The sequence below is a fragment of the Phasianus colchicus genome, chromosome 8 (genome assembly GCF_987193195.1).
Source record: "Phasianus colchicus chromosome 8, bPhaCol1.hap1.1, whole genome shotgun sequence".
Taxonomy (NCBI): domain Eukaryota; kingdom Metazoa; phylum Chordata; class Aves; order Galliformes; family Phasianidae; genus Phasianus; species Phasianus colchicus.
The window spans coordinates 15,481,287-15,943,305 of NC_143443.1; the positions used below are offsets into that span (position 1 = coordinate 15,481,287).

Below are 462,019 nucleotides of genomic sequence, written 5' to 3' on the forward strand. Positions count from 1 at the left end.
ATCTGTTTTAGATTTAAACTTTCTTTCTCTTCCTTCCTTCCTTCCTTCCTTCCTTCCTTCCTTCCTTCCTTCCTTCCTTCCTTCCTTCCTTCCTTCCTTCCTTTCTCTCTTTCTCTCTTTCTCTCTTTCTCTCTTTCTCTTTCTCTCTTTCTTTCTCTCTCTTTCTTTCTCTCTCTCTCTTTCTTTCTTTCTTTCTTCCTTTCTTTCCTTCCTTCCTTTCCTTCCTTCCTTCCTTCCTTCCTTCCTTCCTTCCTTCCTTCCTTCCTTCCTTCCTTCCTTCCTTCCTTCCTTCCTTCCTTCCTTCCTTCCTTCCTTCCTTCCTTCCTTCCTTCCTTCCTTCTTTCTTTCTTTTTTTTTTTTTTTACTTAGGATTTTCTTTTTACAGCCCCGTGTGTTGCAATTCCATCTGAAAGATTAATCCATGTAACTAAGTCTACCCAGCTAAATACAAACAGCAGGTTTCTTGGCTTCTGTATGGGGATATGCATTACTGCCTGCAACTGTACAGAGCATCACTGTACTGTTTAAACAGTATTAATTAACTATACTATGTATCATACAAATGTATACATGCATTTAGTTATACACACATGGAGTGAATAACCTATGGGCACAATTACTGATCATTTGCTGTCTCATCTATTATATTTAATACATTTGAATAATAATATATAATAGTCTCCTGCTGCCAACTTATTGATATAGGGGCATTTTAATTCCTGAAACTAACAGCTTAAAAGGTAAATGCTACAGCAGTCTCAACTCAAGAGCTGAGATTGGTACGATACCATAATTTGGAAATAAATGTTTGTGGTAGATCAGCTGTCGTCCCACAGGGACAGAGACAGTGACTTTTTATAATAAATCCCACATGTTCCATTCTACTCCAGCAAATATTCCATGCTGTCAGATCAAAGTACTTCACAATCCTTAATTAATTAGTTCCTATAAGAGCTCTGTTAGACGAATGCATACTATTTTTCCTGTTCTCCAATCAGGGGTACAAAGAACAGAGCAACAGCCATCAGAAGGGGATGCCAACATAAGGAAGAATCTGTCTGCCTGGCTTCCAAGGGCCTTGCTCTAGTCACAGGAGGTCCTGTCATGGAGATAGCTGTGCTAGCCCAGGAGAAGAAACTTGCTCAAAATACACATTTGAAACCCTGTGTCGTTCTGCTGTATTAACTACTATACATGTTTGAAGCAGCAGGACAAGAGGCATAGGGGCACAATGGAACAAGGCTAAAAGCAAAGCAGAAAAAACAGGTGGTTCTTACAGATGACAATCTCCTGTGCAGCAATATCTTTCATATATACAGTAGCTCACAGCACATTCTTTTATACACAATATAAAGGATTAGTAAGTGATTAATAACCATTTTAATAAACAGTAATCAATTCTGATTAGTCCAGCGGGTTATCAGATTTTTTCTAACAATCATTGTCACCTGAAACACTTCCTATCGATGTATTTAAACTCTGTAGTCTTCACCTGCTACCTCACAAATGGAATCTCAGTGTGATCCAAAACAAATTATCTGAAGAGAAAAGGATTATCACCGAGGCTGCACAGTAAAACGTTAGTTATATTTATATTGGATTTAAATTTCTCCCTTTACCACATAAAATGCACTGATATGACAGGAAGCATTTTGTAGCCGTGTGCAAGAGTAGTGTTTTCTAGGCTAATCCCAGGAGGAGGGCCGGGGATATTGCAGGCCTCTACATCACTCAGTATCACTGAACTTGGAGCAGCTTTGTGTTTTTGTACACATACACATTAATGCTTTGTGAGGGCAGCTGATGAGATGACGGATGGAACTGAAAATAAATAGGGATCAGTTTGCTCTGAGCGAGTGAAAGCTGTTGTAATCAGGGGCTGTTCATGTCCTTCTTGCTACCGTCCTGCTGCGACTAGTTAGGCTAGGTGAAAGGGGAGGATGCTGCTGTTTGCAGGAACCATTTTAACACCTCAGCTTGTCTTTGTGAGCTTTAAAGTAATTAACTCTCCAATCATTATCGGTTGACTTTGTCCGCAGGTTTAGGTTTCCCTCCTGCTGTTCCCTTTGGGGATATTGGGTTGTCATTTTATAACAGGGGGGGGATTCTTTGTAGAGTTCGCACAAAATCCCTTTCACAGCTTTCCAACAGCTTTTTGTACTCTCCAAACTGCTGGAATATTCCCTTTCTGTTTTAATGAACATTACTTTTATAACTTTCTCCAGATCCAACTGGACAAGAAGGGGGGGGGGGAAGGGGGGAAGGGAGGAGGGGGCGGGAAGCCTTTCTAGAAAGCCTTGCTGAGCCCTTCAGATGAAAAGAAGGACATCCTCTGTACTTAGAAGCCAATAAAAGAGATTGCAAAGGCAGCTTTGCTAAATAAGGTTACTTTGAGCCACTGAAGGATCCTGAGAGTCCTTAATGTGACTGAATGAATCCTCACAACTTCCAACTGTGATGTGGTGTACTACATTCTAGCTCAGTTTTAGCCAGGGGAAAAATTCCAGACTGGAAGATGCTGGCACTCCCTTAATGGTCTAACATTGCCAAGAAACATGGAGAAAAAGTGGGAGGAGAAAGCTTGACCTTACTTTTATTAATCCCATCCTCATCCAATTTCTGCTGCATTTTTTAAAATCCTAATAAGCTGTAGAAATTGCAATGTTACCAGCCACCTAATTTGGAGACTTTTCTGACTCTGCACAGCCCTCGGTGTATAACAGGACTAGACAAGCAGCCAGAGCAATAAGAAGTATGAGCAAAAGGCACACCCATCGCATTACAGGCTCAACGGATAGAGAAAGCCCTCACCTACTGCACAGCTGCTTGGAGCACTTCCCCTTTCAGTTTCTGCTCAGCATCTCCTGGCACACCCACCTTCTCATGAAAGATGGGAGCTGGGGAAATAACCCACATGACAAACCAGCTCTAAATTTGCTGAGTTCAGGCCTAGAAAAAACATAGGTCTGTTCTGTGTCATTCGGAAGCTGAGCAGCCTCATCTGGAGCCTTCTCCTTTTGCAGCTTTTAACCAGGCAGGATTGGGTTGGTCTCAAGGGCACAATCACTGTCTCAGATGGAGTTTTAGCAAAGTCTGCATGACGCTTCCTTTACTTTCTTTGCTGGCAGTGTTAGTTGTGAGATTCCCTTGCTAAATACAGCTCTGGCCACACAAACAATTTATTTCAGTCACTTCCCATAGCTGCCAATGCCAGAGCAGCTCTACCTGTGTTAGCTACACCAGGAGGCCTGTCAGAGTCAGATGGCAATATACCACATCAATTCAAACACCTTTCAGAAACCTTTAGATTTGCTCAACACTGCTTTAAAAATAGCCAGTGGCTTGCTAGAGCTCCCAACCTAACCGGTTCTTAAATTATTGTCACTCACAGCAGGATTTTGTATTAAATACCCTTTGGGATGGAAAATTGAGTGAAAAGGGATTTTGGGGGCAGGTGGGATTTGTTTATTTCTGAGTCAGGTAATGAGAATGTGAACTACTGTAGCAGCTAGGAAGAGCTGAGGTCATAATATTTGAGGGTCCAGAGGAGGCCACAAAGATTATTAGAGGGCTGGAGCACCTCCTCTACGACAACAGGCTGAGGAAGCTGGGCTTGATCATCCTGAAGAACGCTGTGGGGTGACCTCGCTGCAGCCTTTCAGTACCTAAGGGGAGCCAACTCTTTGAAAGGGTAGATAACAGTAGGACAAGGGGAAATGATTTTAAGTTGAAGGAGGGAAGATTTAGGTTGGATGTCAGGGAGAAGTTCTTTACTACGAGTGGTGAGGTGCTGGAACAGCTGCTCAGAGAGGTTGTGGATGCCCCATCCCTGGAGGTATTCAAGGCCAGGTTGGATGTGCCCTGGGCAGCCTGGTCTAGTATTAAATGTGGAGGTTGGTGGCCCTGCATGTGGCAGGGGGGTTGGAGATTCATGATCATTGCGGTCCCTTCCAACCCAAGCCATTCTGTGATTCTATGATAATATATCAGTGCTGGAAACATGAAGCATCTTCATATGCATTGAGCTATACAAACTGTCTCCACAGTGGTACATGGGATAGTTAGCTAGTGATTTATCAAGATGCCAGGAAAGAAATTGCATTATCCAGCACAATGAAGCCCTTTGTTTATTTCTTTAAAACAAAACAAAAACAAACAAACAAACAAACAACACCAACTCACAGACAGAAGCAAGTTCCATCTCTCAGCTGATGGAGAGGGTCAGAATCGCTTCCCCAGCCCTGGCCAGAACCCCCCCCTGTCATCCACATCTCATTCGCCTTTGTTATGTGATATCCCACAGTGCCAGCTAAGTCAGGGAGTTGTCACACTCCTGGCTGGTGCAGCAGGATACAAAATAGCTGGGGGTGGGGAGAAAGACTGGAATGGTTGGGAGGTGGAAGGGAAAAGGCCCTTTTTTTTGTGAAAACAGTAGCACCAGCTGCATCCTGCAAGTCGCTAAATTAGCCAGTCAGTTGTTTTTCTTTTAATTTTTGTGTGAATTCAAGAATAGGTTGTGGATGTCTTGGCAACTCATGAATGAGGCTCTTTATGAAAGAATTCACCTTGCAGAGGGGCTGCTGTCAGATGCACAAGCCTCTTTCCATTAATTAAGCTGCAGAACATCCCCTGTTTTTTTTTCCCCCATCCCTCTCAACGCCTGGATAATCAGGCCCTGTGCCTTTCCACAACACCACCGCTGCCTCCCATGCTCCTCACAGCATTTCACCCACTCTGTTAATTCTGGGCTGCCAGATTTTTAATTTTTATTTATTTATTTATTTATTAATCTTAGCTTATTGCTGCTAAGTGAGGTATCATGCCAACTGAGCTAAGAATGAAGATGAATATTCTGCTTCACTGCAACCGGTAGCACTCCCTATGCACTATTTTCAGCTGAAGGGTGGCCTAAGAACAAAGTCGGATATTTTCAAAAGCTCAGCTGGGAGTTAATCAACTCCTATTGTCTTGCGGCAGAGCTGGGTGCTTTACTTGCATCCCCAGTGAGGTACCCCCTCTGCTATTGCTCACATAGAGCTCCACACAGAAAACGTGGAGATCTTCCACATGTACTACAGTGATCTGCTATTAGAAGTGCATCAACTAAACCGGATGGGGTTGAGGTGTGATTATGGATGTAGTTTAGCATGAACAGACAGACATGAGTGGAGCAGCAAGAACCCAGGGCAATGAGCAAGGAGTGTGACTGCAGCTGAAGAGCCTTGACATTTTTAGTGGGGTTGCTCAGGTGTGTATTCATGGTGCTATTCACCTGCTGCAGAGAATAATCCAACATCCTTTAAAACCAGTGAAAGGTTTCCTCTGACTTTGGTGAGCTCACTATTGTGTTGCAAGTGTTTGCATGTTTGGGCTTATGTTTGTATTCTAAGTGACTGGGACTTTAAATCAGCCTTACAAAGTTACAGTATGTGGTATTAATGACAAGCTTTTAAAAACAAATCTGTTCATTTTTCAGGTAAAGCTGAACATTCATTTCCTGAAAATGAAGCAATCTTAAGTAGAGCACACAAAATAATTAATCTGGACTAAATTAAAATAACTTGAAGTTAAATAAAGAGCTCATCTGTGGCCTTTGCTTTTTCTGGGAAGCAAGGGAAACATAAAAGAATCAAAAAGAAAGCAAATATCAAATTATCTAACAGGAAAGGAATCTACAAATATATGTAATAAACTCTAACATTACATCATAAAAATAACTTTCTCACAAGTGCTGTCACTGCAAATGCCAAAACACATAGGAGATCATTGAATTAATAGTAATAGCGAATAAGAAAATGCAAATGCTTTATAGTGGAAATATGCATTTTCTTCTTTCTGGGATTGCTGGGATTTTCTAGAGACTATGAAATTATCTGTTTATAATATAGGTTTTCCTCACAGTAAAATCTGAAACACCACTTATACTGTGGAGGTAGAAACTACATGAATGCAGGCAACACCTCCAAGAATGAGCATTCACAATAAACTCAATGTTCTCACTACTGAACTTTGACTTCTTAATCCAGTGCCACAATTTGATTAAAATGAAAACATTGAATATTTAACGATAAATGGAGAAAATTCAGGAATGTAAGAAAAATATTTCTACTTTCATTACCTTCAGGGAAAATAAGCCTTACTTCTTGCTATTGTCATCTCCTCTGAAAATCAGGCCCCGAATTCCCGTGCCTACATATACCTATCTCAGAAAAGACACTAATATTGCTGAAGAGATGAAACACAGTAGTAGCCAGCAGCATCTCCCAAGTGTTAAACACATGGCACTGTCTCTTGTCTTGCTGGAAGCTCCTTGCTACTGTTTTCCTATTTGTTATGTAGTCCGTTTTGGATTGAAGCAGACCTGGAACTCAGAAATGCTCCTGTCTGTGTGAACGCTGGGCACTGTCAAAGATAATGCATTCAGCATGGGAGGGTGCTTCTGGATATAGAGATAAGCCCATTCAATTTCAATTGCTGCATGTTTTTTCCCCTATTATAACAATTAACCTCTTATAAAAGAATTAGCACTGAGTTTACATGTTGACTCTATAGACACTGGATAATTGCTTTGAAAGAAAAAAAAAAAAAAGAATCTCTAGAAAATTACATTTCTCCTTTTGCTTCTAAAATTACAAACTTCAGAGTTCCCAGCTGGTAATATAAGCAATCAAAACTGGGTCTCTTGAGTGCAGTTGCATGACACACATGAACAACAATCTCATTTCATAAAGAATTAACTCGCAGCCCACCATGCTCACTGCTTCCCACTCCTGCCACCAGGGCTGTCTGACTGGAGCACTGTAGCTCCCACTTTGTACAGGCAGCAATGTCTGGGAGGGTTGGGTAACACCAAAGCCTCATCATATCAACAGAAGGGCCTACTTCAGTTTGGAATTTCTTGATCTATTTAAAATTCTCTAATATTTTTTTGGTCTCCCTTTCAAGAAAAGGTAGAAGGACAGGAATCGTTTGTTTTGGGTTGATAATTCAGTTCTTTAAGCGTTCCAAGCATAGGATCACAGAAGGAAAGCATGAGACATAGACCCATAGGTTTAAATGAGAAAAGCTGGTAAATTTTCTTCCTTCAGCAGGATCCCTGCCTGCAAAATGCTCCTTAGAGCTTAGACTTCAGGATGGCCTGCAAATAAAACCCAGAGTGACCAAAGAATTTAGTTGTGAGCTTCCCCCTATGAGTTATCTCAGAGTGATCCAAGTAGAGGTTCTCAACGTGTCCTCAGTGCTTCACAGACTGAAGACCTTGGGCAATCAAGAGATTTTTCCTGGGGTTCAGGTCTGTTTAAATCCCTCCTCACCAGTACTTAAACTACTGCAATCCCAATGATAGTCCCAAATCAGTTCTTCTCCTTTATTACTCTCTATTGCAGTGGTTATCTAGAGTAAACAGTTGCTGTATTCCTCACCAGTAATCAATTCAGCAACTTGTAACCACTTGCTTCTTTTACTTCAAGTCTGTTTTGAAGTATTTTTAGCCTAAACATTCAAACAAACACCACATCATCCAGTTGTGTCAGGCTGCCTTTCAGGGGGCTTTGTGCTACAAACTCCAGTCTGGAGAAAGGTTATTCACACATTCAGAAGACTGACTTTGCAGGCATATGTACATGTTTGTATTTGAAATTTCAGGACTGACAGCCCTTCAAAACCAATTGCCTTCTCTTGGGACAGGAACATGATCCTTTATTTTTCTTTGATCTGAGAACTGACACTACTGTGATCTCCATCGCAAGTCTAACAACATTCAGCATGCTGTGCTTTACAGGCAGGACTGACTGCTCGAGTGGAGGGACTGCATGCTGCCCTTGAGGGAACTATTGCTTTTTTTTTTTTTCTTTCTTTTTTTTTTTTAATCTCCATGTTGTAGGGGGAAAAAAAAGCTTTTAGAGATCACATATGATCCATATGGACTCAAACAACAGTTGATTTTAGCAGCATTTTGCATTTTTCCAACAGTTTCACCTGTGCTGTTTAGTACAAGACTTTTTCTTCAGATCAAAAGACACAACAGTCACCAAATATGCAGTGAAGAAATAAACCCATCCTCCACGTGCACCAAGAAGCACCACTAAATGCCAGATTCCCCTGACAAATGCAAGTAGTCAGAGCCCAGGAAAATCAGCACTCCACGGCAAGCATCATTCCAGAGTGGCAGCTGCCTGCCAGTGACAAAAGTCTGGCTTCTTTTCTCATGGTGAATTACAATAGAGCACAGCAGTCATTGCAAGTCCAGCAAAAAGGGGGGCTGCATGCGGTGTGCTGCTCAGCTGAGGGGCATCACTGGGACTGATCAGGCCACAGCTGGCAGCTTCCCCAGGCTTGTGCCTCCAGCCCAGGGCCCTGCCCTCTGCTTCAGTGCCAAGGCTGCACGTATCCCACCAGCTGTGCTGGGTGCCAGGTTCCTGGCACGTGAAAGCCTTATGGCTATGCCTAAGAAGGCAGAATCATCTGCAGCTGTGAAACACATTTAGAAACCAAAAGGACTCAGGTGCTCAGAACTACATGTATAATTCTAAAATCCCAGATAGGGAAGAGTCTGAAACTTCAGAAGACTTGAGTGAAATTCAGAGACCGATTCAAGTTCTTTTGTCAGAGATAAATGAGCTACATCCATTCATGGAAAGAAAAACAATTTTATGATCATGTAGTAGAATTGTTTCTAATTAATTCACAATCAATATTTCATACTGCTGAAGCAAGGTCTGAGACAAGCGACAAGAAATCCTTCATATGACACATCCCAGCAGTAGCATGGGTGCTGAATCACCATTTCTAACCATTACTCACAAGTTTTTCTGATAGCTTTTTACTCATCCCTTATGTTCCTTCAGCTCCTGAACTTACATGAGATAGCAGCAGCAGGCCAGCAGCCAGTGGGACACACAGGCTGGCAACAGAGCAGGGCAGACCCCAAAACCACAACCAGATTTGATCAAGATTGAAGCTCACCACACAGACCTGTGGTGAAGAAGCAGGTCCTGAGGCCAGTTGAGCAGTCCAGTGGCTAATAGAAGGCCTGTGGTGAAGAGATAGCACCAAGGTGAAGAGAAGAATTCAGCAGATGAACTACAACATGAATAAAATGAACCCATAGCCAGGCATATGCATAGCAGTACAACTAGCAACTAATGCTTCTACTGTTTGGATAGCCCAAGGCTGAGCTGAATTAGGGCTTATGGATGGGAGCTGGTGGAGGGGGAGCCCCAGGTGAGGCTGGTCAGGGCCATAAGTACTTAGACACTCTGACATACAGGTGTGCTCTGTGTTCTCATGTGGTCTTAATAAACAAATGCCATGAAGGGTACCATATATTTACCTAGCACATAATGCAGGACTTTGATGTTATGCAAATAATGACCTGATCCTACAAAACCTTCTATATGTTACTGAGATCTTGCTGCACCGTGGGTAAAAGGATGCTGAGTGCTTGCACTGATGAAGCTATTTCACTGTGATAAGCTGCAGTAAGTGAGCTCTGCTTTGCATCACTGGAGTTTGATTGCATATTGCACTACCAGGGAAAAGAAAACCTTCCACATTGCAAGAATCTGCCATACACAAAAATCGCACTGCAAACACCTACGTGAGCAGCTCCAATGAAATCAATACTCTACAGAAGTGCTGTGTGGATGATAGCAAAGCCAAACGAAATGGTCTTTGACTTCTGGATTCTGTTGGAGGCTCACTGGAAAGCTCATCCGTATCATTTCAGGCCTTTCTGTGGTATCTGTTGCTTTTTGATTTATAAAATTGCACATGGCAAAGGCATAGCAAATGTTATTGGCTATGAGAACTCAGTCTTTTGGAAGAATCATCATTAGAATCAGTCTTAAGTCCAGCCAAATGTTCTCAGTCTTTTTCATTTCAGTTCTTGATAGATGCTTTCCTGCTGAAAGGGGAGCTGGAAAAATTGTCCATATTTCCACTCTATGCAACATTTGTTCTCTATCAGCTGCTGATTTCTGATTCTTTTTTCCTGTCATATGTATCTTAAACTGGCAGACAAACCTAAACTGTATCTTATAATTACTGCATAGAATAAGAATTATATCTTAAAACTCTTCTATCAAGTCAATGCAATCTTATTAATAAAGTAATACAATTATTTTAGAGCAGGATACTGGAAAGGTGGCCAAAAAATTAACAGTACAAGAAAACAACTTCTGCATTAAGATCCAAACAACTTCATGACTGTATGAAACTATAGGCACATGCTCATGCATGCACGTAACATACTCTTAGTGTAGTGGCACATTATTATGGGTTTACACATAGGCTATTAAAATAATGTAAATAAACAAAAAAAAAAGCAGATTACCAGAAAAACTGCAGTAACAGTGTTCAGACCCAAACAATAAACTCAAGCAAGCTGAGAAGAGCCAGAGCATTTATGATTTCATTCTTCTCCTACAACATTTGTTTTCACCACCTTATCTACAAAAGAGATGTGGGGGCGGGGGTGAGGTTCTGAAGTGCCAAGATTGTTTCTCCAACCAAGCTCAGGCTGGGTCTTGTTTGACTGAAGTGGAAATATGCCTTTTGCAGCAAGCTCTGAGTCTGAACAAGACTTGCCACGTCCACTCAAACAACAGCTCTGACTGTGGGGAAAGTCCTTTAGGAGAGTGTAGCGGCCCAGAATTTAAGCAGAACAACCAATGCAAACTGATGGCAGAACAATCGTTCTTCCCTTTCTTGGCCATCCTCCGAACAGAGCTAGCAGCATGCGTGGACCTTGTTTGGAGAGCCATGCTGCAGCTGAGCAGGTCAGTGCTGGTGCAGAACAAAGCATTACCTTCAGGCAAGCCAGCGGGAAGGAATTGGTAAACAAAGTTACCCATAAAGTGAGAATGCAGCACTAACATAAATGAAAGTGATTGTAAACTGTGTTAATGCATGGATAATTAATGTGGTAAATACAACAGAAGAGAAGGCACACAAAACTCTGCTTTGGTGAACGTTGTAGAAAAACCTGTCAGAAATAGATGTCAAATATACCCTTTGTAGCTTCGCTGAGGTATTTTGCAGTGCAACAATCAAAACAAATATGCAGATCCCAATTATGGGACAAGAATCTTCTTGCAGTCTGTATTAGGAGCTCCCTGGCAGCTCACTTTGCAGCATGCAGCTCTTGTGCTGCACTGAGATGTGCTGAGAGTTCAGGTCCTAGGTAAAACCCCAGTTCCTCTGGTAGGAGAGTTCATGTAGCTCTGAGAGCAGCAGAGCAGCTTGTACCCTTGCAACAAAATCACTTTCCTACTTAAACTGTGTATATAGAAAAGTTTCTTTGTTTAATTCTCATTCGGCTGTGATGATGTGCTTCATTTCTGGCTGTTCAGCTTCTGCAGTTTAATGTTTATGACTGCATCTTGGGCTTCCCAGGTGGACATCCATCTCATGTGGCGCATACCATCAGGGTCCTTTCCATCCTATGCAGCAGCCATCCTATGTCTCCATCCTATGCAGGATGTATCCATCCTTCAGCAGCATGTCCGTTAGCACCAGCAGGTGCTGAGCAGCCTCACCATTTCCTCAGGGATGGAATAAACATTTGCTAGACCACAAGCAACAAGCAGCAGTCATACTTGGAAAATCTATATCCAGAAGGGAAGATCACAGATCCACATTGCATAGCAACTTTCCAACCTGTTCCACCATAGTTAAACAAGAGCAAATGCATACAGACAGAGGCTGTCAAAGGGCCCTGAAAACACCCACCGTCCTGGGGCTTGGCTGCCTGGGCTGAGGGCCAACCTAGAGGCAGTGCAGCTGGGAGCTGCCCAGCTCCTTCGCTGGACACACCAACCCCAGCCAAAGCCTTTCCTGCACTGCACCACAGTGAATATCACATCACCAGTAAGCATCATAAGATGAAAAAATAAAATTTGGAAAAAGTCAAAGAGTTCAGAGAAATCATGATCAACACGTCGGGATGCCTCGGCTGATTTGGCTGCAGGCTGGGGCCCAGCTCCTGAAGAAGCCTTTTTGTGCCTATGGCTGGACTCCTGCTGCAGCTGCTCAAGCCTTTTGCAACCGCAGTGTTGTGACACAGTCATGATTTTACCACAAAAGTGGTGCTGGCCTGCCATGAACCCTGAAGAGCTCAGCCCAGGCGAGGAAGGGAGGCTGGCAGCAGCACAACCGACTGAGCCTGGTTTCCTTAGGAACCCAGCCCAGGAGAGCGAGGAAGTAAGAGCATGTGTGTTCTGGTAGGCAGTGAATAATCCATTAAAACTCTTAATTAAAAATTTAAACATGTGTTTGCTAATTACATCACCCTCCTCCTGCCCTCAAAAAGCAGCAAATGAGCATGGTTACACACCTGCCTGCGTGTTTGTTTCCTTGTGATGATGCTCACTTGTTCAGCAACCCAAATAACAGCTCAGGTAGCAGCTGCCTTTGTGAAAACATTCTGGGAAAGAGTGATGACAAATATTTTCTTTTTTGTGCTGAACGGCAGGACTGTTCACAGGAATCCCGCTTACTGCTGATGCATGCCCTGAATCTGTGGACATTTTTTGTGTATCTATGCAGATGCTAACAGTTCTCATCTCTCAGACATGGCTATTTAAAACCAGCAGTGCACGTTCTGCTGGTCAGCCATCTCAAGATCTGTGAAAAAAAGGAAGAGACTGGCTAAATGGTTTAAAAAGTAGGCTCTAAGGATATAAAAATGAACAAGGCTATTGTCTATAAGCTCAGAAACTGCAGAGGAAGGTCTGCTGGGGCTCTAGGCCCTCCAGAGAACCTCAGCTTTGCTGGCATAGTGTGGGGCTCCACACATAGAGTACAGGATGAGAAGCCTCAGCAGACCTCAGGTTAATAGTTGTCTTCTGAGCTGGGAAAGCTGATTTATCCATTGCTAAGGGAGTAGGACTTTTTTTTTTTTTCATGCTGTCGCTATTTATTACAGTCATTAATTTGGCAGGAATTAACCCACTTCTGGCAGGTAGTGTATGTCTATACATCAGTACAACTGTGCTGTGCTATAATGGGTGAAGAATCAGTCTGAGCAGGAGGGCTGTTGTCTGCTGTGGGGATGGTCACCCTCACCAGGTATTTGCCCAGTCTGCTCTTCCCAGACCTGCCTTCACACAGGGTCCTACCACAGCCTGCTGCACCACTTGTGAAAGAGTCCATCCAGGGCTTATTTCCTTGGGGCATGTGGAGCCCTCTCTACTGCATAAGGCCTTCTCCAATTCCATCTAGAAAAAACATGGCAGACAGTAAGAACCCTAAATTCTGATGTGGTGCTCCACTAACGTGGCACTGCTTGGAGACTTTGACCGTCTGAGATTATCTTTAAATTGCTAACTTAGTGCATTCAGTAATTGTTTTAATGCTCCGTGGGTGATTCTTGAGAAGGCCTCTCTCTCCTCCAAGATACAGACAAGATGGGCACATGCTGTCACTGCACTTCCCCATGCTGAGCCTGACAGAAGCACTGAACACACTGCCCCATGAGGTGATGTGCCTGCTGCTGTAGGGTAAGGAAACCAGCTGGTTCTTCTTTTTTTTTTTTTTAAAGGGCTGTTTGTTGAAAACTGACGTACAGCTAGAGATCAGGATGCCAAATAGCAAGTTAGGGCCCTTATCCCAAGCAAGGCCAGGTAAGCTGGCTCTGGTCAGAAGTACTGGGCTCAGTGGGCCAGGGTTCCAGTCACTGAGGAGGGAGTTCAGATGCAAAATTCAACAATTGCCCTGAGTTGCCAGAGTTTGGTCCGTTCCTGATAACCAGAGTTCATCTCTGCTCCATTTATCTTGTCCAAACTTGCTGGTGGGTGACACATAGCTGCATGGTCTCTGGCAGGATCCTGTTGTCCCGTGCTGCCTGGCCACCAGGACCAGTGGTACCAGGAGGGGAGCCTCGCACCTGCTCTTTGACATGACCTCATCTGCTCCCGTAAATGGCCACAGGTCATTCTCCTGTGTACTGTTCACCACTCTGACCAAAGGCCAGGCTGAGCCCCAGCTATTATTTCTGTCCACCAGGAAGGCCACAGTGGCTGAGCAGCTGAGGACAGGCTGGTTGGTGCACAGACCTCCTTCATACGTGCCGTTCCAAGTTGGGTGGCACAGACTGAAGCACTGCAGTGGGGTAGGCCAGTGCAGATTTCCATATGGCCTGGGTTCCCGTGGGTTGCTGCCATCATTCTTTTACACTGAAGTGGTGGAGGAGTGGTGGAGCTTACACCAGATCTGTTCAAACTGGGAGCAGGAGGATGTGTCCTCAGCTGGACTCCCCAGACAAAGCTCAATTTCTTTCATTTGTGTGAAGAATGGGTGCATTTAATGCAGAAACAATATCAACCAAAAAGTCATCTCGCTAAGTAGCAAGATCATCCACAACTTGGGAGTAGCTGGGACTATTTACAAAGTGTTTTCACACTTCTGTAAGGAAGAGGCTGTGGATTTCTGACTGTGGAGCAGAAGGCAATCCTATAATAATGCCTCGTCTTTACCAATCATTCCAAATTACTCACATGAAAGATCCTGTTTTCTCTCTTGGACTTTAATGAAGCTCCTGTTGAACCAATTATTCACCAGCTATTCATGCATTGTCAGAAAGGAAATCACAGAAGCTTTGTCATTAGGAGCAAGATTTGATTGGCAAGGCACATGGCTCTGGGGTGGGTTTTCTTCTTCCCCTTTTTTGCTTTAGAGCCATAGCTTTTAGCTGGCAATTTCCACTGCTATAATCGGATGGAAAGTGATAAAATGCATCAGACTGCAGTACTCAAATGAGAAAACACTCCAGATTAGTAGGAATATAATTATGTTTTTCATGACATTGATTTTTTATTTTCTAACTGATAAAAGTAAACAACTGGGGGGGGGGAGGGGAAGAGTGCCGAAAAACAACATTTAGACTTTAGTGAGATAATTAACTCAGCAATTAAACATATTTTGTATTCAGCATTTGTCCTCCATAGCACACAGCATATGTGACGTTTGTCCTTTATTCAAATTCTTCTTCCAATCTTTTTTGTCAGCAGGAGTGGCAGCCGGCAAGAGTCCTGTATGAAGGCCCACTTCCATGGCGCTTTACTTGAAAGATGAATATTCACAGCTATGGTTTGGAAGGGAAGAGGAAGCCAAAAGGAATCATTAAGCTGAGTTAAATGAGCAGAACTGAGAGGCAAGGTATCTGTGCAACACACATTTGTGTCTGTTTTCCTTTTGCCAGTAGTGTTTGGAGAGTAAGTAAACCTTATGATCCTTGCTGCTCTGTAAACTACTAAACTCTATCTGGTGTAACACGGGGGTTGTAATGTTACATGCTCTGTGCTCAGATCCCATTCAGTATCAGTATCAGAATGGACTAGCATTAGTACATGGGTAGGATCTGTCCAAGGAAAATTAAAGAACAAGGATCAAAGCCAATTAAAGAAAAAGAGGCTAGTCCTCTGGTAGGGCTGCCTGCTGGTTTAGCACAGAGTCGATATCTCACTACAGCATGAAACATGGAAAGAGCCATAGGTAACAATGCATCATTAAAAACCTCACTTGCCTTTTTATGAAGAAATACTTCTTTAATTCCATCGTCAAGTCAGTGTAGAGTGAGAGAGTCTTGGGAGAAGGTATGAATAGGAATACAGGACAAACGTCCTCCCCATTACTGCCCCATCTTCCTCTGTTTTAGAAAAATGAGGTCATTAGGAAAAAGGTACATGGGTGGGATAAATGAAACATACTACTTGTGACTTTACAGGCAGGATCAAAAGAGAGAAGCAAACACTGACAAGGCAGAGGCAGGCAGATATATCACACAAAGGATGTTCAGCAGGAAACTGTACTTTAGCACATCAACCCAAACTGCAAATCTGCAGCTGATATTGTGCAACTTAATACTCAAGCACACTACAATTTATCTTTTTACTTGTAGCCTACAAGATGTGAGGCTTCTTCTCAGGGAAGAACTCTGAGCCTCAGGGAAACCCAAATACCTTCCACCTCTGCAAGACTCCTTCTGTCGCCCAATTAAAACTGCTGCTGCTGGGGGGTATAAGTGATAACTTCTGAGCTGGCATAGATCTCTATAGTAAATGTACTATGACAAGTCATCCCAAATAAGTTTCTTCATTTTCCAGCCTAAATTTGCCAGGTTGTGTGCTAAAAAATCTTGTTTCTTGAGAGTGAACTTGCTTTGTCCTGAAACACTGTGGTGCATAACAAACATCAAGCCTCAAGAGGCTGTTTACTGCTAATTGTAGGCAATGAAATGTGTCATGTGCGTATTCATAATATACCCAAGTCATATCTGGAGCACAACCTTCCTGAAATCCAGGGTGTTCACCTTCTGAAATCTGTGACCATTAACAGAATGAAAAAGTTGCACTGATGAATGCTTTTCGCTATCAGATACAAAATGTGTTTGTTTTTGTACTGACCTTGGGACACGAATAGAAAACTGCTTTGTCCTTACCCTGCAGGACAGCCAGAGCAGCTGGCTATGCTTTAGGACAGGTCAGACTAAAATAGGTCTATCCATGTGAGAGAGTTATGGAAGAACCTCAGAAACTGAAGAGGCTCCTCTGGGCAATGGTCACAGCACAGACTGCTGGCGGTCAAGCAGCATTTGGGCAAAACTCTCAGACACAGGGTTTGAATTTTGGGTAGTGCTGTGCAGAGCCAGGAGTTGGATTTGATGATCCTCGTGGGTCCCTTTCAAATCGGGATATTCTGTGACTCCATGATTCTATGAAATTCTACAAGTTATTTGAATGCCATTAAGAGTTCCACCAATAGGTCATAACCCTGAGAGGGTATCTCCAAGTGGGATCAGTAATTTCATTTATTTCATTTCCACGAAAATGACACATGAACCAAGGGGAAATGGCGAGAAGAGCTCCTGCTCTTGAGGTTGCCTGTGACCCCTTCCTGTCTGCTCCCTGGGGCCAAGAGGTGTCCGCCAGCTACTTTGGGAGGAGCTGCTCTGCTCCATGCTCTGACCTGTCCTTTGCTGTGCTGCCAGTTATGTGATGAAAACTGCCAGCAGATACATAGGGGCAGAGGGAAACAGCCTATTCCCAAGGCCTATTCTCAAAAAAGCAGATAAATTCAAAACAGCAATTTTTAAGTACAGTGAATTACTACTTCTAGCATTACTAAGAAAAATACATAGAGAAAGAATGGTGATTTTCAAGCTGAATCTATTCTTTGAAATACTCTTATATGTTCTTATAATTCCACAGTAACACTTAAAGCTTTAAGTGTAATATCTTATGCCAGTGTTAACATCTCCGTATCTACAGCACTGCAGATACAGAGAACTTCCAAGCACAGGATTTCTCTCAAACTCAGTTCAGGAGCCCCTCCATTTTTCTATGAATTTATGCTGCACCACTGCCTTGAGATATTTGATACAGAATAGTGATAATGCTTTGCTTTTCTTCTTTACAGGCCATACTCCATCTCCTTAAAAATATTACTGGGAAGTAACAGGGCTGGAAAGCAGAAGGTCCAGCCAAAGCTTGCCTGTGAGTACATGGCAAAGCTCAGACTGGAAGACAGATGTACTCAATCCTTCTCTCATTTGAGAAGCAGCAGCTCAGGTCGACGCTGCTCTGAACTTTGGAGATGATCTGCCTGCTAAGCTATAGCACATTTATGATTTGTGGGTTTCTAGTCTGACTTGGCTTCATTTTTTAACTTTTCATTTTCTTTTTAGGCACCCAAACTGCTCACTGGGTTTGGCAGCTGATGGCTATTAACTGTTACACTCCAATAACCTGGGGATAGTTAGAAGAGCATTAAATATTTGCACTGTGCAGCAAGGCTATACTTCATCTCAGTACACACGAATCCCATGCTCTTTTCACACTGGAAGAAAACCCACCTTATTGCTATTCAAATCTATCTGTCTGTCTCTTCCTATGCTGTCATTATGCATGCAAGGCCTGTCAGTGCCACTGACACAAAAAAAGCTCTCCCTTTATGCCAACACCAGTGACACCTGAAAAAAACACCCACAACCAAGACACAGGAGAATTACTACTTTTTACATTTTTGTTTATTTGGCCCTCATTTTCTAATAGAGTACCTTATAACATCCCTTCATAAAGGTATTTCTCCCACCCTGCAAGGGTGAGCTCTTCCTTAGGTTATAGATAAATGAAAGTATGTTTTGATAACTGAAGTTTATCCCTGGTTAAACTGTGAAGCTTTGTTCTGAACACCGTTTATTCCCCCCAACATCTTAACTGCCATTTTTAGTCTAATCTTTTAGGAAATATCCTACGTAGGCACTCCTTGTGGTCTGCTTTTAAAAAGCAAAATTTATTTTGGCCTCTGCAGGAAGCATTTAAAGTGCATAATGAATAATGTTTGACACAGGAGTCAGTTAGCAGTCATTTTAGATTAACAACACTGCTCAGAAAAAACCTTGCAGGGGATTAGAGCGAGGGAAAGATGCTTAGGCAATAACCTCTGAGCCAGTTGGTTGCTGAACTATTCACAATAGACATAACTATCTCAGAAGGTCTTAAGTGTGAGAATTATCTGCAGGAAAAGAACAATGAGTTAGTGAGATATAAAACAATAGGCTCACGCTCTAATACAAGCAGTTAGCACTGCAAACCTTCACTTCTCATTTAAGCTGCAAGACTTTCAGACAGTAGCAGTTGGTGCCCAAATTAAGACTTCCCCTCTCCCTTTGATCTTATGCTAAAACTAATGAATTGTATAATCTCCAACACCTCTGAAATCCCGCTGGTTAGAGTGAAACTATCCCTACCTTTCCCATGCCTGTCTCGATTCACTAAATGGGAGCTATATTTAACAACAGGCCAATCACATGATCACTGAAAAGGAACAGCAGAAGGATCTGTAATCCTAATGCTCTGGAGCTGTGATTGCTATAAATCCTTCGCAGAATGATTTCCTTTAAATCCCAAACATGTCATTGCACTTTTAATTAACATTTCTTTATGAAAACTGTGGATAAGAACCTTTAAATTAAAGATTGTTCCCAGACTTGTCATCTTAAAACAGTGTGCATTTCTATTGTCATTTTCATGTGGCACATTTGACAGCAAAGCTTTTGTCCTTTCCTTTTTCTCCTTTTCCTTCCCTGTCTTAGCCCTCAAACAAGCATTAGCAGCCAGCGCTATTTTAAGGGTAAACAAATAGACATTTGTTTACCAAGGGGAAAACTAAAAGATCAGCAGTGAGTACAGGCTGAGATGTGGCTCATACTGCCATATTTGAATTCTTACCACCTTCATCCTGAGTTTGCCATCTTTCTGAGCTTACCATCTTCTTTGCAGAGAGAGATTCAGAGGGGAAAGAGACCTGCCCAAAAGAACAAGTGAGTCACTTGTAGAAATGGAAACGTTACCTTTATTTCCTGATTCTCAGCTTTTCTTCCCAGTTCTTTAGCATGTTGCTTTGTTGTTATTAATACTTTTTAGCATTAATAACTTACCCATTGATCTCAGCAGCATTGCTGTCCACTTCACATGGTACGAAAGCTAGCCTGAAATACATGATGGGAAGCATAGGAGATGCAGTCTTATTTCCAGCAAAATGGAAGAGTTTTATCTGAGTGAGGGTAAAATGCTTCGTTCAGTGCTGGTGGGAAATGAGTTTCCCATCTGAAAGTATCCCTGCTCACTCAGAACTCTGGGTATGAATGATGGCTCAAGCTCAGTGACAGACTCACTTCAGTTCCCTCATCTGAGACTTGAGACGGGGATGTTTCATTTGCAGACATTTCTTTCAATGACATGTTTTTCAGGAAACCCAGTTTTCTAACATGCCTCTGTGTGGAAGAAGTCAGTAGAGGACAAAAGAAAAACTATGTGAAAGAGAAGATTAAAGATGACACTATTATCCATTATATATACACACACCAAAAAAAAGCTTGCCTCAGTGAGAAGCGGGAGAGAAGTACTAATCCTGAAAAGAATTCTCAATGAAATCACCAGGCAATTTGACAGCACAAGTAGAAGTTATTTAGCTTGATTTGGCAATGCATTTCTAAATATCCATTTAGCATCCAAGAATATCCATTGACAGATATTGGAGAAATAATGAATGGCTAAATAGAGCAGGTCAGATTCTGATGCCCTTCCACAAAATGGGTGGTAGTTTATTCCTCAGCTGCTCCCACTGGCTTCAAATTATGCTCTGCAGCTGACACTTGGAGCCAAATGTCAGGAGTCCAGGCTCACCAAGCACGTCAGTGGAAAAGCTCACAACAGAACCTCTAACTTGGTTCTCTTGCATCCTGACTTGAAAAGAAGCAGCAGCCTAGATAAAGAAAAAGAAAACCACCCCACATCCTATTTGACAATTCCCTTCCTTTATATATCCTCCCTTCCTCTAAAGTAGATACGTTGTTTTTTAATTTCTTTGTCATGGCAAAGAACATCTACATGTTTAAATTCTGTTTGAAACAAGTCATAAGTATCTGGCCAGGACATGGATAAATTTGTTACAAAACGAGTGGAATGTGTCACAGATACAGGGCAAAGGGAACAGCAGATTTAACCACTAGATTATTTTTCTTTCTTTACTGACAGCCAAACTCATACAGTAAGCATGGTGTGCTATATGTGACCGTGCGTTAAAGGCAGACTGCAAAACATCCTTCCTCAGCCCATCACCTTTTCTTCACTAAAATACATTGCACGGATATATCAATTTAAAGAACTAAAAATTAGCAATGAGATAGTAAAAGCACAATTGTTCCAATAAACTCATAAAGCCTGAAGACAACACATACTGTAGCCCTTCTCAGTTTTGTTTGCTGTTCCACTTCACAACAGTATATTAATTCCTCTCCCTCTCTCCTATGCTAGAATGTGAGAAATGTAAAACTCAAAGCTATCTGAGAGCAGCACCGAGGAGCAAACAGCTAAGTCTTATTTGCACAAAGCTGTTCCTGAGTAGTTCCACAGATGGATAACACCTGTACATGCAACCCTTTTCAGCTGGAAGCTGTGACCCAAGCCCTTGAAGAACAGCCCATTCTTCAGATGCAGCGATCTGCATTTGCAATGTGGAGTTCCATGGCCCTGTGAGGACTTTCAGAGGTGGCTGGTTTGAAGCTCTTTGATGCACTTGCAGGAACCCCCTCAGGTGACCTCTGGGAAGACAGAGCCTATTCTCCCATGTATAAAACCAGAGACTGGGACAAAGAAAAAAGGCAATCAGGACCATAGTCTCAATGTCTCCCCGTGCTCTTTGCGGTACATCAACACTGTAACAAATAGTTCTTGTGTATTCCTTGTTCAGTGCTCTGTAGTAAAATGTGAAACCTGACTGCAGTGACTTATCATTCTACAACAAATCCTAGCCATCAATTTTTCATCTTCTCTGTGGTATGAACACTACAGTGATGTTCTTTCCTTACTTAGTGCAGAGCTCACTCTTGAACATCCACATGGATGCAGAAAGCCACGGCTGAAAAGCAGAGATCTAACACACACTGTGGGTTAGGCGCCTGTTTCCTGCTCTCGTTTCAGTAAGACAGTTGAGGAATGACACATATACAACAGTACAAAGCTGAGAGTTACTGTACGACAATTTTTTATTTATCAGTATCAAATTACATAGCAAAGTAATGAATGCAGTGTCAGATCACCTCTTTGAATACTGTAAATACAAACAAAATCCACCATATTGATAATTACCCAAAGTAAATTAAAAGTTTAAAAATGTGCGTTTCAGAGATTCCATTTGGCATGTCCTGTCAATATATCCTGCATAAATATTTCTGTACCTCATTTTCACTACGTGTACCTTAATTAAATACAGCCTTTAAAAAGCTCACACTGAGGAGATAGGATCTAGCCATACGTTATGTTCATCATCAGCTCGTGCCTCTGCCCTGAAATCCCTGAAAGTACCTATCTGCATGCTCACCTGGCAGCCCGGCGTGAGGTCAGGGCACAGTGACCACAGAGCACCAGACCCACAGTCACTGACATCAGCATGATTGCGCCCTTAAGTTCTGACAGATAGCTATTTGCTTCCACGGTGGCTGGGCTGGATGTGATGGCCAGATCTTGTACACTCAGACATTGAAGGAAATTCTCGGGACGCTCACACTGCTCTTAACGCTACTGTGACTCCACTATACAGAAAGAACTATTCCTGGTTTATACGGTTATGTCACAAATACAGTCAGGTCTGTTCATTTCAAGTAAGTTGAGTAGGACACAGATAAAACCAGATAATTCATTATTTTACTGTGTTAGTCAGCAGTGTCAATTACACAGGACTTCATTTTAAACTGTGTCAATAGAACAATTTTTCCAGGCGGATACAAGAATAAGCTTCACTTAGCACAGTTTCCAAAAGTTAAGACTAGTGAGACATGGTAGTGGCACAGAAAGGAAAACATCATAGAAATATATATTTCATTTAAAATGAAATGAACAGAAGTACAGAACCGTTGATGCAGGTAATTGGAAAGTTGAGGACAAGGAAGGAGGAAAAATTTAGGCAGCGATCCCACGGCAATATGAGAGTTACTCTTGATCCCTCCAGTTCACCGGTATCAGTGGAAGTCAGGCTTCTCTGGGAAGGTGCAACCTGAGCGCTTGATAATGACGCTGGCTGCATAGTGTCCAGCTCGGATGCACTCGGTCACCGGCCGGTCATAGACAAGCTGCGAGAGGAAGCCTATGAATAAAGAGGGACAGAGAAAAAAGGGAGAGAATGGTTAGGTTTTGAAGTGTACCAGCTTGTCATGGAGCAGGGCACTCAGACAGTGGCCTGACTGTATGTACCTGGGTACATAAAGCGCTGTGCTTAAGTGAGCTGAGGAGTTAGGTGCTGCTGCTGTCATTTCTACCTGAAGTCTCCAGCTGGTAGCTTCAAGTAAATCAATGATCATCAAGACTGATCTTTTTAGACACCTGAAGAGGATTTACTAGAGTTCTTGCTCTTTTCCAGAGAGAATCCTGATTCCTCAAATATCATTTCAAAAACACAGCAGCACTTTTCCCTGCTGAAGAGAGCTCCTTCTGTTCCTGCCGGCTTCAGCTCCAGCCCTACATCACTGTCACTGGTGCAGGCTTTTCTCAAGAGAAGGGAAAAGCACATAACAAACATTATCTCTATTCACAGTTAAAGGGGTTCATAGTGAAGACAGAGAACATTTTACCTGTCAAAGAAAATTAGATGTCATCTGTTGCCCCTGGTCTCAGGAAATTTAACCCAAGGCTTCCAAAGGAGTGGACACCTCTTGCCACGTTGAGATACACAAACCAACAGCGAACCACAAAAAGCCAAGCACCTCTCACAATCACAGCCCTTAGTTAACTGCTTTACTCAACAAAACCCCCAGTATCCATGGTTTAGAAAACCAGAAATCACTGCTGTTTTGAATGCCAGAGTACATCTTCAACTGAATATAAGCAAATAGAGTATTAAAAAGAAGATTATTCATAGGTACTTGGAAAAGTTAAGTACAAGTCACACCAGAAGTTTTATGGATTGAGTCCTTTATCTCTGAAACATTTTGTCTTGGCCACAACTTTTGTGATCAAAAGCATGACTGAACTTATGGCAGAGGTGAAATGTATTTTTAAAATATAGGTTTTCAAGATGTGAAAAGTAAACTCAGTTTCTTATTATTTAAAGCTCCACTCTGTCATTCTAGAGGTAATATTTTATTCACTTTTATCCTGTTTTTTAATATCTTTCAGATGTCTCCCCCTTCTCCATCCAATCACTGAAGGAAAGCGAGATTTGCGTAGGAAAATCTGAGCTGAAACATGTTCCTTTTAAAGCTTTCATCCACCATTTCAAGTTCCTGTGTCATGCTCTGTGCAGGTCCTTCACAGTCCAAATCTAGCCTTGAAACTATGTAGCTCATAAGGACCAATTTTTGACATGATGGCTTTTCATTCAAAGCTATGTTTTACCAGCTTTCTTTCCATAGTGTCAAGTACACTTCCTCTGCTCACCTCAGTTACTGCTGGAATAAAGACTCTACATTAAACTGTGATGCCCTCCTTTAACCCATGCTCCTTTTCTAAATATTTCCTTCAGAGTGGAACATTAGGGCATATTTTGAGAATATGATAAAAATAAACTATCCAATGCCATAACGTTGGTTCCTTGAAGATAAAAAATCATGCAAATCATGAAAAATAATGTTACAGATTGATCAGGGCTAAACCTGCTGAGCAACAGGTCATTTTTATGGATTACCATGTTCTTCCATGTCTGATGGTAAAAAGAAGCCAAGCTGATAACACAGTTTTCTCTAAACTGCACTGAAAGAGAGAAGAGGCTGGAGCTTTGCTTAAAACTGCTGAACCCATAAATCAAGTACTTTTTATTTGAATGGGAGAAAGCATAGAAAATAGGTGTTTTAGGTGACAACTAGGAAAAAAAATGTACTTTTCTGACATCGATATTTTTTCCAGAGAAACCTGAACTACACATAAGATGGAATTTCACAGATATTGACCGACATTAACTGGAGAAATATGACTGCTTTGCCAACAAATGTTAAGTCCGTAAACACAAGTGGAGAAGACAGCATTATTTCAGTATACAAAGATGAGAATCTGAAATAGGAAGAAACTGTGCTGTGAGTGCTATCACTGGCGGCAGTCAGGGGATGACAGACAACACAACTGTGGCAGGATGGTCCAGCTGTAATAGTTGGGTAACAGTTGAGAAATTCAAACAGCATGCCTGGCAGAAATCAGGACATTTCTGAATAACGAGATGGAAATGGTCTGCTCTCCATTAAATTAACATGCATTCTTAGAGAAAACTTTCTTGGATGCGCAGAGAATGTCAATCATTACATTTAAACTGCCTGGGAGGCAGTAGCTTGCCAGTGTGCTTCTGGGTGGTTAAAACTTCAGAGCAAGTTGTAACCGTATGTAAAATAAGGCTGTTAAGACAGTCCGTTTCTGACTCAGTAAGTACAGAAGACGCACTGGGCAGGCCTCCAAAGGCAAACACGCAGCTAGGCTTTGTGCAGAGCATGAGTTCAGAGAGCGGTTTACACACAGCTGTCCTCTGTGCTTATAATCAAGGTATCAAACATACATGAAGATGAGGAAATACCAAGGAGCAAAGGACCGTAAAACATGAATTACTTTTCAATATCAAATAGACTGAGACTGGCACCACCTCCCAGGTTCACAGTAGTTTCAAGCTAGTATAAATTTTTTGTCTTCAATGAAGCTACTTCTTATTTATTCTGACCACGAGAAAGAATCAGGTGGAAAAAAATTCTGTTCTAATTGGGGATAGAAATGAGAGATCTCTGTGATTTCAGAGTGGCAGAGAAATGACATTAAGTGCAGCTGTCATATATGAGGTATGTAGAAACTGCAGTGGGGAGTTTGCCCTCAAACCATTCTCTTGTCTGTTGAGTTTCTCTTAAAAGGAACGTACGTTATAGATGAAATAGAAAAAGCAGTATCTGACACGATATCGCGTCGAATGACAATACAAACACACATACCACAAAAACAGTTCTACATCACATACTAAGAGTAGGCAGTTGGCAAAGCAGACCCCGAGGGAGCACCCAAAAGCACTGTTGTTTGAGTAGAGAAACAAAGAGCTCTATCGGGTTGGCTGTTTCAGCTGAAGAATGCTCTTTTTAGTCAAAAGCAACACGGTCAGAATGTAATTTATAGTTTCTCTCCTCCAGAGTATAAGGTACTCTGATGCAAACCCCCTGAGTCATAGTCTCAAGGCATGGATTCAGGTCTCCTAGTTCAGTAGTGCCCCATCTGTTTTTCACCACCCTTCTGTGCTGCTAAGTGTATCCTGGCGCTCTGTCCAAATGAGCCAGATCAGTCTGAACTGGTTAACAGGTCTCTGCTAACCTGGCTGATTTGAACTGAAACACCGAAGCAGCTCTACCAGCAAGCAGGGCAGCGGAGGAAAGATAATAGGTGGTTGAGGGCTGTAATAACTTCAAGGAGATGTGCCTGGAAATGCAGGAAGATAAGTGAACATGGCTACAGACTTACTGCACTCTCTTACAGGCAGAAAAGGCAGCAATGATTTTGCACCATGGGTCTCACAGAACTACATCATCTTATATCACAGTAGCTCAGCAACTATTTTAATTTATGTCATGGCCAGAACTAGTTCCCAGCTATCACCAGAATGGAGTGCAAAAAGTAGTAATATACTTTGGCTACACGAGGCCTCACTTCAAATACTTTACCAAGGTAATTTCAGGAGATACTGTCGACCATCTTCCAATTGCAGCTGTTCTGCACCAGCATTTCCACACTGCTGAGGCTGTTCACAGTATTACATGCATTATATACTGCACTCTTCACACCACAACACAAAGACAGGAACCAAACTCAAGAGTTTCCCACTTACCTGCCTCCTGCCCAGACATCCAAAGTGTTTATGGAGTAAGAGACATGGCAGCTGCAGGACGCCTTGCAGACCTCCACACTGCAATTAGCCATACTGGAAGGTCTTGGAGCAGGCCAAGATGCCTTTTGGCTCCCACAGACACGGACGGCCAAGTAACCACTTTGTACCTATACCCAGTAAGAACTTCTAAGGAACTGTGTCTAGTCCATTCCATGAAATACATTTCTTCTTAGAAAGCCAAGTCACCTTCAAAAGCTGCTGTAAACCTTACAGTGCTACAAAACCTTAAAACAAAATGTATTCACATTCCCAGATGATACACATGATTGCAAGACACCAATAGCTATTATTGGCCCATAATTATTTATTTTCTTTTCAATAGAGAAAGGCATCTCCAAAATCACTTTCCTCTGAAAAGAGTGCCTGAAATAATTGAGAGTTAATCTTTATTATCTGCAGCATCTTTGTTACATATGCTCAAAGACAATGTTTATAATGTTAGGTCTGCAAACAGAATGGGGAACAGAAAAGTCGAGTTGTTTTCTTCCTTTCTGTGCTCACCACCAAATTAACATTTCTGCAAGCCAAGTGCCAGAAGTGGTGCTTGAGCCTCAGAACCCACACCCGAAAGAAGGCCCTTGCCGAAACGAGCTCAAATCTCTTTGGCCATGTCAATACAATTCTGAAAAGACACAGTGAAACAGTGCACCCACTGACACAAAAGGTGCTGTCCTTACTTTGTAACTTTTTAGAGAGGAGCAGCACTTTAAAATCATTAATGAAGAAACAAGTTCATTTCCTTGCGGCCAGCAAAGTAGGCATTTCAGGGGCAATTTCACTGAAATGTGATTTCTCTGCAAGTTTTGTTTCCTGAATATAGGCGGTAACTCTGAACGAACGCCTAGTGCTAGGGCAGTTGGATGGAAATGTAGGAGTCCAATAGCTGTTTTTTTTAAAACAGTTCTGGTCTGCTTCAGAAATGGTTTAACAACACTTAAAAACAGATCATATTGAAGCCAAATGTTTCATTTCAAATTGTACAACTTGACAATTAATTTTAATGACTGTTAATTACTAATACTGGCTGGAAATCCATTTATAGCCTCTGACATTCAGATTCCCCACTATTAGTCTTTCTGCAGTCTCTTTCACAATTCCAAACTTCATAAAACGCTCAAGGAAAATAGTAACGTAATTCTATACAAGAGAAAAAAAGCAGGAAAAATGCAATGATCAAATGTATTAATTATAAACAATCACAACCTGACCCTAAGTTAGAGGTCATCAAAGAATGTTTGCTACAGGATGTTCCCAGACAATCCTCTCCCTTCAGGTGAGCCCTACAGGACCCAATATACTCCACGTTAGGCCGGCCATTCACCTGCAGAATCGTCCCAGTCCCAGATCACGAGCAACAGAGCTATCTCCTCTTTCTTGTATTTAAAGTTTCTACAGCTTAATCTGTGAATGACCTTTTTAAGATGGTGTTATCCCACTGCAGAGGACAGCTGTAAGCACCTTTTTACACTCTTGTTTGTGTACAGCATTTATCACAGTTGCTTAAATGTTCTTCTATTTTTAAGTGATCCCAGCAGCTTTCCAGGCCATCAGCGTGGGAAGATGTAGTTTTCAAGAAACATTACCTTGGTAATTTAAAGTCTTGTAGCAGATATGACGGGGGGTTGCTTTTTTGTTGTTGTTGTTGTTGTTTTTTTTTTTCTTTCCTTTTTTGGATGTCTTTTACTGCTTTTGAAGTGGATTAATGTTGTGGAGCACCATGAGTCTGGTCAGCTATAATTAGGTGGTTAGCAACGCTGGTGCCAAGAGCCAACCAGCCAGCCTAGATTTTGTAAAAGATGTTGGCATCAGACGATTCCGCAATGTAGTCACTGAACGACTGTACGTCAACATGCTGAGGTTTCTCCTTTTTTAATTTTGTGGCAGATGGTGGATATTACAGCCAAGAACTGTGGTAAGCCAAAGGCACTGCCCATTGCTATCAAACCAAATGCTGGCTATTTTAAATGGAAACGTTTTTGATTAAGGGTGGGATTTGGCTCCTGTTTTCATGTATTTTGGCACTGTGGTCTAAACCTTTAGATTTATGGTATAGAAGACAAATGTAAGTATCTTCAAGAACATGATACGTCTTTCAATTTTCACACACCTAAGTTCTCTCCTGGTACAGCAGAAGATGTATTCCACATATGCACATTCGAGCTATTAAATTCAACAAGTACAAACAAGTGCACAAAGTAAAGCATCTTTCCTTTTCTTTTAAAATGAGATGGCTCTATGCTTCTACAGAGCCGCGTTGCCAGCCTAATTACAGCAGAGTGAAGAAAGGTTACCAACCCTTTCAGAAAAGCAGTCATTTAAGATGTATATCTAACAAGTGGCAACCTTGAAATCTCACTCTCGCTGGAAAGAACATTAGAAAAGCCTTCCCAAGTATACCATGGGAGGAAAGTTTTAATAAAAACTAATTAAACTACAAAAATCCCAAGTGATTAACTGATTTTAGGGGCTAAATTTCTGGCAATTCTAATTATCCCCTTGTGGCTTCACTTAGTGTTTCACAACCATGACAGATGACAATGAAAAGCTGCAGTTAAATTCATCCTCCCTGACACCATGCTAAGCACTGGCTTCTCCCTCTCCAAGTAAAATCAATACCATGTTTGAGTAAACACGTTTACAGCTTTATTAGGATGTCTTGCTTGTTCTGTAACAGCTACTTGAAGCTGTGGTAACAAATCGACTCAACTCAGTTAAACCTAGAGAGCTGAGTAAGAGGCTCATCGATAAGGTTGTTATAAAAATAAACTGCAGGGGATCAGAAAGCTGGAACAAATAGCCTGGTAAATGTCAATATTTTTACTTCCAGAGAATGACAAAACCATGAGATCACGAATAAAATGTTTTGGAAGTCTATATCTACTCTATTTATAAAATGGTCACATGCTAAATTGGAGATGCACTTCACTGTCTGTGTACTTCACTTACACAAACTTATTTTCTAACCACTCATCACCAACATGAATATCAAAGCAAACACTCATTCAAGAAAAGCAGCCAGTATTGCTGTTGCTGCCTCTATCCTTCTTGTTTTCTTTATATTTATGGATATATTTTGAGTGCGCTCAGTTGCTGTCAGGACCACTCGGACAGATCCATGCTTTTCCTTCTCTGAGTTCACACAGTCACCTATGGACACATGCAAATAATGCAACTTCACATTTACTGGAAGACTGTGAATAAGGGAGAGGAGTGTACTCATTTCACTTTAGCAGCCATTTCAGAACTGGAGAAGAAGTGCTGAATACACAAAAAAAGATCCCAGATCCTAATGTTTTAAAGCATTACATACAGAAAAAGTCAATGCAAGATTCCTGAAAAGAATGTTGACAATCAAAAAATAAAACTCCACTATACCCCTGTTACTCCATTAGGAATAAATTACTCAAGGCTGAACATTTTTATTGCACTGCATACGACTGCCACTGCTGGACTTTCTGGGCCAGCTCACAGCAGGTTGTACAGTAAGGTGCAATCGTACTTCCAGGGCCTATAAAGATGCTTGGTCCCATCAGAGACTGTATCAGAGGAAAAATTACTGTTTCTTTGATGTCTTTGTGCAAGTACGAGTGACCGCAGCTTCACAGCAGTTTGGTCCTGAAGGCTGTGCAAAGGATGGAGAAAACTTAGATTCCCCCTAGTGACTAATGGAAGTTTTCCCATTGACTCCAACTTCTCAGCATATGCTTTGACTGAGTAATCCTATTCTCTGTGGAAGAACAATTCACAGTCAGAGGAGAGGCTGAAGTGTTTGATACTGTGACACCCTTCACATTAACCATCCTCCATGGGCTCCATTTACAATATGCGTTGCATATAACTTCTATTAAAAGTCCCCAGTGCACCTCATTGACCAGTAGCAGAATCATTTAATTTTACAACAAGCTCCAAGAAAGATGTGATAGTAGAAACTGGTATAACAAAGTTATAACTTCTGATGGTCCTATTCTTCATTTTTAAACCCAGAAGATAAACGTTGGCAAAATTCTCTTCTGCATCAGAATCTGGTGCCTTCGGGTTTGTTTCCAACAGCCAGGATTAGGTGGAAAACATTTGTTAAAACAAAAACAAAACAAAAAATCCTCCAAGCTTGCAAAGAATAATCCAAGACAGTGTGTGTGCCAAATCATAATGCAGGTATTTCATTGGAAATGTCCAATCATGTGAGAAAAAAAACACCCAACTTTCTAGGCTGATATTTCTCTCTAGTTTCTCTAGAAGCTTCTCCTAGAAAGTTTCCTGGAAGTGTTCTTCAAATATTAAAATCCTCCTTAGCTATTTTTGAGACATAAAAATGAAAAAAACTTTTTTCCCCCTTTTCATTAATACCTCAGGAGTGATACATTTTCTGAGCTTCAGAGCAGATTCTCAGTATTGACACTGAATGGTGCAGATTACTACAGCTACAGCTCAGGATAAAAAAGAAAATTTCACTAGGAGTAATGAAGTCCTAAGCATAACAAAATGGAACTGTTAATCTCTATTCAGTTTTTAACATTGTTTGAGAGCATGATGCTCTGTCATATGTTCACGTACAGAAATGGCTATGCGAATGTAACCTTGTGGCTGAAATTCCTATCCACAAAACCTAGAAATTTTAGGCTGTATTTGCAGAGCACCGTAAGCCAGTAAGGATTTATTTGCAGGTATACTTCCACACCATCAAGCCAAGCAGTTTGAAAGAGAATCAGAAAGCAACAACCAATGCAGTGGAAATTACTTGGCAATGAGCCTACGAATTCCTTGATTTTTGGGGGCTGAAAGTCTACCACAGCATCATATTCACACACCTCCTATTCTACAGAACATCACTTAGTAACTTCTGTCTATCTAAATATCTGTTGCAGTCATGATTTGATACTAATCATTCACTGGCCTCTAATAACAGTAACATCCTTTTAGGTATGGTAAGAGATCAGCATCAAACAAACCTGGATGTGCTGCTACTACCACTGCTTTCAACTCAGATAATGTTTTTTTAATCTTCTTTCCTTCTTATTGCAAACTTGCCATGTTCCCACCTCAAGTATGAGCCCGTCTCTGTAGGAAAAGTGAACAAACTATGGGAGAAGTTATTGTGCTATCTAATAATAGAAGAAGCCACAGTGCAAAAGAAGTGAATGAGCACATCCCCAGCCAACACCACACCTTGAGATGCCTTTATGATCATTGTGTCAGTCTCTGTAGCACCAAACCAATTCACTTCCGATGTGAAAAAGATAACAGTGATTTCAGTGTATTTTTATATTTTGTTGTGTGTTGTGTTTCCTGCAAATATAGCATCAGCTTAATCTGACACATCATTTCTTAGGGGACTGCTTCCTGCCCTGACTCCCAGGGGAATGTTCTTGATGATCCAATCTGACTAGTGCCTCTGTCTCTACTCAGAATTCATTAAAATAACACAAAAATATTACCAACAGTCTGAGAGCAAGGCAATAATAACTCATTAAAGTAATTTCTAACCTTCCACACGAACATTTTATTTATCATTACATGATTCTCTAACACATGACACGTTAACATAAAATGAAACGTTATAAGGATAGGGATAGTAGAGATGACAAAACATTTTTAACGGCAATCATTTGCTTTGAGGTGTTAAGTCAATTTGTCAAAAATTAGAACCTTACAGTTGGTTTTAAAATCTATTTTTAAAGTAGTGGATTTGTTTTGAAAATGTACACAGCCTATTCAATGCTTGCTTATCACAAAGCCTGTCCAGAACGACTCTGAATTTGTGGTGAGGGAAATTAGGCCTTTTAAAACCTCAAATATTAATCACCTTGCTGCATACTGAGATTCCCTTAGCACTGGGGTTGTCACTGACAGGAAAAGAGACACAGCAGCTAGATGGATCGGGTCGTCTGCAGTCTAGTGAGAAAGTTCTGAGGGTTTTTATTTCTATTCACTGATGCTTTTGAAGGGATCTCTCCCTTCTACTGAAAAAAATAAATGTCAGCAAATATACTAACATTTTGCCTTACAGTAATTCTGCTACATATTTTTCTGGATTGTCTTAATATTGTATAGATAAAAATGGGAATTACCATACGTAGGTTACCATATTTTGATTAAAAAAAAAAAAAAAAAAGAAGTAAGTAATAAACTTAACTAAGCTGAACAGTTAGCAATCTGCGGAATAGTAGCACCTGGAGAAACCTTAAATGGATTGGATCACAACTACACCGGGACAACATTTGTTACCAGAGTCACATGTACTGCCAACACAAAAGAGTGCATTACTTCCAATGAAATAATTCTGAATGGAATTGGTAAAAATTAAATAGGGGATTAAACAGAAAACAGGAATATGCCTTGTTTTTCCTGAGTGGCATTCATTTTTCTGGTTTTGCTCAAGTACCTGCAATTTAAACTGTGACAAATATTTAATTTGTGCCAGAATAAATGCTGAAAGTGCTAGCAACCAGCTACAGTATTGATCAGAATAACGAAGTGCCTCTAGCTGAGACTGAACAAAATCAGCCAGGAAAATGTAATCTGGTCATCTTCTAGTTTGTCAAAGATCAGTTACAGAGATAACATGGCCACCTAATAGCCTAGGTTTAGATGTGATGTTTGCCTGAGAGAGTTAAGGATGCCACCAGAACACACAGGAGGTAAGTCATGAACACGCTGTCAAGATTTCCCCTAGCAAGCAGAGATTGATGCCCTATCTGTAGCTTGGCTATTATACTCATATATGCTGTTTATAAAACAGGAGTATTAAAGATTGGCAAAATGGGCTGTCAGTCAAAGTGCTGCTGACATTAAGAAGGTATTTTTATTTCAAAGCTTCATATCTCATCAGCCATGATCTCTGTAACAACAGGATTGCTCAGAGGCAATTAGCCACCCATGCTGTATAAATGAAGACTAACAGAGTGATGATTTCTGCTAAAACATTTATCTTTACTTCAAAGAAAAGACAAAACAATTCAAAAGTATCCCCTCGTCTCATTTCTCACGAAGATAAATGTTATAACAGAAATAAACCACAAGTTACATGTACATGCATATTTAATTGCTATCACACACATACATACACAAAGGCCTCACTCCCAGCTGGCAAATAAAATTGCATCTCATGGCTCTGGAGTTATCTGAAGATACTACTTGACAGCAGTGACATTTTATCCACTGTATTTCTCTCTATCAAATGTGATTAAAAGTGATGACAACTTCCTAAGGTATCTTACACACGTACAGAAACCCCTATACAAATTAAGACCAATGTAAGTAGATTAAATAGCTTCTGATATCATCCCCCTGCTGTTCATTAAAGAACAACTCCTAGTTCCTTGAGCTCCTATTACAACCAATCTAGAACATTTTGGGGGTGCTGAGTATCAGAGGGAAGGCAGCACTTACAACAGAGATTCATACAGAGATAAAAAGACAACAAGAAAGAGGACTATTTCATCTGCTGTGTTTCTAGTAAAAACAGACTCTTTCGTAGTCTTAGACAGTCCCATAAAATCCATTAAGAGCTTGCTTTTTAATACAGTTGCAAGCTTACTCATAATTCAGCTTTCTGACAAACCACTCCAATCACCTGTCTCTGCTGACTGCATTATCAGATCTTTTTGTCATGTTTAGCACTCCTGGTATAGTCATATAGCATCCATGAGAATGTTTCCCATTTCTCACACACATGCACATGTCACTATCTGCACAATCCTTTACTTGTAATACATAAGAGACTTATTAAACAAAGCTATGAACACAGCCCGTCTTTGCTCTACATCAGATTTATTGGGAGAAGATGGAATTGCCACTGTATCAGCTTCATTTTTTAATTTAGTCAGCTTCTGCTCTTTAACCAGCACAGCCCACAGAGGATGAGTGAGGGTGGACTTTCAGAGAAGCAGGAAATGGCACCTGGATCCTTAATGTCCTGAAGGAACATCTGGAGGTGACTGATTCCAGCCCATGGCTTAAAGTAGAGCCAGTTCAGATCATGTTAGATGCCATCAAGATTTTTTTTTTTAATTTTAAATATTCTTGGATTCCTTCCATAAATGATGGATTCTGTGGAACTTCAACAGTGGATTTAATTCTCTTTCCATTTTTATCAATATTATATTTGTTTAAATGCACTGGCTTTAGTGATGATATTCCAAGCACTGGAGTGCTTGGAAAACAGAAACTAAGCTTTTTTAAAAAAGGTTTCTTGAACCAAACTTACAAGGAGAGCAGTAATGATGAGCTATTATTTTGTGCACTGTAGATTCTTTACAAGTCTACATTTTCTGGTACGGCATTTTTATAAATGTATGTATGCACTTATATATTTGAAGACTGTTTTCCTTTAAGGATAATATTTTAACATTTCAATGATGTAGAAATACGTCAGATATTACTTAACTCTGAAGTCAAAGCTGGCTGTCACTTTATAGACAATCATTAGCTCTTACCTCACAAAAGCAGACTAAAATTGGAACTATGTGAAGATCTTTAGGCAAACTCAGAGGGGTCCAAGGTCTTTATCTAATTTGTAGAGGCATTTAGATTAAGATGGACAAATATTGTTCAGGATTAACTTGACATTAAAGATGAAGGAATGAATTTAGCCAGATTGGTGATAGAAACATAAACAAAAAGAGAGGAAAATCTCCACAAGGACTTCCAAAGAGAAGATGAGGATGCCGTGAGGCACACTTGCTCAAAAATACATACAGAAGGAGAGAAGTCTGCTTCTGTTGCTCTCCCTGCCTAATCTCAGAGTCATTTCCTGACAGTTGAAACAGAAGATGGCCACCTCATCAGAATCACACTAGGTTCCACAAAAGATAGAAAACTGCCACTTCTGTCTATGCATCAGAAAAATTCTCAATGCAGCTTTCAAACTACAGATAACAGCTTTATGACACTGCTCTATACATGAAAGCTGTCAATGGGATTTTTAAATTGACAAGTGGTTTGAGCTGTTGACTCAGTGTTAATATCAACAGAGGCAAATTGCTATTGGCTTGTATTTGGCACCTTATAATGCTTGATGAAGAGCTCCTTATATCTTGGGATTTCTTCTCCTTGAGAAAGGTATAGTATCTTTATAGCATGAAGACAAGTAATATATACTTGTGATCATTCTGTCACTGCTTCATTACACTACTTGACAATGATTTGTGGTTACACTTCATACTTTAGCACTTTTCATGCAGCATAGAACTAAATCATAGTAGATTACCAAGTCAATATTTCTATTGGCAGAACCTGAAAAAACATTGATTTAAACCTTCTATTCATTTATTATGAATTCTTGATCCAATTCTTCTTAGTAGCAGAGATTTTGCAGGGAACACTGACGGTAACTATCAGAAAAGATTCTTGCTGCTTTCATTGGTTACAGGGGCAATGACAAAGAGAAGTCCCAACAGAAGGCAGACCTTACTATGGCTAAAGAGAGAAGGAAGGCATAGGGAAAGCATAAAATGGTAAAACTGCCTGTATTTCAATCTGTTTGCTGCCATTAAATATGCTTTGATTAACATTGTTGCAGAGGTTCAAAATGGGGCTGACTAGCAATAAATAAATGATAATTTAATGAGTAGCAGAATGTTCCACAAACTCTACAAAATAAGGCTGTAATTCCATTACGAGGACTCTTGTGTCATAAGCCATGGCAGCAAAGCTCAAGTGATTTGTCAATGTCCTCAGAACCCAGAGGTGGATTTGCAACTTTAATTTATGGGTTCCTCAGGGATTTATAACTGAAAAATCTGTGGCACCCCTGAAATTCACAGGAGGTGCTGAGACGCTTCAAAGTAAATCATTATTGCTGAAACTCCTAAAATGTAGCAGCGTTGTTGGAAAGCAATAAAGGTAGCACTCTGTTAGCATTGTTTAGAGAAGAACATTTAGCACAAAGCTACCTGCAGCAGTTTAAAAACCCAGTTTCTCATGCATGGACCACATCAGCCTGAATGGCAAGTGACTTGATGCCTACAGAGGCAAGGATCTCAGAGATATTCCTGATGCCAACTTAATAAAATCACATTTCAACTGAAGAATGTAGTTTGTTTTTTTGTTGCTATCAGTTGGAGTGAGATCGTTCTCCTTGGAGGCCAGCAGCTTCGAGTACTGAGCTGATAAATCAGCTCACAAGTGCCCAGAAACTTTGTCTTTTCCATGACTTAAGGTTAAATGACCGTCAATAGTTAGATAGGTTCTAGGGAAAAAAAAATATCAAAACACACCAGATTTCTTATTTCTCAGTGTCACACAGAGAACATACATGACTCGCCAAGTTGGCATAATTGTTCAGATGGAATTTCCTTACAGTCTGTGAGTTACACCCCTGGAAGAGCGGGCCTCAGTGGAAGACCTTCCAAAATATGATAAAGTCTAACTAACCTGACCTCTTAATGTAAAATAAATCCTGCTTGATGGCGTTAGTTCTCATTATATTCCACATTTCCCTCTCAGCCAAGACACTTTGCTCCAACAAAACCACCGTTCATTATGATAACATACCTGTCACGTGCCATGAGACTCTTGTTCTCTACTGCTTGAATAAAGAACTAAATATCTGGGAGAGTGTAACAACCAGTGCATTTTTTGAATTAAGAGATGAACTTTGAAACGCTTTTACTACAAGGATAACAAAATCAAAATATGATATGTACTGTTGCCTAGGTAGTAACAGTTTGATAAATACCTCAATCTAAGACAGAAACTAGGAAAACACTGAAGAGAATATAGCCTTCCCATTATAAAAGTTCCATCAGGACAATAAAATTGCATCTGGCTCGATGCTAGAATCAACAGAAGATACACGTTAGGTAGTATTGCCCACGTTATTGTGTAGGGTTTTCTTTAAAGAGACAGTAAAGGACTTTTCCTGTTGCAAGTACATACTTTGAAAACACGTGAAAAGTGTGATACAGAAAAAATACAGACATTCCCCCCAAATGAAACACAGACCAAATCAAAGCCTAGTCAGTTCAGTGTCCCATTTCCTACATATGGGAAGGAAAATGAAATGACTCCGTGAAGAAGGAGACCACAATATGTAAGAGTAGAGTCAGCTGTGTATCCAGACTGTTATGACTCCCAAATCTTCCATCTGGACTAAACTCAGGAAAATCTGTTCTCTGAGGAGAATAAATGACCAATTTTTTATTTATGTGGTGACAGAAGAGAACTCAGAACCTAATGGAAGAACTGTATTTAAAAGCTCACACTGGTTTCTGAGTCATAGCAGAATGAAATATGGTTTCAGAAGAACCTAAGCTCACACACCGATGCTCAGGTATATATCTAATTGCAATGAGGTTCCAGACAGTCTTGCAACTCCCATTCCAGAGAGGAAAGTAGCTGTGGTGTTCCATAACCTGGTGAGATGAGTGGGAGAATGGAATAATGCCATGCTACACTGCACTATATTGCATACAAAAAGCATCTGAGGCCTCAGTGTTATTGTAGGAGAACTAAGGAAAAGAGCATGTGCCCATAAGAGTACCTTTGTCATAATTCCTCCCTATTGAAGGTAGGGAAGTATAGCAACTGAAGGTTGTTGCTATATCCAGACATGTTAACTCATTAGTCTTACGATGGCAAAGGGAAGTTGATGTTTTAGAAGAGTTACTCTTTTCCATTTCTTCACATTCAAATTTAGCATTATCCATATTGTGACCCTTCGAACTGCTGAAATCCACTGCTGGACACATAGTGAAAGGAATCTCACAACTGAGCCAAGCCCTGCCCGATAGGGTATGTCTGAACTCTTTATCCCGCTGATGGAAGGCAGTAGTTGGAATAGGTCTGGTTTGCCTTATATCATCCAGTTTATCCAGTATACTCTGAACAATTACTGAAGCCAGTGTTTATAGCCCTTTTACCAGCTGTAGAAGTACCAAGTAAAAGGATATAATTTAAAGAGAAATGGTTTTGAGAGACCAGGCATTTCTTAAAGCCTAATTAGTTGTAATTCTCTTCCTGCAGCTAAATCAGGAAAGAACAAAGGTAGGACTATTAAAAAAACATTATAGTCCTGATCTCCACACAATGCTTAAAATCTGAAGAACTGAGAATAAATACAGTCTGAGATAAATGTGGCAGATGTGAAAAGCTCTTCCTGCTGAGGCAAAGCTTGGCTGATGTTTACTGTATTGCTCACGTGGGCACTACCCAATATTATTTTATTTTCAGGAACTGAAAACAAAATGGGCCAGAACTTTTCTTTTTTCATGACAAGAACAGCAGCTTACCGGCACAGCTGATACACAGACACATATATATAAGATTTTGAAGATCTTATTTATGTTAATAGTCACTGTTACTCACTGGTTCAAATTTAGTCTTATTTTTTGTCAGTTAGGAGCAATAGAGAGTGATAAGTGTGCAATAAAAGATGCATGAATAACGTGACCTAATGTGTTTTCCTCTATTTCTGCCCTTTTTGATTCACAAAAGCACCAAGGCAAATGAGCAACAGCATTCCTATTTTCAGCCGGATTTAGGCGTACACTGAAAGTTTACCATAGTTAAGTGATATATTGAGTAGTGATGGAACTATTCACATGTTTAAATTCAGCTTATTTTGAACACTTTCTTGAAGTGGAACCCAATTCTGAAGCTTTAATTTGGGTAACAAACTGCTTCTACTTACAAGACTGAGCCCTGCATTTCTGTTCATAAAGAAAATGTAATGTTTCCAGTAAATTAGTGTCTAATGGAGCTCCTTAGAGACACTACGTCCTGGACATCAGAGCCTTCAGGATGCAATGGTGCATCACAGAACTACATGTATGAAGGGTACAACGAATGACAGAACTTTTGGATTAGATTGGTTTTTGGCTTATATTGAATCGTTTTTAAAAACAGGCATAGACATAACATCCTCTTTTTTCTTTAGAGCTTGTGCCAAAAAAAATAGTAAGTTTGCAAATGGATATTAAGCAATGCCAGATATTTTCTGGGTTTGTTTTAACAAATTAACCCTTTGTGTTCTTTTCTGATGTCCAAATAATTGTATTAGAAACAGATGTTCTACCAAAATTGACATGATCAGGAGATACTACACTCATTTATTAACATACTGTTTAATATTCACTACAACCTGTTTTAAAGAACAACAATGTGTTAACATTTAAGCCAGGAGGGATTTCTGTATACTGTATAGTCCTTGATGCAGTTTGCTTATGCAACAGTCTGACAGATACAATTAATCTCATAAAAACGACCAGAATATAGCATAACAGCATATTATGTTTAAAGTAATAGAACACATCTTCCCCTTAAAAATCAGAACTTAATTAAATCACTTAACTTGAGGTTGCAGAGAAAAGCTTTAAAAGAACAAAGTTCATTCTAAGGGATGGTTATGTGAAAAAAATGTGTATTTAGAGAAAGAAGAATAGAATAATCTCCAAATGGGAGTGAAGTGAGAAATACCTCCAACAAATGCATCTCCAGCCCCATTGGTATCCACGATTTCACTCTGATCACTCACCAACACAGGGAAAGTAGTTACTTCATTTTCTATGATGGAAAGAGAGAATAAAACATCTGTTACTTGCAAATATGACTTAGAAAAGCAAAACAGTGAAATTAAAACAATTCAAAACTGGTGTTCTTACCATTAGCACAATAATTTGGATAAAATCAGATATGGTTTATAATAATAATTTGCATTGCAGTACTAACAGCATAGGGGTATGGAAATAAATTTGATCAAGCTATTTCTTGTGGACAGTTTCATTAATTATTTTCAGCTCCATATCTTTTCTTTGTCTCCTAATAGTAGTGATATAAGAAAAGCCCCATCATGCCAGAACCAGTGCTTCCTACTAGCTGCAGAGAGGTGATGTGGCCTCCAGAATAGCCTGTCCAAGCCTCAAAAGCTCCACAGAAATGGCTGCATTGCAAAAACCAAAATACATGTAAAAATAAAGCAGTAAAATGTAGAGTTAGTGTATAGCTGGGTGCTCTCAAATGACATCTTCTTAGAAAACACATATATGTAAGAAGCCTTGCAACTGTCCATCTGACTGGATTTGGTTTCAAGAATTCAATTCTATTCTTTCTTACCATTTGTTTTTTAAATAGTATTTCCATCTCTGCAGCTCCCTGCCCTCTACTGGCACTCGCAAAACCTATTGCAATAGGTGGATACTCAGCATCCTCACCTCAATTCACTGCCACACCACAGTTCAACATAATTACACCACTTAGGTATGATAACTTTAGAGTTCGAGGGTTATAAATTTAATATACGCCACTAATTAATCAGCTATGGCTTTCCAGGTGGTAATGTCATAATGACGTGATAAAAATATAATTACCACCTTGTCACAATACCTTGTTAAAGTGTAAATTACCCCTGTAACAGAGCCAATGGAAGTTCTGCCTCTGGTAGTCAGTATGCATTAAACTGTCTCAGAGCAAACAGATTGTCCTTTGGAAGACAGCAGGAATTAAAGAAAGGGGAGGGGGAAGAAAAGCCTGTCAACCAGTGAAAATGAAAACCATCAGAGCTGTCCTCCTCTAATGTTTTGTAAAAAATACAGAAATAAAGCAGGAAATAGATCCTCCAGCAGCTAAAAGCTGGAGATAGGTAGCTTCCTCGCTGCCCAGAAACACAGCAGAGCATAAAAATCACTCTCACACCGATGCATACAGTAGCAAACAAGGAAACCTAGTTTGGGAAGCACATAAAGAATTCACAGTCTCAAATCAAGCAAGTCTGTGTGTGCTGCAGAGGTACCAGAAGGATCCCAGTTTCTGTGAAATGCAGTGTATCAGCTCTACTGCTCCTCACCATCTGCTACAAGCGAACCAGGCAGATATAATGATGCTGCCTCCAGAGGGAACTGTTGGCTGGCCCACCAGGAGGGGAGGGGAGAGAGCATTAGCAACAGCCATCCATGAGAGGCAAAGGAAAAAGGGTAATGGAAAACATAAACGAAATATTCCAATTAAAGAACACCCTACACTCTAGCCTGTTAAGAAATCTATTTAGAAACCTACTTTGATGCTGTATTGTACTCCTAAGATAGTCTTCAAGAGTAATGAATTTTAGTAATTTTAACAGGATTCATTTGAATTGGAAATCAAGAAAGTGAGGTCTTATAATAAACTCTGCCAGAGGAGCAGTGTATTCATCCATTTCATAAGAAATATACAATACATGTGATCTGTTCTAGATAACGCTAAAACAATGAACAAAGTGATAAATCTGTGCAAGACACATTGTAATAAGGTGAACTGCTTGGGCACACACAGATGTTCTACATTAAATACACAGCAGACACTTGCATATGCATACAAATGTATGTGTTTGGGCACAGAGAGTGAATAATGCACAGGCATTGTATTTGGAATGCTGTAAATGGGGCTTGGCATCAAACAAGATTCTTTATTGAATCTAGCTTCCACAGATGAAAGTTTGCATCATCATTTTTCTCCTTTCTTTTCTTCTCTGTCTCAATTTTTTATCTCCACTCCTTCTAGCACATTCAGGTAAGTTCTTATTCTGTTGTAGACATAATTGCAAAGAGCTGAATTAGTCTGAAAACCCAAAACACATCAGTGACTTCTGTTGATGTGAAAGCCCATCATTTTTTTCTGACTTCTGTTTGCCATCTCCTTTTTCTGTAATGTTACACACTTTCAAGAGAGGCAATAAAGTAATATTTTGAAATACAGAATTTTCAGAAGCAGCTGACATGGCTTTGGAGAACACAGTACATTACAAAGATATCTACAAACACTGCATGCATCCAATAAAGTAAACTATCTTTCTTTAACCTTATGAGAACTTCTGCTAGCATAGTGTCTACTAAACTCAAAAATAGTTAACACAGTGAAAGATAGAACAAAATAATACTGACGTTTCTTCTTTGCTTCACAAAGAACAAAGGTACTGCGAACTAAGGCTGCCATTACTTTACCTTACAATGCCTGTGTAACAGGACAAAGATACCTAACAGCTCTCACTGATCTGTGTCTTGCAACTGCTAGGCACAACAAGGTGAATGAAGATGAAGCACAGTTTGCCATTCTGAGTATCCTTGCTTTTGTGACTTTAACGTCGGTTTAAGTTCATTTTCATATGTGATCTATTATTTTGTACAACTCTCAAATCCATCATGGTAAAGAGACATAGACACCTTGGCTGAGTGCACTGGTCATCAGTGGCCTTGCATCTCTAAGTCAGTTCTGATTTCATTTATCATTCTGAGAGCTTACGAAATAAAGAGTAATTACATAAGTGTTTTGAAATCCAAGTGCTGCTCCTCTGGGCATAAAATCCAGTGTTCTATTTTTAAGCAGCAAATATCTTCTGTGGTAAACACACTCAGATACAACACATTCCAGTTTGGCATCATTTGCTGGAATTGAGAATCGAGAGTGCAAACTGAAAAAATAAAAAATAAAAAAATGCTGTATACAACTAGGGAAGTTGTTGAATCTTAGATTCAGCTCCCTCAATGGTCACCATGAAGGAGCTCAACTGCCTTAGAATGATACCGAAAGAATCGAACATTAATGAACTGATGTCATGGGTTGAGGACTACCCACTGATAAGGAATCACCTTGTTGGTAAATGTTGTCATTGGAAATTTGTTGCATTATGTACCTAAAGATGTGAAATCTATTTTCCTCAGGCAAAAATATTCACTAGCATATCTAGCTTTATTTATTTTTGTAGGTATGAGTCTGGAGAGGTAACAATAGGGGAACAATATTAACTGAACATACACTGCTCCTCCCAGTCTAGCTGAACACAAACCTTGTTTGTGACGTTAACTGCAACAATCGAACTCTGATGATAGCTGCAAATATTCCAGGTCTGTTTTTAAAACAAATTAGAATCACAGACTACACATCTACTCTTAGTACAGTAATAAACACCAGCAAGCAATCATTACATCCAATTAGGCTGAGTACTTTCTTTAACTGGGTCATTTACCAGTCTCTCTTGCTCTTAAAAGTAGATTAAATGTGTAAACTTACATTTAATTACCTGTAACAGAACACTTATGGGCAACATGTTAGAGTGCCCTTAATTCTGTATGAAAATAAAATAAAAGGAAGAAGGGAGTCCTAAAATACGTACAAAAATGACTAGCTACTTCCTCAAATAAGCTTTTGATCCGTGGGCTGACAGTGGTAGTACAGATGCTTACAAGATGGAGACAAATTCATTTTTCTTTTGTATGCTTCAACTTGTAAAAAAAAAAAAAAAGAAAAAAAAAAGAACAACTGTGAAACAGAATGCTGTCCCATCTCCTTCCCACCCCCATCCTCTCTCATTTTCTTTAGATCAGGGGCCAAAAACAGATAAAAAGAAAGGGAGAGAAAAAAAAGGACAGGAAGAACTTAAGAGAACGTGGAAACCTAAGCTCAAAACCTATAAATGTCTCTGGACAGCTATAAGGTAAGAAGTAATGAGAAAAGTATTTGGAACAAACCCATGCCAGCCTGGCTGATTCTGAGCCGTTACCTCTCTGCAGAAGAAATCAGAAGGCTAACGGCTCTAAGCCTCTGAACCTTCTTCAGCACATTGATGAATCTTTTTAAATCAGCAGTATAATAACATTTTCTCCTGTATTACCTACAGGAGGAACTACTGCTGGTGCTGCGTTTCACAAAGAGATATCACACCTGAAATGTAAATCAAATAGGAGCTGTAATTTTCCCACCTCTATCAGCACAGCATTGTCCACAGCTACAAGGCAGCATGGGCTGGGGTGCTGGGCACTGAGTGCCCAGTTAGAAATCCTTATAACTTCCAATGCTGATGTATTTCAAATCTGGCAGTGTTGATTCAACCTGTCACTTCAAGGCAACAGACCGAGATCCTGCATTTTCAGGCTGGGCCCTTCAGATAGCTGTATGGTATGTGCACTACAGCCCCCCCGGCACTCTCTGTGTGCATGGTAAGTTTGCCTTGCTTTGCATGCCAGCAGCTCCCTCTTCTCCATCTATTTCTGTGCATTGTTCTGCCTCTGAAGAGCTTGTCAGAAAAATAAGGAATTTATTTGTGTAAGTCAGTGGAGTTAAATAGTATAACAAGCAAGACATAAGTCAGCCACATGCTTTCAGATTTTCTAATCAAATATTGAAATAATACACAACAAATGATGCTGTATTCTAACAAATTCAAGATGTAGTCAAGAAAGCTTTATTACAGCGAACAGTGAAGAAGTTAAACCTTTATAGGTATAATGAACAATGTTATTCAAAACAAGTCATAGAATAGTCATTGTCTATAATGCATTTATATGCCTATGGTATGATAAAATTAATACAAATATGAATTTATTTCCATAATATAACACCAAATAGAGCAATTAGGCTACAATTCTTGCAGTTCACCAAACAAAAGTAAGAATATATAGTTATGCTGGCCAGGATGCAAAGAACTGACCCTCACAGGCAGCTTACTTGCAGTAGAAACAGAGAAGGAATATGATGCCAAAGGTTTTGGAGGTTCTGTGGCTCTACTCGTGATCATATAAGAGTATCTACAGGAAACAACAGTGTGCAGACCCCACTTCCCTTCTCTCAAAGGAGGTAAAGTTAACCCAAGATATTCATTGAGACTTGTCCTGCTTTTACATCTCTGCCCAGACATATGCATTGCTCCACTATCTAGCAAAGTATTTTTATTCAGAAGCCATATTTGTAGCATTTATGTATGATCTATAAGATTGGAATTAATAGGGAAATAAGGTTCCTCCAGAGGAACCCATACACATTAGCCATTAGAAATGATGTAAAATTAAAGAATATTCTTGCACTCATTGCATAGCCACTGCACCTACGTGTGCCTCGGTCTGCCCTCCTGGTAGTTCAGTGCCGCTCCTCTGAAATAACTTGTGATTTACTCCAGCATATGATAGACCCAGAATTCTCTGTCTGGTTACAACTGTTAAAGAAGTAACAGCATAACTAATGACTTGCCAATAGCTTTTAAAGGCCCAAATGTGTTTTGTTTACTTTATGGAAGGTGTGGGAGCCACTCAGCTTTTTTTATTGTCTGTACAATCACTGCCAATGACAGGAGCTCAAGTTCTGCTTTATTTCTCACACGGAATAACTCTTTGTTTGTGCAAGTAAACAAAACACTATGGCTGTGTGCAAAAGATGGGGGAACGAGTGGAGGTCAATAGAAAACACCGCAGTTTTGTTTCACGTGGGTGCTAATATTAAATAAATAAATAAATGCATACGTACATATATGGAAAAACTTCCCTAAAGAACAAGCCGCTGAATTTTTCTGGCATGTGTCACAATGTTTAAAGTTTAGAATGGCAATGAACTCTGTTGAGGAAGCCTTTCTGAGCGCACATGAGCATTGCCATTTGCCCGCTAGGCACAGATTTCAGAGTGAGCTGAAACTGCGCCCACTGAGCTGCCAGAAAACGCGCTCCTCTGGCTCGGCGGCTGCTGGGGACATAAGGTAGGGCTCAGAGCTGAAGTGCTTCCTGGGATCTCTGCACCAAGAGAGGGGGCGAGGACTCAGGAAAGGCAAAGAGAACGAAGATACAGACATCAAAATTAAGAAAAGGTTTGCCATATAAAACACTCATGTCAAAATAAGTCGAAGAAAGAAGAGATGTTACAATAAATGAAACGAGAGATGAGGCTAATGCCCCAGTAAAGCACAGCGTGGCATAAAGACACGCTGGCCTTGGATACCACCAAACATACAGCTCTGTTCCTGCCCTGCAAGTCCCACATGATTTGGTTTGATCAATGCACATAATTCTTCATCACTAAAAGTAAGAAAACCAACCCAACCCCAAATACTACTACTTTTTGAGCAATCGGAATACAAACAAATCTCTATTTCTATCCATTAACAGGAAACTTGGGAAATGCAAATGATGGCTGGAATTTCAATTTTCAATGTCTAACGTAAAGAATACATCACATATGTATGCCTAAGTTACATGACCCATGTTCTAGCTCACAGGAGTTCTTAAACCTTCTGAAACTTGTCTGCTTGGGCTGTGCAAAAATAAAGTATCTTTCAGTTAGGAAAGCAGACCGTGCACTGCAGTTACTGTTTGCCCTGACCCACACGCTAGCAAGAATGCACAATGACTGTCCTCCATTCCATGCCATTCTAGAGGTAGATGTGAAACCACTGCACAGCTGGACCATCAAAACACCCCTGTGGGAGAATTCTCATGCAAATATCTATCTGTTATCCAGTCAAAGCAATCTCAACCCAAAACTTATCAGGGCATTGGCTAAAACGAAAAGAAAAAAATCACATTATAACTTGGTTTTGAGCAAGACAACTGCTGCATTATGCCTTACATTACTTACACATTAAGCATATTGCCCTAATGCAGCAAACACACCTGTCAAAACTTGCAAGCTTTCTTAGCGATACCTCAGTTTCACAGTGGTGAACACAGAAATCACATCATTTAAATAAATGCCATGTTACATGACAGCTTTGTTTATGCTACATGATAATCTGAGAAGCACGGGTCGTCAGTGGAGGCAGAAATGGGCCCAAGGCATTTCTCTTTTACTTGAGCATCAGTAAGACTGAAAAGAGAAGGAGTGAGCATTAGGTCACCACAGAGCAGTTCTGAAGGAGCTTTTTCTTCTGGGTGAATTTATATTTAGTTTCATAAATAGAATCAGTCCATCAAAGTGAAAGAGAGTCTTCCTTAGAAACATTACTATAAATAAGTTAATGTATAAACATATTTCTCCTTTTTTTTTTTTCTTTAATGAACTAGATGCTAGCTGGACATTGCTGAGGTAGATATGTCACAGAAATTTTAGAAATTTAAATTGCTTTTAAATACTCAAATAACATGTAGAAATTTTAATTTTTCAGCCTTTTAACTCAGAGCTCAGATCTAGAATTTTTTCCAAGCTTTTATTTTCTTCTCATGCTGTATTTCTAAATTCTCTATTGCCTTTAATTAAGATCTCCCTAGGCTACTTATTTAGTTTTGAAGAATGGAACTTGCTTACTAAATGAATTTTCTCAGGCTTTGCAGGGTTTACTTCCGTTATGAGATGCCACTGCAGTGTAGGCTGAGATTTGTTCTAATCTCAGTGGGGGAATACGCTGCTCTTAAAAACACCACCAAAAAACAGAGCAACACCACTGACTTTAATGGAAGTTATGCGATTGTAGAAAAGAAATTTGGCCCCAAATGAAGGAGTCATCTCCCCCTAAATCAGCTGCAGACCATCTCCTCACTAGCTGGATGCCCCTACATTCTGCACGTGCAGGCTGCAGCCAGAGGAGTGGTGCTGTCCTCTTGCAGTGCCCACCTCCTGCCTGCCCTGCCCAGCCTCTCTCCCTGTGGCCAGCCCTAACCCGACCCTGAAGAACTGAATCTCATTTGTCTTTACCTTCAAATTCTAGCTTATTTTAATTTCTGTATTCACTTCCTAGGCCACTGGATGCCACAGCTCCACGCGCTCACATCTAGCTCAGTGCAGTGGCTGCCCAGGAGCCGACATGCATTTGCAGTATGAACATCTAACATGCTATGCTTTGTTTCACTAATCATCTGTTTTGAGTGAGCACACAAAGACCACTTCATAATTTCTGTGTTCTCCCTTTCAAATCAAGCTTGATTTTTTTCAAATGTTTAATCTGTCAAGATGAACAGGAAATTAAAAAATGATTTTTAGGTTTTTCATATTTATTTTTAGCCAAATACAAAAATGACACTGCAAAAGGCAGATACCTATACCCCATCATGTGCCAGAGGTGAAAGAAAATTGTATTAGCGCTCTACTAACTACGGTGTTAACTGCTCTCAGATGAATTCTCATATTTTTCTGGTAATTCACAGTGTGCAATAGGCAGTGCAATCTAATTCACCACAACTGCATAATTTTGGGCCAACTTGCTATTGATAAATAATGCAAGTATTAGGTTATTAAATTTTTTACAATTAAGTGACTAAGAAAGCTGTTTATTGCCTTCCGTTATGCCCTCTGTTAATAAGATCGTTGTTGCAGATGTTCATGTATGCTGCATTGATGTTTAATGGTGCATGATGCTCTAGGTGGTTCCCATAACCTTGCTTTGTCTACTATGAGCTGACTCAATTGATATGATAATAGAGAAAAGAGGTCTGAAACAAGCTGGGCTGTACTGGCACAATTTGCATAACCTTAAAATTTGCCATCACTTGGTAGCCAACTGCTCCTAAAATTCTTTTTCACTTGTCAGCACTGACAATATATCTGAAGAAACAGCATTCTGCAATTGGACGGATGAGGAGGAAAGAGAGGGCATGCACAATTTATTGCACTTCTATATTCTATCAGGAAATGTACTTATTATCAAATTTAGAAAGCCAACAATTTGGAATCCAGTTCTGCAGTTTCATTCATGATCAATTGCTGTAAGCCACAAAGCATGGCCTGGCATCTTTTCAGGTTCCCAGTACAATATCACAGTGTCAGATTACAAGGGATATAAATATTTGGTTCCACGGACTCCTCTCTGATTTAGTTTTGACTGCAGGAATCAGGATGGATTACAAGGGGCCGGGTGGGCTCAGGGTAGCAGAGCACAGCAAATAAAATCACGGGGAGTCACCTTCCAAACTCCAAATCTGGTTTCTGACAAGTGTCTGTATTCTTTATAAGGAAACATTATTATTAAGTCATTTAGTAGGTAAAGCCAAAACCTAATAATATAAAAATCATTCAAGTTTGCTATATTTACTAAATCTGCTGTCTGTATGTAGTTTAAGTCAGGTCTGCTTATTTTACTGCTTTTTGTACTCATAATAAACAAAACAAAGTGGAAGTAAGCTGGAGCCTGCTTTGATTTAAATAGGATCAACTATGTAAAATTTATTTTTGTGGTATTGAAGGCTTATGTCTAAACTGCCACTTCATAACCGTGTTACGCTCACTTGTGTCAAGGCCAGGTCACTGGTATATGAGTAACGTTTTACTTTTCACAATGGGATTTAAACCATTCCCACTTTGTTTTACCTGTAAAACTTAACTGTGGAAATCACTGAGCCAAACTGATCATAAAACCTCACAATTCCACCTGCATACAATTAACCATTTTGAAGAATTCCAATGTACTCATGCTCTTCCTGGCTCCAGTGTTAGCTCTAAATGTTTTGCTGCCTTGCACAAATTGTATCCTATATCCCCAAAGTCAGGGGAAGCAGGACTCCATGAACCCTCCTCTTTGTCCACTTTTTCCACTAGCAGGCATCTCTACTCTATGTCTCCTGGAGATAAGAATTTGTCTTATCAGCCACCTATTTACCACAACTTCTATTGCCTGCGACTGAATGCTACAGCAGAGAAACTTCTAATCAAAGGGTCAGTTCCTACAGTTAATTTCCTTCTAGGGTCACCATACATACCCATATTTTACTCTCCTTCCACTCTATGCAATTATTTTATAGTGACTATTTGAGCTGGTGAAGATTAGAGGCTTGAAAACATAAGTTCCATCATTTAAGGCAAAAGCATGCCACGGATAGCTACAATTTAAACTTTTCTACAATGTTCATTCAACTGTAATCACAAGATGGGAAATAAAATCTCTAAATTAAAGATGATAGGCTATCAGAGTCTGTAGGGCACCTTCTGAGTGGAGATTCTGCTGTTGAAACTCCTCTGTGATGATTTGCTATGAAGTGAACTGCTGCCTAACAAAAAAATAAAGGTGAAAACTGCCAAAACAATAGAAAAAAAGATCTTCTACAGAAGATATTCTGTCTAGCTGCCAGCGGTCAAAGGGTCCAGTTTTTTATGCACCTCATTTGTAACAGACAGGAGACACCTTAAGGTAAGATGTGTTATAAAATCTCTAGGCATACATTCAGTTCTTTTTTTGTATAACCTCTAGGTAGACTACAAAAATTGAATCAAGAGATTGCAGACAAGTTACAACACACAAAAAGACACGTGGATCTGTATAAACCATTTATATTCATGAGCGTTTTAAGTTCTCCATGGCCATAATCAATACCCAATGAAGTTAATGAGATCTTTCCATTGATTTCAGAAGACACCAGGCTGAGCCTCAGAGACAATAGTATCATATTCTCTGCAAGCACACCAGCTGATAACACATACTTTGATAAGTTACTAGCTTCCCATTTGTATTTTCAGCAAAAGACAGGCTATCTCATTTCAAATTCATGTTGCAAAATGAGCAGTTTAATGATATAAAACTCAAAATGGAGCATTTAATAACTAATTGAGGCGCAGTCAAGGCTATAGTAGTTACCTGTGATGTTACAGCCAATACGAGATCCATAAATAAGATAACTGTTACTTGTTTATGAAGGAAATGAAAATAGCCTTAATGTGTAGTCCTCCCAATAGGTTGAGGTTTTGTTTTCTTTAGAATCCCTACAAAGCAGTGCTTCGAACTCTTATGTCTCCTAACACATCTAAGCCCATCCAATAGATTTAATCACTGATAAGTAGAGTTATAAGTTCAAACTGGCCTTGACCTTGGGCAGTATGACATTATCTGAAAACCATTAATGGTCTGAAACTAAAGGAAGGGCTCATTAATAAAGGCAAAACTGTACAAAGGTAAAAAAAAAAAAAAAAAAGGAAAAGAAAAAGAAAAAAAGGAAGTTTTATTAAAAGTATTGATCATGACCTAGGGCACTATAGACATTGATCTTCCCATGTTTCCACAGGAAAAAAAAAAGTTAAGCCAACAAATTATTGATCTATTATGAAACCTGCTGAACAAGGTATACATTTAATTTCTTAGCATGAGAAAAATAATCACATCATATCAGGGTAAAGAGAAAAGATATTTCTTAAGAACTACTGGCAGTTGAATGTATGGCAAAAAAACTTACTTCTTGACTGATTACATAAAATAGCCACTCTATTAGTACAATTTTAACCCAAGCATAAGGAGGGGAGAAGCCTTTGCACTGCAACCCTTTAAACCATGGGTTTCAGATTTCAGTTCATGAAACCATATGTTTTAAAGGAGAAATGGGTAGCATAGAGCACAGGATATTGCGGCAACACAGAACGTGTGTACAGAAAAGGAAAATTCTGAACTTGAAACAAAGTTGAACTTGAAAAGTTTATAGAATGATTGTTGTACATGAAAGGTGATACTATAGTTCTAGACTTTCTTAACATTATAGCTGCAAAAACAGTGGCTGAAAAGAAGTAATCAGAATTTCATACTTGGTGCACAGCGAGGTGTAAATTTTCAGAAAATAGGGGATAACCTCAACAAAGTTGTATCCATAACATGCCCACCAAGAAGCATAAACTCAGTTTGGAGGGCTGTCATTAGTTCTAGTGCTTCCTATGTGCTGGATGACTGATTCTGCAGTCTCACCACTCTTTTAGCATAATTCTATGATAAAACTGTTGGTTTTCAAAATGTAAGATGCCAAAAAGACCATTTATTTTTTTGATAATATACTCATAGATTTGTCTCTTTATTCTTTGCTCTTTGATTAGCAGACATAATTCTACAATATCATCAGCCGATGCTGAAGTAACTTTCCTTCCAGCCTGAGAACTGCAGACTTTGTTGCCAGATGGAAGATAGAAATAAAACATGACTTGGAGTGAGGCTCCACATTAATTGAATCCAGTATGGTTTGCAGGTACCATAGTGTCTTCCTGCCTTGTTTTCTACTGCAGTTCCTGAACTCTGTGTACCCATGCTGGCACCAGTATACACTAGTACCCATACAAGGCCTGTTTTGATGTTAATTGTGCCTGTCTGCTACAGACAGCATCTTCAGCTATGTGTAGTGCTTCCAAGAAGAGCTCTTCAGTATCCTGTACATCATCTCCTTGGTTTAAACTCATTTAGGGTAGTAAAACCAAAAGTTGAGCGTGAAGGATTGCAAAAGCATCCCATACTACTGGGCTATAAAATCATTTGTCAATCTTTATTAAAATGGTTCACTCGTGAAGAAAAAATCCACTTTTAAATACACAGTGATGGGTTCTAAACCACCTATTACCATACAATAAAGAAAAAGAAGTTACAACATGAAAATGGCAGCCAGAAGAGCAAATAAAATGTGAGGAACTGTTATGAGGAATGAAGAACAAAGGAGAGAAAAAAATCACATCACTTTGTAAACTTCTCATTCATGTTGAACCTTCTACTGGCCCCCCCCATAATATATATATAGCAGAACTGAGAAAAAATGTAGGGAAGGATAGCAGGGTTGTCATAATAACAGAACAAGCAAACAAAAAGACTGGTGAAGGAGAAACAAGCAAGAGTTCTCTGGAGTTTGTTGCATTTGGAATGATTACTGACTGCTCATTGCAATACGAGAAGAGGGAGATAGCCAATAATGCTCTTAAGTGGCTGAATCCAAGCAGTTTTTACAAGCACCCACTACTACACGTGCAGACATTAGGTTAGATGGACCTTTGGACTGACCCAGTCCTGCTCCCCTTTTCCACTCCACATTGCCTCCCCAGCATCACATAAATTCCTGTTACACAACCAGTGCAGCAGTGTATCAACAGTTACATCTCCAAGAATTCCTTTTAGACTTATGGAACAAAAATTGACTTCCTGGGTCTACATATCTGTATTTGAGAAACAAATACAGGAATTCTTCTGTTTAAGAGGAAATATTGACAAGTCCTAAGTGTGGGATAGGGACCCCTATTTATTGCCAGCAAACATATTTTTCATAGCTGAAAGAGGCAACTTTTTGTTGGAATGACAGAATGTAAATTAATTGTAGCACCTGAAATTCAGGTTATGTTTAACGAAAGGTGAAGTTTTGCCTTGAAAATTCCTTATTGCTAGTGATTAAACAAGAAATGGCAATTTCCTGACTTTACTCTTAATTGCTGGGCCAAAGTGACGTGTTATTACATTAGACCAAAAAAGATACTCTTTTCTTTAAATTGATACCAAATTACTGAAAACACACATGCACACAACTTACATATATAAATATATATTTACTTATATGCCGATAGGTGTACAGGTATATGCATTCTCTGAGGTGAAATTATTGACCTTTAATTCCAGTTAAGATACAGGTGTCCAGGAACGTAGGTTTTAATAATGTGTTTCAGCTGTCTAATAAAATGCTCAGATCTCCTCTCCCACACAGCATGAAATCATGAGTGGTCTCAGTTACAAAAGGTATTACCAGCTTTGCTATTCATTAATCCCTATCAAAAAAGGTTCATTATTAATTTAGGTTTTGTGCCTCCTAAGTCACAACTACACTAAAATTAATTCTGTTGGGCTTTTTGGCTCCTTTGTTGTGTGACTAGCAGACCAAAATTTCCTTTTTTCTTAAATCCATTTCTAGTATTTAAGTTTTACTTTACATTTGTGAATATGACAGGAGAGGGAATAGTGAAGCTCTGAAATCATGTGAAAAAGAGAATGCATTGTAACATAACCCAACTGCATGTCCAAGACGTGACTTTTTGTTTGTGCAAACACACAGGAAGGCTGTCTGATAAAAAGAGCAAGTCAAGATTTTTCCTGTCTGGAAAGCTGAGAATGAAAGCTAGGAGACCTAAGGGAAAAGTACTTTTTCTTGCTTCTTACAGGCAAACAAACAATACAGAGTAATTTACAGAAAGAGGAGCTGCAAACAGACCCACCATAAAATGTCAGCAGTGTCAATAGTAATAAATACTTCTTTGTTTTATAGATAAGCTTACAAGATAACACGGTGGTCTATGATTGCAGCACAACCTGATAAAAAAAAAAAAAAAAATACAGACCTCTGTTTAGACTGTTATATGCTTAAACATCAGTTTAAAAACTCTCCTTTTAAATGATTTTAACATATCTTTACAACAAGAGGTTTCCTCATTCATAAATACAGACTCTCCATTCTTCACCTTTCGTTAAACATAGCCTGAATTTCAGGTGCTACAATTAATTTACATTCTGTCATTCCAATGAAAAGTTGCTATATTCATTTAGATCAGGTTTTGGTTCTATTCAAATGCATAGAAACTCTTAATTTGTGAATGTATGTGCATACATTACTTTGAGAATGGCTGTCCTGGGTTACACCAACATCCATTTAGCTCAATACCCTGTTTCAGAGAACAGATAGAGGCAAATACCTGATATTACTCTAACATAAAAAGCTTGGTAGTGGGCTCTAAAATTTGGTAACATTGCAAGCTTTATTATTCCGTATTAACTTGGCCATACAGTATATGCTGTGTAATTTATGGAACTGATTAAATAACATGTAGAAATAACAAGTTAGAAGTTCCCCAAACTACTTCAGTGTATACTTTATGTTAGGTGCATTTCAGGATTATTAAGGGAGACCCTTCTCATTCTACCACATTGTATTCCAAAGCCCAAATACATTTCCTGAAATATTCTCATGCCATCCATTGACAAACTGAAGAAGATGTAAGCAATGTCATTAACTCAGTAAGCCCTAATTCAGCTGGTTTTAATGTTCAAATCCTTAAAAATTCATTTATTTACTACTGCCATTTTCTAACAAATGAGCCTATTACAAATGTGCCCTTAACAGAGGTGGTCTTGCAAACACTGGGGAGGAAAAAGAAAAGAACATTCTATGTTCAGGCCTGAACATGCCAGATTTCATCATTCATAACTTGAAAAATGCTAAAGTGATTTTCTTTACATTTGGACTGTTTTTCTTTCCTCTATTAAAGCTATAAAACTAGCTAAGTCTAAAGTTTGTAGCTTCAGCTGTTTTTGAATTATGCAAATATTTCAATATTAAATTGTTTCTCCATTGTCAAACTGATTTTGCTCAGACTTTCCAAAGATTTCCCTTTGGGCGAAGACTAGTCACAGAATGTATCAGACTTAAAGTAATTTGTTTAAAAATGTTATGAGCAAGTCTGTAAAAAAAAGGATAGTTTTCAGAGCATTTGATTCTGACAAACGATACAGCACACAAATAGATGTGACATACACGTTGTTGTCAGAGTTTGTGATTTTTGGTGTGTTTATGAAAAGCCCCAGCTGCTGAAACCAGGAGATTGGAGATGTTCATCAGCCCTTCCCTTCCTTCCTTGCCTATATATTTTCTTTGGTTACAGAGGAGAGTGTTGAAACATGAAATGAATGTATTCCACAAACTCAGGAACCTGGAGTCAAATTCAGAACAGATGGACCCAGGTAGTGGTAGTGGGACCAGAGTCTGATAGCCAAGCAATTCCCTCTATGGCCAAAAAGCATCCATACAAGGCATTAACCTTGTAATGTTGTTCCTCAAATAAACTTTCCTCAGTAAGCAAGTTCACTGATCCTATTTTCAGTTACTACTATCTTTCCCAAACCATAGTCCTCTGTACTGCAAGGTTTCATCAGAAGTGTACTTCTCAGGTTATTTTTTTTTCAGGAGAGTTTTGTTGAAATTCAGACATTTTGGGGACTGATGTTAGAGACAGTTACAGCATTCGTGTCATCTTGTGGTTCTTACAGTCACTAAGAAGCTCCAATGCCTTTAAATTCTTCAGTAGAAAGATAAAATTTGATGTCAGAGGAAAATACACCCAAATGACACGAACAGGAGAACTTTAGGCATTGATCGCATGCTCTGAGAAGCCTTGTTAGAAGCCGACAGTTAATTTAGTCAACATTTAATCTGCCACAGTGTTTGTGTGCCAATCCCACACACTCCTTTCCTTTCCTATAAAACATACTGATCACACTCAGTTTGAATATGAGATTGCCTTCTTCTTGCAATTATTCCTACTGACAGAGAACAGGAAGGAAGGGGAGAGGAAAGGAGCCTTGGGGCTGGAGTATTGTGATGGAGGAGATAAGAACAGACAGCAGAAAGGCCCCATGTGCTCCATGATAGAGACATTTTTTCTCTGAAAACACAAATAATTCAGACAGATTAGGAATTTGGACTGATAAATGGGAATAGCTTGGACTGAGATGGCTGATGCAGTTACTTCCCACCATTTTCACGAACTGCTCCAGTTGTGTGGGCCTCTAAGTTGCTTGTCAATCAGTGCCTGAGCCGCCACAGTTCATGGTCTCCTACAGGTGAGCCAGCAGTGGTTTTGGTGGGCATTAAAACAATGTTGGGTGATCAGCAGCAATTCACATACTGATTCAACATCCTTGCTTTAGGGCTGGGACAGATCCCTGAAGGAAGTGGTTTTTTAGCTGTCTCAGTCTATCAGATCCTATGCTCTGAACTTCTTGGTCAACCTTTCTTTTATTTTGGTAACGATCTGCACCTTCCTGCTCTATGCTCTACTCCTCAAGTACTTACTGATACTTCTGTTTTCTGGGAACCTGCAATAATCCTTTTTATCTATCTCATTTTCTCCCCTTCCAACCAAAGCTGTACTGAAGTGGATCCCCTCATTATTTCCATTCTCTGGTTATCACTCAAATTGTATGTAACCCACCAAAGAGGTGCACTCCTACTCTGGTAATCCAGTCCTTCTCAGCTTAGCCCCATGGCAGCCTTGTCCAGGACAATAGGCAGAGGCTGTATTTAACTGAGGAAATAGATATCTGGTAGGGATGCTCTTACAGCTACAACGCTGTCTTTCTCACTGTGTAATGCCTGGGCTGAGATGGGCAAGACCTGAGAGGTGGCTGTCCATATGTCTCTTCATAGAACAGTCCAGTTCAAGGCACCTGCTTCTACTTGTTGGGCTACAGTGAAGGCAGGCTCTGTGTTGCTTTCCACAGGGAAAACAGAAAAGGAGAAAAAAACAAAAGGGGTAGAAAAAACACAAAGGCCAAATTCACCTTGGAGAATTGCACAATTTGAAGCTCCAGCTTCATTCAGATGTCATAAACTACAAACACTGGAACATGGGATCTACCCAACAGCTGATGAAGGATGGTTAATGGCAGTAGTGGAAGGAGAGAAAGAAATAGAAATAGAAATGCATACTGATCCCCCTCTGGTTAAGTTACTACTGACAGAAGTCTTTCAACTAATAAACATCCTAGACCCACATTCTTATTATTACTATTGATTTGGAAGAAATACAAAGCAGAACGTCCAGTAAGTCCAAACGTATAGCTTACTTACTACTTTGCAAATACTTGTTCAACCTAGGCACAAGGCACAAACTCTTTAAGAATACATATTTTTCTCAGAAAGGCAGGATAAACAACCATGCAAAACTTGCATTTTCAAAAACTTACTCTTCTGTGTATTAGAAAGGGGAAATGAATTTTATACTGGCAACTACTCTGAAGTACAGCAGGTCTTTCAAAGACCATTTAGAAACATTTTACACTTTCCAATGCAGGAAAGCACAACAAGACCTAATTGGTGCTGAATTAAGCATTAACAGTATTCCGTGCCATTGTGTGGTATCATCATATGCTAAATTAAGGGACACATTTTCCTCCTTTCATTATTATTTTAATGTGAAGAGGTGGGAAAAAGATGATCCATACCAAAGGATGGAAGAAGGGGGAAAACAATAACAAATTGGTATCTCTTTTGAGAATTGCCCCACAGGCCAAACATTTTTATGTTCTTAATCATTATTAAATGACTTAACATGACACACAGAGCCTGGCGAATGATTGCATCCTGACATGAGAACGAATTACAAATGAAATGAAAGATCAAGCTGTATTAGAGGACTGCCTCTGGGAAATGAAAATCTTTAATTCTCTTTTATTATTGACATTTATTTGGCTGCCATGAATAACAACATAGCAAAGAGATTCAGCTATGCTCGTGCACCAAATAGCTTATCCCACGGCTCAAAACTGCCTTAACATTTATCATGTTTGCTTTTGTAGCTGACACCATTGCATACACTCCCTATCCATCTTGCATTTATCATGCATATAAAGTGCATTTTCTAATTTAAGTTCACTTAATAGCAAACAAACAGCTAAGATTAGCAAGTGTCAGTCCTCAAATAAGCCCCCAGTTGTAAAAATATCAAAGAAGGGATTAATGGATTTGTTAACAACTACAGTTTGAAGAATAAAATAAGTACATAGTGAAAATTAAATAAGAGCACAGGAGGGTTACATGTAAGATTTAGGTTTACTACCACTATTACTATCTCATGTATAAAAACATTTTTACACTGCTATTTTTCAGCCAACTGTACAATACTCCAGTGGAGTGCCTCCATATGGGCCATTCACATAATGCAGTAACATTCTGGAAGCAATGCTTTCATCATTATTCAGCGAGATACACACACACAACTCTCAGTGACTGCTTTCTATTTTCTTTAAATCAGTTTGTAGCTAACAAAATACAGGAAGGAGCAAACTATTGGAAAAATCACTCTAACTGCTGCTAAGAATGATCTATACACCGGTGACATACCTACTTAGTGCCTTAGTGCCTAGCCTTGCAGCCACAGGCTGAAGTAAGTTCTGATTTTGAGGCAAATATTGTATGAGTAAGCACTGGTCCCTCAGGTGAAAAGCTTCCTCAACTTCACTTGATTTCCAAAGGAGGAATTCAACCTTGACTAATAACTTACCTTGTGCAGGAATGAATGACTACAATGGCTCACCACAGCACATGTTTTTAATAGCTTTATTTAGTCTAGAAGCATAGGTGGACAAAATTAAAGAGACTGTCAAAAGGTAGGCAGTCGTGTTTATAATGCTTAAATCTGTGCGTCGTACATCATCAATTTCGACAGCACAAACTACTTGTATCCCTGCTAGAACACCTTTTTCTCACATATTCCTTTGAGAATAGAAGAGCAGACAGCTGAGAAAAGCTTGAAGTGAGCTTTCTGCTCAAAGCAAAAAAGCCTGGAAATTCACTTAGTACTGGATTTCACTTCCTCCTTTTCACAAATGTTTAAATATACTCTACTGTTGCACAGCTGTTCTCAGCAGGCATAGTGTGTTCTTGTTTGCAGCAAAGATGGCTACACAGATAAAATCTCAAGTCATAAAATCTGAGCAAAACCAACTGGATCAATATTTTAGATCTGTGTTATATAGAAGTACTTCACATGTTCAGAACTAAATTCTCAGGCATTCCTGTGAAATATTAACTTCTCAAATTCAGAATCTTAAAACGATTAGAAGCATAACAGAGATGAGAAACACTAACATCAAAAGGCAAATGCTCTGCCTACCATTTAACAATTATAATAGGTAAAACCAGAATTCGTTGTTGCTTAACTAGAATATTTACTGAGTGACAACAAAGATATGAAAAATATACCTGTAGCCATTACAGTGTCCTCTTTCCCCTGGGTAAAGATTACAATTCGTTGCCTTTTAGTGTTCACCTTTGGCAGGGCTTGTGTCTTCCGGGCTATCTCTTTAATGTCTTCAGTCTATTAACAGGGAGAAAGAAAATTCTTGTAACCAGCATATTAGAGCAGTGAAAGATTGGAACTTTAATAGCAGATCAAAATATTTATTTTCTTATGGCTAGTAAAAAATAGACTACATTGTCAGTAGAGGAAGATTTTTAAACGGAAGAATACTTCATTCTCCTAAGGGTTTATGTAGTACTATGAGACCATTGTTTTTAATCTTGATAATGATAGTTCAGCTATTCCAATTGCTACAAAACTGCTAAGCTAACAAAGGAATTACAGAGCATTTCCTAACGAGCAATTAGTGGGCTTGGGTTTTTTTTGCTGCTGACTGGATTCTAACCGTACCTACCATAAAATTAAAAATAAAATTTGCAAGAGAATACTTCAGATAAACTCTGAGCTTGATTTTCATTCCATCTAGTCAGGTTTGATAGTACTATAATCCCTCTGATTTCAGAAGGATAACAAACATTGTTTCTTGAAATCCCCTACAGCAATTGATCTCAACATGTAAAACCACTGCACCCTGCAGCACCTTCAAAGGTGTGGAGCCCAGGTGGACATGCTGTGTGCTCACTAGCTCTCTGCATCACTGAGATGTAGGGAACGAAAAGGTGGGAGCCACTCAGTGGGGCACAGAACATCCCACAGTTTTCTGAAGTGAGGAAAAGCTGCAAAAAATTTAAGAATCTTTGCTTTAAAGGGACTTTGTACACCACAGCACATCTAGCTATAAACTGAGAACTTAGCATAATGAACCAAACCAGATATCCATCCAAAGCCTTTGGCAGCAACAAGTTTGAAATGTTGTACTTGATGCAAGAAACCCAACAACAGCACAGCTTGTCACTAGAATATCATCCTTCCTATTCTCGTAGTTGAGTTGCTGTATGGTTTGAAACACAACCATTGCAACTTCTAATTTATTTAGTTTTCAATCTAATCTAAGTATTCCTGTTATTAGTAGAAGCATTAAAACCTTTTATAATGATCTATGGAAGATTTTGTTCTCAAATTTATCTCAAGTCAGTAAGTTCCACAGATTAAGTTTGGTGTATATATAAACCTATTTCTTGCCATCATATATATATATATATATATATATATACACACACATATATATATACTTAACAGGATGAAAGTAAGACAGATAATTCTCTGTGTTATCTATTGAGCTGCATTTTATTCCTACATGTGTTAAATAACACCACACAGTGTGTGCACTTATGTACTTGCCACCACAGTGAAACGCAGCAGACGTGGTGAGGGCCTGGTGTTGAATATAATATGAAAGCATAACTATACTTTCTGCATTTTTTTTGTGATCTCTTCCATTATGAAACCCAACTCATTTTGACACAATTACATAATTAATAGAGTTCATTTATAAAGCTGTCCAGAGTGGTATCAAGTCATTTACCAGAGTTACAATTAATTTGTATTAATAAATTGATTTTATTCCTCTAAAATCAGCATTTAGTGTTATTTCTAAAACCAGGTCCTGCATGTGCAGTTTTGACTGCAGCTGCTGATTTTCACAAGTGCACTTGTTTTTCATCAGCAGCTCAGTTAAGCAGTGTAAGAACTATAATCTACACACCACCCAGTTACTTGCTGCTTTTTAGCAATCTTGTTGATCACACCACTGACAGCATTTCACCTTTCCACGGACAGTGAACAAGCCTGAGCTTTGCACTTACCAATATCCCTTTAAGTGAAAATTATCCAGCTCTTTTGCAATAGTTCTAGCCTCTCTTTAATTTCTCTTCTCTCTGGTAGTCAGTGAGCTCATATTGATTAATACACATTTGTCAAACACTATAATAATTTGCCCTTACTTACTGCTCTCTTTAAGTCTTATTTGAATTCTCTCATACTTTTAATCTCCATGTACAGTTTACTATACTAACACATCTGTACTATTTCATCTCCTGTTTAGACTCTTATCATGAGCTTTCAAAAGGCAACCTCTAGTGTTGGAGAAGACTGAGGAACCTTGAACCCCTCAGCAGATGGAGAGCAAACAGAGGCCACCTTAGCCCTAATTCTCAGAAGGCAAGAAGCCCCTTAAAATGCCAGAGAAAATAATTGCAACTGCTGTTCTTTTGTTTTCAAATGTCTTTTTAAGAGGAGATTTGTGAGTAGAAGGTATCAGCTGGTGGCACAAGCTGTTGGATAGGGCATGAGTGGAGAATTACAGCCCTTCAACTTGGTAATTTGTAAGCTTCTGAAGGCTCACCTACATTCTGACCTCGTTGAGGTCTTGACAATTAAGAGGTCTGTGAAATAAAACTGCAATCATGGATACCAAGAAAAAACAGGAGGGAGGAGGTTAGTTTTTGCTAAGGAGGAAGCAGCTCCTAATGACTTTATTAAGCACATTTACAGTGGAGCAAAGCAGGCAAAGAAATCAAAGAGTTTGAAGACATTTGTGTAATGTATTTACATGTACTTTAAATTTTAAGAGGAAAGTAAGGAAGCTATAAGGGGAAAAATTACAAGATCAAGAGATGATTCCTTTGGTTTAAGGAAGAAAAAAGATGAATTTATATAAGAGAAAGAGGGCTCTAAGGAAAAATACTAGTGAAAAATGATGGTAGAGGGTGAAATAGAGGAGACTGTAAAAGAAAGTAAAATGCATATGTGCTTTTAGGAAGAATTAAATATGTAATAGGAATATAACAGTAGAAGAAAGGTATCTGGTGGAAAGAATTTTTTCAAAAGGTAGGAATATCGAAACAGGCTGGTTTGGAGACTTGTGTCTGCTTATACAGTCTTCTAAAGTAACTAATATCATCTTCTAAGAGAATTAACTTGGTGCTTTTAGCCAAAATCACTTTCCATACTGAAATTTTTCAAAGAAGAGAATAAAATAGTTTATATAGTGAAAGAGCTGGGACTTTAACGTTGGGAAGGCTTAACTTTTCCAGTATACATCTTTGCCTTATCACTGTGTTTTATTTTGAGGGTACAACTGTGACGTTTTGGAGCAGGTGAGTATTTACAACTTAGGACTGCAGCAGTACTATGTCCCTCAATTTGCTGTCAGGCAAATGGTATGAAATGCTGTCATCTCCTATTTCTGCTCAGCGTGTACACAATATTGTCAAAGAGCTATAATGAATAATATTTACTTGTAGTGACTCAATACACCTGCACCTACAGACACGGCTGAACAGTAGGTTTGTGGACTTAATGCCTCTTTAAGGTGCCACAAATTCACAGGATACTTGTGAGTATCTTAGAAAACACTTGAGTCTGATTCTGATAGTTGGGCAGGTCTGATCCTTGTCCCTGAACAGTCATAAAAAAAGCTGGGACCATCACAGCCATGAACTGAACAAGCATAAATCCACTGACAACTGTGGATCTGTGAAGTGGATCTCACTGCTTTTAAGACTGAAATTTATCCCAGGGTATCAAAACTCTTTGATTTGGTTCCCTAACCAATATGTACTTCATGGAAAAGCATCATCTTTAACAGGAAAAATTATTTCCATGGCAGCTTAGATACATCTGCTCCTTTAATTCCATTTTACTTAATCCACATTTATAAGATGCATTTAGTCACATAAACTGTGGAATTAACTGCAAGACAGAAATGGAGATAATATTAAGGAAAAAAAAAAGGCACAACTGTTCTTCAGTGACAAAGATTTCTGAGGAATTGATTTTAATTTTTTTTTAAATAAAATGAAATTATTTCCATCTTTAATTCAGATTCAGATAACAGCAACTTCTCATTACTTTTATAGCAAATATCCTCCTGATTTTTGCTCTAGTCACTCCAATTCTTTATTTTACCTTTTTATGCTTTCTCTATATAAATTACAGAATCCATTTTACAAGATTTTGAGACCTGATGGAATTTTTCCCTTTAACTAAGAAAATTAATTGAAGCTTTAAGTTTTTCCTGAGATACTTTCTTAGCAATGTGATTTTCATTTTTTTGCCTTCACAGCACAATGGGAAAACAACACAGCGGACACTTATCAAATCTTTGTCAGGAAACTTGACGTGAGAGTTGTTGCCAAGCAAGGGGGTAATAAGAGATAAGATCATAATCATTGTGCACTTTACTGATATGCTGTAATCAAATGTGGCAGATTTAGGATGTTCAGAAGGAGCTGTGCTAGAATCTCTAAGCAAGCACTAATGGAAAGGTTAATACGATGGTAGTTAGCAGACACCAGCAACAGCAGTTTGTCACTAGAACTGAATTTAAACCAGGCATATTCAAAGTCTTTAGCTCAAGGGGGCAATAAAAGTATAGAATGGGTAGACTTAATACACTACTTCCTTTCCTTTTTATTGTCTAGCTACCAGAGGGTACCAATAATTTGTTATGCTTCATAATATATTTGGAGGCATCTGTGAAATTCATTCATTTGATAGAATAAATTGAAAGTGTATTTTTATGCTAACAATACAGATTATACAAATGAAAATTGACAGTGATAAAATGTCTGGATTTCTACAAAGCAGCCGCATGAATTTAGCAAACATAAAATGAAATGGGCCAGCCCACAGCTTTAATATCTAAAACACTGATGGCATTGATGTACCTGCTGGTGCAGGGCTCTAAAGAGATCTAAATTGCAGAACAAAAGCTGCCAGTCTTTCTTTCTTTTTTTTTTCCCTACGCAGCCATCCACACACAAAGTGGCACGTTCTTAAAGTGCTGCAGTTTGAATCGCGCGGCTTCTATTATTTATGCAGAATGGGTGTTGAGCAGTCAAACTCCTATCTATTCTTCCCCACTGCAAACAAATCAATTAAGGTGGGTCTTATTCCACTGAAAAAAACATGTAACAGGATTTATGTGCATTCGGTTCTGCAATTTAGATTTCAGTGAGATCGCTTACTATCTGTGAAATTAGTACAACTGTTGTCACATTAATTATAGTATTTAAAACCTGCCTATTTGAATTCAGCATTAGAGACCAATAGCTGATAGCTCTCCAGATTGAGTTATCTGAATGCAGCCAATGGGAGGGGCAACAAAAAGGCTTAGGCACTCAAATAAATACCTCAGAAAAATGAAATCAAAAGCTCTGAGAATCGCTGTAAAATCAACAGTGTTTACTTCTAGAAAGTAGGGAATCGAGCATTTTTAGAGCACAGATGGAAAGCACCAACTTGAATCTGTTTTGAAACAGAAATTCCACACCACCCCTTCGAAAAGCAGCGCGGTTTACATTAATCAGTACCTACCAATTTTATATACAACCTTTCTACAATTCATTTGCATAATGATAATCCGCATATGGCAGGGTTTAAGATCTTTAAGCGGTGTTATATTTCTCTATTTAGTCTTCCCTCACCACTGCTGTAGCAGTGAATCCTTGTGGAGTGTAATGCAGCTAATGAGGTAGCTTTTTAACTGAACAAACTGACAGGTCCCATATCTGCAGAGGCAGCTTGAAACCGTGCCCAACCTCTCGGCTTCCCAAGAGGCTTTTCAAAATTCAATAAATAACATCTGTAGGCGATGTTGGGTGCAGACCTAGCAGAGTGCGTCATAACACTGAGCTGGCAGAACAAAGAAACCATGACGACTGCCAAGTTTCCATGGCAACCGCTGCGAGGCTTGGAGAGTATAATAGCACATCAATCATTGTCCAAAAGAACTTCATTATCAGCACGAAAAAAGCCTTTAGGATCTGTTTAGTGTGCAATTGTGGGTTAACTCACCTCAAAGCCTTGCTCTCTAGCAAAAGTGGCAGCTTCCTGAAATAATAAAAAAAGAACAGTTAATTATAAAGTGCTAGATAATGAAGAAATAACACATTTTGAAACTCATTCAGCCAGTTTTCCTTTTACACGATTATCTCAATATCCCCACATACAGTTGTTCTATTCTGATAGTTGCACCCAAAGCTTCCTCCTCCTTCCCGCAGCCCAACAGCAGCACAATGTCAGCACGCTGCTCAAGTTCAAATAAAGAAGGTACAATATATGGTATTTTCCAGGTGAGGAAAGTTACTTCTGGACACAGGACTTTAAGTAGGAAATCACAATTTCAAATCCAGGCAAATATCCTTCAGTCATATTTTGAATTGGAATTACAGCGTTATCTCCACTGATGCACTTCATGGGATATGGGTTTTAAAGCCATTTTAAAAAAATCATTTGTCATCTACAATGCATAAAAAAAATAGGAGTACAAAATGTGTTCAAACCCTTGTGGTGGAATCAGATGAGCATTTTAAAACACTCTGATGTCTTAATCACTGCTTTAGGCAATTTAACTATGTTCTTTTCCTCAAAGAACAGAGGAAACATTAGGGTATCAGAATGTCCTCATTTCTTATTTATATTAATTGGAGCAATTAAAATCTCTTTTGAAATAAAAGCAAGGAGACAGGAGACAACAGCAGTGTTTTTCCCTTGTTCACTTTCTACCTCAGCATTGCAAATACAGTTGACAGTGCTCAAAGTCTTTACATTTTAACTTGCAATCTTCCAGATTATCTTTGCCAAGTGACATTAATAGAAGGATAAGACTTGAGCCTGAACAGAGAGCTGATCCAACTAAACAAAAATAACTACCGTACCGCACCATTTAAGGCCAGTGTCCCTGTGACAGCTTTAATACTGCAGAAAATACATACTTGTGGATCTATATGATTTGCCAATTTGGGGGCAATCTACGAATCCGAAGTGGGTACAATTGATTATAACAACAGTAACTTGAGGTTAATAAAATGCGATCAGCTGAAAAGCACAACTCCTCAGGCTGCTTCACTGCAGAAACATAAGGCTGACCGGGTTAGCCTTAGCTGATGTTGACAGAAAAACTGAATCATGGTCCTGACAATTGGGTGCGGGCAAGGTTAGCCACTTTGACAATTTACTTACAATTGAATTCCTTCTTGTACATCACACAGTCAATGACATTTGCTAGCCTGGCTGTCAAGAAGGAGTGTAGGGTTCAAAGATATCATGCAGTGTTTTCCTAAAGCAGCATGTGATTAACAAAGCCTATGCTCATATGAAAAAAGGAGCCTGTGAGCTCCCACTATACAGTGATGCACTTACAATGAACCACAGCACAATCAAGAAAGCCTCAAATGAGACTTGGACACAGAAAAAAATCCCACAAAAAAATAAAATAAGAGGAATAAGAGAGTGATAAGGAGGATAGAGAATAAGAAAATAAACTAACGATTACATACTGCAGCCAAATAACTTCTGTAACCTCAGGTTTTTGGTCATGTGAGTGAAATTGGAGGTTGCACTGATCTGTCCTAAGGGATTTCTTTAATGCCCAAGGCAGCAGGACATTAACATCTGTGTTAAACTATTGTTTGGGCAGGAAACTGGACACCAGTACATTCTTACATCTGTGAAATAAAAGCTATTCCAGTTAAGTAGTACTTCCTTATGTGAGAGACTTTGAGAGAATTCATCTTAATTTTCTGTTCTGGGGCACCCATGCATAGCAGATGTGGTTTGAAAGACCTGGCTCTTCCACAAGAAAGTACAAACGGATTGCACATTTGGCAAAAAGCATCTTATCTTAGGATTTTCCTGCTGGAGCTTCGTCTTTTAGCCTGGTCTGTTGCCCAGCGACATGAGCAATGGTAGCCAGCACACAATCACAGGTTGACCCCTAATGTAAGGTGTCTGTACGTGCCAAAGAACAGCAGCAATCTTAATTTTCTTCTCTCCTGTCAACCAAACCCCACAACACCTCCTGAGCAGCTTCCTCCAGTAAGGAGCCTGCTGCTCCCTGAGAATCAGTCTCCCAGGATTACAGGCAATGAGAATTAAGGCCCTTCTAGAAAAAAAGGAGAGAAAAGCTCAAAGCACATCTTTAGAGGCTACGGTTTGGTGTTTGCAAAATGGTGAGAAATGTTCCGCAGGCCCTGAATGCAGGGCCAGTTCAAAGTAAATTAACCAGATAAAAGCAATGAGGAGCTTTTAGTATCTATTCACAGTAACAGTGAGAACAGGAAACAAGCGGACCCCATCTGTGCAGCCTTAGGGCACCTCATACTGAGCCTCACGTACCTAATAGAGTAGTCAGGTTAAAATCGAAGTGGCTGTAACATGTGGAGACTGCTGGGGTTACGGCGGCCAGCCAGGGCGTTCCCTGATGCAGGTGATAATCAGTATGATAATCACTGTATTTACAGGCTTTCCATTTTATATCTGACATTGGAAATCACGGAGAAGGAGGGATTAAGGAAATAAACAACCTACACAGAAGCATTACTGCTCCCCAGAGAATGCAGCATTTCCATTCATGCATGACATGCGACAACAGCAAAGCAAAACAGCAACAGAACAGAATTTTCTTAGGAAGCTTCATTTCACGTCAGGAGTTCTTTTGGTTCTGATAAACTTTAGGTGTTATTCATTCATTACTCCAAGTCAGCATTTTCAGATCTATTTTCCATTTGTGTCTATAGTGCATCTCACTTCATAACATCCTCTCCACCACCTTTCTTCTCTTAAATAATAAATATATTTTAAAGCTCACACTCCTTTTTTATACAGGCTCTTTATCTTCCACAAGAGCACATTTGTTGCTGTACCACCTAAAGCAGAAATGGGATTTGTTAACAGTTACGAAACATTATTTGGCTTCTGCCGTTTTGGAAAAAAATAATCCCAAAACATACAGTCACATTGAAGTAAACAGCATACAGTGTCATTTAAAGGAGTAACACCATGTCACCAAAGTCAACACACACCCTTTCTTTGCACAATAACGAGCAGTTTACACAGGAAAGCAAGATAAAGAGATAACAATAAAAAAGACAACCTCCTTCAGTACTGGTCTTGCTGTTACATTTGACTCTCTTGATAGCTGAAAACTATTCCCTTTTTGCACATATTTTGTTCCTGTTGAAGCTCCAGCATTTAGTAAACGGAACCACCTATAACCTACACTCCAGTCAATTGTAATAGGGCTTGTTAGAATTTGGGGCCCTTTTATCATCAGCAATAGAAGCACCTTGTTCACAAGTAAACCAAAATATACCCTCTTAAGACAGAAGCCATTAGCTTCTTCACCCTCAGGAATTAACCACTGTGTCAGGAGAATTTTGGGATTAAAGAGTTAAGTTGGCTTCACTTCAATAATTTGAACGTTCATTTTGCCAGAAGACTCGCTATGTATTCATTTTTCGTAGGTAATAATTTTTTGTAGGTTTTTAATAATAAGCTGGCCAAATTATAGCCAAAATGCTAACAACATGCATATTGGGTTAAATTGCAATGAACAGCATTTAAATTCTCATATTTCTGAAATTAGATGACAGAAGACCGTTTCAGAAGCATCACCAACAGTATTATCTACAATACACATTTTAACCTTTATACAGAGGAAAGGAGCACTGTAAACTAAATTTGCATTTCACTGCTGAAATCAACATTATCTCATAAAGAAATGATAAAACAGCAGGACAGCAATGATACCTTTGCACACTGAATGCACTTCCCATAATTACACAAGAACACAAATGCAGGAGACGCTGGAGCTAATTGCACGCCTCCCTCCTTCTTAATAGAGAAGGCATCTCACAGAATAACCTATAACTCACGTGTTACAGCACTGCCCTGTTCAGCTCCCTCTAATTCTCTCTCCTTAACTTTCTTTGACAGCCTCCCATCCTTGCTATTCTCCCACCCTTCCAGATCATGTCCCCAGCTACAAAAAAAAAAAAAAAAAAAAAAAAGGAAATGAAAGAAAAGAAACAAAAAAACAGGATGGAGTTCCCATTCCAGCAACCATAAATTTTTGATTTACCCAAAATAAGCCCCCCAAAAACAAGCCCTGTTCACATTTCCAGGAATACAATCTCCTTTTTCTGCACAACAAATCCGTGACTCAGTGTCTTTACCCCATCCCATAAATCAACAAAATCTTAGCCACCACAGACTTATACAACATGAATAACTGTAGAGGGAAGAGGGAGATGCCTGCACTAAATTAGAGGCATCAAGAAAAACAAGTAACAACAAGAAACAACAAGCAACAAGCAAATAACAGCAAACAAAAACCAGCAAATGACTATCTGGACCATCCATGGCCTGTTTGCATTTGCTGGAACCACTTCTACTGGTGCCAGCCATGTTTGATTACAAGCTAAATAGTACCTCTACCACTACGCTTCTTTTTCTGCTGATATCTTCTAAAAATCTATCTTAAACATTTCTTTCTTCAGCTTCAGAGTATTGCTGTTGCACAACTGCCTTATGAACAGATAGTTTGCTTCCATTTACACTGTTTCCTTTAACACATCAAAGGCAATTATATAGCCACTTAGTACTATCAAATCACTGATGAGTTCATCTCTAATCCTGCTATAACTTTTTGTTCTTTGTATTCTTTCTGGCTTTTCTACAGCCTGTTGTGTTTGCTGAAACGAAGTGTTAGCAGTTGCACAAATCTTCTCTAACATTCAGACCCTGTTATCTAAGTGAAACAACTGACAACAAAGTAAAATAAGCAAATGAGGATATAGGGAAGACTCATTCAAGTGATGTACACTGATATCTACAACCTAATTCTGCACAAGATTGACTCAAATAATAGAGACAGGTGTTAAAGATTTGTGTTTCTGAAATAGATGCTTTTATACGTGATTTCTTAACATAAAGTAAAGCTTTCTAAAACAACAATTGAAAAAAGAAATAAAAAATGTTGTTTCTCTCACCATACTACAGACATGAAAGTCTTCTTTCATTATAATAAAATTTCAAACACTTGCATTTCTAATTCAGCTTTCCTTAGGCAGACGCATTTGTCCTACCTATTACCCTGTTACTTTGTCACTTTCACATTGTCATCTCTGTTTCTAACAAAGAACTTTCTTATAAAACTCTGCTCTCAGAGCTATACTCTGTTTTACGAACTCCATAGGTCCTGAGAATCTCTGGTCTCAGCAGTATGCTTTGTCCAGTAATTCTGAATACAAGCCCTTAAAAGTCATCTTCTTTTGTTAAAAGCTCCCTCTTATTATGTGAGATTAGTTATTCATCAGCCATACAGTCATGAAGAATACTACTGTCAAGATCACCATAAGCCCCTGCTTTTGGTATTTCTTTCACAAAACACTCACCAAAGTGTGGGAGCTAAGCTAGTTTTTAAGGACATGGACTAACGAGCAGTATCATGCCATGTTTTGCACTCCTCCAGCTCTAGGCCAGTATACACTAAATATGATCCTGGTAATGGCATTTGTCTCAAGGCACAGATATGACAGTGGATTTTCAGTCGCTGCCTTTGGATTGTAACAAAGATGTCACACATTCACTCACTAACATCGTGACACCACTCTTTTCTGAATATGCAACAAAAAGCCAAACTTGAGCCATTTCTTGAGACATTCAACATCAGGCTGGGTGGGGCACTGAGCAACCTAATCTAGGTGTAGTTGTCCCTGTTCATTGCAGGGAAGTTGGGCTAGGTGGTCCTAAAAGGTCCCTTCCAACTCAAACAGTTCTATGATTCCATGAAATAAAGGTGATGTCAAAGCTGGGGTAATAGTAGTCATGACATATCTAAGTAATCAGAGGCAGACACTGTTAGACTACCTGAAGATCCATTGAAAATTGAAAACATGACTTCAACAAATGGCTGTTATCATTCTGCTATTTGAAAATGAATTGATAGAAAATCTATAGAATATACTTCCAGCTGGATCTTTAAGCTTTAGAGCCAGTAGTATACCGACTGCAGCTTGTGAGAAGTTACACAGATCCCTCTTCAATTCAGTGCTAAATAGCTATCAATAGTTACTCAAAATTCTTAGATTGTCCTATCCAGCCTTGCGTGTCATTATAATCTGATTTAAAAGTCAGCTATCACTACATTTTCACTATATAGAAGCAGTGCAAGCTCATATGTCTTTATTAAAAGATGGCCATTTATAAAGGCCAAGAGGGGAATGCAATTTTTTTCTTTTTCCCTGTCCTCCAGAAATGCTTGCTTCGATATGGGTTACATGAGAGTTTGAGAAACAGAAGTCTAAAGAACCACCCAGCATATTTTCTGAAACAAATGCATACCTGATGAAATTTTGCTACTGCTGATAAAGTTTGCGCTATACTTGGGGATATGTTACAGGAATATAATGCTCCAGTATTATTTTCCTTTGATAAGCACTAATTCTTGATTTGGTCATTAGGATACACCTGTTCACATTTCAGAGAAGATCAATAAAAGCTGGTCACAGAAAGGACAGACTCTGCAGACAGCCTGAGAACCAGCAATGAGAATCAGCAGTATCTGAACAAGTATCTATCCCTCACTGGGCATTACTGAAGAAAGCACAGCTGGCATCAGTTGCATGGGCAGATTATTGTAAAGGAACACCAAGTGTTTTTTTCCTTTCTTTACTCCTACCATGACTAGTCCCAGATCTGAAAATAGCTTTTTTTCCACAAAGGATAGCAAAGATATCCTTGCTAAAATATATCCTAAAATATTTTCTCAGTTTGCTTTAGTAATATGAAAGATACTAGCAACTATAACTATACTACCTTCACACTGTGAAAGTGAAAATGTAGTGAAAGTGAAAATATAAATTAATAATAGTGAAATGAATAATCAGAACAAGTAGAAATGCCATATGGGATTAAAGTTGTAATGTTCAGAGGGGGTTCTGGCATTCTACCAGTGGGTTTTGTCTGAAAAATCAGTGTGAAAAGAATGAAGAAAGGAAATACATTTCTTCTCCTGCTTGGGTTCACGCTGGAGCATCTGTTTATACAATTTATATTATATACAATTTGTTAATATTCAAGTTATTTATTCTCCTACTTATGTTATTACCAGAACTATAGTTCCTGCTAGAATTTTCTATGGAAAAAATCATCCTGAGTCGGAGTGTAATGCCATAACAAGGTCTGCCACAGCTGCAGCAGTGATATGCCTCTGAGCCATTTTGAAATTTTATGACGGATAAAAAGCTATTACTTATATCTCTACCCTACATCCTTACCTAAAGAACTGAACTGGTTCTGACTGTACATTTCTCTCTCCTCACAGATTATAAGCCCCAAATTAGTGAACTTCCTTACACCATCTCTTTATACAAATGTGCCTATTGCTATCTTAAAAATAAAATGCATCGTGATCAGAACAGAGAGACTCCTTCTTTAATCATCACCAAAGGAATAGAACATAATAAAAATGAAAACAAACAATAAAATGAATTTAATAGCTAGAGGATAAGAGCTTTATACACATATAAAAAATAAAAGATATGTGGGATCTTTTGAAGCCTTTAATACTGTACATTATAAGCTCTTTGTACTAACCTTCTGGCTCAAGGATGACAAACAGAAATAAAAGATTGCATCATTTCCAACAAGGCCTTCTATGATTGCAACCACTCAGAGTAGCCTGAAATCACTGACAAGATATTCTCATCTAGCAATTTCAGTTGAAGAGAATAATCAGATACTGTGCTAAAAGTGCTGGGATACAACAGGACATGTCTATTCTAGCTAGAAGGTTAACACATTTTTAGCAGTAGAATTTAGCTGTTTTCTGTACTTTGTTTTGCATGATGTCATGCACAGACATTTAGAATTATAACCAAGAATATGGCATTGGAAACTCTATAAAGAATAATCATCACATAACTCACTTCATGTGCTAGACTTGCACTGCTTATTAACCTTTGCAAGAAAAAAAAACAACTGCTCACTGCGATCTCCAGCATTAATGCTAACTTTCAAACAGATATTAATAATATGCATTTTACCCTTCGATTAAGTTTAACCCAGTTGTCTTATAGCTTCTTATTAGAGTCTGTTGTGCTCTTTCACACTAATATGATAATGCATTTATCTGTGCTCAAGAACCAGATATTCAAGTTTTCTCTTGCATTTCCCATGTTAGCTACTGAAAAGAAAATCCTTGTTACCAGTCTGCACTAGTTGCTCTCTCACAGCACGGTCACTCCTGAACTGCAACACTGCAATCCGACCATGGGTAGGTCACTGTGGTTCCAAAAGAAGAACATGAGCTCTAATTCCCGATGTGACTAAGGCACTTTTAGTCAGACAGGTTGCTAATTTCTTGAATCGTTTAAAAAAAAATTGTAGTAGTTATAATTAGTATTTGTCTGCTTCTGACCTATAACTGCTTGAGGATGAATGCCTTCTTGGTATGTTGGTCCTATTTCTAAAAGAAGCCAACCTGAACTTGAGATGGCTTTAGGCAGAGCAGAGGATGAAAGAGAAAACAAGCAAGATAATTAGAAAGACCAGAAATTCCACAATATTTTGAAGAATTATTACAGAATCCCAGGTTGAGATTGGAAAGTGCCTTTGAAGCTCATCTAGTACAACCACTCTCTCACACAAGGTCAGCTGAAGCAGGTTAGCCTAGACTGTTTTGAATATCTCCAAGGACAGACTCTGCACTGCTCCTCCAACTTCTTTCAGCATCTGACCACCTTCACAGTAGAAGTTTTTTCATTATGCTTAAGGAGAGTTGCCTGTATTTCAATTTATGCTCACTGTCTCTCGTTCTGTCACTGAGTATCACTGTGAAGAGCCTGGATTCATCTTGATTATCACCTCTCACTAGGTATTTAGGTGTTAATAAGATCCCTTTGAACCTCTTCTTGAGGCCCTTAGCTTCTCTTCACCTACTTGGTCTCCAGCCTGTCTTGATGCATGAGGCTATTTTTTCCCCAGGTAGAGTACCTTCTATTTTCATTTGCTGAACTTTATGAGATTCCTGTCAGCCCATTTCTCCATTCTGTCAAAATCTGACATTAAAAACTTGACATTATACTTTGCTTTAAGATAGTAGCTACTGACTGGAAGTACAAGATAAAATCCATGTCGGGTCTAGGTAGATGGGGAAAGACTTTGTCAAAGACCTTATTGATGTATAAAGGAAAATTATGTGATTGTTAGGATAGAAAAAGATACAACTAAAGAAACTAACTACAGTCACAGTGAACCAGAACAAGCTGCTACAACAAATAATCAGAATCTCTATCAGAGACTATGAAAAACCTTCTACTCAGCTTCTGCTGTCCAAAGGGCTAATGGCGTTCAAAAGGAAACCAAGGATGAAGAAAATGTCAGCTAATCTACTCATGTCTCTACTACTGAACTTTGCCTAAATATTTACTTCACATTGACTTTAAGAAACCTGGCTTGCTTTGGGCTGCATATATTCAAATGATCTATAATCAATTTCTTCACATATTCAAATCACTCTTCTTCCACTACAATTGCTTTCTCTTTTAAAAATTAGATCATGGCTATCCTATTGATTGTTTTTTTTTTTTTTTTTTAACCATGTCTTCAAAGATTAAAGTGAAATTTTTTCAGGAAGAGAGGTTCAAAATTCCTCTGCCGGAAAGCAACGTTTTCTTAGCATTTTTTTCTACTTTTAAGAAATCACACTCTCATTGAAAATAAGAAAAATTATAAAAGAAAGAATACAAAATGATGAATATGTATGATTTGCTATATATATAAAAAAAAAAACCTTCAAAATTAAATAATGCATGAAAAACTGCATTCCTGCATCGTCTTTCAACTAATATGTGACAACTTATTCATTAAAAGTGTAATTTTCGCAATGCATTATAACATGGATAACTGTATTCAAACCTCTCCCTTTCAAAGTGATCATCGCACTGGATATATAGGAGTTACAGTAACAAGAAACTGAATCCATTGCAACTTTGCCTGTCAGGTATTTGCTTTCCCTGTTAAATTAACTTTATGTACATACATACATATATGTATATATATGTGCATACATACATATATATATATACATGCACACACACACATATATATAACTCCCAAATGCATATATAGTTGCCTGTTCTGGTCTTCTACATGCACCCATTATTTCTGGTTAAATCAGTGGTTCACATTAGAACTATAACAAGGATAAAAAAATAAAAAAATCCACTACGGAATCACAGCAACTAAACCACCAAAATTCACTGGCTCTTTGAAGTTTTCTGAGTGCTTGAAGGTTATGAAGATCCCCATGTATTGCTTTATATATGCTAGTTACATCAGCATTCATGTTTAATAGTACTGATGTGTATTTTTGTTACTATGAAGTAATTTCACCTTAGTAACACGTAGTAGAAATTAATTAGGATCTGTTCTCTCTTAAAGATATCATTCAATACATTAAGTAGTTGTAAAACATTTATGTGCAAATAGATTTTTCTTGCAGTGTTATGACTGAGAACATGATCTATGTACTATGAACTATTGTTCTCCAGCTTATAGATTCACGCAGTTAACTTTTAAAGACAAAGTGAAAAGTAAAATTTGGTCTCGTTTCACATGAAAGGGAAATGTAAGATTTGAACAAGAGAAAACTCAGTTTCGACTGTGCTCTTTTCACACAGAGCAGCTCTCTAAATCTCTGCTAAGCAAGGACAATCTTCTAATGGCATCAGCTGTACATTCTAAAGGATCATAAAAGTACGTCAAAGATTCCAACCATTAATGCTTTCAAAGATTTCCACATAAGTAACTGTACAAATAACTTAATAACTTTGATTCTAACTCGTGCACATTCTCCAAGATTCAAAGAGCAATTTTAATCCTCACCTTTACTTCAGGACAGTTACCACTTAAAACTCCAATTCTGTACCTTTAAAATGCTACATTTATTTTAGGATTTGTCTAGCAAACATTTTTTAATTACTGAAATAACAGATTAACATTATATCTTAATATACAGTTATATTTTTACTTACTACATGTTGGTGTATTGTAAATGAACCTGAAATATACCTAAAATTGTACTGGATACATTTCTTATTTCATTACACGATAAATCTATGGCTGCAAGACATTCTGAAGCTGAAGTTAGCAGTGGTAGTAATAGTAGTAGCAGTAATTCAGTTTTGGACAGGTTATTTTTAGCTGCATTCTTGCTCTAGCCCTTCACTACAGATTTCTCACACCTCCTGAGTGCTTAGAAGTGTAAATAATCTTTTTCTTTCCTTCTGTCTGTAGCATTATATTTGTGTTTAAATATAACAGAAGCTATCGCAATCTAGTTTGCCTCATACTTTCCAACACAAGAAAAGAAACACTTGCAATTTTTTCCATGATGCTGCATCTCTTTCATTTTATGCAAAATTTGAAAAGAGCTCTGGGGTCAGAGTAGTACTGCTCTTTTACTCTGTTTGCATCCTGATTCGGGCTCTTGAAAATTTATTACTTTCTCTTATTCGAGTAATAAATATTTGACAAAATACCATACAACAAATGACTGGAACATTCTAAAACACTACTGTTGTACTGTTCAGAGCAAAAGTGGTTGCAACTACAGAACACCACACACTGAATTTGAAGCTTTTTTTAAAAGACAGCTACTAAGGGATTGGAAAATGAAGAAAAAAACAAGCTAGGACCTCTGAAAAGTGGAACCAATTTGTAGAATCTCCTTCTTTTGATGGTGTTTTTTCCTAAACGAGCACGGAGAAAAGTAGCACTCATGTAACATAATAAAATATAATTAAGTTATAAACAATAAGCTAGAACACATTCAGCATCAGCTGACACATACACGTCTTCCTAATTCCTTGTCTCTTGTCAGATTTTTGCACCACACTCTCCTCAGTCCAGTTTATCATCTCACTCTAAATTATGTTTCAAAAAGTCACATGCTATGTTTTGAAAACTGCCATGCTCTAAAAGGCATTTTGATCTTAGGTTTAGACCATGAAAACAAACAATTTATTTAGAGTCTGGCTGGCTCACATGGTGAGCAGTGAACAGTTTGCAGAGGATACTGTGCTAAAAGTGTCACTTTTAAAAAATAATATTGAAGCAGTTCTTTACAAACATGGCAGTTGTCCAAAGCACATATGGAACATTAAATATAACCATAAAATTTTATGCACCAGATTTGACCAAGATCTTGAGCTCCAATTTATATTTTCTCCATTTTGCTGGAAGACTAGCTGCATTTGATAAAGCTACTTCATAAGGACTCTGTTCTCCTAACATTTACACATCACACATCTGGACTTGGAAAGGCAGTTTGAGTAAAAGAGCCAACTAATGCAGATCTTGTTTACATTATGTGCAATTACTCTTGTGTCATGAATCTCCCTGGGATATCAGAATGTGCTGAAGGCACCCAAAGAATATGTACTTCAAATAAGAGTGCATAAACCTGGGTGTTTATCCATGGGCTCCTTATACACGATCATGTAAGAAAACGAATGGCATCTGTGTTTCCTAATAATGTTTCAATTCATTTTTATTAATTATTTGCATGTAATTAGAGCTGCCCTTGGTGCCTGAAGATCTCTGTTTGGATTGCTTTTCTCTCACAACTTGCTTACTGCAGCCAAGGGAACTAAGTGATGGCAGTTGCAACACTCAATTCAGTTACATAAACATATCGTCCTTGCCAGACTCCCCTGCGGTGTTCCCATTTCATGAAATAAGTTTCTAGCATTTAGTAACGTACTGTACCAACAAGTTTCTTTTCATGTGACAAAAAATTAGGTCCTCTGCTCCTGGCAGCAGAGAGGCATGTGTGTGAACATGTCCCTGGAATCCACCCCAGCCCATGTGGCTGCACCAGCACGAGGACAGAAAAAACAACACTTGGGTAGCTGCAGAACAGGAGTTGGTCACCAGACTTCAGGAGGAGAAAGACAGCCGTAATCCAGAAGGTGAGGAAAGCTTACTCCTATGTGTGTTGCAGAGACAGCACATGTGAATGCACATTGTAACTTCACCATATACAAGAGGAATGTACTTTTCTATTGAACGTATTGCCAATAATGATTAAAAAGAATAATCTGGCTGGCTTATTTCTATAGGCGTAAAACTTTTTAACATCACAGCTGGTACAAACAGTCTTGACTATGAAAGCAGTAAAAGTGCAGAGGTATGGACAGAGTGACCAGACTAATCAACTGCACAGTTGATCAGCTTTAAAGATAAGAGGCTTTCTGGACTCTTTCCCGCCATATCTGCCCATCAGCATGAAGTTACGTGGTCATACTGCATTGACCTGCTGGAGGTTACCCTTACAACAGGTAGGTTTCAAGACTATCTGGTAAATTATATAGGAACATAGAGGAACTAGTATCTCCATGTCTGTCAGAGACAGTGCAAATCTTTAGACATGTTTGTATCAGGCGGCGTAGCACCATTAAAGTCTCCAGACTGCTTCTCTTTGAATCTCCATGTTCACAACTGCTACATGCATTCAGGTTTTCTCACACTGTCTACACATGAGAAAACACAACTCAGCTATAAGAGGGAGAAGTCTAGATCCATGGAAAAAAAAAGAAAAAAAAAAAAGAACTTTCACCAGTCATGAGCCACAATGGGATAGCTTGCCACTGCCCCGGTGGATAAGGGTAATTTGGGAAATCTCAAATCTCATTCTTGTCTTTTCTCTTTTCTATTGGTGTTAGCAAGCTGCACTCCAAGATACACAAGAATGCTACCTGAATTCTTTACAATTTTGCCATTAAATAAATAATAGATGATTTCTAAAGTAGAAAAAGAAGAAGGGAATAAAACTCACTATTTTGTGTTATGGTCTATAGCACTAACAAGCTGTTAAGTAGCCAAGATCTTGTTTTCTTTATGAATTTAAACTTAAAATGTAGGAAAATGTCTTCTTGAACATGAAATATTATTTTCCTGTAATACTGCACGTAGGTACCAACACACCAAACAAGATCAGATGTTAAGTATATACTAGAAGAGCCTTTACTGATATGAGCCAGTAAAGTTTTTCTTTTAGCTCAGTGGTAAAGGATTTACAATACCAGGGATGTTAATAACCAGATATTCACTTGCACCAATTGTTTGTAACCATAAAATTTTTCATAAACTGGTGCGTTACTGCTTGTTTAGAAAAGTGTGCAACACACTCGACTCCTGCTTTCAGTACTTGTGCAGGAAATAATCACAGTTCAAGTAGTACATAGGTAGTATGAATTTCACAAGTAGCAAAGAAATCTGGTGACATTGTCATCGCTATGGTAACTATACTTCTGTAGTGAACATTGAAGTAAATAGGTACATAAAACATGTATAAGTTGTTGCTCTATAAGTTACTGCTGCCTCGGAGCTGCAATAATTTGCTTCCTTTAAAATAGTTAAATCTGGCTATAAGTACCTGTTATCTTGCAATGTCCTATTATTTCAAGAAGATGACAAGGCTCTTCTTACATAATATAGTGCAAACAGACTGACTTATCAAGACAGGAACTTTCTGAAGAAGTAATTCATTGGCCTGTAATCAGCAAAGTATGAACAAACTTCTGGCTTGATGAGGGAAACCACTCCCAGACTCTTATGTACCAAGGCAAGGTTAATCCATTGTGCATACTTTGAAACAGGAAGGATATTTCTCTACTTCTGGCAAATACAGAGCCATTTTTGCATAGAGAGCTCTGTCTTATTTTCTCAAGTTCATCTGTTACTCTTTTGCCTCCTCCTCTCCCATACTACCATGGCTGAGATGTGCAATTAAGAAAAACCCAGGCTGGACAATGTCCTTCTTTAAGTTAAGAGAAATAATATGCACAAAGGTTTTGCTCTCCTGTCATGCCCTTCATCATATGCAATGTTCTGGGGGAGAGAGATCCTCCTTTTGTCCCCAGCTGAGCAATATAGCACATTTTTTAGGCTTCTCATGCACAAACTAATTTTGGAACAGTTAATAGCAAGCTGCCTTCTAATACACAATGATGTTGAACTGATATTCAAGGAAGGAAAGTACAGTTGTCTTCCAATTTAGACCACAATTGCAATGTTGATCAAATAACCCAGTCTACCCATGGCACAAAATGAAGGCAGGCACATAGGACATTCTTTGGATCCTTTGGGATTGTTTCCTTGGGTTAGATTACACATATAGCTTCAAAGTCTTATGTTTCTGAAAGAAAATGGATAGCTTTTTGTGACAGCTGAATTACAAATATCATCATATCAAATGGATTAGGACAGTCACAGAGACTTGGAAGGTCTAGACAATTCTCACTGATAAAGCAGGTAAAGCTGAATAAGACTTTTATAGAACATACACCAGTGCATGACCAGTGACAGGACAGACATCTCAGAATCCATCTGCTGTGTGGGGAGAAAAATGGTGGTAATAATATTTTATGTATGAGGAGAAAACATCTGCCTTAATGTATCCTTGATGTTCTGGTCATGTCTCTGTCGATAATACTAAGTTCTGCTTTTCAAAGTAGAGATTTGATCTGTGTTTACTATGAGAACTAGCATGCTTTGAACATACTGAGTGTACAAGAACTTAGTTTATGAGTCCATTGGTAATTCTGTCTTTTACCACAACTGTCAATATGAACTGTACGCAAAAAAATTTAATAAACTAGTAATAATTTGAAATTTGACATTCAGACTATATTTAAAGACCAAAAATTGAGTAAATTATTGATGATTAACCTATATCTAGCAGAACTACAGTAGGGTAGGTAACTCTAATGAATGATTACTAAGATGTCAGACATCTTAGTTGCCTGCCAGTCTTCACTAAGGGTTTTATAAATCATAAAAGATGATCAGTGAGAAAGAAACTCAAGCATTGTGTTTTGGTTTCTTACTCTGATATTAACTCCTAGAAATAAACTCTCTGTTCTAAAAACGTGGTCACACCTCCTTGGGCCTGTTCTTTAAAATATTCCCCGTGTCTTTGCTGCCCTGGATCTGCTGTGCAGAGGGAACTTGAAACAGAAGACACAGTTCTGAAAAGGGGAGGACCAAGCAGGAAGGTTTCCTTCTCCCTGTGGCAGTAAATTCTTAAATCAACTCAGGCTGTAATGTGCAATGAATATAACTCTGCAAATCACTACCATAAGGGTCTGATTTATTAGTAATACCCTCATTTCATTATGTTGCTCTGCTGATAGAAAAGGTACACAAGCAGAAGTTAACAAATTGGTGCACTGTGGCTGTTTTTCTAATGCTCTTTTATATCTGTAAATCTGTTCTTAAGAGTCAACATCAACACAAAATGATTTAAGGTTGATACTGCTCGAAAGAGACAGAATTTTTGCATGGCTGTGTGCTCCTTAGGTTTCTTGTTTGGAGTCCGTCTATCATACACACAAATTAAAACAATCAAACAAAAAACCTAGTAATAATCCACTAGTAAAAAATACAAATGCGATTGTCCCACTCTGCTCTGCACTGTGCAGCCTCACCTTCAGCACTGGGTGCAGGTCTGGGTGCCACAATGTAAGAAGGACATACAATCATTAAAGAGTGTCCAAAGCATGGCTGCAAAGATGGTGAGGGGACTGGAGGACGAGGTGTGTGAGGAGCAGCTGAGGTCCCTGTGTTTGCTCAGCGCAGAGCAGAGGAGCTGAGGGGAGCCCTCATGGCAGCTGCAGCTCCTCACAGAGAGATGGAGGGCAGCGCTGAGCTCTGCTCTGTGTGACAGCGACAAGGCCCAGGGAACGGCATGGAGCTGCGTCAGGGGAGGCAGCTGGGGGTAGGGACAGGGTCTGCACCAGAGGGCGGTGGGCATGGAACGGGCTGCACAGGTCACAGCCCAGAGCCACAGGAGCTTAAGGGTTTGGGACAACTCTCTCAGACATAGGGTTTGAATTTTGGATGGTCCTGTGTGGAGTCAGAAGGGTTCTTTAATGAGATTTTACTCCTCCTGTACTTCATCCTTGAAAATGCTTGTTCATAAATGTACATACTGCCAAAAAGAGATGACATGAATAATATGTGACTGTGAATTGAGGGATATTTTTCTCTTTAAGATAGGTCTTAGAGAAGTCTAGTAAAGAGACATGACCAAATTTTTCTTTGAGTTGAATATCTGATTGGAACACTATACATTCTGTTTGTAAATTCACAGGTAATGTATGACTTAATGATGCCTTCCACCTCGGGACATTCAGTGATTCTACAATACATCAGGTCAATACAGCATGAAATTCAGGGTATGACCCAGTAATTTCAGTATTAAGAATTGCAGGTATGCTGCAAAAATTCTGAAATCTCTAAGTATGAGTATAAACTCAGCATTAAGCTCATACTGAAAAAAAATCAATCACATTAGGATAAAAATAGACAAACAAGTTACTCATACAGTAACTCCAACCAGTTGCAAATTAAAACAGATATGAACGAAGTCCAACATGTCCTTCAAGTCTAGTTCTCAACTAATGTAGTACCACAAACTAAAAAAAAATCAACTCATAAAAACGGTTGTTATGCAGTTTTACTACATAATCCTATTATTACTGCTCTTAATAGCAGGAGCGTGAGGACACATCCCCAAGAAGACACAGCTTGTTAATGGCTCTTCTGTGCTGATAGAAGACCGAGTTAAAAGCAACCTACTTCTCACAAATCTTGCAACACACAAGTGCTAAAGCGACAGTACAGGCAAGCCAAACCTCCCCTTCTTTTGCTGTTTTGCACAAGACGTAGGCATAACACAGTTAAGAATGAGTATGCATTCTTAGCACACAATCTTTTACTCTCTTCTACTAAAATTCACATTGTTTTAAAACATAGAGACTTCTATTAAAAGTTGCTGGAAGTATTCATGTAGAAAGCTGAACAGAGATTGACAGTGAATTTTTACTTATATAGCAAAGACTAATTTGTATTTTACGCTGTTTCAGCAGTCTTTGACTGTTTTCTTCAAAATCACTGGCTCAGTGGCACCATATGGAGCATGTTGAACTTAAGATACCAAGAATGTGTCCAAGATATATCTCACTCCAGTGTGTTAAAACATTCCACCCTGCAGCTGTCATTATAGGAATATAATTCATACCCTAAAGTTTAAAGAAAAACAGTGTAGCTTACTATGCTTACAAAAACACAAGACTTTTTTGGTTCCAAGTAACAGTCAGTAAATGGAGAACAGTTAATCTTCCATACTGCTTTCTTAAATATTCAGAATTGTAACCGATCATGTACTGCTTTAATTCTGCATGATATTTGTGACTGAAAAACAAAACTAAGCGTGCAAAAGAATTACTAAAAAACAATCCATAATGAAGGGAATTGTATATCCAGATTTAGCATAGCCCATTGTTACCTTTTTCTTTTACATTGATTGCATTTCTTTTAAAAATGGATGTATGAGACTACAGGACATAAACGTTATCTACTTATTTTGGAAATGGCACTGATCAAGCGTATAATCATTTTTATGACATCTCATCTCTCTAGACATTTCTTTGATCTTTTGTTTTTTTACCTCTACTTAAAATGCAAGTTTCTTAGGACAATGCCTGCTGCTTACTCTGATTTTTACAGTGCATAGTACTCCAAACACCTTCTAAAAAGTTAACTGTTGTAACAATAAGGGTAGTAGATAAAATAAGCAAGAAATAAAAATACATGATAGTTTCTTAGAAAAGCTGTCTTGGTTTGCACACATTACTCAAATGGTCAATTCGCTGCCAAGTAATGCAAGATGCCTTAAAAATGAATCCATAAAATCATTTTACCATGTCAATCCATGATATATTCTGTTTATGGTATATTTCAAAGGAAAACTATTTTAGAAATATTTAAGGGAATTTTTTCATGTGTCTATGTCTGTAAAGTCAGGAAGTTATATAGGGCTCAGAGGAAAATATTTTAGAAACCTTCTAAGGTTATCCAATAGTAGCTTATTGATAAATGGTAAGCTCATATGTAAGGCTTAATATTCCAGAGGCCTTCAAGAGCAGGCAGTAAGTTCTGTGTGTCTTGCTGACAAGCTGTGGATCTCCCTTCTCCAATATTGTCTGTCTTCCATTTACAGCCATCCAAGGACCAAAGATATTGATGTGGGCCTAAACACTGCGTGTCTTATGTCTCTAGTCAGTATAATATTAGGGAGGCATTTCATATTTGTAGGGATATTACTGGGAGCTAGAAAATTGAAAGGGTTTTCAAGAAACAGTTTATAACAGAAAGATGGCTAATTTGGGTAGTTCATAGCACATAAGCTGGTTGTGTTGAAAGAGAATAGTAACTATGCTCAGTAATAAGTACTACTGAAGACCCTGTTAAACTTTCCACACAGATGAGATAAGCGACATAAGATCCAGGGAAGTGTTTGTAAAATGTGGAACTAAAATAGGAAAACATTGCACAGTTATATCAAATTTGCATCTCAGGTTGTCATAGGGTATGATGTGTTTGACTTCAGAAAAATTGAATGCAAGAAATAAATAAAAGCAAAAGATACATAGTTAAGGAAACATTATGAAAAGATAAGCATCATAACTAATTTAAATCAAAACATGCTAAGTGGATTGGGCAGATTAGGATAGGCAGAATTAGTTACATTTGAAACAGTTTGCAAGGCAAATTGGATATATTTCAAATTTTCTCTTGGGAATTTTATTTACATGAGGTATAATTTTGCTTATTCATTATCCTGAAGAATTTATTGCAAGAGGTCTTATTAACAGATGAGCAAAACAGTAGCACTGAAAAAAACAGTTGTTCAATTCTAATTTTAAAAAAAGTCATTAGAAAATTTTCCACATGTAGCATAAATTGTAAAATGAGAAAAGTTCTAATTATCTGGTTAATCTTTTCTCAAATGCAGTATCTTTGCTTAAGGACCACCGGAGTGGCCACAATTAATCATATCATCAATCTATCTGGACTAGGACCCTGCCCTTAGAAAAAAAGCTTCTGTTATAAAGAAAGCTGAAAGGAACCTTATAATTAGATGTTTACAGAAAAATTCTTCTTCTTTTTTTTTTTTTTTAAACTTTCATTAAGAAGTTGGCTTTTACTCAGAAAAGTAAAAGGATATTAACTGTGGACAGCCATATTGTCTAATTATCCGACTCTATGCATTCAACTAGCATTGTAAATCATTATTATAGCACTGAATGTATAGATTTAAAAGAAGAAAAAATAGAAGCCGTGCTTTGTATTTCATTACACGAGATACTATTCTAAAGATCATAACCCCAAATAACAGCCAAAAGAAAAAATGTCTCTTTAACTTACTCCTGAATTAAGCACCTTCCTGGTCTGATAATATTCTTTGCTAGCCTGTTAGGTACACTTCACTCTAGATCCATCAATGCCTTCTGAACTACACAATTCTGTAAATATATGTTGAAGCATTCTACACAATGCATTTTTAAGTTTCAAATAATAAAAGAGATAAACTCTGACTTAAGAATAGTAGCAGTGATGGTTGATTAGAAAGAGATAACTGACATTTAACTTCCTACAAAAACAACTCCAGTGCAGTAGGTACAAAATGAACAAGTATGCTTAGAATCAGGTCTGATACAAGAAAGAAAAAAACACACCTTATGTTACTTAATATCATTTCATTAGATCAAAAGATAACTTTGGCATGACTTACCTTGTCACTTCCATGTCATGGTGCACTCTAAATAATAGGTCCACCTCCCACCAGTGCTACCTTTCAGAATACTTATACATCTGTCCACCCACCTCTCAGATAATGCACATTCAGAGACAGGCTACAATTGGCCAGCACGAGGCTATGCCCTTTTTCAGCTCTTTTCACTAAATTAGATTCCAAGAGAAATAAATTTGGTTCCAGATGATGAGTGTTCTTTTTTTTGAGCAGTGAGATTCAGTACTTTGACTCATTTTCGAAATTCATTTATACCAAGATGCAGCTCTACCCAAATCTGGCAGTTCCTTCGATGTTCAAATCAAATGCATAGCACTTGGCAACTACATGTACAGAATTTAACTAGACTGATCCATTTATCTAAAACTGGTATGAGTCCAAGACTACTCACAGATGCATTTACTGGTCTAGTGGAAATTGCAACGAGAGGAAAAAGACAACATATTAATCATAACTGTCCCAAAATGACATTTATACTAAATGCTGTGAGTAAAGGCTATCTGACTATCCAGCCACATAGCTCACACATGATCCCAAAAATTTAAGAAAAACCTTTAGGTACATTGATGATGGAGTATATTTGTGATTCCCTGAAATTTTAAAATTTTTCCAGTTGCAGGAAGCTCATTTCCTCACTTTTTTGATAACTTTGAAAAAATTAGTTGGAAATCAATAAAATATTTTTGTAACCTTTACATATATTTATGACCCACTGAATATGCTCCATCATGTACTGCACATTCAGCTTTCCTTTTAATCACATATATGAGTGACGAATTCATATTTCAATTGTAAAATAAATAAATTTAAATAATAAAAATGCTCAGTATTAGCAAGTCCAGTACCTTAATTCTAAATTCAAAATTAAAATATAGACTTTACTAAATGAAGAATAGTTTAGAGGAAGTCAGTTTTAAATACCTTCAATGTATGTATCAGTGCCTGAAGAAAAACATGTTTACACTGTTTACTTGCACATAATATCTTTTCAGTATTCTTAATGAAACATCCATGGGTTACATTTCTTCCTATCAAATTCATAAACAGTAGGAATCTTAGTAACAGAAGATTATACAGCAGGATACAAATTAGAAAAAGAAGGTTCAAATGCCTAGTTTCACTCTTCTTCAGTGAAGAAAGTCAAAAAAATGAAACTACTGAATAACTGTGTAATCAGATGAGAAACTGTCTTGACAGAATAAAAACAGTATTTGAGCTATATAAACAAGTTGAAGGAAGGTGTTGATAGAGAAAGATAACATAAGAAAAGAAACAAGGTTTAAATTGTAGTTTTTAAATAAGTTCTGTGTAGCAGTATGGAAATATATGTTCATGTCATAAAGATATTGCCAATTCTGTTCCTAAATATCCAGAGTATGTTTTCAATACTATTTCCTAATATAAGTTTTATAAAAAATAAAATAATCAAAGCTGTTCTAATCCAGTTTGAACACACTTTTGTACAATGACACGTGCACATTTTATACCTTTTTTCTAAAACAGCTTCAGTATTAAAATTACTACATGAAACATTTACTCTCATGCAGTCTGGAAAACAAAGCTACTTTTATTCTCTGTGTATATAATATTATTGCATATTTTCTTGAAAAATTCAGTAGTGTAAGTACTTGCTCTCTCATCCAGTTATAAAATATCTCTCCCCACAGGATTGTCAAACTAGCTGTGTATACAGTTCCAGAATGCTGGATAGGCAACAGATGTTCAATGATGGCTAATCATGGGAGTAATACTGTGAGCGACATTAAATAGTTCTCCAAGGAACATTTCAGTCAGCAAGAAGGTGCCATACTGATGACTCTACCTGTGGCACCAGAGGTCATGGAGATGCACAAAAACCCTGGGAACTGCAAAGATACCACACCACTCATTTGAGAAGGATGGGGAAGGCTGCAACATCAAGCACATAAAGCAAGCAAACACCAGAAGAAAAGCTTGTGCAATCTTAAAGTGATCTCATTTTGAAATTTTTAAGATAAAAGTGCGATTACATGAGTTCATATTGTTTTTATAGGCATCTAACTCCTTGGTTTGTGTGCACACTACTGAAATCTATTGAGCTATATAATGTACTCTAGCCATCCAGCATACTACTTTTCACTGAAAACAGTATTTTATGAAAGGATATTTCCTAGATATTTCTGCAATACTCACTGCTCAATTATGATTAACTTTGTAACTCAGTGAGGTATGATGCTGTTCTCACTGCATATTTGGGGAAGTGAGGCAAAAGGAGAAAAAATTAAGTAGTTGAAAGTATAGAATTATCTTATGTAACACTTCGAAAACTGAGGATCAACTTTTGGGAGTACTCAAGTAATTTTATACATAATTATTCAAAGTCTCACTACATTATGATGTAATGCTAAAAATTTTGTACAATAAATTTAACCCTGTGTATTCTGGAAACAAGAAATATATGATTATTGGCAATCTTGACTATTTTGGCTTTAAAAAGTGCTTCAGTCTCCACTAGAAGTTTGTAACAAAGAAGAATTCAGTTCTTTAGAGAAGATCTACCGAAGAAAATTTCTATACCTAGTTTGTAAAACCAAGGTGGTTTTAACTTCTTCAGCTAATGAGGCAGAAGCCAATTACGTAAGTATCATTCACAGCAAAATCTCAATAGGAGTCTTGAGAACTGAATAAGACCCATTTCTTACAACTGCATTACCGAATACTCATGCCTCTAGGGTTTCTATGCAATTACTTTCATTGAAGACTAAGTTAAGTCAAAGCATTTTGTATTTGCCAACATAGCCACTTGTTACCTCAGGGCACTTAGTGGTCTGAACTTTGTGTAATGGTTCCTGTAGTCAAACAAACAAACAAACAAAAACAGAAAATGGAAAAGACAGGAAAGTGCTGGAGTATCACCATTATCTTTGAATACTTCAGAAGTGATAAAGTGAGATTATTGATTAGTTGTCTTCTGAGCCTGAGAGAATTGGCTTAGTTTGATGTGACAGAAAACTCAGGTTGGATAGGAAGGGAATAAACTCTCTTCAGCCTCAAAGATGATCAAAGCAAGGAATTTATGGGATCTCCTTCAGTGATTTCCAAGAACAGTCTGGAAAAATATCTGTTGGGATAATCTAAATCTATCAGTGGTAGGTGCTGAAACAGGCCCCAACACTCATTCTTTCTATGTACACTTTATGTTCTTTTTTCTGACCCAGCTTCAATGCAAAAAACTATGGAAACAAACTTACAAAGACCAATATCTTCCTTCCATTCCCATTCAAAAACAAACAAACAAAACCACCAAATAAACAAAAAACTCACAGGAAAGTTTCTTACTCACTTCTATTAATTCAGTGTATGCTACAAGAATTTTTGTATTGTACTGCATTGTATTTTTGCAGCTTAAATTCTAGATGCAACGTTGCAGTTTGCTGTGATGCAGGACATTCCTGACAGAAGATTAATCTGGCAGTGAGCTTGAACACATAAACTGCAACATTAAATTTTAAGATGCATTATCGTAAAAATTAAAATTATTTAAAAAAGCAAATGAGTTTCAAGCTGTCTGAAGGAAGAGTACATACAGTAAAAACACCCGTGGAAGACTTTAGACTGAAAGTGCTGCTGCTTTTCAATCTTTTGGTATGTGAACAGCAAAAGGAGATGTTTAGGATGAAAGAACCATGCCCTGGTTGAGTCTGTGACCTTGAGGAACATGGATCTGGCTAGGAGCAGAATCAGGACCCTGAGCTTCAGAAGTGTGAACTTCTGGTTGTTTATGAAATTGCTGAATAAGGTCCCATGGGAAACTTTCCTTAGGAGCACAAGAATAGAATAGAGCTGGCAGGCATGTAAGGACACCTTTCTGATGGCACAAGAGCTCTCCATCTCCCAGTGTAACAAATCTGCATGGCTGAGTAAGGACCTGCTGGTCAAACTGAGGAATAAGAAGGAAATGTACAGGCAGTGGAAGCAGGGAAATGTAGCCTGGAAGGAACACAGGGATGTTGTCCAGTCATGCAGGGATGGGAGTGGGAAAGCCAAGGCACGTATGGAACTAAACTTGGTGATGGATGTGACAAGAAGAGATTCAACAGGTTTACTGGTCAGAAGAGACAGCAAAGGAGAGTGCACCCCCTCTGATAAATGAGAACAGACATGACTTCAACAGATATGAAGAAGACCGAAGTACTCAGCAAGTTCTTTGCCTCAGTCTTCACTGGCAGCCTGGCTTCCCATGTCTCTCATGTCCTTGAACTGCTAGGCAGAGGTTGAGTCAGCAAAATCTCTCCCAGTCTAAGAGCAGAGCAAGTCTAAGACCACTTCATGAGGGTGAATGTGTACAAGTCTATGGGGCTGGATGGCATGCAATCCAGTTTTCTGAAGGAATTGGCTGATATGGTTGCCAAGTCACTCTCCATCACATTTGAAAAGTCATGGGTGTCGGATGAAGCCCCTGGTGACTGGAGAAAGGGAAAGATTACTCCTATTTTCAAGAAAGGAAGAAAGGAACTAGAGGCAGGTGAGACTCACCTCTGTGCTTGGGAAGATCCTACTGGAAGTTATGTTAAGGCACATACAAGGTGATCCAAGACAGGAAGCATGGCTTCACCAAGGGGCAGATCGTGCCTGACTAATCTGGTAGCTTTCAATGACGGAATGATGGCATTGGTGAACAAAGGAGGGGCAAATGATGTCACCTACCTGGACTTGTGCAAGACCTTCCACATGGTCCCACATCACGTCTTTACTGCTAAATTGGAGAGAGAAAAATTTGAGGGCACACTCGACCTGCAGTACTGCATCCAGGTCTGGGGCCCTCAGTACAGGAGGGATGCAGAACTGTTGGAGCTGATCCAGAGGAGGGCCACAAAGATGTTCAGAGGGCTGGAGCACCTCTCCAATGAAAAAAGTTTGAGGGTTGCTTAGCTGGGAGAAGAGAAGGCTCCAGAGAAACCTCATTGCAGCCTTCCAGTACTTGAAGGGAGCTGTCTTGAGGGAGTACTTGAGAGAGACTGACTTCTTACATTATCTGATCGTGACAGGGCAAAGGGAAATGTCTTTAAACTAAAGAGGGGAGATTTAGGTTAGATGTTAGGTGGAAATTCTTTATTCAGAGAACGGTGAGGTACTGGAACAGGCTGTCCAGAGAAGCTGAGCTGTGGGTGCCCCATCCCTGGGGGTGTTCAAGACCAGGTTGGATGGGGCCCTGGGCAGCCTGATCTAGTGGGTGGCAAACATGCCAATGGCAGGAGAGTTAGAAATAGATGATCTTTAAGGTCCCTTCCAACCTAAGCCATTCAGTGATTCAGTGTACTTAGCATACCTGATTCTTGTGCTTGTCATACCACTAGGACGAGGCACAGAGTCAGCTTCCAGCTGAAGTACTCTTCCTTAAACGATAATTTAAAAGCAAGACTGCATTTAGAGCAGCCTGCAGACCTCTCTGTGATATGTGATCATATGCTTTTGAACAAAGGATATACCATCACAGCTGTCTCCTTGACTATCCTTTCCTTTTCTTCTCTTTCATGTGTTCTTCTTTCAGACTCAAATTTGTAAACACAAAAAGCATCAATACATACTTCTTAGGCAAATACAAGTTCTTTTATGTAATGACCTTTGTCCAAGAACTTTATAGCTGTACCTGAACTTATCCATATACATTGAGACTCTGCCAAATACATGTAGATATTAGATACATACTGAGTGGCAGCATATATAATATAAATCAGAGTTAAAAAGGATATTGATGTAAATACTATAGTGCAGAAATAAAATCTTTGTCAGACAATGTCCCTAACTGGTTTTCTTTGCTGATTTACTTGGAAGATCCTAACAGTACAGACTGAAACAGAAATTATCAGGCTCTCTCCTTCAAAGTCCTCTGAACTACCAGATATTGCCCTGCCATCTAGTCAGATTTGGTGATTGTGTTATAGGAGAGAGAGTAAGGGCAATTGAGAGAGATCAACCCTTTCTGCATCTATTAAATTCAGATGGGATCAAACATATCATAGAATGGCACCTTAAATACGGCCCTAAAACCCAAGTAGGGACAGTATTGGAGAGAATTCCCAAGACACCTCAATGACTCTGACAATGTAAGAGGTTTTAGCATGATCTGACAAGTTCCAAATCACAAATTGGCAACACCTGCCCCAAAATGGGCTTGAGATGTTTGGTTGCACAACAGACTTCAAATGGACTGGAAAAGGAAATCCAACATTTTGTACCAAAAAATTTTTTGATCTAAATACTTTTTTAACAAAATCCAAAATATTTTATCCTTATTATCTGCAAATAATCCTGTGAAACTAAACTGTTCTGAACTTATGCTGATTTAAACAAGTTTCTATGAAAGTTTCTGCCTCCATTTTACTTTTTACAAATTATATTGCTAACTCTTTTTCCTATCCTTATTTCTGCAGCTTTTCTACAGCATATTTGCTCTTTGCACTCACATTTTTGTTATTGAAAATGCATGCATTTCACCTGTAAAATGCTTTCAAAGATGTATGTTATTTGCTTGCTAAAAATTGAAAGCCAAACTCTGCAGGCCTTTTCCTCCAGACAGGTGAGTTTTGTCCTAGGCATATTCAGCAGCTCACAACATTTCAGGACACCATCAGAAGAAAAAAAGTTAGAATTCAATTTTGCTTGTTCCTGGCTCTGCTATTGACTTTCTGTATGACCTTGGGCAAGTAACCTCTCAACTGTCCACCTGTAAAACAGAGACAAGACTACACACCCACCTTCTTGGTTTATTCTGAGCTTTAATGTTTATGAAGAGCTATGAGACACTCTGGGAAGTGCTACAAAGTGAAAAGGGTTATCAATCATCGTCAGTAAAACACAAGCTGCTGAAATACAGTGAAATCTGCCTTCTCATGGGACATGTTCGATCTTGAGCTGCATTCTGTACAGTATTCGTAATCTTAAAAGTGTCTCAATGCTGCGTAGCATAAGGAAGGATAAATATCCATAAGCATTCCAAGAGACTACTAGAAAATATTTCTGGTTTGAAGATGTGAAGCCTGTTGTAAAGTATATGTTTCTTTTCTAAATACCTAGTTGTCTTCCATAAAAAGAAAAAGGCCATTTTGAGTTAGGATTCCTAAATTACTTAAGTAGCTAGACATTAGCTGAAAGCAGCACTAAATATCAATTTAAATACTTGGTTTTCAATTTTCATTTCATTCATAATGTACTAGGTAAAATATACTAAAATAATTACTTGGTTATTACTCATGAATTTCAGTGCAGCAGCTGAGACAATGTAGATAAATAAGATGATTAATTGAAACAGAGTGAATCACAACAAAATATGTTGTTGTATAAGGTATGATTAACTCCACAGTGATTCATATCATTTCAAGTAACAGGGCTTTTATCAATGACGGCTACAAGGTTGGGAAATGATTTAAAAGCATTTCATCTCAGAGAGCCACTGCAGTTCACAAGGTAGATGGGGAGAGAAGAGAGAGGAAGAAGCAGATTCAGTGTCTGCAGCAGAAATAGCCAAAGGCTATTTCAGCATCCGTCCCACAGCACATCTTTATGGCATGCCACTGACATTATCAACCTCCCCTGTGCTAGAGACCCTCTCATTTTTCACTTGGCCACAGTTTATTAGATATTCCAATACTGAGAAAGTTAATTCTGTGAATTAAGCAACAATATTAAAATGCCACAGCTTTCCTACAATGAAAATGCATCATCTACATTAGGAAATAGGTGTCAAGGTTCTACAAAGACACACACACCAAAAAAAAACATTTATTTTTTCTCCACTCAAAATTATAATTCTTAATTCCCAGGCACCTTCCAAAGCCTTTGCAGCAGTCTTAAATATAAGATTTATAAAAAGAAATTGCCATCTGTTTACAGCAGTTTAGAAAAGCAAACACAAGCAGCAGTTGACCTTAAAAACCTCTACCTGCTAAAACAGAAGAGAAGATGAGCTGTCTCCTTATAGTTTTTTTGCCCATGTGTATTTAATAAACTGGGTCAGAATACCTGACTGTGGTTTTTAACGTAACTGCAAACTCCCTGTAAGGGAACATGCAAGCCTCACTTTCACACTCAGACTATGAAATGAAGATAATCACTCTCACCAGTGGGGGAAAGTTTCTGAAACTTTCATTTGGAAAATGAAAAATACTGACATATAAATTGGAATGTAAAACACCAACGCCCAACTTAATTCATTTAAGACAATATTTCTGAAAATTTAAATCAGAAGAAAAAAAGACTTAGAAAATGAATGTAAAGGTGGAATTTATAAGGAGGTTATCTTACAAACAACTACAAAAAATAATCCTTCAATATCTGTGAGTTCCTGTAAATCAAAGAGAAGTTAACTGTACAATAAAATGAGCCTCCTCGAGACACTCCATTTCAATCCAAACACAATTTAGTGTTTGTCTTCTACTAATAATTTCAAATATTCAGAAGTGATTTTGAATGCTTACCTGAAATTAATTACAAAAACAACTTTGTTAGATTCATGGCATGACCAGCCATCATTTGCTATATCCCTATTCTTCTTGATATGGAAGAACAGATTGAAACGTTTGCCTCCCTTTCCTCATTCATCAAAAGTCAAACTTCTCCACACATCAAATTATACCTGACACCTGATTTTCTCCTGTCTCTTACCTCTTAATCATTTCCTTGGAAACAGACAATTCACCAGTGTGAAAAGGCATGCAGTAAGGGTGGGAAATGATCTGCGAGGTGTATGAACAGAAGCAATTAGACTGGCGTAAATTCAGATCAATTACACCATTATGAACATACATCACTTTACAGAGAATCACCACGTGGCTTGTTCACCTTACAAAGGCTATTAAATCCCATTCTTGTAAGCTGTGGGCAGATTCCTAAACCAATCTGGTCCTAGATGATAATCCAGCCAAGTTTATATGAAGGACTGAGGTTTGTCCAAGTGTCATATCTTAATGTTATATACCAAAGTATGTGCTGTGAAAGGTGTTTGCAAACATGTTTTAGGAATAGACAAATTTGCTTGGAAGCTGTGGTTTTGATATAAACCCTAGTGCATTGAAGACCATTTTATGCTAGAAAATGGCATTCACTCCTACAGTTAAGATAAGCACAAAACTACATACTGATTGCAAGATCAAAATCAGGAGAACATTAATAATTGCTACCAGTTTAAAACTTCAAGAAAATTTATCAGTTTTAATGACTTTTATCAGCCATTAGAGAGATTCCACATCATTAAGGAGATGTGTCTTTATAAAGGCTCATAAAGGTTTCATAAAGACTGTATTTAAACGACATATATTTGTGGGAATGTTTATGTTAGTCTTTGATACATCATTTGAAAGCATTTTAAATTGACAAAAAAAAAAGTACAATTTCACTATAATTGTAAGACAAAATGATGACAAGATCTGCTTCATATCTTACTGTATACAAAGGCAACACACCTTCTTAAAGCACAGGATTCATAACTCCAGAACCATTACTAAAGCTATTGTCATTGCTTGTCAAAGTATAAAGTCTTGCACCCAACTTCATCTCTTTTCAGCATGCTGTTGCACCAGCATCGATTTCCTGAAAAACGTAACAGAAGCATCTGTCTCTGCAGAACTTCAGTTTACAGTGTTGAAATTGATTTGCTCAGTAAGTGTGTGTTTAGAAGCAGCAGTTTTATACATCAGAGAGGAAGATCTTATTTCCAAGATTTGTTCTATTCGTTTACTTTATTATACCACTGCTTTAAAGAATCCATTATTTTTATTCTACATACCCTCTTTACCTTTTACTGATTGTTGCACACTCTATAGTGCAAGCTATATTGATTGATAATGGTTTTTATTGTGAATCAAATAGATGAGGAGTTCAGCATGTCTATAATTCTGAAATTTCTAAATTTAAAAATTTCTCACTGATGTCCTGCCTATGCAAAGGAAGAGAACCCAGAAGATCTTTACCACATTAATGTCTTAATAAACACTCTTCTCTGAGTCACGAATGACTGCCACATGCTGGGATGAATCATATGAAAGCTTCGTAGAGTCCCTTGAATTCTGAAGCCCTTCACAGCAAAGATACTGCAACCCACCTGCATGTTCCAAAACAGAACTTTCACCGTAGGAGCAGTTCATTCCCTGAGGAGATGCCACTTTTATCTTTGAGGGAGACTAGAAGTTGGAGTTCACCTTCCAGTGCCATTACTTCTTTGGGCTCTCAGATGCAAACAAGATCTGACAGCAGCAGGGCTTCCTGGGCTGACCCCTGTTGCACGTGCATCAGAGACAGCAAATTTTGGCCCTAACTGGGAAAGTGGAAAGAGGTCTAGGAAAGAAATACATGCAAATTCTGGCTCCTTAATTGGTAACTGCTGTGTAGAAAACATTGCACAACTTTGTGTAAGGATGTAGTATTAAAAGCCTTCACTCCTTGGAAAATTCTGCTGCTGAAAGTTACTTTCAGTTGTAAAATATGTATTGCAAGGTGAGCCTCTACACAGGAATTAAGCAGCAACTTGTGACAAAGCAGTTACCATCAGGAGATAATTGACCTTATTCGAGATTTAAGCATCCTGAGGCAAAGTAGAGTGTGCTTAATCCTGGCAGGTTAATTATCCAGTGATTATAGTAGCTTGGAAGGTATTATTGCTAAGAATCATTTGCAAAATGACACTATTTAAAAAAAACTTAATTTAATAAAAATTAAAAGCAATGACAATAATCAAGTTCTCCAGTCATGTATTGCTAGACTACGACTGCAGAATGGCCTTAATTGGTTAGCAGCAATGAACATGTAATTATTCCCATTCAGAATGTTCTGTACTAAATTTGTTACACGAAGTACTGTTAATAATATCAAAAATCCAAGGCAAGATGTTTGGCTAACTATAAAAGGGATCTAAAACAGTGATCAAAACACCAGTGGTCATTGAGCTAGTGCTGGAACTGATAAATGTGCTGAGTTCCTACCACCGCGCTCACTGTCTTGACCGCAGATAAGGGTATGCTGGCATTTACATTGTAAACTAGAACATTTATTCCAAGAGGTTTATAACTTGCCCATTTTAATTGCCATCTGGCTGAAACTTGAAATAACCAATCTCCATTCAGATGTAAATTTTCAAGTAGAAGATATAATTTAAAATCACTTTGCCAATTGTTTTTAGTTTAGGAATAGCAGCAATTTGGAATCTTGCTGTTCTTGGATGTTTTTTCTATTACTCTAAAAAAAAAATAAACAGCTCAGTGCTTAACAATCAAATTGCATTGGTCTATAATGTAGTGTGAAGATAAACACAGAGAGGAATAAAAATTGTGTCTGAGGCTATTGTTGTACTAATAAAATAACAATCACACCACTTCGAGCGTCTTACTTGTATGTTAACTTATGTGCTTCTAGTATTTAACTAAACTAGCATAACTGATGGAAAACTTTGCAAAAAGCAAAAGGAAATCATAGTAAATGAGCAAAATCTTGGTGTTGGTTAGCTGAAGAAGTTCTCCGCCCATTAGGGCAGGCATAAAGACAAAAAAGTTCCGAATGTACTTGCAAGTGAAATGAATATAGAAACAGTAAACAAAGAAGGAAGCTACCAGAAGGCAGAACATGTCAAAGTAAGCTTTTCTTCAGTTTTGCAACCCCTCTTTACCACAAACCATATGCAAAGATTAGAAAGAATGACAGTTACAAGATACAGCAGCTATTATAAACTGGATGTATACCACGCCAAGGGTGTGGTTTCAAGTAATACAGAAAGACAAGAGAATAAACCACTGTGAATATAATTTCAATAACCCAAAAGCAGCAACGACCAGTTTACATAGTCAAAAGCAGAGACTAAAAGATGACCAGGATTTTCAACTGATTACAAAGTTCAAGTACACTGTGTGCAAAAAGGAACATAAATGACCTGTACTCTGAAGTACTTATGTACTAGTCTAAAGATGATCACTTTAGTTTAAGTAGCATCTTTTACCTGAAAGACACTAAGATATGTCAGAAAATTGTAAGGAATATTTGACGCTTTAATACACACAACAGTGCTACACGATATTTTATGACAGCAGGTGAAAAATACCATAGCGAACTGAAATGGCAGGGGAAATTAAGGTAGTGTGAATATAATTCCCAAAATTGGAATGTTGCCATAGTGGGCTATTGCTTATTAAGTATGCAAATATACAAATAGTACCAATCAACATTTTATCTTCTGAAAAACAGCACCTTATGAACTCCTGTGATACGAATTTAATGAGGCAATATTTGTATAGAAGATCAGACATATTTAGTCCCAGAAGTTTCTCTGAAGCTTTGCACCCAAGTATTAACTAAACTTGGTCTACCTAATTTGTGAAATCTGATTTTTTTTAAATTTATAATATACTGTTATTAAATCGGAACGCTCAGTATTGTGCTTGTGAGGATTGTATTGCAAAAAAAAAACCCAACCAAAAAACAGAATAAAGCAAAAATTGGCAATAACAGCAAAGAAAATACCGCTTGTTTTGCTAGCTACAGTTTAAGAAAGATTTCCTATCCTACTGCATTTAAAAACATTACAATTTCCTTCATTTTAGAAATACTTCTTCAATTATTGTATCTGTAACAGTGTTAGGCCCTGATCTGTAGACAGCAATAGTAGAAAAATTGATTTGTGTTGGTGTAACTCCCTGAGTCACAACCAGGAATAATCACTGACAGGAATAAGTCACTTCTCCATAATTTTCCAGTACTAACATAGTTATCTTTGACAAGCCAACACTTCAATTAGGTATGCCACACTTTCCAAGATACATTTATCCATTAAACCATTTTGTGCCAAGAAAAGTAATATTTAAGAGCACTTTCTGAAAAGGAAAAAAAAAATTAAAATGATATCATTACAATGAGTGAAATTTGAATTCAGTTTGCCTATTACCATGGACTTTCAGGCAAGATTTCATGCAAAATGTTTCTCAAATGCTGTATAGCGAAAATAAGCCTTCCTTAGACAGACTACCAATCTACTCACGACAAAAATCGGCGAAAGACTTCTAAACCAACTGACTGGTTTTTAGTTTTCTCTTATGACTTCTCTCCAAAGAGTCTATTTCAACACAGAAATGTTATCAAGAAAAGGCATATGAGTATGAAAATGAGTAGCAGCACTTCCATGATGGCCCTTCATATGTTTTTTCCCCACAAAAATTTAACTGCAGGGCTGGTGCATCACGTATCTGGGCATTTATTAGGAAGCAGCTAATATGTTGGAGATTTCCTTTTTTAATCTAGAGTAATTTCTCCACATGTCTCCAGACTAAAACAAGCAAGTTGCAATTCTGACAGGTCAAATTACATATTTGGCATCAACTGACATTTCACAATCCTGTGATTATGGATTTAATTCTCCACTGATATCTTAGGTAGCGTCTTTCTGTATAATGGAGGACTGGAAAGCAGGATGATAGACACAAACAGGTAGGTGCAAGAGACACAAATACTTTCATAAGACTCACTGTCTCATTTCCAAAAAGGACATCCACGTAAGGCATGACTTTCATCATAGGCTCTTTGTAGAACTGGCTAATAAATGGTGCAGAAAGATTCAAGCTGAAGATCTTGTTGTTTGCAGAAGCCTGAGTAGCCACTTTTAATACTGCTTCTGGTGACACCGTCAGGAAGAATCCCTGCAAACATTCAAACAAAACAATGATTTTTATTTACTTCAAATTAGGAACCAAAGTAAGTTTACTGTTTTAGAACACCACTACAATCCCAAACTTTTCTGCCACACATAGCCGATAAATAAAACCACACAACTATGGATAAAAACATTGCCTTTACATTAATGTATTAGGGAGGTGACAAAGAAGCTGCATATGCTAAGAAAGAAAAACATTTCCAAGTTAAACAGAACTCACTACCTCTGCCTTCTATGTAGTACACTTTCCCATAGCAATCAAGACTAGAATTTGTATTTTAAAAGGTACAATATTATAATTTTAAATGGCCCTCATTGGAACAGGAGTCAATCATACTGCACTGCTTAATTCCAGAGTCCAACAAGATGGCTTATGCACAGCTAAGAGAGTAATTAAATCCTTTGCCTGAAAGACTACTACCTTGTTTTAAAAAATACACTGAGTGTGGTATAATTGTTCTACAGGAGAAATCTACGGGTTTTCACATTTCTGCCTTGTATTTTTCATTTGTCTACAACCTTCAGAAAGGGATCCAGGCTTCTGCAGGAAGAGAAGCTGGGATGCTCTCAGCACTGAGCCAACCTGCAGCTCCTACCCCCAGTCCATACTGAGGTGGACTCCACAGTCTCAGTGGGATATTCAGCTACAACTACTATGCTCAGTCTCTTAAAAATGGCACAGTGTAGCTTATCATTTTCTGTAAAAGTACTGACCTTCATTCTTTAATAGCAATATTTGAGGCCTGTGGTGTTTGCATTCCTTTGCCCTACCATTACTTTCCATCCTAAACACTATGTGCTGTAGACACGAACTAAATTCATAATTTTTTGTGATTAGACAGCTTTCACATCCATCTGCCTGCAGTATTTATGCTAAGAGAAGTAGGTGGGAATATCATACTTAATGTAACTTGATATCTGGAAATAACTTGGTTTCACATGGAAGGAAGCGATCCTCTTAGCTACTTGTAACGTACGTTGGGGAACCTGCTCTAGCAGGAGGGTTGGACTAGATCTCCAGAGGTCCCTTTCAACTCCTATGGTTCTGTGATTCTGTGAACTGTTTTCAAAGCTCAGTGAATAATAGTAATTTTCAAGTAAAAGCAGCAATTGTTAAATTTAAGGCCAGAGATAATGTCTGAGGCAGAGAAACAAAAAACACTGGGGGAGAGGGGAGGTTGTCACATAAATAAAACTGTATCTCAGTTCTATCTGTAACATTGTCACTGTAAAATGCTAAAAGGTTCAACAGTGAAACAATCTTATTTTCCATTTTTTATACATATTATTCTATATTTGAATTACAGAATATACGTGATTTTCTCCTACTTCAACTAACAGATCACCTCAGGTATTGTACTTGCTAGAAGAATAATATAATGAGAAGTCTATAGATTAAAGACCACTTAGAAAGTCTTCTATTTCTTTTTCCCTGCTCCATGCTCTCCAGTCTAGGAAATGCATGACTGTTTTCAAAATCTGGGCATGACTCGCTACATGACAATAGAAGTTCAAAGGGCATAAGAATGCTTTGCTTCTTGTGGAATTACTCAGTACCTTGAACGACTGGAAGCCTGTAAACATCCAAGCTTCTTTGCTATTTTTACATTCTGAAGAGTTAAAATGAACGGTTTATATAACATCTTGTCTCCATAGCAATCTCTACCATCTTTTATTTTTTCATTTAATGAACAGAGTCAGATTTTTTAAAAACTGTTCCAAACACAAAACAAAACCTTTCAAGGTTCACATGTTGCCAGCTGTGGATAAATCACAGATTGCTATACAGTGGTCTGTGTAAATAGTAACCTGGTCAAATAATTAGGCTTCTTACCAATTTTCAGATGAAAACTGTGTCTGAACTAAAATACATCTGATTGTAATTTAAGGTACAGAACACTATCCCCATGAGATATAACTCAGGCCTGCATCCAACTCCTTTTTCCTTTGGAAAGGCAACATAAAAGTACTGAAATGCAGATAGTAGAGCTTGCTTTTCAGATCCAGCAAAGCTGAGGGATAGAACTCTTTAAAAGCTACAGTTCGCTCTTCTGGGTTTCCTAAAGCTCAATTCTGCCATTTGATTTCATCCTTCCAAGAGCTTTTTCTTTTGTATTTTTAAGTATTATCCAATATTAAAATATGTAGAAATTAAGAATTATGTATGAGAACTCTTGTTACAACTTTGCCAAGTATGACAGTGCTCTGCAAAAAAAACTTGCAGCAATAAAACAAAATAAGTTGTTGCAGAATAATTCACACAGTGGAATTTATGAAGTAGGAAGGAAATGTAGAAAATCTGATGTGGGTTTAAAAAAGCTAATTAGATACTCCTCTCATCACCTGTAAATACTTAAATGGAGCATGATTATTTTCTGGGGAATGCCAATTGCAGCAATGGCCACTACTGTCACTGGACCTCAGCAAGATAAGCCACAGAACAGTTGTGCAGCATGCTACAGTTTTGAACAGGAATGAACTCCTCCAAAATAAACAGGGTTTCTTATCTGAGATTCACAACAAAGAAAAATCACTTCATATAATCTTTAGTAGCACAGCCCTCACGGTCTTGCAGCTACCACTGCTTTTTGGCCAGTGAGAGGTATCTAAAGGAGCATGTCAGCAGCTGCTCCCACCTCCTCTAGCAATTAACTGCTAGCCACCATCAGGTTCGGGTGTGAGAGTAACTGCATCTAGGTATTGCTTCTGGGACAGAATGGTGAAGTTTTCAGTTTATAAGGCAGAGGAATATTGGCTGGAAACCAGTAGTGGTTTATACCTTTGCTTAATTTCTTAAGCTCCTCTTTTGTTGTTTATTTTTGGTGTTAGTGCTGTTTTGTTTTGTTTTTCTAGTAGCAGTATCAATTTGGAGATTTTCCCTGGGGTAAAATGTTGGGCAGTACATGTGCTCTCATCTCGCAGTAAAAATTACGGATTCTTTACTGATAGTTCCCAGTCTCCCAAAATACATGATAAAGACCACTACAGTAGATGACTTAGTACTGCACTAGTAAGAAGTTCTATTCCCACTGACAAGTAGATTAAGAGGATGCTCAAAAACCACACTGTATCCATCTACACAATCTACTTCTGAGAGTTTTGGGAATCTTTTTACCTCAAAAACTGTTTTGAAACAGTTACAACAAAAATGTTAGTAAGCAAAAGATGAGTCACTTGGTTAACATACAGAAATTCCAATAGCCATGGTAGCTATGAAATTCTCAGTTAGACCCATGTTAGAAATGGTAGAAATTCTCATGCATGTATTTATGTTTACAAAAGAATGCACTACATACAATGACATACAATAATTAGCGCAGTCAAAAGAAAGTAAAAGGGAGCAATATTGTACTACAAAAACCTATTAAACATTAAAGGGTGTCAGACATACTAGCAGCACTGCGTTCCTTTGGCAAGCGCTGATCGAGGCTGAGTACACCAGATGCTGCTGGTTCACGATGTGCCACTATTTTCTGATTCTCAAAATGCAACCAACCTTTTTTTTGTGCCAGGAGGAAGGTACCACAGTGCCACAAGTAAGAAAGCAAAGCTGAACTAATATACATAGCAGGAAAATAAGGTGATATACTGAATTATTTATATGCATGTTTGTATCTATACAAACACAAAACACAAATATACTTTTTGTTCCCCACTGTAGGCAGAACTTCTGTTTAAATACAGTTCTTTGGTGGAGAAAAATGTTTTCTTTGTGAGAAGAAGAGAAACAAAAAGGAAAAAATAAGAAAAACACATCTGTGAGCTGCAGACACGTGGCCATGGGAGATAGAGTAACTTGTTTATAACTTAAAAGATTTTAAAATGCAGCATTAAGATGTGCATGACACTAGAAGACAAAGTCAAGAGAGAATATGCAATTATCATGCTTTTGCAATATTCTGCAATTCTTTGATGCACCTTTTAAAATATGCCCAGATACTTTGTGTATGGGACAGTTCTTTATGATCAAGTGGGTTTTTTCCACAGTTAAAATAATTGTTTAAAGAATTTGGTGAGATTACACACACACAACATCCTCACATCTCTCTCATTTTTATCACATGCAAACCTAACTGTTTCTTCTGACCTACACTGTGCCCATGTAGCACTAGCAATAGCAGGCATGAGTGCAGCAACTGAAGGGTGTCAGAAGTATTGGCAGCACAGAATCAGAGTGTTGAAGTATCACATGAAGCCAGCACTACCTTGGCGTTGGCGAAAGTATTTCTGAATAATGCGTTCTGTCCAAACAGAGCAGTCTTGCCATCATTTGTTCACATGAAAAAAACACACTTGCACTGAATTCATCTGGATTAGGTAAACGTAATACCTGCACAATGAGGATCAATACTTTCTTTAATCAATGAGTTCTTTCTTTAAGTTTCTTTACGTTTAGACAAATAGACTGAGATGGTAACAAACAGCTTTGCATTTCTGGATTTATTATTAATACCACAGAAACAACATTTGCAAAAGTTCAAATAGAGACAATAAAAAATGAGATTGCTCTCAAACCTACCACACACTAAAATGCTTCCATTTGTCCTCTGTTCTTTGTAGCTCTGTCTCCTTGCCATCCCCATTTTCAGAGCAGTTTACAAGAAAATGACTTTATGAGTGACTAGACTTTGAACCAGCGTATTCTGAACTGGTATTTTGAAATACCATTTGGTAACAATGTAAAACCAATAAATCCTAAGTGTGAATCAAAATATTTAACTTTCAGATATATATACAACAGTCTGTTGCCATTAGGGGTGAATTATTTTCTGACAACATGAAAAGAACACATCATTTAATCCAAAATTATTTTATGGCACGGACTTACATAAAAATGCAGTTATGATGACATCACACGCTCATCCATTTAAAGAGAAGAATTTTTCAGGCAGTGATATTTTGACAGTTCTGCAGTGACAGTCCTGATAAATACCATGATTCAGTAAAGCCCTGCAGAAGCCATCTAGACTCAAGCATGCTGGCACTTCCAGTAAAATCAGTGAGACTGCTCATGTGCCAGAAGAGTGTGCTCAGCTAAACTGAAGACATAACCATGTCAGAGCTTTGGAGCTGGCTAAGTTTCACATATTCTGTACACAGGGAGAACTTGAAGGCACACACTTGTACGTAAGAGACTTTTCCTCTGCTCTGCCACCAGCTTTGTCTGCTGCAGCTCAGCAGAACCATCAGGGCATGGAAGGAGCGAAGACGAAACACACAGCAGTTCTTGGGATGGGGAGTGAACCTTGGGGTAACTGCTCCAGGCAGAATGGCTTACACAAGGTTTCCATGTGCCCTTACAACTAGAAGACACCAAAAGACTCATGCCTTCTGAGCTCTGAGCTGCATGGAGCACAGATTGGGTGCAGTCCATGTCCTGCCTACTGTGAGACAGGACAATGAGACTACCCTTCCTTCAAAATAGGAAACTAAAGACCCAAACCTCTTCATCATAGTATTTCCATGAGTTTAAATGAGTAGAGAACAATACATAAAACTGTATCTTTAACACTGAAGTATCTGGCCACAGCACTCTCAAATCAGCTGTCTTGCTAATTCCTTTTTTCTGACTTTTGAGCATTTATACGTGCAACTACCTGAAATCATTACTTTTCTTTCTGAGATATGACAGAACAGTATCAAATGATATAGATACTAAAATATTCCTGATGATAAAAAACTCCAGAAACAGTAATAATAAAACACCCACACAAATCAAATAAACACCACACATTTTCCTAGCAAAGGTGCTTGTGCTTTAATTTTTTACTTCCTCTAAGAAAGACAAAACCTCCATATAAGCTGGGTAATGTTCAGTCTGTAAACTAGTTAAATATATAGAAGTTATTTTCATCTATGTATCTCTTCTTCATGTAATAAGTTACTTAGGAATTTAGTAAGTACCTGCATGGTACCGATTACATTTTCAAATTGTATTTTATCTTGGTCAGCAAGTAGTTACTCAGTGAAACAAAACCCACTGCTCTTTGTCTAGTTTGTACTGGAGATGGTTCTTGGAAATCAGAAAACTCGGATGGCAAGAATGCAACAATTTCTCTGAGTAATTGTTTTGCCTTATTCCTGTATGCACTGTTTATTTTCATTAAAGTATTGCTTTATAACTGGAAAATGACTAAGCTGTAAACTATTGTTTTATCATTTGGAGTGGTCAAAGTTTCTGTTTTTGATAAAAGCCAAGTTTCAAACAGTTTTCAGTAACATAGGAAAAAACCTAACTGTCAGTAAATGTGCTTATATTGACCGTGACATTTCCCTCTATGATGGTGCCAACGTGTCAGAAGGAGAGGATTGCTTTCAGAATTGAATAGCTTCTTTGTTGCTGAAGCAAACTTTGATTGTAGCCATATTATTAGCTATCAGATTACAACAGTAGCAGAAAAACTCCAATATTTGGCACTGCATATTAAAGAAAATAATTATTTTACATTTACACCAGCAGTTTCTCATATATTTCAAACGATTTTGAAATATTTTTCCATTCTGATTACTACCAAATCAAGCATTCTCTAGAATGTTCTTACAAGCCAAACTTAGAATAAAATAATTGTGTGACTTTACTATGAGAAGAGTACTTGCAGAATGTATGGATGAGAACCAAAATATCACAGTGTAGATACATGCATATGTGAGAGATCAGTAATATACCTAGGTTTGGTGTAGGACAATGTTATCCCAAATAAAAAATTCTGCCATTTCCCTGGAAACCATGAAGTTACTTGAACTCATTTTAGAAAGATGAATTAACATCTTAAAATGATGGTTAGATACAGCTCCCTGAAGTCTGCCTCTCTGTGAGGAAGCAAAAAGTCTATATTCTTCGACATTCTGGCACAGCTTTATGTGAGTTTATTAAGCTCAGGGAGTGACATGTGTTGTTATACATGCTTAATTTCTAGCATATTTTGGGGGGAGCCTTTAATGAAACATCATCTGACAAACAGAAGTCTGGATTATTCTTTTCAGTAACTCAACCTTTTTTGTCTTTGTTTACCCTCTTACAAAATAGGTATAATGATAAATACACCTCCATTGGCAGAACCAGTGGGAGGTTTAATTACTTAACATTACTGAAATGATTGAAATTCTATGTTGAAAGGTATTATAAAGTACAGGGTATTAACATCAATAAAATATAAGCTGCAAATCAAACAAGCTATGATCAAGAATAAGCCATTTTCCTTCTTTTCTCCCAGTACTCTCAAAACACTTTGCTGCACTTTTTCTTCATTGAAAAACAATTGAACCCTCACTGAGAAAACACTGTGTTGCCAAATATTTGTTAATTGTTGACTAATGAAAGGAATTGTTTCTTTCACCTTTCCTCCTTCTAAAAGAACCCTGCATTAAAACTAGCTATGCTTAATTCATCTATAAACAAAATGGTAACATTCTGTTTAGACTAAAAATTAGGATCAAACATACTAATTATTCTTTAACTAAAAAAAAATAACAAGCCTTAACATCGACATTTACATTATTTATGCCGTTTGTTAGAAAGAAGTAACTGATTTTTCAATCCCAATTTCCACAGTTTTGTGAACAATTCTGGAATCAGAGTCCTTGTCCTGGCAAACAGGCATTTCAGGAAATAAAGAAAAGGTGTGGCAAATTTCAGTTCCTGGTGACTGTGCATCACGTGCTTTTATGTGTATGGCTTGTCATATTAATATAATTTGGCATCTCATTAATTATGTAAACATTAACCATATGTTGAATTCATTCAAGTTTGGTGTGTACATAATATTTACAGTATGTTAGTAAATTGAGAGAATCTACGTAACTACAAATGCATAGAGTTCCTAATTCTCTAGACATTTAATCCTCAGTTTGAGAGCTCTGTAAACAAACATATAGAGCAACCTATTTCTTATTCAAATAATCTTGAACAGAAAGAGAAAAAATATGAGTATCTTTTAAACTAAACATGCTTATAGCAACACAATGGTTTATATGAGAACAGGTAAAACTGTCAAACTGAAGCAATGACCCAAACACAACTATATCAGCAGATAATCACTATCAGCTGACTGGGTATTTAAGGGTCCTGTAAAAATGCAAAAAGTCTTGTGGAGAACATTCCAACATGGTGCATTGCTACTGCTTCCCTCAGAATTTTGTCCGTAATTTTCCATGCTCTGAAAACCATAAAAATATTTCTGCATACATGCAAGAGACATTTTGGTTCTGTGAGACTGCACACCAATACTGTGACTCTTGGAGTGGAGGGGGAAGCTGATTTGGGCTTGCTCTGCTGTATTTATAAATCCTAGCTCCCCTGCTAACAAGAAGAGGAAAGAACCCCTCAGCCACTTCCCGCTCCACACCAGCACACACTGCTGTGTCTGTGCCCTCTGCATTCACATTCCCAGATGATTCAGAGGAATGACGACTGTTATGCAATATAAACAAATAAGCAACGAGTCAAATGCCATGAAAAATAAGCCAATGCCAGCATGACTTCTATACCTTATGAATTTCCCTGTCAACAACACGGCTGTGCTATGAAAGGTTTTACCCAAAATCAGGTTAGAAAACAGATACAAGATGTAAAAAAAAAACATAGGCGTGTTTTTCCCTAAGCACTCTCATACTGAAACACTTAGGCAGAAACCTTTCTTCCCTCCCCCCAGCTACCTTTGAGATCTTGTAAATTATAAGAACATAGCAGCACGGGGATTAAATATTAATCAAAGTCATTACCATTATCGTTAGAACATATTTCAAGAGCCCCAAAGAAAGAGCATATTATTTCACTAATAAAGATCATATCATCAGAAAGACTACACTGATACTGTTGCACAGTTGGTAGGAAGAAGGGAAAAAAGAAATGATCAAGAGATAACAAAAGATTTCAGAAGCTTACTGCACTATTGCAAGGCTATGTCATCTGCTAAGTGAGTCTGTTTAAACAAAGCAGCCTCACCACTGGCAAAGCAGAACTCTGTACAGAACCACAGATGTATATAATGCAGTTATAAAACATAATTTTGCTGGGGAAAACAATGACAAACAATACAACTGATGTTCCAAACTCCATAAACTCTATCTGTGAAAATACAGAATGGCTCTAATGCTCTGGGGCAGATATGAATTCATTTTGTGTGCGATGTGGCTACCCCAACCACCACCACTAGACTTTGGAACTACTGTCTCTTACAGGGAGACCAACTCTCCACGAAAATAGTATGTTTTATGGAACAATAAGGCTGTAGGTGTAAACAATTAATAAAACTAATACCCTTTGGCTCCCAAAGGTACTTGCTAGCTGATTTTAACAGCTTGTGTACCTTTATGATGTATTTAATTCGATGTATAAGCAATTGTATGGCAAAAAATTAAGCATATAGTAAAATAAAATGTTCTTAAGAACTGTAAAAACAATTATTCAAATAATAAAGGATGCATTCCTTTAATTTCTGACACAGCAATTTTAAAAACAAATGCATAAATGTTTCCTTTTAACTATCGCTCCTTTCTCAAGTCTTGCCTCAGCATCACGATTCCAAAAAACCTACTTTGATTGTAAATATAATATTTTCTATGAACACACAATTAGGTCCTAATCACTTGGATTAATTACCACATCAGGATTTACAATAAAACATTTATTGCTCACACTTCCACGCATTAAGATTAATTATTTAAAAGAACATTAATGTTATTGCTTGGGCTTTTAATTTTCATTATGCAAACACCGCCGCATGGCTTTGTTTCTGAACACGCAAATAAATGAAGGTCATGAACCAAGTTAATTCAAATAATTATTATGAAATACGAAACTTGGACATTTGCTAAACCCTAAACAAAGGTATTTTCACTTAATTTGGGTAATAATAGTCTACAGACCACTTTGAACATAAAGAGCCACGTAAGTGCTTAGCATTAATTATTACAGTCTGAATGAGTACTTTCTTCAAAGGTGGGAGGAATATCCCTAATTATTAGCTTCTTAGAGCCAAATAACAACTAGATAAAGTTTCTGTTTCTGATGAACCCATGAGCTCACACCTCAGAAACCAGTGGAACTGGTACTGCAGCCCCAGAGAGCAGTGGTAGTCTTCTACTCCCAGACCTTATAACCTGGGGTAACTCTTCTGCTAAGGCACTTTTTTCCAATGTTGTGTTACTGTGGGAGAAGTGTGTTTCAGTAGGAGCTTCAATTTACAGTACTATTCAAGATGCTTGAATATTCTGAGTAAGTTTTCATTTTCTCTTGAGTGTTTTCTCCACTTTTCTCCTTGAAAAAGACTGCGCTCTTGTAACTTTCTTTGGCCTCTTTCACAGAGAATCAGACTACAAATATAGGAAATGTACTGAAGATTTTTTTTTCCCATTTAATTTGTATGATAGTTCTAGAAACAATTTTTGATCCATCCTCGGAAACCCAGTAAGCAAACACCAATTTGCTCTCTAAGAATATATGTGGTCTATACCAATGTCCCTTTAGCCACCTTAGAAATGTAATAAATCCATGCAGCTTTTCAGTCATCATAATTAGGTACTAAATGGTTGTATACCATACAGCTTCTGATAAGAACAGTTGCAAGTCAGAGATATTCAACTGAATACACAAACGTATCTGAAAAAACAGAATTCTTCAAATACTGAACAAGATGTACACATTACACACACACATATACATCACAAGTGTACATACAGACATCATACTGCAAACTTCTGACAGTAGGAACACATGCTGCTGAGTTTAAAAATACTCTGTATTTTATCTTTTTTTTCTGCAACCATAGAAACATGTGGGCAGTATTTTCCACTTAACATATGACAGACAAATGGATTTCATAAACTGTTGCATAAATTAGAATTTATAGTTCCAAATCAATTCACAGATTAAATACCACACACCAGAAAACAAATAACAATTCAGAAAACTGCTGGTAATTGATGATTTTTTTAAATTTACTTAGGCTTCCAAAACTGCTATTTTATGGAAGCAAGGATGCATTCAAGGGCATCATGGCAATTTTGGTTTTGGAATATCAGCATAACCCCTTGAACCAATGCCTCCTCTGTTAGTTAGTCCTAACAGTAATTTGTATGTTTTAATTCAGTTTGCTCATTCTTTAAACACTGAAGTATGGAGGAAGAAATTAAGAGATTTATAGGAGATTTATAGGAGTTAACATATTCTTAAGAATTTGTATTTGAAATTACTTGATTCAAATAGTTTCTAACACCAAATTGAGTTTTGCAACATTTGAAGAAGTTTCACATAGAGAAGAATTTTCATTGTAGAGAGTCAAATATTAGAATACCTCCCGTCTTCTCTGCCCTGGTGAGGCCACATCTGGAGTCCAGCTTCTAGACAGAGTCCAACAAATGGACACAAAGACAATAAAGGGCCTAGAGCACTTCCCTTATGAGGAAAGGCTAAGAGATCCAGGACTGTTCAACCCAGAGAACAGAAGGCTGAGAGGAAATTTCATCAGTGCGTATAAGCGTCTGAAGCGTAGGCGCAAAGTTGATGGGGCCAGACTCTTTTCAGTGGTGTACAGTGATAGAACAAGGGGCAACACAAACTGGAACACAGGAAGTTCCATACTAACACAAGGAAGAACTTCTCTACTGTCAGAGTGACAGAGCGCTGCAACAGGCTGCCCAGAGGGGTTATGGAGTCTCCTTCTCTGGAGAGATTCAAGATCCATCTGGATGCCTACATGTGTGACCCGCTGTGCGGAACTGCTTTAATAGGGAAATTGGACTAGGTGATCTCCAATGGTCCCTTCCAGCCTCTACAATTCTGTGATTTTCTGAGTAGATTAACTGCTTAGAGATAAAGTACTCCTGTGGCTTTTCAAATCCATAAAGGACTTCCCAGAATTCCAAATTATGAAGCCAGTGGGATCTTAATAATGTCTACAGCCTCATAGACAGACTCCTTTGGACAGGAATGAGCTTTGCTTCTAGAATATTAATTATGAAAAATGTTCCAGGCTTTCTTGCCTTGAATCTCAGCTCACACAATTTTTGTCCTTAAAAATAAGTGGGAATAAGAAAAATACACAATAAAGTTATTGTGATGTGTTTAAGAGTCAATGTTAACATGCATGCTAATTTATATGCTATAAACATGACATTCTAGATTAGAATATCAGTGAATCTTTAACTCACACATGGGACATAATGATAAATGAAAAAGTACTCCTTTTCAAATCAGCATTTAAACTGATGTTTTAGTACTTTCATAAGAAAAGGAAGTGGGATCTTTCAAAATCACCTCCTCAACCATGGAACTTTAAATTAATTCCTTACGCTATATAAACATTATTTCTACTTGTTAAACATCCAAAACTAGAGCATTTTTGAGTTGTATCATAAATAACCTCATTTTAGAGAGTAAAAATTATTAGTCCAAATCAAAACAAAATGCAGTATGCACGTCTGAAAGCTAATATGGAAAGTCCCTGTCTCAAGTTTTAGATATATTTTTATGCATCTCTATCATTATGTTCCCTCATTTACAGAAAATCCTGGAGCTTGCTTTCACTTCAGGACAGTTAACTACAGAAAGCAAGGATTTTCTCTTTATTCTTTTCCATGCAGTGCCTCCTCATCAACATTTATAGCTTGATCCCATCAGCAACTTAGTAAGAAACCAAGCACTAGGCACAGTGGTACCAAACACTTCCACAAAGCAAGAAGAGAAAGTAACAGTGGTACCTTCAACCCAGAGTTCAAGAGCCATGAATAAATAATTCACATTTCTTCAACTTTGTGATACTTTTCAAATTTTTTTTTCAGAGAGAGCAGGAGAGACACAGATCAGTTCTTGTCGTAAAACTTTCCCTCGAGTGTGATATCCATATGATGCTACATAGAACATCATCTTCAGAGTGGAATTAACCTTAAGAAGCTGCCTTCTGAAACAGATGTTTGAATACTCCTATAAATCACAAGAAAACATATTTTCATCTCAAGTAGCCTAATTTATCCATTGTAATAATTGTTGCTAATCAAAGGGTTAAGCAGTTGGTAACGACATGAACAACAACAAAAAAATTACTTGACAAGATTCCACCCTCATTCGAATCTCTACCAAAGTGTCAAATGTAATTATAAATTTTCACCAAAGACGTCAGATTCTTATGTTAATCTTTGCACAATTTGACATTGCCATTCTTCAATTTTTACAGATGTGAACAGTTATCACTTTGTTTGTATGTCACTACAGACAACATAATCAATAGTTTTCATATCTCACTGTTCATTCTTTTTGTTCAAAATGAATTTTGTTAGTGCTGCTTAGTTTTGTTCCACTGCGAAACTTGTTACTGCTTGAATAGAGAGTACTTAATCTCAACAATAAACATTATAATGTATGACAAAGCAGTCAGGAAAAAAAAGGCTCAACATTTTTTTCAGTTCCCATTTTAACATAGTCTGTCCTTATCAAATTAATATCTAACAACAGTCACACAAAAGCAACACAATGGATGGCTTTGTTCACTTCAGATATATTAATTTAAAGTGCAAACTGCCTTTTACTCCTCTTTCATTCTTTATCTTTCTGTAGTAGAGAAATTTTATTCCAAGAAACTTATGCAAAACAAAAAAGTATAACTGGAAATCTCTGTTTTAAAGAACATTACCTGTCCTGAATAATAGCTTAACCAGGATCCATAAACAGATCATTTTTTAATTGTTTCCATACCCAAAAGGCCACCAGCTAGGCTAAAGATGTATTCCTTCTGATCTGTCACTCAAGTGAAAATAGTCCTTGTACACATTCACTTACTTTTTGAAAAGGTTTCAAGTGACACATTTGTTGAAAAGGTATTTATTGTAGGACAGTGGCTCCTGCGAAGGTAGACTTGCTCATTAATCCATACACCTGTTCTCCATTGGTCCTATAAATCACCAACACTTAAGATAATTTTTTAAAAATATAATTAGTCACCAGAATGTAGAAATTTATTGTGAAGAGGGAAATAATCTCTTGCTGGCAGAGATTGTTTTTTTTTTTCCAGCATTTGCAAATCCGTTCCATTGTGCTAGCAGTGAAACTGGCCCTCCTTATTTTCTGATGCTTGCTGAAATTATGTTTAGAACTGGATTTTCTTACATGCATGCAAATGGGAAAGCTTCCAACTTAGACTCTGAAAGACTCAAAACTGCTCCAAAAGAAAGACTTTGCTCAGAATAGGATGATTTAAGTTAGTTTTTGGGTTCTAGCTTGATCAATTGATTAAGTACTTTGGATAAACCCAATGCAGAGTCAATACCTTCTACTGCCAGTACACAGAGGATTGCTTCCAGTTTTAACTAGAACCAAATGAGAGTCTACTTCAACCAATCTTCTTGGCTGGAAATTGATATAAATAATAAGAGAATATGGATATGCCACTTACCTGTTTGGATTAAACAAAGGTAAGTATTACAAGTTATTAAGTATACAAGTAATTAAAAACTATAGTCCTTGTCTGGAAAGGCAGACTTTATGTGACTCTTTGAATGAAGTCCTCAGAGCAGTGAAGCTACTTCAGCTTTTACAGAGGCATGATTTCAGGGAATGGGTTACAGCATAGCAGTACATCAACATACACGGCTGAAGCTAGACTTAGAGGTCTCTTCTGACCCTATTTACTCCTCTCAAATTGCATTCAGATGCGTGGGAGTCAGAGAGTCTCCCCGTGAAGTTTCTTTTCTGGCAACTACACTCCACACGAATGATTGCTTACATCTCATGTACGCTACTGCAACCCTGTCCATTTTAATAGCACAGCAAAGGAATTTCAGAATTCTCACTGTGAATAATAGTTCTTGGAAAATATTCAACAACTTCAAGACTGTATGATACATTTTAGAATTTAGATATTTAACAGCACTGATGACTAGCAATTTTCTACAATTACCAGTATAATCATCCCATGTTCTGAGAAGAGGATACAGATGACAAGGAGCTGTTTGAAAAATTAAACTTTTATAAAACATCTGAATGCCTGGCATTTTGATACAGTAATACTTTGCTTTTCTGAATGTCTGTCACCAATTTGTATTTGCTTTTGGATATTCTTCTTACGGCAAAGGAGTTTGTTCTGAGGAGTTTTGTACCTTAAATTTACTACAGTTAATTACATATCTATCCAAAGATCATGCTCTCCCAAATGAACATCCAAGCCTATTAAAATAGTTTGCCAGCATACTGTGAAGATCTGGGAAATGGCACACCCTCACAAATGCCAGATGTAATTCTGCCCACAAGAAAAGTCAGATGGATTCCTCCAATAAATTCCTACTTCTTTTGTCTGCCTCTTGGTTGATATATGATACCACTGCAGATGTATCCAATTTTATTAAAATTTGTCCCATCAGCTACATTCTGAAAGGAAAATTTTCAAATTTACCCTGAGTTTGTGCACATTCTGTGATAAGTTGTTCTTAAGTTGAAGCCCACGCCTTCAGTTTTGCTTCATTTAGTTCAGCAAACTACATATCTGGTCAGACAATCTTCTATGTTTGTGAACGTTAAGAGAGAGCTGTATTTCACTAAAAGTGCTTGCATATCTGAGCTCCCATTTCAGTAATTTTTTCTGCTAGCTCTGAAGCTGGAATCATTATGTCCAGTTTGGCTGAGTTTGAAAAGCACCATAACAAGCAGTAGAGTTCAAACATCCAACTCTCCCATGGGATGACTACATGCAAGACACACAGATTTCATAGCAGCTAGCTCTTCAGATCCTGGCAGAAGATTTGCTGAAGAGCTGTACTGCAAGAATAAGATTCTTTAATGTTTGTAACTTGATAAGAGAGAAATGCTTTCCTTAAGTTCCCTAATTGCTATTAACAGACTTCATAGTATACTGGAAGATATACAGGAAGATACTGGAAAACCTGTTATTTCAGATGTCACTTAATTTCTCCACTCTAAGGACAATTTTAAAAAGCATACAGAGAACTCACATAATTGAAAGTCAAACCATACTTGTCTATGGTCTCTGACAAACTTGATATTAACAAAATTCTTACGTATTGTACTGAAAACTTCATGCTCTAAAAATCATGACATAATAGAAATGTATCTATTAGAACATTTAAAAAACAGAAATGCTACTTTACTTTTTAAAGACTACCAGTTTAGGCATGATAATTTACAGATACGTACACATATGCAATGAGAGAACAACTACAGTTGCTACACATTAAAGATTTTTCCACGGGGAGGCGAAGTAAATTTTGCTGTGCAGGCTAAGTAATTTTTTTTTAATTGGGAAGTATTAAGACCTGACATTAAGCTGCTACTGAATCATCATGCACTATAAAAATACTGAGTTACTCATACTTCTAGAGGCTGATTCAAGTAACACTATACAAATAAAGCTACATAATGAAATACAGGTATACAAGCATGCTGTTTGTTCTACAGTGCTTCACGTAAAGAAACCAAAGTTCTAACTTGTGTTTGTGTGCTATTGCAATCTGTAGAAAAGAAGGTGCCAGAAATGACATTTCTGCATTTTGCCCAAATTACTTATGATTCTGAAAATATTATACTACAGCCATCTTCCTAATCATTTATTTCACTTCTAGTATTTGCAAAGACTGATGATGTGGATGTCCTTTACAGTAAATTTTTGTATTCCACTTCCTTCCTTATCAAGTGAGTACGTAGTCTGATTCTACTCACATTTAAGAGAGCACAGAATGTAAAAGATAGTGACTCTCACGGAGAGATACTTTTCTTCTTGGAGATACAGAAGGAAAAAAAAAAAACATTGTGTGAGAAACAGGGAGACAAATTCCAACACAAGTGTGAAAACAAAACGGAATGACTGTTCCTCTACCACTGTGGTGTCACAGCTGGCCCTGTGATAGATGAGTCTCAGTCTGCATGCAAAATGAATATACAATAAAAACTTTATTAATAAGAAATATTAATTACTTCAAGATGACATAAATTAGATGCCACTCAAGAACACATTGAGATAGCTAAGTATTGTTTTATGATTGCATTTCTCACAAGAAAAATACAGTAAAGGTTCTACATTTCAATTCTTGCCCAAAACTATCCAAAAACATACTGGGGCTGTCCATAGAAACAGAAAACCTTTAAAAGGGGCCTTTAAAGTTGGCAAAATCAGCAAATTTAATCTATCCACTTTCCTTTGACCTTTAAACCTGACCTGAAAAAAGTGTTCAGCAACATAAATTTGATCTCTAAAGGCCTGCTGCAGATCTCATTTTCTGCTGTTTTTCCATTAGGCATTTATGGGACTTGCTGGTGTTACAGGGGACTAGTAAAATGTTGAAGTAATCCTGCAGTTCCTGTGTATGAATTCAGCTTTTCCCTGTGAGATGATAACATTTTTTTTTTCTGGCAAGGCTTTTTCAGATACTGGAGTATAAGACTAATACCATAGGTGTGATGTTATTTTTTTTTCATTTGGTAACATTAACCAGATCTAGCAGTTCAAGTGTTGAAACAAAAGAATTCTTTTCTGAGCCAATAAGGTGGCTTGGTGCACATCTGCACTAATTGAAATCACAGCATGGCTTTTCAGGATAGGAATTGTATCCAAAGCATACAGAGGATTTGAAGATCTCAGTTGTGTGTTTGTGCATTCTCTTAAGTGCAGAGGAAACCAGCTGCTTCTATTTATGAACTGTGCTGATACATGTGCTTCAATGAACCAATGACATAATGTACAACTTAGCAAGCTAAAGATTTACCAACTGTTGTAACAAGGAAAAGGAAAGAATGGGTATAGGAGGAAAGACAATAGAGGAGCATTTATAGTAATGATTTCTAATTTTTAAGTAGCACATTCCATAATCAACGCTATAATTCACCGGGACTAGAGATGCATGATAAAAACAACAGGTAGTTACATCATCCTGCTCTTTCATCCACTGATAATAGCCCTTGATTGTTTCAAGTTCCCTTCACCTATCTTTTGGATATTGCCCTGTTTTTTCCACAAATGGCCATCAAATTCAATTTATCCTCCTTATGCTATAGTAAATCTTTGAAGCAATTTGCATCATGTCAGGATTATTCAACCAAAGTCTATGAAAAAAAACCTCTTCCCAACTCTGAAAAAACAAGTACTTCACCAAGAGAAAATCTTCATTAATCAACTTTTAGAAGAATTTGCCATGTTCTTATTTCTGAAATCTTCATTTTCTCTCAACTTTTGTAACTTTTCCCTTTTCTGATGTTCTTAACTTTCTTATAGCTCCTCAGAACATCTTTTGGAGGATCTTAGACAACGTTACAGAACACAGATCCACAGAGAACATCTCAAGCTCCAGCCTACTTGCAGATAATCTTATTACCAAACACACATTTAAGCTGATAGTTCAAGGACCTTTCTCTCTTCCCTTCTGTCTCTGTTGAAGTCCTGACTTATTCTGCCCAAGATAAGACCCATACTTTCAATTCACATTTTCAATTCAGACCTTGTTTTAGGATTTTAATTCTCCAATTACTTTCTACATAACATTTTCTTTACATTGTTTAAACTCAGCAGACATCACCTTATTCTGGCTGGCCTTGAGGAAGAAATCCAGGCTGCATCAAATAATATCACTTCCCATTCATCTCCTTCCTGACTGCATTGAGAGTAGCTACTTGTCTCCTCTTCCAAGGTTTTCATACCCACCTTAAACTAGATTATCTCTGAGCATTCACCACTTTCTATAACCCTTTTGAGACAAGTAGCTATCTGCTCCTATCCCATTCTGTCCCACAAGCAGATGAAGTGCTTTCCATAAGCACATACAAAAGTTTCTTCTTTTCTAGGGCTACTATAGAACTTCCAGCATTGGAAATGCTGGACTAATCAGACCAATATCACCGTTTTGATCTTATTTTTCTGTGCTTTCCCTAATGTATTCTTTACAATGGGAAACGTTTTTTTTTTTTTGGGTAGCACTCCAATAGTGTTTGGACCTGTAGTTAAGGCTCCAAGACACTACAATAATAGGAGAAAAATCCAAAAAGTTAAGTTTGTGTGAAAGACCATGGAGAAGACTCCAGGGAGAGAGAGGAAAAAAAGAGGAATTTTAATCATGATTGTACTTCACGTGTACTCACACAATACTGTCCACACTCTGCAATTGCAGAAAAACAGGGAAAGAAATGGAGGATGAGAGGGTACAATGATTTGCATTCTTTTGCAACAAAGAGAAATAAAAAATTTTTAAAACTCTTTACTGATTGATAAGTTGATTCTGGGAAATCATAAGTGCATTTCCATTCAAGAATTACTGTACAGAAAAGGAACGTATAACTTAAAAACAATTAGGACCACATCACTTTCACCAGGTAAGTAAAATTTGTTTCAATCAATAGCTGAATTTTAGCGTCAACACAAGAAAAATAAGATTGAGGTCACATATGACCACAAGCATTCCTTTGAAAATTTTTCATATAATTAAAGGTGTGAGTATTTACATCAAATTTCATTTTGGATGTGGTTAAATTCCAGCTTGGTTAAGTATTTCCTGTCTATTTAATTTCATCCTGCAGACCCAGCTGCACCTAGTTATTACACACTTCCTGTCCTAAACTAGCACATAGTGCTGTTGTGAGTCACTGAATTGCTTCACTTTTTAAAATTCTTTATATGATGCATCAATTATATCATCTAGAAAGTGCTTTTAGACTCAGAATCACCAAAGAGGCCAGGCTACATCCCCAACAAATAACAAATAGTGCAAATTTCAAAACTGGCCAAACAACCTTTTACAGTTAGCATGGATCAACTAAGAATTGGTAGATTTTCATCAATTCTGCAGCCATTAAAAAAAAAAAAAAAAGGAACAAAAAACAACACAAATGGAATTAAACTCCAAAGCACCATTTTCTGAAAAGTTATTTCAATTTCCTCATAAGTAGGCTGCAGTTTCTATGGCATTGCTAGAAATATATATATATATATATATATATATATATATATATATATATATATATATATATATATTACAAGGAGATTTAGAAATTATTCTACAAAACTAACAAGCCTGTACATTTTTCTCTACTTCCTCTCTTTTACTTCTTTGTATAGCATTGAAGATGAGATGACACAATCACAAGCATGTCCTGTCAATCACCCTGTAGCACTCCAGCACTCTGCAAGCTCACAAAGGAACAGAGAAATTGACTCCACAAATAACACCTGGTCTAAAAGCCTTAAAAGCATTTAGAAAACACTGATCAATATATAAAACTGAACAATATATAATCCCAAAAGGGAGCCAAGTCACTTTCATTTTACACTAAGAGGTAGTAATAGAAGTCCTTGACTGTCAAAGGACCTCTTGTCAGTGCTGACAGACCTAGAAAACCCAAGCTGTTGCTATTTGCATTTTTAAAGTTAGGATTCCCCAATAACAACTGTGCATATTATTTTCCTATTCTATTAGGAAATCACGACAATGAAGGCTTCAGCAAACTGAACCAAACAGCAAGGCTTCTTTGACAATCAGTATAGCATAACCCATCCTTTAAAATCTCCCATTACAGGCAAAAAGAAGAAAAAAGAAATCATTCTCTGGGCAAGAACAAGTAGCCCTTGAGACCACAACCAGAATTACTGGTATTTTTGCTGGGTGTCCCCAACACGCAGTACCTCCCTGTTCATAAGAACCAAGTCTATACGTGAAACAAGAAAAACTTCTTTGGAGAAAGAGAACGTATCATCAGTACAAGCAAAGAAAGCCATAATATATCTAAACCAAAGATGAATAAAATGTTCTTTCACAGCCCTTTTGGGAACAGCTCAGTAACTCCTTCATCATCCACAGTCTGAATAACCAACAGGGAAACTTACCTGAAGATGGAACCTCCTTTTCTTATGTTATGTCTGAGCACTAGGCACAAAATCCTGCAGCATGTTTGTATAGGCCATTAGGGATGTTTCGGTCAGGTATACAGTGCAATGATGCCCCTACTTGTGCTAACCAAGCCACTGTTCCTGCAGAGACTGGATGAAGTTACAGGCTGGATGAAATCTGACTTGAGTAGGAAAAAACCTCCCTTGACTGTACCAGACTTCTGAGTGAACTCCACTGTCCCTGCCTCAGTCTCATCATTTCCAAGGGCCAATACAGCTTTTCTAGGTCTTGGTGTACATCGCTAACTATACGCTGTGCCAATCAACTCACAATTCTTGTGGGGAAGTGAAAAAAGGCATGGATGTAATTTCAGCAGAATGCTTCCTTCTGACGTTGATTGTTTATTAAAAGGAAGAAATCCTTCTTAATATATACACAACTGATTATCAGTTTTGCTCTATTAAGGCAGGTCCATGGACATCACCATAAAAATTCTGCATTAAAGTTTTATGTAAACAAAGATCTGTTGGGAGCTACCGTTTTCCCATGTAAAACAACAGATGTAAGAAGTCAACCTCTTCCTCTAATTTCAACCTACAAACCTAACACAAAGTCCACATATGCAGCATAACTGTTTTTTCAGGAAAACTGATTATAATGATGTTTTCCTTGCCGTTCTTAACAAAGCCAGATTTCATCATTCAAATAGATTTGAACCTAATTTATGCTCTTAAAGAAGTGTTCTCCAGGTCTTTGAAACAAGACAAACATACAAGATAAATGTTGCCTACACTACCATGTTTCACAAAGCACAAAGGGACTGACCCATTTTCTACCAATACTAGGGACAAGAAAGCAGTAGTGTAAATTACAGTTGTGTTACAGAGGATTATAATTCCTGAATTATAATCGGCCTACAATGGTGAAAGAGCTACTTGTTCTACAGTGCTGCTCAGTGCTTAAATACAGTGAACAGGTTCCCTTGACTTTTAAGAAATTACAAGTTGCTCTGGAAAAATGGCAACAGTAATGTAAGTAAACATAGTTTCTCTTTCATTCACTCTTCTGTAGATCACAGTACTTTGATACCAATAATTTTTCTCTGCTCTTGAGCGAGGTGAGAGAACTCAATTAACATCAGAAGTTGCAAACGTAAATACATGCAAATGAATGCATACATTTTAAAGAACTGCAACAAACCCACAACTGGACACAGACCCAGGCAGGGAAACACCAGTTAAGCTATTTTCATATTCACCCTCAAATTACTTATAGTATAACATAAACATAATCCTTTAGACAGATGTGATTTGGGAGAGATCAGTGTAACTTGAAATATAGTTTACTTTATACTCTCTAAATGTATTTGCTGATGTAGGGAAACACAACCAAAGAATGAGTCTCCACTTAATAGTGGAAACACAAATGATATTTGATTTTTTATTAAAATAACATGTGAAAGATGTATTACAGATTCAACTTCCTTTAGGAAACTTTAGCTGTCCTAGGAGACAACACAGCCTATAATATTTCTTACTAAGAATATCCATAATAGTTTTGGAAAGGTCTTAAAAATAAAATCTAAAATATGCATGAAATATGTTTTTCATGATTTTTTCCCATCTTTTCCTCATGAGCCATAAAATGCCAATTTTAATGTTTTAATATTTAATTCAATTCAGTTAGACTTTTCACCCTTTGCCTTTTAGAACATACGAGAGAAAAGTTGAAAAGTTAAAGAAAGGGGGAATTTATCTAATTAAAATGAAATCTTTTAATGATGTTATGAAACCACCCAAAGCAATGTTTTAGATTTGCTCCTGCTGTTGTTTGAAGCTGTGGTGTTAAAAATGCCCTGGTTAGAGTTACAGACTGTTCTAAAAAACTGTGAGGAATTTATGTAGGATTTAAAACAGACACATGCTTTTAAAGTCGAGAACCTTCAAATACTACAGCTAATCCACACAATAATTCAACAACCAACCCATGCTCAAATTCCTAACAGATGCCATATGCAACCTGTAATAAAAACTGCATCAAGGTATTCCAAGCAATGGGATAATTTCATTTTCCACTTAAGAGCCCTATTTACTTTTAATTAACAAACTATTATAAAGTGCATGAAAATAATGCCACCATTTTGCATGTAATGCTTATACTGAAATGGGTCCTAAAGATATTTTACTATGTAAAGAACTTGGGCTATCATTTAGAAGCATTATGATAAAATTTTTCATTTATCCAAAAATCCTTGACAATCTTATTCCACAATGATACTTTCTTTATTTAGCCTTTATCTTTTCTGTAACTACAAAACCAAGAGATACAGTATAAAATTACTAATCTGGGTCAGAAGTAGCATAGGTATAACTTAGAAAGAAAGAATAAAAGGAATGTCCAGAGTTCAGTGTCGTGGTGCTTTGACAATATAGAAACAAAATCTAAGGACACACTGAATTTAGAGATGTAGCCTCCATATTTTTTCATTCCAATTTTCATTCCACTGTCCCCTCTCTCAATTTCTTTCTCTCCTCCTGAGGATTGGTGTCTTTTGGATTTGGTCTTTCTCACAAAAATAATTGTGGCAATGAAGTTGGACCCAAAATCTTGTAGCAGTTAAAAAAAAAAAAAAAGGAAAAGAAAAAAAGAAAACAAAAGATTCTGCACAAATAACAGGATGAAATTCCTCTCTTGACTATCCCTTTGGTTAAGCAATATATTTAGTTGCCTAAATAATTAGGCCATAGCTAAATGAGAAGATTTTTCAAATGTGAATTTAATTAGCCTAAAAAAAGAAGGTATTTCAAGGAATTTATTTATTTGTTTTTGCCTTCAAGGATATGATTCAGTTAAATAGTGTCATCTTATTAACACTGCTTGTCTGGTATAAGTTCCAAATGATTTACTCTTGTACTCTGTTCCAAATTATAGGCTCAGTAGCTCCTGAATACTAGCAATTTTTGCCAAGATTCTCAGGATAAGTATTAAAATGCATTACAGTAAGAAAAAAAAAAAAAGCTAAATTCTGATGGTATTGATAAAAAGGTTTATAAATCATCTTATTGTGCCAAATGAAAAACTTCTTCAGACAAACTGTCAAACACCACGGTGCTCTGGATTCAGCTTCCAATCAAATCAATGTAGTCCTTAGACAGCTAACAGCCAAAAGTTATCCGAAGAAAGATTTTCCCTTCCTATGCTTATTTAAATATTTAATATCTACCACTATCAGCTATAGATTATTTGGTTAGGTGGATGTTAAGTCCTGAGCTTCTAAAACAAATTTTAGGTTGAAATTATGAACAGTAGGAAAGATTTTAACTTCTCCTTGGGCAAAGTAGCCTTTTCGTGAACAACAAATTCTTTGTAATTCAGCATAGCATACCTAACTAATGAAGAGAACACACAATAAATAAAGTATCTGAGCTCTTTCATAAAACAAATACTTTGTAATTTCTACGGAAAAGATAAGATGACAATACAACCCCAGATAACAAAAAATGATGCACTGTCCATTTGAGATAATCCTACTATTTTTTCAACAACATGGATTCCCACTCACGGAATGGGGAAAAAAAGTAAGGACATAAATTGCGTACATAAGCCATATGACTGAAAAAAAAAAAAATCCAATTAAAATCATTCAATTCCCTGGTATGAATTTTGAGTGCTCACTACTTCTGACTTTGCCACATTTAATTTGCAAAGGTTTTTGGGACTGTAGAGTACCATCTCCTCTGTTTTAACACTTCCACAAACTTCATCAACTTGTCAGTGCTTACTGAGAGGAAGCATGATCAGTTCACCTTGAAAAATCTGGTGTTCATACTTAACATGTCTTAAAAAAATTATTTTGCAAATAATGCCGTCCCTTTCCTTTCTCATGAGTTTTCTGCTTTCACATCTGCGTGAATCCTTTCTGAAATGGTGAATGCAGTAATCAGCATTGTATGTATCAGAGAAAGCATTGTATGTTTTCAGAAATGGATACAAACATACTACAGTTTAATTGATTAGTTTAGATTCAGTATTTTGATTAGCCTTTATAGGCAGATGCAAGTTTATGATTTGGACCAACTGGCTGTAATCACTGTCCAAAATAAAGAACTGGATAAATTATGTTAGTGCTGAGCTTGAGTTAGTAAGTGCATCTGAGCAACAAGGTACATTAGTCAGGCTCATCTTGCATACAATATGGCCATATGACCTTTGGACACATTGGAACATGGCATAATAAATTTGCATCTACTTGGAATACAAGAATGAACATGTGTCTGCTTATTCAGGCAGATGCTCCTTTTGTTTACTGGAGATTATGGATATTAAGTAGTAGTTCTATACTGTGCATTTTTCATCCTTCACTATTCTGCACTGAGCTTCCCACCACTTACCATTCTTTGCAATCACAGAATCCTCCTCAAGTTAGAAAATGCAATGCTTGAGAGATTAAAAAAACCACTAAAAGATGTCAAGATCATCTCAAATAAGTTTAATTCTTTTTTTTTCCATATTCAATATTATCATCATCATCATCAGAGCTTTGTCATGTCTGTGTATGAAAAAAATATTTAATCCATAAGATCACTACCTAATTTTGTGCAGAAAATTTAGCATTAAATTTTGTGTGCAGTTTCTGTCATGGCTTGGTTTGGGGTTTTGGTTTTTTTTTTGGAATAAAATTCAAATATTTTTTACCATAATTTTGAACATCATCAACTAAAGTTACTTTATTTTCCAAAATGTCATAGCTCCCCTTAAAAAAAAAAAAGCCAAGATTTCTCAGTATTCTATTACATCCTGGCAAGGTAAAGTTGCCTGAAATCACAGCATATGCACTTCTTTTGGCAACCAAAACTCCACCATTTTTTGTCCCCCAGGCACCATTAAAATCTTTGAGGAATTGTTTGACATATTTTCACCACAGAAATCAACCTTTATTTTGCATCTCATAGACAGCATATTTATCTGCGTTCCATTTATAAGAAAATCAAAAGCAAATATCCTTGGACTTTTTACTCTGAAATGACAGAGCACCTCTCTCTCTGCTTTCCACAAATGAATGCACAAGTTCCATGCATCTGTGACCATTTCTTTCTCCCCATGAATTTCATTTTCTCTCTAAGGAAACCAGAGTTTTTACTTAGATGCCAAAAGACAGTCAATAAACCACTGAACACTGAATTCCTTTTTTATTTTATATGATATAAATGTGTTTAGGAAGCTTTCATAACTTGTTAAAGTTTATCAAGTTTCATTATCATTGCAGTGAGGGAAAGAGAATTACTTTTCAGAATTCAAAACTGAATTTTTAAAAAATCTTATTTTTATAAATGAAACATTCCAATTAAAGTGTTTTTAAGCTGTTGCTCAATTCTATGTCTGAAAGCTGTGTTTATGACTATATAAACTACTCAATAAAATGGTGCTTTGTCTTTCTTCTGAAGTTGTTTTATGAACAAATGAAGCAAAAATGATCATAAAACTATGAAGTAATTTCTAAAAGCAAAATTATTGAACAACCAATAATAACTTCAACTGAAATGGTTTCTAAAGGCTTTTAATTGCCCTAAATTTGTGAAAAACTACCCAGGAGATCAACAAATTCATATCAATGAACTGCATTATACTACTGAGAGAACCCTTGGCCTCAAGCCAGGGAGAACAAATAGAAAGGACCATTTTCACTTGGCTGCAAATTATCAAAAAGCTAAGAGAAAGCTATGGAGTTAAAGTGACATGTTTGTATGGTGGGAAAAAGATCAAATATTGATCGTCCAAGCTGAGGTAATTAGAGCGGTTGTCAAGGAGATGGGATGCATGTCGTTAGCTCTACAGAAATGCATCTTTGTTTTATATTGAGTGAATTAGCTGTTCAGCAGTTGGCAGTGATTTTTTCTTTTCTTTCTTTAAAAGGCTATCTATACACTATTCAATAGTAACATATTCCTGTAATTCATTTTTTTTTTTTCAAATAAACAGACACAAATACACTTTAAAAGCTTATTCTAAACACAGAAAGTTTTTCTACATAAACTTCTATGGATATTTTGTAGAATGTCATAAAACATGCTTCTTCATATATGCTTCAAGTAAAATATATGCATCAGTGTAAAATGCTAGACTATTAAGCTGAAGAGACACATGGTGCAGAACTGAGTGGCTGCTATTATATTAAAACTCTTCAGTCGCACCCTAGGTAGTAAGTCCTTGCAGATTAATACTAGTCCTCTGGGGATTGTAAGCTTGCACCACTGCGGACACCGCAGAAACCCATCTGCTGGAGCTGGTGCCTTTCATTCGGCAGCTAACTGCTGCTGCTCCTTACAGCACAGCCTGCATCACTGAGGCCTCACAGCCCGCCTGCCTCCCTCCAGGAACCAGAGCCGAGAGGGCCGCAGGCTGACCACAGCACCTTCTGCTGTGGCTTCTGCTCTGTCAGCAGCCTGCTGGGGACACTGAGCAAATGAACATCAGAAAACTGCATGTTCTAGAAACACGTGGCTAGGCAGTGTTAGCAGATTCCCAGAAAGACACAGACCCAACTGCTAGCAAACCGGATATATATCCTGCAAACTGGATATATACTTCGGTCATAAACTCTACATCAGTATAGAAAGTAAAATCAGTACTGATCAGACATGCAATCTTCATGACAGCTAGGAATGCAGGGACTGTATGTGTCACATCCAGTCTCCTTATACAAAGAAGTTATGTTTCTTATAGTTATTTATTGAGTATTTTTACATGCTAGGCTAGTAGCCAAATAAAACCACACAAAATCCCCAAATCAGTTCCCTAAATGATAGAAGTGAAATGCAAAATACCTTATTCCACAATTGTAACATCTCCCCAGGAGAAAAGAAAGGAAGTATAACTACTTTCTGTGTACAGATGCTTGTAACATGGTAAGGAATTCATCAGATGAAATTTAAACTCTCATTGGAACATCACCACAGTCAAGACGACCAAAGAGGAGAGAAAGACCTTGCTAATCCTTCTGATTACAAACCTTTTGTCAAAGAATTTAGTAATGAGTAGATGAGCAAAATACACTATCAGACCCCAAGCATTTCTACAACTGGGAGGAATATTGTCACACTCAGCTTTTCATCAGATATGGTCACTTGATCAATCTGCAGCACATAGGAGCCAGATGGAAAGAACTGCAACAGCTGAGCAAAGGGAAAAGATGCACCTTTTGCCCTGCAAGCAACCAGAAATAATAGTCAAACAATAATAATCAAGTCCTTGCATCTCCTTTGGTGATAACAAGCCATCTGATACCTCAGGAATTCCCCTTCAGTGTCATAGAAATATTTAAGTGTTTTCTTACTTCCAGACTGTCCTCAGTTGTCCACAACTTTGTCAGACTTTCCATTCAGGCCAAAATGTGTTTGTGCTAAGATAGTAATCTTTCCAGGAAATTTCGAGCAGAGAAAATCTGCTTATCTGAGTAGCGTGTCCAAGCCTGGGGCCCCCAGAACAGGAAGGCTGCAGAGCTACTGGACTCAGTCCAGAGGAGGGCTGCAAAGACAATCAGAGTGTTGGAGCATCTCTCCTATGAAGAAAGACTGAAGGAGCTTGGGAGACCTCATTGTGGCCTTCCAGTACTTGAGGGGAGCTGATAAACAGGAGGGAGACTTTTTACATGGTCTGATAATGATAGGAAAAAGGGGAATGGCTTTAAACTAAAAGAGGAGAGATTTAGATTAAATGTTAGGCAGAAATTCTTTACTCAGAAAATGGTGAGGAACTGGACCAGGTTGGCTGGAAAGGTTGTGGATGCCCAATCCCTGGAGGCATTCAAGGTCAGATTGGATGGGACCCTGGGCAGCCTGATCTAGGGACTGGCAAACCTACGCATGGCACGGGGTTGGAACTGGATGATCTTAAAGGTCCCTCCCAAGCTAAGCCATTCTATGATTCAATGAAAATGAAAGAAAGGCATGCACCAACTCTAGCTTGAATTCAGTTCTCTACCAGATAACATGCTTTATCCTAATGTGCTGGTAAACAAACAAACATACACAAAAGCCCAACAAATAGCTGCTGTATAAATAAAATAAAAAAAAGCTCAGCAATTAAAATATGTAATGCAATGATCTGCCATTACTGCTGCTTTGTACTAACTTTATTTCAGGTAATTCAATTTGAAGAACTACCTTCTAAAGAAGGCAGGTATTTTTTCCCACAAGTCTCTGTTCCTTCAAGAAAAACTTGGCAAAATATGCTGATGTTTTGCTTTCTTTCGAAAGTTACTCTTCCCTACACACAAGTTGATTCCTGAAATCCCCATTTGCTGGAATAGGAACTCATTGCAACCACTGTTTGAATACTACCCTTCTTATTAAAGACAATCTAAAGAAAAATCCTGAGCCTGGTGCAGTATCCATCAATCTAGATGCCAAAGGGCTCCACAAAGGGCAATGCCCTACAAAGACCTACTAAACCAAGAGTCTTGAGACTGAGGGAGTAACAGCCATCAGGCTGTGTATTCTCTCTGAAATACTTCAATATTGTTTCATGTTTGCATTCCCATCACATCCAAACTGAAAAAAAAATCTGCTTTTCAATTTTTCTGACATTAGAACTTGGTAAAAAACACAATGATACTCAAGTGAAAACTACCCTTCTGATTATAAAAATTCCCCAGAAAAACCTGATCTTGTTCAAATCATTATAGGATATTATTATGGGACTTTATTAACTTCCTGCATATAAAAAGATACATTTGTCATTTGTCATTAGAATAACATTTTTCTAGTTCCTCTTAACTGAGCCCAAAATTTGATGCACCACTGAAATTGAAAGAAAAACAACCCAAAAGACCAAGCAAACTACTAACCATAAAACCACTGAGCACAGCTCTGATATTCCAGCTATATCACGTACTTTGCCAAGAATCATGGCAGTCTTAGTCCTCTTCTCCAGCTCAGACATCATTTTTATGCAACATAAGATGATAGTTATTAAAAAAAGATAATATCAGTAATGTCCAGCAGGTTCCAAGCAGCTGTAAATGAGCCATACATATCTCATAGAAGACTGTATGGATATTGTTACCTAAATTTTCAAAAATGTTTAATTTTTAATGTAACTACATATTTACTATCTTGCCACTTGATCAGTAATTACACTATAGTTTTCACAAGCATTGATAAGATACATGATTTGAAAAATCCTCACTTAGCATGTTTGTTTACTCGCTTAATCCAAAACCTGGTCATATTTACTTATTAGCGCAGCTATGAGTTTCAGTTGCACAGTAAATACCACACGTTGTACTTGGCATAACCAGGCCTTTAGAACTGCATAGTGTTTTTGTTTCAGTACCAGTACTGAAATTATGATTCCTCTAACAACAGAAGCCAATTTTTGGCCAACAAAAATGTTGTTTCAATAACAAGCAGCTCTTTTACTTACTATGGGCACATGGCAGTTGGCTTCTGAATAGGAACAAGACCAGGATGGTATGAGGATTTCCCCCTTCGTATCCTGCAGTAGGACACTTTCAGTCTTCCATGCTAAAAAATGTATCAAGCTCACACAAATCTCCTCAAAAAGAAAGCTCAACAATAGGCTCTATCTGAATGCATGTTATCTGAATGCACTAAATAGCAAGGGCAGTTCAACAGCTGCAGAAGAAAAATCGTAAGATGGCATGCACTGCCCTTTAGTGGTTGTAGAAATCCTCACCTGTGAAGTACACAACTGCTAGTTTACCTCAAATTGGAGCACACCTTACTTGGCTCTTTTGAAAAAATCCCAGTGGATTTTCCCCAAAGCTAAAGTACCAGTAGCTTACATATTTCAACAGCACAAAAACTATCAGCCTCATTTCAACACAACAAATATTTCAACAGAAAAGGAGTTTTGTAGGATACGTTGTCTAACTGTGCCATGGTTTCTCACTGATAAGGCTACGGAGCATAGTAAGAAAAGAGCAAGCTTAAGAAGGCAGCAAAAGGGAAAAGATGAAGAGAAGAACATACAGCTTGATTTGCACCTGGAACACTGGATGTGCTCATAAGGATTTTCAAAACAGAACCTTAGCAGGACTTGCATGTAGCAAACAATTTCCTTCTGGGAGAAATCTTGGTGACTATCGGTATAACTAGAAACAAGTAGCTTTGAACTGAACCCTTAAATTTTCTCTTCAATTTATTGAAAGCTTCATTTAGGTAACTGCAGATTTGTTTTCCCTCTCATGCCTTTAGCAGGTCAGTGATAACCTTTAGCAGATTATGCAGTGCTGCAGAAATCAGCAGCAAGAACTTCCAAAAATCTGATCTGCACTGACTGTTCACAGGCCAATGGTACAAAAATGGTACATACTGAGAAACAAGTGAAGATAATGGTAGGTCTACTAGTTCATAATGATATGTCTTTCCAGAGAAAAACCTTCCAGCAGCCATGTAATAAAAAAGCATTCAAATCTGTCTTGTATCCCTTGTCTGCAATGGGAAGACTAGACAATGCTTAATTCCTTATTTTTTTACTTTTTTAATAAATCTCATATTGCCAGAGTACCGTTTCAAGGTATCTAAAACATACTACCAAAATGCAAGGCAGCTTTATGGTATTTTTCTCAAAACACACATTTCTCATATTAAAAAAAATTAGATTTTTAACGAACTTAAATTAACTCTCCTTCTCTCCTGTAAAATAAAAAACCTCTGGATATTACAGAGAGAGATCTAGACTTTATTCACAGCGTAGCCTTTTTCAAAGATGGAATCGAGTTGGTTGCTTTTTCCTTTCTAACATCTTCAAAAAAGATAATTAGGAGCAGGAGCACAGTGGGAAGTGGAACAACCCTCACGCATTAACAGGCCATTGACCTGAAGATAAGGTAAGGAGATAAAATGGCACGGCTAATTAGTCTTTAAAATGCACATCTTGAAAACCATTATTACTTAAAATAGATGTTCGCACTTTAAAAGACTGCTACACATTCCGTTATTTTGACTATTATTCAGAGGTGGCATAGCAAGGCTGGACTGATTCTGTTTGAACTATACAAAACCACCTTCTATTCACTACATCCTACTGGATGAAGCACTTATGAAACAGAGGCAGTCAGCTGGGAATACTAGGCAGAAGGTCTTTGGCAGAACTTGGTTAGTGAATCTGGGCCATGAAGTCCAGTGGAGAACTTGGAGCATCTAAAGAATACCGAGGAGTTAAAATTTTATAAGCTTTAAGTTATTATGGGCTGCTTTCCAAAGTGAATGATTTCCAATACTTGAGTATGCAAGCCAGATTTCATTTCTGGCTCTATCTCACAATGCTGTAATAGTTTAATTTCACTGAACTAGAGATTCCCATCTGCTATTAAGAACAAGAGCTAGAACAATAGAAGTGTTTTATAAACTCCAGCAAAATTAATTTGCAATTGATGAGAGATAGTAAAATCAATAGTGTCCTGCAGAATCTGTTTATCTTTGTTGGCTTCTTTCAAGTTATGTTGGTTGCAGGGGAAAAAAAATAAATAAAAATCTGCATTGATAAAAGATGTGGGTTTTTTGTTAGTTATTATTATTTAAATAACACATTGTACAGGACTATGATGTTTTATTATCTAAATAATGAGTTAAGACTAATTGTGTGACCAAGAAATGAAGCTTGCACTGTCTTTTCAAGAATAGTTTAAAGCCTGGGAACACCAAGTCCAAACTCCAGAGATAAATATGTATATTATTTCCTATATCTGAAAAAAAATAAGATTTTAACAAATGCAGTCCCATTTCTATAACAAACAAATTTTTAAACCATTGGAAAAAAATGTGAACAATATAACACATATAGGCTCTTATATAACTATATAACTATAAACTATATAACCATATAGTTTCTGAAAAAATAAAGACTTTATAGGATGTCAGCCAGAACACAGAAAAAGATATGTGCATGCATGTAGTACCACAAAACTCTTGCTTATACAGCTCATATCACCTGAATATGACACCTATCTTACAATTATTTCCTCTTTGAAGCACTGTTCCACGAGCAGTCTTGGTGTTGGGACAACAAAGCAAAATTGCAATTTTTAATTTCTTTCCATATAATTTGATTAATACAGAACACATTGTTGGTGGACACTCCTAATTTCTTCAGACATACAATTCGCTAAGTGTCCTTTCTGAGCGCATCAAAATCATAATAGGGATAGATGGGACCCATGGGTATATCAGATATCTAACTACTTGTGAATACTAACAGAACTTCTTGCTGAAGCAGCTATCCCTGGGGCAAATGATCAAGACCAAGACAAATAATCCTAATACTTTGTGTTTATAATTGAAGTTTAGAAGATTTCACAACCGCTAGTGAATTAAACCAAATAGCAATATTCCAAGCCAAGTTTCTGCAAAAATTCTAATGGCACAACCAGGAATGCAGGCATTTTTTTATGCTTCCAGACTCAGCATCATCATCTTGAATGAATCTTTCCATCTTTCTCCTCCCTTTCTCCAAATAGTCATGGATAGAACAGCTGCATTTTGGAATTAAGAGGAAAATGAAATTCTTGGTTTCCAGCTTTCTCACCTTCTTCATCTTTCCCACGCTCTCCAGAGGATATTTATTCTCACTATAAATATCAATATCACATCGGTTCCTTCTATGAGAATAGAATGTCATATGTGCATTGAGAAATGCAATGGGATAACTCCTTTTGGTACAGGTAGATGCTAAACTTTATTACTAGAACATAATGGCCATTTTGAAGAAACGCATTTGATTTACATTTTGAGACCTCTCTTCTCAAGCATCATAATAGTCTTGTGCAAAATAAATTACTTTTTTTTTAACATATTTTTGAAAAATTAGACTTTAGGACTGTAATGACAGCTTCTATTTCGAGTCCTCATTGTTTCAGTGATAACTTTGAAAAAAAATTATTAAATAATGCAACTGCAATATCCTGAGCTAGGAAAGAGCCTCGAACTCCATTTCTGCTCAGAAAAACTTCCATTTTTATCAAAATATCTTATTAACGCTGCAGTCAAAAATCTGTCTGAAACATCACTACAGCAGGTAATGTCATCCTTGATCCTTTTGGTTGAAAAAAACAAGATGTTCTCGAATTTCAAAACAGAATGTGAAATAGATACTATTCTTGTTTACATTGCAAGGCTTTATTCAAAATATAAAAATCCCAAACCAACCTTATTCTCAATTTACTTATTAAGTGACACACTGCACTTTTGTTTCAGAAGAGGAATGTTCAAGGAAGCAGAAAACGAAGTTTAGTAATTCCACAGAAATTTGCATCCGTTCGCATAGTTAATGATAATTTATGAAGGGGAAAAAAGCATACCTTTTTTTTTTTTTTTTTTTTTTTTTCCATTGCAGCATGGCTGTGTCTCACTTTCCCTGAGTAGCTGGTCAAATACAGCCATGCCTAAAGAGCCCTTTATTTCCCATCAGAATTATATATTGGAAAAACTAAAACTAGTCAGATGGACAAGTCACCAACATGAAACTCAAAAGGGAAGCCTCCAGGAATGCTGGATGTTGTTAGCACCCTGAAAAAGAGAGCTTTTGGAAACTCTTCTGCTTAGAGCAAAGTTATTTTCATTGAGAAGTCTAAGAGTTTACTAATAAGCTAAGCTTTACCATAATTAGTAAGGGATACAGTAGAAACAACTGTGGATGAAAAATCTTTCTATTGTGTTTTCAGTTGTATGTCATTTCTGATGCATTTTATAAAATGAGACCAAAGGTATTAAGCAAAAATAACTGAAAAATATGTATTGAAAATGTGACAAACAAGTGAAACTGCTTGCTGTTCTTAGAAAATTGAATAGAGAAAAAAATAAAATAGAAGTGACCAGTTCTTTTTTTTTTTTTTTTTTTTTAAACAAGTGGGCACTCAAGTCATCAGCCTCTGAAGGATGAAAACTCAAATTTATAGTTCTAAGAAACTGCAGCTTTTCCATTTGTGTTCTACAAGCTTAAGCCACTAAACCAGTTCCTTATGTGCAGAACAATAATGGTCTGGTTTTGCTGAAGTTAAATAGGAGTTTGCCCAACTTTCAAAGGGGCAGAAATACACTGTAAGGTACATTTTGTACAATCACTTAATACCAAGATAAACTCTACTTAGATTTTAGCTGTTCTTCTAGAGAACTACATATGAACAGACAACATTTTGTCAAACGCATGCCCGGATTATTTTTCTTATTAAAAATATTCTAAATTGCAGAAATATTATACTAACAGACTTACAGGGGAAAAAAAACAGCACTATTTACCATTGCTAAAAATGAGCTGCTGTTTTTGAATCTGTTTTACATTATCTTAATCTAAAAATGTACAGGAGTATCTCAGGATAGAATTTTCTCACACAAATACATGAATAAGTCAGGAAATCTCACCCATACACCCTCCCAGTCACAAGTTCCATTCGTTCTTGAACTAAGCAAAAGGAGCAGGTTACGACGACACAGCTAACAATTCATTTTACTCAATTTAATGATAATTAGCCTGCAATCATCACTTATTTACAAACATCTAAATGCTTGTTTTAGTTACAGAACTAATCACAAAACACATAAGGTATTAAATATTGTAATTAAGTATAGATTTATTAATGACACATAACACTTGTAACTAATTAATGCACATAGTTAATCATTAAGAATCTTGCTAAGTGCTTATTAGGGTGTCTCTGTCTACGGACAGCTGATTTTTTCCTTTGTCATCTGCCTAATAACTTTACATTTCAAGAAAGCAAGGAACAGAGAGGAAGCAAGACCCTTGAGTAAATTATCTTCTATCATAAGTATTCAGCTTTCCTTGATCTTCCTTTGCTTCACAAAAAACAGCCCAACAGCACCTGGAATGCTTGCCATCTAATAATTTAAAGCCTCAAAAGTGGGAAGCTCTGTCAGACCCAGATAACTTGTACTTTGTTTTAGAATATACTTTCTTTTAAGAGCTATTTGCATACTAAAACATTTCTTAATGAGTAAGCCTTTCATTAAGAAAATTTCCTTTTTCTAATTTTCCTATGCAGGAAACGTGCACAATATCAAAAGAAAATCAAACTTTGCAACTCATCTGCACTTGACATGTATAGAAATTAGGTGATTGTGCATCCTGTGCAGATAGGCTGCTGTTTCTTATTGATAGAGATCTATTATTTATCCACACTGAGGTGATGTTCAAAGTTTCTGATGTAAATCACAACAATACAGTATAGGTGAATTAGAAAGACTGACTCAATTCCTATTCCAAACCACTAACTTTAGAAAAAAGTGCAAGCAAGCTAAAAAGTACAAGCAAAGCAAGATAATCACAAACATCCTATGCATTAACTGCTATTTTTATACCCTCCCAAAATTCACTATTTTAGATATATATACAAGAAATGGTGGTAAAAAAAAAAAAAAAAAAAAAGAACGAAACATACTGCACCAAATCAGAAAAAACCCTTCAGCAGTTGCCCATGGACAGCTGCGTAATTCTCCCAGAGACCTTAGTGGCTCCAGCTACCTCCTTCTGTTCAAGCAGGAGTGATAGCCAGTGTCACATCTGCTGTGCTCTGCATTTGAAACCATGGAGTTAGCCAGCAGTCGTTCCTGGTGGCTTCTGAATGCATATATACATACACACGTATATCGTCCAAAGAGCACTCTGCTGCCTTGCACTTGTGGGAGATGGCACTAGCTTCAATGCACGCCTCCCTAAAAGTTGTTCAGGATTTCTGCTTCCTCCTTATGTATTTTATAAAAAGGTTTCTAAGTCTCAGTTTTATCACTGAATATTTTCAGCGTGATTCATATTTCAAGCTTAAAACATATCCTCTTTAATGCTAACTCCTTCATCTTTCCTCCTCTCCTATCTTGTGATCTCTGTCTGCAAGAGCCCTCTTTCTGCCTTTATTAAATAATTGGCCAATATTAATAAAACAGCACAAACATCTGGAAGCAGAAACAAAGTTCAATGATTTGGAACAGAAAAGCACCCCAAATAATTGGATACATACATATTTTCATTGCCTCTGAAAACTGCGCATACAATAGGAGTTTGTTTAAATAAGCGAACTCTAATAGTTATATGACATTAGCAAGTGCCTTACAAGCTGATTTCACTAGTTAGAGGAATCTTCATTAGCATTTTAAAAATAATGATATGGAACTGATGGATGACATATACTTAACAACTGTGGCTAAACCCACAACTCTAATCTATTAAGGTGATTTTTTTCTCATCTAGGAAATGAGTACTTCTGTAAAGATTCTAAACGTTTCAATCACACTAGAGAGATGCTTTATCAGAAAGGTAAATGAGAAATAGCTGTTTAGACAGGTAGGCTTTGTTTTTAGTTCTTAATATAGTACATACACAGTATTTTTAATACTTCATTGTGAAGGGGCCTTCTATTACTGAAAATGCTGGAGTAAATCTTAGTGATATTAATTGTGTAATATATATGACAGTAGCTACATGATAGATTTTCAGAGCATCTGAGATCAAAACACTGAATCACCCGTGAGCACATGCATGCCATTATCTTAAGAGAAACAGTATGCTCCTTTTCCACTTCTAAAGAAACGATTCAAGTTGCAAACCACCAATGTAAAAATTTACTTGAAAATAATCAGGCTGCTTTCTCACTGCAAGAGAAACTAGCAATATAACTATCTACCAACAATTACTTTTTAGGATCTTTAAAAAACAAACAAACAAAAAACACACACACACAAAAAAAGCATGAATGCTAACAGATGGCTGAAATGATTGTGTTCAAATTGTCCAGAGAAGTCTGCCTTGACCTGAGACCCTAGAGAAATAAACAAATACGTGCCCATCTCCCCTTTAGAAAACAAGACATGAATGGGTCATGAACAGTGTTCTGAACTCAGTACTGCACAAGCACTGTGTACAGTAATAATAGCATTGTAGACACAGACAGTTAAAAGTTTTTAACACAAAACCAGTGAAGCATGAAAGGCAAAAAAAAAAAGAAGTTATTTTTAAGGGAAGAAATGTATGCTTGTGCAACTAGTACACTGATTGCTGTCTTGCTGTCTGCAGTATTGTCCTCCACCCATAAGATAGCATCAAATAGATAACAGACACTCATCCAGTCTCTTTGTCATGCCAACATGATTTGAAATCCCTGAATTGAGACAGAACAATAAATGAAAAAGAATTACATGGTTGATGGTCAAAGATACTAGGACTGACAAAAATGGCAATCCCATCAAATAACAACAGCTTCACACGTACAGAAAATTCTACCATAGAAACACACTTGAAAACACATCTTACTTTTGGAGGGATGCTTTCTCACTTTGAGCTATTATAGTATCTTCCTCTCCAACCAATATGGATAGATGCTCAATCACTGGTTTTAACTTTTATTCTTGCAATTTATTATTTTTTATGAATCTGGGGTACCCCCAAAAAATTTTCATTCAGTAACAACTGTGGACCAATGAAAGAAATATACTAGTACTGATACAGAAAAAGCAAGTTTGATTGTTGGATTTTTTTTTATTTTTATTTTTTTTTGCAAAACCCACTCTAAGCTGAGTAATATGTTGCAGTTAGAATGAAACATCTGAAGTTCATTTCAGATTTCAGCTTTCTTGTGCTAAAGATTTTTCCAATCATCTTTTTTGGCAAGAGCTGATGGGCAATATATATTTTTTGAATTAGTGCTACTAATTGTACTGACTCTGCAAAAATAGATATTCCACTCTTATTGAAGCTCTGCTGGATGAAACAATGAGGCTCACAAAAGGGGCAGTTTGCAGTTCTTCATTTGTTCCTATGTAAGCTATTGGTTTGTATTTTCCCACAGCAGCTGAGCATCAGGTGTTTGTAACTATATTGTTCTACCAGAACTCATCCTTTCCACAGCTGTCATAAAGAGCTTACAATTTTTACCAGAATCAAAGGTAAAAATGACAAATTGTAACATTTTTTTTTTTCCTTTTTGCAGCTATACTAATCTGTACTAACCACCAAGCAGATATTTTCATGGAAGTCATGCCCTGTGTCTTTATACAGATACAAGATTTTGGTATTATGTTATCACAGTACCAAAGAATGTTATGCTATGATAATATCAAAATCTTACATTTGTAAAAAGATGAGCTCTAATTTGATCATTATATCTTCTATGGGAAGCTAGGACTGTTGGTCCCAAGGTGCACCACTTAGCATTTATCTACACAGAATTTAGCTTGCATTTTATTTCCAACTCATTCAATCTCATGGGGTCCATCATCCTTGATTAACATTGTAAGTGTCTTACCATTACCAACTACTGACTTGTCACCACATTGCTCACTTCCTTTTCCAAAATACTAACGAATGTGTTAAAGAGCAGAGACTTTGAGGCGGTAAACTCCCTTAACTTTGAGAAATGGATACTTTGTCTTGCTCCTTTCTTTTAGCCAATTATTTTGTCATGCCAGAACCATCCCTCTACGACAACACTTTCTGGTTTCCTTCATGTCTTTTGGTGAAGGTATGCAACAAAAATCCTTTCAAAGTTTAAGTTATCTATAGGCAAACCTGCCTTCACTTTGTAATGTGGATCAGGAGAGAACTCTTGAAGCACATTTACCTATCATCCTCATTTACTATGCTTTCCTTTACATTGAAGAACAGCGCAGGGGCAGATCAAGAATTCCTGTTAGATGAAACTATACACCAAAGAGTATTCAGTTCATCTAGCCACAAAGTACTATTTCAAATGCCCTCTGCTTCCCCATACCAAGCATAACATGGGTGTCTGGTCCTCTGACTGGTTTTCCTTCAAAGACTGCTCCTGTTCTATGTCATTCCCTGCTAATTTAGACATAGCTATATTATTTGGAGAACCTTTACTCGTGTTTGTTGAGTCTTTCAAACTCAGCAAGTTCTGAAAGGACTGTCCTTTGAAGAAGCCATACTGACTTCTCACAAGTGCTTAGCCATGCAGTCATTAACTCTATATATAATATATAATATAGAGTTAACATACACATTCTCCACTAAATTTGCCTTGTAGAATTCTCAAGCTTACATGTCTCTAATTCCATGGAAACCTCAGAGACTGCTTACACAACAAGATTATCTCTAATAATCTAAAAATGAAATAAAATAAATGTTTAAATACTTGCTGAGGAAAATATTAATTTAGAGATTCCTTTGTGTACGACTAGAACCCTCTGACAATTTTTTAAAATTTATTTATTTTAAGGAGAAACATATGCCTCACTTCAAGGAAAAGAAATGATAAACATGTTTTTGTCTTAGATAAAGTGGTAATGGATACAGTTGCCAATCAAACAAATAGAAAGCATTCTTGTACCTTATTTTCCTTTGAAGCTTTCTGTTTCTCAAAAGTACTTTTTTTTTTTTTTTTTAAATTAACTACGCTCATGACTAAATAAATACAAACATGCACTGCAGATGGGAACAGAGTCACATCAGCGTCTTCCATATCAGCATTCAAGAAGGGAACAATTTACTTCTGTTCTTCAGCTACAACACTACATATTGAGCTTGTGTTTTCTGGCAGAAGGATGAAATACAATTGCATCACCTCTCAGTGCCACAAAGCTGCAGCCTGAAGGCATGTGGTATTTATTAAATGCAGTCAAAACTACTGAGAAAGTCGGAAGCAAATGTACCTGACCAGGATAACATTTATCAATTATCATTACTTAAGGGAACAAAACCTAATGCCTTATTTAACAACAGTTATGAAAAATTAGTTCAGTCGTTGATAGGCAGCCTTTTCCTTTCAATATTCTCTTACTCATAAAGATGAAGTATTTGTTGCTTCTAAAGTGTTCCTAATGGTTCCATGCCATTCGTGATCATCTCCAGTTATGGAGTCTGGTTAAGCCTGGTTTGGACAAAGAGCTGGCTGCAAAGAGGAGCCACGCAGCTATGTTAGTTTCTTGCTGCAGTGTAAGCATCTACCTGCTTCCTTATGTCTAACCAAATCTTCTGTGTGCAGCAACTGTTATCACATGCCCTTTATTTCTCTTAAGTTCATGTTGGAGGCTCTCATGGTCTGATTTTACATATGTTTTGTGTTAGCTACATTTGCAATTACCCAGGTTATCCCTACCTCCTCCTTACATTACTATAATTGAGAGTTGACTAATTAAAACCATAGGTGCAGTTGTAGAGCAACACATTTTTGCTGTAATAATACTCAACTCCTGCTTCCTTCTTTCCAGGCAACCATAGGAAATTCATATTCAATGCTCTTCATTAGAAAGCTTTTAAATATTGATCATATGCCACAAATCAGAGGTAGACTCAACAGCCTGATGAAGAATCATCTTTTTCACACCCCTACACCTCCATATTCCCCAAAACATCAAAAGACAAACTTAGCAAATGGACTCAAGACACAGTACAACCTCAGGAAGGCATAATACAGGAGATACATTGGAGAAGGGACATTTACCTTCGCACCTCACCTAAATTTTTGCCCTCCCAGGGGATGTGTGAGAGTACTTGAACATATGCCAGAGTGCTACTAATTGCTGCTCTAACACATGGTTCTTATACTTTCTTTCAACAGCTGTTCTACAGCACAGAGAATTGAGTTGAAAGTGCTCTGTCCTTCCAGGCCCAGATGCTCCCATCCCCTCCCCCCAAGCAGACTTCCAGGCGGTGCCTGGGAAAAGCCATGGGGGAACCTGGCTCAAGGGACTTGTTACACTGCCTTTGAAGCTGAACAGCTACTGCAGAATGTCCCACCACAAATCTGCTCCAACATACACTGCATAAATAAAGGCAATTCACATTTCATAAGTACTTTTTTATCCCATTCTACCAAACAAAAAAAAAGGCACATTTATCTAAAATCATTAAAGTTTAATATTTCTGTGTGTTTACCACTTCTTATTGGGTTACTACAACACCAGCTGCCCACACTTAAATATAAAGATTTCTATTGAAAATAAGCAGCCTTAATGCCTTGGACGTTCAAAAATAGTAACACACAAGTATAAGGTGGCCAACAGAAATGGGGTCAATAAATATGACTCACACATACCCTTTTTTTCCTCCTTATTACAAATGTGTGACGTAGAAAGAGTTGGGCTATGATTACTTGCAAGCTTTATCATCAGTGTGTTACAGCAAGGAATTTCTGACCTTTACTTTTCCATCCCACAGCCAATTGCCCATTCACATAGCTCTACACCACCACTTTTTTTTTTTTTTTAATGGCAAAACTGTTTGTAGGGAACAACTGTTTGTAGGGAAACAGTCTCCTGTTTTGCTAGGAGATTGTGGAAAAATAAAAAAGATTTTTTCCCTTCCTTGCACCCAGCTCAGGTCCCAGCTTCAGCTCAGGGCAGAGACCAACCAGACACGTGTGCAGAGCAAGCAAGCACACAAGGTAAAGACAGGAGACATTCACATACACCAGCCTCACAAGAAGCAAAGAAGCACACACACATCCTAGACTGAAATGGCTCTGCTGTCCCTCTCCCCACCATGTTCCATGATACTCCTGCTCACACACCAGCACAAGCACAAGGACAAGGCCAACCACCCTGGCAGCACCCATCCAAAACCACCAGGATGGGCCTCGCCTGTATGGAAACGAGTCCAACTCAAAATAATGTTTTCCCTCTGTGCTGGTTTCTTAGCAGAGATTCTTTGGATCAGGAAGTCGTGTGAAGTAACAGTCGCTAGTATATAAGCATACACAGGGATGAAGCTTATCCTTACCTCTGAAGTGTCAGCAAACAAACAGGGAGATGAACGTTCTCTGAGGAGCTGACAATTAAACACAACACACCAGAACTGAAGTGACGAAGGAGCGCACTGTGAGATTTCTTTCAGTCTGAGAGATTTGTGTGTGTAGTTTGTACAGGTACACACCTGGGACACAGCCAATGGCTTAAGTTGGCAGTAATTTTTATGAACTAGTTTATCTTCAAAACATCTCTTTTACAACATTGGTACCAACAAAATCTTAAATGCTGTAGCAGGGAGTGCTCCTAATACAAAGTAAGGTATAAAACACTACACTTCTCTACTCCGCTACAGTATCTGAATGCTACCATATAACTTATTTTGGAGCACCCTTACAAAGAGGCAGATCAGATCAACTGCATTCCCAGGCGGAACTGAAACCATGTAGAAAACAGCAGCTCTAGCCAGACCTCTATAACCGTTGTCCAATTCTGAAATTAGCACTCTCACATACATGTGAAATAGTTGCCCACTATATTGTCATTTTCCAACTACCTCTCCCCGTCCCCCCAGGTAAGGGTCACTTTCCAGATAAATTAACTCATAATATGTTATGGGAACATTGTTATTTCAGGTCAGCGTTTTCAATATGAACTCTTTGTCTCCATGAAGCTAAGAAATATTATAATCCATTAATATCTCTTTCAACAAAAAGGATGAAATCTTCCCCTGGTTAGGCTGATAAACACTTCGGTGTCAAAACTAAGCCTCTTTATCATGATAACCCAGAGTAATGGTCGGCTGCTCCAGGCACTTTATCTACTTTACAGATGAAAAATCAGTTCTACTTTCATGGAATTAGATTAATGCCATAACAGGAAATACTTCTGGGGCTGAACTTGCTTCGTGCCTTCAAAGCTGGCTGTAAATTTAAAATACTTCCTGAACTCAAAAGATAAGACAGGAGAGAAGGAAAAAGAAAAACAGTGGAGTGACCCTCTTTCTGAAGAAAAATATTGCTTCCTGAAAAAAGCTGTCGAAAGCTACTTGCTAAGGACATTGTGCTCCAGAAAGCCCAGGGCAAGTCTGGTTTATTCGAACATGAGGATTCTGGGTATATATCAGACACTTGCCATAAATCTGTTTCTTCTATAATCCTCTCTGATAAACTTTTCTCAGTCATTTTACTTGGCAAAAGCTGAAGTAATAACTTTCTCAGCTTTTAGCAAATACAAAACAGCTTGCTATTTTATGTACAATATTTTTCAAGGATTAAGTTTGCAAACTTTGAAAAACGTTGACCCCAGGCCTTAAAATTGAATTTCAACTCTGAAAATGGACAAGTGGCAAATTCACTAATGCCTTTATATATAAATAGCTTTACAACAAAAGATGCCAGGCATTCTTCAGTGCAATTTCACATTTACAGTAACAGAACCTTCTTGAAGTACAATACAAAACATTACTGTAAGGGCAGGCTTCAGGGAATTCTTTGCAAAGTTTGCCAGAATGGGGAAGGCTCTCTGAACTATCTTTTTGCACCAAACTGTTTATTTTTTTAAACGTGGCAGACACTTAAATGCATGGAATGTCACGTCACATAAAAAAAGAAAATCAAGACTCATTATCCTAATATGTTGTGTAAGTACTGAATAACATTTAAATAACTAGAATCTTCATTCAGAGAACCTGAGGAAGACAATACATGTGATTTCAATCCATTTTCCTCTGAAGAGTGGCTCTGAGTACGTCAACACTTGTGCCTATTTGGGCCAGACCCTCCTTCAGTTTGTGTAATCCTTTTTACCTTTAGTTTAGTATGATCCTGCTGTTGAAGGAAAGGCAGCACTTCAATTTGCTTTCAGACTTCACCTCTGTAACATTGCTAATGTAAAGACACATGGGTTTAAGTGCTCATTCCTGTGCTCAGGCTCTCTTCACTTGATCATGAAGCGATAATTATTTTGGAACAGTAAATAGGAAAGAAAATGCACTGAACAGCACAAGTATAAAACCAGGACAAAGGGATGATTGGCTATCTGCTTGTGAGAGTTCTTGTTCTAACTTCCATGCTAAGTATCATGAGCTGCATGATATTTTTGAATGTCAACTTTGCATCTAAGTTTCAAGAACCTCTTTTTTGGGTGGAGGAGAGAGATCAGCTTGAAGCTGAAGCATGCACACAATTGTTTAACTGTTCAAGGAAACTGGAACAAACCAAACTTTTTTCTTAGCTTATAGATTTTTAGCTGAGGTTTTCAGAAGTTATAATATCATGTTTTTCATTATTCCATTAGATCTGATGGAAGACTGCATGCTGAAAGGGACCAGTGCCACAGTGCTTATCTGCCATCTGACAACAATTCCATCTTTGACCTTATGGTACACATTATGTCCAGGAAATAGAAAAGCTTAAGAAAAAAATTAGTTTTAAAACATAGTATAATCTACTTATATTAAGATCTCTTCACTGTTAATTGTACTTTAAGTGCCACTTTTCTTATGAAATCCATTCAGAAAAGGCAGCTCTCAGGTTTATGGGTTTTTTTTGTTTGTTTGTTTGTTTTTGTTTTTGGATTGGTTTTTGGTTTTTGTTTTTTTGGTTTTTTTTGGAAGACTACAATTGTGCTGTACCCTTGCACCTTTTGCTTACAAGTCTTCAGGATTAAGTACATTTTCCTGAACAACTTATAGTATAGCAGAAACATACGGTAACTCAAGACCAAACAAGCTGAACACCAGTGAAATGCAATACTCCAGACTAGCCTTACAGCATGCTGATCTGTGCCACAATTCTTTGCCTATCTGGAGTCTTTAAACATAGCATGAAAAAGGAGAAATATACAAGGCACAGAACAGCATCTTAGCAAACTTCTTCAGTCGGTACCTTCATCATGCCACAGGTTCCAATTATTTCCACTGCTTAAATAAGAAACATGGATATTGAACAAAAGGGAGTACTGTCAAGCAGGCTAAACAACAAGATGCCAATAAGCTGAAAAAAGGTATTCATTCATGACTAATGATTAAAAGTAACTATGTAATTTTTCAAAATACTTTAGACTTCAGTCAAGCTGATACCACAGCAAGTACGTAATTTACTCCAACAGTAATGCCTCCTATTTATTTCCATGGAAACTACAACAGACAAAAAGAACACAACAACGCTATTTGATAGTGTAAATTCTCAGCTACAAAATGCAATTTTTCAACATGGTCACCACCATCAGCTATGCATTTTTGACAGCAATGAACAAGAGCTTGCATCTCATGCAAGTCATGCAGATCTTCTACCAGGGGGTAAAGAGTCAGTGATACAAGTTATTCCTTCTCTTGAATATGGTATCAAACCCACATATTTATGAGATATTTAAGGACAGGATTACTAACTGTCACAACAAGTCTATTAAATTAGTTTTCCAACTAGTGAAATAATCACTCCGTCGCTATGTTCCACTTTCTCTATATCTGGGCTTGTTTTTTTTTTTTCTTTTGATATTAGATTACTGGAATTACTTTAAAGTGCTTAAAAGACCAAACAAGCTTTTTGTGCTTCAGAGTTTTTGATTTTCTAAGCATTTGTTAAAAACGCCTCCCATTTGTTGTTTTTTTTTCTTCAATCATTTCTTAATAGCATATGGAAAGTTACCTTGAAGCATTATTAGGGTTAAGACTTAATCCATGAAGAATTCACCAAGCTTTAATATAACTGCTTGAGAGCATCCTTTAATCATTGACTCATATAGGCACGGCACCTATAGGTACACACACTCAGTAACACCAGCAATTCCTTGCTTTGTAACATTTACAACATCTTTCCTGAAGATGCTTACTTTATAGTTTCCAACTTAACTATTGGGAGAAGGAACTTTTAACTAGAGGAAGTTAGTGTTAAATTAACAAAGTGTTACGTGAGCTATATCTCAACAAGTAATGATGTGGGACTTCTGGATATAATGAAAATAACCAGAATACTACATAATGGCTTTAGGTCTTCCAAATCATTGCAATTCAACATTTCAGTAGCCCTCTCATAATGAATGGTTCTTAAACAGTCTATTTGTAAATTATTGCTCATTTCTATTTTTTGGGGGGGAAGGATTTGATTTGTGCTTTGCTTAACGAAAGAGATGTGTAACCTGAGACCTTACATCTAGTTCTACAAATAAACGTTGGCTTCGATACTGGGTTGCAGACAAGCAGGGCTCCCATAGTGCACTGTGTCAGGTTTCCACCGAATTCTCTACAAAATTCTCTTACAAATAGCTTTGCACTGTGTCTCATCTTCAATAACACCTGCTTACACTCCCAGACGTGTATTTTCCACTTCTTTCCCCAGCACAGAAATGGATCTTACTGTAGGCTGAAGACAACACACGAGAAAACTGAGATCATACATGTCACATGGTGCATTTGAATGAATAACTATTTGGATCTTCTGTATGAAAAAGCATGAACGAAAGATATGCAAGGCTAAAAGGCACATATCAGAAAGCCATTAACATATTTTTACCAGAATCAAAAACACCATTAAGAAAGAATTACGCTCTTTTGTGAAATAGATCATGCAGAAACTTCAGTGGGAGACTTGAGCCTTATCAATTATCAACATATGAGAGAAATTTTTATAAATTAGCATTGCTTCTATCAACATTGCTATACTTGCATGTGTCTAACGCAATGTTGCCTTCTTCCACCTACACTCACTAGAAATACAGCAAACACTTCATTCTTTTTCATCAAAAAACAACCCAAACAAAAAACTGCCACAGACATAATTGCTCTCCCTAAACATCCCTAAACTCCAAATTCTCAATTTAATAAGGAGAGGCATTTCAAGAAGCTTTATCTACTTGAATCTTTCACTGGGAAGTTTATTACTTCAGTTATTGTAATATATCAAGTATAGAATAAGACGGGATCCATGCGCAGAACGTGATCATGACAGGCACCAGCTGTAACGCTCATTCATCTACTGGTGTCTGCATTGGTTACAAAAGAGGTGGAAGACTTCACTTGAGTGAGCTCAAACAATCCTTTCCTGTCCCACATGGATACCACATCGGTATTCACTTTTGTGAGAGACTAGTCTTCCAGAAAATATTTGTTTTAAAAGAAGAGAACTGGAATACTCAATTTGTTTGGTATATTTAAGAATAAAAATTCTTCAGATTTTCCCCTGAGAACATATATTTGGTATTCATGAAAAGGATCTTTGTACTGAGAATAAAGATTCTAAGGAAAAAAAAATTGAGGTTTAGTGTTACTGCTGACCATTAGCTATTTTCATGAATGGATTTAAAAAATATATATATATACACATGGAAATATTCACATATATTTTACATATATATTATATATTATTGTAATGCACATACATATTATTGTAATACATATATATTTTATATATACACATTATATTTTACATTACGTGTCCTATTCTGTCATGCTATCAATTGTTTTATTCCTTTTGTCTTTCTCCTTCTCAAATCTAGCTTTTTCCCCCCTATAATCGCTAATTTTCTATAACTAAAACTTTATATAATTCTACCTTACGTCTTCTATTCCCATTCAAATGTGTAAAGAAAGCTTTTCTGTTTTAGTATTGGGCTCAAACTAGAAGAAAATGACACACTCTCTCATGGTTTACCAACTTGACAAAAACTCATAGCTCAGCAGCTATTAAAAGAAAAAAGCAAAGAAAAAGCAGATATCCCATTTAGGAAATAATTCTGAATAAATTACAATCATAAATCCTCATCTGAAATATAGTAATCAGCTCTTGGGAGCCAGACAAGTCACCCTGACTGCAGATGGACAGTGAAAAGCAAGCATGAAGGCTGGGACTGTGCCATTTAGAGTCAGGATGTCACAAAGGTGTGAAAATCAAGTTTTACTGACAAAACAAAGAACTACAATGTTTAATATACATGTAAAAAACAAAGAAGGATAAAGCTACTAACAGAGACCAGAGATCTATGCACACATGCTATATTTGAGCTTGCCTACAGTGGAAGATAAATAACACAGACTGAACTCCCCAGGAATCTCGAGAAAAAACGCACCAGAGGCTTATCCATGTTTTCACTGTGAAGCACATCCCGCAGCACCTTCAGGACATGAAGAATGCTCATATAGCAGTAGGGCAACTACCATGCTATGAACTCTCAGTCCTTCTTGCACTCTTTCTCACTATTTCCTAGTTTCTGCAGTCAAACCTGAATATATATGCACATTAACCTATTCCACATACTCCACTTTTAAGGATAGATATGTTTACTCACAACCTACCTGTCTACTGAGATTGACGTTGGAAGCTGCCTGGCATTCTAAATTCACATCACTGCTTATTCCATGTTGAGCACCTCATCTACACACACCATTTCCAGAGCAAAATCCTAGCTTCTAACACAAGCAAACAGAGAACACTGTGCCTCTTGCAATAGCGATCTGTTGGGGCATCAACTTTCAGGCAGCAAGTTAAAAAAAAATAATGAATAAATACATTACTTAAGTATGTAACTCGTTACACCAAGATGTCACAAATGCTTGGTATTTTCAGAAGTTCAACAAATGATTATTCACGTTTACTTGTACAGAAAAAAAAAATCTCAAGAAACCTTGAACACTCCCCTTGACCCAAGGAAGACCTTGAGCTACAGAAGACTGAAAGCTGAGAGAGTATTTTTTTTCTCATTTCTCTACTTTACAAGCAGGATCTCGTACTTGCTCTCAAAATAACTGTAAAAGTTGTTCCTATTTTGTCCAACACTGCTTTATTCCTCCCACGTATTTCTCTTTTCTCTTGCTGAGAAAAATATTTTTTGAGAAAACAACTGGTGTCTAAATCCCATTTTTGTATGTTTAAATATCTATTCTAATGAGAGCGACACAACAGGCAGAGGCAAAAAGGAGTTTGTTTAATCAACATCATCGATTTAAAGCAAGTAGAGGAGATCAAGTTAATTCTTGGTCTTAGATTAGAAATGAAAATCAATGACAATATCTTTGTCCAAACTATGCCTGAATGGTTGCATTAAACAGTCTCAGTATAACTTCGGAGAGTACATTAAACTACCAAGATCAATCAGAGCACCAAGTACTCCTAAACAAATCACTGCTAAAAGGAGTTCAACTCCCATTCAGTCAGAAACAACTGTCAACATTCCTGCTATGTCACAGCTGGAGCAGCAAGGCCATCCCAGAAAGTAAGCTTACCCAATTGCTTTCAAACCAGTCATAAGCAAGTCTAAATGCCTGCAATATCAGCTGCAATGATGATAATAAATGTTGTGCATTTCATAGCAAGGTAAGTGATTTTCTTTGTATTTATGGAAAAATTCACTTGAATCTATAGAAATTTCCCTAAATCTAAACCCATTTGGACAGAAAAGCAACAAGAAAGTGTGCTTAATTTTGCATTTGGCTTGCTAGCATCTGAAAACTTGTTTTCTGAAATGAAATTACTTTTTCTTCTGCTTTCTTCAGGATTAGCTTCTGGAAGTCAGAACTATCATTTTATTAGAAGAACTTAGCGTAACACATATTCAAAATTCAAATAACCCTCATGAATGTGGCGGTTCAATAGAATTTTAACAAAATTCTATGTATTAAGTTTACGGTATAGGCAACATTATGCATCAAATATTAAGATCTTAACTTATAGGGTGGTCTTACCAGCACAATCTCTTAAAACAACCTGTGAGGTATGTAACAAAAATATGAGCAAAATTGGAGAAAAATTACATTTAGATTTACTGCTACATTTGAACCACCAACCATAAGCACTGACATTAGCGCAAGGCAAATGAACACTGCTAGTCTGGGAGTCTTTCAGCCAACAGTCACTGAACTTCAACCACACACGTCTGGAGAAAATGATTTGTTTGCTTTATTGTGCTTAACCAATGCTATCCTTTCAGGAAAACCACACTGTAAACCAAATGGGGTATCCCACATCCTGACAAAGTATCGTAAGTATGTTGAATAAAAACACAAGTAGTATTAACTACAGTGCACTAAGCTCCTTTATAAAATGCTCTTTGCCCTCTCTCTCATTTAATTTCCTTCCATACTGAGAAAAAAAGTCACACCTCCTATGTACAACAACAGTTGCACATTATACTACCACCACTTTTTAGATGATGTATGAAGTCCTTGACTCAGGTTTTAAAGGCCTAACAACCAAGTGACAGCAAGCTACAGAGCCCTGCAGCCAGGAGGGATTCTGAGAGTGATGAGATCATTTTTTTTATTTACATGAATTGAGGGTAAGCAGCAGAAATCCTATGTTTGGCACAAGTAAATGAAACTGTAAAATAAAAAAGTATGGAGAGCATTGTCAGGAAGGTGGCTAAGGTCTAAGAATATTTTTTAAAAAGGATATCTGTAGACCAAACCAACAGCCTCTGCAGCCAAAGTCTTCTGTTTCCATGCACCCAAGATTTTACAGCTAAAATGGTAGCTACTAAATTAATAAGACTAGGTAAAGTTGACAGAAGAATACAATGGTTTTTTTTTTCCTGCCACTTATTGCCAAAAAGCAGAGAGTATTTGGGGTCTGTGGTGTTCAATTATTTGAAACTTTATGCCAAACAAAGCTATATCAAACAAAATAAATACAGATACATTCATTGTGTGTCCTCTTATAACACATTTCAGACAAAGAAAAAGCAAACCAAATAGTTGATACTAGACATTAGAAGCAAAGAGCTTTTAGAAAATAAACAAATTATGAAGTAAAAAACAGCATACTGAGAAATTTCAGAAAACAATCTTCTCATCAGAGGTTTTTATAATGAGCACACTCTATGGCAATTACAAGGCAAAGTGAGTCATTAATAATAATCCTTAACATCTGGGTAAAACTGGGGAGTTCATAATAATATGTTCTCAAACACTGTGACTCTTCTGGCAACAACAACTACTGACATGGAAGATGAACACACAATGTTTCAGAGGATTTCTAAAAGCTTTTCATTCTTTTTATCAAGAGTTTAATTTCAGAACTGCTTTTATGCCCACTCTAAAACTTCTTCCTCATTTGTCATACCAGGCAAATATTAACTTCTAATTTGCACAAGGCTTATTTTTGAACCATTATCCATTTCAGGGCAATCATTATTTCTGAGTATTGCTAGGCAAACTTATCAGTGAGGGCAAACAGAACTCCGAAGCAAACACTGTTCTTGTAGAATTTATAGCTAACGTGCTTTATGCATTTCATGAAAACTTCCCTATTCAGCCAGAGCTCTTCAATTTGAAGGGACTATAAACAAATTGTAGATTTAGCCCCAAGTCTGTACTGAAGATTTTGCATAAGTCATAGCTCAATTTTTAGTTTTGTGATGTCACATTAAGTATTCTGTCTTACTTCAATTAAAATAATTAAGACATGCATAAACATAAAGCGTACCTATAGCGTAACTGATTTTTGTTTTTACTTAGCTGTGGGCTACTGTTGCCCTTCTAGTATAGAAGAGTCAGTCTGCAGCACTGACTTTTTTTTTTTGCCAGCAGTTATATCAACCAATCAAGGTTCTTAATATCTCAATCTCTTTTCTTCTTGTACTAAAACCAGAAATGTATTTCCATTGGACAATTTCAACCGGCAAAAACAAGAATACGCATGCTAACTAAAGGGCACATATATTCAATGCTATTGAGAACTTGTTTTTTCTCACTTAGGAATCTTTCAGCTACCAGAGGAAGCACTACCTGTGAGTAGGAAAAAGAGCTGTGTATTTTCTCAAAAATTAAAACCTACCATTAAAATTGTAACTAAAAATTAAGCTGATTTGTAACAATAGGACAACACAGTTTTCTAGAACTGATTCAATGTAAAGTAGTATTAGTTTACAATAAAATCTGTCTACTTTGTGTTACAATATATATGGTACTAAGAATAGAAAACAAGATTGTGGTTGAATTTAGATTTTTGGAATAAACTGTTACTGGTTATTGCGATACAGTTCAAGTACTGCTAGGAAAAGGAATAAATGACATATCGAAGCCCAACTAATATATCAGTTGCATACGTACGAAGATTATGAGCAGCAAGCAAGAGCAAAATCCAAGGTTTCCTCATCTCTAATCTAAACTGGCTGAAAAGAGGAGAATGGGAGGAAGTGTGACATTCTCCTTCCTTCCAAACAATACATCACTTAGCACCAAAATATCCCATACTCTGTCAAATGGTATGAATTATTCTCCCAAGTGGGGAAACAAGAAGAGGCAAGGACAACTTTAACTCCAGGTTAAATAAATATTGACTGTGATTCAGTTGTAACTTAGTTATTATAACCATTCATGGCCTTCAGATTAGAAAAATGGAATTCTATGTCTTGGGTGGCACACTAGGTATTGCCTTCTACGTGTGCACCCGTGAATTTTCCTCTTACATAATACACTGTACAGTCAGAATTAAAAGGTTTCTGTACTAACTAAAAAGGCAGGTATTAACTGTAGTGTCTTTCTAGTTAATGAAACATACTTAAGACATTTATTAACAAAACTGTTTTCAAATAGAAAACCAGTAGCTTGAACACTGTGAAAAACACAGTGAATGTTCTGCCACGGTTCACAAGTGTTTGAGTAGTGCTTTACTGCATTTGTACTTCCATTACTACAATTTTTCTGGAAATATGTAATCAAAATACATGTGTTCTTTTTATTTAGAACAGCTATAGACAACGTAACAACATGCCCCAAAAGCATTTTTTCCTAGCATATATTGCAAAATTTACACCCTTCTTTTTCATCTCTAACATTTTTGTCATACTTAACCCTGTTCTCACCTTTCCTCTCTCACTAGGTCAAAATCAAGGATGAGAGGCACAAGGTATGAATCTTTTTAACTTAAAAGTCGCAACAGTAAATTATCATCTCCAAAATTCTCAAAGTTGAGTATCTCAACCCAAAAGGAGCCACTAGAGGATGGTTAGGTAAAATTAAAGCAATAGAAGCAAATATAATACTCACTCTTCCAGCTGCCAACTATTTTTTAGTATAGAGCAGGCATGTCCAACCTGCAGGCCACATGTGGCCCCGAGCTAGTAATGAGGCCCCACAAGATCATAAATGTTTAACATTATTTTAACATGATTTTTAGTGGTATTTTTCATGAGCCAATTGCATGTAGCTTGAGTGCGGAATGCATGGTGACAACAGAGCACTGTGGTGTAGTGCAGTGCTAACTTCACCTCTCAGGCCCACCACACACTCAATCTAAAACCTGCACGTATCACACGTCACAGGCACTTGTGGTACTTGACAAGTAAATCAGTCATTATTGATAATGTTTCAACTTACCTACACGTACACGTGCCTGTGAAGACAAGGTTTTTTGTTATTAAGTAGATACGCAAGTTTTCTTGTTTAATTACCAAACTTGGGCTTGGGCTATTTCGTAAAATAATGTAGTAAGTTAACAAGTTAACTGCAAAAGAAACATCCAGACTACTCATGCAGTGCTGACAAATTTTGTAATTTTCAACATCTCAAAAAGGTTACAAAAATCTAAAATAATTTGCAATATGTTTCTAATTAGTTCTGTGATACGTATTTGATTATGGCGTTTTCTAAAAACTGTCAACAAAGCCATGAATTTCAAAGTCCAAGGGATTGAATCATTACCAACACCAGGAGTTCCTTCAAAATATAGATGATGATGACTTTTCTGAAGTAAGGTGGCTAAATTAGGGCAAAATGCTATAAAGATCTTATGATTTGTGAAACAACATCAAGTCATTTCTGGAACAAATTTGCATTTTAATTCCATAACTTGAAAATGAAAAATGGCTGACAGATTCAGAATTTCTGGTAGATTTGAGCAGCCATTTTAATAAGCTAACTACATGTCTTTAAGGTGAAAAAATCAACTAATCTGTGCAATTTTTAAAACCATAATAATGTTCAAAATGAAACTTAAATTATGGCAAGCTCAAGTCATGGTAAATTATTTTATGCATTTTGATATGATCAATTAAAAATACGCAGTCTCACTTCCATTTTGTATAAGGGAATTTGATATTAGGTTTCCAGGTTGCTGAAAAATTCTCTTTTTTTTTTGTATATTTGTGACTCCATTTTCAGTTGACATAAATATATTACCTGCTAATTTCCAAACTGAAAGTATATAGTTATTATCAGACGTACAACTCAAAGAAAAAAGTTGATCATGCCTCTTTACCAGATTTTTATAAGATCTATCTTAACAGAGGAAAAAATACATCGCTCCACAGTCTCAGCTTATTCATGTCATGGCTTTTTGGAAGTGCATACATTTGTAAATAGCTGTTTTAAAGGATAAAGTAAAGAAGAGTAAAAATAGATCAAAACATCTCTGATGTGCACCTGGAGAACCCACAGAGAATTGCAGCCTCTTCCACTGAACCACACAATGATGCATGATTTTTACAAGAACAAGGTCAAACATCCCATGTTTATGATCTTGTTGCCCTCTAATTTTTTTTTTTTAATGTTACAATTATAAATATTGAAAAAAAATTGTTACATATATACAATAACCATATGATGTATTCTGTATGCAGCCCAAGTTGATTACCCTTCACACAATGTGGCCCAGGCAAGTTAAAAGGTTAGAATCCAGCATCCTAGAGCATTTCCTTCCATTTCCTAGAGTTACAGGAACAATCAAGTACTATTCTCATGCTCTTTTCTGTTGGGCCAGCGATGAAAGATTATAAATAATACAAAAATTAGCAGAGGTGGATCAGACTATTAATTGTCAAATTAATTGTCAATGCCTCCAGAGTTATACCAGTTTCATGTTCCTTAGTTGCGTTATTTCTACATATCATTCTGAAGTGTACCATTATCTTCCAAATTAGGATAGCATTTCATCAGCATAGCAGCTAGTCATCACTTACTTCAAAAACAAAATTGAAATTAACCCCTCTTAGAAATGAGATCGGTTCAGCCTAACACTCTGGTAAACAGACATCTCCAAAGACAACAGCATGCCTGTAATTCTAAATTCTACAAACAGGAAATCAGGTTAAGGAATATGACTGTAGCTTAATACAGTAAAACTAGAGAATATAGTATACATTTGAGAATCTGCCTTCAATTACAAGTTGCTTTTTTTTTTCTTTTCTTAAATGCCCTTTTCTGATACTTATCTAAGTATAATATTGAATGTTTTCTGCTGTTTGTTTCACCGCTCCACAGCACTTGGTAACAACTCTGCAGTTGGTCTGATTATTATATGGATGCTTTTGCACCAATTTCAATTCTACTGACAGTTTTATGATCATACTGATAAAACTAAGAAGTTATTAAATTCATATTCTGAAGGCTTGGTGTCTTTGTAATAGAAAGAGCTCAATACTTTCAAAATAATTAGAAACTGATGTTTCTACTTAACATATTTACCATCTGAACACTCAAGCAGTAGATTCTGCTGCAGTACAAACGTCGCAGTGCTCTGTATAGAAGGCCACTCAAAAACTTAAGCATTTTCTGTTAGTCTTCCATGAACTATATTTTACACTCCTGCTGTTACCGAGCAATGCATTAAAGGCAGGTCACATGATTTCCCTCATCACGTCAGCAAATGATGGCTCAATTAAGCAGATAAGAATCTACAGCCCTCAGCAGAAACTCTCTTCAACCCATTCTCAGCAGTATAAAGAAGCACTTAGAGACCGCACTGGGTCTGGGGAATGAATACTTGCTCTCCTTTATATGCAGTCATTGAAAATTTCCCTTTTTTTCTTCAAAGCAAAATGAATCCTTCACATAATCATACATTTTTTTTCCTATACTCAGCTACAGTTAAAATTCAATTGATGAATAAAATCAATACTATTAAGTCTAAATTGTCTCTCGGAAATAAAATATCTTACTAAGTAAATGAATAAAACCTCTAACTTCTGGCTCCAGTCCTCAAAGCACAACGGAATTGATATTTAAGGATGGAATTTAGTCTTTCCTTAACATTCTGTAATCAAGTGCATTAAGAGCTACATATACAAAGACTGCCAATGACAGTAAGCAAGGCTATGAATGTCATTATTCTGGGTGCACTCAGCAAATGATAATATTACTTCTGCATCTACTTCTGCATCCCTCCAATTACTCACATCATCTTCCATGACCATTATCTACACACTATTGTTTTGCTGAATTTCTTAATTTTAACCCTACTGTAAATCAAAATCTACTAAAAAAATACTGTGATGTTTCAGTTCAGGTCATGTAGAGAGAGCAAGAGACAAAAAAAAAAAAAATCAATACATTCCTTCTTCCTCACATTACCTCTATTTGTCTCTTTATGATTTTATGACTCTTTATAATGCTTAGCCTCTACTTTTCGCAAAACACCTCACTGTTGTTCAGCACCAATTATATTCCATATGGTCCTAAAAAGACATGTTCAGAGGCATATGCTGAGGCATATTTCATGCTAAATACTGTTAACTGCTGTTCTCCACCATTTTCAAATTTGCAGGGAAGTATTGTTATATTGCATCTGGCAATACCATAGTTGGCAAGAAAAACTGATTAGGAAAAAAGTAGAACTGTACAACAGAGCTTCAGTAACTTTCGTGTAAGAACAGATAATGAGGAATATCTACAGGACTTCAAGGTCTAAAGAAAAACTTGTGATTTACAAAGGACTTAGCAGTATCTACGGACCACAAGGTTAAGGGTATATTTATCTTTATGGACTAGTATTTATTAAACGATTATGCCAGAATAATTGCATTATTCAAAAACAATGAAAAGAATTTTGTCCTTAACCAACATAGTCCATACAACAAAAGCTATGGTGCTAGCACAACTGATTTGGGAAAATAAGAACATTTCCCCTGGCACAGCAGCTGTTATAAAACATCACTATATCAGGGTGCTTATGCCAGAGATAAGTGTATAACTCCTGGATGCTTTTCCACAGCATCTGCATCAGCAAAATCCTTCTTTTGTGGACAAAATCTGAATGCCCTAAGCTTTTGGTTAAGTCAAATCTTTGCAAGGATTATCAGGCCTTATCTGCTACCATGATGGTCTGGGTATGTCTTAGATAAAAACAGTACTACCTCTATTTGTACAACTGTTTTAGAAAGTTGTTTTGAAATACCACTTATTACTCATTTATAGAATTTAGTATCTCTTTAAGTTTATTCAAAGGTAGGAAAAAAAGAGAAAAAAAGGATCTTCTAACTTTGTACCAACTCAGCCTGATCCAAAGGTGACGCAGTGCACTCCTGATTGGGCATTACATCAACTAAAAGCTTTATAGCCATACCACAAAATCTGACCAGCCGTTTCTTTATGGTTCCATTCTTTTAAACTGAACAGTCAAACAAACAAACGAAGAAACCCCAACAACTCAAACACCACAAATATCTCAACAAAAGCAGATTTTCCCTGAGAAATTGGGCAGGTCTTTTTCTTCCTTTGCACAATGGCCATTCCAGGATTTATCTTAGAACTTGAAGCTTCTTTCAAATGCTGGAATCAGTCAATTCCTTTTTCAAATGAACCTGAAAACAAATAAGACTGGCTGGAGTCAGCCCTCCTGCCTCTTAAAGAGCAAAAGCACCTACTACAAGCTTATAGAAAGCCCCACATCAAAGTCAATCTATTAAGTTGCTCTTAACATGTAATCACTGAAAACCCATATGCAAATATTTTTGGGAAATGCTTTTCTTTCCCCAGTACACAGCTGACATGCACAACACGGTACCTTAAAATTTACTTGATACAAATATTTAGCATATGGATAAGCTGTGCTGTAAAGATAATGTCACTTGTTAAGGTAATTGTTATTTGTAGAATCAAAAAGGGGACTTCGGATTTCTATCCTGCTTGTGACCCCTGCTATTTTAAAACACCTTTGATCCGCAATGCAGAAGAAAGCCATTCTGTATGGTTCGGTTTGTTAGCTAAAAAGAAGCAATATATGAATGATCTAATACTACATATACATATTTTAAGGTTTCTAAAATTTGAGTGCAAAAGCTGCTGCCTCAGAAATAACAAGCACAAATGTGATCATTTCATAGCACTCATTTCAAAGTGAAGAAAATACATCATGGCTTAAAACTTCAATGTAAATGATAATGGAGTACTGAAAATATTGCACATTACAGATAAAATCAACTGGAAATATATTGTCTGTATTTCCCCCCATTTCCAGGATGTATTTTTGTTTTCTTTATCAAAAAATCAATAATAACTTTCTGCAGAAAATGAAGGATTTATGTTTAAACAATGGCACTATTGCTATTACACATGCAAATGCTAAATGAAACTGCAATTTCAAGTTCAGATCAAGTAGCAGGCTACCTTGAATAGCTCAGCTCAGCTCTCAAGTTGTACATATACACACACAGTTTTCACACACAAAAACATTTTCTTCGTGTAAAAGAACACAACTGCTGGTTTATATACAGGTGTTGTTTTTCACGTGGCAGCACATGACAGAGACACAAAGAGCACATGCTCTGGGATGCAGCCTATGATGCATCCATGCACTCAAGTAACCAGCTCCTTTGGAAGGTAGGTGGAATCCTAGATTTCAATCAATGGTATACAGAGTGATAATGACCAACTTACTATAAATTTCGGATCAATCAAAATAAGCAACAGTTGCTTACAGTTTAGTCTGTAGAACAATCTTAAATTGACCATTTTTCTTCAACCTTACCACAGAAATAATGAAAACAAGAATAATTCAAGACAGAACCACTACTGCTTCATTCTGGGCTTCTAACTCCTAGATTTGATGGTGCTTTAGTTTTGAGATTTTGCTCTAACAAAGCTGACAAAGTAACAGACAAAAATTCTTGTGCTCTCGTAAAGATGGCATCTAATAAAGACTGACATGCAAGAGGACCTCCAGTAAAGATCACCCCTCAAATTGGCTCACCTCACCGCTTTGAGTCTGAAGGCTTCCCTTTTACATTTACATTTAAATAGTGTGTTAAGCCTGCCCAGACTACATATACGGGGGGCTGGGTGTTCCTACAGGCAGTCACTGGGGAGCTGGCAGATCCCTGACCTCAGCAACAGAGCTGGCACCGCTGCCCACACCGCTGCACCGCCCCGCCAGACACCGCCAAGAGCCTGATTCAGTGTTTCAGCAGATTTACAAATTCTGCTAATGGAGTAAAAGCATGCCCTCCCCCTTCATTTTTTCCCTAAAAAGCAATATACTTTTAAAAGGCTAATGCAATCACAAGCATTATGTCAATGAAAATTACATGCTGGGTTTATCTCTGTAGGTATCTGTCAAACGCAAAGCACACACAACATCTTCAGCGTAATAATGATGTTTTATCATTTTAATTACAAACACTTTGAAAAAAATCCCTAAAGTGTACCAATTCGGGTGGTCTGAATTAACAGTAGCTTGATAGCCCAAGGGTAGCAAAAATAGATTGAGCTACCAAATTTCATAGTAGTTATAGCAGCTGTCTTCTTGCCTCAGGGAACCTGGGTATTTAACAAAGCAGACAGCTTGCATTGGCATCTGATTAGTAATGTGTGTATTGTTGGATGGAATATGTGTGGCTCTTTTGTTTCGCTGTTTGATTAGGAATTTGTAGAGCAGAGGCATTATTTAGCTTTTACAGTTCAGCTTCTGTATGTTCACTTACAGGTGCTGCAAAAGGATATTTCCTTGTTTATCACTTGCTGCAAGTAGGGAATATTGTCTTGAAAGTGATCGATGAAACATGACAGGATTTAAATGTCAGGGTCAGACTCCTCCCCATTTCTGTGCCAAAATTTTCTTGAACCAACTGGGTAAATATTTCTAATTGGGGAGAAAACTGAGGAAGGTGAAAGCCTGTTCTTATCTCACCATAAAACATATACATTACTTGGAAGGAAAAATTATCTTAAAATATCATTTATTCCACTTGAATTTAGGTGGGAAAATTTCACAAAAGAAGCCTCACAGGGAGAATCCAACCATTAGGGCTTGGGGAGAGAAGAACTGATTTTTATTTTCCTACTCCTCCAGTAGCCTGACAGCTTGGATAACCACCAAGACCAAGAGAAGCTCCAGTTCAAAACAGATCTGATTAATAGGAGAAATCTTAGTTAACATGCTTTATCTAAAATGGCTTGATCTCAGGGAATAACCTCAGCAAAAACAACAATATTACTGCGAGCTTTGCGTTTCAACTTCACACAGCCCCAAAGACCCCCCACGTGGCTCTTCTCTCCTTCGTTCTTTAAGTATACATCACAAATTATTGGGGCTTGTTGGCAGAGTTCAAATCACTGAACTCATTGCAAATAGTCTACTTCAGCTAGAAGTACATTCTTTTACTCTATCAAATCCATCTGAGGTAATAAGACTTGATGTTTTATTCAACAGAGCTAAGGAAAATTGTTGCACAATAGGTTAATTCAAAATGGCAGCATAGAAAATGCATCTGTCAGTGGGGATCAAATTACAGGGCAAGCTCCTCTCAATGCTTAGAAAAACAAGTCTGCAGTTCTACAGATTATGTGCATGTGTGTGTTTAAAGGGGTGGGAAAGGAGCTAAATATCTGAACTAACCTCCAATTAAAGTCAATCATAAAAACAGCCAATTTAATGAGTACGAATTTCTTTGGGTAATTATAACACCAACCACTTTTTTTCTCCCTCTCTTTTAAATCTGTAATTCTGCCTTCTTGTTACTGCTTGCTTTGTCATTAATCGCCTCAGGAACTTGATTTCCTAGCAACAGACTCTGCCACCAAACGTTTGGCTCCTGTTCAACATTTTCTTTGTGAAAAATGGCACTGCTATTGCCGCCTGGCTGTTGCAGCGAGGCTGGCTGTGTAAGTGCTCTAATAATGCATTCTTCTAAAAAAAATAAAATAAAATCACATGATAAAAGGAGCAATGACTGAGCGTCACTAATTACTGTGCTGAAGAAGTTTATCTGCAATTTAAAGGCTACTGGGGTAGGAGGAGAATGACAGGAGATGAAACATTTATTCTTCATTTAAATAAATGTAATTAGTAACTGAGGTGAACATTCAGAAATAAATAATTTTACTATGTTAAACAGATTCTCGTTAATTTTCTATTACACAGAAAGGAAGTACAATCTGTCTTATAAGCTCATGGTGCACTATTCTCCATGAAGTACCTGTGTCCATCTTAAAGCAATGGCATTCAGAAGAGCAAAGTATGCAAAAAATAAAAATCAATTTCTGAATTCAGTTTCCCAAGTTACTTGAGAAAACACTGAAAAAAACATCCATGCATGAGCAGTCACACTTGAAATGGAAGTATAAGGCACATCAAACTCTAAATACATTACAGAATGACATAAACTATCATCAGTAGGGAAACAAAGGTTTGTTGGTTTTTTTTTTTCCATTTAGGCTAGTAACTAAAACCTGGGCATTTCTGTACTTATGCAAAATTATTTTCTTCCCCGTGTATGTTTTAGAAGAAAGAAAATCGGCAGATTTACTTCCTGCTTAGATAGAGAACCTTATCAATTTCTCTTTCTAAATTTGTCACACATCTGTAACTGCCAGCAAACGCAATTCCTCAAGATGGTGGTTTTCAGAAAGGCAATGATATCTGAGAGGCCACTAAATGATGACCCAACTAACTTGCTAGATGCAGCTTCATCTTTATGGCAAAGTAAGACATTCAGAACTGTGTATTTTCCTGGCCATAAAACCAATTCATTATTGTGAGAAATAGTTTTACATGTCAAATGACATACATTCTGATGCTAGAGCACTGCAGCAAAAGTTATCAATGATGTAAAAAAAAAAAAAAAAAAAAAAAAGCTATTGTGGAGAGTTTTTCAAATGACTTTTCAGGGGATATTTTGATTCCTGCCAGTGTCTGTCTCCTCCATTTCCCATGATGCACACACAGACCCAGCACATTTCAAAGAAAAAAAAACTATCACAATCCGTTGTAAATTATCATACTCATCATAGCAGTAAATTACAATAAAAATGCCTTCATTGAACATGCCTCTGAAAGGAGGAGACAGCACAAAAGAAATTTCATTTATACTTACATTGTTACAATAATCAGTATTTTTTCTCAAGAAGAATAGCCAAAACCCATGTAAAATACAGTAAAATGTTATTTAAGCTTTGCTACACATTGCTGACATCGAGCTTATGTTTTGACAGACTCGTGTTGAAACCAGATAATTCTGCCATCAAGCCCACTACACCACCACAGTATCTCTCTGCTTAGATAAGCACTTAAGTATTAAAAGGAAATAAATATAAAAATACCACAGTATTTGCTGAAACATACCAGAGTGCTTGGAGGTTTAAAAACTTATACTCCAGCAGTGCTATGTTGAGTTCATTATCACATGTTGCAATACCTAATATTCCCTACGTGAAACATAGCCTAAGACCAGAATACATGGTCTCGATCAGAACTATCATTAACATCAAGTTAAACTACACTTGCCATTAACTCCGAAAACACAAAAGAGATGCGGAAGGTGGTGGATGTAATTTAACTGCAGGCAAACAAATCTAACTGGTATTACAACATTTTATACTCAGTGCCGTGCAATTGAAAGACATCACTATTGAGAAATTTCTATTATTTGCTGCACAAAAGTAGTAAAAAAACAATGGTTTAAACTTTTACAGATTGTGAAATAACAACAGCCCACATGAAGATGTCTGAATGAAAGCACTGCCTTCTCTGAGTAAAATATTGTAGGACAATATGGAAGAGAGCAGCCCAAAATTCAGCTGCATAGAAATAAGTCTTAGGACTACAAAAAAGTTTAATTGCTCCTCTAGTCTTTACCTACAACAGCTACAACAGGTTCTCAGGCATTGTAAATGCAAAAGGCAAACAAAAGTGAACATAATGCAAACAATGAAGTGTAGGAACAGTCCCAAGTCCTTTTCATGAGCTTAGAGGAGCGTGAACATCAGCAATGCCATAACCATATCAAAGTGTATGTAGATACTACCAAAAAACCTTTCAGACACATCACATATATAAAAATATACACAAACACCAACTTTTTTGTATATAAATTATAGCCACAAAACACAAATTCAAAGGCAGTCTATAGCCAAAAACCTACTATTTTACTTTGTATTAAAAAAAAAATCACATCTTTCACAGCAGACAATCTGGTTGGTTCTCTGTTAAGATCTGATTGATTTGGGGAAGCTACTACAGCAGTCAGTGGGAGTGTTTCACACATCTAATGACTTCACATGAAAGTATTAAACAAATGCAGGTTTGAGTAAAGCTAAATAACTGGGAGAAGTAAGGATGACTACCTGGAACAAGAGCAAAATGCATCCAGCAGCCTGCATTTACAGCAATAGGGCTCAAATACAGACAGAAAGTTAAAATTCAGCTGTCTGTATAATAAGGCAGTATCATTTGTTGCTGAGAACGTTTCACAAGGTTAAGTGCAGCATGTCTTATAGAGGAAAGCATTTTCTCCTTTTCCTTTTTCTTCCTGTTATGAAATGACAAGTGCCAAATTTCTTACTAACACAGAGGTGCTAATTGGAATCAAAAGACAACAACTAAAATTCTCTTTAGTTTTTCTACTTAGGTAACCTTTACCAAGAGATTTATTTATTTATATAAAAATCATACACAAAACACAACTTGAGATTATTTTTATGCCAGGCTGTGTCCCATTCACAATTTCAGAATCAGAACAGCAATGCTTAGTGCTATCGTAACCTTCAATTTATTCTGAAATAGGGTAAATGTCTAGGAAAAGATTTTCTAGGCCCAGTAGGAACTACATAAAATCCCTAGCAGTGAATTCTAATCAGGCACCAGCAGTACAGCTAGTTGATCCACAACGAAATGAATTTGACAGACCAGAAGATACAATGTCAATGGCAGAAATTACTGCAAGTATATGAATAATATCTGGAAAAGGGAAAGAAATCGCATGGAGTTTGACAGTACACATAATCTATCTTAAAAGATACAACACCAAGTAATTTTGAGGGATTAAAAAACACTTTTAAAGTTTACTGTTTTTGCATAAGCTGGGGCAGTCTTTCTGCATTTTGCTTCTATCTGTGATTTACAGGGTTCTATTCTTTGCTGTCTTTCTCCAATTTGTCTGCCGGATCCGATTACCAGATGGCTAAAATAAAGGTATTGTGTTCATTCATGGTAACAGAAGTTGTCTTTAAGGGTTCTGTCATGGGTTCACTATCTTTTCCTTTGTACCTACCCCCTCTGTGAATTGATTACATTTCAGAGCTAAGTTTCATCTGAGGGCCATTCTGCTGAAAGCTGCATTGAAAAGCATATTATCTATCCTAGCAAGCACATACAGATGACCACAGGATATCGCAGACTTGTCCTAAAGCAGCAACTGGCCTGCTCTGCCAAGAAAATAGATTGTTTGATAATCTCAGAACAAGGATTTTCAAAAAACTTATCTGTCACTAAAACATACAGTAATGCAATCCAGGAAATAGGTGACGCTTGGATAGAAAGACGGAAATAAAAAGCGATGTAAGCACAGCGCAGAGCCAGAAGAGGTAACAAGACTCAAGTGCAGACAGACACAACAGTGAGCAAATTAATGACTGAAAGAGCAGCAGGAGCGCTAATTGTTCATGATGTGGATTTGTTTAATCCCATCGACCACTACAAACCTGCGAGTAAAGAAGTTAAAGGAAAATAAAAGTGTTCAGCTCTACATGTTGTCTCCTTTATTTAAGTTAAGGCACATGTGCAATCTGTAATCTGAAGTGATAACACTGTCCTAGAAATCTCTTAAATGAACCCAGCCTTGAGTGCAATTGCTACTGGTGTGAACCAGGTTCTTCACCCAGCAGATACCCTCTTGCAAGCAGATGTTTTCTTAATATGAAGCCAATTTAACAAATACTTAATATATTAGCACTTACACAATAGTGTTATTTATCCACTAATACATGTACATTCTGGATTCTATTTTCCATCTAACACAATAATTCTAAATCCCTTGGTAAAAAGGCAGGATATCACCCCCCAAAAAAAACCAAAACACTTCATACATATAAAAATCAGTAGAAAGCATTACTGAGTCAAAATTAAAGGGACCAAATGGATAGAAGACAGAAGGCAGGCTTTGGAACTAAAATAAGACCAAAGTTATATCTTAAGGGAAAAAAAAAAAACAACAACCCAGAAACTTATTTTCACTTTGTGTAATTTTTCTCACTTTCCCTAAAGCATCTCCACTAAGTTTATTTATTTATTTTTATAATCGTATACTGATAATTTGAGTAGTAATTATATATAAACATAGTAATAAAAAAAAGTAAATAAAAGCTTTGGGCAGCATGCTAATGCTTCTTCAGGTAACATTTGTTTTTCTACATTTAACTATACTTTTATATTTCCAGTATCTTTTATCCAATAGCATTAATTCCTAAGCATAGCATTTGGAACAGGATGAGGAATAATTATTGAAAAATAGACACAGAACACTTAAAAAACAGAAATAAAAAATGAGCAAAGCATTAATGGGTTTTTTTTGTTTTTTTTTTTTTTTATGAGCTGCAGCACATATGGCAACAGCAGCAGGATGTATTTTCTTTGTACACTGAGAAGGTTATAAGTATTTTTTGACAGTTTGTAAAGGGGCAGTCTTGGCCGTACACAAGAATCAATAACAACCATGTAGAGCCTACAGCAGTGCAAACTAACAGGCTGTAGGAGACATTAACACTAGCTAAAAGAAATAACTGTATTTTCAATGAACTTGTTCCTCTTGGATAATCAATTTTTTACACTTCTTACCAGCTGTTCCCACATAGCTCAGGTAGCGGAATGGAAGCAGCTGTCATACAGAATCCATATATTACATGCACATTATGAGGTTTTAATCTGTCATAGATGTTTTACGTTTGTTAATTTTGGTCAATCATATCAACTTGAGAGCAAAATGAAAACAAATCCACTGCTTCTGTTTACACAAGATGTAATTTAAACAAATGCAGTAATCTGGCTTGATTCATTCTAGAATGGCAAATAAATAAATATTGTGAATTTACTAATGCCCTATACTTAAGATCTCTTTATTTCAGAAATAAGATTTCATCATTAACACCAGTTTACACCACCATCCAGATTCAAGAGGTTTATCACAATCATTGTTTCTGAAATATTGAGTTATAAAGGTGCCATAGTAATTGCTATGGAATAAATAGCAATTAAGATTGTTCACACAAATAAGCTCAAACTGTTTGCAGTGAATAATTATGCTAATAGTGTTTTTCTACATCATTTGTGCATCCTTCACAACAATTTACAAGAAAATGTGAAATGTAAATTTGATGCACGACTACAAAAGCTCTGAAAATATATTTAGTTGTTTCAATTTTTCCCATTAATTCAAGAAAGCACACAACTAAATGATTCTTAAATGTTTTTACATTTAAATTTAAAGAAATCGTGCTATGATGAAATTGGAGCAGACATTTTCTTTCATGTTTATAAGAAATCATCCTAAATCCGTGCAATAGGCATGGTTGTTGCTTAAATCTCTTAATGCCATAACTCAAACTTTCATAATTTGGAAGAAGCTGAACTTACTGCTATGTAATAAACTTTGGCTTTTTCCACCAACTTCCAGTTCTTCTCCAAATCAAGATGCTTTTCCTTCTTGTAGCAATTAGCAGCAGCAAGGTTAGCTACAAGTGACCTAAAAGACATTAAAAGCCAGGCATTAGATCCTCCTTAACTAATACTACTGCAAATTTCTCAAAGATCAAAGATCCTTACAGGAACATAAAAAAGAACAATTGAAACACAATAAAATTGATATACTTTGCTGTTTCATAATAATTCTTTTAAATGATATTTAAAATGTAATTTTATTAAATAATACATTTTAAATCCATGTACAGAGTTTACATAACACTATTATATATTTTTAATATGTTTATTATATACACACACACACACACTTTCATTTGTTTACTTTTCATTTGTTTTTCCATTTCATGATCGAGTCCCTCTGCACAGTTTAGTATCTGCAGGTTTCTGCTAAATTTTTTTCCTGGTACCTCCTAACATGCAGATTAGAGTATCTAACTTCCTTTGTGTTCTACAAACTATTTTCTGTCATGACAATAAACAAGGTTTTAAATATGTATATGTCTTGTCATTATCATTTTCCAATGAACAGTTATATTATTTTAAAAGCTGATTTAAAATTTTTCCTTGGAGTTACGTTTTCCTTCAACAAATGAGTAAATTACTACTTGAAAAGGAGTCAGGGCTTTAGATGCTCAATCGTAAAAATCAACCAAACAAAAAACCACCCAAAGGCAATAAACAAAAAAAACACCTTTGGTTTAGCTATGCCCTGCTAGAACATTACTAAAAGCTCATTTGTGCTTCATTCGTTATGAATATTATAACACGAGACAGGGGAAATCAGCTACAAATGTTATAGAGAAGCTCCTAAATGCGGGCCATAACAAGACAGTTATTTACTACTTGCTTTCAACTCCAGTGAAATTATCCCACAATATTTTATTGTGAGAAAGTTTCTAGACTTAATAGTGATGGAATGCACCTTTAAAATTAACGTTGCTGCTGTGATATTTAAGCACAAGAGCCCAATAACGTGTAGTTACAGATGCAACGTACATATTGACAAATGTCCACTTCCCCAGCATGTGTACACCTGATGCTGTACGTATCTCCCTTTACCACACAAACACTACTGTAAGGCAGACAACAGGGCAGTGTGGAATGCTACAGGCTGCTGCTACCAGAGTTTGTTACCGCCTCCAGACTGAGCGCTGTGCACAGGTGTTAGGAACTAAGTAAATGGGGAATTCTTGAAAATGTATTCCACCTCAAAACAAAACAGCATCTACTAACACCATTTCTTTTTGTTCCTATTCAATAAAAAGCATGCATCACTGGCAGTTCTTGTGAACTGAACAGATAAGGTATGTCAAAAGTAAAACAAGGAACCAGACTAACTTTCTGTATATATTAAAATACCCAGCACAGATCTGTTTTGTTTAATACTAGGAACATTCTAAGGCCTTCTCTTTAATTCTGAAGTCCAAAGCCAAAGAGGACTAATGTGAGTATGGAAAATAAGACTAAGTATCCACAGCAGTACAAATAATGCGGTAAGAAGTTTTATTCTTGATGAATGTTATCATTTCAGTGACAAGAAATCTACAGAATTCACAGGAAAAAAATCAAGCAAGTTCCAGGAAGACATGTATAATTCTGGTAATACTTTGAAAATTAAATTTATAAAGCAAATTAAGCCTTCCAGCTTAATAAACTCTTAAATATCCATTAAGGCCCTAGCTGGAAAAATTCTGCCTCCATGCGTTGCTAAGTGAAAAGAAGTTACATTCCACAAATCTTAGCAAAGACCCTATGTTTGCTTTCACTTACCACAGATTCCTGAAGCTGTAAGCCTAGCTCTCAGCAGCTACATCTAACATTAAAGATGCCCTGCATGTGAGGCATAATAGAAGGTTGCTTCACTGAAGAAGTTTCAAGCTTTTCCAAATTAAAACTAAGCCTAACAGCACTAGGTTCAACATAAGGAACACAAAGAAGGTAGATGTTTTTCAATTAAATATGGTAATTGGAGACAGTTGGAGCACTTCAAGTCTGCAGCTTAGCGGAGACTCCATGCACGTGCTACTTCTGAGCAGAACATACTAAAGCTGCAGATTATGACAGAGCATAGGTATTACTTTAGAGTTTAATCATGTGTTACAATTTGCTTGAAAAGCTCTGAAAAAAAACACCAAAGCACTTGAGTATTGCTACGCAAGAGAATTTAGAGTTATAATCATGAATTAGCTCAGAACTCTTCTGCAAAAAGCTTGACTTAATAGAAAAAAAAAATTCATATCAGGTCATCTGAAACAGAAACACACACAGCCACTTACTAGAAAATCCGTGAGTGCTATTTATTAGTTCCGAGATCTCAGAGAGACAAGAAAGCTGAATTACCTGAAGAAGGAAGTTAGCATATGCCCCATGAGGATGAGATTAACCAATAAATAGAGCTATCAATTGCAGCCAGTTAAAGAGATTCTTACAAATCAAGAGAAATGGTGAAAACTTAGCATGATCAGAGGGGAAAAAAAAGGCTCAGAATAAACTTTTTTCTCATTAACAGAAGGGAGGCTGCACAATAAAGACTCTAGTGGCATCTATCAGCCACTATTTTCCTATTCCCTACAAGGGAAATAAGTCTCTCACTTTCCCTGTACACTCTCAAGCGTGTTCTAAAACAGTGACTGAGATAAAGAAGAACCAGAGATTAGATTTCTGGTATTTGTGAAAAGATTTGAGATTGAGAGAAAAGTGTTTTATGTTAGCAAAGCAAAAATGCTGCTTAGTAAGTTAAAGAATTGCTTGCAGACATATTTATGAATAAATTTACCTAAACTTTGAAATTCCAATGGGATGCGTGGCAAAATATATACATATTTTTCCTGAGTTCATGATGTACACCTCTTGACAATCTTTACTTAATTTTCCCCAACAAGTCATCTAGGAAGTGATGATTGCTGTAATGATGCATGCTTAGACACTATGCGACCACACAGAAAATCACAAAGACAAGCATCTTTTACTGCTTGTCTTCTCTTTGAAGAACTAAGTATGGAAGATGAAGGGGAAACACCGCAGATATAACTATTGCCAAAAATCCAGATAAATGAATAAACTTCCTTTTTCCCACTGAGTATGAACATTCTTTCCAGAAAGTATGACATTAGGTATGACATTAAATTGTGAGGGACAGGTTGATAAGCTGAAGAACAGGGCAGTCTGCCACTCAGTTGATCTCTAGAGGCCTGGAGAAATGGGCTGGCAAAAAAACTTGAGAGCAAATGCAGTCAAGAAATTGGGATAGAATAACTCCACGTAATAGTATATAGTCTGAGCATTGACATGTTACAACACCTTTGCAGTAAAGGACCTGGATACCTGGTGGACAGCTCTTGGGATATTAGACAGCAGCAGAAGCTTTAAAAATTGAAGAAAAATTGGTGGCTGTGTATTATCTCCCACTTCTCTGCTGTAATATAACTGCAGAGGTATATTCTTTAAGGTATACTAGCATCATCCAACCCCAAACTGCATGTCACGCAGCCCGGTGTTGCTTCAAACCAGTGCTAGTACTTTATAGAAACAGAATCATAGAATTGCTCAGGTTGAAAAAGACCTTCAAGAGGTCCAACCACAACCTAACCATACTACTGTAACTCTAACAACCCTCCGCTACATCATATCCCTGAGCACCACATCTGATTTGTCATTCAAATCCCATTTCTAACAAGTTATGCTCCATACATTTGTATCTTAGGAAAACATTAAAGGCCCCTGACCTGTTATCACTAGTGATGCAGGCAGCACAGGTTCCTGTTGGTTCTTCACTCTGCTCATAGTAATGGGCATCCACATGAGCTTCCTCGGCCTTCTTCTTTAATATTTCTCCAAATTTATCTTTGCCAATGCACCCAAAGAAAGTTGCAGCTTTGTACGGGTTCTGAATCATCCACTGCAGATTGACAGAAAAAAAATACAGATAGTTAACAAGCGTGATATATCATTATTTGCTACTTTTTTCCTCTCCACTCACCTTATGTAATTCTGTGCCTAACAGAGCACTGTGACACATACCAATCCTACAGAACACTTCTGTGCCAGAAGTAAAAACACATGAAGTATACTGAGGGAGGAAAGACCAGCAACAAGTGAAGAACTGACCCTTACAGATTCTGCTGAGTGTTTAATAGCTAATAGAAAGCTTACTGAAATGGATGAAGTTCATTATAAAATAAATTTGAAATACCTTGTAAAAATATAGCAAAAAGTTCTTTTGGTCCAAAGATATGCCCCACACTTATATTTAACCAAATAGTAAGGTCTTTTAAAAAGAAACTTGAAAAGAAGAAAAATCAAATTTTGAAATAAGAAAAACAATATTTTAGTAATCTAAAAAAAAAAATCTTGCAACATTCACAATAGGTAAACAAAAACTAAACTGTGCCAGAAGTAACCATGATTCTACCATTTAATTAGACACACAGAAGAAAATGTTTCCCACTCACATTATTGAGCCATACATGAAATTATCTATCCCATATTTTAATAAGAGCAGTACTGTCACTTGCATTGTAAAGAGCATAGCACATATATACATTGCTGAGGTGCTTTACTGTTTTATCAAGTTTCTCTTTTATTAACGCAAAATATCTTTCAACTGTTAAGTTTGCTGCTAAATTAAAAGATAACATTTAACAGCAAAGAAAAAAAAAAATCAAGTGTGAGCTAAAAGATAAATGTGAAGAAACAATCACAGGCCCTACCCTGCTGGAGATGAGTCAACCAACTGAAGCCATTATAATCCACTCTAATTATAGTCAGAAAGCTTATCCACTCAATCTATAGTATGAATTAAAGGCTACATCAATTTACTGCTACACTAAAGCCCTACTTGTAATTGTTTCCTAATCAAGATTTAAATAAACGATAATGTCTCTATTACAAATCAGCATTAGTGGTAGCTGTGGGCTGTAGAAAGGTCAAGCAACTGAGTTACAAATACATGCTTAGTCACATCTTTATTACTTCCAGCTTCCAAGGAGAAAAAGAAATTCTTTCGTCATGCAAAAGTCTCAATTAGTAAGGGAAATGGACAAATGTTGCAGAGCCTCCTTCCTGCAACCATTTAATACATTTCAAGTTTAAGATAAAAGAATCCTGTTGCCAAATGGTGGCTTCATTCCATCTCTCATTCACGAAATGCACAGCACATCTATCTGTACCACTCTTGATTAATACATATTAAGCAAACCCCTAACAAGGGAATTAGCTACAATATACTATTATTTTAAATTCATTATACAAATTTGCACACTATTCATTATGTCTTAATATGAGTAATATTTTATATTTGGAGATATGGTTAAGTAGGACAGATTATTTAGCAAGACTAAAAATATCGTGATATACCATAAGGAAAAATGGAATTCCCATATTGATAAGTAGTTGAAGCCTTGTGTCCCATGTTGAAAAGCATGCTTTACCCTCACAAATAGCAAGACTTAACAGAGGTCACTACAAACAGCATTTGTGAAAGCATCAGCTTTCCACAAGCCCCAGTTTTATTCCAAAAAAGATTTCAAACTACACCTTAGGCTTATAACATCTTACCAAATGACATAACTTTTCCATATTTTATATATAAAGTCTGACAACATTTGGAGCAGTAGCAAGTAATATTTCACTTACATCTTTGCAAAAAAAAAAAAAAAATCCTGTTAAAATATCACAGTTTGGGCTACTGGCAGCAGCTCAATTTGAATTCAGATGTGATGCATGCAATACATGTAATTGTCACAATCCTTAATTTAAACTCAAGTAAAGTTACCCCTGAGAATCAGTGTTGTGATCTGGGGTTTCTTGAGATGTACCTCTGCACACTGTGCAGACCACAGTGGTTCTGTACACAGCCATGATTATTTGAAATACAGGGATTATCTGGTGGGGGCATAATCCCACCATATAGATATTCTTTTCGTTTGGACATCTGAGCTAAGTTAAGCAACTCTGAGGAAGATGGAAAAGCACTTGAGCAGCATTTCTGGAAAGACTCTCTCTTCACAGATCTCCAGCTACAACTGTTCTTCCTTTACCCCAGTTAGAATTCCACATATTAGCAAACACAAAGCACGGACGTGACGCTATAAACTTACCAAAACTGAACTATAGGAATATATCTGTGGCATTCTGCTAGTTGTGCCTAATGGGATAAGCCACAGAGAATACTTTTCGTGTGTAAAAAAAAGCCACGAGACAAAATAACATCTTCAAGGTGAACTCCGGAGCATTTTCTTTTGCATTTGACATGGGACTCTAGTCTAATTTTAAATATACTGATATGGAAAAAACAGACTTCCGTGGACTTCTTCACACATCAGTATAATTATTCTTATTGCTCATAACATTTTGGCTAAACACTATAAATGGGAACAGGGGCTTAGTCATCACAAGACAATTACCACCATGAAACAATCATGCAGTATTACATCCAACATCAAATGAAGGCCAGTAACAAACTGCACACATTGCCAGGTATATGGTTATATAATCTGCAAATTCAATTTAGAGATTTATGTGCATAGAAGATTTAATTGAATGAAAAGACTCAAGACAGAAATGGAAAATGACCCAGCTCAGCAGGCACTAGCATAATGAGTTAATTATCAAGGGTTTGGCTAGGCAGCGAGGCAGCTATTAACTTACTGTACTGACAGTCTGGTCAGGAGAGGTTGGCACCTGGCCACACCAAGAATCTTCACTATTACTCATGGGAATTTGAGGCCATTTCAGGCCCAAAGATGGAAGTGTCAAATGTAGGAACTCATCATGAAGGAGCAAGACAGCCTTAGGTCACAAGAAAGCTCAAAATCTAGCATGGTTTATGAAATCCAGTGTCTTTCTACATTCTAAAGTTTTCTTCTGTCAGTGCAGCTTGGACATCAGGTATACACAAGGGCAAGCCTTGACCCTGTCACTTCAGATAAGCATCCGTGACAGAGGAAGGAATAAGGGAATTAAAACACCTTTCAGATGTTCTCTTGAGTTAAACAGATCGCATTTTCCTTGTATTTTTGTCATATGCTCTCTGGTAAAAAGCAAATACTAACTTTTTTAAAACCATTTTTTTCTTGACTCCTAAGACATAACTCTGTCTTAAAATTAAGCTGATCTCATTGCCTCAAATTACCCGTGCCTACCAGACATTATTCCTTATTTCTTATGTTCAAAACCTGAAGCCAACTCTGAAAGAGGCCACTGGCTACTCAAGGAATCACTGGACAATGACAGAATGCTTCTCTCCTTATTTTTGTGACACTATCATGGGCTCACAGAAACAGGAGTATCTGTCTGTTTAAGTGTCTTTTCATGTTCAGAACTAACAAGTAAACGTCATGGCATGCTGAAGCTACCAGAGAAGTTTAAGAACCTTTGTGTTCCAGAGAGTGGGTGGCAATTGCACAGAACAGCAACATCTTTTCTTGCAAGATGTGAAGATGCTAAGAAATCTTGGTAACAAACAAAACTTGTGAAGACTGAACCGTGACTCTGTAGAGCAGTTTGGAGTTAGCTGTGTCCCACTCTCTTACATCTCGGACTCAAAGATGTGGTACTCCTACTTCCCACTTCGCTTGATTAGAAAATAGCTTTGGAAACAACTCTTCCTGAGTCCCAGAAGCACTTCTACAAGCACTAGGAGTAACTTGACTTGATCAGCTATTCAGTGCTGCCCTTGGAGAACAACATTCAACATGAGCTCAACAAATTACCTGAATTGGTGTCTTATACCCACAGAATCAAAAAATGCACCTTCAATGGTACTTGGAAAACATCAGTGGCCATAAAGAATTAATAATAATAATAATAATAAAAAGGAGAAATTAGATGAAAAAGGGAGAAAACCGAATTCTTTGGTTTCTATTTCCCAAGTATTCTATTTAGCTTGAGAACACCACCTGACACATGATTCAGTATTCCATATCACAAGATCTGAATTCCAAGCTTTTCTCTACTGTTACTGGAAAGTTCACTAGAAAGGAGGACCTAAACTTGAAAAGCAAAAGCAGTAAAACTAAATACTCTGCCTAATTTACGTCACCATCACCAGTCACAAAGAGACTTCCCCTGCAGAAGGCAAGTTTGCTGCTGCTAGGTTTCAATATACAACCTGCTACATCTTAAATAGAAACATCACACTGAAGAAGCTTAAGACAGCTTTATAACCTTCTGACTAAAACAAAGATCCTTCAAAAAATGATTTAATATTATTCTGCCTTCATGCTTTGCTGTAGATGCCATTGACAACTGGACAACATCGATAATATTAAGGAGAAAGCTGACAAAGCCATTTGCTATCACTCCCATGTTGCCCTCCCTCTCAACTCCTGAGCTCCTTTTTAAAGCTGCAGCCACTAGTGCATTTCCACATCTGTCAGTCATCTTAAACTATCAGTGGCAAAGCATACAAAGCTCTGCTTAGACTGACATACCTTCTGTACACAGGAACTTTCAGCTGCAGATTTGAAGCCTAAATACCTAGGAACTGACAACACAACAGGAAGTATTAAGTCCTTCACAGTGAAGAATCTTCAAAACTCATTAACACTATTGAAATACAGACATCTGAAGTGTGTTATTTGAAGCTGGACTCTTCTCCGCATGATCTGTCAAATCTCATCTTGGTTTAAATTGCATAATAGCTATGACTTAACATGCCAGTTAAAATCTAAACTAAGCAATGCTAGCAAGATCTTAAGAAGCATTATTTTTAATAAGCAGAAATGGCTTGTTTCCATACAGCAGTATCTGGAGTATCTGTTTTCCTAAAGTTAAGACAAAGTCCATACACCTTTCACCAGTTTGTTGTAATTCTAGAACATTTCCCAACATTGGCTAGCTGCAGAGATCCTTAAAAAGCTTTTAGGAATATTCAAATAGTAAAAGAAAATAAATGTCATCTCAGTTTAGAAAACCACGTGAAGCAAGAAAAACTGAGAACAAAAAAATCACTACACAGATCCTAAAAATGGGAAAATCTACCAATATGCAAAACAATCCTAAAAAAGACATCAAGGTCACTGTTCCAAGCGAGTGAGCTCACATTTCTTGTCAGTGATGTGACAGATCTCATGCACAACTGGGAAGCAATACTCGGTTACCGTTACACACGCTGTATCATTTCAAATCCCTGCTGTGGTGGGCTAACCCTGGCCACCAGCTATACCTTCACCCAGTCACTCAGTCACTGCTCCCCAGAGGGAAAAAGGAGATAATTGTTAAGGGCAACAGTAAGAAAAATACATGGGTCAAGATAAATACAATTTAATAAGAAAAAAAGAAAGATTATCTTTTCATTCCAACACCTTTGGAATCTTTTTTTCTATTCTTTGATGATAAACATTTAAAGACTGCAATGGCTATTATCACATAATGGCTATATAAGAAAAAAATGGAAAAGGAAAAAATAGAGCTTATCTTTATGAAAGCAGGCTTGCAAAAAAGAGCCCCATGTCCTGTACAGTAATTTCTCCACGATTAGCTGAAGCTGCCAAACCTTGCATGAGGAAATGATATTGTTAAAATGCATGACAACACCCTCAAGCAACTTCCAGTCAAATGAGATAAAAGTGATAATATTTTGTAAAGGAAAGACTAGCTAAATCCTTGCACTGAGACCAATTCCTATATCTTATCAGGATTTGGTTCAACATTTACTATCCAAATCCCTGCACAGGAATATAAGTTAGTCTTAGTGTTATGCCTCAAGCTGCATTTCGCTGTAGCTTTTCAAATTAACATGTCTATCAAAAGGTTAATCATCCAGGAGGATTCACTTCTACATTTAAAAACACAAAGCTAAAACTGCCTCTTAACAGTCTATTATACAAATAACAATCTTCACCTCTGCTGTTCCATTCTATTCTACTTCCTATTCTTCCCCTCTTACCCTTCATCTACTTATCCACTGCTTTATTTTTAGTCTAGTTTCTAAGCTTCTTGCCATATAAGAAAATACAACCACATTAAACAAGTTGAAGTCATATTTCAAAATTTCAGTGTGACTAGCCAAAGATAGCTCTTTTATTCCACCCCTTAAGTATCAGCCAGCCTAGACTGCTCTCTCTGATACTCTCTACTCTCTCACCCTCTTATCCTGTGTTTCTGATGCTACAGTTCTGCCTCCAACACCTGAAGTGCTGCAGCCTCTCCTCTGAAGTTTGATATGTGTTATTTGAGATCAAAGGCAGAAAGGTTCCTGCAACATTTTGCAAAGCACATAACAGAGACTGTGGCTGGCCTCGAGTTCCTTCCCACTGCAAATCCCAGAACTGGAGCATCACTCACCTCCTTGTTTGATTCCAGTGTGAATGTGATCCCTTCTCAAAATCATGTAAAAGATGATATATCTGGTTGTGCCCATTCATCACTTGCATATTTAAATGAATGCTATCACAATGGTAAAAATCCTAGGTTCAGTGGGTCTCTTCCGTAGCTGTTTCAGTGTATAGAACTGCTTATTGAGACATATGCTAACATTACAAAGCTGTGTACAAGGTAAGGCCTCGAGGTAAGTACCTTTATCAGTAAAAGAACTCAAAGATACTAAATTCATCATTGATCACTGCAGGAAATGTGACGAAATGACAACGTAAGCATAAAAGAAGCCATTATTCTGCACGGCCAAAAGCTTTGGTGTGTTAATGAAACATACTATCATAAGCAACAAAATGCCTGATCATTCTTGGGTACAATAAGAGTGACTTACTGTGCAACTACACGTTGCTGCTCACTGTGCCTCAGCCTACATTGCCTGTACTGAATTAGCACTCATGGAGACGCATTTCAGAAATGCCTTAAGACTTTATACTCTTAACTGTATGTTTATTTAAGTACTAACCTGTGAATGATATTGTTGCAAAATGACATTTTAGGAAACTTCACATATAATTTTGCATATGTATAAGCTTAAATCAAGTCTTCCTTTCTGAAATGCATGCACATGTCACTCTCACTTCCTTGCAAGATGATGAGCAGTCTCAGTGAATACACCCACACACTGAATCACAGCAAAAAAAATCCACAAATGAAGAGACAACTTCCATTGTCTGGCAGCGTAGAGTTCATAAAACACAAACTGTAAACAGCTGCCTATCAGCTTCTATCGGCAATAGTATCAAAAACAGATGGCAAAGGTCAAGTCAAAGTTTATTGACAATGATGAACTCTGACAGCCTCTATTAAATTACTTCTTCCTTTAAGGTGTATGTGATCAAAGCAGCAGAGAGATTTTCACTCAGTCACATAACAAGCTATTTGTTGAGATTGAAACATCTGGTCAATATCTCCTAACACTGCAATTTCATGCACAGTTAGCAATAGGGTACATTTCTTCTCTTTTTTTTTTTTTTGCAGGGTCCGTAAGGGTGGCACGTGTGGCTGATCATTTCATTCAGAAAGGTTTCAATTCCAGGCATTACATACAATTGTCTCTATGCTTCAGAGTATTTTAAGTCTACCTACCATCGTTTTCCATCATCACTGCTGTCTGCTCTGCTCTTCTGCCATAAAAGCCCACAGATATGACAAAGCACTTAAAGCTTAACAGCTTTTGACTACTGAAGTTAGAAAGCGTTTAAAGCAAGGGAGTTTTTCAAGTGGCAGGTCTTCATCTGTCTGTTGTCAAGAATTCCCAATACGTTCAACTATTTACCAAAGTGCTCGTAACACACTGTAATTTTTGTCATCACAGCAAACCCTTCATTTACGAGGCATTCCTGAGCAATTAGACATCACCCTTTTTACTAATTTACTACTACATTTTACAAACATAGCATATAACACACATTATACTTCACATGAATGTGCGGCAATTTTTAGAACTTGACGAATCATAATTCTATAGCTTAATGTGAAATAGCAAGAAAGACAACATGTTATCTATACCAAATGCTGAAAATGCTTCCTTTTAAAATGATGTATCTATGTTGCCACAGCAACAAGTAGCGGGTAGTGTGAAATGTACTTCTCCCTTCCATTTCTGAATCACAATCTTTTTTGTCCAAAGAAATGGGAAAGGCTAATTGTAAATGTGTCTACAGAAAGTACATTTCAAAGGATTTTTGCTTACTACTAAATACCTTTCATTTTTTATTCACTTAATAGTTGGTTTACAATGCTACGTGAATCTTAGAAGTTTACCCTAATAGTCACAACAGGACACGGACACCCAAGCATACAGTCTAACAGGGGTGGGCAGGGAAAGGAGAAAGTGGACCAATTCCAGGCAAAAAAAAAAAAAAAAAAAAAGGTTTAACTGAGACATCCCTGAGATGCCACGAAGCATGCCTGCACTTTTCTGAAAAAAAGATTTTTGGCAAAGCTTCAGCAGTGCCTCATTGTTTTGAGGAAATGGGATATGTAACCTAGATTAAACAAAATAAATGAATCTGGGTTGTACCCTAGAAATTGATGCGTCTCCAAGATATGAGCGATAAGGCTCACAGGTAACAGTTTCCTGTTTACAGATGGTAAACAAGCCTAAATAAGAGCCTGTCACACCGTGCCACAACAGCAGACAACCAAGTCAGCAAGACAACTAATTGGCTGCCACTTAGAGCTAACTGCCCTGGTGGAGGAATTCTCAAATCAGCCAGAACCTGACTGCTTTCTTGATATGAGTGTGAAACAGGAAGCATTCCAGGAGCTCTGAACAAGTTTGAGAAATGGGATTAGCAACATAAAAGAGCAAACTTTAAGAAAAGAAACCAAACAGAAATCAAACAATAATTAAAAAAAAAACCACCCACACAATTAGAGGGTACAAAATCAGCTTAAATTCTGTTTCAAATGTACAGCAGTTAAAAATACAATTTAAAAGTCTGTTTCTGCACTTCAGGGTTTTCCCTTGCTAAACTAGGAGCCCTCTAAATAAGGAAGACAAATGTGAGAAAGGTTATATCAGGTTTAGTATACCCATGTGGAATTAACATTTCAGGACTGGCCTCTCCTATCCGTACCATCTCTGTACTCTGCCACAGCCCCATGCAGAAATGCTTCCCCTCTATGCTGTATGCAGAACGCTCAGCCACCATTGCCCTGCAGCCACAGGGCTGTGGGTGCATCCTGGGGGTACCAGGCCTGGGTGCCACCATGTCCGATGCTCCTGCTTAACAACTTATGGGAGAGATGGCACATTGTTCCCCCACAGCAACCAGCATCATCCATTCATGTGCATAAATGGTTTTTATTCTATTCTCTAATAACTGAGCAGTGACAATTTCATCTTTCCTATTTCCTAAGCATACAAATACTGCACTATAATCAGACTAGTTCACAAGAATTCCTTTCCTTGCTGGTTTCACCCACAACAACTTTAAATTTGCTGTGGGACACAAGCAGTATCTTTGTCAAAAATCAATTCTTAAGAAGGCTTCTGTTTGTCATAAATTGTAAAGATATTCTGTCCTGATTCCCAAGATAACAAGCAAAACAGCAGAATGTAATTCATCAGTGTAACTTGTGATTATTTTTGAACTGATATGCTCCATTTTTTTTATTATAATTGTTATACCTGTAAGCAACTGAAACAATACTTTTTTTTTTTTTTTTTTAACAAAATGGACAACAGAAGTCACAAATAATTACATGCAGCTGAAAGCAGCGATTGGCAATACCTGAATATCTTGGCACATAGCTCACTGTGTGCTAAGTTCAAGTAATTTTCACAGAACAGATAATTTAGTCGGCAACTCCTGCGTACTCCTGAAAAAGGACTGCAAATTGCTCTTCAATTTGTTTTTCCTGACTTCAGCTGCAACTAAGAGACTTGACACCTGCCATGATCAGCTCAGCAGCAGCAGCAGCTCCCAGACCTCATCTGGTACAAGTGGAAGGTAAGGACATTTTACATTTACTAGAAAGCTGGTTTTGATTCACAGGGGAATTGTCTTCTACTGCTGGCTTCATAAATTGCACGACGGACCCAGTGAACTTAATATTGCCATTTACACAATGGGAAATATTTATTTCAAACTCTAAATTCAAAATTAACAGAAAGATGCAATCAATACATGAAGCAAAAAGGAGGAGTACGCTTTGCTGGTAACTGTACAGCCCTGATCCATTTAATATTCTTCAGAAGTTTATTTAAATCAGTCAACATGAGTTGTATTTTGAAGTTAAAGACTTCCTTTTCAGGTTTCCTCTGAGAAGCCGGAAAGCCAAACAGACCTGATTGTGATCTCAATTAATCCAATTTTGCACTGATGTAAATTTATTCACTATAGAGTTGTGCATGATTTATGTAGATGCAAATGAGATCAAATTCAGACCAAGTATGACCCTGTATATATTATCTTTTCATTTGGTAGAGCAATTTATTTTTAATTTTACCTAAAGGAAAATCTGCAAGCATGTGTGTATAGCTTCATTACTTCAATGTTAAAAATACCAACAAAAGAAAATCCAGCAACCCAGTATAATGTACAATGCATGTATGGAGTGTTCCTACCTTATTAAACTAAAACAGAATAAAACCCATCCATGTCAAGGATTGGTGTCCTGTGCAAGTCACTCCTAAGTTAAAAAAAAATAAGTGACACATCTGCATTAAAGCTTGAATAAAATGCTAAATCTGGAACAATTTATCAAGTATAATATGGCATATTGTGTTGTTTTGGTTTTTTAAAACTGTGAAGACAGAAAAAGAAGAGTGCATTGTATATTGAATTTCTGTAAGGATAACAAACCACAGTGAAATAAATAGATGATAAATATCTCACTATGGTTTGTTATATATATACACGTTGCTCTGAAAGTAATGCCTCCTATTTATCTCCATGGCAGCAACAACAGATACAAAGAACATAATAATGCTGTTTCATAGAGCAAATTCTCAGTTACAAGACACCATTTTTCTACACAGTCTCCAGCATTAGCTGTGCATTTTCACCAGCAATGAACAAGAGTGTATGCTTGCCACACTCAGACATCTGCACCAATGGAGCTGAGCCACTGTTTCACAACTGCTATGATGGCATTGTTTCTAGGAAAATGTTGCCCACACAGTCCATCTTTCATCAGCACAAACAGAAGACATCAAATCTTGGTTATGAGGTAGGTGTAGTAAGACAGTGCAGCCAACACTGGCAACATGCTCCATCATCTTCAAACTCTGAGATCACAGGCCAGCATAATAAAATAGAAGGTAATACTTTTGGAGCAGTCCTCACATATAAATATTAAACATACACAAATATATACATATAAGTAATAAATAGAGCTTCACTTTAAAAGTAGTATTTCATTACACCTACCACCCAAATATTCAAGTGACTGAAGAACTGCCTCATGCATTCGGAGTTGCTGAAGATCAGGTAAAAACAACTTTTAAATCACTCAAATATAAACCACAAGTTGGTCCATTACCAAGTCCTCATTCAGCAATACACATTTCACTTCACCAATGATCCTACTAGTAGCAAGAAGTCCTTTAATTACAGACAATGAGATCATAAGTGAAAATGTACTTGTCTTCTATTCTCCAAATTCACAAGCTTAGGATTTTCTTATTTACATTTTTCTGTATTTTGGGATGCCAATCAGAACTAGATTTTGAAAAGCAAGACGTAGAATAGCTATAATTGAAGAAAGGGAGAAGGAGGAATGGCTTTTTGAAACATGCTGTAGAACCTTCATGTTACTACTAGTGTTGTAGTCTGTAACTGTTCAAAAAACAGTAGATGGAAGTCTCTTGTAGACAAAATTTGGTGTGACACACTCTTGGCATATACATGTCATCGAGGATACCATAGGCTACTAAAAGAGACAAATCTTCAGCTGATTCAATGGAAACATAATAACTTTATTAATCTTTGAGTCTGATTCCCTCTTCCCTTTCTTCCCCGTGGGCCATTCCAAACATGCAGAATTATTAACTCTTTACAATAAACCTATCATAAAGTACCTCCATCTGAGAATACATAATAGTCCATTATTTCTTTAAATAAATATTTTTATGTATACTTTATAGAAGCCAAAACAAAAAAAGGTAAAATAGACTATAAATTTATTTGCACAACACAAAATCCATCATATTAAAAAGTACAAATATATAAATGTTTTTAACCTAATATCAAAGGAAAACTAATAATGAAGAGCTTGCAAACTAAAAATTGCAACTGCGAACTCTTGGGATACCTTCCTTGTCAGAAAGATAGAATTGCTTCCAAATTTTATGGATTCTTTCTGGAGTTTTTTGGTATTGTCATTATTGCTAGCTGCTCTACTTAAGTTAATTACATCATTACATGATTTCCCACGGATAACAACTTGTAATTCCATCTATTTATTCTCTACAGAGGCAAAGGAACATAGTAGACTAGGAGGCTGCCAAGCTAAAATGACATCCAGGACAAATTTGTATTTGTAATACAACATTCAAGATTTGGAAATGCTGCTTAAAACAGAATCAGGAAACTAGCTTCAGGCGCTGAATGTATGAAAAAGGCAAAGACATTAGAATATCTGCAGCAACAATAAGAAAGATTACAAACTTCATTAAGAGCAGAATCTGGCCATAAATCAACTGATAGGTAAGTACAACTATCAATATCAAAATACCATTTATAATTGGTATAACAACATTTTCCTTGATATAAAAGCTAACATATAAAAGGTTAACTCACTGTTTTTAATTTTCCAGAACAAATTCTTAAGTGGTTCAGGTTCTTTTAATCTAAAAGCCAGTTTTCTGCTCATACTTATGCTGGTGGAACCTGACAGATTTCAGTGGGATTATACCAGTATGGATGAAAAGAGAATTTGCCACTATTATCTTGATTCTGTTAAATCGTTACACGCAGTATGACAATTCTACTTTTAATCTTTAGAATACAAATATATTGCTCCTCAGTGGGCTGTGAGGACATTCGTTAACAACTGTAAAGCAATATGAAACTGAACAGATCAGATCATTGCAAATACTGGTATAAAATTACTGCCTATGCACAGGATTTTAGTGTCAATCTCATTACTTTTTAATCCTAAGAAAAAGCAACTGCATTTCTTTTTCATCAATTTAGGTACAAAATCTACTTGAATAAAACCAAAACAATTTATATGAAGAGCAGCAAGCTGAAATTAAGTTAGATTGTTCAGGTGTCAGGTAAAATTATTTCTGCAGATACATTATTTTAACAATGCAGAAAGCATTTATCCCTTTAAGAACATGACATAATGCACACTCTGGAAAATGCTGTAGAGAGCTGATATATTTTTGCTAAATTTTTGTTGTTGTTTTTTGCTAGAGAAACTAGAGGTTTGTTTCTTGTTTAATATTCTTGTTAATATGGCAGGCAATGTGCAGTCCTATTTTAAAACAGACTGAAATAGGACTAAGCAACTTGTTACAGAAGGCTAAAGGCAGCCCATCCCTGGCAGCAGGTCACCTTTGCAGAGATTCTAATGCATATAATCCCATATTCACACTTTACCTTCCCATGTACCAACTTACAGGTGATGTCCTACGAAAGTCCTGTGGAATTATGATACAGAAGGTCAGTATGCATTCTCTCTCTCCCTAAGGTGGGATCGTTCTAAGAAGAGTGTGTGGACTGTGTATTGCCATTTCATTACACCACGTGAATGGGGTAATTGTCATCACTGCCATTGCTTCTGTTTTTATCATTTTATTTATCCACTGTTTGGTTATTTTTGATTTTGCTATCATGTTTCATAAAATAAATAAACCTGTCACAGAAGGATATCCTGATTTTTATGAATCTGAAATCTGTTATGTGCTACGTTTTTACACTGAAATCAATTTCAGAGGATCAAACTCCTATTCATCAATTTCTCAGCAGGTGTGAAAAGCACTGACAAAAGTAAAATTGAGCCTAACAAGGCTAGTGTTTCTACTAATGAAATGCTACACAGTAATGAAAATTCTTAGAATCATAGAATCACAAGGTTGGAAATAACCTACAAGATCATCTAGTCCAACCGTTCATCCATTACCATTGCTACCACAAGCTACTAAACCAATCTCATCATGAGACCTCTCCAGTTTTCTCATGGAAGCATTCATCTACTTATATATCCACTATCCAGATTCCATATAGCATTCAAGGATTTTCTTCACTTTCTTTATGTGGATAACTTCAAGTTCATAACTACTTTTATATCACTAAACACCATAGACAAACATTAAGCAATAGCATCCTTCAAAGAATAAATTGGAAATAAACCTGAATTCATTTTCTTTAGGTCAACCTCTTCAGTAACTGCTCCTATCCCACCACCAACCCCCAAGAAAAAGAATGATATAGAACCAAACATATTCCTCATGTGCAGTGAAACTTTCTGATCAGACTAGTGTTATGCTTTGTGTGCATACGCAGATTTATCAGGTTTTCAGGTTACCCCTACAAAAAGGAGAACTAACTGCCCACTATGAGGACTGCTGCTAGATTTACCAATACTGGAAGTTCACTTTGGCAGCAATGATTTTTGCTTATTTGTCTCTACAGCACAGCTCCAACACCAGCACCAGCATACCTTCTTGGGCTTTTTGCACGTAAGCCATAAAAAACACTTCATTTTCCAAAATACATTTGTTAAAATCCCAGTCTAAATCAGTATTTTAATATTTTGGAAAGTTTATGGCAACAAATGTAGGAGAACGATGTTGTTACAGTCACTCCTGCAATTAAATATGACTTGTAGTATAATTGTTTCAACTTTTTCCTTTTTAAAATAAAAGTTTTCTTCCACTAAAAGCCAAAAGTAGCATTCCTTAGTCAAGGAAGTGTATCTAATTTCCTTGCTAATCCATTATGCAACTTTTAACAATTGCTAAAGTCTGAACAAAAAATAGCAGTATTGAAAAAAAACAAACAAACCCCTCAAAGTGTTTCAAAATTAAAGCCTCTTAAAAAAAGAAAAACTACATACAAAAAAACCAAAAACACTATAACATTTGACACAGGAGTTTAAGCTTACTCCTCAAACACTTCAAACTCCTTTAAAAGACAAACGAAAACCTTCTTGAATTGTTATTAAACTGTCAGTTCACAGCACTGCCAGTTTGTTCATACCAAAGTTAAGATCAGCAGATTGCATTCCTATACACAGAGAAGGAACAAAAACAGAAGAGAAAATTCAAAGAACTCCACAGCACAGCGATGATTTCTGATAACTGACAGTGTGCAATGATGAATCCCACTTAGAGTCTCCTAATAACTTCTATCAAATACACAGGAATCAGTGGATTTATGGAATTCACAGTTTGACAGTGCTCATGAAATTCCTGGTAATAAAAAAACAAAACAAAAAGAACCCAGTGTTTCAGTAAGAGGTAAACTACTTTAAAATACCAAGCAATTCTAACTATACTACACACAACTTAGCATTCACTTGTTTGATATTTTATTTTACCACTTTAGCAGTTTCAATACATCTCAAGATGCACCTTCTTTATTGTAATAAACAGCTTTTGTGTAACAGACTTTATGGCAGGGGAGTGCTCACTTGCTCACTTACAAGCATGTCAGCAGTAGAATACTTAGCTGGTTTCCCCTGCAAAAATTCTGTTTTTCAGTCTGGGAGAGTACACCACCCAAAAAGTCGTGTCGCTACTTGGAATGCAATCACTAATTGTTCTTCCTTGAACAACCCATTACAGCAGGGCAAGGGCTCCTTGAACTGTACTAACTACATGGATGTACCTGGAAGGAGCCCAAGCTATTGTTACTTGTGCACGGGTAAAATTTGTTCAGTCAATCACAATAAATCATTCCAATACACGCATATAAAACCTCACCGCTTCCACCTGCATACACAAAATCATTGTCTGCTGTATACTTCCTAGAAGCTGAAATAAAAGGAGGCCAGCATTGATAAAAAAATATGAAATATTTCCAATTTGTACATTTGAAACTGAACTCCAGTGAAAGTTTAAAATGTGGTTTAAAAAAGCAGCAGATAATAAGCCAGACTTTAATATTTATTTCACTATACTATAAACATCATACAAAAAAGAAAATCCGCTTACTCAAAATTAGCCACAATAACCCTCAACTATAATAACTACTATATACACAGCCAGTATTACTATTTATTATCTTCTGGATTCAGTGCCTACCATAAGTCTCGGGAAGGATGGAATCACACCACGTGTTTGGAAGATGAAATGACTTTTTTCAAAGATGCACAGTCAGAGATCAGGATCACTCAAAGAACTCATCCACACACATTAACAGGAGCTTCCACTACCTGCAGCCTTCCATGCAAACAGTGGTGTGCTGCATGGTTTAAAAACAAAAAGTAGCCTGAAGCCAGTCCATTTACAAAGCCAATTTTTTCAGATCATCACAGTCGCACTCATAACATTTCAAAAGAAGGTAAAAAGGAAAAATCACATGATGTGATGAAAGTTCCAGAAGGGTGCAGTGCTGAGGAACAAATCAACAGCTCAATGGCATGGGAAGAATAACAAAGTCTTGGCTTTTTGTGAATTTCTTATTTCTTTGTTCTAGAATATTGGGCAGAGTCAAAGTTACAGAGCAGAGTGAAAACTGTGACATCAGATTTCTTCACAATAAATTAAACCTAATATATTCTTACATACTTCATAAATACTGTGATACCTACACCCAGTTTTAAGCTACAGTTTGTATATAATCTAAACCTGAGTTATTTTTAAAGCGCTAAGTAGAAGACTGGATTTTTTCAGCTACAAAAGAAAAGTTTCTTTGAAAGACTGCCAAAAATACGTTTGTAGCTGATATGCAGTTGACACATTAACCTGCTAAATGTTTGTGGAAATACTAATGACTAAGCAAGGGATATCAAAGACAGTGAATAAAAGAACAAACAGCTGCCAGAACTTTGCATTCCATTCTGCTATGATAGCTAATGTGATTGGCAAAGGAAGTTACACCTACTTTATAATAATAATACTACATTTGGCAGAGACTTCTAGATGGAAGTATTCCAGCACTGGATTTTGCAAAAGGTGTTGTATGATTCATTAGATAGATCAAAATAAAATATACTACTACTACTGTAACTGCAATACTGCAAGCAATTCTAACAGTGATGCACCCAGGTCTGCAGATGGCCAATAATCAGTATTATTTTTACACTGATATGCCTTCTACTGTCATTGATACCTTCTACTGATATTAAGTGATGCAGTTGAAAGCTTGCAGTTAAATATATGAACATATATAACTTAGGGCAAACATTTTATTGAAGAGTGGGTTTTGGGATTTTAAATAATCCATCCTACATGAGCAACAATAGCAAACACTCACAAGTTCAACTGACAATTTGCTGAAAAAACACAGAAATGAACAGTTTTAAAAATCCCCTGAAAGACCCCAGGTAACAAAGCTCAATACAACTTGGAGCTTCTAACTGACTTTTACTATTTTCCCAGTGATCATTTAACTACATTCAGTGCAAAATTGAACTTTTTTTTTTTTAACAAGAATATAACTTAGACTTTTGAAGAGTATGATAATCTTGACTATATCTTTGCTTATGCCTTCAATAATTTAAAATATTTCAAGTACTGATTTTAAACTGAAACAATAGTGTTTATCTTATAATACTGGTTTTGGAATACACAGAACATTGTCAAACAGTTAATGAAAGCATCATTATTCTAATGGCAACAAGGGTCATTATCAAACTAAACAGTGTGCAAAATTGACCTTAAATCCACTGGAGTTATAAAAGAGATTAAATTAATCCAAAATAACTAGTTTAAGGGATAGTGTATATATGTGTGACATGAAGAAACTAAAAAATAATATTTATAGCATCCAGTTAACAATTCAAACTAGGGGTTTATCTTCTGCAAATAAACACATGCAGTAAAACTGTTCACATAAAAATCCTGTTTAAAGTAAAACAAACCCATTTTTACATCTCAAAACTCCAGTTTAACACACTGTCAGTGTTCACAAAACATTGATTCCTTAAGCCTTTCTTTGTGGAAGACAAAAAACAAATAAGCATGCAGGAAAACTGTCTGCAGTATTTTTGTTTGAATTACAACATGCAGAGAATCACAAAATCATAAATAGTGAGATAAATGAAAAAGTAAACTAACAGGGCAAGAAAAAAATTGTTTCACTTACTTCACCCTGAATACCTCCCTCTTAAGAAGTAAGGGCCAGTGATCCATTATCCACAGATACTATCTTCCCAGTGTGCTTAATTAACTCTTGATTAGGACCATGCAGGAGAGTAATAATTTTACTCAAGTGTTTACACCACACGTTTTCTAAGGCACAAATTGACAGAACAATATTTGTATTCAAACACAAGTCACCAAAAGAAACCAGGAGACAGCCTTCCTCCTTATCAAACACATCTAAGAAAATCAGTCCATGTCCACTTCCAGTAGGAAAAATGGCCAGGCTGCTTCTTGGGTGAGGAAAAACCAGTGAATTTTACAAGCCAAGGCTGAAATCTGTGTTTCAACGATTTGGAGAGGTCCTCTAGCACATCTTCATGGAAAAAATTGGCTGAGGGTTGACCAGAGGATCCTGCTGTGGAGATCTCTATGATGCAGCAGAGAACTTAACAGCTCCCACCTCAACCTACCTTACCCTGAAGCTCAGCAGCATGCTCCCACATACCCATCTCATGCCATCATCAGGAGCTGCCCAGGTTCCAACCAAAGAAGCAGTAACTACTTTGTATGCATTTTCATAACATCAGTTCATAATGGTGTGCCTAACAGCTGCTTAAGGTTTGCTTTCCTACTCATTTTCACCCACTCTACACTTGCCTTGTTTTCTTCCTTTATTCCAGCAGTATTCTGCAGCACTGTGAGATTTTTGAGTAAGATGGCAGGCAATTTCAGTAACTGCCTTCTAATCAGCATTCTAAACTGAAAGCCCTGACCATCCCAAGCCCTGAATGGCCAGAATATTTCCTGAGAAGATTTTTTTTACTTTGATTTTTCTTACCATTTGTCCTAAGCAAATCAGTAGAGATTTTAAACCACGCTACTGGGGCTTTTTTTGTTCATGCTTAGCTATCGCTTTGGAAGTGTTTGCTCCCTGAGACAAGAAAAAAAAAGTATGTTTCAAATATAAAATTAGTAAAACAGAAGAAGTCTATTAGGGCAAGCAATCATTCTCTCACTTAATAGAAACTAACTTAAGTTTACAGAGTTGAGGAATTAAGGACATGAAAAATATTTACACACACACACACAAAAACACTACTGCAAAAATGACCACATTCCGAAGCATCATGTCTTATGGAAAACACCCACCTCAAAGATCTTGGCTTTTTGCCTGCACATATTAATTAGGAACTATAAAAAATAGGATACAATAGACTGACTACTGACACGCCATTTATTGCAAACATGGTAAGAACTCATTCTTACATTTAAGAAAAAGGAAGATATGATACAGATAGCTGATGATGTGCAATGTGACCTCAACATCATGCAAGATTACAGCCACTGTTCTTGAAAATTTGTATTAAACATATGGAAATAAAAGGAAAGTGGGAAAAATGCCATGCCAACTTCCTAAGGGTAGATTATGCCAGACAAATCTGACATTCTTCTTTAATACTTAATAGATTTGGACTTGACTGAACAATTTGATTTGATGCTTTAGAGGAAACTATTAATGAAGCCACAAAAATGGAAATTGGGAGTATGAGAATCCCAAGAAAGTAACAGGCAATGGTGCCTGGCAAGGGGTTCTGCTGACACAGAGATCATCAGGCTTCAAGCAAGTTAATGCTGGAGCTCCTCCAAGATTAGCCCTGGGACAGATCTAACAAAATACTAATGACAAATGCCACAGAACAGCGCTAATGAGATCTACTTACAAGGAAGCTCAATAAAAAGTAAAAGCAGAACACCTTACAGATAACTGAATGTCTTCGAGAACTATTCAAGTGTGAAAATAGAAATGGTATGAAATGCCTTAGCATGAAGTGCAAGGTCACATATTCAAAGCCAGGTAAGCGTAAGAGAACATTAAGACTCTGTAATTTTATTTTTTTTTATGACCACAACTAGAATACCTTTTGCAGTCTGGTCATCTGTCTGCAGAACAGACAAATGAAAATTGAACAGAACAGTGAGGTTATAAAGAGATTCTAAAAATAGTTCAGCTAAGCATAAAGTAATAAAACAAAGGCTGTTAAGGACTACTTACCTTAGAACCATACCACAGAATAGGTACACAACCAAACATTTACTGATACAGTCTCCACTGATGTATAAAAATCTCTGACAACAGCTGCTAATAGAGAATCCTGTCCTATCTTAAACAAAATATCCTGAAGTAATGAAGAGTTTTCATTTAAATAGCATGCTAAGTTGTATTTCTTTAAGTGAAATTAACCCGAAAATTTTAACTAATTTTAACTTCTTTAACAAAGAAGTACCTTAGCCCTTAAATATTTCTAAGGCAAGAAAGGTTAACTAACATACTTCTAGAAGAAGTGAAAATGTTAATGATTTCTATTGGCTTAATCTGAAAACAACAAAAAACAATCCAAACCCTACAACCGTACCCACACAAATACAGAACATCAAGCAAAAACATTGCTATCCGAATGTTTTATTAGGGTTTTCTAAATGTTTGCATATAGTAAGATTTCTGCAATTAGCAATAAGACCCTGAAATAATAAGAAAGATCTAAAAAGATTGTATTTCAAGTTTTGGGAGTTTAGGTTTGAAACATCAGAACAAACTATGTCTGTCTCTCCTTCTTCATCTATGATCCCCAAGATCTTCCTCCAAGAGGTCTAGCGTCTATTCTATGTATTTTAGCCCAAATTCACTTCAGCACCCTACCAACCCCAGCAGCTCATGTAACTTCTGAGCAGCTGACTTCAAGCAATAGTGCGCATCACTGAACAAAAATTCAATAAATACTAAATCAAAATCCAAAAACATTTTCTACTAATATATTCAGACAGTATTCCATGGAGTTACCCTGTCTTCTCCTTTAGCAATTTTAAACTGCCATACACAAGAATAATTTCTTCCCTTGTATACTGTGTGGACAGCTGATGTTTACAAATATACATTAGTATTTTGAAATGGCAAGATATACTCACATCTGACTTAAGAATTTCATCTTTGTTTACGTACAACATAAGCTATTTACTGGCTTACAGAAGTTATCATACTTGAGGCAGTGTAAATGGAGCAGAGTAAAATAAAGATACTCCATGGTTCCAAAAAGTTAGGAAGTTAATACTTTATTACAGTGCCCTCTTAACAAGCATTTATTATCCCCTGAACTTACACAGTGGAAACACACACAAAAATCCCCTCTTCACAAATCTCAACACCCTTTCAGAGTCACTAATCCATAGTACACAAAAAGTCAATCCAGTTCCGAAATACCTGCCATGGCATCTCCACGTCTATTGCACCTGAATTTGAAACTCTGATGAAGCATTTCCAAGTAATGTTGAATTACTACCCATAACACATATTTCAAAGAATAAATGGATACTTTATTTACAGATGATGTGTTATTTGCTTTTGCTAAACCCAAGCAGTACTTCTGCCAATACTTCAACTGATAATACCCTGTGTAGAAATATGTCAAAAAAAGCAAACATATAATAGATTTAAGACAGAACATGTTACAAGTCAGGAGAAAAATAATGAAAAAAAAAAAGAAAAAGACCTTGGGGGACAGAAAAGAGTTGTATTTTAACTGCTAGGAAACCATGGGACAACTATATTTCACTTTAATTGATAACATCAGAAACATCTTTTTTGACAATTTACATTTAGGAAGTGTCCTTTTGTGTGTCTAGCCATCTTTCATCTCTGTAACAACTCCTTGTAGCCACATTTTCAATTCTTAAAAGAAGGAAGCAAATTTTTAAGAATGATTTTCTTCACTGGAAATTATTTTTCTCACTGTTTCTTCAGTGGAAATGAGGACTCAAAATGTTCAAGTCTGTATTCCTAAATCACTGAAGTTAGGCACTAAACATATCAGCTCCCATGTTCAACCCTACTAGAAAACTCCAATTGCAGTAACTTCTACTGCAATTGATGAGAGAAAATATTCAACATCATCTTTGGAAGTGAGGTGCTCAGTAGCTCTGAGTGTTTCTGTGAGTTTCTGAGTGTAGAAACACTCCTGTTTCTACATCTGGTATAGTGAACACTCTTGTCTGACACAGTTGAGGCTACATCAATTTCCTATTTGTCAGCAGGCTAAATGATTTAAAGATCTGGTTTCCATAAGGTTTGGTTCTCATCTGACTACGCTATGGCTCTTCCAGCTTTGCTGCTGGAGAGCTGCTCACTCCAGGCAGGACCTGGAACAAGCTTTCCCCCACAGTCAGCAAGGTGCCAGCTAGCTGTCAGGCACCTGCTGTGCAAGAGTGCATCCTGACATGAGTTCACCAGAGAGAGTCTAGAAGAGGGCCATAGAGATGATGAGGGCCTGGAGCATCTCCTGTATGATGAATGGCTGAGAGACCTGGCAAAGAGTAGGCCAAGGAGGGATCTTATCAATACTTGTAAATATCCAATGGGGAGGAGCTGAGAGGATGGGACAAAGTTGTTTTCAACAGTGTCCAGCAACAGGACAAAGGGCAATTGGAGCACAGGAAGTTCCATACAAATATGAGGGAAAACTTCCTTATTTTGAGGGTGACAGAGCACTCAAATGGGCTGGCACACAGGTCGTGGAGTCTCCCTCTCTGGCAATATTCAAACACATCAATTTTCCTCTACAACTTACCCTCAGGAACCTGCTTTAGCAGAGATCATCTCTAGAGGTCTCTTCCAAGCCCAGCAACTCTTCGAGTCTTCATATTTAGTTCCTACACTGGGTAACACAGTAATAAAACCAGTGTTTCTTTTAACAGCGCTGTGGTCCCCTGAATTTTTTCACCTTAGTGTTCAGCACAAGGTTTACTGAAACATACGATCCTAGGCTTGCTTCAGTTCCTTCTCACTGCAAATTTATGAATAAACTACTCCTTACCATCTATTCTTTTTACTTCTATTATGAAAAACAAAAGTACTTAAAAACACAAAATGAAGATGTTAAATTTAATGCACTCTATCACTTTGATGTATGCCTTTATGGACCTCTTAGAAGATGGAAAACTAGACAGCTTCCCTGTATACACAAACTGATATACTATTATTTTTTTAATTGAGACTTGAAAAACATTTTTGAAAAATGGAATAAGATTTACCCTGACCTGAATGCAATACTCTCAAATAGTATGTAATTTCATTGCTTTTGAAAATGTTAGTTAAAAAACAAAATTGATAAAAATCAAGTAAAAACTGCACTCCGCTGTCACAGTTTTTACTGAAGTACCAATAAACACACATACTGAGAAAAATTGGTGTTGAAAAATTACTGCCTGCTAAAATGGATTTAGCTCAAACCAGAACGCATAGTATAAAAGAAAATTGATCGCTACTTACAGAGTGCTATAAATGAACACACTGCTTTACAGATAAACATTAACAGGGTTCCTTCCCCATAAGAGCGTATAATTGAACTCAAATGGGATACTCTGAATGACAATTAAGGTTTGTGAAAATGAGCAGAAGCATTGTTATTGCAAAGATGAATACAGAAAGAAACAACAGAGACTTGCATACTCCCGGCTTGATTTCCTGCAAAAGCTGTAATTCACACACCGCTATTGTTCTGATGGCTGTATGGATTTGTTCAAAGGAAAGATTACATACCTGTAATTTAAAAGGTGCCGATTGGCTATTAGAGCTATCAGATTTGATATTCCTTTTATTAATACAGAACACTTAGAGAAAAGATAAGAATTCTATAATTGATGTGGTTCACTGCTTAGAGTATGAAATTATTTTTCATCTGAGGATAAATGAACGTAGTTACAGCATGCATTTTGTTCAGTTTCTGCTTGTGGCAGAACACACTGAGAGCTGTTTGATGTAGCCGAGGAAATCAATATGGATGAGATGACAAATGACCACCAACTGTGCAGAGTACAACACAAATGCAATATAGAAAAAGCAGAGGAGAAACAATCGGAAATAAATGACATCAAGTAGGAAACTGAATAAGTCTTTGTCAGAGGAGAGATTTTGTATGGTTCTCTCCAGGAACTATCCTCAGATGGTCATACAGTCATTCTCAGGATGGAACATTAAGTATAAAAGCAATTCATAATAGTGATATTCTTCTGGCAACATTAGAAAATTAAACAAGGGGCAGGTGAGTGAGGTACTCTAAAAGAAAAGCTAACAATATGCCAGGGCAAGTGTTGCCAAGTGTTTGGTAGGATTTTTCTCAATGGCAAGTTAGAGCTACTCCCTATTCCAGCAACATCTAACAACAGGTCTGAAGATAAAGAACAGAGCAGATGATCAAAGATTTTGTAATAAATTACATAAGGGATAAATTTAGAGATTTCTTGAAGTTCAAAGAGTTGGATGCTGGATTGGGAAGAAACTTTAAAGGAAGCAATTGCCCTGCTTGTTAATATGTATGAACACATCTAAAAATCCCCAAAATACAGTGAGATGTGAGAGAAGAAACAGCGTAGGTAAGCAAGGCCATCCAAAAGAAACAACAACAAAGTGGCCATAAGCAATGAAGTATTCAAGTTGTTTGAGAAATATTTGAATAAAACCTGTATACGGAAAAAACTCAAATTGGTCTCAGTATATGTACACAACACCTGGATGTCTGGGAAGAACAAAAAGGAGAAGATATTACCATTCTACTGGTAAATTTGATTTAATTTACAAGCTGATTTTTAGGTACTCACAGAGGCGAAGGAGACGAGAGTAAAAAACAAATGGTTTCAGACAGTTAACATATATTAAGTGCTTTTATCTACGCATTATGATGAACTTTGTGTTATTCTTTGGCAAAAGGAGAAAAAAACTATTTTTAAATGTCCTCAATTTCTTGTCTACAAGATTCAAGAATAGGTGTCCACCCACATGTAACAATATAACAGGATCCCAACAACAACCAGACCACCAAAAAGAAACAGAATACCTGTGTGATCATCTGAAAATCTTCCAAGTTGTCACTTACGACACTGGATGCAAATATTAAGGTGAAAATTATGCATACAGTTATAAAACAATTTTAGTTAGTATGTATCTTGTTATTTTTTTATAGTACTTCATAAGACAGATCAACTTTTTCTGCTAATATCCAAAAGAAAAGTATTGATAAATTATTAGCTGAAAACAGAAAGCGTACATGTATGACAAAAAAAACACAGAAATTTATTAATAGTTACCTTTGAAAGAGATTAAAATACAAATAGCACTCAATGTTTCACTTCTTAGATGAAAATACTGCCTGAAAGTAGTGGTGAGGGCCAGCCCAAACTTTAGATGACACAACTACTGATTTTGCAGTGTGCCTTTGTATTGGTTCTGCAAGGACAACACATCGCTTTCTTCAAGAGCTTTGGGTTTTGCAGCTAGAATGCCACACCAGGAGATGTTACGTTAGCCACGTAGATGGACAAAACAAAGCTGTAAATTGAGACCATAACTGCATTATTGAAACATGAAACTTCTAGAGTACTAATCTTTGTAACATCTGAATGCAGTACAACATCTAAACATCAAATCTCAGTGTTGTTGCTTTAAGCCACTTCACCTACATTAGATCTGGATATAATACGTAACTATAGGAAAAGTTGTAGTATCCTATTTCAATAGGTTTTTCCAATGTTTCATAGTGCAAATGAAAGAAATTAAACAATACAAAAAGAAAGGCCTGCAAGTCCCACTACACCTGTACTACAATTCTTTTACTTGAAAGAGAAAAACATTTTTTTGTATATGATTGCAGATTGTCCTATTTCATCACAGATTTTCTAATGTAACCTGAAATAGTTCCTTCACAGTAATTGAAATGCACTCCTTAAAAAAATAAAATGCAACAGTTATGAACAATTTTTTTTTTTTTTCATAAAATGCAGGAGAAAGATGGAAGAAATTCATCTATTTGGGAACTGAAAATTAGCAAACAAATGTATTCCAGAGCTGAAAGCAACACTGATGTCTACTATGTTCTTATAGTCTACCACTGCTCTTTCTGAAAAGAAAATCTGTTATGTTATGGTGAGTTATCATTGAGTTTTACACAGAATGATTGAACAAAATGCAACACTTTTGTTAGAAAAAAAATCACTGAGATAAAGAAGTGCATTTAAATTAACCATGGAGAATAATATATATATATATATTTAGAGAAACATGCATTGAAAATGTCATTCCCTCACACTATTTAAAAATGTAATAAAGTAGTCTAAACATTTCAGCTTCATTCATAGAATCAGTTTTACAAGTTACATAAAGTGAATCTAAATCTCCCTCTTAATTGTAGCAGATGCAAAATTAGTGAAAGCTCATCCTTTACTTATTACAGGACTGCCCTCATGTTCATAAATATTGGCGTCAAGTGACAGTTATATTATGCAAAAATCTCGGTTGTTAGAATCCTGATAGAAGCCTCACTGTTTTTATTGGGCAATAAAAGGGAAGTCATTCTAGTGGAACCTTTAGAGGAAATTTCTTTAATATGTCATTAACACTACCTCATAAACTAAATTGTTGATTTGAAAAGGTTAGGAGGAAATTTCCGTGTATTTCCTGCTGGACAATTTACATCTAAGGCAGCAGAAATAAGGCTGACAGTAATAGACTCGTTCATCTCTTTTTCAGGAAGAACTATGCCAAATTCAAAGGCAAAAATCATTCCAGCACAAGAACTTAAAAGTAGTGCTAATAAACAGATTGTTTCTAGTCCTGTGAACGAACAAGGGAACAATGGAAGTATCAATAAATTTATATTATACCATGAGATTACGCAAATAGAAGTAAGCAAACTTTGATGAGATTCCAAGGGAAAGGAGAAAATGAGGAATCTAAACATACTGCAAAGCAGGGATCAACTTGAAGATTTCATCAATTGTATCACTCTCAGAAGAACTCTTGCAATACTGAGTGGCAATAGAAGAGCCTTTCTGTGTTACAGGTAAGATCCTAAGACATTGAGGGACATTTCTGAGCTTCAAATATCAATTTCACAATATACAGATTATTCCCTTAATTACAATTTTCTGCCTAAGAGCTCTTTATTTTTCTAACTCCGCAGCGTCTTTCCACTTTCAATTAAGCTTTTCTGTCAACAAACTTTCTAGTGCACATTGTATCTTTATCTTATATTTGGCTATGATGTGCATAGCTTTGACAATTCACTTGTTTCTCCCACTATGATTTTTTTCTTCTATTCTGTTCAAAAACTTCTCATGTTATCTTTAAAACTGTTAACATGCATCTGGAAATGCAATTTTGTGAAATATTAAAAGGAAACTCAATAGCTTCTACATGGCAATTTGTAAAAACCCCAAACCTTTAATAAATCTATGTAGCCCACAGACAACCAGTTATTCCACCCATCATCCTCAAGAAGCCCATAAGTTCTGTTTGGATTTCTAACTTCCATCTTTGTCTACCGACAATTCTCAGGTGATTTACTGAATATAAGAGTCCACTAAATATATGGAGTTTGATGCATTATCTATTATAGATATATATTACATGTAGTGAATCATTAAAGCCAAATCTGTATCTCTGTCAACAAACAATTATAAGTTTGTACTGTGGTTACTTTAGTATAGTATGCTATGGCAAAGATAGCTGCACAACTACATCCTTTTCCCAGTTGGACACCACAGACTTTTCACTTTCCTAATAGGAAGTGCACTGCATAGACATTTAATGTACACTTAAATGTGCACTATGCTTCCCTAGTTGTCAATACTCATACTGAGTTTAGTACATAGAAAAACATCCTAAGGGTAATTACTCAATTCCTGAGTAAACCAAAAAAAACAAAACATTTTCAAGATGATGGAGATGGTGTTCCAAAGTATATCCTTATCTTTCTGTGGTCTAGATTCTACTATCTTGAAATTCTTGCCAGTAAAGAAGCTGGTTACAGTAACTTATAATATTTCTTCATCTTGCAATTAAGGAATTATTAAGTATCAGGACACATTAATAACTCTCTCTTATTACCACGTCTGAAGCCATTATTGTAACCAAGCAGTGTAATGTAATGTTGGATTAATATGGTGGAAAATTGCTAATCATACAATAACATTTCCATGTTTTTACTACATTAGCAAAATTGATTAAGAACAAAATGCAAATAATAAATAAAAGACAAATGAACAAGCAAGGAGAAAATTATGAGCTGCTGTACCCAATAATATAAATATCAATTACATTATGCTTCTGGCTAGAATTTGAAATACTTCAGAGCTGCTGTTACACTGTACTTCTGAAAAATCAGACATCCTATTCTATATCTTAAATAAAACTAAAAATTGTTATGGCCTTTTCTAATTGCAATAGAATTCACAGCCAGATGGGAATTACTGGAGAAATTGGAAACACTACAATTTAAGCTTCCTCATGGATTTTGCATACATTTTTAAGCACTACATTTTAGTAAGAAAAGTAGCAGACAACGTGAAGTTTCAGATAGGAAATAACTGTACAATTTTAATAATCCCTCGTAGCATATTTAGATATTACATTTTTGACTTGGTATGCATGAAGTGTAAAAAAAAAACGAAGAGCATGTAATTTGTGAACATCTAAGCAGTTTTTCTGAGTACTCTCTAGCATTCACAACACTAATTTGAGATGTTCCTTTTGCAGGATGGATGTTCCAAAAAGCACAATGAGTGTGAGATTACAATACAAAAAAGCCCATCCCTCTTACCAGGCTTTAATTTGCACACTTTTCAAAATATGAATCAATTATTATAAACAGTTTATTTTTTTAAATGTTCTGAACAGTACATACAATTTCAAGAAGTAAACAGCATGTGTACAGGTGATTCTGATTTCTTTTGATGAAGAATGAAAAACAGGCAATTGTAAAGCAACTTCCATTTCTAACAGCAAGTCAATTTTGAGACAAGGAACGAGTGTTTGAACCAATCTCAGTTATAAATAACTAGTTTGATATAAGTATAAACGTGACTAATAATTATAAGTAATATCACATCAGACCTTTACTTGTTTCATTCAATACATTTTTCAAGTGCTGAAAGGAAATAAACACTGCAAATGCTTCTTTTTTTTAATTGACAGACAACAATACAAAGTAAATGGAAGTAAAATTTTTATATTCGTTTGCTCATGAAGTCTCTCTGCTGGATTTATATTAAATTCCAATACCAATTAGATACGTTTGCAACTGCAATACCATACCTCACCAGGTACCTCAGTCTTGGAGTCCACATAAATGTTTGGCATCCAGTTACAGCTACAAGTTAACTCAAGTTCCACAAAATTCATTGTACGTTGTTCCCCGTTTTTAAGGAAATATCCCTTTACATTCAGTTTTAAATTGAAGAAGGAAGTGGGTCATGAATGCAGCAGATCAGGAATTTCATTTAGCTTCCACTATTTTGCATTTTAAAAGTACTGTCTCTCTGAAACCAAAGCACAGTGCAGAAAAGGATCCCTTTCTGCCAGACTTTTACTGGGGAAGACAGTATACGATGAAGAGACACTTTCTCATCAGAAAAACTTAAACCCAGTAGCTTTGCAGCACGTCTCCTAACGAGACTGTGGATAAATACCAAAGCACACTCTGAGTATAGGCTTTCCATACCCCAAGGGACTGTGTGCACTACTCCAGTATTCCTGGTACTGACTATTGCTTAGCCTCATACAAGTTTCTTTCTTTCTTCCCATATCATATCTGGCTCTGCTGGCAACAAAAATCTCTTGGAATCTTTCAGGGTTTAATAGGAAAGAAAAAGCTCTTGCTGACAAAGACATAGCTGAGAGCAGGAACAGTCACAAAACACCAGGAAAGCGTCATTTTATGACAGCATGAAATGGAAAGCTTCTCCTTTATATTTTCTTCCTCAAATCCATAGAGATAACAGTCATCCTCTAGTAAATATCAACACAATGTACTTAAAAGTTGGAATATGTTTATGATTCTTACACCCATGTTGGAAAGTATGGTATTTTACACTGATGGAAAACAGAGAAATGCTGAAAGGAGCAATAGAAGAACAGTTATCCCTGATGTTCTAAACAGGGATAACTATACTTGTCAGTTCCCAACTTTGAAATTACATGCCAGTAATGCCTAAATTAACAACATACAAATTACCTAAAAAGCTACCTAAAAATGACTTGACTTAAAAGGGCTTCTGAAATAAACTTAACTTCATATTCCATTGCTATTAGGAAATGACACTAATTTTTATACTGTGGTCTATTTAAATATTCAGCCATACTCCATTTCAGTTTCCTCACCACACTAGCTCAAGTCTCAGACAAGGGAAAAAAAAAGCTTCCCCAAACTGAAAAAAATTGCCCTGACACTCATGTTCTTAATTCATATTCCTAGAGGACGTATACTATTTGCTGAATAGGACTTACTACTACTTCTCCATGAAAAATGGTAGTTATTAAATTAAACATGTATCTGATCAAGGTAACTCCTACTTTGGCAAGGAGCTATATAATTCATGGATTCGTATCTCAACTACAATCTCAAAGCATTGCTTTTATGAAGAATAAGGTGGTACTTTCAGAAATTCACAGAAATTGGAAGAATTGAAGGCAGATGCTCAACAACTCATTTAATACAACAACACATGTATATAAAACAATGATTTTCTATTTACTGTGATAACAATGAGCACTTACAGTACTGGCATAATAAAAACCCCTACAACGTGGAAGGTTATTTTCTATGTTTATAATATTTGTCCCACTGGTAATTTAAGAATTTCTGATGACGATGACTTCCTGTAATCTGGAATCATCATCTTAAATCCATTTTACCCATTTAATCTTCTTCAAATACCTCTTAAATTAGAAGTTTAATAGAGATCCTAAATGGTTTTGTCATATAGAAGACAGAGTTTTCAACTTCTTCACACACAGAAAATGAGGTACCAAAAATAATTCAGAATAAGTCTCAAAAGGTTTGAACTTACTAACAAAAGCAAAGCCAGCCTAGCTGGAAGCCTCATTTTAATTACACAGTGTCCAGGTAATGCACCATGTGCCACGGAAAAGATCCGTCACAACAGTGAAATGCCTTCAACACTGTGCCACAACACAACAAACTAAGGTGTACAAGGCCACCATGAAAACCTTCTGGTCTCAAGACATTCTATTGTATTTCCAACATTTTTGAAAGGCCAATATAACAATAGATTTAAACCTGATTATGCAACCATCTCACTTACCTAAGCAATCCTAACCCAAGTGCATAGAAGTTAAGCTACTACACTGATTAATGTTAAAGCATCATGATTTAAATCAGTCAATGAATGACGTTGTGCCTACTTAAGGAAAAGCCCAAGAATGTTTTTTGGAAAACCTGCAGTGTCATAGGCTTATCCTTCTTATATATTCTCATTTCTCACTATGAAGTTACAAGAAGTGTTGTTTGAAATGTGTTACTTCTATCAGCAGAAATTCATACTTCTCTTCTACTCCTCCTCCCCCTCAGTCTTTTAAACAGAAATTGGTAAGTGCACATGCAACTTGATTTACTGATACACAGGTGTAGAATGACACCGACAGAAACACTAAAGAGAAAGGATTTAAAATCCAACTTCCTGACAGCATTCTACCAAAGATACCCCGCTTTCCAAGTGAAAACAACTTTTCTTTTCTTAAAGATTCTAGCCCAACTGTATAGATGAATACTTGTAAAGGTATACGTATATATGTATTCCCCTCAGATATCTTCCAGTCTTGTCTGAAATTCTTACTATGGTTATGTTCCTTTACACTTAAATCTACAGTTATTCAAGATCTCTGTATTATTTTACTCCATAAAAAGCAAGCAATGAAATGGGCATTATCATAAATAGGTACTGAAAAGGAATCAGCATACATGAAAATGGAAGAGTAAAAAAAGATCACAGAACTCTGAAATACAAAACAGCATGATAAAAAGAGCTGAAGCAAATAAACACAAAAGATATAATAATTGGTTATCATTTTTGCATACTGTTTTCTCCTATTCTGCCACTATTTGTGAGAGCTAAAGAACACACAGCTTCTTACTTTCATCTCAGTATTTAATAAATACCCTCCCTGCAAATTAAACCTGAGTGTAACTGCTAGCAGTAATTAGGTGAGTAGTTATGTATATATATATGTATGTGCGTGTGTGTGCATGTGTGTATGCTTTAAAATAAACCTAAGCTGGATGAAGTCACAATTGGTGAAGGCTTTGCAATAAAAATTTATGTGCACCATCTGGCTCTCTCTTCCTTCTATATGTACCCAGAATTTCATAGAAATGTATTTCATTGAACTATATTTAAAATATTTGACTTAATTAATGTAGTCATTATAAAGCTCTCTACAATACACCTCCACCTACATACAAAGGCCAAAAGACAGCACTGACTGATTCAAAACAAAGATTACATAACATGACTTTATCAACGAAGACTATCCACGGGTGACAGTCTCTGCTCTTAGAACCAGTAATTTCTATCAGATGCTGATACATCCCTAGGGGATAGGAAGGGAGAGGGAATCAGAAGGTATTTGTCTTGTTCTTACTTTTGATTCCATTTTGAACGAAGGCCTTAGGCAAAAGCAAGGCAAGCAACTACTTCAGACCCTGAAGACTTGTGCCAACTTGGGAAAAATCAGAGTTCCCCTCTGGCAGAGCGCTCTACATGAAAATAATTTTTCTTTTCAAGTATTCATGGTCACATGTAACTATGGTTATATATCCATACAAAATAAAGAAGTCAATCACACATACTTCCATCCATTCTGGATTTATTGTTAGTGTCAAAAATTTCAATATGCTTCAGAAGGCAGCAAGATCTGGGGTCACTCATTTCTCTTTGAAGAAAGCTTCTGTGCAATGATCATCGAGAAAGATCTAGGCCATAATCAGAAACGATACAAAATGCTCATAAAATATATTCTTTTTTGCACCAACTTGACTCATTTGTCCCCTGCTAGGATGTGTATAACTATAAATTACTTACTTCTATCTGCAGATTTGACTATTCATTTACAGATTATGCAGCTGTTACTTTTAATAGCTCTCCTGCTTCTGAAGAGGACAGTGGTTGTGAAAGATCTTTACTGCTAAAGAAGCAGCAGTCCCTTAGCTAGTGCAGACAGCAAATGGAGAGGTTTGAAATGTAGTGCCATGCTCTGAAGCCAGTTTCAGTAAGTAATGGAGAGCATCTGTATTTTGGAAATGAAGCTTTCATGTCAACCTGAAGTTGCCATATTCTGGACAAGACAGCATTATTTTCCACACTGTTGTTAGCATGCAATCCCAGAAGTAAAATTTGTATGTGTCAGAACAGCAGCACAGATGTCTAGCCAACAAAAAGCCATTTTTAAAAGCTTTTACCTAGACTGAAAAAGATCGTAAGCTGTGTATCCTTTTTAACAAAGTGCAATATTTTAAACTACTAACTCCTAGCAAAGGAGTCATCTTTCTACTGATATCATTTCTACATGGATCAGCCCCAGTATATTTCTTCTCATTTAGGTTCACATTTCTTGGAAGCTTTTAGGTGACGCTCTCTGCACTGACTTGAAGGAAACGTACAGATGTTTCATGTCTCCATACTGGCAACATTTGATAGTCCTTTGAGTTTTCATGTGAACTCTAGCTACCAGAGAGAGGAAAAGAGAGGTTTGAAACTCTCTGTACAAGACTGACTGTGAAATAAAGGTCAATTTCCATAGTATATAATTACCAAAGTAAGTTCAGTATCACTGCTACTGATAGTAGCAACACTTGGCTCTCTGAGCTTTGGGCCTAGTAACCAAAACTGTGGAAAGACACTCTGAAACTTTTCATTCACTACTCTTCTAAGGCCCTAATAACAGCTGCATTCAAATGAATGCTCATGAGCATCCACCAAATACAACCTACCAGGAAGACCAAATGAAAAAGATTCACAGTAACAGCAGAGTATAGACATTTTTTGAATTCTCCTTCAGTGTGTTTTTTTCTGACAAATCCCTCAGGCACAAAAAGTTATACAGAAAAATAATCATTAAATACTTTTCATTTTTATCTTCCTTTTTATTTAAAAACCAAGTACAACTGCACATTGCAATTGTGTGTTGCAGAAAAATGGCACTGCTGACCTCCTTTGAAGAGATGTGGAAGTCCACAATTCAAGCATGACAATACATAACATACAGGACCCAAGTCCAACTAGAACGCTTTCAAATAGTTTTTTTAAACCACTGTGAGGTGCTTCTTCCATAGGAATGGAGGGTCATGAAACCTGGGAAAGCAAGCAGCACCTAACTAATTCTGCATTCATGAAACACAAGCATAAAAAGACCAACACATAACAGAAGTGAGATGTGAGGATTTTTTCAACTTCTTATTGAATCTGCTTCACCTAGATCATTTTAAAAGATAGCATTAGAAACTGGAAACACTGTGCATTTTGCATGCTCATAAAAAAAAAAAAACGTGGAAAGAGGAAGAGGTTCTTTTTTGTTATGTCAGACTCACTGTAAAAGAGAAGTTCACCTTCCGTGGTCACAGAGCATTTAAGAAAGTGAGTTAGGAACAGTTTTCTTGCGTTTTGTATCCAGTTCTTTGACTGAATAGACCACCTGTTTTTTGGTAGTCAAAACCCTGCTTTCAGCTGCCCTCAGAATAGTACACTAAATAGAACTGACGATGCTGGTAAAATGATAAAAACATGACAGGAACACAGAATAGATCATGATTAAATTCCACCCTCCCATTCCCCTCAATGTTTTCTGTAACAATGAAAGAATAATTAAAAATTGCCCTGACAGGACTAACAAAATAATTCATCAATATTTTTCCAAGAAGGGATGAAAAGATTTATGAGAGAAACCAAGAACTCAAAACACCACCTCACTCCATCATGTTGCAATTAAAAAAAATTATCTGATATGTGTTCTTGCTTGCCTTGGAACACAGTTTCTGTAACTCAATATTTTTAATAAAGCATGCTATGCTATTCATCATTTAGCAAGTGAAGCTGCTTTGGAACTTAATTATTAATCTTTAAAATTGATTCTCAAACCTAGCTTGCATACAGTATTTTCCTAAATGAGGCCTGGACATCAAATCTGTGCTGCCTCATGATTTGCTGCATTGAGCTTTCTTAAAATTTTTTTCTAAATATAAAAAAGTTACGATTGACACAGGGGTCCCTTGAGCAGGTATCTTTTTAAGATCAAATTCCAGTTTTGTTTTGTTTTTCAATACCTAAGCAACCTTAGTTCTCAAGATCTTTGCACCTTTGGCATCTGTCAGAGTTAAAAATACATCTTTTTTAAATCACCCAAAATGTGCCATAATCACAAGCTCACTTTTTTTTATTTGCATATATATATTGTGGGTACAGTTCATATTTTAAAACAGAAACATGCTGTATTTTTAGCAGGGCAGTCTTGAGTCATCTCGCCTGAAATTCTAGCACAGTTAGATTGCCACATACACAACAAAGAAAATCACACTTGGTCTACTTCACAGCAGCATCAGCAGCATGAAACTCAAATTTACATTAAGTATGTAAATTTAAAAACTGGCATTGCTACGTTTTTTTAAATCATGTTAGTGCTTCTGAAAAATTGTATTTGCTATATCTAAAATCCTTATTCATCCATATGAGAAATGAAAAAATCTCCTTTTCATTACTGCCTACTTGCCCTTATTTTGTTACCTATCAGTCCTGCATCATGCTAATACTCTAGAAGCTAGAGCACACTTGGTGGAAAAATAAGGCATTTGGTCTCTGAGAAGTCTACTGCGAAGTTCAACATTAAGCTCTCTCAATCAATAATGATTGAAAAATTGTTAAGTTGTCCAGTTCAGAATGTCCCAGACCAGCTTGTTTGAAAAAAATATTTCGTTTACAGCCAAGGTATAACTACAGCATAACTGTATTCTTCTAACTTTTTGGTATTTTGAGTATTTCAATTTAATTAAGTTTTAGAATAGTAGTTGACAAAAAAATCACAATGAAGTGAAGTTCTAGATCTCATTGATCATGTGCATCACCATGTTATCTCATTTATACAAAAAAACGGGTTGAGTGGTTGTTATTAGCAGCAGTATTTAGCAATTTTTTGCAGCATTTTCAAAACTTAACCCATATAAAAATGTTAAAATACCCATACTTCACATATAACAAATGCTAATAAAATTAATTTGGAGAGCCACATTTTTCAACTGCTATTAGAAGAATGCTGAATTTTGGACTACCTTGAATTTACCATGAGCAACACTCATTTAAAAATTTAAAACAGTAATCTGAGATAAATTCCTTCTTATAATACAGCAGGGGCCCTTACATGGCTGAACAGCATGAGCGTAATCTGGACAGGTATCTGTAACCTCTCCAGAGAGGAAGAACTGCTTTGCAGGGCTCTCATCCAGGCAGAGCTGTGACTCATGAGCAGGGACCAACTGCCACGGGAGTGTTAAGCACTGTTTAAACAGCAGCTACCAACCCTGTTCCCAGGAACTTCTGCCCTCACTGCAGGAAGAATTGAGTTGCTCATGACACATCTACTGAGATGCTGCAGCTGACAGCCTGGTAAATTAAAATAAACTAGCACCTATTCTCTCTTAATATTTCAGTCAGCAGGTAGCAGGAATTCTGCAGCTCTTACAGAACAAGCTGACCCACCTCTAGATCAGAGGTGAGAACTGCTGAAGCCACATAAAAGTTAGCTTTGCTTATCAATCAGACCCACTGTAGTCTTGACTTGGATATGCAGTATTTTCAGAACTGGAACAATGAGTAAAAATATGAAGCATTCCTGTCAACACATTTCCTTTTTTACTTAATAATAATACACTGCAGACTAAGTATCTAATGTAGAGTTGCACAGAACCTTCTGTCATGTACAATCTCCTTCCACACAAGATGAATGAAGACGTCAGAAAACACCCAGCTCATCTCAGACTCAGACTGAGCTCTGTGAAGCTGTCTTCAAAGAAAAAGAAAAAACAAAAAGAAAACAAGACAAACACTGTCTGCTGCATTGACTGGTAAGGCAGTCCTACATGTTCCTTTGAAAGCATGCTCAAAACAAGCAGCATTACTGTGCCTCCTCACAAACTGAACAAATCAGCAGTTCTTTTTGCTTTTAATGCTTAAAAAGACAACATAAACTCCCATATTAAACTTCCATTCTGATAAACCATTATCTCCATCAAATACGTAAGAGATAAATATACTGATTTACTACATAGCTACAAAGGAAGGTAGCAAAGTTACATTCAGAACTCTGAAGGACAAAAATTATTGAAAGAATGGTTTTAGGCAACAAGCCCAAGAAAATATCAAAGAGATATGCAGGACAGTTACACTAATAAACTTTCTGAGTAAAGCAGTAGGTATCCAAGAATAGCATGTTATACCTGCATAGAGTCCCTAGATAACAATAAGATTTTCAGTGTCCTTTTCTGGTGAAAAGCTACATTTTCAATAGAAAATATTCTAGAGATGTGCAAGAAGCCCCTATAATTTGGCATTTCAAATTTCCAGGGCAATTAACTCCCCACTGTATCACATCACTTAACATTAATTAATTGCTAAATATGTAGTTATGTAACTTACAGAGCAGCTAAGGATAAAACAGCTCCCAAGCTTCCAAGAATTGAGTGGCATGCCAAATTAATATCTGTGATGCACAGGGATTTACCCTCTCTTCTGAGACTTTCAAAACAAGCAGTAGTTCTCCTTCCAGTGCCAAGTAATGGGAACAAATCAAGTACATTTCATTCAACCATTAGTAGAATCAGTCCATCATGGCATGTACAGCCTCACCCTATGAAAGGTTTTGAGGAAGTCCTCTTGTCACTCAGAGTACAAAAAGGTTGAGGGTTCCTAGAACAGCACCTCTTAAGCCAGGTCCCCTAAATGTGGTTCACTGTCACATCTTGCTTTTATTTCGTCAGGGTAAATCTAAACCAGTTGGTGTGTTTGAAAGCATATTTGTTTTCAGGATAAGCATCAATTAGGGAATGAAGTAATTTGCCTTATTCTCAAATATAGAATGGTTGCTCACATCACAGCACTGGGGATAAATGCTTCAGAGGTTCATTCTACCGAGCACCAGCAGAAATTTTAACAAGGTATATATAAGTAGAGGTGCTACTGGCTCAAAAAAAAAAAAAAAGAAAAAAAAGAAAACCAAACAATCTTGAGTCTACTCAAAAAGCAAGGCATTAGCTTAAGCATTGAGCCAAAGTTCCTTCGTTGCTATAGAAAAAAAATGAAAAAAACGTACAGCTATGGTGCTAACATAGCTACACAGAAACAGAAGGGGAGTAAAGAAACAGGCAGCTGAACTTCATTCCCAGGATCCAAATGCTACCATACGTATGGTGCCGTCTGATGTTTGATAACTATGGAATATGGAAGTGGCTTTTAATCATTTAGATAATATACAATTTCGGAGGAATGAACAGAGGCCACCTGGACACTCCAAAGTTCACTCAACACAATGCATAAGGGAGAGCTTCAATATCAAAATAAATTTCAGAGGTGATGTGTTTGTACAACTCTGTTGTTTTTCCAAAGTGACTGAAAGTATCCTGTTTCTAAGATGTTCTTTCTATAATCCTATTGATACTCCTGGTCAGGGAAAAGACCTGAAGAAACAAGGTAATGTGATTCAAACAGTTAAGTCCATGTGGCCAGCAATTCAATTCCATGTCAAAATGATACTCATAAGCATTGTAAAATAAATGTTCTAACATCTACCATCTGCCTAATAACAAAGTCTGTTGTAGACTGACAGTGGTATCCCAAACTGCCTTGTCTTAAATAGCACAAATTTAGGGACCTTGCACTAAATGGCATTTAAGAAAGCGGGGGAAAAAAAAAAAAACAAAAAGAAAACAAAAATTGAAAAACAAACAACAGGATCTTAGAAACATGGCTTTCTGACTATTCTACCATTTGTTGAAATTATATTTGTGGTCCACAAACAAACACACAGTCATACAAAGCTGTAAGCAACCAGTATTAAAAAATAGTTTTTTTTTTTTAAAAAAAAGCCTTGCTATCATTAACCTTGAAAAGCTAAATCTCCAGCATACTCCTGCATCATTTACTCCTAATATCTGATTCAGACCCACTAAAACAATGTGTGGACTTCCATCCCAAGCACAAGAAATCTTGAAAAGTACCCAGTTTCATAATCCAGGTAAAACTTGCTTGTTACTTTACTGAGTTTGCCATAATGATAACATGGTTTTCTTGCTTTTAAAAACTGTTCAGTGTAGCTCTGAGTAGGGCTTTGAGGTTGTCTGGAGTAGAGTAAAAAGTCTAGCAATTTTTCTTAACGTTTGCAAGACTCGCATAAGTATTACAGAATTTCTGATTTGTGTGCCAGTCAATTGAAACATTACAACAGAAAGTCCCAAGCCTTCCAGCATTATAATTCTGAAGGGGACAGGCTGTTCTGTCAGAAGCACAGGCAGTGTTTGATATCGACTAATTTGGAAGTGTACATTAAAGACAGAGTGCCCTTGAGAGGAAAAAAACAATTAGGAAATTGATGTCACTGACACAGGACACTGTCCACCATGACACTAACAATGGGACACTGCCCTTGTAATGGCAGGAAAAGCCACTATTAGATGTCCTTAGAGACATGCTTACCCCAATGGCTGTTTCTGACAGCACTTTGGTTTGTTTTGTTATTCTTCCACTAAGTCTCACTCACACCACAGCACAGCACAGCACAGCAGGATAAATGCTTCAGAGGTTCATTCTACCGAGCACCAGAAGAAATTTTAACAAGGTATATATAAGAAAAGTTTAACTGTTTTTTTCCCCATCGTGTTGAATAGGTTTGGGAAGCTGGTATGTGACAAAAGCCACATAGGGCACGTGTGTCCACCATGCTTGAGCTGGCAGGGTGGGGAACACATGTCTCAGGGTTGTTTTCTGGCTGGGAAGATGAGATATACCCTAAGCTTATTAAACTATACCAAACAGAAAATGGTTCCGTTTTTTTTCTTGCTTTTTTTTTTTTTTTTTTGAAATTTTGACTGAGCTATTTAAAATATTGAAAACACATGTTTTCTGGGGCCACCAAGCCCATTAGAGTAGGGGGATGTAATGAAGTTGCTTAAGGAATATAGGGAGTGAGGCCAAAACAAATTCCCTGAGGAATTTAAGATTCTAACCCAAACGGTTCAGAAAGCACAGAGCACACCTCACTATTCTAGAAACTGTTTTTGGAGAAACGCATCTGTGACGTGACTGAATTTCAGCACACAATAAGCAGAACAGAGAACATTTCTAGCTGACAGCATGATGCGTTCCATAAAATAATGATGGGTCCTGCAAAGTTATATCAGCCTCAAAATTGAGAAAGAGCTCAGGGTGCCTCCCCTGACAACTTTTCTACTACTTCTCTGCCAGTTATGCACATTCAATGCATCTTGAGCCCTGTTATTGAGTAAAATCTTTCCTCTTGCTATGCACCTGAATCTAAAATTTTCACAAGCAAAGAGAGGATTAAATTCATTACATTTATATAGAATGATAAGAAAGTTCGGTGAATCACCAAATAATGTAACACTGAAGAACTAAAGTACAATGAACTTTGTAGATTACATACAGTAAGGAATGTTTAGCCAAGGGTACCACCTTGCAAATACACAAATTTCACTTTAAGCCAACAAGCAGTTGCAATGAAACTACTGGCTCTTTAGCAGGGTCTGTTGTTATAGGTCAAAAGAAAATGACTTCTAACTAAAAGAGGGGAGATTAAGACTGGATAGAAATAGAAAAAGATTTATTTATTTATTTATGACATGGGCAGTGAAGCACTGGAACAGGCTGCCCAGAGTGACAATGACTGCCCTGTCTCAAGAGACAGTGTCAAGGTGGACAGGGCTCTGAGCAACCTGACCAAGCTGTAGCATCCCTGTTCAATGCAGGAGAGTTAGGCTAGATGACCTTTAAAGATCATTTCCAACTCAATTGATTCTATGATTCTATCATTCACTGATGATGAATGTATTTCACAATACATGTATTATTCAAGATATATGAACATAAACTTACATACACTATGTACATAGATAATTGTTTTGTAAAAAAAAGTTGTCAAGTATTTTTCATACATAGATTTGTAATTTTATATTTTTTGATTAAATATAACACAATCCAATATATTTTGTAAAAATAAAGTTTAGCTAATTACAAAACAACTAGTAAAAATAAAAAACCCTACACCTTCAGCATATATCAGGTTTTATAAATGAACTATGAAACAGTTCATTTTTTCTAAATTAAATGATCAAGCTTATCAGTTGATTAGAATCATAAAAAGCTCAGTCTCCTTCAACTAACAGATCAAATAAAAAGAATAAATAAAAGAGATGAAGTTAAAAGCTCTTGAGCAAGTGTCATACTTACCTGAACTACAGAAAACAATAGGACTCAGATATGCAACATAATTCAGCATCATTATTTTTCTTATTTGCTGAGGTATGTGTTACAAAAACATTATTGTGAAGTCCTAAGAGTACCTATATGAAAGCTTCCCAAAAATGTTCTCTTTCCCTTATCAGGTAGGCCTACAAATTCAAATTGAAATGTGTCAAGCTATGTTCTTCCAAGCTCACCTGGCTTCACCAGTGATAAAATAATAACAGCTGTCCCTAATGACTAAGTTACATCCAAGGTAACAGCAGAATTGTTAGAATGAACATGAGCTATTGAGAAACTGAGTATAAACTAAGAGCACCAATTCTGAGCATGAACAATGTGACATTCTTTATATGCGCTCTCAGAAAAACAAGAATGAAAACGTGCTCTGACTGTTGCCAAAGCTGTGTTGTTTAAAATCCAAGTTATAAAATGCTATCAAGTTACACTCGAAATCCAGTACTTGAGCTAGAAAGATAAAAAAACTTCAAAAGACTACATCATATTGCAATTGTAACTTCAGCAGACCAAAGTTGGAATAAACAATGATAAAAATCATGCAAATACAGCATGGTCAGCAATACATGTCCTGTCTACACAAGCAATCTATCTGTTTTAAATGTTTTAAATTAAGGAGCCCTATGAAAAGATTCAGATTTTTTCCTTTCCAGATCAGTGTCTGTTGCTAGACATGCACGCAGTCTCGATTAAAATTACAGAAAGAAGCTGATGAGTAGTAAAATACTGTATTCACGAATCTGAATTTAGTTTGTTGGCAGAACTCTAAAACAATCCATTATTTATGAACTGTATGCACTTACATGTATGCATATTTTATAGATTTAATATAATGGATCCAATCACTTGGAGGGATTGCAAGAGCTCAGATTAAAGCAAGATGTCACATATCATATTAGATATAAAGCCAAAATTTAATGAGACAAGTAAAGGTCAGAGTAGCAGCATGTTGCAGTTTCAACTTGCTATCCCCATTCCTTGCTGTTCTGAAGTGTGCAACATAACTTGAACTTTAAACAGAAAACAAAACAAAGTATGGGTATAAGAGCATAATTCCAATGCAAAGATCACCAAAACAAACAGTGAAGTTAAACATTAGTTTCTACTTCAGAAATTATTGCAATTTATTTTATTATCTGTAGTCTTGATTTTCCAAACTACTATCACAAGCAACGTTCAGTGATCAATGCCTGATTATTTAAGGTCTAATACTTCAAAGTTTGAAGTTACTGACACTCCCAAACAGTGGGTCAAGATTGAAAAAATTCCCATTGAACACAACAGTAAGAGTGCCTCAGAATGCATTACCTGCATTTTAATTGATGACCTGGATTCCAACTGTATTCTGTATTGTCCTGCACACAGGAAAACCTTCTACCATTATCCCTCTTTCCCTCTCCCCATTCAATACTGTCACTACTGGCACAATTTTCTACACAATACTAAACTTTTGAAAGAAAAGTATTTATTTCGATATAAATTTTCCTCAAGGCTTTACAAGTATCCAATCTGTTCTGCTTTTCTTTTCCAGATGAAGTCATTTGAAATTAGTTAATTACAGATGAAAGTAAACAATAGAAAGCAATGGTAAGAAAGAAATATGGGTGAGACAGTAAACAACACACAATCAGAGCAATATTGAGGTTTAATACTTTTTTTCTCCTTCCTGGTTACTTATTTCCTATTCTCTCAAACCATTTTGTCTTTTCCCCCACACACTTCTGTTTCCATTTTCCTCAGTTCTTTCTGTCAGTATTACCCTCATCATATGAATTAATATTTCCAAGACATAATTTGCTGTTAACTCAAACTCATTAAGGAATGACTGAACTGTAATTTCTTTTATCTTTTCATTTTTATGCCTGTTGCTGCCATTTCTGTAACACATCAATCACTTTTTCCTCTCCTCCTTCCTAATGTGAGTTAGGTCAAGCCAAAATAATTTTGACTTCCTCACTCTTTACAAGATCAACATATGTTCAAACAACATTGACATCCCAGAAGACTTGAACATAAACATCCTATCTCCGTGGCTTTATTAGTGCGCTTTCTGGATGCTCTCTTTTGTCATTTTAAGGGATATTAAAAAAAAAAAAAAAAGAGTTGTATAAAACCACTTAAACAATACAACACAATACACTCAAAAAGAACTAGAGTGATATTTCAGGATTTCTCATCCATTTATTTTCAATTCTCTCAATTTTTAATTTATCTTTGGACATCTTTGCAACAGATTCATTCTTGATTGGCTCCTTTCCTTCCTTTAACAGAGCTTTCCTTCTGATGTATGTTTCTCTCTGCTTCTGCATCCTTTTGCAAAAATGCATTCTCCATAGCACTTCAGTCAAGTAGAATCATCTTCAAAATCATCCTATTTGTTTTCCCTACACATGCAGATGCAAACCTTTTTTTTTTTATTATTTTTTTTTCCTTTGACCCTGTTGAAACACCCTGTCCACATAATGCCCACCTGGGCAGGGAACATTGAACTTTTTGATTCTCACAGTGCTCTCCAACCATAGTTTGCTTCTGCAGCAGACCACACCTTCAACTTCTGTTCTACTGCAAGACAGTATTTCACGCGTCCAATTCTTCCTTCAAGGCTGCACTTCAGATCTTTCTTTCCTGTCAACTGGCTAGAAAAACCTAAGTAATTCTACTCTTCACAGCCTGACTGCAATACTAGTTAATTCTTTGGATGCTTCTTACATCTTAATTTCCACTACAATTGCCACTTCAAATCTTTAGTTCCCAAAATCATGTTCCATGATTTAAGTCTCATTTTCTTCCTAGTTTTCTTCATAACACAGAGCTTCTTCCTGCTATCTTCTTAATACTCTTATTCCTACCATCTTCTTACCATCTCAAATCTCCTGTACATGATAAACACACTATCTCTAAGACTTTTTGGAGCTGGCCTATCCACTTCAGGAACAGTCTTTTCAGGAAAAGTCTTTGAGTCATTCTCATTATCCTCACTCTCTTTACAGACATGACAGAAAAATGTCAACTTAAAAAAAAAAAATGAGAATATATAACAGAGATGGCAATCACCATACAGCACATAAGCATGACTATGGACTGTTTCATTTTTCCAATTTCAAGAGATTAATTATTCTAAGTTTACCATTCTGCCTTTGGGTAATTTTGTTTCAACACAGCACTGCTTTTCTGACCTTAAAGCAGGAGATAAAATAACTCAGTGACCCCATTTATTACTTGCTTCTTAAATTCTTGAGCTTTGTTTTTTTTTTTGTTTTTTTTTTTTAATTCCAATCCTTTTATTAACTACTTTCTACTTCTCCTACAGCCCTTAATAATACACTACTGCCATTCTGAAGTGAACTTCTAGAAAATCAGTTGCCAGACCTTAGAAGCTATCTGTTCACTTCCCACTATCCTGCTCAAATTATATTTCATTACAGTGAATGTTCCAAGGATGCATTCCTTGAACATGCCCTTATTCTCATCAACTTATAAACTCTCAAACGAAATTTTGAGTTTGTATCTTACTTTTTTTTTTTCTAAGCACACTTTTACCACTGTATCCCTATAGGATATAACAAGCTGAGAAATTAATATGAGTTTTATTCTTAGGATAACTTCTTGCAGAGAACCTACAATGAACTTTCAGTGCAGCTACCTCAGCAGTCTGAATTTAAAATCCATTAACCTTCTACTTCTCAACCAGCAGTAGGCTTCTTGAACGAGTCTTTGCTTTCTCCTGGTACTTTGAGTAAATACATATTTAAGTTATACAGATCTAAGATTATTCACACACTTATTCTCTCTGCAATATTCCAATGAATATTGGAAAATTTCTGGTTTCAATTTTTGGTTTACACTTAAATGTTTTTTCCCTGTCCTCACATTTCTTCTTCTGCCAAAGCTTACTGGATAGCAGCTTCTTTTAAGATTTCCAGAATTCTTTTCTCTCTCTCTCACCCTTCTATCCATCACTTTAAAGCCTTTTAGTCATGTTATGTTATTCATGCACAACTGTTTGAAGTTTCAATCTTATTTGAAACAAAAACTAGGAGATGATAACCCTTCTGGAGACAAATTCGATTCCAGATGGCAACTGCAGCTGAATGAGGTCCCAACTCAGAGCCCAAGCAGAGAGAAAAGTTCACTGACAAAAACTTATCAGTATAAAAATGGAGCACTGACATAGAAACCTCTGTTTCACTCCTTGAATTGTCTTTTTTTTTTTCCCTCCAATTCACACTGTAAAGGTTCTGTGCACTTCATAGTGTAATTATTAAATAACATCTTGACAGCTATGCTAAATGGCAGTAAGGTATCAAAGATAGTTTAGAAATAAATTAGCTAAGGTCAAATAAGTCGTTTCAAGGAGACATGCAAGAACAGGTCCAAGTTCTGTAATTCTGATTCTACCATGTGCATTTGCTTCTAATACTCTGCAATCCATACACAGAAATAGAAACTGAATTTCATGACTCTGAACTAGTTGTTGCACATAACCTAAAAATAAATGCAGAACTATATTCTTAATAGTATAGTGACAAAAGGCACGTTTCAGTTACAAAAAAGCTAACTATATCTCAAAATCAATTCATCATTATTGTTCATAATATTCAGACAAAATATCTTTGTACAAAAAAGCCTTGCATTTTTGTCTTTGATGGACAAGCTTCCAAATTCCTAGAGAATAAATGTGGTTAGCATCACAGAATGATGCAGACTAAAAGAAACCTTATCAGGTCATTTAGTCCAACCCGTCACTTAAAGCAGGGCCATCCCCAAACTTAGATCTGGTTCATTCATTATGGTCACTTACTGAAATCTCCAAGCCTTAAGTTTCTAAAACTTCCCTGGACAACATGTTTAACCATTTTCTTTGTGCTTCATTTTTTAACCACTGGAGGATTCCTCACTGCAGTTTGGGACCTTGTCCTTGCCATTTGCTATTACATTGTTTCATCTGTGAGAAGAACCTGGCTCAATATTTCTTACAACCCTTCCATCTTCTTTTTTAGGCACATTACAGCTATAACCATAACAAGTGTTTGAAACAAAGAGTAAAACTTCCAAACAGGTAATCTCAAAAACATACCAGAAAACATACTCTGAGAAACAGAATCACATGGAGACATTAAGTAGCTCTCATTACAGACGCAGTACACAATACAGAGCACTAAGTTAATTCAAACTAAATACTCCAAATAATCAGTTATTCTTAAGAACGAACAAACCTGGGCCACTTTGACAGAGTTTTGAGTAGAGCCACCAGCATGATATTCTACTTTGAACTTTTTCACAAGTTCTTCAAATCTGTTAAAAAAAAAAAAGAGAAAGAATATTAGGAGATGATATCTGAAAATGATAAAGTCAGATACATTGTTTGTTACAGAATTCAGACTGAGGGCATATAGGCTTTGTCCAAACTACAAAGAAACATGTGACATTGAGTCCTTCACCTTAAAATTCTAACAAGAGTAAATAACTGAAACACATTACTTGAAACACATACGATTGCAATGAACTTTCAGATTGACAAAATACATGTTTGGGTACACGAATGTTTTATAAATGAAAACATTCAGATATTCATCCTACCTCATCAACCTAGAAGGTTAGTTAAGAAAAAACAACTGGGATATGACCTATGTTTTCACACAAAATATTGCATTTTGACAGGTGGAGGACTTTTGTGAACTGATCTATTACTATGCTTAAAAAAAAAATAATCTCACAACCACCTTTCAAATCTTCAAGCCATGCTGCTATGAAAGCACTGTATTCTCTTGTATCACCCTGGAGTACATTTTTAGTTTTGAACATTGTAACAAAATGTGTCAACTTCCTAGGAAAGTATCTACCCTTGTACTACAGTGCAACTTCAGGATTAAGACCACCCAGACAAAATTACATCAGAGACTCCTCCTTGCCGAGGGATACATTTGCATCACAGATCACCATCCACAGAACTAATCTTTTCACTAGTCACAGGCTACAGAAAAGCAAAGTGAAGCAAAACAAGAAAGGAAACTGTAAGGAGAGAGTTGTGGAGACTGCAGGGAGAGTGACTCAGTACAAATATCTCATCCTTGAAGTTTTAAGCACACTTGAAAAATAGCCAGATTAACAACCTCAGAAGACATTAGACTTGGGAGGAAGTACTCCAGGCAAGCTAAAAGCTTTAATGTAAAAATCTGCATATTTGAGGTTCAAAATGACCTTGAGGACAACCTTAATTAACAGCATGTTTGTCCTTAAGGTCTACTAACATTAGATGTTTACCTTTAAAAATGAAGCTCGTCCCCTCAGAAGAGCTACAATATCCCAGCATATTTTACTGTATTTGATTCTACCTTCTGTTTAAACAGTGACATTTTATCTCAGACGCAACAAAAATGAACTCTACCTGGCAACCCTAGTTCTCCTCCCCACAACCCACATCTCCTTATAGCATCTGAACAATGGCTTTGGGGACAGAGTTGTTAAATAATGACTTGTTTATTTAGAAGGCTTTGGTTTTCAATCTCATGTTGATCATAAGATTATTATTTCTACAGTAATTTCCATTTAGAATATTTGAATAATGAGCTACTCACCCTACCAAACTACCAATGGGCAGGCAATTAGAAAGAACCAAGAACTAAATTACTATATATGCTTTTCACAGTTATCCACACTACTAATTATCCATCAATTCTATGTCAAGGAATTGAAACCTCAAATGATAGCAAGCAGTTGTGGAAAAAATAATAAAAGCCAACAAATCTTGTAACAATTGCTTCTCAAGCAGACAGACATATGAACTATCATGAACTAAGTTAGTACCCTGGCAGTACTTTTCCTTCAATTTAATTGACCTTTTCAACCAATTTGAGTGTTTGCTGCCTATATCACACAGCTATTTTTGCTTTTTTAAAATGTATCAACAAGCATTCCAATTAGTATTTTAATTCCTTTACCTAAAGGTGTCTGATGTTTCAGTGATTTTATTACTTAGTGGCATATTAAACCTTACATATAATACTGTAATGGATGACATACAATAGAAGCTCTAAATTTAAATGACAATGTGTTTAAATAATTCATTTTGTAGTTTGAAAGAGTATCTATAGAATAAAATAGGTGGCATTTGATTTTGGAAAATAATGATGGAAAGAAATAGCTTTAAAATACCACCTTAGTGTCAAGATTTCAATGTTATGTAAGAAACAACCTCAAATTATTTTGCGATTATTTAACAGAACACAACAAGCCAACAAGGACCACTTTCTTCCACTATTTCAGACTCAACATTAAAGGGCATAACTCCCTTTTCTTCAAATTAATGTAGTAACTCTATGCCTTTCAGAGGCCATGATATAAAATAGAACAAGACTTAATAAAAATGCAAGGAAGGTACTGTTATACTACTTTCCATTGCCCATAAAAAGGAAAACATAAATTGTGTTGTTTTAATCCACAAGAGGTTGATAAACTTTTATCAAATATGACCCCAAAATTAAGACTGGCAATAGCCTTTTATCTTAAGGAAATGAAAATCCACAAATTTTTCAAGATGTCAGTAAATGGCACAGACAGCCTGTGAAAATTGACTTTTTCATTGTCTGTTGTATGTCTGAACCACAAAGAGAAGACTTTGGCATTTCAACATGCCTAAGAAACGTTATTTGTTTTTATAAAGTTCTCGAGGAAGGAAGTTCAACCGTAGAAGCTTCTCCAAGGCCCATGAATACCAAACAGAGCTTGTGTGCGTGCTTCAGGAGTAAGGCATCATCATACTTAAGATAATCCAAGAAAATTATTACCTCATGAGCAAAACCAAATAATATTTTTGTTCCTTGTCCTACAATTGTTGGCCTCTGACTATTTCTGAAGGCTCTGCTGTATCTGTGACCCTTTCCTTGACCTAGCAATATACCATTACCTTCTATAACAGAATAATAAACCCCACCATCAGCACCATAGAGACAGGGCCCTATTTTTGGTTCCACTAATGCACTGACCACATTGCAGCCTATTTTAACAAAAACAAGTTTGCATTTGCAACAGTACGTGTTTTCAGCTGCGATACTCTTGATCAACTCTATCACTGCCAAGGAGGATATGTTAATGTTTCACTCAATTATACCAGAGGCAATAGCACTTCTGTCAGTTGCTTTTTTTTTCCTCCTCTCTGTTTAAAAAACAATTGACTCCTAATTGTTTGATATTGAAGGGCAAGAAGTTTCAGTAATCTCACTTTTGAGAGAGCTCATGTCTATGAAAAAAAGTGTAAGAAGGTAACAGAAGAAGCTATTTTATACAAGAAAAAAAAAAAAGTTACACCTCTTTATGCTAAAGGAGGTGGAAGCATTTTTCTAGAAGGCACAGACTCCTGCAACAGATGCCATACCACAACCTTGGTCAAATCAATGAGCTCTAAGGATGCCCCCCAGCAAGTCCTCCCAGTTTCTCACCTCGATCACTGCTGACACATTCACTGCCATGTCGGTCATTCACCCACTGTGAGCATCACTACCTCTTTGGTTCTTCTTACTAAACTCATTATCCTTTCTCATAGAGCCTCTTAAAATGCCCTGTTCTATTTCCTATAAGGAAAAGCTCACCTCAGTACCTGTAGTACCTCAAACTCATCTCTACTTTCAGACAACAATGACCTGGGTAGTGGCTATCTCTCACAACTCAGCTCTCTTCTGCTCTCCCCCTTCCCAATCCTTCCAAGTCAAAGTTGCTTCTCTTCATTACAACAGGCCTGTAGAGCATCACAGCATCAAACACACCATCCTTCATTCAGGATGTTCAGATTTACAGCAGCCTTGGGGCACAAAGCAGTCAATAAAAACACCTTTACTCTGGCTATCCCATGATACCGCTCAGTGTCCAGTTACTAGCACTTTCTATGAATATTAGGAAATCTATTCTAAATCTTTCCTTAGACCATCTTTCACCAAAACATCTACAGAAATCAACAGGAAGGTTGTGTAATTTCCTGACACCACACTCCAGCCTAACAGCAGCAATCCTCTCCCGGATCAATATTCATCTCTTCTAGTTTGCTTCACACAGAGTCCAAGGTTTTTTGGAGCTGGGCCTCTACACTTGTTCTGTGTCATATGACAAAAAATAGCCATGTTGGGCACATCATTACTAAATTGGTGATAAAAATAAGCACATGAAAAACTCCCTACAACTGAATGCAGACTACATAAAGAAATGGATTCACGACAAGGTAAATTAAAGCAATGAAAGTAATGCCATTAAGTTTCTGGACACCAATTATATTGGACTACAAAGGAATGCTTTCTGAAGACTTAAGTGGTAATAGAATTACTGAATTTAACTGTCAGAGCTTTGGGAGAAAACTGCTTCTCATATCTATGTCAGGAGCTAGTTATCTGCAAGAAGTAGAGAAACGTAACCTCATGTTTTTCACCAGGGTATGCTGCCCTGGATATCTTTTGATATACCTGCTTATTACCTAAAAAGTGCTCAGTGGCATTCATCAGCAGGAAGATACACTTTGTGGAAAAAAAATTCAGCTGCCAAAGCCAGCTAGAAAAGCAGAAAAAATAAAAATAATTCTTGCCTATTTTGCTTCTGTATGCCAGATAACCTCATCACAAGAAAAAAATCTGCTTATTTTGAATAATGATAGTCCAATACCTCCAGTACATTGCACATTTTTGTTTGCTATTATAAAAATATTGAAAAGCGTTAACATGAAAATCTCTTAAGTAATCAAGTAAAGGCTGCAAGTTGCATGTAAGTGGAGGTAAGTTGGAGCCACGGAGGCAAGCTTTGTTAATACCCCCTAGAGAGGAAGGTAGACTAGCATTTGTTATGCTTTCAAGCTATTGGGTGGATTTTAATTAGATTTTAATTAAAAACCATAATTAATGGTGAATTCTGACACATTTCCCAGATATTTATTTTTAGTTGCAAGAAGAGGTCGTATTAAAATATGGCTGCAACTGAAGTGTTCAGCTGTGAGGAGATCCAGACTAATACACCAACAATTAGATGTTTGATCCTTTTAATTGCTTTTTTAAAAAAATCTACTCATATCTTCACATTAAGTAATCTGTGACAGAATGTCTATGAAATCACTTCATAAATTAAAGATGAATTATGTGAGTGAATATCATGTTATACAACCTGCTTTTAGAATACAAAAAAGAAAAAAAAAATCAGTAAAACTACATCAGAAGTTCCAAATATCATTGCCATTTTTTTAAGAAAACCTTTAAGTAATAAATCAAGTGAAACCTAAGCAATGCCAAACCTGCAACCCGACTGCCTTGAAGGGCATGGCTGAGGCAGTTTGCATACATCTGGACAAGCCTGTCATCTGTCACCTTCCACACTGCCTTGCAGCCTGGGCCAACATTAGCCCACCGCCAGGCTGATGGGGCAGACCTGGGGGGAAAGCAGCCTGCCCCACTAAGCCTGTGTCCAAGAGCCCTCACCAGTAGATCCTAAGCGAAACTTCATCGTGACTGAAGGAAGAGGTATTCATTTTTAAAAACTGAACTTTGGGGCAAATGCTGTGGGTAAAAAGAAAAGCAATTCGTACTTGAAAGATCGTACCTAATTTCTCTAAGTTGTACAACACAATGTTCAAAGTTTGAATCCTATAAAAACAATTTTATATATGACTGACTTCATCCCTGGTCTTTTACATAAAGCCAGTTAAGATTGAGATGCAGATATAATTGGTTGTTCTGGCTTAAAATTGGTCCTGAAAGAGCCAAAGTATTGCCTTTGAGAAATGAGGTACAATCACAGAGGTACATGAGAAAACTTTGCAACAGCTGCTTGGCAATGACTGACTTTACCCAGAGCTAGTTCTTCTACTTATTAGCTTGGCACAGAATTAAAGAGTTCTGGAATGGGTAGGGGAATAGAGGGGAAGAATAAAACATGCTAAAAAGGAAGTATTGGAGACAGGTTAGCAACATGGACATATAACACAACGGAAAGCTAAATGTGTTAGGATGGCTACAATCAAATGTAGCAGATTGTCATAATTTTTTCTTATATTTACAAAAGTTCAGAAAACAGTGACTCTTCGTAGAAGTATTTACTGTTGCAAACTAGAATTTCACATGAAGTATTTTCCTAATCACCTCATCCAAACAAACAGCAAATGAAAAAAGCCAGTAATTCCAACCAGGTTAGGATTATGAGTACCAAATGTTAATATATGAAAGAAGAAAAAAATGCATAGGCAAATTGCAGGATTCATAGCTTTGAAATATTTTACCACAAATGTTAGCGAGGTTGAAAAAAATGCACTTAAATGTCAGTTTGATAAAAGCCAAAAGAACATTTTCCACATGTGTTTGCATTTAGGCATATTGAAACAAGATGGAAAAAGTAACAGTGATTCAAACGTAAGGTTAAAACATCAGCTCTTAAGGACCGTGATTTAAGGACATTTCTCAAAGTAATTTTATTTTTTTTCTGTTTCTCAGCAAAGACTCAGGCAAATTTATGCAAGTGTTCGTGAAAAGCTCCTCTTATTCCAGATTATCTGGATATCTTCCCCCACTACAATATCTGAAAAAACCTAGATGACTGCAGCCACAACCATCAGCCAACACAAGGCAAGCTGATATTTTGAAGCACTGTAGCAAAATAGAAAGAATAACGGTAACTCTACATTATTAAAAGATTGAATTTCTAACCATTGTTGAATGCCACAAATACATTTACACAGAACACATTCACAAACCTTAAAACATGCCTATTATGTACAATTACTATAAGAGAAGGTCAAGGAGTATTGACAAAACTTGCTCCCTATTAAACCTCTAATCAAAGCACTTAAAGGAAAGTTTCAACCTGAAGACAGCTAATCAGAAGTACTATCAGAGAATTACCATCAATTCAATAATGGAGTAGAAGTTAATACTTTGCCTCTATACTGTCTTCTTGAAATACCTCCTAAGTGATTGGCTAAGATCAAAAAAATCTTGCCAATTCATCCATGATTCACACTGTAGTACTGTGACAATGACCGTAGCCAGAAATAGCTCATTGCCCTTATATCTAAGTAGTGAGGATCAGAAGACATCACAGGCTAGGGAAAGCATCTACCTCCTTCATCCTTGGAGGCCCTAAGTTACGTTCCGGAGCATTAAGGAACAAGTTCATTTCTTTTGTTACTTCTTGGTTCTATTAAAGTAGTGTTTATGCTTGGCCCAGATCTCTATATATTTTTGAGAGATACTTAATGCATGGATTTTTTTTTTTTGGTCTTTTTCTCTTTGCTTCCTAGAAGTGGTAGGAGAATACATGCCCTCTGAGACCTACTCATAAATGTCTTGAACCCAAATTTTCCTACAAACCAATGGAAGGGCAGATCATTTATCAAATTAGAAAGTACTATACTTCTTAATTCTTTTAATTTCAATAACTTCACACATCCCACAATAAATATTCTGGAAAATGAGTAAAAATGCTTTTTAAAATAAGACTACATTTACAAAATTAAAAGCAAATTAAAGAACATAATCCTAATTATGCAATAATCACAAGAGACTGCAGTAGATGCTTTCCATTTGGCTCTGTAGAGACCAGGTGTTAACTGTCAATAAATCTTTAGTGAATGCTAATTGAAACTGCTGCTTCACAAGCATCAACTTACTCCAGCTCACATCAAAGCGAAAATTTGTTTAACTTAAAAGAATATTTGCCATGAATATTTTAATATTAAAAGCATTCAGTCATCAAACAAGAGATCTTAAACCTTATCTTTGCTACAATTTAGATTATCTAAAGCTGTAGTGCAAATCATACTAAGCTGCCTATAGAGAACTGACAAAAGAAACGTGTTCACACATACACACACTTAGCAGAAAAATATTTTACTGCAGCATTGCAGCAACTTTGTAATTTGTACTTTTATCTATAAATACATCAAAATGGGAAGAAAGTTAACCAAGTTGCAGGGTATGATTCTAACTCTGAGTCAATAAAATATCAAAGATTCACAGACAGCACTTTTCAGAAAGTAATTGCTTCCATACATCCATCAGATTAAGTATTTATCTGAGTAATATTGTCTTCCTACTAATGCAAAGTTCAAAACAATAGTGAAAGTTGCTAACCACAATCTAAATCAATTTTATGCTTACAACATAAATGGTCCATGTCAATTAAGTTACAGTGCTAAAATATCTTTTTTCTTCACACCATGCGCTATTTTAAATTACTTTCAATTAGTTACTCAATCAGTCTATTTAAACCACCAAAACATTAAAAATGCATCAGAATATTTCAGTAGTTCAAGAGAAAAGTATAGGTTCACTATAAGCTATTAGCAAGCAGCAAACTATAGTAATTATCCTCAGGAACAAGTGAGAAGATGAGTGCAGAACACCCTACTTCCAACACAACCAATAGTAAATTCCAAATAAGACTTCTATTTCAATTCTCTTCGACCTTCCTGTTTCTCAGTGCAGCTCTGCCTAGAATACTACTTAAGACGGTCACCAACTGACAGTGAGAAATAACACAAATTTCTCTAATGCAAAACCACGATAATAAGGCAATACTTATTACTGCAAGTAAATACACTCCCAAACACATTTCCTTCTTGTAAGTTTATGATAAGCAAATAATCACATGTCCAAACTTTTATTTTCATTAGAAGGCACTAGAGAAGGAATCAACTGTTTACTGACAACATCTTACACACTGAGCACCAGGGGAGATTTAGAAAGGAACTAAATTGTTGGAGTAACAGTAAGAGTAAAGTGGGAAAATGTTTGCTTTCACTTTCAGAGAATACAAAAACCTCCTGGCTCTCCTATAAGCAAAAAGAACTTATGCTGGTGGGATGACATCTGACAACTGGACATGTAGAACAGACTGCTATCCAGGAACACGTATAAATTGCCTGCTGTGGAGGCAATTAAAGGAGCATCAGTGTGTGCACTCAAAGCAGCTATAAGCAAACAAAACAAGGCCTGGAAGCAGTCTAGCCACAGCAGCCTAGAGTTTAGAAGGGATGCTTTCTACTAAAACACGAGGTGCAATTTCCCCACGCTAAGTTCCACGCTGCTGCAGCTGAACTCTGATACTTCTGCCAGCTTATTTAAAGGTATCTCAAGTGTTCCTACCACAACATTGTTGCCTACCATGTATACATGTTTCTGAAATGCAAAATATTTATCTTGACTAGCCCACTCTATGGCTTGTGGGTTATTTAGTATCAACTTCAATAATATCAGAATAATTAGACTTAATTGGTTAAACATTTTGTACAGTGATCATAGCAACATGATAAAGATGAGTTAAAAACAGTGTGGGCTGAAGGCTCAAGAGGTACTAATAATGCAACAACATTTTTCTGAAAAAGATAAAAATGTTATCTTATCTCAATAATTGATACAGTTGGTAATTGAAAACAGAAAACTCAAACAGCTAAATTATCAATGGAGGGAAGAAATTATTCTAATTATTGCCAACAAAAAGAGAAAGTTCTCTTCATACGCTAAAAAAAGATGTGTAAACCAAAGAAGGTAAACACACTGACTGTAAGTAGCAATAGAGATGCCAGAAGTGATAAGACAACATGATGCTGAAGCTGTTCTTAATATTATCTCCTTTATGCCATTTGGTTTTGTTGGTTTATATCTTTATGTAGCCTTCATTCAAATGAATCACTTGCACTATTGAATTCTGCCATTTCAAGAGGGGAGGAAAAAAAAATAAATCAACTGAATAAATAACTTTGATCAGATGCCCTTAACTACATTAAGCTTTCTAGCAGAGTGGCCATATTTTCACCTATGAAACTAAACCTGTGCTGTATCAACACAAAATCTTCGTATTTGGTGAGAAGAGGTCATCATTAAGGGAGAGACTATCAAATGTGCAAAGGAAAAAACCCATATCACATATTCATCAGCAGAAAGCAAAACAAAAAGACAGGATAATCCTTAGAAATACATTGAATACATTAGAACTACATTGAATACTGATAATTTATTGATAATTTCAGGGTTCTCTCAAGTAGACAAACCCTATATAAGGTTTTATATAGTTAGAATCAAATTGATAATACATTCAGATTTCAGGAAATAGTGTTCTGAATTAAAAAGCAACCAGGTAGTTCCTCTCCCTCTGTAAAAGGTGCCCGTTTTCAATTAACCTTTTTTCTCAAAAATGGTTTACTCTTACACCATTACTAGGCTCTTTATCAGTATTCCAGTATTTATGATTTTTATATACTTCAAAATAAAATAATGATCATAATAACTGCATGCTTATTCTTACAGGGAGGTGATAAGTCTCCATTTCAACATATTTTCCAGTTGAAGCCTTAGTTACTTGACAGAATATCTCCTGCAGAGATTAGCCTATTATTATTTGCTACAGACCCGCTCAGAAAGCAAGAAGCCCATTTTCTCCAGATGACTCATTAACAAGCACGACAGAATGAAGTGTTCCAGCCTGAAATGCCAACCGCTAAAAATAACTCATCCTACAGCCTATGACAATTCAGCCCAGCTCTTCGCTCCATAGGCACAATCTCAGAGGGTCACCTTTTGGAGAAGAATTAGCATATGCAATGAACAGGGGAAAAAAAAAAAGATAAAAATCACAAGTTACAAAAAAGCTGCAGGGGAATAGTACTACATAAAACGTTTCAAAAGCAATGTTCCAAGCAGCACTAAAAGACTAACTCCATGGCAGAATAATAATTCAAGGCCTGAAAGAAACAACCCAAACATTTGACCCAAACACAACACAAAGTCTCCCTCTGATTAACCGCTCATTTTAACCTCCCCCGTCTGTGTATACTCTGCCACTATGAACAGCACAAAGCATATTTAGTGATACCCTGCATTAGTCTCCACGCTGTTATTAAGAAGCTTGTGCTCAGCTGTTAAGATTTACAGAACCACACCGGCTCTCGTGGAACAACATTCCTAAAAAGGAGCAGTTCAAAATAATTGTGCATGAAAGATTCTATCTTCCTTCCCAAGAGGGATGGAATAAAAGGAGAAGTTTTTCTTACCTTCAACCCTGCAAAAAACTTATTACTTCATGTTTATGTAGTATCAAAATATGTGGAGATGGAAGAGCTGGAACCCAGATGAAACGAAGAACTGAGTTTTCATATCTATGTCTGGAAAGTTACTGGAACAAAGCACCAGTGCATAAGCACCTGACACTTAATGAGCACTCAGCAGCCATTAATCTGATATCAGTATTTTCTTCACAAATCAGTAGGCGTTTCCTACTTCAATAGGATCACTGACCTAGCATACAACACAGGTAATATAAACTCATCTTGACTTAAAAAGTATTTCTGGCATTTTCTCATGTTCCATTCACATAAGCAAGTTAGGGAAATATGAAATCCAACCACATGCTTTTAAGCTGTGACACTACTAACCAAAATAATAATTTCATACATAATCAAATTAAATCTTAATCTCTCAGAAGATTACAAGTACCCAGCTGTTCAAGAAACTTGACAACTATAACGAAGCACCAAAGCCATCAAACAAATGAGGTCTGCCACTGTAGATCAGTCACTTAGGTCAAGAAAAACACATTTCTCTTATACAAAATCAAGAGCAGTTAGCGATTAGTAAAACATTCTCAGAGATCAGCCAAGTGAACATTGTACTAATTCAGATGAAGATCATTTGGTCATCCCTTAGAATTGATGTCATGTAGGCTATCAATTCTTAGCCTGTAACAAGCATACCAAATCATCATTTCTCTGCTTCAAGACAGAGGAAAAGCTGCTGATTGATTACGAAGATCGCAAATACCTGCAGTAACCAGGAAGATGTAGAAGTCATGGCCAATTTAATTACATAAAACCATATTTTTATCTCCTGCTTTTACTCATTAGATTGTAAAAACAGCAGCAGTATAAAAAGACCATGCCAAAAATCTATCAGAGAAGTCAAAAAAGGGGACTGCAAACAAGGCTGTTCATCCTGACATTCCAGATAGAAATGACCAACCAGTTCTAGTGAGAAGATTAAAGTTTCAACTTTACACTTTAAATACGAGCAGTTCTTTTCTCTTCCTTCTGCTGACATCATACACCAAATAGGAGAAATAAAAATACATTCAGAAAATGAACTGAAGTAATTTGTTAAAAAAAAAAAAAACGCCACTGCAGATAGGTGCTTTTTCTTGTTTTGTTTTTTTTTTTTTCTTTTTGTATGCCATGTAATTCTTTGAGTAAGAATACAAAATTTCTAGTAAGATACATTAAGACCAAGAATTAAATGCGATTTCATATTTTCTAATTCAATCCCTAAAAATCTATGTTCTAAATCTGCACATTATAAGAGTCACCATGAAATGATAAATTTAATACTAGAGGTTTCAGTTTTAATAAATAGTTTGATATCACAATGAACTCTTTAATTTATTTGCTTTAACAGAGCCTTTTCCTAGTGGGTAGGAACAAAGCAGCTTTGAATTACAAACCACGTCCTGCAGACAGTAAAACTCATGAGGTATTAATTTACAGTTTCATATGTGATCAGTTAAACGGTATGTGAAATCTTAAACATCTTTAAAAAAAAATACCAAAACACCACAAATAGCTCAATAAGATATTTTTTCAACAGTGCTTTAACAAAAACCATACAAGATTAACTTCTATTGTCAAAACAGAGCCAAACGCATGTTGTGTTTAAAGCCACCACTCCAGTATCCAAACAGCACTGAGATGTTATCCTTCAGTATTATCTAGAGGAACTGATTCAGAGACAACAAATATGGTCTCCAAAACAACTTTACTCTGATTTTTAACTCATACAAGAATAATAATTAAAAAAACATGAAGTACATTCAAGACTAGCATTAGGAAAATATGTGCATGTCCATGTATGTATAAAAAAAAAGGGATGTATGTGCAACAAATATATAGGTTTTCTGCTACAGCATATAAATCTGTATCTCTAACTCTCTATTTAATAACAGATGGCAGTTAAAATCCAGTGGAAATGGACTCGTCTAGAATCAGAGCACTGACAGCTTACATTCCTATAATCCTGGGTTAATAGCAACTATGTTGTGCCTTTGAATGTTGCATAAAGCCACAACTAGATTTGCAAAAGTTTTTTTCTGGAGGAGACAATTCAGCAGTAAGCTGTAATTGTGGTCCATTGTGTATACTGAGAACATTTGGCATATCTATATTTCTCTTAGCACTTATGTTGATAAAATGCTTTTATTTCTAAAAAGCAACTTTATATAACTTAACTTTGCTTAACTGTTGAGGATTACCCATTTTACAAAATATTTTCTTTGTTGATTTTTCTTGTTCGTTTCTCATTCATTATAAAGGGAGATTTAAGCTTTAAAGACAAGTCCATTACTAAGTCCATCTATGTGAATATAAAACATGTGAGAACATAAGGAAACTTCTCTAGTGGTAATCATAACTTTAAGTAGCTAAACTCCTCCAACATTTAGGAATACATGTTCTGAAAGTAAAGGATGTAAAAGCCGTTAGTCCTGGAAGTAATTTAAAACTCCACAATGGTTTTCACCAAAGGTTTGTTTAGTTTTGTTTCAATTTTCTTTTTTTTGGCTTATTTTACTTCCATATAGAGCTAAGGAAGTACGCTTCTTAATACATAAGCACAAATGCTAGGAAATGAGCATAGACCATGACTTAACTATTGTATTAGTACCACAAAACCACTGAAAATGACTTATATGCTACTTCTCAATGACTTGCAATGAGAGCTACTGGAATGCTCTACAGAATATTCTCATGCACTGTGGCACATGAAAATTAACTTCCAACACATTACAGCATATTTCTGTTTCCCATATTTGTGACTGTGGATTTATCACTCTAACGTGGAAACAGTCAAACATTAAAACAAGACAACTGAAGTTTAAATTATAACACAATGCAAACTCAGTTCGTTCCAAAAAAATAACATCTATAAAACCGCATTCATGATGCATAAAAACACTTCAACAAGTTCAAAGTCAAACACACTAAAGCTATGAAAAGCTGGTTCATTCTCATGTACACTACTTTTTTAATTTCATCTCCCCTTTAAAGCTCTTGGTCCTATACCTCCTATAGAAAGAAGAATGAAGATAGAACTATGTCACAAAATGCTGCTGAAAAAGTTGATGGTTTTATAGTGAAGCAATTGTGTTCAAGCATAAACAAATGTATTTTCATAAAATCCCACCGAGACAAAGGTAAGAATAGCATACTCAAGAATTCGCAGTGTTCAACTCAATATGCGTAGTATCTGTTTTTCTTAATATTCAGCTTTATCTAATACTTTATTCCCTCTAAATATAACTTCCATTCAGCTCCTTACAGTTGTATGTATTCAGTACATGATGAATACAAGTCAAACACTTGGAAAAAGCCATCTGTGAACATTATAAAATTTACATAAAGAAACAGAATACAATTTTCCAGGGGAGTATTCAATCCTTCTGTAAGGGAACTCTGTCATCACTCTCAACTACGTCTTTTCTCATTCATCTGCACATAGTCCATTTCCCCAAGTGTATGATACCCTATAGACAAAATCATGTTTTCATTACACCATCACAATTCTCATATTTTGCTCTGGCTGGTTCTATGAAAATGTGTATAATCATACTGCCAAAGACCACTGAGATAGGGATAAATTCTAGTTACCTAAATTCAGGAATTTAAGACAACCTAAACTCAGGAATTTAATGGAGATGACAGTAACTGCATGTATAAATTTTGCTATTTAAATTTAATACAAATCAAGGCATATTACTTCTAATCACTTAGAAAGACAGTGATTAGGTACATCACCATGAGAAGATTCTCCCAGAAGCTAGCTCGTGTTTTAAAAAAATGCCATGAACACACTACAATCACTGAGTTATTACATAACATTTGATGACATATTTGTCAGTCTAAGATGAAGAAAGGACACTTATTTCCAAAAAATTAATTACAAAATATCACTTCATGACACATTCTGTAGACAAGAAATTACATACAAGATAATCAAAGTAGTTTTAGAAATCTTTTTTTTTTTTTAATCTCTCCAGTTCGATTTCCAGTAACACAGTATAGAAGTCAAACTTGACTGGCAAAGATTGTTAAGCTAAATCAGATGTTCACAAACTAGAAAGTTCTAAAAAGTTGTCTAGCTGTCTCCTGAAAAGCTGGTGGTATTCCCCTGAGCGTTCTATTTTCTTCCTGTATGCCTTCTGTTTAGGACAGGAAAGCGACAGCAATGGCAGACAATCCCTACTCCATCACATACAAGACGTCAGATTCCGGAAGACAATCAAGTACGTTTTCAAAGCCTTTACTTAAACTATATGGATTTAACAATTTTTCAATATGCATTTTTATCAGAAGAAATCCTGAGCATGGACTGCCCAAAGCATACACATCAAGAGAAAAATTTTGATTTTGACTTAAGTATAGTTTTATGTGTTCCCTTATTTTCTGGTTAACAATGCTTTCCAGAAGTTTCTTCACAACCTAATTGTTCTCCTGCATTTTCTCCAGGACCAAAGAAGTCTAAAATCTTACTGTTCAAAAGAATAGCATGATACCACTTCATTCTTTTAGTCAACTTTTTTTCTACCTAGCATCTTAATTTACAAATATTTTAAGTTTTACTACCTGAAGGAATTTAGGTAAGCAAGCTCCATCTGCAAGCTTCATCTGATATTATTTTCTGAGTTGTCTCTTTTCTATTTTTCCAGTTCAAGTGTTTATTAATGAAATTCTACTAGTTTTCCATGGCATCTGTATTTTTGAAGAGAGCTGCACCCTATAACTCATAAACATGGATGATTCTCCAAGCGGAAGACCTCAGTAAGTGGTAGACTTTACAACAGAGAAGGGAAGAGAGAGCCCGCAGACAGCCTCTGTGAAAGATCACATTAGCTTGAAAGAAAGCTGCTTTCTCTTGCAGCTAGTCTCACTGGAGTGTATGACAATAAAATTCTGACCAATAAAGAATTTACCTTCAGAAAATAAGATGTCACTTGCCAAATGGGCAATTATTTCCATCTAATTTCCCAGATGCCTGTCCCTGCCCCTCACACACAAGCACATTCCCCATAACTTCTGGCAGGTATCCATCCTTTGGAAAAAGAGTCCTTCAATATGGGTGGTCTGCAGAGGCGCAAGCACAATAATAAATGAATTTACACCCATTTTAACAGAGTTTAGGCACAACCACATCATAAGGATTATCTTAGTGGTAGATCTTTGTAACTACATTATAAAGCTGCTAAAACACAATATGCCATAAAGGATGTGAAGGTGTGATCATGCACAGTGTTTCTTCTGCCCACAAAAACGCATTCTTCCTAACAAGATGACTTGATTAAATGCACAGTCAATTTTCATTTTCCATTCATTTCACTTCTCATTACTTATTAATTACTGGTTTAAAGTAAGGATGGTACTGTTTGGTATCCATTAAAAAAGACACTGTTCTGTGACTAGCCTTTATCTACGTTTGCTATTCCCTAATGGCATCTGCAAAACTTTAGACGCTGGTAAGAGCAGCAGCAAAGTTAATGTTGTACAAATAGCTACATAGGGGTAACTCATTTGAAGTCTAACCAGAAAGGCACATAGCTGACCATTAGCTTTCAGTTTTCTTACCACCAAGGGTATTGTAACTTTGGCAAATTCAATTTGCAACTAATCAGTTAAATAACATTAGAAGAGCGACAACTGCCCATATTAGATAATGAGGAATAGAATAGAATTTGGATTAATAACCATGAACTACTTAAATGTATTATATTATTATTATATCAGTAATTCCAGCTCTTAACAATAATCTGCTCACAAAAAAACTACTTTCAGTTATACTTCCCCATGGAACAAATGAAATCTTTTACAATACATTACTGATAAGAAAGCATTTACGTACACTCTCCAGCATTGCAAGTTCCTTTATTTTCCTCCTATTTGAATGTACCTTTTTTTTTGTTAATACAGTAAATCTGTTGTATTAAACCTGAATCTGATTAATGATGCACTGTATCAAGCTAAGCAGAATTAAATTAGTGTATAATTGATTAGTGTGTAATTGGAGTAGAGCTGCAGATTTACCAACTTTAATTAGGATGACTTATTACAGATAATTTACGTTATCATAATATAGAACAGAAAATAGAAGTATTTGGTTCATCAAAAAGCTTAATATAAGATCAGGTGGGCAACCTTACAGATTAGAGACACGTATAAACTAATACTTCGCAAAGTTCTTTAAGACAAGTAGATCATAACAAGCTAAGTCCTCAAAGAAAGACAAATTGCTGATTAACCTTTTACCCTGGATTTCCTAAGCAATTAGACTGTTTATACTGATGTACTATAATAGACCATCTAACAGAGGAAGATAAATCTACAATGCTATACAATTAAACATCAAAATCCTTTTAGACAATATGCAGCATTGCCAGACTTGTAATAGAAACATTATTACTGTTCTCAAAAATGAATAAAATTACCTCTAAGACTGAACACAAAGCACATGCATTCACTAAAGCAGCAGAAGGAAATAAGCAGCAGCATCTCAGCTACCAGACTCTGTCCATGTTGCCTTATTACTCCTTTAGATGGTAACTCCAGTCTAGACAGAAGGAATAACTACACATTCCCTTGAGTACCCTGCCACAGTAATTACGTTCATTATCTTGCATGCTAACAACAAAGATATAATAATCTACCAGTGAATAATTCATACATTGTCAAATCCCTCTATGATGTTCATTGCTAATGGTACTTCTTACAGCGTAAGCTAGAATGTTATTTTTTAAAGATGTATTTACTACTAAAACAAGTCATTTCTACTTTCTTAACCATAAGCAAATGCAGTTATCACTGCAAGCATCATTAAAGATAAATCATTTAAATATATTTTTATATTTTCAATATATTTATATTTTTAATTTATCCTATTTTAGTATTCTATATACACTATATATTAATACTTACATATTTACATGAAAACACGATAGGTCATTCATACATAACTATGATAGGTCATTTATATATACATCATTTTCTTATATATTTAAATGCATACCAAGCAGGGAACTTGAAGCAGCCAGTGGGCAGCTACACAGATAACCATAAATCACGATTTTAATAGGGTAGTTCTTAAAAGTTCTGATAGTTAATAACAAATAGTCAAAACGCTTTAATAATGGTCACTGGTCCATTTCCTCCCTCGCATCTCTGATTCTTTTTTGTTTTAATTCACTTACCAAAACTAAAATATTTTCGCATCAGTTGACCTAAATTATCAACATCATTATCTTAGAAACACCAAAGGCAAGTAAACCAGTGCATGTAGCTGACCTACCAGTCCAGCATAAGCAATACTTTCACTATATTTCTATTATCTCTAAACACAAAACAATCTAGAATTTGCTTTCCATTTTCACCTGGTTTTTATAGTTTACTTTCATTAAAGCTGCTGAATTTAGCTTGGAAAAGGTAAAATGAAAGCATCCTAATCCCATTTCAAAAATTATTCCTACAGATTTAGAACTGCCAAAACTTGTCTAACAACCCACACATATCACTTCATTCTAAGAATCAATGCACTTAACTTCAATATCTTTAAAATGACAGAATACAAAGCCTCCTTCATTTTTCTCCCCTCTCCTCCAACTCCATACTGGACACTTGAATCCTTTAACTGGCTAACAGCTTAATGCAGGTAGGCACACTTTGTATTTACACAGGTCAGCACCAGAGTTGCTTTCTGCATACACAAAGTATTAAAATGATGAAATTAAATTATACAAATTACAATTGATAATTGTTTTCATTTACCTTTGGTATGCTAATTATGAGCACTTTCAGAAAGTCCATTCACACTAAGTAAACACAAAACCAATCTTCTGCTTAAGGCAGCCATGAATGTTTGTTCAAGTTTTATTAGCCTATGTAACAAACATGATTTTGGAAAAATAAAACACCATAACAACACTGATAGAGAAATTAATACAGAAGCTTATCCATCATCAATACATTTAAGAATTAAGAAAATATGGAGTTACGCGGTTCTCAGCTCCCTCTCTCCTCTATTTCCAGGAACATTACTAGGGGCTTCTGTTCTGCACACCTCTGGCTGGCTCAGTCCTATGAGGCCTCTAGTTTCAGTAAAGTGTAGTATTCATAGAATGGTTTGGGTTGGAAGGGATCTCTAAGATCATCTCATTCCAACCCCCCTGCTAACAGGCAGGGACACCTCCCTCTAGACCAGGTTTCTCAAAGTCCCATCCAGCCTGGTCTTGAATACCATCAAAAAGTGGTATCTAGAACCCTTCTGGGTAACCTGTTCCAGTATTTCACCACCCTGACAGTAAAGAACTTCTTCCTGATATCTAGTCCAAATTTATTCTCTTCCAGTTTAAGGCCATTCCGTTTGTTCTGTTGCTATATACTCTTCTAAAAAAAGTCCCTCTCCATCTTTTCCATAGGCCCCTTTCAGGTACTGGAAGACTGCTACAAGGTCTCTTCTCCAAGTTGAAAAGCCCCAGCTCTCTCACAGGGGAGGTGCTCTAGCCCTCTGATCATCTTAGTAGCCCTCTTCTGGACCTGATCCAACAAATCCTTGTCCTTGTGTTGGGGGCTCCACTCATGTTAGCACGAGTAAGAAACTGGAAATTCAACAAATCCAGGTCCATTATTCATCATTTTAAGAACCCAAGTAGCAAAAAGCTTAGTCCCAAGAAATGCAAATTGAGTTGCACATTGAAACATTTGAAGTTTAAGAGGACTCTAGATCAGATATCATAAGTGAAGGGAAAGAATTAATACATTGGTTCTTACTGCTAAGTGCTTGCTAAGGAAACAGAACTAACCACCTTAAGTCATTGAAAATATTCCACAATGCAGCACCATTTATCAACATCATGTGTACTTGGTCGTTTGTGATTCACATCATCTCAAGACTGCTGTCCTCCACACTTGTGCAATATCACTTTCTTAGATTTAAAACACTGAGTGCAAATTCCAGCATGTACATTTCACCATGGCCTGTGTTTGCTCCACAAAACTATCAACAGCATTAGTAGTTTATCCAGATCAATATCTCTGAGCATTAAGGTTTAGCAACAAAAAGAGCTCAAAGATTCCTTTTCACACAGCTCTTCTCACTTGCTCACTGAAGCCACTCCAAGACCTGACATATTCTCAAACATTCCAGCATATTAAACCTGTGATTTTCTTATCTACACACCAGCATCTTCCGAATACATGATACCAACATACCATCTCATTCATTACAATTGGAAAAGATACTTATTTGAAGGTTTTATTAAACAGACGTGAGGCTTGCCAACTAAAGCTTCAAAACAGGCTAGAAAGGAAAAGAAATACAACTGTTAAATACATGGCAGTTTTTGAACTTTAATAAGAAATCCAGAAATCTTCAGGTAAGTTCAGTTTTCAGTGGGTTATAGTGGAATTATTCCAGAACAATCAGCGAGAGTCCTGTCAGTGTTCCTCCAGCACCTCTGCCTCTGTTTTCTGCTTTATTATAGAACCTGCTCATGCTCCAGTCAGTCTGTAAATAATTGCCTTTCCATAACTAAGAGAAACTAGTTCCATTCTTAAATTATGAAATTTCGATCAATTTTCTGACACTTTAAATCAATATAACTAATGGGATGATTTCAAATCAATTTGATGCATGTAATTTACAATAAGCGCACACACTCTTCCTCTGAAAAGCTAACAAATAAATTTTACAATGACCTCACTGCGATTACCACAGAAACTGAGACAAGTTAACAACACTCAGCTATAACATCAATTTGAAAAACATAACCAAACAAAAGCCCCTTAAACCTCCAAGTGTCCCCCAAGAGATGGGGACACTGAGCAAACTCCTCACATGCAGAACATAAAAGGTGGAAGTGGTGCAGCTCACTGCAGCAATTTGAACAAACCAACAATCCCTTCTGAACCACCAAAGTAGGTCACTTCTTCATGCTTGGCCCAGTCCTTGGCAATTTGATACCTTGTGGAACTTTTCCCAGAAGTTTAAGAATGTGACTAGTATCTCTCCCTAATTTAACAGTGATACAACACTCACCAGAAACTCAAGCTTACTGGTAACCAGGAGATGGCAGACACACAAAACAAACAGAACCGCTACATGCTGAGGAATTAAGTAGCTGAAAAAGTTACAAATCCTATACACTAGAGAACCAGGCTTCAGTTCCAGATGCTTACATCTAACTTCAAAACAGAAGACAAAACAAAACCCAAAGGAACAAGTTGGGATTCTATCAGGACAGGAAATCTGAAGTGGAATTAACAGGCTTCAAAGTAAACAAATAGGAAATAAAAACAAAACCTTAGAGAAGACAATGGATGCATCGTCTAACAACTTTCCTGCTGTGAAAACACACATCACTTTCTCACATATGTCAAGAGTGAGGGCTGCAAATCCCTGCTGCTTGTTCTACTCAGAACTTGGGTGGTGCCACCATGGAACTACTGCACTTCTGTCTTTTGTTACTCCTATCAACATTTTTGCCATGTTACACTGATATTTATCTCTGAACTCTGTTCTACTTAATTGATTTTGAAAGCAACATTTACACTAACATGTAAGTAAAGTAATTTAAATTAAAAATGCAAACAACAGAAAACACAGTGATATTAAGGCCTATATAAAAACAGTTGTGTTACTGCTGCCACATTACAAGCCCCAGATCTCCATTACATATGCTTTTCTTAAACATATGTTTTACAAAGGCAATTGTTTTTCACTGACTTTAATGTCAGGTAGCCTTCCTCACAAAGTATTAAAGACATCAAAACATCACTAAATAGCAAAAATATGAAACAATATAATATACAAGTGCTGCTCCAGAAGTAATAGCTCCTGTTCTATGATAATGACTCATGACATCAGAGGCAGATGTTGGTGGGATGGCAGTAGAGGCTGAATCTTCCCATCAATATCCCATTACATGTTGTTGCTGTGTGACAGATGGCAGCAAAGGGGCAGTCTGACATCAAACTGCAGATGAAGCAAAGGTGTGGAACTGAATTCTTCCGTGCAGAAAAAAAATGGTACCCACTAACATTAAATGACACTTGCTGAGCATTTATGGAGACCAAACAACAGACGTGAGCACAGCGAGGCAGTGGGTGGTGCATTTCAGCAGTGTGAAAGACAAGCCATGTTCCAGATAGCTATGCAGATTTTTATGAGAGCAGAATGCAGTTCTCATTCACCCGGGGTAAAAATACACAGCTAATGGTGGTGACTACGTATAAAAACATTGTTTTGTAGCTGAGAATTTGCTCTATCAAATAATGTTGTTGTGCTCTTTGTATCTGTTGTAATTTCCATGGAAACAAATAGGTGGCATTACTTTCAGAATGACCTATGTACAGGCCATTTGAATTAAAGCACAACACCATCCATAACTGTAGACAAGCAGAAACAATCCAGTCAGGCCACAGAACACACAGAACAAGCTTAAGCAGAACAAGCTCCGCAAGGATACCTCCCCATTCGCATGAAGTGCATCCTATACACAATCAAAAGCCACCAAATATCATGTTTTCCAAATAGGAGTATAGGGAAAATGATCAACAATTACAGGTACAGGATGAAGTTTTAACAACAGTTTACATTCCTGCAATATTAAAAAATAAATAAGCATGAGCTGACCTGAGTGCTGCCCACTGTGTTCCCAAACATGCAAGAATGCCAAAATCAGATTAGATCTGCAACTCTTAAGAGTTCTTGTCTATTTCATTTCTCTAGAGCAATTTTTAAAATGTTAACTGCAAGAAAATATCCCCAAATTTAAGAACAAGCATTCATAGTAGCTAGTACACGCATTCTAGTCCAGTCCCAACTTCTCTCATCTTTAAATCTTACATCAGTATTCTTTTCCAAGAACACAGTGTCTTCACTTGTTTATTCTTCAGAAAAGATAAAAGTTTCCTCCACACACTAAGTTCAGAAGCAGCAGTCTCATATTTAGATGCTTTACCAATGCCATTGTAACTGTCCAGACAGCTTGATGGATACTGGATTGCCCCAGACAGTCCAAGATCTAAATACAGATTCAAGTGTGCACATAGAGGGCTAGTAGCAGAGCCAAGCAATTAGCTGTTTTTAGGAGGAGGCATGCAGTGCACATGTACTTCAGGGCACCTACCAGACTAGCTCTTGCCTACTCCAACAGCCTGAGTTCACCAGCTGGAGCAGATAAGGCACGTGCCTTCTTTTCAGTTTCACCCATTCAGCTCACATGCTCCGGCTACAGCAGAAAGTCAAGTGCAAAAGCAGGGGCAGTTGGAAGCTACAATTCAGAAGCAGAAGAAATCTAAACTAGATCATTACATCTGCAGGAAGCATTTGTTCAATCTGCCCAGGCAGCATCCAAGTTAACCAAGAGCCTTCTACTCCAAGGCTGCCCATCCTGTAAGTGCAGCAGGGCTCTATACCACATTCAGTTTTCCAAATATTATCCCTGCACTACAATTCAACAAATCAACATAATTAAGCAACTTTCATTTGCCTATCAACACCAATACGCTTAGATAACCTACAGTCTAGTCAAAAACAAAGAAAGAGTTTACACAAACAGAGCTGATATCCAGAGCTGCAGCAACCAAGCATATTACGGGCAGCATTGTATGTCAGACAATTGCAATACTTACTGCGTCGTCCCAAAAAACCACAGATATCACCTGATCATTCTACCGCAAAATAAGTATAGAAGGTCAGGCCACAGCAGAACCTCCCCCCAAGGTCCACTGCTTGAAGTAAATGACTTGCATGCTCCCAGCAACAGAAAGAAACTAATAGCAGTTTGTACCCTTTAAGGGAAAGCCTATACAGCCTCATTCAAAACTGCATTTGCGTGATGAAAGAGCAGGAAGAAAAACCAAGTCCAAAAAATGTAAGCTCCTTTCTGTTAAGAGAAACAGAAACACCGAGCACAATTTGTAAAGCAGTAAATACACCCCTTGGGCTAACAAATTTGCATATGAACATATATTATACTAAAAATAGCAGCTTTAGATTGTTTAGATACACACAGAATATTTTCTTGCAAATATTTTTTCTCAAGATAAATACCATTTTGAAGTCTGCGCTTAATCTGATCAAATGTTCTTCATTAGGATCAAAGTTCATTCAATTCAACAAAGTTGTTTTAAATAAAGCCAACTATTCAGAGAGTAGGCATGATGTAATATGAGGAATTTACATACTGTGATCCCTCTCACTGTGGCTTTGGGTTTTTAATGTAAAATATAACATCTGCATATGCTTTTCCCTTCCTTTTTATTAAAGACTTAACAAGGAAAAATAATTTGTTTCATAATTGTCAGGATACTGCTTGCAGGATTTTCATTCCTTCAGCCAACCAGCTTGCCAATTTCAGCATGCCTCATTTTAGATCAGTTTGGTTTGCCAGCCTTAAGCTCCCACTTTTGTTCACTCTTGGTTTGCCCCTCTTATTCTATAGAAAGAAAACTACACAAGCAAACAAAACAAAAGAACACCTGATATCACAGCTGTATAACACTCTGTGCTTCCCCCATACTAAGATATTCGTAAGGCTGTTGACAAGTCTGGGACATCTCTGACACTGAAACTCTTACATCAGAAAATAAGGACAGCAGATGAGGAGGAACAGCCGTTTCAGGCAGAACTGAGATTTTCACACTCTTCTACTTGTGCATTTCTCTCCTCAAGGTGAAATGCAGACCTTCCAGGGCAGGAGACAGTCACAGAATGACTAAAATGGGACAATTCCAGTGTCCTATCATCCAGAAGGAGTGGAATAACAAGGTAATAGACAAGAGTCAGATGGCTGATTTACCTGTGATACAGAGAATGCATGTAGGATCTAGGATAAAAAAATTAAAAAAAGACGACAATATAGGTAGGAATCATAGTATTGGAAGTTACAATTCTTGTTGTCCTTAAAATGCAACTTTTAAGCACTGCCACTCTTAAGAGATGGAAAGTTTGAACAGTGACACAAGGGAGAGCAAAGAGGTAATATGAGGCACTGATGCCTGACCCTGAAATCTAGATGTTTAATAAAGCTGATGAAATGAAGGCTGGAAAAGTGGGATAAGAGGCACGCAGTAATAAGAGCAGATTCATGCACGTACACTAACACACTTGGCCCCCAAAAATGAGATCCAAACAGACAAGATCCTTAAAAAAAATTCTCTTCATTTACCAAATGAAGCTGGAAACTCTAAAACAGTATCTGAAATCCATCACAACTCCTGTAAATTATAAATTTAAGAAAACAACAAGATATATGCTACTACTACCTCTTAGTTGTGGAACGCCCTATCTATATTCACAATCACACTGACTGAAATTTGTAATGTGTTAACTCATTATAGTCAGAAAATGCATCTCTAGCAAGGAGAACATGAGACATACCGATGACACACAAAACATAAGACTTCCATGTGGAAATGTATCCAGGATTTCATGCTCCTTCAAACAAGTTATAATTCTGTTTAGCTTTCACATGAAAGCCAGAGGGTACAGTAACAATCACACAACGCGTAAACACTCTCTCATGTAAATCCAGTAATCAAGGCAATAACAAAAAAACTTAAAAAAAAAAAAAAAAACAAGGTCTTTCTGAAATCATGATCCTACATACAGTGATTCACCAATTTTATTCTAAGTTTTTTCTAATGTATAATTCATTTTTTATTATATTCTGCAACCCAAACATTTGAGCAGATCTGTGCAGGTGCATGATGTCAGCTTTTATGCGCTTGTTAAATTGCAGATTATTTCTGCAAAAAAAAAAAAAGGTAAAATGATCTATGGTCAGTAAAATGGTAACGTTATTAATCAGACTTCGTGGGTAACTCACAAGCACACGGTACACTCCAACAAAGTAGCAACAGAAGGCTTCCCACTGCCAATTATAAGAGCATAGGTTCTTGCAGATATCTAATCCTGCAGATGATCTCACTTTGCTGCAAGGCAAATGGACACAAAGGGTGAAAAGTTTTTCATTTTTAATTTCTGAAACATACTAAGGCATTCTATAGGTGAAGAAATAAAATTCATTTCAATAAAAAAGTCACCCAGCTTTCTTTGATTGCTTTTATATGCTATTCTGTTAATATTAGTTAGGATTTTTATTTTATTTAGTTTCATGCATTTTGAATTCTTCTGAACATCAACAGATAACAAACTTAAATGGAGAACAAAAAAAGTATCAGTAGCTATCCAATTATTTGTATCAAGTGGAATGAGTTATGATAACTTATTAAAAATATTTACACGTTTCTACCCGCTGCAACACACAAAAGGGAACAGTAACAAGGACTTCACCAGCTAGAAAACCATACTGCCATCCTTCCAGCCTACCATGCCAGAGCAATGGATCCATTCGTTCACAACTTTTTTTAGATCATGTCTTCAACATACTTTCTAATAATTTGTCTTTTCAACTTACACCACTCACAATGCACTTACGCATATATCCAATCCTGTTCCAGGCCTGTTCCCACTAAATCCATCCCATAACCTTCAGCTCAAACACCTCAAGTATAAAATAAGCAAGTACTACTCACTGCTGCTGTAAAAATCCTAAGCCTCTGAACAGTCTCCTTACATCATTCTATTTTCTAAGATTTCTATCAGAAACAGCTCCTCCGCCCTTCAGAGCAGCTCACTGCAGTTCAGCTTCACTCTGCCTCATCCCAAACCTTGCTCTTGAGCAAGACTCTAAAACAGAATTGACTTCTCTGACAGAAGTCAAGATGTGTGGCACTGCTTTGTAAGAGCATGCACTCAGTTGTTACCTCAACATTCCAAGCCTCTATCAACAACTTCACTTCCTGACAAGAGTTAACAGCTAGCCAGTATGATAAACATGATAAAAGAGTTAGTGGTTTGTATGCTGAGACCAAAGGGAGAAAAATGAATATCGAGCATATTGCCCCAAAAGCAATAGATTGAAATCTATGCCTGTCAGAACAGAGACTTCAGAACAGGTTTTCTGACAGCCAAGGAAATCAGTCAATAGCAATTTTTTTTTTCCTAGAAAAGCACAAGAAGTAAAATGGAAAATCTAACGTACATCGCATTAACAAACTAAGGTCTTCCAGGAGCAAACAGCTTCTGATTTCAGTCACTGATTTTGGAGCACATCCAACAAGATGCCCTTCAGAAGATAGGGCATGAAACAAGTACTTGAACAGAGAAATAGCAAAGTTTGGTTTCTTAAAAATTCATATTCTATTAGTTCTCATCCCAACTGCCATATGTCTCTATCACATTCCTGGGCTCCCACCACAATACTCTCTCACTTTCACTCATCTCTTCAACACAGGTATTCAGGTGGTGGAAAGGGAAGAGCTGCTGGTCCTGGAAGACTCGGTCACTTCCAGCACCTGTTCAAAATAATGGGAACACATTCCTTCTTAGCCAACTTGCCCTCCATAGGACTCTTATTTATCAATCCACTAACTTACTTGAAACTTGAAGTAACTTACTGTGCCAGACATTTTTGTTTCCCTATCAAGTATGGCTATGGTATTGTTCACTGAGCTGAAGAACTATTATAAGACAAGTACAGCTACAAATATATGGGATGGTTCCTAGCCAAATCTCATTATTTCTTCTGAAGTAAGGTCTGACAGTAACAAAACTCTTGATAGGTTCAGGGGATTTATTTTTTTTCTTCCTCCCCTCTCTGATGTCTCTTTAAAAATTTACTCCAATTCCTCTGGCCACATTGAAATGTATGAGAGAAATGGGAAGGAGAATGAGCAAGTACAAAAGAAGAAATCCTTTTCAAATCATCTTATGGGAAAATTGGAACACATTTCCAACTGTTCATAGTATATTCAGAGAAGAATTTCAGAAATTTCTTAAGCCATTTTAGATCTCAAATCTCTAGCTATCAAACTGCAGCCTTTAAAAGAAGGTTCGCCTTTTCAAGTAGTTATTTACTTCTCAAAATGCAAATTTCTGCAAAGAATTCATTTTCTCCCCCCTCAAAAAACATGAAGGGCTTTCAAAAACTGATTTAGCTCCTCATTTTTACAAGGTAATGCAGTATATTTGCATAAAACAGTCAAAACTTTTTTTTTTTTGTAACGTAATAGGTAGCTAACTATGTAACCCCTGCCGTTTTAAAAGACAGTCCCCTTGTTAGTCAAGCGTTCAAAGTGACAATTTCAGTAACTCTGCATCTCTTTCTGGATAATTAGATGATTTATGAATATGCAGATTTCACAGAGCTGATTGGCTCAAACATATCCCATTCCTCAAGAACATCACGTTCCATTACAACAATCATTCTCATTCAAACTTGCATTAAACATGGATCCACAAAGCTGAAATAGAGATCACAGCAGACGAGCTGACCCTTGCCCAACCTTCTTGCAGATGCAGGTTAAGGATGACTATTCTTCCACCGGCTACTGTAATCTGTATACACAGAATTTCCTTGTAGTCGATCTTAACAAAAATCTTAGGGGAGTACAAGGGTGGAGACTTCATGCTGTCTACGTTACCAGGGCCTGCAAGTCAAACAACGTAGCAATAGCACCATCCAGTGGCAGTACTTTCCCTTTAAAAATCTCATCATTTACTTTCATGCTCCTGCTGGAACAACTGTGCAACAGATAAGAGCAGGGTATTTCCAACCATAGTTCTTCGAGCTGCTCATTTGCCAAGAATTAGGGAACACAGTACTAGCCAAGAGCCTGAAGAAGAGCAGCTGTGTATACAAGTAATTGTGCAAAGACAATGGTGAATTTCAGGTAACAAAAATAGGATCCTGCTACTGGTAATGTTTACAAGATCCCTAAGACAAGTTGGTTCCCATGCTGAAATCCCACTCATATCCTCACTGAAGGCTAAAAATGCTTCTTTTCCTGAAATGGGATCATAACCATCAGCTTATACACTTTAAGCAGAAAACAATTCAGTATATTCTCAGTACAAATTTTTATTTTTAAAAATTTGTTCTCCGTGTATTAGTAGGCCTGTTGCACTCTAATTATTTATTTCAGTTCATCCTCTTTCTTCTTTTTGTTTCATTGATGTCTCATCTCCTTAGAGAAGGGACTATTTTATATTTTCAATTATCAAAGCAGTGACCTCATGGGAAGCAGCTGCAGCAAAGCCAGAAAATCACACTGAACAAAATAAAATGGAGGGGAAAAAAAAAGAAGGCTGCTGTACAGGAATTGCTCTCCGCAATAATCTACATGCAGAGAAAAGTAAAGAAAGAACAGGTTTTAAAGATGTTTGCAAAGTGCTTTTTCTCAGAGCAGAGAAGTGATAATAAATTGAGAGCTGCACAGCTGTGCAGTTCAGCACCCAATCATTGACACAGGCACCTTCTTCCAATTTAGGAAAAGCTCCCATACATTGCATTAACCATTAACATGCGCATCTGGACAACTAGGATGGCGTGGTTTTCTCTTCATTGTGAAATAGAACTCTACACACCAGGAGGCTTTAAGAAGGCTGTTTCAGAACAGCCCATAGCTGCTGCTGGGATTACAGGCCAACACATTTAATGCTTTGTTTTTTCAATTCAGTAATCCAGGACTCAAGACAACTGAAGTGAATGAGGCTTATTCACCATTGTATACAGACCCTTCTCACTGTTGCTAAAAACTAATAATATTAGCTGAAGGTATCACCTTCTTGAAAACAAGTTACTTAAATGAGTTAAGAAGCTAATGATAATAGCTCATCTCAGCTTTCACCAAATGCACAAAATAACTTGCAAACGCAGTTTAAAAGGACAGCATTACCTAATGTAGTCACATAACTCATTTAAATACCCACTTTCAGTTTACAGCACTCAACACATTTTTGCACTAAACACTGTTTCAACAGTTATTCCAATAAAATGGAAGACTTTGATCCTACCTTTGGTAGTCCATTGTGAGACCTGCACATACCCTAACAACATAAATCTAGAACAAGCAGGATAGGAGAATTTCAATGACTGAAATTAACTACATGCTCTCACAGTTTGTGCTGCTGTCACTCCCCTTGCACTCAGAACTGGCTACAGCAGCGAAAGACCAGGTCAGGCCAAGCTGCAGGGTGTTGAAGAGCACTATGTGCTAGTTGAGTATCGTCTCCATCACCTCCCACACGCCCCTGGCACCAGCCTGAGTAATGCATGTAGCTGTTGATATAACGTCTTGACAGAACTCGGGCACCTTCAGCTGCCCCAGCTTACTGCTGTGACCTGAGGTAGAGCCAGACCCACACAGCAGCTGTACCCCACCTGCAATCAGCAGGCTGGGAGCAGCAATGTGGAGAGCAATTTGCATCAGCTGTGCTCTCCGCCGCTCACAGAGCAAGGTCATCTAGTCACTCAGCCAGCACAGCACTAGGGCAGGAGCCCCTTTGCAAAGGCAGCAGATGGCTCAGTGGTCAGCGGCTTAGCTTCTGACTTTGCATCAAGTTTCCCAAGTAGAACAGAGACAGTTACATTCCTTGTTTGCTTTGGGCACAAATCCATATAATTACAATCTTATCTACCAGAAAGCTGCAAGAACAAATCAATTTAAGTGTTTGAAATACCCTTATTCAATGATTACTGAGCTATGTAAGCATGTAGATCAAAGGATTAGATATTTCCTGGCTGATCTGCAAAGCTGTTAATGATCAGTAAGAAAAACCAGCTAAAACACACATCTCTCCTTACTTATGTAAAACCACATATCCATACTGAATGCGTATACTTACACTAGAGTATTATATATATCCTGATGAAATCAAGACAACTCTAAGCAATCTTTTTTATCATACTAATAGAACAGCTGAAGTCTCAATATTTTCCTCACGCAGACTATGGTACCCCTTCCACATTGTTTCTTCTGGAGGTGCCCCAGCGAATGTAAGGCAACACTCTGCATATGACCTTATCCTGCCAATCCTGCTCTATTTTATCACCTCAGTTTTAAACTCATAATCTTTTCCCATACCACCCCTCTCCATTCTGCAGTCTATCCAACTTTCCCCCCAGTGTTTTTTCTCTACTGACTAGCTTACTTAACTAAGCCCTCCACCACATCATGCTCTTACAGCAGATTTGGTGCAAAGGGAAAATTCTGTGAAGTACCCGAACTGTCACATTTTGTACCATTACTTCTCATAACAGGAAAGCTCACAAAACCTACAAGTACAAAGAACTATTCTTCATAAATAAGTAATGTACATCTTTGATCACTCCAATTTAAAAATGATTATGAGAAATTGCTTCCAACTCGTGGTCTCAGGCTTACCAGGAGGCTATCAAGAATGACCCACTCCCCCAAAATGGCTTAAGTTAGCAGCTATTCCAAAAGAGTAATTTCCAATTTCCTGAAGTTAAAAATCTGAGTCATAGAAGCACTTTTGTGATTTGAACATGCAACGTTATTAGTTGGTGAGCGACAATGCAACCGGAGGACTTCAGAAATGCAGTTATCTGAACAGATTCAAGTTTCTACTCTCTACCTTCTTCTCCTCAATTCATTTGGAAAAAAAAATCACATTTGAATATGGATTAATTGTAAGCACAGTAAGTCTTAAAATTAACTAGATCTAAAACTTTGAAGTGACAGCTACTCTAAATACCATGTTTTTAATAGCCTTTCTTCATAATTAATCTCATCATTAATATCAAAAATAATTTCTAAATCACTGCAACCAGCACTTCCAAAGCAACTGAAAAATTATAACTTAAAAATAAATATGATTCCAATACTACTTCTCAGAATACTGTACTCTGTCAGCTCGCAGCTTAACGTGCTTCAATTTGATGTCACGCCACTTACAGTAAGGTCACAGCTGGAAGATGACATTCCACCTTTGGTAACACTTCAAGTGCCTTCAACTGGAAGGAGGCCAGAAGATAGCAGTCAAACTGAGAAGCTGACGTGATAAGAGCTGCAAGAAGAGACATATCCTCCATTCCCCAGTCTAGACATAAGGAGAAAAAGGAAAAACCTGATAACGCAAAAACAAAACAGGGAGGGAATAAGCTGTTCTCTGTGTGAGAAAAGGACAGCACACGGAACTGAAACATTCAGGAAAGACTGAAACCTAGATCTAGTGGTAAGGAGTAGTGGAAACAGTTACATGCCAATCGGCTGCATACTGCACACTGCCTCTACACAACATCTTAGGATCTCCAAAGACCTTGAGAAGAGGAAAGGCAAACATGCACCAGGAATGATAAAGATACTTCTCCAGTTGTATTAGGAAGAATGATGGTAAATGATCTCTCAAGGTCTGGCTTTTTAAGTTCTGTGAAAGGAAAGGCAATTAATGGACAGCTACTAAATTATTTTCACACAAAGGATTTAATCTGCTCTGATGGATGATCACTTGGGTTTAAAATAGCAGAAGCCACTATACTGAGCACTAATTGGTACTCCTGGGATTAAAATCAGTCCAGAAAAGACTGAATGGACACTATCTATTTTTTCACTTGCTGATAAAACTAAACAGGTTGTTCTTTTATTGTTATTATTCAAGCAGCTTACATCTGTAAATGAGGCTACTTTTAAAGCTAAATTAGTTAAGAGAGACACTGCAATAGCAGCTTTGAAAACAGAACAGCTGATCGTTGTTTTAAGAAGAAATACTTAGTTGTGTAATAAGCAAGACATCCATCAGCTTCCACTTCTGACAACTCACTCCAAAGCAGCCTCACTGAAAAAAGAAATTTAAATAGGAAAACTGAACTCCCAGATCATGGTAAACCATGTTAATAATTGAAATGTACAAAGTTCAGAGAATAATGGGACGACATCACAATAAATCTCATTATTTGACTACCTAGGATAAAGTCATAGCATTATGTCCTTACCATGCAGTTATGAAGAAAATACATCACAGTTTGTGCATTAAACAAGACACTCACCGGTGTACAGAGGTACTATCAAGCAGTAAGTTATATTTTACAAACTTCAAAAAAGGTCACAAAAAAGTTTGAAACTATTCAAGAATCAGCTGTTAAGTTAAACACGTCTGCATTTTGAAGTTCAGTTACAGCTCATCTTCTCTTACAGTAGGATTTCTTTTTCCTATTAAAGCGCAAAAGAAAAAAACAAAGCTTAAGTTCTCCATCTACTCATTCAGCTACCCAAGTTATGATTACTGTGACTCTCTTTTCCATTGCTCAGCTTCTAGATAATGACAGTAGTAATTTAAAGTGATTTTAAAGCACATCACTTCAATGACATCATGCCAGAAACAAAAGAAGTTTTGAGAAGAAGTACCTGAATGTTTTAATGTTACTTCAAAAAGATCATGTGAACACTTAATATACTTGGGAACTCTTACAAAAACACATCATTTAGCAGTTGTGCTCAGATGCATTCGTTGCTTCATGCACAAACTGCATATTTCTTCTGCATATTATGTGCAACAGAATGTATGACTATTTATCATTTTCCCAAGTCTCTACGCAAGTAGCAAACCTCCTCATCTCAGAAGTCATTAAATAAAGATAATGGTGCACTGCCATTTACTTTAAAGCAGTTAAATGATTAGATATTGGACATCTTTTACCATAGCTTCCAGTTAATTACCATAAGCCTAGCTGCTATATCAAGCACCATCTTGTGGCAAAATCAGTACTAACAGCCACAATTTCAATAACTGCGTTTTTTCATTAGAAGCTGTACAAAAAACATGATTTTAATATGTCACTTGGTTTTCTGACACGCTTCTCCACATACACTGCATTTGTGAAACTGATGACATCTCAAAATGCTCAGGTGGGTAACATTTCTGCATCCAGTACCATCTCCAGAAAGCTGTGAGAAAAACATAACAATCAAATCATAAAAGAACAGGAAAAAAATCCCTGTTAAGCTCAGATCTCATTCTTCCTCTTCAGATACATCAGGCTGCACACAATGTGCAAGAGGTGCATAAATGAATTCCACGAACAGCAACGAACCATCCCACAGAAATATCTTTATTTACATTCTCTTTTTATGAGATACCAAAACAGATTGTATTTTTTCAAGCTAGTAGAATGATCAATTAGTCACTTACAGATTTCAAAAACATTTCAAGTTTAGTACTAAATTGCATAAAATGAAATCTAATACTCTACAGATTTTGTCCAGTTCTAAATTCTGCACTTGTGTATAAAGATGCAGAAGCCTTTCCAGCTACCTTAACTAAGAAATCTTGATCTTAGAATAATTTGAATGCTCTGCAGAATATGGTAGCATCTTATGGTAATGCACCCCAATCCCAGCCCAAAAGAAAATATGCAACAGCATAAGAGAAGAACTAATCTGTATACGCAAGACTTCATCTTCAAATATGTCAGCACTCATAGCCAAGTCACTAATATCTCAGTATCACAGTCTGTGTACACTTTGAGTTAGTGCAGAATAAAGTCTGCATCTTTTTTTATTTTTTATTTTTTTCACAGAACATTTGAATATTCCATAAAATAAGAGACACGGTCAAGACAATCATTTAGGTAAATATCCTCATTTTTCTGAACTGTCTTGGGCTCACAGGCTGCTCAAAACTACAAAGACTGCTCCTAAAGCAATGTCACAAACAGATGTCGGTGGTACGGGAGTAGAAACTGAATCTTCCCACCAATATATAATTACATTTTGTTGCTATGCAATAGATGTCAGAGGGACACTCTGACACAGTGCAGTCTGACATGGAAGCGTGTGAGAAGTCAACATGTATGTGGGGAATTCATGTGGGCAAATTCCCCACATACAAGAATTCACTGAGAATTCTTGTATGTGGGGAAAAAAATGGGACCCAGTGACATTCATCAACACTTACTGTTTCTGGAAACCAAACAGCAGATGACAGCACAGTGAGCAATGCATTTCAGCAGTAGTGACAGTGGAATCACCTCCACTGGTACAAATTTTTACAAGCGTGGCATGCAGGTCTTGTTCATCACTGGCCAGAATGCACAGCTAATCACGGAACTGTAGGGGTTGGAACAGACCTCTGGAGATCATCCTTTCAACTCCCTGCTAAGGAAGGATCCCTTACAGTAGGTTGCACAGGAAAGAGTCCAGACAGGTCTTGAACAACTTCAGAGAAAGAGACCCCATAATCTTTGTGGGTAGCTTGTTTCAGTGCTCTGTCACCTTACAGTGAAGTTCTTCCTCACATTTGTAAGGAATTTCCTGTGTTGTAAAATAGCATTTTATAGCTGAGAATTTGTTCCATCAGAAGAGCATTATTGTGCTCTTGATATCTGTTGTAATTTTCAAGGAAACAAATAGGAGACACTACTTTGAGTTACTACAAACCTTTATGGAAATAGTTTTACCCTGTTATTCCTCTATGTTTCTATCTCTTGATGTCTTTGAAGTCTTCGTTATGACCATTCAGTGGCAAGTTGAAACCCCTCACAGGAATTGAGAATGCTTGAACTTTGTAAGTCTGGGCATTCCATTTAATGCTGTGGACTATCAGCTAGTCTGTGCTTGACTGCAAGCACAGAAGCAGAAGCTAAGAAGTACTACTTTGCTTTAAGCACAGTACATAAAGTATACACACCAAGAGTATCAATCTTAATAATCTTAATGTCAACCCAACTATACCTTAATAAATTCTCAGACCACAAGAACTGGTTATCCAAGATAAACCTAACTCAATAACCAGTGGTGTTAGAGCTTCTCAAAGCTCTCCAATTTGACTTGGAATTGTAGTCAGGAATATTCTGAAGTATCTTTCCCTTGGAGAATCTTTTGATCTCTGCCGTACCATTTGTAATGCAGTAGTGATATTGAGAGTAGACACGGATATTCAAAGAATGCACTTTGATGGTAAGAGGGGGAAAAATTAATACATGAGATCAGCCACAACATCGCAAGACTACAGAAGAACAATAAACAACACTAGGAACATTCACAATTTGATTTAAGCAGATTAATCTTACCTCCTCTGGCAGACGTTTTCAGATCTTTCCCTTTTGGTTCCCATATGTCTTATACTCACACAAAATGTATCTCATTCTCCATTGGCTTTCACATTCACCCTTCTCCTTGTGCTTCAGCCCCCTTATCCCTACTACCACAGGAGAACTGTGGCACATGACAGTGGCAGTTAAACTCACGCTACACAACCAAGCTCAGAGGGCACAAGCCTTGTTTTTGCCTGCCAAATATACCTATTACCTGAAGATTTGAATCAACACTAATTTTCAAGAGCTGTTTAACAAGTGAGGCATTTCAGAACGATCTAGTAGAGCCTATAGACAGCTTCACTTTAATAAACTACACATACAAATTAACGTAAACAAAGGTAAAAGGCTATATTATAATACTGTATTGATACATTAGTACAGTTTAAATTTTTGACCTAGGAACCATCCTATGTAAGTAACCCACAGCAGCAGCATGTAAAATAAAATTATATAATACAATCAAACACTTCCAATTTATCACCTTTAATTGAAGCAAATGTAAAATGCATCTTCACCAGAAAAGGAAATGGCATTTATGCTATAATTTACAATTGGGTTTTGGAAATTTCCTGCAGAATTATCTGTTACCAACAAATTCATAAGACAATTTCTATAGCACTAATTTAGATCAGTGCTGCATTCAGAACAACAGTCAGGAAGGCAGAGAAGAGAAAAAAATGAAGAGGAATTCCGAAGAAATTTTGCAGCTAACTACAAATCATTCTTTTCACACATCTGAGTCAACCCTTAATATACACCACAGAAATAAAAAAGCAATTCTAGGGAAATCAAACTGCAATTTAAAGCAATTTCTACAGAGGGAGCCAACAACTCAAAGACCAGGATGAACAAAACGCAGTCCAGATCAGCGGAATTCTTCCTAACAGTTGGTCCCCTCCATTACACTTGCATGTTTTTCAAATAGGCATAGAACACTGATCATTCTAACCCCAAAGAAGTCCCAAGCATTTAAAAGACAGTTTACTGTCTCTGCTTGGTAACGCACCATAGTACAGTGTCAGTACACAAAATAACTTCTATTTGCTATGAGAAAAGGTGGCCATTCATGAAATGGATTCCTAAAAACTTCTAAGAAGTTTTATTCATTAAAAACAGCATTTTGGAAGTTTCAATTTTTAGCACTTCTAACAACTATACTATTTTGTAAAAAATATCAGTGCCACTGTAAACACTTCCATATAAACCACTACTGCATGCGTCCAACCCACTAGCTTTATGTTTCTGTTGTCCTCTTTTACGTTTTAATAAAAAATAAAAACAAGGATTTGTTACTTGTACACAGTAACTACGGTAAGCATTTTATATTTGGCTCAAAATCACTCCTCTTCACTCAATGCAGCCTTGGAAAGCCAAAAGGTTGGACGACCACGTAAAGAACAATAAGTAGTCTGGTACGATAGCATGAGACAAAAATAAAGTTAAATAATTTTGTAAGGATGAGAAGTGGGGAACCTTTTCTTAAAGCTGGACACCTTCTTCTTGCCGTAATGTCTTTTCCATGTTACTTCATTGCCAAATCTTCTTACATATTACATACTAATCCACTCAGAACTACCTATAAGTATATTACATAAACTCACTCAAGAGCTTTGACAGACATCTGTGATAGGTTCACACGCTGCCCCAACCACACAAATCATCTGTGTTGTCAGCATATGTTGAGTAGGCTGACAAAAGATTTAAAGCTTAGTATTTGATATTTTAGTACCTCTTCCCCTCCTCCTCCAACAATTTTTTACCATCTCAGTGGGTTTTTTTTTGGGGGGGGAAGTGGGTGGATAAAGAAAAAAATTATTTAAGGGAGACTAGGTACCAACAGGACAGCAAATCTTAAAGAAACAGATACAATTACTCATGATCAACTACACCCTCTAGTGGCAGAACACGTTGTCACTTGGGTGATCCCAGCATGAGGCTGAGAGCTTCACATTTTTCTGTCCATGCCATTCACTCTTGGTTGCTGCACAACAAAACATATCAGTGAAGTACTGCTGCACAGTAAACAATCTGGGGTTTAGTCCCTTAGCTCTCACACCTAAGTGTTATGACAGGTAGCAATTTACACACAGCAATCCTCAAATACAAGGCAACTCTGCTACAACATACCCACAAACAGGTTCAAATCCCTTTGGTATTATCTTTCCAATTCACCAGTGCTCCTTCCAACTCTCCGCTGCAAATTTCTCCCCTCTTTTCCAAGCATCAGTCAGGCCCTCTGCAATTTCCCATGCCTCCTAGATTCACCCTTCAAATACTCAGTTCTCTCATATATACATCTTAGCTAAGCAAAACCAGAACATTGAAATGAACAAAACTCAAATACTGCAGATCATTCAGAACTGCATCTGTTACTCAACTAGCTGTTCCCAAGATGAAAGAGTCCCCTCCTCCCTAGTTTAGTTTTTCTATTGACAAGTATTCATATAGCACGCATGCCATTAAGAACAAACTATCTAAACAAATTCTTCTGGGTAAATTTGCAGCAGAGTAACACCTCTGTTCTCGCATCTGACTGCAACACATCAAACAACTGGCAGAAGAGAAAGAAAGCTTTTGTTCTACCTTCTTCTCATTTCTCACTTCATTGACTTTTTCTCTGAAAAAAGCTAAGTTACGAAAGCCAAGGCAATTGCAGGGCACAAAATAGGTCCCACGTTTCCTGCCTTACCATACAACTAACCTCCTTCCCTCCAAATAAAGTGCTCAGCCATGGCAAAAATTGCTTAAACAAAACAGTCTATAAAATTGTACAACCAGCAGCCAAAGCTGCGTTAAAATAACTGTCTCAAAGCATTGCTTAGCTCAGAGGTACCACCAAACCACACAATGTTTATAAGGCACTTCAGTCTCATAATTAATATAAGTCAGTCATGCTTCCAAGATTTTTCCACAGTCCATATTATGGTAAAAGATAGTTTTACTTAAAGACAAAACCCTTGCCAACACTACCCTGTGGCACTGAAAACGGACTCCAGATTTCTAGCCACAATGGGGATTTGATAAACTCAGTATTTCTACTTTAACACAAAGACAACATAACTTAAGTCACATCTCACTGCTTGCTGCAGGTAGCTGAAATTTATTTTCCTTGGTACCTTTTGATGTTGATAACATATGCACACACATATTTAGAAGTCTATAACTGAAGGTCATATTGACCAAGTAAAGTCATTCTACCTGATTCTGAGAATTAAAAACAGAAGCAAGTCCTGTAAGAACTATACAAACGGTTATGGAAAACATTTCCATTTCCCTCAGTTTGTACTTACTACTTGCAGAACGAGAAATTATGCAAAGATCTCATTAACATAACTAAATCCAAGTTTCCTCAGTCATCTTGCAGGATGGAATTCTTTTTTTTCCTTTTCAAAATTAACTGGGATGAGATGCCTTGGGGATGTAGGAAACATCACCTAGACACCTCTTCACCTGTGCAAACTGAAGACATTACTGTTTCCTGTCTGCTATTCTTCCTGTAGATGACTAGCAGGAAGGCAATCATTCATACCTTAACTTTTAAAATAGAAGTTTAGTATGATGCCATGCCTGTAAATCAACCTCACTCTGTCACAGTGGCTGTACTTACCTCTCTGGATAGCTAAGATTCAAGGACAAGATCAAGCCAATTCAGAGTGTAACTGGTCCAATTATCTTGGGAGATTAAGCATGCATTATCAAACAATATTATGTTTTTACGAGGAAGGGCTACACAGAAATGTTCCATAAGAAACTAAAGGACACCTGACAGTCAAAAATCACTACAGAACTATCAGCTGAAGAGTGTCACAGACTTCTTTATTAGTTAAGCCAATATAAAAGCTGCCAACATACCAAAAACTGGAAGATAAAATATTTTAAACAGATTAATTTTGATATTAAAAAAAGTCATCTTTGTATTTGACTTCTAAAATATTCAGATATACTCAGAAGAACATCTTAGTGAAAAGGCACTGAACAGAAGAATAAGTCTATAAATCTATCAGCAACAATTATCCTGAACCTGCTCCCCAGGACTGGAATTTCTTTTTATTAAGAAGTATCTATCTAAATAACAGAAAAGGACAGCTAAATATTTAACAACTAATCTGTAAGTCAAATAAGGCAACTGAAGGACTGAAAGTGCTCTGAGGTCCAACTCTGTCAACTGTTAACTGTATGGTGTGGAACGTGGTCCAGAAAGAGCAGCACAAAGTGTGTTAGAAGATCTCCCCAGGTCTGTCCTGACATGACACTGACCTAGTGGATTTTTTCCCTGGTCCAGTATCCAGTGACATTCAAGACAATGACAAGCTTCACAGCAAAAGCTTGTTCCAACTCTTTCATCGTAATCCACAGCACATAAATCACCTCAAGAGAAACTGTAGAGATAACAATGAAAAGCTGAAGAAAGGATTTCTCTTGTAAAAATTGCTGACTCGTGTAAAACTGTAGCTTTACTGAGTTTTCTTTATTTAACTAAAAGAGTTCAACTCTTCATTTAAGAAGATGCAGTTAAGTAACAGGCAACATACTTCAAGAGATCAGACAGGATTTCAGTATGCTTCAACTACTTCAAATGAAATATTGCACATCAAAACATTGTTTAATCAGTATCTATTGTGCAAATAAAACTTGCGTACACAGTACAACTTGTACTGTCCAAAACACAGACCTGAATGTCATTTAACTTTTGCTTAACCCGTGAACATGCTAGAACTTTCTACTTGCAGTAGGCAGAAACAGTCTATAGCTTATTTAATCATAACTATTCTTTCCACCAACGCCCTATTACCACAGTGCATAAAACCTATCTAATCTACAGATCAAAGGCACTGCTGTTGCCCGTCTCTTGCCAGAAGCTCTAGCAGTTTTAATGTCACAGGTACATTACCATGATGTACAAATATATGTTAAATGTCTTTTTCTGTCTGCAGAACAAACACGGACATTATATTTGGCCACTGATTCAATCACAAACGCTTTTAGCACGCATTGTTTCTTTCCCCAAAGGAATTAAATCTTCATTACCAGAATGCATTTTTACTGCCTGAAACCTATGATCTCACTGAGAAACATGCAAACTTTTAGCATGGAAAAATCTGACAGCTATAGATCCTAAATGAAGGTACCTAATTCACCTTACACATGGATAAACTACTTACCAGTTTTTTTTGAGATTACTATGAGATAATGCAAAATAATGGTAATGTAATAACAAAATAAGCAATTATGTGCAAGGGCTAGAAGTTAAAAAACAAAAAGAAGATTATTTTTTATATCTACATGCAAACAAAAGAGTACAAATCCGTCACTGTCTTTATCCTAAGGGAAAAAAAAAAAATGTGAAAGCAACCCTAAGTAACTCTACCTTATTCAGAAGATAGGACTTTTATACAAATGTTCCACTAGTCATTACAGAAAAGACACTGAATAAATAAAGTTATGTAAGGGCTGACAAGTGAAGCATTTTCTACGGTCTTTCATATGAACTATTTTCAAAAAAATATATAGTTACATAATATGGATTTAAGAGAGAAGACATCCAAATAGCAAGCTCTTCAAGCAGTTCAGGAAGAACACTAAGTGAAAGAAAGCAGCAAGTCTGGGCCTCGTGCACTGAGGATAGCTCTTCAGCTAGTGATAGTTATTATTACTACTGGCATGTTACTATTTCATATTGTGAAGAGTATTAAGAGCAAGATAACTAAATTCTGAAACAGAAGGCTTACAATATTGACTTGTTTGTACTTCTAAGCATACAGGTCACAAAGAGCAAGAATGTTCCAACCGTGCCATCTTCTGCTTAGTGAATACTTAGTCTCACTTAATAATGGACTCTGGCTGAACAGACCAGTTACTACAGGAAGCATATCAAGCTCTGATAAGTCTCCCTCCATTTCCAAGGAATATATACACCTCACAAGTTAGTGACTGAAAGAACTTCAATTTTTGTTTTAGAATGTATCATAATGGGGTAAAGAGAAAGGTTTTCAAAATGCAGGCATAAAAACATCAGAAGCCACCCAAGATCTTGGTAATACAGACAGTATGTACTGGTGTTTTTACTTCACATTTCCAAGTATACACCTAAAAACTTTGACACAGTACACAGCATCTGCTTCTAACCCACGTGAGAAGGTTTTATATTTTAATACACAGTGTGCAAAAATAAAAGGGTTATTTTAACTGAACACAGAAGATGACCTAAAATTGGAACCTGGACTTAAAGCTTCTCTGGTTAAAGCAGCTCTTGACAAACTGCACAAAAGCAACAACTATCAGCATAACCACTTCCATAACACAGACATAAACTGGGGTGAACACAGACAGTTAAACTGCATGTGCATCAACTGCAATTAAGAGAATTTTTCACGAATGAATACATTTGTTCATCATTTTAACAAAATAATGGTCTGGTTTTCAGAAGCATGTAGTAATGAAGAGCAAAAGTTATTTCTGAAAATACAACACTTCTGCTTTAAAAATCTACCTATGAATGTATACAGGGAAGGAAATACATATAGCATGCAGGTATATCACCATAGAGATCTTACAGTTCCTTGTGCTTCTCCTCCGCCAGAATTTGGTCATTTGGTTTCAGCCCATACCTTGGGGAAACAAACAACACAGAACAGTTAATTCACTTGAAATCATATCTTAAAAGCATAGTTTTATACTATGGTAAATTACTGAACTATGTAATATTTATTGATTTGGGTAGCTCTGACATTGCAAGGCAGCAACAAAGTTTTCAAAAGAAAATCTTGTATCTTCATAAGGTTTACCACCACACAACTTTTTTTTTTTATACCCAGCTTTGAATTAGACCAGACACTGACTTCCCATGTATCAAAAATTATTGCACTTGACATCAAAATCATAACTAGATCTCAAAATCTGAGTATTTCCCCTTTTACAAAATACAAGTATTACACCAAATACTTTTTTGTAGTTAAAGAAATAATTACATCAACAGGTCAGTTGAGGATCTGTTATTATGAGGACACTTTTCAAGCCCACATAGGACACACATGCAACAAGTCAATGCCTGAAAGCAGCCGTTTTTGCTAGCTCAAGCTGGCAGGCAGCCCCAGAAGCTGCTGCATGCACTGCAGGTTCAGGGAGCAGCAAGTGCTGCTGCTCCTGCTGCAGGCTGCATTGTCACTCACTGCAGAAAACCTTTCAAAAGTAACCACGCTGGTGTTGTGCCTCCAAACATTATTTTGCCATCTCAAACTATTCCACAGATCTAGCTACTGTTTGCTATTGCTTTTTTTGTTTGACAGCCCCCTGGGATGGAAGCAGCTAGAAGTAAGGAACATTCAGGGTAAATCTGCAAGCAGTAACTGCTCACCCTTCAGACTCCAAGAGCTCCTCACTGTCACTTTGCTCCCTGTTTTTGTCCCTTTCTGCAGTCAGGTGCAGAACCATAAATCACTCTTCAGTAAAGATTCCAGTCACTAACGACAATCAAGCTACCTTGCACATTGAATGTTGTTTCAAATAAGCCACTAAAACATTCTGCATTCCTTCTATCATTTACAGATAATATTCTCTGAAACTGTTTTTTTTCAGCATCCATTTAAAATGCAAGCATCAACCCCAGACACATTCTCAAGCTCACCAGAGCTGCATTCAGACATACCAGACACTGGCTAACTGACCCATTTTTCCTGTTCACATTTCCAGAGACTGCTTTCACTTATTTCCCATAGCACCATGCTGACTTACATCCATTTCTTTACGCTGTTGCTAAACCTAAAATCTTTGTGGAGGTTCTAGCCATTTACCAGCCTACTTCCTAATGCTGTAACACTACTCTGAACATATTTGTCATATTTTAAGCATTTTATTGATAGTAAATAGTAAGATACCAGAAAATAAAAAAACTACCAGGAAATTTCTGAATGAGTATCAGTCAGAGGCCAAAGAGCCATGTCCCAGGGCACATCACTGACACCACAGGGAGCTGCGGTTCTGATAAGTAGTGCAGAAAGGACCCACTGCTTCAGTTCCCCTGGTGAACCTTATCTGTAGGTTTTCCATTACCTCTTACAGATACATCATTTGAAAATTCTAAATAATACATCACTTGAAAATTCTAAACCAATCAGAACAACACACTGCACAGGTATTTTACATTTGCGTCTACTATTAAGCTAGGAAGTGGAATAAAAGCAAATACGCTGCAAAATTGGACAAAGGAGCTGAAGACATGACTTAAAATTTCACAAGGCAGAGAAGAGCTCAAACTTCGGTATGTTTCAGAAATGGTTCTTCTGAACTCTTCGCTTTGTCCTTTACAACCACCTAATCTCCTCAGAGAGCAGCCAACATTCCAGCCACCTGCTTTTGGTGGGCAGCTGTACAGCCACAGAGGGGACAGAAAGAGCCCCAGTGCAGCAACTATCGTCCTGCACAGCTGCCTGCTTCCCCACAGCACGTCAGATGCCCCACCAGATAGGCACAGCCTGTGAGCTCTGCAGCTGGCCGTGCTGCCATCTGACTGACAGCCTTACCCACCTGAGGAAGACATCAGCTCTCCCTTGAAACTCAGTTCCTTACAGAATTTCTGAAGCCACAACAATCGTGGCTTAAGTTCCATAATTTCTCACACAAACTAATGTCACTCCAACATACCCTGTTATGATCACAAGCAGCTTGTCTGCAAATAATAAAAAAAAATACACAAAAAAAACCCCCACTGACCAGTATTCTATCATCCATCTCCTAGTCTCAGTTTAAACTACAAGTTTCACATCCTCTTACACTATCGTGATAATTGATTTTCTTTTTAAACAGAATTCTTTCCAACATGGTTACAAAAAAGCATGTTTACGCACTGAACTTCCCAGAAAAAAATAAAAAATGAGCAAACTACTCCCTTGAAATTTCATCAAGAAACACAGACCCAGCTTAAGTGATCCTTTGGAACAGCATCTCTCTGTTGTTAGACCACAGCAGGGGTGATCCAAGCTGCCCAAATCAGCCTGCCAAGTGAGATGATTGTAACACTTCCCATTAGTCCCAAGCAGGACATATTTCAGTGAGAGAGCTTGAAATAATTCTATGAAATTATCAAATATTTTTGCACCTTCCACACACCAAGCTTTCCCAAATCTCTCAATATTTTTTCCCATTATCAGAATGAATTTCTACTTTTGCATGCATATGACTTCACTGGCATTCACATACAGCATTATCATCTCAGTTTCAGCATTTCCAGTAGTATTTTAATAAATGTCTGCTTTTCATTCTTTTAAAGCACTCTAGAACCTGCAAGCTCAGCACTGACTTTGAGCCATGCACTTAAGAGATTCTTCTGAAATGGTATCCCTATAACTCAGCACTTTTTTTTTTCCTTCTCTTTCACATTTCCCCTAATACAACAGGAATAATAACTAATGTAATTGGACCATAGTCAGCAATTTGACAAAAATGCTTTTAATCCAGCAAAAATGCCCATAAGGCACCACCCAATTTAACACAGTCTTAACAAATTAGAAAGAAAAAGCCTATATTAAATATGGACAGGTAAAAAAAAAAAAGCATCAAGTGAACACCAAGCTCAGATCTGCTCCAAATTGCAGAGTTCAGAGTGACAAACCAGCACAGACAAACACTGCTGCTTAGGCCACAAGAGTCAGGCACACGTCTCCATCACACAGAGCACTCAGAAACAAGGAGGTACACCAAGCTGTACAGACACACGTATCAGAGTAGTGCTCTCCCAAGTATTTCTCAAAAAGCTAGAGATAAAAAGATATTTTCACATTAAATGCCAATAGGAGTAGTCAGTACTAAAAAGAACAGCACTTCTTTCAGCAATGCAAAAACAGTAAAGCATCCTGGGAAGCTCTGAACAAACATACAGCTTCACAGCCATCCCTCTGCCTTGTCTGATAAACAAAAAGCATGAACAGTATGCAGCTCCAACCTGGCTCCCCTTTACACGATCTCAGGCTTTGCTCTCTCATCAGCACCTTACACCCAACATGCTCTGCTGCAGTTATTGTTTTCACTCTCTCCCAGATATATAAAAATGGAAGGGATGAACAGTACATTTCTGACATGTTATTTGAACTTGACAGAAAAAAATAAAAAAAAGAGTGTGATTTTTCTTGTCCAGCTAGTACTGCTGAGGCCTCCAGGGTGTACTGAGTGGACATGACAGATTTAGAGCTGATGTTGTATTAGGCTCTGCTTCATTAATAAAAGAAGTAGCCTTTTGCAGCAGAGCTCTGCGGAAGCATTTCTTCCTAATTTTTCAACAAAGCCATTAAGAAACCTTAAGGATTTCAGTATAGTCTTCTTGTACCTAAGATTAGTCAGAGTGCATTTCCATAACAGTGATTCAGCAGTTATGTTGCTTCAGCTTTCAAATGATGTTAAGGCTCCTTTCACTTTTCTAAAAAAAGAAATGCAGCCCTTCTTCTGGTGGTTTTTCTTAATTATTAATCTTCCCAAACTAGGCCAAGCAGCCAGCAGGACCGCAGCACTCATGGGCTCTTTTTTAGGCCACGTGAGCACTACTGACCAACACCATCAATGCACCCCACAAGATCTCACAGGTCAGAAGTGCAGCCATGTGTAAGCCTGCTGCCATGATCAACCCCTGAGCACTTAGAGGCCAGTGCACAGATCTGGCCCAAACTCCCAGAACATCTCTAGCTGATGTGAACCATGAGGGGATGGGGACAGAAGGTTTGCTCATTTCATTTCCTTCTGCAATATTTCAATTGAATGAGTGATGATGCTCTCACTGCTAGCTCCGTTTCTCCCAATGGGGGCTGCAGACAGATAAAAAGCCAACTGCTTTTCCAGCAGTTGAATGCTACTTGCATCATGGCAATTTTTCTCCATTTTTGACAAAGCTGCAGTTTATTGTAAGTTTTATTACAGCCTAACATAGCCTTAATGCTGCTGATTAGCCCAGACATATTTTCATGTCTACAAACTGGGAGCACAACTTCAATCTATCAGGACTGCTACATTAAAGTTGCTAACCCGGATTTTAGGGGCTGTGCCTTTTCTAAATCAAGCTGAAAACAAAAACCCACAACCCAGACTACGCCTTACACAGATATTCAGCAGCCAAATGCATCACAAATCAGACACAAACAGCTAACCCAAAATTAAAGTTCTCTGTAACTGGCACACACACCTACTCCAAATATTTATTTTAAGACATCATTTTTCTCCATAAACCACCCCAATAATGAGCTTTGATTCATATCCTCAAAGTCACTGCCTCCTGTCTGACTTGCACTGCTTTTCTTCTTCCCAGCAGTGCAATACATTTGCTTTTTCATTCCTTCCTTGTATATTCTTCCGTTGCTTTGCTATCCTCTCCCACCTTCATTATCTGAAAGGCACAGTGCTTCCCATTTCCCCACAGTTTCTCTCCCATTTGGCATCTCATTTTGCATCTGTGCAGCTTCTCCCACCTAGCTTTTCACATGCTCTTCCTGGCCTCGAGCTGACTGCAGACCCTGCACCCCTTCAACACAGACTTTTGCAACAGCTGGTTACTGTTACTCTAGGATGACCTGATACAGGTTATACAATTTTAGAAAGTATCCTTACTGAAGGGATGCTTGCCTTCTTGCCAAATAAAATACAAGATCAGAAACACTTCCTTGAGAAAGAAAAGATTAAAGGGAGTTTGCATGATAGAAACACAATTCCAAAGAAAACTTGCTTCCAGAAAAACTAAGTTTGGCAACAGTCCACTTACACTAGCAAAAGAGAAAACAACCTAAAAGACTTGACAGACATTCCTTTAGTGAAGTATTAGGGATGAGAGAATGCACATCTCAACTACCTTCACTGTGCATTAGTGTGAGAGCCAGCACCAAGGCACGTGCATAGGAGCAACCTGAGCTGCATGCAGTGAATGCTGACAAACCCACAGATGACAGCAAACAGGGATATGCAGTGACAACACAGCAGACAGCGAGATGAACCATTCACACAGTAACTTCAAAGAACAGACAGATGCAGAGTCAAGTAGCTAAACAAAAACACAGGCAGGGACAAAGCATGTCCCACAGAGCAGTAACCTGCAGGGAGGATATCAGATGCCACAATCTGCAGCCAAGTCCACATGAGCTTCCACCTTACGTCAAACGTTGGATACATCAAGAAACCAGATTATTTAAAAGAGAAATCAGGCAGAGCAAACAGACAAAACAACCAAGAACAAAACAGCAGAGGGACAACACGGTGAGTGGTAAGCCTCAGTAACTGCTTGCATTTTGTCCCTTTCCATTTTCAAATGGAAGATGCAGCTAAAATGTTTAAATTAGGAAGAAGAAAACTAGACAGAAGAAAAGCACGTGCTACTGAGAGTGGGAAAGACTAAAAGATAGCATCAAGGGAAGTGAAGATACTTCTGTCTCAAGACTGAGGAAAACGAATGCCTTTCCATCATTACCAATAGCATGGAACCAACACCAGCTAGGGAAAACAGCGTGCAGCATTATACTGGCAGCCAAGTACACTGCATAACAAAACCAGAGCACCTTCAGGATGAGCTTATGTGCAACTCAAGCCACAGATCTTGGCCATTACATTTATAACATTTTCCAGACTTTAAACACTGCTATTGGAATAGAAACATCATGCTCACAAACCAAAGCCACACCTTGGAGAAGCCACAGAAGAGTTCCTGGTGCTCTTATTTTTCCAGCACCAGTTTTTCCCAGTGCCTGTGTACTTGCATGACTGGAGTTCTATTCAGCTGCATCACATCCTACACAAACATCTGTTTTTCAGAAAAAAGCTTTTGGAATTTCCGTGTGAAAGAGATCCTAAAAACACTAACAGAAAGATTTTATTTCTTTGCCATGATGCTACTCAGGAAAATGAAAGATAGATTTAAACATCAATACCATAACTTAAAATTGCACTGCTAAACCCTAGGTGAAAAATAAATAAAATCACTGCACTGCAATATAGTTACAAAGCATTTTGTTTCCACATTTCTTACGTGGATGTGAGCACTATTTTCAACATTAAAGTTACTACACATTTTTTCTGATGCTTTTTTCTTTGTTTTTTTTTTTTTCCTTCCCCCCAAACTCATCCTCATCCCCTCTCTTCATCAAAAGTTTTCCTTGGTAGCTGCTCCTAAATTATTCAGTGCAGTAAATTTGAGCTCCCCCTCCCCCACTGACAGTATGTTTGGAAATCAGGACTTTAATCAGCTATTAATATTGTAAGACACACTTAAAGGGCTTTTGAAATTGAAGTCAAAACAATAATAGGTTTAAATGATTAAAAGGGATTAAGAAAGCCAGGAAAGTTCAAAGCTTGTTAATCAGCAGAACGCAGAATACTGTGATCATTTAGTAGGGTCAACCCTATCACTTTGGGCTTAAGCACATAGCAGGGACCTTGTCAAAACAGTTTTCTTAACTATAAATCAGTGAGCTAAAAATTTAAGGCTTCTAAACACTTCCACTGTCTACTTTGGCAGTAATAATTTCAGAACTATCTGACCACGAGCACCTTAACAATTCCTTTTCAATAGCTATCATCACCCTTCATCCATTTTCTCCTGAGGTTGTTGCTCTGGATGTTCAGAGTACTCACTACATTAGTAGAAATTATAGTTATTTGACCTTTAGTGATTCATTAAGAAATAAATAACTTAAACTCGTGAAGAAGTATACACTACTCTGCCTATAGACTGAGCTCTTCAGTGTAATCTTTTAATATTATCTTTGAGCATTTAATAACTAAACCATATTTTAGTCCTGTCAGCCTTCTCCATTATTCTTGTTCTGACCATCTAGCCTTTCCAGACTTGTTTCCAATAAAAAATAAACAATAGTTTGTAGATGAATATTTTTTATTATGAGCTCAAATTAGTTTTCACAAACTTGCATTAAAACTTCACTTCCATGAAATCCTGCAAAAATTAACAAAAGTAATACACACATAATCTAAATGATAATGACCTGCAGGGTTCTCGTTCTCTTCCAAGTTAGCCATAAGTACTCATTATCACTTCAAAATGTATTGTTTGAACCAATTTCTAGCAGTTCTACAGCAGATCCTGGCAGCACTAGGACTGAAATTTCCCAAGTACCTTGCTGCTGCAGAACTGTTCTTCTCAAAAGGTGATTATAACAAATCATAGAATGGCCTGGGTTGAAAAGGAGCACAGTGATCATCTGGTTTCAACCCCCCTGCTACATGCAGGGCCACCAACCTCCAGACCAGGCTGCCCAGAGCCACATCCAGCCTGGCCTTTAATGCCTCCAGGGATGGGGCATCCACAACCTCCTTGGGCAACCTGTTCCAGTGTGTCACCACCCTCTGAGTGAAATCATTACAAGGCAGTAGTATGACAGTGGCTATAGCTCTGAGACTCTCCTGTATCTGTGGACTACTGTAACGGTTTCTTCTGGATAAAAATTCATTGCATGCCCTATATGAATATACTGCAAGCTCAAGTCAACTCCTTCACACTTGAAAAATCAAGCTATCTTTTTTTTTTTTTTTTTTCCCCAGTGAGGAGGCACAGTTGTCAAGCAATGTGTATTAAGTATCAGTTTGAAGTTCATCAGACTCTACATATCTGCAGCGAAATACAGGTCAGCACTTCAAACTAACAAAGGAAGTCAATGTTACACTGTTAGAAATATCAAACAACTACTTAGGGTTTCAAACAATACATTTCATACATTCATTTCATAACTCAACTACAACTTTGTGCCCCCACTACATCTGTTGCATCTCTACCTCTAGAAGAAAAAAATGGAATATTCCTAAACCACAAGTAGTTCAGCATTTTTAGTACAAAGAAAGAAATGTCCCATCAATAAAAGTCAGTAAGATGCAGGAGAAGACAACCATTGTCCAGTAAAAAGCTCAAATCAGCCCAAAATATTGCTTATAAGCAACAGAATTCTTCTAAAGGAGGATAAAGTGCAGAGGTCATATCAAATCTTGTTTTCTGTTAAATGTTTTTGTCTTTAAAGTATTAAGAATTCACCTTATTACTCACAGCGACACAGCCAGACTGATAACATCATACTTCAATATTAATAATTTCATTTAGAAACTAGAATGGTGACTCTTAAGGGTTTTTGTTGTATTTTATTATTCAGATTAAGATATAATCTGTTCTCTGACTGTTACCTAACTATATGGATGTCTGTTTCTACCAGTCAGGCTAGACAAAAGCCATTTCTTACTACTACAAACTCAATGAGCCTTTGCCCTGCCCAACAGCAAGGTCTTCTCTATGGCCTGTCTCTGCACCTGCTCACCTGATAGAAGACAGCTCAGCTTACAGAAGCTTAACCAGACAGTTGGCAAGTAGCTCATGCCCTTTACTTCACCGTTTCCAAAAATTATTTTAACATTGAGTAGGGTAAACAGTAAAGAACCTAGCAAGCCACTTACTGTACAAGCTTTGCTGGAAAACAACAAAACAAAAAGTAGTATATGAAAAGTGGCAGGTTTTTCTTCCTTTACTGCACCAAAAAAAAAAAAATAAATCTTCATTCTAAATGATGCAGGAGCAATGCCAAAACAGAGACTAAGGGAAGATCTCTTGACAGAAACTCTTTGGTCTGCTACCATGGGAGGATCACGGATTCCAAGAACAGCAATTACTGATTCTGGGAAGAGCTGTTTCTCCCTTTAGCCTCTAGCCACCACCACTGTGTTTTGCATCTTAACTCCTTACCCACTGTGATAGCCACTACATCGAGCCCAGACATCCAAGGATCCGGTAAAGAGAAAAAAAGAACCAAGGCACGTGGACAGTTCCTGCCTCAACACACAGCCCCAAGGAGCCTCCCGCTTCAGCTGAAGAACAACATAACATTGGGCTGGTTGCAGAAAAACATGTTTGAACATTTCTAATTCTCATTTAACAGGAATTTGAAATTCAAATTATCCTCCTAAAGTACCAGGGTTCTTTTATTATTATTTTTTACCCCACTTTATATATTTAAATTGAACTGACCTACTTTTGAATACAAGACAGGCTACACCTCACATGCTTTTGGCTAAAATGGGAACATGTAGTTGGTGCTTTTAGACAAAAAAGTAACTTACCTTACAATTAATTCTGTACTTAAAAATTGCAAGCTGCTGACACAACTTCACATAAAGATTGCCTCACCTCGTGTTTGTCAGCCATACCCGTAACACAATAATTGATCAACAAAGGAGTAAGATTTTGCACACATCATAAGAATAGCTTTAATCCCTCTCAATCAATGAAATTATGTGATTTCAAACTTGTAGTCTCCAAAAATAAATGATTTCCAACCAACCTGCAGTTTTTTAATTACTAAGAAATACTACAGACATTGAAACTTCACTGACAACTTGGGATATACATCTGAACGTTTCACTTTATGCACACCAACTAACAGTTGTGTTCTGCTGTTCTCTAGTTTCATGAACAAAATCATGGAAATATTCAAGAATTACAAAGAATTATGAGGGTTCAACAGAAAGCTGGAATGCACTCTTGCAAAAAAAAAAAAAAAAAATGGAGCTGTAGTAACCAGAAAAGAATGAGCAAATTTTGGAGAGGTCTTCAGCCTCTTTTTTCTCCCCTTGCTCTCTATGATAAACTCAATCAAAAGAGATCCCAAGAGCTTCTCTAACTTCATGTAATCGTTCACTTGCTACAGCTTATCATACTAGGCTGTGGTGCTCCCCTTTACACTGTCACATGCACCTCAGATAATTGCACCGCTGTCACTTCAGGACAAGGGGAGAAACAAATCACTGGAGCAAGCTGGAAAAACAATCACACCAAATTCTCTAGCCATAGCTGCCTAGTCTATATCAGATAAGATAGACATAAAACCACAAGTTCAAAGTAGAACTGGAAAATGACTATCACTTGCATGTTAAAAAATCAATTCATGCAACTTGCAAAAATGTGGATTTTCTGAGTGCAATTATCAAGTTGTGCTCAAAGATACAGCACTGTTTTATGGAGTTTGGCACACATTGTCACGACACACAACAAATACCTACACCAGCAACTGGAGAGCTCATGAATGAATCCCTTTATAGCGATTAAAAAATAAGAAAGCATAACACCTCAGTGAGATATTCCATTACACTAGTAAAAAAAAAGGAGTGCCAACAGTTCGTGAAATGAAGGATCTTTGTCCCCAGCTCCACATCTACTCTGAACTTACTATGGAACTTCAGGCTTCATGACCTTGCATCCACAACACAGACTTGGTCTTTCTCCAGTAGCTTAGAATATTCAGAGTTCTACTCCTCCAAAAACAAAGTAAAATAAAATTCAAACTGTAGGTTTGCCCTTCTTTAGCTCTTGACTACAGGAAAACAAGAACACCAGTAATTAAGAGGCTCTCTGGCTGCCTCCACCCTCTCCCTCTGGCCATGGCAGAGACCACAGGACCAGCTCTGCAGAGGAGCAGGGCAAGCCTGGAGCACCACAACAGCAGCAGCACAAGCACCTCAGAACACACGTCAGAGTAACTCTGATTCTGGTTCTCACTGGCATTCATACACTGCTCAGGAATAGCCTCATCAAGTATTAAGTATAATAAAAAAAAACCACACGTTAAACATATTTAATTTCAAGGATGGATACACACGCCCAGCAGGAAAGAAAAGCTACTGAGGTTGCATGTTGTCTGAATGAAGCACAATCAAACAAATAGCAGTATGCATTAAAATTAAGAGCTTTAAGTAAATTCTAAGGTTTTATTTACAATATAGAGTGCCAACCTCTTGAAAACTGCTATCATTAAAAAAAATACCCCTCCCTTTTTTGACACTTGCATCATAAATCAATTTCATCTACAGTAAATAATAATAATAGAACAAAACACCCAGATTGTGACAAATAATTGCTCATCTTTAACTACATTTTCCCATTTTTCAATTCATGAATGATCAAACTTGCACTACATTACTAGAATAAATAGAAGACAGCTCTACTCTTACAACATTTTTGGCAACACTAGCTTTCTTTTCAATGGCAATAGTAAACAACATTATATTTTGAATTACAGAATAATAAAACATGACTATCTGCAGTGATACTCAGAATATCAACAATGACGTTCATCTACAGTAGTCTAAATAAAAACCCAATCTTATGATTGTGTGATAAGCAAATTACATTTTTCCCCCCAATAAAAATTACAAGTAGTACTTCTAAAGAAGAAAATGTACCACCTAATTTTAGAATTCTGCCAGTTCCCCCTAAGAAGCTCATTTTTTTCATCAGACAAGTCTTCTGCAAGGGTCTTTTCACTTATTATTGCTTAGTTAAAAACAAAGCAACTTAATTCACAGAGCTCTTCTACTCCAGCTCATTGTTTGCCGTTTCTTCTAGGTTACATTCCAATGAAGCAAGTGGAACTCCAGTTGGAATTGCAGTACTTCATCCTTTGCTGTGCCACGCAACTCCCACATTTTTGTTCAACAAGTTCTTATTTGGGAGGGAAGGGAAAATATAGATAAGCTGCACATGTCACTCACTCGTCCCAAAGTCATTCCCAAGAAAGCAATTAATCCAGTAACTAGATATATTCTATTGAAACAAAATTAAATCACAGCTGTCTGAAAAATTAAAAAAAAAAAAAAAAAAGGGCTCCATCCCTGCACAGGTAAAGTTTTTCATGTAGCCTTTCCTAAATGGAGCTTCACTAAAATCTTCCACTGGTTAAAACTACACATTTAACAAAATGCACTAGGAAAAATTATCAGGCTTGTAGGAAGCTCTAATTATGTTGTCAGGCAAGCTACCAAATTTATTGGCACATTAGTTCTAAGAGGGCTTTCTAAAGACAACCATCATTACCTTCAGTTTTTGTAAGCAAACACTGAACTTTGTTTTTTTTTTTTTAATTTAACAGCAGTCAGATGATGCAATTTAGTTCAGCAGTATCAACAACAATTTAGGTTCAGACCTTGAGATAAGCTAAATTGGGTTCTACAGAGGTAACTCAAACCACAAGGTAATAATAAAATCCTCAGCTGTTCAGCTTCTCTACCAAATGAGTCAACACAATCCAGCCATTTTTAGTAGTGGTATTTCACTCAGATTACTGAAACAATGAAACACTATAGAAAACAATCTTAAAGTAAATTTTCAGGGACAGTATGTTTTTCAAGCTTATACTAGGTACTTTTTATACATTTAGCATTACACAGATAAGATTATCTCTGATTAAAAGCAATAGAAAAATCTGCTAAGATGTTCTAAAGGGTTGATGAGGTACCCCAAGTCAAGCTAAACACATTAATGAAGGCAAAAAGGCTTACAGTTGTGTTTTGGTTTTGTTTCTTTTCATTAAAGTGTGTAGCTTGTGCATTCTCTGATCTTGTGACCCAGCACAGAATTGACCCTTGCCTTTCTCAGTTCTTCTTTAACCTCACTCCAGCATGTGTTTTTGGGAAAAACTACACAGACCAACCTTCATTTCAGTGCAAGCAAGCAGATGTTTTTCTCAAAGTAGCTGTCAAAGCTTTCTCCTAATTTATAAACCTAAAATTCAATAGGTGAGAAAGTATTCAAATAAACAAATCCTTACTTCCATCACACCTAGTGTTGTAAAAAACAAGAAAGCTGAAGTAACCAGATACTAACATAGCTTGATTAGTAAAATATTGTACTTAACTGATCTGTGATCATGCAGCAGTCACTGTGGAAAGGCAGAGTGATCATGAATTTTGGTTTCTCCTGTGATGACCCAGTCACTTCCAGTGCTGCAGATAACTGGCAGCCCACTACAGGAGATCCATATTGTACTTGGGAAGTTACAAATCAACATGATTGCATTTCTTCCCTCACGTCAATGAAGGCCTCCTTTCATACATTAGCTATCAACACAGCAAAATATAAGTACTTCAAAGATCCCAGTCATTTTCTCTCTCCTTCAAAGCTGTTTTTCAATAAAGAGTAAAAATGAGCTTAAACCCATTTCCTGGTTTATGTATAGCATTCCTTCTGTACTTACAATAGTGTCACAGAGAAAGCAGGGAAGAGAACAAAACAGCAGATGATGCAGTCCAAGAATGCTCTGAAAAACTACAGAACTTTACTGAGCACCAATGACAGAGTAACGTTTTAACATAATGGAAAGCACAGCAATGACAGCAGAGCAGCAAGGTCATAGGCTGCAGCAAGTGAGGACTTGCTCTAATGCAACAGCCATAGGCAAAGAAACACAGGAAAGAATCTGCTTGCCTTCAGAAGTCCTCAGCTACACAGGGATCTCCAGAGAAATACTCTCATCTGCACTGCTAATCCTTAAATGAGGTCTGGGAAGGAGTGGATCCTAGTTCCACTCCTTCCAGTTACTCAGGAACATTGCATGCATCTGAGCTCCCCTGGGTTGGCCCTGCCTTCCACCAGGTGCTCAATCACTGCTTTAGGCTGTGACTCGCATTCCCACTACACATAGACTGTGTAAAGATTGCTCCAGACTCTGGTTTTAAGAAAAGATATCTCACACGAGCAGAAAAAGACTTGGCTGCTTTGACAACTGATAAGCAAATCAAACAGCATTCTTACAGCTTGTAATCCTGAACTATGGTGCTGACTAAGTAATTGGTATGGAGATGACAAATAAAACACATCCCAGTCCATGCGATCATGGATCTGGTTGAGCATCCAGGAACCAGAGTGAAATAAAGAAATGAGTGTTCTTAACGTTGATGTTATAAATATGGCACAGGCCATAATCTCCCCTGAATCTCCATTCCTTTGTAATGGAATAGGCTGAAAGACCTTTACATGTTTATACAGCTGTTGTCAACTGCAATTATTTTCCTCACCTTCCTACTGGCTGATTAGTGAAGACCAAAGGCTTTCATTACTTAGAATTCCCACGACTAGATAACAATTCTGTGAACATGAGTTTATCATTAACGATTAATTCTGCTTCCACAATTCATGCAGTCATAGACCAAGGTGTTTGACAACAGCAGATTTGTCCTTTCAGTGAACACGTGCTTTACAGCTGCTGGATGTGTACCTGAGATGACAAGCAATGACCAGAACTCTGCAGCTGAAATATTTCAACTAGGGTTGGGTAAACGCACAAGACAGCACGTTGCTCTTTCTTGAGGGAGCAGTGACACAATGCCATATCCCAGCAGCAAGGCACAGGAGTATCCCAAGAGTCAGAAGTATTGAGTTTCTGCGGAAGAGAGTCTTAAAGTGCCATTACACGTCAATTACAATTTCTGTGTTTGCTTCAGTCCATGTAACATACATCAAACTCTACTAAGTTATACTTCAATGCCTTTTACAGATTCAGTAGGTAAAGGAATTCTTGCTGTTCGATATCACAGGCAAAATCTAGTAAACAAATTACTCTGAAAGCTTTAATAAATACCTGTTAGCCAAGTTACTTTCACAGATTAATGCTATAGTGAGCAGTTTAGCCACAAAGCATCTCCTTTTTTTTTTTTTTTTTTTTTTTTTTAATCTTTTCACTCCTACCCATTAGAAAAAGCTGCTTTTTCAGCAAGTATTTGTATCTCAGAAAAACAGGAAGGAAAAAAAAAAACCTTATATTATTGAGTTAATCCAATTGAAAAGGACACACAAAACCCTACTTTTCTAGTATTTCTTCCAAGCTGAGACTCAGAAAATAACAAAACAAGGACAATTCCTTTAAGACTGTTCTCCAGCTCTGTGAACAGAATTTGAAATGGTTTGGCGTATCACCTGCTTTCAGTAGTGCTATCAACACTGCTAAGACTATTCAGGATGCTTCCCAAAAAGGAAAAGTGAGAGCAAAAAACCTCAACTCCCAAATGGAGGTCAAAATTCAGTGGCTGAAGTAATGCCAGACTGATTATGTGGTCTGAAAAACTGACTGGTATGGTGAAGCTCTGTCATGACACAAACTAAGATCATCTCTCTTAGAAAATGTTTGGGAAACAGTTAATGCTTTCCTGACTTGTCAAGGGAGGAAAATACTTCAGTGCAAGCCAAGACTAAACCAAAAATCTGTCTTGAAAGAAAAGTGATAGGGTTATGCCACAAGGCAAAAATACCCACCCAACACTTCAACAGTGTTCATTTCTTCAAAGCAGTGCTACATGGTAGCAAGTTGTTTTTCACCTGCCAGGGGTAGGACTGCCATGATATATTTATTTTCAAGTTTATAAATAAAATGGATTGTATGCAATTTAAGTATTGTGAGAAAGACCATTTGAGACTTCCTACACAATTTTATGCTGTTTCCATTTGCATTTTCTAAACAGAAGTTACAAAACTAATCTGGCTAGCAAGGACTCATTTTAATACTCCCATTTCACTGAAAATAAACATGGTTTAAATTTGCAACACTGAGTCCTTAACTCTAAACAAATGTATTTAACCTTAGAAGAGTGCTTTTACAAAAGAAGTGAAAGAACTAACAGGAACAGCCTCTCTGCACACTTTCGAGTTGGAGTCCAGATGGACTGATGGCCCTATTAAAAAAGCTCATCTTCTTGAAGAGGCAAGAGATGCTCCAGAAGTGACTGATGATTGCAAAGAGACAAAGAGCTAACCTATATGTCTAGAGATGGATGCATGCCTTCTTTGACATGCAAACCCAGAGATCTGGCTGCTGTGGTCAACAATTTCTGTCAACTGCTTCACAGTCCTAAAATATTTATGTTCTTGTACCTCCCTGAAGTACCTGAATAACTTTATGCTAACACTTGCTCTACAGCTAGGCTTGTTGTTTTATGCGCCCTCACAGGCTGAGGATGCAGGGGATTTGATTCTCATTTCAGCAAGTACCACAAGAAGTAGTTACACATGAAGTCAAAACGTGCTGTGGAATAGTCTTGTCTGCATATACACTCATCCATAGACAACACTTACAAACAGGGAGCAAAAAGGAACATCAGGTATGTAAGAGTGTAGACAAGCTTCCCAGATTTCAGGTTATTAGCAGAGATATCACACTATCTGCATGTTCTCTGTGAAATTGTTGCTTTAAATAATTCAACACTCCACTGAGCCATTTTGGCAGTAAAGAGGTGCTCACAAAGCATATGACGTTCCAGGAGATACTTAGACTGGTCTGACAGGACTCAAACTTGCACACGTAAGACTTGTTTTAAATTCAATTAAATTCTGCATAGCACATCAGGCCCAGCGAAAAGCACACCACACTATTACAGGTTTTCACTGGGGCAACATAGATCCCATCACCTCTCTGATCACAATTTCTAATGATCAGTTGGTTTGGAGGAGGTACGGTATTAGTTATGTTCAGAGAATGGTTCTGAAATTATTTCAGTTGAAATATTAAGCCAAACAATTACATCAGAGTATATATATATTTTTTTCAGAAATCAAGTCCATGTTTTGAGAGTTCAAAGTTCCAGATATTTTTGAAACTCTTGTTTCAAAATTCATCTTTTGCTTTCAGGTTATAACATTCAGGCTCTCACTTAGACACACTTTTAAATAAAACTCAAACAAAGAAACAAATTATTATTTTTACTACAGCTTAGCACCAAAAATTTGTGGTTGGCAATACAAATTCACAAACAAGAACCGTGTACCTGTTCTTTATTGAGCAATGAGAAGTTTATTCTTGATTCAGTATTCCCATTGCTAACTAAAAGAAAGTCTGGAGGAAAAAATAGTAATTTAAAAAAGAAGGAAGAATGGTGAGCACTTTGAAAGATGAATCAAGTAACTGATCACTTGAAAACCCAATACACAAAGTATCAGCAACTAGTAGAAAACAAGCCCATGATAAAGAATTTAAATACAGCAGCTACAGTTCATAGCTCTGGAAAAGCCCCATCTCTATAAAGTGATCAGAGAATGACTACGCTCAATGCCACCAGGAACACACAAACAGCAATTTAGTGATATGATTATACAGATGGCAGTGCAACTAGGCTTAAGCTAGATAACAGACTACCTGATAAGAAGTGGTCCTGTTCTTGACTGATAAATTGAAATGACAGAAATGGCTCCAACAACAAATACAATTTCAGCGTAAGGTCAGAATCCCACAAAGATCAGCGTAAACCTGGCATTACACCAGCATTTAGTTCTCTGCTAGTTCATAGATGTCAAACTAGCAAAACTGACATTAAGGAAAAAAAAAATAAAAAAATCAAGACTTACTTGTCAAGGAAGTCCTTGTCCACAACCGCACATATATCAAGCAGCGGATTTCCCATTCCAAACAGAACATTTTCACTGTAAGAAAGCCAATTATTTTCAAGTTAGTTCAGCATTCCTGTCACAGTAAGTTCAAGACATTTTTTAAGTAAAGAATAATCTTTTTTTTTTTCTTAATAAAACTAAGAAACAAAGAAATGCAAATCCTGCCCAGCCTAACTGCAACAATCTACCTGTCATACAGACAGAGGGTCACATTTGATCAGAATAATACTGTGATGTACATACAGTTTATATACAGTCAGCAAATAAAGTATATTTAGGCACAGGGAGAAGCAGACCAGGTTATTAGAAGTCCACTGAATAAACTTAGTTGCTAATGGCCAACAATTTAGGAGTGTTTCAATAAACTGAAATTAAGAGCCTATGGATCCTGCATGGTCAGTCATCTTAAAATATAAATTCTACTGATTAAATATAAAAATATAAATTCTACTGATTAAAAAGCAGGAATGGAGGTTGTTATCAATCTGAAATCCATTATTATGACTTCCACTACATGAAAACAAGACATCAGATAATACTGTCAACAACTGAATGAGCTGGCTTTCATTTTTTTTCAGATTTGTTGAGAAAATATATATTTCATTTTCCTGAATAGCACATACTTGGGTGATAATGCAATAATACCAAGGGATTAGATACAGGCCTGGTGTCAAGTAGGAGTGAATGCAGCTGTTTTCCAAGGCTGCCTAAATCTACATTCAAAACCATCACATTCCTTGTTAAGCCAACACCTGCTGCCTCCAACTGGCACAGCAAGCACTTGCTCTAGCTGCCCAAGGTAGCTTTAATGTGAATGCCACCAAGTGTGCCTCCATCTTTATTATGTCTCTATCAAGTATTTGCAGAGAAGGCACATTCGTAGCCTCTACATCCCCCACATGCTACTCCTGTAACACTGCAGCCTTCACCAACTGATTGCCCAAGGCTGAAGAACAGTATTGGCTCAGCCTCAATGTCAATGAGTTTTCAATTGCTTTGGCCCATTCAGAGCAAGAGAAATGTTTTACAGACTCAGGACCTGCATACTCAATAATGGATTTAATTAACTTCTCCTCGGCAGGATCAGAAAAAAATAACACAGAACAAGCAGAAAGGAGATGACATGAAGCAATCTCATGAACTGTGTCCGACAGAGGTCGAAAGCTCATTCATGTACTTCCTCTCACAGCTACTATAAAAGACCCTTAGTTGACAAATATTTGTCAGAAGATACTTGCCAAAAGTAAACAATTATACTTCCTCTTCTTCTTGGGATGTCACATGAATCTCTATCTAATGTTAAATTCTGAAGCATAGAAATGAAAAGCTCGCTTGTCAATGAAATAGGAAACATCTGTTTAGTAAAAACCTATAAGACTCACTAAATATTTTTGTAACTGTGAGAAGTGTTGTTTCTTCTAAATACGGAAATCATACATAAAGCAGATCAAAATAATGTAAGTTAATCTAGCTAGAAGAAAAGAGGAAAAACAGGTGACAGTTGAGGTAATATAAGGATAAAGAGGATTGCACCTGGAGCCTCTACACAATACATTGCTTTCATTTTAAAGCCAGGTATTTCATCAGTAGTATCAAAGAATGAGCAATGATACAGTAACACTACTGTACTTGATGTTTAGCCAACTCTAATATTCTTTGAGGTTCTCAATAGCAATAATTTTACAGCTACACTTGAGAAAAAAAAAAAAAATGATATAACAGCTAACTTCTCCACAAAGCTTGCACAAGAGTGTGGCACACATGAGAAAAAACAGCAGCTGTATTCCAAAAATTCTCAAAAATACACCTGACATGTTGAAAGCACCGCCTGAAAAGCTAGGTTGTTCAACAAAGAAGCACAATGGAAACAAATATTTTGTTTGCTTGAACTGTGTGCTGCAGGGCATACCTGTCAGTGTGCTTGGAGTGGCACATGCTGTACTGATGGCTGAGCATCTACAGAAGCTCTACCATGCCAATAAGCCACATACAAACTGCCATTATTCCAGCAGCAGCAGGAACTAGCACCTTCAGTGCCATTTAATCCAGGTTGTTCTTTACATCACATACAACTCCCATCCTATCCTCAAGTTTTCCTACTTCCACCATGTTTTATAATAATGCAGTGAGTACTCAAGGGGCTGTGTAGCAGTATGCCAGCTGGGGCAGAGCTTTAAAAGCCAACACAGTAATTAGCTATGCTAGTGATTGTATGCTGAGAAGCAGCATGTCACACTGACCCCACTTGGTGGAAATACCTTTTTGGACAAAGTGGGAAGAGCATAAACAATCTCTGTCCAAGTCATAAACCAAACATTCAGCCAATTTAAGTAGACACCACAGTGCTCAGCAGTTTCTAATACCAGATTTATGAACCACAACATGAAAAGTCCAGTGTCTGTACCGTTAGACTTTGCTCTGTATCTTTGGCATGTTCACACTGATTAACCTGACACTGACTACATTTCAGGGTAGTGCAAATCACCCGTTCCCTTCAGAAGGAGCTGCAAATTATCCTCACAATGTTCTTTTGCACGGCAACAGATGAGCTATGGCTGTTACTTGGCTGCTATGTGCCCCTTAAGAAAAAAGTATGAATCACATATATGCCATAAAGCCATATATTGTAAAAGCACAAAAATAAACCTAACATTTAGGAGAATATTAAATTTACAAGTCACAGGTGCAAGACATAGATAACTAAACGTTACCTTCTCTCCAAGCTTAATACTTTTAGCATCACACATGAACCTTACTGCCCTCCTGTCTGCTACTCAGTCACACAGGCGTCCAACCTGGACTGACTGAACATTCACAGATTATTTTCAACCATCTAGATGTAAAAGACAGAAGAAGCATCAATAGTTTCCTGAGATGTGAGATTTCACAACACGTTGGTTATCTGAGAGCTACACCTCTGCTCCAGACATGGAGCAAACACTCACGCACAACACAGCCTGCCTGCCTCTCTCCCTTCTCTTGCACTCAAGTACTGCTATCTAGTGCTATCTAATCATTTAGGAAGCTTTTGTTTAACTCAACCAACTTATTGCAAAAGAACATTTAGCTCTTCAAGAAACAAGTGACAACTTCTCCCTGTGCAAAAATTAAGGGCATACATCTGACTATATGAGTACATGAGTGCGTGCATGTGCAGTACACATGCATAAGCAGCTGATACGAGTCTGTAACTTGTTCAGACACAGAAATATTCCATAGTAGACAAAACTGCAGGAACAACGCCAACTTACTTCACAGAAAGCTTACATGCACTGAGCATTTGCATTCTAAAGGCTTGGCAACAAGCAACGTATTTAATGAGTTTGTATTTTAATGCTCGGTTACATCAAAAAGTTAGCTTTAATTGTAAGTTCAGTGTAGTCCATTAAGTATCAAATCTCTACCTGCATTTTCCTGAGAGATTACTAAGACCATTAGTTTCTCCCCAACAGCCAAAGATTTCCCATACTACTCTCTTCTCATCACACTGCTGAAATAGAGTGCAATCAAATTGGTGGAATATAAAAACAAAGCAAATAAAAAGCCCAGGAGTACTGAGCTACCTTCCAATCATTCTCAAAAAGATCACCAAAAGTAACCATAACTGAAGGATCTAGAAAGCTGCATCCAAAATCGTGGTCATATACTGGTGACTGCTCCACTGCTGCAAGCATTTTTAAAAATAAAGTCCTGTTTCAAGTTGGCTGCTGAATGCTGGCAGCACTGTGTCTGCGTACCAACAATACTGTTATCGTTTGATATCACCGTGCACTCCACTGGAACAGCAGCGTTAAAATGTCAGTGGAAGCATTGGCTGCTGGTACACAGAAAGGGGGAGAAAATGAGCTTCTAGGTACTGAATTGTTATGTTTTTAACAACAATAACAAATATTGAAAAGCATTTCAGATTTTTTCTTAATTGCTGCAAAAATATTTACATAATAATAATAAACTGTAATGAAAAAAGTTGATAAATCCACCTTTTCTATTGGTCTATAGCAACCTCACCCTGCTGTGCAGCTGTAACGCATTCGATCATAAGTTCTCATGGTAAAGACTCAATTTACAGTTAGAAAGCCTTAATAAATAGAACATGACCGGGACAATTGTGTCCCAACTGCATGGCATAACCACAACACACGGCAGCCGGCTGTGACCATGAGATGCTGTGCCATGAGACCTGCAATGTCAGTGTATCCATAACGGTTTGGTCCTGCCCTTACAGGCAAGGCCATACAAGACACATTCTAAGCATTTACCTCAGCCACAAAAGAACACAGTAAAACCTCATATAACCTAGGATTTGGATTTATCAGAGGTCACTAACAGTCCAAATAAAACAACAATAGTACCATATTAGCTGCACATAAATGGCTAAAAGCTTTCTCTCATCCTCCTTTCCCAGGCAACATAATTATAAGCGAATGACAACTGCCGTCAGCCATTGCTTACCTGGTATTAAAAACACGTCAGAACTGCCACAGCATGACTCCAGACCATCTCCCTTGCACCACAGCCAGCCAGCCACCTCAGCACACAGACTTTCAACACGCAAGGAGCCTGCAGGACCGCTCACGTGCTGCCATTATTTAGGTCTTAATGCAGAATTTGGCAGGGGAGCTACGTGTCTACGTGCTGACCTAGCGGAGCATCTTCATGAAGGCTTCATCCATTATGGAACTTCCGCAGTCTTCCACAGGGATACACCAACGGGATCATACAGACGTAGCCCAGAGCCTCAGCCTTGCGGCAGCAGAGCCGTCACACACACCGACGGCTCCACCGCCACCAAGCTCCCACACAGCGGGGCCAGCCCCAGCCAGGCAGAGCTAGCCGTGCTGCCGGCCAGGGCAGCGCGAGGCCTGGCAGGAGCCGGGAGGGTGGGGAGGGGCGGGCGGGTCCGCAGCTCCACGCGCTCCTTCAAGTGCCGGAGGACCGAGCAGAACCAGCCTATAACGAAACCTGCCTGGTCTCTTCTGAAGAAGAACCCGTTTTAAAATAAAGCATTTGGGGAAGTAAAACCGGCCCCAGTAATTCACTTCACCGAACAGATCCGTCACTCTTCAGTTACCACCCCGACGCACCGAGACAGCCGTGCTGCCAGCGGACAGCCAACAGCCCGGTGCCGCACCGTCACCCTGCTCCTCAGCGTTCGCATCGCCCCAGCTCCGGCTCGGAGCGCGGCACGCTACGAGGGCGCTGAAGGCTGACAGCTGCCGGGTCGCCCCCCGGCCGCGCCCCAGCGGCGCGGCGCAGCCCACCCAGCCCCGCAGCTCGACCCGAAGGCGGCGGGCGACGCCCGGGCGCGGCGCTCTCCACCTGCCGCCCCGACAACCGCGGGCAAAGCGCCGGGGACCGCCGCCGCCCGCGGCCGGGGAGCGCGCAGCACGGTCCGCGCCGACCCGCTGGCGCTCCGCCGCAGCACGGACGTTCGGCGCCGATCTCCGCACCGACACGCCGCGTGCGTGGAGAGAGGCAGAACCGAGCGCGGGCGGAGGAGAGGAACGCCGCCCCCGCCCCTCTCGAGAACAGGAGCGCATCGACGCCCGCCTCCCGTTCCCCCGAGGCTCGGGGCCGAGCGAAGGAGCCGCGGCGGGCTCGGCGTTACCTGAGGGTCGGCATGGCTCCCGCCCGGCCGCCGCGGAGCCCCGCTCTTCCCCGGCGCCGTCGTCTCTCAGTCCGGTGTCCGCCGCCAGTTGCAACGCGCGCACCGCCTCGCTCGGCCGTGACTGAGCCGCCGGCCGCGGCCCGCCCGCCCCGCCCGCCCGCGCGCCCCGCCATTGGCCGGACGGCCGCCAGGGGCGGGACAACCGCGGCGAGGGGAGCGAGCGGCAAAAGGGGGTGCGGGCGGCCGGCCTCGCGCCCCGGTTCGGAAGCGCGGTACCGGACGGCGCTGCCCGCCCCGCGCCCCGGCCGCCATCTTTGATGCGGGCAGAGAGCGGCGCCTAGCCCACCCCTCCTTCGCTGTCACGTCCCTTCCCCACGCGAGGAAGCGTGATCGCCCGTGATAATCTTAAAAATGTCATCGAGGTAGCAAATAGGTGCGGAGTTCCCATGACACCGCCCACAGTAAAGATGGCCAGCTGAGCCCAGAGCACTAATGTGGCGGGACCATGAGAACCGGGGTGCTCCCTGGGGAACCCCAGCCGCTCCCAGGGCCGGGACAGGTCCCCGCATCCGCAGCCATCCCACAGCCATGCCACCCCGCTCCCGCCACACCGCCTTCCCGTGTGCCTGCCCACCACCCCTCTGCTGCTCTGGGACAAGTTGTCTAACCCAGCAACGGCCCAGAGTCCCCGCATGCAAATTTTACACACCGAACAAGAACCCATTGCAGTGCCGGAGATGAGGTGATTTTATTCACAGGATACCGCAGCAGCTGGCAGCCACCTGTGATACACGCCTACCGGCATTAGTCATTTTTCCAACCCGACAGAGGCCGAGTGGAGTCACTGAGATGCGTGCATTAGCTGCCACCATGTGAGCCCTTCACCAGCTAACCTGCACCATCCCCATCCGCACAGCGTCCAGGGCTGCCGTACCACAAGGAAAAACCATCAGCAAAGCCAGGCTCATCATCTTCTGTCTTCCCATCTTCCTGCCCGCTTTTTCTTCCTTTGGCTGCCAGTTACCGCTAGCCACCCCACGCTGATTTGGCACTTGTTTACTTATCAGCACCAGAAACACTGATTCATTAAGTTGATGTCAGAAAAGGCTGTTTTTGCCAGAAGTTAATCCTGTGTTGTTCTGTTAAGTACAGCTGTATCATTTCCAACTAAACACATAAACTTTACAACTTCCCAATAATGTGCTTCTTAGTCCTAGTTCCCCTTCGTCTACAAAATGGCAATATTATACTCAGAAAAATTAAAGCCAGAATTCTCACATATTTGCTGATTTTCGGGTATGTCAGAAGAGACGTCTCCTAAATGTGGGGTGCTTGTGATGCTTATGGCATCACTTAAAGATAGCAGGGATATTTATGCTTAATATCTGAGCTCAGACAGATTTTCTGGCATCTCCAAGCAGAACTCAAAACTGAACTATCACTCACAACACTCTGGTTATTAAAGTTAGTCTTAAAATTCAAATTAATGGCAGTGGGAAACACATCTCACCCCAATTTGGCAACAACGCAGCACAACAGGCCCCCAGATCCCTCAAGGAGAATCACGAACTCTAATAAAATGTAAACACACAATGGCTGTATCCTCCAGCCTGTGTTCAACAACTGACCAGACTTAGTTTAACAATTTCAGTGCCTAGCAGTCTTGTAACCGAAAATGAGGGCAAAAAATCCTGTAACGCAGATGAATATAACCCTACTACAGCTTGGTCTTCCTTGTTCCATCACAGACAACAAATCAGGTAATAAGCAATAAACTCATTTTAAAGTATCAAGAAGTAGATTCACTCAGAAATAACTAACTGGCTTTAACAAGCACATAAAGAATTTATGAAGGAAAATAGCTGTAATATTTGCAACTGGTGCATCATGCACTGCTAGCCAGGTGAGTCAGGACTGCCCCCTCTGCTCTGTGCTGTGTGGCCTCACCTTGAGCACTGTGTGCAGGTCTGGGTGCCACAACATAAGAAGGACAAAAAACTGTCGAGGGTCCAAAGGAGGGATATAAAGATGGTGAAGAGCTTGGAGGGCAAAGCATGTGAGGGGTGACTGAGGTCCCTCCAGGCAGCTGCAGCTCCTCACAGGGAGCGGAGGGCAGTGCTGAGCTCTGCTCTGTGTGACAGCGACAGGGCCCGAGGGAATGGCATGGAGCTGCGTCAGGGGAGGGCAGCTGGGGATAGGGAAAGGGTCTGCACCAGAGGGCGGTGGGCACAGCCCAAGAGCATTTGGACAATGCTCTGAGACATCGGGTTTGGATTTCAGGTGGTCCTGTGTGGAGTCAGAGGTTAGACTCAGTGATCTTTGTGGGTCTCTTCCAACTTAAGATATTCTGTGATTGTATAATTATATTAATTTGCAGTATATAACAACTGTATTTTATGAATGTTAAGCTAGAGTCTGAATGAGGTACCATCAAATGCTTCTAGCCTCTTACCAATTCAGCAAGATGGGATGAAAAGTGTATTTTTCCAGGAAACTAAACAACCTTTTATGAATATGGGACATCACAACAGCATTCGTTAAGGGCAAATTATAAACTTACAGGTATTCCCAAGTGTACAATCATCCTGCTTAAACCTGCAGATTCTACTGTTGCTGATGCCTTTGAGGCATGGCCTACCACTAACTGCTTTTTTTGTTCAATTGCCACACAACCTCTAGAAATCCTGACACACAGCTGGAGTGAAAGCACTCAAGGAATCCCTAGTAAAATGGTCACTTATCAGCTATAGTCATTCACAGATTAACTTTATGATGATTGTGCCACAAGTTCAACTTGTAGTCATACCATGCATGAGTCAAGCAAGCCAGTCTGAGCTTGCTAAGCCCATCTATCACCTCCCAACCTTGCTCAGCTTGCATGGAATAGATGATCCTTGTCTTTACATGTGTTTTGGCTTCAGAAATTCCAGCAAGAAGCATGGAATTCACAGCTTGCACAACTAAAAATATGAGGGCTGCTCCAAAAGTAATGCCTCTTATTTATTATGTTTGCCCACAACGACAGAGACAGATGTTAGCAGGATGGCAGTAGACTCTGAGTCTTCCCGCCAGCATTCCATTACATTTCATTGCTGTGTGACAGATGGTAGCAGAGGTGCAGTCTGACACACACAACAGCATCTGACATGGAAACACACATGAAGCAAAAGTGTGTCACTGAATTCCTCCATGTGGAAAATAGCGTATTCATTGACATTCACTGACACTTCCTGAACATTTATGTAGTCACATCCACTGAGCAGTGAGGTGGTGTGTTGTGTTTCAGCAGTGGCCACAGAGGGTAACCTTCACTGGTACAGAATTTTACAAGCGCAGTATGCATTGGTAAAAACACATAGTTAATGGTGGCAACTACGCTGAAAAACAGGGGTCTGTAGCTGAGACTGTTCTATTAAATAGTGTTGTTGTGCTCTTCGTATCAATAGTAGTTTCCATGGAAAAAAATCAGAGGCATTACTTTCAGAGCAATCTACATACGTAGCAACTGATAGGATCTAACCGCAATCTCTCCTAACTGCTTCTGTGACTATACAGTAAGGAGTAGATCTTCATGAACATGTCAATTCCTGTACATGTGATGAACTATGATACCACAGATGTTTCCACTAAAATGCTTACTTATCCATTACAGTATGAAATAAAAAATAACCTGTACCCCCACCTGATGTAGCAGTAGGCAAGCATGTGAGAACTTGTAAAGCAGCACCATACTGAAATGATCTGGGAAACTCTACACTTCATACATTTGCAACTTGTGCATTGAAACTATGCCTTAGCTTTGGACTGTGTTATGTTCCCTTTCACAGTATTAGGAACAAAACTGTCCAGATTAGAAGGCATAACCAGAAAGTTCTCCATCAATCCTCACATTTTATACAATCCTAGAACAAATCTGTCCATGCTTCTGGCTTGAGAGACAGAAGAATGAGCTTTTACATAATAGCCTCAGCAGACATTAAAAAAAAAAAAAGTCAGACTTGCAAGCAGAAGGTCCACAAACTCACTTTCAGTAATAGAACTTCAAAGATCTTACATGCATTTTCTAAAAGAAAAAAAAAAATGTTTTGAAAGTATTTCTACAAAGAGAAATTAGTATTTTACAACAAAATGCAATACATTTTATCTTATACAGATCAACTAGCAAAGTATTAAAATATTTTTTCATTTCAAAACTCTATAGCACAATCTCATTTCTTTTAGACCACACAGATGAAAAGCAAAAAGAAATCTATAAACCTAAGGATATTGCTAACTTCATCACACCACCGATAGCTACACATTTTTCCATCTCCATTCAAGTCAAACAGCCTAATCCTTTAGTTACAACTGCTTTGTACCTCTGAAAGTACAACAACAACAAATTACAGTATCTTTCACTGGAAATGAAATCCAGAAGTAGCATAAAGCCAGCAAGTTGCTTTACGTTACCACATCCTTCAGGTGTGGCACCGCTTTGAGTGCAGTCAAACAACCATTACAGAAATAATTACAGTTCAAAATGGGAGGAAAAATATCCCCTTTCCTTCAGTTAATTCTGTGAAATACTCAGACATCTCCCCCTCACACAAAATGTTTATTTATTGTATAAATAACTCTAGGATGCAAACTGAAATGATTTATGAAGGGAGTTACGTAGATAGAAATCAAAAATCCTTGAGAAAAGCTAGTGTGCACATTATATCTTCAAGTGCAATTTGCTTTCTTCAATAAAACAAGATTTCCCAACACGTTAGCAGCAAATACTAATTAATGACCTTTAGACAGCAACACGTTCCCTGCTACCAAAACTGGCTTTGTGAAATACTCGTGTACTTTGCCTGTGTAAGTAACTACTCAAATTCAATATCACAACCTTGAACTACAAGCCAGAGCTGTGTTTGAAACATTTCCACTTCAAATAGACCTCAGCAACAACAGAGAAGGCCAAGGTCTTGTTCTGCAGAAAGTCCATTTTACTCTATTACAATTGACACTATATTCAATTACTTCTCTATTCATTCAAGCCTCCTTTCCAGACCTCTTCCGTGTCTGTTTAGAAGTAACATTGGTAGATCTGATTAGATGAGTAATTCTACACAAGCTGTTTCATTTGCTGAAAAAGACAGAACTTGCAAATTTAAAAAAAAAATAAAAAAAAATCACAGAAACTCAAAAACTCATTATGAAATAGATATGTTTATTTGTCTTGGCTTCCCTCCTACAAGTGAAAACGCATGTAAGCACCTTTAAGGACAAGACTGGTCCTGCTTACTTCAGTAAAACAATACCCAAAGTCAGAGGTGTATGTTTTTGGAGGATATTAGGGTAGTACAGCTGTACTGTCAGATGGACTGCAGGTAACATCAGTGAAGGGAGGAGACGCCTGCCATGCTGGTGGTTCCTGGCACAAACAGCCTTCCCACGGCCTCCTCTTTCCTCAAACTACGCTCTTTCTCAATAAAGCACAGAATTTCTTTAACTGAAAGAATTAAGAATGCAGAAGTGTAGAAACTGTATCCTGTGACACTGTTTTGATAAATCTTACGTGATTACATCAACAAGGACAGGCATTAATCTAACTAGCAATTTGAGTTATAGATGCAAACAGTGGAACAAGTGCCCCAGCTGTTACACCAACTGCTGCAGGTCATTCAGGTTCTGGGTGTATTCCTACCAGCACAACTTTGACAGTTGACAAAATTAGAGAAGTATGTTGCTAGCATCTTTCAAAAATGTTTGCTTTCTAAAGGTGACTAAGTATCCATGTGAAAAAAAAAGAAGTCTTATGTTTTCATTATTTTGGGAGATAAAGCAATAAGGTGGTAAGTCATATCTCCCTTTGCTCTGAGAGGCTATCGAGAGTACTGACAGAGGGAAAGTTACTTGCATTTGCAGATGTGGGCAACTGCAAAGCGAGGAAAGTACAAGCAACAAAGACAGAAACTGAAAAGAACAGCAATGGAAAACGTGGTGGAAAAAAAAAAATAAAGGTAGAGCTGATTAAGAAGAAAAATGGTTTACTAAATCCTAACTGAAAGCTTTGTCACAGCTAATTTAAAATATTCAGAAGCTACTTTCATTTTTAGAAAGCCGATGAAAGAACAAGTTAAATTAAAACCTAGCTTATTATGGAAATTAAAAATGCATGTAATTAGCAACATTTTTTACAGTCACCAGTATCAAGCTGTCTAAAATCCAGCAGAATGGTAATGACAAAGGAATGCTTTTGAAAACATCTAGCACAGAGTTTGATAATCTATTCTGAAAAGCAATTCTGTCTAGTAGTGAGGGAAGAAGAGGAATATTGTACTTTGTACTTGTAGTCAGAATTGTCAAATTCAGCGCTTACGCTGTCTTCATGCAGATCAATTTGTTCCAAGAGCCAGCTACATGGTGACTATTCAATCAATACAGCAGCTGCAGAACTGCCAAAGGGCCATCACGTAACAGAGGGGACACCACCTTGGAGGGTTTCATAAGCTCGTTCATTTTTTCTTCTGCAGACATGCACATTTCTACATAGAAATACACACAAAAGCTCAAACAAACCTACAGAGAATGTTCACATTCTTTCACGAGCGTGACATTAACAGAAGCTTGGCTGCAGTTTCCACAGGCCTCCAAGATACAACCAAATATAAAAAGGCACAAATCCTTTTTAATACTTCTTTATATTAATCCCTCATGACGTTTCTAGTAAGTTGATACCACTGCTCAACAACAAACTGTTTGCAGATTTGCAAGCCCACTTTCTGTTCAAATGGCACAGTTTTCACACACAGTGATATTTTACTTTGCACAGCAGAGATGTGGTCTGAAGTCTGAAACACATAACAGGCATTCATGGCCTTGCCTAAATCCCATTGGTTTTAGTGGGGATTTGCACCGTCCAACGAAGACAATACAAAACCTGCCACCCAGCACGATGTAATGTCAGCGCGATGCATTGCTGTGCTGGGAATGGCACTTTGGGCCTCGAGCTTTGTGTTTTGCTTGTTGGGTGGCAATGCCAACAACCCTCCATTGCCTTCAAAGAATTTCCACTGAACCAGGTCAGCTTGGCCTACGCTCTGAGGGAGCCACTTCTGTTCTACTTTGCCTGAAAGGATCAAAAGGAACTAAAAAGATTCATCTATGAAACCTCCCTGGTACAATTTGAGGACAGAAAATAACAAATTAAAAACACAGAGGAGGAGCATGTCTATTATTGTTGACAAGATACTACCGATATTACAGAGTGAAATTTAACTTTCTAATGCCATTTCTTGATACTGAAACAGTAGTATTTTGCAGTAGAAAGATACACATTCGTATTGTGTGGTAGAATGATTAGGGTGTGAGACCATCCCTGCACAGTTCATTACGCATGGTCTTCTGAAAGAGATTGAAGAGTAAAACATAGATGTTAAGACCAATCAATTCTCATCTAAGCTTCATATAACAAATACAAAGCCGTCATCCTCCAAAATTCTCAGTGATGCTCACGTACCAGCACGTGCATTAACAACTCAACCTCATAACAAACACAGGAAAGGCAAGGAACCTCTGCCACTCAGCCTGGGACAAGGTCCCCCAGCAGCATGCATCAGCACATCCCGCAGCCACATCCAAGGGAGCACAGAGGTCTGCCAGAGCCAGCCCAGTGCCCTTCCCCACCTCACACATCCAACTAGGGCCTACGGCACACTGACCTGGTTCCATCATCAGCTGTATATGGCATTTCTCTGCCTACAGCACAAGACTGGAGCCTTTGTTGAAATAAACTTCAGCGCAATCAGATACACAAGATTTCACAATGTTATTTTTTGTTTTAACCACTGTGTAACATACAAAATTATTATTCTTGGTTTTATCAGTTGTTGCAAGAGCATGCCACCATGGCCTCACATGCCACTGCAAACATCCTTCACGCTTCTATCTCAGTATCTCAATAATGGTTTTTTTTTTTGTTATTTTGCTTTTTTTTTCTTTCTATGTTTAGACATCAAGCAGTTACAGAGTGGTTTCCCCCAGTAAGCTTTATAAACGGAAACATACTCAGTTTCAATTCCTTGCCCCTCCTCGCTTTAAGGCCATGGAAACGGCTGGTGTTCTTTACTCACAGCTCACACTGCTGTATGCCACTTATTTACTTTCAAAGCCCAGTTACCTTTTTCCCTTTCCATTATCTGCAGCTGCGCTTGCTAACTATTATTAGACTCGAAAAGCCACCCTACTGCCAGAGAAGTGCCCTGAATCGGGCAACGTGGATAGGGTCAGCTCCTTCGGTACGGGTGTCTGCACAGACAGGGGCTACGCTCGCTTCAGCTCCCGAGCCCATTGCTTTATGCTATATCTGAGCGGGTCACCAGTTACCGCCGGGGTGATGTTGGCATTTCGGGCCTCCCGACATTAATCTTCATATCCTGAGCACTTGGAAGGGGATCAGGTATCAGACAATTCTATTCGCGTCCCGATAATCCCGGGAAAACGCACCCGGAATGGCACCAACAAAGCCCCGCCGCAGCTCTCTGATCGCGCTGCTTCACCGAGAACCCTTTCATTTCTCTGCTATGACACGAAAACCGAACGGGTCGCCTCTGTGCACGCCGTCAGCCAAAGGGGTTCGGTCGGCGCAATCACAGCAAGCGGCACCAAAATCTCGTCCCACGTTATCTCAAGTGGAATGATACTTCCACGGGATCTCGACGTCCCGACAAAAACCCGTCCGTGCGCGGGGACTGCTGGACAACCGGAGTCCCGGTCCGAGGGAGCACACGCGGAGACAGCCGCGGCCGCACCGCAATCCCGGCCCCGCACTCCTCACGCCGCACCTCGGCGCCCGGCACAGCCGCACCGCCCGGCCCGGCCCCGGGCGCGGGTGCCGCGCGCGGATCCGCCGCCGTCCGCCGTCCGCGCGGGAACGGAGCGCGGCGGAGAGCCGCGAGGGAACCCGACGAGCCGCGGCACAGCGCGCACCCGCTGCACGTGCCCGGCCGGGCCCGGCGCCCCGCACGTGTCTCCAACCCAGCGGCAGCCCAGCGCCGCTCCAGCGCTCCTCCGTGAGGCGCACCCCGTCGCCGCAGCGCGTTACCTCAGCTGCTTCGGCTCCAGCTTCAGCTTCTTGGCTTGAGGCTCGCCCGCTGCCATCTTCGCGCTGGGCGGCGTGCGGCGCGCTCGGCTCCGCTCGGCTGCGCTCGGCTCGGCTCGGCCCGCCCCGCTCGGCGCGGCACCGCCACCGGGAGGCGGGGAGCGGACGGCCCCGAGGGCGCCTGACGGGACCGCGCCGCGCCGCCCCCGCCCGGCCCCGTCCCGGGCCGACGCCGCCCCTCCCGCCCGCGTCCTCCGAGCGCCCGCGAGCGGCCCCCGTTCCCCGCCCTCCCTCGAGGCCGGGAGCCGCCGGCGGGCGGCGCGAGGCCGGCGGGCGCCGCGGAGCCGCGGAGCGAACGGGGGGGGGAGGCCGGGGCGGGCCGCCGCCGCGCCCGGTGTTCGCCGCTCGGAGCAGGCGGCGACCCGGCCGCCCGCGCCTCCGCCGGGGGGCGGCCCCATCGCCGCCGGGCCTCGCCGCCATCTTGGCCGCTGCCCCGGGAGCGGGACGCGCCGCGCCGCGCCGGGGGAGGTACGTGCGGCCGGGCCGGGTCGGCGACGGGGCGTGCTCGGGGGAAGCGGGGCCGGGCCGGCGGCTCCTTGCGGCCGAGGAGCCGCTGCGCATGGAGCCGGGCGGTGGCGCGGGGCGGGCGAGGGCCCGAGCGCCGTCAGCACGGGCGGAGGGAGCGGCCCGCGGGGCCGCGTGCGGCGCGGGAGGAGGGCGGCGTGTGCGGGCGCTCGTTCCGCTTTCTGTCCCTTCTGGGAAGCGCCGACGTCGGCGGGCGCTCTGCAGATCTCCCTGTGCGTGTGTCCGACGACCGGGTGCGGGCTGCAGCTTCGTTGGGTTTGTTTCGGCGCTGATGCACTTTGAATCAGCCGTGCGCTGAGCGTCCTGTCGTCGTGCTGAGCGATGCGCGCCCACCGGATTCTGGTTTGAGCCCGTCACTAAATGTGGCCGCTGTAAAAACAGCCGGGCTAAAATATCTCGCTTGAAAATTCATCTTCATTATAGGCAGACTGCAGTATGGGAGAAGGAAAGCCGTAGAAAGGCGAGCACAAGCAAATTAAATTAGTCGTGCAAGAGGTGAGGTGATAGAAGCAGTCTGCTGCAGAAGGACTGACTTCTGAGAACTGTCTCATCACCTGGGAACGGTTCAGCCAGTAGCTGCGTGCAGGTTCGAATTGTACATGGCTTCTTATTTTAAAGCAAAAGAGAAATAAGCAAACACACAAAACTGCCTGAATGGTGTATACCTGTAAATGCATGGGGTTTGAGCTCTCATACCGTGGGGGCCATCAAACTCAAAGCAAACAAACAAACAAGAGGCTCTGGGAGAAAATGGGACAAGAAGGGCCTTTCCTGCCCTTGTCACATAACTGAAAATTCTTCACAGACAGCAAGTCAAACATTAAGACCCCTCCACATCCTGCAGTGTTCATTTGCTGTCCTTCTCCAGAAATGATGTTTCCTATTGTGCAAAGCAGTTACATACCAATTCATTCCCAGTTACTCTTTCAAACAAAGCTCTCCTTGCAAGCAATTCTGCACTCAGTGATCTTAAATAGAAATCTTGTCATGAGAATTTCTGAAAGAGAAATGGAGTTCTTGGGGCAGAAAGATCTGAACAGTAGTGACAAGCAGCAGCTGTACATCATACATGGTAAGTGAGAGGAAACCAAGTTAAATCTTTTTGCAGTGTAGAGTTCCTTCCTCTTATTTACTTTTCAGCTGACTTAGTTCTTCCAGAATTAAAGAGTGTGGCTCTTTTCTTCTCATGGAAGAAAGTGGTGATGTGCCTTCTTTCTGCACTTTGTGTTCTGGCCTGATTGTGGCAGGGCGCACGTGTTAGCGAGAGCCATCGTTTATTTGCAGCAGGTTCCAGCAGTACCTGCAGGCTCTGGTCTGTGCCCCAGCAGTGCACAGTGCTGTGCGTGTCCTTCACTGAACATCGGTTGTCTCTTAAAATAGAGCCTAGGAGAAGAGTGCTAGGAAGCTGTGGCACCATCACTCCTGCCAGAGCTACAGAGAGCTGGGGAGCGAGGCAGAAAGCATGCTAAGGTCTGTCAATCTTAGCTGAACTCCTTTTGGCCTTACCATGTCAGTTTGGTCCTTTCTATCTTTATTCAGTGCTGCTTTCAGACAGTTAAATGGCACATTAGTTGTCATAAATCCACTGATTTGCTTTTAAATTGTATTGGAAATGCTCCACTTCCCTGTGAAAAATATAGTTTTAGCAATTCATTTCTATTTATAATTTTTTTCTGAGCAACTCTGTTGGATTTTGGCTTTTATAGTGAAACTTTCCATTCTTGCATATCCCAAAGGGAACCGCAGTTATGCAATATCGAACATTGTTTGATTATTCAGTATCTAAAATTGTTTTGTTGGCAAGAGATGGAGCAATCTTGCCAGCACTTAGATGATTTATACTAACTTGAACAGAGACACCATGCAAATATTTTACGGGAGAGCTGCTCGGTCTGCAGATGAAATGCTCTACACATTATTTTGTAGGCTGTGATTGTATCTCTGTAACCACAGAGGAAGTTGAAAGGCTGTAATGGATACCAAACACTGATTTAGGACAGCTTCAGAGCATCCTCAGAGGACCACTTTCTTTCACACTGTTCTGGAAAGTTACTAACAATGTTTTAAATGGAAGTGAAGATAAAGATGTGTACACTGAAAAATTGGGAAGTGAAGCATTTAGTCTTTAATAAGGATGATCTGGCTCTTAGAATATACATCTGAGCAGTTGTTATGCAGACACCAGCACTTGATGCTGTTAGTTACAGTTGGTTTGGTTCTGGGAGCTTTGCCTGATCACAGGTAGACTGGGCAATTCCTAAGAAGGGCCGTGAATACATTTTTACCCTAATGTAGGGATGCTTTAAGCTGTGGGCATCTAATAAATGAGAAAGATTAATGATAACTTCTGCAGCAGCAGTAACGTGCATTAGTGATGATAGGAGCCTTCCAAAAAACCCCAAAATAACATATTTTGGTGATATCTGAGACTCACAACCGCTAACATTGTATCAGGATTAGCCCAGCAAGCTGTGTGTTCAAATCCGTCACCCTGATTGTCTTGAAAATGTCACTGAAGTGTTTGATAGGACTTCTCTTCATTAGTTTGCTATTTTAAAAGCCAGTGAGTCTGTGAAGGTTGTCCACTTAAGACACATCCTGAATGTATTGGAAAAATCTAGCGGAACTACCCGCAGGGTGGTTGTGACAAAAATGTGAACTTCAAAATAGAAATAGAGCCACCTATCTGAGCTTATTTGTTTCTCCACATTACTCTGAGCATTTGATTGCTTTCCATGCTTTTAACGGCTTATCACTAGAAGCCTGTTTCTACCAACCCATGGCAGATGCTCAGCCAGCCCACTGCCACTGACCCTGTGGCTTTCAGAGCAGCCCAGCCAGGTGCAGGAGCGTGGGTCTGAGCACACTGCTCACATCCCACATGGAGCCCTGTGCAGAACGCTTTGAAGGGCATTGCAGAGGTCAGTGATAAATTCCTCACTCCTGGTTTTCAGAGCTTTGACTGTAACTCAGCCGAGTGTTAGGGAAAAGCAGCTGGCAGCAGTATTTTTGTAGTAGTCACATTTTAGGGTATTTAGTTGTAAGTAAGGACACGCATGTGCAGTCTTTTTGCTCCCATGACCAGTCTCACCAGTGAGCTCTGCTTTTGTCTTGTGAGCCCAGATGTTTCTCAACCAAGAGATGGAAAAAAAAAAAAGTGAAATAGCAAAATCCAGACTTAGTCAAAAGATACAGGGATGGAAATAGCATGCTTGAAGATGCTTGAGTTAAAATATTTAGCTGTTCTTTGAGGACTTCAGTTTCTGGGGGAGTGGAAATGACTATCTAGAGCCACAGGGAATTTTGTATGTCAGAGCTCCTAACAAGGATGGGAAGCTGACAGGAACGAACCACTGGGCTGCTTGTTGCTGCAGTACCTGTACAATCCCCTGCAGTCAAGGAGTATCTAAGGCAGTGAGCCTATTAAAACGATCTTGAGTGGCTCACTTTGAGCTGAAGATGCAAATAATCCATAAAATCCTTCAGACTGCTTCTTAGGTCAGCCTAAAAGCAGAAAGATGGGAGACATGTCCTGTTGAAATGTTCTTAGAAGTACATTTTTAGTATTTTGTATAGAGCATTCGTGCACAGCCCTCTCAAAATGGTGTTTGCACACACTCTCCTGGTTCTCAGGTGGTGATGGTATGCTTTGGCTGCTGTCTTTTAAATTTTGATTTAAGATCTTGACCCTTGGAATGTCCCAGTTCTTCATGTGCTCTGCTGCTGGTACTTACCTGACCTGTTGGTGTGCAGAATCTTACTGTTACCAGAGGAATTTCTTACAGTCCGCGTTTTTCACCTTTTCTTCTTTGCAAATCTAAAATTCTGATGAGATAGAAGAAAAAAGTGAAATAATGAGAAAACCTCATTGTCTGCATACCTTAAATGAAATCTGGCACAGAAAAAAAAGATTTGTTGGGAAATCTTTGGTACTGGGAGCACTGTAAGTAATTCCTCTTAAATATTAGCTCACGTAAGATATTTCTGTAGTAACACCACTTCTATGACATCCAATATCAGTTCTGTCTTTACCTGGCTGGTGCCAGCAGTTTGACAGCACATGGGATAAATGAAATGTCTCTGGTCCTGCACTGCTGTAAGGGCGTTGCTGTGCTCAGCACTGACAGAGGGCAGCATCCAAACAGAGCTGCCCACTGCAGATGGGATGGCCTCGTGTCATGGCAGCTGGAGACATGAGCTTTAAGGATAGAGCTGCCATTTTCCCAGACCATTTTGAATTATTTTTCTGATTCACGTACTGCTAAAACCTGTGAAGGAAGAAAGAAGCACATGAGGGGAATGAAGGGAACTTCTGCTAGAAGCAAGATAATTGTGTGTCATGTGAAATCCTGCAAAAATGGTTGAAGATAGGGAATGCAGTTAGCTGGCACTTGACTGCTCAGTTTGCTATTCCCATTCTCCCCAGGGCCACGCACTAAAGAACACAGTTGGCACATGAGCACGAGTAGGTAGGGGCAAGTCCAGCACTGCACCCCTTCTGGCTGTGTGGGCCCTCTCTCAACTGCGTATCGTGACATGGTGTAGTGGTGGTGGAATGCATTGCAAGTCCCCAGCCTTACTGACAGAGGCTGGATGCAGAACCAGCATAGAGCAACTTGGCTGTATGTAAGTAGCCAGTATGTTGGCATGATGCACGGCTGTACTAGCTCAAACAACAGAGTCACAAATGCAGCAGCTTACAATCAGTAGAATTGCTATGAAGCTGTACAGCAGGACCATTGCTAGGGCTTAGAACAGCTGTGTAAGGCAGTTCTGATATACTCTGTTGGCATCAAGTGCAGCAGACATCACCCAGCACAGCTGTGGGCCCTGGACAAACAGGTCCTGCACATGCTGAAACTGCTCTGCACAGCTCAATATGCAGTGCCTAGGAGTTAAGGCCTGGAGTTATTAACATCAGTGCTATTGTGTCCACATTAAAATGTCTAGAGAACTATTCTAAGCTTTACAGCTGATCATACGTTTGGGCCACCTTGGTGTGGAACAATACTGACATTCAGTGGTTGATTAGACTCAGCGCTGCTCTGCGGCCATCCAGGAGATTTTGGAGGGTTTTAGCATTCAGCACTGGCTAAATTCAGAACATGTTTAGTTAAACTGGATTAAAAAAACTGTGCTTAGGGTCCTTAATAAGAATGCTGTTCTCATGGTGTTAAAATCATCTGATTTTTTTTAACTAACTCAGAAATTGATTTGGTTCAAGGATAGGTGTCACAGTAGCATTCTGTAACGTGATGGAAAACACAGCATTAACAGCAGAGCAGCAAGGTGCTAGGCTACAGCAAGTGAGGACTTGCTCAAATGCTACAGCTGTGGGCACAGAAACAAAGGAAAAAAGCTGCTTACCTTCAAAAGGCCACAGGTATGCAGAGATCTCCAGAGGGATCCCTTCATCTTTACTGCTGACCCTTAGATAAGGTCTGTAAGGGGTGGATCCTGGTTCCACCCCTTCCTATCACTCAGATGCATTACATGCACCTGGGTTGGCCCTGCCTTCCACCAGGTGCTCAATCACTGCTTCAGGCCATGATTCAGCATTTCCACTACACATGCAATAGTGTCAATTTGTAGCTTTATTTTCTTTCTCACTCTTAAGCAAACTGGCCAGTAACAATTCCAAAATAACTTCCCCTTACATGCCACATTGGTTTAATTGGCTTTTTCTGTCCACATACTGACCATTGGTCTTTTCATGCCTACCACTAAGGACAGCATGCTTTGGTCAGGAGTTGGCAGAGACGTGGCAAGGTCCCAGTGAGCACAAAGACCTGCTGTCATGGCAGAGCCACAAACACTCCAGTATCAGTATTTGGAAGGCAGCGGGGATGAGTAAGCACTGGCAGCTTCTTCAGCTAAAGAATGAGTTATGCATGATGTAAATACCAGGTTAACTTCAGTTTGAGGACAATGTGTTTGTTTTCTAAGCCCACTTTTAAACTCAGACTTGCTTTTGTCAGAGTATGGCTGTGCTGCAGGTCAGCCGAAGCATTGCAGCTGTTGGAAAGGCTGAGGAGCTAAGCAATAGCATTTGGTTCTTCTGCAGATGTGGAGAACAGTCAATTCACTTAATTTGAATCAGCAACTTAATTCACTTACTATCTCAGCGAATATTGAGAAATGCACTGGGAACTGCTTTTTAGAAAAAGATAAGCTGCTTTTCCTGTGAATAGAGTGAAGGACCAGTGGCTGGGGTATGTTATTTGTAAACCTGCAAAGATCCAAGAAAAAAAATTACGTTCAGTAACTGCAGCTAATACTCCCCTTGATTCATGAATGAATCGGTTTTCAATTGTAAAGCTATTTTAGCAGCTTTTCTTCCATGTGTATCAAGCACATCTGAGGCACTTCTATTAGGTGAAGCAAACATCTGGTTTTGTGTTCGAAGAATTCCAGTCCTTTTTCCAAGTGCATCTTGGCATAGATCATCAGCAAAAGACTGAGCAGCTAGCAAATAAAAAACACTTTTCTAGTTCAATAGCTGAAAGCTGACAAGGTAATGAGATTTCTCCATAAGATACCACAATGCTCAATTACACATGTAAATGTAATGCAAAATCCTCTGCTACAAGAAAAAGTGGAAAATCATACTGTTATGCTGATATGTTGCCGTGCTGGCTGAGGACAGTCAGTGTTTCTTTAAGAAATACATTGCAAATGCCAAATAGAGATGGAAGTAGAAAGCAAGGGTACTGGCTTCTTGCTTACGCTGTAATGTATGTTAGCATCTTAAGGCACCATGAATTTTTTAGGGCAGAGCCTTCCTTTCAATAAAGAAAACGTAATTAAAAAAAAAGAGCAGCTAAGCAGTGTCTTTTCCTTAAACTCACAGTGCATATTAGTAAACAATAACCATAATAAGGAAGGGAATGTGGGAGAAGATATAATGTCAATTGTCCCATCCTTTTGTTTATTTTAACTTCTTTGAATGTTTCAACAGAAAATGATCCACAGCCTGTTTCTCATAAACTGTTCTGGTGATATATTCTTGGAGAAGCACTGGAAGAGCGTTGTGAGCCAGTCTGTGTGTGATTATTTCTTTGAAGCTCAGGAGAAAGCAGTCGATGTCGAGAACGTGCCTCCTGTCATCTCCACGCCACATCACTACCTCATCAGCATCTATCGGGATAAAATCTTCTTTGTGTCTGTCATACAGACAGAAGTGCCACCGCTCTTTGTAATTGAATTTCTGCACCGAGTAGCAGATACTTTTCAGGTCTGTAGCTATTAATATTAAAATTGAAATAATTACAAAGGAATTCTGGTATAAACTTCTTCTGTAGAAAGGCAATAAATCATCCTGTCCATGACTTCTCTCTTTGTAGTTTTAAGTGCTGGTTTGTTACAGTACAAAAGAAAAGGAGGATTATTTTGTGTATTCATTTGACTAACAGATACCAGCACGTGAGCACTAAAACTCAAATTCCAGCTTGTTTTTTTTCTGCAAGCTTTGAGTACTTTTCCAGTTACATAGATAAACTAGAGTGATCATGCAGTCATGGAGAAGTCAGTAGGAGTGATGAGATGCGACTTGGGAGTCAGTTTGCAGCCTGATTGATAGATGCCGTAAATAAAGGAACCTCTGGTGAAGAGTGAGCACTGCTGAAAGATAGCTTCTATATTCTGCATTGGTGTTCTAACCAAAGATACGTTTCATGTTCACAAGTGGAAGAGCCCTTGGGATATGTATACATAGTATACAGCTTATGTGAATTTCACTGTTAGCTCTAGATGCTAAATGTGTCCTTAATGTATGATGCAGTCAAAGAATAGAAGTAGCATGTCAGTTTAAGCACTAAAGTTCCTTGAGATACTAGAGAGTAAACAGAAAGAAAATTACAAAGCATTTTAACAGGAATAAAATCCTCCCTCTTTTAATCTCTGATTTGTTTAGGATTACTTTGGCGAATGTTCTGAGACTGCGATTAAGGACAATGTAGTGATTGTGTACGAACTGCTGGAAGAAATGTTAGACAACGGCTTTCCACTGGCGACAGAATCCAACATACTGAAGGAGCTGATTAAGCCTCCCACAATTCTGCGTTCCGTTGTCAATTCCATCACAGGTATGAAAATAAATAATTTTCAGAGGTAACTGCTTAAAAACAAAGCCCCATCAGGCCTCATAGCTACAAAATATTGTATCTGCATGAATCTGGAAGGTGAGGCTGCAGTTATTTGAGGTTGGTTGAATAAAAGCAATTCCTTCTTTATGTACCATTTATGCATGGCCCCTTTGGTATTCCCAGAGTGGCACTCCCTGATCCAGCCCCAGCTGCTGGAGTCCCTCAGCAACAGCCGTTCCCAGCTGGGACAGCACATACTGGAAACAGGTGCTCTGGGAGAGGCACAGAGCTAACCCCAGCCTTGAATAACTGAAGGGCACTGGAGAAGGTTTTATACTGTAAGAAATTCCTCTACAGAACTGTTTAACAGATATCTAATAAATCTTTGGTGCCTGGGGACAGACAGCACAGGAGAAGCAAATAGCCTGTCCTCAGTCTCCCTTTGCCACCATCAGCATCCATCAAGCTAAGTGCTGGTTTCAGGCTGTTGTAAATGCAGACGTCTCACACTGACAGAGCCACGTGTCTGTCAGCTGAACTGGTGGAATCTGCTGGGCTGGCAGGCGAGTGCAGGGGAGGTGAGCCATGGAGTGTCACCCTGGGCCAGAGACACGTGAGGTGGTTGCCTGTACGTTGTGCTGGAGACAGGCAGTAGGTGGGCTGTAAGGCCACAGGGGCAGTGCTCAGGGCAGCTGGTTTGGGGATAGACAGCAGAAGTGGTTTAATTTTTTTTAGAAAGTCTCATTAGGTTTATATTTTATTGTTTTTATTTTGTTTTGTTTTTTAAATGATGGTACTAGTTACTTTATAACCAAATAGCTCGGGATACCCTTTTCTCCCACTGAGTGGCAGTACAAGATGTGAGCTGAGGGTAACAGCAAGGCAGGCAGGAGGCAGGAATGTGAGCCAACAAGGGTCAGATCTGAGCAGGAGATGATAACGCAGCCCACTGCAGTTCAGTGATGACTGGGCAGGTCAAGCCAAAAAGTCAAGACCAGGTGAGGGTTTGGATCGATGCAGTGCATGGTCAGGCCTAGATGTGGCAGTCACATCACTGCTGGCTAGCTCAGGAGGGCACCAAAAACGAGAACCTTGGTGTAACAAATGGAAGGGGTGGGAGCCCTCCTTAAATCTTCTTTCAGGTCTTTCTTCATAAGAGCACTTACCATCAAATAGGTCCCAAAGGCAGCCCACTCGCGCTGCAGGAAGATGAGGAGAATGTGCTGTAATATCTTCAGCTGCAGTGATGAAATCCTCTGGGGGATATAGTCCCACATCTCCTCCTACTCAAACATGCAGCTGACTAGAGCTTTGTATTTTGCTGTGCAAAATATAAAATCTGAAAGCTGTAATAAGTCTGGATACATCCTTAAAGTTTATTCATGTCACCTAACAAATGAAATTTTAGTAGTTCAGATTTAGTTTGCAATTCTAGGGGTCAAGTCCTGTTTTGTTTCTTGATTGCAGCTGTTACAACATTCCTCTTGTAATTAATCACTGATGTTGAGTTCCTTTCCATTCTTAAGGCAGCAGTAATGTGGGTGACACCCTTCCCACTGGACAGCTGTCCAACATTCCTTGGCGCAGAGCGGGAGTAAAATACACAAACAATGAAGCCTACTTTGATGTCATTGAAGAAATTGATGCGATTATAGACAAATCAGGTAAGATGCCTTGCAAGCTCCTTTTTGGTTTTTGTTTGTTGAATATGTTTACAGTTAGACACTGATTTTAGAGAGAACACAGTGCAGCTGTTTTTTTGCATCTGTGTTTTTTATGCATGGATCTGTGTCTAAAGTAGAAACATAGAACCAAGTTCAAATAACATGCCCAAGTATATCCTTCAGTTTATGGCAGTATGCTCTAAGATGCTTAAAGAGCACACTGTGCATCTACAGTATTCAATAATTAGATATTTTCTGGTTGCATATTGATTCTTTTGAGATATAAATGAAAAAAAAAATCTGAAAAGTTTTAAATGTGATGGAAAAACTCTCACGTTGTGCTTACTCATAATCATTCTCATTGCTTATAAGCCCTCAAGTGAACAAGACAAAAGAAGTCATCAGCTTTCCTCTGATAGCAAGAAAAAACTTGTTGCAGAAATCTGGGTCAGAATTGCTTTTCTTGGAAAAACATAAGGAAGCATAATAATACTCTTTTTTATTTTTTTAACATATGTGGAAAATGTTTCATATGCCACTTTGACAAACACTCTGGCCCCAGTTGTACTGGGTAGTCATAAATACCTGTTGTGCAGCTCTCATTCCTGCTGTTTTGATACTAGAAGAAGGTGGCAGTCACAGTCAGAACACCGTAACGGCTTTGTCGCTCTCCTGGCTCAGTAGGATTCCTAAGAGTGGTGTGAGGGCCTTTCCTGAGGAGTTACAATCGAGACTCTGTTTTTATTTCTGTATATATTCCAAGCCCATCAGCATCCACGTGACTCTTTAAATTTCCTGCTGGGGCTCCACTGCTGTTGTCATAGCCACTTTTTTCTGCTGTGATCCCTTAGGGACTTAGCATGCAGCGTTTCTAACCTTCACTAAGGTTCATTCCTAACCTTCACTAAGGACTAAGAACTAGGTAAGGTGGCTTCCCAAGAATAAGGACATTATCCTGTTTGATAATGGTTTGGTTAATTGCTTCATCTGAAACAGGATCCCTTCTTTTCAGTTATTAACCTCCAGGTTCTCCTCCCTCTTGACTAGATGAACCATAATTTCTACTTACTTTCTAGAAGGACCTCTGCTTGTAGGTCTAACTAGTCCAGAGCTCTGCTTATAACTTTTTGTCCTTACAGAGCATTTAAGAAAATTATTTTTTTTCTGGGTAAGGTGCTCAGTGGTTTAATTTTCATGTTTTCTTTTGGCTATAGATCTATATATCTAGATCTATATATATGACAGACACGTACTCCCATTGTGAAGGACGCCGTACTTGTGAAAGCCAAGGATGATGACATCCTGTGCTTTATTGTGCTTAGATATTTATTGTTTTGATGTGCATCAGCTTCCCTGCACCTCTCTACAACTTTGCTGTAGACAGGAGTGGAAGAATGGAAGATTTGGAGCTTGCATATTCTGAAAATCTTATTTGCACATTGCTCGCCCCAGTGCAAGCACATGCAGTATGAGTTCTGCCTAACAGCTTGCACTGGTGCTCAGGCACGCACCGTTTGCCCTGGTTCATGCATTTTAGCAAGCTGCCCAGACCACAGGTAACTTGAATGACCTTTCCTGTCTGCGCTGGCACGGCCCTGAGTGTTGTGCAAACGCCACCTGTGCCCTCTAGCTGCACTTCACATTTGTTAGGCCCTTGATGGTATGTTAAATATGGTGTCTTTCTTTTTTTCTCCCACAGGTTCCACAGTCTTTGCAGAAATCCAAGGTGTTATTGATTCGTGTATTAAGCTCTCAGGAATGCCAGATCTTTCTCTATCTTTCATGGTAAATTCAGTACTATATTTGGCAATTTTAATTGCTTGGGATATTTTTTTTTCCATAAACAGAGTTAGTGTAAGAGCATGACAACTACTTCATCCATTTCACAGGAAAAATTATATATCAAGTTTTGCATTATCGTTTAAAAATGTTTGCATTGTTCAGTAGTTAGAATAGCCTTTGTGCACCAAAACACACTCAGAGGAACTGCTGTAGTAATAGCTAGGAATGCTGCTTCAAGTCCAGGGAACAGGAACTGTGTAGTGTTCAGAAGTTCAAACCCTGCTATTTTATGGCATTCTGCTCATTCCTCTGCCACTACTTACAGAACCCAAGGCTGCTGGATGATGTCAGCTTCCATCCATGTATTCGATTCAAACGCTGGGAGTCTGAAAGAGTCCTTTCATTCATTCCTCCGGATGGGAATTTCAGACTGATCTCCTACCGTGTCAGCTCACAGAAGTAGGTTTTGGTTTCGATGTGGTCATTCTATGGGTACACTGTCTAATGCTTTCCATCTGAGTAGCTGCAGATTTCTCCTTGTTAAGAGGGGAATTTACACTTTTGCCAAAAAACATGTTCCCGGGTTTTGGCTAATCTGGAGTCCTGTGCCCCCTGCAAGAAGAAGGCAATGTTTCAGCTGAGCTCAGCAGTCACTTCAGTGGGATAAACCACATGCAGTACTAATTCAGGGCTAGTCTTTCTTGGTCATCAGTGTTGCTGCTAGATGCTTGATGGGTAAGATTCTTTATAGGTAGAGATCTCTGCTATTCATTAATATATATATATTTTTTTTTAAAATCAAAGAAATCTAAATTGCAAGTACCTGCAAACTAAGTCTGATTTGACTGGCACCTGTTGTGAGAATTGGCTTAGTGAGATTACTTAAAAAATACTAATAACTAAAAAAAAAAAAAAAAAGGAAGGATAGAGATTAAGATAAGCAATTTAGAAGAAAATCCTCTCTCCATTCTCCACTGATAAAAATGGCTTCAGCAATGATGCTGAAATGCTAGAAATCACTTCTCACTTTTGAAAGAAACTGGTACTAGGTTAAATACCTGGCAGAAGCATAGGAAGTATTTATGAGAAATTGTTTGTTTTCCCTGGCAGAGAAGCAAACAGGATGCATTCAACTGCTGTCCTCTCTTTTCAGCTTGGTGGCAATTCCTGTGTACGTGAAGCATTTGATCAGTTTTAAAGAGAACAGTTCTTCAGGAAGATTTGATGTTACCATTGGACCAAAACAGAATATGGGGAAAACAGTAGAAGGAGTTGTCATGACAGTTCACATGCCAAAAGCAGTACTTAATATGAACCTCACTGCTACACAAGGCAGCTATACGTTTGATCCAGTTACTAAGGTAAGTCCTAAGGTTTTACTTATGTATTTATCTTAGAAGACATAAGAGCAAGTCCTACATAATGCATAGTGCTGGAAACACTGTTCTTCAAATGGCAAAAAACCTTTCCTTCTAACATATTTAATAATTCAGATCTTCTCTTTAAAATTCCCTTTTTCAGTCTTAGAGATGTATCAGTTGTGATTTCTGGTTATATCGGTCTCCTTTGCTTCCCTTTCCCACTTCCCTTCTTCTCTTTTGCCCTGCACTTTCAGTTTTCCTGATCTTTTTCTTCATTACTTGCAACAATGTATTGCTGGTGGTTTCAGATATGGTATATTCTCCAATCTGTGACCTTTAAAACATACTTAATTGGAGAAAATGCAGTAGACTTGAAAATAAGGAGTCAAAAAAAAACAGGTGGCAAGAGATCAGAAAAAAAGTCTTCCCAAAGATTTGCCTTTTTAAGACAACAGGAAGAAAAACAAAGGATCTGAAACACCAGTTTGTCTGTCTTGCCGCTCAGTTGGGGTAAGACATCAATTTCTTAATGCTCCTGAGGCTTTTTAGTCCCTAGAAGCAGTTCTCCAGGCCTTCTGCCGGCTCCAGCAGCCTGCTCTGAGCTTTCTGCTGCCCTTAAAAAATCTCAATTGGCATTTGGTTTGAATTGTAAGTGAAAGTTCTCAAAGAAACATTTTGCTTTAGAAAGAACAGATTCTGATACTTTTAAAACAAAACCAGCAGCATGCCATCTCCCTGCTACTGGGATAATTCTACCAGACTACTTCAGTACCCAGCCTGCAAGCTAAAAGCTTCACCTGGACTTGGCTTCATAGGTGGTATCCACAAGGTCTGTTGCTACTGTTCTCTTTCCTGACAGGTGTTAACATGGGATGTTGGCAAAATTACACCTCAAAAGCTGCCAAATCTGAAGGGAATAGTGAACCTGCAGTCTGGAGCCCCTAAGCCTGAAGAGAATCCAAGTTTAAATATCCAGTTTAAGATACAACAGCTTGCAATTTCAGGTGAGTAGATGGGTGTTACAGGAAACTGATACTGATGGATAATTAGCAGCAGGATAAGGAGTAGAAAACTTAATTGTTTAGCTGGAGGGGATGATGAGCCTTATTTCCAGATTCTCCTACTGGGAATAGTGATTTGTTGGCTTTGCTCAAGCAGGACTCAAATATACACAGGGATGTAGACTTTTCTTGCTTGTGTTAAAAGCAAATTTCTCCTTTTAGTGAAGGGACAATGACTGAGAATGCTGCTCTTGACTTGCACCACTAGTGGTCAAACAACTGAAAGCCTTCTAGTGGTCAAACAAGTTTTATTGATTTCAAATAAATAACACCCTTCTTTTACCTTCTTTAGCTGGTTAGTTTTTTGTCTCCAAAACAATTTGCGACTAAAATCAAAACAAAATTTTTGGTAAAGGCTGAAGTACAGTTAAATCAACCACTGCCTCATTCTGCCAACACTTAAATCAGGCAAGTTGCTCAGCTGTAGAATGCTTCTGTGAGCAAGTGTTGCAGGATTAGGCCCTCACAGAGCAGTTGGTTGGAAGGATGGCTGAAGTCAGCACACGAGAATTGGTACAAGTATCCAGGTAGGTTACCAGGCTGCAGTTCTTTTGCCTTCTAGACACTTAGAGTTAATAAAGATTAGTCCTTGGGTGAGAAAAGTATCCTATGCTCTGCTCTTAAGTTCACAATCCACTAGCTTAAATGTAGCAAAGCAGTGGCTGGAAGCCAAAGGCAGTAGATGTGTGGGAAAGTAGGAGCCATGCTCAATCTGTTAGCTGTTAGGTAACAAATAGCTTCTGCTGTTCCTTAGTTATTCAAAGAGAGTACTGAAGTAGTTGTAATTAAGAGTGAAAGCAATTCTACAATTTGTCCTTTGCTTCATTAACGTTACTAGGAACAAGAGTTCAGTGTACACACACACTGGAAGGTACACTTGTGTTCAGTAGCTGCTAAGGAGGTATTGGCTCACTAAGCACAAAAGACGCTGTTAGCCTCTCAGGGAAGCCCTGCCTGGACAACAAGAGTGGTACCCATCTGCTGTCTCAAACTGCATGAACTTGTGGAAGGGGTAGGAAGAGAACTCATTTGCTAATGGATCCTAATGTACTTAAGGCAAAGAGAAAGGACTGTTTAACAGACTGGCAACATTTTTAATATTTTGCTTTTAACTTCATACTTTTTCATTTCTGTCTTTTACCAGGACTGAAAGTAAATCGCCTGGACATGTATGGAGAAAAATACAAGCCTTTTAAAGGTGTCAAATACATTACAAAAGCAGGAAAATTTCAAGTCAGGACATGAGAAGATGGTCATCTTCTAAAAGGAAATTCCCCTTAAACGTTAAAAATGACTGCTTAGTGACTTTTGTTGCTATTAGGTGCCAATTAATTAATAGATACTGATTAGTTTGGGATCAAAGCAATTGTGCACTGCAGCTCTTAAAATGAAAGCGTAGCTTAGTTTCTCCTATTATGGCTTTAAAATGAGGTACCTTTTTTCTAATACACCTTCACTTTTTTTTAAACTGACTTGTCGTGCTGGTGAATCGTTTGGTACAGGTGAGCCACAAAACGTCTCAAACACTACACTGCCAAATACCAAAGCCCAGAGGCCAAGCACATTATGAAGGCCAGACAGGCCATTGGGGAAGTGGTGTGGTGGCACATTCTGCTGCTGTAGCTGCCTGCAGAGAAAGCTGGGCTTTTCTCACAGCCAGCTGCCAGTTGGCATTCCACAATGCATCATGCAGTCCCTTCAGAAACAGAGCAGAAATGCAAGGGGCAGGGGTCCCATAGGGGCCTGGGACAGAGCAAATGTCACTCCTAAGAAAGAGCTTCTAATGAAGACAAAATGTTTTCCTTGCTGTTTACAAGAAATCGCCTTTCTTAAGAAGCGTTTGCCTTAATCAGCTTTCATTTGTGCCATCTGCAGATGAGCTGATAAAAATAACATTCTGCATTAAATTGGGGAGGTGTTGCTGCTTCAGTAATCCACTTTCTTTCCATTTGATCTCACCATCGTCATTTTTTTTAAGAATACAGTTGCAGAGAGTAAGATCTATTTTTTATGTGAAACCTTTGCTTTGGTCTTGATGTTCCACTTTGTTTCAAGTGGATGCCACCAGATTTGTGCTGTGTGTATATTGGAGTGTAGCTTTTTAGATAGCACAATAGAAGTGTCAAGTATATTTAATGGTTGTGTGCTTTAATGTTATGAAATAAAGGGAACTCTGCTGCAAATATGTTTTCTCTTGTGATCACTACTGTAAGCTGTTCATAATGCTTTCAGGTAGAACTCCTGATGTACGGTTACATGGTAACAATTGCTTGGCCCTCATTGAATTTGATCAGGTATTTAGAGTTCAGAAAGCATTCACGATCGTGGCAGTAAAAGAGGGTTTTTTTGTTTGTTTAAGTGGAGAACCACAGAAATGTTGCAGTCCTACTATTACAGTCAGAACAGAGATGATGCAGAGCTGACAATCTGTGCCCCACAGTTCAAACCATCCATTTGGCGATACTGGAGAATCTGTTTCCTTTGCTTGTTTGGCTTACAAATTGATACGTATGTGCTAGTTTTGCTTCAGATGAATAATAGGAGCTATGGAAATGAATTCATTGGATCAATTTCAAATTTTGAGACATAAATCATTGAAGGGGGGAAAAAAAAGCATGAAACCCATCTGAAGCATAGACAGTAAGCCAGTAACAAAAGCATCTTCTCTACTAGAAGCTTTGGTAATAACACTAGGATAAACTAGATCACAAGTATATTTTGCACTTCTGAAAGTATGGTAGATAGACAGACACACAGGGCTCAAACAAACTACTAGGTCTGTAGAAAAGAAAGAAAGAAAGCCTTGTATTTGTGTAAGCCTGGCACAGAATCACAGAATCACAGAATGACCTGGGTTGGAGGGGACCTCAAGGATCATGTAGTTCCAACCCCCCTGCCTAGCAGGGCCACCAAACATACACCTTTACTAGATCAGGTTGCCCAGAGCCTCGTCCAACCTGGTCTTGAACACCTCCAAGGACGGGGCATCCACAACATCCCTGGGCAGCCTGTTCCAGGACCTAACCACCCTCCTAGTAAAAAACTTCCCCCTAACATCCAACCTAAATCTTCCCTCTTTTAACTTAAAACCATTTCCCCGTGTCCTGCTATTATCAGCCCTTATGAAGAGTTTACTCCCCTCCTGGGAGTAAGTTCCCTTCAGATATTGAAAGGCTGCAATGAGGTCGCCCCGCAACCTTCTCTTCTCCAGGCTGAACAAACCCAACTCCCTCAGCCTGTCCTCATAGGGGAGGTGCTCCAACCCCCTGATCATCTTCGTGGCCCTCCTCTGGACCCTTTCCAAAATCTCCATGTCTTTTTTGTACTGAGGGCTCCACACCTGAACACAGTACTCCAGATGGGGCCTCACAAGAGCAGAGTAGAGAGGGACAATCACCTCCCTATCCCTGCTGACCACCCCTCTCCTGATGGAGCCCAGGATCCCATTTGCTTTCCGGGCTGCCAGAGCGCACTGCTGGCTCATGTTAAGTTTCTCATCTATCAGGACCCCTAGGTCTTTCTCTGCCGAGCTGCTCTCAAGGACAACTCCCCCCAGCCTGTACAGGTGCCTGGGGTTCTTCCGGCCCAAGTGCAAAACCTTGCACTTTGCCTTATTGAACCTCATTAGGTTCACCCGAGCCCAGCTTTCCAGCCTGTCAAGGTCCCTCTGAATGGCCTCCATTCCCTCCACCGTATCGACTGCACCACTCAGCCTTGGCACTTGGCCTTCTATCTTCCCTTTTTGAATTGGTGTAACATCTGCCAGTTGGTTGCTTGGCCTACAGTTCTGCTCCACATTACAGTAGCTAGTATCCTTAAATTAATGTTACTGAAAAATCTTGTCTTCAGATCTGGTATGAGTACTACAGCTGCTCTCTATATTACCAGTGCAACAGTAGCAAGATCTTTCAGAAGGGACACTGTTACTGACAGAGATACAAATACAACACAAATCAAAACCAGCTCCCTCTGACACCACCACTTACCTTCAGCAAGGACACAGCACTCCTGTCTCTGAAAGCCCTTTGATCCACGCTTCACAGCACAGCACCAGAAGTCTCTATCAGCAGCAGCACTGACATGGGAGGAGAGGGACTTGAGCACCAAGATGGTGTTCCTCAGGAAATGTTTTTTGTTGTGCTGACTCCATCCACTTTCCCAAACTCAGGAAGGTCAACTGCACAATTTTAAGTAGCAGGGACCGTGCTCCTATCCTCACTTCTAAAGTCATCCGTACCAGCTTAAGAAACAGAAGGATGTCGTTGAGGAGCATGTAGTGCCAGCTCTCGCTCTGCCCTTCTGCAGCTGTCCAGCTCTGGGAGTGCTGCCAAAGGTGACCACCTCACAGGTTCTCAAAGTTCTTCAACCACGGAGAGAGCTCTGTTAACAGAGTTCTTTTCTCTATGGTCACTAAGCGCCTTCTGCCATTGCTGGGTTCCGCTCAGTCTCTCACTGCCAAGAAATGTTGGTTCTGCAAAGTCATTATCTGTGTATTCTGCGAGAAATTTTGACACAGAAGCACAAAAGGTGGTAAGAGGTTCTGTGCCAGAAACAGGACTGCAATTCCATACAATTGCCTTTGCACTCAAGTAATTTTTACTTAGCCAAGCAGAAATCAGATTGGATCAAGTGCTGGCCAGAGCTGCAGCTCTTCCTGTGCTGACAGCATCAGGCAAATGCCATTTCCAATGCTGGGAGCCTCAGGGATGGCACTCCTGGGACAGGTGGCCTCAGATCAGGCCCCTGGAACAACCCCCACTTTCTCCCACTGGGCACCAGCTCCTGTTAAATACTTTCATCTGCAGTTTCACTGGCAATCAAGACAAAAACAACTGGTTTTAATCAGAAACTGCACCTTTTCTGCTCAGGAAAACATTATTTTGCTATACTATTTCTGCTGTTTGCTCCTTTTGTTGCTACAATATTAGCATTGTTCCATTGCCATTAATACCCACAGGCTGATGTTTGTACAAATGCATTTTTATTGTTTTAACGGAACCAAAGAATAAGGTTGAAAACATTAGACTATACATAAATGCATTTTGGCTTATAAACAATGTTTTATAGTGGTAAAACATTTCCAAGTGACATTCGTGGTCTTTCTCCAATTTTTGCTGCATTTCAGGTCTGAAGACCGATAGTGTTCAAAAAAAAAAAAAAACAACCCAGTAATTGCATAAGGTGAATGAGTATCTCAACTTCTATAAAACAATTTGAGAACCTACAGCAAACATTCTGGAAGAACACCAAAGGCAACCATGATTTGTAACTCTCCCACAAACGTTACTCAATAAACAAAAAGTGATCTTTGGCATAAACAATTATGTATTAAAGGCATTAATAATATTGCATTAATATCAGTAAAGCAACTAAACACTGATGCTAAAAAAAAATCTCAGAAAAGCTTGAATGGGAGGAGAGGGGTGGGAGTGTGAGAAGTACTGAAATGCAGGAAGACTATTTAGAAAATCCCTTCAAAATTACCCCTACCTATTCAGTGTTATTTACTATTAAATAGAAATTACTACATTACAATTACATTAAAGATCTGGTATAAACCGACCAAATGCAAGACATTCAGGTTAAGGCTCTGGCACCTCTTCCTGTTCCAGGTAATCACCAGAAGAGAATACCAAGGGAAGACCCTAAGTACCACATGTTTCATAATACCCAGACACCAGGAGCAAACTGAAGACCAAGACATGTTTTCTCTTGCTAAGGTCAGGTTTGAGGCAGATGATTAGAATCAGTTTAACTTCCCTTTTTAGATAACAGTGCAGTGGAGGGGTGGGGGAAGCAAGTCCAAGTGTAGAGTGTTACAGACCAGCAAAGAGCAGCTGACTATTTTCTCTCTTTTCCTTTAGGCTGTGAAACATCTGCTCAGTCTGACAAGGCCACTTCAATAAAGGCTGTGCAACAATTACCAGCAAATAAAAATGAACAGTGTCTCAGGATGTCTGTGCTGATTTGGGCAGAAGTTTGCAAGTGCTTCTTGCAAAAGTAGAGCAACCCATGATAAAACAGTAATTCCAAATGCCCAAAGAGACTGTGGAGCAATAAACAAAAACTACATATAGGAAGGCATATTAGATTATGTTAGAATAAAAATATTTGAAGCCTATTTTATCCAGAGCGAGTTTTGTCTACAGAAGACTAAATAACACGTAGTTCAATTTACTAAGAATCGAAAAAGTTTTCAAACTGCCTAACTGTGATAAAACCAGTACAAATACCTGGGGACACTGAGCATTAGGAGCCGCTGCTCACTGGCAGCCATCGGGCTACCTGAGGAACTTCCCACCTCTGTAGTACTTGAGCTTCAGAAAGCTTAAGCAATGCTATTACACTGTTGGAAGCAAGAGCAGTGAGTCAAAACATCTTCTGAGGGTAGTATTCTTGATCTTTTAATTTCCATCTTGAGTGGCTAGAATGATGAGATGCAAAAGAAGAGAAAAAAATAATGACAACACGTGCCTTGTGCTCACTTTGCTTTCCAAAAGGAAGGAGCATGTGACATTTTCTGGTTCTGGACACAGCTAGATTCAAAGAACCAGGATTCTTCAGTTCAGTACATCACTAAATCGAGCAAGAAGGAGAGTTGCACAATTTAAGGCCTCCAGCTGACAACAGCGTGCCACTGACATTCACCAGAAGCATCTCGGTACAGTACAAAAGTTCTGAAATGCTACCTATAGGGTGACAGGAGTGTGACAGACAGCTCCAGTTTTTATTCAAGTACTTTTTCGCCAAGCAAAAGTCAACAAGAAAATTATAAAATACAAATCATTTCAGCAATGGGATTTTAATCTTCATTTTACAACTGCTTGCCCCCTCCCATCCCTTTTTTTCCTTTTTAAAAATCCAAACCACTTCTGAACCATTTAAAGAGCCAATTAAAAGCTTGCTGAAAAGTTGAGTGTTTATACACCAAAGATTTCCCTAAATCATTGCCAACTTACACTGTTAGTGTCCCAGCCTCTCAATACAAGCTTTAAGTGAGGTCTACGTATTATAACATCATACGGAAGCTACTGGAATATGCAGTGCATAAATGAAATGTGCTTCTGGGATTACAGACTTCAATATAATCTTCAAGAGATAAAAAAAATAAGAACTGTCTATTGTCGGAAAGAATTTTGAGGTGTTTGATATCAAACAAGTTCCAAAGATATTTTAAATGCTTTCTCTTATAACTCATACCCTTAGAATGGGGCATTAACATAAGCTAATTTTAAGCTTATGTATACAGCACCTTCTGCTGTTAATAAATCTCTTCCATTTCCAAAAAGAGGCATTTTATGTTACAGAAGACAATGCTTATTTGGTGTTTATTGATACCATGGGGTCTTTCTGACCCAGCGCAGAGTGAATCCAGCATCTGTTCTTATCTTAATGGATGCTGCTTCAGCTTCTCTCACAGTTTCCTTTACAGACTGCATGAGGTTCTGGGCATTGTGAACCAACATCTCAGTTGCCTGGAAAACAAAATAAACAAACATTGTTAGGAAATAGCATGTTCACAACAGTGGGATGGAAACCCAGTGTGCACAGTAATTCCTCGAGTACAGCATTTTTAAGGCAGTCTACTGCTGAAAAGTAAATTATACTGCTACTCAAGTGATAGTTGACTCCCAACAGTACTTCCCTGCTTGTCATTAGGCATTGAAAGTCTGAATAGAAACTCAATTTTTCAAAGCCGAATAAGCTCTCAGAAGCCAGAAACCACAAGATTCCAACTGAAAAATATGCATTTGAAAGCCAACAGAACCGTGAAATAAACACTCAAGATGATGTCGGAAGTATTTTCACCACAACCCGCTAGGGGGCGCAATCACTCCACCTTCGTTAAACCTGCCGTCGTTTCAGCTGAAAGTTCTTTTGCTAGCTCACTTCTGGGAGGAAAAGTGATTAATAAACCGTTTGTATACAAATTTGAACCAGAACAATTGTTTTGCTCGGAGAGGACTAATGTTCTTTTATTCAAATGCACCTTTTGAAACAGCAAGCAATGTGTTAAGTTTTCCTTACTAAGCTCCTGAGGTAAGTTTCTTGAGTTCTCAGCACACATCTATTTTAGTGTTGTTTCTTTCTCCCCATAACACTGCTCAGCAGTTTCACCTCCCATCAATTTTTACATCTCTTACCTGTTCTGATTCTTCATCGCTGATGTTAGTCCTGCCCAGCATGGTAGCTTTAACTGTGGAAAGAATTTTGAGTTGTGTGCTGATGGTTGGGATTCGCTCACAGACCTAAAGAATAGGGATAAAAAAAACCATTTCACATTGTAAACTCAACTGATACACTTTTTCTTCCCTTTAGATTAATTCTTTGGTTTTCCTTTACTATTCCACAAGGAGTAAGCATAGAGGGGTCCCCATAACTTTCAAGACTTTCAGACAAATACAGGTAAGATAACTGAACATCTTATTTTAATTGCTCTGAGAATTTTTCTGAAGAACTACATTCTCTTTTCCTCTAGATATTCCTTAGGTGATCTACCCAGACCTGGGAATGGAAGGACATTTATCTGTCTGCCTGAGAGTGGAAAAAACTATGCAGTGTTACATTTCTGCTGCTATTCTTTGACACAGTAGGAAAGAGTAGATGAAATACAAAGCGATGCAGAAACGGGAGAGAGCAGTGCTCCTTGCACAGTACTTTTCAAAACCTCTCAGACATTAGCATCTTTCACTCACCTGGAAACTGATCTGACTTTACAAAACATGCACCACTACAGAATCTAAAAACATACACAGCTTGTAACGTTCTGTCAAGTTGCAAGTGAAGACACTTGTGTTTTACCGCAACACCTCCTCTGCTCACAGACGGTAAGAGAAGAACCAAGTATTTTGAGGTGCTTACAAGTTAACTCATTACCTGTAAGAGGTTTGTCCTAATGCGTTTATCAGTGCATTGCTTGGCCACCTCTTTGGCCAACCGAGTGACTTCATCCGATGCCTTGGCAATGTCTTTTGCACACTGAATGAGGGCACGCTTGTTCCCGCTGCCTCCTCGCACCAGGCGTGACATCTCTGCCATGAGCAGCGCCATCCGTTTAGCAGCAGCAATGATGTCGTTACCCTGAAGAGAACAGCAGCAGTCAGTGTTTGTGTTGGGAAGGCAGCTTCCAGAAGTCACACCTGAGCAGCCTACATTCTGGTAGCAACCCTTTCAGGAAGTCAAGGATGGAAAAACCATTGTGAACACAGAAGAGGTTTCTTCAAGGAACAGGGAAGATCTGCCCTGATTGCCTACTTATGGCATACTTTTCTTCCTAAGACTCAGGGAAAAAGGTTTGCTTCAAAACTGGAAAAAAACGCAGTGATAAAGTGTTAGTTTGTCCATGGAATAGGAGTTTCTGCTCTGCTGGTTATATTTTAAGATAAAGCATGTTATTAGCATTTGAAATTCCAGATCTCTCAATAAGGGGAGTAAGGAAGTTATTTTCTAAGTGTGCTAAGCACCTCATTAAACCAAATAGCACTGATTTGGTTACACAGTTCAGCATCATGTTTTCACTGGCATCTGAAACTGAAGTTGTTCAAACGTATCTGTGCTGCTACCTTGCTATGTTGCTGCCAGGTAAGTGGAAGACAATCTGTAACAAAGGTTTGCCACAGGTAGCATGGAAATGAGAAGCAATATTATTGCTGGGTTTTTCTTTATTTCTTGAAAACAGTTATTGCTTTTTTTATTAATTCTCTCCCTTCAAAATAAAGCTTCTAGGAGAGAATAACTTGTAGTTTAAAAGATAACTCGGTATTATTAAAAATCAGATTTCTTGTGTTAATTATATCAAGATAAGGCTCAAAAATACTTCAGGTATTTGCAATGTGGGAATTAAATACCAAAAATAAACCAAAGCAAAAGTGTTTTTCATACGCTGTTCCAGAGAGAAACCTAGTGCAAGAAAAAAGCAGTCCAGAGTTATGGATTGTTAATAGTCTGTTAGTACATTTAGATTCACCTTCCTGAGAAGTTGTTAGACAAACGTGAAACAGAGTGCCACGATGCATTCCTACTACGTGGATGAAATATTAGCAGTGATTTTAAGTATTAGCACACACATTCTTCAGTGCAGTTTCACAATGAATGACCAATGAAGACCACAGCAAGTAGTACACAGTGAGAACCCAACTGTTTTCTCTGTCCTTTGCACGTAATTCCATGACTCACTACTCGTCAATTGAAGAAGATATCTGAAACACGTCATTAAGTGTGGCACAGGTACGGGTGACACAAAAAGCTCAACTATTTGTTACCGTGACCTAATATCTAATCTGTTTGCTAGTATAACCGGTTAGGATGCAAGTGACACAACACAAAGCTTTTCCATGTTTTCACGCAGGAGGATCAAGAAATTAGGACCAATGTCATTTACGAAGCCCTCTAACAAGTTATCCAAGCATCAGAATCTGAAAAGGACAAGAACATTATAAAGCCCTTTTTATTAAAAATAGTTTTGTATATCTACATACACATAAACACACACACCCCTAACCTTTGTTATGGAACACCAACCTTTCTTTTTGTGGCATGCTATTAAAAGTGACAAGTCTTGCAACCATTTGTGCTCAGACAGAAGAAACAGGCTACTTGTGAATGTCTGAACCCCGTGTTAGATGTCCATTGGTTTCATACAAACAATCTCAATTCAGCAGATAACAGCATTCAGTGCAGCTCCTTCATAAAAGAATTCTCTCAAAAGCAGCATTTGCAATACAGCCAAGTGCAAGCCAGCAGATCAGTCAGTCCTCTTCAGTAACCACTGCCATACAAAGCCATTCCTTGTTCGAAGGTATTTTAATTGACGGCAGAATTTAATGGAGGCCAAGCACAACAGACACGTGAAATGACTTCTTGAACGCTGTGTACACGGCTGCATCCGGAAGTCATTAAGAAACCATGAGCAATGGCTTCCTAGGTAGCCCAAATTAATGTAGAAAGGAAAGGAGGGAGGAAAGATAAGCCCTGCTTACAATTTGAGAACTGTTGTAACAAAGGACAGGCAGATGCAAAGAGAGAAGAAGCCTTGTAATATTAATAAGTGACCCAAATCAAGCTTCAGTCTGGCACTGACAGACAGATCTAGCAAACTTGTGAAGCCACTCTCAGTCCTTAAGATGAAGTGCAGGCAAATGTTTTCATTCAGAATGACGGGACCCAGCAGGGATCAAGAGTGATGCAAATGTGTCAGCGTTCCAAATGGCTGGATGCACACAGATCAGTCCCCGGGGGAGACTCAGGAGTACCTTACTAGACCACTTGGTTGCTTCCCGATGCAGAGACTGAGCAGCAGCCAGAATGGGCTGGTTAACGGGCTGATTGGTTGGCATTAACAGCAGCTCAGGCTCGTAATCATCTTCAATGTCAGAGGGGAGACTGAATTCAACATCTGCATCATCCTCCTCATCTATATCTACACCAGCCTCAGCCGCTTCATTAATCACAGTCACAGGCTTTGCAGGTGGCAGCAAGGGTGGAGAAACAGGGGACAGTTAGTACGAGAAGCAGAATTTGGTAGAAGAGCATGAACTGAGCTGTTTTAGTGACCAAACATCCTCTTGGTCTCTCCGTATCTGATAGGACAGCTCTAGGATCAGGTCAGAGGGAGGAGGGGAAGGAATACAAGATTAGCAGAAGGAAACAAACATTTCACCTGTGTATCAAAGTTACCAAAAAAAAAAAAAATTAAGTAACAATTCAAAGATGCAGCAACATTTTTCAACTCAGCATACAGCTTCTACACACAGAGGCTGATTTTCAAAACAACATTTTTCTGGCAAGACAATGGTGAAATGAATGGATTTTCTGTTTTAATGAAAGCCATTTCATTGGCTAAGAAGCAGGCACAGCAGCTGATGACTGTGGCATTTGTGCAGACAGAAAGCATGTATGAAAGCTCTTTCACATAGATGTAAGTAAGAGGCAGCAGTAAGACCACAGAAAAACCACTGACACTGTGTGGCTGTCAAGGAAAAAAGGTGGAGTAATAGAAAAGAAAAGTGAAGTACTGCAGGTAACGTGAAAATGAACAAAACCAGGTTATGAAAAGAGATGATACTGACTGTTATGAATGACATTAATATTACAGTTTTTAAAAAAAGAGACTGAAACAGAATTAGTAAATTAAGAGGATTATGAAGCATATGATACTGTTTTGCCACAATATGTTGTACCCGTTACCTTTTAAAATATAGACAATCTAAGCAAATATATTCCATTGAATTCATTCACAAAGATGAGGTAACAGTAGTGTAACAATACAGGCATTTATAATATAGCAGTATTTTAACAAAGAAGATGTTGTAGCACATTTATTAACTTCAATTTTTGACTGCATTATACAAAACAACCCTTACCAAAGCCTACACATTTGCAACTGAGTTTTGCTTGAGGTCTAATTTTCTATCCAAAGACACCTACACCAGCAGAAACATGCAGAAGTTTTAATATCTGTACATTGCCAAATTAACTCAACTTTGAAGACTTAACTCTAGGTATCAAACCGGTGAAAAGCCTCCAAGTATCCCTCATTTTTAAGGTAGTTTTGACACAGGAACCTAACTAAACAAAACTTCATTCTCTCCTTTAATCAAGAGGCAGAAAGACAATGGAATCTAAAGCAACAGTTGATTTTTCATTTGTGCTCCATGAGAGATTGAGTACACAGAAGCCTGGAATCCCCTCCATGAAAAGAAGTTTTTGGGAAGGAGAAGAAGAAATGAACTGCACATCTTACAGGAATGAAGAATGCTACCAGTTACTTTTGAAAACTACCTACTTGCCTTCCCATAAGCCTGAAATATCAGTGAGCTAATGTAAAAGGACAACGAAGCAGAAGGCAGTTGACAGTCTTCTGCCATTCAGCATGAGGCAAGACATTGTGTTTCTGTCTTTCCAAGTCTAATCTACATCCCTTACCATCAGTGTCCATCAATCCCTCTTCCACCCAATAAGGAAGTGGCTTAAACTATAAACACGGTTTTAATCTTCTAGCCTTCTGGCCCTATATAACTCCTTGTAAACATATTTAAAAACTTGGACTGCATGTGCCAAGTTGTTACTAACTAATAGTGTCAGATAAGAGTGCCACTACTTCCTTCCCCAAAACATACTGGCCAAGTAATTGTCTCTTTATTGCTAAAATGGACATTTACAGAGCATTAGAAGGACAAATGTTAGGTGACCACTAAGTATGTTACAGTCTAACTCCTTAATAATATAAAATTGTATGTGGTATAGCCACAAGTATCTGCAAAGTAAGAGCATTTCATTTTAAGGAAAAGGCTTAAAAAATTTTGCAGGATTTTTTTTATTTTATCTATACTTTCAAAGCATTACATTCTTTGTGCATATTCAGTTGAAGTTGATTCTGTAAAAATCAAAGATTATCTTCTCATTCACCACATAGATGGGTGCAAGCAAAAAGTGGAGGTCTTAAAAGCAAAATTTTGACCATAAAGTTATGCCTGCAGAAAGCTGCTACTCTCAAGTTCTCAGTTGCTACCAAAGAAATACAGCTGTAAGTTCCATTTGCGTTTATAGGAATGACAGACTTTAGACTGCTTTGTTGTGGAACTAAACTTTAAAGAGCATCAAGGATTTTGGCCTCGACAGTAAATGTGACTCAAAAAAAAAAAAAAAAAAAAGAGACCAGGCTGCCTATATACAGCCCCTTTTTTGATCTAAAGCGGACCAGATTAACTGCATAGTAACCTGCAGCTCCTAACATAAAACAACTCATGATTTTTGCAGCTGGTGGCTGCAGAATTCATGCAGATTTCCTGAAAACAGTTAAACAAAGCAACCAGCTTGTTAACCAAGAAAGGCACAAGCAGCAGTGACTGTCTAGCAATACTAGCACTAAGGATCACAAACAGCTTAACATGTTTGTTTTCACAGAGTTATGATAATAAGCATTCTATCATCTATCATTCTATGACTCACAAATATTAGGCCAGTTGTACTTAGTTCACTCTAATACGTAAGGGTTTCCAATTCCTCCTCCAACTACAATGTTTTACTATTTGGTCTAAGATTACTCCCTGCATGGAGGCAACTGACAATGAACCAAACTAACACACTGATCCAAAATAAGTATTTTTTGCACAGAATACACATGTAACAATTTCTTACCTTGCTAGACCATTTCCGAGCCTCATCATGCAACTGCCTAGCAGCCATCATCATAGGCTGATTTATAGCTTCTCCTGCTTTCTGCTCTGGGAACTCCTCATCCTTTTCTTCAGGGGGTGGTGGTCTGGGTGGGGGAACCTCGCCTTCTGGAAGTGGTGGTTTCGGAGGAGCAAGCTCATCACTCAGCTAAGGAGGGTAGAAATCTTGTTCAGTGCAATGAAAGAGTACAAAGATTAAGCACTGTGTGTCATGGCAAGAGAAGACAGCATAAGCTCATGCTTTCTCTTGGTTTTTTAAGTGCTCCCTGTTTAAGGAAACACCACATTCTAATATCTTCTTTCAAATTTTGAACTACTTGGGTTTCTTTTTTTTTTTTTTTTTTTTTTTTTTTTTTTTTTTAAGTTTTAAGACTTCTAGCTACACATGTATATGTTGGCTGGCTGGTTGATGTGTTTTATTTCTGAGAAGTAATAAATTTATTCAAGAAATTGCATCATGCAGTCCACACTTTGTCAGTGGCAATGGAGTATGACAGGTTTTGTGGCACTTACATGAAGATGCTCAAGGTCGGGAGGAGGAGGGGGAAAATCTGGTTCCTGAGGCTGGAAGGCTTCTCTGACTTTGGCCACAGCTCCCAGAATCCTGTACCCAGAATCCAAGAAACTCTTCTGCAAACCTGAATAAAAATCCCATTCTCAGATTGATTAACAGCATTCTATAGTATTTAGAACTGCAACATTAGCCAAAAATATACTTCTAATAAGGTACTATGTACACAGATATATCTAAGAAATGAACAAATTTTAAAAGCTACCGAAAAGTTCATGCTCAATTTTCATGTTTGTAATATCAGTATCATATCTATAAAATACATAAAATAAAGCTTAGGCTGATTAACAGTAACAATCAATAGCCAATCAGCTTTCAGAATACAAGACAATGTAATATTTTCCTTAAATATGCATTGATTCAAATACATATATACTGATAATAGTAAGAAACGTTTGTCTCTGACAAAGGTCATGAAATCATGTAATCAAATAAAATGCCGAATCCTTTTCCCTTGAACACGGCAGAGGTCTCTGATTGCACTTGAAAAGAACAGGATCCAGCAGTTAATGGTGTGATGCTGATCTCACCAGTCTGGAATTTAAGCATACAGAATTTCCATAATAGGAGATCCTTAGCTGTACAAGACAACACCAGCACTACTTCACATCATCTTCCACCAGCAAAAAATACATCTGAAATCAGCCGACTGAATCCTTACCAGGATCAGAGATATTTCCAGCTACAGCTTTAGCATCCATTACCATTGGTGATATAGTTTTGCTTAGCTCATCAGAAGCTGCTTTAACAGCCTCCCGGAATTTCGGGTCTTCTGAATTTTCAACCTCCCGTTTTGCCACAAGCAGGATGCGGTTTGCTCGCCTAGCGATGCTGGTGGCTCCAGCTACCAGCATCTGAGGTTGCATATTGGCCATTGCAACTTTACATTTATCAAGATCTTTCTTAATAGCCTCTTCTGATGCATCCAACAGAGACTTGGTATCGATGGCTTCATCCACTAGCCCTAGAATAAAAGTTGAAAACATTAATAATCCAATTTTAACTCTGGAAAGAGATATTTGGTATTCTGGTTTATGACCAGAGAAGTAACCATTTCCAAAATGAGGGATGGGGAAGAGCGGAAGGCAGCATGAAAAATGAGACCAAACATTTCACTGCTGTTGCACTTCTGATTATATATGGTACCTCTAGCACTTCAACTGCTGTCAGACTTGCACCCTCTAATGACACCCTGAACTCTTGCTCATCTATCATGGATTGTTGCTTTTATGAAGAGCTGACTTACACGATAGCATTACCTTCCTTCCAAATTTCTTTGCAAAAATTCAGCAGTTTTGTACTTTTCTTGTTCACACAAAAGGAAAGATTCCTCTGGTTGTGTTTTAACTTAAGGGTGATACATGGCGATAAAACAGTAAAATTGTAATCTTTCAGAAGTTAATTATAGAGATAGACAAGGATACAGCATACAGTGAGGACTAACTATTTTGTTAGCAGCACAATGCAAGGATCTACGCTTCAGGACTGAAGCCTTTAAGCATCTCAGAAAGACATAGTAGATTAGGAGTCTTCTTTTATTCTACTACTACTTTCATCAAGATATAACAACTTCGAATATGCTTTCTTCCCCTGTCCCTCACTTTTCTGTCCTCATTCAACATGCCAAGATCATGAAGTATGAAAATCCTCAGTGTGCCACTGTGATATATCACTGCTAGAAGCACACAAGGTATCCTGTTTTTCCCAGGAAAGAACTGAAGCCCAAATTATTCCCCCTCATTTCTCAAAGCAACAAAGCAAGCTATTTTATTTATGCCGTGGCATGTTGCACACACAAATTCCTGGGGTCAAACAGCACATTTCCACTTCTCTCAATGCAATTATTTTTGTTCACTGGTTACCTTCCATACATGTGTCCTCAATCCAAACAAAAAAGGATAATAAACCATACCACATAGGTAAGTAAAAGTATCATCTTAAATTTTAAAGAAAGCCTACTTTTACCTGTCATCTTTTCTACATTATCAATCCATTGGTTTTTCATTGTTTCAAAATGCTCATAAGCAGCTTGATTTCCAGGATTTCTCAGGAGAATTCGAGCTGCTGATACTACCTGCCAATACAAAGTGGTTTTAATTATGAAAATATCAGTATTTAAAAGACATCATAAACATTTCTGAAAATGCATTTGTTTTAGTACTGAATGTATAGCTCACTTGTAATTCCAGCTCATCACCTATCTGCTTAAAAATTTACAATTCTTCTGAAATTTATGATAGAAATATTTCTCTACAACTTCAATTACTAGCTTATACACCAAAAAGCATTTCACCATTTATAACCAGTTCTTGACAGCACTGAAGTAAAATACTTAAGACAGACTCACTAATAAACAAGTTCTAGATAGAAGCTTAACTCAGAAAGTAAAATGATGTAAAAAGCACTTTTTAAGCACTTTATTAAGTCTTAATGTAATTTATTTAGTGTTAAATTATTATGTAATTTATTAAGTCTTAATGTAACTATTTCAAGATAAGCTACTAACACTTCTGCCCAAAAGTTGAAGACTAAGACATAGCACCTGATCACCTCATCCTACCTGGTAGGATACACACAAGTACTTGCCATTCCCCCTTTCAGAATGTCAGTACTATGTTCTTTGCTGTCATTTAGATCTTACTGTGATAGCAGAGCTATATGGAAAGTTCCACCCAGGTCCTTTCCAACCTTCATAATAGCATTTTGAGAGGAAACAAGCAAACCTGTGGGGTAAGCTCCCTTGCTGATTTCACTGTAGCCTGAATGCCTTCCACAGTAGTTTTATTAGCAGTCCCAACTGCAGCTGCTTTTTCTGCTGTTGCTCCCAGTCTAGCAGCATGGTTTTCAAAGTTTGCTGCTCTTTCTTCAAACACCTAGTTGTCCAAAAAGAAAGATGCATTAAAGAAGCCTTGTTTCCCTAACAGAACAGAATATTTCTCAAGTGTCAAACTACAAGACCTCCAAACTTGACATAACTTCTGACAGGATGCAACAGGACAACACAAAAGGTTTGAAACTCTCATCCTTACATTAGCAGACTTCTTGCTTTACGAATTCACTTGGTTCTCCCAAAGGCTACTATCACATTTTACGGTTTTGAAATACAAGCTACACTAACTCCTGATTTCTATTTTAACAACTACTGAGTTGACGCCAGTTTAGCTTACAGAGACTAATCTTTGAACCCAGAAAAAAACTGTATTTGGAAAAATATGCGTTCCTGCTCTAAAAATTGAGGCTTCACAATGGAAAAAACATTCCTCTTCCTGCAGTTTTTATTGATTCAAGGACACAAATTATACTGCTGTGAAGTTCAATTCCTGAAGGCATTGGGAATCATTTTCATCACATTCAAACAAACTAGGCAAACAGAGCTGGCAAGCATAGAGTTCTAGACACCTCACACTGTCAGAAGCCTTGAACTACACTACACAGTGAGACAACTGTTTAAGTACATTGATCAATACTGTTATGAATCAGCTTATCTAATATTGAGATATACAATTCAGAAACTGCTGTCAGTGATTCTGGTAAACGAATATTTAGCATGCTCAGAGTAACAGGGCATAATATCAGAGGGAGTAGTTTTTAGCATTTACTGAAGTCAGTCTCCAAGACACTAGAAACATTTGCATGGCAATCATCCCAGTCAGAATTATTAAGCATGAATTATACGTTTGTGAAAATACTGACTTATTTTTCAAAATACTGATTCAAAACACCAGTTTGATTTTCAAAACAGTGATTCTCAGTAAACAAGTTAGTAACTCAAGTTCCACATGGGAAAAACAGTATCAAATACTTGCCTCTTCTCTATTGGGAGTATCAGAAGGAGCAGTGGCTGCTACTGCTAACAACTTAATAGGAGTTGTAGTGTCACTAAAAATATCAGACACCTCCTGGGTCATTGCTTCTTGCATCCGTGCTTTGAGATCCTTAAAAAAAAGCCAAATTTATTTTACACGTTACACAGAAACATTAAGTTCCTAAGGGTTCCAATCCTACATCATCTTCACATGACAAACAAAATAGGGGGAAAAAAAAGCAGATTCACTGAAAGTCATACAGATAAAACAATCTTAGAGGCATGTTCAATAAATCACATGCTTTTACAGCACTCAAAATGCAAGCAGCATACACTCTACTCACTGAAAGAGGATAGAAGCCGAAGCCATAAATGGAATTATTTGAGACCCTGCCCCTCAGATTTGCAACGCTAACACTCTATCTTCATTGAAAGTAAGACTTACCCTCATTTTTAACTTCTAAATTGTTCATTTGTAATTATATTACGGTAGGATGGTTGGACTTGCAGTTAGATGGTCTTAAAGGTCCTGAGCAATTCTATGATTTCCTTTATAATCTCTATGGCATAATATCAAGGTTTTTGTATTAAAGATTGCTCTAAGTCTTCCAGATAAACCTACGTAGTTTTTTGCTCCTCCACCTACATACAAGCTCTTTATCAGAGCAGTGCAAATACTTCCACGTACACGCATTTCACTGCACAAGATGACATTTTTACCTTCAGGGAGTCCTGAAGCTGAGCAGCAATTGCCCTAGCCTGCGGAGATTCTCCCTCCCCTCTTGCTGCAAGGTCAGCAAGCTGCGCAGCCAGCTGGTCTACACGGTCACATTTGGCAAGCAGGTCCTGACGATAAGGTCCCATCATGACATTGGCTAAGCGACGACCTTCTGCAACCAAACCCCGAATTGCTGCCTGGCCTGTAGTGGAAGATGATGCAAGGCATTAACATACAGGAGAAACAAAACTTGAAAGCCCAATGCAAATGCATCATGAACTAAACGATATTCCAGAATTTCTGGGTTAGGAACACAGTTTCAGGTGCTGAGAAGAATCTGCAGCTCCCCAGTAAGCAATGGCAGCTCAAAACTCTAGAAGAATTTCAACCGTCACCAATTTATTTGGTCTATTACAGCAAGCGAGGCCCTCGAGATGCATTCTTTTTTTTTAGCTAGGAAAGCCTCAAGATCACAATTACAGCAGTTGGAATTCTTACATAAGTCATCTGTCAACTCCTATAGAAATCATTTGTAAGCTTCATGTACTGGAATTCATTTCCATACCATTTCAAGTCATTATAAGCTGAGCAGGAAGAGGGTACAAGTACAAAATTGCAAAAATAAATAAATAAATCAGAATATCCTCTTCAGGCCTTCCTCAAATCATGGGTAAATAATGTCTGGTGTCCACAATTGGAGAAAAGGAAAGAAAAAACTATGAAGCATGTTTTTTAGTTTTTGGGTTTTTTTAAGTGCTTAAAAAAGTTATTTTTAGTTGGATAATTTCCTTCACTCAATCACAGACACTTCCTGTTCTTTCATTAACAATATGCTTCTGCTCTTTCAGTAATCGAGTAGTATTCTTTTCAAAGGAAGTCATTGTATTCAAAACATATTAAGTCCTTTAAAGACCTACTAAAGAATCATTTTAAGCCAACATTAACATTCAATTCAAGTTCATAATTAAGCTCAAAATTACTTTAAAATAAGTTGTTATAGAGCTTGACTGTTCAGTAGTCAACTGTAATGATAAGAAAGCTTGTAAGTATAGCTAGGTCTGGTTCTGCTGCAACGTCCCAAGGTGACTTTTAATTACTGTTTAGCTGAGTGCAGCAAAACAGATGCACTTCAGTATTTCAATAAATCTTGCCTAACTTGTATTTGCCCACAGCAGTTACATTAGCCCCCACCTAACTAACCTGCATGATGAAGTTACGAGTTTTTATGTAAAAAAAATCTGCCATCTGTGCTGTTACTTCAAAATGCAGTTTGTATTGCACTACCTCAGTCTAACTGTAAGCACACAAATGTTATTTCTGACATGGTCATTCATACTGGAGAGATTACTGAAGGGATATTTCCATATTGTCATAGGGATGAAAAAATTCTATCAGAAATCCGTCCAGAGCACGTATCAGAGAATGGCTGGGGTGGGAAGAGACCTTAAAGTTCCATCCAATAACCTCAATGTAACCTTTCCTACAAGCATTCTACAGAGGACCAATCCAACGAAATACAATTAAATGAAAAATACATAAATTATGACATCACACTACAACTCTATTCTTTCCTCATTAAGCTACAAACATTATTGCTATGGGGCATATTATATCCCTTGTATAATCAATGAATACACAGGTATTATAATTAAGAAATATACAAGAGAGTTTGGCTAAGCAGGTTATTACACCAAAAAGGATAGATAGAGAGCTTACACTTGTCCTGGGCTCGCTTGTCCTGGGAGTTTTGGAAAACTCCAAAGGAGGGATTCTCCAGAAAGAGATCCTTCCCCACTGGTAGTCAGCTCTTAAATGGAGCCAAGCTCCACCCCTTCCAGCAGCACAGGTGAATTGCCTTCACCTGTGCTCCCAGGGCTGACTCACTGCTCATCTCAGGTGATCAATCAGAGGTTCAGGCCATAATTCAGCAGTTCCCATACACACTTCATAGATTTTTGTCATTATGCATTCCTATTACAATTGATTCAATCCTGTAGTACATGTCCAGCACTGAGAAACTTTGGCTCCTGCCACAAACTTCCAGTATGTACACAAGTTTCATGATTAACTAGGTATTTACAGGCTCTGGGGGTGATTTAAGTTCCCTATTACTCTTTCGAACTTAAAAGAATAAGTTTAGGTTTTGTGCTTCTTCAAGTCAAGCACCTCAAATTTTACTGTGTTCAAGTGAAACAATACAATTATGAAGGTTTTCAGTTAATGTCAAAACACTTCATAAGAATTACCTACTGCCTTCTTGGTCATCTCACACAGCATGCTTTTGGCTCATCAGAAAGTATCAGTACACATAACTCCACTATTCTGTATCCAGAGAATAGCGGAGTTTCGTGTTCTGCAAATAAAGCTTCATTTCTCGAGTGTCCAAGCTATCAGGATCACTATCTGTAATTCCATGATCTGTCATTCATTATTCACACAATAAAAATTATCTTCACAGACATAAGGAAAGATATTAGAAAGTCATTAAATGTCTGCAGTTATACTGCTTCCTATAAGTTTTGACTTGCATCAGTTGCGCTACTTGAGCCTAATTACTATGGGAAGAACTACTGAATCCAGTCTTGAAGGTTCATCCACCTACTGATGCTACTGTGAGAAGAAGCAAAACAAGAACTTTCCAAGATGTTTTACAATAAGCTTTCAGTACCATTTTTCATTAATCATAATTATATGCTTGCTGATAGCATCCTAGGATTCTCAGATCACTTTTCTCTTTAAGTAGCATTCTCCTCAGATAATCAAGAAATCATACAAGTAGTAGCATTATTAGATCAGGTCTGTGAAGGATTTGATTACTTAACTATGTTTGAATGACATTAAGAACAAAGAGCAGCCAAAAGTATGTACGTGTGTGTGTGCATTCCCCATCTTTGTCAAACTCACTTCCACAAAGAAAATCACCAGCCAGCTTGATAGTTTTACAGTAAATTTTACAGTAAAAACTTGGCTACAAACTACCAGCCATGAACTATGTTGTCAATGAAGAGATTCTACTCACCCTCTTCATCTCAGAAGCAGTAGTTTCAATCTTAAAAATTACTAAGTTACACCAGAAAAATTGTGATAGAAGAGAAGAGCATGCTGAAAAACTTACCTACTCCTCGATCATCAACTGTAGGATTATCTATCCACCTTTGAGCCTGCTCAATCTTGCCCTCCAAATGGACAGCTGCTTTAACTGGCCTGGTATTTGCTACAGCTCTGTTCGTTTTGGATTGTAAATTCTGAAGTGATGTAGCTATTTGTTTGGCCAATGCACGGGCCTCAGGAGAGTCGCCTTTCCCACTGAGGATTTAAAGAAAAAAGTCACTTAAAGGTCATTCACAACTAATCCCAAATTAAATTTGGCAGGAAAAAGACAACAAAGAATGGTACTTAATCTTTTCAGTAAGGTCAAACTTGAGACTTGAATCTCAGAAGAAATAATGCCTGCTATCCATAAATCCCCATTCCATTCTGCTGCTGTAGCACCTGGCTATTACTTTTGTCCAATGCAGCACTGAAGCAGAGGAAGGTATGATATTATCATTGATAACTTTGATTTCCCATAACCATGATCAGCTATAGTAATGCTATGTATATTGCAAGTACAAAATTAAGCAGCAACAGACACAAAGCCATTCATAAACTATAAAAGAGAGAATGCATTCGGATCTACAGCAGCAAATGTCAAGAAAAATCTGAAGAGTGACTAATGAAGAAAAAGTTTTATCTCCATACTGCCACTGGCCATAAATTAAAGATCACAATTTTTACAATGATCATTTCTCACTTCAATTCTCAAGCAAACACTGTGCAAAACTGATATTGAAATACTACATGCAGCTGAGCCCTGAATACTACGTAGCACGATTTTCTCACATTTATACAGTTACAGCTTCCACAACACTTGACTCAAGATCGAAATGTGTGATAATCCACCCTACCAGACAGTAATGTGCTGAGCAAAAAACAGTGATATCTGTCTGCATAAACAAGCTTAAATTTCACATTATCTCATTCTTCTCAAGTACTTTGATATCGCCAAGGCAATTGCCTACAAAATATTTCATAGGCAGTAAAAAAAAAATCTTTTATAGATATACAACTCCAGTTAATCTAATTTGGAGGAAGATCTTGCAAATCAAGCTTTAGGATAGAAATTAAACCAAAGCATTAAAAAATGATAATATATTTTGTAGATGAAATTTTTAAAGGCATGTTAAAAAAACTTCTCCCCTCCAAGAACTGAACAGTTATTCGCATTCCATTTTTATTAAATAAGCTGAGAAGTATAACATGTCTATTCACAGTTCTTGGAGGAAAATACATTCCAAAATTAATCATTAATATCCTAATTAATTATTTTACAACTTTGAACTGCAAATTAAAGTAATTCAAATAAATATATGGTGAGACAATAAATACATACTGTCGTCGCAGATCTGACAGCTTAGCTGTCAGAGCAGAGATTTCCCCCAAGGAGCGAAGGATATCATCTCTTTCTTTAGGCTCCTCACACAATTCTGCAACTTTCCTTGCTTCAGACATAATTCCTCGAATGTGTTCTTCTCCTTCACTTCCGCCATTGGGATCCGCAAGCCAGTTCTTAATAGAAAGAGTTTGTCTTTACTCCTCTACAACTTATCTTTTAACATAATGTTTTAACATATGTTTTAATAAACAAAAAGAAAAACTGGTACAGCTGGCAGAGCTTGATTTAACAGGCAGTTTTTCCTAAAAGCAATTGCTAGAGATTACATACCTTGATGTGCTATTGTCAGGAAAACGTTCTGTTTTGAACACCATGACAAATTAAATGACTGTCCATTCCTTCTCCCCTCAACATTTGCCAACAATATTTCCAGAAGTGAAGTTCAACTAGCTGTTTTAATGACTCACAATCTCAGAGGGTTCCAATGAAAAATAACAGATGCTGTTTGCACACAATGTAACACATTCCTTGCAGAGCCCTTACTAAAAAGTTACATTATCAGGCTTTTCATCTGATAAGACATATATATATACACACACTAATATATGTTGGCTAACTACATACACATACTTATATGGTATTTGAAGATTTATTTTATAATCATCACACACTGAAGATTAAGCGTTACAGAAATGAAATAGCAATGAAAACAATAGTTTCATTGGCTCTGTTTGTATGTAGGTTCTATGCCCTGAACTCCGCTCCCAAAACAGAGCCCACTTACCTGTGCAGTCTGAAACTATTCTTTCCTTTTATAAGTTGACCTTCTGTCCTAAGTTAAGACATTTCCTCACTGCAAATACCTAACACTCAAGGTTTTAGCAATGCTAAACAATCTATGAAAGAACAAAGCTCTAACCAAACTCATGTTATCCTCTACATTCATGAATTTAGCATTTTCCTGACTGAAGACAAATATTCTCTATATATTGCTTCTAAAGAGTAACTGTGCTGTGTTTGGATACATCTGCAAAAGCTTAGTGTGACACGTAACAATTTTCTGAAGCATTTACTTAATCATTAGCAGTACCTGAGCAGCATCAATCTTCTTTGCAATAGCCTGCTTAGAGTTTGTCATGGCCTCCAATTTCCGGGCTGCATTCTCCACTTTTGCAGTCAGCAAATCCAGGCCTTGTGACACCTGCTGTGCCTTCTGCATCGCCATTGGTGTAGCACCCTGTCCTCTGCCAAAGAGCATCACAAATTCAATTCAGAATTGAGCAAAGCCTTTCTCTAATGAAGAAGCATCAAAAAGTAGTTAGGAGCATTCCCAGCAACTATTGCAAGAATTACAGTATTTAATCAGATTATCTTTACCTTGAAAAGAAAAATAATTCAGGAGAAAATATTACACCATGAAACCATTATCTGTCTCCCTAGTGGATCATAATTAATAGCTTTCTAGGTTTCCTGCATGGGTTCTTTTTTACTTTTTTTTTTCTTTTTCTTTTTAGGGGCAGGAGACAGTGAGTACCACAACAAAAAATGAACTGATACAACAACACTCCAATTTGGAGTATTTACTACACTGAAGAGCAGATGAAAAAAATGTTTAGCACTAAGAGCTTCCTTTCCTACAAGTTAAGAAATGATACAAGTAAAACTATGCAACTATGAGTTCAGAATAGCTGTTTTAATAGCAGTGGAATAGCAGTAGATTTACCTAGCTCGGAGATCAGCAAGTTGATCAGTCATTTGGCCCAAAGTTTTGCACGTTCCCAGAATCTCCCTGCGTTCTTTGCCTGCACACAATTCTCCTGCTTTTCCAGCTTCATCAAGGATCTGTCTTATTGCTTGCTCACCAGCATCCCCTAAAAGGTACAGTCAGTAAAATATCAAATTATACATGCTTTGATATCTTTTAATAAACTGCTGGTTTAATAAAATGCTGCATGTCCCACCACACTAATTTCATCAGGTTCAGTCATCAGAATGTATTTATTAAAATCTACGATATACACCAAATGTGATCTTCATGAGATCATATTTCTGAAACAGTACAGCATAGTAACAATAAAGTGCATCATGTACCATCTATTTCAAGTAATTTAAAAATTCTGTTATCATAGCTTAATTTCTGTAAGTAGAAATTCCTAAAACTCGTAGTGTATTCAGACTGAGAACAGAAAGAGCAATAAGGAAAGATTCATCCCTCTCTTCAATCCACCTCCAACTCCACCCTCTCATGTTATGAGCACTGGCACATCCAGTTCCTCAATTAAGTTACTGTAGTGGAACTGGCTCAGAAGTCCTGCCATAAGAACACTCAGGTGATAAAAATATTATGCAGTTAGTTTGGAGTAACATATTGAGTAAAATCTGACTTGAAGTTTTACAATAATTTTTGCATTTGTCTCTAGTAACTGAATACTTGATCTTTTACTGCTTTAATTGTCATCACAAACAACAGAAGGCTCTGAAATTAGTCATGTTTCCAGCACTGAGTGTGGCAAGGGAACGAAATCAAGTGTAAGCAGCAGCTCCACTGATAACAACAATTCACGTTCAACTTTGCATTATTTTTGCTTCAGTTTCAGAGGAAGCTTTTCAGATAAGGTCTTTAAAGTCCAAATGGAACAGGCCTCCACCTGCTTTTACTCACTTTAAAGATGCACACTAACACAAAGCATTTTATATAAATCAAGGTGACTTTTTACAGTATTCATTGCACCTTTTCTGCTAAGTATTTTCTGTCAAGACTGAAAGAATAATACTTACATTATTATTATTAGAAAAACCTAAAGTTATACAAACATGAAAATACAGAAGGAGGAGTTCTAAAGAGTAGCAACAGTTCAGTACTGTTCAATGCAATTTACTTAGTTTCTATTTCATGAGTGGAATGCAAAGAAAAATATATACATTATACAGTGTATATGTAGATAATTTAAAACAGGAGAAAGATTGTCAGATCATTAAACACAATTTGTTTGATTTCCAGGTTATAAAGAAAAGACTACCTATGGGCTGCTTCAAAATGATTCACTACATGTAAGTTATTGATATCCAAAGGAAATTTTGCATTATACAAGTGAATTACTCACACCTTAAAAAAAAAAAAAGGAATCAAAATACTGTGGAGGGTTTTTTGTTTGTTATTTTTATTATTACCTGGAGGTGCGTTTGGATCTCTCAGCCAACCTTTTGCCTGGTTCATCTTCGAATCTATTAGGGCTAAAGCTCTTTTCATGGCTTCAGTGTCCTTCGCAAAAGAGAAACCACCATAATGATTTTCAAAAGCTCAAAGCATAAACAGCCAACTTAACGAAAGCAGACAGAAGTTGTATAAAGCACAGCCTACTTACAGAAACACATCCATGTAAGCAGCTCAAAACCCATTTTCAAACTAGCAGATCATAGTCGCTTCTTTCCAAGTCAGACAGACATTTTCATTTCACTCAAAATGCAGGAAATATGCATGCAGATTCAGTGATGTTTCTGTTTCTTTATTTACTAGTGTTTTACTTTCTCAAGTCAGAGCTCTAATAAGCACATATCTCAGAGTTAGTACCATTTGTCTCCTTAGTGTATATCATAGCATGAAGATTAGAATCAACATTTTAAAAATGGAAATCAGCCAGTGAGTTTTGCAACTTCTGTGCACAAGACTGCACATCTGCATTTTTCACCTGTTCTGTCGTTTTAAGTCAAATAACTGCTGTCTGCATGAAGTTCAACCTTTACTTAATTCTTACAATTCTCAAATAGGGAGTTTACTGTCTGCAGAGACTTAAAACACACGTATTCACTGATGGCTGTTTTAAACTCAGAACATCTCTCCCAGGAACATTACAGAAGCTGCTTCTTTGACTGCTATGCTGCATTCAGCATGTCTTCAGCTTCAGGAGCTAGAACTACCTGCTCCTCATCTCTCTGCATACTCTATTAATTGTTCATGTTTCATCCCTCCACTAGAGACCACAAGTTTTCTGCCCTATACAAATGGAAAGACAATCAACAGAGCAAGTCCCTTCCAAAGGAACTATTCTGTTCTATTCAACACTACATATATATTACCAGAGCAACAAGTACCTTAAGTAACAAGTTGGGAGAAATCCAAAATAGCTTTTTACCACACATGTAATGGAAATAATTTCCAATGAATATAACATCCCACTATTAGTATAAGGATGATGAAAAGAAGCCTGTCCCTGTGCTGCTAGCTGAATTGAACTACCCATGTCCAGCTGCTACAGAGAGCAGCCTGCTCCCAGAATCAAGGAGCAGTCATCTGATATAACATGCGACACCCTGACAACACTACAAAAAAACACCACAGTTTGGTGGAGCAGCTCATTCTGCATTCTTAGTCCTAACGATACTTTACTATAAATGTTCTGGCATTAAAGCCTGTTTTACTCAGATATGTCAGTCTTTCAGCAATTCACATAATGCAACTCAGCAACCAACAAATCACGTGACACTGCTGGATAATTTTAAAAGCTCTTGAATCACTGCCCAAAAAAGCCCAACAAAAGCAGAATTTTTTTTTACACCTGGAAGACTGGCTCTTAAACCTTGAAACCAGGCTTCAGGGCTTAGGCCAAGACCTAAAGGACAGGACACTCAGCCAGGGCTGGAAGAGGGCACAATAATCTCCAAGTCATCTTCTCTACAGCATGAGAATTGTGCATTTAATGTACGACACAGTTAAGTAAATAAGCATATGATAAATTAAACAGAAATGCATATGGAAAAACCTCACCAGATGTGATGGGAGGTATTAGAGTTTTCTTTTGTTTTATGTATGGGCTGGAGTAACTTCAGCTTGGAATGAATAGCCTACTGGAGGCCTGTCTACTCATAAATAATTTGAAACAAAAGGATTAACTGAATTTTTAATAAGGTGACAGATGTTGCTTAGTATGTTCATGAGATGATAGGTGTGGGATGGCTGAGAAGAGAGTGTTGGATGGATGAGAGGGGGCAAAGATCCATTCTCCTCTTTAAACTAAAGCAAGCTTTTTTGTCATCTCAGCTGCCTGCAGAAGTGCAGCTACAGCAAAATGATAAAGAAGGCTCTGAATCTGAATTTCTTATCAAGTGATAAAATTAAGGGCACTTCAGTTCCCATGTTCACATTACCCACGCAATACCAGCATTCATCTGTCCTATCATACAAAAGCCACAGAGTTGAATTGTTCTGCAATACAAATATTGCTATCTTGTGCAAATCTTTGCTGAAGTTTGTGTGTGCAACAATACCATGTCCCTTTCCTATTTGAAACAAAGACCTGGTTAAGTCTCAGTGCAGCAGTTGCAAACTGTTCCAGGCAGGCTGCTTGTAAAGCACAGATTTTCCATCTTTGCAACTAAAGCTGCCAAGGAAGGGAAGCCCTCTCAGCTTTAGCCTGACAAGGAGTTTCCGTTGCAAGGACATGAGTAATTTTTAAATAAGAAATTAGAACCCGTTCTTAACCAGGCTTATTGGTACTGCACATGTAATAATTTCACTTCTGTTTCTGCCACAATCTGTACGGTATGGCAAGAAAGGTGTAGCAATACTGGCATGTCTGGCCTTATCCACTGACCCAGGTTAACAAGCAAGAAAATGAAAAAACAGTACAAAGGAGACACACTTACTCCAGGCCTTACAGCCTGAAAGTGAGTAACATTCCTGACTCTTAGAACTGTTAGAATGCCCAAACAGTTCAATACAATGGAAATTCTACTGTTTTGGGATTTGCCAGCAGAACATCTGTACAAATAAGGAAAGAAAAACTCCTGCAGATAGCCTGCAAAACATTTCATGACAATTACTTGTCACAAAAAAAAAAAAGATAGCTTTCCTCCCTTCCCTACTGCCCCTCCTGTTGGGGAAAGGAGTTCCATAAAGAAAACCAGCACTATTATCTATTCCAAAGAGGTAAACAGCTTAAGTCAATGAAGTCAAACAACTAGGGTAACACTGAAGGGGAAAGAACAAGCTGGCATTTTAAAATTCCACTCCCATAAGAGCACTTATTCACAATACATTTGTACAAGACTTCTGCCACTATTAAGAATTTTGAGATTATTCATGGAGCAGGTGGTATTGACACTGCCTTTTAAAATGAGCATAATAAATCCTACACTTCCCTTGCTGAATATAAAATACAACCTCTGACACAATTAAATGGTCTAGTCTAGTGATAACTTTATTTCATTACCAAAGAAGGGAATGTTGAAGAAAAAAGGCAAAGCCAGCCTTCTGGCAGAATAGATAGCTTAGTCACCATCCAGGGTTCAACCCTACACAATACTAGACTTCTCAGCTTCCAAACTTTTAACCCCTTATGGAAATAGAAGGCATATAAACTGTATATTACTTCATGATTCTTTAAAAAATGAGAAGTATAAAAGAACTGAACCACTGTAAAACAATGAGAAAAAAACTGAACAGAACTATGAATGGAACACCTAAGTGCAGATTTTTTTTTGTTTTAAGATTTTTGTCAGAGATCTTTATTTGCTCAGCATTTAACTTCTAAATCAGCACATTATTTAAAAAGTAAGCTTTTTTTGTGTGTGAGGCTGTTGCAGTGAAGTAACAGCACGACACTCTTCAGAGTCTGTAGCAAAACCATGGTAGTTTATAGTAAAGCCTCAGTTCTAGCTCTACACATTTGTCCCTTCCACTATATCTACGATGATTTTGTGATACACTTACATATAAACAATTCAGGACAGAATAACAAACAAAACAAACTAATATCAACATTAGGATGTAGTACACAGAAAATTTTTAAGGCTGTGTCTTGAATTTTGCCTCAGAAGTGGATGGGAAGAAGATCTTTCCCTTAATCATCAGGCACGAAATGCATGCAACAGTCATCTTGAGTAAAAATTAAGAGATTTCATTCTCCCTCTCAACAAATAAACACATCTACACTCACGCACAAATACAAGGAAAAGGCTAATAATATGGAGCCAGCAGTGAACTAGTTCTCCATCTCACCGCTTTTCAGTCAAAACTTTGGTTAATGCCCAGTGATAGAGCTCCAAATTGTGAATGTCTTCATTCAAAAGCCAAAAGAAATTTAAGAAGTTCTCTGCTCAGAGTGTGAAATGAAACTTCAATTATACTTTACTGCACTACATCCATATGCATAACAAATACTGATCAATATTTTCCACGTGGAGATACTGCCAGTACACCAACCTTTCTCTTAATGAAATCCTTTATTTAATGTACCTTGTAATAACATAAGTAAGGATAAGACTGGCTTGCCAACTTTCTGCAAGTCATTTTTCTGATTTTCAAAACCAGGAAAGCTTCCAAATTTAACAAAAATAAAACTGCATTTGCACTTCCTAAAATACAAGAGCACTTAAATTCAAAAATAAACCTGAATTTAAATATGTACATTAAAAAAATCTGAAGTTTAAAGCCTAGACCTGAAGAATGTGAACCATCAGAATTGTAGGAAGGCTACTGCCAAAATACTAAGGAATGGACAATCCCTGATTTAATAAAGCTTTCTGGGCATGCAGTAGCTTGTTCCTGAATGAATGGAGCCTTTATTTGCAACGACAAACACTAGTAACATAAACTAACACAAAAGCATTTAACAACAATGTGCTCTAGAATCTTGGGGTAGCTCTAATCAGATTCAGAAAGACAGTTTCAGTGCAGTTCAGCTTGCCATTACCATTTTCTTAGTGACAGCCAATTCTACACATTTGCCTATTAAAAGTCATTTAAAACCTCAATGTGTAAATATGTAAGTATGGTGTTACAGCTGGCACACAAATAAGAAGTTGCACAGCACACAGTCTGCACACAGCACAAAATCCCATATACATGCTTTTTTTGTTTTAGTACAAGGTAGAGGTGTAGGGTGTGTAAGAAAGCTTACCTTCTAAAGGTGAGAAAAGGGTAAGAAACAGAAGAACAAAAACAAAGATGCATAAAGTAGTCATAATAAAGAAGTGATAGTGACAAAATAACTCAAAAGGCAAACTAAGGGTCAAGTGCCAAACAATATAGGCCTAAGTGATTTTAATGCCTAGATTACACTGGTTAGATTTTATTTTCTGCATGAGATTTTATTTGTTAATAAGCCTGGCTTCAGGTTTCAATACCTTCTTCAAATTTTACCATTACTTGTTGCTTATATTATAAACCCTTAAAAAAAATCACTTTGGCCATTTATTTCAAGTTACTTCAAAAAAAAAAAAAAGTAGATATCTGAATTGCACAGTTGCATTCTTCAGTAAGCCCACAATAACACTTTATATGATTCTGCCCATCAAACTGCTTTAGGATCTGTTGTACATTTCGGTATCTTCCGTATCTGTCTAGGCACCCCAGGCAAAGCAGTTGCAGTTAATTACACAGCTTAACGCTGAGTCAAAAAGACCCAATACTGCCCACTTGTCTGCTTCACAGAAAGGCTCTTCAGATTAGTCCATTTTTTTGTGCTGCAAACACTTAAATTTTAATTCCATATCAAGGCTAAAAATGGACTGCAGCTGGAGGGTGTTGGTGTTCAAAAAAGCACCCCAAAAATTAACTGAAGCCTCTTAACTCCAGGCCTTTTCACAAGAAATACAACAGTAGTCTATCTTTTTGAGTAGGAAGTGGAAGGAAAAAAAATCACAGGTAATCCTACTTGCAGATGCCAAGCAACAGGACCATTTTAAGGTACAGAACAGTTTCTTTTATACCTAATTTACGCCTGTGAAATATGACAATTTAAGTTTGCTCTAGATAGTAAAAAAAAAACCTTTAAGAGGATGCACTATATTCCATGATTACTTAACTACACCAGGACTCAAATGTGAATAAAGCAAAGACAGTAACCACTGGGCAACCTTTAAGTTTCACACTCCTTTAACCCAGCTTGTAAAGAGAAAAAGCTAGTTTTGAAATCAAGGCAACCATCTCCAAAGACGTTGTTCATCACTGACGAAATTATATAATGTGTTGCAAAACTGATGGAAAAATACATATTTGAACAGTCAGATTCACAAGTGTTTAAGTCTACCATACAAGAGTTGTCCTTCCATATCCAAATGTAGATGTGAAACATACCTTGCTGGCCCAGGCATCTTCATCCCAGGAAGTGAGTTGTAATACACGAATTATTTCATTTATCTCAGCACTCATTTTCTCTACTGTGAAATTGCGATTTTTCAAGGCCTCTTCTATTCCCTGGCTTTTAGTGTTTTTTGTGGTTACAAAGATCTTCATAGCTGTAAAAATACCATAAATCAGGAACAGCTACACATAGAATAAAATCAATATCGAAGATAACCCTGAATACTCACTGCAAAATACAATATACAATCTGTTTCTGTGCAAGACTATCTAGAAGGAGATTGTAGTTATAGTCAGCTGCATTGTCTACATCTGCATCTACAAAAATATTTTTAACATTATCATATGGATGTCAGAACTGAAACCAGTTAATTAGACTGGCATGGCAGTACTTCTCTTGCACAAACTATATTCATAATCTGCAAATAACAACATTGTCAGACATAAAGATATAGGCTTTGGTATGCGTTATTTCATGCCAGGTTATAGCACATCCTGCACACAATGTCATTATCTCCTTGCTGCTGCAGCTGGTGGTGTTTGTTAGTGCAGTAGGATCCACAAGCTACTACCAGAATTTCATTTTATATTAATTTGCCATTAGTCTGTTAACATATCACAACTCTTTCTCTGTATTTATCTACAGTTCCATACGCAGGTAAGTAACAAATGTACTCCATTCATATCACTAATCATCACCTTTATGATAGCAAATGTACAGCATCTGAAGCATTAATTTAACAGTACTTCCAAACGGAGACAAATCAAGTTTATCCATACTTGCAATACAACCATTACACTGAATAACTTTGCAGAAGAGGTGAAGGGGAGGCAACACAATACATCTGTGTTATTAACTGCTTTATGATGCATTTCTACACAGTACTATAGTCAGGAAAATGAAGCCAAGTTCACATCCCTTGACACCCTGGCAACAGCTTACACAGGTTTCTTCATCCAGAGGAAACTATTCACCCATTTTTCACATTTAGAGTTATAAATCAAAGAAAAAAAAGTCATAGCAAGAAGAGATGATTATCTCCATACATTTCAATACTCTCTCAGACTGCCCTAACAAGCAAACATCTCTTTTGCCTGCCTATACATGGCTCAGCACAGTGAGATACTGCCAGTGCCTTCACATAAAAGGAAATGGTGATGCTAGCAGGATATTATGTCCCTGTAAAAGAACATGGTACACCAGAGCCAGGAATGCTACAGCAGTCCACAGGGAAGGCTTCAAAACATTACATGTCTCCCCTGTTACAACTCAGCTTCTCCATTAGACCATGCCTCTTATCATCTTGTAAGAACAGTTAGGGATATTGACAGAGAGCCAGTAAGGCATGTGTACTAAATAACAGATGTTGAAGTGCTTTATCAAGCAAGCAAGCTGAGATCCAAATTAAAAAAAAAAAAATCAAATATATTATATGGTTATTTGCCACCAGTACAGAGGCAGTGTCAAGGCTGATATTTTTTCATGCACACAAGACAATCGAATTCCAGTTCAGAATAGACACCAACTCTGAGTTATGTTATTTAAGTAAAAGAATACCTGAAATAAGTACAGGCAATAGCTCCTTCACAGTATTCATGGAGTTCACCAGCATAACCCTATGTTCCTGATGAGTTAATTCCTGTTGTCTCTCATCGATCATTTTTGCCATCTTTGTCATTCCTTAAGATTAAAGAAATTAAACAATCAGAAGTGCAGAAATGCAATATTAGGTTTAATTTGCAACAACTGAGCTTTCTGAACATGAACAAAGTATAACAAGTACTGGCAATTTCACTTAAAGCATACTTTAATATTAGGATCCATTATTTAAATTGTATTCCAGCTGTTTCAGTGAAGTCTGTGATTCCAAATCTAGCCACTGTGAGAAGAAAAATGGAAGACTCAAAACTCTTGATTTAAAATACCAGCAGGAAAATAGTAAAATAACCAAAATAACCAACTTAAGACATTAAGTCATCTCATGACCGTGGAAGTAAATTTGAAGGATTTTTTCTTTGTTAGAACTCGCTACCTAAGCTCAAGAATTACATCTATTTGTCCATCAGCTCTGCTGGAAATATTTCTGTGTTCTCAAAGTTTGGAAGGAATAAAATTGATTCTAGAGCAAATCTACTTTCAAGAGCTAAAACTGGCCAAATTTACCACATGGCATAAGTGGAAATTTCAGGCAGAGCTCCACAAAAACGAAAGCTGATTTAAATTGGTGCTGTCACATTCCCACCTTTTACTCACAAAAAGACACAAAATTGGCAGAAATTTACATACCGTGTTACCTAAATAATTTTCTCCTTATTGGGATTAAAAACATCTTCATTTAACAAAAGTTTAAAAGAGCCTTAATGCCAGTGCTAAAAAGTAATCGAGCCTCCACATTGACAGCAGAGCAGATAAGCTGCATGGAACCACCTTTGTGTACAAAGGACATAAGTCACCTAAAAAGGTTGTCGTATCCTCCACTTTACTTCCAGTCTAAAACCTCTGAGCACTTTGTTGATCAGGTCCCTGCCTGAGGTGAGAGAGGCTGGACTAATCCCTTCCAATCCATATCACTCTATGATTCTATAATCTTGTTATTTATACAGTTCTCACATTGACAGTAAGATCAGATATGATAAAACTGTAAGGAACAAGGCAAAAAAAAGTTTTGTGGGCATGGACTGTGTTAAGTAACATGGAGTTGAGGGTCTTTTCCTGAACTGTTTGTAGAGCGTGCCAGAAACAAGAGATGAACTGTTTATCCAAAGGAGGGATAGAGAAGATCACTTCTGACTAAGAAATGACACAGTTGTCTAAGTCCTAATATCTCCATCATACATCCACAAAACAGGAAGTTATGCCAAAAAAGTTCAGCGAGAAATCCTAAGTGACTGAGCCAAGTAGAGAAAAATGAAAAGCTTAAGGAACATTTTAAAGACATGGAACATAATGACCACAGAGAAACCAAAATTGAACAGTAAAAACAGAGAGTAAAACCAGAAGACTGTTCTTTCTGTTTGATCCCTTCCTATGCAAAATGAGGCAGAAGTCAGTATAGCTAAAGGTAATGTCTCAGGGAACATAAAAGAAATTTAATGAATGCTATAACTTCATATGCAACCTAAAGGTTTTTTTAAACCTAAAAATGGGAGAGAGCATACATGTTAAATAAAAACAGGGCAATCTTTAAGTACATCATGGACAACAAACACATTCTGTGATGTGAGAGTTGCTAGTCTGTTACTACCCCATTTCATTTATGAGCTAGGTTTCCTTACATTACATATGGATTCTCATATATATCTATGAATAAAGTCTTGATAAGCATTCTTTAGTTCAGTGTAACTTCACTGCAACACATTCTTACCTTTCCAACACAGTACCTACTTTATACAGTATGTTTTTGTTAAAAAACCTTATGCTAGCTGAATCCAAAGCGTTTGAAACACTGGCTGACAGAGATTGATGGTAGGTTTCCTCTATAGCAGCTCAGTGCCTCACTTCCTCACCATTTATTTCCACCACTGAAAGAGTGTGAGTTAGCACAGTGAAGTAACAAGCAGCCAAGGAACATCAAATAATGAAAGAGAAGATTTCTGGCAACAGCTGGGTTTTTGCATTATACAGTAAGACAGCTATATCAGCAACCCCATTAAGATGTTAATATATAACATGCAGTTTCTACTACTCTAAGAAATTCCTACTAGACCTAACCAACTCAGGCAGTACACACACATTGGCATCTTAACCAACTTTGTAGCTGTAGCCTTCTCAATTTTTTGTTTTATTCTTACTAATGTATACATAATCAATTCACCTAGCAGTGTACAACAAATACAGTACACATTGCCTGTATAGTATATCTCATTTACCAGCATCTTGATTATCCTGTATTCATTTGGGAATGTCAATCACAAAATAGCAGTCAGTCATGCTGTAGTTCAAAACTCTTTCCAACAGACACTTTCAAACCAACTGCTTTATCATTTTCTGAACACTTAGAACTTGGCTAGGTGAGCATGGCATGGGGCAGGGAAAAAAAAAGTAAAAGAAAAGACTGCACTTAGAATATTTATAATAGAATGCAGCATATCAAACCTGGCCCTAGATTCTTTGTGTATGTCACCAAATCCTCCATAGTCTCTACTACTTCTGCCACAGTCAGATATTCCAATATTCCTTTGCAGACACGGATGATTTTACGGACCTACAAAAGAAACATTCCACCATTTATTTGATGAAGCAATGTTACACTTGAATTAGAAGTACAAGCTTATAATTAGAACATACTAACGCTAATATAATGTACAGGCAATCAGAAGTGTCTGAAATACTGCTTAAGTTACTCACAATTTTGTATCTGTAGAGTTTTATTTACAAGAAAACATATTTAATCAGCATTGCTTCAATCAGAAATGGAAAAGCCTCCTTTTAATATTTTCACTTTACATGAGAACTAAAGGATAGTATTGAGAAATCATAAGGAAGTGCACGTACATATGCTGGCATGCTCTACATTTTCTTTTGCTATTTCTATTAAAAATTTAAAAATCATTTAAAAGAAAAAGCAAAACTACAAAGAAAGCACACTCTACATGTTCACAGGAGTTGTTATTTACTACACAGCTTCACAAATGTATAAGGCACTTTTCAGCACTCTGGTAGGAAAGATAGATCCAACATCTTAATCCTTTCAGAAAAATCTGTCTATGAAGACTGTACTTTAGCTAACCCTGGATTTCTGCCTCAGTAACTTAATTTTTTTTTTTTTAGTTCATGTTTCACTACACAGTGCTCTCCTAAGTCAGTTAATGTTATCATCTTACTTTGAGCTACATAATTTCTGACAATATCACATAAAATTCACATTGAAAAATGACTTAATTAACATTTAATTTGGAATAACCTCATGAAGCGTTCAACCTTTAGAATAGATCATCAATTAATTTAAAATTCACTTCAGTTTTGTACCAGTGTTAGTGTAGTGAAGCATAGCAGAATACAAACACGCTAAGTTTCCTACTAGTCAAAAGTTAATCATTTTAGACTATTACTTTTTTTTTTTTTTTTAAATACACAGTTGTTAAAGACAAGAATTCAATGAAGTCGTAACTGCACAGAACTCAACTTCTTTCCTAAACACTGGAAAAAGAGAGATTAAAAGATGTTAGCTTCCTTGCAATTTTGACCCACAGCACTTTGTAGCATCTATTAAAAAGGACTGAAATATGAAATGAGACATTTCAAAGCATTCTCTCTGTTTCAGAGAAACATGCTGATAGTAGCATGAGTTGATTGAACGATGTCATGGTAGATCACTAAGAATAGCAGCACGTGTAACACAGTTTCTCAGATTAAGAGATTGCTGCAAAGCTAAACTTTAGAATTAATATGAGCATTTCTAAGTGTTAGCTTTAATTCCCCACAACAGCATGATGTTTGCTATTTAGGTAAGTGTAAAATTCCATATTCCCAATGAAATCATTACAAGAGTAAAGAAAGACTCATAAACCTTAGCTAACAAGTATCAGACACTCAATAGCGACACATGCCTACCTTTTTAAAGAACAACAAGTTTTCTTGAGTTTCTGGCTTTTTTCCGTCTAAGACACTGTTAACAGCACCTCAGAGCCACTTTTTGGCTTGCACAGTAGCCAAGTGAAATAACTGTTAGAATTATCAGAATATATCCTCAGGCTGACTAGTCAGACATCCAAATTTGTAGTATCTTTCCCACCCTAAAATCCATTAAAGTGCCACAGCTAATGTGGTCGAACAAAGAAATGTTAATGAGTGATGCTGGGCTTTTCAGTGAGACATAGAATTAAAATACGGTATGGGTATAGTGAATGGAATATAGAAAAATACCAGCAAGATACAAGAAAGAGTTGACAGAACCTGGCCTTTTTGAGGAACAACCCCAAGCAACACAAATATCGTGTCATTCAAAGATGACATTAACAAAGCAGCCCTTCAAGATTAAGCTCCTTCTGATAGAAAGGAATGAAAAATCCATCTAAGGCAATCAAGACTAAGCAGTAGAAAACACATTCAGTTGTTCAACAGTTTACACTAGCTCATTTGGTTACAGAGATATTCAAATTAAAAACACTGTTGTGCAGATACCTAAGTCACTCATGTTAGGATTCCTACCTCTGCTTCATCAAATGTCAGAAGCAAGTCTGATGTTCCAGAAAGGATGCCTCTTGATCCATCAATTAGGTAGTCACGAGCTGGTACAGAATAAGGATCTGCCTGCAGCATCTGGGCTGCTCGAACGAGCTTGGTGCAGGCATTCTCTACTCTGCAGAAAGTCAGACAAAACTTGCTGAATACTCTGTAAAGCAACAGACTTCAAAAATGCTGAAGGATTTGTTTTTAACTTTACTACTGTTATTTCTGTCAAGCCATTAACACAACAATTCAAAAAACATCAAGAGCTGGAACAACAAAAATTTGGGGTTTTGTTTGCTTGTTTTCACTACTTCATGACAGCTCAGAGGAATACAAAATGCAGACTTCAATTCCATGTTAGCTATGCTACTCATAGCTGTACTTACTGAAGACACTGACCATGACTTTCCCCTATTCTCTTTCATTTCTTTAAGAGCAATGTAAATACATAGGCTCTATGCATGATTGCCATGTGTTCATTCAAATTACATCAAGTTCCAAAAGCCAAATACTGTTAATACAGCAAAATTATCAATACTGTTAATACAGCAAAATTATCAATACTGTTAATACAGCAAAATTATCTTCCAGTTTTTTCCCCATGCTTATCAGAGCCCTTTTTCCACTGACCACTTGGGCACACTCTTTTCTCCTACTTATGCTATTGGAAAATCAGTCGTACCATCCTCTCTCTCCCCCCTAAAAAACACTCCTTACTACACAAATGACACAACTTAATGGTTGCTTCCAATAGTGGTTACACTAGAAATAAAACTTGTTACAGGAAATCATGATTATATTTTTTCCAGAAAGTAAAGTTTTTAAGCTAATGGCTCCCTTAAGCAGATCAAATTGAGTCCGCTGACCTTTCCATAACCTGCTCTTTAGCAAGACATCTGCTCTGCACATCAGGTGGTGGGAGCTCATGACAGAGTAGGAATGCACAGGAGAACTCTAAGGCAGAAATTGGGAATGGTCTGCTCATTATTATGCCATGCACTCACACATATAATCAAAGTCAACTGAGTGCACTAAATTACATTTCCCCACTTCTCAAATTTATTCTTTTCAAATCTGCCAAGAAAGGGATTATACAAACAACCTATTCAACCAGCTCAGAAATACTTCATTTCCTACAGCTCAATTTCATGGTCATCTGTTTAATACTAATGATTATCTCAAAGCTGGCTTTTTCATTTGTGGAAAAAAAAGGAAGGTAAGCATGCATTATCACCAAAAGTCGCCATACTTCAGCACAAAAATAAATTCCTAAAATTCAGAGATTTCTTTTTCAGTTTCCCAGAGTGGTACCTTCACAAGGAAATCTTGAGTGTAACTTGTACAATGCCTATTTTGAATAAACTTCCCAATCAATGCATTTGAAAGATTTCAGGAGCATGCACCACGTACAAAAAGAAGCTGAGAAATTTTTCTACAATAGATGCCCCTGATACCTGCAAAGCATACATGGCAGGAAACAAAAGACAGGAAAAAGGGAAAGGGAGCAAATCATTTACTTAGAACTTCCTTTTTCCCCCTATCAGCCTAAACATTCATTGCAATGAGTTCCTCATTCCTCACAAAAATCAACCATATTGCCAAGCTTTCAATAGAAGCTCATTGCCATTTTGAATGTTCAGCCAAAAACTTCTTTAAAGCACTGCTGAGACACAGAATCTTGGCTATTTTATTATTTTGTATTTTATGAGTAGAAACCACACCTCAAGTATTGCACAACAAGAGAAAAAAACTTCAGATATATACATACTTAGATAGGAAGTTTAAGACCATTTCTTTTTTTCTTTTTTAAGGCAGAGATGAATTAATTAATGCTAATGATTTCTGTGAGTTGCCACAACATCACCTATTCTTTGTTACATTCAGAGCCTCACAACAGAAATTATTTCTAACTTGCAAAAGGAGACAGGAATGCTCAAAAAACATCAGAGCTGGAGGTCTTCCAATACGAGAAGACATTAGAATACTAGATCATAAAAGAACCCACACATGCTTTAATACTAAATTAGACACTAGTTCAGCAGAAATACTTTAATTCATTTTAATATTCAAACAGTTGGCTTATAAATAAAAATTCTAAATGAAAGAAAAAACAGCCAAATAACTGCTAGATATGTAAACAAAATTGTACTCAGCATTACCACAACACCTCATTTATAGGTTAAGTTAACTAACCAAGGCATATTTTGATGCTTGGTTTCTTAGACATACACATATGACAGCTGAAAGGTAATTGGTTTTGTATAGGTCAGAATGCCCACATACTTTCCAAAGCCATTAAAACCCATTCTTAACATTTTTCACAAAAGCTCAGTTGCTAAAATACACTGTGAAAATATCTTGCATTTTACTTTTTGCTCTGCTTCCTTTTGAGTAGTATTTTGTATTGATCTTGATCATATTGAGAATAATGGTTTTGGAACAGCTTTTCAGTAAATCAAAAAGAATGTCTGATGAAACAGTTTCAGCATAACAACTTTTTTTTTTTTTTTTTAACATTTAATGGGAGCCTGAAGTGTCAGGGGTGTGGTTCAAAGTATATGACAGCTAAAAGACTGACTGCCTTTTTTTGTATGGACTTCTTGCAAGAAGCTTCAGTTGATCAAACATTTCATATTAATTGCTCATGTGAACTATGGCCACAGCAGGCGGGACATCTCTTCACTGGCCAACAAGTCTACCCAGTTACCATACTGTATCAAGGAATAAGCCTGTAAGAGGACAGAGTCAGCTGAACAGCTGGAATAATGCAAGACCATGATACGATCTAGCTTACAGTAACTCACCTCTACCTTTCTATAAATCATCCCTATAATCCCACTGTGTTCACTGAACACACTGAAAGTTAGATTTTGGCACACATAGACCCACAACATAACCTGCACTGAAGACTTAAACAGAAGTAAAGATGGAGAAATTGTGCCCGTTAGGTTTACACATAAATGCAGTTATTTTTTAAGTCAGCTGATATTCTTTAAATATTCAGTTCAAAGATGTATGTGAAAGAATGTTCAGTTTTTCTAAAGCTGTTTCTCCATTAAGAACAGGAAAACGCACTAGTCATTTACTTTCAAGTTATGCTCCCAATTACAGAAGATTAAGCATTTACATATACGTCAAACAGAAAATGACACATTCATTTTCTCGGTTTTGCAGCCAATTCAATCTAATCCCTGTATAATATTACAGTGTTGTTTTTTTTTTTTTTTAAGTGTATTTATTTTAGAGGATTAATTACAATAGAACTATGTTAACACCAGCCAAGTTATGTATGGAGCTCACTAGCACAGGTCATGCTACTTCCATCCACACTACTTTCAGTAGTCAATCAGCTTCATTCTTGATATTGTCATCTTTGTAATACTGGAGTAAAAAAAAAAAAAAAAAAATCAGCTTATGCTGAACTACCTTGTGGCTTTTTTTTTTTTTTTTAGGTTTTAGCACTGAAATGAAGATGACTGCTCAAATGGCCAACAATGCCTTTTATGTTTGAATAAGGCTTGCTTCAATTTCTCATGAATCAATCATAGTGAGTAAGCTCACTACAGTTCAGATTACTCACAGTTTAGAACTACTTCAGATTTGATTTTTATTTAGATTAACATTAAATTCTTAATATAGTAAACCAGCAATGCGACTCCAACTTGGACACAGAAATCATGTTAGTACAGAACAGCATTACTGCTCAATTAACGTATTGAGTCCGAATGTGCAAGTTAAATACAGACAAATTTTTATTATGATCAGTCAGGTGTTACACTATTCTTCAACTTGTGACTGCAGCTTTTTCCTTCTTTACATTAAATTTTTCACAAGTAACACAAACACACCGCAAAACATCTGATACAAATTACAGGCATTACTCATACTCCCTCAGGACTAAGAGAACTGAGATAAAGAATAGCATTTTTTAACTCTAGGTCAGTAGTTCCAATGTGGTTTATGTCAGCAGCAAGCAAAGGGATGCATGACAGCTTCTCAGCAGCCAACAAATAGTTCCGCTGTGCAATCACACTCCTACTGGAAAACCTGACATATTACCACCATACGTACTCATTATGAACCCTCAGTGTCAATTTCAAGCAAGCCAAAACCTAAGTTATTAACAGGACTAAACAGATATTCTTCCTCATCATTGAGACAGGTTTCCTCCAGTCTGATGTTAATTTTGAGTGGCAAAAATATGCACAGAGACTGCAGCAGTAGTGCATGCAGGCTGCTCCTTATCCCATCAGACAAGTGCTAGTGCAAGTTCTTTTACAGGACTGCAACTTTCTGAACCAGCACTTCAGAAGAAAACACCCTGCCCCTCAAAAGCAAAACAACCCTCATCTGTTTCACCTCCTGCATCCAAGTCCTGCCCTGTAACACTGAAACAGTGCAATTCCCTTGGCAGCTCACTCGCTACTGTTGCTTGCTCCTACAGCACACACAGCTAGAATGCTCCACAGCATTAGCAAGGAACTATTAACAGAAACAAACTCATTTTGATATGAACTCCACATTAACAAAAAAAAAACAACAAACAAACAAATGCAACAGGTAATCATTTATAAAGGCCATTGGTCATTCATAATTCATGTTATTGCATTTAGGATATTAAGAATGACGTGCAGTACATTTCATTACTGTGGTATAGCTTTGAATCCCACTTTTTATGTTATATTACATAAAAGCAGTCCAAACAGTCATGAGTTGCTGGATTATGTCCTTGCTTTCAGCATAACATGGTACTATTCAGCTGTGCCTCTATCTCATTTTTACAGTAACTGAGCTATGTAAGTCTCCAGAATCTATGTTGATCAAAGACTGGCAGCAGTGTAGCAACTGAGAAGTCTTTTTTTCCTTAATCCCTTACTTACTTCAGTGAACAAGAAGTTGGAAACGAACTAAAAACTCTACACATCATAGAAAAGATCTACACATCCTAAAAAGTGAGCAGAGTTACACATTCATACACAACTCACCAAGAAGAAATGCTTTAATCTCATTTCAATACGTGCCGATACACACTTTCCAATAAATAAATAAAGAAAACAATTTTGCCAAACAAGATGACAAGGCAGGAACTCAGCATAACAAATACTGCAGTGGACTGTAAATGCACATTTAGCTAAGTATCCTGTCTTCAAAAGTAGCTGCAAGTATATGTCTTTGGAAGGATAAGCAATTATCATACTCTCCGTGCACTCTCCCATCCTCCAACTGATTCCAGTTCTTAGGATTTCCTGTAGTTTGTCTTATTTGATATCTGACAATAGATTCCTCTGAGTATTTGGCTGTTACTCTCCAAACATACATGAAGATTTTTTAACAGTAAACGGCCTGTACCTTCTCCATGAAGCATTCAAGGCATGGGATAGTAGTATATGGTGACATTTTGATCGCTCAAACCTGGCTGATACATTTGGCTTATGTTTGACACCTGCTGAGCACATTACAGATGCTCTCATCTATGCACCACAGCTCCAGAATCTCTCTCTTACTATTCATAATGGCCAGTTCAGAGCCAACCAACATCTCAGAAGCTAGAGCCACTGCTCTGCCACACATGCGTAGCTTCAGACTTCAAAAATATTTTCATCTGTGCTTAAAATCATATAAATCAGTTTAATATATTCCTGCTGTAATTTCTCATTCACGCATTAATCTTGCTTCCTTGTATTAAACTTTGGGTTATCAGTTTCACCTCACTTTTCATCTGGGCTTACAGGACAGTTGTGAGCATACTAAAAAAGCATAGATCTTTAAAGCCCCACTGAATACCTCTCATCTTTACCAGGGCTAACATGCATTTTTTTCTTTCACTTTTCATCTTCGCTGTGTAAAATCTTTTCTTATTAACCTGTGTTCACCTTATAGGTATACGGGTTTTCTTAAAAAGTCTTCAGTCTTTGCAAAAAACTTCAGAAATCAGTATATACCATATAACTTCAATTACTCTTTCCCATGCTTGTAGTGCTTCCAAGGACAGAAGCACAATTTCCATGCACAGAAGGATGAAACACATATGCGTATATATCTATTAACTTCCCTCTTCAGAAGAGACCATTTGCTTCAAGCCTACGTTTGACCTACAGACCTTGTTTCCAAGATTCCCCTACAAAGCTTCTGAAGCCATAGCAATGCCTTGACAAATATTCTGCGTTACACAGCCACTTTCACATATGACTACAGAATTAACACAAAACATTTGTAAATATGATATCATCTCTGTAACTGCTAAGAAAAGTATAAACAGCATACAATTAAGTGCAGTTATTAATCTGAAATCTCTTACTGGTAAAGGAAGGTAAACCTTAGATTTTATTTATATAGATATGTATTTAACAGGAGAAGTCATAGTGAAAAAAGTAATTCTGGAAAAAGCTCAGCCTCAAGTCTCCCAAGAGAACTATTTAGACAAGAGTATTTTCTAATCCATAACAGCAGAAGCGAGTAACATTGACTCATCATTGGAACACGTTTCCTCTACAAACAGCAAAAGATTTACAATAAAGTGAGTTTACTTGATGAACGCTGGTGGCATGTCCCTTTTCAAGATCTGGTCTTCTGTTGTCTGCACAGTCTCTTTTCCAACCTGCAGGAAAAAGAAGTTATACTTAAGATTGAGAATGTCAGTGTAAAGCCCAGACAAAAACAAAGAGCAAGAAGAACAACCAAAAAATAGTAGTTGTACTTCACGACAAGTAGCTAGGCTACTTGCTATTGTAACTAGTTTTGACACCATTACATGACAAATTAGTCCACTGCCTTAGAAATTTCTATCTTCTCTCCCTCCAACATCTCTGCAGACAGTACACTCACCCCTCTCTTCATTCTCCACAGAAACAACACTATGTTTGCTGCATTTAGTTGCGTTGGGGAAGAAAGAAAATTTAAACGAACAAAAATTATCTCTGTAGGTTTTGCTCCCTTCAAACCCACCCAGTCAGAAGCCAAGTTCCAAGTTAAAAAAAAAAAAATCCTATTTTGCTAATGAACCTGCCTGCTCTATTAGAAAAATTTAGTTAATTACTGAAAACACACTTTACATCCACACCATCCATAGACAGAAATAATTACACAGAAGCTAATCAAGTGATAGATCTGGGCTTTTCTATATACTAACTCATGTGTTATACAGTAGAAGTCTTTATAATTGCTAGCTGGCTCTCTAGACTGTGAGATCACCAACTTGACAAAATATTTCCAGCTCCTTTGTTCGCTGTATTTTCCAGCTGAATAAGCCATTCAGAAAGGCACCACAAAGCAGAAGGTCATTAGCCCAGACACTAGCGTGTGTCAAGAGCTGCCAAGCCTGCTCAAGCTAGACAAGATAGCACTAAAAAACCCTCCATCAGCTGGTACTTCAGATTTGCTGGGTTTTTCGACAGAAGTTGCAGTGTGCCAACATGCATAGCACTTGCCAATTCAAACACTGTGCAGCTCTCCAGAAGCATCACTTAGCTGCACATTTACTCCATTTGCCAAAACTGCTGTGCCCCTTCTTTGGTCTCCCTTTCCCCTTTCAGAGGGATTTTACAGATATACACTGGCCCCAACACTCCACTGGTTCAAACTCAGAGTCAGTCTAGCCTACAATTAATAATTCTTAAATTAACTATAGCTACATTTATGAGCACTATTGTAGATACTTCCAAGTAATGGAGGAAAGCACTGAGACATCAACGATTTTACAATGCTTTTTCATCTCTGTGCTCCTTGTAGCCCAATAACAGTCACACTTGTGCTAGCACACAGCACTGCAGCATTACGTGATTCCTAAACTTTCCAATAGTGCCTCAAGAGTATAGTTAGAGATGCATCTCACGCACTGTTTCTTGGGGCAGGGTTACATGACCCAGAGACAGCACACCAGTTTTGTTTCAGTTATTTCCATTGCACTTTATTTTACTGATGCATGACGAAGACCACAGTGAAAAGGAACAATTGCATAAAGCCTGAACTCTACAGTGTCACACCGTATAGACACAGGAGGAGATCACACACTGGAAACCAGCAGTAATACTTTTATTTCCAAAAGCATTAGGTGAAATGTCACTGCCTTCAGAATTTCTTTTTCATCCGTCCAAACCTGCTCCTTTTAATAGAACATTTTTGAGGATATATACTTGCTAAAGAAAGCATGAAAATTTATTTGCAACTAAGGGGAAAAGGCTCTTTGAAGGGCTTTCTAAGAACGGGCATTCAGCTTGCTATATTATGTTGAAAAGACAGACATGAACAACCAAGAGACAACTTCTGCTTTAATTACAGTACAGTTCATGCAAGTTACTGCTATTTTTACTAGCCTATACAGAAGTTTTTCTTCATTCAGTCTGAAAAGTCTCTTAACATAGACTTAAGTTTATTAACCACTAGTTATAGATACACTAACATTTTATAATATGTATACACATACATAATCTAAACATGGGCATTCCTTGATATGGCTACCATGAATCCTTAGCCTTCCAATTAAAGTAATGTTCAGGATGAGCCTACTTCCATTTTAAATTTTTGTGAAGAGCTCTAACCTCAGAACTTCTCGAACTGCCTTTACCCTAAACACTGAAGTCAGCCCATTTCTCATCCAGTTCATGACAAAAGCATTCCTGTTGAATCCTTCACACTACAAATCCCATAGACAAGACAAAATTTGGGGTAGTGTCCATGAGGTCTCAGTTTAAAATGACTGTTTAAACATAAAACCTTGTGACACAATTAAAAGTACTCCATATTTACATAACTCTGCATTAACATCTAAGTTTTTCTTTGCATTTGTAATCAAGGTGTACAGACAAGAAAATAACATGCACCACATACCATTTAATAGATGAATTCTCAAAACATGAAGCCATATTTGTGACCAAAAAGACGCAACCCCAAAAATACTTGGGTGTCCTCCCTTTTAGGTTTTTTTTTTTTTTTTGCTAAGTGTTTTCATGAGATTTTTGGTGTTGTTGCTCCTTGTTTTAACAGGAAATCGTTTCTTCAGACTGAATGAACTAAGCGATTTTCAGACATACTGCAGTGTAACACAAGACAGATTCATTCCACCTTACCAATGCCAAGGGAATTGGGAGGGGGTTATCATTAGGATGTAATATCTATGCATCCCCTATTTTAGGTAGGCTTGAAGAGCTTCATGCTAGTAAGGAACAGTTACCACGGGAACCTCTATTTTATTTCTATCCAATAGGATAAATGTGGAAAAAACAGGATTACAACTGTTGTTTCAGATATACTTAAAACCTACAATAATCTTCTAACAAATCAGGAGGGAACAGTTCCCAAAAAATTCATATTACTGATTATTAATAATTAATTGGTTTCTACCCACTGCTCTAAAGTCACTCCACCAGTTAACACAGTAACCAGACCTGCACTTCTTGAAGATTTTATCAGCCCAGAACTGCAGAGGGGAAGGGAAGTTCTCATGCAAATGTTACCAAGTCAGTTTCATTGTTCCAGGTTCAGAACATCCATATTGGTCTCCATTCTCTTTGCTGGAGAAGTAACTTCAATTAGAGGCACTTGGCTTAAATCAAAGAAAGAATGAGCTACCTCCCTGCTACTCAACAACAGTGAACATGACACTGAAATCTTATGGAAATGGGACGCACTCAGCAGAGAGCATATCTGACCACTGAAAAGGCTTCAAGGCTGGAAAAAGGCTTCCAGCTAGAAGGATCAATACAAGATTGAGAGTTCCTGCAGCTTTAAAATTTCAACTTTATTTGAAGATTTTACACACTTATTTTCCACTCATCAGTAGCCTATCAGTGCGTTTCCAGTTTCCTGCTGTGGGGTATTTTCTCCATGGCAAAGCACAAAGAAAACTTCCTGATCGGGTTCAGTTTTGTCATATCCACTTCTGCTGCAGAAAAGACAAGTGGACTGCCAAAGGTCCCTTTTCTATCTTCTCAGCCTGCTGGACATAGATAAGAACAGCCTTCCAGCAAGAAAGGGAAACAGTTTCAGCTTCTGTAACTCTTTAGGAGTTTGCTCAAACCACAGCAGGATACCACAAACATCTCATTGCATCTTAGTTCTCCCACTTCTCCCAGAAACAAAAGAACCAATGGCTTGTGTCACAGCACATTTAACATGGGAGTCCAAAGTTGATTGCTTCGGTTTTGGTGGTGCTGCTTCTTTTTCAGTGTGGTAGAGTGTTGGTTTATTTTTGGGGAGCAGGGTATAATACTGTAATGGGATGAAGAATACAGCCATAATAGGAGAGTGGCAAAGTCTTAGGCTCATTCTCATTTGCTGTAGCCAAAACACAGCACCTGCAGATGCAAAAACATAGGAAAAGATCTGCTTACCTTTGGAAGGCCTCAGGTAGGCAGGAACCTCCAGCAAGTGATACCCTTGCCTCCACTGTCACACCTTAAGTGAGGTTTGGGAGGGGCTGGATCCTGTCTCCACCCCTTCTGGTTACTCAGGTGCATTGCATGCACCTGAGCTCCCCTGGGTTGGCCCTGCCTTCCCACCAGGTACTCGATCACTGCTTCAGGCCATGACTCAGCATTTCCACTACAGAGGGGCATTTAAAAAAATAAATAAATAAATCAAGCAATCTTCTGAATGTCTTTACTGACATTAACAAGAACTCAAACACTGTAGACAAAGACCTCCTTGCAACTTGTTTTCCCTAGTTAAAAAGTAAGAAAAGCTCCATTTTATCTAGGAGCCCAAGAACAGTCTTGTGTCAAAATTCACTGAACACATACAGCCCTAGCTCTAGCCCTAACAGAGCCGAGGTTTCTCCCAGAGGATAAACTACAGTAGAACTTCTGCTTGACAAATTCAGAGTACTCATAAAATAAAGTCATCTAGTCTGTAGGCTGTATAAGGAACTTCATCACAAACTATCTTACATTAAAAAGAAATAACACCTAGTTGATGTGTTATGCATTCTTCCATATATTGCAAGCCTCCAGGAAGCAAAATAACACTTCCATTGTTACATCTCACATCAGAAATCTGTTCTAAATCAATGCAGCTTCATGAATTTCTCTGAAACTTCTCCATTTCTTTATATGTCTGCCCTGAGGAAAAAAAGAATAAACTGAAATATTTGACATAACTACACAAGGAAAACAGTTTCTACACTGAAGATCTGTATCTGAAATCCTGCTAAGATGAGATACAGCGTCTTAAGTAACTTTGAAATAGGGTTGGCTAGTCCTTTTTTCTTTTTGCTTTTCCAGGATGTAAAAGGGGCTTCGATACCAAGACCATGAATAATCCATTTAGCAGTGTCAGAAGCCAGCCAAAATTATTCCAGATTTATGCCTATTCCTTGCTAGAGCACATTTTTGAGGCCAGATCAAAAAATAAAAAAATGAAAATGAGCAGAGATTACAAAATCTCCTTAAGAAAGCACTTTCAATTCTCTTACAGTACCAGGGAACTTATACGTTATAGTTTAAATAGTGATGACTGAAGTTAATGGCATCCAGTTGTACATCCTACACCTTTCATAGAGTTCATCCATCCCCACAAGGCCTTGACCCCTGAAGGCCTACAAAATCAGTTCTTTATCTTGAACTGAGTTCAGGGAAAGTTTGTCTCAGTGGGCTCAAAGTGGCAAGGGCTCAATAACTATCTCACAACTGTTGAGTTTCCCCTTTGTGAAACCAACTATTTGAGCTAAATTAACACGGGAAACTTCTGAGAAGGGGCAAAGGGCCCTGGCAGGAAAAGAGAAACAAAGGGTACTCAGTGCTCTGTTTTCCTTCACTGTTGTCAGCCATAGTATTTGGATTGCAACCCAGATTCTTGTTCTTATTTCAGTATTGAGCAGATCCAATTGTTGATATTCCATACTATTTCACTAGGATCTTTTTAAGACAGCTGCTCGAGTGAATATTGTTTTACCATGTCCTGATCCATAGCTACCATCATCCATGTAGGTAAGTGGTAGGAGAACAGAACTGCATGCATCTTGGCATGACAGCAAAGCATTAAATTTAATCAATTAACTCCAACAACTTTGGGGCATATCATATTTATTGGTCCTACCCAAATTTCACAAATTCTTCAGCAATTATGACCAGATTACATTTGTAGCTTCCAGTAGAGACATGACTTCCTGCAAAGTCAGCAGAAGAAATAAGCAATTTTTGAAGGTTTTTTTTTTTAAATGAAGAAATAAGAGAACAGAGTTACAGGTAACTCCTCAATCTAATCCTTCTCTTCCAGCATGATTGAAAAAAGTGAGTCTTAACATGTTAAACTTTATTGTACCTAAAAAAAAAAAAAAGTATATTTTTCTCTTAAAGGCTCTTTCAAAAGCATTGAAGAAAAGTTCCCAATTTCTTCACTGCTACCCTTCTCACTTAGATTTTAAAACTGGATTAACACATCACTTACTATTAGATTAAGCTTCTTAAAACAGCATTAAACTAAGCTGTTTTTCTTCCATGTAGTAGAACAGGGCAGTGCAATAAAAGGTTGAAATACAAGTCCAAAGAAATAGTTCAATTGTCTTCTGGCTTCCAGGTTATGCCAAAATAACAATGCACACAGCTGTGCAGTTAATAGGACCAATTCTTTTTCCCTTTAAGCTAGACAAAAACAAAGACTGCTGAATGACAGTCTAGCTACCTTGCCTCTGCGTCAAAATGGATGCTGTATATTGGCTCCCAGTTTTCTCATGATCACCCTGTAGACTACATCCCAAGCATAGCAAGGCATAGTTTCAAAGTCCTCTGGCAATAAGTCAAGTAAATTAGAACACTCCAGCCATCTGGTCCCAAATAGCAGCAAGCTGACCTACCTGTCTACACTGGAGATTAAGACAAATTCAGTTGGCCTGAGGCAAAGGAAATCCTGCTGTCCAAGTAAAATATATAAGTATGAAGCAAAAACCATATGGCAAAATGAAAATTTAGGTACCAAAACATTTTTTTAGTCATGCTGCTAATGTCTACTAATTCTGTACTGATAACAGGGCTGAGGTTTGGATGCTTTATGTAGTTCCAAGATACATAACTTGACAAAGAAAACAAAGCACATATTGAGCTGAATTACGTGAGACAGAATTATTCTTATTTCTGAATTAAAAACTCCTCTAAGGCAAATTATAACTGCAATTCAACCTAATAAGATAGTTGGTTCTGACCTTCGGGCATATCCAAAACTCAGCTGGAGGAATAAGACATTAATTGTCCTCCAGAAACAACATTCACAGCTGAATTAGCTACTTTTACCTTAGAAGGAAGTCTAAGAAAGGTCCCTCATACCAAATAGCACAGACTTGAAAAGCACATCCAGTTCTTTCCCAGACCTGTTCACACCCAGACCTGTGAATCATCAGCAAGTCTCAGAGCACCTCTTATAAATCCTGCTGCTGAAGTACAAATAGAGTAATTAGTACTGCCCTAACAGATAACTTATCATAGAGCTAAATTGTCTCCTTACTCACATGCCCAACTTTACAGCAAGTAACCACCATGCGCAATTATACTGTTGGTACATTTGCATGTTCTTTGACAATCTGCTACTACCAAAGTATTACCCGACATGCAAACATTACCCTCCATGTAACTAAGATGCACACATCCTGTCCTCCATGCCTTCTATGTGTTCAGTCAAACAAACATGCCACGAAATCTATTATTATTATTATCAATAGAGCCAAAAGACTTCACTATAGAGTGTTCATAGAGCAGCTCAAGGGAAAGAAAAGCACTTTTCAGGTAGAGCAGAATTATCTCTGGGAATATGTACTTCTAATATAAAAGACATAGAACTAGACAGAAAGACAGTCCCTAAACCAGCCCAAGCTTCACGTAGGTACTTTCTGCCCAGACTGCTTTTTCTTCATTAGAATGACAATTGTACATGGTCTTCATTAAAAAATATTTATATTGTTTTTTTTATAAACTCAGGGATAAATGAAATAGTTGAGATTATATGACTATTGTCCATATTGATTTTGACCATTTATACCAGCTCTGCAAATATTACAGCAGGCAGAATATGAGCCACTTCCACGGGAATCACCACAAATATCTGACATTATTTCTGGATTAGATGAAAAGGACAAGGAAGCTAGCATCAGCAAACAATTCTAAGATCGCAGTCAAGCACTAAAAACAACAGAAAAACTGTAAAGCACCTGATAGCACATAACTGCTACCACTTAAATCAGTAGGTGGTAAGGTGGTAACTGTTCAAGTCTTTTTAGATGCTAGGTTTTCCCCAACACATTGTCTTTTTGGGGGAAGTTAGTCTGAATTTACAAGCAACTGAATTGAAGAAAATAATTCTTTGGAGCTAGCACCGCACTGAAAATAAAATAAAAAATCTAAGATGTAGGGCCAGCTTGAAAGCCAACTAGAAAGCAAAAGCTAGATCCTTCAAGCTTACAACACCTCTCCTATTTTACTTCCTCTAATGCTATACTTTCATATGGTTAATTATCAGCTTCAATATTTTCTAGCAAGTCACATGCAGGGAAGAGTTTTATGCTTTCTCCTCTTGCAGAGAATTATCCAAGAGTCTTTCACAACAATGGCTAAGCTGTGGCTCTTCAAACAAGTTACTGAACTGCTTTAGGGCTGCAATACTCAAGAACAGTCAGAGAATCTACCAACCCACATTAAAAATTGCAGGGCCACAAGTTAGCTTGCAAGTGAGAGATGAAACATTTAATATTCTATAGTTCAGCGTTGCAAAAAATCTCCACAAAGCTGGGGGCAAAGGAAGAAGGGAAACCAGATCAACAGAGAAAAACATTCCTTCCTGCTGCATGGGGGGTGGGCTGGGCTGACAGCCCAAGTGCCAGTGCAGACAGCTAAGGGAGGTCAGGAATGCAGGTTTTCTCCAGTATTAACTTAACAGAAGTAAATGAAGTGCTATGCTTACTGAAATTACCTTTTCAGAGAAAGATTCAAGTCAAGTTGAAACCAGACAAAAATTGACTGAAGTTCCCAACTTTACCCCATGATTTTTTGAGAGGAGGGAAGAAAGCTTTTTTATTATTTATTTAAGTATAGCCAAGAATTAAGTAGTACTTCAGCTGCTACAGCCAACTCAGTGGTTTACCAGCTATTGGCCCTTCACAACCCTTTTTTTTTTTTTTTTTTGTCATTTTAGTCACGGCACACTAAGTAAAATCTGACCTTTTTACTGCTGTTCTGGTGAAGTTTGAGCAACTGCATTTGTTTAACCTCTCTATTATTCAGCACAAGTATTATGCTGTAAAAGCTATAAAGACAGCTAGGCTTATGAAAGTGAAGTTTAGTGTAGACCAATAAATAGAGGCCAGCTTACTAACTTGTCCTCTCATCTAGAGCTGTGAAAGTTATACAGAAATTAAAGAACATGTTTTTATACTTGATACTAAAAATTATACCCAACTGGATTGTGCAACCTAATAGAAAAAAGAAATCAGCTTTGCAGATTCAGCTGAAGGATATTTAAATCCATCCATGCATATTGAAAGCCTGAAATGAGAAACTCGGAAGAAATTTACAAAAAACGGGTTTAAAATTTAAAAGCAAGTTGACACCTCATGAAGAACAGCACCAGCAAGTCATCTTTCCAATATCCTCTAACTGGATATTTAAAGTAGCATTTTTATACTGATAACATTTAAGATAAATATTCAGTACCTCATACACTTGTTAATATTAACAACTTTAAGTACATTCAAATGACTCCACAGAGATATGTCACAAGTGACAAGGTGTGTGTATATATATATATATATATCCCTAAAAATTCCAGGGAACAGACAGTCCTTTCAAGGACCTGCTTGAAAGAATACAAGGATGCAGTCTAAGAAAGAAGAGGGGCTCTGGAGAAATGGTTGATTTTCCAAATTTACCTCCTCTTAGCTCAAGAACAGTCCACCCAAAAGATGGCAGGAAGCCTTATGGAAAAAACACAACACTACTGACTCAACTCTGACTTGAAAAGGAAGCATACAAGCAGAAGAATAGAGAGGTGACTCAGGGGAGAAATAGAGATACTACCTGAAAACAAAGCAATGTGATTGATCTTAAAGCCCATGTAGAGTTAAATTTTGTGAGGAACATGATGGGCAACAATTACAACACAAACACTTCTGTATGTACATCAGCAGCAAGATGTAGACGCAGGAAAATGGGGGCCCACTGCTGAATGGGTGGTGACAAAACCAAGAAGGTTAAGTCTTCTCCACCTCAGCTTTTACTAAAAAGACTTCACTTTCAGCAGTCCCAGGTCCCTGAAACTTTGGAGCAAGGGAAATGCATCTTGAGCGTTAAGTAATCAGATTACATTTACTTTGACGTGGGTGTAACCAATGACAGAAAATAAAATGCCATTTTATTAATATGGGGTTCTTCATAGGGATTCTAAGCCAACAGAAACAAGGCATACAAGTTTTCTACAGTAACAGTTTATTTCTGTCTTCTGTTCTGTTTTTTGAGAACCCTGACATAACCACCAGTTTCCCACCCTATCTATGAAGTAATGGTTCTGGGAAACTGCTCTAACATCTTCTCTCAGTGAAGAGAGCTTTCAAGAACAAACACTGAATATAAGCTGGCAATTTCAGCGATCTTAAGGTTTTGGGATTTACAGTGGTTGTTTTCCCCTCCTGCTCCTTCATTTTCCCCTTTCACCAGCCAGTATTGTTATTCATGGATCATTACTCAGAATCAAGGTAATTATTCTGAAGCATCAGCATACTGTTTAATTTACAATACAGTTCTCTTTCCAAGTGAGTTGTTCAACATTTCCACAGAAAGCCTTCTGGTCTCAGGACCAAGCACAGGTCATACCTCAGCAGACCTGAATAATTAAGCAAAGCAAACAAAGCCAAGTTTTACTCCATGGACTGATTCTCCATTCAATCTTCAAATATCCTTCAAAATGCACTATGTTCTCAACTTACTACAGGGACAAACCGGACCTATTTCCAAATATTACACATGAAGAATTTTCCCAATTAAGATTTGAGCTTACTAGTGAAACATCTGTCACTGAATGGAAAATCCAGCCTTTACTTGATCATTTCCATTCTCTTAGTCATCTTATAAGCAGTGTCTTCTGAAATGCAGACACCTGCAACATCCACCCCTTTGTGTTGCATTTCCATTCATCTACACAAACACTTACTTTAGACTTCAGTTCTCTCTTGAAGGATGTCATAAAAAATAAGAAATCATACATTGAAACATTAACTGCTGTGTATACACACACTAAATTAATTGCATACAGTCAGAGTATATTTTACTATCGAAATTCACTAGTGTCAATGCTATCTAGTATGAATTCCTATTGTAATGTTTAAACATTAATGCCAGCAATGTTAGTATTTTACAAGAATTAAAAACCATGGCTGCAGAGGCAGGCTCTGTAACAAGAAGCAATTCTCAGCTTTTGACTGAGAAAATGAAGGAACAGAATTTGTCACTAAAGGAAAAATCCAGCCTCCTGTAGCAGAGTTCAGAGTTTTACATCTCATTTGCCAGTATGACTTGCTTTATATAGAGAGAAATAGCAGCATAAGAAAACACATTAGTAACAGTAGTAGTTGTCTTTGCATCTTTTCACCTCAAATACAATGTCAGAAAGACTCAAAAAAAAAAAAAAATCAGTCAGACAAGGGCTTCAGAACAACACTTTCAAGCTGTACAATACTGAAATGGGGACTTAAAATTAGTCTTAACTCTAGGTGAGGCCACTGCTGAAGTTGAGCAGTACTCAAGGCAGTGTCAAATCAGTCCATTCAGTCCTTTGGAAAAGTAATTGGCAGAAGAGTTATTTGTTTTAAGAGTTCTAGCAGATGTGGAATCAAAGAAACATAACCCAGCATTTTCACCAACCACCACTTAACTTTCTCAGGCACTTACCATAACTAGCATTAACATCCATGTTTGTTTAACACCTCTTTAAAACCACTACTTGTTTTTTCTTCCTAAATCCTCCAGAATATTTGCTTCATCAGTCCAGATTACAGCTACACTGGGAAGGTAAAAGACATGCAAATTACCCTCCTGACGTTCTGAAGCTACACATTTCTGCTTTGTGTAAATCACAGTGAGCTATGTTTTATTTGGTTCATTCCCTTTATAAAACTGTAAAGGAATTCATGCCTACAGGCTGATCGAACTATGAGAAGAAACATCCTCCAGTTTCAGAGCACAAAGAAGAAATGTAACACAGAAGTTGCAAGAAGTCAGGAACGATAAGAAACACCTCAGCCCCGACTCTTGGATTTAACCATTCCATTCTCACTGCTGAAATACACTTACACAGTAAAAGGAAGCATTGAGTTTTCCAGAGCGTATTCCAGCAGTGGTACACACCATATTGTTGGCATATGGAACTTTTTAGTCCAGCCAGCCACTATAAGGTTATCTATTCACTGCTGAATAATACTCTGTTTTTATGCCCAAGAGCAAGCTGCACGTAATTAGTAATGAAGGCATTCACTATCTCAATGCACATTTAAAGAAACAGAACAAAAGATTCCTTTTAGAGAACAGGCTGGTATAAATTAAGACTCCAAATACATAACAGAACAAAAGAGATTTTTCTATTCAAATTAGAAACTGATTTATCGCTTATGTAAAGATGACTCCGAGCAGATAAAAGCAAGAAAGAAGTTATGATGTGCTTTTGTTATTACAAAGTTGCTTTAATTCTAATTCAACACTCTTTCTCTCAGCCCACCCCCATGAACACACCCTCACTACTTTCATCTAACAAGAACACATGGTCACTGTTCCCATGGTCTGAAAAAAAAAAACGAAGTCCTAAAGAAGATACACCAAAGTAGGGTGACGTTCTTTCAAAGGTAAGCAAATACATATTATATGCATATTATAAAGAAATAACACCCAACAGCAATCACAGGTTTCCACCACATATACACATGTAATATAGAAATACACAATGAAAAGATCTATTCTCTCACGAGATCTTCAGGGTTCCTCTAGCACTCCTAGCAACTTGTCATTTGGCAATAGGTTTGGACACAATAGTTCAGATGAGCTGCTTTAACAACTCACTTTTTCAGTATGGCAGGAAGCAAGGAAGGAAAAAAGACAAGACCAAAAAAACCTCTGAAAGTTACTGCAGACTTTAAAAAAAAAAACAACACCTTATTGTTTTCTCCTTTCTACCCTCCTCAATGAGGCTCTAAAAAACAGCAAGCTGATTTCTTCCCCAAATAATCATTTCACTAAGCTCTCTCCGCTCTCACACATCCCGAGATACAGGCAAGCCAGCTCTGCCAGGAGAAAGTCTAGAGACAAAGAAACTGCTTTCCCAATCAATTCTCCACACCATTTCTCCATATTAACTACATTTAGCAACATATTTGAATTTTACGCTGCAATTATGACAGGGGTTTCAAGGCAGGTTGCGTCTTCCACAAACTCGAGTGATTTCCAGTCCAACGGGCATCAGCTATTGGCAGGTAACTCACAGACTGTCCACAGAAAATGCACAGTTCATTCTGCACAGCCCTGTGAGCCTCTGTCACTTCCTGCACTTGAGGAAGGTTCATGGATACGTACCCAGAACAGACTGAATGCTTGAGGCAATAACTTCATCATTCATGAGGATGAGATAGGACATCTGCCAAGGATACACCAAAAACAAAAATGTGGGAAAGGTGCATATTTATTTTTTAAGCTTCATGTGGCTGCCTCAGTACCAGTGCTTATGGTGAGGTAGTGGTTGGGCATGCAGGACTTAAGGGAAACATCTGATGCACCACAACTGCAAGACAAAATACTCATAATCAAAGAGACCCTTACTCATGGCTGACCTGACACAGTAACTGTCATTGATGCAAAAAGATATCAGTAGTTTCATAAGCCTCCAAATCTCAGTAAGTGAATAAAGCTCGTCACAACATCCAGAATGTTATTTCTGAGCAATGCAACACTTAACCATTCAATAGACAAAGTAAAATAATTTTTCTCCATAAAAGTTCACGGAATAGAAATTGGATGTATGCAAACATTATACAATACATAACTTAGAATGGAAAAGAATAGCATATGTAACACAGAGAATGGAAAATACATTACAAGCTGCAACATCAATTAGAGGAAATGAAAACCTCCTTTCCAAACATGTCTCTTTTCCAAACCATCTCAGACATTTTATTTGTGAACACAAATTTAATTACGACCAGTTCATGGACTGAGCTCACTCAAAGTGAAAAATAGCAACACTGGTCAATGGTCCGACATTTGGCCTCAAGTAAAGAGTCAAATCTTTCAGAATAGCGACCTGGTAAGACAACTCAGCCCCTGAAAAGCCAACACCTTCCTGAGCCACTGGCACCACTTCTGAGCTTAAGTTGTATGTACTTAAGCCTTCTCACACACTCACCTTTGCTACCCTAACATGCACAGAATTTATTCCCTATCTGACAAGCTCAGCTGCTTCACCTATGGGACTGCTGATGTTTGGCAGAACAGCAAGGGTTCTGCTGTGAAGCAGCTCAGTCTGAAACACTATGACAAGTCCATATCTTTAACATTAGAAAATCAGAATCCAAACAAGGCAGTAAGTGAATGGCAGAGTAGAACACGCTTTCTCTGTTTTGCAGTATTATAACATTATTCTGAAGATAGAACTGTTAAGTCACTACTATTTTTCCCCTCTACAAAATTGGGAAGTTATTTATACAGGGTATGAAAGGTTTAAGTTTACTGCATTGCTATTAGTCATCTTCAGCAGAAGTCCCTTCTAAAAAAAGATAAATTTGATTAATGCTTTATGAAAGAAATTAGAAAACCACTGAAGTACCATAAGGTTAATTTCCTTCAAGTCAACTTGATCACTCAAGATCTCATTTTGCTGCCCACTAAAATTGAAGTATATTTGGCAAGCTCCAAATTACTCCCAGCCTATTGAGCTTGACTGATTTTTCTCCTCCAAACAATCCTGTCATTTTTGTGGTACATCTTCAGCTACAAGAAATACCAAGCCAAACCCCAACCCTTCCCTAAGAGGCACACATCCATTCCAAATACCAGCCAATAAAAACATTAAGATCTTCAGTTAAAAAAAAAAAAAGAAAAAACTGATTAAATATATTACAGAAGATCCATCAAATTCCACTCCAACCTGGAGATAGTACACTGTCATACCTGTACCTAAAGAACATCAACAAAATGAACTTCAAAAAAAAAAAGTTACTGCATGGGGCTCCTTCTTGGAAGGAGACATCTTTCTTAACCCATTTTTCACATCTCCTCAGCATTGCACAAGTGAAGATCTCAGCTACCAGCAGCTGCTTACTGATACAGTAGTCACAGGGATTCAATTCTGCACCCTCTAAATTACGGAGCCGGTACTGCGTGTAGTAAGGCTGGTGAGCTGGACAATGATGTTGCTGTGTGAGACACATTTTCACAGATAAACTAGCCTCTCCTGGTCAGTGTTCACCATCCTGTATTCTCTGTGATACTTACACTACATGAAGGAGCCAGGGTAGACAGCAAAGAATAAAGAAATCTACCAGCCACGCTGCCATCTTGGTTGTACTGGCCATTTCTTCTATGCTGTCTCCTATGAAGCCACTAGAAAACTAGCAATTAGATAACCTGACTGAAATAAATATTTCTGCTTCTGTGAATAGTTTCACAGATTGTCTTCACACTTCGGAATGATGCACTGAAAGCAGAGCTTTGGAAAGGAAACAGAACTTTGCTTTTGTTTTTCTTTTAATGCTGTCAAAGCTGTATTCTACCAAACCAGGACATCTTTTTTTTAAGCACCACCTCAGATTACACATCTATTGGCTCTCTGTGAATTAACACACAAATTGTATTCAACAGTCCGTCTTCTTATTTAGCTGGCAGGCAAGGAAAGAAAATCAGAGGCTTTCAAAACAATGGCCCCAAATGAAAGATGATATGGCATTAGCAAGCTGCAGAAAAGAAACTAATTCTATTTCTGGATTTCTGAAATAAGTCCTACTTTTTGAGACAGAGCTTCCTTGTGGCGGGGCATAAGAAGAATGAACAAAATCATACAATTCAGTGAGACAGTCTAAGCTCAGAAACAATGTTACATCTGAAGTCTTCCTTTCAAGGAAAAGCATTTCATACACTGTGGCTGAACACCCATACAGCCAGAGCACCTACTGCAGCAGTTCAGTGCTGCAGGCAGACCACTTTTCATCAGAACTCAGGAGTTTCAGCTGAAGCCAGAGAGGTACAAGTGTCCTGCAGCACATCCCATAGAGCTCACAGAGTCATAGGACAAGAAGCAACAGTGGCACTGCAGAACCTCAAAGTGGGGAGCTATTACTGCATTGGACGTACTGCAGACTGTAATCTAATGAACAAATCACTTGCACTACTCATCTTGACAGCTCCTTATCCCCACAAGCCTCATGATTTCCACATGTTAATGAATGTATCAGTTAGCTGTGATGCAGTATTTTAACCATATGCAAGTATTACAGTCAAACTTAAAACTTTTTTGTTAAGAGAAAATGCTTTCTATGAACAACTTAAGATTTTTATGGGATTCAGAGTGAGCATGAAGTGTGTTATGTTTCAAAATGAATCCATTAGAGTCTATAAATGAACCTAACAGAAGTGCAAGTATTACTAACTGTTAAAGGAACAGAAGAATACAATATTCCATTGCTCTTCACATCAATCAAGACACTTTTGCTTTGCAAGAGTTTGCTATTCTTCTGATGCAGTAAGTCACAAAAGCATTAATAGAAAACATTTCAGACATATTAGTCATGCGCTTTTCAGACTAAAGTGTCTATACTGCAAATACTTGTACCTTGAGAAGTTATGCTATGTTTAGCTGTCCCAAGAATCCTAGAGATTCCGCTTGATCTTGACCCACCATCACTTCCCGCAGGCAGAGAGCAGCTTTCATTCAAGGCTGTGCAGAACAGAGCAAGCAGCAGCTCCCGGCTCTGTGCTCTGGCCACAGCTCCGGGCTGCTCCGCTCAGCGCTGAGCACGGACAGCTGGCCCCTGTCCATGTACCTCACTGTCACAACCCTGCCTTTTTTTCCCCCCCCTTTCTCTCTCCTCTCCAGGAGGAAATTATACTAATTAAGTACTTGCCTGTTACAGCGGATACATTTAGAATCATGGAATCATCACAATTAGAAAAGACCGCTAAGATCACCTGGCCCATCCATCAGCCACCCCACCGTGCCCACTAACCACGTCCGTCAGTACCACATCTCCGCGTTTCCTGAACACCCCCAGGGACAGTGACTCCACCGCCCCCTGGGCAGCCTGTGCCAGCGCCCTGACACTCTTTCAAAGAAGTCTTTCTTAATATCCAACCTGCACTCCCCTGACACAACTTGAGGCCGTTCCCCCCCGTCCCATCGCTGTTCCCCGGCAGAAGAGGCCGACCCCCACCTCGCCACAACCTTCTTCCAGAGAGTTGCAGGGAGAGAGAAGGCTTCCCCTGAGCCGCCCCTTCTGCACACTGAACAACCCCAGCTCCCTCAGCGACTCCTCGTTAGACCTGTTCTTCAAAACAAGAGTTTCGAAAACAGCGAAAAAAGAAAAGTAACCCGACAAAAAAAGAGAAAAAATCACAAGTACACAGGACACGTGCGAGGCGTTTCAGCGGCCGGTACGACCAGCAGTAGTCGCGGGGTTGAGCGCGGTGCCGCAGCTGAGGAGGAGCGGAGCCGCCCCAGCCCCGCAGGCCCCGCGCGATCCCCGCTCCGGACGCGCGCCCAGCCCAGCGCCGCCCGGCCGGCTCCCGGCGGGGGCAGCCCCGTGCCGTGAGAGGCGCTGCCCCGCGAGGAGAGGCGGGGACGGGCCGGCCGCCCCTACTCACCCGCACCAGGTTGCTGACAGCGGCCTGCACGGCCGACACGGGGGCGGTGAGGTCCGGGATGGCCTTGCCGTCCACCTCCCCCTCCTCGTGCATGATGACCAGGTGGGAGATCTGCTGGGCCACGGGCTCCAAGATGCTCTCGATGGTGCGCGTGTGAAAAACGGGCATGGCGGCGGCGGGGCGGGGGGGGCCGGAGCCCGAAGTCCGCACAAACTCCTGCAAAACTCTGTCCCCGCGGGCTGGCGCCCCACGGAGAAAGCCGCGGCCTCCGCCGAGAGAGAAAAACAAGAAAGACAGAAGGAAACGACGCCGCCCCGAACTCCTCGCCTCTCAGCGGGCCGCGGCGACGCGAAGCGGCAGTTCCCGGCGCGGGCGGGACTCGAACCCGCTGCCCTCCCGCCTTCCACCGGCGGCACCCACCCCGCACTGGCGCCCCCCGGCAGCCAGGCGGCGGCTTTTCAGGCGCCACAACCAACCCCCTCGCTCCCCGCCCCCGCCGCCGCCCTCGCCCAATGGCCGCGCCGCCGCCGCCGCTCCCAGTGGCGCGAGGCCGCGTCCGTCAGCATTCCAGCGCCTCCCGCCCCTCCGCCCCCGCCGCCAAGCTGGGCTGCGCGGTCGCCGGTTTCCCAGCGCTGAGATGACGTCAGACATTCTGCTGTCCATATAAGGAGACGATTAAAGCCGCGGCGTTGGGATAGCGGCGGGGGGTGGCGGGATTCCTTTCCCCGCTCCTCCCTCCCCTTCCCCCTCCCGCACCGGCACGACTTGGGGCGGTTGTGCTGAGGGGAGGCGGGGCGCGCGCGGGACCGCGCGGCTCTTCTGCGAAGTCTCCGAGCGCGGAGCGCTGCCCCGTGCCGTGCCCGCGGGCACAGGGTGCGGCACGCCCCGGGCGCGGTCCCAACCGCTTCCGCAGCGCTGAGGAGAAGTGCCTGGCGGGGGTGGGGTGCTCCGCCCCGCGCGGCGGGGAGCGGCTGTGGCGAGCGGTGCGGTTGTGAGAGGAGAAACACAGAGCAGAAGCAAAAAGCAACAGAAATCCCTTCTGTGGTGACTTCAGAGTGCGGCTGTGACCGCTGTCCCGCCGCCCATCCCGCAGTACGAGACGTCCTTTCCCCTGTAAACGCCCGGAACACACGGCGGTGCCAACGGCCGTGCCGGGCGCTGGGGGTGCGCGGCAGTACGCGCTGCTGGGCGCGGGCACCGCCACCGTAACTCGCTCTGAGCGCGGGCGCTGCGGGACGGCACGACGAGGGAGGAATTGAACCTGGCTTTGCGCGGGGTTAGAGATCCCAGCAGCGCCTCTCGCACTGACTTGATCTTTTGTTCTTGCACACGCATATCTATTGAATTTATCACGGCAAAAGTCGGATGGCAAATTTCTGCGTTGCGCTATCCGGATTTCTTTGGGAAGAGGAATTCCTGTAGTGCAGGCCGGATAACAGATAATCAAATTACACGTAGGCATTCAAGACATGCTTAAAATATCAACCTCTCAGCGGTACGGAGCGCGTTAACGGCCTTGCACTCCGCACCCTCAGAGCGCATTGCGGTGCTGACTTCGTAACGCAGCACCTATGGTCACCCCGCCTGCAGCGCGGTGCTGCCTCTTTAACAAACAATGGATCCAGAAAAATGAATGCACAGACAAGTCCTTCTGGCCTGCACATCATCTGCAGCAGCTAGAAGTTGCAGAGAGGACTTAGGGCACGTTATGGCCTAATAACGTGCTTAATCCCACTTCATGTAAGTGTGCAAGCCTAATGAACCCCTTACCTCATTGTTTGTGCAACTTGCACACGGGCTAAGTTCTCTGGTAAAAAATAGAGTACTTTGTGCTGAGTCGTGTCTGAAATAGGCATGCAGACACAGGTTGTAAAGCCAAAAAAAGTGTTCTACAACAATCTTGAAAGGCTGTCTTAGAGGATCTGATAGGTATGATTACTGCAGGCATAACAAAATACAAAGAGCAGATGGACATTTCTGGCAGCCTTCTGAAACTTTACTCACCTACAGGGCCAGAATGCATTTGTGTATTTGAGGGTGGTATAAAGACTTTGTTTCAGTATTTGGGTCACATTGGTGTAATTTCTGCCCAAGAAAAAAAGAGCTGCTGTTGTCTGTAATGTACAACTGCATGGCAGGTTTATCACTGACATTCCCTGCTTCCACTTACAGGAGCTACTTAATTTTGAAGCCACATCTAGCAGAATTACGTGGCAATACACATAACACTTTTTCTCAAGCACCTTCTTTACAGTGTTGTTTTTTTCCTCTTTGCAGCATCCTGTTATACTGACATCATATGAACAGCTTTGCAGCAGGTACTGTTTTGTGGTGAGGGTTTTTTTTTTTTTTTTAAACATAGATTAGCCCCTTGCACTGTATCTGTAATTATACACAATGTTGGTTTTGTGAGGTTTCTTCCGCAGTTTGTATTGTTTCATTAATTCCCAAGGTCCTAATAGATAGTTAGAAAATAAGAGTAGATTTGGTCACAATACTTTCCATTTCTTGAGCCCAACATGGAAGTGTGTGATTTTTTTTTTTTTCCATTTCCAATATGTTGTTACATGTGAAACACATGGGAAAAAAAAAAAGTATGCTAGACCTCCTTTCCACATACTCACCATTTTAGTATTGTTAAGAAGATGTGTCTATGATTAGCAGTCCAGGAATGACTAGCACCCAAAATGTGATAAAATACTTAGACTGAAAGGATTAGCTTTGAAGACACTCTCCATATCCATTGCAATCTCATAAGAACTCAAGTGAGTGCAGTTAAACCCATTCCTGCAAAAATTTCTGTCAGCAAACTAACAAAAATTTTCATTGAATTTAAGTCCATAATATGTCTCCATCTTTGATGATGGATGAATAAATACTGACAAAACAGAATTTACTGAACACAAAAATGTCATGGGCATGGTCTTACCTGCAGTTTTTGGTTTTGTTTTTTTTTTTTTTTTTTTTACAAAATTATGATAAGACTGTACAAGAAGATGAAAGACATTTATGCCTTGATTCAAAATGAAATGGAAGCATTGACCATCTTCACTCTGATTTTCATTAAAGTTGAGTCATAGTAAAGTAAGAAAATACAAATTCATGCTCATCCACTGAATATAAAGTTCTCTAAATATCTGTGATTATAATCAATTCTGTCTTCATCTGGTATACATTTTTATTTCCTATACTTTGGCTTAGCTTTTTGCTCTAACAATCTGTTTATTTTGCTCTCCACATAATCTCAAGTTCTTTTCCCACACGTAAGCGCATCTCTCAGTGAAGAAATACTCTCCTTGCCTCCATGAAATGAGAGATGTGTGAACACAGAATAGTAGACTTAGGTAGAAAAAGAGAAAATGCTGCATGCTGACAGTGTAGCTGCATTGCAGTCTTTGTCACACTTCTGCATCCTGTGGTAGGTATACACAAATGGCAGGAGCAGTGGAGTAGAACCATTTTCACAGCTTTATGACCTTGCAGTCATCTGAAATCATAAGGTGTTGAATATGAATACTTAATTGAAATCAATATGCCTGATTTAACTGCAAGCTCTAGCCATATTTTGTAGGTACCAAAGTTTTAGATACCAAAGCAGAGAAAGATGAGGTTTTCTAAGCATTTAATTTGACAGTGCTGAATTGCCTACCTCTGGAATGGCCTGGTCTTGTCCTTTGACTGCTCTGGCTTCTAGCTTTCCTGAGTAACACCTGATTAGCTGCCTTGTAAAGTTTAAAGAAATGCTGTATTCATGTATTGCATAAAATGGCACTGTCTTGATCCCATGAAGGCTTAAGCATTTGTTGAAAGGATTAGAATCTTTTTGTCAACTTCTGGAGAATCTGAAGCTATTATTGATCAGTGGACATAAAATGCATTCCATAGTTCTCTTATCAAGCCATTAACTTTGGATAATCTAAGGAGTACATCAAAGTACTCTTTTTCTGAAAAAAGAAAAAAGATTTTATCTTTCATGATTTAGTATCTTCTGGTAGCAATGATAATGGGAGGACAGTTGGACTAGATGATCTTGTTCATCCTTTCCAACCTTATGATTCTATGATTCCTTGTGGTAAAATCTGCCTTAAAGACATTTTAAGATTAGTACAGGTTTGTCATAGAATTACTATATTGATATCTCTAGTCTATTGCTGGTTGGCACAGTGAGTACAACTCACACCTAAGACTCAGTCCTGAATCTTGGCTGACTGTGTGGTAGGAACTGCAACAAGACCAATGTTATATGATTTTTTTTTTTTTTTTTAACATTCATATCACCAGTCACTAAATGAGATAGATGAGAACAGCCTCTCCACAACTGCAAAATTTAAATCAAAATTGCCAGCCATCTCCTGAAGACCATATTCATTGGACTCCTCAGTTTCTAGTGTCTTTGTATGGGTGTGTTGTTAAACACAGCGAGGCTTAGATCTGCAGAGAACACTATTACAAATTCACCATCTCCTTCAAGGATTTTCTTTCTACACAGCAATGTGACATCTACTGGGAAACAAAGAGTGCAAATGTAATTTATCTTTTTAGCTTTGAGTTCAAGTGCTTACTGTTTTGAGCCCAGAAGACTGTACTAACTACTGCATTCTTAAGTGGTTTATTTTGGAGCAGCACAATTGTAACAATACAATACAAGGAATGTTTTTAAAGACAGAAGATGTAGAAAAAGAAAGATGAGCATATTTAATCTATTTTTATCTATTTATGTATATATTAATGCTTATTCTAGAAATTGCTAACAAGGGATGATGCTCAAGAACAGATTTTCCTAATTCTCAAAAATTCCAGACAAGATTATCATGCATTTCTATATATGTAAACTTGTATGACAGCTTACATGTAGTTAAATTTACACAATCTATTCACAGTAAATGGAAGCAAAATGTCTTTCTACTCTTCTGGCAACATTACTACTAATTTTTGACTTCCATTTTCAGAAGGCAATCAATAATTTTCAGGAGTTTGCCTCTCTGATTAGGTAGATGAGTACTGTTAAAAGAAAAATGAGTTGAAGCAAAAAAGTTATCCCTATGTCTATCACTAAATATTGTGGTGCTCCTTTAAATACAATTTTTAGACAATGAAAGATGTATATTTTTGTTCTGAGTTTGGCAGTCTTGCTTATAAATAATCTTAGTGCTTCATTCACAGTAAGTGACCATCTGAAGTTATTTTACCACTAGTAATTTTAGCAAACATTTGTGGTCACGTAAACGGTCATGGAAATCAGCCAAAGATTTTGAGCCTGTTTAAGTTAAGAATATTAAATCTTGTGTGAGTGCTGTCATTCAACTTCAAATGGCACTTGCTGCACCATGATTCTTTTCTAAGAACATGCTTTTTGGGAGCAGTCAGACTCTCACGATCAGTTTACAGAGACATCACATCTTCTAACTGATATGTAGTGACTGACTTCTCACATGCTCTTTGTATATCTCCTTAAGATGTTTAGAGGTTGGCTTAAATAGCTCTCACCAACCAGTTTAAGCTTCCCTGTTTTACTTTACATTGCATTGGAATTAACAGATACCTCAGCTGAAATGCGTACAGTAAGTTGTGAAATTTTATCTTCCTTGCAAGAAGATATCTGAATGCTCATGTTTTTGCATTTGATTATATTTACATCAATTTCAAGGACCTCTTTATCCACACCTGCCTATACAGCTGACCTAGTAATACTTGGATTTGAGGGCTGCATGTTCATCTGTCTGGTTCAGCTTAACCAGCTTTTCTTTGCCTCTGTAATGTTACGTGTTTGTATTTAACTCCTTTTCCAGAAGTTCCTCATGTTGGGTGTGACTCACCAAGGTGTTAAACCATATGCTTGTTGTTTAGTGAAAGAGTAGTCTAAAATTTGAAGTGTCTTGCTGGTTTGGAGTCTCGTGAGTTATTTATGTGCCTATTGCAGAATGAACAGGCTCAATTTTGTGTACATTCCAATTCACTACAAAGTCTTTGGGCTGACCAAGACTTCTGGAAAAGCCACCAACAAAAGTGAAATAATGCTATAGTTAATGGTAATAAACTCTTTGAGTATACATGTATATAATCACTTTTGTGTGTGCAAATAATCCTGAAGTAATTTAACTCTTTCTTAAACTCTTTGTGTCTCAAATAATTATTGTTTTTAGAACACATTATCAAAGCCATCAACAAATACTAAATGGCTGAGTTACACAACACTTAAAGAAGAGATCTTGCTAGAGAGCACCAAGTTTCTGTGTATATGTATAAACTCCATCCATGTACAGGAAAGACATAAATCCATATACATCATATTGATGCACATTTGAGGATCTTACATGTGCTGTGTCCCTTAATTCATCTCAGCTAAAATTCTTGTAGTGTCCCAGGTGGAGGACCTTCAAATAATTACAATAAAACAAGAAAATTAACCAATAATATGAAAAAATGCTTTCTCCTGTCCTAAGATGCTACACCTACATTTATCTTGATGTAATTGGACTTTATATTCTCCTGAAGTTAAGTAGGACTCACTGTAAGATTGCTCTGTGAATATATGCATTTTGTTCTTCATTTCACATAAAAAGCAGCAGCGTCACAAGAAGACCAGTGTACATTCAACACTGCCATGCCACTCCAGGGCTTAGAGAGCTTCAGGGCTGTAGTGAGAGTTTTATACTGTTGCAAAAGGCAGAACTCAGAATTATATTAGTCCATACAATGGAAAAAAGAAATAGTCCTCCTGACATTTTATGCTTATAAGAATTTAACTAAAATTTTGTTGAAATGTACTGAAAACATGCTTATCCTCCTTAGTCTCCCTGTTAGTTAGATTCATGGCTATTATGAATTAAGTTGTGCAAGCCACACACATACAGAAGATCCTGTACTTTACCTTACTTTCCTGTTGAGGTAATATATTAATGGAGTAGATTTTCACCCTGCAACAATTAGACAGATCAATACAATGGGAAAGGCATTACAACAGCAATGTAATGATGGGAGGACCAGCACAATAGAAAGGTGGTATAAAGGAAGGGAAGAAGATTGCTCACCCATATCAGAAGAGTCTAGGTTTGAAGGAGAAAGCTTCACCAAAGAGGAATCCCCAGCCAAAGACCCTTCCCCAGTGCCAGTCAGCCCTTAAATGAGGTCTAAGAGAGGTGCAGCCAGGCTCCACCCCTTCTGGTCTCACAGCTGAATTGCCTTCGCCTGTGCTCCCAGGGCTGACCAGGTCCTTTCCCCAGGTGCTCAATTAGTGGTTCAGGCCATGACCCAACAGTTACCATACATGCCCCATTACACAAATGATATTACCCACATAAGTATTTAGAGACAGAAATGAGAAGTTGTTCAATCTTCTGTTAAAGGAGCTTGGTATGAAACACAAGTACTGGTAAAATACTTAAGCGTTCCTATTTAAGATATTGTGTTCAATATCATGTATTCTATCCACTGACAAAGAAGAAAATTTGATTAATAGAATTTAAACACCTTTTGAAACTAGTGGATATTTGAATTTTGCAGTCTGCTAGAAGATGAGAAGTAAAAATTAAGGGCTACCATGTCTTCCTGCAGATTCCCTTCTGCATATAGAAAAATGACTCTGATGCTAGGCAACAATATTTCCCATTTGTATGTGTAACTCTTCACTGTCACGTACTGTGTTACAATTGCCAATTAAGTATGGTATTCAGTGGTAAAGTATGTGCAAACTGCTGCCAAATTAGTGTCAACAGACAGCAATGTCATGCTGTAAAAAGCATGCTGTGCTTGTGAAATATTTTCTCCACTAACACAAATTTTCTGCATTAATTACAGTGTCTCTTGCAAAGCAGATAGCCATGGGTAGGCTCACGTTTTTCACTCGTACTGTATTTGATTTACATCAGCCGAAGGAAACAGTAATGCGCAATAGTGACTCTGGAATTTAAACAGAAAGCCACAAGGGATGTCCATACAGCAGGCCAACTTCCAAATACGGGATAAGAGAAACCACCCGCAGTACAGCAAGGGGAAAGTAACTGAGAATACAAGAGCCACTTTGGTGTTTGTTCAGGAAGGTAACTGCTGCAATGCTTTAAGCAGAATAAGGAAATGAAATTGAAGTAGTGCAATAGCAGGAGGAATGTTAACTGTCTGGGGCCTGATTAACAGAAATGCAGCTATTATTTTTTATTCCTCTTTTCAATGTGTAGTAGTGCACTTACCCAAATTCAAACCCATAGCAATCTGTTGGCTTGAAGATTAGTCATGCAGACTTGCATGAAGAATGTGTGAGATCAGTAGAACTTACTACCAGGTCTAGATGAGCAGACTCTCTGAACAGAACTAGAAACACCAATATTCAGGCACCACATTCTACAAAAGCCTATTCAAAGGCTTAACAAGAGCCCTTAATATGCAGTCAACAGAAGGAGGAACATGGGGAAAAAAAAAAAAAGAAAGTACCTGATGTGCAGATTCTATCTACTAAGTGATAGTTTCACTTGTATTTGGCTGTTGAGGTTTTGCAGGCATCTATAAGTAGCAGTACACGTCAGCTGTGCGCATAGAGAAACAGCAGCCTACAGTCCAAGAGAATACAGAGCCAAACCAGAAAGGGCAAATCTGACAGAGAAGAGGCCAGTAAAGTGATTTTCATTTCTAGTGAGCTACTGTAGAAACAAGACATCGTAAGTGGTACCCTTATTGCTGCATTATAGACAACGTCTATGACCTTTTGATAGGATGAGGATAAATCCAACTTTTAGAAACAATCAGAGAAAATGAAACCAATGTTTTATAAATTAAAATGCCATTAGAAGAGACCTGTTATGGGGGTCAGCTTTTATGAAGAAAAACAAATTGTAGGCCACTTTCCCTTTTGTCATGAAAGAACTATCAATTTTCTAGAAAAAGAGCTCAGGCGAGAACTGCTGTGGATGAGATATGGATGCTTATTTTCCTGGGAGACTGCACTGAGATGAAAGTGGAGTAAGGGATTTTTCTTTTCTAACTGCCTAAAGGGAGCATGCTGTGTTCTTTTAGCAAAGGAGATTTAATGGCACTGTGTTTCTTATGAAATTGACTGTGCTGTCTGAAACAATTGAGTACAAATTTCTCACTCTTTAGGGTGGTATATGAGTGAATTATTACATATCATTAGGCAAAAGCTTCAACATTTCTCTCTGCAGATTATAAATATTCTTGTGTGTATTCTTGCCCCTCTTCTACCACTGTCACCAGTGATACTGTATGAAAGTGGTAATGGGAAGGGCTCCTAATTTTAAGTCACAACTCTCAAATTAGGATTGTGTTGTTAAAGTTGAGTCATAGTGATTCAGCTAACGTGCTGTCAGTGAAAGATTTAGTAGAAGTGGTACTAAATTACACCATTAGCTTTCAGAGCTGTCCTAAATAGGAAACACTGCAACTTTGATAAAGTCGTTTCTGTCTAACTGCAGAAATTTTACACTTCATTCTATAACACAGCATCTCTTTGACTACTGTTTGGAAGTATTTTACCTCCTAAAAATTTTAAATACTGTTGCCTGATTTGGTTCCTCTTTTCACCTTCCACCCTTCACGTGATCATGGAGTCTAAAAATCAGTTTGCAGATTTGTAAACGACTCTCCCTTGCAATAAGTTCCTTAATTGGTCAGTCCTTCCTTGACAGTTATAAAATGGATATATGCATTCGTAGCTGTAAGTAACAAAATAAGGGTTTCTGAAAGTTAAGTACTTATAACTTCACTGGAGATATAATTTTTACAGTTTCCCACAAACACTTTTCTGATTCCAAACGTTTATATGGAACAAAGTTCAAAAGTCCAAAATCTAGTTGAAAAAATTTGCAACAGAAAATGCCATCAGAGTCTAGTAAACACAGAGGCACTATTTCTGTCCAAAGAAGGTCCTCAGCTTTAGACAGCTGGACATAATGTACTTTGGGAATTGTTGTCTTATTCTTTCCTCCTTTAGTTTTTTTTTCAGTCATCTACTGTTGGCTACTCTCAGAGCTGTGATAACATGCTAGATGACACCCATGGTCTGACTCTGTCTTTATACTGTTCTCATAAAATGATTCTTCTCTAACACCTCAAATCAAGAAAGAAGGATCAAAATCAATATCAGGATTACAGAAAACCTTACACGAAGGTCTGAAAATAAGTTATCTGCTATTGCTGTTTGCTCTTTTCTGTGTGACCAGGCTTTTCTTTTGCTAGAACTGACTTGTTTCAGCAAGGATACATATTCTATAAATAGAGCACTGGTTCTATTTCAAAATTAGCAATAAGATGAAGGAAAACAAAACATTCTGCATCATCGCGTCCTGACCCTATGAACAACCCCAGACACAGTGATCCCAGAGGCACAGCTGTGGGTCAGGTCATGTGGTGGAGTTGCAGCTGGCTACCGGGCAGAGGCTGCCTGCTGAGCAAACCTCTAACTGCCACACAACACTGCAGTTGTAAAAGAAACTGCACCCCATAATGACTTTTAGTATACCACATGTATATTATAGGTGCTCCTTTGTGTACTCCCGTGCACCTTGTTTACATGCTTATGATACTCTGTGAGATATAAGCTCACGTGTCTTCCTTCGTGTAAGCTGGGAACAGTCTTGTGGCATTACTCTTCCGAAAAGAAGCCTGGAAACAACCTTCCATGTTTTCATGCAAACGTGCTTTATTTCCAGTTTCTAACCATCTCTAACATAGCCTAAAAATTCCATGTGCATTTAATTAAGTTTTCATTTCTCTCAGAGACTGGGAGAGAAGGCAGAGAGAAAATAATGCAATAGAAACCCAAGAAAATTAGATCTGGAGATGAGGTAAAGGAAACAGACACTGAACAAGTGATTGAGATGGGGAGAATATTTATTTGGGGGAAATCATTGGAGCATTCTACTAACTGTGCTGTTTAGAGTCTGAGAGCAAGATAATATTTTATCCTCGAAATAACCATGGAAAAAAGAAACTTGCTTTCTGTATATTAAATTTGAGGTAAAAAACAGAAGAGAGGAAGAACGTGGGCTTAAACAGCACCAAAACATTTTAAGATCCTCCACGTCAGTGTTGATACAGTTTTTGCATCCACAGCACAAAACTGTTGGAAGTTGAGCTTCCTGCAGCTCCCATAAGGAAACCCAGACTTCTGTAGCATTCAGGAAGAGTTGAAAATAATATCACTAAGCATATTTCCACATGTCATTATCAGCAGCAAAGGCCCTATGCTACACAGAGTAAAGCTCTGTGCAGTCTGTGTTCTTCTGAGAGCTTGTTACGGTACTTGATGGCTACAAGGTGCATCACCTCAGTCCAACCACTTTCCAGCCCTTTTGATTGCACATCAGATGAGATACAAATGTTAGTTTCTGCATGTTATAGTAAGAGGTAAACCTGCCAGTGCAAGAACAGATGGTGGACTTTTCTTACACAAAATGTAAGAGGCATGATTACACCCAGCAAGCTGATCAACCCTTGAACACAGCAGACAGTCAAGTCCTTGGATTTGTGGATAGGCTTCACTTAATAAAATTCATGTGCCATTCAACACCAGAGAACAAACAAAGATGAGAAGAAAGGAATGAGAAGATGCCAATGTTTATTTGGCAAGAATCATTTAAGAAAGATTTTGCTCTGTGACAAGTTCAAACAAAAGAAAGCATGCATACTAAGACATAGTATGCATAGACATTAGGATAAAGATAATGGGTTTTCTTATTTGTTTTACTAAGAACAGAACAACTGAAAAATACATCCAAACAAACTGATTTACATTTAAAGTTATTATTATAGATTATATTTGGGCCTGCAATAAAACTTGTTATATGCTCTTAAGTTACATCTCGCTTTCAGTACATTTAAATGTATGGACGCCGCAGAAGGACTGCAGGGAATTAGACATGCAGTTGAAAGCACTGCAGACTAGAAAGCTGTGCATCTTCCCTCCAGATTTCTGTGAAGCTCTTCCACTCTGCTCAGAATCCAAGGAGCCCACCTCCTTCTACTGCACTGTTTCCTCTTCTCTCTGGAGTAGCCTTTAAAATTAAAGAGATGGCAGCTGGCACCTTAGAGATGTATTTTCTTGCAGTCACCACAGTTAGAACACTGCCTTTATATTGGGAAGAGGTAATCTGGCACCACTGTTACTGCTGCTTCAAACATTTCTGTATGCATGGAATGCTCCAGGGCTTCATGAAAATTTCCAGTCTATTTCTCTTATTTTATTCCCAACTAGAATCCTATAGCCACACTGCATTCAGACTTTGTTATTCCAGAACCAGACAACGATACTTTTTAAAAGAAATTGAAAATACTTGCTGCTTATGTTATCGTGGGATAAAAAAAATACAGACATGTTAAAGAATGTAGGACTTGTATGCAGATCAGACCACAGATCTGCTAAATCTAATCAGACTGTGGCCACACCAAACACCTTCTGAGAAAGGTTTTAAAAACCCCACTCAGGAATTTTCATCTAACAGTTGCAGAAAACTAGGCATAACATTTTCTTTTCCAGAACTTGTAATACGGCAGTGAATTTCTCCAGTTGTCTTGCAGCTGGAAGCCAGAACAAGCTCCTTAGCTCCTTTTTGCTGTGAAATAATACACATTGGCTTAGAATTTAGATGCATTCATTCCATTGCATATGAAAGTCTGACTAGCATTGTCTTTTTCTACAGGCTGCATGATTCACATACTGGCAAAATGTCATTCAGAAGTAGCTGGACTTGCAAAACTGCTGAGCTTGCAAAATTCCCACTGTAGTCTATAAGAAATACAGATTCTAAAACATTGGCTTCAAACATGTAATAATTTGATGTTATCAGCAATAAAAAAACTCACAATTTTGTTTCCAGAAACTACTATTGTTAAGCAACTGAATGTATTGTTTAGCAGTAATAATAATATTGATCCTTCTAAGGAGAGATTCACTTTTCCATTTATGGACATTCTGTTTTCTCGGGAAGTAACAGTGATACAATACGTATTGTATTTTTCAAAAGATGGCTTAGATATTAACTAATGTCTAGCATTCTTCTCTGAGTTTGGCATGAAATAAATCCTTATTTTAGGAAAGAAAAAAGTGAGACTATTTTAAAAATAAATATTTTTTCATTCTTTAATAGTGCCTGGAAATTGCTAAGTAACAGTTTTAGGCTTAGCCTGTAGACAACTCTTTTAGAGCTATTTGAAACTACTATTTCTGTCTGCTATTACTTTGCATGATTTGACACTAACATAGCAATTATGCAACTGAACACTGATTACCTTACTGTTAATGTATTCAGACATTAGGAGGTGGTCACAGTTAGCTTCCCAGTTTAAGGCTACTCCAGCTTTTATTAGGCAGCAGTCAGTGGTCTGAGATATAGCACTGAATTAGAAACCTGAGTACATTGCTGATTCTCTTCTGTTGATTTTAGATGACCTGATCCTTTAACTTCTCTAACTGCATGATATATATAGCCAAGAACCCACTCTCTTGAACTCTTAACTTTAGATGTTAGATTCCAGATAGAGGTATTGTGATTTTACATCTTGATTTCTTTTCCTCCACATTCCTATTCTTTAAGTGTAGGCATACTTATAACTTACATAAAGACAATTTATTTGCCCCTTGTAAATTATACTATTGTAAGACTTTCGCATGTCTCTCAAATGCTTATAGTAGTTTTTGAACATGTGGAAGAATTCTTAACATTAGCTACTAGTTATACATTCATATAATGAACAACAAGGCAGAGAAAAACAAATCCCGTATTATAGTCTTTTCTACTTTTTCTTCCAAATGTATGATTTAGCCAAATTTCTTAAGAACTTACCTAAATTTGTCAAATAACATCCTAGTCTTAAGTAGAAGGAAATATCTTCGCTGAAGTCCTGGTTTTACTAAATCAAGTAACAAAACTCACATAGATTAACTGAGCAAGGAATTTATCCCCTGAACTTCAAATTACTTACGTGACCTGAAAGAAACCCACGAACTTATTTCCCATTTGAGCATCATGAGAGCTTCTCAGATTGAAGCACCTTGCAAAATCCATGCAAAAGAATTACACTAACTGCATTCAGTCTAGACTTAAATTCTTGACAGTCCAGAGATGCCCCGGATATTGTTATGGAATCTGTGAAACAAAGCAGGAGCTGGCCCTGGACTGTGAGCATAAACACTCTGAACATTACTTAATCTGTTTAAATCCAAGTTCTTTCAGAAAATAAATTGCCTCTACTGCATTAATTCTAGGTACTAGCTCAGCTAGAGAAATGGTCAGCAGTACTTGCACTATTAAGTAGCAATACAGTAAAACATAGTCTTGCTAACTCTATGTTTTTGGAGCGGAGTAACTAGCAAGCTGTAGAGAGGTTGGAGAACATAACATACTAAAGCAAAGAACCACAGAAAAACAAACGACCTCTGGGAAGCTTTATAGCTATAATGGATATTAGGGGTGTGTAGTAGAAATGCTGAGTCGCAGCCTGAAGCAGTGATTGAGCACCTGGTGGAAGGTGGGGCCAACCCAGTGAAACTCAGGTGCATGCAATGTTCCTGAGTGACTGGGAGGAGTGGAGCCAAGATCCACCCCCCTCCCAAAACTCATTTAAGGATTGGCAGTGCAGATGCAAATATTTTGTTAGAGATCCCTGTCTACCTGCAGCCTTCTGAAGGTAAGCAGTCTTTTTCCTTTTTTTTTTCTTTTTGTTGTATTTGTTGTTTTTTTTGGTCTTGTTCTTATTTGTTCTAGCCAAAGACCTTGCTGTCCTGCTTTTATTGTTGTTCTTTCTATTGCATTATAGTGTTACCGAGAATATCTATTCAGTCATGAGGGTGATAGGCTGGGAGGCAACAAGCAGCCCATTTGTGCTTTTGAGACAGAATTACTATGGCCTTTTGATACTGTAAGGTGTTTTTTGGTAACAACAGTCGGAAGTGTAGTTAACTCCTGAGAGGTAAGCACATACCTTTGGGAATGTTTAAACCACTCAGAGGAAGTTCTTCAACTGTAGCTGGGGTAGTGTTGCCCATTTGCTAACACTTTACAACATTGTCACAATGTACAGAGTAAAACTGTGGGTTCCTTGCAGATCATTTATTTCTCTCTCCTCTATGAATTGTTCATTTGCTTTAAGCTTGAAAGTCAAGCCTTACACTTCAATTAATGCTGTGCTTGCAAAGTGCTGATGAAGTCTGAAAACAACAGAAGCTAACATTTCTAAAGGATGGCTTTAGTAGGTGGGATGAAACTTTCTATTTGCTGAAGAACTGAATTCTAAGGAAGCCAACAGAAAGACTATTTGTTGCAGTGTATGCGGTTACCAAGAAAAAGTCAGTAAAGCAGTATAAGCCACAAAGTTATTTGTATGTTATCTGCTAAGGCACAAAATATTTGTCTTTATTTGGAGTTAGTTCTGCAGGCACTGATGTGCAAGGAATGGTACAGCTCCCATCCTGGATGAGAAAGGTAACAAACTTGTGCTTCTTCCAGTCCTGTGATGGTCTCTGCTCATAGTATTTTGTGTTCTTTTTTTTTGTAAGTTAACCTTGTGTATGAACACCAGAGGTGTAACTGTGATTAATTCCACCCATACAGCTTGAACATACTAGATAATGTCATGGACTTCAGATGAACTGCAGGGTTACAAAAAAAAGTGAACTGTGACTTGAAATTGTTTCAAGTAGCGACTTCCTTCAGTGTGCAACTCTGTGAATGAGGAAGTCCTGCTATCAGAGTATTTAATGAAGTGAAATAAGTATTGGCTTGTTACTAAATGATAAGTCTGAAATAAATTTTTCCCTTACATCTGTAGTTCTTAGGCTTTCTTCCTATCCTGACATGATGATGTGGAAGAAGCTTTAAAACAAAATATTAATGCATAGAGCCTGTCTTGACATGCCAGCTAGCTCTGGTATCAGCCAGCTAAGCTTTCAAAGAGTTCCCCTGTGACAGCAGTGTTTCCAGACACTCAGTAATGCTTCTTGTTTGAAGTCTGATTGTTGTTAGTTGTTCTTTTTGAGAGGCACAGTTTTGTCTGCTTGTTATCTGATGAACCAAACTGCTATCATGATGCTCATTTAGGTATTTTCTTAATTCCTACTGACTCAACATTCAAAGTTACTATCTAAATTTTGTGTTCTTTTTAGCCTTATTATTGCTACCAATAATTGAGATCTCTAATTAGTCAATACCATATATGTCCTTAAATGAAAAGGTCTAACTCTGGTATCTAGTGTGGGGAGAAAATCTCAGGGCTGGGACACTGATTCTATAATCTTAAAATTTAGGTTGAGTTGCAACTCTTAATAATTTAGTGATGTGACTTTTCAATGACATAATTATTTCCTGCTATTCCCATTAAATATGTTAGTGTACCAATGTATTTGGTTTGCACTGGGCTAATCTTTACAAGTGGCAAAACTACATGCCTATGGAAGAGTTTCAGAATGTTCCTCTTCTTAATGTCAAATATCTCTGTACTGTAGATAATGTCTGTAAATCTGTTGCAAGGAGTCACTGGTACTGTGATTGCTTCTGAGGCTTAATAATCTCAGAGATAATGACTCACAAAAATATCCTATTTAGTCTTGGATGCTATAGTGCATCAATATGAACACTTCCTACAAGAACTCCTGCTTTTGTTTCAGGCCTTGAAATTTATACTTTGCTACCATTACTGGGAACTATCAAAGAAGATATATCACCTTTTCATTTCTAATTTAAAGCTGTGGGGTGGTGGAAAGCAAATAGCTAAACTTCTACAGAAAATCACTTTAATTATGTTTTTTGTAAATGTTACTTTGAAGTCTCAGGTCATTTGTTGAGTTTAAGATAGTACATACTTTTAAAAGTACTGTTTTAAAGTGCACTTTGACTCTGAGAAGGAATTATAAGGGAGTTTCAAGTGTTCTGTGTTTTATACCTTAGTGGCTATCTCAAATCCTTTGTATTTATAAATAAAATGTTATTTTTGATGGCTATTGCTGTAAGTTTTCTTTAGGAAGTGAAAGCTAAGGAGAGACTTCCTTCTGTTCATTAATACCTGCCAGGGAAGAGATCAGGTATTATAGCATGTGAACCTGTGTGAAGATTGTGTGTTTGAAGCCTTGAGAGATGTTCAGAGGCTCTAATAAAAACCAGCTTCCTTTCATAGAGTGGCATGCAGTGTGTCAGTGCTGTAGGAGTAAAAGGAGAAGGTGCCAACTTTTCTTGCCAGTGCTAATACAGTTTGAAATGAGGAGGGTGGTTTTTAACTGGCACTTTCAGGAGTAATGAAATTCTTAATATTAGATGAATCAGGTGTCTTTTGTATTGAAAACTGACTGTATTGTATTCAAACAGGAATTTTGCTTATTTGAAATTATCTAAAATAGAGCACCAAAAATAGAGCACCAGTTATGAGGAGGCCACTGTTATTTAGATTTCATAGAACATTGAATTATTATACAGATCACTGCAGTTGTTTGAGCAGCCATCCATTCTAACATGTGTGGACAATTCACCAAATCTGTATTCCAGATTTCTTGCAAAATGAAGTGCATGCTTATTGTAAGTTTCCCCTTCGAGACAACTGTTGTAACAACAATATTGGCATCTACAGTGTATCACATTGTGTATTCCTGAGTTGTATGAATCCAGACTTCCTAGCAGTCATGCTCTAAACAGGAGGACTCTAGAATAGTAAGTCTGATAAAGATTGCTGTAAAACTAAATAAAACCCACTTTAACATCAATAAAAGCTTTGGTGTTTTGAACATAACGTGGTTTTGACTTCAATGGAAAAAAATAAGTGGGATCTTGTAGGTCAAATATTCAATTCTTGTTGCACAAAGTGATCTGTGAAAATATTTTCCATGAACTAAAATAAGACATGCAGACCGGAAACAAACTGCAGTATTTCTGTGGGAAACCAGAGGAAGATTTTTTCTTTTATCAGACTTCTCACAGTGTGTGTTTGATAAGACATGGATTTCTGTTGTTTTGTTGGTCTAAGTCATATGTGAAGAAAATTTATCAAAGCTTGATAGTTGCATGGAGAAGAAGCTGCCTTCCCCCTCCATTTAACTCATTTAACTCAGCTATGTAACTGGCACACATGCAGCTGAGCTCTTATGCCCCCAAGAAAAGCTGTGGAGGAATAGCTGCTGGAGATATTAAAGTTACAGCTTGTTCCTCTTTTCCTTTATCTGTTGACAGAAATCCGATGCTTGCATCTCTCTCAGGCTAATGTATGAAAGAAAGTTCCCCAGGGTATTTTGTTGTGCTCATGTGCTCTGCCACAGCATTGCCCTGTGAAAGGGTGTATATTGGTATGGAATTCTTTGTGAAGTATTAGTTGCTTGTTTTCTCTCACTGTTAAAAACTTGTTTGGGGTCAGGAATGATCTGTCAAAGAACAGAGGCAGAATAGCCTGCAGTTCTGTTTGGAGAGCTGTGCTCTCTTTGATACCAGAGTCTGTGCCAGACACAGGCTTGAGCTATTGTGTCCTATCAGTATTAGCTATGTGCCAGGGTGCTTGCAATTCATTTCTTTTTTGGGGGAAGAAAGTAAAAGTGGGGAAATAGGCATCTGTTCCCAGCTGCTACACGAGTATGCCTGCATTGGTGCAGGGATTAGAGCCTTTGAGGTTAACTCAGAATCTGACTCCAATTCACAAGAGTTGGCATCATACAGCCTACTGGTTGGCCATAGGTCTTATATGGTGCTGAGACCTCGTACTGGCTCTGTCCAAGTGATGGATATCAGCCCCCTTGCTGTGCATCATGCTGAGCAGGCACTGACATGGACACATTGCTTCTAAATGTAGAAAACTTCATGAGGGGCATAAGCTAAGTAAATGTATCGGGGCAATCTCTACTTTGTTGTACTATAGCTTCTGAATTTTTAGCAGTTAAAACTGCCTTCTCCCAAGCTTTGTCGTCTTCACTGAATTGTATACAGCTGGAATATGCTCTGTTTAATGATTTTTCTTGATTTTGCTGTTGAACACTGACAGGAAATTTTCCAGATCTACCACATTCCTAATTTACATAAATCCTTCTTTTACCCTCCAGCCCCACCCTATCTTTGATATGTTGTCTTTTGAGTCAAAATCAAAACATTTTCAATTACCTTTCATATCAGATCTCATTAAATGAAAGGCTATGTATTGCTCTGTCTCTCTATCTGGATGCATGCATTTTAATTTACCTGCAGTACTCTCAGGGCAGGATGAAGACCACAGGATATAATGCTTATGCATCACAAAATGTAACTCACAGTGACCATTGTTATTGCCTTCTGTCCAGCAGTGGGGAGAAGCACAGTGTAAGGATCACTGCAGTGTCTCAGAGTGATGCAGATATTTTCCTGTCTTCTATAAAGCAGAGCCTGCTGCTCCTATTCAGTGATGTCTTCCCCATAGTGACTGATTCCTTGAGAGTGCTCACTATCACAGTGCTAACATTTCTTGCAGGTAGAATGAAAACTTCAGAGACCAGATTTTTGCTGTCTGTTTTCAGCTGTGCCACAGATGTCTGTTTATCAGACAAGTCTCAGGTTCTGTGGCTGAAGCAGGCTTAATATTTACGCTTCTCAGAGCAATGAGTCACATCTTGGTTCTGTCCAGTAAAGCACACAGTTCATCATGAAATAGAGTTATTTCTAGGCAGGGCCCCTCTCTGAAAAATGTTAACAGGTGGAAACCCTAGCAGATAAATGAATGTCTGCTCTTCAACAGAGGGTTATTTTTAGGATATTTTACAGAAAGCATTTGTAGCTAGAGTGCTCTGGTCCTTTTCCTCCCCCATGTTTAAAGCATTACAGTCCAACAGCCTGATAATACATCTTTGTATTCATAACAGACATGTTAGGTGATTATTAGAATTTTGGGCACAACATTAACTTGGTCATGTAGCCAGAGGGAACTAGATCATGCATGAGGGCTAAGTAACACCCAGCCCGTGAGGCTTTGATTAAAAGGAAGTGTACACTGTGATTTTTTTCAAGAAAACATTGCTTGTCTGCGTGCTTACTGATCACAGTGAACTTAAAGCCATGTGAATGCAGCTGAGGTTTTTCACAGGCCTATGCATGAGAAAATGTCTAAGGAAAAAAGGATTTTTCTCCTTCCACTCTTTTACATGGGAAAATATGAATATTTAGCTTCTCAGATGTGTGCTTTTTTCTCAGCTTGCTTTTACACTTGGAGAAACATGCGTGCTCATAAAACTGCAGATTTTTTATGGGAAATCAAGCTGGTAACTGGATGAGGTGTTCCTGTTTGATGACTGGTGCTCAGGGCAGGAATGAGATCAGGTGGTTTGTGGGTTCCTGATATCTTAGCCCAAGTGAATGTGTAATGGCCCTCATATTTCCCAGGGCCTGGCAGCTCTGATTTTGGATCATCTTAGTGACCTCAATGCCTTTGACTGTGTTGTCTGCTGTAGCATTTGAGGCCCTCCAGTGTCCCTAGTGTGTGTAGGCTTGCTCTGTCTTACTAAGCATGATACCTTCATACAGTGTTCCTGTAAGTAAGGAGTCCAGCCTTATCCAAGTACAATTTTATGGATGAAGGATGTATAAAAGAAAGCCCTTGACAAGAGGGTAGTAAAGAGAAGCTGCATTATGCTGCAGAAGTTTAAATTCAGAATGGGAAATTCAGTGCTGAATCACCTATCACCTGAACTTACCTTCCCACTTCCTGGACATGTTTTTAAAGAAAAAAAAAATGCCTAAGTATTACTATAAAAATCTGCTCTTATTCATGTATTGCATTGCATATCTGTATCTGAACAAAAGGAGGCTGTGCTCCCAACGTTATTCTAGCTGTTGCATTTTGGTCAAGTTCCAGAAAGGCCACAAATCTTGCATGCTCTAAGAGAACTGCTCTGTGTATTTTCACTTCTTGGTCTTTTCTGAACACCCAAACTGAATGCCAAATAGAGGCATGTTTTTGATGAGTATCTTTTCTTTAGAAACTGGGCTGAGAGCCACAAACCTCCTTCCAGTGAACCACCAAAGCTTCTTTTAATTTGATGACCTAAGTTGCTGTTGAATTTGGATGAACTTAGACCAGTTTATATGTGAAAGTGTCTTTCACTGCTAATCCTTTGAGCTATTCAGTCCTGTTAAATCCTCTTCTTTTTAGGCTTAAAAAGGCTACATCTTTATCCAGACACTTTCAATATTGCTTTCAGGATCTAAGAACATTTCAAGGCTCTTCCTGCATTTGAGACTGCATTGATAACAACTGAGAAATGCTTTTAGTGAAGATATTCACAACATCCTACAGACAACATTCTTTCTATTGAGGTTTAATTATGTCTGGTTAACTGAAATGCGCTTCTTGTATATTTTAAAATAGTACTTTCTAGGAAAATATATATGAAGTCTGGAGTCAGGTTGTCTGAGGTTGTGCTTTAAAACATTATCTGCCAATAAAACATCACAGAATCACCTTTCAAAAATAGTCAGATCACATCAAGATTTTCTGGATAACTTAATTACAAATTGCTCTACGGGATGACAGCAAAGAAATGGAATTACCTGCCTGAATTCAGAGCAGTCAGTGCTTCATAGAAACAGTCTCTGGGGCAGAGGAGGAAAGGAAATTTCGTGTCACAACCACTCAGATCACTTTGATGTTGCAGCCTTCTGTCCAGTCCCAGGATCTTGCAGCAGTAACAGCTCTTGTGATAGCACTCAGTTCCCCTGGCTGCACCACTTGATGTTCTGAAGTTTCTAAACTTCTGAAAAATGACTTCTTCATTTAAGAAAAATAACAAAACAAAAATCTATTCTCAGTTCTTCTTTAGCGTCAAGTTGAAATCAAAACAGTTGCTGTTTTTAACAGCTGAAAAAAGCATAAGAAAAAAAAAGCATAAAAATAGAAACAATAACACGGTGGTCATTGCACCTGGTAAGTTGTACAGAGCTTCAGAAATACTTTGTATCTTCTGACAGAACACCACAACCCTTTTCTGTGGCAGGATTTCTCACCTGAATTTTAAGTTCAACTTGACTCAAGATGGTGATTGTTAACTCAGGTGAATTTTAAGGAAGATTGGGATTTATTTTTCTTGTTTTTAGTTTAGCTCAAGCACATTACAGAGCACTATCCATGTATCCATCAAATTTTCAACAGGGGAAATTGCTGTCTTTTCCTGAACAAATTACAGCTTGTAACTGCCCAGAAGTTGTTCTCAGAATGCTCTTTTAAGGTCATGGAGAGTGAAATGCAATTAATAATCTTGGGAATTGGAGTTGTGCAAACCATGAGAATCTGAAATTGTCTCAACTTGTCTGTGCAGGGAACTCTGTACTTGCTCAGTGTGAAATAAAATGTCCACAGGCACTGTGAACAGGAGGTGGAAAAGATTTACTTTTCTGCACTTTGGAAAGGTTTTAATGGATGCTTGTGTAAGTGTCCTTACTATTCATCTGCTATGGATGCATAGCATTCTGTGCTGTTAATCCAGTATTAAGCTACTAGGCCAACCTACCCCTACCTCCTACTGTCTATTAAAAAGTAATTGGGAAATACTGTACTCAGAACATGAGAGAAAGAGTTTAGCAAACAGGATTTCGCATTTTTCTGTGGCAGAAGCTGAAGATTTGAAGAAATTACCCTTAATCTCTTGGAGAATGTGGAAGGCTCTATGCTTTAGTATTAATGCTCTCTGCTGACAACTGCCCCTTCAGTTCCACTAAGCAAAATCTATTGCTTACAAGACCAAGGGCTGCAATATGCTTTGCATCCTGAAGCAACCTACTGACTCTCTAATAGAGGCTAATGCTAAAAATCTTGACAGGTTCCTCACTGTGAAACTAAATATTTTAAATAAAAGACAACAGCTCAGTTTAAGGCATGCTGACAGATGAAAACGAGTGCCTGTTTTTCCTTCCTGTGCCTTACACCAGGAACTAGCAAACTGCTTCCACTTACCACAATGCCTCTGTTGTACAGAGGAGAAAGTAGAGCCCCACTCCCTGTGCCTGGGGGCTCCCCAGGGCTGTGCTGAGAGCACCACACCAAGTGCAGCGCCTAAGCAGAACATGGAATTCATTCCAGGCACTCTCTGGCTGTGAGTGTGCTGCAGGACTCACTTGCCAGGAATGTTCCCCTTGGCAGGCTGCTCCTTCCTGGCAATGGGGCTGAATGATATCAGCTGTAATTGTTGCTATTTATGATTTTTCTTCTTGCTTATATGAATCATCGCTAAGACAGCCAGGTTATCCCAAATCTTCAAACAGTGCTTACAGTTGAAGTCTTGACAGTTGAGAGAGGATAATGCAAATTATTTTGAGTTGAATCTCCTCTTTTTTTTATCAGAGAGATGAGGATATTCTGCTTCAGCTTGGAGTTTCAAGGCGAGAGCTGCCACTGAATCCTAGGTCTCCCACACTGGAACTTGCATTGTGTCCTGGAAGAAGTTTATTTCATGTCTCTGTTTTGGCTTTCTTTTACTTATGCTTTTTTCTCTTTTCTGTTAATGCTCTTCTTGCTTGCTGGTTGTTAAGTTCATGTAAGCAAACAGGTCCACATGTAAACAAGTACTCCAGCACTTACAATATACTTTTGTTAAGTGGTGGGTCTAGCTGTGCATTCAGCCCTGAGCATCCTTTGTATTGATTTTGTGTATTGATTTTTATGTAAGTAAAAGTATCAAGTAAAAGTATCTGTTTTTTGCCTAAACTAATAATTAGGAGCACAACAGTTTGTTTCACTTTTTCCAAATAAGCAAAATGCAGATACACCAGAGAACATAAGAAATTCCTGAAACTGGACACTGGTGTGAGTGCCCAGCAGCTTTAGCCTGAGTTTGCACTTGCAGAAGCTCTGGGCATGCTCACAGGCCCTGGCATTCTGGAAAGTGTTGAGTAGAACAGCAGTGCTTACACAGTAATTCTGGCACACCCTGAAAGCGGGTGACCTTACTGTGCAGTGAATGCAGAGTGTGAACGCAGGCAACTTTGACCAGAAAATCCCAAGCAGAAATTCATTTGTCCCTTCTTGCATGTTACCACTAAATACAGACAAAAAAGAGTCTGGAAAAGATGAAAGAGGACATTGTATGTGGGGTATTCCTGCGAGGGGTTTCTGGAGGTCTGCTGTTGCAGTGTAGACAAATAAATCTCTTTGGCGCAGAAAAGCCTTTTGTGGTACAGAATTGTCATTTGAGACTTCTGTGGGAATGCTTTAAGTTCTGAACAAGGAGGTTGTAAGTGTTTTCCCCCTCCTCTTGTGACTGACTGCAGGGTAAAACAGCAAGCACCTCTTCCATCATTTGTGCAGTATTCTTAGTGCCTCTGCAGTGATGTTACATAAATAATATTGCTCATTTCAACTTACATAAGTACCAATATAACTGATGGCAGACTGAGTTCTGCATTGCTTTTAGCTACTGCTATGCATTTAATTTTAAATGTAATTCTAAATGAAGTACATCATGCTTCATTTTGCCTATGAGTAGTACCTACTGCATATCACCCTTTATGGTAACAAATTTACAAAGTGTACTGCAAGAAAACTAAAATATAATGTCTTTTTCAAGTATGGTCAAAAGAGTAAATTTGAATGTAGGTACAAAATGCAACTGCTGCTACCCTGCTTTGTGCACATTTTCATCAGGTCACCAAGAATTGCATTGTCAGTCAGCTAACAGACACAGTACAGATGTTTAACATCTGGAGACTCAAGAGGAAGGCACCACAGTGATGTTATGCCATCAGAGATCATGCAGCTTGTCCAGAAATAGGAGGGTTAGTGACTTGGGAACAGAAGACAGAAGGTTTGAGCTGATTAGGAACATCCTGCCAGTGCCTTCTGTTGCCTTCAGAATGGTGCTGAGGCAACAGAGTTTATCCTCCAGAGAATAGCAGAGTGTTACTTAGTACAAGGCATGGGGGGAAGTAAAAAAAAAAAAAAAAAAAATAAGTTTTGAGATAGACTGTGTTAGTGACTTGCTCAAAGGAAAAGATGGAGTGTGTTTTTCAGTGTCTCTCAGCCTGGAAAGCCAACCATATCCTGGACTGTATCAAAAGAAGCATGGCCAGCAGGGAGATGGAGGTGATCCTGTCCCTCTGCTGTACGCTGATGGAGCCTCACCTGGAGTACTGCATCCAGCTGAGGAGTCTTTGGCACAGGAGAGACATGGACCTGTTGGAGTGTGTCTAGAGAGGCTACAGGAATGATCCAAGGGGTGGAACACCTTTCCTGTAAGGACAGGCTGAGGGAGCTGACAGGCTGTTCAGCCTGGAGACAAGAAGGATGCAATGTGACCTGATAGCAGCCTTTCAGTATGTAACAGGAGCTACAGGAAAGAAGGGGACAGACTCTTTAGCGGAGTCCATGGTGACAGAACAAGGAGAAATGGCTTCAAGCTTAAAGAGGGTAGATTTAGGTTGGATATGAGGAAAAAGTATTTTCCTGTGAGGGAACAGGTTGCCCAGAGATGTCGTTGATACCCCATCCCTGGAGACTTCCAAGTCAAGGCTGGATCAGGCCCTGGGCAACCTGATTGAGCTGTGCATGTCTCCATTCATTGCAGGGGAGCTGGACTAGATGGCCCTTAAAGGTCTCTTCCAACTCTGAGGATTCTATGATTCTATGAAATACAAGACTGAACTTTGAGCAAGCCAGTAAGACACTGAACACACACACTGAGGCAGTGAGCAGTCTGTCTGTGTCAGCTACAGAGAACGCATCACTGTGCATCCTCATTCCTGAACCAAAGCTTTGGGCTCAGGCTGCAAGAGATTAACAGTCTGATTCATTTGCTGTGTTGACATAGTCACTTCAAATCACAAAATTATTGACGTATCTTCTCTACTTAATTGCAAACTTAAGTTAGTGCAGAACTCTAAAAGAAGAATGAAGTAAAAGTGAGGTGTTTCATTATGATGCAGTTGCAGAGTTGAGAATCAAAGGACTGTAGTGTAATCTTACCTTCAAAGTGTTGCGGTATGGCTGGGAAATCCCTGCTTGTCAGTGGAAGCTGGAAGTGAAGAACTGGTGTGTTTGTCAACATGAGCTACAGAAACAAGAACCAGTCTGAGTTTGAGGACGTTCTGAATGAATGGGTCTAAGAACATTTGTCAGTTACTATCTATTTTAGTTGTTCAGTTCCTCTTTCTTTACTGCTTTTCTTAGTAGTTATAATTCTTAGAAAGCAGGATATGTCTGGGGGAAGGAATGCAGGGAGGTAGTGGTTCCTTCAGTAAATACCACACCTACATGCAATTCTGTCTTTTCTAGTGAAGAAAAGATTTTTCCAGGATACAGTTTTCCCCCCAATCAATTAAATTACCATGTATAGTAATTATCAGCAGTTGTCTGGCCTGCCCAGGAGAATAAGTCTTCTGTTTTCCCACTTTTAACACCTTTATAGCTAAAACTCTTCCATATTTAAATTATTGCAGAGCTAGCAAAGTGGCAACCAACTAGTAATGATTAGATCTTTTTTTAAGTATTTTGTCCTCAGTTAACTTTCTTCTGATCTGAAGACAAGATTCAGTGGCTGCAAGGTTTTGGATGTACAGCACTGCATATAGTCTGTTCAAGAGTATCTTTTTCCTTCATGGTGATAGACTTTCTGTTTCTTTAGACTTGAGATGTTCTCTGCTGATGGCTGTGGCAGTTTTGTCAAGCCAGGAAGGCAGAGACCAGGGGGATAACTTTGCTTTACCAGTGTATTTCTCAAAGGCAATCTAAATGTCATAGTGCTTAATGGCTTTCAAATACTTAAGCTTCTAAACTTGCAGTTAAAGATATGTCAGGGGCAGGGAGAAAGTCAATCTCAGAAAGCCTGAACTAGCCACAAACAAAATGTTGGTACATTGGACTTCTTCATTCCTGCCTCTTACGCACACATTCCTAGCGAACAGACTGTAACAGAACAGTTCTTATTCTATCCTTTTTATTTTAATTTTTTTAGTTTTCCTGAAGCTCATCTGTTCCCAATAAAACTCTGGCCATATCCTCTTTCTAAATTCTGTATCATTTCTCTGCACGCTATCTCACAATGTCAAAACTGAAGTCAGGAAAGTTGACAAATCTGGAGATTATTGGTACCAAGGAGGGATTAGAATTGTATAGAGAAACATGCAATTTAGAGCACAGCTGGAAAGCAAACCAAAGAACTCAAAATTACTAAGCATCATCCTGACTTGTATGCAGCTATTCACATTTTGCTATAAAATTACTTGTGTCAGAAAGGCAAGTCTAGCATTAGTTACTGTTGCAGGCTTTAGTATTGCTGCTAGAGGAATGGTTTTAAACTTGGTTGGGGTTACTGTGTTGGGAGGAAGTTTTTCATACAGAAGGTGGTGTCACAGTGGAACGGGTTGCCCAGAGAGGTTGTGGGTGCTCTATTCCTGAAGGCATTCAAGGCCAGGCTGCATGTGGCACTGGGCAACCTGGTCTAGTGGTTGGCAACTCTACCTATGGCAGTGGGTTTGAATTAGATAAACTTTGATGTCCTTTTCAACCCAGGCTATGCTATGATTCTGATTCTATCTCAGAATCAATAAAACAGAAGGGAGAAGAGAACCAGTAGGGTACAGATTAGTGTAATTTCTTAAGCCTCTCGTCCAAGCCACATACGGGAACCTTATTTTGACGAGCATTGCTGAAATTGAGTGTGTTTACTGCAGTGCTTCATTCTGTTGCACTTGCTTGTCAGAAATTGTAGCTTTTCCTAATCTTATGCTGTTGTTCTAGTAGTGATAATACCACTGAGCTGTAGGGGACGCTTGGTAAAGAGCATCTGTTGCAGGAATCTCCACAAACAGTGGGAGCACACAAGCCTTTATGTCAGTCATGACAGTGTGAGATGGTTTTTAGCAAGCTCTCTAAGTTTTGCCCCTCAGGAATTTGTTTAAATAGCACTAAATGATATCTCTTCTTGCTCTTGATGGCTTGGAAGTTTTCTATACTTCAAACTTATGAAACACAGCCTAGCAGGTAGAAACAGCACAAAATATAGCATTTTTACAGTGTGGATTACAAAGCACAGAAATCCAGCCTGATACAGCTGGCTGTTAAATGACGGTGCATGCTAATCACGGTATCACAGTGAGGGATTCACATGGATGACAGCAAATCCACCTAATTATAAAGTGAATGCATCACTATTTCTGTCTTTTAGACCAGAGCACTATCTGTACAGTAATTTGCTCCCACTAAGCTGCAATTTCCTGTTCATCTGGAGGAAGATGCAATTACTAATATGCAGAGATTCTAGGAGGAGAGATCTGTGTATGCTGGGACATTTTACACTGGAAAAACAAAATTCAGGGCATATAATTACCTGGATCTGGAGACTTTTTTTTTCCATTTATGAAATGGCACAGTAGTAGAGACCACTAAGAAGTGACCTTGTCTTCCAGATCTTCAGAATCTTCTACATAGATACTTGCTGTTTGTAGAAGAACCTCTGCTTCTGTTTTGGACAGGTAGTGAAGCATCAAGTAGTGAGTGTGTGCTGACGTATACATATGGAGATATGCATGTAAACAGATGTCAAATTAAAGTAGATGGATAATCAGAGGAAAGAAAACTAACAAAAAGTAATTTGCAGTGAAAGAGAGCTGTAGTTTGTGCTTTTGCATCATTTTTATTGTTCACTAATTGCTAAATATTTCTTGCTGTGTGAGATGTTAACTATTGCAAAAGAGGGTCACTTCTCTAGTTGTTGGATGTTCTCAGGGTACCCGTGCATCTTTTCACCTGTAGAATGTATGTAGGTCTCTCCAAAAGTAATGTCTCCTATTTATTTCGGTGGAAATTGCAACAGCTACAAAGAGCACAATAGCACTGTATGTGAGAGCAAGTTCTCAGCTACAAAGCAGTTTATCAACATAGTCACCACTGTTAGCTGTACATTTTGCACCAGTACTGAACAAGACCTGCATGCCATGCTAGTAAAAATCTGCACCAGTGGAGGTGACTCATTGCTACCACTGCTGAAACTCACCAACTGCTGCCTCACTGTGCTCACATCCACTGTTTGGTCTCCATCAATGTTCAACAAGCATCATTTAATGTCAGTGCTGAGCAATGAGCCATTGTGTTCTTCAGCCACTCAGCAGTGTAGTGCTAATGCTGAATGACTGATGAACGCTGCTAGCTCATTTAGCTCAGTTCACAATGCCTTTATGCTGAGTCTTGTACTGCTAGAGCTTTCTAGGCATTGGGTGAAGCCTTTTTTGTTGCTGTCATGTCTACATGCTGCTAGGCAGCAGCAGCACCCAACTTCAGCTCCAGAGCTGTGCTGATCACATTGCTAGAGGAGTGGAAGTCTGAGAAGGAGAGTAGTTCAGCTTATGAGAGACTTTTACTGTTTCCTTATATGGTCTATTAGTTGTAATTGTGTTTACATTTGTTCTCAGCACTTCCACATAAGCTTCTGTCCTGTGGCTCTATATTGTTGCTGAGGCATAAAGTTGTGAGGAAATGACTAAGCCATATTGTGCCTCGTTGTTTGCTGTGGTTAAGAACAGTACTGGGTGGTTTTGAATTTACAAACACTGCGTACTGCTGAGACCATTGTGTCTGGGTTTCCCCTGTCAAGGAGTTCAATATGGGTTAATTTGCTGAAGGTAACACAATGAAGGGGTGTTCAGGAGATACACTTCCAAAACAGAATCATATTTGACACTTTTGTCTGATCTTGCTTTCCTTTGCCTTAAGTTTGAACTCCTTCTGTTACAGTGGAGACTCCCAGTCAAGTCCACTCCCTAAATGTTAGCTCAAGTATATATTTTTCTTTAGACTTTCTGTTATTGACTCATGCTGTCTTCAGTCTGGATTCACAAGCAATAGCTATACAACAGCACAGGAAGAAAGGAAACAAATCTACTTCAGTAGCTAAAAATGCTGACCTCTGAATACTCAAAATTATGAGAATTTTCTTATTTAAGGGATGAGTCACACCACATTGACACAAGTTCATTTTAGTGATTCGGGTGCTATTATGTCTGATTTTCAGTATGAATCTGTTGCAATGGCTATTTTAGGGGGAAAAAATAAAACATGCTTCTGTATAGGTCATTTATAAGCTAATAATACTAGAAGGTCTGATTCGAGCTTTCAGAAGTGACCTCTGACTTGAAGGGCTGAAGACACTTACTAATGTAATAAAGTATGGTTGGCAAGCATAAATGGAGATGAGAGAAAGGGGAGCTATAAGGTATACTTTACACCATTCTGCCTCTGAGTTTCTAACTGGACTCTCCTCAAAGTTAAGTCCAGGGCGTTGTTTTCATGTCTACCGGGGATCATCAGCAACCCCAGGAGATTGTATCAGGGTTAGCTGAAGAATTCTCTTGCATTATTTACCGATGACTCATTTGTAACCATCTGCCAATCCTCTTCCTTGACTAAATATTGGCAAATATTGCTGCAAAAACAACAGTCAGCTCTGCATCACAGCTTTCTCAGACACTGGCTCAATGGCTGTGCCAGAGTAAGGCAAAGAGCTTATCTGGAAGCTGTGAAAACCATATGGGACTTGTTTAAATAATGCCAGAGTAACCCTAAATGTATTCCATCTGATGATAGGCAAATCAGGACTTAGCTGAGGAAACGAGATCAATCCCTCCATTCCAGTTGTGCCAGAGGACCTGGTTTGTTTGCTCCTTGGCTGAAAACTGTCTTCTGACTTGAGAAGTGCGAAGGCTGATGATGATTCTGTGAAATCCATTTGGGTTCTCCTATCTGAGGGAAGGTTTTGGATGCAGATGATATCTAGTGTTCTTGCTTTCTTCAGCGAGGTTAGGAAGGAGACCATAAAATTTATTTCCATACTGTGACATACAGTTGTATGCGTTTTCTGTGCTTTCACCTTCTCTATCTTCATTATAGAATTGTGAAATCTTCCGTGCTGCGATGCTACACTTTTAAAATAAAGTGGCATCTTGATGCATAACAGCAAGCAGTCCATGCTTTCTACTCCATGAGTCATTTTGTTTCTTAAAACACAAGAGGAATATCTTTGCTACATTCTTATTTAGAAACCAGTGATCCAAAATTATCTCTTCATTGATCTGGCACTTAGCAGATTTCCTGTAAGACATAAGAACCTTAATGACTATGCTTTTGAGGCTTAGTAGTAGATGGCTTCTGTTTGTTTTCAAGGTAACCTTTCATGTTTATTACATCTTTGGAACACTTTGAATACATGCCAAAAACCACCAAAGACATTCATCCTGCCACATCTAACTTCAAAGGCTGTTTCAGTCACTTTCTTCTGAGCAATGAAATTGCTTTGAGATGAGAGTTTGTGTCTTTCTCCTCTCTACCCTGGTAGAGACTGAGCAATGCAGTGTGAAGGTAGCCTGCTGAGTCTGAGCAATTTAGCACAGGCACATGGGTAGGCAGTGCACAGTGGTTCCACAAATGCCAAAATTCTCAGCTTCATACTGGTCATGCTGAATGGATTGTCAATAGAGTAAAATGTTGCCTGGCCAATAAAGGGAAAGAGCACATTACTTTTGTATTTTGATGAATTATTCTGGAGATGTCTGATTTCTGGTGATAGGATTGCAACTGTAACCATGCTCTGCCTGATCCAGAGGCTTGTAGGATGAAAATCCATAGAGAATATCTGTAACCCATACTCATATCAGGGCAAGGATTTGTATCAGATCAACTTGAACCTTCCAGTTATTACAAAAATATTGAAAGGCTTTGCTTGCAGAGGAAAAATAACACAAACTCTCTAGGGGCTTGAAACGATTGGCAGGGCTGAACTGAGATATGCCATTGTAGTTCTGTGTTCTTTGTTCATTGTGGTACAGCATGTGAGAGTGAAATGTAAATGTCTGCAGTACTGTAACCACTCAGATTTGTCTTCTGTTTGCTTAGGCTTCCCCGTGGATTATCTTTACATCAGAAATATGGTTATACAAGTCCAAGCGTCTGAATATTTTGTCAACTTCTCTATCCCATCTTTTCTTTCTCTTCTCCCATCTTCCTGTAAAAGCATGGAGTTTTCTTTGGGATTGAGTATTTTTCACTTCTTTCTTTGTGTAAGGAAACATCTGAGTCATTATTTACTTTTCTTTCTCAACCATGAGGGTTACTATTTTTCTTGTGAATAAAAGCTTAAATCCACTCACTTTGGGAGCACAGCTTCTAAGCACAACACCAGTTATCTCAACAGTTAAGTTCCTGTAGCTTCTTTAATCCCACTTTAGGATGAATGTCATATTTTTTAAATTAAAATTGCTGTTAAATACTAGTGATTGATTTCTTTGGTGCTAGAAACTCAAAGCTATTTAGCTTTTTTTGCACTGCATGATTCTCGTTGACCAGGCTGCTAGGTTTAAACTACCTGCAAACATGAGAGATGCTGAGGTGAGGGAAGACAGGAATGTTGCAGGCTGAAGCCTCATGTCTTTGCATTCAGCAAATAATATGGGATACTAAATTCTAAGTTATTTTCTTTGCTTGACACAGCAGCCTCAGCTGAGAAAACAAGATGGCAGTTAATTTGACTTCTGTGCCATGATCTTTCTCAGTTCTATAATAAATGTTTATCCCAGTTTCACCAAACAGCTAAAGTTCTCTTACGAAGCTTTCTGTGATTTTATTTGTCAGTATAAAGAAAGAAGAATAATGTTATGGACTCTTCATATATAGATAATAGAAGAAAATCTTACTGCCACATTTTCTGATATCAGTGCCTATCTGTTATATATGAATGTGGGCTTGTATCATAGCTGTTTTTCAAGGCTGTCATCCTCTTCCTAAATCCACTGATAACAATGTCACTTAAGAAGTAGAGCTGAAGGTAGCTGTCACAGTGGGACCTCTTGATTCTTGATATTTGCAAATAGTCATCAAGCAGTGTACTAAACACTTGTAGTTCTGCATGGGAACAAACACGAGATTTAATTCCTCATTCCTTTTAGTTTATAGTTTTTACCATTATTTCTCAAAATTAAATAAGCTAGTGAGTAACTCAGTGTCTTTATATGAACGTCTGTCTTAATGACCAACATATCATTTTTTGTTAACTACCTCTACTGATGCCAAACAGAGGCTCATTTCCATGCTCATTTCATTTGTGCTGGCATTACCTTTTTTAATTAGCCTCAGTGTCTGAAGACTTGGTCTTCATTTGCTGCTTATTATCTTTATTATTCTTCAAGACATACAAGCAATTATTTCGGTGCAGAGTACCTAAGTGTTGTTCCCCTGGCTTGGTAGTGCTGCTTTTACAGCAGATTCAGTTAGGGCATCAGCTTTATGCTGTGCTGCTGATAATAAAGTTTTTACTTAATAGAATATATATTTCAGTGGTTTTTCACATTTCATTTTAATTAATCAATATAAGTGCTAAAGAAAGTAGTGGTCAGGGCCACTAATACTACTTTCTGTAAGCATTATGCAAGAAAGAAATGCAGGAAACAAATTTGGCTTTAGGAGCATTTGCAGGACTTGCACTGTCAGAGCACATGTGTCTTGGAAGCACAGTTGGTGCTGTGAGCACTGCACCCTGGAGTGCCCACCTGTAGCAGGGGAAAGCTGCACTTGTTTTGGTTACTAGTTGATAGTCCATATGCACGTGTTGGCTGTTTGCTTCTTTCAGGTTTCACTGGACTGCAAGCAGTAATTAGATGTGGAGACATCTGTTGAATTTGCTCTCTGTGTATTCTCAGAGCTTGAATCTTTTAACAGGTATTAATGTTTACTCATGGGACTGCAGCTGATGAGGCAGAGTTGTGCACCTGGTGTGGTTAAGGATGCATTATGAATTCATGTCTGTGGGATAGTGCTGAGCTGCCAGGCAGTGGCCCAGAGTGTGCCTTGCTGCCACATCTGCTGCTTCTGAAACCTCATGAGCAAGGTGCAGAGAAGAGCCAAAGGAAAACTGTGGCAAAAATGGGAAAGTGCATGAGCTGAGATCTGAGTGAGTTGTATGCTCTGAGCAATGAGACCTGAAAGGTCTAAGTGAGGAAAGCCCCAGAGGGGCTCTTCAGAGACAGAGCACTTTCACTAGAGCAGCTCAGTTCACCCTCAGCCTCCCATGAGAGCTGCAACCCAGCCTTGAAACTATGACTCGTAAGTGTTTGAACAAAGTAACCTACATAGGAAGCACATACTTATGTATTTTGTAGTGTCTTGATGGTTTTAAATGAAAGTTGCCTTTGCAAACATTGCTCCTCATTGAAGTATGTCTCTATTTTATGACAATCTGGACTTTATGGTGATAAAGCTGCCAGATTCTGCCTCTAGAAAGTGCATGTAGTGTCAGATTGAGTGGGAGATGCTGGCACTGAGGAGGACAGGGCTGAACATTTGAGATTGATCCTGAATAAAAGTTTTAGCTCTGATGTTTTATTTGATAGGAGAATATAATCTAGACAAACAAGATGTGCAGAGAATTTTTTAATGGATTCAGTGCCATCTATTTTATTTTAATAAAATAATAAAATAGATGTTTGTGCAATGTAATGTGCAACACAAATACCATTTTTTGATTTGATTCCAGCTGAGGGCAGATGTATGCAGAGGAACTGGAAAAAAAGGCATGGTGAGCAAGCTGACCTTAACTCCTTTCCTTGGGAGACCCATAAGTAAAATATATATATTTTTAAACATTAAGTTAATCCACCCCAGGTATCACCAGTGTGTTTGAGTAAATATATTTAGCCACTTGTTTCTGAGAAACTGGTGTCACAGTTTGTTCCCCAACACCCTGCCCTTAAAGCAATTGCTGGTGAATCTGTGCTGCATTATATTCGCCTGAGTTCTGCCTGTCCTGAGCAGTCAAGCAGGTCCTACAGCTCAGTTTGATCCCTCTGCTTTCACAAAGACAGAGCAATAGTCCTGCTGCTATAGTCTTGTTCAATGATGAAATTGCTCTTGAGCTTCAAAATAATGAGTGTTGTTCTGAACTGACACATTTTGTCTCTTACCTCCTATATGTTCTGAGGGAGACTCTGCTGATTGAGGGATCAAATCTATCCAGCAAAGTGAAGTACATTTTCAACCTTTTAATATTTTTTTCTAGCTAAGGAATATTCCAAGCAGCATTCTTAATTATTCAAAACTCTGTAGCCTGTGGAATTTTCAATCTGTGGGGAAACAGTGAAAAAATAAAAACCACATGCTTCACTGGCTCTGTGTACAAGAGGCTGCATTTTAAGCTGCAGCCACTGCACGCACTGTAGCCTGTGTCTGTATCGTTTGGTGTTGACATTTGCATTATGATGAGGGCAATTATTCAAAGCCAAATTACTATTCAGAGTGGGAGTGTGAAACAATGAAAATGAGATTGCTAGAGGGGAAAATATATGCAACAGTTTGCATAGTTAGGGAAGAAAATCAGCTTCATTTACTGAAGCACCGCTTTCCTCTTTAGCAAAGTTTAACCCCTTTTACAACACTTAGAATAGGACTATGACATGGCTGAACTTCATGGCACTGTAGCACCCTTTCTTCCAATGGCTTTTAGAATAAGGAAATCTATTCTATATTTGCGTGATGTACATTTTGTATGTAAGTACAGAATCCTTATCTAGTGAATAGTGAAATGGTACAACTGTTAAACCTATTTTTAGAGCTGGACAAACACAGAAGGAGGGAACAGACCCACAGCTTACTGTAGGTTCTTTGCAGAAGAGGCTGAAACACGTCCAGAGCACAGGAAATGTGTCTCTGGCCCTTGAAATCTCAATAATGAGATTTCCTGACATGATTCAAATATTGCAAGCAACCATTAAAACATTTTTGGCATTGACAGGCAGTCATTTATGTCAGAAATGGATTATAAAATTGTCCTTTCTGATATTCAGTGGATTTGAATAATAAAAAAAAGGCTTGTGGTCATTTTGAAGAAAAGGTATATTTAAAAGCTCAAATATTGAGCAATATACTGTATGATTTATCACAGTTTCCCTTTGAGAAGTGTTTGGTGGTTCTATCAGTAAGGTTAAGCACTGTGGTAACTGTCATGTGGAATCTGAGGATGACTGGGGTTGGAAGTGAACCCAGCAGGAGCCAGGTCTGAGCTGCTGTCACAGCAGGGTGTATTGAGGCCACACCACCTGTATCCAGCCACAGCCCTCGGCAGGACACAGCTTGGGCTCTCCCTAATGTACTCATGGGGAAAAAGGTGTTCCTCCCTAGCCTGATCCTTGTCCCTGTCTTGCTGCCACCTACTGCCCTGCTAGTAGCTGAGCTCTGCTTGTCAGCAGCCATCGCGTGGGTTCTCCAGGCAGACACAGAGGGCAGAGCCCCCTCTGGCAGCACCCTGGGCCAGTTGTTCTTCAACCCCTGGCTGCTTAGTGGGAGACATTTTCTTTGTGCAATAACATCTTGGGTTCACGTGGCATACACTAATAAATCAAATGCAACTTGTTGTGAAAGGTAATTATTTGCTGCTGCCTTTCATTTTATTTGCAAACCAGTACTTTAGAAAAATTCTTCTGTATTGAATTGTCTTCATGTTATCAGTCAGATTTACCCCTTCTGGAAAAAAAAAAAAAATCTATCTTACCTTTGGCATCTGAATCATGGGTTTTTGCAAATGATATCAGTACTAGGAATCATTTTGAGAATAGCTGTGTAGTGGAAATGCTGAGTCATGGCCTGAAGCAGTGATTGAGCACCTGGTGGAAGGCAGGGCCTACCCAGGAGAGCTCAAGTGTGTGCAATGCTCCTGAGTGACCGGAAGGGGTGAGGCCAGGATTTGACCCCCTCCCAGACCTCATGTAAGGGTTGGCAGTGGAGGTAAGGGGATCTCTGTGGATATCTCTGCCTACTGGAGGCCTTCCAGTGATAAGCAGTTTTTCTTCCTTTGTTTCTGTATCCATGATTGCTGCATTTGGGCTTGTTCTCATTTGCTGCAGCCTAGAATTTTGCCCATCTGCTGATACTGCTGTACTTTTCATTATGTTATAGCATTCCAGGTTGAAAATTGTGACAATTCTGGATCTCCCCAATAACTTTTGGCTCATTGCCCAATTCCACAGCTGAGCACAACTGTTTTCACAACGTGATGTGTTGGGTACCTGTGGCAGGGGTGCACTTCTGCCTATAAAGGGATCAGTGGTTTGGTCTCATTTCAGATTGTGGCTGATCTGTCATGAAGTTCAGCAGCAACAGAAAGTGGGTAACTCTTGTGTGCTGTGCTCTGGAGTTGTGTGAGGGCTATGTCGCATAACTCTCACAATTCAGAAGGCCAGTTTCTAACATGAGAGGGATGAAGGAGGTCTCAGGCACTGACTGATGTTTGATATCTGCTGGGTGAGAGGTCATGTTTGGATCTGATCAGAGGAGTGTCTCCCTCTTTAAGCAGTGCTGTGTTCTGCCTGTAGGTCAGGGAGAAAATCTGTGGGGTGCTTCTTAGTGCAATCACAAACTAGGGTTGTTTATCTTTGCCACGTACTTCACATTTTTCTTATAGAAACATATTCAGGAAAATACAGGAAATTTGATAAATTAGAGTCTGAAAAAAAAAAAAAAGTCTCTTGACCTTCCCACAGACTCTTTCCAGTCATTAGCGTTTTAACCGTTTCCTAATTCCCAGGCCCGGAATGATAGCGGTTCCCTGCCGCCTCCGTGACCGCTGGGGCGGCTCAGGCGCGGGCAGCGCGGGGCAGCGCGGGGCGCGGGCGCCACCCGGCGGTCACTGCGGGCGCTGCGCTCGGCGTTGCTTCCCTGCCGGCGCCCCCTGGCTGCTGCCGTGCCGCCCGTCGGCCCTGCCCGCCTCGCCTCTGGCGGTACGGCGTAGCGGGGTTGGGCTCCGCTGGGTTGAAGCGAGAACAAGCGAATAAAGGCTGCAGTCAATGTAAGACAGAAGTGTCTTCAGATGCCAAAAGATTTAATGTGTAAAATGTCCAGCTGCTGTTATTTTAGATGAACTTGAGTTGTTCTGGAAAAAGACTTTAAAATCTACATGTTTACACCCAGTTTATCACAAAATTAGCAATCATTTATTCTTATTGATGATATATATTGTCTGTGATCCCCAGTGAAGTGAAACACCCCAGCCTAGTTCAGTCCCTTCAGCAATCTTCCTTAAGGCTGGGAACTTAAAATATTTCTACCACCTTCAAGTTTGATGATAGACTGAATAGGAATTTCCAGTCTGGGCTTTTCATGGAATCTTCTACAACAAATCGAATACTTGAATGATGTCCCATACAAAAATACCTGCAGAAATAACTTGGCTACATTTGTTTCATCTTCAAGCATGGCAGCTGTCACTGTAAAGCAAGTTGTCCATCCCTATCCTCTCATTGATCACAATGCGTTATGCTATTCTATACAATCTATGATTGTACGTGCTTCCATGTTTACGAAATATCTTTATCCGTTCACACATCAATTCAAGTTGTCTCAACAGGAAGGGTTTCATAGCCAAATCCAACACCAAAAAATGACTACAATTACTTTTTGAGGAAGCACAATTGTAAGAGGACAGCTAAGGCTCTCCAGAAATCAGACAGAAGCCATTACCTAGCTGAGGAGCTGAAAAGGTCATCTTGATGCTTGAATGACGGAGCTTGAACTATTTTGCTGATTTAAGTCTGATAGCTGTTTGTCCTGATGTGCTGTGGTAATTCCAAGTGCGTGCTGCAATCTCTGTGGAACAGCTGCATTCCCAGTGGCTGTAGTGATTCTCAACAGCTGCAGAGATGTTCAGATTTATGTCATTTGGGGATGTTTTGCTTTAACTTTGGCTAACATTTTGTGCCACAGCACGAGAAAATTAAGGAAGAATTAGGAAGTGGTGTTTCTTTACTGCTGCTGAAAGTATTAATATACTGCATATAGAAAATCAGTGCTGTGACCAGCTGAGATGCTTTGGCTGCAGTATTTACTTGTAAATGTTTGTCTGTTTTTCTGGAATTACACCACATCACCAAAGAGGTGTCTGATCTTAAAATTTGTCTGCCTGGGACTGGCAGTGTCTGGTGGCTGCTTGTGATTTTTGAATTCTTTTGATTGCTTCCTTATGATAATACAGTGCTTTGTGAGGTTTACATCACACACAGAGGCCTTTGGCTTGGAACTTGCTGAGGTAATTCATGTTTATGGCGCCACATCATAGCATTACATACAAGACAATTTCCAGCTATTCAGTAGAGAAATGACATTTCCACTATCCAATGGGGGATATTCTTCTGACTCTCTTGCCATTTGCACACGTAATTCATTGAAAACACATTGCAAGTTTGAAATGGAAGCAATTAATTTGATTCTAGTTTTGTCTAGAATATTATCTTAAGTGTCACAGAAACATTTGCTTGGTATCTTTTGTTCTGTTATTAGTCTACCAGTGGGAGACTTCCCTTCAATGGTTAATTCAGAGATCCACATCACTGTACATCACAGGAGCTACATCTTACAGCCACTTTTCAATGAGGCATTTCAATTACTGCTGTGTAATGCTATTTCTAAACTCTGTGGTGTCTGTATTTTCATGGAGTCATCTCAGTCACCAAGCTCTGTTTGTTTCATAATAGAGCATGGAATCTGAGGTGAGATTATTTCCACAATCTCTTCCAAATTCATGGCAGTATCCCAAACCAGTATCAGACTTATCTTTATTTGTATCTGAGTTCTGAAAAACTCAAGTGGAAGAGATTCAACACCACTCAATGCCATTCATTTTAGTGCTTCACTACTCTTACCATTAGAAAAGTTTTCATAATATTGCAGTTTAGTTTCCCTTCCTGAAGTTAGGCTTTCTGAGTCTGATTCTCATAGATAAATACAGAGCAAAAGCTTTTCCCCCTTGAAGATGATCTTCCTTTCTAGTGTTGCTTCTTTAAACAAAACCAATCGTTTTCAATCTTTTCTCCTTATCACATTCTAGACCATGGATCTTATTTGCTATGTTGTCATCAGGAAGAGTGATGCCCATAGCAGGACGCAGCTGAGTGTTATCACAGTCCCTAGGCTTACAGACTGTGTGCAGGTGAATGTGTCAGTGTGTTCATGGTTTTTAACTCAGTGTCACCAATTTAAACCCTCCCTGTGGTTTGCTGTGCCTTCTGGGTTTGCTTTAATATCAGTCGTCTCTCACCTGCATCTGTTTGATTATTCACTGCTGTCTTCATCAACTTTCATCTTGACTGCTTCCAGTAAATCTGGTTTGCTAAGCTCCCACTGAATTCTGTTTAGACAGTGGCATACTTGTGTCCTTCCAACCTTCAAACATCAGTGAGGCCAGAGAGAGGCAACCTAAGTCTGACTGAAATCTTGTGTCGCTGCGCAGGAGTTGGTCATGCTGCTTGTATGACTCAGCCTGTACATTCACACTTGCTTGTGGATGTACATTTCATTTTACTGTTCAAAAGGTATGTCACACTTGCCCTTTAAGTTGCTTATCTTTTCGCTTCTTTAAGTTCCACTGGCCATAAAGTTAAATGCTGCAGTTCTGTTCAAATTGCTCATTTGAATATTGCATGTGAATTTGAATTGAATATTGCACTGAATTTGGAAGGGGGGGGTATGTCAAGTCTGAATCCATTTTTGCTCATTAATGATTATGCATGCTTTCAAGTACATCACATTTCTTTGCCTTGCAGGTGAAGGTACTTAAAACTACATACTACAAGTCTGATGAATGCAGAGATGTTTGATCCTCTTTTCTGTGGAAAGCTCTTTTTGCTCCAAAGCAAGCAGTGTGGTTAAATGTCAAGTATGTGACCAAAGCTTGGTGACAAAGTAGTCCTGCTGCTCTGCATTAGTGCAGGGTGTTCAGTATGGCCAAAATCCTCCCACACGTACAATTTCATATGCAACAAATAGGTGACTTTGTATCATGTTTCATTGAAACTTAGTTTATTTAGAACACGCTTTATTTGTAAGTGGTTTGAGTCACGTTTTAGTTCCTACTTCCATTAAGAAAGCTTCAGCTATATAAGGCAAAGTGATCTGTCCATTCAGAATGCATCACTTCCTTTCAAGAGATGACATGTTTAACCATCTTCCCATCTCTTGGACATGTTACCTATGACTTTATATCTTAACATATTTCTTTTGTGAAAGAAAGTTTTGAAGATAAACAAAGATCTGAGTTCTTACTATTCGTGGTTGAAAGGTTTCTGGGTTTGATCTCTTCTCTTTGGCTAGTGCTCATCCCTGAGCAGTTTCTGAATGCTTATTTCCTATTCTTTCCACTGCCTGCCACATAACTAGAGTCAAAGTATCTCTCTTCTTAAGTAAAAGCAGATTTATGATGTCAGGTTCTGTCCTGCATGTATGTTTGTACACAGATATCCAGTATCTTCCAACAAGGTTCTCTCTAGTATTTCTGTTGCCATTCTGCACTGGTGCTTGCCACTCTTCAGGCACAGCTCTCAAGTCTATTCCTATTGCTCCTCCCAGTGCCATAACTTGGATCATCTGTTCACTCCCTATAAACAGGGAAATAAAGTGTTTCCTGGGGCCTCCGTTGCAGGAAGAGAAGCTTCTGCACAATTTTGCTCTCATCTTCTGTGCTGCTTTTTTCCAGGCTCTGGTAACTAGCCAGCTAAATGATACTGCAGTTGTGGGGCCAAAGTCACATATATGATATTGAAATTACAGAACACGAGGGAAAGTGCAACAAGACAGTAGAACAGCAAGGCTGCAGGTCACAGTGAGTGAGGATCCTCTGAGATGTGACAGCAGTAGGTGCAGAAATAAAAGAAAGAAGCTGCTTACATTCAAAAAGCCTGTAAGATTCTCAGGTAGGCAGGTATCTCTAGATGATATTGACTCGCCTCCACTGCCAACCCTTAAATGAAGTCTGGGGGGAGGTAGAGCCAGGATTCACCCCTTCCATCGGCTCAAGTGCATTGCATGCACCTGAGCTTCCCTGGGTTGGCCCTGCCTTCCTTCCAGGTGCTCAATCACTGGTTCAACTTGTGACTTAGCATTTCTGCTACAGAGGGCATATTAAGTATGGTAGCAGCCAATGCAGAGAAGTTTGTATGTTGTATATTTAAGTCTTTCATTTTTCCAGGGGAAGTTTAACATATGCTAAAGAACAAATATGATTGCGCACCAGCAGCCATCAGTCAGAGCCTTAAAACCTGATGCTTGTATCTGGGAGTGTACTACCCAGGAAAAAAAAGTCATCTATGTTTCCTCTGCTCCTAAGGTTCTCCCTGTATTCATGCTTTCTCTAGAGCTTCCTAAATTCCAGAATGAAAAAGACGTTAGTGCAATTCTTATTCATAATGATGGGAGCAATTTGAAATTTGTATTTTATTGACCTGGCTTTATTAATACAAAATCTTGCAGACATCAATGAGAAATACACACTTGGTTATGATGATAATTATATACAGTATCTCTGTTGCAAGTTTTTTGACAGTACTTTAAAGTGCTTAAATGAAGTACTGAAGTGAGAAATCATTACCATCCCAAAGGATATGACTAAAATGTAGATTTTTGAGTAAAACTGTTCCTGTTACTTGATTAGCTGCTCTGTTAGCTGGTTTTCTAGACAGTAGCTATTGAGCACCTTCCTCCTTTTTGTGGACAGTCTCTAAACTCTGGGTTGTTCAGGAGATCTCCAACCAATTCTCCAACCAATGCAATTTTAACTCTCTGCACAAACTTTAACTGGCGGTCCACAAACAGTGTGTGTTCACCAAACAACTCTACCATGAACACTGGTGACATCTACTAAGAAAATTGTTTGCAGATCCCAACCACAGATTGTACTACTGAAGAGTTCACAGTCCAGTATTGTTGCTTGCCATTTTGTGTTTTAAGTGGTGATTGCTGTCTTTGCTATGGTGCTGGCAAATTACTTGCAAGACTCTCCACCAGGGAAATCATACCAGGACAGATCTGTGGGAGAAAGGAAATACTGGCCCACATGTTTTATAGATAGGAAACTGAAGTATAAAGACGTTGTGACCTAACAATAGCAGAGCTGGCAGTAGTCCAGATGTCACATGCCTAAAGCTTGACTCTAAAGGACAAGATTTCATTAAGATTCCTATTCCCATATTCCATCTCAAATATGCCAAGTTCATGTTGCTTATTTTAGTTTGGGTACAAGATGTAGTACACATCTCAGAAATAAATAACTACCGGAGTCTTGCTGGCCTGCTGTGTCATTGTTTTAGGATGGATAGGATTAATAATTTAAGAAATTATCTTGCTGATGAGCCTGCTAATTTGTTCTATGATGACCATTTCAACATGGGACATCATTTTTTTACATTCTTAAAAGCTTGGCAGGACATCATGTTGCTACATGCAAGCCTTTTGCTTTAACATTTAAAACCATCACATGTGTCATATACATGTATATATAATGCTGTGATACAGACTCTTACCTGTTGTAATGGAAATGCTAACTGAGGTCTTGAAGCAGTGATTGAGCACCTGGTGGAAGGCAGGGCCAGCCCAGGGGAGCTCAGGTGCATGCAGTGTCCTTGAGTGACTGGAAGGGGTGGAGTCAAGACATATGCCTTACAGACCTCATGTAGGGTTGGCAGTGGAGGCAAGGGAGTCTTGCTGGAGATCCCTGCCTAACAGAGGCCTTCCAAGGGCAAGCAGACCTTTTTCCTTTGTTTCTGTGTCTACAGCTGCTGCATTTAGGCATATCCTCACTGTAATATCCTCACTGTAGCCTAGGACTTTGCTACCCTGCTGTCATTGCTGTGCTTTCCATCCCATTATAGTGTTACACCCGTAAGTTTGCTATAAATGCTGCTTGTAGCAGTGCCATCAGTGTATCCGTTTCTCTTAACTACTTTCAAAGAAGTAGAATCACAGCAAAGCATTCTCTTTCAGATGTTGAAGTGATGCTAGAATTGAACTAGGTTCCCCTCAAAAGGGAAGCCCTTGTTCATATTTTTCAGCCTTTGATGTTTGCCCAAACAACAGAACATATCTTCAAGAAGGATTTACTTGTGTTAATAATTGTGATATTTTGTCCAGAATTGGCAATGCAGTTGGCTTTAAGTATTGGGTTGTTCTTAATACTCTGTTATGAATTCTTTTCTGGCTGAACTTCTTTCTTGGGGGGGAGGAGGGAAAATGAAGTGTAAGTGAAGCTTTTGCTTCACATGCAGTTTATATTAATGAAAATGTTACTTAAAAGTACTTAATATCAACACTAATTGTATTTCCTTTCTAAATATCCTATTTGTGACAAACTACTGAGGAAAGCTAAAACTGTCACTTTTCTTTCATCACCTATGATATGATATTGTTGCATTGGGTTGGTGAAGGGAGCATACTATGCTCTTACACTTTGTTAAAGATAGGGAATGCACTTTTGAAACCATATTCCTGATTGCCCACCTCCCTCCACCAAGTGGCTGGGAACTCAGTGTGAAAAATCACAGGGCATGCTAACTGTATTTCTTTAAGGTGAAACCAAAACAGCACAGTTTGCTTTAGAAATTCAAACCAGATGTGCTGCAGTTACTTGGAAGCATCTAGTCTATGCAGAACCCTGCAGCATATATTGTACAGATCTGTGTACAGTGATTGACATTAGAACTTCAAAACTTAGTCTTCCCTTTACAAAAGAGGAACAGATAGGTAAGAATAATTGTTTTATTGATAGTTTTACATATATAATACAAATAATAAGTTAAACATAGTAAAAATTAAATAAAATGAGGTTCCAGCCCTCATGCAAATAATTCCATCTATAAAAAAAAAGTTTAAAAATAAAATCAGTAGAAGTCTTGAGGGGGGAAAAAAAGTTATTTCCATATCATATCAGTTAGATGAATGGAAATAAAGTTCTGACTCTTGTTCTGACTTTCAACATCTGTAGCACTCAGTGCATGTTGAATCCGTAGCTCTTCTCTTGGTTGCATAGGTAATGGAGAAAAGTGGTACCATCAGACTTCTAAGGGAACCCAGGCTCCTTTGGATGGGACCTGGAAGTGCAGTCACATTAATAGTTTTCCCTCTTTAGCACAGTTTTTTGGTGGAATACCTCAAGAGTTTTTAATGCTAACACAGCTGCAGTTGCCATTGCTAAGATTTTAGTATTTTGGGGGTCTACAGGAATGAGTCCTGTATACCAAGTGCTGCTTCAGTCAGAGTGGACTTCAGTCCTTCTTCACACATTGATGATAATCAATGCTGATGCAGTTTCTTGCACATTCTGAGGCAAAGTCTGTTCACATTCCCAGTACTGGCCTTCATAGGTTAGGTTTCTATCAATTCACGTTGTTTGGAGTGATGGGGAAAGATGTTAGATGCCACATACAAAATGCACAAGTTAAGTAACTTAGTTTCACCAATACTTCCAGAACAAATGCCAGTTTGTAAATTAAGTGGACAGTTAACTTGATATGTACAGTATTGCTCGTGGGAATACTCATTTAAATGTTAAATATTTTAGATTCCCATTGAGTGGTTTTCAGTAACTAAGAGTAGTGAGATAGTATCAACTTCTGCATCAGAAACACTGTAGTGGTAAACTACATGATCAGTTAAAAGCAAGAACTCTGATATTCAGGGCTTTGGTGTCCTGGCATCACCACAGTCTCACTGTTATTCAAGTCCAGTAGTACACAGGTGGTCACTTTGGTTCAGGGAAAGAGCGACTTTTGGTAACCACTGCATTCATATTAGAGTCAATCCAGTTAAGGTAGCGAGTAACTCTGGTGTAAACACCGGGCTTGTTTTTCTTTGCACAGCCGTCTCCCCAGCTGACAATCCCATAAAGTGTCATCCTGCCATTGTGCTCACAGACCATGGGGCCACCAGAATCTCCCTGACAATGGAAAAAGAACATATTAGGATGTTTTCTGTAGATGCAACTTCGATAACAGGGAGCCTGTAATTACTGTTTTTCTGAATTAAAGCAAACAGTAGATACATGCAAGCTAAAGCTATGATTTTTGAGAATACTGCATAAACAAAAGAGAATACTCAGCATCTGTTGCAACTACAGCATACAGCACAGTCCATAAGGTCAAGAGTTCTCTAGTCCCCCTAGCTTGCCCAGATTGGACAGTTACTTTGGAGATGACACCCAATGCTCAAAATCACAGCTGTTAGGCTAGTTGTACAGGGTCAAAGCAAACATGCTCTATTCTGCATCACATAATTAATTGTTTCCCTGCCCACAAGATACTTGTATACTTAAGGGTAACTACTGGTTGTTTTTTTTTTAATGGCATATTGGCCAGACTGCTCAGTGAAGGTGCAGGGAAGCAAATCCATTTTTGAGAAATTTGCATAAGGGCTCAGTGACTTCCTGTTATCATCTTTTAACCCTCTGCTGAGATGTAGTTAAGATTAAGCAAGTGTAGCTGAGGCTGGCATAGTTACTGTATTCCTCTGATGTGTTTACCTGCCAGCCACTGCCAGGACAAATTGTAACATCTCCAGGAGCAGCAGTGATTAAAGCGTTGCTGCTCCTTGAAAGGCAGACCTGGAGAGGTTAACACCAAACTCTTTACCTTTCCCTGTCTTCAGCCACCCTAAGAGTCAACTCTAGTAGCTACAGTGAATTCCCTCTACTGAAATACTCTCCTGAGTAGTGGAATTACAAGATGCTGCTATGCTACAGTTGATCCATTCAATATACTTGTTAAAATAATGTAGAGGAACAACATTAAAAAATTACCTTGCATGCATCTGTTTCCCATGCTGGGTCTCCAGCGCAGACCATGTTGTCAGTAACTCTGATGCTATCATAGTATTTATTTTTGCAAGTGTCCTGTGATATTAAGTTTACAGTGGCTGACATTAGTCTTTGAGCATAGTAAATATCGTCTAGGAAAAGAAAGGAAAAAAGAATGTCATTTTTGGGAGTTAGATATGAGGCACATAGAGTAGTAGCAGTGAGTCTTTGGGACTTTTGAAGATCATGATATAAAAAAAAGCCAACCAGTTTCCACAGTTTAAGTAACAGTTCAGAAAGAAGTCATTCACTTACAAAAATTCTGTTTTCCATAGCCAGCTATTTCACACCGGGTATTGTCGTATAGCTCAAGGTTCTTCTCTGGCAAGCAGACTGTTCTGACATAGTTGGATTCTACTGCACACTGTCCAGAAGCTGTTCTTATTCTTATCAAAGCTAACAACAACAAAAAAGAGATTAACTTAAATTTGTAAAGCAAGTTCCCTTCAAGTTCTCTGAAAATTGGAGTATCCAGTACAGTTAATGGGAATATTTACATTTTGTTCTTGTTATATTTGGTTCTTCTCATTGCTTTTGGAATTATGAGAATCATTATTTGGTGACAATGAATTTTGCAGCATTGAGTGACAATTCAGAAGATCATAGGCAAGGGTTCAGTGTCAAGTTCAAGTGCTGCAAGTCTGTTCTGTGTAAATTACAGAAACCTAACTGAATTCATTAGTTTAGGGAGAGGTTTGTAAAAGGGGGAGAGACTTTGGGAAGTATGACCTATTTCAGAAAAACCTTTAGCCCATGTGCTAGCTGATTCAGCATTCCCTTGCTACATAATGTAACTTACTATGCATGCACTGTGTCTCAGTCTATGGTATTTTGGTAGGCTTTGCATGGAGTTTTGCATCCGTGATGTGCCACAAGCCAGACAGACAAACATGCTCACCACAGACCTAGTTCTCTGCTCTAGTTGTTCTTCTTTTACTTGACATACCTCATAACTACACAGTTTTCAGCTATCCTCATTGTTTTAAAGGCTCATATTAAGATGGTGCTTACCAATATCATTGTCGTTGCCTCCTGTGTAGTCTGTAAAGTCAGGATGAGAGATTATTTCATCCACCATGAACACCTGTTCATGTTCATCGGTAGCATTCAATACGGACTTTCCAAGGAAGACTTTGTAGGCTGACTTGTTTGGTTGCTTTTTTGTCCTGTTAAAGTACAGAGATTTATGAAGGCTACTATTTTTGAGAGTAAGGTTAACAACTTAAAATCGAGTCCCTGTTTGGTTTCTTGTTTACTTAAAAGCAGACAAGAAAAAGCAACAAGAATGTTGATAGACTATGCTACAGGAAGGTCTGCTGATTCACCACTTGTAGTGAACAAGCTAGATGTTGGGGCACTGTGAGAGGCACACCTGGCTAGCTGTTACTCATGTCTGGCATCAGCAATGAGACTCCCTTGCAGAATGCAAGGAGGATCAGCTTTCTACAGGAAAAAAATATGTACTGACAATTTTTAGGTTTTAGAAATAGATAAGTTGAAGTGAAATCCTGGCACCAATTTAAGCTAGAATTGTTACAGCTGCATAATCCATCCAGGTGTTTGTATTTTGCTAGACATGGACTTCCAAAGGCCTAAGGTTCATGGCTGCTCCTCTTGTTCTGCTTAAGAGAGAGTCTCATAACTATGGCAGATTTGAAGGTTTGCTCATTCAGCAATGAAGGGAATATAAGGAAATCTGTTGAAGGAAGATGCAGATAGGAAGGATGCAGTAATTCAGAACTTTACACTTACAGATCATAGAAACAATGTGCTGCTGTAAGCACCCAGCAAGGGTCGATGAGGCTGCCACCGCACAGAAATTGGTCAGTGCCCATCATGTTCTGGAAGATGCCAGCAATCCAAGGTTGAGTCTCAACCTCAGCCTGGCTTCCACCAACAATCTTGAAGTACTTGCTGAAGCTTCTTTGGCCACATGTACTCCCTATGAAAGAAAGTTTTGTTCAGATGTTCACATGACTGGCAAGCATCAACTTTGTGCTAGAAATCCATTGGCTTGAAACCAGTGTTACTTACCACACTTCTCTATGGTGCTGCAGGGTGTTTCTTGAATGGAGTATCCTCTCTTGGTGTAGCACCAAGGCCTGCTCCTTCCATTTGGGTTTCTGGAAGATAAAGGAAGTGTTCTTCTTATAAACCCAGGTTTTTTTTGTTTTGTTTTGTTTTTTAAAGTATCTTAGAATTCTAACTGTCCTGGAAAAGCCAAAAGGTGTTTTCTTGTAAGAAATGCTGGAGAAAATAATTAATTATTTGAACACGGAACTGGCGGCTTGTTTTGTCATAGATGAAACTTCCCCTTAGAGTTATTGATGTGATATGATGGCTTTGCAAAATTCCCAGCAGCTTCAGTAAGCAGTAAGAACTCTAGGCACTTCAGAGAGTCCCATTCCAAATGTTTTAAATTCAAACTGATCCCTGAAATATTCTGCTACTCCTTTAAACACATCATCACTCAAAGCTCGTCTGGGAATGTCATCACAGGAAGAATGATGCATCATCTTACCTGCAGTAGTTATGTTTGCCCAGTCCAAGCTGCAGAGCATTCTTCAAATCAACATGGTAATCACCCCTCCTGATTACTGAAGGAAGGTCCCAATACAGACAACCTGGATCTGCTGCCATTCCTCTGTAGCTCTCCCCATTCCCGCTGTAGCACATGCTGTCAGTGTCTGAGAAAACAAATACTCGTAAGCAGCATGTTCTGTTTATAATTGTTCTGAGACAGAAGTAATCTGTATGGATCATTTTAGTGATAAAGCATGCATTACACAAGAGAAAAGATGATACAAAATCTGGATTGATTATATATTCTTACTGAATTTGTTCTCTGAATTTTATGCATGAAATAACTTATGCTTTATTCCATGTTGCTTTTTTTTTTTAGCAATTTCAGTTGTACTTCACAATATAATTTATTTTGCTTCTGGACGCTCCTAAACAAGTTCATTTTACAAACTACAACATTCATGAGGAATGAAAGAATGCTTTCAGGAGGAGGCAGGGACAAGAAAATTAGTGATTCCAATATTTGTCTGTTTCTCCTCACCTTAATTATTATTTTAAAAACTGCTGGAGGATATTAAGTAAAGTTTATAGGTAGCACTTTCACTTGAGAATCCTTATTCATGATTTGCTTACTTTTCCACTTCATTTAGTTAGTATTAAGGAAGATGGATACTCTACCTATTTCACAGTGAAGCCCACCATATCCTTCTGGGCACAGGCAGCGCTTTATTTGGCTGAAGAACTGATAGGTAATGCAGGTTCCACCATTCAGACAGTGGCATTCTGCAAATGAAAGATATCAGTAATAAGAGGTAAAACACTTGAGTGGTCGAGTGAAATGCAGTTGCAAACTAAGTTTTAGCTGCATATAGTTGAAAGCCTTCTCTCTTTGATAAAGATGTAATTGCAGGCTAACAAGCTCTTTTTAGGTTCAAGTAGAACAAACAGGTACTTACCTCTATGTTGGGATCTGTGTTTATGTGATAATTTGTAGTACTGCCTGATGTAAACCTAAACAGACAAAAATGAAAGAAATTATTGAGGGAGACAGTTCGTTTGACATGTTTCTATTACCTGTTACAGGACTGTGCTGTTTTCTACTGCATGCCTTCTCTAACAGTTTAAAGTTTTTGTGCGTTAGTTACTAGCTGAACTTGCTCTATTGAGTCTACATATGATCACATATGATCTACATATGATTGAAGTGGAACTCTGAACAAAGATGAACACATCACACCAGAAAACCCTCTGAAGAACTCTACCAACCTGGTCCCACTGCACCTGGTCAACATAGCAGTCATTTCTGCTGTGAGGATCTGGGAAGTTCCCAGAGGTGAAAAGAAGACAACTTTTCCCTCCCCACCTCTCAGGTACTGAGCAGTGCAGCAAAGATGGAACATGCTCCAGCTCCTGTCACTGGTGACCTTGGTGCTTCATGTTTGTGCATGATAGTCAAAATATTCAAAATCAGGTCTGTCTCCTTTTTCAGCTTTGTATTCAAGTAGGTCAAGACAAATTTATTGGAGGCCCAATATTCTCCTACATAAAACACCACTGAGTTCTTGGTACTTTGTGTCCAGGTCTGAGTTGTTTTATAAAAAGATAAATGCTAGATTTCTTGGTTACTGCACGATGCCCTCACTATTTTAACTCTAGAAGACATCTCAACGTGGAACAGAGTCGGAGAAAAAGCAAAGTGTTCAAATATGCATTTTCTGGAGGTATATGTGCAGCAGATGTAAATGCAAAGGCAGTAGAAAGAACAGTTCGAGTCAGAAACTCAGCACCCTGTCCAAAGCAGAAGTATAATTTTAAAAAAACGGAAGTGGATCCAAGTAAAAACCCCCCTCACTTATTTCAAAACTTACAGAATCTAGTCCTGTGACAAGCGTGCCGAGAGTTATTGTGAGGAAGATGAGTAACTTCATGTTGATAGTTAAGTTCTCACTTTGTTCCTCGACTTAGTTTTCTTTTGATTCTGAAAATAAAAGAGGAATTCAGTGACATGTTGTATCTTGCAGCATCAGCTTTCTTGCTGCTGTTATCTTACCTGGTTTGAGTAACAATACAGTGGGCAGAAGAATTAAGAACTGACTTAACTGTGGAATGTCTGCATATTATTTCCATAAATTAGCTTAGAGCTTATGATTTTATCATTTGAAGCTTTTTTTGTGCATTTAGAAACAGCCAGATTTTGTAGAGTTCACGTGAAGCAGAGACAGGGAGGCTGGAGAAATCCATACTCTGGGTTGTGGACTGCTCTGCCATGTAGACTAGCAGTCAGAAAGCAGCAGATCTATTTAGCTACAGTCCAGCTCTTTGTGCTTGTTTAACTGATTATTACTGCCTTGCAGCAAGACTTCTAAACGGTCTGAACATGCACATTGAAGCGTGGGAAGGAACACTCAGCTTTCAGTGCCTCCCAAGCTGCCGGCTGGCTCTTGCTGCTGCTGCGAGCTTGCGTAAGCCCAGGCACCTCGCTGAGCGCCGCAAAGTCCTGAAAGTCTGGTCCTGCGGTTGCTGCATGTATGGTATTAGAGAGGCTTAAACCTCTTCTGTCCTGGTTTCGTGCGTGCAGCTGCCTGCTGCAGCCAAGCATACAAAGCTACCAGCCCAAGAGTGTTATAAATCGGTCTGCAAAAAGGGTAAGGGGAAAGAGCTACCAAATACTAATTTGCTTGAAAAACCAACAAATATAAAATTTGCAGTACAAGTCATGGGAATAAATACTGGTTCATTATTATTATTATGTTTGAAAGAGAAAAGCATCTTCAGTTCTAAGAAAAAAATATGAGAAAATGTAAAAGAAGCCCTAGGACCTGGGTTTGTGTGACACTAGTGAGCAATGCAGAGCAGGTGCTGAAGTGCTGCTCTGTGCTTTTGGAGGTTTTGACATCAGCCCAATTTTAGATCGGTCTTACAAACCGAATGCCCACAGACAATGGGAATGCATCTCATAGGTTTAACGACAAAGAGACTTGGTGACCAGACTCTAAGACCATAATGTGGTGCAGACCCAGGTATGCGAGAGGATCGGTGGGTTTATTTCGAGAAAACGCAGACGTGGCCCAAAGCAAACTACTGATGCAGAGGCAGCCCTTGCTCAGAGGCAGGCTTCATAATGCAGGGAAGCAGAGCGTGCCCTGCTGCTCAGACATGCTTCTCAGGTGCAGATGGGGCTGCAGCAGATGTACGTTCTCTCGAGCATTATTCAGTTAAAGCAGCGATTTTTAACTCCTCTGGTAAGCATGCAAGTAATTTGCTATCCGTTACCGTGATTACATTCTCAGGCCCACCCCACAGCATCCAGCAGCAGCACTGCCGATTTCTGTTCCAACCCCGCTGCCAGACGGCAGCGCGCAGAGCAGAGCTCTCCCGTTACCGACGCGGCACGCAATCTGTACTTTCACGCTTTGATTTCAAGAGCGATCGCTAAAGCCTGCCGCAACGCCGTCCGCGGACGCAGCACTTACCGACAGGAGCGGCTGAGCCAGGCACGGTGCAGCTGCAGCGGCGGTGCGGGACGGGCGCTATAAAGGCCCGGCCGGGGCGGTTCCTCAGCCGCTGCCCGCCCGCCCCGAGGCGTTCCGCAGCGCCGCCCCCGGGCAGCGCCCCGACGCCGCCTCCGGCCGGGCCGCCCCCCGGGGCTGCGGGCGCCTCGCCGTTGCCCCTGTGTGTGGCGGGGCCGGCGGTGTCACTCGGGGAACTGGGGGCAGCTGCGGGTTTCGGGGCGGAGGAGCGCGAGCAGCCTGAAGGGGGCGCGGGGCTCCTCCTCGCCTCCGTGGGGCGGCCGGCGATGTGCGATTAAGCGTGTTGAAGCAAAAGAGAAACGTGAGAGGCAGCTATGAAAAGAATGGCTTGTGTTGAAGCGTGCTTAGAGGCGCAAACAAGCGTGGCGAATTTAAATTTCAGATTTGTGGCGCCGACCGTGAAGAATGAAGCCCAAATGCCTTCGTGGTTAAGAGGATTAACTCCACTCAGGTGTGGGTGAGGGCAAAACACACCTGTGCTGAAGCTCTGGGCCTGAGGGGCTCCTCCGGCCCATCTCCCTTGCTCGGTGAGCACTGAGCTGCAGCGCCAATAGCCTGAGGTGCTGCGCTTCCCCCAGAGGTGCCGTGCCTTTGCCGTGATAGTTTCTGCTTTCCAATGAGGTATTTGAAGTGCGGCCATTTCATGAATGGGGATGGCGACATCCTGTCTCGTACTGCAGGCCCTGGAAAACAGAGAGTCTCCTCTACTCCCAGTCAAATGTGATTTCTCACACTGGGCTGTGACACTGCAGCAGTGCAGTGAATAACAAAACCCACGCGTGGATTTGCAGGCATAGTTGTAGTGTTCAGCCTCAGGTACTGGGGTGACTAAGCTGAGGCAGGTCTCCCGCGGCTGGGTAGCTGACGAAAGGCAGTTTCTTCAGGTGCTGCTTCAGAGCAGGGGATGACATGAATTTCCTTTGAGAAGAATGTTTTTCATAACTGGGCCATCCAGAGCTTAAGGAGACCACCCTTCTGTGCTTGACATCTAACTTCATTGGTAAGAAAATGGCTGAGTTTTCTTCTTCCTTCTGCATCTTCTCTTTGTGTTGAGTCATTGTTGTAGAGGTGCCCTTACTGAGGAACTATATGCTTATCTGGGCTATTCCTTTTTGTTGTGTTTCAGCTCCTCAGGTTTATGTTGAAACAGACTTTTCCACAGAAAGTGTGTTGAATTCACATTCTTTGGGTAACAGAAATTGAGTCAAGAAAAATGGATCAAGATGGAAGTCCAGAAATAGGCATAGGTAAGGAAGAAATCTTCATGCATTTCAGGAGAGTAATTTTTCCTATCTTTTTGTGATGACTGAATATTAAGAGCAAATGTATCCCCTAAGAAATAGAGGAGGTAACATTAAGGTAGGATTCCTATTGCTCTTTCTTCAATGTACAGAACTGTCTGTGATGTAAACTTATTCTAGGGATTAAATTCAGTGAAAAACAATCCAGATTTTAAAAGCAGTCTGAAACTTTTACTCTTTGAATGGATTTTAATACACTATTTTTAAAAAGTAAGTAAAGAATGGTCATAGTTTGATTCAGCAGAGGGAGAGGGGAAGGAAGAAGCTTCCAGGAAGAGAAGGGGCTCCTCTGGGTCTGGACAGCTCCTCTCCTTCCTCCTCCGCCCCTTCCAGAGAAGAGGTGCCAGGCCTTGGCAGTTTCCTCAAACTTTCTGGAAAAAGAGTCAGTGCTAGAGCATCAGGATTTCCTCTTTCACTCTCGTTCCCTGAGGAGTATTGTAGAAGCGAGTAATGACCCTCTCCCTGAACTCCTGACCAAGCAGTGTAGATGTCACCTGTTCCTCTTTGTTCATTCTTGCTTTAGAGGCTGAAGAGCCAAAAAGGTTTGTGTTTTCACAAGATTTGACAAGAGCCAGAATTCCCTTTTTCTACTATTTGGCACCTAGGTTTTACTGAAATTCTGTGTTACTTTATCCTTAATGGCGAGTGGCCTGGTCTGTAGTGTCACTTTGTTTCAATCACATGGCTAAGGTACTGATCACAAACGGTCTGCCAGGTTTGTATTACCTCTTTGGTGTTGATTCCTTTGCCTTGAATATTTGCACCTAGGGAGGTGAATAAATGATAACTAAGCCACTGTGAACTAAAAATACTGTTCAGCAGAGTGAGATCCAAGCAAGCTGTAGGTGAGTTTGCTTTGGTACAGGAGGCAACCTCAGAGCAAATAAGACCACATGATCTCCGTAAGAGTTAAATGAATGTTAGGGAAGCAGAAATGGCTGAGATAACTTGCAGTGCTTGACTTTGCAGAGCTAACTGGCTGATGGCTGCTACAATAACATCTGAGGTGAGGCTGCAATGAAATAAACTCTTGGGCTTGTAAATGTCTTGCCCTCTGGCAGAGACCTTGGAAAATCTGTAGTTTGGCAGTTCTGGCAAAACCTCCTATCAAGATCTTATAGCTGGACATGCCTGCACAGATGGGAAATGCACCTACCCAATGAGTAGTAGAGGTGAAAAAGGACTAGTTCTGCTACGCAGAGACTTTTTGATAGCTTCAGGGGCAGGATTTTTTTATTATTGCACGTCTCAAGAGGTTAGAAGAGCCCTGTTGAAAGTCTTTTACTTACTTTGCCAGCAACTTCTACTTTCTACTGTTAAATTCTATCTCCTTTGTCATGTCTAGGGTTTCAACATCTCAATCTATTATGTGAATTTAGGAGAGGTCTGGGCAAGATGGTAGGAGAAGGAATCAGGAGAAAACAAAGGCGCTACAAGGTGTGGCAGGATTGAACTTGCAGAGGGCAATTTACCCTCCTGTATAGGAATATAACATCTGATCAAAAAAAGACTGTTCACAAAATTTGAATTTGTTCTCTCACTTTCATGCTTAGAGCTACTAATAATATATATATATTTTTTGTCTGTACGTGGATTACAGCACTTAGTGAAGAAAATATATATAAACACTGATTATGAGCTGCTCATTTGATTCAAGTGTAAACCCCTTGGGATCATATAATACCTCTTTCAAATAGAGTTCAAATGCAGTGGATCCAACCCTGAAGAGCTAGTATGATTAGGAGCACAGTCAGACAATTCTTGCTTTCCTGCAATTCAGTTACTGATAAAAATCTTGCTGATTCTTTTAATTTGTAGTTGAAATAACTTGAATGTTTCAGATTAGTCTGCCAGCCTGACCTAGCAAATATTGAAAAGATAACATTTCATTCCAACTAGATGAGGACACTGACCCTTCTAATGAAATACAGATTTTCTTATCTTATGGTGGTGAGCTGAAAGAGATTATGAGGTTTGCACTGTTTTGTGGCTGTTGCTGGGCTAGAGGTATTATTAGTTCCAGTATTCTTTTTCACAGCTGGTGATAAAATATTAAAACTAGGGCAAAATACCATCCACCATGCACTTTCTGGTAGTCCATCAGTAAACTACACAAGAACAGAATTCACAGAGTTGAAATAATCATACCACTCATTGTGGTACCCTGATGCTCCACACTGATGTTCTCAGACACAGACTCTCTTTGTCCTCATTGGAATTTTCATGTGTTTTAGAATTAGAGCCAGTACTTGGATATCTGCCCTAATCCTGAGCACTCGGCACTGGGAGCAGAATGTTCTCAGAGCTCCTGCTAAAGGTAATGCGACTCGGTGCAGGGGAAGCAGTTCCCCATTCAAGGTACTTTGAGAATCAGGACTCTGTGACCTTCTGTCATCTTCAGTGTGTTACTTGTGAGGAGTACGTTCTGGTTTGTATCATATGTAAGTAACACAGTCAGTCCTGTGTCTCATGATTTTCTGTCCTGACAACACAGCTTCCTGTGAAAAAATCCTTTGCGTGTCCTCTCTGCTCATGGTACAGCAGGAATGGAGAGGTCTAAATGTTCACACGAGCAGTTATGTGTACCTGAACCTCTGGCACCTCACAAAAAAAGATCAGAGTTAAACCTCACATTCAGTATTCGTGTTTAAGTATGCATAAGCCAGTGCAACACCTAGATCCTTCTGACGTGATTTGTCATGTCTGTAATATGGTCGTGGTTTTTCTGAAAGTAGGTAACCTGCCTCCTGCTATGTGTATGGGGATATAAAGAATACAGCTTTCTTGACACCTGCTCTGTGTATCAGAATGGTGCTTCAGAGTTAAACAGTACTGGGTTACAGTAAATGTTTGGATTATGGCAGAAAATTTCAAAGAATAGTAAAATGTTCTATGAGCTTAAGGAATGTTTTCTCGTATAAAGTTGTTTTCAATATTCTTGCTTCAGCTTCCAACAAAATATTTTATTGGCCAACTTCATTTTTATAGCCATTTTAGCACTAACTCTTGAAGTAATAACAGATTTGATTGAATAAACCAATAGATTTCAGATGTTATACTATCAGTATAATGCAAAGAAATAATAATAGTTTTTCAAAAAGACAAAATCCAAAACAAGAATGAGTTCTTCCTTTAATCTTATTTTCGTAAATTAGAGCTTGTATGAGACCCAGGAATTTCCAGATTAGCTGATTTTAAAGTGGAATGTGATTCATAAAAATTCTTGTACTTTAATGACTCTTCATTACTTGTCAGTTGTTTGTGGTTGGAAGCAAATGGTGATCTCATTTCCTTTAGGTATAATTCAGCTACTCAGGTTTCTTTGTTTATTTAAAGTTTTGTTCCTTTTCCTTGCCGCCTACTATATTTCTTTTATCTTTGTTATCTGTGTGGGTAGAAGTAGCAGTGCTTATCAGTTGAAGGGCACCGGGGTCTCTGCGGATGCATGTATTCCTTCCTGCTCTGCTTGCGGCAGGAGTAGCTGGCCTTATCTCCAAACTGAGCCAGTGTAATCAAAACTTAGAAAGTTACTTCAGTCGCAAGAAACCAGCTACTGTTAGCTCAGCTATTTTGCTACACTAGGAGAGAATGCGGTTGAGGCTTTAAAGCAATAAAGCCTTTCTCAAGCTTAGTTTCGTTGGATACTGCAGCTGCACTTTCCAAAGGGACTGACTGTGCTACAATTTGACTGCTAAGTAACAAAAAGAGATGGAGCACCTGTGAAATCCCCTGTCATTGAATCATCTCTCTTGTGGGAAGAGTAGAAAGCGCCTGTTTAATTAATAGCCTTTGTTGTATGCAGTGTTCTGTGTTTCAGTGAGCTGTGCCATACTGGGTTTTTTTTTTGTTTTTTTGAACAGAAGTGCTCCTGTCTGATGATTTCTTCATCAGCTTTAAGTGCACCTGTTTTTAAACTAGGTTTAGTGTAGATTGCATTTCACTCGGCAGTAGTAAAAATCCACAGATCGCAGAAACTGCCGAACTCTGAGATTTGTTAAAATTGCTAAGTTGAGGCAGCTAATATCTGAAGCAAAAGTTAGTCTGAACTGTTGGTGTTTGATCCAGATCTTAATATTGTTTGCCTTCAAGTCTAGGCCAGCCTTTAGTTACTAATTAGCTGGAAGCTGTGGGGAAGACCCAAAAGAGAAGCTAGAACCTAGCTTCTGAACCTAGAATGCAGAAAGCAAATGCAGAGTATTTTAGGGATTAAGCTGTGCTTTCTGTGGTCATGTTAAGTTCAGAAAAAGGATATATTTTGTAAAGGAATGCTACGTCAGCCTCCCGTATACTGATCTAAAATGACACGTTAAAATCTAACACTGGAAGTTACAGAAACAGTCCAGCTGGCTTGGACTATTACTTATGAAGTGCGTCAGTCAATCACATTCATGTTTCAGAGAAAAACCAAGAAACTGAGAGCAAGCCAATTGGCAGGATCCTGGAGAAAGCTTGCTAAAAACTGGCAAGAAAGCAAATTTTGTGTAACACAGCCCAGGTGAGAAACTTGGTGCTGCTCATCTCAGCAAGCTTGTCTGGGAAGCTCATCTGGGATTATACTTCTTCCTTTTTTGTCTTAGGCATTCCTGCTAAAGAAAGAAATTAAATACCTACTATAGACATGTTCCTATCTACTGGGAAGGAAGCTGTGATGTTACAAGCTGTTTTGTCAAGCAGCACTAAAACCTTAACAGGTGACACAGATAAGAGACAATTGTTCCTGTTCTCAGTAGGGTATAACACTACCTCCCTTTATCAGTTTGTCCTCTAGGGGGAAAAAAAAATGCATATTGTATAGGTCCCACTCTTCTTAGGTAGATTCCAGGGGTGCAGGATCAGCTGCTGCAAGACCAGAATGCCCAGAGCTTGGCAGCAGGGCTGGGTGTATCTGCTCCTGCTCACTTAAGATGCAGAGTACAGACAGCCATGGCAGATAATTGCACTACAGTATTTAAAGCAGGATTATTTTGATTGTAAATGTCCAGGTACCATTATGGAGGATTACAGCATAAATTCATAAAGTGCTGAGTACTTAAGCCCCAAGTTATAGAGGGACAACCCTGTAACTGTAATATTAATGACATTAGTAGTGGGCTGTTCTGTGAAATACAAAAAAAAGCACTGAAGGAAAAAGGACGGTCTTAGAAGTTCGGAGCTGAAGAAAAAAGGGGATACCAAATGCAGGAAGATGGCAGCACAGAGCCCATAGGGCAGCACTGCATGGTGCTTCAGGCAAGGTCTCAATATACTTGTAGGTGAGTAGCTGTTGAATAACTCAGATGTAAGAGTTTTAAGGAGAAAATTATTTCCTGGGTGCTGCTGAAAAACAGCACTGCAGCATTCTCCCTGCATAAGATCCTGAAGGTACTGCGCTGAGGAGAAAAGGGAAACAGTTAACCCAAGTGCTCTAATAATAACCTAGGTCTTGGGCATTCTAATTATAACTGCATATCTCTTCTCCCCCTCCCACTCCTTCAGATGTTTTGGCTGTGGTCTTCCATTTTCTTTCAAATAAGCTCCCTGTAACTTATTTCTAGTATAGCCACTCTGCAACTTTTGCTAATCTCTATTTGCTGATTGTTTCAGGTTTATAGAATTAAAATAAATACATTTTGAAAGAAACTGTTGCCTGCTTTCATGCAGGAACTTCACCTATCTTGCATAGGTCAGTATCAGCTTTCATCTATGGACAAGGAAGACAAAGTAAGAGAGATTGCAGGGCCTTCCTGTTTATGATAAACACACCAGAGAAAGCCTTTCAAAACCACAGTTGTTTGCAAAATAGGCATTTTCCTTATTTTTCAGAGTGTTCTAGGGACAATTCTGGAGTACTGGGATTTATCATCAGTACCGTCAAGGGTGTTTCTGCCAGTAAGGGGAATGCATGCTTTGTCTCCTCTCCCTGTGACCTTTTCATGGCAATACTGACCACTTGGGCCATTCTTTGATTTTGGCTAGAAATGCTGAAGATTCAACACTTAATTTATTCTTCAGTGTATGTTTTTTTTGAGCGAAATATCTCAACTTGACATTTAATGGTCAATTTGAGTTGATTATCAACTGAACTGGAGTGCATCTTCCCCTTATGCACCAAGCTGTGCTCTCTTGTCTTTTCAGACCAAGCAGTGAGTGAGGTGGAAATTTAAAGGGATGATGGAGAAGACAAGGTTTGAAAGCAAATTTATCAAAGGTTTCTGGAAGGCAGAAAAGCAATGCTGCTTTTGGTGACAGAGAAGGAAGGTAGAGGATAGTGGTGTAAGGAGCAGGATATATGGAGTTTGGTTATAAATTAATTGAATTTGATCTTGTGAAAGGTCTTAAAAAAAAAATGATACCAGAAAAAAGTACAGATTGATTCTGAGAGTAAAAAGGGAGATATATTGTAGAGATGTGATGTTGCCTGCATGGAAACTCGAACTAAATTGCTGTTTCTAAGTGAGATACAAAATGGGGAGGAAAAGGAAGAAACTGCCGTTTCAAGGCAAGTTGCATTAATTTGGAAGGATACAAAGAATCAGTGGCGAAGAGAGATGTGGAACATGGTTGGTGGTGTGCAAAGTGAGTTCTCAAGCCCAGAAGAATGAGGGCAAGGTGCTGGCTTTGAACTGTTCTAGTGAGGGGAGTTTCCATTCCATGCAGAGGCCAGAGAAAGATTGGATAAATCCTAAACTGGAGTTGGAGCTAAACTCTGCTCTTAAGTCTGTGTTGAATTCAGGAGTGATCCATGTATGAGGTCATTGCAAGTACTGTTAAAGAGTGGGATACTGTTAAGGTAGAACAAACTGCAAGAAATAAGTGAGTTTTCCCTCTCCACACCTGGTGATGAACATTTGTCTGTAGTCCAGTAGGAAAGCTTGTGCCAGCCTATGTAAATCCCCGTGAGATAAATGGAAATTTATAATATACTGAGTGTAACTTAATTCCTTAAATGGAACTACTTCCATGAATAAGCATTACTCAGTGGTAATGAGGAATGTCAGGACAGATCCTAGGTTAAAATACTATGCTGCACTGACTATTACTTAAAAGACAACTAGCTTAGGGAGATCTTTGTCTTCTGTTCATTTCAATTGAAAACACCAGCTAAATCAGAGACCCAGATTCTCTTCTAAAACACATGCCTGTAAGCTCAGTTACTCCATAATATATTCACACCGTTGTAACAAAGATCAGCAGCTGGCTCATCACTTCCAAGTCTGTTTTCTTTTGTACATGTGCACAAAATTATATTAAAAAGGCCACTGTAGAGGATATGTTCCTATGGAATGGCTCTTGATGGAAAGCTGCCTGGTTATTCATTGTCTCTTGGGCCTCATAGATCTTCCATGTTTCTCTCTGCGAGACCTTTTAACAGGAAAAGGCAGAGAATGACTCCTGCCATAGGCCACCCACTTTACTGGAAAGTTATTACTGATTTCTTAGGCCTAAAAGAGCCTGGAATGCCAGTCTTTTCTATTAGGGCTACCTCAGAAAGTGGGTGCTGCTACTGCTGCCTCTTTTGTCAAACTCCTGCTCTTAGAAGATATTTTAAATCTGAATTTCATACCTTTTGAAATTAAGCTCTTAAGTTACAATTTTCAAGCTAAATTTCATTAATACAATGTAGGTTACTATGTCACTTGCTTGCTTCAGATATTTTTAGGTGATTAATGCTCTATCCGTCTTTTGTTCTTCCCACTGTGTGATTCATATTAAAAAATGAATTTCTCCTGTCTTTTGCAGTCTGGCAGTTCGCCAGTGCTGTTCAGTGCCAGGCAGAGGTGTTTGCTTTAGTTCTCTAACATGTCACTACATTAACACTGCAACACAGTGCTGTATAGTTATGGTTTCACAGCTCTCAGCTCTAGACCAAGATCATCTGACATGCTGGGACCTCTGTTCTCCCGTGTTGCCTTTCATAGGCATGTCTGGCATTTTTTCCCCAGCTGTGCTAAGCTCTGAGAGAGAGGAAATGTAAAAAGAGGAAAGACAACATCATTTAAGGAACATAAGGAAACCGCAGTTCTGGCATGTGACATTCAAATCTGTGTGAGCATACATGAAGAATTACATCTGAAACTGTGTGGTAACTTCAAATTAGATAAACAAGCTAACTTGGCCTTAGATATTCTCAAAAACCTGTAGAAAATATAAGGCTTTTGTGAAGCTCTGGCTGCTACATGTCAGTGTAGTACAGATACTTCAAAAAAGCATCAGAAATGTTACGAGATGCTTTGGTTACTACTAAGTTACTACTACAAGTTAATAAAAGTGAAAATAAGAATGGATGCCTGAATATCTGGTGCAACTTTGATGTTATGAGAGGATTTCTTCTGATGTTAGATGGAGCAATTCTATTAGAGGACTGTTCTGGGAGCTACAATTTATCAGGAGCTCTGAGGCACCTTTGGTGTGACTGGTGGTGCTCTGAACCCTGACAGGAGATTTACTTTGTGAAGCAATAGTAACATTGATTTTGAAATCATTCTGAGAAGAAAGGGAGTAGAAAAGATGTGTGGTTTGGAATCAACGTCATATTTTCTTTTTTCTTATTGACAAAACAAGAGTATTGCTTATAGACACTGCTAAAGGCAGGTGTTTAACAATAGGAGTGTCTCCTTATCTGACCCTTCATCCCATATCCTTGGGAGGATAGATCAGAGAAGTATATGAAGGCATAGTGAATGTCTTATGTGGATTTGTATCACTTGCTCAGAAGAGTAATAGGGTCTTCTCTTATGCAATGGCCCCAGGCAACAGGAAACTCCTGGAAGATTATTCTTCTATAGTGTAATTGCTGGCTCACCTCTGCTGAGGTTTGTACTCTATAGCAAGGTGATCTTCTGTAGCACTATGATGGGTGGTTAAGATTCTTGCACAACAATATTGTGTATATGGGAAGTTTCATGATATCCTCATTAAAAGCAGAAGTTTGGGAGTGTATAGGAGAATTGTGAATCCTGTGGATCTACTTGGACTGCATGTATAAGCTAAAAATTGCCAGACAAGAAGACATCCTGCCTTGTCTGTCACCTGACAATTTCTGATTTGAATTTTAAAGCTTGCCAGTGGTTCTTGTCTGCATTGTCAGTGGTCTTAATCTGCCATAACACCATGTTCCAGTTCCTTGTGCACTAATTTTAAGAAGGAACTTTGAATGTAATAGCAGCCAAAGGATAGGCTTATAGTGCCATCCATGCATTCTCATTTTGAACAATCTTCCTCAGAAACCTGGTCAATTGAGTCTATAGACTAATAAAGTCTTTAGTCACTCTTGGAATGAAAAGTGACTGAGTACAGCCAGTTAAAGCAGCTAATTCATGTGAAATATTAGCTTTTTGGAAGATGTGCAAGTGGTCAAACATATTGTGAAAAATCTTTCAAAAGAGAATAGTTACATCTGGACTAGTAGTGAGAAATGTAAATGGAAACATCCATTACTTCTGTTTATAACGTATGAATGCATGTTCCTAGTACTCAACAAATCTTTTTATAAACATAACTTGCCTGAACATTTGCTGATGAAAATCATAGCAGGAGAGTCACGAGACAGTAGAAGAGTTCATAGACTTGTCTGGGTTGCAGAAACAGCTCTGATTTTCCACTAACAGCTGAAATGGGACAGCAGGCGAGCACGATCTCTTGATAAACTCCCTGATTCTCATTAGGAATTAACCATAACTGCTTGCAGGCAGGAGTTTGTCACTGAGAGGAAGAGACTGGTGTTTTTCTTTTGCATAAGACAAGTACATTTACAAGCATTATTGACCAGAGTCAATAATATTTATGAGCTGAGATAGCTGTGTGTGTGCATATGAAATTACTCGTGTAATTTCTTAAATTAGTGCTGGATAAAATTCCCCCATTAGTACTTTGTTTTTAGAATGTGATCACATTGCAGTGATCTAAGAGTTGTTTGTTTAGTTTTTGTCTGTTTCTAAAAGTGTTGTGCAGCTTAAGACATAGAGAAAATCCAACTCCTAAAGTTTTAACTAGCATTACTTCCTGGTATGGCAAAAATTAACCTAGTCAATAAGTAGTTCATTCTGTTTTAAAGGGGTTCTTTACAATGCCATTGAAGGACGCAGAGAAGTATGAAGATGAGCATGCTTTCTGTTTTTTCATTTGATAAAACTTGGCTTATCTTCCAAGAAAAATGCATATTTTATAACACACACAAAGCATTACTGCATTTGCATTGTCTCATTCAAAGTCTTTGTGATGGAATAGTATATTTTAATCAAACAATTTTCCTTTATCTGCACAAACTGTATATACTCTGCAGTTTTGTCAACTAAGTTGTGTGGTTGTTTCTCAGCTAACCAACCTAGCACTCCTTTAAAATACTTCAAGCAGAAACAGTGCAGCAGGAAGTGGTATTTGTGATTCAGTGAATAGCACCTTGCCCACTGAGTCAGAGTTGAGCCAATGTCCAAAAGTGTTGCTAGAGAGTTGAGTGTAAAATCCAAGTCTTGGCCACATGTAGCCATTGGGAAACTCATTGAACTATTGACGAGAACAGGAATATTAACCACAACATCCCTGATTCCAGACAGGGATAATTGCAACTTTTCCTCTCTTACTTCAGTGGCAGAATTATTTTTTCCTTCCCTCTGAGCTTGTATGGTTTCCCTGCCTTTAGCTAGGCACTGTCCTCCAGGCATTTTAGAAGGCATCACAATCTCAGTCAAAACAGGATGAGTGCCACAGCACTTTCTGTGGGCACTGCCAGAAGTGCCAGGCTCTGCACCTGCAGCTTTGCAGTCCCACAACTTACGTCACTTGGATATTGATACTTGCCTTTAGAGAGAAGCCATCACCATAACCTGTCTGAACTTTTCAACTGGTTCAAGTTAACAACAGACGGGATGTACTGTGGCATTTGTAGTACATTTCCTGTCAGGACTCGTAACCAGTAGATATGCAGAGTGACTCAGAACAGCCTTCTCTAAACAAAGTTTTCCTTTATGGATAGGACTTGAACAAACCTCAGCAAAGGTTACAGTGAAGATGCTCTCTTCTTCCAGTTTCCAGTTATCCAGTACAGAATGTTCTCTATGCAGTAGATCTTTTTACGTTTTGTCATCATATATAAGAAAAAACTTTAAACTTTACTATTCAAGGAAAACAAGTTCTCAGAACAGATGTCTTATCTCTTTCATCTAAACAATAGTTGATGCGAAGGTCTGTGGCAGCAAATTTTGGCACCCAGACTTATGAAATAATGCTAGAAGCTGCTGTGAAAGACCATAGCTTCAAATTCAAAATTGTCCAACAAGTGGTGCAGGTGCTGTGATCCCATTTGTAGTTGAAGCAGTGCTTAGAATTTTGAATCTTTAATGTTTAAGTGTTGGCAGATATCCTTATATTTTTCTCCTGATTTTCTTTCTTTCTTTCTTTCCTTTTTTTTTTTTTTTTTGTAAACATCTGCCTGTATTTAACTTAAGAGAAATTTTGTTAAGACATTTGTTAAAGTTTGTTTTAGACCTGACATTATTGTTACAATCATGACTAGCTGCAGATAAACAGCTTGAATTTTGTAGCAGGAAGATGCGTTTTGGATCATTTAATTAATCACTGTATTCTGAATGTAATGCCTAACCAACTTCTGGAGTTATGGAACATAGGTACTTCAGGTAGCTCAATTAGCAGGTGGATGGAGGTGGAGTTTGTCAACATACGAGTTTCTGCATTGATGTTAGGTGAGGAGATCTTTACACGCTGTGTGTATTATCTTAGCAAGGCGTAGTTCATACGGGAGATGCCATCTGTTGTAGAGAAGGGGACATGAAGCACAGAATTCAGTTCTCTGAGCACAGTAGCACTGACTGAACATCTGCTGGAACTGGGCTTGCAGGTTCAAACCCCTTTGTTGTTCAAGGAGTAAATCATTCCAACAGAATGAGGAATAGGATATTACTCAATATGAGGAACAGTGGCAAGGTTTCACTGTGAAATGTGATCCTTGTGATCTAGAAGTTCTCATGGTATCAAAGAATGTACTGATCACGTGCAGCACATCAGTTCATCCTGGTCTCTTATCTTCCCCTTCCTTTATCTTTCCTCCACCCTCCAAGACAAAGTTTTCCCCTGATCGTGAAGGAAGTGAGGGAGCCTGGATGTTACCTCAGGAGAGAAAACTAGAGGAAGGGCTGGGTCACTTAGTCAAGCTAGAGGGAGGAGAAGGAAATGGTCATTGAAAAATAAAGTTCTAAATACAGGACCTTGGGCTAAAAATAGGTTGAAAGACTTGTAAAGAAATGAGGAAAGAAAATAATATAGGCTAAGCAATTTAATCAGGTGTGATCAATTATAGCTTTCAAAGTGTGTGCCCTGTGTGAGACCAACTGCCAGCATCACAATGTAGCGCATCAGTTCTTCTGCGTACTGAACCACTATGAAATGACTAGTATATCTTCTCCCCGCAGCCCACCTATGGGACTTACTGGTTGACTGTAATTCCATGTTGATCTGAATCCTTACTGATGCCTTCATCTGTCATATCCTGGCTATTGCAGCACATCTCTTGTGGCTTTTCTCTCTTCCTCAGATATGATGATTTATGCTGTCTTACACTCTAAATATTCAAAAATAACATAAATGAAGAAGTGGATTGAGTCATATTCAGTTATGATATTGAACGTATGTTGTATCTGTAGAACAATCAAACAACAAAAAAGTAGCTGTTGGTCTTTGTACTGAGCAAACAAGCAAATGTATTTCATTTTTGCCCATTGTAAATTGAGCAGTTTTTCATTCTACTTTTAAAATTTTGCTTGTTTTAATTATTGCTTTTTGGATATTTTTCTACTACTGCCTGTGGCTCCATGAGTGATTGTAGAAGCCATAAAATCAATTTGTGAGCATTTTATTACATTGCTTTCCATTTTTAATGCAGAAAGGATTCAGTGTGAAAAGTTAACTACTTCAAAAGCTGTCCAGTCAGAAATGCTGACATCTTATACCCATATTACAATAGTACCTTTTGTCACAGAGTTCATGTGGAGCAAGTTGGAAAAGGCTGGAAAGAGCTTCATGGGTAGCACTCTGGCTTCCTGTTAAATTCTGAGTTCTTAGAACTGGGAAGAAAATTGGAAGAAAAAAATAAAGGCACAATCAACAATTTTGCTATTCTAAGACTTTTTATGTCGACTATAGCCTTCCTAGACTTTGAAGAACTTCAGAGATACAGATAACATGCTGAAACAGTTAGTCATTTCAAGATGCGAGAAAGAGTTAGTAGTTGAAGACCTAGCAGAGGGGTCTTATGTTTTCAAACAAGGCTGTTCTAATATTAGCTTCAGGAAAATTTGTTAAAGGGAATCAGTTTTTGTTTTGTTTGTTTCTTTGCTTTTTACAAGTTACCAGTGAAAAATCAAGAAAACAGAGAGCATTGTCTCCTGCTGTACTAAATCTGACTAGGATTTGTCAGTGCTTACTGCACACTCCCATTTCTGAACCTCATAAGATGGTGAACAGGCAAAACTGTTGTGTTTCTGGCTAAGAATTAAAAGGGCAGGCTTATAGGCTTATTTCACCCTGTCTTTGAAAGTGCAGGTTGAAAATAAGAGTCTAAAACTTTTTTCTTTTTTTTTTTTCCTGTTTGAGAATTCAAAAGTGGCAGTGCTATACCTTGTGAGCATTCACTGAGTTTTGCAGTGGGACCACTCCTTGATGTCTGCTCACATTCTACCTAATTTGCTTACAACGTCCAATAGGGCACGCAAAAAGTAGGTGCTATTTCACCTAACTGGAAGAATTTTATCTGCTTTACAGATTGGAGACTTAAATACTGAGGAGTAACATTTATCTTCTAAAAATACATTTGGATGTGTATTAAAGCAATTTCCCTATTTCCTTTAGATACAAGCAAGAATACTGCACTTAGTGGAAGCAGGAACTTTGTTTCTTTCACTTCTTGAGAGAAGTACTTTTTGTTCATTACTTCTCTGTTGCAAACAAAGCTTTGCTAGCAGATTCTTGCCCAGTGACAATATCCCTGTGAGATGTGATTTTCAGCTCATGCTCTGAAATCAGCTTGTTGAGGTTGTTTGTAGGTGCAGGATCACAAATTTTTACAGCTCCTTTTTGCAATGTTTTTTATGAGGTGTGTGTCCATAGACACCAGATATAGATCTGCCATCCGTAGTGCGTGCCATCCAGCTAAAGATGCTAATATAAGAGCATTTTACCTGGCTCTGCTTCATGCATTTGCCTTAACTTATCTATAGATGCAGTGGGAAATAAAGTTTTACGAGGTCAGAAGTAGTCAGGATGGAGAACAGGACACAGACCTGATTCTTACTCCAGTGCTTGAGTTTTCAGTCAGAGGTTTCCCAAACTGCTGTCTGAAGAGGTCTGGGTTAAAACGTAGTGCAGGGTTCTCATTCTGTTAATTCCAGCTGTCTCAGGCTGAAATCTTTTGATGCCTCACAGTGTGAAAGCATAAAGGGCAGCTAAAATAAAGTAAAAATAGAAGAGCTCATCCATCTCCCTCCACATCTTCCTCAGACTTCAGGGGAGAAGAAAAGTAATTTTCACTCCACAATATGTCTGACAGAAATCAACGGGATTACCACAGAGAGCAAAGATTAGAAACATTAATTTTCTAGAAGCTGATGGGAAGAACTGTATCTGTAGCAGTACAGACATTCATGTAACATGCTGCACTTGCCAAGTACTTTTTTGCTGTAGGTTGCCAGAGAGGTCTTGAATGTGAATGAGAAGTAGGCAAATGTTAGCAGCTAGGAAAGAAACGAAGGGTAAGGTAAGCTCCCTGCTGAAGTGAGATTCACTTGATCAGAACATTTCTGAAGGGTTTGTAATCCTTTGATTGTCTGATATGAAAAGTCAGATAGTTTAGAAGAGATTATATTAAAAGATAAGAGAAATTCATTGCCTCTTAACAAAACTTCATATATATTTATTTCTTCTTCTTTGTTCTTGTTTCAAAATAAAATGTTTTGACTCTTTCTTCAGCTTTGCAGGATTGGGCTCTGTTTCCAGGTTCCATTTCTGATGTTTGTGAACATGCAGACTCAAAACATGAGTGGAAGAGTTGGTATTTTTGAACTTAAAAGTAATGGAGTGTGCCAGACATCATCAATTCTGTTTGGTTGTAGAGGTGGGTGGGCAACAGTGAGCTTCCACATTGTGGGATTTTAGTTCGCTCCAATTCTTTGCACTAGTAAAGTGAAATATTTTGCCTACACAATATGTACCTTGGATTGCTTTCAAGAAGAAAACTACTTTTTTTCAAGAAGGCCTTCTAAGAAATACAATGATTTCTATGCATCTTCTTGCCTTGAAAAGTGGCAAAATGTTCCCAACAGTGTTATTCCATCACACTTGCGAAAAATGTAATGAGGAACAGATCCAGTTAGGGCTCTTCTCTCTGTTGCACTGGAATGGTGGGGATCTAAACCTGTTGCCAGAGCAATCTGTTGGAAGTACTCTACAAGAATAGGATTATTATTATTACTATTTTTTTTTTTTTTTTACTATTAAGAAAGGGTCCTGATTAACTGGTATTCTGTTAAAAAGGGAAAGCGCAGAATGTGTTTTATTAATCTATTAGGAAAACTTTGTTTTAACTCTTCAAAATGACCCAAAACTTGCAAAGGGATAGATTTCAGGGAGATGTAATAGTATGATCTATCAATAAAATAGCCTGTGTGTTCTCACTGCCACCCTGTAACATCTCAGAAATGACAGTGCATCCTGCTTCATGACAAGTACAGGCATTTGGTTACATCAGATTTGTACCTTCTGGCTGTAAACATGGAGGCAGAAGTTTAGTTTTGTTTAGCTTTTAAAGATTTTTAAGTTATGATAAGAATTCCCCTGCAAGCTGGGAAGAATTCCCCATGAAGTTCAAAGTCGTAATTAGTGTATCTTGTGGTGCAAAACTGCAAGAAACGGTTCAAATGTAAACACAGCTGAAATTAATTAAGACATCTTAGTTTAAAGAAAAGAATAAAGTTTCATCTGGCTTATATTTTTCAAAATAGTAGATTAAAAAATTGTAATTGAGTATCTATATTACTGAAGTGACAGTTCAAAATCGGGAAAGATTGAAGTAGGAGACTTCTACATTTGTGTTAAAATTGTCAAGATAAGCAGGTTTAAGAGGAAAGATATGTTGCTCTGATGCACCATATTCAGTTCTTGCTAGATTTGGCTTACATTAGGAAACATTAGGTCTTGATCTCTGCTTCTGTAGCACATTTCTTATCTCAAGACTGGTAAACACATGCTCTGAGCAGTGCTACCCTACTGCCTAGTGCAGTGCCCGCCCAATGATGCAGTAATCCCGCACCCAGGCATAAAGGCAGTTGAATGAGCCAAGTGATCACCTAAAGCACATGTGTTGCTTTGTCCTGTGTAACTTTTGTATCTCAGTCCTGAAATTAGTTAAGCTGTCCCTGCCTTTGCCATCCTGTGTGCTGAGGTACATATAGTACTGCTGGGGAGGTATGTCATAGCATTGCCTGTTGACTTAGTATTGCAGGAAGCTGTTCATTGAATCAGTCACTTGGAAGCAGAAAAGCAGAGAGTATGAAAGAAGTAGCTGACTGATGGAGGACTGTGAATTAGTCATATTTACTATAGGATGTCATATTTACAATAGGACTTATTCCTACGATAGGTGTTTGTGATGCTGTTCTGTAAACTGTGTGAAAGGCACTGATGACTTGCTCATTTCCTCCCTACTCCTATCCTATTGATAGTTGTCTTATGATCCTCAGCTGTTTTTCCCAGTTGTATCATTATGATCAATCTTTTTGAGCAGCCTACAGTATATGCCCTTAAAATATCCTTGTAGTGTTACAGACACACCTGGCAAAGATTGTTAACCCATCAACTTCCCTTTCATCGATGCCCCCACCTTTCATTGTTTATTTTGCCTGCTTTCCTCCTCTCTTAATGGTAATTGTTCCAATCATGTGGTTGTTCATATACTTTTCTGGTCAGGTAGCTTAGGAGAGCATTGAATGTCATGTTCTGTCACTGCACAAGAATGAGGCAAAAAGGAAGGGTATCCTTTGCTTCTTTCCCAGCTATGAGCCACTAATTTATTTGCAGTAGAGACTGATTACAAGAGTGAGAGAATCAAAAATTGCAAGCCTCTCAGGCCATTTTAGCTTTCTTTGTAAGGGCTAGTTTTTCTCCCATACCAAATTTTAGAAGAACTGCAGTTTTAAAAGGTTAGGAACATTTAAGATTTCCTGTACATCTTTATTTCCATCTATATGAGCATTTTTATCTAATAAAAATTCTGCAACAAAACAGAACAGTGTATTTCTGTAAAATAGGAATAGAAAGTACTCTTACTGCTGTTTTATAACAGTTGAATAGCTCAGGAATGACAGAAATGGCTCACATTGCCAGGTGGGCTGAAAACTGAGGGACACCAATGTTTTTGCCCCAGTGCCCAAGCAGTGTACTTCAACTCATAAACCAATATGCACAGATGGAAGAAACTGTCATAACGTTCTGTCTTGAATTAATGAATAAAATCAACCAAAACTGTGATCAGAAGTATGCAGACTGCTTACCTCCTTAACTTTCAGGTATTTCAAAAACAACTCAGCAGTTATGGCTGCAAGTTCCTATTTCTTGTTTCCTGCGGACAGAAGCCATAACCTGGGGCTCTGCAATCTTAGCAGTTAACGCTAACTTGGAAACGACCTGTGCCATTGCCAGATACTGTGCTTGTTGCACTACATTTTAAAAATAAACTATGAAGTGTGTTATAGAAAGAGGCCAGCACTTCCTTTTTGTTACTAATGTATGAATATTCTTGAAATAATTTGAAGAATTTCTAGAAAAATGGTAAATACTTGTTACTATTACGTAGTAGCTCAGTATCTGACTGGTCATTAGATCAATCTGGTCATTACAAATAGTGAGTCAAAATTTGTCCCTTGTTACACCCGCACAGATCCACTGACGTCACAATTTGTGACCTTCGAACACCTGTATTTATAGCTACAAGTGAGGCAAGTAGGAAATGTAAGGATGGTGGTATTGTATCCCTCACAGAATCATTAGCCATACTAGTAAGGGCTCTGATTAGAAGAATACAATTAACAGGAGGAAGCAGCTGTAAGTAGGTTTCTGTTTTGCTTTTGGTCGATAGGAGCTTCATTTATTTTTTTCAGTAGTGAAGATGGTCAAAGATTTTCAGTCGTTTGAGATTTACTGGAAAGAGGGACATCTTGGTTTCCAATCAACTCAAAAACTGTTCTTCAAGTGATATTTTTGATCTTTCTCCTTAAGCACAAATTGTTTAAATGGTTCCTAGCTAGAGCATCAGGTCTTGTTTTGCTATTCTGAGGACAAGACACAAAATGAAACTCATGTCTATAAACTGGCATGTACAAGTAAAAACTGAGGGAGAAACCATCTTGATGCTTTTGCTACTCCCAGGTGTATGTGCAGGATGGAAGGAAAGCTAATGGCAGGCACTCGTGTGGCTAAAGGGACGTCTTTCCCTTGTTACCAGCTGTAACTGTCTTCTTACACACCCCAATCCTTCCTTTGGAGGTAGCCACAAAAGCACTCACATCTGATTATCTGCAGCTCTGACTGTGACTCATTTCCAGCTGTACCCAAAAAAATCAGCTGGTCTAGTCACCTATACCACAGTTGACCTCACTGAGAAATAAAATGAAGGTCTCCAGGCAAAGTCTTAGAAATTCTCCTTAGTATTTTTAAAATAAGATTTTCTTTCAAGTAATCTAAAGCATCACAATAAACATATTGTTGTTTGTGCAGGATACCTGACAAATATTGTTTACATCTTTAGCAATCTTGTATGATGTTGCTATCATATACGTGTACTGATCTAAACACCTGTATGGCACCACTGTGATTTAGAGTGAAGGTTAGTGTGTGGAGGCAGTGAGCAGCTCAGGATGCTCCAGGCTGATACTCCCTTGCAGTTCTCACTACCTTTGTAAGCAGTGCTGCCTGTATTCTTTTGTATGAATGGTATGAATAAATAACTGCAGCAGGAGGCACCAAAAGTTTCAGTTATTACTGCTTAAAGGTCAGTGGTAAAGCAGGATATAAATTGCAAGTACTCTGAGTTCTGTTCTGGTGCTTTCCTTACAGGCAACTTCAATGAAATTGTGAGAGCATTAAAATGCCTGGAGGGCAGTGCTTGTTACTATTCATGTTGCATTAAACCTGTTTGGTTTAATCATTTCTGGTTTTAATGGCCACATAGGGATAAGTCTTCTCAACTATTAGTTTCTTTCAGAGAATATGAAGAACAGTAGCTTCCTGTGCTGTATACAATAAACTCTTGAAATTTAGACCTTTTTGGACAGATGTGTTTCTCTGAATTCTATATCAGCGTTATCTTGGAGATTTCAAGCTTGTGATTTAATGGAAATGATAAGTACTTGTGCTTTTGTTGTTGCATGCTTTACATTCTTACACTGCATTTGTGTTTGTTTTGTAAATACAAGCTGCGACAGGAATGCTTAATACTTATTAGTTGGCAAAATGTTTGTTTTTTCATGAAATTTAAAATAAAGTGGCTTGTCAGTCCAAAGTATACAGTTTTCATACAGCCCTGGGGACATTTCATTTCCTTGCATGCCTGCAGTCTCTAATGGAGTGGAAGGAGTTCTGGGTCGTTCATGGCAGATTAGTTTAGTTTGAGTGTGGAATATAATTTTTTGGATTACATAAGGAACCTTAGTATTTGTAGTCTACATCTTAGAGTAAAGAAGCCGATGAAACTCATGGGTCATACTAACAGGTGATTGAAGCCTGTGATGTGTATGGAATTAACTCGAGGATATTACAGGTGTTCATTTGTTGTTGTTGTTCTAAACCTGGGTTCACTCCTTTTAGAGAATCTTGATTCACACTCAAGCTTGATGAAAAGTTTAACTTGTAGTATCTTAGGTTGACCTCCCAAAAACATAGCATATCAATTTTTCAGCTTATTTTTGAAAACTGTTGTGATTGATACATGTTTTCTGGTTTGGGTCCTTTAAATAACCACTGTTGGAGTAGGATTTTGTTGTTTTAAGCATTTTTAAAATGTATGGAAAGTCATGCTTTCAAAAAAAATTACTGTTCAATTAATACACAATTATCATAGCAACGTGATCTAGCTGTAGATGTCCTTGTTCGTTGTAGAGGAGTTGGACTAAATGGCCTTTAAAAGGTCCCTTCCAACTCAAACAACTTTGTGATTCTATGATTTAGTGGGAGAGCAAACGAGAAACAGAGAAAGGAAAGATTCCTTGGCTGGAGTAAAGTCAGAAAATTGAAATCTGGAAAGTTAACTGTGGAAGTACCAGGAAGATTTTCCAAATCACTTCTTTGCCATATGGATGGGTCAGCTGCAAAGTCTACTCCTACACATCTCTGCTCTCTTGAAATAAATATTGCTCATGTAAACCTCTGCCCAGTTAATATAGCCCAGGTTCATACTGAAATACTGACTATAGCAATCTCCAGTCTTGAAGATTCCGTGTCTAGCGGAAGTAGTTTTTGCCATTGTATGTCATGGTGGAGTTCAGGAGTTTGCATCTGATTATCTAATGTATTAATTCAGTTTGTCCATCTGAGATACTAGATTACATTAGAAGACATTTACTTTCCACTGATACATGGCGTTGGTTCTCTAGCTGGAGTATTTACTGGCTGCGAAAGATAAATTTACATGCTAGCTGCTGGAGAGTACAATACTTGAGAAACAAAGCTTCATTCTTAAAAATAATAATAATAATAATAATAAAAAAATAGCATCATTCCTTCCTGCTGCTTCCCAGATATAGTAGTAATAGCTGCCATTATCTGTCAGTTCCTATGATTAATACGTCTGCCAAATTAAAAAGTTGGAGTAATGTTGTTTGAACTTGCATCTGTCAGTGATAATTTTACATTTTTCCCTGGCAGATGTTTTGCAGTTCCCACATCTTTCAAGGAAAAAGTAATCCAATTTAATTTAAGATACTGAGAAAAAAAAAAAAGGAAAGAAAAAAAACCAGAAAAACCATCTCCCTGTGTGGAAGGCAAAGTTCAGCTGCTGGTAATATAACAGTGCATCTATCAAATTACTGTAAAACAATGAATGCAATCTGTAATTTTAACTATTCAGAATAAAGACTGCCAAAGAAAACAGATATTGTAGTAACTAAGGCTAATTCTGATTTATGATGGTAGACGTGATTCAGCAAAAAAAGAAAACAAAAGAAATCTCTTCAGGAATTGATGTTCCTGGGCTGGAAAATGGGCAAAGAACTTCTTCCTGCACAGGAATCGCTTTCATTACACCATGTACAGAGTTAATGTAGCAAAAACATTTCACACTCAAAATATCCAAGACGGTGGCAGAAATTCAACAATTCTGCCATCAGCCACTCCTTTACATTTTGTTATTTCTTACAAGGCAGAGAGAAAAAGCTATGGATTTGCTATTCTTTCTCTTTCCCTAAAATTGTAGACTTTGACCAAAGCTCACTTCGCTTCAGTTGGCTGAAGTCTGTTTTTTCAGGCCTTAAGGACAAAGTTAGTTGGAGTGCTAATAAGGAATATACAATGATCTCCAGCTTTGCTGTGAGGGAGGAAAAATACAAGTACCTAACAAGGATAGTCCGGAGATGGGTAGAAGATATTAAGCAAGTAGTTTTCCTCTGCTCTACCAGCACAAAAAACTCCTCAAAGTCAGCAGGGAGTAATAGGGGCACGTTGGAGGCAGGCAGATATTGTGTTCTGCTGCTTCAAGTGAAGGAACAACACAGATGTGTGTTTTTAGTTCATGCTAGAAAGAGTAAAGAGGTATGCTTGGGGCCTGTTAGGAAGAAGAGCGGGTCAATTTTGTTTTGAAAAAAAAAAAACACCCAACCAAAACAACAAAACAACACCATAAATCTGAAGTCTGGATAAAGAGACATTTTGGACCATGGAAGCTGAGTGCTAGTTCTTGTAATTCTTTATTTTAGAGAATGAGGCTGAATAATCTGAAAGCCATTTCTTTTTTCCCTGATGAAAATAGTTCTTGCTCCCCTTCCACCAAGAATTGTTTGGAACCACGTTCCCATGTTGTTCTGTATTTTCTGCCTGTTTACTGAGGGGGCAGCAGCAATAGAAGCAGTGCACTGGTGCACTTTGTGTCCTGCCATGAAATACTGAGCTTGCTCAACTGGAGAATTACATTCATCCCTATAAGATGAAAAGTAGATATGACACTTCTTGTATCACTGTTCCCAGTAGAAATTCTGAATCAGACTTCCACTTCTCTGGAGATGTTAATTTTAATAAGAAAGATGAAAGAACAGGATATTATTTGCTGTTTTGCTGATACAGATACCCCTTCTTCTAACTGTGATAAAGATTTCCTTCCTATGATTAATATCTCTACCAGATGAAAAGCTGGACTAAATATTCTTTGAAGCAGGATCAGTTGGTGCTCATGATTTTATATTTTTCCATCAGATATTTCAGATTTCATGTTTCAAGAGAAGGACTTGAACATTTATGTCAATTATACAGCTAGCGCTTCAGAAGATAAAGTTGTCACACTTCATGCATTAATCTTTTATGATTATGTCACGTGAGCTCATGAATGAGCTGGAATTCAATGAGATTTATCATACAATTTTCTCATTCCTTAAGTAATTTTTGCCTCTGTCGGACTTTATTATAGGAATTTTGGCTTGGGATGCTTTGCAGATGAAACACATGATAGTTCTGTCAGCAGAATAAAATATCTTATTCTTAACTTTCTTCCATTCTAGCACTATACTACAAGCGCAAAGACTTATACTGCAATAGAAATGCATTAAAAATTCCTAGTTGCTGAGTGTGTTCCTAAGACTTACCAACACAAACTGAACAATTTTTTTCATCTGAAATTTTGGAAATTTAAAATCTGCAAATTGTAGAGATACTTTCCTGGGTTACACACAATACTGATTCTCTTGCAGCTCATAGTGATGAGTTGTGAATAGCAGCTATTAAACTGGCATTTCATCAGCTTTTCTTCTCTGAGAACAACTAAGGATGTATATATATTAAAACTCTTTGTTTTCTGAGAATCACAGGTGTTCATTAAACTAACAACACTTTCTTGACGCCCCAGGAAGGATCTTATTGATACTTAATCATAATTTATCCCTTGCTTAGAGCTCTGTGTTCAGCCCATGCAACAGACCTCTCTTCTCTTTAATGATATTGAAAGCCTGCATGCTTCACTGTCCTCGTCAGGTGCTAATCTGTAAGATTATTCTGTTGCTTACGTGCACAAATATGTTCTGACATGTAGTCGCTCAGCTATGTGAGGTTAATTACTCAAAAACTCTCAAGGAGCAGATGTTTTTTCTTAAGTACATGCTTTAAGATCTTCATTTGAATTTTAATAAATAATAGATATAATTGTAGAGAAGGTGCAGAATTAAGTTCTGAAGTTCAGTGATATGAATGAGGGGAAGAAAAAAGTCTTTATGATGTGCTTTCATGAGTTTCATTTGCTTATTCACAGTTGTTTAAATGTACAGCAAAGGTCTGTTGTATGGTATGTTTTTAGTACCAATGTTTCTATCCATGTCAAGAGTTATGTAGATTGGATCTTAAAGTGCAACTAATTTACCAGTAGTCTTCATGACATGCCATATCTGAATAAGAAAATTGGATATAATATCATGTAAGTACAGCTTAATAAGTAACCTTGCCCCTTGCTCCTGGGCCCAGCGATAAATAATCAAAGTGCATTGAGGTGTGTCTCTTTCGATAGCACTGGTGTAAGCAGTGACTGGCACTTTTCAGTCTAACTCTCAAAGAATTCGAAAATCAATGTTTTACACGCATTAAATATTATAGAGTGAAATGTTAACTGATTTAATTGTACCAGACTCAGGATCTGAAGAGTAAGATTCTCCTTCATCGTACTTGTAGACATTTCAAATATGTAGGAAACAGCACAGCTCTCCTGAGGCATGCTAGCGTACCTCCTTGAAGAGCATACCAAGAGCCTCTTGTCAGGTGTCATCTTATCTCAGCTTGGATCTACAGAAGAGCATAGCTTGGATGCTTGCAACCATATTAGCTGTCTCATTAGCCATATGACTCATTCCTCAGATCTAACATAGATAACACTTGTTTGCATAATTAGTTGATTACAAGGGACAATTTTTAGGCATCTGTGTCCCTGTGCAAGCTTACTGATTGCCACAGCAGATAAATGATTGCAGTAGTGAGTGAGAGGACTGCCTAACCTCAGTCAGGTTTACAATGTTTTTTTTCACACTACTTCCTTTATTTACGTTATTGTAAATAAATTTATGCAATCGTGACTTGACGCCACGTCTCCTTGCTTTACATAACTGCGAGGTGCATTTCCAAATGAAGTCAGATGTGACTTAAGAAGCTTTTAAGACTGAGTATGACTGTCAACCTTGTATGGTCATCTTTATTCATTTCCTCTGCATAGATACTGCATACTCTATGTCATAGCTCTCCCTCTCTTTTTTGCAGTTCAGTAATGACTATTGATGCTGCTAGAAAATTGCATTTTGCCTTTTCTTTGAATTTAAACTTCAGCTCTTGTCTTACGTTTCCATACACTTTCAGGAACCTTAGGATTTTGTTTCATTTTCTTCAAATCTGCCTGCTTTTTTGTCTCATGCCATTCCAGAGAATAATTTTGGTTACATGGCAAGGTTTGAAAAACCACTAAAGCCACAAATAATTCTTTGTCAAATAAAATCACTTAAACAGAATATAAATTACTACTGGCATTATAATGAAAGAAATCATTTACAGATGATTCAGAAGAATTGCTAACATTGTAAAATCCAGCAACAGAATCATGTGCCATTTAAGCTTATTGGAAAAGGCTAGTCTGTGACAGACTTGATTAGCCTATTGGATCATAAGATACTGGAAAACAGGGAAGTTAGACAACTGCCATGATTGCAAACTAACCCTCTGTGTCAGTCTTGTGTACTAATTTTGGAGAGAGACCTGCCTTGGACCCAGTTTCTCCCTGTAATATAGATGAAAAATGAGATATCAGAAAGACTGGAACGAACTAGCTGTTCAGAAAGAAGGGGGGCTATGAGAGGGTGAGCAGCATCTGAAATGTGAAGTATAGAAATGTTAAAATCAATGTTTATTCTCAAATGAAATTGCCGCTGCTGAAGAGAATCAGAATGAGTAATTATTGTTCCCGTGCTGAAAAATATTCTAAGGTTAACACAGAGTGCTGTATGCCAAAAAAAAGCTTCTATTCCCAAGAATTATTATGAGCTGTGGCTGGAACTAGTAAGACAGAAGACTGGAAGATGTCTTTAATGCTCTGAGGGCATTAGAGAATATAGGGTTTTTTTGCAAAAGAAAATCTTACTTAGCTGAGAATTCCTTGAATGTGTCATTAGAACGAGAGATGAATATGAGTCGGATGATGTAGTTTAATTTGTTACAATTAATGTGTCTAACAAAGTTAAATTATCATGGGGTAAGAGCCAAGATACATTTGGAATCAAAGATATTAATAACTATTTCGATTTCTTGTCAATCTTCCTCTATGCTGGCATTTTTTACAGACGCTGATGTGGAACAAAATGTGGTACTGGTTATTCTGTCACTGAAATAGCCTTCAACTCAGATTTGGCTGCAGTTGTATTTTCTTTTCATTGGTTAGGGAATTCATGGCAAAGCAAAGCAGCATATTTTATGGTCATTTTCAGAGGTGACCTAGCCTAGTAAAGAAAATAATTCTCCCATAAATTATGAGTATATGGTGAAGGCTGTAAAGTTTTCTTTTTTGCTGGTTTTGAAAAGTCAGTATTGATTATACAGTTCTTTCACTTCTGTGTATTAAGTATAAAGTGATAATTAGAAGCATATTGAGAGTGGTCCTGATGTAAATTCATGATTGTAACAACTTGAATGCAAGAGAAAAATGTTTTGAAGAGGACAAATGGAGTTTGTTGAAGAGTAACTGACACTGCAAGAGCTTTAACACAAGCAAGCACAATTGGTTGCAAGATTACATTGAGATAATTCTCAATGAGATATTTGTGAAAGTAATGTGATATGTCATATGATTAGTGACCACATTTGAAGAAATCAGAATTGACTCATAAAATATATGCAAACCAAAAAAAGCCTTCAGTGTAATTGTTACAGCAAGACTTAATTTTAGCAAGGTGCCTTTCTAAGTGAGCAGCAATAGACTTCTCGTCTTTGTCAAATGAACTTGGGTTAAAGTGAGTCTACTGAGGCACAAAATGCTAAAAAACCTACTGTGATGAAGCTGGCAAGCTTACAAGCTGTGAGCTGCCTTCAGCTTATTTCATTCAGGTTAGCCAGTGGGGTCTTCTGTTCCCTAAACTCTGTTCAGATTTCAGCTAAGTTAGCCCAAAAGTGTGTTAAATGAGTTTCATAAAAGAAAAGAAAAATCTCTGAGTCTGGCTTTTCTCCAGGACATAATGCAGATGCGCAGTAGTTTACTCTGCAATTTAAACAGCTCTCCGTGAGTCAGTGTCCCCAGTGTTGTTCTTGGCACCGTTTTCTGAACTGAGGTTGCTGGGCTCATCCTGGACAACAATCACTGTTTTTCTGTGTTTTATTACTTTAGAGACCTTGTTTAGAAAGCGCCATTCCTGTTCAGCAATTGTTTTTGCAATGTCCTTACATTTAGGAGCATAGCATAGGTTTGAAATTTCTCATATAATTCACAAGTTTCAATTGGACTGAACAGACAAAAGGGAAAGTTTGTTCAGAGTTGTTATTTCAGATGCAGAAAAGTATGTAAGTTGTTATGTTACCATACCAGCATTTCCCACCTTTCAACTATCTTCATCAAATTGAATGACAGATAACTGTCTTTTCAGACAGATGTTTCTAAGTGGTAGGGAACCCATCTATGCCAGTGCCCTCTGTCACACAGTCCCATGTGCCTGAGAAGTCCTCAGCTTCAGGATTCCAGCCTGTTCTCCCTGTCTGAATCCCAGTTCTCCCATTTCTTGCTATGCCCAACCTGCATGTGGCTGAGTGCTTAGGAGGCAGTGTGAGTGTCTCTGCTTCCTTCCGTTCTGCAGGCTGCTCTTTGCAGAACTAGAACTGGTATGAGGGGTTCAACCTCTCCATCAATCCTCTCTGGTTGAGATTTTTCTGTGATTTGGGTTTTGTGTTGTTTTTGTTTGTTTTTTTTGTTGTTGGTGGTGGGTTTTTTTTGAATCCTCAGTCAGCTAAAGACAATCCAGTAAGCGGCTTCATGCTACTACTACTTCCAGTGCTGGAAATGGTTATTCAGTTTCAGATATGCTGGTGTGGTGTATTTATAGAATCTAAACACCTTTCTCACTTTACCCAAGCCACTGAAGTTCTTCTAGCAGTGATAGCTCCTATTTTTACTGAAAGAGCAAAAGTGAGGAGTGGTGCTTATGCTGGTTTTCAGACCTTTTCTTGAGATTATGTGGCTAGCAGAACTGTCTTCCCCCCCAGAAATAAATAAGTAAATAATGTTGCCATGGTTTTTTTAATTTGAAAAGGTGCATAGTTGGAGTAGCTGCCGTGCATTCTGGCCAATACACCAGTTAGCCCATTTCCTGCTTTTTGATGTATTGTCAAGTATACTTTTCTTTGACAGTCATGACTTTACCCTTGCAGTGTTCCCAGGAGTGAGGCATGGGAAAAACAGATAAACCTGTGCAGTCACAGCAAATTAAAAAGATGAACGATTTCTGCAGGCGGTGTGCCTTGCAGAACCTACAGGCTGCATAATGGACTCGAACTTTAGGAAAGATTTTATTTCTGGAAGGAGTGGTATTTCTTAAAAAGATTTGCGGTTAACGTGCCAAACATTTCTATATTTCCATAAAAGGCAAAAGGCAGAGAAATTTGGTTTTGTTGGTAGACAGGAGAAGTGTGTGTCAAAGATTAAAAAAAAAAAAAGGGGGGGAGGGAAGGGGAAAGGAAGGAGGTGATTTGAGGTTTCTTTTTCTTTGTTAATATATTTATGTTTCTGCATATCATAACAGAAATTGACAACATTCACATCCGTGTGATCTTGAAAGGAGGAAGTTGCCCGGGAGGCAGAGGGCTGTATAACACCCATCTAGATTTTCTGTCTTCTATGGTCTTCTTGAATTCAGGTCTGATCCATTCAAAATGCAACGCCCTCAGTTACTCTTTCTTTCATTAAAATACAAAATAAATCATACTCAAAGGAACTGTAGATTCCTCCATCTGCCCAAAGGCAAGATCACTCTAACTGACATTTTCATTTGCTTAAAGAAAAAAAGAACCACAAAACCCACAAAGACCAACAATTTTCATGATGGAGAGTGTGTGCCCTTTATCAGTTCATTCTGATGATAACTCATAGTGCAAATGCTGCAGCTGAAGTCCATTACTGCTTGTCCTCTCTGCAGGCATTTAGGCATTTTATTTCTACCCTCCTCATGTTCTTGGACTGCTATCATAACCCATCTCTTGCCCTTTTCTGTGATGGATGCAGTTTGTCTGATCCCTGCTTACAGGCAGTGTCCCCTGAGCCTCTGAATGCTTGGGGCAGTGTCCCCTCCTGTCTCCCACTGGCATGTGTCGTTGGCACGTACAGCTGCATTTGGTTTCAGCTGAAGTTTTACCAGTGCTAAAATAGAGTGAGAAGGAGGATTTTGTGTGTTGTGCAGGTCTCACTCCAATGCAGACACTTCAGTGCCATGCCTGCATTTTTCACAGCAGCTGACATTGTTGAGTCATCTTCAGCCTGTGAATGATAACAACCCTGACATCTATTCCTATGAAACTGCTGCTTGGGCAGTAGTACCATAGCCAGCACCATTTTCTCATTTAATCTCATTTTCTTAGATTTGCCAGAAGATTTACGTATTTATCGGGTTGATTTTCAGTTTGCCAAAACTGTCTGGATTTCTTAACTTAAATCTTCACTGGAGTCCTGAAAGTTAAATAATGATAATTTCTATTCCGCTGTTCTTGTTGTTTTGAAAATATGGAACAGACCTAGATAAAAGACAAAACAGTTTCAAAATGCAACCCATTACCACAAAGGAATTGGTGTCTTGTGCAGATAAAGGCAGCTCACATTCCCATAATCCTTTCAACAGTGTGGGGCTATTCAGAACTACTGTCATAACTGTCCCATGGCTCAGCTGATGTTTGCTAATATTAAATTACCAGTCTTAACATTTAACGTGTGGTGTATAAAAAGGAGGAGGAAGCTGGGAATTTCCCAGGAAGTTTCAGGAGTGGATATCAATTTGCTTGGTGCATAGGGCTATGTGTACTGAGGGAAGAAGGAAAGCTGCTTTGAGGAGAATTTAATCTCTCATATACTATGTTCTCTCCTGCTTCTTTCCAGCCTATCTGCCTGAGTTGAGGCAAGTCATAATTGTGTGCTTATATTTTCCTGTATGACTGAAAAGATCTCAGAAATGTGAAAATGAAAGGGAACTTGAGAGGTCATGCACTCTGCAGAAGTAGCATTAATTATAAACAAATATAAACAGTTATAAATTCCAGAGACACTTTTGTGTTCAAATCTTTTTATCCTTTTGGTAACATCCTTTTGTACAGCACAGGCCTTTTACCTTTGTATTTCCTCACATTGTCATAGCTTTCTTCTGGACTGTATCATTCCAGTTCCTTCAACCTTTCCTTTTCTAGAAAGCCTTTCCCTTCTCTGGACTCTGTTGACCTTGCTGTACATTTGTTTCTTTAAAGCAGCATCATACTCCTATTTGTCAGCACCCAGAAGTGCTGGATTTTCACTGCCTTTCCCTAAGCCACAGCTGATAGTTTTGCACAAGTTGATTTTCTGAAGCCATCATATTGCTGATTTGGTGAACACACATTACGTCCAAATGCTTCTCTGCCCTTTTGCTAGTAACTAACTATTTTTTTTGACTTTACGGGTTTTTGTTCTCAAGGATGCTGGTTTGTTTTTCTCCTTGAATTTCATCTGTCTGCTTTGAACCTAATCAAAATCCTTTTAAAATTTTGTCCTCTGCAGAGTGATTGCAATTCCTCCCAGCTTTGCACTGTGGCAGACATTATAGCTGTAACATCCACTGTTTGATCCAAATTGTCAACAAAAACCTTGGCTAGATCCAGGCCTGTGGGAACTGACTTAAATGGGTTCTGCACTTGCCAAGTAAAACACAGCTGACTACTGTATGTATACTTTTTCATGCAGTTGGACTACCTGCTGTTCCATCTCAACTGTGTTCCACTACTTTCCCCAGAAAAATACCACATGGAAGTGTGCAGAAGCAAATCTATTACCTCTCCTTTTTGAGGCCAGTAGCTCTCCTGCACCAGGGAGTAAACGTGGTTTCATGCAATTTGGTCTTGACAATGCTGTGTTGCTTCTTGACTTTTTTGTTTCTGCTCTTGCAAAATTAAGCATCATCATAATTTTGGGATTACTTTATAATTTCCAGTATGGTACGAATGCTCTGAGTAATTAAACTGCAAATAGTTCTTGTTCAAGAAATCACACTGTTTCAGACCTGCCTGAAATTTAAGTAAATTGTCATGTGTTGAAAGTGAAGAATCTGCTTGCTTGACAAAGCATCTCATTTATTGTGAGTGTGAAAAAAAAAGAATTGAAAATTGCAGTGATTATACTTCATCATGGTACCACAAAACCATGCCAGTTTTAACAAATTCTCCTCAAATTCTTGTTCATCGCATTCTGATCATGTGAAGGTATGAACAGTTTAATTGTTTTTAGGAACTTGTCTATATAGTGAGAAATATATGCAATGCAGAGCATTTGAAGATAGGGAAATTCCTGTTCGCTTCCTCCAAATTTGCTCTCAGCCATGACAGCTAACCAGAAACAGGAGGTGAGACAATAATACAGCCTTATGAGGGATGATTTGAGTCAGTCTTACATTCATATCTATTTTGCTTTCTTTTTTAATTCATAACTACTGGCCAATACCCACTTGTTGCTTTTCAGCCATACTTCCTTCTGAGAACAGACACTGGATCATCGCTGACTTGTTTCCTCGTATTGCCCCAACCCTTTTCACAATGGTGGTTCTCTATTTCTTGCTATTACCATGGTGTGATTGGTCTCCTTAGTCACTGATTTTCATTGCTTTCCACAGAAATGAGAGGAAGAAGACAATTTATATTTGAGCCCCCTCCCCATCCCTTGAGAACCTCTTTTAAGAAAGAGCTGGCAACAATGCAGAGTTTTTAAAATTCTCTATGGCTTGAATCAGACCTTGGCTAAGATTACCCAGCCAGTGGGCTATTGTAATAGAAATGCAGCTGTCAGATGTGATGCTAGACCATGAGCTGTTCTCTAGGTGGTGGCTGGACATCCAAGTTATTGCTATATTATTTCATTTCTAGTAAATAACTTTGGGCTAAGGTTTGTTGAATTCACTCTTCAAGTGACTTTGTCTCCTTCCGCATATAAGTCTGTTATGTTTACCAATAGGATATATCAAATTTGCTTGACCTAAGTTTTGTCATCAAAACCGTCATCCAGGCACTATTGGTCATTAGCTCTGACATCAGCCTTTTACTGAGACATATCCATGTTCTGCAGAACTGTTGCATAGATGTGGTAATGATGCACATTAGCTCCTTAACATCAGTGCAGTGGAGGACACAGAGCAAGAACCTGCTACTAGTTAGTACAACTAAGTTCTGTGTAGCTCCAAAAGAGCACAGAGATACAGGACACATTTTAATTGTTTGGAGGAACTTTTGTTCTTTCTGCAAGTAAATATCACAGTGATTAACTTGTCTTGGTGCTGATTACCTGCAGTGGGAAGGAGAAGCGCTAGTCAAAACAGAACATGGCAGAGCACTAAGTGCAAGAGCTCTCAGAGTAAGTGTTCCTTCCTGCAAAAAGTTGGCTCACCACACTCCCCCTGCACATGGCTTTCAGAATGAATTTCCTGTTGTTAATAAGTGGAAGTGGTCTGCAAAGGAAGTGATGTGTCCATCACAAGTTTGACTAGCGGAGTTTGAGGGTGGCGATCAGGACTGCAGCTGGCAGATGAGAACTGTTTTTTCTGTCAATATTTGGTTTTTGCCCAAGGAGGTTGTGGATGCCCCATCCCTGGAGGCATTCAAGGCCAGGCTGGTGTGGCTCTGGGCAGCCTGGTCTGGTGGTTGGCGACCCTGCACATAGCAGGGGGTTGAAACTCAATGATCATTGTGGTCCTTTTCAACCCAGGCCATTCTGCGATTCTAACCACCAGGTTGCTCATAGACAGCCTTTTCTGTTCTCTACCTTCTGAACCTGTTACAGGTCTTACTTAGATAAGAAGGTGAAGGGGCTCTTTGACACACCGTTTGAGCACATGCTGCATCTTTTCCTGAAGATGCAGGTGTCTTTCTTTGTGGCCCTAGCTGAAGCCTGAAACAAATCTTTCACTTTCTGCTTCCAAACCCTGTTACAAGGCACTGTACTCCTGGGAATGATTCTGATGCAATTAAATCTGTCATAATCATGTCATGCAAACCACTCATTTCTCCAGAGACTGAGCAGACAGCATTGAAAGAATTCCTCGAATTAACTGCCCAGCAGTTCTAACCCCACTCCATCCCAGCAGTCCAGACCTGGGGAATAACAGCAAGGAGGAAAAAGATTATTTCAGAAAGTATGAAAGCTAAAATAAAGAAAGGAGATAAAAAGAACAAGAAGCTAGAGTTCATGCTTGCTCAAAGGCCCCAAATCTGGTCATGTTTAATAAAACCATGGAAAAAAATTGAATTGACACATGGATAGCATGTCACAAATTGGGCCCAAAGGAGTCTGTGTAGTAATTCAGCCTCTCTTGGCTGGGTACTGCAGTGAGCTAACTGTGACGGTGTGGAAAGCCACCCTCCGGTTTGTCAGTATTGCCATATTTCACAACCTGATGGAAAGAGTTTGAGGTTGATATACTACTTCAAGGTTTTTTGGTGTTTAGGACCAGTGAAGAATCTCAGTTATATTTTTTCTTTCCTTACTGATTATTGGAAAAATGCTTGAAGTGTTCAAGTAGGAAATCATAAGACTTGTAGAATATTGTGTTTTTAAAATGTCATTAAGCGAGACCTTTTTTTTAAGTCTTTGAGGTGAGAATTCTGCTCCCTGTGGTGATTGTAGAGCCTCCTGATTGATGCAGCTCGTGATGTGTTACGGCAGTATGATGCCACACCATGATGAAGTAATGATGCAATCTCTAGACAGCTGAAGGTTGCAACCTTGCACTCTTAACTTGTCTTCTTAGGCATTGGTCAGTAGAGATAAAGAGTGAATCTGCTTTTTCATGAATTTAGGTTGATTTTTTGTAAACCCGAATTCAATTTTGAACCCCTCAACATTCACATTAACATATTTCCTGAAGACCTGGCCTCTACAGCAATGTTTCTGAAGAGCGGGCATCAACAAAGTGCTTTCAATCTACAGACACCACAGTGAGTCACCAGTATGATTCACTGACATAGTTGCAGTGCACGGGACTGTAAAAACAGGGTCAGGTTTTCCTTTGCCAGTACAGGGAAAGCAGGCCACCAGCTTCACTACACCATAATGAGGGATGTGGCCCTGGATGGTGGATAGTTGTGGGAACACAGCCTGTCCTTACAAGCTGCTCCACAGGCTGAAGCTAAATGACATGCCACATGAACTTGAAAAACTAAATCTGAAGAGTTCCCATTATACTCACTAGTGCTGTACCACTGCTGACAGTAACCAGTGTTATCTGTACATTTTCCAAGGAACGGACAGTTACTGACACAGCCAGATGGGGCTGTCAGGCAGGTTTTACTGCTGCAAGTCAACCAGCTGTATGGTGATGGAGGGAACATTCTAGGCCAGCTATTTAAATGGCAGATGTGTCCAAGAAGATCTTTATCTAGATCTGTTTCCCCTTTACTTATAATTTCTTATTGTAAACATTTCTAAAATGATGCTAACTTTTTGTTTCCTACGCAGAAGTGTGTTTGGACTTCACAGAAGTTTTATGTAAACTAAGAGATTGACCTGAAGAGTTGGTTACATTTGTTTACCCATCTCCAGGCACACATCCCACCCATCTCCAATCATACATCCAACTAGAAACTGGATAAATCATGTTTCACAGGCACTGTGAAAGGTCTAGTATTCTCAGTGTTGTGTTCTGTTCTTTTTTTTTAAATTACATATTTTTATGGAGCTATGTGAAAATGTATAGTGAAAATATAATTGTTCTTTGAACAGACAGCGAACCAGAAGCTGCATAGTACTGTTGTATGAGAGACAGTCAAAAGAGATGAGTCCATTCCCTAGAATGAAGAAGCTTAGGAGATAGAAGAGGAGGTAGAAACGCAGCAGCTTAGCTGCAAAAACAGCTGAAGTGTGAACGTTATGGTGTGGTGCCCATTCACACACTGGTTGCTCAGAACTTTACCACTAAATTGTTAGACAGTGAACTCAGTGATTCACACAGATTGGAGCAACCAGATGTCATAATAAGTGATCCCAATTGTACAGTAATTGAAAGCAGGACAGAGGCAGCAATTTCTTCTTGAGAGCATTAATGTATTTTTGATGAAAAATCCTCGATTTGTTTAGTTCTGAGTAACACCAAATGATCAAGGTCTGCTAAACAAAACAAATCATTTCTAGTTTTAGGGAAGGCTTTGCTATAAGATGCAACTGTGGTCTTTGTGTATTTCAGGACTAGTGAAGCTACTGTAGATCTAAAATATCCTTGTGGAAATATGTGTCCTTGGGTAAGGCAGGACTTCTACACAGGCATACATCTGCCCATTACACAGCAATAATTTCAACTTCTCTTTAAGAAAATGCTTTGAAAATGTATAAAGGAATTCTAAGAAATTTGCCTTAGAAATGCTCTGCTCTTTTTTTGTCAGTTCTAACTTCATTGCTTAATGTAGTTACACTTGAGGTAACTACACTTGATTTTTGGCTGCTTTTTTCTTATTTAAAAGTGAGTTTTTGACATGCATATTGCAGATTTAAAAATTCAAATTGCATTCAAATGCCTTGTGGCAGAGCACTTAGTTCCTGTAAAAATTGTTGCCTCTATTAATATCTCCTACATTTGTAAGTGCAGCTTCTCATCCTATTCTAGTTCTCACTTTATCTTGAGGATGTTAGAGAGTAGAAGCCCAAGTTTGTGCTTGTTGAATGAAACAAAGAATTAAGACGTTCATTTCTTCGGAAATTTGTTTAATTGTGAAACTGATTTATTGTTTTATGTACAATTGATACTTGGTACCTTGCAAAAAATAAAATAGAATTCTAGTATCTAAGATCTTTAATTCGATAGCAAACATGTCTCACACAGTTCAGCATTTATAAGCAATGCCAGAATAGCAAACCTGTGCAAACAACCCAGATCTCTTCTGAGAAACTTTGAAATAAAAAGCTATTTTGTACAGAACTCAGCACTTTGCAACCATTCAGACAACAGCAAACCAATGTTCACAGCTCAGCACTTGCCTGCTATTCTGCAATAATAAGCTGGTGTGAATGTACAGCAGAAGAAAAACACTTGAACAAAGATTTCATTTCCAAGTTTACCAGAAGTGAGTAGAAACAGATTTTCTTAATTATGAATAAAGTTTCTTATGTACAGAATAACGTGTGGAAGGTGAGCATCTGGTGTGCTGCAATAGTTGGTAGTACGGGAAATGTGATTTTTATTTTTTGAAATTCCTTGCCAGAATCCTGAGGCCACGTGGAACAAGGAGGGGTGAGGAGGACCAGGATAACTGACAAGTAGTGATTAAGGGTTTGCTCTTTTTTAAGTTTGGGAATGTCACTCTACTGAACACCGAAGTGCAGCCAGGGTGCTTTTCTGGCTTTTATATGGCTGGGGTAGTTGCATGCTGCAGGAAACCATTTCAGCTTGTGCTGCTTGTATAGTGGTGTGATGGGGACAGCTGGACTAACTGTTCGTGTCTGCAGAACTGTGCTCTTTCCCTGTCCTTTTCCTGCTCTGAAACATGACTCTCTTTTTCCCATATTCTCTCTCCCCATTTCTGACTCATTCGCTGTTTCTTTTTATATACAGAAAGAAATGGTTTCAGTGCAGGGGAGGTCAGAGCTGCTTCTCCAGCTTTGTGCTGCTCACATCCCTAGCGCAAAGGCAGCATCTGGATACCTCTCATTACATAGTGCTATGTAGACATGTGGGACCAAAGTATCCAGCCGATTGTTTTCCTACAATAGTCTGCTCCTCTGTATTCTCATCTCTTCCTTCTGGGACTGGGGGAGGGACGGCCATATCCGAAGGGAGAGTAGGCCAGCTGGATTGGCATCTGTCATGTGGCAACAAAAATAGAAAATCACTATTATGATTTTAAGCTGCAAAACTGTTATATAACCCTGTATTATACAAAGTTCAAGTATTTTTTGTCATGCTCATGGAAGTGACCTTTAATGACTGTTTTCTGGTCCAAAACACACAAGTTTCTTTCAGAAAAGGAAAGTCCAGTTACGCACTGGATGTTCTCAGTGCTGACATGGAGCTGGGAATTCAGCTAAGACCCACATTCATGATGAACCATGGTAGTTAGAAGTATTTTACAGACCGAAGTTAGCTTATGGAGTATTTGTCATGGGTTTAACTGGAAACATACTGGAAACTTGTCTGGAACACAATGAGCTTTGTCCAGCAAATGTCTAGCATAGGCCTCCAGGCAATTCCTTTGGCTGGGTTAGCTTACCACGTAATCTATGAGAGTGCTTTCTTCTGAATGAAATTGATTAACTGATCTCTTTTACAGGTGCATTGGACATATGAGGGCATCAAGGCAAGATTAAAATCTCAGTCTTTGAATCTGTGTTTTAATTCAGTGAAGTTGAGGGCCTTTAAAACAGGGGGAAACTCTGACTGGGAGTCACCAGCAGAACTGCTGGTGATCATCACCAGGTGGTTTCAGAACACTTCAGATACCGCTGAAGTCATATTTGCACACCTGTGAACAAGTAAACAGCAGGAATGCTGTCATTATCAGCTGGACCAGTGATGAGTCTGCCAGAAAACTCTAGAATTTGATGTGAATAGAGATTTGCCTCATCCTTTTGATAACATGTACTAACGTCCCATCATACACGGCATAGCTCTTTGTGATGTGATAACACAGGAGGTGCTGAAATGTGCTAGTAGACAGGGAAACAAAACTGAAGTCAGGCGCTCAGGGTCTTTTAGTTCCAGTCTCCTGATAGGGGATGTTAAGTGAGCTAGAAGATGCTTCCATGCAAGGCTGTATCAAATAACTCAGGAATACGTAGCACACTTCCACAGAGGTTGCATAACTTGAAGTATATTGCCTATGAAAAATATGGCTTCGGAGACTCCTGCAATGATGCAAACAATAAATTATGGTTTAGATGTCCTTCAACAATGAGTCAATTCAGGTACTCAGAATGTGTGTGTGTCCTGTAGTGAGCTAGCTCCTTTGCGCTTGGAGAAAAAAAAAAAACACTTTCATTGGGAAAAATAATGTAATTCTTTCTATGTGGCTTTTAGAAGTTTTGAAGGCAATGCAAATGTGAATAGAGCTGTGTTCTTTTTTCTGAAATATTTAGTGTTAGCTCCAATTTACTCTTAGACATCAATTTTGTCTGAAGATGTCCTGTGGAGCCTTCATGAAAATAAGCCTTAACGTACAATATGCAAATGTTTGGTACCACTTTTTCTGGCTTGGCCAAAATCCCAATTCTGTTTTAACCCAATTTGCTGCATTGAGTTTATAGTGGTTACTATTCTACAATAGAGACTTCTTCACTAGCAGCTGTATGGTCTGTTCTGAAAGTATCTTGTGCATTTAATTTTTTATCATAGAGCTTTACAGAATCATTAATTGGAATTTCTCATATTACTCATGTGGAAATTGGCAAAAAGGGTAACACTTCTCAGGATTGCAGACAAAATCATTAGTAGAACCAGAATGAATCCCTAGTCATCTGCGTGTCTGATCTTGCATTTTAGTCAAGAATCCAGGACAATGTCTGAGATCACAAGGGGCACAGGACCGCTCTTCCCCATAATTGCTGTCATGAGAACATTCTCCTGCACCAAACTATCCTGGGATCTGAAAAAAATAGAGTGTCTGATTTTCAGTGCTTTTGAGAACTGCAAACCAACTGCTTGATAGAGCTGCTTTCTTGTAGCTTGATAAAAAACCACAGAATTACATTGTCTGTTAGTAGGACAGACAAAAGTTGGGCTGAATTTTGTACCTTATCTGTGGCTTTGTATATTCATTACTATTTTTGCTAGTGACAGAATGATGTTACAGGAAGTGCACGCTTTCCTTTTGGGAAAAAAAAAAAATAGAGTAGAAAAGAGTGCTAGAAAGAATCTTTGTTAAAATGTTACTGACAAAGGAGGTACCAAAAAAGAGCAACAAGAAGGACAGAAACAGAAGCTGGTCCATGTCAGCCTGCATAGGCTATCATGGTAAGTCTTTATGAGCTAGGGAATAATCCAGAACCATCTCACTCTACTCTGTGCAGGTGGTTCTGTGATCACCACAGATCTGCCTGCTGCTGCTTTTGGAATTGGGCAACACCCTGTTGCTGATCACAGGCTCCAGTGATGATCTGACTTGCCTGGGCTTATGTCTTGTTCTGCAACAAGTATGCTGTGAGTACACAACTCACTGTCCCTACTTACTTCCCCTCAGTTCCTTTTCCCACTGCTATTGGTGGCTCAGAGGGGCAGAGCTGAAGTCAATGAGACTGTCTAAGGAAGGAACTGGTCGTGTCTGCCTTTCCTGTTGAGCTTTTTCCCTTTTACAGTTGTGGCAGAGCTATTAACACATGAGAGAGGACTGAAGAGTAGATAGGTCTTACGGAGCAGTT

The 462,019-nt window shown here is 38.3% G+C and overlaps 4 protein-coding genes and 4 long non-coding RNA genes across 11 annotated transcripts; 2 read left to right on the top strand and 6 right to left on the bottom strand.

Moving 5' to 3' along the window:
* Window positions 1-14,726: 14,726 nt before the first annotated feature.
* LOC149917031 (uncharacterized) lies at window positions 14,727-20,062 on the bottom strand. The gene is made up of 4 exons (XR_016468546.1): window positions 19,439-20,062; window positions 19,230-19,305; window positions 15,524-15,646; window positions 14,727-15,082 (listed from the first exon to the last, which is right to left on the bottom strand). It is a non-coding gene; the product is annotated as an uncharacterized LOC149917031 (long non-coding RNA).
* A 1,453-nt stretch (window positions 20,063-21,515) lies between these two features.
* Window positions 21,516-292,163, bottom strand: ADK (adenosine kinase). 2 transcript variants are annotated; one of them, XM_031603000.2, is made up of 11 exons: window positions 282,922-283,094; window positions 277,272-277,346; window positions 259,705-259,758; window positions 217,420-217,498; window positions 170,469-170,641; window positions 166,678-166,786; window positions 99,454-99,624; window positions 65,323-65,358; window positions 59,526-59,640; window positions 39,814-39,900; window positions 21,516-22,644 (listed from the first exon to the last, which is right to left on the bottom strand). In XM_031603000.2, the coding sequence occupies exons 1-11, from the start codon at window positions 283,092-283,094 to the stop codon at window positions 22,520-22,522; spliced, it is 1,197 nt and encodes a 398-aa protein (XP_031458860.2). In that variant the 3' UTR covers window positions 21,516-22,519. The 2 variants fall into 2 exon arrangements, with proteins under 2 accessions (XP_031458860.2, XP_031458859.1); XM_031602999.2 differs by lacking the exon at window positions 282,922-283,094 and adding an exon at window positions 291,995-292,163 and having other exon boundaries at window positions 21,517-22,644.
* A 200-nt stretch (window positions 292,164-292,363) lies between these two features.
* On the top strand, window positions 292,364-308,711 carry AP3M1 (adaptor related protein complex 3 subunit mu 1). The gene is made up of 9 exons (XM_031603005.2): window positions 292,364-292,519; window positions 299,535-299,810; window positions 300,489-300,660; window positions 302,187-302,324; window positions 304,024-304,109; window positions 304,432-304,565; window positions 305,260-305,467; window positions 306,327-306,471; window positions 307,673-308,711. Exons 2-9 carry the CDS (start codon window positions 299,538-299,540, stop codon window positions 307,771-307,773), a joined length of 1,257 nt encoding a protein of 418 aa, XP_031458865.1. The 5' UTR covers window positions 292,364-292,519; window positions 299,535-299,537; the 3' UTR covers window positions 307,774-308,711.
* Window positions 296,000-296,690, bottom strand: LOC149917032 (uncharacterized). Its single transcript, XR_016468776.1, has 3 exons — window positions 296,609-296,690; window positions 296,311-296,401; window positions 296,000-296,080 (listed from the first exon to the last, which is right to left on the bottom strand). It is a non-coding gene; the product is annotated as an uncharacterized LOC149917032 (long non-coding RNA).
* A 2,781-nt stretch (window positions 308,712-311,492) lies between the features above and the next one.
* Window positions 311,493-369,742, bottom strand: VCL (vinculin). 2 transcript variants are annotated; one of them, XM_031603004.2, is made up of 22 exons: window positions 369,293-369,742; window positions 352,016-352,086; window positions 345,468-345,618; window positions 343,413-343,521; window positions 340,875-340,997; window positions 339,311-339,471; window positions 333,406-333,496; window positions 331,958-332,105; window positions 331,325-331,478; window positions 330,232-330,407; window positions 328,915-329,105; window positions 325,802-326,001; window positions 325,083-325,211; window positions 324,000-324,149; window positions 323,242-323,350; window positions 321,938-322,240; window positions 321,219-321,343; window positions 320,668-320,853; window positions 317,781-317,987; window positions 315,406-315,609; window positions 314,673-314,777; window positions 311,493-314,003 (listed from the first exon to the last, which is right to left on the bottom strand). In XM_031603004.2, exons 1-22 carry the CDS (start codon window positions 369,458-369,460, stop codon window positions 313,857-313,859), a joined length of 3,408 nt encoding a protein of 1,135 aa, XP_031458864.1. In that variant the 5' UTR covers window positions 369,461-369,742; the 3' UTR covers window positions 311,493-313,856. The 2 variants fall into 2 exon arrangements, with proteins under 2 accessions (XP_031458864.1, XP_031458862.1); XM_031603002.2 differs by lacking the exon at window positions 317,781-317,987 and having other exon boundaries at window positions 369,293-369,741.
* A 39,340-nt stretch (window positions 369,743-409,082) lies between these two features.
* On the top strand, window positions 409,083-410,041 carry LOC149917033 (uncharacterized). The gene is made up of 3 exons (XR_016468547.1): window positions 409,083-409,172; window positions 409,379-409,554; window positions 409,786-410,041. It is a non-coding gene; the product is annotated as an uncharacterized LOC149917033 (long non-coding RNA).
* A 3,769-nt stretch (window positions 410,042-413,810) lies between these two features.
* Window positions 413,811-421,941, bottom strand: PLAU (plasminogen activator, urokinase). Its single transcript, XM_031603006.2, has 11 exons — window positions 421,856-421,941; window positions 420,251-420,360; window positions 419,339-419,393; window positions 419,061-419,165; window positions 418,381-418,546; window positions 417,894-417,982; window positions 417,612-417,801; window positions 416,871-417,025; window positions 416,115-416,255; window positions 415,803-415,951; window positions 413,811-414,944 (listed from the first exon to the last, which is right to left on the bottom strand). The coding sequence occupies exons 2-11, from the start codon at window positions 420,308-420,310 to the stop codon at window positions 414,750-414,752; spliced, it is 1,305 nt and encodes a 434-aa protein (XP_031458866.1). The 5' UTR covers window positions 420,311-420,360; window positions 421,856-421,941; the 3' UTR covers window positions 413,811-414,749.
* Window positions 421,942-434,731: 12,790 nt separating this feature from the next.
* LOC149917034 (uncharacterized) lies at window positions 434,732-441,057 on the bottom strand. 2 transcript variants are annotated; one of them, XR_016468548.1, is made up of 3 exons: window positions 440,748-441,057; window positions 435,636-435,766; window positions 434,732-434,957 (listed from the first exon to the last, which is right to left on the bottom strand). It is a non-coding gene; the product is annotated as an uncharacterized LOC149917034 (long non-coding RNA). The 2 variants fall into 2 exon arrangements; XR_016468549.1 differs by lacking the exon at window positions 440,748-441,057 and adding an exon at window positions 436,172-436,258.
* Window positions 441,058-462,019: the final 20,962 nt, after the last annotated feature.

Excerpts from the sequence above, each read along its gene's own strand:
- ADK (XM_031603000.2), bottom strand. The coding sequence starts at position 283,094 with ATGGCGGGGCGCGCGGGCGGGCGGGGCGGGCGGGCCGCGGCCGGCGGC. Across the intron at positions 65,359-99,453 it reads TCCTTTTTGGAAATGAGACA|GAAGCTGCCACTTTTGCTAG; the intron begins GTGAGTCTTATG and ends TTATTATTTCAG. Across the intron at positions 39,901-59,525 it reads GGACACTGTAATGGCTACAG|AAAATGAAGTAACTACTTTC; the intron begins GTATATTTTTCA and ends TTTCCATCATAG.
- AP3M1 (XM_031603005.2), top strand. The coding sequence starts at position 299,538 with ATGATCCACAGCCTGTTTCTCATAAACTGTTCTGGTGATATATTCTTG. Across the intron at positions 304,566-305,259 it reads TACCGTGTCAGCTCACAGAA|CTTGGTGGCAATTCCTGTGT; the intron begins GTAGGTTTTGGT and ends CTCTCTTTTCAG. Across the intron at positions 305,468-306,326 it reads CGTTTGATCCAGTTACTAAG|GTGTTAACATGGGATGTTGG; the intron begins GTAAGTCCTAAG and ends CTTTCCTGACAG.
- VCL (XM_031603004.2), bottom strand. The coding sequence starts at position 369,460 with ATGCCCGTTTTTCACACGCGCACCATCGAGAGCATCTTGGAGCCCGTG. Across the intron at positions 329,106-330,231 it reads CTGTCAGATCTGCGACGACA|TGGGAAAGGCGACTCTCCTG; the intron begins GTATGTATTTAT and ends TTAAATCCTCAG. Across the intron at positions 315,610-317,780 it reads CAACCAAGTGGTCTAGTAAG|GGTAACGACATCATTGCTGC; the intron begins GTACTCCTGAGT and ends TGTTCTCTTCAG.
- PLAU (XM_031603006.2), bottom strand. The coding sequence starts at position 420,310 with ATGAAGTTACTCATCTTCCTCACAATAACTCTCGGCACGCTTGTCACA. Across the intron at positions 417,802-417,893 it reads CAGCACCATAGAGAAGTGTG|GGAGTACATGTGGCCAAAGA; the intron begins GTAAGTAACACT and ends TTTCTTTCATAG. Across the intron at positions 417,026-417,611 it reads GCACATTGTTTCTATGATCT|GACAAAAAAGCAACCAAACA; the intron begins GTAAGTGTAAAG and ends GTACTTTAACAG.